This window comes from Chamaea fasciata, unplaced genomic scaffold, assembly GCF_029207755.1.
Source record: "Chamaea fasciata isolate MVZ Bird 193981 ecotype frontalis unplaced genomic scaffold, bChaFas1.0.hap1 SCAF_10, whole genome shotgun sequence".
NCBI classification, from domain to species: domain Eukaryota; kingdom Metazoa; phylum Chordata; class Aves; order Passeriformes; family Sylviidae; genus Chamaea; species Chamaea fasciata.
Genome location: NW_027094095.1, coordinates 7,802,654 through 8,351,836, shown reverse-complemented (window position 1 = coordinate 8,351,836; position 549,183 = coordinate 7,802,654). Strand labels below are relative to the sequence as shown.

At 44.0% G+C, this 549,183-nt stretch overlaps 7 protein-coding genes and 3 long non-coding RNA genes across 14 annotated transcripts; 5 read left to right on the top strand and 5 right to left on the bottom strand.

The window, feature by feature from the left end:
• Positions 1–16,788: 16,788 nt before the first annotated feature.
• On the bottom strand, positions 16,789–19,174 carry LOC136294912 (uncharacterized). The gene is made up of 4 exons (XR_010722519.1): positions 19,111–19,174; positions 18,892–18,955; positions 18,552–18,669; positions 16,789–18,246 (listed from the first exon to the last, which is right to left on the bottom strand). It is a non-coding gene; the product is annotated as an uncharacterized lncRNA (long non-coding RNA).
• A 71,868-nt stretch (positions 19,175–91,042) lies between these two features.
• Positions 91,043–257,067, top strand: HMCN1 (hemicentin 1). The gene is made up of 107 exons (XM_066192199.1): positions 91,043–91,298; positions 122,969–123,039; positions 126,881–127,039; positions 127,559–127,681; positions 135,130–135,301; positions 136,466–136,572; positions 139,644–139,764; positions 140,246–140,509; positions 140,766–140,910; positions 144,514–144,635; positions 149,025–149,300; positions 156,347–156,488; positions 156,857–156,984; positions 157,705–157,818; positions 158,456–158,614; positions 159,262–159,456; positions 160,134–160,232; positions 161,634–161,761; positions 163,408–163,552; positions 164,813–164,925; positions 166,053–166,212; positions 166,970–167,144; positions 169,370–169,497; positions 170,787–171,059; positions 171,935–172,030; positions 172,424–172,618; positions 173,546–173,676; positions 174,308–174,455; positions 174,923–175,049; positions 176,043–176,197; positions 178,163–178,441; positions 179,246–179,527; positions 180,488–180,596; positions 181,163–181,332; positions 181,628–181,782; positions 182,532–182,655; positions 183,960–184,061; positions 185,817–185,969; positions 189,037–189,188; positions 189,928–190,051; positions 193,466–193,641; positions 193,889–193,985; positions 195,982–196,104; positions 197,889–198,050; positions 198,679–198,960; positions 199,389–199,556; positions 201,967–202,080; positions 204,533–204,619; positions 205,028–205,219; positions 205,945–206,118; positions 207,079–207,192; positions 208,606–208,751; positions 210,285–210,435; positions 211,587–211,787; positions 213,357–213,470; positions 214,291–214,478; positions 214,866–214,962; positions 217,854–218,015; positions 218,206–218,319; positions 218,438–218,640; positions 218,870–218,951; positions 219,065–219,196; positions 219,420–219,569; positions 220,577–220,736; positions 221,300–221,424; positions 222,847–223,030; positions 223,209–223,306; positions 223,845–224,129; positions 224,786–224,976; positions 225,633–225,714; positions 226,178–226,314; positions 229,302–229,443; positions 230,446–230,590; positions 231,327–231,454; positions 231,619–231,775; positions 231,966–232,087; positions 232,270–232,434; positions 232,635–232,742; positions 232,881–233,018; positions 233,162–233,296; positions 233,528–233,797; positions 234,250–234,440; positions 234,793–235,006; positions 235,350–235,484; positions 235,967–236,157; positions 236,643–236,724; positions 237,750–238,019; positions 238,520–238,690; positions 239,223–239,393; positions 240,330–240,500; positions 241,704–241,874; positions 242,040–242,210; positions 242,591–242,761; positions 242,982–243,131; positions 243,302–243,439; positions 243,749–243,870; positions 244,288–244,525; positions 244,861–244,923; positions 246,003–246,122; positions 246,385–246,519; positions 246,873–246,986; positions 247,266–247,391; positions 248,016–248,144; positions 251,972–252,322; positions 254,061–254,180; positions 254,541–254,667; positions 255,714–257,067. The coding sequence occupies exons 1-107, from the start codon at positions 91,043–91,045 to the stop codon at positions 256,078–256,080; spliced, it is 16,887 nt and encodes a 5,628-aa protein (XP_066048296.1). The 3' UTR covers positions 256,081–257,067.
• Positions 257,068–257,969: 902 nt separating this feature from the next.
• On the bottom strand, positions 257,970–280,742 carry LOC136294463 (uncharacterized). The gene is made up of 4 exons (XR_010722409.1): positions 280,635–280,742; positions 275,801–275,956; positions 273,510–273,648; positions 257,970–258,020 (listed from the first exon to the last, which is right to left on the bottom strand). It is a non-coding gene; the product is annotated as an uncharacterized lncRNA (long non-coding RNA).
• A 5,747-nt stretch (positions 280,743–286,489) lies between these two features.
• Positions 286,490–297,078, top strand: PRG4 (proteoglycan 4). The gene is made up of 10 exons (XM_066193063.1): positions 286,490–286,522; positions 287,069–287,075; positions 287,981–291,927; positions 292,033–292,162; positions 293,147–293,236; positions 294,048–294,187; positions 294,845–295,001; positions 295,558–295,737; positions 295,898–296,023; positions 296,929–297,078. The coding sequence occupies exons 1-10, from the start codon at positions 286,490–286,492 to the stop codon at positions 297,030–297,032; spliced, it is 4,914 nt and encodes a 1,637-aa protein (XP_066049160.1). The 3' UTR covers positions 297,033–297,078.
• On the bottom strand, positions 297,065–330,705 carry TPR (translocated promoter region, nuclear basket protein). Of its 4 annotated transcripts, none has more exons than XM_066192194.1 (51): positions 330,547–330,705; positions 328,557–328,661; positions 328,053–328,126; positions 326,709–326,805; positions 326,379–326,482; positions 325,585–325,749; positions 325,266–325,358; positions 325,065–325,145; positions 324,447–324,534; positions 323,843–323,983; positions 322,969–323,060; positions 322,013–322,210; positions 321,412–321,519; positions 320,655–320,881; positions 319,448–319,611; positions 319,229–319,368; positions 318,990–319,138; positions 318,565–318,727; positions 318,168–318,302; positions 317,280–317,420; positions 316,956–317,124; positions 316,317–316,483; positions 315,947–316,099; positions 315,313–315,429; positions 314,447–314,650; positions 314,173–314,357; positions 313,840–313,987; positions 313,349–313,486; positions 312,611–312,742; positions 312,224–312,354; positions 311,656–311,866; positions 311,356–311,502; positions 310,775–310,973; positions 309,944–310,149; positions 309,404–309,465; positions 308,306–308,514; positions 307,729–308,001; positions 306,785–306,933; positions 305,891–305,974; positions 305,383–305,574; positions 304,911–305,042; positions 304,306–304,396; positions 303,687–303,871; positions 302,729–302,797; positions 302,026–302,135; positions 301,280–301,386; positions 300,518–300,613; positions 300,233–300,389; positions 299,184–299,302; positions 298,192–298,290; positions 297,065–297,285 (listed from the first exon to the last, which is right to left on the bottom strand). In XM_066192194.1, the coding sequence occupies exons 1-51, from the start codon at positions 330,695–330,697 to the stop codon at positions 297,230–297,232; spliced, it is 7,113 nt and encodes a 2,370-aa protein (XP_066048291.1). In that variant the 5' UTR covers positions 330,698–330,705; the 3' UTR covers positions 297,065–297,229. The 4 variants fall into 4 exon arrangements, with proteins under 4 accessions (XP_066048291.1, XP_066048293.1, XP_066048294.1 ...); XM_066192196.1 differs by having other exon boundaries at positions 302,026–302,120; XM_066192197.1 differs by having other exon boundaries at positions 302,026–302,117.
• Positions 330,706–331,024: 319 nt separating this feature from the next.
• Positions 331,025–346,603, top strand: ODR4 (odr-4 GPCR localization factor homolog). 2 transcript variants are annotated; one of them, XM_066192192.1, is made up of 14 exons: positions 331,025–331,164; positions 332,123–332,256; positions 332,355–332,489; positions 332,878–332,973; positions 334,075–334,181; positions 334,897–334,933; positions 335,042–335,182; positions 335,780–335,875; positions 336,375–336,440; positions 337,722–337,850; positions 338,503–338,593; positions 339,549–339,734; positions 344,785–344,877; positions 345,429–346,603. In XM_066192192.1, exons 2-14 carry the CDS (start codon positions 332,158–332,160, stop codon positions 345,494–345,496), a joined length of 1,344 nt encoding a protein of 447 aa, XP_066048289.1. In that variant the 5' UTR covers positions 331,025–331,164; positions 332,123–332,157; the 3' UTR covers positions 345,497–346,603. The 2 variants fall into 2 exon arrangements, with proteins under 2 accessions (XP_066048289.1, XP_066048290.1); XM_066192193.1 differs by having other exon boundaries at positions 331,028–331,118.
• A 4,290-nt stretch (positions 346,604–350,893) lies between these two features.
• On the bottom strand, positions 350,894–355,229 carry PDC (phosducin). Its single transcript, XM_066193102.1, has 4 exons — positions 355,171–355,229; positions 354,446–354,529; positions 352,586–352,746; positions 350,894–351,493 (listed from the first exon to the last, which is right to left on the bottom strand). Exons 1-4 carry the CDS (start codon positions 355,223–355,225, stop codon positions 350,969–350,971), a joined length of 825 nt encoding a protein of 274 aa, XP_066049199.1. The 5' UTR covers positions 355,226–355,229; the 3' UTR covers positions 350,894–350,968.
• A 76,111-nt stretch (positions 355,230–431,340) lies between these two features.
• PTGS2 (prostaglandin-endoperoxide synthase 2) lies at positions 431,341–438,960 on the bottom strand. Its single transcript, XM_066192191.1, has 10 exons — positions 438,811–438,960; positions 438,348–438,464; positions 438,093–438,236; positions 437,523–437,666; positions 436,961–437,142; positions 436,070–436,153; positions 435,651–435,897; positions 434,414–434,700; positions 434,107–434,254; positions 431,341–433,963 (listed from the first exon to the last, which is right to left on the bottom strand). The coding sequence occupies exons 1-10, from the start codon at positions 438,863–438,865 to the stop codon at positions 433,557–433,559; spliced, it is 1,815 nt and encodes a 604-aa protein (XP_066048288.1). The 5' UTR covers positions 438,866–438,960; the 3' UTR covers positions 431,341–433,556.
• Positions 438,961–456,764: 17,804 nt separating this feature from the next.
• Positions 456,765–460,469, top strand: LOC136294459 (uncharacterized). Its single transcript, XR_010722408.1, has 3 exons — positions 456,765–456,894; positions 457,139–457,203; positions 459,811–460,469. It is a non-coding gene; the product is annotated as an uncharacterized lncRNA (long non-coding RNA).
• A 10,215-nt stretch (positions 460,470–470,684) lies between these two features.
• On the top strand, positions 470,685–531,374 carry PLA2G4A (phospholipase A2 group IVA). Its single transcript, XM_066192189.1, has 19 exons — positions 470,685–470,883; positions 477,733–477,835; positions 477,999–478,137; positions 484,376–484,457; positions 497,912–498,060; positions 500,523–500,636; positions 503,156–503,193; positions 504,908–505,046; positions 510,144–510,280; positions 513,611–513,833; positions 514,534–514,648; positions 517,082–517,219; positions 517,543–517,635; positions 519,114–519,185; positions 520,922–521,164; positions 525,581–525,765; positions 528,617–528,812; positions 529,008–529,165; positions 529,949–531,374. Exons 3-19 carry the CDS (start codon positions 478,105–478,107, stop codon positions 530,078–530,080), a joined length of 2,247 nt encoding a protein of 748 aa, XP_066048286.1. The 5' UTR covers positions 470,685–470,883; positions 477,733–477,835; positions 477,999–478,104; the 3' UTR covers positions 530,081–531,374.
• Positions 531,375–549,183: the final 17,809 nt, after the last annotated feature.

Sequence of the window (549,183 nt, the reverse complement as noted above, 5' to 3'; positions counted from 1 at the left end):
ACCCCTCAGCTTTCTGCCAGCTTCTGACTGCGCACGCAAGTAAGAGCTTTGTACTATTTGTCCTTGGGGCTGCATTCACTGTTTGCTGGCTGTACTAGAGCCTGGTAGCTCCCAGTTTGCTTTTTCCTCTTTTTAGTGTTCTCCCTCTGAAGCTGCACCATTACTTTCATTCATGGACCTAGTGAAAAATCAGGATATTAATTAAGAACGGTTAACAGTGGGAAATCTCTGGAAGACAAACAAACAGGGCCCTGACTGCCTCTATCCCAAAGAAGAGCTGTGCTGGGTCATCCCAGAGAAGGAAAGGGAGACAATCCCAGCCTCTTGTGATGAAGCATCAGGGATTGCTGTTAGGCCACCACGGCTGCCAACAGTGTGCTCTCCAGCCTCCTGCCTCCCTGCTGTGGTCATTAAGGGATGGCTGTAATTAGGAACACCAGGACACAGTGTCAGCAGCAGGCTGAGGGGACAGGCCTGCTGCCACGCATCCCGTGGCTGTAAGGGATACACTGCCTGTCCTCCCTGCTGCTAGACAGGTGAGCTTGTGAAATAACATGAAGGATGACCACGTAGGGATTTAGTTGCTCTGCTGGGAAAGTAAAAAAGAATCAAGCATCCTGTTCTATCCTCAGCTCAGAAAGTGTTCCAGAAAATGACTGAAAATTTATACTGAGAGGTCCATACCTCCTGTGGCAGGGCTTTTTTTTTTCCAAGCAAAACTCTTATTTCTGCCTTTACAGAAGAACGCAGCATCCTTCAATTTTGCTTTTTAAATTAGTACTAACATCATAAGCTATGAGGACAAAATTATTTAAGAGCTGGACTGTGCATTTGTAATCTCTGCACAAGCAGAATAGAATTGATGTCACTTTAACTCTGCTTGTGTGTTCCAGCCATAGTAATGTTGTGATTAATTTAATTTAAAAAAAAAGAAGTAAAATGTAGAAGAACCTTTATGCCCGTGAAGGGGAAGCTGTTCCCACCGTATATCCTTGCTAGCACGAAGGCAGGAGGTTAATGAGAACCCTGCCTTGAGGGTTGGTTTTCTGATGAGCAGAGGAGCAAGCCAAAGATGAACTGTGCTGTTTCTTGATCAAGAGCAATGAATTAATCTTCAGTCTCATAATTTATTTGAAAGAACACAGAAATTTATTGTAACTGTATGCTCACTCTGTATTATGCTGCAGTTTGACAGTGTCTGAGAAAATAACCTTCTGATACATGGATCCTCTTTGGTTTCACCAATGTCAGGAGGACATTCAGCTCTGGGGGAGGGGTTTATCTTTAAAATTTGAGACAAGTGTCTTTTATTGGTGTCATTTGTTTCCAGAAGCATTGGTGAGTGCCACACCCAGCCTGTTGTAGGTTGTAGGTTTTGATAGGGCTGAGGAATGCTTCCATGGAAATGAGATCTTTCAGCTGATGGTAGAGTTTGTGTTGAAATTATTTCTTTCACATAACTCACAATATATTGCATTTCTGTAACACTTTCTGTTTGAAGACCTCACAGCTATACGTAAATTAATTCTGCAGCATAGAAATGCATAGGAGAAGATAACTTTCATATTTATGTTTCACTTTTCAGTGTGTTTGTTTCCACAGCTGAGTGGACTGCATGGAGAGAGCTGTCTGACCTGGCTGACACCACTGAAGTGCAAGGGCTGGCATTGCTGACAGAAGTGAAGTTTTCCAGCTCTTGAATCGAGAGAATATGGCGAAAGGAAGATCAGGACAGTCTGCACTCATTAGAATTTTTGGGGGACTTCTGCAAGTGCAGCATATGGTGTGTGTCTGATGTGTGGGATGATGCACGATACCTGGGAGGGAGTGAAGAGAGGGAGCTGCAGCAGCAAGCAGATAATGCAAATGCTATTTAAGGGCAGGTTACAGAATTACCTGTGATTTTTAGCTGAACTGCTTCAACCCAAGTGCTCCCTCACGAGATCTGTGTGGGGGCTGGATCCTCAGTGCCTACCTCTCCCCCTCAGTGCTGGGAGGTGACAGCCTGTGCCTGCTCCCCTTGGAGCCCAGAGGAGTCTAGAGCTCACCAGAAGGGATATGGGACACAGGGGCTGTATAAGGAATTCGAGAAGAACTTTATTTTACTTCCTATTGCAGCGGGATTCACTTTAATGGCTGTGTACAAGGAGAGCCGGGGCAGCTGAGGCCACTCTGTGCATGCTGCCTTTGAAAACAGAGCACGTCACTGCTTCCAGCTCCTGTTTCATATTCTGCTGGGAGCTTCTGGCTGCAGTGCTAATTCGAGCAAATCTCTGACAATTTAAGTGGGAGAGGTTTGTGTATAATATCTGTAATATGACCTGTTTATACTAAGGAAATCATCATCATTAAAATAAAAGGACACAAGTAATTGCAAGTTTCTCCTTAACAAGAAAATTCAATTTAAATACAAGTAAACAGGAACAAAGTGGTCTTATTTTAGAGCTAGTCACTGCATATTTTTATATCATCAGGAATCAGTAATTGCACAGAAGCAACCTCAAGTTGGAACACCTTGAAATGCAGTCACAGAACATCTACATAATGAAAATGCAGTGCACTTTGAAGATATGCACATGAGTGCAACCAGGATGAGCACTGGAAGGGTTATGGAAGGTAGAACAGCACAGGGGGAAAGTGTAAAGGAACACATTTGGAGTGGGAAACACTTTTCCTGCAGCATCAATGTGTCTTCTAGAATCTGAATTACTGCCCAACCTTGAAAGGGGACAAAAAGGCCGGAGAGATTTAAAATTTCAGCATGATGGCTTCCAGTGGGGATGGACTAGATGCAACAAGAGTATTTGACACACATGCAATGTCATCTGCTCTCCTGAGGACTGCAAATTCAACCATAAGGTCATGAATCTCACTTTCTGGCTCCATCCTTTTAGCACAGAGAGGGAGAACCACGACAGGGTCTCGTGTTACACTGGAGTATTAATAGTGCTGTTAGCTGTCCAAACACTGCAGGGATATGCCCAGCTTATTTCTTTAAATATATATGTCTCTGTGCATTTCATTGTGCCCTTCTTACATGTTGTACATACCAGGATAGTCAGGAGAGGAAGTTAAACAATGAACTCTGGTTTTATTCAGGTGAAATACTCTATGAAAAACTCACATGAAGGGTTATTTTACTATCACATGTGAAATGAAGAGTGTGTAACATGCTGATATGTAAATGTTTGTGGTGCCATGACAATTGCTGTTGTATGATAGCCTTGTGTGTTTTGCTCCAGCTTCAAACTTCTGTAGCCATGCATCCCTACCAGTCAACAGCAAGTTCCTACTCCTGTCAGAGTTAAAGGCATGTTTACCTTTGAACTTGGTTGGAACAAGAACTGGCCCAGTGTGGAGCTGTGGGAAATAATTGACTGGAACATTTACTTCCTTCATTGCTGAGTTGATTTGAACCAAATTACTCAGGTAATTGCAGCATGTTTTACTTGCAGTTTTACAATCTTAATTACCATGCAGTTCTCCAATATTAGAAATTATATGTATTTAGGGAAAAGAGAAAGAGGCATTAGTGGTTTCCTACCAACCGTATTCAGATAATACACACCGACCCAAAAAGTCACACAGCCGCTCCAAAAAATAGAGTATGTATTCAGCTTTTGTCAATTCTGGTAGGCACTAGAGCAGACAAAATAGTTGTTCATTTTATATCAGTGCACTTTGTATTGCCGAGGCCCAAAGTTCTAAAAAGAAACTGAGAATGTTGTATTGCTTTTCCCCAAAACTGATAATCTCTCTTCCTCTCTTGAAGAGGAAGAGAGGAAATTCAAGGGATGAAGAATTCATCTCTTGAATTTTTGCCTCTTGCTCTTTTATGGCTTGTCTTCTCAATGCCCTTTCTTCAGTAATTTCCATTTTGCCGGCTCTTATGCCACTTGGCAAACCCCAAGGTGATAAATTACCAACTCTTCAGTAGAGAGAACAATCTCCAGTGTCTTTACCTTGTGATGCTTTTGTGGGATGCCTTATCTTTCCTTTTGCATATACATGAAGGGTATCTGAATGTGTTTGATGGGAAAGGGGAAATGGCAGCACCATTTATAAACGTCAGTATTCTGTGACACTCCAGTTTAAAATTGGTAAGTGAAACCTGAATCCCTCTTGCTTTTGCAGTCACTTCCTTTTTATGAGTGAATCAGGATTATGCTCTGTTGTTATTTGGAATTCTACTACAGTTACTTTTCTTTAAGTTTTCCTCACTATAATCTCTGATCCCATCACCAAGATGAATGCTTGTAGTCTTGCAGCAGCTTGGAGAGATTTATAAGCCTCGTTTTGCAGCTTAAGAAGCTGAGGCTCAAAAAGGCCACATCATTGATTTGAGTAACAAAGGAAGAATGGAGCAAAACTGAATTAAATTGGGATCATCCGAGTCCTGTATTAACACTCACCCTAAAGCTGTTCTGTAGTGAAGGAAAGAACAATATGACTCGTGCCTGGGACATGTCTTTTCTGTGTGACCATTTAGAAGAGCACCACCTTGTGAATATGGCTAACCATATGATCTACTGTATCTTAGGGAGGAAATATCCAGAAAGATTATTACCATTTAGATAAGATTAAAAACTTGAGCTTTTAAAGTCATCAGTAGAGGCTGATGGCCAAAATAACTGGTTGGCTGCAAATATTGCTATGCAGGTAGGTATCTTCCTATATTTCTTAGCTACCTCTTTGAAAAATTAAATGTTGGGACTGGGAAACTGTATATTTGGGGAAAGAATGGGTAATGGCATGGCCATTGTGAAAAAGTTTGGTGAAGCAAATGAAAGAAGGAAGCATTCTCAAGCTTTCTAGGATTTTCAACTTCAGAATTAAAAAGCCAAGCCAAACCAGAGGGAAAAAAAAAAATCAGAACCTGCAGTAACTTCAGAAGGTAGATGGGACAAGCAGTTCAACACACACCTCAGACACAGATGTACAGGGTCCTGCAAATTAGGGTAAAAAGGGAGCACAGTGGATGTATTCTAAAGTCATCTGTAATTCCGTTCATGACAAAGAGAGGAAAAAGTTTTTTAGGAGAATCTAGATCTGTTTCTATGAAAATAGAAATATGACAGATATTACATGTTAGCACTGTTGCTGTAGTTCTGCAAATCTAGTTGAGGAAATAAAGGGTTGGGAAGAGCAACCCCCTACAGCCCCAGTGTGCTTTTTATCACCCCTCACATCACTGCAGTTATGTGCTGAGACATATTCCAATGTTCAATGAAGTCAACCTAACCCAGGAATCAACCTTCTGAGGAGTTTTTCTGGTTTTCAACCTGAATCATTCAGCAGGTTGGTTTTGCATGGGAATGGGCAGGAGCTGGTGATTCTTGCACCTGCTTTTGCTACTACAGCCACCAGGCAATGGGCCAGGGAGTGAGGATGGCAGTGCTTTGTGCAGTGATGCAGAGAAGGATCCTCTCACTCAGGGCATTAGGAGAGACCACAGGAAAAAGCTCATGGGCTCGCCTGAGATAGCATTTTCTGTTCTCAGTTGTCTATGAGATGCACCAGTGCCCTAAGGGCACTATGTAAATAGGCCTAGGACTGCTAAATATGTATCCCAGACATTTGGATTTACTTCACCTTCGAGTAGTAAGTACCTAAAAATCTGTGAACAGACTACTGTGAACATAAACACCAGATAAAACATTGTCAGAAATATTGGGAAACAAACAGCCAGGTGCAACAATATCTGTTTCAAGTACATGCTGAGGAGGAGTTTACCTTTCAAGGTCCAGCATTTTTGGTATCAAATAGAATTTGTGCCTTAAAGAGACACCCAGCATTCCTGCTGTGGTTTCCTGGATATTTTCGAGGTGTGGAAAGGAACAGTTTTGTGAGGACTTGCAGGGATTTCTGGAGACTGACTTTCCAGTGGAATGGTACAGCTGTAGCATGCAAGCCCTTTTTATCTCTTCTGAAGATGCCTGCAGTTAGGCGGAGTGCAGCTTGAATTTTGGCAAGTTTTTATAGATCAACAGACTCCTCATTTTGTTAAGCACTCAAGATACAGCAGTGATTATTGTTGAACCTGTCACCTACAAGTGACCCAATCTACTGCCAACACATCATTCATGACAGCAAATAAGGTATTTGGGGGCCAAAGAACCCTCATTTAAAGATATGAGAGGAGACACCCTGTATGATTTTTAAAATTTAGGCTCAGATTCCTTTCTGGCTCAGTACGTTTGCTGCATATTGATTTTCCTGGAGTTATATAAGGCCTAAGCCCAGCCCTTTGTCACCAAAAGCAGCACAGCTGTTTCCAGGACCACAAATCATGTGTGTGACTTCTCTTTTTAACTTCCCACTGGCTTTTTAAAAATACACTGTCAATCAGTTTTGCTTTTCAACACCAAAGAGATAAAGCAGTAAGTTTTCCAGAGAACTGGGAATTTGGGCAAAAGATTAAGTCTTCATGTGCTAAGAAAGTGTTGAGAAGTTGTGTTTAAACTCTGGAATTGACGTGATGTTATAGAATATGGGAGATGTATATCTGATTATATACATCTAAAGTTCATGTTGAAGGTACCAGAATTGTCTTATTTAAGCAATAGTGAAACAAATTAATGTTAGCAGCAGTGGGGAAAATTGAGAAATGCAGGCTACACTCTCACTTTTTGGGAATTGTGTTCATTTATAGTGAATTAAATATTAAGGCATATGAAAGCAGGTAAGCCAAAAAAATTAATAAACACAGGCAGAGGGTGCAACTGAAATTCTCATTGAAGTACCTTGTGTAATTCCAGCTGGATCAGCAAAACAACCACTGATGATTAAACCCGGCTTTTCCTCAGCTTCTCTGTGGTGTTTCAGAACTGTAACAACCTGGTCTCCATGTACTTGCTTTTGAACATTGTTTTGTTTTACTCTGATTTCTGTGCCAGGGATCTAGCCAGGGCTGGCTGTGTCTCCAAAGGGAACTCTGTGCTCTCCTGAAGTAACATCCTATCATTCCTCTCCTGGGTCTCTGCCACGATCCCAAGGAGGAGTGGTTGGACACGTGTGTATTGTCCTGTTTGTGATCACAGCATCTCCCAGCTGAGCCAGACCTCTGCATCACACACAGAGTGTGGAGAATCCCTGCAAATTGCCCCAAGTCACCTGGCAATCTGTGCCACACCTGGGGAATTTCAGGAGTTAGTTTTAGGGGTTGAAGTCTGGCCTTTTTACTGTCAGGCTTATCAGGTCAGGAATTTATGGCACCTCTCCTCAATTCAACTCACTCTTATGGATTTAAAGAAGCCACTGCAGTGCTTTGGGTGGCTTCCCACATGTGGTTCCAGCAGCCAGGTACTGGACTTGTCTCAGGAGCAATACTGGGAAAAAGGTAGCGTGTGTAAAGCACTTTGAAGAGTAAGAGGACCCCAGTTTAGGAAAAATTCCATCATGGAAAGGCTGATCAAGTGTTGGAACAGGCTGCCCAGAGAAGTGGTGGAGTCACTGTCCCTGGGAGAGTTCAGAATACATGTGAATGTGGCACTTGGGGACATGGGCTAGTGGTGGCCTTGTGCTGGGGAAATGATGATCTTAAAAGGGTTTTCCAGCCTGAAGGATTCTTTGAGTCTGTGTTCTGGGTCTCTGTGGGATGGTGGCTTTACAGCAGTTTAGATTGGATTTGCTGAAGTCACATCACTGATTAGATGATTCATATCCTATTACATTTGTATGATAAATTTATAAACTCCATGCATTTTTACTCATCTCCTCTAAGATTTTTGGTCTGTTTTATGGACTGGGAAGCAACAAGCAACCTACTGGCTGCTGTGTCCAAGATTAAATATAAAAATACAGTGAGAGTTAATGAACAAGACCTCTAAACATTTCTAGAATTTTATGCACCTCACACACTTGCATAAATTTCAGCAGAAGAGTTGTTTTTAGTTAAAAAATAATGGCAGAGGCATGACAATGCAAGAAAGACTGAGACATGACTTGAAAGTTTCTGTACAAATTACAAACCTCTCTGCCTTGTTTCAAAGCTTTTCACTTTTGTGTTTGAAACCTGGCAAGAAACTCAAAAATCTGATGCAAGGTTTTTAAGATGGATTTTTCCAAGGCAAAAATGAGAGGACCAGCTTCATACCACCAGAACAGTTTAGGTAAATTCATGCATTTAAGAAGACAGACACTAAGTTTTAAGTTGATTTGTACCAGTACACCCAGAAATACACACAAGAAGACAAATATAATTTCCAGGACACTGTGAGCTGTACAGAGACATAGATTAATGCATAGGTTGGAGGTATATCCAAGTTCCCTCCTTTAGGGAGGGAGTAGCCACAAGCACAAGTCAGGGCAGGATCAAGGCCTGGCTCTGCCTTTTACAAAGAAATGCTGCTGCTTAGCAACTATTTTCTGCCTGGATGAAAGCAGGAACCTTGTAAATCATAAACAAATATGTAGGTCCAGGAAGAGGCCAAGTTAAATAAAGTATTCTTTACCCTAACTCTGTCTGCTTCTCTTTTTTCATGGTAAAAATGTCCATGAAAAATAAGAGGGAATGTAGGATGCAGAGCCCTAAAGGAGGGATTTAAAAAGAAATAAATAGGAAATAATATGATGCACAGGAAGAGTGCAGCCACGATATGAAACAAATAAGATCTGCAGAGGAGACTAAAATAATTTAATTCAGTCTTTTAGAGCCAAAATTTAAGTTGATTTAAATTTTTCCTTTTTTTCCTCCGTGGGTGAAATGACAAAAAAGTGTTATTTCTTCCATAAAACTTAATGTGGAATGGAGAGGCCAAGGAGATAGATCTATCTATCTATCTATCTATCTAGATATAAAAATAAACATATATATACACACATTTATTTCATAATATATTTCTATAAGGACATATTTCAATATCTTTATTCACAGGTATTTTTGTTCATGTCAGTCGGATGTTCTCATGTACTGAAATGTCATTAATGCCCAAGGATGAGCTTCAAACAGAGCCACAGCTAGCAGCCTGAAGAGCTCTTGCACTTGCTCTCTGCTATACCGTGTGCTGCCTGGCAAATTGCTTAAAGCCCAATTTCCAGAGATCGTTGTATCCCTAGAAATGCAGTTGGCACTCAGACATCACATTTGCAAAGGAAAACCTAATGAAAAGAAAAGGAGATGCTGAAATCTCAGTGCAGCTGGTTGCTGAACCTATGAAAATAGATTCTTTTGAATCTATTTCTTTTGAAAATCCCATTAGGCATCTAACTGTCATCCCAGTCTGTTTGTAGGGTAAATCCCTAGGGACTGATCTCTCTCTATACATCTCCCTATATTTTTGGAGTGCAGTATACCTCCTCATGGCCCAGTGTCCATGTGAAGTAGCATAAATTCTCCCCAAATGATAAACAAGACAGCCAAGCCCCACTATTTGCATATCCTGATCTGGAAATTTTAGGGCAAAGAGATTGAGCTCCGTGCCTTTTCCAGCAAAAAAGGCTGATGGATAACTTGTGAAAAATAGAGCCTTTCATAAGCACCTGAAGCTTTTCCTTTTGTTCAAGGCTTAAATGCTTCCAAACACCTGGTATTAAGGATTTAATTGTAAATAAATCAACTTTGGATGCTAAAATTGCTTTGAAAAGCCCATCAATAGAATCACAGAATCCCAAACTGGCTTGGGTTGGAAGGGATCTTAAAGATACCTCACCCAACTCCCCTGCCATGGGCAGGGATGCCTTCCACTAGCCCAGGTTGCTCCAAGCCCTGTCCAACCTGGCCTTGGACACTTCCAGGTATCCAGGGGCAGCCACAGCTTCTCTGAGCACCCTGTGCCAGGGCCTCCCCACCCTCACAGCAGAGAATAGATCATTTTGCTGTACAATTCCAATAACAGGAATGAAAAGATAGATTGTCTTTTATTTCCCTTTATGTTCCTCAGGAATGATTTCCCTTATGGTTTGATCACAGGTAGCCTATGCATGGTGAGCCCAGTCATGTGAGTGGCCCAGACATCCTAATTCCGAAAGCAGGAGGAGCTCAGCAGAGCTGGCCTTGCAGAGATCCATCAGCTGGAAGATGAGGTCAGGTAACTGAATCCTCAGATCTTCCTGATGCTCTCTGCCTCTGCCCATTCCCCAGCTGGTTTGTGTGTCTGATTACCTCTGCACAGTCTTGTTCATGTAAAGTAAACACAACCGGGTTGGCTCCTCCAGCTGCAGCAAGAACAGGAAAAGGGAAACAGCAAAGGTGCTTGGCAAATGGACAAGAACAAAACGGGAAATTTTGCAGAGAAGCTTTTGGAAATTGCTGAATCTTTAGGAGCTGGGTGACGATTTTCCTGTAAAACAGCAGGGAACAGAAAACATTTGGAATTCTTGATATAATGATGGTGCTTTTTAACTTCCACTAAGAACAGAGTGACACATTCATATGTTTAAGGCATTTTTGCTGTGGCATTTCCAACTTTGCAACTGTCCTGCTCTGGCCCTGAGGGCTGCTCTTGTACAAACCCATGTTGTCATAGTCACTAATCTTTGGAGGGCTTTGAGCAAGGAAATGATCGGTAAGCTGGAGGCATGTCTGCAGAGAGCAGTCTGCAGACATGATGCCATCAGAAGCAATAAGCAATACAAAAACATCAATATTTGCTGTTTATCTTCCTGTTTTGAGCTAATGATATCAAGTGTTGTAAAAACCTTGATGTATTTGTGCTGTTATTTTTAAGCTAGTTAAGGTGATTTTCTCACTAAATATCAAGTGGGCCTTGATTAGAGGCAGTTCAGTGCTATCAGTTCCATTTAGGAGACATGGAACACTGCCAGACTTCACAATGATGCTCCTGATACCACTGCCCCTAAAAGATAAATGAAACTTCTAAAAAGTACCTTTTAAAAATAATTCTGGTTCAACCAGAAGCATCTGTTTTCTGGGACACATCTCTTCAGGGAGAAATCACAATGTTGTGTGAAATGAGAGGGAGGGTGTCTGGATTGCTGACGGTGACAGCAGCTTTCAGTTTCATAAGGTTTTCCAGCATGAGATTGGTGCTATCCTTAAGTCTGAGAATGGCTGCAAAAGACTTCTGGTTGACTGGGGGAGACTGTCACACAAATGCCTGTGAGAAGATGCTGTAGCCACTCAGTAGTAAGTCCCTCTCAAGACAACTGATCCTTGGCATGTACCAACAGAGCAAATCTGAGAGTAACTATCCTCAGAGTGAAAAATGGAAATTGTATCAATTAACTTTGGCTGCACTTTCATCAATGTTTTTCAAGGGAGATTATTGCCTGGTGAAAGACAACATCAAGTACAGGATGTTCAGGAGATCACCACCAAAGCTGAATATTTATGAAAATTTAATGGGGCTTGTAGATTATAACTGGTGTCTTTCAAGGCTGACTATCGCGGAATACTCAGGGAAGTCATGTGATGGCAAATGAAATGTACAACCCCCAGTCCATGTGAGCTGATGGAGGCCAGATGGCAAAATTTAATGTCAGCCTTCTTGTGTGTTATACTCTAATTGCAATTAGTAGCTCTGTGTACAGTGAGTCACTTAGCAATTACTTGTTCTGCTTGAGCTTGGGATAGAGAATGTAGCTCAGATATAACTGGTGAGTAGGAAAAGGTCTCCTAGGTTCAAAAGCAGTGCGAGAATAAACTCACACACCTCGTCTGTGGAAAACAAAACAGAATCCCCAAATCATTCAGACTGGAAAAGGCCTCCAAAGTTTTTAAGTCCAATCTGTGACTGATCCCCCACCATGTCACCCAGCCCAGAGCACTGAGGGCACATCCAGACATTTCTTGTACCCTTCCATGCTCATAAACTTGTGCAAATACTTCCTGCAAACAAATGCAAAAATAAAGTATTCTTCTAAGCCCTAAAAGCATCAGAGTAGCAGGACCTTGACCTTCAGCGTGGTGACAGACTGAGGGGAGCCACCCTTGATTGCCAAACTCCAACTGAGCTGCTGTGCCTCATATGTTAGGGGCATTGTGCAGCCTGAAAGCAAAACTTCATGTAAGCTGCTGAACCTGGATCATCTCGCCCTTCCCAGTCAGGGCTTTGATGTTTAAATGCTCACCTACATGCTGCTTGTCAGTGGGTCAATAGGCCACAGCCCAGCCACCCCAAGTTCAGACTGTGAAACCTAAATTTTATGCTGGGTTGGGAGGAAGAGCAAAATCTTCCTCACATCTCAGGATCAAAATCCTTCATTTAATCTTTACAAAGCACTAATAAACCTTGCGCCATCTTTCAATGGAGGAGATGGCTATCAGTCTGATTCCATGAGTGCTGACATCTCAGAGATGTGAAGTAACTTGCCCAGCTGAGCTGAATCCCTGGTTTAATCAGTAGGTAACATCCTCAACATGAGAAGATGTTAGTTTTAAATATTAACACTTCACTATATGAAACCTGTCTTTAGCTGAAAAATAGGTTATTTAATGAGGGAATAAATACAAGGAATCCCTTTGAAATGCAAAACTGCTTTTGACTGTGGCAGAGTAAATATTAAAAGTGCTTCTGATTAATAAAACTGAGATGTTCCCTGCTCAAAACTGGATGCACAGTGGTTGATGGGCTCAATACAACACAGACAAAATGTAGTGTAAAAGAATAATCCGCTAGATTCCTCCAGAAAGATACTCTGGCCCCCTACTCCAATTCTGTTTGTCTCTGTACAAATGTCATCTTATTTCTTTGCAGTCCATTCATACCAGAGGACAAGCTGGTTTATGCTAGTGAATGAGTTTGGTTTGATTTGACAGTCACATCTTTCCTCAAGTGAGTGAGGAGTTATTTCTGTAACATTTCAAAGCTGAAATTTATATTTTAATGTGGCAGTAGTATTTGACATACATCAAGGTGCTAAAATAGGGCCTGGAAAATGTCAGCTCTTATGAGCAATGGTTTATGGAAAGGGATTGTTCACTTGCTTGCTTCATTCCAATATTTACAGTTTGAAATGTCACCACTGTGAGGTTTAACTACCTCTCTCGTAATTTAGTTAATCTTACTTTTTTTTCAGAATTTGCTCTTATTTCATAGTGATAACAAATAGCGGCACTTCTATAAACAGCCATTATCTCTTTCCCTCCACAGATAATTTACATTGAGAAAAATATATGGAGAATTTGAAAATAAGGGAATATGGTTTCAGATGTTTCATGTTAACTCTTCCTATATCCCTCTTTATTCTTTCAGAATTCATTTGGGGTCTTTGGCTACCTGGCAGCAGGCTGTCTAAAGAGCCATGGCAGAAGCTCTGACAGCAGTGTTGGGCTGGCCACCCTTCTCCTGCGAAGGGGGAAAAGACACAACACATCTGGGGAGCACCAGTGACGCCCTTGGCTCCTCTGCACATGACATCCATGGGCACAAAAATCTTTGCCAGCCATAGCCAAGGGGGGAATTCAGAGCACTTTGCCCTTGCTTCAGGTTTGGCTGAGGTTGGGCTGATGAGGGCTGGGCAGCAGCGAATCTTCCCTCGTCACTGCTGCTCTCCACAACCTCCCAGTAATGTCACAGAATCCCAGAATGGTTTGGGTGGGAAAGGACCTTAAATCTCATCCAGTGCCACCCCTGCCATGGGCAGGGACACCTTCCACTAGCCCAGGTTGCTCCAAGCCCCATCCAACCTGGCCTGGGACACTTCCAGGGATGGCACAGCCAGAGCTCCTCTGAGTACTCTGTGCCAGGGTCTCACCAAACTCAGAGGGAATAATTCCTTCCCAATATCCAATCTAAATCTACCTTGTTCAGTTTAAAGTCATTGTCCTTCATTCTATCACTACCTGCCCCTGGAAAATGCAGTTAAAAGTTCAAATATGAAAATACATACAGCTGTAAAACCTGGTAGAGACCTTGAGTCATAATTTTGGGACTCACTTTCTCAGCTGGGTAAATGCACTGTTTCACTGGGTGGCAAACAGACCAAAAAGCAATTGCATTCCACAGGGTAAAAAAATCTCACATTAAGCAGGCGCAGGCTGGTGGCTGGGGATTCAGTGGGAGACTGAATCTGGCTCCAGTGGGCTGCAGACTGTAAATATAGAACATTGCATGACCTTAACTTTGCTTTTTAAAAGAGGCTGCTGATACTGAGACTTACATAAATACATAAATTTATTCTTCAACATGGTGGATAGATGCCCTGTGGCAAACATGTATTAGAGAAGTAGAAAGTAATTAAGGTTACTTAATGCTGGGAAAGGGAACATTGCTTGGGTTATTTTGTCATTCCTAATATATTAATCAAATCCATCTCAGCTTTGTTTTCTTACTCACTGTCTTTACTCACAGTGCCGCATTTGCCCTTTCTTCTAAAATTAATATTTATATTCCATGCTTAATGTATTTTTTGTTTTAATGAAGAACCTCAATGTTGTAATGAGCATGGGATATTTTTTCCTCTCTTTGTAGTTCCCAGTTATGGAAACTGTCCCACCAAAAAGCAAGCTGGGCTTTAACATTCAATACACTTTTTCACTTGCAAAACCAGATCAATTAAACAGACAAAGCATTTAAGCTGGCTGGAGGCCCAGCAACTTTATTTTCAGTAGTGGAGATTACTCATCTTTAAGCACAATTACAGGGTGCCCAGAGAGGCTGTGGCCGCCCCTTGATCCCTGGAAGTGTCCAAGGCCGGGTTAGACGGGGCTTGGAGCAACCTGGGCTAGTAGAAGGTGTCCCTGCCCATGGCAGGGGTGGAATGACATGATCTTCCAATACCAACTATTCTATGACTCTGTGATTTTCCAAAAATCCAGATTCTGCATGAGTTTACAGCTCTTTTTTAAGTATAAAAGAATATAAAGCTTTTATAAATGATACTTCAGCATCTCATTGGTGATGATTGGTCACATCTGAAGGCCAAGCTCTGTTCCAGGGTTGGTGTAGATGCACAGGAATTATCCTGCTAGAGATGAATGCTGCCAAGTTTTACATAAGGAGAGAAGCAGTGGGTGCCTCTTCACTTCACACCCACCAGGTGAGAACAGCTTCAGCCTGGTCCCTGCTGTGTGGAAGCCTCTAGAAAGGGTTTCAGAGCTCATTGCAGGAACCCCAAAATGCCCAGTCACACACAGACTAATTCAGATTTTTCAGCTGCTATCCTTCTCTCTGGAAGATCCAAGGGAGACAAAGCACATCAGAAACTTCAGAAAGACTATGCAGAACACAGGAAGGCCTCTTAACCTTGACTGAGGTGAGCAAGCTTGTTTTTCAGGGAACTCTTTAACCCTCCATGAAGTATGCTTTGCAAAATATGAAAGTTGTAGCATAAGACTTCCAAGAGTCCTTGTGACAGTGCTGCTGCAGTGCCTCACAGGTGCTGAAATGTGTTCTCTCCAAGCACAATCCAGAGAACTCAGAGTCCCTAAGCTCAGAGTACTGCAGGTTATGACTGCCAAGAAATCAAGGGCAGAAAACCCAGATGCGATCATAAATGCAAGTATGAAAGGAAAATTATGAAAATGCTGAGCTGAAGATGTGTCCTTATGTTCGTAAAAACAGCAGTGTCTCTATCTTGTGAAACATCTCTATTTTGTGTCTTGGTTTTAACCTGAGGCTGTAACAGTTACTCTGGTTTTGCATCATTCATCAGATTTCACCTGAAAGCAGTTTTATCAGTTTATCTCTGCTGACTTCACTGGAATTGTGTCTTTATCTCTCTCCTTCTCTCTAATAAGAGATTCCTGAATTTTCATTCTCTCTTTAAACAGTGAAAGAAATACCTTATTCTCTCTGTTCATACAAGCAGAGTCTCACTCTTCTAGGGCCAAATTCAGTTTTCACTAAGTCAACACAATATTTTAAATTTATTTCTATGGGAACTGATCAGCCTTCCTAGCACAAACTAAGTTTGGTATCACCTCATAGTATATACATTGTAAATTTTTGGAGATGTCATGCATTTGGGCAGTTTGAAAGGTGAAGCTAAAACAAACCAGATATAGTAGATGGAGTAAGAGCTTCCTACTCAAATTCCATTTAAATGATTTCACATGAGAACAGCCCAGCTCCAAATGATATCCAGGACATTTCAAAAAGTAAATGATACACAGTCAGATCTCGTATGACAGCATGAGAAAGAGGGGGGGTGGGGGGTAGGGGAAGGGAAGATAAAAAAGTTGTAAATGTTTTCAAGACTGTGGCTGTTGAAGATGTAAGAAACATTAGCTGTTAGCAGAGTCAGTTAGGAGCATTCTCTTTAGTGAGTAATATTTTCTGGATGTACTTCTCTGACGGAATTCTGCCTCTATGTCTCTCCAGGAAATATTGGATAGCTTATGAATCTACAAGGCAGCAGTAATTAATTGGAGACACTTAAAACCAAGAAATCCCTGGTGTGAGATAAGGGTTATTCAATTTTTTAAAAAAATCTTGGTAGGCTATACATCCCTCTTGGGTGATGACAATTATTCATGACACTACATTTTTGAAACTGAGAGCTTATATGAATATGTGAAAGTGCCACTAATCTCCTGAGACCAAACTCATAAGTGTAAATTGAAAAATAAACTACTATAGTGTGTAAAGAATGAGTGATGAAGCATTAGTGAAGTATTAGTGCAGAAGTATTTTCTGATTACTGACTACCATGAAAATTATTACTTAAATCACTATAGCTCCACTGAACCCAGTGAAATATGAAGATGTAAGGGTTCTGATTATGTCTTGGGGCATCATTTCTGGAACATTTTCTTTATGCATGACCCATTTTCAAATCCATATCCATTTTTATAGTGACAGTGATGAAAAGATAACTAACACAGAGATGAAAAGATTTCTGAAGCAAGAAGGATGTTATGTGGTACACATAATTTAGTTCCCATGGTCAGAGGAAGGAGGTATCTAATTATTAATGGCATTTTATGTTGGTAAAACAGATTTGTGACAGGCTGAAGGGGTCAGATTCCAGGACAAACAAACCCCATGAAAGTAGATTGGGTTACAAAAGTTTTAGTTGAGTCCAGGCTATCTTATATTGATGAAGCAATATAAAGTTGCTAGGTCTTTCTATCAGAGAAACAGGATTCTGCCTTATTATGGCAACATTTTTTTTTCATTCCTTAAATGCATTGAGGAAGTTACATTACAAGAGAGTAAACTCTGGGTAAACCTGAGCATATTTTATACACAAGGAGTATTAAGTTGCCTCTTGAGGAGGTCAAGTGACTCCACCTGAAGATGAAGGGAACTAAAGGTACTATATGTCTGCTTCTGACATAGGTCTCTGCACTTTCCTGTGACAGAGAAGGTCTTTCCTAGGCAGGCTGTGTGAGGCAATTGAATTAAGAGAGCCTGTGATCAGCTGGGCTTGTTTTTAAGTTTCCAAAACTTGTAAGGACAATATTTCTCTTGTTTCTCACCACATGCACACTAACAGGGCTGGGAGACCTCGTGACTGTTATGACAGCACAGTTTAAGAGAGGCATTTGTATTTGGAAAGACATGCTAAGTCCTCATCCTGTGAACTTCCTCAAGGGATTGTTTAGGAATAATGAACCAGAGCAAAACCAATTCAGAAAGGTATTTAACAGAAAAACACTGTCCAGTAGGACATAATGAACTGGACAAAGGAGTTTGAACTTCAACTTGAACATCTAGCTTAAAGATATTTACCTAGTGGCAAGGTTTTGTAATGTTTTCATTCCAAGGATAGTTAATCTGTAATGTAAATACTATCCATGTATTTGGGAAATAGCAGACCTGCTGAGAAGTGTGTATCCAGTAGTGAGTACAGTGTACTAGGCCTCCTCTATCTATTCTGCTTTACTCAGACTTAATTGTCAAGTAATGTTTTTTCAGAAGTAACATTTTTTTCTTTTACAAAGGTCTATAATTTTTAGCTGGTTTAGAAATTCTTGTACTGCCTCCTGAAGATTTTTGTAATTGTGACTTGTAAAACAGTAGAATCACAGCAGCATTGGTGCTACAGCCTGAAGTTGCTGTGGGCAGACATGTGCCAAACACAATGATATAATTCTGTGTAGTATTCAGTGGTAAAGGATCATTGGTTTGAAGGATGACATTTTATTATTTTCATCTATAAACCTTTCACAGTCAGGTTTGGAGTGTGCTAAGGGCATGTAAGTTTCCCCCAGAGCCTTCTCTTCTTCAGGTGAACTTCCCCAGTTCTCCCAGCCTGGCTCCAGAGCAGAGGGGCTCCAGCTCTGGGATCAACTTTGTGGCCTCCTTTGGACTCATTCCAACCAGTCCACATCCTTCTTGTGTTGAGATCAGACTTCAGGGGTTACAGCAATGACAACATGAGTGGTACCTCAGCTGGTGCCTGTGAAAAAAACACAACTGCAGTGGAGATTGTATTTTGAAGAGGAAAGAGTCAGTTGTAAGAGGTTATTTAAGAAAACAAAGCATAAATTATAACACCTACTTGCATGGTAAGGGAGAAATGTATTCAGTCATGCTATCATGGGTAAACAAAGCAAGGAGGTGAAAATAGTAGGAGAGTCTGGCTGACTAATGAGACCAACTAGCCTGTTCAGGAGCAATGAAGAGAGGTTTCAGAGCTGTTTATTTTCCTTTGCAACACCCAACATGCAGAGAGTGCAAATAATAATGATGAAAAATACAAACTGTGCTGCAAGATCTGTTCTTCATTTTTGTTGTTCTTCGTGTTTTCCGGGGCAGGAATATCTTGAACTTTCCTGGGTGCCTCAATTTCAGTTTCTGTGACAGCTTTTTAACTTCCCTTCTTAAAAAAAACAGTGACATCTCAGTAAATGGAGGTGAGCAAGACATAGGAGCGTTAAAATGAAAACACCAAAGCTGAAGAGCAGTATAATTATCCCATTTACAAAGGATTTCTAGGCAGTGGGTGAATAATAAAGGAGGATGCAAGTGTCACTGTATCAGATCTCACCCCGCCCACCCCACCTCCCCTTGGATTTCCATCTGCTTCAGATGTCTGGGTCACCTGGGCTTTCTGTGCAGGCTTACAGCTGCTGTGAGCATGGAGAGCTGATGGCCAGTATAGCTGCCTGTGAATGGGATGTCACTGCATGATTGTCCGCATTTAGGGAAAATCAAGTCATTAAAAACAAACAAACAAACAAACAAAACCCCCCCAAACACCCCCCCCCCCCCCCCCCCATGAGCCCTAAGTCGTCCTTAGAAGCTGCAAAGAAGGGAGCACCATGAACAAGCTGTAGAGTTAGAATACAAGACCCAGTCCCCCCTCCCCTCTGGCTTCATCCAAGGATTCTCTCTCCTTTGTTCTCCTATAGCTCTGGCATATCTAGGCCAGCACTAAGTACCAGGAAATGGAAACCAGTTGCTGAAAAGTGTTAAAGGAAAATCCTCACATTTAAAGCCTATGTTGATTTAACAGCAGAAAAAAGGAGGAACTTTTGGAAAACAAAAAAATAACTGCATTACTGGATAACTGGAGCTCAAGCTGGCTGCGTTATATAATAGCACTTCCCAGTGCAGCTGCCTTTCACCCTTTTACCCATTCCTCCGAACACAAGACACACAAATAGTTACCGCAACTTAAAAACTGTCTAGACCACACCTTTCTTAGAAACCTTAAAAAGGTGTGGTCTATTGTTCTCAGAATTACATCAGGTCTTGAACTTGAATCCACAAGTAGTTGGGACCTGCCAGTAACTACAGCAGAGAGAAGTTCAGAAATATAAGAAAAACTGCTGAATGCTTACCCTAAACCAAATTTGCTTTTTTGCTTTCTTTTTTTTCATATACTTATTTAGGCTGGAAAACACCTTTAAGGTCATTTTCAGGCTACTAAATAAGATTTGCATAAATGTTTGTTTGGAGAACTGGAAATAGGCGGGGAGAAAGTGTCTGGCATACCATCAGCTACTAATAGTATACAGAACATGTGTCTAAAAGGAAGGATTCCTAATGCTTCAGGCAAAGCCATAAAGGACAGGAAGGTGTTGGGGAGCTGGCAGGGTGCATGTGACTGGCAGTGGAATGCAGCCTCCCAAACACTGGTCACCAGGTCAGATCTGAGCAGGCAGGGTCAGACTTTACCACTGCCAACAAAGCTGGAATTCACCTGGCCACAAGATTGTTAGATGGACATTTGATAAGTTAAGGCTTATATTTAATTTCACCTGCTCTGGTGGAAGGTGTGATAAAGGGGGTGGAATGAGATTACCTTCAAGGTCCCTTCCAGGCTGACAGAGGCAGCCCATAGACATTAGTTAGCATTGTTTGGTTCATGTCTGCTTTCTGAGGTGCTTGTCAAATTAGGAAATGCACTGAAATAAGGTTGTCTTCCTAAAGCAACTTTTAAAAAGATTTAAAAGTAAAAAATACTAGTATATTCAAATTTTCTAAAGAGGAAAAAATCCCCAAGTAGTCTGCATAAGTTATTGCAGTGCTAGTTTTATCAGTAGATTTGCAATAAATCCATGAGCTTATATATAGAAACAGAACTGTTTTAGCATTCTGTGAGGAAAAGGGTATTTTAGTCTGCTCATCCACTGAGGAGATAAAGCAGACTGTTATGGCAGCCTTGACAGCAACTCAGTTTTCCTGGATATGTTGAAAAAAAAGAGTTTTATATCTATTCCCCATATGGAAGTAGAACATGTGATGCAGCCTAAAGCTATTTCCTTTGAAAGCAGAGCTCTGAATTCCTGCAATAAAGCCATGAATGGAAAGGCCTGTTGTTAACTTCTCAGAACAAGGAACCTGGCACGGTTTAATCACAGCACATTTCACCAGATTAAATTTGCAGTTCTCCAGCAGTACCTGCAGTAGGATATAGAATAACCATACATTTTAATTTACCTGGGATTTTTTTTGCTGGGGACCTCTAAAAAGGGCTCTAGGTAGTTGTGAGTAGCTGGATAGTCCAGAGCCATGTGGGACATGCCAGCCCAAACAGACCCTGAGGCTGTGAGACTTTGAAACCTTATGGGGTGAGAAAGGACAGAGGTCTGGGGAAGAGTTTGAATCGAACAGTATTGGCTGAGTCCACTGGAATTTGTTGAGCAGAAGGGGATGGTGTGCCGGGCTGCCCTGGAGCTCTGCCAGCTACTCCAGGCACAGGGATTTTCCAGGCAGGGGCTTATGATTTCAAGTGCAGAATTCCTGTTTCCTTTCTGCTAGCATCCATTAAATCAATGTGTAAAGGTCAGGCTGGTGTGTTTAGAGCGGAGAAGACATCAGCTGACCTTTGTCTTCTCCAGAACTTTCATTTACAAGGTCCAGCTGAGAGGAACAGGCTTTAAGTCCCCTCATTGCAAGAATAGCTCTGCTGCTGCTTTTTCTTTATCCCTGTTTTCTCTGCAGGGGAGGAACTGCTCTCTGAAGCCTTTCCTCCTCCTCTCTGTCAGAGGCTGCTTGATGGGGAGACTGCAGCACGGGGGAATAGCTTTTCTTTGTGGAACAACCCTGCTGCGTGCTCCTTTGTCCCTGTCCCTGCCTCTCCATGGAAGACAGGCAGTGTGCGGACCACGTGCACCCGCTGGGCCAGGGGAACTCCCCTGCTGTTTTAACTGGTGAGCAGAGGGGAAAATATTCATCAGAGCAAACATTAAACCAGACTGGTGGAAAGTATGGCGATCATTACAGGTCACAACACGACCAAGAATCCTGGTTGCTACATGTTCTACTCAGAGCTTTGTGTTTGGTTAGAGTAATAGACATTCGTATTTAAATTGACGAAGAGACAATAACCAGAGGTATTTAGCATGAGCAGGTGTACATGTCAGGGCTTAAATTCACTGAAGGATGTGATCAAAGCAATTGCTGCCTCCCTTTTTTTTTGACCAGGAGCACTGTCTTACTATTAGTGGGGCACAGGTTTGCACAAGATGTTGTCCTGAGTAAGAGCAGAGGTAATCACTGACATCATGCAAAATAATGCTGCCATGAATGGATTTTTTTTAATTAACTGTCTTTAGGGGATAAGAATCCTGGCCATAACTTTGAAAGCATGTAAAAGTATTACACATAATCAAAATAAATCTGCTCAACCCCTGGAGCACAGCAGAGAGGAGCAAGAGTCAGGAACTCAGCCTGAGGAGATGGGTTGTGATAAATATTGTAGGATTAATTCGTGTTTTCTCTTTTTATAACACTTTATAAGCCTATGTAACAGTAGTCTGAGAGTTAGTTTGTGTGTTACTGTATAATATTCTTAAGCCTAAGGAATGCAGGGTTCCGAGAAGACATTCCTCTGCCGAGTAGCAGAGAATCACGCATCACCGAAAGAAAGGAGGGTGCCACCCATGGGTGATGGAGTTGAGCATGGCCATCATCGGCCATCGGCCGAGTGCTCAGCGCCCATATCCATCATCCCAATCTCGTCAAGGACATACATCTCAATGCCTGGTTCCAGCAAACCCAGACATAAGCTTATGTCTCCCCGGAAAAACTATTCACCGAATTCACATCCGGAAAAGAAACCAGACGAATATGAATCAAAGACCATACACACAAAGAACCGATGAAGTAATCGGTTGCACAAGCCTGGGGACTGTATAAAAATGGGCCCTGCACACTCCAAATTTGTGAACCAGAGGGGCATTCTGTGCCATAGGGGCAGGACCTTTGGTTCACCCAGTGCCGATTCCCAGGATCGGAACTGTATTTTGATTGTGGTTTTATCGGGGTTTTTCTATTTCTCAAAATCTTGATTTTTTAATGTTTTTAATAAATTTGTTATTAATATTTTTAATTCATGGGTTCGGCTTATCATTTATAACATGGGTCATTTTTAGAAAAGGATAATCCTCCTAAAGGGGAGATCCTCCCATCACCACTTCGGAGAGATCCTAAATATTGGATCCCCATAAATCAATCAGTAGTTCAACACTTCTATCAGAAACAAGTATTGCCACCAAGACTCGAGCTGGTTTTCTGCAGTGGGATATAGAATAACCACACATTTTAATTTACCTGTGACTTTTTTGGCTGGCTGAGGACCTCTAAAAATGGTTTCACATAGAAATTATAACTTTTGGAGCACCAATTCTTGTGATTATTTACAATGTGATTATTTGCTGCTGTTCAGTTTTTATTTAGAGTCTTACAGTACTTAATGGACGCGGGGAATTCAGTGGCAGGAGGTACAGTAAATATCTGTGAAACTCGGATTCCCACATGGCCCTGTGTCTTTGTCCAAGCAAAATGTCAATGTTTTTAAACTGATCCTAAGTGGGAATCCCTTGCTTGGCTGCCCTGATACCGGAGACATTATTCCCTTCTTGGGATCAGTTTGCAGTAGCTTGAGTCAAACCAGGTTCTTTGCTGCAGATGGGTGAGGACAGGCAGTGCTGCAGTGCCACTGCTGTCCCCAGGATAGTGGGGACTCTGTGTGTGTGTAAATTGGAGGGCAGACTGAAACCCCAAATTTCCCTTTAACGTTTCAATTTATACTTTCAGTTTTAGGAAAGAGGAATCAGTAAGAGGAGAGGAAGGGCAGTGGTGGTGACTCATGATTTCTATGCCTCATGCAGACACCACAGACATCCCACAGTGCTGTGAATCAGCTTAAACTGGCCCTTCTGAGACACTGACATCAGTCATCAGCCCTGCTTTGCTGTGCTGGGGTCCTTGCACTTTTGTAGATATTTGCATATATTATAGCATATATTTAATAATATAAGTAATTCTGTATTATGGTGAGACAGGGCACAGAGTGCCCAGAGAAGCTGTGGCTGCCCCATCCCTGGAAGTGTCCAAGGCCAGGTTGGACAGGGCTTGGAGCAACCTGGGATAGTGGAAGGTCTCCCTGCCCCTGGAAGGGGGGGTGGAAAGAGATGAGCTTTAAGGCCCCTTCCAACCCAAACCTTTCTGTAATTCCATGTTTCTATCATTATGTGGAACAGAGAAACAGGAGGGGAAAAAAAGTCAGTCAATTAAAAGTACTCAACAAGCTTTGGTGTAGTGTGAAAGTGGATAATAAAAGCTGTCCCAGCACACTAAACCTTCCCCCTATTTCTAATTGCATTTTACATATAATTTTTTCTTTCAGTATCCCTGTTCAAGAGTTTGCTTTAAATTAATGTGAAGTATGAATTCTGGAACCATAATTCACAGAAGTGGATTGAAGAGTTGTGTTTGTTTATCTTCTTCTCTGTGGAAGGGTTGAGAGGCCAGAGCCCAGGTGTGCTGAGGGGGAGAAAAGTAGTGCAGCTGAAGTTGGGCATATGGAAAAAAGGGAATGCACAAAGTGTATAAACATGTGGAGGGATAGGAAGGCACCTTGGAAATTATGCACACAGAGAAATATAAATATAACCCAAACTCTAACACTGGAGGTTGGTCATGCCAGCTGCAGCCTTGCTAAGGTTTCCATTAGACCAACATGTTTCCACCTGCTTCATTTTTGGGGAGAACTCCTGCACACCCTGTTGCTGCTTGAAGATAAGCTTAGAAAAGCTGAACAAAAATTCCTTTGCTGCTTCTTGAAAGCACTGCAGAAAAGTAGAATAAAACAGAATAAATATACACTTCTATTGTAAAAACCCTTCAGTTATGCTCCTTAAAATGCTAATGCAAAAAGTAGAAAACCAGCCGACAGAAAAGATAAAATTGGAACTGTGAATGGCCTCTTTGAGATCTGAGCCATAACCAGAGAAGGCTTATATTTTCTTTTCAAATTGTTCATTCACTACCTGGAAATGTTTATTTAAATCCTTTTTCCTGCAAACATCTAAAGGTATTCATTTCATACTTGTAAATGGTTATTAAGCTCAATAAATGTGAGATCATGGTCTAAGTTCTGCTGAGTTACTTCATGTTTAGTTTACTGAAGGTAGCATGTCTAGGGCTGTCTGGTTGCTATTGAGACAATTTATAAACCTCTCAATCATAGCATTTTTCAAAATAATTCAAATACAGCTGCTTTCAAATCTAGAGGTGGCAAGCTGACTGTGTGTTTTGTCGCAATTAAACAGACCTGGTGCTTCGTGGTTTAAAATCACTCCTCTAGTAAATGGTTTCTGATGTAATAGTCCAAATAATTTCTTATGTAGCTTTCCTGCAAGGACAGTGGGAACAGTACCCCCTGAATAACCAACCAGCTTTCAATGGATGCTTCCCAGATTGCTTTCTGCAGCCCTAGAGAAGGAACTCAGTTGTTTTCTGGAGGCAGGGTTTGCCAGAGAGGAGCTCCATCAGCTGCAAAGAGACTCCTTAAATTCTAATTGAATTCATTTTCCCCCTGAATATTTGCTTCTGTTGCTAAACAAGTGACAAACGTTACCATCTGTTCCAGAATGGTAAATGCCTGCCGGGTGATCCCTGTACCTCCTGGGAACACCCAGTAATCCATGCTTTCCTGAGGGACAGTGGGAAGGGGAAGGCGCGACTCCGTCAGTGGTGCAGCTGGGTGAAAAGGTCAGTGTGAATCGGGTGTGCGCATACTAATGATTTTGTGGAGATTAACGATATGCTAATGACCCAAATTCCGGGAGGTGTTCCTAATGCACACAGAGGGCATGCAGGTGCGCTGGGTATATGAGCTCAGCAGTACAACAGGAAATATAGATTCTAGAAGGAAACTCCCACCCAGGGTGAAAGCTACTTCGTATCAGATTCTACTTTTCAGAAAATAGGGAATACATTAAAGCGGAAAATCAAAAAGAACTGGGCAGTGTGGAAGACACAAAATACCCCGAGTAAGCTCAAGAGTGACGAGCCAAATCTTGTATGTGTACATGTGCTCCTGTTTCACATATAATCACTGAATCGATTGAGTTTTCCTGAGATAACAGAAGCTCCTTGGTGGTCGTTTATTCCCCATATGAATGTCCCGGGACGGATTATCCAGGTGCCTGTGACCTTGTGCTGAACGGGAGCAGGGGTTCTTCTGTCAGCTCAACAGCCCGAGTGCCCTCCTCCCTCCCTCCTTTTCCACACGGCAGGGTGGGGGCAGAGGGGAAAGAAATCCCTAAGGATTAAAGCAGTGTCAAAGCATTAACACTTAGTCGATGACAACTGTAAGGATTAATTCAAGCTGGTTAAATCCCTCTTAGCTAGAATAGGAACCAGCAACCATCTGGTGGAAAGAACAGTATGACAGGGCTAAAAGGAAATACTGTCCGAGTAGGCAAAGAGAAAAGAAAGTTTTCCACAGACTTTTGGGAATTGCTGTGTTTCCTAAGTGTCTGACCACAGCAAGCGACAGTTTTGATTGGAGTGGTTTGAATAAAGAGGGTGGGGAAATATTGTGTCTGCAGCTGAGGAAAAAAAATCAGATTTATAAGCTTTTACGTTTCTATAATAGCACATGACACTTGCAAAAAAAAAAAAAAAAAAAAGACTAGTCATGCATTCTGTGAAACAAATGTCAACCCATCCAATGTATTTTCCTGCTAAGGCTTGTTTGTTGCCAGCCTATGTTGTTCTCTAGCTTCAATGCTGAGAGCTCTTCACAGAGGCTTTACAGCTCCTCCCCTCCTGTGAGAGAGTTGATGTGGGGTTCCTGGATGTGGAATCACCAAGGCCAACCAGGAGTGACCCAAATGCGCATCTAAGGTCAGTATCACAGCTCTGGGGCTAGCAGAGCTGGCCTGGCCTACAAAGGCAAGCTGATCAGCCTGGGAAACTGTTCCAAGGTTACCCCTGCAGGAATTAAGAGTTTGTCTCTGGAGCAGATCAGACAATGTAAATTGGATTGGAGGTGAAGTCTCTCCTCCGTGATGTCACTCGCTAATGTTTATACTCAAAATAAGGTCTTGCTGCTGATGGGTTTAAGGCTTGGTTCAGTTCTTTTACTCTCCTTATGAGTAAAGGGATGTCTGAAGCCTTGTAGGATTTTAATTACTCTGTTTTCTGAGGTGCTGCTGTTGTCTGGTCCATAGTGGCACCTGGCTGGTTTTGGGTGATAGCTGGTAGCTGTGTCTGCAGGCTCATAGGCAGGGAACTTCCAAGGGGCAGGCAGCAAATGCATTTTTCATTCACTTTGATCTGTTAGTTGTTCCCTTTTTAAGTCTAGGAATTCTCTTTTGTCAGTCATGAAATGTAAAAGTGTTACGCAGTTTATGCTGCTGTTCCGCAACAGGGTTTACTAACTTCCTGATTACACAAAGCTTGTTTGTCTACTGAAAGTTTTCTTCCTGCTGCTCCCCAAATATAGCCAGGCAAAGGAATTTATAAATGCAGTATGTTGGCCTGTAATCTGATGTAGCAAATGGCTTTGCAAATATAAGCACTGATTTCTTTTGTTTGGGTTCTTGATAGAAAAACACCAAAGCACTGGTTCACACTCCTCTTTTGAAGGTGGCTATTTTTGGCAGAGTAAATATGAACACGGGAGCCCCAAGGCTTGCCTGGTACCTGAAATGAACCTTTTCCGTACAGGGAAGGAGGTAAAAAAGGTCAACAAGCTTTGAGCCTGTATTGATACAATAGAGAACCACTTCTTCTTTAGAAACAGTAGTTCTGTTCTTGAGCCCAGCCTTGCCTTCAGAATGCGGCTGGGATTGAAAAATGTTTTCAAAATACACAGTTTCATCACTGCTCAGGAGTTTCATGGGTTTTAAAGGATTGTTTTCTCTCTCAGGAGCCTAAAATAAAGATAAACTGGGAATTTTTGGATCCAGTTTTGAAATAAGAGGATCAAAGGACTCAAAATACCAACAAAGATAAAAGAGTTTGTTCACCAATGTCTGCTGATACTGAGGGCTCTGCTGAACCCTACAGTATCAAGCAGGAAGCATCTGTGTGTGCTTATCAGCTTTTTACAACACAAAATCACAGGTTTCTGGCATCTGCCCTATCAAAGATAAGGAGTAAGATGTTTTCACAACATCTGTGTGTCAGAATATTGGACATAGTCCAAAATCTGGAGTGACTTGTTTGTGTCTTTCAGCTCAGTTTATGGGCAGTTTGTGTGATAGCATTAAAACTGTGTGAGAGGTTGAAGCCATCCATCCCCTCTGGTTTTGGTTGTGATGAGAATCCATCAGTCTGGTCACTTGTTCTCACAAAACAGCTGTGCCCTTAGCATGGAGAATAAATAACAGCACTGAGTCATGGCAGGGAACCTGCAGGAGTCCTGAAGGAAAACAATGTCCTCACATCTGAGTCATGAGAATGCATCTTCACGAAACATCTTGATGAACCAGAACTCTACAGCAAGATTCACAGTAAGGGTTTACCAATCAGTACTAATTAATTCCCAGCTAATGGTGCTCCAAAAATAATAGCTCAAGGCACAACAACAAATACTGTTTAGTTTTTTATTGGATAAAAGCCCATTAAATTATTTTGTTTTTTAGATTTCACTCTGATTTTAGCCAGCAGAGGAATGCACATGTTGACTGCACATGCTGGCCACTCATTTGACTCTGACAGTGGCCAGAAGGGGATGGATGCTGAGGAAAAAGTAAAAATGGGGTGTGCAATCATACCTCTCCCTCTCCCTTTCTTCTCTCTGACTAATCCCATGTGATCCAGCCATATTTTTAGGCAGGGCTGATGGGATTTGTGACTTTTATAATTCCAACTGCAGCTCTTGCTAAGCATTTGTCCAGTTGTTCTGGAAGCTCATATAAGCTTTTTGATTATTAAAAATGGAAAAGACAGCAAATGGAGAGGACAACAAAAGTGCAGAACAACATCCATGTGAGGTTTGATTGGCCAGAACTCCACAGGCAAAACACAAAGGGAGACAGATTGTTGTAGCTTGTGGTTGACCTGTACAACTCTTCACCAAAGGATGTTGTAGATGCACAAAATTTACAGTACTTTGGAAGAGCTGAACAAGTGCTTTAGAAAGACCAACAGCCTTGGTTTTTCAGAACCCAACTTCTGCTAACTTCCCTTCCTCTTCCAGCACAAGAACTCGTGCATGAGAGGGATAGTTGATTTTTACTCACCTCCTCCAGGCTATTCAAGAACACATAACCTTCTAAAATATCCCCTGTAAGTCAAACCTTTCCTGTGCTGCAGGGTTTCCACTCAGTCAATCCCCATATGAAAGTTGGTCCATAGGTTTCATCATTGTCTTTGCTCTCTTTTAACCCTTCCACTTTGCATGTTTGGTGTTTCACCAGAGCTTCCCAGAGGACTCAGTATGAAGGATCCATGGATGTATGTAGTGGTATAATCTTCTTGCCTGTTTCATGCTGTATTGTAACAACTCCTGAGACACTACTTTTTGACATCTGCCAACCGCTGAGTTGATGATTTTAGGGAAGTCTTCATCTAAGCCCGGTTCTTGCTGTGCCTGTTTTCTTGAAGCTGTTCAAAATGTTGATTTAATAATTCCCAAACTAATGAACACTCTTTTCATTACAACTATTTACAAGATCATACTGGTATATGCATGCTGAATTTAATTAGCTCTAATCATTTGAGTGATTTCAATCTGCATCTTTAGGCATCTGAATATATTTTTTACATTTGGCCTGAAATGAGGGTTAAATGTCTTGTTGTGACAGTTTGGGGTCACTCCAATCATAGTTGTGTAACACAATATGTGAAACAGAGCCGTGACATCTGCACTTCCATATGCTTTGTAATGAAAATCAACAAGGTACCTTCAAGTACTGAAAACACCCTCATACACTTACAACTAATCATCAAAATCTGCAGCTGAAAAGCAGTATTAGCATTTTTTTTGTCTTTCTCTCACTATAGAATTGACCATAGTTCCTTTACTTCAAGGAACTGGGTCTCTTTTTTCCATTGCAAAATCTTTCTTAGTGGTCTCAGAGAAGGAACTTTTGCCTTTGGCAAGGTCTTCAGTCAAGGGTGCTGTTTGGTTTTCAGTGTTTGAAATGTGCCTTGAAAGAATGAGATGGAGGTGGACCCATGCCAGCAATCCCCAGGTGAGTGGTGGGAGTTATCAGGGATATGGAAAATAAGGTGCCTGAGGCATCAGGGCATTGTTAAGGGTGGAAAAGACCTTTAAGATCACCAAATCCAACCATCAGCCCAGCACCACCACCATGCCCACCACTAAACCTTGTCCTCAGGTGCCACAGCCACATGGTTTTTGAACAGCTCCAGGGATGGGGACTTCACCCCTGCCCTGGGCAGCCTGTGCCCACGTTTTACAACCCTTTCTGTGAAGAAAAGCATGAGAATTCTGTTGCTTAAGGAAAAGGAGACTGAAGAAGAACCTAAGTTTTCAGGGCAAAAAAACCTGTGGTAAGGGCAAAGATACTACCTTGTTTTCCCCGTCTATGGAATCTATAGTGCATTTCATGATAAAATGAGTTTGCAGCAGCTTTTCTGGGCAACTGCCATGTCTTCACCACAGAGGTCTGGAAAGAAAGGTTTGTTATTCCTGTTATGAGGTCAGGCAGCAGCTGGAGAGTCAGAAGTGCAGTAAGAACCTCATCACACCTGGAATACCCAAGTCTCCCAAGAAACGGAACCAGCACCCTGTTGGTGATCCTTGCAGTGGCAATGGTGGCTCCAGGACTGCTGCTGCTGCTGCTCCAGGAGAAGCTCTCACTGTCAAAGGGTGTTGATATGCCCTTCCTAGTGAAAAAGGAGCAAGTCTAAAATGTATTTGATACTGTGGCACCCTTCTGTGGGCTTTTGATAGTAAATGCCGGGTGAAACTGATCCAATTTTGAGTATGAGTGTTCTTTTCTGTATTCTTTCCCAGCTCTACCTGTAGCTGGCAAAAGTAGTCAAACACTGCTTTCCAAAAATATTTTGTAGAGAAAAAACCCAATATCTGGACTTACTGCGTGGAAAGAACATCATTCTTTTTTTCCACTTTATTCTTTGAATTATAATTCCTTTATTTCAAAAAGATCTAATTCCATGAACTTTTATTCTAAATGCAATTTATGGGTTGTTCTACAAATCTTGTGGCACTTTGTTCTTTACCAGCTTCATATTGTTAAACCCAGTAGCAAAATCTCTTGAGGAGCTGGAAAAAAAATTAGGGCAAGCCAGCCTGAATTAATTTCACTGTCTGGAGCAGAGTGTTCTTAAGGATGTAAATATCTAATGCTTAGAATATCTTTGAAATCTTCACAGTTTGTTAGCCTCTATTGGAATACTCTCATGGACAAGTTCTCAAGAATTTAATAAGGATGAAACAATTGAGCTTCTGTGAGAATCAAGGAGTTTAATGGAAAGTGATGTGCTTTTAAATGGGCTCTTAATGAACCCCTCTAATTCTGTGGCAGAGACTCACAGCAGAAAATGTGTGGAGCAAGTCTCACTTCCTGTTTGGCTGTAACAATGCACAAGCTCATGCACAGCTTAATTTGGTGTCTTGCTGCCTGGATGTAAAAATATAAATCTGACTACAACCTTTTCTGAAATGCATCCTGAAAAAAGGAAAATTCTGTAAGGATCTCTGCAAGTTCCACAGAGTTCTTCCTGGGATTCTTCTGGGGTTTGTGCAGCTGGGGTAGCCAGGAAGATATTTCTCAATGTGTAAGCGGCTGCATAGTGACCACAGTACTTGTGAGGAACCCCCTCTTTTTTATATACTTATTTTGCCTTTTAGTTTCTATAGTTGCTCTTATTTGGGAAAGCTGTGTCTTCCAGAGTTAGATGATCACAGATATCCAATACTGGATTCCCTTCTCCCATCCCAATTTTGCTTTTTGAGGTTTTACTTTTCTTTCTGTATAAGAATCAGCACCTGAGATTCAGTGGCAATAATTAGATGGTTTTATTTCCTGACAGTAGGACCTAAAACTAGAAAAATGGTGAGTTTTCCTATTCCTGCTGCCTAAACTTGTCTGAATTTGTCAGAGGGCACAGTTCAAATGGTTGGTTTGCAGAGGGTGGGACTGAACTGTGCCCTGTGTGTGGTGCTTCAGTTGGGGTAAACTTTGGTTCTACAGCTGCATTTGTTTCCTACACTTGTAGCATATGATGGACAATGCTCCTACTGCTTACAGGATGATGGTATTTGTTATCTAATGTGTATGTCAAGCACTTTGGAGAGCCAAAACATCACCTGCCTGCTACATCCAAGTGATACTCTTATGGCTGGTCATGAAATTGATTCAGATTTTGATCTTGTTCTTGGTGTGAGTCATTTACAGTTCTCCAGGCAGTCAACAGCATTAAAGAGCTATTACCAGAGTAAATTTTATTGGTACAACATCAGAATCAGGCTTTAGAATTTCTTCCTATATAGTGTGAGTCTGTATTTGATTTCCAAATTCCCATTATTGTAATTACTTGGAAATTCTAATATTGCCAAAAACACAGTGCTTCTGGCTTAAAGTATCTCAGTTAAAATGATTAAGGAATTAGAATTGGCCAGCTTTTGTCTGAGACAAAGTTCTGACAGTGCTACAGCTCCATTAAAGGCCGGTTGGCACATTCAGAACAGTGAGGTGTGTTTACTAAATATGTTTATTTTCCATAGTCATGTGGCTAAAATCTATCTTTGTTTTAAAATTTTGCTTCAAAGAGTATTCCCTGCCAGGCTGGAAAAAGAGGTGCCCTTTAAAATGCACATAGGGATGGCTGTTTCTCCTTGGGAAAGGCTGCAGCACATTTGACATACCTCACCTTAAGCTTTGTGCCTGAGCTGAAACGTGGCCAGTGCTGTAGCAGTCAGGGGTGGATGAGTCAGAATGGATGTCAGCAGAAAGGCACCTCCTAACAGCAGGGTGAAAACACTGTGAAATATGAGGGGAAGGTCAGAAAAAGAATGCTTAAAAAATTAAAATGCAAAATTCAGCTTCCTCAAAGAACTTGTGCACAAGGTGAAGGGTACTGCTCTCTCCAGATATGGAACAGAAAGTCTGTAAGGCAGCTGCAGTGGCTCTTCCCAGCTCTACTTGCTGGCCTTCATGTAAAGATTTATTGTTTAATATCTGTTACAGACACTACTTAGAACAGTAAATACCATCACCCCTTCTCCTCTTGGCCTTTCACTAACACCTGGCCAGATGAGAGTCTCAGTGACAGTTTGGCATGAATTTTGACCAGTGAACATTGCCTCACTAGATAAAACTAATTGATGGTGTCTCTGTGCTGGTCATGAAGTTTGTTCCCCAGACAGTAAGTTTAACATCCAGTCACTATTTGCATGTCCTCTTGGGCTATTTTTAATTAGGAGTGTTTTAATTAGCAGCCTTCCAGTACCTAGAGGGGCTCCAGGAGAGCTGGAAAGGAACTTGGGACAAAGGCCCAGAGGAACAGGACAAGAGGAAATTACTTCTCATGGCCAGAAGGCAGGGTTAGACTGGATATTGGGAAGAAGTTATTCCCTGTGAGGGTAGGGAGGCCCTGGCACAGGTTGACCAGAGAAGCTGTGGCTGCACCTGGATCCCTGGAAGTGTCCAAGACCAGGCTGGACAGGGCCTGGAGCAACCTGGGATAGTGAAAAGTGTCCCTGCCCATGGCAGGGGGGGGAACAAGATGGTTCCTTCCAACCCAAACCATTCCATTATTCCAAGATTCTGTTATTCTATGAATGTTAGCCTCTTCTGAGTGCCTTTTAAACCTTCTTCTTTTTTTTTTTTTTCTTTTTTTTTTTTTTTTTTTTTTTTTTGGCAAGTCTCTTCTGAAATAAAATACCTCCTATAGCACCCAGAACTGCTTAGAAATGCCATTTTTATTTTCAGCAGTATTGGTGGTGGAGTCTCGCTGTGGTAAGCATAGTAAGGGAACACATGGTAAAAACAGAATTTGCATTTTAAAATATTGTGGAACTGATGAAAGCTTTTCTCCTGAGATTAATTTTTGAGTATGTAGTTGTTATTTTTCCCCAGAAGTTGCTCAACCCTGTGGCCAGACTATTATGCAGCTACTTTCTGGGCTGCTCTGTGTTCAAACGTGTTAAGGTTGGCTCATGCTGTGCTCCACATGTAGCTAGGATGGAATAGCCTTGGATCTTTTGGAAAACAACTGAAGGGAAAGAATGCATCTAGACCTCTGCACTGAGGCTGCTGTCTGGCCTGTTTATACAACAGCGTCAATAAAAGCTAATTGAGATTGGCCTTTTGTTGCCCCACTTCTCCTGTTTTTCCGATGTGTCCCTCACTAGATGTAGGTTACATTTATCTCCAGCTGTCAATGATGGTTTGCCACTGCTGACTCTAAATCAATAAAAACACGCTGGTAGTTTCCGTGTCCCTTTTCCCTGGGGTGTTGTGGGGCTTGGAGATCCTGTCACGTCAGGAACTATATTGGGAGCGTGCTCAGGGGATGAACAGCGACCTGCAGTAGATTAATTCTCAAAGTACCTAATACCATCCATTAAAAACTCCCTTGCACGATTGAAGTCTTATTTGTCCAAAATGCAGCACTGTTTCCCTGTGTGCCATGACAGCTAACACCAGTCACCATTAAATGAATATCACATTAATATAAGGATTTTAGAATCACAGAGTCATAGAATATCCTGAGTTGGAAAGGACACACAAGAATCATAGAGTTCAGTGTGTTTTAAAAATCACAGAATCATTGATTCCATTTAATAATGTCACAATGATTTTCAAATTTTATTTATTGATAAATTAGTATTTCTTAGTGACAGATTAAACAACTTCCCAGTTTCCTTGCTTCTCTTAGAGTCCCTGCTTAAAGGCTCTTAAGATACAAGACTGGCGAGCAATGAGTGAAGACGTAGGTATCTATAGTACTGTTATTTCCTACTAAATTGTCAGTGGTTCCATGAGAAATGATGAACATGGACAAACCTTCCTTTGGAGTACTCTCTCTGCTTACTGTTTAATGTTGGATGGTTAAAAATAGCGAACTAACTTAGAACTTCCTGAGCTCCACTGATGGGCTTAAACCTGCATGTTACAAGATTATAGGCCTAGATTTGCAGTGGGGTTTGTTTGTTTGCTTTGCTTCCCTTCATTCTTGCAGGCGTCCCTGATCAGACCTTGGTTGCCCCCAGGTCTTGATGTAAATGCTCATCTGCATATTCTCTCCCTAAGTCATTATCAAAGTGTGTGTATTTGGTTCCATGCACCCCATGTGTTCTGTGACCCCTTGGGGGCTAAATCTCAGTCATTTTCCTAGAGCCTTTTTTTCATCTTTAGTCCCCAGTATGTACTGTGAGCATACAATGAAAGGATTTGGTGATTCTTTGCTGCAAGCCCTTTGAAACTAAAGATGTGATCTTTGGGAAATATTCAGTGCAAATTTTTGGTTAACTCTGCTGGCTTGAGTGTACTAAGGCTGAGGAGGAACAAAAGTCGATGTTGTTCAGATGTTTTATGTAGATGCTCATCTTATCCAGAGAGGTTTTTCTCTGTAGCCTTCCTGCACCAAGCAGACAACCTGGGAAGCCTTTGCAGGCCAACTGTCAGCAGTCAGACAATGGATATCAGGGTTTCTGGAATGCTGTTGCTCAGTCATGTTTGCTGACCTGGTAATGTACAAGAGTCTTTTGTTTGCACCTACTTGAGAAACTAGAAATATCGGCCTTTTCCAGCTCTTTCACTCTTTCTGTTGCAAATAGACATACAGTCAATGTCATCCCCAAATTGTTTCCTTGTGCTAGGTCAGATTCAGTATCCAATTCAGTCAACTCAGTGTGAAAATCTGTGACATTTAATCTTAAATGTTGGATTGTTCTATTTTTCATGTTCATAGATTATTTAGAGGAAGGAGAGGACAGTGCAAAAGGCAAATGGAACAGCAAATGCTGGCTGGATCAAGCAGTTGAATTCTTGCAGCTGCATTCTTTCCCCCAAATTTGTGAAGATTTGGATGTATATATTGCTCTTTTTTTTTTCTGTTCTAATATTCCAGGCATGGATGAATCATAGGAAGGGAAGAATCCTACCAACAGCACCTACAGCTACCTAGTAGTTGATTGAGTAGTTGAATGACATTGAGGCAAGCTTTCACTGGAGCATAACTCTTGCAGCTGTGATACAGTGAAAGTATAGACAGGGGAGGAACTCAATGGCCTGCTTAAGAAAATTAATCTTTGCCTGTGTTTCCAAGGCAACACAGATAACGAAAGGAGTAGCTGCCATGCTTAGAAAACAAGTTTGTTGTATTTAAGGGGAAAATTGCTCTAGCAGAATCTAAACGATTCTCTAGCAATAAAATAAAACAGTTTTTCATTCCAGTTATCTTTTCAGACCCCACTGAAACCACTCACACAGAGAACAAACATAGTGAGGCCTAGGTGGGAAAGTTACTCTAAAGTAAGACAAATAAGTTACCATGTGGATACCCTTAACCATTCCTTAGATAGTTTGATTCTAGCACAGAGGAAGGTGCCCTGTATTTATCATGAACACGGGCTGAGTCCTCATGGGAATTTAGATGCACTTAGCAGAATACCAGTTCTGTTGTTTGAGTGCATTCTTATTATAGATAGACAATTCAAATGTCTGCCCAAAATATTTGTCTTTTGACAGGTTCACAGTATTTTAGGATCTAACTAAAACAAGCAGTACCAAAAGGTTGGAGAAGAGGATCTTTTTGTTGTTGCTTATTCCTCATCTCAGTAATAAGGATCTTGCTAGGGGTCCTACTTATTTTATTTTTATACACATACACATATATGTATGTAGTTTTTATATAACTTTAAACTAATATATTTGCAAATCCTGGTCAGTTAGTAGAAGTAACAAAAGCTGCTAGAAGTTGCCATTTCAGTGGAACTCCTGTAAACATTTCACCACTGGCAAGCACTTGTTGATCTGTACTTTAAGATAATTTCATGATTTTTGTTTGTTTGATATTAACCTTTGGCTTGTTTTTAACCTTTCCTAGAGTATTTTTAGTCATTTTAATGACTGTTCCTAGACTAAAATCAATTTCTGTCCCCATTTTCCTTAAATAAATTAGGTCTGTTCCAAAAAACATCATAAAATAGATGAAAACAGGATCCAGTGCCTAAAGACTTAAGGAGAAGTGAAAGATTTGGCAAGGAGGTTGCTATAAAACTGCTTCTCAGTTTGTGCTTTCTGACTACTCTCCCAAATCATCCCTTTTCTGTGAGATGCTCTGTGAGCCAATGCCCCTGACTTTCTTCAGGTGAAACAGAACTGCACAATTCTCCTGGCTCTATAGGCTCCTGGCTTTTATAGGCTCTATTTATTGTCTGATTTCTTATAATAAAGAGGAAGATAAAGAAAACCAATAGTGCTTCTGGTTGTCTGCTGTTGATTTCAGATTGTGTAACCCAACCCAAGCAATGGCTTGCTGCATGTAAGCTTCCAAGAAAAAGATTCAAAGCTTTAGTGTGTCTGATGGAGTAAGATGAGAGGATATATTATATGTACTCTCTTCTTGGACATTGCAGTTTGTGGCTAAGGGTCCCTGAACAATCTTCTGCAGAAGCATGGATGAAGTGTTCCTGGTGGAATCTTTTACTCTCCTGTGTAGCTTTCTATGATAAAACAACTGTTTGAACATGAACTGGATTGTCTTATGTGTATTATATTCATGTATCTGACTTTTAAAATATTATATTTCTTGCATTCTTGCATTTTTCCTTGCCTTCCCTCTACTTTTTTTTTGTTTTGTTTTGTTTTGGATGAGGCTTGCAGGATGATGTTTAGATCTCTGACATATTTTCCTTTGCATGTTTTCCTTTTGACATCATTACTTTTACAGAAAGTATTGGAAAGACAATTGGAAAATGACTTTTTTGGAAAAGAGAGGGAAATGAAAAAGTGGCAACCTGACATTTTTATTATCTTTGAGGGCAAGAAAAGATTTAAATAGAAGATTTGCTAACATCTTATTTGATGCAAAACTTGGTGGTTTTCGCAATGTCTGAAATCCTACTTTCCTGTTGGAAAGCCTCCAGCTGAAGCAGCTCTTTCTGTGGTTTACATCTCCTATTTTATCTCCACTTTGGCAGCTGGACAGAGTTCCCATCCATGGGTGCTTCAGCACGATTTCCATCTCCTCAGCCATCAGTGACAGCGTGACAGACGTCAGCCCGGCAGAGCTCAGTGGGGATTACTGGGAGTGACTGATCCCAGCCTTCCTTCTCCAGCAGGATTGACACTGCCTTTAGTGCTCTCCCTGACAAATTATCAGTCAGCTCCAGCTGACAGAGGTTGACTGCCTCCTCTGCCATAGCAGAGCAATGAGGAAAAGCTTTTGTTCCTACACGTCACCTTTCCATGGGTAAATGTAGGATTGGAGCCTTGCGTGGTCACACTTGCAAAGTGTCTTCAATAATGGATATGGATTTTAAACTGGAATAGTGGTGGGTGGCAGCCTGGCTTAGGGGTAGGGGAGGGCTGTCGGGCTATTTTGCCTGCTTATTTATTTTCAATTAAATAGAAATCCCATCTGTAATGGGATTATGGTATTTGCTGAGAGTGCCTGAGGGCTTTTAAAGAATTGACTTTCTGACATCACTGAAAATGGGAAATAGGATGCTGGCTTGCTGTGGTGCAGAGAATATCTGAATAATTGAGTCTTTAATGGGTTTAGGATTGTTAGCTGTAGCTGGGATGTATGCTGGAAATGGGCAGGGTGTATAGGAAGGAATTGTTCCCTGTGAGGGTGGGGAGGCCACAGGTTCGCAGAGAAGCTGTGACTGCCCCTGGATCCCTGGATGTGTTCAAGGCCAGGCTGGATGGGGTTTGGAGCAACCTGGGCTAGTGAAAAGTGTCCCTGCCCATGGCAGGGGGTGGAATGAGATTATCTTTAAGGTCCTTTCCAACCCAAACCATTCTATTATTCTGTGTATAGGAAGGAAGAGAGAAAGAGGAAGAAAGTGAAAGAGATGAGTAAAAGGGGGGGGGGGGGGGGAAAGAAAAGAGGAATTGAAGTACAGGACAGGGAAACAAAGTGGGGAGAAATATCTTGTGCATTCCCTTGCTTGCTCAGAGCCTGGGCAAAGGGAGGAAATGCCCCAGCCAGCAGTGCAGTGCCTAAAAAGGAGTCTCTCAAACAATGCTCTTGGAAACAACAGCAAAAGAACAGATCTAAAGGTTCAGATCACCTCAGCTGACCCAATGACGCAGCTGGTTTGAGCCCAGAGCTCAGGGATCAAAGCAGGCACTGCCTACACAAAGGTCTCCCTGCAGGACCCAGGGGACAGGTCGTGGACTGCAGTGAGGTGACATGTTGGGATTGAACTGAGTTCCTTGGGAAGCGGGGTGTCACTTGTCACTTTGATTCCAAAGGGATCAGGATCAGTCACATTTGTGCAGGTGCTGGAAAGAAGTGTCCTGCACAAGAAAGTGCTGAAAGGGGGCATCTTGCTGGTCTTGCACTGTCTGAATTTTAGGAAATCAAGTCCATGTCACTGTGATGGATCCATGTGTGTAAAGCAGAAAACTTGTTCTGCCTACTGCCATCCAAAACCCAACAGTATTTGCCAATCCTGTAAAGTATCCAAACTGTGCCACCCACCATGCTCATAATTTCCCTGTCATTTGGCCTTTCCCTAGAAAAATGGAGACATGGATATCTGGCTTTGGAGCCCTCAGCTTCTGGTTTGATTCCAAGAGGTTTAGTTTGACCCTGTGCCCCAAGGCAACTGCTCTTAGGAGAAGGAATTGAGGGTGGGAGAGGGAGTCACCAAGCTAATCAATCAAGTGCTGATCAATAATGGTCTGCTGGGGTTGAGAAGGTAAATATCATGTGAGGGTGTGCAAGAAAGCATTGTTTGAAAAACTGTAATGTGTCTGCTCTAGTTAGCATCAGTAGGACCTGGTCCAGCCTTGGATGCTACATTTCAGGAGAGACATGGGCTGACTGGAGAGCACTGCGAGGGAGGCACTGAAGGTGCTCAGAGATCTAAGAAATAGAGTTCTCAGGGAAAGGTTAAAACAACCCAAATTCTCTTAGTTTAAAAGCAACTGAAAGGAGAGTGGGACATAAATCTGAAGGCCTTAAAGAGCTGCTGCAAAAAGAAAGAAAACAGTTTGTCTTCTATGTCCACAGTGGTCAAGACCAAAAAAAAAAAAAAAAAGACTAATTACATTAAGGGAGATTTGGGTTTATTTTGGAAAAGCAGAAAATATACTTACACCTTGGAAACAAACCCAAAACACAGAGGGAGCACATGAAATACCACTAGAGGATTTTAAGAGTAAGTTTGACAAACTACTGGAAGCAATTGTATTGGCAGGACTGATCCTATGGTCAGAGGTAGATAAGAGTCTCTCGAGGGTCTCGTTTCTTTGCTTTTTGACCTAATTTTAATTTTGTCAAGACAACTTTGAGTTTTGATCCTGGCTTCCAGAGCATCTGCAATTGCTTTGCAAATTTTGTAAGTGAAGTTTCTCTGTTCTCATGGCCGGCACTGCATTAAGATGTAACTTTTAGGCTCACACTAAATGATACAATCCCACTTGCAACACCCTTGGGGTCTCACAGTAAATCTTCTCCTGATGGCTACATTTGGAGAGGAAGTTTTTCAGCAAGTTGCACATCTGTGATTTGGTAGCTACACTCCAGGTGACAGTTCCTTTTCAGAATGTCCTGTGGCAATGTACCTCACCAAGGGAACGGAAGAAACCTCTGTGGCTTCCCCTCCTGCCACTGGGCCACTCACCCCACCAAGAATGTGTGTGGCTTTGACATAACTTGCTGCTTTCTTGTCTCATATTTGTTTGTACATGAATTTCCAAGGGATTAAAGGCTGACTGAGGGATACATTACCTCAGATTCCCTTCTACCTTTTCTTTTTAAAGACAGTGGTGTGTTTCCTCAACACACTGCAGGTCAAATCCTGTTTTATCAAGCTTAGGTAAACAGTCCATGTTCCTGAAGGGACACAACACATGCTGTACTGGGTTGGATTGGAGAGGGCCCATCGAGTGAGCTGTGTGAAATTAAGGAATGGTTCAAAAAGGTCCTGGATGGGAAGGAACTGAGTCCAAGACTCCACTGATGCTGTAACTACACAGCAGTTGTGCACACTTTTGGGGCAAAGGCAGTAAAATTTGTGTTTTCTGTTCTGCTGTAAGTATTTAAAAGGAAATATGGGTGCAATCCTGATTCAGACTGAAAACAAATCATGAGGAGGAAGGGTAGTGTCTGGGTGTCCTCCTGACTATGTTCCAGAGGACAGGACTCTGCCTCTCCCTTGGTAGGGGGTGTCTGCTCAGCTCAGTGTCAACAAGACACAGCCACCTCTCCCTGGAAACCAGTGAGACAGAAATTCCTGTCTGTGGACTCCTACCTTCTCTGTCCAAGCAGTTTCTTATGAACTTGCTGATTTTGTGGCCAGGTTGACATTGGGATGTGGGTCATTCAAACAAATCGATTTCAGGTGGGTAAAAACATCAACACAATATTAGCACAAGGAGTAGGTGAAGTGTGAGGCTGAGGGAACACTCTGTGCAGCCTGGAGAAGGGTCACAGAAACAAGTCCTTAGAAACACTCCCAAACTCTTGGTACTATTTATCTACTGTGTACAAAACAACTGGTGGAAGGTAGCACAGGGCCACTGGCATTGAAGTAGATCCTATTTTTTTTAGTACTCCACATTTTTCCTCTTCATCAGAGGTTTAGAACACTTTGCAAGCAGCTAACAATAAACTGCCTAAAAACATGGAAATGTGAGATTTCCATCCATCACTCTACCTAGCTGGAGAGCAGTTTTATATAAACTTCTATAAAATAAAATAAACTGGCTAATGATTTGGTGCAGTTCTACCAATAAACAGAAAAAAAAAATCTTTCTGCTCAGTCTGCATTCAAAACAGAAGTATTCCAACAGGGATAATCTATTCGCTCAGAAAGAAAAAAATTCTGATTTTCTCTGAGGAGTCTGTGCTCATTTTTCCCCTTGTCTTTGTGTAGATCTGTTTTATGCTTACTCACTTGATTTAACAGCACTGCTTGGTATAATATTTAGGGGGTTTTATGGGGTTCATTATATGCTTTTCATATGTATGGCTTCTTCTCCATTTCTCCCCAGGGTACAACTCCCCAGGGACAAACCTGGCAGCCTTTCCCCACTAAGGGCTGTGGGGTGTCCTTAGTGCCACTCAGTTCTGGCTTCCAGGCTGCCAAAAAGAAACAATTTCCAACGATCCTGGAAACCTCCTGCTGCTCTGGGCTGGGAAATGGTGCTGTGTGTCACTGCTGCCTGAAATGTGCTCTGCCTGTCCTCCTTCCCTTCAATCCTACAGCCTGACTGGCCTTCCTTGATGTTTCCCACCTCTTGGGATGGCAGGAGGTAAGGCAGCCTCTCCATCAATATTTTCACCTCTATATATATATATATATACATGTACCTCAGTAAATCTACTATGTCAAAGTAATTCCACTGGGATCAAAGATCCCACCTGCTGCCAAATGCCTGAAGAGCTCAGCAGCATTTTCATGTCTGTTACTGTACAGTGAAGGTGTTTTAGCCCCTTGTTTTTGGGAGCCAAAGTTGACTATAGTTATATAATCTATGGATTTGGACAAGAGGCCTGTGTTCAGGCATGCCTGAAAATCCTCTGAGGAGGAACAGGGACTGGAGGCAGCCTGGATCCAGAGAAAATCATGTGAGGCACAGCTGGCTCTGCCTGCACCAGAGGGGTCTGTGCCAGGCTCCTCCAGGACAGGGAGTTGTTATCAGGTGTGCTTATGGTGGCTTTTAGTGTGACCAACTGCTGGCAGCACAGTTCATGTGGGAACACCTCCATGGCTCACTGATCATGTTCTGGAGTGACTATCAATATGTAAACCAAGCCTGAATTGTACTTTGAATGCTCCAAAGGAGGTCACCAAGACTGCAGTGGATTAAAAATTTACTTTTGTAAAAGGCATGACACATTTTATAGTCCACGTGTACAAGTCTGATAAGGCAAGCAGACAAAATATAGGAGACTTCCAGTCTGATGAAATACAGCAATATTTGTTGTGTTAAAGAAAAGCAACTCAGAAAACTTTTCATTTCTGTGAGGGGAAGTGAACTGTTGCAAAAAATATAAATGTAATTAGTTATATAAAGATATTCCTTTTACTACATAAGTACAAATCTAAAGTACTCTAAGCCTTACAGAGGAAATCCCTTAATTGGCAGATAGAGCCTTTACCATGGTGCTGGTTTTAGCTGTTCAGGAAATACATTGATAGTAAATCTCCATTGATAGTAAATCTCCACTGATAGTAAATCAGTGTTCACAACATCTAATGAAAAGTTTTCTTCACTGTTCCCCTTTCTGAGAAACAGCTGCCCATGGCAGTGGGCACTGATAGCCAGCGGCCCTAGGGATGGAAAAGCAGCCTTGGTGTGTGTTTCCTCAGGGTTTGTAAGGCAGGGTGGCCTAAAAGCCTCGGGACCTGTTAAGGACTCCTTAACAGGAACTCCTACTTAATTCTCATTACCAGCTATTTCCTATTTACTGTCTCTAAGCCTGCAGAGATGCTGTTAATGAACCCTGGGCTAGGGCTGGAGTGAGGATCAGGCAGACCCCTGTCGAGAGCTCACTTCGCGTCAAGGCACTGACAGTTCCAGTGGGCTTCTCCTGCAGACCAAGTGCTCAGGATGGAAATGGCCACACTGGAAGTGAAGCGTCACGGAACACAAGGGAAGTGTTCTGGGGCCCACTCCTGCATTCCTTGAGCCTGAAAATTCAGTCTAAGCCTGGCAGCAGTGCCCCTGAAATGGCACAATATGGCATTTGTGCATTCACTTTGAGCAGAGGCAGATTAAAATCTCATTTTAAAAGCCTGCACTTTTTAAAAAAGGGTAGAAAAGACTTGGATGTCAGTATGTTTGATGTGTTTGATTTGAAGTCAGTATCAAAATCACCATGGACTTAAATCCTGTGTGCAGCCTTATTTTAACTTTTTCGGATTTTTGTCTGTCCCTAAGGAGCTTGATAAAGTGAGAAAGGCCAGCACAGGGCATTCCTGATCAGACCTTTTCTACTTTTAAAGGGTAAATAGAAAGAAACAGAGGTATGTGTGGGAGTTTTAGATCTTGCAGCACTAATGTCCTCAGAGGAAGAACAAACAGAGCTCGGGCAAATGTTTGCAGATTTATTTTAGTTGCCTAAATGAAACTAGAATTCCAAGCAACCGGCCCTGATTTATTATATTCATAATATAGTGAAGGCTTTTTCTCACAGTAAATGTTCTCTTTGTTATATTGATATAAATGACTGTGTTGGTCCCAGAAGGAAAGTATTTTCAGAGTCTGATGGTTTCTCTTAGAACAGTGCATTTCAGTTTCTCAGGGGGTTTACTCTGCTGATAAGCCAGGCTGGCTTTGGGGACCAATTGTTAGTGCAGTTAAAGCACAGGTTCAGAAAAACTGTCCATGAACAGTTTCTTTGAACTGATGTTAGTTGAATTTTAACGCTGTTCTTGAGGGAGGAAGGCAAAGAACATTGTGATTCATTGTCTATCACTTAGAGCTGGGAGGATATACACAGCACAGATTTGGGGGAGATTTGTTGTCCTGCTCTTCTCTCCTCTTCCTGCAGTAGGAGTTTGCAGTTTCCAAAGAAGCTCAAACTTTAAAGATGCTGGCTAGAGAGTGGGCTGCAGCTGATCTTTTCTGGGAGAGCTTTTTCATTTGGGATTGCATTTTCCTAACTAGAAATACAAGCAACTCAAATTAGAAAGAAATAATTTAATGTTTAGAGCCTGGGGTTTTATTAAATGATTGTTTTTGTCCTGGTAAGACCTTTCTGTTTTGCTGTTGATTATTTATTTTATTATGGATTGCAGCGTTAATAATTTGCAAGATTACCTGGCAAATGGAATAGATAGTTCAATTTAACATTTTAGGAAAATATCAAAACAAATCAACATTAGAGACTTTGACACACAGGGTCACTGATTCATCTGCTAAAGCTGACAACAAACAAATGACTCATGCTAAAATGCAATAGCTTAATTATTTGGCCAGCTGCTCCAGCAGTGGAGAATCCAGAATGGATGTGAGCGTCCCTAAACCCATGGTGGTATTTTCCCCCCTCTCATCCATATCTAAAGTGTTGTGATTTGGATCAGAATTACAGCTTTTAGTACTGTAAAAACCAAGACAAAACCAAAACCCCACCATAAAGCCCAGCATAGGCTGCCCAGGACAGGGGTGGATGGACTCCCCATCCCTGGAGGTGTTCAAAAACCATGTGCATGTGACACCTGGGGACAAGGTTTAGTGTTGGATATGGGGATGGTACTCCCTGGAGATTGGACTTGTTGATCTTAAAGGTCTTTTTCAACCTTAATGATTCTATAATTCTATGATTCTCTAAAAAATGAAATCAAACCCCACTAGGATTGGAAGTGATACTCCTGAATTTTGGCTTCTTTGCAGGCTTATTCTATGACATGATCAATTTTCCCAAAGGGCTGTGTTCCCTTTAGGGTTCACAGTGGTTTGTGTAAATGTGAGTCATGTTTTATGATCTTATCACTAAAATTCACCTTTGGAGAAGAGGGGGGTGACAGGAATCCAAGAGAAGAAAAAACACTTCCTGGCAAGTAGCTGCCTTTGGATGCTTCAGTAGGACTGCAGCTCTACTTCCACCCTGTTCTTCCCTCAGGGGAAGCCCGTTAGGGAAAAGTGGAAGTACTGGTGCTTTGCTGTTCTCAGGAGAAACACATCCTGTAGCAGAGTGACTGGGCTGGGCAGGACTTCTGTACCTGCTCCTCATCCTCTGCCCATGAATTGTGCCACGATCCTTCATGATGCATTCTGGGCAAGATGGAATTTCTTTTCCCCCTCTAAACCACGAAAAAGCCCTGCATTTTCAGGGGCACCTTCCTCACTTGGATATCTACATCTTAGTTTTACTACTGAGGCCAATGTTTCACTACTAAGGCCAGTGTTTCACCAGTCACAAATGGATAGGCTGTGGGTACATGAAACTCTGTTGTACAGAGTCTAATCATTGCTTGGAAAGTGGATCTTTCTGAAAAAAATCCTCAGAATCAGGATCTGAGCATCACAACCCAATGGCAACTAGCTGTAACATCAAGCTATGGATCCCATCTGGTTTAAGGACAACAAGTAAACCTGCAACTGCACAGGGAATCCAGCTGACATGGGAATGGACTCTGAATTGAGAAGGATTTTCCTGCTTCTTGTGCTGAGGCGACGATCCAGTGTTGCCATGGTGGAAACTTGTCATTTATAAGCTTGTTGTAGTAGTGGTGCGGATTTGTGCCAGATGAATTCCTTCTAGATACAAATTCCTCAGAAAAGAAATGATGTTACATGCCTAGTTACTCATCCCTTTTTGCCCTTGGGTAGGACTGTGCAGCATCACACATTTTTTGTCCTTGTGGGAATGATTGATGAGCCATTGGCCAAAACCACGGATCAAATTCTGTCCTTTTGAAACAGACACCGCAAAATTCTGGAGGCTGAGTCATCTTCAGTATAAAACTCCCACAACAGCAGGATTTTCCTAAACCTGTGTGCATGCTGAGTCTAGGAACAGTGTTAGGTATGGCCTAATAACCAAAATTACTTCCAGCTGCAAATCTGGGCTTCAAATCTATCCCCCAGTTTGGTCTGAGTTTCTCTCCTGCAAACCTGAATTGTATGAGTCCTGCCCTTGGTGCTGTTCTGGAAATCGGGCAGGGTTGTGTTTATCCTAAACTTGATCCACAGTTTTTGTCTGGCCCTGGGGGATAATGGACAGCAGATAATGACCTAACTGGTAAGACATGCCACAGCACACTTCCGTATCAAAGCTAAACCAAAATCGTCCTTAAAGGCCTTCTGCTGCCTTGTCTGTTTTGAGGCCACATGAGGTATGTTCTAAAGATCCAATCAAGCAGAACTTCCTGTTTCCATGCTTTCAAGCTGGCTCTGGGAACACTTCACACTTCTCCTCTCTCACAGAGCAGAGCTCCTCTTTTCATCTTAAACCCCAGTAGTGGGGAACTCAGTTGAGTGCTGGGACTACAGCAGGAAGGAAAAGAACTGAAAACTGCCCTGTTTCTGGGAAAACTTGTGCGTCTGAGCAACTCAGCACAGGATACAAATGTGCTCATCCATGTGTTCCATGACCAGGTCAAGATGGGAACACAGAGACATGTCCAGCTCCCTGTGTTGCTAAAGAGAAGGGATTCAAAGAGCCACCAGAGAAACAAATCATTCACTCCCTTATAGTATTCTGGTACATGAATGTTTTAATACTTCAATTCTGAGGGCCAGTTCAGTTTCAACAAGTGTCAAAGAAGATGGCTTCTGAACTAAAAAACTCTTTTGTTGTCTCTTTTTCATGATGCATAATAAAAAGCATAGACACTATTGAGCTTAGATTGTGGCAGTGATCTTCCAAATATACTGCTATATAACTCAATAAAACAGTGTTAGATTGGAGAAAGGCTAAAAATTCACTAGAACAAGGATGAATCTGATATGTGACTTTATTATGATGATACATTACTGCTATGTACTACAATATAGACTCTTTTTTACTGTGGAGTCTCAGAATTGAAAAGAAATGACAAAAGGTGACTTTTTTTTGTCATTTGTATAGTAAAAGCTTTAAAGCTTTGTACCAGCCAGGTTTCTGTATCTATGATGAGATCATTTGACACTGGAATCTGGTATCAAACAATTCAAGGGAAACAGTGATGTACTGGCCTTGCTTGAACTCAGTGAAAGACAGGGTATGTATCAGTATCCAGTATATTTATATATCAGTGTATGAATGCTGACTCGTGATGAGCTAAAACCAGACTTTACACCAGAAGTCCAGCCTAAGCTATTCCTGCAACAGCATTACCTTACATTGCCAAATTCAGCCTCAGGTCACTGTTCTGGTCACTGTGACTGCAGGAAAACAACTACAACCCAACACAAAGGTAATAGAAAGCCCAGAGAAGAAATTAAATTTATTAGAGGGAATTTCAGTTGAATGGCTGCTTTACAGAGGGCAGAATAATGAAGATAATGTTGGAGACCTCTGAGAACTCTTTCTGAGGACTGTTTGTCTGAGGAATAGTGTTCAGACCTAATCTCGCAAGCCCTTGGACAAGTAAATAATCCTGCCTCACGCACGGAGCGTCACCTGACGTCAGTGAATGATTTGCAGGGGAAAGGATTACTCACAGGACTAAGGGTTTGTACATTTACTTTAATTAGTCTCTCTCTGGTGTGGTTTGGGGTTTTTTTTGGGGGGGGGTGGGGGGCGGATTTTTTTTTTTAAATAGTTTTCAAATATTAAGAGTAACTTCCCCTGTACTTCTGCTTCTGTACCCATTTTGATCAACACAGCAGGTGAAATACATATGGTGGCACATAAATTTATGGTGCATTTAAATTCCATGTCATTATAACAGCTGTTAAAAAATTCCACAAATGCACACAGTCTCAGGGACAATGGCCCCAAGTGCTCTCAACATCTTGGATGGGGCAAAACTGAACTTCTGTTGAACAATTTTATACCCTTTTTCCCCCATCTCAAAACTAATTGGAGTTCATCCATATGAAATCAAGAGAACTCAAGTGTAACTAGACAGAATAAATGAGAATGATCTCATCTTGATATCTAAGATCTACTGATGAGGAGGAGAAAATTACAAAGGGACCTTTGTGGACCAGTTTTGGTGTGAATTTTAAACCAGGGACCAGAGAAGGCCTTGCTAAAGCAGGATCAGTCTCTTGTGCAGGAGTCTGGTTTACAGACTGAGCCCCTGTCAGCCTGGGGGTACATCTGCATTTGCAACATAACTGTTGAGTGGCCTTGGTCCCAGGAATTCCTTATCCCTGTTGCACAATGTCTAAGGCTGTGCTGGTAACATACTTTCACTGGAACAGTATGAGCTGATTTGGGATGTTTCTCTGGGTGATTACAGTCACCCTGGCTGGAAGAAAGGGCAGAACAAGACCCCATGCTTTCTTATAACTTGTGGGAAACAGACTCCCAGCAGGATAAATTGGAAGTGAGATACACTGGTTCTTTAAGGGTATGTAGTTGCTCTATCCATAGCAAATCATGAAGAGCTAGTCTGAAGAATTAGTTCTGAACAATGTTCTGAGGCAGAATGCATGTGTCAGTACTGAAGGAGCTTAATTCTTGAAAGAAGAGAACAAACCCATAACCATACATATTCAAAAGTAACTGAAGAAACATGAACCCCCTGAATGGCTCTGGCATGTAGTCACCTTAAAGCCACCGAAATCAAACATTGAAGTCAATACCTGTAACACCGCCAGGATGAGTGAAAGGAGAAGAAGGAATTACTCTTTATTTCAGAGACCAGCAAGCTACTCAGAGTAATTTATGTCTTTGTCATATCAAGACTGTACTGTAAAACTGTTGTAGAGGAGAGCAAGCAACCCTTTGAAAATAACACCAAACAAACCTGTCTGTTTCAATCCAGTCATCCATGTTAGAGGGGAGCCACAAGAGCTGTGTGACCACAGGAACCTTTTGCTTTACACTGACTTCTAACAGACTTCAGGTCCTCTGGATGGATCACCAAAATCCTTCAGAATCTGCCCCCAGGCTGTGGATGAACATGATCCTTGTGTCATGACACAGTTAATTTTTATCGTCGTCAATAACTGCTTCTTTGCCCTTTACAAATTATTTTTCAAAACCTTTCTTGTGGCCTGCCTCAATGTTTTATTTTTAATTTGTGTTTTGTGTTCAAGCTGCCAGAGTTTGCAGTGCTTTCTGTTGTCTTCATTTGACTCAATATTTGCGGTCTTTCCAGACGTGGGGTGGCAGTTGTGCAAATGATGGGAATTTCTGTTGATCTTCTTTCTTCCCTGTCATGCTTTAACCACTCTGTATAGTGCTTTTCTGGATACTATGAAGGGGAAAAAAGGTACATTGAAGTTTTCAAACAACCATTGAGGTTTTCAAACAACCTGTAGGACATCAGATATGCTGTTAAACTCCTTGAAAACATTGTGTTTATTAGACAACTTTGAAAACAACACATACAGACTGTCAGTGTTAGTGTTTTCTTGCTGGTTAAAGTCAGGGGCTCAGAACTTCTGGGTACTTCCTTATCTTTGATGGCTACTCCACCAGCATCATGCATTTGTATTTAAAAAATAAACAAAATTCCTACTCTAGCAGGAAATTAGTTTTCTTATCAGATCAGATAGGTGAATAGTCCCGCTTTTAGCATGGTTATACAAATCCCTGCAAAAACTCAAGGAGGTCAGAACTGCAGGGTGTTCTAAGAACTATTTTATAACTATTTGGGGAAGGTATTGCTGTATCTGTGAAGGAGGACACCCTTTGGGCTCAGTAAAAGGAGAGAAGTCTTTAAGTTGATGCTTTGGGTCACTCAGAAGGCTGGAATGAGTATTCAGAGAGCTTCAGCTCCTGTGTTAAGAATGGCTGGTTTGTCCAGGGAGATGTTCTGTGGGTTTTTGTTCTTCCTATACTTCAGTCCAGAAATGTGATCAATAAATAGAGATTTGTTTTCTCCTAATTTTTCTAGTCCTGTAGAAAAGCTTAAACTGGATTCCACCATGGCATAGATTTTATGTTTGGGGTGTTTTTTCCAGCTGAACCTTGGCCCAAGCACTAAGCAAAATAAAAACAACAACTGTTTCTTTTTGGAAACAGGTTCAGCTGCTAGAAAATCAACCGACCAATCCTTGGAGCAGGGCGTCAAAGGAACAACATACCCTCATGACTGGAAGAAACCAGAGTCAGGTGAGAATAATCCATTGCACTCTGTTCCACTCGGCTTAAGCTCTGCCTTGACTTTCTACTCTCCATGACTGTTCTTATTGATCCTGGTTGTTCACTGGTGTCATCTGCTGACATTCCTTCCTTTGTTCCAATAACTATCCATGTAAATAAAGGAGATTAGATCTTTTCCAGCCGTTGTTGGTGGCCAGGCTTTGAATTCCCAGCCCAGCCAAGGGCTGAGCCGCTGCAGCAGCCCCGACGCCACGCCGATTGCTGTCGTCGATGACTCGGCTCAAAGTTTGAACACAAATCATTAAGTGGTTTATTAGTCCTTCGCACCCTGCTAAACAAAAGCTGGTGTCTTTGCCAAGCCTTGTAGTGCAGGTTGTTTTGTGTGCCCAGTTATCCTTATGCTGGAAAAGCCTTAGGATTTTGTGGATGGAAGGCAGAATGCCCGATGTACCAGCAAGCAAAAGGGCTGCAGTCTGCCTCCTAAAGGGCACCTTGGAGGGTCTCAGGGGCCCTGCCTTAGGCATGCTATGGGGCAGGGACACAAGCACACAGTAGCATTTATCTCCTGCTCTCCAGGTGTCCACGGACATCTTGCTGGTTCCTGCAGGGCCTGGGCTATGAAATAACCCCAGTGTGGTGTTCAATCCCTTATCCCTTGGTGCTCACCTGTGTCAGGCTGTGACCATTGCCCTGCAGCCTCTGGCAGCCAGAGCACCTTCAGGTTCCCAGCAGGCAGCTCCTGCCTGCCCTGTGCCCAGGGGTGGCAGTGTGTGCAGCCAGCCTCCCTGCCAGGGCACAGGGCGTGGGGGACAGGGGAAACCATTGCTCTCTCTTCTCACAGAATGGGTTGGGGTGGGAGAGAACTTCAAGCCCATCCAGCGCCACCCCCTCCCATGGGCAGGGACACCTTCCATTTAACCAGGGTGCTTCAAAGCCTGTCTAGCCTGGCCTCTTGCATTGAGGACCATAACACGAGGTGCCTCTGCTGTGCTGCAGCTGAGACTGTGCCTTCCTCAGGCTGCCTTTGCTCCTCACACAGTCAGGAATCAGCGAATCTGGGGCTGCACTTGGACCTTAACCTCTTCAGGGCTTGATAACAGAGCTGAACCACTGTTAAGAAACTGCAAGTTAATGCCAATTACTTTCTCAGGTATTTATCTTGCTGGAGATAACCAGAGGTTATTACCTGAACTGGCTATTTTGACTTTTCTGCAGAAAGATGGTGCAATTTTAGCAAGCTAAAGCAGTGCATTGTACTGATAATTCAAGTTACCGTGGTGCATTTCTTTTTAACCCACTTAGAATTGCGTAATAATGCAGTACAGGCAGGAAGTTTCTTTTCCTTTTTTTTTCCCCCCAAAACTTTCTCACTGCATTGCAGTGTATTCAAAACTGTTTTCAAAACTGTAATAGCAACATGTATTTATCAGTTGACCTTGAACTTAATTTTTAATGAATAACAAAAGTCAACAGCATACTGGCTCTTGATAATCTGTGAGAGACATCAAAAAAAAAAAGAGAGGTTAGGTAAGGAAGGCACATGAAATCAGGTAATAATCATTAAAGAATCATTTTATTGCTGTTTACACTATTACTGGAAGCTAAACAGAGTTAATATTGCCTTTCAAACCTTTCAAAGCTAGGTCTTGTGGGTTTTTTCTTAACTAGAGTGAAGGACAAAGATAAGCAAAGTAGGAAAAAGTCAAACAGGTCGGTGATTCAGGCCAATATAAAAGAACGTAATTCGGCAGGAGAGTGAACAGCATGTGCTGGGGGAGGAAGAGGATGTGTCAGTGGAGAAAGGAGGAAAACATGCAAACATTATCAGAATTGTTTGCTTTATAAACTTGCTGCCCACTTCTTGCTTCCTTTTTGTAATGTGGGTCTGACTGGTTAATACACTGCACATGGTGGTTGCCTGTGGCTTTGTTCCTGTACTTGACTGCATTTTTAATTGTCAAGGGCACCTACAGCAGTGTCCAGGCATCGTTTTGGGCTGTTGCTGCAAACCCAGGTAAACACAAGTGGAAGTTCCACTTGGAAAAACTCTGTTGCTCATGGAAAGGGAATTTTTAAACTTCACTCTTGACTAAGTCTGAGAAATTAGCTCTGAGTTTGCATTCTGCAACATTGCCTACAAGTTACTTATCAAATCAGGGAGCGAGGGACTTGGAACCAAAAGTACTTAATTAATTTTAACTAGAGAGCTGATATGTAAAGCAAGCTTATCAGAGAGCAAAATTACACTTCTTCTATACACCCACCCCCGGGAAAAATCTCAAGCAGACACACGTCCAGGAGGAGCAGTATTTTTGGATGAGCTGTGCAGGGGGGGGTGTTCCCTGGGAGGGTGGCAGTCTCCTTGGGGCAGGGCATTCACAGAGCCCCCGTGCTGGGCAATGAGGACACAAACAGCACAGCAGCTCCTAATGTCCGTGTGTGCATGCTGTGCACTCCCTCTTCTGGATAGCTCGGAGTGCTTGTGCTGGTGTGATTTCCTCCCTGGGCCTAAAAGCTCAGCAGGGCTGAAGTGACAGTGCTGCTCCTGAATTATGGTGTCCCAAACAGGAGCAGGGAGGCACAGTGAGCAACTGGGGCTCGGTGAGCTTCTGGAGATTCTGACACAGCCATGAGCATGTGGGTTGTTAGCAGTTGTGTGGAGGTTATGGTAACACAAAGGGCACCTGACCAAGCCTGAGCAGGGGCTTTTAGAACCAGCTTTTCAGTGCTGACCACATCAAAACCAGAAAATCTGGTTCTGACTGCTGTGGCCAGCCTCTTCCAGTGCCATGAGTCACACTGCAATAATGGCTTGAATGTCCTACATGCCAGGCATCCCAGCCTTTGATCACGACTTGGGCTCTGCAGCTCAGACTCATCGCTATGGAAATCTGATTTTCATTTAGGAAAGCAGCTGTGACCTTGCAGTTCGGTCAACTAAAAAAGATAGGGCCCAGCCACGTTCCCACCTGTGCCCCTGGCTGACCCCAGGCACGTCATCTTCTCTCTCCTGTAAAACAGGGCTGACAACATTTCTGATATCCTGGGAGGAAAATGAAACGACAAAAAAAAATCATAGAATCATGGAATGGTTTGGGTTGGGAATGACCTTAAAGCCCCTGCCATGGGCAGGGACACCTTCCCCTATCCCAGGTTGCTCCAAGCCCTGTCCAACCTGCCCTTGGACACTTCCAGAGACAGAGCAACACAGCTGGGGTAATTTGATATCTGGCATTATGAGCCTTTACCAGCTTTGTCAGAGAAACAAAAATTTTCATGTGAAATATTTGTAACCTTAATTTATTTTGTTCGCTCTGGTTAGGAAGGGTTCACAGTATCCCTTCTTGTAACCTCTGAGCTGTCCTCCCACCTCTCCAAACTCCACTGAGCAAAAAGCCTCAACTCTCCATCCTTTCACTGCTCCTCCCCAGGAGCAGACTGATAAGGATTGCCTAATTAATTCCTTAGGGCTGGAGAATATACCTGCCGATTTCTTCCCCATCCAGATATTTTGGACCCTTCCCCCCCACACCCCCAAAACCTTTAGCTTCCTCCACTCTCAGGCCTCCAGGAATCTTTAGTCTCAAATGAAGAAAACAGATTTTTGGGGTAATCTGTTCGGTCCCTTCCTTCTCACACCCTTTATGGGTGGGTTTACAGCCATATTAAGACTCATGAACGTCATCTGCCCCCAAAATAGCAAAGCCATTGGTAGCACTCTATTTTCCAAGTGTAATTAAATCCTCAGTGTCCTATTGGAGCCATGGAATTTCATTGCTAAGCATTGTGGTGCTGACAGTAGAGAATGCTTCAATTTGAAGCCCATGAGATTTACAGGAATAAAGTAAAGCTTTGCTCTAGGTTTTCAAAAGCCCAAACTCTGCCTGTGCATCCATTATACATGACAGAATGATTATACTACTTTAAAAAAAAATTAGATATCCAATCTTTTGTATTTTGGCTGCAGGCAGTTCAGCTCTGTCTGGTTGAGTGCACGTTGTGTGTTCTTCCTTTGGATGCACAAAGAGCTCTAGGTTGGCGATGAAAGGGGCAGGGGGCTGGAATCACATCAGACTGTTTTCCCTCTGTGTTTGGACAATGCAAGAACAGGCTCTGCACACACAGGAATCTCTAGGGATCATCAGTTGCAGAAGGCAAACTCAGTCCCTCATTGTTCTGAGGCAAAATTAGAAATATTGGTTCATAATGTGTTGAAAGGTTTCTGTGCATCCTGAAAAAATGATGGAATCATTTAACACGTGGGCTTGGTTTTTATTCGTGTGTATGTATCCATCCTCTGCAGCTGGGTGTCAGGCCTAGCTAAGCCCATACAGCTTCTCAGGTCAAGAAATCCTTGATTTGGTGAGGATTATGTAGGTGAAATCAAACTGTTGTTCACCTGCTGCTGATTAATTTACCTGCAGTGTTTCTGTACAAGCAGGTGAAGCATTCAGTATTTTTAGCATGATAAGAACTTTGACAAGCAGTGAAAGCACCAGGCTGGGAAGAATCAGCTAAATGTTTCTACCCATATCAGTGCACCTATACTGGTGTTTGCAATGCTTCATGTCCTACAGATAGAACTGATACAGTGGAGGGTGAGTGAGTGACAGATCCTGCAGATTAGCTGAAGTGTCTAGAGAGATTTGTGATAAAATCACGTACTATGGACCAGCAAGTCTCACATTTTTGTATTCTTGTATTATGCACTAACAAGGCTGCATCCAGGTGTATAAAAATCCCATATTCCAGAGTGCTGGAGGATCTTTTACTTGGCTTGTTTGTTCTTTCGGCTGGTCTTACTGATCCATAACTCACCGTTCAGTCACTTGTTCAGGTCACACTACAGGCTGTGGTTGTGTAAGGCTTTGGCTCCTCATTCCCAAAGCTTTTGCTCCCCAGCCCCTTCCCTCTGTCACGTATGTCCCAGTTTTGCACACAACAGGTATGTGACGTGGTTCTGGATATGCACACCTCTGTCCTCCCAACAAAGCTCATTCCCAAGCTTCATATTCCCAAACAGACTCACGGAGGCCTGCAGGGCTTTCTGGTGTTTATTTCCCCCAGCTACTCCTATACAAGTGTTCATGGGAGTCTTGTACCAATGGTAAGACAAGGATAAGTGTTACACATGCCAGCCTTGAGAGGGCTTGGAATCTTTTCCAACAGAGAGCTGGATTTCTTCCAGATTTACCACTAAATCTTGCTTATGGTGTTGCCTGTTATTAAACTGTTTTGAAATACATATAGTAGCACTCTTTTCTGTTTTTGCTCCTGAGCTGGATTTACTGCGTGCACAGGTAACACAAGGGAAGGAGAACAACCACAGCTCCTGTCAGTCAAATGTGGGGTCTGTGCTACCAATCACGCGGGACATGGTCACATCCTATACTGGACTTCTTTCTCCCTGTTTGCTCTGTGACTTGAAATTAATTGTTTCTTCCCTTCCTGCTCCCCTTCAAGGATTTCTGTTTTCTTCACTCAGCTTTGCCCATGGCTCTGCCCCCCTTTCTGAGGACGAGGCAGCTTTGAGCCAAACCATCACTCTTGCAAGGAAAGGCTGGTGCAAATGTGAAACTGTTCTGGATACAGCCTTTCTCCAGTGAAACTAGCTGCAGGTTTTCTCCTGACACCTACAGAACTTTGTCTAGAGCTCTTCAGGCTCTCAGCACCCAATTTTTGTGGTTTGTCAAACTCAGCTTGAAAAAGAGGGGGTTCCCTCCTCCCTAACACAGAGAGGAGCAGTGAGTTTCATCACCCTCAGCTGCCTGAGCACTCAAGTGACCTCTCCTAACATCTAAACAGCTGTGAGAGGAAAAACAAAGCCCTCTTGCTGAGGAAGGAGGAGGAAGTTCAGGCTGTTTATGTGTAGTTATGGTTTCCTGTGTTTTTTCCTATTTTGTGTTGTCCCTCTTGGGTTTTTTTAAAGTTACAGAAAGCAGACTTTGCAGGGCTGGCAATAAGATTCACTGAATATGCTGGAAAATATTGTTATTTGTTTTCTCAGGGTTCAGGCTGCGCTTGTATATTTCTGAAATCTGGGATTCTATAAGGGGTCTATGAGAGGCCCAAGAGTACAAATAGAATAGAATTGTACAGGATATAAAATGTTTTGGTTGCTTGAGTAATTTCAGTCCAAGACAGGTAAAGGCCAGTTTCAAATTGAATGAGATATTCTCAAGGAGTGAGTAAATTAATTAGCAGACGTGGCATATACTCTTACATGGACAGCACTTTTCTATCCAGTGTCATTGCTGGGCCCATTTTCAGATGTTTTTCTCTCTTGGCATACTCTTTATTGGTCTTTTGTGGCTCTGATCAAAGGCCTCTCTTCCCACTTCTCTCTCTGGTTCATGTCATATTTAGTTTCTTGTTTCCAGGTGCTCCCTGGCTCTGTATCTCCAAATGACGCATAGAATACCTAAACATCAATGCTGGTAATACGTATTGTGATTTTCTGCGTTCCTTTTCAAGGAAGGAAGATCAGGAGTTTCTTTCTGGACTCTTCACGCAAAGCTCAAGCACAGTAAGAGCCTCACCTTCAATTACTTTACTAGATCTGGTCTCCCTAAAGTTGCTGGTCATGCCTCTCCTTGAGTCAGCAGCAGTTATGTGCTTTCACTGCCAGCCAGGTGAGGGAGTTAATCTGCCTGGAAAACTATTTATTTTTCTCTGGTAGTTGACAGGTGGATCTACTGACTTGGGCCTGCTCTGCAGGCACAAATTGGCATAAGTGGGTACCTGCCTTTTTTTGCAGCCCAGAATTGAAAGTGGCTTAAGCCATTTATAATTATCACACCTATTCTCATTTTCACTCTTTTTAAAGGATGACCATAGAAAAATGTCTTCTTGCAGGTGCAATCACCAATTCCCTACATGGAGGAGAAGGACTTCTGCAGCCCATTGCTGATGGTTAATAAGAGCTGGCTGCTGTCAACATCAGTGTAAGTCCTGTATCTTATGTTCTTATTTTCAAGCTCAGGTCTTCAACAATGTGGCTACAGTTGGGTTTGGTGTGTTTTTGTGGGTTTTTTCAATGGAAGTAGAGATACTGTGTTCAAAAAGCTGGGAACAAGTGAAAAGCCAGAAAGTCTGCAGCAGCTGGAAAGTGCAATAACACTGGGGTGTTGTAATACTGTTTGTAGTGTGCGAGGGGGAGGGTGATGAGACACTCAAGGGGAAGAGACAGACTTGATCTTGCTGAGAGCAAGAGACAGAGAGGCCTGGTGTGTGGTACAGCCGGCACTGCTGAGCAGCCCTGCCAGGGTAAAAACCTCTGCTCTGTCTGTGGCTCTCTGTATTCTGGTTGTAGAAAGGATGTTAAATAAAGAGCTCAGCAGTCAGGTGAAAAACCTGCATGCTTTGACAAAATAGTAACTGCAAAACTGCTGCCTGTGGGAAATACAGAAACCCTGGGGAGATGCCCTTGGGTACTACACCCCCAGTCCTTGTCTGGAGAAATTCCCTCTGTTCTGCCAATGTCTCCTGAGCCAAGGGCTGAGTAAGGGTGGCTTGAGGCACAGCCCATCTTTGGATATAATGCCAGTGGCCTGGAGCATTACTATACTCTTGAAAATGAATCTACAGGCTCTGAGGACTATTTCTGTAGCACTGACTGTCCTCCTTGAATTACAGGTACATGCTCTCAAACAGCATCTGCTTCTGGTCTCCAAACTACTCTCTGATCTTTTTGAGGGGGTGAAGTGCACCTGGAGGGTTGTGGAATTGTACTGGTGTTGGTGTAAGCCAGGGAGAAAAGCACTGGCAGGAGTAAGGCTGTAGCTCTTAAAGCTGCAATGGCCAGACTGTTATTTTTCCCTGAGGATAATCTGATAGAAAAAAAATGTTTATGCTGGCTTTGGAATGTTTCAGTCCAGTCCCAAACCACTGACCTCCTAAAAACAAAACAGAAATATGCCAACACCTCCCTGAAAAAGGCCATCCCCCAGGCATGTGCTAATACCAGCCAGTTTGCCTGAATATGCACAAATAATAAATAAAAAGAGCCACATGCCTGGTTGAATCACAGAGCAATTAGGAACCTTGAATGAAGGCTTGCAGATGCTGCCTTTGCAATTTATGGTTTGCACATTCCTGTTCCTACATTTTATAAGGACTAAATGAGAGTATGAGGGCTGTCAGCACATCCTGCTGACAATAATATTTGAATATTCTAACTTTTAAGAGTTCTATTTTAAGTAACTGAATAGTGAAAGAGAGGAATTTCATGCCTTCTTGTTGAATCAGCAGGGCCTTAAAATCTCCTGTTGCTCTTCTCTTCAGTTATTTATAGCTTGTATCCTCCTCAAGACTTCACTCTTGGATCCTGTAAATCCAGCTGAGAGTCATCCAAGACAGAAGAATTTGTGATTATATGAATTACAAGAGCCCCTGAACTCAAAGGTTTAGACTTGCATTACCTGTGTCACTTTAGTATTTCCTCTGGCTCCTGTAGCCTCAGTTCTCTCTCCAGCCTGACCCAAGAGGTTTCCTCTTTCCCTCTGTTCTGAAGGCAGCAGGTGTGCTCCAGCTGCTCAGTCCTGCTTCTCCTGCAGGTATTCTTGTTTTGAATAACAAACAGCCATGGATTCTGCTCTGCCCTAGCAGAGTGGGGTGCACAGGGGATAGAGAGAATATTAATTGGAGTATTGACATGTTAATTGCAGTATTGACAGCTTCAACGTATTGGAAAGGAACAGATTTACAATGCAAATGGAGAAGTGTCCTCTGAACTATGCTTGCTCTTAATCCTGGTGCTATGGAACTGAGGATGTTTGCTGTCCATGGCACGTGGTGGCTGCCAGTGTGCTGAGGAAGGGCTTTGGATTGGATGCCTTCCTCCTGAAGGCTGCAGGCGATGTCAAACCAAAGAACATGGAACATAACACAGTCCTCAGAACTGTGTGGCTCCCCACAGAAAATTATCACTGGAAAAGACCTTCATGGCTTAAGACAGCAGCAGGATTGCTTGTGGCCTTGCTGCGTTATTTTGCTGCTGCAGTGGAAGGAAAAGAGTGGAGCGTGTAGGGTAGGACCTGCCTCTGCTTTTACAACTATTCCTGGCAGCAGGATCTGCAGTCCAGGTCTAAGTATTTCCTTTCGGTTTTCCATACCACCTCCCTCTTCCCATCTTAGGGTGGAAACAGAGTCATTCCTCAGCCATTGAATACCAAAGTCGAGTTTCCTATTAAGCTTCTGTGGTGGAAAAAAAGGCTTTCAGGAAAGGAAGGACAAAGAGCCCCCATCAGGAACTGAGGCAGATCTGGGGTGTGGCTCCAAGGCCTGGAGGGATGGGCATTGCACAGAGCTCTGCCCCTGGAGATCAAAAGTCACTCCTTCAGCTTGGGCTGGATTTGCATGTGGAAATTATTCACTAGTACTTAATTTTGCATATTCTCACATGGTACTTCTAAAAAAACACAGAGCAGCTCCTCTGTGGGTGTAGGAGCTTTGTTTGTGTCTCTCTGATCTCTTGGTACCTGCAAATAGAGGTTTAGTTCCAGATTTTGTGTTTCCTTGGCTACTCACAGCATTATTCCCTAACGCAATGTTTAACATACTTTCAGAGTGATACAGCAATAGGCAAATATTTTACCTTATTCTGCTAAACTACTAATTTAGTAGAAAAACACCAGCTTCTGGGGTTTAGTCACTGCAATTTTCCATCTGTTGTCAATGGTAATTGCAGGGCACATAAAGCTTGAATGGATGGGGCAAAAAAGCTGCTCATTCCATTTCTTATTTATCAGAATTAAAAACCAGCTTGCCTTTTTGCATGATATTTGTGATGGCACAGTTCAGGGGCAGCACCAAACTCCAAGACCCCCAGCTGGCACAGAGCCCTCTCAAGCTGCTCTGGTAATGCAGTTGATGGAATCCTCAGCTTGCAATAGTTGTGGTGCCCCAAACTAGCTGTACAGCTATTCACATACTCCTACAGATGGGCCTTTTTTCTTGCTTTAAAATGCAAATACATCTCCATTTATACAGGATAGAGCCCAAGTATCCCCCCAGCAACGTCATGGAAACCGCATTTACTGAGTTACAAACTTTGGGTTTAAGGATGAGATGGCTTATACCTAACTTAGGTACCCAAAGATTGTTAGTTGCTTAATGAAGGGAAACAGCTCTTCACAGAGTGCACTAGGAAATTGCACAACACCCCAGTTGTGCTCCTGTGGAAGTGAGCTGCATTATTTCTATTTCTACTCAGTGTTACATCAAATGTGTTGGGATAAGCCCTGCTGTGTTTTTCTCATGGAAGGTATTCCTAAGGGAGTGAGGGAAAGGGACATTTCCCTCTGCAAAGTGGGTGCTCAGATCTATCCCTGAGGGAAAGGGACATTTCCCTCTTCACAGTGCACACCCAGGGCTGTGCCTGAGGGAAAGGGGCATTTCTCTTTACACAGTGTGTGCCCAGGGCTGTGCCTGAGAGGGGCAGTCAAACAGGCTGGTGTGTCAAGTCTGGCATTGTGAGGGAAATACCCAGGCCATGGGGGGAAATGACTGATGGAACATTTTCTACCCTTTTCCTTCACAGCTTAGCATATCTGAGAGATTGGTTATCCACTAAAGTACTGGCAGTCCTGACAGACTTTCCCATAACTTTGTCCTTTAGGTTTCCACCAATTTTGCTGGCATTGCTTGCTCTATTTGTAGCTGATTGTAAAAAAACAAAAACAAAAAGAAACCCCCAAAACCAACCAATCAAACAAATAAAAACTTCCTTCATAACCTAGTTATGAATTATTTTCACAGGCAAATGATTTTTCATCATTATGTCTTGAACTCTTCCATACCAGCACAGTGATAAAATCAGCTGCATTAATTTTGTTAAATACTGTGTTGAAATCGACACTGAGACTTCAGTGAATGGGCATATTGAGGACATTTGCACATCTGAATGATTCCAGCATCCTGTGACATGCTTTGTCTTCCAGAATACACTGAAAAAGGAAATTAAACCTGGGGTTTCTGCTACACAAAGAAGTAAATTGTTCATTTAAACACAAAACAGGAGTTACATTTACCTTTCAGGTTGTCTATCATCTGAAAAACTACTTCAGTAATCATGCTCATACAAACATGATTCAGAGCTGGTTGTCTACCTGGAGGCTGATAAAAAATGGAGTACCACAGATGTCTGTTCTGCTCAACATCTTTATCAGAGTCCTGGAGGAAGATATGAAGAAAAGCCTCATCATGTTTGCAAACAGCACTGAACTGAGGGCAGGTCTGCCATGGGAGCCAGCTATGTGGCCTGTAGGGGTGGGGTGAGGTGAAGCTTAGGAAAGTGAGCTCAGGGCAAAGCCCTGCCCCTGGGAAAGCCTGCCAGAGACCCAGCCTGAGCCAGCCTGCCTGGGGACAGCTCCAGGAAAGGGCCAGGCTGGGGCACCAAATGAGGGAGATCACAGTGCCCTGGCAGCACCCTGGGCAGCACCAGCAGGGGCAGGGGCAGGGCCAGCACATCGGGGGTGCTGCTCTGCTCGGCTCACAGGAGATCACATCCCAAACCTGTGCCAGGCTTGGGGCTCCTGGTACAGCAAAGGCTAAACTGAAGGGAGTTTAGTGGAGAACACCAAGGTGCTCTCAGGGCTGGGGCACTTGCTCTGTCAGAAGCTGAGGAGAAGAGTTTGCTTTGGGTGAAGGTCACAGCAGCTTCCAATACCTCTGAGGGGGTTATGGAGAAGCTGGAGTTCCTCACTGTAGTGCAGAGTGGGAGGAGCAGAACTTAAACCTGAGAGGATCAGACTGGATACAAGGAGTGACTTTTCCCACCTGAGGAAAATCAACCCTTGTAGGTTCGTGCATTCTCCCCCTTTTGACATTTCCAAGACCTGCCTGGTTTGACCTCAGAGCTGACCCTGAATGGGAGCTTGGACCAGACACATCCTGAGATCCCTTCCAACCTGAGTGATCCTCTGAAAATAATAAATTGGAAGGATCTCTGGAGCTCATCAGGAGGTATTAGCTGAAAGTTCAGCTGGGTTCTTAGTATCTGCAAGCATGGACGCTCCACAACCTCTCCAGGTGACTTCTGCCACTATTTGACTACTCTCAAGAGTGACAGGATTCTGCAAGTAATTGGGATTTGACACTTTATTTGTGTCTTTTGACAAAGGTTATGGTAATATAGGTCAAGATGGGGTCAGTGTGGATAGGTGGAGTGGTAGCATCAATACAGATAATGTGGCACAAAACTCCAAGATACTCTTAAGAATTGAAATAAGATTTGAAAATTTGCATATTGTAATATTGTCTTTGATCTGATAAATTGTCTGTTTCTCATATCTCTCTTTTATCATAGTACCCATGTCTTGTTTTCTCTCTCCCTTTCCTGCTATCCCATGGTTATACAAAGCAGTCACAGGATGACTTCATAGTAGATCTGCAGCTCAGAGTGCAGCCAGGAGTGAGGAGAGGGCAAGGCTCAAGTGGTGCAGCTGCAGTGCTGGCACTTGAGCTGTGCTGGAGCTGATACAAATTTATTTGGGGTGGGGGAGAGTAGATTGTTTCAGACAATGCTAAGCCACTCCAGGACACTGGTTCTGAGTGCCAGCGGTGTTTGGCTGTGCTTCAAAAGTATTTTTACCTTGGAAGTGGTGTGTACATCTCGAATATTGCACTTGCCACTCTGCATTGCACTTAACATTTCTCTGATATGGCTGACACATAGCTTTACAAATCATTTTGTGGTATCTGGGAAAAAGCAGGTCAGTGGAATCGCAGAGATTGAGGATCATTTCCATAATCTTCATTAATCCTTTCCTTTGAAGTAAAAATATTCCAAATGGCAGTAAATGTCCTTAGAGCATTTTGGCACCAGCAAGCAGCCTGGGGTGTCTTCACATCCATTGCTGCATAGGAATAGATAGGGGTGAATAATCTGGAGCAGTGGGTTACAGTTCCACAGGGACAACAAATAAGAAAGCAAAGCAAGGGCTTTTCATGAGAGCCTGTTAGGACCCTGTTGGGAATTTTTTCTATAAATACTGCCTTATTTCTCTCAATTATCTCTACAAAAATATAAAATCCAGCAGGGCTGGCATATAAAATCCTGACTGGTGAGAACTATAAATGATGATGATAAATATAGATACTCTGAGGGCTGGAGCCCCTCTGCTCTGAAGCCAGCCTGGGAGAGCTGGGGGTGCTCACATGGAGAAGAGAAACTCCAGGGAGACCCAAGAGCCCCTTCCAGTGCCTAGAGGGGCTCCAGGAGAGCTGGAGAGGGTCTTGGGACAAGGGATGGAGGCACAAGACACAGAGAATGGCTTCCCATTGCCAGAGGGAGGTGAGGCCCTGGCCCTAGAGAAGCTGTGGCTGCCACTGGATCCCTGGAAGTGTCCCAGGTCAGGTTGGATGGGGCTTGAAGCAATCTGGGCTAGTGGAAGGTGTCCCTGTCCATGGCAGGGGGTGGAACAAGATGGGTTTCCGGGTCTTTTTCAACCCAAGCCCATCTACGATTCTATGATAAACACTGTTTCTTTCTAGGAATGGGCATAATCAGTAATTTAGGGTGGTCACTGCTCTGTGGGATGTGAGAGGTGCTGTGTTGTGATGGACAGTTGTGCATGTTTTGAATAACTGTGAGAACCCCAGCAGGAGGAAAGGGAGCACCAGCCCTTGGGCAATTGCTGTCTATGTTCAGGATTTAGCAGCAGTGCTGCCTGCCAGGAAAAGCAGGCAAGGTGTGAAGGGAGGGTCAATATCCTCTAGGAGACCAATTACTGTAACTGGTGAATAATAGCCAAAGGTTTGGTCAGCCAGGCTGTTCTGGAAGTGTGATGAAGCAACTCTGTTCACGGCTTTGGCTTTTAGCTCCTTAAGGGCATGAACTAGCAAGAGGTGCTCCAGATAAAGCAATTTTGATTCAGGTTGGACAGTTTACACCTGTAAACAATACCTGGGAGATGCAAAAGGCCTGCAAAAGGTCAGGGAATAAGGGGGGAATGAGTTGATGGGTAGCTGTGTCTGTGGGTGGTGGTGCATCAGGGTTAGGATGCTGGGAAGCTGGAAGGGAAGAACAGCTCCTCAGACGATGTGAGAATCCCTTGCCAACAGAGTCAGGGAGGGAGACTGGAGTTTGTGACTGTCTAGACTTTTGCCCACTAAAGCCAATACCTAAGTCTGTGGAAATTGGCTGTTGAGACTCAATGGAAATTCAGGTGGCTTTTCCTTTTCTTTCAGAGGCTGGAGACAGTGAATTTTCCTTCACACTGTTATTGCAAATCATAATTAATAAGTAATTGGGGGTTGGAACTAGATTATGCCCAAGGTCCCCTTTTCACCCAGACCATCCTAAGATTCTATGACTTAATCCATTTATGTGTAACCCCAACTGAATTCTCAGGCTGCCTGCAGAAATCCTTGAGCCAGGTGTGTTTACCAGCCAGCTCTGAAAATACCTGTCCTTTTTGTTCTCTTGAGTAATTTAACCAAACTACCAGGTTTTTGTCCATTGCAGCCCGACACGTTTTTTGATGCACCATGCTGAGCAGATTTCACAATGAAGATGTTATGAAACAAATAGAGAAAGATCAGTTAAATGCAAGGCCTCCTTTATTTTGACTGATTAATATTGTTGAGATTTAGGACTCACCTTTGCAGGAACACTCAAGCAATAATTTAGGTTAACTAAAAAATGTGATTTTAACATGTATTAGTCAAACTGTATTGATTTTAACATGTATTAGTCAAACTGTGTTAAGTCTCTGGGTGGTTAATCATAATCAAAATTAATCTGGCCTTAATTTGATATAGCTGACCTAATTTCCAAGGTCAAATTAAAGTTACTTGACTCCTGAATTTCTATGAGGAGGTGCTCAAAATGTTTTCTCCTGTCATGAAGATCCTGCTTTTCTAGGACAGTGAATAACTACCACTATTCTTACTCTGAAGATATCGAAAGTCTCTCGTGCTGGTTTTGGTCAGGGCAGAGTTAATTTTCTTCCCGGTGGCTGGTATGGGGCTGTGTTTTGGACAACTCTGATTTATTTCTCCTGAGCCACTTGGCAATGTCTCCAGCATCCCTTGGTTCACAGCTTCCTACCAATGTGATCTAATTAACGCTGCTGCAGTTGGCTTCCAACAAACAGCCTTATCAGGGCTGACCTCAAGGTGCAGGATGCGCTCAAGGTACTGCTGACGGGTGAACCTCACAACTTCCACATTCCCAAAGAGTTTGGATAATCATCACAAAGTCTGGATGTTTATCTGAACCGTATTCAAGCCATTCCAGCCCCCTTGGGTCTGCAGATTTAGGTTAGAAATCTTTGACGTAAGACTCCTGCTATTTCCTGCTCCTGACAGGGCCAGATATCCTCAAGTGTCCCTTTGAGGTGACATTTGTCTCCTGTTTTCACTGCTGCTGTGGGGTTATCAGGTCAGCCATTCTTGGATTCGGGTGCAGGAAGAGACTTAAACATGTTCTCGGTCTCAAGTATAAAGCAAAACAACAAAGCCTAGAAAATGGGCTTGAAAGGGATGAGAGGGACAATGGGAAAATTTGTAAGAGACAGCGAGGGATTGTGACAGCAGGGGCGCAGGGGCTGCAGTGGGAGGACAGACATCTGCAGATCATGGGCCTTTGACTGCTTTGTGGGACAAAAGGAAAGTTGCTTCTGAAAGGTAAGATAAATGAAAAGAAGAATTAAGAACATAAATGAACAGGAGAAAGTGCCTTCATGTTCAATTTAGGGTTACATTAAGCTTTTCCAAGACAGAAGGAATACAAATAATGTACACAAAGGAGTGGAAATGATTAAAAAATCAATCCAGCTGTGTTGAAGATCAGGAGGGAAGAAATCCCAACTTATGGCACGAAGCACAGGAGCTCTAAGGCTACTTATTACCCTCTTTTTCCTCTCAAAGAGCCTGTCACTTATTCAGGCCTCAATATTCAGGCTTGGGGGCACTGGGAGTATGTTTTCTGCAATTTCTGAAATCACAGACCTACAGCTTAGGGCAGGATTTATGTAGGAATCACCCTAGGATCAAACTGCTGAGGAGCCACGAGGTCAAGCATGTCTAATCATCCCCCAAGGATTTAGGAAGTGCCTTGAGTGAGGACACTGGCAGGAATTCCTAGTGCAACCATCCTGCCTGAGGCTTGGGCAAAGAAAGATGCAGTTGTAGGGTAGAATATTAATCTCAGCCCAACTGACAACAACAGGGAAAGACATTTCCTTTGTAAATCTAATAAAAATGTTAAAACCCAAGCTAACTGTTGAAGGAGCAGCTGAAATTTGCCTTTGAACTAGAACAGCTTTCATGTAAAGGCAACTTAAGTCTTCTGTGTGATAAAGTAAATAACTTTTAACCAAATAGATATTATTTTAATCTAGTCCTTGAAGTTAAAAAGTTAACTTTCTCTGTGATTTCCCCATTTGTGACAGCCCCTGGCTGTGTTTTTACTGTCGTAGCAGCTTCTGGTAGACTGCATGTCTCTCACATTCACTACAAAGTAAACAGGAATTTTTTCCAAGGGTAGCTGGCTGGGCTCCAGTGGAAGAATGCAAGTTATTCATAAGTTCTGGTAGGCTCATTTCTGCTTAATATGGTCTGTTTTTATTGTAGATTTTATGAAGAAAAAAAAAAAAGCTGTGAATTTTTTTAATCCCCTGGGATTATTTTCTTCAAACGTGTGGGAAATGGCCTCCACCCCAAGCCCCAGCACAGAGTTATGTTGCTGTTTGTCCGGATAATGTTCATCTTTTCCCACCTTGAGACCTGACAGGCTGCCAGAAGGTTCCCAAGATGCAGACAGCACATGCTGTGCTATTTTGAGGACAGAATTGCTGCTACAGATCCATCAGTGCTCTGGTGAACCGCTGCAGGAGTGTGGACAGCTTAGGCCACCCTGCACACCCCCCTTCCCAGGCACAGGCAGCAGGAAGAGGCTTCCTTCTGCCTGGATAACCCTGGCAGGAAAGGGAGAAAAGGCCTTGAGGGGTCCAGGCAGATTCAATACTGAGGAGACACAGCAGGGCCAGGTGAATTTTGCTCAGTGCCAGGGTGCTGGCAGGTCCCGGGTGCCCATCCAGCAGAGCTAGGCTTTCCCTGCTCTTGCCTGGGTTGGTCTCTGGGTTTCCTCTGTGGTTCTTGAAGCTGAAGCTGGGACCTATGGGAGTACATGGGATCACTCCTGTCTAAGGAGAGAGCTGGGGGCCTGTGCCAGCAGGGGAAAAACTAGGACGTTGGAGGTGAGATTGTCATAAGGACAAAAGGATACAAATTGTCCAAGCATAAGCTGGAAACTGTGTTGAGCCTTCCAAGCAGTAATGAAGTTCTTAGAAGATTTCCTGGGAGGAGGAGGGAACTTGGTGCATTAAGAAAGGGATTATAAAATTATGATAGAGAAACACTGATTGTGCCGACTGGAGAATGAATTTGATGAACAGGGAGGTCCACTTCCAGCTTAATTTCCTCTTAATTTCCTTCTATAGTTGTAGGAGCACAGCTACAAGTGAAAGTAGAGTGTAACTGAGGAGGAGCAGTGCTTCATTGACTCTCTGAAATGGGTGGGTTGTTAAGCCAAGTGAAAGTGTCATCATGCCTCTAACCTCATCCTGGATAAATCAGCTGCTGTAATTGGAAACAGCACCACACTCAATGTGGTTTGCATGCTAATGGGTGAAATTCAGGGCAATAAAACCAAATAATAAATTGAGTATTTCACTTTAAAATAGATAATGTTTCTGTAATACCTTTTAATTCAACATTTCAGGCTGCTTTACCATCCAAACTGTCTTAAATATTGCAAAGCTCAGAATGTAAATTGTATTTTATCTGGCTGTGTGTATGGGAAGTGCAGAAAAATGGGTGATTTCTCCCAGGTCACTCCAGGACAGCTGTATAAGGGTGAGCCACAGAACCTTGTAACACTGTATTTTTAGGTGGGAGACACCCTGTGGAAGTTGCATGCAGGGAATGAAAGACATTGGATGTGGCATGTGGTGGGTGAGGGCCTGATGGGGAGCCTCTTGGGATGTTTGTGGCTCATGTGACAAACGTGCAGCTGGGCAGAAAATGGTTTTCTTTATCTGCCCTGGGGTTAGAGTCAAGCAGACAGGTTAACTCAGCCCAATTTGTTCCAATCCCTCTCTCCCCAGTTTCTGTTTTTCCTTTGACTGTTCCGTGCCCGCCTTTTGTTCCCACTCTCATCTGAGAGGACGCTTTAATTTCACATGAAAGAACAGATTGATGTGTGATGCCAGGGATTTACCCAGCATTTCTGGCATAGCCAGCTCTGCATTTTGGCTGTATGTATCTGGAAATCAGAGTATTAAAAAAAAAGGGGAGACCATTCCTCACAAAGCTGAGCTTTATGTGGCTCTTCTGCATGTTCAGAGCTCTGTCCAGACTACATCTAAATAATCTGCTGATCTTTCCACGGAATGGAAATGTAAACAGAGTTATCTCCTTCCCTGACACTGAAGTAAACTGCTCAAGGCCAGCAGTGGGAGAGGTTCCCTTTCCTTCCCCATTGCTTTCCTTCTGAAATCCTGGGTACAAATCCCTCTCTTCAGGTTTGGGATGGATGAGAAAGGAAGCGATGCCTGGGGAGAAGGCAGGAGGCAACAGCTCAGAGATGAGAGCTACCTGTGAGTGTGTGTATGAGATTAAACATTTTAATGCACACCAGCCACTGCTAACTCATGCCAAGCAAGCCTCATTTTGATGTTTTTCTTAATCAGGAAATGAGTTGTAAAGGAATCCCTTTCCCTCTCACCATTCCCTGGAAGAGTTGAGGAAATGAGTAGATGTGGCATTTCATGATATGGTTTAGTGGGCACTGTGGGATTAGAAGGATAGGCTTGGTAGGCTTGAGGGTCTTTTCCAACCTTTGTGATTCTGTGAAACCAAGGCATTATTTTTCAATATTACTGCAACTGCTATATCTGACAGAACTGGTGGGACTTCTCCTACCAGCAAACTTTGAGATGGCTGTACTTACTGACTTTTCCTGTTTGCTCCTTAGTTTAACATCTGCATGTGGAAATGGGGAAATAGTGTACCTGGAGTGCAGAATTTGTCCATGAGGAAGGTCCTGAGCCTGTCTTGGAAGTCACAGTGCATCATTTCTGCTCCTAGGGCACTAACTAATCATCTCCTGTGCCAGGGAACAGTGGAAATCCTGCCTTTGGCACCATGATTTTTGTGCCAGAAAGCTTTATCCAAAGGTGATCACAGGTCAGGCAATTATTTTATTCCTCTTCTTCAATTTACAAAAAACAGCAGGTGGGCAGAACTACTCCTACATGAAGATGTTCCCTTAATAATACTCTTGAAAACAAAATTATTTTTGAGACAAGATAAACTAAAGATGTTTTAATTATGAATGGAGTAGATTCCTTCTTGTTAAAATAGAGATTTCTGATACTTCATCTTGTTAAAAACCATTTCTAATAAAGTCAGTAATGGGACACAATGTGGTAAGAGTGTGCCACCTGCTGAGAGCACAACTCATTCTACTAGCTTGGCTAGTAGAAGTGCATTTTTTCAACCTATGCATCTGATGTAGAATCAGCCTATTGAGTTCATCTAGGCATGAACTTTCAGGTGAATTTGGACTGGAGGCCCTGAAGCAGTTGCCTGGGAAGCTCACCAAGCATTCCAGATAGCCCCACTGTCATGGGCTGCTTTTGGCCCTTTCCATTTTGTGTAGCCCAACCAGTACTCTCTGCTGATCCTGGCTTGTCTATAAGCCTTGGGAGGTCTTGGTGTTGGTTCAGTGCTATGGTTTCTCTGTGATGTTCTCTGAAAGGTTTGTATGGGGTTTTTTAGATTTTCTCTTGGCTTATTTGCCTTTTTCAGAGATGTTCACATTTTCCCCCTCCTACTAAAGCTGAACTACTAGTCCAAATCAGGATGTATTTAAGCCTTCCTGCTGCTTGGATAGAGCCCATCTTATTTTTCTTTGAGAAAGATTAAAAAATAATTTTAATTATTCAAAAAGTCACTGGGTTGCCTCTCTCTAAAGCCACACCACTCTCCCTTTCTCTCTGCTTCTCTTTCTCTCCCCATGACTTTCTTTTCAAATCACAATAGATTCTTTTCCTTGTTCTGGGTGTTTTTATCCTCCTGTAAAATTCACTAATGAAGCCTTTGTGTAAGTATTAGCCTGATCTTTCAAGCAATAAATGGGAACAGAAAAAACTGACAAAGCCAGAGTTCAGGGTTCTGTATTTCACATGAAATATGAAAAACATCCTCTTTAAAGTGAGTTTTTTCTGCAGCTGCTTTATCATTCCTTTAGGTGTTGCCTTTGAGCTCTTCAAAACCCCAGGCTTGCATTATGCTGTTGGCAGAGGTTGGTCTCTCCAGAGGGAGGTGTAATGTAATAGAAAAATGAAGTAATGGTTCATTTTTAACCCTTTAAAGCACCTCAAAACCTTACTGGATGCTGATGATCTGGTCATTTTGGCAGGGAAATTTCCAGCTCTTCTGCTGCCTTGTGTCCCTTCCTTCACAGCACCCAGGGTAGATACGTTGCCCACTCATGGGATTTTAAACTGTAAGATTTGATGAAATAATCCTTTCCTTACCAGATGGATACTCTAACAGAGTCCTGTTATACAGATGGCACACTGCTGTCATAGCTACAGAATTTCTAATCACAGCCAGAATTAAAGTAAGATTTTAAAAAGGTGTCTCCTTCCAGAAACCTCCAAAAGGGCCTCACACTCTGCACATCAGCAATTCTCTCAAGACCAGCGCCTGGTACTTGATCAGCTTTATAGTAAAACAATAACCATGGAACCCACTTTCCCTTTAGGAAGTCTTTTTAAAAGAAATTACTTATTTTCATCCCTAGAAAGCACATTTTTCCTGTCTGAGGTAGGGGAAATGGAGTTTCTCATAAGTAAAAACATCATCTGTGTGTTTGATGTTCTGGTGTAAATGTTTGAGAAGGGAGGCTGTCCAGTGCCTGAGGAGAACCTACAGGAATGATGGAGAGAGACTTTGGACAAGGGCCTGGAGGGACAGATCAAGGGGAAATGGCTTCCCACTGTCAGAGGGCAGGGTTAGATGGGATATTGGAAAGAAATTTTTCCCTGTGAGGCCTGGTACAGGTTGCCCAGAGAAGCTGTGGCTGCCCACAGCATGTAGAATCCAGTCACTTTGGGCCTCCAACAATTACCCAAAGCAAATTACAAAACATGTGGCATTCAATCGTCTTAGAATTTGCAATGTTGCAATTGTTACAAACTAACACAACTCGAAACTCCACTTGAGAGCAGCATAAACACTTGCGGAGTTTCTCAGAGTGATTTCCCCCAGAAGATAGACACAATAGAAGACAGTGTTGTTTGTTTTCCAGCAGTTTTTGCACAGTTGCCGAATGTTTCATTCCCTTCTTCCCTGGGTATGTCATGGAGGAGCAGTTCCCAGAGAGAGTTCAGTTCCTGTTTGGCCTCTGTTTCATTAATATTTGTGTACACAAACACACTGACACGCCAGACAATGCTCTGCCTGCAGAGCACTCACACACATCCCTGCTGCCAGAGCATTGTTTTCTACATGGCAGGAAACTATTCCAGAAGTTACTTTGCAGTTATCTGGCAAAAAGTGAAGAACTATGGATTCCTCTGCTTCCAACCTCATCCCTAGGTGGAGTCAGGGAGATATTTCTAACCTGCTTAATTGGACAAATTCATCACTGGGCATGGGGATGGGGGCGCTTGGATTCTGGTGCAAATATATTCTGTTAGGACTGAGGGCTGACCTCTTCCCATGTTTTGACAGCCTGCACGCCCTCCTCTTACCACCTCTTCACCTGGGGAAGAGTTGAAGAGACAGCAGACAGGTTCCCCTCAGGCCTCCTCCCAGTGGTGGAAGCACAGCTTTCCATGGGCCAGTAAAGGGAGAGGTCCTACCTTTTGGCAGGAGCTCAGGTGTCATTAAAGCAGGGGAAAGAAATGTCACTAAATTTTGAGTCTATCTCCCTACAAGACTAAGCTAAATTATTCAAGTATCATCAAACTTCAGGCATAGTAACTCCAACAGCAGTGGGAGTCTGAAAGGACGGGGAGGCACAAGCAGAAACTGGAGAGAGGAAATGTCTCTGTTAATCCCCCAACCATTTTGTGCTCAGTGTTTCTTTTCTTGCATTTTAATGACTTGGCACAAGTGGGGAGAAAAATATGTGAGGCATGTTTTTGCTCATGGAAAGCAGAGCTGTGTCCTCTGTATACAGAACTCATGATGGAGATATGAATGAGAAATTTATCTCTTTCTGGAACGCAAAGGATTTAGTGAACTTTGGGAACCTTCCCAGTTCTTTCTCTTCCTTAATACTCGTAATGCAGCTTTGAATATAGAAGTGCAGATAATCGGTATTAACTGCTGGTGATGGGTTCTTTGTTTTCAAAATAATTTGAATTTCATTGAGCTTCTCTTTGTTTGATCAAGAACTATTTGCTACTTCACAACATTTCCTGATGTGCAGTGTTTTTCAGTGGACAGAAAATGCTTTACTGCTGAAAAGAGATACCAACAAAATTTTGACCTTAGCAGCTTGAGTGATGTAGGCAGGCTGGGAAGGGAACATTCCCAGGGATGGTTTGGGGAAACATTTTGCCTGCAGATGAGCAGAGATGGCAGGAACACTTCTAAGGAAGCAGAGCAGGAGCAAAGCTGCTCCAGTAATGGGATAACATTCAGGTTTCCTGGAGAGCGGCAGGACTCTCTGTGCCCTGGGAGGGTTTGCTCTGATCCCCCTTCTTGTGCTTCACATCCGCAGCCATCCCAAAGTTTTCCTGACTGTTGAGGAAGATGCCTGTACAAGAGGAGTGGGCTGAGGAGCAGGGAATTGGATGTACAGATTCTGTTTTAACAATGAACTGCAAATTGTGTCTCCTGCAAAGCCTTTGGCTGCATTTTTGTTTAGCATCCTCATGGAAAAAAAATAGATCCCAAAATGAAAAACATTCCACCATAGATGAAAGTTCTGAAAAAAGACAGACAACGGAGACTTTGATTAAATAAACCCTGAGCCTTGTATATATCAAAGCTCCTCACCTTATCAGTTCCTGATTTCAGTATGTGCTGTGAGCAAGAACAAGATATTGAGCAAAATCCCTGTGTGCTTACAATACAAACGTGTCTTCTACACAAAGCTGATGGTAAAAGGAGAGGAACTGGATGTGTGCAAACTTCTGCCTTGCTTCTGGTACAAGACAGGCTCTTGAGGAGCAAGGTTGGTCTTTGGTTTATTAAATATATACACCCAGCACTCAGGAAAATAACACCTTGCTTAGCACAGACCTGCCTGCTGGCACAACCAGCTTGTTGCCACTTGTTATGCCCTTATGAACACCTCACCTGTTCATTTCTGTTCATAAATAGATTTTCATGGATTCCTTTTCTGCTCGCTAGTGAAGGAGTCATGGAATGGTCCTTGCTCACTATATGAAGTAGGTGAGGATTTAGACATTTAGGAATATGGGTCTAATGGAACTTCTGGGAAGAGCCTGATTCTTTGCAATGCTTTATACTCATCACATAGCAATGTAGAACAATTAATTGAAAAAGTTAATGTAACAAATCTGGCTGTGACTCAATTTTCTGCTGACATAATGTTTTTGCATTGAATTTAAAATGAAAATTCTATTTTCATATCCCTGTCTATGCCTGCACTTCACTGAAAGTCAATGAATGCAAAGCTGACTTATAAGGATGAATACTTTGTACTGGAAAACACTTAAACTAGATAAACACAAGGCCTAAGTCCAAACTAGTTTCTGTAAGGAGCTGAGTAGCTGTTTCATGCACATCTTCCTATCAGAATATTCAGCATTACAAAAAGGTTTGTGCCTCTAAATGACACAAGAGGTTTTATATGTGTTTTACTAAACAATTATAAATGTATTACTAAATTAGTAGGGCAAGACTTCAAATATTAAACTGTAGTCTCAAAACTGCTCTTCATCAGCATATTTTTATCGATTAAAAAATGGACATTCCAGCCTTTGACTTACCTGCTCAGGAAATCAAAGGCAGTGAGAGGAAATGAACATTCTCTATTGCCCTCTGCTGCAGGTGCCTTCAAGAGGAGCTGGAAGGACTGTCTTGGAGAGGGAGTGGCTGCATTTGGATCCCATGATTTATCAGTTGGAAGTACACAGGAAGCAAATAACTGATGGGTATGTTACAACTGTTTTAAAATTGCTTTTTTTCCTTTTTTCTTTTGTGTTGGCCTGGCTTTCTTGGAAACATATGAATGCTCTCAAGGTGGGAGGTCTTCATAGTTTGGACTTTTTTTTTATTTATCAAAGTTTTTATTGTTATGTGATCAACTAAATCTTAGATGTGGAACCAATTATAAAACATAAAGAGTTGGGTAGACTGTAAGTGTTTGCTCAGCCATTCCCAGCGGGGTTAAATAGGAGCAGATGGTGGCAGGGGTTAGTCAGGAGGAACAGTAGGTTGTTCCCAAAAGAATGGGGCATGGAGATTGACTTTATGGATGTAATGGCCTTAAAGAAGTCACAGCAGGATTTCTGGGGGGTTATAGCATAAATAATAATCTCTTGTGCATTACACATACCATATATTTAATAGCCTTTGGAGGAGTTGCCTGTTTTATTTGCCAATTCGTCAACCACTTACATTGAAAGTGATTATTCCTCTTGAAGGAGACTTTCTGTGTTTAATCAGATTATGGCATAAAGATCTTTAGTCCTTTCCAGCATTTGGGAAAAAAATACTATTTCCACTACATTTATATACTTAATTCTTGAGTCTGCATTAGATCCATGGCCTGTCATTTCCTATATATAGCCTATTTATAATCCCAGTTAGAGATATTACAGCTGCTTCAATGCCAAAGCAAAAAAAATCAAACACAAGAGTATTAAATCTAATTTTCTGCCCTTCATGTAAGACAAAAATACAATGTTATTTAAGCTAAGGCAAAAAATGTGGGGGAAGCTGAAACAATTCCGGCTGGCTCAGCTGTTTCTTATTTAACCAATAACCTTCTGAAATTCCTCAGACCTGTAGGTTTTACCTTTTTAAATGGGGAAAACACCAGTGCTTTGGAGGTTTGCCATGTATTTGAAATGTTTAAAAGGATAAAAAAGTGACCCAGAATGTTTGTGGACTGTTAGCTCGGTGTCAGTTCTGGTAATAGTCCCAGGGCAGGCAGCTCCAGACCAAGGGAGCGCAGAGCATCAGGAAAGTGTTACAGGCTAAAGATGGAGTTGATGCAGTCAGGGGTTTTTGTGGAATGCAGGCTTTGTTAATGGCCTGAAGCTGAAGCAGGGTGGGTTAAAATAGCTATTAGGAAACAATTCTTGGCTGGTGAGGATAGTGGGACAGTGGGACAGTGGCACAGGGTGCCCAGAGAAGCTGTGGCTGCCCCTGGATCCCTTGAAGTGTCCAAGGCCAGGCTGGACAGGGCTTGGAGCAACCCGGGCTAGTGGAAGGTGTCCCTGCCCATGGCAGGGGGCGGCACTGGATGGGCTTTGAGGTTCCCTTCAACCCAAACTATTTCATCATTCTACGCTTTCAAAAGCAAAGCTTCCAGCCCTGAGGCATCAATCCCTGACTTAAGAATCTCTGTCACAAAAGTGTCGACGTGTCCAGCCACACAGCTGTGTTTGTGAGCACAGCGCACCGTCGTGCCCTGGCCGGGGGGCTCTGGCCGGCCCTGAGGGTGTGCTGTGGCACCCGCTGTGCCACCCCCGTGTGCTCTGTGGGGCTGGGGCTGCAGAGCGCAGCCCCGGGGAGCCGGCCCGTGTCCCCGGGCTCTGTCCCCTCACACCGGCAGGCGAGCCCGGGGCTCTTCTGGCAGGTGAAAAGGGCTTTTGGGGCCAATTGCTGTACTTGGACTAAGCGTTGTAAAGGCCTCCACCTCGTGGCTGTGCTGTGCAATGAGCCGGCAGCGCCAGGCGTGGCTGGAATTTAACTTGCGTGCTAGGCGCTTTGCACGTTTTGCTTACTTCCCTAATGAGCCTTTGGGGAATCTTAAAACCGTGTGAGAGGAATGCGAGGGATGGTGTTAAAGCAGCGGTGTCCCGGGCTGTCCTTTGACCCGGCCACTGAGTCACAGAATATCCTGAGCTGGGAGGAACCCACAGATCATTATCGAGCCCAACCTCTGTCCCTGTCCAGCCAATCCCACCCTGCTCATCCCGGGGAGCGTCGTCCAAACGCTCCTGGAGCTCTGGCAGCCTTGGGGCCGTGCCCATCCCCTGGGGAGCCTGGGCACTGTCCACCACGCTCTTGGGGAAGAACAGAATCTCCAGTCTAACCCTGCCCTGGCACAGCTGCAGCCATTCTCTGGGTCCTGGCTCTGGGCACAGAAAACAGAGATCAGAGTTGTCCCAGTGCTGTCCCTTGGGAAGAGCTGCAGCCAGCCCCTGGTGAGCTCTGCCCTCAGTATCCTCCAGCTGAACACACCAAGTTCCCTCACTCGCTCCTTGTATGGCCCCTCCAGACCCTTCACCATCTTCATGTCTCTTCTCTGGATTTTTCTGAAGGAAGTTGAAAAGAAAAAGAGGACAATGCTGCTTGTATTCCTCCGCATGTTGGGCACACTTTGTTTAACCTCCAGCGGACCTTAAGCAGACTCGAGAGACACCAGTCTGGGCTGGCTGGCCATGCCTGTGTGCTGTGTGATCCTGATCTCGTAAGTGCAGATCAGGACTGGATCAGGCTGTGGAACAGGTGGCTTTCTGGTCAGGCAAGGGGAAAGCAGCTGAAATAACTCAGATGGCAGAAAAGAGCTCAGATATAGGCTCGTTTTGTAAATGGCAGTTGACTGAGAGGAGAGACTGAAAATTGCTTGTAGAAATCTTTTGACTAGATATGGCTGGCCAAGTTTAGAAGTGTTAGAATATAATAGAGTATTTCAGTTGGAATGGACCACAAGAGTCATCAGCCCAACTGTCTGAGCACTTCAGGGCTGACCAGAAATTACGGCGTGTTGTTAAGGGCATTGTGCAAATGTCTCTTTGACGCTGACAGGCCTGGGGCATCCACCAGCTCTTTGGGAAGCCTATTCCAATCTCTGACTACCTGTTCAGTTCAGAAATGCTTCCTAATATCCAGTCTGAACTGCTCCTGGCACAGCTTTGAACCATTCCCACCCATCCTGACCCTGGATCCTTGGGAGAAGAGCTTAGCACCTCTCTTTGCACATTCCCTCCTCAGCCATTCCTCAACCTCCTTCTCTCTAAACTAGACAAGCCCAGAGTTCTCAGCTGCCTCTCCCAGGACCTGCCTTCAGCCCTGTCACCCTCCTCTTGATGCATCCAAGGACCTTCACATCCTTGCCCAGTGTTGAGGCCAGCCCTGCACGTGGGGCTCCAGGTGACCCCATGCTGAGCCCAGCAAGACCATCCCCTTTCTGGATCAGGGCACCATGCTGTGTGCGATGCCCCCAGGATGGGATTTGCCCTCTGCTCTCCTCTCCCCAGTACTTCAGTGAGATTCTGGCCACCTCATGTGACAGAGGATGATTGAATTCCCACTTCCTTTCCCATCCTCACTCATCCTGATCTTCTGAGGCAGCGCTGGCGGGTTCCAAATGTGCTGTTCCCAAGAGGGACAAACACAATGGTGCTGCACTAGGCTACCAGAACTTGTAAGCAGAGCTTGTTCTTTCTTTCTCACATTCTCCATCTTTGGCCCCTGCCCCTAAGGAAATATGAGCTGCTTCTCCAGGACTGTACACAGCTGTGGTTTAAACAGTGCTGTTTGATCCTGAAGGTTGGTATTCCACAGAGATTAGAGATCTCTATTTGATCATGAGAGCTGGGGTTCTGCTGAGGTTTGTATTAATCCTCATTTCCCACTTAATAAGGTCTTTGAATATATTCTGAAAAGAGAGTTTTGTTTAAAAAGTAAAATACAATTGATCTTTGGAAGTCCCAAGCTACCCATGTCACATGAATATTCTCCACTTGTATGCTTCTTCCTTGTCTCTAAAAGAAAAATCACAAGCTTCATCAAGACTCTAAGTGGACTTAACTAGATCAAACCCAAAGAGATCCTCTTTCTTTGCCAGGTCAATTTTAAAAGAATATGATAAATCTAAATACTGTAATTACTAATATTAATTGAAAATAAACCATGGACCACTTCTTGATTTTATCCATCCTTCAGCAGGTCAAAGTATCTGTTTCAAAACTACCTTTCTGCCAAATCCAGTGAGAATGTAAACAACTTCAATATTGAACTAATTTTCACTTTTGTACAGATAAGTAATTTTTCTTCCCAATTTCTTTCTCAATTCTCTGGCAAAATTGTCCTGGTCTGAAGACAGTCTTAACCCACCATTCCCATTTCAAAGCTCAAGAGAGGAATTCCCAGCAGTTTAATAATTGAGTTGAGCCTTTGGGTTTATGCACACACTGCTTTGTTGTGGCTCATGAGCTCCAGGAAATGTCTCTGCCCAAGATAGCAAATCTAATCTCTGCCTTTGTTACCATGGCCTGGCACTGGGAGATAAGTTTTCATCGAAAGCAGAGCTGTGACTGTGCTATGGGAGCAATATTTGGTGCAGCAGCTTCTGCTTGATTAATTAAAAATGAATAATTTAGAGAGCCATTAATCATTATAGCTGGCTCACTTTGAAATTGGAATAATAGGTAACAGATGATTCTGAGCCCAAAAGGGTAACCAAGGGAGGTAGGATGGGCCCCTGAGTAAATTGATCCAGTAAGTGGCATCCCTGCCCACGGCAGTGAGTGGAATCAGATGATCTTTAAGGTCCCTTCCAACCCAAACCATTCTGGGATACTATGAAATAACACAAATGCTTGTGTAGAGGGCAGTTGTTTTACCTGAGAGCTCTGTACATCCAAACTCCATTAAATATACAGAGAAACCAGCTGTAAGCACTAAACCAAAAGTTTTAGTGGTACCACTCCAGTTTCTATCTGATGTCTTGCCCTGAAAGCAAAACCTTACTGTCTGCCTTTTTCTGGAGGCTGTTTTGTTAGTTAAATAGATAAAAATCATTCAGAAAAAATCAAATCAGAATGGTTTTGGTTGGAAGGGACTTTAAAGCCCATCCAATCCCATCCCATGGCATGGGCAGGGACACCTTCCACTATCCCAGGTTGCTCCAAGCCCTGTCCAGCCTGGCCTTGGACATTTCCAGGGATCCAGGGGCAGCCACAGCTTCTCTGGCCTCCTTTGTCCAGGGCCTCACCACCTTCACAGGGAAGATTTTCTCTTGAATATCCCATCTAAACCTACTCTCTTTCAGCTTAAAACTCTCTTTCAGCTTGTCCTGTCACTCTATGCCCTTGTACAATGTCTTTTCCCAGCTTTCCTCTAGATCCCTTCTGCAGAACAATTGTGGCATCAGTGAAATAAAACTCCTATGTTTAAAACCAGTTCCTGAAACCTTGGAATATTTTATTTTGCAAGAGATTGTAAACCTGCTTCCAGACGATGTTTTGTTTGTTTGGGTTTTTTTTTTTTGTTTTAATTGGAGACCATCAAGAACAGTCCCTTGATGAGACCAGCTACAGTAAAGCTTCTAAAATTAATTTTGGACATTGCCTACCTGTACTTATTGATCTGCAAAGAAGGTCCACCCTCTGCTTCTTGGGTTCCTGAGCCTATGCTAGGAAGGTCACACTGAGCATCATGGAGTGGCACTACCAGAAAAGGTTAGTTGGATGTTGAATATTGCAGTTCAGCTGTGTGTTCTCTGTTTATTCTGGTTTTGAGGAGTGGATTTAGAAGTACTTTAACCAGAAAAAAAAAATACAACAATAAAACCTCTGTGACTGCAAGCAACAGGAACTAAATGACTGTAACAAGCATCCCAAGAAGTCTGCAGAAATGCTTTGATCACAAGAACACTCCCAAACCCTGCAATACTGTCATTGGTGTTATTAAGCAAGAATAAATTTTATCTTGGCATTCAAGAAGTGTAACAGAAAAAATATGATGCATTACCTTCCTGTAGATTATTTTATTGTACACACAGAAGTTCATATTTTAAGTTATTGAAGTGTGAGTATCTAAAAAATCTTCACACCATCTCAGGAAGGCTGGTCAAAGACAATATGTGTTTTGCGGACACTTGAGATGTTCTGTGGCTGACAGACATGGAAAGGGCACTTCCCCTCACCTTCTGCTCATCTACAAACCATGGAAAGAAGAGGTGTCTCTATATTTTACTGACTGGATTCTAAAAATCAAGAAAATTAGTTTATTACTGTTGTTACATGTTAATTAGTGGGCACAGACAGGGGTAGAAAAGAGTCACGCAGAGCACTGCCAGAAGACCCATGTGCTTCAGTGGCAGTCCTGCTAATCTAGGCCCTGCATTTTTGGAATTATTATACATGCCAATATACGTGGCACCCTAATCAGTGGAGCCAGAAAATGTCTTAATGGAAATGAAGTACGCAGATAGGAGAAATGGGACAAGTTGATCAGGCTGCCTGTGTCTGGAGTGTGGCCTCTCATACTGAAGGAGCAGCTTATTCTGGGTCTGAACACATTGGCTGGTTATACAGGAATGGTCTGGTCCAGAGATGGCTGGAAAGGAAGTGAAGGAGCCCCTTCACCTCTTCAGGCCAGGAGTGTGTTATTGTTTGTATTAACTGGAATCAACATTATTTCTGACACCTTTCAGCATAACAGACAGCCTTTTGCTTTCAGACTCTTAGACCCAGGAGCCTGAAGGCAGGAGGTAAATCTACCCAAGATTGGAACATTGAAATAGGAATTTGTCTTTTTAAGCATAGCTGTGATCATTCCTTACAGGAACTCTCCCTGTGCATAGGCCAGCTGCTGCAGTTGCAGGAACAATTAGTTTTCCCAGCTCAGCTTATGTCAGTTACTCATGATGTGAATTTACCAAGTTTCACTGTGGTTCTTCAGGAAAGGCTTGGCACGGAGTTACATGAAGTGAATCTGCTGCTCACACTTTTGGAGCAGAGACAAACCACAGGCAGTGACCAGATCGTCACTTGATGCTCCACTGCACTGCAGCAGAATGGGCTGGCTTGTCTCACATGCTGCTGTGGCTTGGCTCCAAACCAAATTTCTCTCTTGCAAGTCAGGCTTTATAAGAGAAGTTCAGCCTGTCACAGGGCACTGTAAAACCTCACTTCAGACTGAGATCCTAGAGTAGTGACAGGAACCACCGCCGTGCTTAGACTGTGACCAATGGATTTGGTGACCACAGGGGAATGACCTCTGCTGCTTACAGCTGACGTTAGCCCCACACTGCTGCTGCATCAACCTCCTGAGGTCCATTCAGGACCTCATTTGACACCCAGTAGAGCTGCAGACCGGAGAGTTGGCTTTGGTACATGTTATAAGGTAAAGCTGAACAGCCTGCCAGGGCTGTGCAGACCAACTGCAGCCATAGCTGTGGTATTTGTGCAATGTTCTCATGTCTCAGAAAATGAGCTTGAAATCCTGGCAGCATAGACCTGTGGCCCCTGGTCTCCAGTTTGCATAGCTGGAGCCTGGGTGTTGCCACCAGCACCAGGCTCAGAGCATCAGCACCTCACCCAGCCCCATCTCAGAGCTCTGCTCTGTGCTGGGTTCGCTCTCTGTGACCAGAGAGCCACCACAATCAGAATGGTGTCAGTTCACCTGCACTGATCCAGGAGCTTGGTCCCAAGTAGTGCCAGGGGACATTCAGACTGAATGTTAGGAAATTTTTTCATGTAAAGAGTGTACTCCATGTACTGTCACAGGCTGCCCAGGGCAGTGCTGGAGTCACCATTCCTGCAGGTGTTCAAAAACTGAGCAGACTTAGCACTTCATCATATGCTTTATTGGGCATGGTGGGATTTGGTTGAAAGTTGGACCCAATGATCTTGGAGGTCTTTTTCAATCTTCATGATTCTGTGATTCCTTCCATCTCTGATGCAGAGCTCTTGGTACTGCTGGTTCCTGCTCTGGGCACCATTTGGCTCACTGCACTGTGCTTTGCAAAACCAGTGCAGAGAAGGGTACAGATGGCCTTGTCTGGGGCAGTGAGTGCTCTTGGAAACACCTGAGTTCTTTCAGTGGAAAACCAACAGAATCACCCCAGAGGAGACTTTTTATCTGGAAAATTTCAAACCAGACCATGAGTCTAACAAAACAATAAGGCCCTGAAAGCAGGTTTGGAATGGAAACTGCCAGATAACCTGATGCCAAATAATGAATTAGTCATTTCTGTTGTGTGTGTGTGCATTAACAACTGTGTTTTGTAAGGGGAAACCTTTTTTATCACCCTTTACTATGAAAGGCTTTTTATTCTTGTTATGAATAAAGGCTCAAGTCCACTGTTATTTAACTCATCTCTTTAATCCTAGAAAATGCTATGCCTGACAGAAGGATCACATTTCACTGTAGAAGGAGAAACAGACAATAATGAAAAAAAATTATATTCAAAACATTCCAAGTTTTAAGAACATCTCTGTTATGCCAAGAAGAGTGTGACTGTGGAGAATAGAGTCCATGCTGGTAGTAAAACTAGCTCTCCACTACCTAGAGGTCTTGGAAAGTGATCCTTGTTAACTACTGGGGAGGTGCTAACTTACAGTCTGGCAGGATTTTAAAGGATGCTTTGGTCTTTATGGGCTTAAATGTAAAAACTGAAACTGCAGACTAAAAAAAATAAAAAATTATGAACTCAAAAATTATGCACTCATAAATTGGTTCTTGGTTTCTTCAAATGGCGGGAAAACACATCTCACATGCCTGAAGATATTTAGTGCTCTGCAGCTGAAGCAATTTAAAGCAGGACTTTTAATAATGTGAGAAATATTTAAATTAGCCAAGTTGACACACACACACACGAAAATATAATATTGAGATTGGAACTGTGAGCTAGCACTTTCATGTGGATGAGGATAGGTGGGGAGAGAAGTGCCAAGCAATTTTCATCAGAGTCTCAGCCTGTACAGACAGGTGCCTGGAATCTGGACTTATGTTTGGTTTAAAACAAAATACTTTTCTGACAGGTTTAAAAGGAGCAAAACTACAGCTCTGGAGAACTAAACATTTATTTTCTTCTTTGCTATGCAAATGGCACAAATACCAAACTCATTCCCATTCCTGGAAGGGTTCAAGGCCAGGTTGAACGGGGCTTGGAGCAACCTGGGCTAGTGGAAGGTGTCCCTGCCCATGAGAGGGGGTGGAATGGGATGGGCTTTAAGATCCCTTCCAACCCAAATTTTTCTAGGATTGTATGATTTGTTGTTCCATGAAGTAGTTTTATTTCAGGATTTATGATCAAGGATGCCTAGGTCTCTTTCACTTCAGCTTTATCAGAACACACCCACAGGACAGCTCTATCTAATTTCTGTCATGGGGTGTTGATTTGATGCTGAACCCTAACTCACTCCTTCTGAGAAATTAAAAGTAGAAGAGTTCATTCCAAGGCATGAGGTGCGGTAATTAAGCTCATCTGTCAACTGCATTCCAGAGGATAGCTCCCAGTATGAGAGGAATGGGATGCTTTATGATTTTATCTATGATTTGAGTGTCTGCCATTGACTCCAAAACAAGTTTTGGTCTGTAGAGCCAAGTGGCAAAGCAGCTGCCATTTGTAACAGGATTACAATACTTGAAGTAATTTCCTCTTCTTTCAGATCCTATTCTGGGTGTCAGCCAGGAAATATTGCTGTTTGTCTGACAGATAAGGGATTGCAAAGCTATGTTCTGGACTAATTCTGTTAGCACTGCATCAGACATCTAACATCAGGTCCTTCTGCAGTGTATAGGACTTGCTTTAGTAATAAAATAATTGAGAATAGTTCTGCATATCCACAGTTGCTGTTATATGTTATAGACTGTCATGTGACAGCACTTTTGTAGATTTTTCTCAATTTCAAAGTTCATTTTAAGTAATTCAGAGCTATTAAGGAGAGAACAGAAAGGTATAAAATGCTAGATTTATTCTGGTCAAATTATTAAACAAATCTATCATTGGACCAGTTTTGAAATAAATATAGTCTAAGTAAACATTTATCCCCCAAATATAAATAAATACATAAATATATCACTAGAATCTTTCTGTGCAACTTAATTTACTTTCCAGAAAACCTTCCTGTAGAAAAGGCTTGTGTAAATGTTATGTACAAAACATTTGGACATATGGATGGGTCTGTGTGTATCTATGGTGTTTCCTGCTATTTTAAAGTTGTTTTCAATGTCACATGTGAAAAGTAATTTCATCTTCTTTTCTCCAATTTTATTAAAAATAAGGCTAAAAATTCATCCTTTCTGTAATCCCTTCTCACAACATTTTGTTGTGATGTACCAGCAGAGGGAGATCATGTTCTTGTTCTTCCTCTTGCTTTCCTAACAGAGCCTGGTTGCCTAATTGGAAATGTACTGATAACCCTGACATGGCCAATATAATATGTTGAAATTCTATAGAATACAATCCTTGTCAAGGACAAAATTTTATTACACCTTTAAAAATTGATTTTCAAAGAACTCCTATATGCAATAGGCAATTAGTCCAGTGGTGAAAGCAGTAACTGTAGTAATTTTATCTGTTTTCATAGAATCATGGAATTGTTTAGGTTGGAAAAGCCATCCAAGACCATTGAGTCCAGCCATTCCCCACCAGTGACCCAAGTACCACATCCTCACATTATTTAAACACCTCCAGGGATGGAGACTCCACCACTGCCCTGGGCAATCTGTCCCAATGCCTGAACACTCTTTCCATGGAGAAATTTTTCCAGAAATTTTCAATTTAAATCTCCCCCGGTGCATCTTGAGGCCATTTCCTCTCATTCTTGTTTTGTTACATCTATTCATCTAGTACTCTATAAATGTAATTTGATGTAAAGTTCATGCGTACAATTTAATGCATATACATGGGGATTTCTTGGAGAAATCAAATGGGAGTTCCCCATGGACTGGAAAAGGAGCTCCAGGTGTTTAGGGTGGATGTCGACACCCACAGTCAGTGGAAATACAGATATTTTCAGGGCAATGAACCCCACACTGCCTCATGCACGGTATTTAATACACAACCACAGGTAAGGTTTGCATGATGCCATGACTGTGGGTAAAAATAGCTTGGAATAATGTATAATTAGCATGAATTCCTCATGTGCAGAATTAAAAAATATAAGTACAGGATTTATTGACCTTCATGGAGCTGATCCTGAAACATGACCTTTATGGTGTGGTTCTTCTTTTGCTTTCAGTGTGTTCCCAGTGTTTTCATAAAGAAATGCATTACTTTTCTCATTAGATACTTAATATCTTAAAATCTCCATCCATCAGTTTATCTTTTCTTTTGTTTTTCCAAGTAAGCAGCAGAGCAGGTCCTAACTTGGTCCTGGTCTTGCTCCATAATTGTATTAATGAAGGCAGCAAGTCTGCTTCTGAGCCAGAAACAAAACTTTTGACCCCTGACTTCTATGTCACCATCACAGGATGGCCTGTTTTATAAAACAAATGTTTTATAACCAAAAGCAAAGCAATTTCATCTTGCAGATGAGAGATGATTCAGTGCTCCAGCGGGGTGAAATGGTCTCTTGGCTCAGGCACAGGGTTTGTTAAACAAACTACTCCAGTTGCTACAGCTACTTATGCCTGTGTCTCACTCTTTTTCACTGGGATGTGAGAGTTTGAAATGTGTTGAACTGTGAATCAAACTGACATTTATATTTAAGCAAACCTCTTTGGAAGAGAAAGAAGATTCAAAATGGCAGAAGTGTCTCTGAAGGACTTCTAGATTCCTCACAGTGTAGAACACACAGCATATTAAAATACTTAATTTTTACAACTTTTACATGAAAATCTGCCTGTCATCAGAAACGTTTGTAGAACTGCTACCATTCACCTGTCTGCTCTGATTCTGCTGTAAAGCATTAATTGGCAAAGCCATGAAATATTAGAGCAGATTGAGTTTAAAAAGGAAGCAGGAACCATAAAACACAGGATGGCCAGAATTCAGCCAGACACTATAGGTGAACACTTCAAAACAGATTTCAGTTCCCAGCTTATGTCTTTATAGCTGTAGGGTAGGAGCAGGGAACATAGCCTGTAGCTTAGTTTCAGATTCAAAACTTTTGGAAAAGTGGAGATCAGAAACTTGCAGTTCTTCAGCATCTGGGTTATGTAATAAAAACATTCATTCCTACACAGATGCTAGAATCCAAGGGCTTGTTTCCTTAACTAGAGCAGGTTGTTTCTAGTTATGTGGATTCAGGAGAAAACTCACAATGTATTACCCTTCTGAAAAGTCAGAAGGCAGAAGTAGAAGTAGAACAAAAGTCACATAGATCCCATTTTTACATTACATCACATCACAGTTTTTATATTGTTGGCAAAGGCAAGGTACCTCACAGGAAGCTGTGAATCCTCTGTGACTGAAAGCCTTGGGATGGTTCAGTATAGAGGCTCTCTGGTTCTGTCTGCAGGACAGCTTTTAACCATTTCCCGTGAAATGCCTTGGTCGCAGAGCAGAGAGATGAGTACTAAAACTACACTGCCCACGTGTGAGAGCAGCTGCAAAGCTGAAAGCCACAGGGCACAGGCTGGAAAAGGGTCAGGGGTTATTTGATCCCTTCAGAGTCTGAACCCTCATCATATAATGGCATTTACATTACAGAATCTCCCCCAGAAGTTGTGCAGGTCTTTTCATGGTCTCTCTGGAGGAATATGAAGATTATAACAATATAACCACAGATTAATCTATCAGCCCTTTCTCTTTTCTGCACCTTGCTTATATTTCCTTGCAGATCTCTAAGCAGCAGCTCCAGTGAGCTGCATTACCTGCTTCCAGGCTCCTGACATACCTGCTAATTCCTGTTGTAGCATTCCTGTCCTGCGATGGCACTTTAACCCTGTCCTTGCCAAAAGCAGCAGAGGTTCTGCCTGCATGAAAGAATTTGAGACAAAAAAGGTTATTTTTAGTTTTAGAGCAGTGAATTTGCAACTCTAATATGCAGGATCAGAGTGTCTGCATACATAAAATACAAACACAGGACTAAAGGCTGGCTAAGAAAATATGGTCAGTGAACTGGAGAGATCTCACTCTGCAAATACACACACTTCCCACAGGGAGAGCCAAAGCCACCTACCCAAAACAAACAGCGACTGTTCCCTCCTTTTCAACGATTAATCAAGTTCAAACAAAAAGAAAAAGAAAAAAGGAGGGATGGGACTTTTAGGAGGAGTTGGAATAAAAGCTTTAAATGCATAAATGCATAAAAAGCTTTATGGAGTTCCAGAGGAAACAAAATATTGTCAAACGTCTGTGACAAGGCGGCCCTGAGTATCTGGGATACGTGCAGAACTTGCTGGCCAGGAGAGAGGTGTCGTGAGAAAGAGCTCTGGTGACTGCAGCCTGCTGCGAGTGGTCCATGGGATCCCAAGAGGAGCATCTGTTTTGGGACCAGCAGTTGCTCTGTAATTAGAGAGCAGCATCAAATTTAAAAACAGTCATTTTGATGTACTCCTTCAGATGGAAACTTGTGTTTTTGAAATGGAGTCTTGTTTATTATAAACGAGGAAGAAACAGGCAGCTCTTTCCTCATTAGCAGCCACCGGACAGTGGACAGTAACTATTTTTAGCTGCAAATTACAAAATGGGGCAGATTCAAACAGAAGCACAAAGAGTGAAAAGTATTTCCTTCCCAATCTTCTAAGCTTGTATATGAATTTTATTAGTTTTAACTGAGATGAGCTAGAAGAAGGAATTAAACAACTTAATTCTTTACTGCCCCTCAGCTACTACTTTACAACTGTCCAGAATGAATACATAGGGAAAGACTCGTGGACTGTTTGGGTTGGAAGGGACCTCTGGAGGTAGGCTGGCCCACACTTTGCCCACACTCGGTGATAGTACAGGAGTGTGGTGGCAAGGGCTTACACTATTAAGACCACATCTGTTGGATTCTTCCATGCTACCAAATTGCATAAAGAAAATGTTAAATTCCAGCCCCAAAGCAGGCACAAAAAGATGATCAAGGTGAAGTTAGAAATGCTCAGAATTAGGAAGTGAGAATACAACTGAAATATCTGTGCATATGAAGGAGACTCCAGAGGAGCTGGTGAGGGTGACACCCGCTGTGGCAGAGCCAGGGCTGCTCCCTCTGGGGTACCCCGACCCTGCTCCCCTCCATGCCCTGCCCATAGCCCCCACCCTGATCATCCCCAGGTGTTCCTGCATGGAGCACTCCCAAAGTGCCATGGCCTGACCTCGGAGTGCCTGTGCTTTGCTGTCATTCTGGCATCATGTCAAAACCTTACTGTGGAGCATGTCAGAAAGAACACAGGGATTTTTTTTTTTTCAATAGATGAATCTTTGGCAAACTATGAAAACCATTTCATTGGAGAAGAGAAAAAAAAAAGTTGTTTCTCTTGCTGCAGGACTTTCTTCCTGCGAATTTCAAAGGCCTGCTGTGAATAATAGTGTCAGAGCTTCCAAGTTGCAAGGCTATTTTATAGTGGAAAGTGTGAGGCAACCAAAATAAATATCAGTTTCCACTGTTACAAAATAAAGATTTTGCTTTATGTTGTACCTTAAAGGTCATGTTCAGGGATGTGTTTTTTGGGACACAGAAGTAGGTACCCCAGAGGGTTATTTTTTCATATAGGCATTGGGTGTGTTCTTTCTTGTTCACAGCAAATTGGGAAATAATTTGAGACAGAAAGAGCACGATGGCTTTCTTTATGATGCAAAACATAACAGGAATTTGTGTTCCTAAAAGACTGAAGGCAATCCTTAAATCCAAATGCTGCTAGTCCTTAGGATATTTTAAATACATATTCCCAGTTAATGGCGTGAGTGCATCTCTCCTTGCACAATTTGTGAGTATTTTTGACAAACCTGGTCCTAGTTTTCTGCTAGCAGAGTTACAGATGAGACAAGTTTTCCATGGTTTGGGGTTTTATTGCGAATGCTTTGCACAGCTCTGTTTATGTGCTTCCTTCTCATGACATCAGTGCTGAAGGGGAGAAAGAATGTAAACATCTGCTTTTTATAATTCAATTCCAGGCTTATAACTTGATTAGGATAAGCAATGTTTCTACATGATTTATTTTCCAGTCACAACAATGTGCAGTTTTAGCAGCAATTTGAAGATTAGTAAAATGAGGATGGAAACTAATGAGGTCAATCCTGCTTCATGGTCTACCTTTCTGAGCTGGACTGAACACTGTGCAAAGGCTGGGGATTTCCCTCCCACTTGGTGTTTAAAATGATGTCCCGTAACTCCCCACAGTGCAGGATACAGCCCATGGAAAGGAGGCTTACACAGCAGCACTGAGGTGAGCTGGAGCAAAAGGAATTCGGCTCCCGACTCTCCTTCTGTGTGGCATTGGGTCAGAACTGAGTTTTCCAAAGATGCCTGCTGGGACATTGCTGCATCCCTAAACAACTAAGAAGGCCTGCAATATAAAACCTTTAATCTCTTCCATTGCCTGAGCAAGGTTAAAACTCCACTCTGGTTGCTTCCCTTTGTTTTCCAGGCTTTTTCTTGCACCAGGAACTGACAGTGCCTGGAGTCGTGGTCCTGGTCACAGTCTGGAGTCTTTCCTACTCGCTTTAAACCATTAAATTTAAGGATATGCTCATGGGCACTGAGGAGGGCTTCAGTAGTAGTTGTGGATGTGTAACTGAAGCCAAGGGACAGCCAGGGCAGTAGTGCATGTCAGAGTGATTTCAGTCGTGTATCACGTTTCCAATAATAAAACACTAAAAATCACAGAATCCCAGAATGGTTCGGGTTGGAAGAGACCACAGAGCTCTTCCAGTCCCACCCCCTGCCATGGGCTGGGACACCTCCCACTATCCCAGGTTGCTCCAAGCCCTCTCCAAGCTGGCCTTGGACGCTTCCAGGGGCAGCCACAGCATCTCTGGGCACCCTGTACCAGGGTCTCCCCATCCTCACAGCGAACGATTCCTTCCCAAATCCCATCTCACCCGGCTCTTCTGGGAGGACCCGGCACCGCCACCCTCACCTGGCGCAGGTGCGGGCACAGACCCCGGGCCGTGAGGGACAGGTCCTGCTGGGGTGTGGCCGGGACGGGGGGCGGGAGGACCCAGGTGAGGGAGGGAGCCCCAGGTGAGGGCGGGACCCGGAGTGATGGAGGGGCCCCGAGGTGACGGAGAGACCTCCTGGTAAGGACGGCGACCTCGAAGTGAGGGGGAGACCCCCGAGGTGAGGGCAGGGGCCGCAGCGGGCCACGGGAGGCGGGACCGGGGCGGGGGCCGCCTCAATCCGCAGCCGGTAGTCCCGGGGCGGCAGGCGCAGCTCCATCCCCAGCCCCGGCCGGCAGCAGCAGCCCCGCGGCACGGCCGGGGCTCAGCCCTGTTCCTCGGGGCGGCGCTGCCCCAGCCCAGCCCGGTAGGGAAGGCGGAGCGGGGCCGCAGCCGCGCGCAGACAAAAGCGGCGGCGCTTCCTGCTCCGCGACTGAGGGGAGCGGGAGGTGGGCGACGGGCTCCGCTCTCCCCTCTCGGTCTTTGCTCCCCTCGGTCTGACCCGCTCTTCCCGGTTCATGCCAGCGCTCTCCCCCGCCCGCCCCGGTTTACCCCTGCGCTCTCCCCGGTCCGTGCCCGGTCTCTCCCCGCGCCCTCCCGGGTCCGTCCTGGATCTATCCCCGCTCTCTTCGCGGTCCGTCCCGGTCTGTGCCCGCGCTCTCCGCGGTCTGTCTCGGTTCTCCCGGCCCGACTGCCCCCGGGAGTGCCTTTCCCGGCCGCCGCGGGTGCCGGCGCGATGGCTGTCGCGGGGAGCCCCGGGGCGCTGGGCACGGTGCTGCTGCTGCTGCTCGCCCTGAGCGCCCGCGCCGTGCCCGAGCCCGAGGCGGTGCCCGAGGGAGCCTCCACCCTGGCCTTCGTCTTCGATGTCACCGGCTCCATGTACGATGACTTGGTGCAAGTTATCGAGGGGGCTTCCAAGATCCTGGAGACATCGCTGAAGAGACCCAAGCGGCCGCTGTACAACTTCGCGCTGGTGCCGTTCCACGACCCAGGTAGGACATTCCTCCCGGTGGGCCGAGCGGGACCCGGGCCGGGGCGGGCAGGAGCCGGGAAGGACAGCAGGGAGCTCCCGAGGGCTGGCAAAAGCTTGGGTTTCCTGCGGTTGCAGAGACTGGAGCCTAAGTATTCCTTGTCCCATCCTAGTCTTTGCCGTACGCGTTTCTCTGCCGAGGGCGAGTAGCGTTTTGTGACCACCACCGCTCTATCTTTCTACAAAGCTTCCCAAAGCCTTTAAGATAGTCTGGAGTGGGCTCTAAGTGCCCTTTGTGCACCAAAGAGTAGCTTAAGGGATCAAATAACTCCCCTTTATTGTTCTGATACGGGCTGAAGCAGCGTCAGTGAACTGCACGTGTGGTAGTAACGGTGCTACTGAGCATTTTTCCAATGCCCTTCAATAGGAACACAAGAACATGCACAGTGCAGTTGCACTCTTCCTCCTGTCTCATTATCCCATGTTTACATTCAGAAACTTGCAGTGAAATGATCCAGAAGCTTTACACGGTGTGAGGTTTGTTTGTTTGTTTGTTTGTTTGTTTGGGTTTTTTGGGTCTCATTTCTTTCCCTCATCTTACCTTTCCTCCCCCCCTTCTGCTGTACATCATGCATTCCTCTCTTTCAGCATCTGTTTTTTGTTCCCTTGCTATCCATATTCTCTGGCTGTCTTCCTCTTTCCTTGTCAAATTCTTCTGTTGACTTGAAGAGGAAATAGGAACAGGATGCCCCAGGCTGGTGGTGTGTGCTGTGCTGTGCAGTAAAAACTCTCTTAAAAAAAAAAATTACCTTTTGGCTTTAGTTCCCATGGATTTCTCAAAATATGATATTCCCAAACTCAGTGCTTAAGAATTCCATTTTTGCAGGGATGTTAGCAAAAAAAATCGACATCCTCTCTATTTCCCCCCAGTCACAGATACTTCTGCTTACAAGATAAATATTTGCTATTGGTATAAATACCTTAAACCGAATGCTTAGAAAATTAGAGGGAATAGCTTGTGTAGCTTTTTTTTTTTTTTTCTTACAAAGAGTTCTTCATTGTGGTATCAGAGTGTTCTATCAGAAAAGGGTCCTTACTGTTTCCACCTTTGGAGTAATTTTATTTTTTCTTTGTGTTGTGGTCTGTTTGTTTGTTTTGGTTTTTCGGGTTTTTTTGGTTATTTTATGGAACAAGCTTATTTGGACTTAAGAAAGGAAAGATTTGGGTCAAGTTCAGAACCTAGAACTCTTTTATATCCTTCTGGAAAATCAAGCTGGTAGATCTCTTTGGACCTCTTTTTCCATGGAATGGCCAGAAGATCAAGAGGGTGGGTTTGAGAGTGTTTTTGTTTGATTTTCTCTCAGTGATAGCACAAATCTTCACTTCAGTGAGCAGAAGGGGATTCAGTCTAGGAACTGACAGTTCTCTTTTTCAGAGTGATTGGGTAACTATTCCATCCACGGGAGCAAGAAGACCTTGTGTGGTGCACTTTTAGTTTGCATGTTTGTGTGGTGGTCCTTTGTTCTTGTGCATCCTCAGTAGGAACAAGTCTCAGCTTTCTCTCATGAGTAGTCCTGTGCTTAGTTTTCATCACAGAGCACTTCCATGTCCTCTGTTTCAATAGCTCCTGGTTTTTTCCTCATCACATACGTTTTCATTCAGTTTTTCTTCTTCACATTTTCACCTTTTCAGTCCTTTTTTTCTGTCCTCCTCACATTCTTGCTCCTACTGCCTCTCCAGGTTCTTTGCTTGTGTTCCAGACTGACTCCTTTGACCATGCTTTGCTGTACCACCCCTCCTTGCTCTGCGCAAACCTCACCAGCAACAAATCCACTGCCACCTTTTCCTGCTTGAGTCACATTTTCCCACTCACTGACTCTTTGCATCCTTGCCTCCTCCCCCATTCCTTCTCTTTGCACGGGAGATCCCTTTCCTTGGCAAATGTTAGACTTCAGTGGAGTGACTGAAACTTAAACCTGCAGAGAACTGACCTGTACAGCACAGAGTTGCTGGCAAATGTGCCTCAGAGTATCCTGTTACACCTCTCTGTGTGGAAGTCCAACTTCCCTGAGGGGGCCTTACTTCTTGGCATGATGGATAACTTGGGAGGGCAGGGAGCTCTCTCATAGTGGAGGATAGACAATTTTCAACTTCATTTTGTCCTAGTTTCTGAAAACTATTTATTTGGTCCTTCTCAGAGTTAGGAAGACACACCACAGGCCAATGTCTTGAATTTTATGGACGTGTCAGGTCCAGGTGACTGCTGGTCATCCATACTGTACATCTGATGATGACCAAGCCGAGGCACTTGAAGAGAAAATGCAAGAAATGCTTTTGTGATCACTTCAACGTCTTTTTTTTTTTAATCTATAGAGAAGTAACTTTACTCAAAAACCTCATAAAATTATTGCTGGGCAAGTATTTCACAGCATCCAATTTGTTTACCTAGTGTTGTTCTTGCTGAAGGTTGCTCAATTGAATTAATGAGCATGAAGCTATTTTTTTCGCAAGTTGTGTTGTTATTCACTCAGTTCTTCTTCCCAATAAAGAGCTTTATACGTAACTGCCTCACAGGCAAATTTTCTGGATGTTTGGTGAGGTGCTGTGGTCTCTGGGGCAGGTGAAACTCTACAAGGTGTACAGATACAGTTGGGGCTCAGGTCCTAGGAGCTGCTCTTTGTATAAAGGTGCCCTGGTGCAGATATTGATGCACTATTGATAGGTAATTGCAATTTAAATTGGGTTTGGATTTAGTTAAGACCCTTATTGTTTTCCTGGTCTGTCTTACAGAGTGCACTTGGCATCCCACAGGGTACAGCTGGATTGTAAATAATTTGTTATAAATGTAGTCTAGCAGAATATGGGAGGATTTTTAAATATCTCAAAGTGGTGCATTATTAGTACTGTATTGAGGCACTGGAGCTTGTCCAGGGAAGGGAACAGAGCTGGGGAAGAGGCTGGAGCCCCAGAAGAGGCTGAGGGAGCTGGGAAAGGGGCTCAGCCTGGAGAAAAGGAGGCTCAGGGGGGACCTTGTGGCTCTGCACAACTCCCTGACAGGAGTGGACAGCCAGAGGGGGTCGGGCTCTGCTCCCAGGCTACAGGGACATGATAAGGGGAAGTGGCCTCAGGCTGTGCCAGGGGAGGTTCAGGTTGGATGTTAGGGAAGACCTTTTCACAGAAAGGGCTGTAAAGCATTCTCACAGGCTGCCCAGGGCGGTGGTGGAGTCCCCATGCCTGGAGGTGTTCAAACACCAAGTGCATGTGGCACCTGAGGACAAGGTTTGGTGGTGGTGGTGTTGGGTTGATGGTTGGACTTGATGATGTAGAACATCCTTTCCAACCTGAATAATTCTGTGATTCCACAATTGTGATGTGCCAGTGCACTGGGGTGTGTGATGGTAGATTTAAATGTAGTGTTTTCCCTACTGCAGTAGCATTTTGGTGAAACAGGAATACTACTACATTTTTAGTGTCAAACCTGAGGCTTTTGGCACAGAATTATGGCCTATGGAAAAATTTGTCATGGTTTCACAGTCCTTTACCAGGTACCATCTGGTGGGATGCAGAAATTTCAGCTTTGGAAAAACCTTTTGCTTTGGATTCTACTTTGTGAATGAGCATGTGCAGTGCTTTAACAGATTACAGGGAATTTTTTTGTTGTGGACTTTCAATGCTTAAACATGACCACAGAACTTTTGTAGATAGTGAAAAGGCCTGTTAACTAAGAAGTGTCTTGCCAGACTTTTGTTCAATGGAAGAACTGGCTTGGGGGGTGGAAAATTGTCCCAAATTTAAGAAGAGTTGGCACAGGAAAATTCTGAACTGGAGCTAAAGCTGAAGATCAGCAAATGCTTTTGTAGTTGCGTGTTGTGGGTCCTGATGTCCTACTAACTCCCATTGTATCCTGTGGAAATGGGATTGGACTTGGAATGTCTTTATTTAACATCTGTGGCCAGCTTTGCTATTTTTTCTTTATGCCATTAAGGAATTTTGGAATGGAAAATAAGCCTGAGAGGACAAATTCATCCCTAGTATTTTTCTGTAAAGCTAATGGAATTATACCAGTCATAACTCACTCTGTGTGATTTAATCAAGCATTCCTTTAGTGTGAATGGCTGTTTTATAGACCAAACTCCAGTAATTAATTAAGACAAAAATGAAGGGAATATATAACCTCTGAACTTCCTAAGCTTGAGGATGGTGTTTGCCTGTTCATACTCTGCATATCTACAGAACTCTGAGCATCTCCTGACCCTTTTCATACAAATCAAATAGAAAACACTGTGTGAGAAAAGGGAAAACATTAATAATGCTTAGTTTACATGGGAAAATAGTATTGAACTTAAGTAACATAGTAAGTGTGTAGGAGAACTGGGAATATTTTTTTTTCTCAATCCCACTCCTCTCTTTTGAGAGAGTAAAGCTCTTTTCTCTCTTGAAGTTGTGCACATAGTTAAGCACATATGTTTAACTGGAGTCTCCTTTCTTTAACAGACGGGCAGGGCTGTGTCTGTAACATGGTTAGGCTGCTGAGCCACATACTAGCTTGGATCTAGTTCAGGAGGTCATATGAAAAGTCTGGGAACTTTGGATTTTGCAGGTTTGATAGTTTTTTTTAGAAGTTATAATGAAGAAGTAATGTTTTTTCCAGAGGAGGAATTCTATGAAATTAGGCTGTTAATGGAGTTAAAGTTTTTCATTCTTCCTGACAGAAAGTACTGTGGCTATGCAGATGGATAATGAAGGGAGGATAATGAGGGGAGGGCCCTCCCGTGGCTTTGCTGTACCCACAGCTGGATGGTATCATGGATGATGTCACTGCCTCTTCCTCTCACATCCACCTCTCCTGACAGCCCTTCTCCCATGTGCTGCCCTGCACTTTTGCATTCTTCTGTGACTTGAGGTCTTTGACCTTGGGCTTTGCTCTCAGATTTATGGCTGTCTAAAATTCCCAGGCAGAGGCTGAATGTGTGTAAATCTGTTGGAGAAGATGAAGAATGGCCCTTCTGGTATAGCCTGAAGAAGAGAGGCATTGTCTTCAGCATTCCCTCTGCTTCCTTTTGGGGGTTGAAGAAGTGCTTCAAGACTTGTTATTAGGTTTAGTAAAGAACGGGAACGTGGAGAAGCAATACTGTGGCAGTGGTTTTCAAAGCAGGGAGAACAAGTTTAAGGGAAATGTGATGTTCTGTACTGGTATCTGAGTTTGCCCACACCATGGAAATGGTGCTTTTACAGGGCAGCATGAGAAAAGATTGGTGTCACAGAAGCTGCGGCTGCCCCTGGATGCCTGGAAGTGTCCAAGGCTGGATTGGATGGGGTTTGGAGCAACATGGGATAGTGGAAGATGTCCCTGCCCATGGCAGGGGTGGGCCTGGATGGGCTTTAAAGATTCCTTCTGACCAAAAGCAGCCTGTGATTTTATGATTGTAATGAAAAAGGAGACAGCTAAAAGAGGGTGAAGAGTATGGCCCTGTGTTCCTGTCCACATTCCAGGGGCCTCCTTACCTTCCTTAGTAGGTAAAACTGCTTAAAACCGTTTGAAGACTGTCTGCTATTTGAACTAGACAAATTATTAGGTTGCCCAGAAGAAATAAACTGCTTACCAGTGAAGTTTCTGTGGGCAAATATTTTGTGAAAACTGGGTACTTACCAAAATCCCATGGTTTTTATAGGAAAATTTATTGGTTTTGTATGACCTGATTTTTGGTAGCAGGGGGGCCACAAAGATAGCTCCTGTGAAAAGCTCCTGGAAGCTTCCACTGTGTCCAGCAGAGCCAATCTGATGGCTCTGAAGCTGGGCATGCTGTTGGCCAAGGCTGGGCCAATGAGAGAGGCTGGTAACCCCTCTGTGATGATGTATTTAAGAAGAAAATTAAAACAAAGTAATGGGTTTTTACTCCTAGCCAGAGAAGAGCAGGTGAGAACATGTGAGGGAAACAACGTGGAGACACCAAGGTCTGTGGAGAAGGAGGGAGAGGAGGTGCTCTGCAGGCTGTGGTGAGACCATGGTGGAGCAGCTGTGCCCCTGCAGCCCATGAGGATCCACAGGGATGCAGAAATCCACCCACAGCCCATGGGGAGGTGCCCAGGCTGGAGCAGGTGATCCCTGGTGGGGACTGTGACCCAGTGGGAGACCCAGTGGAGAGAGGGGGCTCTGCTCCCAGGCTGGAGCAGCCTGTGCTTGGGCACTGCACCCCGTGGGAGGAGAGACCCAGGCTGCAGCAGTTTTGGGAGGGCTGTGTGCCCGTGGGAGGGACTCAGGTTGTGGCAGGTGTGGTGGGGCTGCTGCTGGTGGGAATGGAGCCATGGCAGAGAAGTTCCCAGACAACTGTCTCCTGTGGGAGGGACCCCACGGGCTCACAGGGGAAGGACTCCTCTCCCTGAGCAGCAGAAGAAAACCTCAGGTGATGAACTGTCACAAACCCCCATGTCATGTCTCCCTGTGCTGTCGGTGGGAAGGAGGGAGGGGATGGGGGGAAAAAAGTGTTTTAAGGGCTTATTTTACTTCTCATTATCCTACTCTGATTCATTAGTAATAAATTTCACTTTGCAACCTTAAGATGAGCCTGTTTTGCTTTTTAAGTGTTTTCTCCTGGTCCTTATCTCAACTCATGAAGCCTTTGTTAACTTTTATTTTCTCTCCTCTGCCCAGCTGTGGCAGGGGAGTGTGAGCAAGTGACTCTTGTGGGTGCCTGTCTTTTGGCCAGTGTCAAACCACAACAGATAGATTGAGAAGAATTGCCTCAATTCCCTTTGGAAAGAGGAAGGTCAGAGAAAATTATGCTGTCCACTTAATTCGAGTACTTGTCTTATTTGAGAGTTGAGTGGCTTTTATATTGCTAGCAAAATTGAAAGTGGGAAAAAAAAATGTGGTCATTTAGGAAGTCTCATCTCCCTCTTCTTCTGATGGATCACAGAATACCAGGTTAAAGCTGTTACAGCCAATCTGTCAGAGCAATGCTTTTTGGTGGCCTTAAATTTGTGAACATCCCATCCAACAACTCAAGGATGTGTAAGGATTTAGGGTTTTTGGGGGGCTGGTTTATTTTGGACTTAGATACACAGTGACACCAATAATGAGTACACATCCAAATTCTGAGTTTTTTCCCTGGTGTTTTAGGAGATGCAGAGGGAGATATTATTTCCCTCTTTTTAAAGGTATAACTGTTTAGTGCTGTCTTGGTATGTCTGAGGGCAAATGGTAAGTGGACCTGGGCATAAAAACTGGGAATTCTGCTCTTTTGTGCTAAAATTGATCAAGTATTGCTATTAATATTTCACTGGTGACAGTTTCAATGGGAAATAGTTCTTACCTAAAGCTCAAAAACTGCTCTGTGTTGCTACCACTACCAAGTGTCATTGTTGCTGTCACCAACTGAATGGTGGTCACCAATGCTGTGTAAGTGAACAGCTCTGGGCTGATAAGGATGAAGTCTAAAGCACTTAACATTTTCCATCTCTGAGGCTTCTGGGATAACTGTACTGACCGTGTGGGAAATGAGTGTTTGAAACCTTATTGTCCCTTAACAGAGACGTTGTGATATCTAGAAAATGAATTCCCTGTGATTGCATGGATGTTTTCTTGTTCCTCTAAAGGGATTTATCTGGGGTCCCTCTAAAAGTAGCTGCTTATATAGATTACAGAAGGCAGTAAGTATTGCCAGTGTCAGAAGCTCCAGAATCTGTGAGGCGGCCAAAATGTTGTGACAGGATCCAAAAACCTGTTAGAGCATCACTTACAACTTATTTTTCTGCTGTCTTAACTCTGCATGTCCAGCCCAGAAGGTATGCACAAGGGTGAATTTCCCCTCTGATTCTTGAATCCTTCTGGCAAGGGAAAGTATTATTCTCCCTGGTTTTATTTGAAGATACAGTAGAGATTCTTTCCTTCGGGAAAAAATTATAATGCCTCAAATACATAATTCTTGTCTGCTTTGAATTACAAATTATTTTTCATGTTACCTCTGAAATTGTTGCCTACAGAACTTAGAAGCTACTTGTTCTATTTTGCTTTGCTCTCCTCAGCTCCAAGTGGTTTTAATTCGAAGGAAAAGCTCTGCAGCTAATTACAATGTATTCCAGTGCTATTCTGTCCCTATAATTACTGCTGATGTCGTTTATCAGGTGAGCCTTGCTCTTTGTTAGCAGTTGTGCTCCTTTTCCCTAGAGCTTCTGAGTTTGCAGAGAGGATATTTCCCCTGTCGTGTCCCATGTAGAAGTCACAGTGCCCTTGTTAATTGAACTTTCAGGTTTGTGACAATTCACAAAGAGGTCTTCTCCCAGTTTCTTAACCACTTTTTAAGCAAAGAAACTTCCTCATTCACCTTCCTCTCTCCTTTCCTGCACTCTGAATTTATCTCCCAGGAGTTAGAGCAGCTTGTGTTTCACACAATCACATGGAGAAGCCCAGTTAGTCCTATTCATGGCAGTAGTTGTTTAAGACAAGGCTACAGTGGCTACAGGTCTTAATGGGAGCTCTGTGGTAGGGAAAGAAAAGAGCAATTTCTGCTGCTGCATGCATCTCCTGGACTGGTTTAAATGCACACAAATCAAATTCCTACTGCTGTAAAAAAAGCAGATAGTTAATGCAGATCCTCAAGTACTTTTAAGCTATGAATAAGCTGTCCCTCCCTAAGACTGATCCAGTGTTCAGTTTTCATCTGGAGAAAACAACTATATCCTGAGAATGCGTGGTAATGAAGTGAATAAAGAGCCATGAGTATTGTATACGTCTTTAGTTCACTTTAATTGAGGTAATAGTGTTCATGGTAAAGAGAATTGTCACACAAACATGGGAGGAAAGTTGAGAAGGAGGCAAATCAGAGTATTTGCCTCTTGAAACGCCAAGCTTGCTTCAAGTGCCAATCCTAGAGGAAAACTAGGAAAAAAAGTATATTTTTATTGGGGAATTAGAATCACAGAAATGTTAGGAAAGGTTAATTGTTAAGAGGTTGGATGAGACCTCTAAGATCATTGAGTCCAACCACTAATCCAACACTGCCGTGTTCACCAGTAAAGCTTGTCCCCAAGTGGCATATTGATGTGTCTTTTGGATACCTGCTGGGATGGTGACTCCTCCACTGCCCTGGGCAGCCTGTTCCAGTGCCTGACCACCTGTTTGGTGAAAAAATTTTTCCCAGTATCCAATCTTTACCTCCTCAGGAGCAACTTGATGCTTTTTCCTCTCGTCCTGTCCCTTGTTCCCTGGGTGCGGAGCCTGACTCCCACAGCTGCATCATCCTGTCAGGTCCTCCTTGAGCTTCCTTTTCTCCAGGCTGAGCCCCTTTCCCAGCTCCCTCAGCTGCTCCTTGGGCTCCAGCCCCTTCCCCAGCTCTGTTCCCTTCTCTGAACCTGAATTAATAGTGAATGCCTTTACTGAAGAGAGTGAAGTTGAGTTCTCAGGGGAACGAAGGAAAAAAAAACCACCCAAGATCTGCAAACTGGTAAAACTGACACTCTGATCCTTAATCCTTGCTCTGTGCTGCGCTGCCATCCAGCACTACTGACGTGGTTAGCATCAGGCACGAGGCCATGCCCGGGTGCCTTTTGAAAGCTCACTGCTGTGTGATGCGGAGGTGGGCTGTGTTCCCTGCAGAGTGTGAACAGTACCTGTCCTGCAGAGAGGGCATGGAGTGGTGGGGACTCCCTGTGCTGATACATGTTGTGTCTGAGCTTTTCTTAACCAATGGGGAGCAAAAGAAGTTTGTATTGGGTTGGTGATTTTTTTCAATGTGTCATGCAATGTTCATTCTGCATCCTGCCTGACCAACTTGTTAGAAACCTTAGAACTATTTCCACTGTACTGTGAAAACAGGGAATGGTCATGGCCCAAAGGCTGCCAGAGCTCCAGGAGCTTTTGGACAATGCTCTCAGGCACATGATGGGATTGTTGGGGTGTCTTGTGTGGGGCCAAGGATTGGATGATCCTTGTGGACCCCTGCCAACTCAGGATACTTTGTAATCTTTTTTTTCTGGCTTGTGCTTTATCCTTTCTGTGTCAGAGGCTCCTTGGATTTCATACTAGTGTGGATTCCACACAGTGCACAATCTGGATAAACCAGATTAAGGACTATGGAAAAGGAGCAGATATTTCTTTTAGTTAATGTACTTTGAATGTGGCCTAAAGCCTGGCAGGAGGAACCCTTTAGACAGCCCTCAGATGCCAGTTGGTATATATTTTCCAGTCAATGATTTGATTGCTGGCATGTGCTATGGCTTTGGTTTTGAAGGAGACACATGCATCAGAGGAAATATTGCGAACATATGTTTTTCAGTTTGCAAATGGCAAAACAGTTTCTCTGTTGAAAGAGAGTGATGGTGTTACTTGATCAGCTCACCATGCCTTGGTAATCAGCAGTTTTGTTAGAAGGAATAGGATAGATTTAATGAAATGTGCTCTGGGCTAGCTGCTTTTTGTGCTTCATTACTCCAGCCAGGGAGAATGTTTTACTCCTCACTTACACTGTTGAACATAATGTGTTTTTTATAATTGTTGCTGGTGTTTAGGATTTCCTGTTTGAGGTGTGCTGCTCTGAGATCAGATTTATGAGATCCTTTCGTGATGCTGGCAGTGAATTCATGCTGTGCAGTTGTTGTTGGGTGAACTCTGGGTCCAAGATTTGCATTTTTCAAAGGGATAGTTTGCAGTGTTGCATTTTTAAGGGGGCTCAGAATGGTTTAGGTCAGGCATATCCCCTTGTGGTCTATGGTTAGGCTTCTTTTGTTGCCTTTTGAGGAACATGTGCTGCCTACTGTTTGGTAACTGGTTTTACCTGAGAAGAAGCACAATGACTTCATGTTCCTGAAGTGCTTGGGTGGGATCATGTTATATCAAGATACATGAAGCCACGGCACTGAGGGCAGGATTAATCCCATTTCACTTCAGACACTTAACTGAAGACTCTCAGCTGAGGGACCGGTGACCCAAAGGCTTTTTCTCTAAATCACAAAATGAAACTGGCACCTTAAAGAGCAATTAATCCCCTGTGAATTTTTAAATACTCTTTGGAGATCTCATTTGCTTTCACTGGCTGTAGGGGAAGCAAAGGTTCAGTCAAAGCCCTGAATTTAGAACGTATGAAGTCAATTGAGAGACTTTCTGCTTTCTAACATTCTGCACAGGGCTGACTGTCCACATAATAGTTCCTGAGGTTTGTTCCACACCTAGGATTTCATCCTACCACATGGATACCAAGGGCTCTCCTGGGGGGAATAGGTTATTCCCACATGGTGATTCCCTGGCTCCCATCAGCAGCTGAAGAAGGTCCCTGGTTGGGCAGCTCCACCCTGTGGGCTCCTGCGAGCCTGTTTTGCCAAGGGCCTTGGTGCATGTCTGATCATGGGGCTGGTCATGCACCTCCTTTGCCCTCTCCACAGGTTATTGGCAGGGTTTGAACCTTGGGTGTTCAGAGACCCCTTCTGTGTCAGCTAAAGGAGTAACCCTTGCAGCTCCAGGCTGATAATACCATGGGACAGTGTCATGGGTTTTGTAAAGAGCATATTCTATTCCATCTGGGTGGAGCAGAATTGCTTATCTTTGCCCAAATGGGTCAGTGTCGCTTATCAGATGGTGGAGTGCTACTTGTCTCTCTTCATTGTTTCACTACTTCCATGGGAGTGTCTTCTGCTAGTGGACCATTAAGAGCTCATCAGTGACATGACACATTACCGTGCACTATTGTAAGGTGCTCCACACAGGGAGGAGGAGCCGAACCATCTTAACCTAGATAAAAAGGAGCCGCAGTGCCACTAGGTATCCAGTTTTCCACTGGATCCCTGGAGGAAGACCGGACCCATCTCACCATTACTGGACCCTTTTTTTTCAACAGGACCATCTCTACTCCAACAGAACCACATCTGCCACTCCAGGAGGGCTTACTGTGGACTGCTTCCAACACCCTGACCAACAGGGTGTCAGGTTGTATTTCTGACTCTGTCAGGGTTTTTCTAGGATTTCTTGTTTGTTTATTTGCTTGCTTATTCTTCTGTACTACAACATCTGTATTTTTATATCCCTAGTAAAGAACTGCTATACCTATTCCCAAAAGCTTTTCCTGACAGGCTTTTAATTGCAAATTTATGATAATTTGAAAAAGGGGAGAAGAGGCTTACATTTCAAGGGAGACTCCAACCCTCCCTGGCAGATACCTGTCTATCTAAACCAAGACGGACAGCCCCAGGCAGGGGCTGGGATGTGCCTTGTGCTGTGTACTGCAGATGTAAACAGGCTGTGTGTGTCCATGCAGCGGTGTTAACTTACTGATCTGTATCCCTGTACTCCTCCATCATGATTTGCTTTGGCACCCTTGGTATTCCTCTTCACTCTGTGCACTTTGCCAAGTTGTATCCCTTCTCCTAAAACATTCCTAGCCATGGATTTCAGTCTGCAAGGCACTACTGGTAAGATGTATGCATTTCTGCAAATGACATATTCCCAGACAGCGAGCCAGCATGCAGCAAACATCACAAACAACCAGAGAGAGCTGAAAGAGTTGAATTTAGTCTCGGTGATGTGTCCTGTTAGCAGGCTCATCCATTCTCACTGGAATAGTGGCTTCCTTATAATTTGCTTTTGGGAATAGGCCAGTAAGTGTGTGATGTAGGTACAATGAATGAATATTATACGGCTTTACAAGCCAATTTCATGTAGCCTGGTACATAGTGGAGCCAAATATCAACTTTATAGGATAAATTACAACCAGCACAGCTTGCTCAGCAATGAGAGGTAACCAAAGCAGAGCAGGACCCCAGTTCTCAGCCTGGAAAAATGCTGCTGAAGTGCAGTGAGTGGGGGTGGGTTTGCAGCCTGGAATGAAAATGAAGCAATGTCTTGTGTTGCTGTAGTCCCTGCTAAATGTCTGGGCTGTTTGCTTGGGATAGCAGCTTTGAGCTGTGACTGTAGGTTACTGCTGGACTCCTGCCAGCTTGTTTAAATTAGATTCCTAGCCGGGGGGCTGGGGTGGTCAGCAGGAAGCCATTGTAATTTTCATGCCTTGGACACCAGTGTATTTTCATGAGCTGAAGTGAAGTGTCTCTGGGGATGCTGAATATCTCTGAAACATTTCCTGAGTTCTCTTAAGCTGTGCAATGGTATGTCCGAGTCTGTTTTCCAAAGTATGGAGCTTTTTGTTTAGTTAGTGAGGTCTTAGTTCACTTGAGTAGTATGCTTTTGCCATTGGAACTTAGTGAGGAACAGAAGAGGAGGAGGAAAGCTGTGCAGGAAAAACGATGGGCTCTGTCTTAGGACAGCTAGGAGTGCCATAATTTCTTTTATGCTCCCCTATTAATCTGTATTTCTGTTTACTGAAATCTTCATGAGATTGTGACTTCAAGCCACTGTTTCAGAGCTAGGTTTTTAGGCTGTGAATAGGGGAAATGTTTGGGCAAGCACAGAATTTTAGGTAAAAGAGCAATAGCTGGAACACCCAGGCAGAGAACCTGTGATTCTGCCCATCTTTGAGCAGATTCTTTCCCATTTTTTGTTACTTACACCAATACAATAGTGGTGTGAATGTTTAGTTAGAGATTTTCAGCATCCCTGTGCACACTAATTGACGTCATGTCCCAGAGTCTGAGTACCAGAAGCACAAGAAGAAGCCAGGGTGTAGCACAGGCCAGGCCAAGTCCCTGGTGATGCCCCAGTGCTTTGCTGAAATAAGACATGGTGTGCACTGGCTGGGGTAACAGTTTGGCTTCTCTCCTACCGCATTTAGAGAACATAACAAGATGCTTAGGCAGTGGTGCTTGGCTAGGACTGCTTACTCCTGATTTAACAACATACTACTTAAACCCCTACATCTCAGTGTCTTAGGATATTTCAGATGTCTGTGTGGTTTGCTTTGGGTTTTTTTTTTTTTTTTTTTCTTTTTTTCTTTTTTTTTTTTTTTCCTTTTTCCCCTGTGTCTTGGATTTTTTTGTTTTGGTCGTGTCTTTCCCTTTTTAAATTTTACACAAGCTGAATCAAATCACAGGGAGTTCATGTGACCTACCCCTGAGTCACACTTCTCTGTGTTAACCACAAATCACTTTTTTCTCCCTGAAATGTTTATTCCTTCTTTTCATTTCTTTTCTAGTCTGTCTGACTCCTCATCTTTTTATCTTCGTTGTCTCTGTACTCAGCCCATCCCTTCCTCAAAATTTCTATTGACCCTTTTCCGTCAGAGGTTCAGTGTCCTCAGTACTCCCCTCCAGATCTCAAGATTTCTTGGCAGTCTCGAGTATCTTTTGCATGTACAGACTGGATCCTGGTGGTGAAATGTGCTAAAGACAGTATATTCTTGCTCTGAAAGAGGTGCTGTGTTACCCACAAAAAGGTCTGTGCAGGAGAACACAGAATCATGGAATGGGTTGGGTTAGAAGGGACTTCAAAGACCATCTAGTTTCAGCTCCCTGCCATGAGCAGGGACACCCTGCACTTTCAGAGTTCAGATTGCTCAAAGCAATCCCTTGGTCTGTCGCTCCAAGCCTTTGTCCCAAGTCCCTCTCCAGCTCTCCTGGAGCCCCTTTAGGCACTGGAAAGGGCTGTAAGTTCTCCCTGTAGTCTCCTCCAGGTGAACACTCCCAGCTCTCTCAGGCTGGCTCCAGAGCAGACGGTCTCCAGTCCTGAGAGCATCTCCATGGCCTCTTCTGGACTCTCTCCAGCAGGTCCATGTCTTGTGCTGGGAGTGGAGTCTGACCAGAGCAGAGCAGAGCAGAGGGGAGAATCCCCTCTGTGGACCTGCCAGGTGATGTTTGCCTCAGCCTGAATGAGGCTGGTACCTGGGACACATCTCATTCCCTCATCAGGTGTTGGCCATGGGAGTGAGTACTTTTGTAGCGTTTCTTCTGGGTCAAAGCTGGACCAACTGACCCTGATACTTTGTTTTCTGAAATTGTGCTAAATCTGTTGAGTTACACTTTCCTGAAGTTGTAACTGTAGTGGACAAAATAATTATTGCTCTGCACTGCTTTCTGCTTCCCTCCTGTTTAAGGTCCTGGCTTTTTCTGATCCCCAGCCGTGAGTGCTGCTTTGAAATCCCAGATTCATTCCCAAACAGTCCAGGTTAGCAGAGACTGAAGAAGTTCTTTAGTTTAGGAGCGTGATTAGAATGCATGAACCACCCTGGGGCTGAGCAGAGAAGGCGATGGCTTGTGTTGTGGTGGTTCTGGCCAGCAGGACTGGCAGTGGGCTCAGCTGGCAGAGCTGCAGTGGGCAGGGAGGGAGCATCCCTAGTGCCAGTGAACTGGAAGGATTGAGTTACATAGGATCTGTGTATGAAAGACAATCTGGACAGTCTCTGTGAATGCTGACAGTGGGGGAAAAATGTGGCTGCTTTGTGTGTCAAGCTTTGTTCTCAATATTCCTGCTGTGGCTTATGCTTAGGGTGTGAAAAGTGGGGATCATGTCATTGCCATAAAACATTGGCCCTTTCTCTACCTTCCAAAGTTGGTTTGAATGTCATTCTGTTACCCAAATGAGCTGTGGTATAGGGAGATGAGAATAATGACTGTTGGCTAAATGGAGTTTTGAAGAATTAGCAACTTTACCACATCAAGCAAATCTTCTAATGCCTTGGGGGTTTGGCACATGATGTGTACTGGTGACTGGGACTTTGTTTAGAGGGAAGGCACAGAAATACTTTAGAGAGAAGGCACAGAAATACTCCCCAGTCCAGAGGTGTATGCTACAGTGTGGAGCTGGAGCTGCAGCTTAGCAAATGGTAAGTCTGTATTCCTTTCTGGAAAGGACACAAGGGAGGCTATTGCATCCCTGCTTCGTGGGGATGAGTCTTGGTTCATCTCAAAGTGCCTCTTCTACAAAACAAGCAAATAAGAAAAGCCCTCGATAAGTGAAGCATGTTTTGAATTAACTCATTAATTTGCATGAATCTTGCTTAGAGGTCGATTCAAAGTACATGAAACTTTTCACTCTGTAAAGAATTTGGGCTGTGGGTATTTATGGGGTAACTCAAGCCCATCTCACCTTGTGTTGTATCTATGTAGCATTAAACACTTGCTTAGTTACTTGCAATGAAATGTCCCATTGTGTAGTTATAAAGGCCTTTTCTCCCAGTTTGATATTCTGTCTCTGGTCATGTTTTGATCTCAATTAACATGGAGTAAATCCAGAGTAATTCTATTACAGTCAGTGATGCTAGTTTGGATTTACACCAGTACAACTGAGCTCAGAGTCTGGCTTTGGTTATCTGCCATCTTATTTTACTAAATATTACATCCTTCCCAAATATCATTTCTCATCTTGTCTTCAGACCTTGTTGGCTCCTCCTACCTTACCAAATTCCAAGAGTAACAACATAGGTGAAGTTTACTTGATGAAAGATTGTTTAAGCAGGGTCTGGTTTTTATTAGCTCAGCTGGTTTTCATTTTTTCAGCCCTGTTTGAAGTCTGATTGTGCTCAGGCTGGGATCCGGATCCATCCTGCTTTTCCTACTTGACTCAATTTTGTCCATTAGAACTGCGGTGTTTTAAATTACAGGGTGCTCCCCGACATTATCGTTCAGTAAGAATTATGTGCCTCAGTGATGTTTTAAAGCAGTTTTTAACTCTAGGATCAGAAAAAAGGAAAAAAAAGTGTACGTTAAGGCATTACTGCTAATCAGCAACATAACGTGTTTGGAAAGGCTCAGTAAATGTGAGATGTAACTTTGGAGAATGAAATGAATTAAATTTTTCCTGGTTTTGTTCCTTTGTAGAAGAGTACACTGAACTTTCTTATAGAGTATTTTAGTTTATCATGTGTGAGAGACATCTGGAATTTCATCTAGGCTATTCTGTTCGTTAAATGGGGTGGTTTATTATTCGGGTTTGCAGTTTGGACAGTTTTATCTGTGTTTATGTGGTTTAGCTGGACACTGGGGTCTTGGGCCTCATAATCGTTCCAGAAATTAATCCGTAACATTTGTCTTAACATTTATACAGTTGGGCTTATGCTGGTACAGTATTGCTACATTCATGTGGTGATAAATAATCCTGCCCAGGATATCCAGCCCCAGCTCTAGGGATAAAGAAGGGATAGGAGATGGGAAACGTCACCTCCTTTAGTTTGGAGACCTCAGGCACAAACTCTGTAGTGAAACAAAACAGTTTGGAATGTTTTTATGTATATTCTGTTGATTTTGATACCCTTTTCACATATCCTTAAGTGTTCTCCTGAGTGAGGCCTGAAGATTTGCCTCTGGCAGCAGAGGGGATATTTGGCAGAACTGGTGATTTAAACCTCAGCTATCCTGCCTTAATCATTCAGATGCTGTTTTGTACTGCAGACACCTGAACAAGATCTTCAAGAGATGCTGAATGACTATCCATGTCTGTACCTGAATAGCTCCTGAATTCCATGAAATGACAGTCTTCACTGTGACCGTTCCAGTGGGCAGTTGGTACAAAAAATGGTGCCTTGGGCCTGCCCAACAGGCTGTTGTTTAAATAATTAGTGATGCCCTCGCAATCTTTGTTCCTCGGCCTTCATTTCATGTTCAGGAAAATTGCCTTGACTCTCAATGTATGCAGGAATTCCATGTTGGTTTGTGAATGTCTCTAAGACACTGGAGGAGGGGCCAGGGAGAGTTTGCAGCTGGAGCACTGATCAGCACAGCAGGGCAAAGACAGGACCAGTTTCTAAGGACAGGATTGAAGATAGGCTGGGGGAGCTGGGGGTGTTCACCTGAAGAAGAGAGAGACCTGAGAGGCCCTTTCCAGTGCCTAAAGGGGCTCCATGAGAGCTGAAGAGGGACTTGGGACAAGGGCCTGGAGGGAAAGGATGAGGGGGAATGGCTTCCCGCTGCCAGAGGGCAGGGTTAGATGGGCTATTGGGGGGAAATTCTTCCTTGTGAGAGTGGGGAGGTTCTAGCACAGGGTGCCCAGAGAAGCTGTGGCTGCCCCTGGATCCCTGGAGATGTCCAAGGCCAGACTGGATGGGGCTTGGAACAGCCTGAGATAGTGGAAAGTGTCCCTGCCCATGGCAGGAGGTGGAATGAGATGAGCTTTAAGGTCCCTTCCAAACCATTCCATGCCGTTCACTGGTGGCATCCTCAGTGGCTAGACTTGCTGTAGCAGCTCAGGAGTTAGCACTCACCCTTCACTTGTGTTGACTCATGAGGGGAGAAGTGACCCAACCACTTCAAATATCCAGTGTGAGCTGTCAGACTGTATTTGAAAAGACCTGCCAGTTCAGAGAGTGGGTTTTCTTCCAGACACAATGCAGACCCTGAGAAAATATGCTTTAGATTGACCTACACAAACAGTGCAAGTCAGGTGGTAACATTGATTTTTGGAGCTTGATGGCTTTATGGTCACAGATCCAAGTTCCCCAGAGAAGAAATCTTTGTGCTCTGTGTTGAATAAACAGGCTGAACAGTTTAGTGAAAACAATCATCATGGTAAATGCTTACGTTTTTAAACTGTAATCATTCTTTTAGAATAAGTTTGGTATTTATTTAGCAATCAATTATTTTATTGCCCTGTGCGAGTTCCATGTTTTTCCAGTAGTCAGCTAAGTACATTTCAGTCTGTTTGGCCTAGGCCAGATAGAGGGTGAAACTGGGAAATACAAGGTTTAAGACAAATGAGTTAGTCTAAATTAATTTCTGTCTAAGCATAAATAGTGGCATTATTTCAAACAAGTTTTACAAGATGAGTGAACAGAAAACAAGGTTTTTCCTAATGTATTCCTGTTTAGCTGATTAGGGCAAAAAAGTTAATGTTCTCATCATCCTCCTCCCTCCCTGTTCACATCTGCTTTTTGAGTTAGTCTGGAGTGCGCTTGCATTTTTACACTAGTAAAACTCTGTGGAATTTTATAACCCACAGATAATATTTAATGTTTCTCTCTCCTCCACAGCTTCCTAAAAACCACTGAGCACTGAAACCTGCATCAAGAGCACAAATATTCTGATGCCTTTTTTTTTTTCTTCTTCCAAAGCCATGAAACAGCTAGCTTCTTCTAGCTACTGAGCTGCCATTGTGCTGCGGCGTCCCAGCGCTCCCGTGGGCTGTGCTGTGTCCGTGGGTCAGTGCAGGGGCACTGGGCCCGTGCAGGAGGTGATAGAGATCTGCATGGCTGGGATTCCACTGCTAGGCAGACAAGGCTGGGCAGAGCTGCCTGGATTAGCAGCTCCCCAGTTAAGCTCTCGTGGATCCTGCTGTGATGAGCTGCCCGGAGTTCTTGTTTGCGTAGAGGAGTTGGCAAAAGGCGACGTGGTTGTAAGGGAGCTGCTGGCACACAGGGAGCAAATGCCATCTGTGGGACTCAGCAGTGGCATCTGAGCTGGGCTGTGGGCCAAGGGCCAGGCCAGGCCCTGTGACACACATGTACCTGTGCTGATTTTGTTAACTGGGCAGCCTGCTCCAGTGGAAGGTGTCTGCCCATGGCAGGAGGTTGGAACGAGGTGGTCTTTAAGGTCCTTTCCAAACTAAAGCATTCTATGGTGTTCACTCGTGGCATCCTCAGTTACTGTACTTGGCTGCCAGCTGCAGCAACTCAAATTTGCCCTTGAAATTAGTTTTTTATAAAACAATTCCAGAGGCTTAACTTTGAGTTTGTTCTGAACCAAACCCATAGGCAATAAAGACATGGCACTGTAGTACTGCTGGTGGTCAGCAAAGGCTCCAGCACTGCCTGCTCACAGGGTGGGACCAGTGGGACAGCTGAAATCCTGGTTGTTTTTTTGCTGTGGAGTCCAAAGTGCTGATGGTCTCTTCAGCTTTAATCCAGCAATTTATCAAATCCTTCTGTTTGTGTCTTTTCTATGCAGACATCAGAAATGTCATAGAATTATAGGCTCATAGAATCTCAGAACACTTTGTGTTGGAAGGGACCTTAAAGCCCATCTCATTCCACCTCCTGCCATGGGCAGGGACACCTTCCAGTAGCCCAGGGTGCTCCCAGCCTCCTCCAACCTGGCCTTGGACACTTCCAGGAATGGGGCAGCCACAGCCTCTCAGGGCAAGTCCTTCAGCTTGCTAGGGCAGCTCATCTGCTTTGAAAACTTCTCATACCCTCGAGGGTTTAGGTAGACTCTGAAGGATGCTGAAGAAAGGACTTGATGAGCTTTTAGGATTCTGAGTCCTGCATGGATCCAGGTCACACTGAGACAGTGACGTGCTCTGAGTTCTTGGCTGAGCTGCTGGTGATGAACCTCCAGAGCTCCTGTTTCACAGCTGGAGAAGCAACCTGAAATTCTTCCTGAACAAGTGCATGGCTCTCCCAGCTTTGGGCTTCTTTCTGGTCATTTCTCAGTTGACATTTAAAGCTGTATTGTTATATAGGACAGAAGGAAACAGTCTCAAGTTGCTCCAGGGGAACTTTAAATTCATATTAAGAAAATTTCTTCCCTCAAAGGGAACAGGCTGCCCAGGGAAGTGTCACCATCCTTGGAGGGATTCAAAAGCTGCGTGGATGTGTCCCTTGTGGACGTGGTTAGTGGTGGCCTTGGCAGTGCTGGGGCAATGGTTTGACACAATGGTCTTTGAGGGCTTTTTCACCCTAAATGATTCCATGATTCTCTATTACATGGTGGTTTTGCTATCTGACTGAGATGTCAATTTTATATGACAAATGACTGTGGGCAGAAATGGTGCTTAGACATGGATTGGTGGATTGTTTGCATACCACAGAGTTTATGTAAGTCAGTGAATGTGCAGATTCCCTTTCCAAAGTGACAACTAAACGTGTGTGTTGCAACCAGACCCTCAGCAGCACTGAGTGGGAGACTTCTGTGCAACAAGATTCATTTACCAACTCGTCATTCTCAGGAGTTGTGTGACTACTGTGGGGAGAATTTTGGTTTTCGGTTCTCCTGGCAGATTAAAACCATGCAGTGAGTGCAGCGCTGCAGAGAGGGAGAAGAGCCTCTGTGCAGATGGCTCCCAGCAGCCCAGCCCCAGGGGTTGCAGCCTGTCTCAGGGAGGGGAGCTGCCAGGGAGCCCTGTGTGCATTGCTGGGCCAGACTCAGAGCTGGGAAGAGCCAGAGGCATTCTCACTGCTGTGGCCCAGGGAAAGCAAGGAGACATATGAGACCACTGTCACCACTGAGTTATTCTGGTGGTGTGGAGACACTGCTCAGCCTGGCCGGACTCCTTTCCCCTTCCCTCCCCTGGGTTGAGGGTGAGCATTCCAGTTTCTCAGCCTTGGTTCTCTAGACTTCCACAAGAAGTTTATCCCTTACTGAATGGTTTCTGCTTAAAAATGTTTTTCTTGGTGCCATTTTGCAAATGACACAATTACAAATGATACAGGCAAAAGTGAAGGGATGGGAAAGAGCTGCTTCCAGCTGACTCGCCGGTTACCAAAGTAAACAGTGCTCTAATGAAGCTTTTGAGAGGCTCATCTGGCCATGAAAAACTTGCCATATCTTTCTTTTTAAATCGGCATTTCAGTCCAAACCACTTATTTTTAAAAATAGAGCTAAAATGTTTCTGTATCCTTATTTTTCCTGGGTTGGCTCTGTCAGATAAGCTATTTTGCAGTCTTATTTTCTGCTGCTTTTTCCCACTGCCTTCTTGTACAAGAGTCCTGCAACAGGACTAAGAGGTTAGAAGGGACCTCAAAAAAAAATCATCTGATCCAACTTCTCAAACAGAGCTCACCAGGAGTAAGAAATGTGTCTGATAGGTAGAAATAGAAAATTAACTATTTAGAGTCATCACTGTTTGTTAGTAATAGTTTCAAAAAGACCAAAAAGTTCATGTTAACCTGGAACACCAGTAGCAGCTCTTCTTTGAACATCCTTTGATGAGTATTTTAACTTCAGCTAATTGATACCTCTTTATTCACAGGGATGTTTGAGGCATTACTGGACCCTTGTTAGAGCCCTAGGGATAATATGCCCAACTGGATATTGTCAGAGTGAATAACTAGTGTACACGGACAGTGTTATCTGCTGTAACATTCCATGTTCTGTCAGCGGCACATGGATTAGTTCTGTGAAGTGGAGACTTAGCTGGAATGATGCAGAGATTTGAATTTACAGTTGTAATGCCTGAAAGGACTGGGTCGGGGTTTCTAATGGTTTTACACTGGTAATCCTTTAGCAATTCACTTTATAGTGGAATACTTGGACAGGAGCTGGGCTCTGTTGAACTGAAATCAATAAAAACTCTGGCAGTTACTTGGAAAGAAGGCAGATGCGTTTTTAGTAGTAAAAAGGAAAAAAAGAATAGTTTAGGTACAGAGTAGCCTCATGCGGAAGATCTGAATTTTATACTGAATATGACACTTCTTTCTCCCAGCAGCTGACCTGAGATTCCTTGATTTTTGTTATGTTTGGAAATCTGCATTCTCAAAGGATGGCAGCTGGATATATCCTAAAGCCTTTTATAGTATCAAAATGATGATGTTACACATGTATGTATATGTGTGTAGGCACACACGGGTCATCTCCTAGAACCTTAGTTTTATTCTCCTAGAATTTTCAAAATGCAACTTTTTTTTTTCTTTCTTCCTTGTGTTCTATTGACAGACAGGTAGCTTGGTATGAAAACTGAGGAGATTCTATTTAGTAGTTTGACTTGTACAAGTGTAGGTAGGTCTGTGTTTAGTGTCTGTCTTCCCTTTGTTTAGGGCTAATTGAGTAATTATGTGGTTTGCGGATACTTTGCTGAGCAACATTTAATTAATGTTTGAAGGATTGTGTCTGGCATCTGAAGGAACTCTAGCTCAGTCTTTCCTCTTTTGTGATTCTTTTAGGGAAAAGAGCCTAAAACTTATCCACACTGTTTGAGCTTCATATCCAACAGTGTTTTGTCTCAGGCCATGAAATGCCCTCCGGCCAGAGAAACCTCTGGAGGCCCATTTAAACCTGATACGCCACCGTGCATGTATGGTCAGATGGAGAGCCACCGAGGGGATCAGGGGGATGGAGCACCTCTCCTGTGGGGCAAGGCTGAGAGCACTGGGATTGGTCAGCCTGGAGAGGAGAAGCTTTGCAGTGACCTAACTGTGGTCTTGCAGTACCTGAGGGGAGCCTACAGGAAAGGTGGAGAGAGACTTTTTACAAGGGATGGAGGGACAGGACAAGAGGGAATGGCTTCCTGCTGCGAGAGGGCAACACTGATTAAATGTTAGGAAGGAATTGTTCCCTGTGAGGGTAGGGAGGCCCTGGCACAGGGTGCCCAGAGAAGCTCTGGCTGCCCCTTCCTTGAAGTGTCCAAGGCCAGGTTGGATGGGGCTTGGAGCAACCTGGGATAGTGGAAATGTCCCTGCCCAAGGGATGGAACTAGATGAACTTTAGGATCCCTTCCCACCTAAGCCTATGATTCTATGACGATTTAAAATAAAGTTATCTTCTACCATGTGCAAGCAAACCCACAACATAAACTTGTAAAGGGCCAGATTGGGTTAATATGGGAACATACTCTGGGAAGTCCTTGTGTTCCCATGGTCTCTTGGCAGTTTTAAGCACTGATGGATTTGTGCCATGGTCTCCATAAAGCTTGTTAGGGGAACAGCTTCTTGAAGAAAACACTGACTGCTGCTTTATTAATAACTGGGGGGTAATTACCCCCGTTAAGTACCGTTCCTGCCTTGGGACTTCGGTGTGTGCTACATACTGGGGATGTAGAATGTTTCCCCTCATCCCAGTCTGAGCAGGACTGTCCTGCTCCCAGGATGCTCAGGTTGCTGATGGTGACTTTATTTGCTTACAGGGTCTGCTTTTGTGTAGCTGTGGGTTCTGAGTGCATTAGTAGTTCCATGTCCTTTGGGAAGGCAATACAGCTGCACTTTCAGCAGGAAAGAGCCAGTGGCGTTTCAGTTTGCTGATGTCTCAAGATCAAAAAGCTGACTTGGCTTCAGTAAGGTAGCTCTCTCCAGGGATCTTCCAAATCTCTTTGAAGGAAGTAATCTGGGAATATAATCTTCCAAGCAGAAGAAGCTTTTAATTAGCCATTGTAATTGAATTAATCTATCCTGTAAATAAAAGAAGTTGTGAGGTTTTTTCCAGTCAGGCCACTGAACCCCTCTGGTGGTGAGGTACATTTGGGGACACGGTGGGAGCCTGAGTTCCATGAAGAAGGAGAAGCTTTACAGATGAGGCTATGGTACCCTGCAGTGCCCGGAGACTCCCGATGGTGGAGCTCGGATCTTCCCAGCCGGCAGCGGCATGGACAGCAGTTCAAAATCAATCATGCTAGATGTCACAGTAAATAAGTTCATTTTGTAATGCAACATTGAGTATAAATTGTGAATTAAAAGTTGTGTTTTAAATCTTTCTTGATTTGACTTCAGCATGGTAAGGTAATTAACCACAAAGCAGCACTGTGCAGTGGGTAGTTGCATTCATTCCTGCCCGATTCCTCAGTGCACGTTCTTTATCCAGTGCCGTTACAAGTGTAGAAGGAGCAGTGCCAAAATACACAGACCCAGAGATGAGACAGAAATAGACCTGGACTGAACTGGAGTTCAGTCTGGAGAAAGAATTTAAAGAGCATTATGAACTGAGTTTTACTCTGTTGTTAACAAGGGGAAATAAACACAAACAGAAAGTGAGCTGATGACCTTCTCAGATGTTCAGTGGGAGTTGGGAGCGCGGGCCAGCCCCAGGATCCGGCGCTGCTCCCAGGCTGAACAGTAAGGAAGCTGTGTCTGCAGTCCTTATCAGCTGTTTGTCCTTTACTGTAGGCTGAGCAAAGCCAATTGCTCAAAGCTTTTTCTCCTTGTGTCTGCTCGTGCCTTTTGTTGTTGGAAAAGCAAAGCAGCCCCATGAAGGCCTGCAGTAGTGGCAGTGCTGGACGGGCAAGCACAAACCCCAAAGCTCTGGGCATGCAGGAGAGCACAGACTGCAGTCCTGGACATACTCAGTGCTGGGATGGAGTCAAGCTGAAGGCTTGGATATCAGGGACCACCTAGTTGTAAGAGCTTCCCATAATCTCTGTGGCTTGCTCAGCCCTTGGCCTCTCTCAGGGCCTGTCAGCCGAGTTGCCAGCCGTGGCTGCGTGTTGGGAGTTGGGCAGTGATCCATGGAGGGCTGGCCAGAGGCAGCAGAGTCAGCTGAGACACCGTGCTGTGGCCCCGCTGGGAACAGACCTCCTGTGCTCTGCAAAAGACAGGCAGGGAGGAGGAAGGTGGGGCTGCTCCAGATTTCAGCATTCAGTATGTTTGCTTGTCCCCAGAAAGGAAAAAACCCTGCTTTGTGTCATTCTTTTTGGGACATTTAATAGCCACTCAAGTCCTTACTTTAAATCTGAACCACACGGACTCAAGTTCTCTTGTCTCTTAGCCCATAGTTGTGCACCAGCAATAGACAAAAACTTCTGGCATTGTCTGGCCTTGCAGTGGAGCTAGAGATGTTCAGGTGGATTACTTCCTCAGAACAATGATCAATCTGTGTTTCTATTTCATTCAAGCTATCTTTTTCTCATTTCCAGCCTAAGGGAGTAGTTTTTTTTAATTAGGATTCTTTGGTTAATGTGTTGTGCCACTCATGCAAAGGGCTTGAGAAGCTCCAAGACTGTTTTGTGCATCATCCATTTAAGAGAGCATTTGTAGCAAATCTGGGTTTATTTTAACCATCTCTGGGTAGAGGAGGTTACTCTGCACATCCTGTGGTTTGTGATTGTAGTTCTCAGAAGGTGGAGTTAACAGTGTGCTGGGCAAATCTGTCCCTGATTTTTATTGTTTCTTTCTGCACTTGAGGCTCATAAGCTAAACTTAGTGCTTGTTGCAGTAGACAAAAGATGAGAATATTAGATTTTATCCACTGTGGGTCTCCAAGTGAGCTTTTCTTTTCCAAGAAATGAAGCATGTATAATGCTTTTTCAGTCATTGTTATTTTCCTTTAAAAAAAAAAAAAAAAAAAAGTCATGAGCTCGTAACTCTTAAAACAATGGGAAATAACACAAGCGTGGCACTTGCTTAGGTATATTGCTAGTAAAGCTTGTGTTAGATCATTGGTCACTGAGTTTCAGCCAGGGTCTGGCCTCTGTCCTGAGGTGAAGAGTTTGATGCACGAGGGTGGTGGCCCTTGCCATCTGTGAGGAAGAAGCTTTATCAGCTCCACTGGTGCTGGGTTGGGCTGCTTAGCAGGGCTCTGCAATCCCCAGGATAATCTATCTGGTTTGTGAACAGCCAACTCATGAAAAACTGGGTGAAAAACTGTGAGCAGTCTGACTCCTTCCTGTCTGCTGTTACACAGTAATCATAAGTCATGGGGCTGAAAAATGATTTAAAAAATAAAAAAGTGAGTGTGTTGAGGAAACATGAGCTTGCTGGACTGGTTTGGCTCATTTCTCTCTGGTGAAGAATCTGGTAAAAGTTGCTCACTGCAGTTTCTGGACTCTTCAAAAAATTAATTATAGTCAGGTCAGAATCTTAAAGCAGCTGGTTCATGAGGGAGTATCATTTAGGAGGAAACTTTGAATAGCTTATTACACATTGTAGTGCTCCCTGAATCCACGGGGATGGTCTTTCCAGTGGGATGCGTGTTAGCCATGGGGGGCTCCTGACTGTAGGCAGCATCTTCAGTGCTGCTTTGTGCTCCTGGAAAAATTCATCAAGGTTTCTATCCACACAGCTCCCATCATCTGAATGGGGGTTGAGAGTGTCCTTCAGAGCACGAGGCTTTAAGTTTGGTCTTTCTTTACTATGTGGTGCAGTCAGCTTCTTGGTTTGGTAGTCTACAATAGAAATTTGCAATCAGTTAAAATGGAGCAGCATTCTTGGTGCATTAATAATACATAATGCTGTAAAACAGCTTCTGATCCTGTGTGCATGTATTTGTCAGCTGTGTGAGGAACAAAACTACTCACTATCATTTGAGATGGCAGTTACAAGTGGTTTTCTTTTATGTAGTCTTACCTGTGTGATGACCCTCCCTTTTGAGGGGAAGGAGAGCCCTGTGAAGCACTTCCAGTGGCAGCTTGCGAGGGATCTGCAGGACCCGATTTGCTCTTGGAAAATTGCAGGTTTCTCCTTCTGTGCCCTCAGGATGGACAGCTGGCTGGAGCCTAGCTGGGAGCAGCTCTACCATTGTTCTTATTCTCTGAATTCTTTGGCAGCGGCTGCTCCTAAAGGTCTTCAGAGGCATTATGAGCAGAGCTTTGCAATGAATTGGATACAGTTCTCTTCTTTCTCTGAGAACAGCATTAAATCAGATAAACCTCAGTGCTCAGCCCCCTTAGTAAATGGCTCTTAGGGAATAATTGCGCAGCAGCTTCTTTTGGCAGGGATCTTGATTTAGGCATTTCAGCTGTCCCATCTGATTACTCCAAATCCTTCATCATCTCTTCATTTGTGGTGAAAATTATTTGATGTACGTGTACTCACACACACTATAATATACACACATATATAACTGGGCAGGTGAGGATTTGTATATATGGGTATATGAAACCTATTTTAGTCCTCTTATCTCAAAAACTGTCAGAACTGCCACAGCCCAGTGCTAGACTTGCCAGTCCACTTCATTAAAAAAAAAAAAAAAAAAGAATGTGGAAGATAATTGTCACCCAGGTTTTTTCTGTGTATACTCTTATGAAGAGATAACTAAAAGCTAATAACTCTAATAGTAGGGTTTTTTAGTATATAATTAATGGAGTTATAGAATGTAACAGTGTAATTATTGTGGTATTATTATATATATCATATTATAATAATGTTGTTATTGGAATATCGGGTTTGTTGCTCTTCTGTGGTAGGTTTTGGGGTTTTGGTTTTTTCTACTTTTCATTTGTAGTGTCATAGTTTTGAAATTTATATTTGTTTGGAAGTATTCAAAAGTGTGGAGGCTTTTTGGGGGGATATCTTCGCTTTATTTATTTAGTTAGTTTTAATTATGGATATGGCTTTGTGTCAAGAAAACATCCTTACTATGAATTAGAAAAATTCATAAACCTTGTGAGACCACTCCACAAGGTTTAGCATCTCTGCCAGAATTCCTTCAGCTACCATGTATCACTTAGAGCTTTTTTATTCCTTCTGGAACAAACAAATTCCAGTGTTCTGAGTTGATGAGATGTAGGCAAAAGACTTCCATATTCCTTTGCTAGATCTCCTAAAACACCCAGCTGTCCAAAGCAGACATTTAGTGCAGATGTGTTCCGTGGTCAGGACTAGGGGAGTGCCAAATTTGCAATCACCGTCAGTGTTAATTATGTGTGATTGTGTGTCATGGGGATATCTGTGGTTTTCCCCAATGTGCTTGCTGCCCAGCTTGTACATAAACATGTGGCCGTTTGAGGTGTGGCTGAAAGCCATGGAAAAACAGCAAGGCCTTTTGGAATGGCCAGTTTCTCAGGTTGCTGCGGGCTTTTCTCCTTGTTTGCCAGTGAGATGGTTTTTATAAGACTTGCCCCAGAAAGGAAGCATTAAAATCCTTGATCTCTGTGTTACTCAGTCTTATGTTGTCGTAGTTTAATTGCATAGGTACAAGCTCAGATGCTACAGTGGCTGGCTATGTTGACTTTTGTGATTTCAGTTTTGGAAGTCCAGGCTTTGCTCAGGGATGTGCAGCCATTCTTTTAAAATATTTCCTTTTGGCTGTTACTGGTTAGTGTGTGTGCAACACTGACTGTTGGATTCCCAAAAGAGCTGACATTTACACTGTACTTGTGAGGCCAGAGGTTTGAGCTGGTGACTCAAAGACTTGCTGCCATTCTGGGGCTGTGTCAGCTTTTTCACCTTTGCACAACTCCCTCTGTGTGACCATGAAAGTTTTGGAGTAGTGAGCAGTGGAGAGACCCCCCCACAACAAACCAGTTCCCAATATTCCCATATGGGTCCCTACAAATGGATTCAGATTGCAGTGTGAGAATGGAAAACCACCCCTCCCCATTGCTGGAAGTGTCCATGGCCAGGTTGGACAGAGCTTGGAGCAACCTGGGCTAGTGGAAGGTATCCCTGCCTGTGGCAGAGGGAGGAGCTTTAAGGTCCCTTCCAACCCAAACCATTCTGCAGTTCTGTGTTCTGTTAGAGTATTCCATATGTCAAGCTTCACCTAAAGAAGTAATGAAGTTTAAAAAGCTAATTATTATTTTCTTCTGCTTGGTGTGTTCACAGGGTATAGTCTGAGTGAATATTCTGTTTAAACTATGTTTGTTACGTAAATTTAAATCACTTCTCATAATGGCCCCTCACTTTTTTTATATTCTGGACACTTTGAAGGCCTGTGTTTACCTGTGTTGGTGAAACAGCCTTACTCGGGCTACATTTGGAGGTCACAGAATGAGGATGAAAGAAACTGAAGCTGGTGAAGGCTATTAAAGCTCTTCTGGCAGGCAGGTCACATAAGCTGGTGGCACAACAGTACGTGATGGACAGCTGCTGGTTTTTTTTGGGACAACCTGGTGAGTCTTCAGGTGGTGAGGAGGACCACCATCACCATTGAGACATGGCCTTGGTTGTGGAATCAGCAGAGACCATCTGCCCCTGCACAGCTCCTGCAGGGTTCTCTGCTCTGTCCTGCCCACAGCACTCGATGCTGACCATGCCACACTCTTGTGGCCCGGGTACCATTTCCCAGCTGAGTTCTTTGCTGAGCTCTCAGCAGAGGGCAGCCAGAGCCGTGATCCTGCAGGAAGCTGGCTGGGCTCCGCTTGGCATCGGCACTGCTGGAGCCAACCCGTGTTGCCTGTAGGGGAATAAGGCCAAGTTCCCAGCCCATCTGACCTGATGGGCTGTTTTAGCTTAGCTGAAGGAGTGTTGCTTTTCAGATCTTTATTTCATAAGGTAAGAAAGCCTTTCCAAAGGATTTGCTGCTCTAGATTGAAACACTGGATCCCTCAATGGATGGGAATAACGGAGCTAATGGGGTTTCTCTATGGATAAACTCCAGTCAGTGACGTGCTTTAGTACAGTGCTTGGCAAGGGGGAGATTGGAAGCAAAACAATTTGGAGGTAGCTTTATTGCAGGTGTTTGCTTTAAGAGATACCCAAAGGAGAATAGTGCAAGGGGGGAGTGGGAACACAGCAGGATGAGGTATGTGAAGGAACAGTGAGTCTTTATAGTGGCTCTTTTAATGATAGTGCAGCATTTTAGTACATGGCATTCACAGATAAATGACTCACAGCCATGTAAAAAGCCCCCAAGGACAGTTTAATATTCTAGGAAAGGTTTTGTGTGATCTCGTGGGTGACTTTCAAAGAAATTAAACCAAAAGACATTCATAAATAGAGCTTGTCTAGCAAATACTGGTGTGCTTAGAGTAGACCTTAGTGATGGCAGTTGTTGTAACTCCACTGAAATAAAACTTTGGATTGTTTAAAAAAGAGAAATGTCTGTATTATATGGAAGATAAGTGCACATTAACTTTTATAGAGCTTGGAAAGTGTTGTGAGGTCTGCTGAGGCAGCACTTCCCTGTAAGCTGCAGCTGTATTAAATTGGCACTGCTGCAGTTTCATGCTTGGCTTTTACCCTGACAGCAGAATTGTGCCCCATTTGGTCTTTTAGGACTCAGCTGATCTCTTTGAGTGGTTTGGAGCACTCAACTGTCAGAAATCTCTTCATTTTTGTGTGTGTGTGTGTTTATTTATGGATTTTTTTGGCATAGCACCCTGACTGCACTTGATGAGCTGGCCGAGTGCCCATGGCCAGGGCAGCAATGCCTGCCCAGGCCAGGCAAAGAATGAAGGGCACTGGTGCCAAGGCAGATTGAGGTGAACAGGCAGGAAATCACAGCATAGGAACCAGCTGCCTGGAAATCATATTTGATACCAATCAGGAAGGCAGCTGTGTGAGGGGCAGAGGGACCGGTCCGTGGGATTGGGAAATGCTCACATGTGCTGCTGTTACACACCCCAGGCAACTTCACTTGGATGTCCTGCCCTTCCTCAGTAAACAAAGACATGTCAAATGCCACGAATATAGTTTTTTCTGCTTTGGTTCTTTCTGGCGGCTCCTGCTAGATGTGCTGGGATTGGGGATAGGGCTCACACTGGGATTTTTCCAGAGGTACTTTTTTTTTTTTTTTTCAGGGAAGAGATGTGGCACATGTCTTTTTTTTTTTTTCTTTTCTTTTTTTTTTTTCAAGAGTAAAATTGCAAAGCCACGTGTGTGTGTTCTGTCCAGAGAGGTCTCTTCATGTTTGCCTAGAATCACAAAGCTGGGGAATGGTTTGAGTTGGAAGGGTCCTTAAATTCATCTCATTTCACCCTCTGCCATGGGCAGAGACACCTTCCACTAGCCCAGGTTCCTCCAAGCCCCATCCAACCTGGCCTTGGACACTTCCAGGGATCCAGGGGCAGCCACAGCTTCTCTGGGCACCCTGTGCCAGGACCTCCTCACCCTCACAGGGAGGAGCTGCTTCCCAGTATCTAATATCTTTAGGTTTGAAGCCATTTCCCCTTGTCCTGTCCCTCGAGGCCCTTGCCAAAGTCCCTCTTCATCTCTCTTTGAGCCCCTTTGGGCACTGGCAGGCTGCTGTAAGGTTTTTCCGAAACCTCGTTTTCTCCAGTCTGAAGAGCCTCTTTCTGGAAAAATACGTTATTTCTTGGTCCAGCAACATTTGTTCTGGGAATTTTTGTTCCCTTTTTATTACTAAGAACAATTAAATGTTTGGTCAAAATCAAAGGTGAAAGGCTTTATGAGCCTATAAAATGTTTAAGGCACATAGGGATTGGTAATATTAAAGTCACCAGATTTGAAATCATAGGTTTTGGTACTGGGGATATCATTCTCTATTATTTCTTTCTGTTCAATACTTTTCATTTTTTTACTACCGTATGTCTTTAGATAACTCTATTTTCTTTGTATTTCATTTTAGAAATTGGTCCAGTGACAATAACCACAGATCCCAAGAAATTTCAATTTGAACTTAGGGAACTTTATGTTCAGGTGAGTAACTTGTTTCCTATGTGGTTCTAGCAAAGACTGTTTCCTCACACTAATCTTTGCTCTTGTGCTGATATTCCTGCTGCAAGCATTCATGAGGATGTAGATCACTTAACTCTGTCGTTTTGTCTGCACAAACTGTCATCTTCCTGCTCATCCTAATTTAGGGTTATGATTCATTTTTTCGTCTTAGTTTGCACCATTGTGTAGAGACATGGTTTGAATAACACAAGGAATAGTTAGGTAATGCTAACATTTAGTTGGCATTTTCATTAGTCCTGCCACTTGTCCACAGATACTTTTGTGGACTTTTACTGTGTTCTGGACATTATATTCCATGAGCACCATTCAGACAAGAGGACTGTAAGACCCATCAAGTTTTCCATAAGTACTTCCTTCCCTGCTGTGTGTTACTCGGCACTTACAGTTTCAAAGGTTTCTTAGGAACACAGAATATTCTGAGTGGGAAGGGACCCACAGAGCATCCAGTCCAACCTCTGTCCCTGCACAGGCCCCCCAACAATTCCACCCTGTGCATCTCTGGGAGTGTTGCCCAAATGCTCCTGGAACTCTGGCAGCCTTGGGGCTGTGCCCATTCCCTGAAGAGCCTGGGCAGTGCCCAGCACCCTCTGGGGGAAGAACCTTTCCCTGAGATCCAACGTGATTGTGCCCTGACACAGCACCAACTGTTCCTTCGAGTGATAGAAAGAAAAGAGGAAGGACTGGAATGGAGTTATCCTTACTGACAGAACACGTGTTCCTGTTGTCCTGTCTTGAACCAAGGAAAATGCTTCTGACCTGTGCCAAACCTTGCTGGAGTCAGTAGTGCCAGACAGGCTCTCCATCAGAAGTTGGCACATGGTGTAATCCCTGATTGACTAAGAACAGATTGCTTGAAGATTACTTTAAAAGTTGGCATAAGGTTTGAAATCCAGAGAAAACAATAGCTATTGCAGTTTTCTCCTTCATGGGGAATTTTACGCTTCAAAACTCCCTCCAGTTTTCATGTTTTGTTTCCTCAGTAGTTATACTGGACAATAATTGCAGCTGTTTCTGAAAGGTGGATGATTTTAGGTGAAGCTTTTGGGAGTTTCAGACTCTTCATTTCTAATCAAGTTGTTTAAAAGTTTCTGTCTAATTAATTTTAGATTTAATTCTTTATTGCTGGTTGATTGCGTATTTCATAACTACTTTCAAGATATGCTCATTCTGCTATATGAAGGCTGTCACTGACTTGTATTCATCCATTGTATTGGTGAAGGGCCAGACTAGAAATAAAAAAAATGATTCGAACAGGACTGGTAGGTCATCTTTCTTCATCTACAGGTTTGTTACCAGTATGTTTGCAAAACGACTGATAAAAGTTGCAAGAGTGAATGTTGTGGAGGTAGAGGAAATTTTGAGCTGGGCTTGAGAAAGGGCATGGGCCAAATATTCTCATTAATGGACAGAGCTAAAATTAAGGTGAAGATAAATTCTTTCAAGGCATCTTGTGTATAAAACATATTATATCAAAGTATGCTCAACTTGTCCTGCCTGAGCATCAGGGCAAGCCCAGCTCTTGTTTTCCGTTCATCTGTCACAGAATAGTTGGAGGGGCTTTTGCCTGGCATTTGACATCAGGTAAAAATTGGGCTGAGTACATTTCACTGCAGAAACTGGGCCCTGTTCCTTTTATACTCAGAGTGACAAAGGACATGTTCCTTGGATACAGGATCAGCTTAGGAGATATCACTTCTATTTCATCTGTAATTACCTTTGAACCGTTCTTACGGACAGTGTGACAAGAACGTGAACTTGGGCAGCAATGGCTCCTTTGTGGTTTTTTGGTTTGAGTTGTTTTTTTTTGTTTGTATGTTTTTTGTTTGTTTGGTTTTGTTGGTTTTTTTTTTTTTTTTTTTTTTTTTTTAGTTAAGCAGATTTTTTGTGTATTTATATGGGCCTGTTCAAACTGAAGGAAAATGAAACTTCCTGAGCTTCACTCATCTCTGCTTTTCCAGAAAGCTCCATGAGGTAGTTGTATTTAATTTCAGTTTGGAGAGAAAGGCAGGAAATACTGAATGGAATTTTTTCTACTTTTTTTTTTTTTAAATTAAAGCAAAGGCAATACTAATGTTAAATGCTAGAAAGCAATTCTGCCTGTGAAGGTGGGGAGACTCTGGCACAGGGTGCTCAGAGGGCTGCCCCTGGATCCCTGGAAGTGTCCAGGGCAGGGTTGGACAGCGCTTGGAGCAACCTGGGACATTGGAAGGTGTCCCTGCCCATGGCAGGCGAGTGACACTGGATGGGCTTTGAGGTCCTTCCAATCCAAATCATTCCATGATGATGATATTTTGTTCTTCTACCAGCTGCCTTTTAAGAGTGTTATTCTACATTATAGGAATAAAAAAGTCCATGCTTGTTCTCAGAACAACCATTTAACTCAGTAGTGCTTTTTGTGTGTTCTATCTAGAAAACAGATGCTGCCATATAGAACATTGAGATTATAATCATGTAGACTTGAAGTGGGAATAGAAATTTTCCTGTTCCAAGTAGATCTCTGTAGAAATCAGCTATTTTTTTGACTTTGCCCACAAATTAAAGCTTTATGTGGAAGAGTCTTCTGCTGTAAGAATTTGGATATACTGATGTGTCCCATTGGACTGTATAGGCATTGCCAAGATAAAGTTCTGACGTGTGTCAAAAATCATCTTGGAGAGCTCTCTCTTGAATTTCAGGCTGTCTGGAGTCTACCACTTACTTTTCCCATAAAGCTAAGGCTACATTTAGGAGAACTGACTTTGAAAAAGAACAATGGTTCTTATATGACTTACAGAAAAGCAGTGACCATGTGCTTATTCTTTAGGATGGATGAGAAACTTACTGATATCCTTGCTATGAAATCAGATTAAGGATACTGATAGATTAAACTTGTTCTCAACATGAACATTTCACTGAGGGCAAACAAAATTCATAACTATGAAGGACTGCTCACTTTTTGCCTTCTTCTTTCCCAGCATGCGTAGATTTGTATATGCATATGTGTGAAGGCGTGTTGATTGTAAAAATAAATCAGTTTTATATTTAATATTGAAAGTGCAGAGATCTATTGTAGATGACAGGGCATGTTTTACAGTTTGTATCAGCTCTTTGGAAAGTTCTGTCTTCAATATGCCAAGTTAATTTTATGTAAGTTAATGAGCTTTTATTTAAACAATATTTTTCCAAATTCTTAATTTAGGGAGAGGAACAAATCCTTTCCTGTAAAGTCAAAGTCATACTTGGAAGCATTTTAATTGAACACATGGTCTGAAAAACCTCCAGCTCTGCTGCAGTGCAGAGCTGTGGGAACACAGCACCTGTGCCCTCTGCTGAACTCCCTGTCCCAGGGTGGAGTCCAGGGCAGGTTGTTGCTGCTCTGGTGTCCAGAGGTGCTCCTGGAACTCAGCACTGCCTGCCTGGGACCATTTTCCATCTGTCTGTGCCCCTGACCTTCTGTGGCTGCTGTGTGATACCAGAGCAAGGGAGTTGTCAGCCAGGAAAGGAGCATGTGAGTGTGGGAAACGGGGCTGTTACAAGAGCTGGAGCTGGGTGTGACATGGATAAGAGTGACCGTGACACCAGCCAACATCAGGGCTCTTCCTTTGACTTTATTTTCCCTTCGGAATTGTTGGAGTTGTTGCTTGTGAGTGTGTAACAGCACTCTGCAGAAGCCATAAAATCCTTATGGTGGAAAAGATGAAGAAATTATTAGAGGCTGAGAAAGTAGCTGTCTTGAATGTCCCAAAAGAAAGTAACTTATTTTGTATGTTTTTTTTTTCCTTAAAAGAAAAGAAAGTTATGTTTTATTTCTGCTTGTGAACAGGGTGGTGGAGACTGTCCAGAGATGAGCATTGGGGCAATAAAGATTGCTCTAGAAATTTCCCTGCCTGGCTCATTCATCTATGTATTTACTGATGCCCGATCCAAGGATTACAGGCTGACTCATGAAGTGCTTCAACTCATCCAACAGAAACAGTCACAGGTACCAAGGGGATTTGTGTTCCCAGCTGGCTTGTGTGTTTAATGCTCTGTTTTCTCAATGGCAAAGGGTAGAATTCTCCTGTGTGAAACTTGGTGAAATCTTTTTACAGAAGGGGCCATAATACTTCATTCTAAGGATTTATTTATTTTTTTTTAATAGAGTTAACTGATCTGGTTAAGGAAAAACTTAGTGGAATATTCTGAATTAAATAATGCAACTGAATCTTCTACCAGTATATGTGTTTTTGGCAGCTTATCACCTATGTGGATTTTTTGATGTTGTTCTAAAAGAAGTATTATGTGAATGACAGGGCTGATTGATTTTTAAAGGGATTTTTGTCTGTTCCTTTTGTTCTGCATTGCTTTTTCCGTCTTTACTGAGTGCAGTGCCTCTGTCCATGCAGAGTAACAAACCCGTCTCTGAAGACTGACATTCTTTTGTTGTCTTGCCTTAATGCTGCTATGGCAATGCTTTCCTCACCTGTGTCTCCAATGATTCACTGATTTTTCTTTAATCCAGGTGGTATTTGTGCTGACTGGAGACTGTGATGACAGGGATCATATTGGTTACAAGGTCTATGAAGAAATTGCCTCAACAAGTTCTGGTCAAGTTTTTCACTTGGACAAGAAACAAGTTAATGAGGTAACTTTACTTGAGTTTTGCAATCGATAAAGAAAATGAGGCAAGGGTTATACTGTAAATCTTTACGAGACCTGATGGTGGGTTAGGGAGCAGAAGGGGAACTGCTAAATGTCCTGGTCTTAGTATGTAGACTCTGTTCCACCTTTCCCTTCCTTCCTTTCTCCATCCTCTATATCAGGAGGCAATTCTGTGACTTTTGTTGACATTAGGGAAATGTGAAGTGGCACATCTCACCAGAACCTCCCCAACTTCCCGTGCCAGAAGGCTTCCAGGAGAAGAGTCTTCAAAAAACGGAGCAGTTCTAGGCTCTGTGTAGCCTAGTGGCTTTTCTGCTCAAAACAGGAGCACACATTTAGCTTTAAACAAGCATTTTTGTGAGTGAGCAAAGGACTGCTATTTAGCCTGGACAAAAATGTTCCCAACATAGGATAGATAGTATAAACTCTCAAATTCCATTGTTCCCAGAGTCATGGAAGTAACTTTTAAACTGAGGTTATCACTGCAATACTTTTGCCACCTCTGCTGCCCTCCTGGTAGCTTGTGGTTCTTCACCCACAGCCATGAATGACTGTTTGCTTTGAGAACTTCGGTGAGTCTCAGACAGAAATGAAACTTCAGAAGTGCGTGAGAAAACAGTTCGGAGAGAGGTGAAATCACATGGTATTTATCTGGAGAGCTGGAATTGTTTATAAATGTTGTAAACATTCCCCTTTGAATTCCCAGTGTAGGCAATAACTAGCTGAGGTTTTTAAATAAAAATTTACCCTGGTTTGTTCCTTCTTCTTTCTGTCCTAAAATTTGGACAATGATAAATGTTGGAGATAAATTGCATTTTTCTACAGCTGTTGCCTAGAAAAATTGAAGTTCTCATTGGGAATGATAGAAGCTATTGGCAGTGATGTGAAGGTGATCAAAAGGAGAAACTTCCCAGAAGATTTATCCTCCAAAAGTTAGGTTAAAATCTGGAAGAAAAGAAATTACCTGTTTGGTCTGTTCCTGGCCTGCATTTTGCTATTATGTATAAAGGGTAAAACTTATCTGTGACACTTCTTGAAATCCCTTTATACAGAAGGGATCATCATGGAATGAAATGGTCTTTAAGCACCCTTCCAACCCAACCAATTCTGCGACCCTCTGATACTGCCAGTAGAGAATGCTCTTTGCCAGAACCGGAGTTTTAGGGTTAAGGTTTGGTTTGATTGTTGTGGTTTTGTTTTCTTCTGCTTTTGGGAGGTAGAAGTGAGCAGATGAAGCCATTTGTAGGTGCTAGACAGCACCATGTTCTGGAGTGGAGCTGGCATGAGCTGCTTTCCTGGCTTCCTGCTGCTGCTTTCTGAACTTGGCACTTCCCTAAGAACACCAGTTTCTGCCTGAAAGGATAGACTGTCTTGGAATTTTGGGTAAGGTTTTAATCAGGGGGTTTCAGTAGCCACTTTCAACCCCTTCCAGCTTTATCTCAACATTTCTTTTAAATAAATAGTCACAGAACTGTAAAGTCATAAAATATCCTGGGTTGCAAGGTATCTTGAAGATCATCTCATTCCACGCCCTGCTATGGTCAGGGACACCTTCCACTAGCCCAGGTTTCTCCAAGCCCCATCCAACCTGGCCTTGAACACTTCCAGGGATCCAGGGGCAGCCACAGGTGCTCTGGGCACCCTGTGCCAGGGCCTCCCCACCTCTGCACAAGAGCAGAGGGTGAAATCAGTAGGTGATATTTTTGCAGTGTTTTTTTTGAGAGGGAGGGAAAAATGCAGCCTATGGCCACTGGAAAGAGATGCTTAAACAGTGTAAGAGATTGCCTAAGGTGGAAAAAAAGCAAACCCTAAATCACTTTCAGAAGTCTTCTACAATAATTGTTGAACAATTTGGGTTAAAGCCAAACCCCAAAAAACTGCAATTTTAGTGATTATTGACTTTACATAAATCTGTGTCTGGGCCAAGCGACTGTGAAAATGAGTTGACCAAATCGCTGCCATCCCCAGTAAAATCTTCTTTGTGGTTTCAGTTCTGGATCAGCATTGATTCCAAGAAGCACGTCCACCAGTGGGTGGATGCAAACAAACAGGATATCTAGCAGATATCTCATCAGCTGTTTATGGGATAGCCCTCAGGCAGGATTCAGCAGCAATCAAACAATCACACTTGCCCTCCTTTTTCTCTGAGGAGTCGATGATGTGTAAAGAATGCAGTTTATAAATGCTGAAGCACATTCACCGTTGCGGGCCCAGAGACAGCCAGTGCTGGATTGGGGATTAGGGAATAGCTACAAAGTCCTGTCGAGTACCCTGCCAAACCCAGGACTTATTTTGTTAAAACATTTTGATTATTCTACCCCCCAAAAGCCCAAACAAAGCTATTTTTAGTATATAAAGTTTCAAACCATTCCTCTTGTTCTTGCCCTTTGAGCATTAAGTGCAGAATGAAGCAATATTCTAAGCTAGATACAAGGAAACAAAGCAAAACAGTACTTGATACACATCCAATCCTTGTGTACTGAGAAGATGATGAAAACTTAATGCCTTTTATACTTCTGAAAATTGTGTTCTGATTTCAAATACTACAGTTAACTTGGTCAAAATTATTAATGATTGATAAAGTTGTGTTGGGTTCAGTCCAGCAAAGCATGAAATGCATATTATCTCCACTTACCTGCTGAAGGTAGCTCATCTAAGAGTCTGGGATGAAGGTCCTATTTTCACAAACTTGCTGTGATTTCTGTGAATTAGATAAATGATAATATTTAAGCCCCATCCCTGGGAGTGTTCAAGGCCCATGCTGGGGCTCTGAACAACCTGGACTGTTGGAAGGTTGTTCCTATGGCAGAGGAGTGAGACAAGATGGGCTTTAATGTCCCTTCCAACACAAACCATTGTAGGATCATAGTATTCTGAAACGTTGTCACCAGTGTCTTGGACAGCCTTTATCAAAGTGATTTATCAAAGCATTGAAGTCCTGGTTTTGAAAAGTGTTTCTTTAGGATGAAATTTCTCTGGTTGCTTTTGTAGACTCGGCTTAATTTGCAATAATTGCTTGAAATTTAAATTAATCACAGAATATGCTGAGCTGGAGGGGATCCTTGGAATCTGCAAGGATTGAGTCCAACCCCTGGCCCTGCACAGACACCCAGCAATCCCAGCCACTGTCTCCCTGGGAGTTTGTCCAAATGCTCCTGGAGCTCTGGCAGCCTTGGGGCCGTGCCTGTTCCCTGGGGAGCCTGGGCAGTGCCCAGCACCCCCTGGGGGAAGAACCTTTTTTTGATCTCCAGCCTGATCCTGCCCTGGAACAGCTCCAGCCCTTCCCTCGGGTTCTGTTGTCACAGCATTCAGAATATGCATCAAGAGTGGGTTAAATGCCCTGTTAGGAGCAGATTCTCTGTTTTCATAACTGTGTCCAATTTCCAAAAGGTACTAATTTTGACTTGAACTGAAGTTACATTACACCACACCTAATTATCCTTCTGTAAGGAAATTCCTGTAAATGGCTGTGATGCCCAAAGGTTTGTACTGATGCCAGAGGGGGTGTTGAGATGAACTGTGATGATCAGCAGAGTGTGAATATGGTGCTGTGGAAAATAGCGGGAGATTTGCTAGTCATTGGCAGTTCAGGTCATGTCTCCAGGTCGTTTTGATTGTGGCAAAAATGAGTCACTCCTGTGTTTGATGAACTGCACTGATCATTGTGGATAGAGATGGGAGTTCACAAGGACTGAGCTGGTGAGTGGTCTTTTTCCATTTCTTTTAGTGTTGAAGCACTTGATTTTATTATTTCTAACCTTCCTGTAAGAAGGGAAATATTCCTGTCCTTAGACTGCCTAAAAATAGATCTTTCTCCCTGATTTTTTAAATAAGTAGAAATGGATCTTCCATATACAGAACATCGGTGGGAGGAGAACTGAGAATGACATTGGGGCGCAGCTTTGACTTTGATAGAAGAAGGGGGTGTTGTTGAGTGACTTGAAAGCTGGATGAAGCTATATGGGGGAAAAAGAGAGAGTTAGGAATTGGATGAGAAGCCTGTGAATGAAAGGGATGCTGTGGATGAGATGAGATTGAGGGTGGACTGAAGACAAGGCTGGTGACAGAAGGGATGGTGCAAAAGGGGTTGTTGTTGTGAGGAAGGTGCTGAGGGATATCATCTGTAAGATCACAGGGAACGGGGTCTGGTTTAGGGACAGAGGACCCTAAATCCACTGGAAAACATCTCATTTCTGCTGGCTCTTAGTTCTCCCAGGGGATGGGAACCCAAGGGTTACATGAACACAGCCTGGGTTGGTGTTACAGGTCCCTGCTGTGTATGACCAGTGTGTGTTTGGATGGTGCTGCAGAGGAAACAATTTGAAATCCTGTTTTGCTCAGTTGAAGGTGTAAAAGGCCCCTCTACTGCTTTTCAAGGATACAGTGCAGGTGACAAAGTCAAAAGTTCAAAATTACAGTATAGAAGGAAGGTTTCTTTCATACCTCTGTTTCTTGCCTTTTTTTCTCCCTTGTCCCAAACAGGCATTATCCATTTTCACACACACAAAAAAAAAAGAGGAATGGTTTCATGGGAGAAGCGGCTGAATACTTCTATTCTGATGATACATAATGTACAGTGAATGCCAAACAAAGAAAGGAAAAACAAATAGTTGCAGCTGGTCTTTCTCTGTTTTCTATGGAATTTGGAGTCTCTGGAAAAATAAACCATGATCATGTACCTAAGGTCTGTCATAAAGCAACTGCAGAAAGGCAGTTGAGAGCAGACAGGCTTCATTCTTGTGGTTCCTAACTTTGAAGAACTTGAAATCCAATATTAAAACTTTTCAGTCGTGTGGTTTTCATACATGTTATATATATATAATTCATGTTTTATTTTTACAGTATTATTTTCTCATGCACTGTCTCAGTTATATTTTTTCATGTGCATTTAAAAACAGTATTGGAATATTTTTCCTCTTTGGGTGTAAGTGTGAACCTACGTTTACTTAAGCACTGAAACAGTTAACCTGAAATCCCATTGCTTTGACTGCTTGAGAAATATTCTTGAGTCCCAGAATAAACAAATGGGAATACAGACCATGCTCCACAGATCTTCCAGGTTTCAGTATGCATTCCAAGAAATGACCTGACAGCAGGGCAGGTTGCAAGAGCAAATTTTCTGGGGAAATGTTATAAATCATTGCTGTATTTGCCCTTCCCCCTCTAATAATATTCATCACATCACATTTTGGCACAACAACAAAAGCTCCTGTTGTTTTGGGGGCTTTCTGTAAAGATCCCAGAGGAGAAAAAACCTACTTCTAAACCAGTATTACAGCAGTATTGCAAACCTCTTTGGAATGACAGGGTTGGGAAATGGATCTCCCAGAATTGCCTATTGAACTTATACAAGCAAGCTGCTGCCAGACTGCAGACAGCTGGGTTGTTCTATTGCCTTCCATTTTCAGTTTTGATCTTGAAAAACCCTCAGAAAACTGGAGTTCATATGGGTTCATTGAATTTTACAATCCATTTAAAAACTTACCTGTGGATTTGAGATCCTGGAATTAAATGGGAACTTTTCCATATACCTCATACAAAAAAGTGTTGTGCTCATCTCACTGGGAGTAGGACACTGGAATTTCTTTGGAAGCATTTTTGGACCCAGATGTATAATTTCTAAAGTAGAACTTAAATGAGTTGGATCTTTTTGAAGCCTTGTGATTCCTGTTCCAGGCTTTGTCTAAAGCAAACACAAGTTGCTCCCTAGCTGGTGTCACCAGCTGTTGCACAAACCCCAGTTCTCTCTTGGGCCACATTACTGCAGAGCTTTGAGCAGAGCAGGCAATTTTACTGTGATTTTTTGGGAGTGTTGTTTTGCAGATATGGCCAAGCATCTCCCTGGTGCACACCCTTGGTGAGGGGACACCTGGTCAGTGCTGTCTCACCCTGTGCTGGGAGCACCAGCACAACTCAGATGGGACATTCCTAAGAGTGGAGGGGGAATCATTGATGAAAACCTGCCCCCACCATTTCAAATATGTTTTCAATGACAGCTTTCACTTCTTTAAACTTACTTCATCTTTGCACAAAGGTTGGTGGGCTTTCAAATTGTAACATATGAGAACTAGTACACTTTACAGGAGGCTAGAATCTAGTTTCTATCACAGAATCATCTCACACACAAACCTGTGGCATACTTCCATTTTTTAAATTATAAAGTCGGCAAGTAATGCACAGTAAACCAGGGGAATGAGGTTCTTTTGGGCAATGTGTTGAATTGGGTCCTAGGTAGATGGACTTGCCCTGGAGTCCCCCAGGACTGAGGGATAACACATCCAGGTTGGTTTATTGTTGGTTTCCAAGTCTTGAACTGACATAATCAAAAGACAGCTCTCCTTTAAGAGATGTTTCTTAACGCCACCGTGGTCAGCTGCAGCTTAAAATCACAGTTCAGTATTACAGTGGGTCACATTCACGTTGTTATACAAACCTAATATTACTTCAGCAGGATTTAAAAAATATGCTGCAGCTCTGTGATGTGCAGAGGTGATGCAAAATCATATAGTTTGACAAACCAGGTGTATTTCTGTGCAGGTTGGGTTGGTTGTGGTGAGTTTCCCTTGGCTGGTTGTCAAGCTTCCTCTCAGCCACTCACTCACCCCTTGCAGAGGAGGAATGGGTTGAGGAAGCTTCTGGGTTGAGATAAAGACAGGGAAATCACCAGTTGTTGTTGAGGGCAAGACAAAGTTGACTTAAGGAAAATGAATTTGTTGCCAATTAAAATAGATATTCAAATATTCCTTCAGGCAGTGGGAAGCAAAGACAGGTAGGAACACCTTTACCTCCACTTGCCCAACTCCTCCCAATTCCTTCTCCCTTCCCCAGTGCCACCAGGAATGGGGTTGTGGTCAGTACACACCAGTTTCTCTTGGCTGCTCTTCCTCCTCACACCCTTCCTCTCCTTCACTGTGGGTTCTCCCACGGGATGCTGTCCTGTCCCTGGTGTGGGACCCTCCATGCCCTACAGGGACATACCTTCCAATACGTGTTCCCCTCCAGTCCCACCTCTGTGCTGTGCCTAATAGTAATTTGTATTAGGTGTTTTAGGGGGGAAAAAACCTGGAAAAGTCCATAGAGAGCAATTACTCAGTACATCTGGATGAGAAAACTTTCCTTGTTCCTTCATGCTACTAATAATTGATGACCAGAAATGTCCACAGGTTTTTATCCCTAATTCATTTTAAAATTTACATGTGGTTGTTGTGTAGAGATGTATCTAGGTGTGCTTGTGTACTCCTTTAAACACCATGCTGACCATGGCTTTGCTAGTATCTTCGTTAAAGTTACATTTTCTTTAAGTATTCACATTTTAAAAAATAAATCAATATGGAATCTCTACATGACAGTAGAGACAAGCATTTCAGCAGAAAATACTTCAACAGCCAGTATTGCTGACAGTATAGAAACAACTGTTCTGTTCTCTTCTAGGTGTTAAAATGGGTTGAAGAAGCAGTTCAAGCCTCCAAAGTGCATCTCCTGTCTACAGACCATCTGTCCATGGCTGTAAATACTTGGCAGATCCCTTTTGATCCCAGTCTGAAGGAAGTTACTGTGTCCTTGAGTGGTCCTTCACCAGCAATGGAGATTCGTAATCCTTTAGGTGAAGCACTTTATACTTTCTTTTGTGATAATGAAAAAAGGGAATGAAAAATCCCTTCTCATATTTTATTTTTTTCCCAATAATCCATGTCTTTTTTTCACTTGGAGGAAACTGAAAAGCTTCCTTATTCTGTCCACTTCATCTCACCTCCATCTTTGTAACTGTTTGTCCTTGCATTCTAAATTGCTGGACACTTTTGCCTTTCATCTGTTTTTGTATTCCTTGAATCATCATTTAAGTGTTGTACATGGTGGTTGGGTTTTATGTGAGGAAAGTTCAACTATGGTCTGGCTTTTTTGAACTGTTAGAACATTCAGAACCAAACCTGTATCCCCTGCCCATCTCCAGCTGAGCAGTGTGTGATGGGGAATGCAATGACAGATTTGGAGCTAATTTGTAATTGACACTATTTTGAACAAATCTGTTGTTTATTATTATGTTGATGCCTTAGGAACTTGGAACAGCACTCCAGAAATAAATTCAGATCATATTTTGTATTCTCTGAATGACTTTTGCCTAAAGATATAGCTTATGTTGGAGTAGCCTGGAAATATTTTATGCCCGGGATGGGTTCCCTGCAATGTGGTCTGGTCTATCCTGCACTAAGGCATTCTTGTTTACAGGAAAGAGATTTGCTCAGTGTCTGTGTTCAAGCTATCACAACCCACACTCCTGGGTGCAACTGTCAGGCTTCTCTGAAGCTGTGACCTCACCTCTTTTTGGCCTTTCTCACAGATCAGCTCCATGCATCTAAATCAACAGGGTTTCACTGAAATTACTCAAGGCACATCTAGTTGGTTTTGAAAATGGGCACTGGGACATCTCAGTCTCCACTTCCTCTTTCCCTTTAGTGCTATAAAAGAGCCAGATGAGTTTTAGGACTGATGATTCTTCAGTGTCAGCCTTGAGGGAGCAAAATCCCTCTCTAGAGTGCCAATTCCTGCACACAACCATCCACATTTAAATGAACATTTTCAGTATTCTGTTAAAGAATTACAGGGAATTTTGACTATTGTAAATGTCATTGACTGCTAAGTAGCGAGTAAGTCAAATATCAGAAATACATTGGTACAAAGAAACAATATTGTATTTACTCTCTGGTTTTTTTTAAGCAATACTGTGTTTACTCTGTCCTGTATTTACTTCTTGTTTCTGTTTTTTCAGGCAAGCAGCTCAGTAAGGGATCAGGACTGAATGAATTGCTAAATATCCACAACTCTGCAAAGGTAGTAAATGTCAAAGATCCAGAGCCCGGAACATGGACAATTAAGGTAAAGTTATGGCAGAATCATGTATGATTGTCCTGTAGCATATGAGGGGGCTGTATAAGGATTTGCTGTGTTATTTATCATAGATACTCACAGCTGACTCTCTGTTACAGTAAATGTCCCGTGATCTTGTCTTTAATATTGTTGTATACCTCTTTATGTAGGTAAAGCTGCATGACCCCAGCTTTCCTAAATAGATGTGGAAACAATCCTACTGCTGTAGATCTTTTCTGACTGAACTATTCCATTGTAGCAGTGTAAATACTCTATAGTCATTTTTGGAGGGGAAGGCACCCGGGTGAGGCATTTTATAGGCAGTGCTGAATGGGTCCTGCTGTGCATTGTCCCTGCCCTGAGCACAGAGGTGCTTTGAAAAGGATCATTAATTCACACACAGCCCTGGGGGAAGCTGCTGATCCTGCTGCAGAACTGCAGGACTGCAGCTACAAAAGCATGTTGAGCTCAGCAGCTCTGGGGAGAATTGTTTGAATGTCTGTCTAGGACTGCGGGCTTATCAAACGAGGGACAGGGACTTTTTCTATGGGCAAATAGTGATGGGACAAGAGGGAAAGGTTTTAAACTGCCAGAGGGCAGGGCTGGATGGGCTATTGGGAAGGAATTGTTTGTTGTGAGGGTGGGGAGGCCCTGGCACAGGGTGCCCAGAGAAGCTGCGGCTGCCCCAGGGTCCCTGGAAGTGTCCAAGGCCAGGCTGGACAGGGCTTGGAGCAACCTGGCAGCTGTCTCTGCCCGTGGCAGGGAGTGGTACTGGGTGGGCTTTGAGGTCCCTTCCAATTCCATGATTCTATGACCAAAAGTACTGAAAACTCCAGTACAGAGACAACCTGCTGGCCTGTTAAAAAATTAAAAAGGTTCAGGTCCTGCTGGACATGGTAACATGAGCCACGTTGGGTCCTGAGACCTTTTCCTACAGTCAGTGCCTTAGGATTCACTTCTGTCACTTGTTGGAGACTTCTAGGGATCAGTGAGGGACCAGGGCAGCAAATATGTAGTGCCCTGCAGCCCAGAGGGACAGTGCAGGAAGAGCCCTGTGTGCTCCTGGCTGTGTGATGCGAGCTGAGCCACTGGTGTGTGGCAGCACCCGAGTGCTGGCTGCTGGGGAGGAGCCTGGGCTTGGGGTGGGACACCTGCAGAGCCAGCAGTCCCCTCATGCCCACGCTGCCACTGCTGGCATGCACTCCTGGCAGCAGGACAGCAGCCCTGCCAGGCCATCAGGCTGCTCCTGCAGGCAGGGCCTGGGAGTCTTTTGGGGTTTGGAAGGTTTTTTGGCCTTTTTTTTTTCCTAAGCTCAGCATAATGCCATCTCTAGCTCTATGGAGAGTGTGGGTAAAACATTCAAATTCATGGATCTTGAGTTAAAAAACAAATGAAGAAAAAAAAAAATCTCTTGAGTATGTAATTGAAATATTTTAATCTAAGTTTTATGAGCAAGTCAGGTCATGCATTTCTTAATAGCTACCTTTATTTTGGGCAAATTTTTGATGTTGTTTGCAAGACAGAAAAGCATCTTTCACAAATACCTATTTGCTCTGTTGATTATACTCATCCAACCTGGGAGTAACACAGGTACACTGTACAACACTAATGTACAGTCTCTGTAATCCATGTTCAACTACAAGTAATGAGAAGAGACCTAAAGATAATAATTGGAAAGAAGTCCCGTGTGATAAAACTAATTCCTGGTGTTTGCCTAAAGACCCTCAGCTCCTAGACATGACAGTGAGAGATGTGTTTATTGTTATTAGGAAATGGTAAAATTTTATAAGGTTATTCTGGCCTTAAAACTTGCAAATATCCAAAGGTCTGAGTAATTCATAAAGAGAAATGATTTCCCAGTATGTTTTTCTGTGGATTGTTTACTTGGCCTTAGTTGCTGGCTTGGTTTATTTGCACAAAGATTTTAAGACTTAAGCTTTTTGAAAATTTTATTCACACCATAAACTCCTTATACAGATGCACCAAGCTATAAAAACAGAACTTTATCACTGAGTTTATCTAATGAAATTTTAACTGGCAATTAACGCTTGATACCTTGAGTTGTTTGGCACAATTAAATATTTCTTTATATTGTTAACAGCTGGCTTATATAAAAAAGGCTTTCGTGGTGCTATTTCTGAGGTGAAAGGCTAACTAAATGGAAGGAAATACGTTGTTTTAATCAGATAGATATTGATTTGTCATGGCGTCTAATGCCTGTCCCAAGGCTGTTAGTTATAAGAAACAACTGTTTAATTTCATACTCACATGCAGCAGTGGCAGAGGGGGTTACTCTGGAGTAACCTCTCTTCCAGAGAGCTGCAGGAATTTGAGAATGAATTGGGTAAAACTCCAGGGAATGCTTAGTGGAAGCTTCCAGACACCTGAAGGGTGTAGAAGTAGGTGAGGAGGAAAAGCCATGGGATCCTGTGTACCTTTGGCAAGTAGCACTTGTCCTTTCTCTTCACAGAATCATAGGAATTAACTTAAAATTACTTTGATTTGTCTTCTTGAAGATGAAAGACTTGTATCAAAGCAGCTGTACTCTCTAGAACATGAAGCTCTGGCTGTTCAAGGGTGATGGATGGGTGGGGGTTGTTCTGATTTGTTTTTTGCTGGTTAAAACAGAATGACAAGGTGAGGGTACAGGGGTACAGACCAGAGGGGAGAGGTACCTGTGCACCATCTGCTTTTCACTTGGCTGGTGAAGAGAAGCACCTTTAATGCACAGATATTTTTGCTGAGTTCTGATTCACTCGCCATTTCCTAGTAGAGTTTGTAATGGTCAGGTCCTAACTCCCAGACCACTCCCATTGCTGGCACTGGCATGTGGCAAGGAGATGTTGATTTGTTGGTGTGTTTTATTTCCAAGACAAACTGGCTCTCTTTGCTGACACCACAACTCTTGTGCCTGGCTGTGAAAGCAAAGCTTTTTCAAGGGGCTTCTCCTTACAACTTTAGCCACGAGGCCGCTCTGTGTGCTGCTGTTAAGTGTGCTGGAGTCAGTCCCTGATCTCAGTGGCTGGCTCAGCCTCTGTGCAGTCCTGCAGTGCTGATTGCATGTGCTGCCTATTTTGCAGACCTCAAGCAGCGGGAGGCACTCTGTGCGCATCACGGGGCTCAGCACCATCGACTTCCGGGCTGGCTTCTCCAGGAAGCCCACCTTGGACTTTAAAAAAACATCCAGCAGGCCAGTGCAAGGTTTGTTAACACTTTAGTCCATGTTAAACAGCCTCAGGCCCCCTAAATCGAGTACAGCTCTATGATGAGCTTTGTCATAACTGCAGGGATGCTGTGGGTTAGTTCCTGGGAGAGCTTTCTATCTGTGTGACATAAATACAGATATTTTTAACTATGCCTCAGAATTGCAGTGTTGTTTCTGTTATTTTTGGAGCTTCAGAAAAAGGCCTTGGCCCAGGGGCATGGTGAGGAGTTAATAAAGAAACTATTTTGGAAACACCTGTTGGAAATCAGTAATTCAAACTCTCCCCAGCTGGGTCTCCTCACAGCTAATAAGCAGAGCTCAGCTCAGGACGATTTAGCCTTTCCCTACTCACTAGGTAAGGACTGGAGCTGAATGCTGCATTCATGGCGTATGAGCCATGCAGATGGAATTTAATCTTTCATGTTTTAGTTATCTGTTTTCTTTAGCACTTAAAATAGCGTGTTTCTGTTTTTCTAGGGATTCCTACCTTCATGCTGCTGAACACCACAGGGATCCTGCTTCCAGCTAGAGTAGACCGACTGGAACTTCTGAGTGTTACAGGGGAACTCCTTAAGACCTTGCCTGTGAAATACTATCCTGACAGAAAGCCCTATGGACTATGGAATATTTCTGACTTCATTCCACCAGATGAAGCTTTTTTTGTTAAAATAACAGGCTATGACAAGGATGATTATCTTTTTCAGAGAGTTTCAAGTGTTTTGTTTTCTAGTATTACTCCTGGTAAGAGACTTTAACTAGAATTGACTGTTCATTTTTCTCGTCTGAATCAGTTAAAATTGAGATCTTGTATGCTTTTATAAGTTATGCAAATACTTTCTGTGCTGTTTCTTTCCAAAGTTTTGTCTCTAGTTTATGATGGTCAATACCTACCAAGTAGAGCTTATCAGAAATTGAGCTTCCTTTTAATAAAAGGAAAGGATAGGATGTGTGTCAGTACCTGTTAATATACTTTCTGGGGAACATTTTCTTTCTTCAGATGCCCCCAAAGTAACAATGCCCATGAAGACTCCAGGATATTATTTACAGCCAGGCTCTATTCCTTGCCACGTTGAAAGCCTTATACCTTTTACTCAGCGTTTTACTAAAAATGGAGTAAAACTGGGAGTGGATCAGTTCTTCAAGTAAGTAGTGACCTTACTTTTTTTTTTTTACTTACTTTTGTCACAATGCTGCTTCATTTCCTATTTATAGCTTATGATTTCTGTTATTATTTACTGTCTACATCCTGCTACTTCCCGTCTGGTTTTTTTGGTGCTCTTCATCAGGAAAGCAGTATTTTATGGAGATATTGATAATATTTATATATCGAGAGACGTATCTATATATGATATGTAGAGGAAGGTGTACACTCTGTACATGTGATGGGATTTTTAAGGTTCTGGCCTAAATTCCCCTCAGATGTGTGCTCTGAAATTATGATAAACTGGGTCCAAAAGTCTACAAGGCAAATGGTTTTAATTTATATTTTTTTAAAGTTATGCAAAATTGGTAACTAGCTTTGTTTATTAAACACACCCCTCACTCTGGCCCCAGTGATACGTAGATGACTGGGCATATATTAATTTGGTTTTTAATGCCTTTCATGGATGCCCTAGAAGTATGTCCTATGACCTGCCCTAGAAACTTTCATCTTCAGCAAATCTCTCAAAATAGCAACATTTATGTGGGATATACCAGGGTTTTCAGATTCCTGTATAGAAAAAGAATTGTGTGCCCTTTCTCTGTAGGGTAAGAGAAGAATAATAATGAAAAAGGTAATAAATTAGTTAAAATACTCATAAAGTGGCCCTTTTAATTCTGTTTGTTAAAACCAAAAGGGAAGTGTGCACGAGCAAACAGTGTCAGCAGCCTCCTATGCAGCCCAAAGCACCTCAGGAGCAGACTGAAGACTAAATTCTGCATTCCCCAGCAGGTACAGCATACCCAAGTGAGCACATCCTGCAGCTCCCTTGTGCACTGCTGGTAGTGGGAGTTGCTGCAGCTTGGTGTGGTTTGGGTTTTAATGAGGTGCCACTGACACATAGCCCCAGCACAGCACATACTTGGGCTGCTGTGTAATGTTTTCCGTTCCTTAGGTATCAAACCCCACACTTCTTGCTCTTCACACATCCAGCACCACTGTTTTGGCTGCATTTTTCTTTTTTCTGTTACAGGGCTGTCATTATGAATGAATGCATCATCCAAGTTAATTTAAAAAAACATAATTCAAGCCAAATATTGTTGGTCACAGTTAAATAGGATCTAATTGGGCTTGGCTTGTTTTCCTATCATTTGTAGTGAAGTTCCAGGCAGGATCTGTCCACTTTAGTAGTTCAGTGCAGATTTGAACTCTAGTATTCCTCTGCATTGAATGAGGTTTTTTTTTTTGGTGTCGAGATATCTTTACTCAACTGTTTTAATATTTATTTCAAAATCTAAATGGTTTATGAGTTGAATATCATATGTCTATTGTGACAGTTGTCTATGTGAAAATACCCTTAAAATGACTACAGGTTTACGGTTCATGAGGAGAACAGACTTTGAAATTTGAGTCCTTTTTTTTTACTTTGGTTCTAGAGGTACTATCAGCTGCAATAACAATTCCTAATTTTAAATGAATAACATATGTTAGGAAGAAGGAATTTTTGTAAAATTGTAACAGCCCTGTCTTTCTACATTTCTGCATCCTGTGGTAACGTAGTAAGAAAATTTGGATTTTGCTTAATATCCCAGTGCATTTTTGACCAGCCTGATACAGGAGGTCAAGAGCAGTAGATGAGCACTTCATTCCAGTGGGGAATCGGTGGGAACTGAGCACTAAAGTGTCTTTACAATCCATTCTGTATTATAAATAGCAGATCCCACCAATTCTGCAGAGATTAGAATCAGCAAAAATGAGACATTAAATTCTGAAAAGAAAGGCAATTAATGTAGTTAATCAAAACAACACTCATGATAATGAAAAATTTCACTCATAATCAATTTATATTTGCAGTTGCTATTCAAGTCTAGTAAACCATGCAGATTATATTCCTCCAAACCATGTGCTAAGAAGTGAAATTACAGGTTTCATTTCTCCCTGTGAGCCACAGCCTTTTGCTGGTGAGTTCCCAGCTGGGTCTGGAGCAGTGTGGTGGGGGAGTCCAGGAGGTGAGATCCGACACAACCCAAGCGCCCCTGTGCTCTCTGCAGTGGCTGAGAACCAGGGGGTCTTCTGGGCTTTGGAGTTGGAATGTTTGTAGCTCCCCAGCTGCCCATACAAACAGCCCAATCAGCAGATTGCATGTACAGTAAAATGGAATTGGTAGGTAATGGTGGTGCTAGAAAGTGCTGAGTTATCCCGTGGCAAGTGCTGTGACTTGTGTGCAGTTACAGCTCCTCACTCAGTGCCCATGTGTGGAGTAGATGCCCTGAGCTGTGTGTTAGTCCTTACTGCCGGTGCTGGTTTGATTTTTTTAATTTTTCTCTAATAGTCCACCACAGGTCTTTGTTTTTCCAAGCTGTTCCACCTCCCTGGGCACATTTCCCTTTGTGCTTCTGTTCTCAAGGCTTCCACAGTTGACATCTGGTGTGTAGCACGAGTCAGGAAGGAAGCGGAACAAGATTGCCTAACCTCACTTTTAACATATTTTCCATGAAACAGAGGAGTTTCTCACTCATTATTTGGAAGAAACCTTATTCTTCAGTGCTGGCAATTGCTGCCATGCCCATGTGCCAGCATTGCATTGGGAAATGTCATAGATTTGAAGTATGATAAATTAGGTTATCTAGAGTAAGTATGAAGTAAGAGGGAACAAGTAGAAAGCCATTTAAGGTCACCATACACTGTTTTCATTAGTGGTGTGGTTGGATTGTCTGCCTAATGGTGCTACGGCATTGAACTTCCATGCATATTCCAAGTCTCTTGTTCCTTCTGTATCCTTTAAGGGCTGATAAATCAATCTATTCAGACAAACAAAGGGGTCATTAATGTAGTGTTTTCCTGTAATGTGGTAATGACTTGCCAAAGCTCTCACAGATATTTTGGTGCTTATCAGTTTTGTTTATGTGCCGTAGCAACAGGCCATGGGGAGCACTGGGACACTGCAGAGCCACTGGTTTGCTCATTTTTGTTGTCCTCTGTGTGTCTGTAGCACCAGGAGTTTATAAAATGTAGTTTTGAATCATGAGAAACTGTGAATGTTTGTTTTGAAGCACATACGTAAGCAGTGTATGTAGCTACAATTTTATTCCCTTCTTGCTTTCACATTGTGTGTGATACCAACATGGTGTTACTGCCCAGCAGCCTTGGCTTTGCTGGGATCTAGAGAAAACCTGCAGTGGTTCTCTGGATTCCTGCACCTGTGAGTTTGGGAAGCTCAGATGGGAGGATGAGACCTTGTTGCCTTTGCTGGTAAGAGGCATGGGTTTGGTATCACTTACTGGCTCTGCAGAGAAACTTGCTGGCATCAAGGAATGTGTCTTCTCAGGTGGTAAATACAACAGAGCACAAGCAGCTGAGGGAATGACAGCAAATACACTGCCTTTGGGTATTGTGTGACGATTGCTGACTTATTAAGGGTTTATTTTTTGATGTGCAAGTGGGACATTCTGCAAAATCTTACGAGAAAATACCATCCATAAAGTGACATCCAGTTTGATTCTCTCAATGATTGTGAAACTCTCCTGTGTCTGCAATCAGGGAACCAAGCTGGTGTAGCTCTTGGTTCCTTGAGGGATTCAGTGAGTGCCCTTTTCTCCTGCAGAGAATCATCCAGCATAAGCTGGGACATTGCCCAGGTGTCCGTGTCCGACGAGGGCTTTTATGAGTGCGTGGCCACCAGCACTGCGGGGACGGGACGCGCGCAGACGTTCCTCAATGTGTCAGGTGCGTCCCAGCCACCCCTCTGGGGTGAATTATTTGGGATAGAACACTTAAGAGAAGCCCATGGGGCTGGTAAAATACATTCCCAGTTTTAAGTGTATTTTTAATTACTGTGTTTTTTCCCCACCCATCCCCACAAGCGAGCTGAGGTTTTTTTAACAAACCTGTTTTAAATGTCTAAGTTAGTTTTGGTTTAGTTCCTGCTATCAGTTGGACTTGAAGAATAGATCTGACTTGTAGAATCCAAAAACTTAAATCTCAGATTTCATTTGTTCTTGTTTTTACTTCACTTTGTAGCAATTATATGTTGGCTTGATTGTATGTATGTGTTGTCCGATAGACAACTGAGACAATTTGATTTGTGTTTTTTTACAATACAAAATTCAGTAAATTGTTGGAAATGTCATCTATTGAATTTCTTAAATGTGGTAATAAAGATGAGGAAGTAAAATGAACGAGGTAAAAATAGGGCTAATCACAAAGATAATTTTGAATAAACAGTAGGTTTATTTCTGTCTGTGGGTGGATGGATGAGACCTCTGCCCATACTATAGCGAATTTTGTAATTTAATTTTTCACAGTTGCAATGCAGACAGAGCGAGAGGGAAAAATAACTTCTGGTTTGTAGCAAAGATCCACAGCATTGTGTTGGTGTTGATCAGATATGAGTCTTGAAGCAAGTGAAAACCGTTGCTGGTGAGCTGGAAAAATACTGGAGCAGTTAATTTTGTGACAGGGAGGAATGGGAGAAGTCAGAACAAGATTTTCAACTCAGGGTTTCATTTAATGCCTTGAAATTAAGTTGTCTTGCCTCTTATCTCCTGCAGTAGCTACTCCAGGTAAATTAACCTGGATTATGGTTCACAGAATCACAAAACAATTCAGACTGGAGGGACCTTTGGAAGTCACCTAGTCCAAGTCACATCTCAAAGAGAATTAACTTCCAAGCTTGATTATGTTTTTCAGGAACTTGTCCAATCAGTATTTGATTGTCCCCAAGGGTGGAGATTTCACAAGTTCATGGGCAGCCTTCAGTGCTTAACTATCCCCACTAGGAAAATATTTTGTATGTCTGGTCAGAATTTCCCCTGCTGCATGTTGTGAACAAAGTATGAACAAAGACTCTCATCTTTTTTTTTTTTTCCTCTCCTCAATTAGAGAACACTCTAATTGTGCATTCCCTAAAACAACTCTCTAAGTAGCTGAAGAGAGTGGCTCCATAACCCTTCACCTTTCCTTTTCCAGGCAAAGATGTTCCTTTCATTGTACTATGAGCAAATTCAAAGAAACCAGTGTGATAGCATTGATTTTGTGCAAGGCAAAGTTTGTAGAGAAAGAGCCCTCTTGGACCAAGGGATGAATTTGAGGAGAGGAACATCCTTTTATTCACGTAGAGTAGAATGGAACAGTAACAACATCTGTGCTTACCCAAGTCCTGGTTCTAGGGCACTAGTATATTATTTGGCCACAAAAATCCCTCAAGCAGAAAGGGTATTCCCGGGTGCTTGTTTCAAACCATGGCTTGGAGGGCAAGCAATTCTGGGCACAAAGATTCACAGTCTGGAAGGTGCAGCCATTCTCATCAAAGAGAAATGTGAAAGAGAATCCTGACCTTTTTCTTGTGATGTTGGTAGCACTTGAAAGCCAAGAGTAGTAAGGGGAAAAATCCCATATCCCCTTGTTTGCAAAGAACAAGAGATAGCCTGGAACTGAGTCACTGTGTAAACATGACAATTTGTTCTGCTCGAAGCCCTGCAGCGGATTAATGGAAGGGAGATGCTTTGAAATCCTTGTGTACAAATATTTGCAAGAAAATTACTTGAAATTTCTTCTTGAAGCAGAGTAAACAATCTCTTCAAGTGTTCTTGGTTTACCCAGCTGACAGACAGTATATCACAGATAATCCATTCTGGCAACTGCTGTGTGAAAGGTATTGGAGCTGTGCCAATGTTTTCTCATTTCACAGAAAGCAAACACTTGAGTTTGACTTTGTTTTACTCCTATTAAATCTTTAAAATGTTAAATGGCTCGTTAGCTTGTGCAGCACTCTAGCTGAAGGGCTAGTAAAGTGCTTTGGGGATGGCTGAGTGTGAGCACTGCTGTGGGCAGAGGCTGGGATAGTCCAAAACTTGTGTTGTCCCACTAGACTGGCAGTCAAAAGATGGGGATTCCAGTCCTGTACTGGCCTTGTCTCTCTCCCCTGAGTTTAGGTAACATATTTTATGATAAGCCTGTGGAAAGCAGTAGAAGATTTATTGTTTCTCCCAAATGTAAAAGCACAGGGGAGAAACTCCATTCAATAAGCAAGTGTAGCTTTCCCTGACTCTCCTCTGCATGGATTAAAGTCCATGGATTTGGCAGTGGGGCCGATTGCTGTCGGGACTGTGTTTGTAGGGAGGCAGAGATGCACACCCAGCACACAGTGCTGTGCAGGGATCCAGCATGGAGCTTGTGAACCTCATCTGAGACTCCCCCAGGAGACCTTGAGGAGAAGGATTTATGGCTGGTTCTGAGATTATGAGTAACGTTAATCCTTAATAAATACAGTTTTGGGGTTTTTTCCCCCTATCATCCTTGCTTTTTTTTTAGGATGGTTGTGTTTTAGCGTGTACTGATAAAGATTTGGTCTTGCTCTTACAGCTGTCTAATTTCTGCACAAGCATCCCTCTCAAAGTATTATTTATTGTGGAGTTTTCTTTGTTCAAGAACCAGTCTGGGGAAAACCAAATGGAATATATATGATATTTTTAATCGGAATGCACAAAGTCATAAATAATTAATTTTCTTTCTTGAAATGTTTCCTCCTTGATCAGTAATATCTCAAGGAGGAGCAGAATGCTGCTATTTTAAGCATCTGTGGTTTCAAAGTTTAATTTCAGTAGAAAATTACTGCATCTGCTTTCTTGGAGAACGATAGAGCTGTTCAGGTGGGTCAGGTAGAAAGCAGGTAACAAATACTGGGAGTTACAACATAAAATATGTACAGGAAAAGATAACAAAATTCCCAGAGATTGGAGTGGAAGTCATAATTGAAGGGTGTTGTACATAGCTGCAGGAATTCCTTCTGCCTGGCTGCCAGAGCTCATCCAGGGACACCTGGTGTGTGGCAGCACAGCCCTGCCTGAGGTCACTGTGGGCTCCAAGAGCTGGGGCTGGGACCCCAGGCCCCCCAGGAGCTGGTGCCACTGGCATGGAGTTCCTAAACCCCTGTTCTGACTCCAGCAGCTGGCACCCAGTCTACTCACAGCAGTCCCTCAGTAGCTGACACTGAATATTTGTAGGGATACAGAGTAGGGACAGGTACTGAGGTTACCCTGGTAGACTTAAAGAAGGGATTTACCAGTGAGAGAGGACAAGCTTTGCTGGCCAGGCCTGGGGCAGACAGGGTACTGAGTGGTGGTACTTTACAGGGGACAGGCCCCTTTTATGCCCCTTCCTGCCTATTCCTCCCATTTCTCCTCTCTAATTCACTTCCCTGTGTATTCCTTCATGAGTTCACCAGCTGTCCCTCACCCCCACCGTAGCAGGGACCTTGGGTTCATGTCCTTACCAGCTGCACAGTCCAGGCTGGCCGCTCTGTGCAATGATGCTGGTAACTTGTGGTGTCCTTCAGTCCGCGTGAGCAGGAGTGGCCATTGGCATTGTGTCTGTCTGTCTGTCAGGGCTGCCTGCATACTGTGTTTATTACCTCCCCTTTTCTTACCCTAATTCATGAAGTCCTTGATCAAATAAGAGCATGGATGCTTTCTCCTTCCACATTTTTGTATAGAATCCATCACGGAAAGAACTCATTAATGGTGTAAATTTGGTTCCATTGTTGCTGCTGGAAGAATTTCCTACTAACATATTTTTTTCCATATACAACCTGTAAAAATCTACTGCATAGCTCAGATGCCACCAGGTGAGGTCACACCTGGGGCAGAGATCACACTGGGAGGCTTGTGGTGGTCCTGTCTCCCTCCTGTTGCTCTGACACTGATGCCTTGTTGGCTGTGCTCAAAGAACACAGAACTGCCTCTTCGCATACAGGATGTGATTTTTCATCCTACAAGCTGTGGTAGTTTGGATCTAGACCAGGTGTGTTTTTGTGATGTGAGCTCCTGGCAGGTAGCTCAGCATCAGAGAATGAGGCTGCTGCCCTGGGTTCTGTTCGTGGCTTCAGAATGGGAGACAAAACCAAACATTAAACCTGAATTATTAAATAACTCAATTAATTAAATTTAATATTTAACCCCTAACCTATTAGATAAATAATTAAAATAGTATGACTTTTTTTTTTGTTCTGTAGTGTGCCTGAAGTTGTTTATTGAGCAACTTTAAAGTTGTTAATGCACAAATGCTGAAAGGTTGCCAAGTACATGTCTCTCACGCCTTTTTTCTCTGTTCCCGCAGAGCCCCCGCCCATGCTGCAGGTGCCCAGTAACGTGACGGTGGTGCCGGGGGCGGTGGCGGTGCTGAGCTGCCTGGTGCTGAGCGCGGGGCCCTACAACCTGACGTGGCAGCGGCACGGGCGCGACGCCTGCCTGCAGGACCCGCTGCGCCTCCGCGTCCTGGCCAACCTGTCCCTGGAGCTGCGGCCAGCCCGGCTCTCGGACACGGGCAGCTACAGCTGCACCGCTGCCAACGAGGGCGGGTCTGCCACGGCGTCTGTCTTCCTGACTGTGCAAGGTAACTATGGGATACCGGTACCCATGGTGAACAGGCTGCCCACAACCTTGGATAGGCCCATCCGTGGAAGTGTCTTAGGCTGGATGGAGCTCGGAGCTACCTGAGATAGTGGAAGGTGTCCCAGCCCATGGCAGGGGTTGTAATGAGAGGAGCTTTAATATCCCTTCCAACCCAAACCATTGTGTGATTTAATGAAAAATAAGTCAGAACTAAAAAAGGCAGCCCTCTTGTAAAAGGACAGAAATGAGCCAAGACACAGACTTCTTGTTCATCACAGCATGAAAAGGGCCCTGGTTTATTCCTCTTTGCAGCTCAGTTATCCTGACTTCAGCTATTCACTGGCTCTGGCTGCAGCAAGCTCCTGCTGTAGGTTTCCCTCGCAGCCTCTGACTGCTGGTGATTTCCTGCTAAACACTCACTGCAGGTATCAGTGTGCAGACCATGACTGCAGGCTTTTACCTGGCTAGACTGTGGCTGCAGGTTGCAACAGCAGGCTCCAACTGCACACCCAGACTGACCTCAGAGGAGTGATTCTCTCTCCCCAGGATCCTCCTTCTTCATGATCCTCTCCTTCCCTCTTCCTCAAGGTTCCTCCTCCTTCATGAGCTAACCCACTCCCTTTTATCACTCTTACCTTTATTGGATATAGCTGTTAGTCATCGGGGGGAGGTTGTATTGGGTAATTAACACAGCTGGTACTTAACAGGGAGAGGTCACCTGTATTCCCTTCTCCTGCAGTGAGACCAAACAAATGTGAGTCTGGGCTTTTGCTGTATACCAGCAACAAATTTATAAGAAAAAAAAAAGTATAAATGGAATAATTGGTATTGGAACAAATATTTTTCAATTTTTGAAGTACCGCAGAATTTTTTTTTCTATTTGCCTTGATTGTGTGGAGGTTTGAACCTTGGTTCTTTTGTGCCTGTCTATGGGTGAGGAGAGACAGAACTCAAAATCTTATTGAAAGAAAATGATTCTGTCACTTGTAGGTGATTCCAGCAGATTTCTGCTTGCAATGATGCTGGACCATGTTCTGTGCAGGGGGGGTGCCTTCATTAATTAACTTTTCTGCTCTAATTCTAGTAATTTTTTAGCTAATGGAAAACTAAGAATTATTGAAAAAATACATTTTGAATGGAATACTTGACCTAAGGTCCAAAACAGAGGTCAAAAGCGGAATTAAAACATTTATTAAAGGGATGTAATTTTTCGTGTATTGGTTACCAAGGTAAAATAAGTAGATGTGGAACCACTTGTGTAGGGCCTAGTACAAAATACAGCAGAGAGAAGTGTGGTTTTTTTTCAATATCTGTTTGAATTACCCTCTGCTATAGCAGAGTTACAACTTAATTTCTAACTAACTTAGATTTCTCTAACCTAAAGTTTTAACAAAGCTGAAAGGAAAAAAGTAATGAAAAAACCTCCACCCCAGTGCATTTGGAAAGCCTAGTTTTGAATTGTATGGAATTTTTCCATCAAGACGCTCATTCAGGCATGTCAAAGGCATCAAGAGAAGTGCCTCTCTTCCTGGGATTTAGGTTTTCGTCCCTAATGTCTGTAGCTCAGCTGGGAGCTTTAATACACCAATCAAATTGCTTCTGGTGGTTTTTTCTAGTAAAGCTAGAGAAGTTTTACTGCTGCCACAACAGAATATTGAGTTTCCAGTCACTTATATATGTAGAATGATTGTATCAAATAGTTGGGAATTACATTTTGGCTGGTCCTGGTAGTGCTAACAGCTTTCAAACATGTTTGAGGGAACCCTCTTGGGCAGTTCAGACAGCCTTAGCTGAGAGTCTGAGTCAAGTTTTCTTTATTTTTTGTAAAGGATGCTTAGAATAGAATAAATACATAGGAAACACTAAGCTGCAGCTGAATTCACCTTTCTGCACTAGTGCCTGCCTCTTCCATTTGGAAAAAGTAATCTACTGCCAGCCTTCCCAATGGCTGCATGCAGGAGCTGAATGGTATCTGAAGGGTTTGCAAGTACTGTTACTTGTGATCATTTTAATTTACCCAGACAAAATAATTTCTGTCAGATTTCTGGAGGTACTCAGTGTGTGATTGTCATGTACAACTTGCAGCACTTGTTAGGGCCTGGAGCACTTTTCAAAAAACAGTTTTTATTTGGCAGCAAAGAGTAAAGGGTGGCCAGATGTAAAAGCTACAGCTTTATGGGCTTGTCATTGTTAACATGCCAAAGACGGAAATTTGAAGTCTTGTTAATTGGTGGAGATGGGTCCGTGCTTTGTGGAGATGTAAGTAATTCAGAACGTCAAATTAAATTCATCCTGAAGCCCTTCATTATTGTTGGACCAGCTCCATGTAGATCTCTGAATTTTGGATCATAAGAGAATAAACACTGCTTTCATCCCCGTTTTCCCTCTAGGGGGGAGTTAAGGCAGAGAACAAATGCTTGTGGCTCTAAAAATAACCCAGCATCTGCTTTTCCTGCTGAAGGGGGATGTAGTAAACCCTTGTTTTGAAAGTGTTGGATTTGATGCTGCTGTTTGTAAAAGGGAATATTCATGCAACTCTCATGCCAGCAGCTGTGCAAATACAGCCTGGAGTCTTGGTGGGGCTTTGTGCCCCAGTTGTATGCTCTGTGCTCAGGAGAACGCTGTCCCCGGCCTCTCACTGCTCTCTCTGCTCCCTGGGACACAGATGGGGCACAGGCCTTTGTGAAACCTGGGCCTCTCTGTAGGCTGGAGGTACTGCCCAGAGCACTCTGGAAGGTCCTAGAATGCAGTTTGATAAATGCCAAGGAGTCTTGATGCCCATTGAGTGCTAGGACTAAAAAGTACGTGCTCACATTTGGAGTTGTGCAATAGTGGCTATGTAGTGTGAGTTGCTCAAGTCCTCCCATCAGATTGGTCTTTTATGGAAACATAAATGAATTTATGAGGGGATTCCTTACTTTTTCAGGTGCCTAGAGAGGAGTATATTGCAGCTATATGAGGCTGGAGATTGGCCAGGATTGTGAAACATTGGTGATCCTATGCATTTTTCAATATGTTTCTCACTGATGACTGAAATTCCATGAACATTTAAACCTTTATTTTTTTCTGGTTTTGTTACAGCCTGGTAGGTAAAACATGAGTTTGCTATTTGCATATTTTTTAGGCTCAGTTAATGTAGCATATGCTGGAAGCTTGTTGTTCTGTTTGTGGTGTTTTCATATATATGTGATGCTAAATGTGATTTTATGGTAATCTTGGTTTTTCATGTGTTCTGGTGTAAGAGCAGACAAGGAAGTGATTATCTTGATTGTTGCACCTTTCTTTTCCCTCTACAACACAGCTGTGTAATGGGGAGAAACTTTGGCTTGTGTTTTGGTTGGGATTAGTAGAGATGTTTTGAGTTAGTAATCTGGGCATGAGATGAATTCCAGCATTGGGTTAACAAGCAGTGAAATCAGTGTCTTGCTCAGGTGCTTCTTTTTACCTGAATGGAATAGATGGAATAAAATCATACATGCTGTAGTTACTGTTCTGTCCCCTCACCATGGTGGGTTTCCTTCACCTTATAATTTAAAAATGTTCATGTGCCTTTCTGGTATCACTATCATATCTGAAAGGCACTTTCAGCACCTGCTTGCAAGGAGCACTGTTAAACAATGCAGTGTCCAGCCACGCCTACAAAAAATAAGCAGATTTATTATGTTTTCCACGAGCCCACATGAGAAATCAAGTGTCTTAGTATGTGTGGCTTGGCTCAACAAAGCAATGCTGATACTCAAGTACATCCCAGGCAGAAGCAGAAACCAAGTCTGGATGAACACAGTGGGGCTTTCAGCATGAATGTACTCCTATCTGGAAGAATGCCAGGGAAGAGACTGCCCAGATGGATGAAAGGAGAATTACCTTCTTGGCATAACTCTGATTTTTTTTTCTGATCTTTTCTCTGAAAAGATACAATACAGAAATAAATATCCTTGTCTTTCAGATATCTCTCTGACTGATGGTGTGAATATTGCTCACTTAGGTCTGTGGATACACACTGTGATAATGGGCAGAGAGGAACTGGTTATACTGCTCTGCAATCTTTAAATGCTGCAAAAATGAGGAAGGGAATAAAACTGAAATATTACATCTTCACTTGCTATTTCAAATTTAAAGTTAATTAAATGCAAGGTGTCTGTGCTTAAGAATGAAAAGCAGTTTAGGGCCTTCTGTGTTTCTCTTTAGGCTCCTCTTTGGAGCTCTCTGAGGCTTGGAGCAACCTGGTCTGGTGGAAGGTATCCCTGCACATGGCAGGGGATAGAATAAATAATCTTCAAGGTCCCTTCCAACCCAAACCATTCTGTGGTTCTGTTTCTTTACTTGCAACATGTGGGTGCCCCTCTGCAGACTACCAGGACAAGGGATGCTACAGGACAGCACCCTGCACCTTGGTGGGGATGAGAAGGGGTTGGAAGGTGGGTCACTGGGAATTTGGTAGCTAACTAAGGCAACTGGCAAGTGAATAAGGCAAGATAATGTGTGAAGGTGATATTACTTTTTAATTAAGTTCACTTAGTTGGTGCCAGAAAAGCAGATGAATGTGGCTGGCTGATTGATGCTGAAGGCTTTTTTTTTTTATCCCTCTTGTTTTGATCTGTCTTTATGCTACACAACTCTGGTCCCAGCTTGCTGTCCCAACAGGAACCTTTGTTACAGCTTTTCTGTTTATGTGCAACTTTTCTTCTGCACATCTTTAATTTGGCTTGTGAATAAAAGCATAAAATTGAATTCAATATTAATTTATAGAATCCTAGAATGGACTATTAGCCCATCTCATTCCATGGGCAGGGACACCTTCCACTGTCCCAGGTTGTTCCAAGCCCCATCCAGTCTGGCCTTGGACACATCCAAGGACAGCCACAGCTTCTCTGGGCACCCTATGCCAGGGCCTCACCATCCTCACAGGAAACAATTCCTTCCCAGTATCCCATCTGACCCTGCCCTCTGGCAGTGGGAAGCCATTCCCCTTCTTTCCTGTCTCTCTATCCCTTGTCTCAAGTCCCTCTCCAACTCACCTGGAGCCTCTTTAGGTGCTGGAAAAGGCTCTTAGATCTCCCTGGAGCCGTCTCTTCTCCAAATGAACACTCCCAGCTCTCCCAGCTGGGCTCCAGAGCAGAGGCAGAGGGGCTCCAGCCCTGATGGCATCTCCATGGCCTCCTCTGGATTCACTCCATCAGCTCCTCATCCTTCTGATGTTGGAGGCCCAGAGCTGGAGGCAGCTCTGCAGGTGTGGTCTCTTGAGAAGATTTACACATTTAAACATGTTGTTTAAAAGGTTTCATTGTGCAGCCTTGAATGAGATAGGTGCTGTAAGGAGCTTGTGCTTCTCCTTTCACCTACAAATCTTCACATCTGAGATTCAGAGAACAAAGCAAAAGAAAGTAAATGGACCTGAAATATGAGAAAGCCCTTCTTGTGTGCCTGCCTGGTCCCTGGCATTTGGGCAAGAAAACAAGATGGTTAATTGGTGGCAAATGGGGCCTCACTGATTTTAGTCAGTATCTTGATTATTACAGCTGTGTATATTGACTTTTTTCTGATAATTTTATTACAAATATAATACAAGTTAACATTTCTTTCATCTTCTGCTCACCTGATATATGTGAAAATACTGGCATGGACAATAGTGTATTTCCAAAGCATGATCTGTAAATTGCCATCAGAGTCAGTTTCCTAGTCCCAACAGGAGCAGAGACCTTCCTGGGACCAGAGCACGCAGAATGCCCCGAGCGTCTCTTGGCAGGATTTCAAACCAAATAAAAATAGCTGAGCCAGCTGTGCACATCATGGAGCACGTGGGGACAGTTCTGTAACATGGAGCCATTTCTGGCCCCTTCCTGCCCACTTGTGCTGTGTGCTGGCTCTTACACACACTGCTCCTTAGCAGCCACTGAAACGTGTCAAGTGTCACCTGGGCCAGTGGGATGGGGTAATTCCCACTGGAGCTGAGAAAGAAGGGCTGTGCAGAGCAGCCCTAAATGTGGGGTACCTCTGGGTTCCACATGCTCAGCCTCTTGGACTCTCATGAACAGGAGACTTGGGTTTAGGCTTTTGTCCTGTGGTTTGTCCAGGAATTTGTATCAATACAGAGTGGTGAGCAAAAGGCAAAGCTCCAAACGTGAAGATTGGTACTACCTATTTCATAGCAGCCAGTTTCACATCTCAACTAACTTCTTATCCATGGGTCTGGATCTTCTTCTCGCCACTGTAAGACAGAGTCATACCTACCATAAAGTATCTGTTGCCCAAGTGAACTGCTTTGGTGGTAATTTTTTTCTGGGGAAATCTGTCTAAGGATTATGGAATCATAGAATGGTTTGTGTTGGAGATACCTTAAAGCCCATTCTGTGCCACCCTCTGCCATGGGCAGGAATGCTTTCCACTATCCCAGGTTGTTCTCTAAGCCCTGTCTAAGCTGGCCTTGGACATTTCCAGGGACGGGGTGTCCACAACCTTTCTGGGTTAAAAGTGAATGAATTCTATTGAGTTCACAGTTGCTTTTTTAGTGAAAACACACCTGAACTCCACAACATCGTTTACAATTGTTAACACTGCAGATTCACTTCTCTTCCACTTGTGTGTCTACACACATGTTGTGACTTTCATTCTTATCCCTCAGGTGACATTCTGACAATTGACCCACCTGAAGGTTTGTGGGCTTTAGTGTCCTGTTTTCTGAATAAATTTCATAGAATCACCATGTGTGTTGGAAGGAACCTTAAAGCTCATTTTGTTCTGACCCCTGCAATGGGCAGGGACACCTTCCATGTTGCTCATTGTCTGGTGTTTGTCAAAATTGGCTCTGTTGCTGCTTTTTTAACTCCATCTTAGGAAGGCAAATACCTGAATTCTCAGCTAATGCCTCTTACAAAGGTGGTTTAGTCTGAGGCTGATTGACTGTGCCAGTGGAAACAAGTGGGCTCTGACCTTCACTGGGTTGCTTTCTTGCTATGGAGCTATTTGAAAATGGGAACGAAGTTCTTATCGTAACCTGTGTTTTCTAACGAGACATTTTTAATTGCTGTTTTTAATTTCTTTTGGTAGAACCTCCAAGGCTTGTGATTTCCCCCAAGAACCAGACTTTTACAGAAGGTTCTGAAGTGTCCATCAGGTGTTCTGCCACAGGTTACCCAAAGCCAACAATTGTGTGGACACTCAACGATATGTTTATCATTGGCTCCAGCAGGTGGGACTTGAAGTTGTCTTCATTTATTTTAATATCATATGTGAGAAAGAAGGTTTGAATAGTGCCAAAATAATTCTACTACTTCAACGAAGTCTGTGAGTTTTAGAAGTAGTACCTCAATCTTTGCAGTTACCTAATTTCTAACAGAGAAACTTTAGTTCTCCAGGTTTTTTTACAAGATTATTTTATGTACTTTTCCACAAAATGTAGTGCTAGATATAATGGTACTAATAGTGTTTATCATGAGGAAAAAAGCCCTGGAAACACCTATTTTTAAACCATCTGCTTATGCTGCTGCGGCTGCTTGGAGTGTGGATATAACCATTGTTCTTTCTAATCATTTTGCTTGGTCCTCTGTGTGTTCTCAGGTACAGAATGACCCCAGAAGGCACCTTAATCATAAGAAAGGCAATTCCCAGAGATGCAGGAATTTATGGTTGTTTGGCAAGTAACTCAGCTGGGACAGAGAAACAGACATCCATTCTCACATACATCGGTAAGCAAGAAAAACAATTAGAAATGAAATTAGAACAATTAGTAGTGAAATTAGAAAAATAAACCCATTTATCATCAGGGAGGAGGAGCTGTAGAAATGAGTAGAACCCTGCAGAACATACTGGTGGAAATTTCAAAAGCCTCGGAAGATATGTTGAACAGCTCACAAACGTCCCTTTTGTTTTCTGTTCAAACCTGAGTAGTATAGTTAGGTAGTATTTGGAGCTTGCTGCTCATTTCTAAAAAGAAAGCTTTTTAGTTTAAAAAACTTTTTTAGGTTGAAAAAACCCCCTAAAATAGGGTCTTACTATGGAATAGACTGGGAAACATGAGTGTGTCTTTGGAAAAGTGATTGTGTTTCTGTATCAAAACACTGTGTTAGAATACTGATAGCAGAGTATTAAATGGTTTCATGACCAACTGGCTGGAGGAGGAGAATGACTCTTCATGCTTGTGCTTTCTGATTGTATTTAGTTTTGTACTTTTTCTGATTTCGTCCCTATGTTTCATGTATGTTCTGCGTACAATTCAGATGCTGTGGACCAGACGTTATTTTTCATTGTTTCCTAGTGTTTATCTTTCACTTTTAAGTCTGTTTGACTTTTAATGCAAACATTCTTCCATATAACAAGGGAAAATTAGAGTCTTTCATGGTTTATATCTTAAAAATTACCTATACTTTGGGTGAAGTGATCATTTTTTCTGTCTTGTTTGTTTTTAGAGGCCCCAACATTGACTGTAGTTCAGAGTGAAATTCTGGTTGGTCTTGGAGACACGACTGTTATGGAGTGTAAAACAACTGGAATCCCAACCCCCCAAGTGAAATGGTTTAAAGGTGTGCTCATTGCTTGGTTATTGAGTCATTTATTTAGCTGCAATATTTATAACAGTGATCTGGAAGTGACTTCATTTCTCTCAAGAGAATTATGTTGTATTCAACCAGTGTCAGAACTGTGAAATTCTCTAAATCTAGAAGAAATGGCATTGACCTCTAGGGCTTAAATTCTTGCTTCTATTTAAATATGGTGAATTAACACACTGTAGCATAATTGATAATAATAGTAAGCCTCCTGCTTGCTTAAATAAAATTTGTTCTTTCAGAAAATGTTTAGCTTAATGCTACAAAAATCACAAAACATTTTTCTGTAGCCTTTATTGTTCTGTTTTCATGTAGCCTCTAATTGGGGAGGGAGAAATACAGCCTGACACAGTGTCCTAATGCTGATCTCTGCCCAGAGGTACTTGGGTTTGTGTTGACCTTGTGGAGCCAATAAATAAAAAGGAATGTATTTAATGTAGTAATGAAATTTTCCTCTCAGTTGAGTGGGAGTCAGAATTCTCATCTGCTGAATTCATACAGCTATGTTGTGAACTAACTCAAACTTGGACACTGTTTTGTTGGGATAATTTTGATAAATATAGGTATATATTTGATATAAACACTTATATTGCCTTTTTCTCTCTGGACTTAGGTGACTTAGAGTTGAGGGCATCAGCATTTCTCATTATTGATACTCACCGGGGTCTTTTGAGGATCCAGGAAACACAAGACCTGGATGCTGGTGACTACATGTGCGTGGCCACCAACGAGGCAGGGAGAGCTGCTGGCAAGATAACTCTGGATGTTGGCTGTAAGTAGTTAAAACCTGCATGGGGCACACTCAGATTGCAGAGTTTCTGTACTGGTCAGGGAGTGGTGCCTTGGCTCCCCAAACCGTTCTAACAAATCTCTGTGTGTGCTGGGAGCACCTTTTGGTGGTGTTGGTTAAGCAATTTTCTTGTCCCATTTGCACTCCAGCTTGGAATCACTGAATGGTTTGGGTTGGAAGGGACCTTAAAGCCCATCTATTTCCAGCCCAGTCTTACTTCTTTTGTAAATTATAAAAGTTATGGGGAAAAAGTGAGGCACAGGAAGAGGAAACCTCAACCTATTCAAACCTCAACCTAATAAAATTCTCAAACAGAATATTAATAATGCAAACTTGAGTTACTATATGAGGTTATTGTGATTTAGCCCTTCCTCTCCTCTTCCTAATTCTTTCCATCTGCCTGTTGCATCCTATTACATGTTCCTGTCAGGCACATCTCTTTCTGAAGTAATGGCACTGTTTGCAGAAGACAAGGCATTTAGCAGCACTGATACTTAAAGTATTTCTAAAGTTGGGAATGTTAGAAGAAAACCTATGCACAGTGGGACATAAATAGGGGTGGTCAGTGGTGTTAGAGAATGGGATTGCTGTGTTCCAATACTCACTTTCTGTGTGTGCTCTCTCCCCAGCTCCCCCCGTTTTCACGCAGGAGCCAGGTGACGAATCCGCGGATCTGGGCTCCAACGTGACCCTTCTGTGCTACGTGCAGGGCTACCCTGAGCCCAGGGTCACCTGGAGGAGGCTGGATGGGGCTCCCCTCTTCTCCCGGCCCCTCGCACTCAGCTCCACCAGCCAGCTCAGGACTGGAGCTCTGGCCATCCAGAGTAGGTAGACTCAACCTTTAAAGAACAGAATTCCACAAGGAACTAAGACATTTGCAAGGCATTTAAGTTACTACGTGACTCTATTAAATTAACTGTGTAAAAAGACTGGATTTTTATCACAGAATTTGTTGGTGATACTGATGTCATTGCTGTTGACATGCAGTTTATTTTGCCATGAGCTTGTGAATTCAGTTTTGTTTGGTCATTGGCTTCGCTCTTCTTCATGCAAATTATTAAATCTTTGTTGAAATACATGTATGCTATGGTCTCTGATTCTGAGGACCCATGAATTTTCATTTTTGGTGGGTTTTTTTGGTTTTGTTGTTTTGTTTTGTTGTTTTTTTTGGTTTTTTTAGAGAATTGGTTCCAAACTCAGTGTTTTAGATCTGTCCTAATTTGGGTAATAATCTAAAACTTTGTGATGTTGATTATTTTGGAGCATTTCAGTCACTCTTATGCTAAGCAAGATTTTTCTGTTTTCTTAATTGGCTTTTAATTCCTTTCTATATTTTCATTGTTTCTGTACTTGGTGACTGATGGAAAGGAATGCTCTGTTTCAAGCAGACTGTTTGAAGGTGGGAGAGGCAAGGAAATGGTGTCCATATGGAGAGGGAGGCAAGCTGTTCATGTATAATTTCATTTCAAATGCTGCAGTCAGCTCTTTTCTCCCCTTGTAGATCTGTGGGTCAGTGATGAAGGGACTTATGTCTGTGAAGCTGAGAACCAGTTTGGAAGGATTCAGTCCCGGCCAGCCACGGTGACAGTGACAGGACTGGGTAAGAGCAGTGCACGGCAGTGTTGGTGTTTGAGCAGCAGACAGGATGCCTGGGGGTTATGTCCTTACATACTGACCTATGTGTGTGCTGTATTTATGTGTCATCCATACAAACTGAATTAGAAAACATTTACATGGAATATTGTAATTGATGTCAGTGGATTTTGCTTGTAAGAACATTTTTTTTTACTGGCTGCACTAACTGGAATTAGTTTCACCTGCACTTTTAGCTTGGACCTTTAAGAAGTGATTTACCTTGTGGTTTTTTTCTTATTCCTAAGTAAATTTATTGAGGAATCAAAAATCACCATAATGATGAATGCTAATGATGGGGTTCCTGCCATTTAATTAATATTAAAAAAAAAAAAAAACAAACAAAAAAAGGCAGCAATGAATGGGGTTGTGTCAGTGTTGAGATAGATGGGAAAGAATCTTGGTGATCCAAGAAGACAATAAATGTCTGGCCTTGACCACAGAATCCCACAATGGTTTGGGTTGGAAGGGCTACCTTACAGCCCAGTCAGTGCCACCCCCTGCCATGGGCAGGGACACCTTCCACTGTCTCAGGTTGCTCCAAACTCCATCCAGCCTGGCCTTGGACACTTCCAGGGATCCAGGTGCAGCCACAGCTTCTCTGGGCACCCTGTGCCAGGGTCTCCCCACTCTCACAGGGAACAGTTCCTTCCCAATATCCCATCTAACCCTACTCTGTTTCAAATATCCATGCTGTTAGAGGTTTGGTTGTTATCTCAGTTTGCCATGTGGCAATAAAAGGAAAAATAATGCAATGTAATGCGTACATTTGCATGAGGGTAAGAGCAGAACCTTGCTGCCATCAAAGAAACCATTTGTTAAATACAAAGTTACTGCAAGAGCAGTAATACTGGTAGTGTTTGATAGACATGGTTTTACCTTTTAAAAAGCATTATTTAATGCCCAGTACTTAATTTCTCAGCCATGTGCCCAGGTGTGTTTGCTGTTGGCTTTACACAGAACGTGCACATTTTCTGCTGGGCTATGACCTCTCTTCTCATAGTTCACAATTTTATGCCCATTGGAAATTACAATTTACTTTTTGTCCTCTCCAAACGTACTACTCCTGTTCTTCAGTATTTTGCCCAAGTAAGGAAAAATGATACATCAACTTGGTGCCAGGGTAACGTGAGTTCCCAGGGAAGCCCTTGATTGGATCCAGTTTCAGTTGGACAACATCTTCCATTTGCTGCCATTCCTTAGGCTGAGGATCACTGTTCGTGTATTTCCTCAGCTTTCCATTCCTCCCCACTCCTCCATTTGTTTTTCTTTTCTTTGTGTCTCCAATTTAGTACTAATTTAATTTAGTACTTTACATGAATATATAAAAATTCCTAGTAATTTCTTCTTGTTCTTCCTTTTGGTCAAGTCACTCCTCTGATTGGAGCAAGCCCGGCCACAGCCAATGTCATTGAGGGCCAGCAGCTCACTTTGCCTTGTGTTCTGCTTGCTGGGAACCCCATTCCAGACAGGAGGTGGATTAAAAACAATGTGGTGGTAAGACTACTTTGTTTCCTGTGAGATTTATTGGCAGAGGAAAGCTACAACTGACATTTCAAGGCATGATAACAGCTTGATTTAATTTACAAAAGTTAATGTGATCACTGCCCATGCCAGGAAATTTCTGACCCTGAAGTACAGATGAGGGAATAGGAGATGGCAGTGGGGGATGTGGAGGTCTTGAAAAGAACTTGGAACCAAAGTATTTGTGAATTTTCCTTTTATCTTCTATTTTGCTTGCTTTCAAAGGAGTTTTATGCATTTTTGTAGTTCATGAACTTTAGCCTTGGACTCTGAATATGGGAATGCTAGTGGAATATACCTACTAGAATGACAAAAGTGGGTTTGTTAAAATAAAGGTATCAGAAAAAATTTGTAGATTTAAGATGTCTTAATATCTTGCCTTTTCCTGTTGCTGATGGGCTGAGGTAAATACCAGTATCCCTGTTCCATATCCTCCTTTCCTGGTGGTGTTCTACTCAGAGCATGAGTGTGTTTTCTTTCCCCCTTGGGAACATACCATTGCCAGTTTATACCTCCTACAGACACAGCTAGGTGATCTTTATGGCCTTTTCCTACCCAAACCACTCAGAAGGTTCTAGAAAGGTGCTGTGGACACCACACCTGGGTTGGTTGTGTGAATGAAACTTCAGTTCTTTAATACTGAAATTTCTGACTTTACCCTATGGAGCTGCTTTTTATCTTTGTTGCCAGTTTCTCCCTAAGATCCTTTCTGCACAACTGGAATTAAACCATTGTAGCAAAATGCCTAATTTGTTGTCACAAAGCAGAACCTGGTACTACCTGACCCCTGTTCAGGTTTCCTGCTCAGTTTAGGAGTCTCTGGGAATCACTGGCTTTTTTCCTTAGGCTGTGCAAGGAGCACAGGCTGTAAGCTCTGTGAGAAATACTGGCAGGATCCTCCTTGTTGAGTTGCTAATTCCTCTCTCTAGTAGTGCTGGTTTCCTGTCATTGTAAACTGCTGGGAAAAGCTGTGCTCCAAGGAAAGTGTTGGAGTAAGTTATATTTAGAGAAGAATTCAGCTGCTTCTGAGTGTGACTGGAACAGATTTGCTTTCTAGCAACCCTTTACGAGGGAGGGCTGTGCTGCCAAGCTCAGGACGTTTAATGTAGCTGTAGGATATATAACTCTTCAAGGGTTACTCCTTGGTGAACGTTACAATTCTCTTTCACAATGGTTTGCTTCAGAGCTGATCTGTTTGATGAATATGGAAGTTAGAAGGTTTTGATAACTGTAAAGGAAAATAGTCTACCTGTGGAAGAAAAACACGTTATTGCACTTATTACTGGAATAACCAATAAAAATACAGTGAAATAATGGCACTGAATTTGGGTTTGCTTCATTAAAAGCAGGAGTGGCAGCACAGGATGTGCTGTGGCAGAGCAGAGTGGCTTTTGCAGTTCTTACTCTCTCTCCAGCTGTAAATACGAGGTGCTACTAAAACTCTTAAGTAAAATCAGCTTTGTATGAAAGATGGAAAGTAGGAGAAGCTCTAGTAAAATTCTCCAGGAACACGTAATTTTTAACGATGTGACATAGTCAAGTAAAGCCACGCTGCATCCCAAAATGAAGACTGTCAGGGAGTATTTTCCCAGTGAAAGGTTCCACCTCTCCTTTGGCAGCTGGTTCCCAATCCGTACGTGAGCGTGCGCAGCGACGGCAGCCTGCACCTGGAGCGAGTTCGGCTGCAGGACGCGGGGGATTACACCTGCATGGCCAGCAGCGTGGCGGGCACCGCCAACAGCACCACCACTGTCCACGTCTTTGGTGAGCAGCAGCATGGCCTTTGTGCTGGGGGAGAGGAGGGGCAGCTCCGACCACAGCAGCTTTCACTGCTTTGCTGCACTTACACCGACTTCCCGCATCTCCTCTCCTGTCACGGTGCTGCTTTGTAAAGTAACACGGGGAGGTTGGATCCGCTGCGCAGGGAGTGACCAAGTGATCAAGGTCTGAGCGGTCAAGACTGTTTTTCAAGTAAAATGGAATAAAACTATTTTGTGTTCACGAAAAATCCTCGTTCAAAGGCGGGGCTCTGCAATCATCAGGTTCAATTAACAAACAGGAGCAAGTGGGAGTCTACTGAAAAACTGAGAAGTGCTTATCTGAATGTTTCATAACTGGGGTAAGGAAGCACAGCTCATGGGAGAATTCGAATGAAAGAAAATGAATTATGAATTTGGTAAAAGTCATAATTTGTTTGTTGTTTTTGGTGTCATTTCCATTTTTCTCCGCTTTATTTTTTCTCTTTAATTAAAACATACCAAAATCTGCACTCACAGCAAGACAAAGTGTTAGCACTCTGGTAATGCATCTGTGTTTCAGCTGAGCATATTTGTATTAACTCTGTGAGGCCACAATCACTTCATGGTTTCTCACGTGTTAAATTTTCTCACATGTTAAATTAATCATGGGAGATTTATTTTAAGCTTTGCTGAAGATGCTGAAACCTCCTTTTAAATAAAGAACGACTATAAATTTTTAGTATAGGCAAGTACTCATAAGACCTTCCATGTCAACTAGTTTTTTGATTGTTTCAGAGCTTGAGAACAAAAAGGAATATCTTCATACGTGTTTAGAAATACCTAGATTTTGGTATTGCACCCTTAAATCTTACCTTATTTTCCTGTTAATTCAAAGGCAGCTCAACTGAGTGAGGGAATTCAGGTTTTTGTTGTCTCCTGTTACTGATTTTGAGAGGCAAAGCCTAAAATGTTGTCAGAGGACAATGTGACAAAGCCTTTCTGAAATAATTTCAGTCGGTGAAATACCTGCAGTTAGTTTAAAACTGTGTGTACATAATACAGTGATGAGCCTATGGCTGGCAGGCTGTGTTGTGAGCAGGGATTTATTCTGTCCTGAAAGGCTGGAAAGTGGCTCCTTGTCCATGTTAGGGTTGGACAAGAGGCCGAAAGATCCCAAACCCTGCTTGCCTGTAGGAAGCAGTAATTGAATATAAGGATTTTATCATAATCGTTTTGCCATGTTGAAATTGTTCTGTACGTCTGTAATATTTGTGTGTGTTTGTAGTGCTGCCTGTCATTCAGCACGGACAGCAGATATTCAGCACCATTGAAGGGATCCCAGTGACACTGCCCTGCAAAGCAAGCGGAGTTCCCAAGCCATCCATTGTGTGGTCCAAGGTAATCCCTCACCTTTGAGCTGTTCCTGCTGAAAAAGAGCTGAACACATAACTTAATTGTCATAAAAACTATATTTAAAGAACACGGCCCAAAGCTCCAGTTGTGGGACCTGGAAATCTCTGTTTGTTCAGAGCTGCTTTTGTTTCTTAGAGCAGAACTTTTGGCCATGGTCCTGGCTCAGCTCAATATTCTATTCTTTGGCAGGGCTTAGGTTATCGCTGTATCTTTATGGGTTTTACACTTTAGAAATTGTTCCTGTTCCTGTTGTGAGTTGATAATTTGAGTTTAGGCAGCCTGCCACAGACTGAGAGTTCATTTTTCTTGTGGAGCACTGACTTTTTTTCCCTGAGGAAAGTGGAAATAATGGCAGTGTGGGGTTAACCCATGACTTTTCAGTCATGGCCTTGACAAGATGTGCACTGAGGAGGACTCAGTGCCTTTGGGGGAATTTGTCTTAAAGCCAGTTTGGGTTTTTTCCTCCTTGAGCAGGATAATTTCTGGTAGTAACCATTATTTGGGGTATATTCCAGCTCACATGGTGTGGTGTGAAGGTACTTCTGGGCCTCATAAGTTGTGCAGATGTAACTGATTGGGACCTTGGGAAGAGCTTTGTTTCAAAGAAGGAATAGAACATGGTTAACTGTTGGTTTGGTAGGGAAGAGAACATGAGACAATTTCTTTTTCTTTATTTTATCACTTATTCAACTACAGACAAGGAGGAGGCAGCTGACTAAGAACAAGTTTGTGTAATGTATACAAGATTAATTTTGACATCAGAAATCAATGTCAAAATTAACTCAGTTGAAATCTCGATTATTCTTGACAATTTTTTTTTTTTAATTTTTTTTTAAGACTTTGGGTCTGTAAAATGTAGCAATCTTTCTGCATAAAAATCCCTGTCCTTCTGTTCTTGTTATTGCTTAGAAAGTGATACTCAAGGACTGTGAAAAGTTAATTGTAGTTAATTAGTTTGTATAAATGGAATTTTAGGGCCAAGATTCTTAGCTAATATAAAATACTTCGTCCATCTCACCCTCAGAAAAAATAAAAGAAGCTTTTGTTGAATTAAATAATTGTAATTTGCTTTATTTTGGCACTGTGGACTTTTATTATTTTTCTTTCCACAGAAAGGAGAGGTAATCCTTCCCAGCGACGTGAGGTTCTCGGCAGGGTCGGATGGAAGCCTGTATGTGGTGTCCCCAGGGGGAGAAGAGAGTGGGGAGTACGTGTGCACTGCCACCAATGCTGCTGGCTATGCCACCAGGAAGGTGCAGCTGACTGTCTATGGTGGGTGTCACCTCAGCTCAGCTGCAGTGTCCCTGTCACCTATCCAGTGCATTGGGAGCTAGACACACCCAGGGCACGTGGGATGGGAGCTCTTCTCTAGTTAGTGCGTTTGAATCCCCAAACCAGGCAGTTTTAGACATGGCTGATCCCAAAAGGCCTGTCCCTCAGCCATTATAATTCCCTTAAAGCCTCCTTATCCCTCTTACCTCGAGTTCATGGACCTTGGGTTGAGCATAATTTCAGCTTTATGGAAGTGGATAGGAAGCATCTGTACGGGAGTAGAATTTCCTGCTGAGACAAGAATGAAGATCCCTTAATCCCACCAGTCCCAAGCCTTCCTGTCATCTCAATCCGATATTATTAACATTTGGTTCAGGTGTAGGTGTGCTTTGCAAGGCTTTTATGGCTTGGAGTTACTGGGGCTGTAGTGTAACAGTTCAGGGAGTGGTTGCTAGCTACCTATGCAACACAGAGCAGAGATCAGCACACACAGGAATTACAGCCATCTGGTGTGTCCATCTTTTTGAATGGATAGTTCTGGCTTTCTGGTATTTGTGGTGTTCCATGTGGGTATCAGCCCATGCCTGAGCTACAGGCACTGTACATCAGCACAACATTGATTTATCTCTATTGCAGACAGGTCACTAAAACAGGATTGTAATGTCTTATGCCTGATTAAAAAAGAGATGATGTATGGTGTTACATTTGTACAAATATGTATATTCATTGCAGCTTCTTAACGTGTTCCATGTTATAGTGAAACCTAGAGTGTCCAGACCTGGAGACCAGCAAGGAAATGCACATGATAAACCCATAGAGGTCTCAGTAATTGCAAGGGAAGATGTCACACTTCCATGTGAAGTGAGGAGCTTGCCACCCCCCATAATTACCTGGGCCAAAGAAATGCAGCTCATATCTCCATTCTCTCCAAGGTAACAATGTTCGATGAAAACAAAAGAAAAGTGAAATTGCCTCTAAACTGTCAGGATTTTGGAAGAGTGTGTGATTTCTGACAGGATCACTCAGAAGGTGTTACTTTGTCCTGCCTGACCTGTTGTACTGGATGTTGAAACTCTCTTTCCCAAGCCTGTGAAGCCTGTGCCTGGTTGCACAGCTCCCATTCCAGGATGTGCTTGTATCCAATCTCAGGAGGCTAGGAGGGAAGAGATCCTGGGTATTTGTACTGTGATGGTGCCCAGAGACCCACATCATCTGTGCATGGTTATAATTGTTTAAAAACTGTATCTTTTCTTATGTACTTCACATTTATGTTCAGGGGAGCACTGTCTGTGATTTACATGAAGCCTGGCCTGCCAGTAGGGTACAGATGATGATGATAAATGTTTGGGTATGCTGACAAGGTCGTCTTGCTTTCTGTGTTTTGGATCCAAAAACTCACTAGACTTTTGAACATGTGAAATCAGAGTTAAATACTGGTAAATAGTTAAGCTGGCAGCCTTAGAGAATGAAGAGCTGGTTACTGTGTTGGACAGTGTTGGAGTTCTCCCTAATTATTTAATGTGGCACAGAATAAGAGGGGAGGGAGATGAGCTGGTGACTCCAGTGGAGTGCCAGGTACTGTCACAGGCTAATGCTGCAGCTTTCTGCTCCTCAAGGGTCCCTCAGAAGGGCCAGGCACCAGCTGTGTCCATAAAACAGGGAATGGCAAGGCTGGCCACAGGCACAGTGTGCTTGCTGGTGTCTCCCAGTGATCCCAGGGACAGGATCAGCCAGTGTCTGAGCTAAGGAATTGTACTGGAGGTCTTCTTTCCCCTGTGGCCAAACCTGCACCTTGGAGGCATTCCAGGGAGCCTGTGACAGCCTCAGCAGATCTTTGGCCTCCATGTCTGCTGAAGGAGGCTTGTCTGCAGGGATTTGGCTTGTTGTCAGTAATCCATGAGGGATTTTCTGCTGTGTGCTGTGAGCATGATGCATGCACTAACAAATCTGCATTCTTGGTCTCTTACTTGTCCTCGTTTTACCTCAGGAGACACTGATAAATTAGGGTGCTTGCTCATGGCTGTTGTGGTGAGATCCAAGTTGTCCAGAGGAACAGAAGTCTAGCTTAACCCGTTCCATAAAATTGTTTACAGATGTCAGCAAAAGTTACAGATTAGTCCAAACAGAACTGTTTGAGACCACCCAAAGATCCTGTTAGAAATGTGAACAGTAAACAAAGGGAGAGGGAAATCAGATATGAAGGAACTGTTATCAGAAAGCAAAAGTAATTACTGGACAAAATTGAGGAGGAGAAATTGTCTCAGAAATTTGTCTTCTGGGCTTATAAAAAAAGTGCCAAAAAGTTTGGAAAGATACAGGCAGCAGAGGAAGAATTGTAGTATCAGACAGATTTTACACTGGAGAAACTACATTTCACTTTCCTTCCATTCATCTCTCCAGCCATTGCAATCTCCAAATTTGCCATTTATGTCCCTATGATAACATTGTCCTAATTAGGGCCACAGAAAGGAAGACAGATGATCCCACCAATTCTGGGATTTTTTTTTCTTGAGTGCCAGGCTTGATTTTCTTCTTGTCAGTCCTTAGCTGTCATTTTTTCTTCCCTCCTCACTTATTTTTCCTGTCTCTATTACATTGGACTCCTACAGAAGGTTGTGACTTAGCTGGCTAAAGTAGCTTCTGGTGTTACAGATCTGTGATCAGAACAGTGGGAGAACCTAATGCTGTGTAGTTAATTATTTACTGGGGAATAATGGCAATTCCTGTAAACACCAGAACTGGCAGTTTTGAATCAAAATCCTGTCTTCCATCTTGAATCAATGTAACATTTTTTTGCCAGGATGAAGCAGGAGTAAGAGTTTTAACTTTCTGACCCTGCTGACCTGAGCTTAGCAAAAAACTTTAACAAGAGGGTGAAGAGCTCCATTTCTCTGCCTCTATCACATTGTAATAAGTCCTATAAATAGCTAGAACCAAATTCTGTAATTTGGATCTTAAATTTTAGATATTTGCTCTGTTTTACGAATGTAGGGGCTCCATAAAGAGTTAGAAAAAAAAAGTAAATGTAAGTCATAGTTGGGTAATATGGTCAGAATGGTGTTATTTTAGCTCATAGCAGTCATTAGCAGTGCGTATGGAGGGGTCATTCACCTTTCCATACATGTTTATATGGTTTATCTGCTACTTCTTTTTCCAGACACACTTTCCTCCCCTCAGGGTCAATGAAGATCAGTGAGACCCAAGTCTCAGACAGTGGAATGTATATCTGTGTGGCTACAAACATTGCTGGGAATGTGACTCAGTCAGTGAAGCTCAGTGTACATGGTGAGTTGGAACTCCAGGGTTCATCATCTGCAAATTTCCACATGGAACTGAGCATCTTTAAGAGATTTTGAAAGTTTTTTTCCTACGCTGACATTAAATTCTCTCAACTGTTGTTCTTTCAGGTTGTATTATCTTCATATGTGAGTTACTGATTTTGTGGAAAGGAAATACTGTATGAACACACTCAAATACATAGATATGTGTAAAGGTGTCCAGTGGCTCCAGCTAGGATCTGTGTCCCTCTCCCTCTCTTTACCTTTATCTCATGTCACTCCTTTGTCTCTCCTGCTCTCCCCATACTGGGGCCCAACCACTGTCTCTTAAACACTCACACAATGTCAAGTCTGGAAAAATGTCACTTGTTATTGTTTCAGGCATATTTTTAAAGTCTTTTTGTTGCCAATAATCCGTAGGAAAAAAAAATATTGTGGCAAAAGACTTACGGTGGATTTATATTATTCTGTAGGACCAGCGAAATCACTTCTAGTCATATTTTATCTCCCTTGTCTGAACTTGTGTTTGGAAACGTACAAAGATCAGGGATTAGAGAAAGGAAATTAAAATGCCAAAAGGAAAATGCGATTAACTCTATCATAAAAGCTTTTGAATTGTTTTGTGTTATGAGGAGCTCTTCCAGTGTGCTTCAGAATATGACACTGCTCATGGGAGTCATGCTGTGTGGCTTGTTCAGATAAATTCAGCACCAAGGTATCTCCCATCCTATTCTGTGCAGAGAACATGCAGGGCTGCTTTTGTAGTCACCTGAAGGCATTTGATTTCAGTAAATAAGGAACATTTTCTGAAATGATAAAAATAGAAAAGTGTTTCATAGGATCATAAAATGGTTTGAGTGGAAAGCGACGTTTAAAGGTCACCCAGTGCCACCCCCTGCCCAGGAGGGCACCCAGTGCCCTCCCACTATCCCAGGGTGTCCCAAGCCCTGTCCAGCCTTGCCTTGGACCCTTCCAGGGATCCAGGGGCAGCCACAGCTTCTCTGGGCACCCTGTGCCAGGGCCTTCCCACCCTGACCATAAAATTTTCTTCCTTACATCTGGTCTGAATCTCCCCTCTCTTAGTTTAAAATAGTTCCCCCTTGTCCTGTCCCTCCATCCCTTTTTCCAAGTTCCTCTTCAGCTCTTCTGGAGCCCCTTTAGGCAGTGGAAGGTGCTCTATGGTCTCCCTGGAACCTTCTCTTCACCAGGCTGAACACCACCAGCTCTCCTAGTCTTAAGAATGTTCCTGTTCATTATTTCTTACACATTTCTGTGGACTAAACTTGTCTTCCTCAGTTCCTCCAAGGATCCAGCATGGGCCTCGAGTTCTGAAAGTGCAGGCTGGGCAGCGGGTGGAGCTTCCCTGCAGTGCCCAGGGCATCCCTGCCCCATCCATCTCTTGGTTCCGAGGCACGAGTGCTGTGCCCACAGACGGGGGGAAGTTCCTGCAGAGCCCAGATGGAGCTTTGGGCATCAGCAGCATCCAGCTCCCCGATGCTGGCATCTACACCTGTGTGGCCACCAACGGTGCGGGCAGTGACACAGCAGAGGTCGCAGTACAAGTGCAAGGTACTCACTAGGGACCACGCTCCTGCCCTGGCCCAGGCTGGCAGGGGCTCCCTGCCAGTGGTGTGGGGTTGGGGCCTCGCAGGGCAGGGCTTTCTCTGGCCCACTGTTGCGTGATGCAAAAGCCACATCTGGTTTAGATGTTATGTTCTGATGGTAATTGAGGAGAATTAGAATGAGCAAATAGTCTTTGGAGAGGTTGCAGAAATAAAAAAAAGAAGCGTGCACACACTCTCTGTCTATATATATTTAAATTAAAAAATGATGTTGAAATGGTGAAAGGGTAAGTGGTCAATGTGCCAATTTAAATATGTAGCGTAAGTCCTCACCTGAGGGGCTGACAGATGTCAATGGAGCATGACTGACTTAAGCTAAGCAGGAACTGTTTCTTCTTTGCAGAAGTCTAAAGGCAACATTCTGATCCCTTTGGATTAGAGATGCTGAGAAACGCTTCCTACAGACAACAAAGAACTCTCAGTAACTTTATTTGATTATAAAGAATATTCTTCATATAGTCTCCATCTGCACAGGACTTTAAAATGAGACTTGAGAACAAAGGATGGCAGTAGCACTAAAATATGTGGTGGGAGGAAAAAACAGTTAACATTTTTCAGATTATGCAGAACATTGCCTTTAAAATAAATATACAAGATTTAAAAAGAATTATTTTCTGTGAAGTTTGAAAGTGTCTTTGTACTGCTTACTTCCTAAACATTCCCACTGAAATGGAAACTACTTGTGTAGTACCCATTCCCAGTCAATGTAATGGAATGTGACCTTGTGTGAATGAGTGAGACTTAGTGTTATGTATTGTCAAACTGTATTTTTATATTGGCAGCAGAGATCGAGCAGTTTTTTTGGGTTTGATTTTCTTTCAGAGCCTCCCACAATCGAGGACCTGGAGCCTCCATTCAACAGCCCCTTCCAAGAAAGAGTGGCCAACCAGCGCATCGCGTTCCCGTGCCCTGCAAAAGGTGAGTGTCTCCTTCCCCCTGGTAGTGACAAAAGGATCTTTTTCTGCTGACCATTGCAAATGACAACGCTGCTGTAAAAATGTCCAATCCACACAGTACTTTCCATATATGCTTTATATGGAAAAATTCAAACTAACAGTGATTTAAATTACTGCTGCGTGTGGAAGTCCTGTGGAAAGTCATTGCTAGCCAACAAGGATTTTACAATATTTAGGATGAAGATTTTTAATGTTAAAATCATCCTGTAACAGCTGGGGCTTCCTCTTGGAAGCTCCTGGCCTCCCTGTGTGTTGTCCTTCCAGCAAGACTTCCAGAAAGCAGCAGGAGTTGTTTGAATCAATCTTGTTCTGACTGAGCGAAGCATTTGTGGCTGTTCCCCCCTTTTCTATGCAGGTATTCCCAAGCCTGCCATCAAATGGCTGCGGAATGGGCGGGAGCTGACCGGGGCTGAGCCGGGGCTCTCGGTGCTGGAGGATGGGACCCTGCTGGTCATAGCTGCCCTCACACCCTCGGACAGTGGGGACTATGTCTGCGTGGCAGCCAATGAGGCTGGGAGCACACAGAGGAGATACAGCCTGAAAGTCCATGGTAAATAACACATACAGCCCTTGGGGAGCTGGCTTGGAAAAGTATCTTCTGTTTTCTTCTTGCAAATTGCATGGCCCAAATCTGCCCTTGTGCTGGTAAATTATAAAATCTGAGTACTTCCTATTTTTCTGACACTCTGTATAGTTTTTCTTTTCCTCTGTTGTTTCTGTTCTCCATGACTTTATGCACAAACCATCTTTGTTTTGCTTAAGGATCCAGGTACATCTTACTTGAAAATTTTAATGCAAATAACAAATGAAGCTTTGTACTGTAGAACTTACAGATTGAGGGCTAGCTCTGCATTTCAAATGAGAGAATAGTTGTCAGAATGAAGACAGACTAGGAGATTTCTAGTTGCTGATACTCTTCTTCTTCCAGAATCCTAGTTAGGAAATAGAAACCCTACAGACTGCTATAAATCCAGCCTTGTTCACTTCCCATGACAGTTAGTTCTAATTAGCTGACTCCTCAATGGGGTTGGAACTTTCTAATCCACCACTTAAAGCCATTCCCTCTGCATTCATAGTGGGACAAATGATAGATGGATTTGGGCATGACTAGACCAGTGAAGAGAAAGAATGACTCTGGAATAAGCTTCCTTCATATGCTAAACAAATAACACTAGATTTCAAGATTAAATTTCAGATTAATTTTGAGATTACTGTCTTAAAATGTTGATGGTGCTTGTGTTTGAGTGAATTTCCCTGGGAGTCTGTGCTGAGCAAGGGGAGACTGTTTTTGGCAAAGAGAAGAAAGGATGCAGGGAGATATGTCCAGAGCCTAAAGACAAATGGAAATGTTGGGAAGGGAATGAGGAGGGTTTGGGAGATTTTGATTTATAAGTGGTCCTTGACTGGGATGAAAAGGAGGAAGGGGAAAATCACTGGAATAGGAAGACTTAAATCATAATGTTGAGCTTTCTTGCAGTTCCTCCTGAAATTAGAGATCAAGATAAGGTGACAAATACATCTGTGGTTGTTGATCACCCTGTAAGTCTCTTCTGTGAAGTAACTGCCAACCCCTTTCCAGTCATCTCCTGGTATAAGGATGATATCCAGGTATGTGGAATTAATCTGTGGACTTTTGAGGACTTGATATGAAAATGAAAATTCATTTCAAATAAATACAGGTAAACACCTTTATGTATATTTAAGTGCTCTGAGAACACCCCCCCCCCCCCGCCAAAGGCAGTTAAATATGGCTCATCCATTAATTCCGTAGGTCAAATGTAAGCTCTTTATTTTCAGTATTCCCTTAAGAATTGGCCTTGGCAATCCCCCAGTATTGTAGATGCCAATCCGTGCAGAGAGGACCAATATTGCCATTTTTTTTCATTCTATAGGTGGAGAAATAAGAACTTTTGGAGGTGAATTGAATTCCTCAGGATTATCCTCGAGTCCTCTGTTTCCACTTGTAGCCGATAAGTCATAGTTTAAGATGAGGAGAAGTCCCTTTATGCACTCCTGGGACTGCCCATTGCTGCTGGTTGGAGTTTCCCCACTTCCTGCCCTAGGCTGAGCTAGAAATCATATTGAATTCATTGCAGCAGGGCAAGAGATTAGTGCTGGAACTGAAAGGGGAAACAGATTATCCTTCCATGAAACTACCATTTTGTTATGAAAAACCAGCTGTGATACTTGGCTGCTGTAGCTTGGATCACATAAGGCTAATGTCTCGGGTTCCTCTAAGGTTGTGGAAAGCAGTGGTCTTCAGATTTTGCACAATGGGAAGATACTGAAGCTCCTGAAAACTACTACTGAGGACGCAGGACAGTATTCATGCAAAGCCATAAACGTAGCAGGAAGTTCTGAGAAGCTATTTAACCTCCATATACTTGGTTAGTTCCACGGCTTTGGGGTTGATTTTTGTTTGGTTTGGGTGTTAGTTGGTGATTGGAAAAACAGCTGATATTTAACAACCCAGTACATTTCAACTTGTTGTAAATAGATTTACAACAAGTTGAAATTTCCACTCAGTTCCACTCACTGCCCATGAATTATTGGATGCTGAAGCACTGAGTGCTTAAACTTTGCCATTCTTGGAGCAATACAGACAAAATGTTGCTTTAGATTTCTGGGCTTTGGTGCTTTGTTCTGTATTTGGGGTGTGCAGTGTGACATATGGGTGTTCTCAGGTACAGTTCACCAGTGCAGGTGTGGAAGGCTGTTGAGATCTGCAGAATTTCCTCTGCAGTGAACACTAAAGATGTGTCAAGGGAATAGTAAGGTCCACTGCTGCATTCCCTTCAGGGCACAGCTTCCCTGGCTAAATACCTGTCCTTCCTTAATGTTTGTCTTTTTAAAGTTCCACCAAGCATAACAGGTGCCAATACCCCTGGTGAAGTGGCAGTCATCCTCAACCATGAAATCCGTCTGGAATGCAGAGCCAAAGGCTTCCCTGTTCCTGACATTCACTGGTTCAAGGATGGCAAGTGAGTATATTGCAGCTTTTGTGATTTATGTCAGGCTCTTCCTTCCCTAGAGCAGAGAGGAAGGAGGTGCAGTGTTTAACTAAGTGTCACCAGAATTTGGGGTGGTAGATTCTCTTTTCAAAACTTAACATCCCACTTTTCTTTCTGAACTCACCCGTCATTGGCACTTGCAGAGCAGATCTGGGGTTTTTGGAGCGAGTTGATGGTTGAAGCAAGATAAGCAGAACCATTTCTTTGAGTTTATTCTGTGATATATTCTACCTGGATTATTTTACACACATCATTAGTTAAAATGCAGTTGTTTAGCTGAGATGATTTTTTCACTGGTAGACAGAACTCAGATGTTTTGCTGGCTAGTGCCTTGTGCAGTTCTGCATATATATATATATATATTAAAGGTTTGAAAGGTTATATCTGCATATATATAGTAAAGTTTTGAAGACATTTATAGCCTGCATGTTTTCCATTCCTCGTCTTCCAGGAAAGCACACCAGGAGAGGAATTATTAAATATTAGCTGAAAACCCAGCTGGGCCGGGTGTTTTTGATGTTTTAACAGTGTAGTTCAGTATAGGCATTGGTCAGGACTCACAGATACTCTGCTGTGACAATTCCTTACTCTTTGCTATGGGTATGTTGTTCCTGTGTAGTAGTTGACATTTTGTTATCAGCAAAGGCCTGGCATGACTAAATAAATTAGGAAAAGAAGCTGAGGCCAGGCATGCAACTCTGGCTCTGATGCTGGCATCCTGGAGGTCTGAGAAAAGTACTTTTTTTGGTTTGATTTCTTTTAGAAGTTAGTAGTAGAGTTAGTCATAGTAGCTTGTCACTGCATGGTGGTTCTTGTGATTAATGGCATTAATTTAGCGCTAAGTGACACTCTAGAATGGTACAATTACTGCCACCAAAGGACCTGTTCCTCTTACTGTCAGTTTCAATTAATGCTGAAAGGGTGGGGCCAGAATTCTGTGAAGCAAAATGGTCTCTGTTTCAGGCCCTTGTTTTTGGGTGATCCCAATATTGAGCTCCTGGACAGGGACCAAGTTCTCCACATCAAGAGCGCTCGCAGGGTTGACAAGGGTCGCTACCAGTGCAGTGCCACTAACACTGCTGGCAAACAAGTGAAGGAGGTCAGGCTCATTGTCCATGGTAAGTTTATGAAATGCCTGATCCCAGAAGATCCTCTTGTTTCATACTCTTCAGGTTTCTTTTTGAATGGAGATACTCAGACAAATGCAAATTAAGTCTCTGATACTATAAAAATTAGTGTGTAAAATTAATTTATGTGTAAACTTAATTTAATAATCATGTGTTCACAAAATGACCTCTTTGAGTATTTGTATGTATGAAGTAGTATATGGGCATAGGCTTTACAGGCTTGGATAAACACCTTGAAATGCTGTTGATATGCTTCTTTTTCTAATTTGTGATGGTAAAAAATCTTGAAGGGTATTCTCAAATTCTACTGTTAGTTTCAACTGTATTTTTATTACCACATTGTCTTTATTGTATTGGTCTGTCTTAGGGAGGAGGAAATGAGTAAGATTTTGATTTTAATACACATTTGGTCTTACTTTTCTTAAGCTTGGTGTCAGGATACACCCTGTGCTTCATGGGACTCAGAAACTCTTGTGCCTGAAGTGTGAAGGGTAGGGATTTGAGTCTGTTAGTTCTCAAGTCCTCCCTTGCTATGGATTTGTTCCTGAGCATTGTGTGTGATTCCGTGAATTTAATGTGCATTATTTCCCTCATCTGGGACATTTGTGAAGCACAGAGCACCCATAGGCACAAGAATATGGCTGCACACCAGTCATGGTGAGACCTTTTTCTGTCAGGAGCAAAGAGAGTGCTGGGAGGACTTGCAGGGGATTATGGCTGTTCTGAGATTAGAGGAATAAAATGGCTTCCCCCCAGACAGAATCCTCGCAGATGAGTAGATTTATTTCAGGTTCTTCAGGAAGGATGAATTTGTGACAGCAGACTGGAACTTCTCTTTACTTTTATATTTCTTATTAGTCCTGGCTGGACAAACAGAAGCCCAGAGTAAGTGAGGAACCTCAGTGCTAATTCTTGCTAGTCCTTACTTTGTTTTAGCTGTTTAGCCCTGCTTTTGGCTTTGATATTTTCCCAAAACACCATATTAAAACAATTCCTCATCTCTAATAGAGAAATGCAGTTGCCTTTGAACTCGGTGTGTTTCAGCATATTCAATGGATTTGGGGTTTTTGATACAAAAGATGTTTAATTAGTAAATATTTCATTGGGGTTTGATAACTGCAGGACCTGTCTCCGGTAGGGATCTGTTCATTCACAGATATTTTGATTTACGTTTCTGCAGTGGTGTTTTCAATGACCACTATGGAAGTTAGAGGAATCCGTGGATGTACTGAGCATGTTTGGCAGCAGAGGAGTCAATGTGTCTGCCAGATGTGTCTGGTCCTTTCAGCAGCCATAAATTTAGTCGTTGCCAATTGCGCTGTGTTTTTATTGCTTCTATAGAGATTTACAGACTCTTTATATTGGCTGATTTACACAAGAGCTTGTTTGCTAGAAAAATCCGAGTCCTGCTGCCTAGAGAGCAAGGGAAATGACTATGGGCCAAAAAGCTTCAAAAATACGAGCATAAAGCAAGACTGTTAAGCTCATACTTAGTCTCAAAGCAACTGACTTCATCCTCAAAAGTTTGGAGCATGGAGCAATTCCCACTGCCGTTGTGGAGGCTCTTGGGTGTGTTTGGTATTTTCAACAGCAGGATCCTTGCTGGGAGGATGCAGCTCCCAAGGCATCCAGGGATTGCTCTTTCTTTGAAGACAGGGAGGAGGGCTGCCCAAATGCATTGCAGGAGACATGGAGGCCCATCTGTCCTAATCTGGCACATATTGGAGCCTGGTGGGCTTTTTGTTGTGTTTTCTTCATGCTTTCCACCCTGTGCGCCTAAAGGACTGTACAGGTGATAGATGAGCTCTGCTGGGCAAAGAACCAAACAAAACATAGCAGGAAGGATTGGAAGGCTGATGAAGATATTTTATTCTTAAAGCATTCAAATGTTCTATTTTAATCTGCACATATTTGTAATCTGAGGCTCTAATGTTGTTGTTTTGTCTTTTGAACTAGTCCCCCCTAGTATTAAGGGAGGAAACATTACCACAGAGGTATCGGTGCTCCTCAACAACCTGATAAATCTGGAATGTGAAACCAAGGGGATCCCTGTGCCCACCATCACCTGGTACAAGGATGGGCAGCGTGTGATTTCCAGCCCCCAGGCTCTGTACGTGGACAGAGGGCAGTTCCTGCAGATCCCACGGGCACAGGTGTCAGACTCTGGCCAGTACTCGTGTCGTGTGAGCAGCACTGCGGGGGCTGCGGAGAAGCTCTTCCACGTGGATGTCTACGGTGAGGGACAGCTCCTGGACTTGCCTTACTGCTCCTGCAGAACAGCTGTGGAAGAGATTTTCTACCTCTGCAGCCTGGCGGTGGCTGTGATTAAACTCTGCCTGCCGTTGGCAGGGCTCTGTAGAGGAAGATTTAGACCCTCTGCTTTGTGGGACTCTCCAACAGCTCTTGACTTCATGGAGTCATAAAATGGTGTGGGTTGACAGGGACCTTAAAGCCAATTCAGTCCCATTCCTGCCATGGGCAGGGAGACCTTCCATTGTCCCAGATTTGCTTCAAGCCCCATCCAACCTGGCCTTGGACACTTCCAGGGATCCAGGGACAGCCACAGCTTCTCTGAGCACCCTGTGTCAGGGCCTCACCATCCTCACAGGGAAGAGTTCTATCCCAGTACCCCATTTAACCCTGCCCTCCCTTCCCTGGCCTTGGTACCACGCTTTCTTCTACTCAGCTATTTCTTGTCCATGTATATCCATTCTCTATCTCACATCTGCATGTTAAACAATACCTACTTGAAAGACTCACTCTGGGTGGGATCTTATAGTGTACTCCTTTAGATCCTTGTCTAATTCTTCCCTCTCAAAGTACTGCATATTGTCTGTTTGATACAGCTGGTCAATTTTGAGCTGCATCATTTGACTTCTCTGCCTTGCCTTGCCTTGCCCTAGCAGCAAATTCTCACATGAAATTGTGCATGACATGATGGCAGATGGAGCCCGAGTGGGTGGAACAAACCCATTTTCTCTTAAAACGTTTTCTGGCTACAGAATTAATGGTTTGCAATATATTTCTTCCTTTCTGCAGTTCCTCCAGTAATCGAGGGTGATGCTGACACAGCCCGGAGCAGGCAGGTGGTTGCTGGGAATTCCGTGACGTTGGAGTGTAATGCTGCTGGCAACCCTCCCCCTCTCCTGACCTGGTTAAAGGACAGGGTTCCTGTGAAAGCAAGTGACAAGGTCCGTGTCCTGGCTGGGGGGAAGCAGCTGGAGATCCTGAATGCCGTCGAGGCTGACCAGGGCCAGTACTGGTGTGTGGCCACAAGCATAGCTGGAGAACAAGAAATCAAGTATGACGTTGAAATCTTAGGTGTGTGAGCTCCAGATTTATCAGGTTCCCATAAACCTAAGATGGAAAAGTTCCATTAAACCTATGGGTTTATTTTTGTTGGTATTAATATATTAAGATCAGTTAGTCACCCTCTACATCCAGCTGAACCTGGGTACTGCCCAGCTTTTCTGTCCAGGGCTACAGGACAGTTGAAGACTTGTACTTTCATGTTAGTTCTTGAAGGATTTTTGTGCATGTGGTAGGTAAATACAATTCTCAGTAACGTCTCAAATTCTTCTTACTTGTCTTCAGAGAAGAAAAGCAGAGAAATCCATTAAAAATATCACTTATTAGTTGCCTCTGGGAGAGGACATATTTCTCTGAATTTGAGTTGTGTTGTGCAAGTTTTGAACCTTATACTAAAAAAAAAATACTTTTTCTTCTGTATCCCCTGAATCCATTATCACAGTCTGTGTCTCAGCAGTCCCTTCTGAATGTCTTGAGGTCTTCTCCTGACATGGAAGAGAACTGTAAAGAACTGATTTTTAGGTTTTGCTCACTTGAACATAATACCGACTGCAGATGCAGAGCATCCCATCTGCTGGTAAATGTCACCGGTCTTCAAAGTGGAGGAGCTGTGTGGCAGTGTTTCCTTCCCAGAGAGGATGAGACAGGGTGAAAAGGACCTGGAAGAGGATCCTCTACACCTTTGTTTTCTCCTTCTGCTTACAGAGGGTGCTGAAAGCTCCCTCCCCTGCCTTCCCACCCATTCACAAAGTTCTTCTGATAGAATCTGGAAAACCCAACCAAACAAGAAACAGTAAAACCTTGAGAGCAGTGATTTGAAGCCACAAAATGTCACTGGGCAGATGTTTCCCTTCAGAAAGGAACAGTGGTTCATAATGAATCAATGTGTGTTTAACAGTGCTGTTTGAGAGAGACTTGTTTGATATTTCTGATGTGTAAATGTTTCTCTTGGTGGATTTTTCTCTCTTACAGTGCCACCATTTGTGGAAGGTGGGGATGAGCCCTTGGGCTACATTGTGATTCTCCACAGCCCTTTGGAGCTGGATTGTTCAGCAAGAGGGACACCCTCACCAACTATCACGTAAGGGCACTGGTATGACAGAAAGAATGCAAATAAATCTGCTGGTTGGTTAGGTGAGCTTTATGAGCCGCTTGTGTTAATCAGTGGTGTTTAATGAGTAAAGGACAAACTCCTGGCTCCACTGATAGCACCATCAGGCACTCACTTGGCAACATCAGAATTTCGGTTTAAAGTAGTTCAGTTTTTTGGGCCAATATCCATATTCTGGTAATGAGGATAGAAAACAAGAGCAGACAAAACTTGTAAGTCCTTTACTAATGCAACTTAATGTGCCCTTTTCTTCTAACACCCATGATTGTTTTTGCTTTGGAGGTTCCTCTGCCTCTGGTGGTATCTGCTGTGACCTTTCTGAGACTGTCTTTAGTGGCTGTTCCCCAATACTCCCTTCTGATAAACCCTTCAGTCCCTGGCACTCACACAGTGGGAATACAACCTGGCACTTCCATACTTCCCTAGAAATGCAAACAGAGTTACTAAGGCATTCTGTTTAATAGAATTGTGCATGTTTTAAGATTGTTGTTGATCTTACTTTCACTGGCAACTGAAATGGAACTTCCTTTTGGTAGGTGGTTCAAAGATGGTCAACCAGTTGGAGAGGAGGCTGGACACAGGGTCTTACTAAATGGACAGAAACTTGTCATCTCTCAAGCTCAAGTGTCAGACAGCGGCCGCTATAAATGTGTAGCTGCAAACAAGGCGGGAGAATATGAGAAGGAATTTGATGTTACAGTGCATGGTAGGTTGCTCAAAGTGGGCGGGAAGCAGCAGACTGCTTTTATTTCAAACTGCTGGCAAGAAGGTGCTCAAACTTTCTATAAATGTTTATTTGCATTAGCAGGTTGAAAAACTGAAGAGGAGATTAGATGATATAGAATCATAGAATGGTTTGGGTTGGACAGCAGCCATGGCAGGGACACCTTCCACTAGATCTGGAAGTAGTTGAAGTGCACTTACCTCTGGGATACTGCTTCTGTATATTTAAATGCACATATTTGAATGGGCATCATTTTTGTTTCTGGTGCTTTTTGCAGTTCCTCCAACCATTAAATCAGCTGGGCCTTCCGAGAGAGCAGTTGTGCTCCACAAGCCTGTGACACTGCAGTGCATAGCCAGTGGCATCCCCAGCCCTTCCATAACCTGGTTAAAAGATGGACAGCCAGTAAACACTGCCAGGGGAAATATCAGAGTAAGCATGATTCTTTTATGGGATCCAAGCCATGGAAGATAATTGCCATAGGTTATACATGCTAGTGCTTCTTTTCCTTTTGCTTCCCTCACACTGTGATGCAGAAGTGCTTAAGATCCATCCTGCAGAGTGTGAGGGGCTTTCTGCCTGATTCGGGTGGTGTCTCTGGTAATAGCAGTGTTCATTAGACTGAATACCACTAGACACCTCATATCAGGAGAGTCCATGACTGGAAATGGAGAATTTGTTTCCTTGCAGTTGTACTTTGCCTTTCAAGATCAAATGGTTATCTGCTAATTGTGAAGTGGCTCTAGCCACTTGTCCCGGTGAGGTGGGATTAGCTGAGCTGTGCTGTAATCACTGCAGCAGCTACCTGTAATTCCCTTCTCCTGGTGAAATCCTGCCTTTCCATGAAGAGCCCTCCCCAGTGCTCGCATGTTCCAGGGATGAGTGCTTGCAGTGGCTTTGATTTCCCATGGCTGGAGCAGTTTTTGGCGCCTTGCCTGCAGTCTCCTCTGCCTGGCTGCCCCTTGCCAGCCAGCTCTCCTCACACCTGTTCAGCTCCTGGTGCTGGTGTCCCAGGGACACTGAAATCTCTGACCCAGCAGTTTTACCTGGTTCCATGAGCCGGGGTTGGGAGGGGATGAGCCCGGCCACGTCCGCTCGCCCTCTCGCTGAGTGGCTGTGCCGAGGGCAGTGGTGTCACACGGGCAGTGGTGTCACATGCTCCTCTCTGTGTTTGGGAACAGCTGGAGGCCTCAGGCCGTGTCCTGCAGCTTGACAAGGCCCTGCCTGGAGATGCTGCCCGCTACACCTGCGTGGCCACCAACGCTGCGGGGGAGGCCCAGCAGCACACCCGGCTCCACGTGCACGGTAATGCGGCCAAACTGGGCTGTCCACACAGCTCTTGCTCCTGGCCTCACTTGGCTCTGGCTTTTCTCCTGGCTCTGCACGTCCACCCCTCAGTTCTCTTTCTCTGTCACACTACTTTGGTAAGGAGTGAGGGCAAAAACTGGCTTTTGTAGAGTTTGACCTCTCTCCTCTAATACCAAAGGACACAGAAGTGAATGAATGAATGTCTTTCCAGGTATCTCTGCTGCTCAGAGGTATCCCAAAAAGCCAAACACATTCCTGCTAACCCACCCCTCAGAAGGGTACTCTGTGTTTCTGAATCAATGTGTGATATACTACCACTGGCATTACTAATAACATCAAAGTTTCTGTGAACAAGGGTATTCCCTGTGACCCTGGGGAACGGAAAATTTCTACAGGAATAACTTTTTTGAGAAAGGAACATTTTCTTGTGAGGGGATTTTTCAGCCTGTTTAAGAGGAATTTTCTTTTCCAGCTGAAAACAGTATAAAAAGAATCAGGGAAACTCAAGAAGCTTACGTTTGCATGTGAATTTAATAAATGTTCTCATCATAATTTACGTGTATTTGGCTCAGAAGTGGTCATGAAGTGTGGTGCACTGCTGATGTGACCAGTCCTCAAAGGAGGCGTGGGAATCCTCAGGAGGTGGAGGAATAGACTGTGGCAGTACTCTCACTCTGTATGGCTATGTTGACTTTTATTGCCAAACCAAGCTCGTAACTGGAAAACGTTAAACTGAAGTGAGGAAGGGTTGCAGAGTCTCTCTGAATGGGACTTGGAAAGAGGAGTCACATTCAAACTGTGATAATTGCATCACAACTCATTTTAATGTTAGTCCCATGCTCATAAAGCTCTCCTTTGCTGTCAGTCTTCGTGTTTGAACAGTCATTATCTAGCATTTCTGTCAGGTTTCAGATTTTGGAACTTCAGGAAGGTAAAAGCTGTCTACTCCACACAGTTTACTATCACCAGGTGAAGTGAGAGGAGCTTGCCTCAAGAAAGAATTGCTGATCTGTGTTGTGTGCTTATTACTTGCAAATTTACTTTAAGTTCCATTTTTCCTGAAAAAAAACCCCAAAAAACCCAAACCAAAAATAATGTTTTATTCTTCTTATCACTAATGAGATTATATAATTAGAATTTCAGAGATTAACTTTCTGGAGAAATTCCTTGGTCACCCAGCAGTTGAAGCTTATGCAACTCATTGCCCAAAGTTTCTCCAGGGGTAGATGACTTTGTGATCGGATGCTCTGCTAGCTGCATGGCTGAATTAATGAAAAACTGATGCTTTTGTCTCTTTCCAGAACCACCCAGTCTGGAAGATGCAGGAAAAATATTAAATGAAACCGTGGTGGTGAATAATCCAATCCATCTTGAATGCAGAGCATCTGGGAACCCTCTGCCAGGTATCCATGTGCACCTCAGGGAACACCTCATAAAGGGTTTCCCTTTCACGTGTCTTTGGAAAGCAATGGATATGCTGAATGGGGAGCTAACTGTGTGATTTTAAACCAGCTAGAAAGTGTGTGATGGGAAATGTCAATGTATGGGCTGACACGGAGGAAGGATCGAGGAATTCTGTTATCCCCCTGATAAATGAGTAAAAACACATCACAAGGATTATCTATTCCCTTGTGATGCCCTGTCCACAGGCAAGAGCACTATTTGATTTTTCCTGAATGAGCTTTAAACACATCCACTTTTATCTCCGGTCAGTTCAGTATTTGTTAGTGTAAGGCAAACCTGAAATACTTCATGGATTGAGTGTGCCTGTTAAGTGTGCCCATGTCTAGGACTTTTTTAATGTGTGTTTTTTGTTACCTGGTAAGATATAAAAAGACATTATGAGAGCACTTTGCTGTATTAATTACTGTAGAGCGAAATAGAGGGAATACTTACTAAGAGCCTATATCTAATATAGCAAATTATTCTCATGCTGATTATAGCAAAATTTTCAGAAGAAAGATGTTATTACATTTCAGATGTGCATCCAGCTTCTCCTTTTCTGCCTTTTTAAGAATTAATTCACAGAGAAGTATTATTTTGTAGAATAATATATACTTACAAAAAAACCCCTAAAATATTGAGGAAGTTAAATGTTATAAAAGCATAGGAATTTTATATCCATTTTGCACTCCTTTTAAATTTTCTCCTTTTATCCTCCAAATTTTTAGTTATTTTTGAACAAACAATTAAAATGATGGATTACAGATAATTTACGAATAAGAACAGTTTGGTCACCCCTGGTGTGATGCAATGGCACATCCTATTGTCAAGATGTAACATGAGTCAGAAAAGTGAGAGCACAGCTCTGGAAAAGAGAAGCTATGTGCAAGTCTTGTCTATCAGTCAGGCCAGAGCACTTAGGGGTGTGATTCTTTCCCCAAAACCCCTTGTGTATTACAGATAATCCTTCCATGAGCAGTAATTTCTTCTGAGTAGTGAAGTGGTGCCTCAGTGACCCATTCTCCTGATGAATGGTGCCATCTTTTGGCTGAGATGCAAAATCTGCAGATTTTCTTGGTTGTCAACTCCCTGTAAAATTTTCTTCTGCAGTAACACCTTGTTTTCTGCTCTTTATTTTCAGTTTTTTTGACCTGCCAGTTGCACTTTGATTTGTTTGCTAATGTTTTGATCCTTTGTCCCGGGTAGTTCAGTCTAATGTAGTGATAATTTAGGGTAAAAGGTAAAAAAAAAATTTGATATATATGATAGAATCCCTGGATTAGATCCCCTGTATTATAGTATCCCTGGGTGGTTTGGGTTGGAAGGGAGCTGAAGGCTCATCTCTTTCCATCCCCCTGCCTTCATGTCTGTGTGTGGTTTTAAACAGCTGCTCTTCACCTTTGTAAAAGTAAATTTCCTATAATTTGCTTTGTGTGATAATTTCTCAATTTCAGAACACTTTTCCATAAATACATGGAGGGTGTGGATGATAGTGTCAAATGTCCTGTTGAATTGTGGGGCATAGCCAGTATTTTGTACAAATCTTCCTATTTCCTAATTTTCTGTTACATTTTATTGTTCCTAATCACAATTAACACTGCAGCTGACTGTTGGAGGTTGGCGTGTGCGTGAAAGCCGAGGTGGCCAGCGTGAGAGCTCTGTGGTGCTGTGTTTGCCAGGGCTGTCACTGACGTGTCCCCATTGCTCCCCCGCAGCCGTGTCGTGGTCCAAGGACGGGCGCGCGCTGGGGGACAGGGGACAGGTGCTGCACATCGAGGCCGTGCAGGTGGCCGACTCCGGCCTCTACAGGTGCCTGGCTGCCAACGCCGCGGGCACGGCCGAGCTGCTCTACAGCCTCCAGGTCCATGGTGAGTGCAGAGCCGTGCAGTTGTCACTCCTGGAGCTTGAGAAACACTTCTGAGAGCGTCGAGTCCAACTGTTCCCCCAGTGCTGCCAAGGTCAGCACTGACCCATGTCCCCAAGTGCTACATGCACATGGCTTTTAAATCCCTCCAGGGATGGGGACCCCACCACTGCCCTGGGCAACTGTGCCAGTGTTCGACTACCCTATCCATGAAGAAACTTGTCCTAATATCCAAATTAACCTCCCTACCCGCAGCACAACTTGAGGCTGTTTCCCCTTGCCTTGTACCGTGACACTTAGGAATAAGACATATAAGCTCCACCTTTGCTTTCATCCTTTTCTAGCCTGCTTAGCAGACTTGGTGTCACTCATCACATGATCACAGAATCCCAGGGTGGTTTGAGCTGGAAGGGACCTTAAAGCCCATCCAGTGCCAGCCCCTGCCAACCTTCCACTATCCCAGGTTGCTCCAAGCCCTATCCAGCATGGCCTGGGACACATCAGGGATGCTGGGGCAGCCACAGCCTCTCTGGAAATTCCATTCCAGGACCATCACTACCCTCATAGCCAGGAATTTCTTCCCAGTACCCCATCTAACCCTGCCCTCTGGCAGTGGGAAGCCATTCCCCCTTGTCCTGGGGCTCCATGTTCTTCACTATTCTGTTTTCTCACTGACATTAGAATAGGTATTTTGAATGTGGAAAATGTGCCAAGGGAAGGCATTTCTAGGAAGAATGAATTTGTGGAAGAGGTATTTTGTTTAAGGGATCACTTGAGCCATTTGGAGGGCCTGGCAGTTGCTGGAGTTTGTTGTAGGTGACTTTGAAGCTTACAGTAGACAAAGGACATAGATCAAATGTTCTTTCATAATCCAAGAGTTTTAAAGAAAAATATGCTGTGTCTAAGAAGATGAAGTGGAAGTGTGGGTGTTTGCTGACATGAGACACCTGAGCAAAAGCCCAACTGGAGCTTTTCCAGTAATTTCAGTGGCTTTTGGATGTGGCCATAATCCAAATTCTTATCTTTGATACATGCATGTGCATGTAGCTGGTTTTCTGTGGGAGTCTTCCATGCAAAAGTGTGGCCCAAATTTGGCACAGATGAGATGCACACCCAGTATATAGTTCCTATTAATGTTAATTAATGACCTGGGCAGTGCGTTTCCATTATTTTAATGACCATCATGGGAAAAACTGATGGCAAAAGATACAGTCAAAGGCAATTAACCCCACCCAGTGATTAATTCCCAGGAAATCCTTAGAGCTAAGGTTATTATTCTAGTTAAATGGAAAATAACCTCTAAGTATGCGTGCGTCTTTTTATGGATGGTGGAATTTCAGCAAACATGTCCAGAGTTTTCTAGGAAACTAAAATTTTCTGACTTCCTCATCCAGAAGGGACATAGAGCTTCCTCTTCTAGAACAGAGTATGTGGATGTGCAACCACAACTAATGGCATCAAAGGAACTAATTGTATCGAACTCCTGTCTGTGAACCTGCTTCATTCAGCTGGTGTCCTGCCAGGCTGACAGTAAAGAGGTGCCGGAGTTCACTATCCACAGGTTTATCATCCACTGTCCTTAGAGTTTATGAGTTTGAGAAGACAAAACTTAAAGGTTTTGCCCTCTTTACCAGTGGAAGCAATGACTCCTTAATGGAGAGCAGGCTCAAATGCCAAGTACTGAAAGTTGTGCTGCATTTATGGAAAGGCTGCTCTAGATTTCCATGAGCACCTGCCTCAGTCAGCTGCTGGTCTTACTCACAATTTCTGTTGTTAATAGTGCTATCAGATCTTCTTGGCATTAAAAACAATGCTTGATACTGCAGGCTTAACACTGAATGGAACCAGGCAGGCCAACTGAAGGAAGCAGGTGGAATTCCACTTTAGTTAGAATTCACAGGATTTCATTGTAATAATTTTTTCACTTCTTTCTCCCCGCTATAGCTTTCTCAAGCATTTGAGAACAATGAGTGTCATTGCACTGCAATAGGAGGAACTCTGTCCGTAGGGAAAAGATTAAAAAATTATAAAATCCTGTGCCTTTTTTCTGCCCTTACTGCTATTATTGAAATACATGTATGAGTGAGGAGAATCACACAATCATGGAATGGCTTGGGTTGGAAGGGACCTTAAAGCCCATCCAGTTCCACCCCCTGCCATGGGCAGGGACACCTTCCACTATCCCAGGTTGCTCCAAGCCCTTTCCAGTCTGGCCTTGGACACTTCCAGAGATGGAACAGCCACAACCTGAGTAACAGATTCTTAGAGGTTGCCAAAATCATTAATGAATCTCTTTTTCAGTGCAGAATTTTGTACATGTTATCTCCCCTCACACAGGGCAGGTTGTATGAGTAGCTCACACTATTCTCATCTCTTTGCAGGAATGTCTTTAAGCATTAAGTTTTCATCTAATGCTGACTTTTAAACTTTATCACTAAGTTACTAGTGGTAGGAGCAAATAGAATAGTTTTCATTCTCGTAGTACATGGAATATCTTCCTTTTTTAATGATTCTTGCCTCCCTTTCTACCAGAGCCCTACAACATTTGCTCAACTGTGTGCCTAGAGTAAGTGCTTTAGATGTTCCATTGCAATGTTTTGTGTCATCAGAAAGGCAGATGTTTTCCCATCTAATCTGGTAAATGTTTCCGTATGCTCCGCCAGGCCAATTTATCACTCTGTGTATGGATTTGCTTCATGTGGTTTATATGGTAAACTCCTTTCATTAATCCCCACCACTCCTAAAGTCTTTCACAAGGTCTAAATGGAATAGTAGAAAAGTCTGAGGGAATATTTTCTGGCTTTATGGTGTGGTTCCTGGGCTTCACAGCTGTCCTCTGGGCTGTGGGCCCAGTCCCACATACTTTGCTCACAGTAGTTTCACTGCAGTTATCTCCCTGCTCATGCTAGGGAAGAGCAGGATCTGGCACAGAGTAAAGACGTGACCAGAGTTCAGCAGGAATAACTTGAGAAAAGAGAAATAACATCAAAAATTAGACAGCCTATTTAATTTCTTTGTGATTAATACTCTTACGTAGCTGTTACAGCCCTTTTTCTGTGGGTTTTTTTCAGTCCCCCCATCGATCTCTGGCAGCAGTGACATGGAGACAGTAGTGGTCAATAATCCAGTGAGACTGGAGTGTGAAGCCAGAGGCATCCCTGCCCCTATCTTGACGTGGCTGAAGGATGGGAGCCCTGTGTCCAGTGTCAGCAATGGACTCCAGGTACCAGGGTCAGATCCTGCTCTGTGGTGCTCCCTGTTGTGGGAGGAAGCTTTTAAGTCAATGCAGTTTCATGGAAGAGAATAAGTTGGAGGATTTGGAATAATAAGGCCTTTTACTCTGGGTTGTTTGTGTGAGTTTAGCTCCAGTACTGTGTGAAGTGGAAGACAGAGATATATTGAAATAAAGTGGTCCTTTCAGCTGATGTCATACTAAGCAAGTAAGTTTCCATCAAGAAATTTTCCAATTACTGGGAAGAAGAGGAAATTGGACCAAATTGCTCTGCTGAAGAGATCTGGGGAGCTCATTATGCAGCTCTGTGGTAATTCAGAAAAGAAAACCAACCTCTGATATAAGAAGATATTTCAGAGGTAAACCAAGAGGCCGTGGTTGGTTTTTGGAAGTTGATTTTATAATCTGAAGGGGAAGAGGGGGAATTTGTGTTGTGTGGGGACAGCTCAGGGCACAGATGGAAGGTGTGACAGCATGTTTGAAGCTGATGGGAGGGAGGCAGGGATGTCCAGATCCTGCAAAGTCTTGAGAATGCCAGGAATTCCCGAGGGACCGGCATGAAGTCAGAGTTCTGCTTTTGCAAGTCTGGATTAGAAGAGAACAGTGGAGTGCAGGGAGATGATGGGAAGCAGTGGCAAAACAAGTGTTCCATTTTGAAATGAGCCTTGAGAGCTCCCCCTACCTGTGTTTGACCTGGGGTGTGCCTGAAGGTGCTGTGCTCCCGTTGCAGGTCCTGTCGGGGGGCCGGGTGCTGGCACTGCCCAGTGCCCAGCTCAGTGACACGGGGACATACACCTGTGTGGCAGTCAACGCTGCGGGGGAGAGCCAGAGGGACATCGACCTCCGCGTTTATGGTGAGTGACAAATGTCTGTCTTTTGGTTCTGAGAGCTGTTCTTGAAGCTTTAATTTAACACACTGGGCCCAGACTCTGAGCAGCACTGAGCAGAAATAGTCCCAACCTGTAATGGAAGGCCAGGTGAGGAGGAGGGGTGTGTTCATGGAAGTTGAAACATACATATACACATCCACCCTCATTTACACCAAAGCCTGGAGGTGTCTTCTTCTGTGTATCCTTGAAGAAATCTAACTGCAGCAATGAATTTACCAGTTTAATGCATGAAAGCTCATTTACGAGGGATAAAAGAAAATATGTGTTTGTGTAAAACCAGGTAGATCTGCCAGGTGAGAGATATTGGGGCCAGTGCTCTGTTGTCTTTATTGCACCAGAAGGAGGTACTGGCAGTTTCCATGCCATTCCCAAGCCTTGCTCTGCCTGCCTAAATGGGGGGGACTCTTTTAGTGATAAACACTGACACTGTGCTGAGCCCAGCCAGTCAGCTCTGTCTCCTTCAAGGAGCAGGAAAAAAGTGTTTTTTTACTTTGTCAGTTTTCCAGATTGTCAGTAAGTTAATTCTGAAATCTTTTTGCCTGAACGTGTGTAAATTCATCCTCCCTTCTGATTTGAGCAATGCTCTCAGACACATGGTGGGATTGGTGGGATTGTCCTATGCAGGATTTTGGTGATCCCTGTGGGTCCCTTCCAACTCAGGATATTCTGCCTTCTGGAAGGCACTCCTAATTGTCCTATGCCTCCGGGCCCTTGCCCAGAGTCTCTCTCCAGTTCTCTTGGAGTCTCTTCAGGCACTGGAAGGGTCCCTAAGGTCACTCCATGTTGCATTCTCAGAGCCCATGGATGCTGTGCCAGCAGGGAGTGTGACTGCAGCAGGTTTTGAGTTCCCTTGGACAGCTCAGAGGATTTGTCCAACAGCAAAATGAGGATGAACAATAATCTGATGTTGGCTTTAGAAATGTTACAGTACCAGTTGTGTAGAGAGACATTTGGAATTTAGGCACCTTTGTGGTTTTGCTTTTGCTCTCAGTAGGTCAGTGGACTCTGCCAGTCTCCAGCATTATGGCAATCCCATGTGGAAAACCTTGCAAGAAAAGTTAGGAGTTTGGATGAATTCTAAGCAGGGGCAGCTGCCCAAGGTATTTGTTCCTGAGTTTGGCTTTCAGAACTGTCCCTTGGTTAGGGTACCCCTGACTGAAGTCCTGGTGACTTTTGCATCTGGAAGGGGCAGTTCAGAAACCCAGGACTCTGCTGTGGCAAGTGAGCCCGAGTTCATATAGGCTGGAACATTTTATGTCTAGAACAAGGAATATCAGAGTCTGCTTTGGAGTTTGAAGGCAGGTGTGTGTGTCTGTGTAATGTGACTTAGATATATTTATTATTCCTGTTATTTTCTGGAACCTCTGTTCATTTTAGCTGGAGGAAATGAAAAGAGTTAGGAGTTGTGTATGTTTAAAATTAGTGTTGCATTAGAAGCTGGCCAGGGTTGAGCTCAGCTGCAGAACCAGCTTGAGTGAGGCTGTCACCAAAAAGTAATATTGCTCTTCAGACTTGCCTCATAAGGGCAATCTAATTAAGAAGCCACAGGAGGAAAATAATTTGGAGTAGAGTTGGAGTCTACTCCAAATTACAGTTGGGTTGGAAATGTGCACTGAGCCAGGAGTTGGAACCAGCTCGGTTTCTTACAGTTACTATGAGCATAATTAGATTAATTTTGCATTCCTTCAGAAATAAATCCTTTAGTGTCCGTCTCTGTGTCATAAACTCAGTTTCCTTATGAGCATATTTGAATTCATTGAGCTGAGAGGAAAAATAATTGGTTGAAAATCTTTGGAAATAAATTTGCCTTCTGTGGGAATGGATCAGGTTCCAACTCTCAGTTCCACAATCCTCATAAAGAATCTGGATCTTTGTAAGTTCTAGAAAGAAAAAAGATGAACAGATTTTTTTTTTTCCCCTTATTATATTTCTTATCCACAGGGACCAGGCTTTTCCCTAAATTATTTCCAAACTGTGAAATCAGCAGCTCTGTTCTGTGCTTCCTGGGCAAGAAACACAAAGCTTGATTGTTCCTGGTCTTTTCAGGCTACCTCAAGAGCTGTCTTGCTGTCTGTCCCCTGAGTGCCACTCTGGGACACATTCTGGTCTCCTGTTTGTGATTAACCTAGTTTGCTTGTCCTCACAGACAGTCCCACTGCCTCCCTTCTCACCTTCTCTCAAGGTTCTGTGCACTCAGACTCTCAGTGTCTGGGGTCGTGGATCCCAAAACTGAAGGGCAAAGGAAATGGGACAACAAAGGTTCTTAGATTTGATCTTGGCCAGCTGTCTGGAGGTTTAGTTCTCAATTGCTTTCTCAGTTACTTTTATTTTTCTTATTGTGGAAACACAGAATTTAAAAACAGGGAAAAGATGTGTTTTCCATAAATCCTGACACTTTTCAAGAACAACTAATAGGTTTCAGTTGAAGTGTCCAGTGTTTTAGGGTTTTTTATTTCTACACAGAAATGTTTCCTTTCAAAAGATTCTTCTACTGTCTGATTTGGTAATAATAGTGTAATAATGAGATTATCACTGAACTGCAGGACAAATATAAATATAGTGCTCAGTGCCAACAACTGCAATAATTAGTAGAAATCACTACAAACCTGATACATGAGCTAATTGTAGATTATGATTTGTTGATTAAGCCATTAACCCATTGACTTGCTTGTCAACCATGTAAGTTCTTATTCTGTCAGCTGTATTTGACCATCTCTGGACAAATTCTCTATAAATCAGAGTTTTCCTTAAAGCCAAGTATCCTTCTTGGCATTGTCTGGAACAGTTTTAGTAATTTTCAGCTTCTGGGGCTGATTGTTATCTTGTGAGCTTTTTCACTCAGCAGCTCTTTTTCCTTCTGCATTCTCCCATATTTATATACTGAGGATCTTCCTTTCTAGCTACGTTTCAAGGAGGTTTTTTGCTAGTCTTGGCTTACACTTACGGTTTTTCTGTAGCTGATACCTCACTGGTGTGTATTTTGTGAGGAAGATATTCTGTAAATAACAAAAATAATTATTGTGGGTTTTGTGGTATAAAGGAGACTGAAGTTGTGTGTAACTGAAGGTGTGTCATTTTATCTCTGCTAAGTCCCTTAACTACACATTATGTTTGCTCTGGGAAATCTTCAGTGCCCAAGGGTCTCTTGGTTTGAGCAATAGAACAAGAGGAAACAGCCTCAGGTTGTGCCAGGGGAGGTTTAGGTTGGATATTAGGAGAAAATTTCTTCACAGGAAGAATGGTGAGGCACAGCTGTCCAGGGCAGGGTGGAGTTGCCATTCCTGGAGGGATTTAAGACCTGTGGATGTTGCCCCTGGGGACTCAATGGTCTCGGAGGGTTTTTCCAAGGTAACCAAGCGTGTGCTTGTGTTGGTGCAGTTCCCCCCGACATCGTGGGCGAAGAGCAGAACGTGTCGGTGCTGCTGGGCCAGGCCCTGGAGCTGCGGTGCCGCGGCAGCGCCGTGCCCCCGCCCCGCCTCAGCTGGCTCCGGGACGGGCGGCCCTTGCTGGAGAAGCCAGGCCTGAGCATCTCTGGAGATGGCAGCGTGCTGAAGGTAAACGGGACTCGCACCCTCCGTGGAGCTGGGACAGTGCTGGGCCCTCTGCGGCAGCAGGGCGTGAGGGATGTCAGGGACCCCCACTGTCTGGGTACAGAGCTGGCTGGATTCATGCTCTGTTACTAATATTCAGAGAGACATATATAAAAAATAAAACTGACACCTTAGTCCCCCCCCGCCTCCCTGCACATTTCATGAATGATTATGTAGGAAAAAGAAACATAGGTTTTCCTTTTGTCCCCAGATTGAAGGAGCTCAAGTGCAGGACGCTGGACGCTACACTTGTGAAGCGACAAATGTTGCTGGGAAAACTGAGAAGAACTATAATGTCAATATTTGGGGTAAGATTTGTTAAGCTTGTTCCAGAAATGGAAACGAAGCTCAGAGCTGAATTATGATGTGAGACACTGAAATGCTCTGTAGTTCATCAATACTCAGTTACTGAGGCTTTTGCAGGGAGTTGGTGTTGTATTTACTGTACTTGAACAGGCCCGAAACAGTGCACACATTTTTCAAATTGCTTTAATTTAGTTCTAAATTAATGCCAACCACTCCACTTGTGGAGCTTGCACGAATGAGAGTAGTGATAGCTGTAACTAGTAAGTGGCATCCCTTCTCATGGCAGGGGGTTGGAACAAGATGATCTTTCAGGTTCCTTCCAGCCCACACCATTCTGTGATCTGTGATTCTATGAAAAATACCCGGGTTTGGATCCATAGCTTTAATGCCATTTAGAGTAACACACCAACTTTCCACCTACTGAAATGCTGAAGCATTAGAAATTCAGATAAATAAAAGCTGCCTTACCTAGCTTTATTTGCTCTACAAACTTATTAGTGCTGAATCATAAAAACAGCTTTAATAATTTTTTTCTATGGCTCTATGATGAATGTGGCTTAGGACATCATTTTAATAATTGCTTTTGAGGGGGTTTTCTGCATTATCATTTTCTTCTCATATACAAATTGAAATGTCCCTGTTTTACTGTTGCAAATCAATTTTTGCTTTGGAGTCACAAGACTAGAATGACCTATGAGGGTTTGTAACACTAAAATGACATTTTTCAGATTTTAAGTTTGTCATTATTAGAAGACCCATTCATGGCATTTAAGTTAGAGAAGGATGTTATAGTACCATGCCATTTCCCCATGCTGAAGCAAATACTCTTTACTGTGTAGGTCAACCTCTGCTCTCCTCTCTCCCTCCCGGACTTTTGCACAGGACCTTTGCTGGAGTGGAGGGATAACTCCTTGCTAGTTAGCAGCTTTGATGGGATAAGCTTGATAGAAACCACAGGCTTCCTGTAAAAGCCATCTCTGCATAATTATTTAGAATTATAGTTTTCAGCTTTGCCCCAGCATCCAAAGTCCTCCTTGCCGTATTTTGACATTCTAAATCCAGGAAATGTACTCTCCTGAGGATTAGTGTGGATCCAGGAGCCAGCCCATGAGTTAAATGAAGAGGATAGCACAGGCTTGTCCTGCTGGAAGCAGGACAAATAAAGGTTAAAACAGACAGTACCCTAAGGCCCTTGGCAGTGTTGTTTCACACCCCACACATTTGGTTGTTGCTGGAGAGCTGGAGGTGTCAGAAGGAGAAGCTGGCTATTGTCACATCCATTTAAAAAGTGCTGTGTAAGTTGTTCACCTGTGAAGCTTTATTTGCCAGGTTCAACCTGCATTCTCCTCTGCTTTTTCTTGGTCTCTACCTGCTCTGTTTTGATCTGATGAAAATGATTCCTTGATTCCTAAGAGGCAATTAGCCCTTCCCTAGGGATTGAACCAAAGTGCTTTAAGACTTTGAGAATCAGGGTAAAACACTGGTCCCTTTTGTCTGCAGCTGATTTAGAGTCACAGAGCTGTAAGCAGAGCAATCCTTCAGTTGCAGGAGGGTGGTCACAGGGGTGGGATCCATAGTCTCGAATGTGGCTGCCAGTGTGCTGATGCAGGAAAAACTCAAAGGAAAAATGTAGGCTGAATTTTAAAAGTCACTGATGATGATCTCTGTGGGTTTATTAGCTGAGGCCATGAATGAGGCAGGCTCTTAGAGTTGGAGTCACTTGACAAAGTTCCCCAAACCAGCTTTGTTCAGTGAAATCCATTAAAGGCAGCCCAAAATAAAGTGTGTGCATGCAGCAGCCCTTAGAGCCCAGAAGGATGGATGCAGCCATTCCAAGTGTATTGTTCCCTATCCAGGTCCTGGTTAGCACTGGGGAGACAATCATTGTCATTGTTTCAGAGCTGAATGGGAGAGATTTTTATGAGGATCATTTGGGATTTACTGCTGGCTGATAATGTGTTGTTTCAAAGGCTGCACTTACTTGGCTTTTCCTTGCAGTGTCACCAAGTATTTCTGGCTCGGATGACAGCTCTCAGCTGACAGTCACTGAAGGGAGCTTGATTAGCCTGATCTGTGAGTCCAGTGGAATCCCACCGCCCAGTCTCACCTGGAAAAAGAATGGTGGGTAACTTCCAGCCATCTGTTTTATAAAGCAAATGGGATAATTCTGGCCTGCTGGGTTTTTTTTTTTCATCTTGTGTACATTTTGGATGGTGTGTTCTGAGGAGCTCAAAGCTGGAGCTCAAATATCTGCACAGTCCTGAACTTGAGTAAAGTGAACTCCAGGAGTAGATTATTCCCTTCTCTCTCTGTCTCACCTCTGCTTGGATTAGGTGTTCCTAAAGGTGCAAGAGAAGTGCTCAGCTGACAAAAATGAACTGTGGAGCACTTAATATGTTTGTTTACCATGGAATAATAACAGGGACAGCAGCATGTTGCCCCATCCCTGGAAGTGTTCCAGACCAGGGTAGATGTCTTTTGAGCACGTGGAAGGTGTCTGGACCCATGACAGAGAGTTAGAATGAGGTGATCTTTAAGATCCCTTCCAACCCACACCATTCTGGGCTTGTAAGACTTGTTTGTGGATCCCAGATGTCAGGGCCAGGGTCACTGGGAGTCCTTTAGTGTGGAGTTGAGTTTCTGCCCTGTGATCCACTGCACAACACAGATTCTCTGAGCTGGTTTTAAATCTGCAGCCATGGCATCCTGCCAAGTAGTGAAGATGCATGTAGTTGCAGTAATTGCTTTGGGGATTCACCAAACCCTTTCTCTCATCCCTTCTTGTTCAAGAGTGGTCTGCACACTTTTTGCTTTAGGGGTTAAAGTTACATTGCTAAACACCTCTTTAGGAATTGGCAGATAAAGCCAGCTATTTTTAGCACTTTGTTTTAAGCATTGACACTGTTGGAGACAGAATATAGGACAAAATAAGATAATTTACTGGTGTGGTAATTCTTGTGTTATTAATCAATCTTGCTTATATTCATGTTTTTCTAAGCAGCACAATTCAATACGGTATGTCCTTGTTTTAATTAATTTTGGCTCATGGAAAGAGCAGGCTTTAATTAAAGAACACTTTTTCCAGTGCATAACATTTTCAGAGATCAGGAAGTTGTTTTTAAACCCTGTCTCTTGGAAGCCAGAAAGGCCTTGTATGACATCTAAATGCACTGCAAGGCTAATGTGTGTACACTTAATGGCAGGAAGGAGACATTAATCTGCTACAAAGTCTAGAAAAGCAGTTAGAAAGGAAGAGGAGTATATTTTTCAGCGTGTTTGACATTTGGTGCACTTTGTAGAGAGGACTTTAAATGCACAAGGGGGAAATGAAGATTAAGCTTGTTAGAAGTATCCATGGCAGGTGCATTCCTTCTGTCACAAAGTCTTCCTGCAGTTTGGAAAGATGAAGATGGATAATCTGAGGTCTCCGAGAGTGAAGAATCTGCTCAGAGAATGCAGTGGGAGTTTGCTGTCACATTTCTGCTGAGGATTTCCTGAGAAGAAGCCTGTGACACACAACACACAGATGGTGTGAAATCTAAATTATACATTTCTAAGCACTGGCTGTGCTGGCTGAGACAATTATACACTGAAAAATGAGTCACATTTTACTGAAAGTGCTGAGCTTTCTGTTTAGTGGAGGTGTTCCAAAGTCTGGATGGATGTGAGGGAGAGTCAGTGTGCTTTAGCTCAGGGTATCCTATGAAGTCAGTGGTTAATATAGAAAGTCCTCAGGATCTGCTTGTGCCAAGTTCCTGCTCTCTGGGAAAACTCTGACAGAGTACTTCTAAAATGGGCAATTGTGCAACTCAGTCCTTTTGAATGAGCCAGTGGACTTCACACCACGTGATTTTCATTTGTTCCTGGCCACTTGCGGGTTTTATGTGACAGAAGGTCTCTTGCAGGCTCTCCTGTGGTGCCGGAGCCATCGGGAAGGGTGCGGGTGCTGTCTGGGGGCCGACAGCTCCAGGTTGCAGTTGCTGACACGTCTGATGCTGCATCTTACACCTGTATTGCTTCAAACGTGGCTGGGAGTGCCACCAAAGAGTACAGCCTGCAAGTGTACAGTAAGTGCCAGGAAAACTCTGATCACAGTTCACCAGTTCTGCAATAATGTTACAGGAGTGTGAGCTGGGTAATGATGAGCTGCAGGGTTTCCAGAGACAGAGTGCTGGCTGTAGGACAGTTTAGAGGTAGTTCAAAGAGAGCGGTATGTCATTAAAATTTTGGCAATTTGGACCAGTGGTTTGACCAAGACATTGCATATCCCTGTTGGAAGTGCACAGTCCACAGATGTAACCCCTTTAGTCTTGTCCCCAAGCTGCAGTAGTGATGACAACTGACTGAACTTAGATTTTCCTTCATTCCCTTAGAATTTACTGTATTTTTGTTAGGAATAAAAGGAGGTATTTTTAAACAATCCCACAGAGAAGAAAATCTTCCAAAATCTGTGGGGATTGACAGTGCTGGGGCAGTCTTTTTTAATTTAATTTTTTCTCTTGTTTGCATTTTTAAAATTGCCTGTAAGGTAACATTTTAAAGAACATTTTTAGTTTATGCTGTTGGGAGAGGGGGAAAGGAGTGATCTGCCTTTTACTGGCTCTGCTGTTCTGGAAAATTGACTCAGCAGCAGGTGAAGATTCTGAAGTGCAGCTTCCAGTTGACTCTTACACTGTGTCCCTTGTTCTTCCCTAGCTCGACCAACTATATCCAACAGCGGTCCTCACCCATCAGAGGTCGTTGTCACCCAGGGAAGTGAAATCTCCCTGGAGTGCGAGGCTCAGGGCATCCCCGAGCCAGCAGTGACGTGGCTGAAGGACGGGCGGGCCCTGGGCAGTGGCAGGGACGTGGCGATGCTGGCCGGGGGCCGCGTCCTGCGGCTGGAGCGCGCCCGGGTGTCGGACACCGGCCGCTACGTCTGCGTGGCCACCAACGCCGCCGGGCTGGCTGACAGGAAATACGACCTCAGCGTCCACGGTGAGTGCCCGCCACCTGAGGCACGTGGAAACTCACCACTGGGTGGGCAGGCAATGGTGTGGAGCTCAGTGCACCTCCTGGATCTCTGCTGCAGGGGATGCAGCTCCAGTTGCGCTGTTAGGAGAAGCCCAAATCCAAGTTTATAACTCCTGAATATTTTAAAATTGTAGCCCTCTTTCTGTTAATATCAATCTACCCCGAGTTGCTTCATTGCCCAAGATAACCAGGATATGGTACAATTTTACATCATATTGGTGTGAGTGTTATGGTGGGAAATATTCTGTTGTTGGAGAGGGAAATGAAGGTTTAACCAAGACCACCCTGCTGCTCGCCCTGAGTAAGCTAAAATTTGGGTGACACGACATTTTGTGAGCAAAATGAATTTCTATTTGCTCTGAAGTATGGCTTTTCCTTACTCTTTGCTGTAGTTCCCCCAAGTATTGGTGGTTACCTGCAGCTGCCTGAAAACATCAGCGCTGTGGACAAGAATCCCATCTCCCTGGTTTGTGAAGCCTCAGGAATTCCCTTGCCAGCAACAACATGGCTCAAGAATGGGTTGCCCATCACCTTGAACAGCTCAGTGCGAATCCTCTCAGGTACAAAAGCTGGAAGGGCAGATTGCAACATCTCACTTTGTCATGCCCAGAAATACACTTCATTAGCTCTCCTATTTATTTTTCTCCACCTCTTCCTCTTCACAGTTGTTTTACCGTTTAAAGAGGCAAAATCTTTGAAAGAACAAATGACAAAAAACAAAGCACATCTTTAATTTCTATGGGTCTGTATATGAAACCAAAAGGACCCTCAGAGCTGAGTTCATGTAAAAGCATTTCTGGCCATGTTGTTTCTTTGACCTTGGGTTTGCCACTGGCAAGTAGAAATCTCATGACAATAAATGTTGATGGAGTTTCTAATACTCTGTGATAGCCACCATGCAAAGCCTGCATCATGAACCTAAGAGAACTATCAGACAGGTAAAGGTGTTTAAGAGTTCAGCTAGGACTGTATTTGAAGCTGAAAAGCTTCTGGATATTTTAATGAGGGCAGCTTTTAATGTTACAGATTACAAGGCTCCTGTCCTCTGCTTTCCCATTTTTGCATATGGTGTGTGGAAAAAGGAGTGGGTGTGTGATTATTTCCCAGTATAAACCTGCCTCTGGGAGCTGCTCTACATTCCCTTCCATGTTAAGTTGCCATCAACAAAAATAACATCTTCTGAGCTTGATTGTTTCTGTCCTGTCTGTTGCTTTCTACACCCACACTAATCTCACCTCCCGGATCGTGAGTCAGGAAGGGAGAGACAAAAAGATGTTTATTGTCTCTGGATGTTGGCTGTGTGGGAGGGGAAACACGCCAGGGCTCAGAGCTTTGTTTTCCTCCAAACTTTGTGCTTCAGAAAACTACACATTGTGGTAGTGAACTGCAGTCAGCATGGCACTTGGAACTTTATTTGTGTGTGGACAGCTGTAAACAAAAAACCAAAACAAAAATCCTCCTCTAATTTTGGAGTTAAATACTTTGTCAAAGCAAGATTTTGGTTCTGTTGATTGAAAACATACTGGGCATTGTAGATAATTTCAGTGTGTGGCCACACTGCTGGCAACTTTTACTCAGTTAATTCAGATCACAGAATCACAAAATATCCTGAGCTGGAAGGGACCCGAAAGGACCATCTAGTCCAACTCCTGGCCCTGCACAGGACACCCCAACAACCCCACCCAGTGCTTGAGAGCATTGTCCAGATAGTGATTTTTGCTTTTGATGATGCTTCCTGCATGTCTTCTGTGAAAAAGAAAAAAAAAAAAAATCTACTGTACCCCATCTGCTTCCCATGCAGCTCATGCCCTAAACTGCGCATGGGCTTTAGGAAGGAGCAGAGCTTTTGTTTAAGCAGATGTAGAAAATCTGTCCTGCCTCAGGGCACTGGAGGGCTGGGTGTGCTCTGGTGTGTGATGCCAGGGAAGGTCACAGTCTCCTGCAGGCAGGTTTCTGCTTCTGCTTTGGCCTTGTGCAGGGATGGATGGGAGGAGGGATCAGGGAGACACGAGGCTGGAGGACCAGAGCCTCCCTCAGTCAGGCAGGATTCCTTGGGCAGAGGCACATTCAGTAACCAGCTCAGCAGTTTATTCCTCCAAGTGCATGACCAGCATCATCGCTTTCTGGGCTGTGTGCCAACAGGGATAGCCACAGGCAGGAGCTGCCCTGGGTAGGAGTGGTGTGGCTGAGGGGATGGTTGTCGATGGGAGAGCTGCTAACCAGAAACTGGGAAAAGCTGCAGGCTGGCTGCAACCTTTGGCTTCCCACTCAAATGCTCCCTAACGTCTGTTCTGCTGTTCCTCTGCAAAAAAGCAAGGAAAGAGAAGTTACTCTGCCATGGCAGAGCAGGGATATTCCTGATCTTTGGTCAAACATACTCGCAAATCTTCCTTTAAATGAACATATCTGTGCAAAGGTGACTTGACAGCTACAGAGTTAGGAAGAATCTGTTCTTTTAAACCATTGCATGTCAACCAGTGCTATTATCAGCTGTTATTATTATTGATGGCACAATTAATGCAAACACTGGAAGGGAGAAGTAGAGTTGTATTTCTTATCTATACATACAAAAATACTTTAAGGGGTATGTATAACACGAGGTGCTTATAGAAATAAGCTCATTTTTGTGTGTACACACATAAAAAGCACCAATGAGGCACTATTAATTTTCCTGAATATTCATCTAGAATCTCAGTATAGCAAAGCACTCTGGTGAGTGAAAACCCTCCTGTCTGAAGCATTGTGTGGTGTTCCAGTTTCCTGCCCAGAAATGTGTGTTGCAAACATCTGCAAGTGTCTGCCACATCCCAAATGCCATTCCATGAATCCCGTGCAGTGGAGCAGGGTGCGTGTGCCCTGCCCAGCCCTGGGATGGTGCTGGGTGGCAGAGCAGGGTGTGTGTGCCCTGCCCAGCCCTGGGATGGTGCTGGGTGGCAGAGCAGGACTCTGATGCTGTTCTGGCTGTCTCAGGGGGCCGGACACTGCGGCTCAGCCCCGCGGGAGCGGCGGACGAGGGACATTACACGTGTGTGGTGACCAACGCTGCAGGGGAGGCCAGGAAGGACTTCCACCTCTCTGTCCTGGGTGAGTACCTTCTCAGGTTTGGGGCAGCACAAGAGAGGGGTTTGTACAGTAAAGGGGAGGGTATTCTGTACACCTTGCTAGTATTTTTAAAAATAGTACGCCAAACCCCACATCCTTAGGGAAAAAAATAAGTGATTTTGATAGCACAGACAGAAAATCAGGTTGTGAAGAGATGTTAATTCTACGCAGAATCATAGAAATCTGGAAGGGTTTCGGTTGGAAGGGACTTTAAAGCACATCTCATTCTAACCCCACCTCCCCACCCCCCCTCCCCCCACGAGCACCACAATCCCAGGTTGCTCCAAGCCCTGTCCAGCCTGGCCTTGGGTGCTTTCAGGGATGGCAGTCTGTGCCAGGGACTCTCCACCCTCACAGGGAAGGATTTCTTCCCAACATCCCATCTATCCCTGCCCCCTGGCAGTAGGAAGCCATTCCCCCTTGTCCTGTCCCTCCAGGTCTTTGTCCAAAGTCCCTCTCCAGCTTCAGGAAGGAGCTCCAAAATCTCCCCAGAGCCTTCTCTTCTCCAGGATCAGCAATCCCAACTTGAATGCAGTGGAAACCTTCAGTCAACAGAGCATTTAGTATGACAAAGGAAATAAACCAATGTGGTAGGGGGTGATCCTGCTGATGAGATCCTGTGTACTTAGACCAGGAATTGTCCAGCAGGCTCTTTACATGCTATTTGGAACCATTAATGTATTACTTTATCACATTGCTTAGTTTTGCAAATCAGTATTTTCCCCAGAAAACCCTACTTTTCAGCTTAGTAACTGTTGTTTTCATCAATAACTGTCAGGCCTGGCACAGTGCAGATTTTCTCTCAGCATTTCTGTGTAGAATTTTGTTCTCAGTTTCCTTTCTCTGAGGAGGTGAGCACTCTCTTCCCTTGCCCTCAGCTGTCTTGGGCATATTCAGCCTGTAAATGATAACTCACATTCAAGTCAGTTCATGTTTATTTGATGAGCTCATGGAAGTGTAAGTGTGGTAGAATAGAAGAGATGGGTAAACACTGGAAAGCATTCATTGTCTGACTGTTTTCTTTGGAGGGTTTTAGTAGCAGGGTGTTCTTGAGGGTTCTGGGAATCTCTGTTGCATAGGCTTTGTTTTCCTTGAAGAAAAATGCTCAGTGAAGCTGATTTCAAGTGGAAAATTCCATTGTTCAAGTCTTCTCTTCTCTCCCCCCAGTGATTTCTTTGTCTTTCTAGAGGAAAGTTACCGGAATGGGGCCTGACAGTGGCACAGAATCCTCACCAGTCACTGTCAGCGGGAACTGTACACAGACATGCCAGGGTTTTTCTGGGTTATTGTAGGAGGCACAGCATTCTGTAGGCAGAGCTTGGTGTAATAAGCACAATATTTATATATTTGAAAAGCATTTGGTGTGGCTTTGCCATATTTTTGAAATTAAGATGTGTTGACGACTTACTGTATTATTTTGGAGTCAAAGTGATGAGTTGCTGTCTTTGTTTATGAATAGTAGTAACTTCTGGCCTGACTTAAGTCCTGAACTTTATGATTTTATTTCCCCCCATCTGTTTCCTTCACTCTAGTTTGAACCCTTCATTAGTTATCAGAAATCTGGTGTGACATTCTTGTCTCTGTTGACAGTGAATTCTGCTTATTTCCATGATTCTTACTTTTATAAAATATTTGCTTCCAGCAATGAGCTAGATCACAAATCAGCTGCTAAATATATTTTAATTCCTTTCTTCTTAGGTCTTCTATCTAGGCTGAAAGTTTGCATTTTGCAGGATTATTAAAGCATAAATCTGGCTCCTTACTCTGACATTTTTATTACAAAATCCCCCGTATCTCCTGGAGATGGAGCTGCTTTCTAATAACTACAGGTCTTTTTTTCAGCCTGGTAACACTCCATGCCTACTTTGACTTGCAGTGCCAATTTCTTTTGGCCTGATCTACAAATGCCTCTACCTTTAAAGACAAAATTGATCACAGCTTTTAACCACCACAGCTACACCCCAGCATGCTCATTATCTGCCCTCCTCATCCAAAAGCACAAGCTGACCAGGATAATTTGGAAACATGTCAGCCACATCAGCCATGCAGTAGGAGTTTCCTTGCCTTGGGTTGGCTGTTTGGGGGTTTGGGTTAGGTATTTTAGGGGTTTTATCTTCTACTTCCCTAGAGAAATGTAATCTGTACCACAGCAAGATGCCTTTAGGCCTATGCAGTATGTTCATTCCCATATGGAATTAGCTGTATTTGTTGAAAACATTGATAAGCTGTGGCACAACATCCACTGTTAGGAATCTGTTGTATTGCTCTTAGTTTTTTATGGCAGTTACTGTGTAAATAAACACAAACAAGAGTGAGTTTGTTTTCCTAATCCTGTGTTCCTGGGCTAATCCCTCCTAGCAGCATCCTCAAGCAGCCTGTTGTATTTCAGCATTGCGAGGAATCCGTGCTGATGTTGTGTCCTTGCCTGTTGCAGTGCCTCCAGGGATTGTGGGGGAAAATGCGCTGGAAGATGTGAAAGTGAAAGAGAATCACGGAGTTACCCTGACGTGTGAGGTGACAGGTAAAAGAACAGTTTATGATTTACCTTTGCTCATCAAAGTCATGGTCAGAGCACTGCTGGTGCTGCACAGCCTGCTTTTAATGGGATTTGAGTTCAGTGGGATTTTTAAATCTCAGATTTAACTCTGGTGCTTAGAGCAGGACTAAGCGCTCCGTGTAAAGGTTGGATGAGATGAACCAAGAGGGATGTTGCTGTGATATTTCTTCCCTAAAGGCCTGTGGAATTTTAGAGGAGATGTCTATCACTTCAGGAGGTTCAGAGACTTCAGCACACACATTCCAAAACTTCCCTCCTTGAATGCCCATGAAAAGCACACCTGAGACTGTATTTTCCTGTTTCTCAGAAATCTTGGTATATCCTGGAGGTTATGCACCAACTCATGTTTGCCATTTTCCTGATTCCATCAAGGGAACCCTGTGCCTCAGGTGACGTGGCTGAAGGATGGGCAGGCTCTGGCCCAGGCTGGAGATGCCAGGATCGTGTCCCACGGGCGATCCCTGCACATCTCCGAGGCGCAGCTGCTGGACACGGGCCGCTACACGTGCGTGGCATCCAACACTGCTGGGGACAGGAGCAAAACCTACAGCCTCAACGTGCTTGGTGAGAGCTGGGCTGCCTCTGCCAGAGGAACAGGCACCTCAGGAAGAGAGAGTCCCATTGGAGTTCTGTAGGGCTTTATCGACAGCAGTGCACAGGTTGCCTGTCTCTGATTAGAATTTTACATCTTAGTAATTGATAAGTGATAGTGGTTTAATAGAAACACCAGTGCTGTGCTTTAGACAACAGAGCTGGAACACAGGGAACATAGGGAACCTTCACAGGATATCGTCCTGGACAGCACTTTGGCTTATTGTGAATCAAGGAAGGAGCATCTGAAGAGTATTTCAGATTGTGATCTCTTCAGAAAAGCTGAAACCATCTGCATGTCTAATTTTTTTTTTTTCTTTTTCCATAAGGGTTATTGCACAACAAAGTGCAAACAATGGTGAGTTTGTTTTCCACAGCCTTGTTCCTAGGCTCATCCCTCCTTCCAGGATCATCAAGCAGCAGCTCTGCTCAAGGAGTGGTGGCTGGCTTCCTGGGGACCTGTGCTTGACAAAGTCATGGGTGGGAGTGAATTCCACAGGTTTGGGATCACTGCTGACTTCAGGACAAAACATAAAACCAGCTGACTGTTGTCTGCATCTGGGTTTTGGTGCTCCTTGTAGGACTGCTTTCCAGCTAGCTGAGACTGCAGCCAGATTCCTAGACAGAGCAGGGACCAGAAGATAGGCTTTTCAGAGAGGGGCTTTCCTCCCTGTGGTTACTGGTTTTGTTGTTCCCAGTGGCTCCAAGCATTGTGGGAGCAGACAGCCAAGGGAATGCAGAGGATGTCACCGTTATCCTCAACAGCCCCACCTCACTGGTCTGTGAAGCTTATTCCTACCCCCCAGCCACCATCACCTGGCTGAAAGATGGGAATCCCTTAGAGTCCAGCAGAAACATCCGCATTCTGCCAGGTAAACTCTGTTCTTACTGAGAAATAGCACCTAATCATTTTATTGCATGTTTTTCTGTTACAGACTTCTTTAAAAAATCGAAGGATATTTTTCTATTAGAAGCAATGCACTGGCACAGGTTGCTCAGAGAAGCTGTGGCTGCCCCATCCCTGGAAGTACCTGAGGCCAGGCTGGATGGGGCTTGGAGCAACCTGGAATAGTGGAAAGTGCCCCTGCCCATGAATGAGCTTAAAGTTTCTTCCAATCCAAACCATTCTGGGATTCTTTGTACTTCTCTAGCACTTCCCATTCCAATATTTTTAAGTACTTCACAATTACCTGATTGTTTATTTGTGTTTTATTTTGTATTTATCCTTTTGTACCATCAAACAAAAAGATGGGAAAATTCAAATGAGTGATTGATGAATGTAACTGACTTGCAAGTAAGTGTGGAAATCAGATGGAGAGAGATACAGATTAATAAAGACAACGAGGTGGGATTTTTCTCGGTCATTAGTGGTTTGCCATTTTTAGTTAGTAGAATTAATTAATAGTAATTTAGTTAGTTTTCCCTAGTACCTGTGGAGGTGGAAAATGGGAACAAGCTTCAGAGGGAACACTGGAGTACTTGTAGATGTATGAGTGCCTTACCTTGTTAACTGCAAGTGTTCAGAGAAAGAATGAGTCCTTTCCTAAAGAATGTATTTCTTTAAATCCATTAAAGAAATTCCCTGCACAAATTTCTTGATGAAATTTCTTAAGAAATTTCCCAAGAATTCATAAGCAACAGGAGCTGTTGTTCACAGCACTGCCATGAATCATGCACTCATTGGTTACACATAGTAGTAAACAGTCAGGTTTTCTACTCTTCAGAGGGCAGATTTTGGACCAAGGGATTGGAAATGTGCTGCAGGAAATATTTAAATAACTGGGAAGCAAGAGGATTGTGTGAGTGCTATTAAAGGTTGGTATCTTTGGCAGGTGGGAGGACCCTGCAGATCCTGAATGCCCAGCAGGACAGCGCTGGAAGATACACCTGCATAGCCACAAATGAGGCTGGGGAGACACTGAGGCACTATGAAGTGAAAGTCTACAGTATGGCAATGCTTTCAGTTTTTGAAATTTCTTTTAATTTTGCATTCTTCCGTTTTCCCCATTGTCTGTCCTGGTGAATACAAGATTTCCTATTAATGGCTTTGCTGGGCAAACATCTGCATTAGCTCCTGGCATTGCTGGAGGAAAGACACCAGAAAAGTTAATTGTTGCATCCTTTGAAATGCTACAGTTGCACTAAAAGTATTTATTTCACCCAGGGGAGGACATTTAAGAAATACTGAACTCCTGTTTCCTCTGAAAGTCTTCTTTTGGTTCTGATTTTCAAATCAGATGAGTGCAGCACAGTGGGAGATGTGAGCAGAGAACCTCCTGAGCACAGAAACCATTGTAGAAAAAACAGGAGAGGGCCTCTAACATCTAGTGGGACACTTTATTGAGGAAGGTAAAACAGGAGGATACGATTCTTATATCCTTCCATAAGATTGCATATGCACAAAAGTTTTCCCATTTGAGTCTTTCTGTTAGGACATTATCCTTTGAGCATCTCTACCTAAATACTCAATTTTAATGCTCAAACTCTTCATTATGGGCTCAATCAAGCATGATTTTTACCTTTTTGTAAATTTTCAAGTCTGACTTGGGATTGGTTTGCTCCCTTACAGTAACCATACTGTTATTTAATTGCACTAAATCCCTAATAAGGCCCCACTGGATTTGGAATAATGAGAAGATGACAAAAGTGTTCATTACTAATGCATGGCTATGGGGGAACGTAACGCCCTCCACACCCAAATGCCATTGCAACTGTCAGTTTTTAGGATACTGTAAGTATTAAGGGAAAAATTAAAAATTCCCAGAGGGAAAAAGCAGAAAATGCTCTGAAAGCATTTTTCATGATTTCAAAAATATTATGAGACCGAGCTGGGGGGTAGCTGAAGAATTTTGAAACATTCTGTTTTCCTTCTGATTCATAAAGAAACAGGATTTTGCAACACTGGGATTTCAGTGGAAATGTTGGGTTTTGACCAGCTACCCTGAGTGTGGACTTGTGATCAAACATATGTTTCTGGGAATATTAGTTTCCATTAAAATGCTCTTTAATGACTACAATACCCCGAACTTTATAGAATTGATACCAGGCACATAATAATGAAGTGCCGTAGTTGGGTAGGGCTGTAGTCGGGTTTGCATGTTTAAAAACCTGCTTGTTTAAGTGTTAAGCACAGTTTTGTATATTTTTGTACATAGTAACTGTACTAAAAATGGCTGAAAATACACATATATATGTACATAAAAGTAATAATTTGGCTGTGGGCAAGAGGCAGTTTATTGGGGGAATGCACTTGCTTCCCTGGAGATTATCATCCAGGATCTCTCTTTTTCCAGTTAATGTTGAAATGCTGCAGCAGTCAGTAAGTCATGACAGTTTCTCCCCTCTGCCTTTGTGTGCAGTTCCACCCACCATTGCCAAAGGGGATATCTCAGGGACAGGGCTGTCCCCCAAGGAGGTGAAGATCAAAGTGAACCACAGCCTGACTCTGGAGTGTGAAGCTCACGCCATTCCTGCTGCTGCCATCAGCTGGTACAAGGATGGACAGGCCAGTCACAAACTCCATTCCTTCCTCTGAGGGGATGTGGGACAGGGACAGCTCTGTGTTCCCTTGTCCCTGGAAATAGCATCCATGCAGGGCAGCAGGAGTCACGGTCACTCCCTGCTGCTGGCAGAATCACTGCCCAGGAGTTTGGGGTGTTTGCTGGCGCCCAGACCCCTGCAAATGGACATCCTGGCTTTTGGTGGGCGCCTGGCAGTGCCTGGGACACCGGGGCTGCAGTTTCCAGGCCTGGCACTGGCCTGTGCTGTGAGAGGGAGTGCCCTTATTGGCAGGAGCATCCCATGGCGTGACCACGGGGCCCGTGGCTGTTGTGTAAAGCCCCCAAAGGCCCTGTTATAGATGGTTCCCTCAAGTGCTGCCCTTGCAGAAGTTGCAGAGCCTCCCCCTCGGTCCTGGCAGAGCTCACAAAGCCACAAGAGCATCTGGCTGCTCCAGGGGGGTGAGGCACAAGTCCTGCCACACACAGCGCTCCATGAATCCGTCAGGAGAGCTTGGGAAGGGCAGGGCCATGGGGACACACTGAACTACAGCACAGGGGATGAATAAAAAAGGGACTGTGCTGCTCTTCTGTAAGAAAGGAGAGTATAATTTGCTTCAGCCTGTTCTTGGTAGGGCACTCATCATGGAATAGCTCTTCCTGGATGTAACAAGCATGTGGGGATAACCTGAATAACCTGGATGATCACCCTCTGGCTGTTTCAAGTGTGGCCTGCTGTTCTGGGATTCGTGGAAGTCCTGGCTGTATAGCCAAAGAAAAACTCAATTTGGGGAGTTAAGAGGGACCAAAGGCAGTGGCTGTGCACATGTGACTGCTACTGGCACAGCAGCTGCTGTTCCTTAGGCTGCCCTGGGAAAAGACTCTCCCTCTCGTCCATGGATTGAATGAATTGTCCTCTGCAGGCCAGGAGTTCAGTGCTGACTCCCTAATCATGGAAGCATGGGCTCATGGCATGGTTTGGGTGGGAGGGGACCTCAAAGCCCATCCAGTCCTGCCATGGGCAGGGACACACAGAACACATTAGTGTCACTGCAGCCTCTGCTGTCACGTGTGAGCCACTTTGAGGCACAGGAACATCTAATCCTGTGTCTGTCTGTGCTGCTCCTCTGTCCATTCCATGTTCAAACTGTGACCTTGCTGGACAGCGATGGGTTAGATCCATCTGTTCACCTCACAGAAAGCTAGGAGTTTTCCGTGTATTGGAGGCTTGGCCACTGAGTTCAGGGATTGGATCAGCCTGATTGGATCCAATGTCACAAGAGCCCTGGCCTGATGGGGATGGCATTGCTCCTCTCAGCAGCATCCTGCGGCCAGGAGTGATAGAAAATCATATCCTTGAGGAGACCAACCACCACCACGATCAGAAGGATAAAAATGGAGAGTTTCTGACAACTGTGAAAAGAAAATTGTCTCCAGGAACTTGGAGCTTGATTGAGTTTACTCACACTGCTACCACAGATGTGGCTGTTTCTAGTGTGTTCTTTGCTGAGTATTGATTTCCATTTGAATTGACATTGCAGCCACTGCGGGCAGACGAGCATGTCCTGATCCAGGGCAGTGGCCACAGCCTGCACATCAAGGAGGCCCAGGTGTCAGACATGGGGCGCTACACTTGCCTGGCCTCCAACATTGCTGGAGAGGATGAGCTGGAATTCGATGTAAATATACAAGGTAAAAGGGTAATAAAACTCTCCTGGTAGCCTGCTTTTCTAGTATTCTGGGATGCTGCAATTGATAATTTTAGGTCCTTGACCCTTGTGTGATCAAACCCAAACCTTTTGTGTTTTGTTTGGCTTTGATTTCAGGCATATTTTGCTCATTGCTGACATGTTGTGATGCCTTAAGTTTTAGCTTTCATGTTTTTCAGATTCTGTGCTGCCTAGGTGCATAGCTCTGAGCCTCATATTAAGCGTTAGTAAGCTCTCTTCAGAGAGTAGGTAGACAAAACAATTCTTTACCAGCTTGAGACCAATGACAACCCTTACAAGTTTCAGGCCCAAAAAAGCATGAATGGAGGGCTGAGGGGAGAGAACAAGGAGGATGAAACTTCACAACCTGAAGCTATAATTGGACAATTAACCCCAATATGCAAATGCACCAAAGCTTAAAAAAGTGTGAAACCTTGTGAGTGGTCATCCATTTTGTGTCCACCTTGGGTGTAGCCCTGGCCAGGCTCTTGTACTGCCCAAGGTCTATCCTTTAAGGCCTTTGAATAAAAACCTACTTTATTCTCTTAGCTCTGTCTAGTCTCTGTTCCAGGCCAGCCTTCTTAAGGCATCAGTTCTATTTGATTATTATTTTATATGTTGTGTTCTGAAATCAGTGCAATGATATAGCAACTCTGATCTTCCTCTAAACGCCATGAAAAATTTTAATTTGTTTTGAACTAAGACATGCTTTATTTTTCTGTTTGGATTAGTATTTAGAGGCCCCAGACATAAGCATCCTATTGGCCTACTGTGTGTAAATACAAGGAAACAATCATGAGTAATTTCTGAAAATTTAGACAAAATGAGAGCTTTAGTGAAACCAGATACCTCATTATTTAAGTATTTTTGTTAATGAATACCCTCTGTGTTTGTTACCAGGTCATCTTACACTGTTATTTATTACTCTTCAAAAAATACTTAGTAAATTGCTCAATTTTTCATTCTAGAAGAACTAGAATTTTCCTGGGTAACTTAAAGTGGGGGGAGGGGTTGAGTCAAGACATTTAATTTTTATTGCTGCTGTTGAACAGTATAATACCTTCTTATTTCTTGACTTTAAAAACAGCTGTTTCTGCTGCAAAATGCTAACATTTTTCCTCTTCTTTGTTGTAGTTCCTCCTAGCTTCAAGCCTTACAGGGAATGGGAAGCTGGGAACATGGTGGACGCAGGAAGGGGTGGAGAAAGTAAAGACGTGATTGTCAACAATCCCCTCTTACTGTACTGTGAGACCAACGCTGTTCCTCCCCCTGTGCTCACGTGGTTTAAGGATGGGCATCCCCTGAGCTCCAGTGACAGAGTGCTCATCCTGCCAGGTGGGTGTTCAGCCGGCACCGTCTGGCCCTGCACCGAGGTGATCAGAGGGATGGAGCCCCTCTCCTGCGAGGAAAGGCTGGGAGAGTTGGGATTGTTCAGCCTGGACAAGAGAAGCTTCAGGATGACTTCATTGTGGCCTTCCAGTGCCTGAAGGAGCCAACAGGAAAGATGGAGAGAGACTGTTTACAAGGGTTGGAGGGACAGGACAAGGGAGTATGGACTCAAATTAAAAGAGAGTGGGTTTAGGATAGATATTGGGAAGCAATTCTTGGCTATGAGGGTGGAGAGGCCCTGGCACAGGGTGCCCAGAGAAGCTGTGAAGCCCTTGAAAGTGTCCAAGGCCAGGTTGGACAGGGGTTGGAGCAGGCTGGGATCGTGGAAGGTGTCCCTGCCCATGGCAGGGGGTTGCACTGGATGATCTCTAAGGTAGCTTTCAACCCAAACTATTCTATGAATCTATGATTAAGAAATGGCCTCAATGCTGGTATTTGTGTAGTGATGACACACTTCTCCCCTTCAGAATGCTTCTTTAATGTTCTTTTCTTCATTAGCTGGAAATGTTTCTCTCCAGTCCTTGGCATTGTTTTCTTTAATTTAAGAAGTAGTCTGTAAAATGGTGTGAGTGTCACCATTGAACTCTCACAGTGAATCATGGAATCACAAAACAGTTTGGTTTGAAGGAATCCTAAGGCCCATCTCATTCCACCCTCTGCAATGGGCAGGGACATCTTCCACTATCTGAGGCTGGTTCAAGCCCCGTCCAACCTGGCCTTGGACACTTCAGTGTGTTGCAAGATGAAATACAGCAATGATACCTTCTCTCTGATGTGTTCCTGATTTATTTCCTTATAAAATTTACTTTGACAAAAAGATAATTGGAGTAGAAAAGACTCTTAACCAAGGGGTGAGGCATGGAAAGCATGTTTGCAGCAGAAAAATGGCCATGATCTACTTAAACTCGTGGGGAAGGGAAAGAGCTGCCTAAAGTCATGAGTGTTGCTATGCAGAGATGGTTTGGGATGGAGTGTTTAAAGAAAGGCAGTGGTAAAAGGGGAACACCTGCGTGTCCATCTTGTCTATCTTTTGTGAGAGCAATGACAGATACTCCCAAAGTGTAATCCTAAGATTTCCTCTCCTTCTGAAGGTATTTATATGGCTATGCTTTTATGAGGAATAGAGTGAAAAGTACCTCTAAGCCTCAGAAGTGAATCTTTTCAGTTTGGAACAGAATATTCTGTGTTTATATTTCCTTTTGCCTATTAGTTCTGTGTCATCTTACTGAGAAATATTTCTATTTTTGATGGAAGATTAATGCCTGGCTGCATATTGCTGCAGCATGTTCTTCCTTGATGTGGAATTAATTGCTCTTTTCTAACATTTCAGTATGAGCATGGCTGCACTCCAACTATCCGCCTGTAAAAAAAGTAGCCGGGAAATAAAAACCTTTAGCTACTTATAATTCAGACCAAATGCTGACCATTTCTAAATCTGCTTGCTCAGGTCTCTGGTGGGATGTGGTGTGGAGATGATGGAGAGAGCTTGATGCTGCCTTGGACTTTTTCTTGCAGGAGGCCGGGTGCTGCAGATTGCCCGGGCCCGGGCAGGGGACACCGGCAGATATTCGTGTGTGGCCGTCAACGAGGCGGGGCAGGACTCCATCCACTACGACGTCCGAGTGCTCTGTGAGCTTCCCTTCTCCTCTGAGTGCCAAAAAAGGCTTCTGTGCAAAATAACTAACCATTATAGTCCAGGAGTCCCTAGGGCTTTTAATGTTTATTTGTAAACTACGGCGTTAATGTGTTCAGGGTGCTAGAGTTGTTGTACAGCTGTACAGAGTGTTGATGCTCTTAGTTCCATGTGTGTAAGTTATTGTTATAGGAACTCAGTTGTGTTACAGCTCTCACCATTCACCAGAAAGAAAAGCATAGGTAAAAATCCAGGTTTTATCTAGGTATCTCTTGTTCTCTCTTCAGTTTCCCATTGAGAATTGTGACCAAGACTTTTTTCTCTTTCTTTATTTTGGCCATCATTTTTCACAATACCTGCAGAACTCCTGAAGCCTGAAGGGAACTGAGGATTTAGATTAATGAATGCCTGCACAACCATTTGGGTGACCTTTTGTGTCTGTTGATGTACTCAACATTTTAGCCTTGGGAAACACTTCTTTGCCTCTATGGCAGTGTTACACCACTGAAAATACTGATTTGTTGTCACAGAGGGGTCACCAAAGGAAATCATCCTTGATTTTGATGGCAAGAAACACAATGGAATAATTGGAAGATGGGTTTTCACCTCTCCTTCTCTCTGTGCTGTGAATAAGTGTAGTTCTGCTGCAGTCCTTGGAGTTAGATTGAGTTGTTCCAGCTGCACTACTCATGGGATGGCTTTATCTTTCCCTGGATTTACTGGAGGTTTCACTCCTTCCTCCTGCAAACCCAGTCTGATCTCACAGTCATCTCAGAGGTGCTGAGTGAGTGTTCTCCTCACCTTTGCTCCCTGCAGCTCCCCCATCCATCAGTGGGACTGACGGGGACCTGCCTGAGGAGGTGACTGTGCTGGTGAGCAAGGAGGCAGCCATGGACTGCATTCCCAGTGGGAACCCTTCCCCAAGGATCACCTGGAAGAAGGATGGCCAGCTCCTGGCAGAGGATGACAAACACACATTTCTGTCCAATGGAAGGAGGTTACAGGTAACGTAACATTTTTTATACTGGAAAAACTGGGGTTTGGCAACAACAGTCTGGTTTTGCTGAGTAGGAACTATTTTCTTTCTCCTACAAAGTGCTGCAAACATAAGGAGTTTTTGTCCTTTGTGTCTGTCCCTCACCTGCTGCTTCTCACTTCCATGTAGTTCCTCAGATCCAACCATTTGTGGGACCAGTTGAAATCACTTGCTTTTAAATATTATAGACTTTTTTTGAAAAAATAGTGTATTCTGAAGAACTTCTCATTGATGAATGAAATTGAATGAAACTGTGAAAGCAGAGAGCTGGGCTTAATCCTCTCCACTTGCTTCTTTGGCAGTGAGTTGTCTATATATTAGCTCCAAAGCTGTATTTTGTCTTTTTTTGCCTTAGATTTTGAATTCCCAAATAACCGATACTGGCAGGTATGTCTGCATTGCAGAAAATACAGCTGGAAGTGCCAAGAAGTATTTTAACCTCAACGTTCACGGTGAGTACCGTCATCCATAATTTGTGTCTTCTGTCAAATGCTGGTTCAGCTTGGATGTGTTATTTATAGCAGAGTGTTCAGACCCCCTCAGCTTCATTCATGTGAGTCCTGCTGGGTGGGAAGGAGATGTTGACAGACCCGAACTCAAATACCAGTTTAAAGTACCTTGACAACATATGGCTCTTGATACCATGTGGCTTTAGTGCCTCATACGTGCTCCAGGAAGGTGGGAATCATTATTGAGGGAGCCTGGTGTGGTGGCTGTGTTCACCCAGTTCAGGTTGCTGAGCCCTGGAATCATGAATCAAAAGCAGGTTGGATTATAGCCTGTTTTGATACATTCAGAAAACACATTTTTTTTCAAAGAAATTAATGACAGAAAGCATTAAACAAAGATGCCCGGCTTGTAAAAGCTTGGTTTTTAGAACTGTGCCCTTTGAGGTTCCTTTCTGTTCTCTACTTTTGGTTTTCTTGTGGAGTTACAATAGGGTTTAAATAAATGTTGGCTTTAAGCATCAGAAATCTAAGACAAATACCATCAAGACATTTTTCATAAAACAGTCTCCACTACCTTCCCCTCCCTCTCCTGATAACTTCAGAAAATCAAGACATCGCTAATTAACATCTCAGAGTAAACCCAGACTTCCCCTTCTAGTTCTGCCCACTTTCAGCTTTCCATCCTAAAGAGAAAAGAAATATCCTTCCCATCAATTCTTCTGCACCATTCCATGTTTCAACCTGACAAGGAATACTAGAGGCTACATTTCTTTTCTGCTTTATCTGATAGAAAACAAGGGCTGTTGTTTCTCCCACCTAAAGACAGTACCAGCATCACAGGAATGTGAGGAGTCAGTTTATTGCACACAGAATAACTGCATTTTTTCCTCTCTCATACATGCAGCAACTTTACCTACTACATGGCACAGATTAATAGCACTTTTTGCTACTCAGCAATGCATTTAGCCAAAAATAGTGTTGTCATGGAAAGAATTTGCCCTGGATTTGTTCTCTGAGAAGTTATTTTCTGGACAGATGGTGGAGTCTGTCCAGATTTCCTGATGTGTGAGCTTTGCTTTTAAAACAAAATATTTCATTTTTCCTGACGTTTGTGTTTAAATTTATTCTTGTGTCTTAAAAATATTTGGTTTTAGCGACTATGGCTAAATACTATTCTCTAAGAAAAAAAAATATTTGCATGAAGTTTCAATTCTAACTCAACAGTATTACCAACGTAGGTCTATTTTTCTTAATGCAGTTTAATTTGAAAAATTAGAGTGTAGCTGTTCAGGAAAAGACCGCACAGGGTGAAGCACTAAGGAAAACACATTATCAGTAAGCAGCAGGATCTGTGTTTTGTCAATGCCAAAAAAAAAGGCTATTTCCCAGCATTTTTATATGTTTCTAATAGAACTGCTCTCATAAATTTAAATAAAATACTAAAGATGATGGTCTTTAATATTTTGAAAACTTCACTTCTGGTCTCCAAGGTGAGTAATAAAACTAATATAACACCTTTTAAAACCTAGGAAGTAAGCACCCAGATTTAAAATAGTAGGGAAATAATTGGTAATTTTCATGCTGAGTACTATATTTGAGCCCATGACTGTGTCTTTAGGCACATACAGATACATTTGCCTATGCAGATTACCTGTGGTACATTTGTGGGTGCTTTTTGGTGCAGAAATTGAAATCAACCGCTGACACAATTTAAGCAAATTTCATTAAAGACAGCTGAGATTTGGTCTTGTACATTAAATTACCCACTGCCAATAATCACATCTGTGAAAAAGGGACTGTAAAAGTAAATAAATATAAATAACTCTCAAATGTCATCAGATCAGAATTCTCCGGTTGCTCCATTTTATCCTCTTTATCAGGGAAATATTCTTTAGTTATTCCAAGCTGAAAAATGTGGAGTGAATTCCCCATTTATATGGACTGCTGTTGTTTGTGCAGTGCCCAGAGGAGCCATAAACTTGCCTTAATGACTGGTTTGTGTCACTCAAGTGACAGCAAACAGCTGGAGCATTTCAGGTGGAGATGGGCCAAAATACTTCAGTATTTCTGTCTTTGAAGAGGAGGATTCCATGTGTTCTTTGGAATGATTTTTCTACCCAATAAAGCCAAGAACATGCTTTTGCTTTCCTCTTAAGTGTTTTATATATCCCTACTGCAAAAACATGGCAACTAGAGCTTGGGGGTTATTAAAAGGAAGAGATTTACAGTTCTTTTGTTTTAAATTGTTCTTGTAGAAAGCTCACATATCAAACTATTCTTGATTTTAAAATTCTGGGACTTGTAAGCTTAAGGAATGCACCCCTTGGAGCAGTGCTGCATGCCAGGATTTTCCAGTGCTTAGCTCACTGCTAAGCAACAGGTTTGTCTGGTTGACAGAACAACGCTGAACTGTGTCAGGAGGAATAAGTTTGGGGTCTCTGTAGGTGGAAAATGGACTGTTCCAGAGAGAACAGGAGCAGCAAGGAATCAGGAAGAAGTGATAGTCATCCTGCCTATCCTGACAATGGGAATTTGCTCTGTCCTGCCTCATGCAGCAAATGTCCATGAGCAGTGTCAGAAAATTGCCAGTGCATCGTCGGGATCTCGTGTAGATTCATTAGCCCGCCCAAGCCTCCAGCACAGAAGGGCCGCAAATGAAATAAATGACGCTCTTATGAAGTACAGGAACAGGAATGACCAGGAGATTAATCTCAGTCATATTTCCAGATGCATCCAAAAAGCAGTGGATCCCTTCGTAGGATGTGAAAGATTTTTGCAACCTGGCCCTTTGGCAAAATGCAGCAATTCAGCTTTACTGCAGTAAATCAGGATCTTGTGGGAAATCCTTTGCTGATCCAGTGATAGATGCTATTAATGTATTTTTCTCTCCACAGTTCCTCCAAGTGTTGTTGGGACTAACCCTGAGAATCTGACCGTGGTGGTGAATAATTTCATCTCTCTGACTTGTGAGGTCACGGGCTTTCCACCTCCTGATCTTAGCTGGCTCAAGAATGGGAAGCCTATCAGTTCAAATTCCAACACTTTTATTGTGCCTGGTGAGGAATCTCAGCTATTCTGCAGCCTTTGGGCTCAGCTTCTATTTGATTTGTCTTCATAGGGCCCATGGCCACTCTTTGTGGGGCACAGTGCCTGTGCTCAGCCTGTTGCACCTGCTATTCTAAACCAGCCTTTGGGATTGACACAGTCTCCACAGAGGAAATCTCCAGCCTTCTCTCCTCACTCCAGGTGCTCGGACGCTGCAGATTCCCCGAGCCAAGCTGTCAGATGGTGGAGAATACACTTGTACTGCCAGGAACCAAGCTGGAGAAAGTCAGAAGAAGAGCTTCCTAACTGTCCTCGGTTTGTGTTTTACTGTTTTCTGAAATAATATCTACTGCTTGGCAAGTGTGGGGAGGTTTATCTGCTTTATTGTGTTGTTCCAACAAAATGCTGAACTGAGTGTGGGCTCCTTCCCCAGTGCCCCCGAGCATCAAGGCGCAGGGGGGAGCGTCGGTGACGGTGCTGAACGTGCGCGTGGGCACCGCGGTGACCCTGGACTGCGAGTCCAACGCCATCCCAGCCCCTGTCATCACCTGGTACAAGAACAGCCGCCTCATTCCTGACTCTGCTGCTGTGGAGGTCCTGGCAGACGGGCAGACCCTGAGGATTAAGGCTGCAGAGGTGGGCCAGGCTGGGGGGAGGCTGCGTCTGCCACTGCTCTGCCACTGCCAAGCAATTAGTTCACTCTTTAGTGGTGTATTGCTTTTTATTGAAGATGTGTTTCCTGGTGGCTTTTCATCCTGTGAGAAGCACTCTGAGTTGGCAGAGGCACAGGCTGTTAATGTCTCTAAACTGTAGCATTAAAATAAGAATTCATGATGATTTCTTTTAAAACTTGTTTTTATTTCAGGTTTCTGACACGGGACAGTATGTATGCAAGGCCATAAATATTGCAGGACGAGATGATAAAAATTTCCATCTCAATGTTTATGGTGAGCACTCTCTGTATCATTTACAATAGTTATAATAATAACGTAGACGTAGCAGATTAGGCACTTCAAAATCAGTTTACATAATATTCTTACTGCTTTCATTCAATTCACAGTGCCTCCAAGTATAGAAGGCCCTGAGCAAGAGCTGGTCACTGAATCCATCAGTAATCCTGTCACCTTTGTCTGTGATGCTACTGGAATTCCTCCACCCACATTAGTGTGGCTTAAAAATGGAAAACCAATAGGTAACATTGTCTCATGATTTTCAGTCTTCTTCTTCCCCTCTTTGAGGCACCACTTTGCTGTTTGCTGTCTGGTCTGAGTTTCTTCTTCATTTGTCTCTAGACAGACTCTTACGAGAACTGATTGGAATCTTTGTTTTGAAACTTTGATGGAACAATTTCTTCCAAAAGAGATTTTTGCCCCCTGTTGCGTGGTTTGGAATGATGACTTGTTTATGTGTTTCAGAATACTTGGATTCTCTTGAAGTTCATATTTTATCTGGTGGAAGCAAGCTTCAGATTGCTCGCTCTCAGCTCCTGGACAGTGGGACCTACACGTGTATTGCCTCCAATCCAGAGGGGAAAGCTCAGAAAACCTATGTGCTTTCCATCCAAGGTGAGCAATGGGGGAGGATGCAGGCAGCAGAACTGGTTGAACACTGGGTGAATGTGACACTGTCTGTGCTGGGGACACTGAGATCACATAACCATGTAGAAAAGTGGAGAATTTGGACTGTTACTTTCGTAACCAAAGGGGAGAGTGGTTAGAGAGTTCAATACTTCTGGTCCAAAATTTGCATGGAAGAGAATATCCTTAAGTCCTGACTGTGGAGCTTGACCAGAGTCATGCAGTTTCTTGTGTCTGCTGCTGGTCACATCCTTCCTCCTGCTGAGCACTGGGGCAGCACATGGAGGTGGATTCAGGAGCAGTGGTACCTGTTGTGCCATGGGAGGAGTTAGCAATGACCTACTGCCAGAATTTCCTTAGGAATAATTCCCCCACCCCCACCTCAAATGGCAAACCCTTATTTGTTATGGAATTGTCTCCTGCCTTGCTGTGAATCACCCTTAGTCCGCAATTGTTATGTTTTCCTCTGTTCCTAATGACTGGTCCCCACTGGTGTACCCCTGCCTGCCAGCTTTTTCCCAAGTTTGGGAATGGAATGTCAAGCTGGTTACTTGATCAAATGTGTCTGAAATTGCTTGAAATGCTCAGAAATTATTAGTGGGACTGACAGTCTTGGCTTCATGGATGGCAAGACTGTCATCCTTGTTCCTTGGGAATGCAGGCTGGAAATGGCTTTGATTAGGATGGAATTAATGTGGCTTTCACAGAGCTGTGATGGTGTTGGACACAGAATCCCTGACTGGTTTGGGTTGGAAGGGTCCTTAAAGCCCATCCAGTGCCACCCCCTGCCATGGGCAGAGACACCTTCCACTAGTTCAGGTTGTCCCAAGCCCTGTCCAGCCTGGCCTAGGACACTGCCAGGGGTCCAGAGGCAGCCACAGCTGCTGAGAACCTGCACCAAGTGCTGGTGCTCATGAGCTACTGCAGTGTGGCTGTTTCTAGTTCAGGTTACATTTCTTGCTGCTGAATCTCTTCCCTCCGTGGTGCATTTCCAGTTCCTCCCAGTATTGCTGGCTCTGAGATGCCGAGCGAGGTCGGTGTCCTCCTGGGAGAGAGTGTCCAGCTGCTCTGCAATGCCACTGGAGTGCCCACCCCGGATGTGCAGTGGCTGAAGGATGGAAAAACAGTTGTCAGCGATGACTCACAAAGGATAAGGCAAGAAAAATAAGCAGACACTGCATTCTCTTCTGTAATTTGAAGGGCCCTAAGGAGGGAATATGAGGAGAGCCTGAACTGGAGCTTAGCCAGGTTAAGAACATCATCTCCCTCCCCAGTTTCTATAAATCAAGTATAGTTTGTTAGTCCTTTGATTCTATAAAATTTCATTTTCTTAACAGAGATAAGTATATGATATTTATGTCTTTCTCAGTTAATAAATTCCATAAAAGTTCATCAGCTTCATGAAAGTTTATTAAGGTCATTCAGTTCTTTTGGAGGGGAAAGATCTGAGGCATGGAAACATTATACTTGATGCTTTTCATTATGGGTCCTTCAAAAGCCTGGCTGGAGTTGAATCTTAAAACAAAGTTAAACAGGACATCTCTAGGAAAAACTTCTTAGCCTCTCTCTAACAAAAATATTTTGCAAAACACAATGATTCTCTCATCAAGTTCCCAGGAGAATAGAGGTAGTTACTGAAATGTGCAGACCAGAGTGTTTATTTGCCAGGTCAGAGGAACACTAAACAAACTCACTGTGCTTTGTGATGGTCTTTGTAGAGTGACTCCAGATGGCAGCACATTAAACATCTCCAGAGCCCTCACCTCAGACACAGGAAAATACACTTGTGTGGCTACTAACTCTGCAGGAGAGGAGGACAGGATTTTCAACCTGAATGTATACGGTGAGTTCTGCCAGATGTGAAACCCAAGTCTGATCCATAATCCCATCCTTGGGAGTGCTCCCAAGGGAGAGCACAGAGGGGAGTGTCTGTCTGCAGTGGAATCCTGCATGCTCATGTTTTCCAATGTTCTGTGTTGTAGATATTACACAGAATGTTCTGTCAATGACAAAAGGGTTGAAATTGCTGGTAAATGTGTTTTGGGATAAACAGGAATTTATTCCTTTGGTGGATTTTGTAATAGAGGGATTCTGCTTGTGGTGATTTTTTTTATTTCTTGCAGGGAAGAATATATAGGGGCTGATTTCCTGTGACACTGCTGTTTTGTTGTATTGTCTTCCCTAATTCCAATCAAAGCACATCAGCTAAGAGCAGAGTGGTATGAAGGAAACTGATAGTTAAAGGTCCCAAGAGTTTAAAAATGAGCGAGTGTTGGAGGAAATTGCACAGTTTGACGTCCAGTGGCTAGTGAGTGTAATCCTTTAGCAGCATAGAGAGCAGGTATTTTAAGTTGTGGAAAATATGATCATTAAGTAGAGTAGAGGGGAGAGGGAACAGTTCTGCCCAGGCAGGGTTTCACTGCTGGGCAGGTGTCTGTCCCACTGACGCTGACTCAGAGTCAGTGGGAACGCAGACATGAGCAGAGCAAATGGTTGGTATCATAAAAAACGGTCTTGAATGGGGACAGAATGGCTCTGCATAACAGCAGGGAGTTTTTGCTCAGTTTGTATTGGTTGAAGTTCAAGCAATAACCAACTTAAAGGTCTTATTGGTGTCACTGTCACAGTGGGTGATGGGATCCTAGCTAAGCCAGCACCTGGAGCTGCACTTGGCTGGGCTTCTTTATGTAGTGAACCCCCAAGGCCATGGCTTTCAAACTAACCTGTAACCCCAAAGAGTCCCAAAGCAGCAGTTTGTGTCATCATCCAGAATACTTACTTAGACATTTTGAACTTTCTCTATTTAAGAATGAAGTCAGCAGATGCATCCAGACATCAATAAACTAACTTTCCTCCTCTGTCATTTCACTGTATTTAAGATTTATTGAAGGCCATGAGTTTGAGTGGTCCCTTCTGGCCCTGGGTTCAGCCCATCCCTTCCTGCACTGTCCTTCTCACCCCAGGAACTTCAGACCCTGAGATCTGTCTTTCTTGCTGCAGGCTGGCAAATCAAAGAGAATTCTACTGTCATTGTACAGTGCTTCTGATTTGAAATGTTATTCATATTCATGGATTCATATTAATGTTATCCATATTAATAGATGATTTTTAGTGCTTGGTATTGTTGTCTGAGGATTTGTTGTACAAAAAATGGGATCCTCTTACTGAATTGCCAGTGGGGCATCGGGGGCAGGATTTCCTGCAGGGTGGGATGGTTTCAGGAGCCTGTTTTAATACATTCCTTTCCATCATCTACAAAATGCAGTTCCTCCAACGATAGCCAACAGTAAAGATGAAGCAGAGGAGCTCACTGCCCTTTTGGACACCTCCCTAAATATTGAATGTGCTGCTGCTGGGACCCCCCCACCACAGCTCCACTGGCTGAAGAATGGCCTTCCTCTGTCTGTCTCCTCCCAGATCAAGCTCCTCTCAGCTGGGCAGATCCTCAGGTAGGTTTTTTTTTTTTTTTCTTTTAACTAGCTGACTTTCTGTTTTATTTTGTGGTATCAGCATAATTCTGCTGTATTTTTGAAAGCAAGAGTAAAATTTGATCCAAACCATGCCATAATAAAGGTAATGTGTTCCGTGTATTCCATTTACAGCTTGCTTTAATTGCTTTTTCCTTAGACTTGCCCGAGTGCAGGTATCTGATACTGGAGTGTACACTTGTGTAGCATCTAACAGGGCTGGAGTGCACAACAAACATTACAACCTGCAAGTTTTGGGTGCGTGTGTCTGAATTTTTTTATGTAAAGAATCTTATTTCTTGATTTCTTAAACCTACTCTTTAGTTTTCTTTCTCACCAACACCTTATTGCAGACAGCCACAAATATATCTTAGAGGTTATCACTGGGGAAATACTAACTTTTTAAAGTGTTGTGGTTTTTTTAAATTGAAAGTGTTTTAACCTTAGAAAAGTCCTTAATTGAATTGTCACCCATAACCATAAAATCACAGAGTGGTTTGGGTTGGAAGGGACCTTAAAGCTCATCTAGTTCCAATTCCCATAATGTGGCACAGGCTTTTTCAGAAAGAAAAGTATTTAATTTGTAAGCGAAGTTTGGCACAGGAATCTTAGTGAGGAAGTGCAGAAGGGCAACTGTTCTGTGCCTGCAGTGTCCCTGTGCTGTGACTGAGCTCTGTCCCCTTGTCCCTGTCCCGTGTGTGACAGAGTTGTGTCCCCATATCCCTGTCCCGTCTGTGACTGAGCTGTGTCCCCGCGGTGTCCCTGTCCCCTGTGTGACTGAGCTCTGTCCCCGCAGTGCCGCCCAGCCTGGACAATGCGGGGGTCACGGAGGAGGTGCTGGTGCTGCGGGGTGGGGCGGCCGCCCTGGGCTGCCTGAGCGATGGCTCCCCTGTCCCCAGCGTGTCGTGGCTCAAGGACAGCCTGGCCCTGCCCCAGTCCCTCGGGGCTGGCCTGAGCTCCAGCAGGCGCGGGATGGTGCTGCAGGTGCTGCGGGCAGAGCCTGCCCACACGGGCAGATACACCTGCGTGGCCTCCAACGCCGCCGGGCAGAGCAGCAAGCACTTCGTCCTCAAGGTGCTGGGTGAGTGTTCACCTCTCAGCATGGGCAGGGACGTGACACTTAAAACAGGGATAAGGAGTATTTTCACAGGCTCACAGAATCCCAGAGTGTTTTGGGTTGGGACCTTAAAGCCCATCCAGGGCCACCCCCTGCCATGGGCAGGGACACCTTCCACTAGCCCAGGTTGTTCCAAACCCCGTCCAACCTGGTAATTTCAATAAATGATAAGTGAGAGAAATGAGGAAATGAAAGATACCTAAAGATGTGTGAATGTGCGATATACTATGTATTCCCCAAGTACTGAAATGTCCTATAATTAATATAAATATATGCTATAAATTAGTAACTTGGCTTAGCAGAAATTCAGCTTGACAGGAAGATGCACAGCTGAAAGCACAACAGTTAAAAGGCTGATAAATATATTTGCTGAAACTGTATAATGTTTTATCTGTGTTTTAAAAAATATTTTCTAACTAATAATTCTAAATCATAAAATATGGAAATTAATAGGTAGAGTCAGATAGAAATTACCTGAGTTCCTCAGTGAGTTCATGATGCAGTCAGAAATAATTTAATGTAGACGAATTCTACAGATTCTGCCCACAAGATCATATTTTCAGTCAGTTTTTACAGGTGTTTTGAGTCCATAAAGAACTGGAATGTTTTTCCTTCCGCAGAGCCACCTCATATCAATGGTTCAGATGAACCAGAAGAGCTCTCTGTCATTGTTAACAACCCACTTGAGCTTCTCTGCATCTCCTCTGGCATCCCAGTGCCCAAAATCTCGTGGATGAAGGATGGGCGCCCACTGCTGCAGACTGACAATATTCTCATGCTAGGAGACGCCCTCCGAATAACCAGTGCTCAGGTAGAGTGTTTGTTTCAAAATAGGCTCAGTTCTGCAATCCCTAAAATGGTTCCTGCCTTAAGACTATCCTCAGAGGTGTCCTAAAAACCCCTAAAATTCATCCACCTGCATTTGTGGTTAGAGAAGGGTCCAGGTCAGACAACCTTTAAAAACCTGCATCAGTAAACTAGGGCTGGATCCAGCTCTGGATGCCCTGGTGAAGTTCCCCAAACAGAAGTGGGATAGGGCTTGGGATTGATTGCTGCTTTTTTTGTTTGTAAAACAAACTCTTCTGGGCTGTACAATGCAGAGTTTAGAGAAAGGAGAAACCATAAAGATGTTAATGACTGTGTGTACAAAAGGATTTCCTCACTACCCAAACCTGAGCCTTCCTTAGATGGATTGCTATAGCCGGTTCCATCTTTAGTGCTGGATACACATTATCCAGAGAGATTTTATGGAGTCCTGCAACTCCTGAGCCATCTCTGAATAACCCCATCAAATTGAAATAAAGAAATATTCAACAACTTCATTGCTTTCTTTCCAGGCATACTATGTCTCCTGTGCTTGTGTTCAAGTGCTGCCTGTTGTATGTTGTTACCATGTTTGTATTTCTTGATTTTGCTGAATTTTTCCCATAATCTGGAGTTTCTGCTGAAGTTTTTCTGTGTTTCCAGGTGGAGGACACAGGAAGATACACATGTTTAGCATCTAGCCCAGCAGGAGATGCTGACAAGGAATATTTGGTACGAGTGCATGGTAAGTTTTAATTTAGGGGAAAAAAGTTTCCTCGATGTGTAAACTGCTAAGGTACATGCCAGTATGTCATTTAACAAACACATATTCCTAAAGATGAAATATTCTGTGATATTACACCATAGGATCATAATTAATGTTTCTGATTAAGGATGGTTATTCTGAATGTGATACACAATTAGAAAGGAAGTTCCACCTGATTTCTGTTACAATTCCAAGTCTTATTTTGAATATCCAGGAAGCTCACACATGTCAGCACTTGGTCTGATCAAGTTTGTTGTGCTTGCTCTATAGAGATGTGAAATATGCTGATAAATTTAACACAGGTGTTGAGAGGAAGAACTAATTAATGATGCCACAGCTTTGCATTTATTTTAAACTTGAGATAAATTGAAAATTTTCAATAAGTAGTTTTTTGATGGTTGGTATGTGTGGTGTTGATTTTGCTCTCTGTTTTTTGTCCCAGTGCCCCCCAACATCGCTGGTACCGGAGGGCCCCAGGAGCTGGCGGTGCTGCAGAACAGCCAGGTTATTCTGGAGTGCAGGTCTGATGCTGTGCCTCCTCCCACCATCTCCTGGCTGAAGGATGGAGAGCCGCTGCAGGTACTGAGTTCCCAGCCCTTGTGCTGGCCTTTTGCTCGCTGCAGTTGTCACAGCAGTGCTCCAGGTCTCTTGCTCCACTCAGTGTCCCCTCAGCCCCAGTGACGTGCCCAGAACTCAGAGCAGCTGGGTAGCCCCAGTGCCACTGCAGTCAGCCCCAACGGAGCCCCCAGAGCCAGCGGGCATGTCAAGTGGCCATCCCGCTGTTACTTGTTCTTTTTTCCTTTAGGGGGATCCCTTGCTCCTCCTGGATCCTCTGAGCAATGCTAGAAGCCTTTGGTAAACTCCTGAATGGCTTCCCAGGAAAGGTAGCTGAGACAAGACTGCACTCTATGCTTCCTTTGGCTATATTATGCATCCTCCTATTCTAGTAGCATTTAGAAAGGAATTGAAGTTCTTTGAAAGAAAATGAGTTGCTAATCACCAGGTTTTGTACCAAGTGCACCCTTCACACTCAGAATTCTGTAGTGCCATGCCAAGGCAGAGAGTCTTTGCTGGTTGAGAGACAATTAGCTAGATGAGGATTGTTTATACAGAAAGAATTTTTTTCTTCCCATCCTTGGAACCACTCGCAAAACAGGTCCTTTTTAACTTAATATTGAAGTTCAGTTATTAATTGAACTTAATTAAAATTTTTCTCTCAACCTTTGTTCATTAATAAAGAGGAAACAAAAATAGATTGTGAATTGTCTCCCTTAACTGTGATCCATCACTACATCTTCACCCAAGTTTCTGCTTGTTTGCTTTTCTCTGACATGTCATTCCTCAGACTCTAGCTCTGTGGTAGATTTAGAAGAATTTAATATTACTGGAAGGAGGATATGGTGGGTGAATATGTCTTACAAAATGCTACTAGGGACCATGGTCTTAATATAACCCAGGAACCAGTTGGAAACAAATTTAACAGGACCATTCTGCTTCTGGACAGTTAACTCTCTAATTGGATGGTGTTTTTTTTAATGTAAACAACGTTGAACAAGGCTTGGAAACAATATGCGTATGACTGCTTTTTGCTTTAGCCTTCATTGGAAAGCTTGTGCTTGAAAAGCAGTGCTTAGGGAACATAAATTATGAAAAGCAGCTACTGTTAGAAGTATTCACCAGAAAACAAAAGTAGAGGAACACTTTGACAGCCAGAGGTGCTCAGATGGTAACCTGGGAATTATCTTTGCACTGTTAGTTCTCCTCCTGCCTTATGAACTCATGTCAGAATGCGAGGGCTGAAGCTTCTTGGATCTTCAAAACCCATCCAGTGCCATTTTCTGCCATGGGCAGGGACACCTTCCACTGTCCCAGGTTGCTCCAAACCCCATCCAACCTGGCCTTGGACACTTCCAGGGATCCAGGGGCAGCCACAGCTTCTCTGGACATTCTGTGCCAGAGCCTCCCGACTCAGGAGCTCATATTCTAGACATCAGGAGAAATCAGTGTCCTCCCCAATGCCCAGTTGCTTTCCCAACCCCAAAGAAATGTATCAGCTGACTAATCCTGAGCAGCTGGAAATGGGTGTCCTTGGGTGTGAGAAGAGAGGTGAGGAGCTCCTTGGCAAATCATCCTCCTTGCCTGGAAAAGTGGAGGTGTCACAGTGAAAGAGAGGGCTGGAGAAAGGCAGGTTCTCAGCCTGCAGTGTTATTTCAATTTAAATATCACTAGTTTTGAGAAGCAGCCTTGCTGTGGGGGTTCTCATTCCTCCTGCTTTTGTTGTCTTCTACTGGGCAGATTTTGAGGTGAGGCCTGCCCTAGTCTATCTCTGTGTGCTGAGTGATGGAATTGTGCAGCACCACCTGCTCTGGTAGCAGAGCTATGGAAAGATCTGGCCTCCAGCAGCTTTGAAGTTGTGGCACTCTTGAGGGGTTTTGGAAGTGCACATTGATGGTTAAGAGAAGAATAGGAGCCTCCTGGCCTAACCTGGCTTTTTTCAAGCACTGAAAGACTTGCTGAGTTTGTATTTTTTTTTTTCCCAACATGAGTTTTCTGGCTTATTTTGAGTAGAGCCTAAGGATTAAGTTACAACTTCATCCCCTGTCTTCCGTTATCTCCAGGTTTCTGTGTTTAGAAACCATCACATAGGTTATGTTCTCAACAGGAAACACCAATGATTGCCCAAAATCTGTCAATAACCTACCCTGGTGGTGAATTGTGTCACCTGAGTGCTCCAGCCCTGCACTGCGGCATTGGAGCTGATGCCTGGTGTGAGAGCAGGGTGCTAGTGCAGAACCAGAGGAGTTTTGTCTCTCTGGGTGCCCTTCTCAGACCCTCTAACCAGAAGAGTAGATGGGAATGTCAGCATTCAGTTCCATCCAGAGGGTGGGTGGCACATACTGGAAAAGCAGAGTTTGTGCTCTTTTTCCTGCTGGTTTTTATCCAGTCAGGTCTCTGAGCACTTGTAGCTGATGTTGCTGTCAGTGATTGATGCAGACACAACCCAGGCTGGGTGTGGTAAAGCTCTCACTGAACTGGCTCCAGGCAGGGGCTGTGGAGTCACTGCAGGGCTGGGAAGAGGGACAGCCTGTGCCCAGAACTGCTGGCTGGTGGATTCCTGGCTGGTAAACTGAGCTGGCTAAGCCTGTGCTGCCTCCCAGTTGAGCCAGACTGTGATGCTGGAAGAGCAGTGCAGAGAAACTTTGATTCCTTCTCCCTATAGTGTGCCTAGATAATAAGATAAATGAAATTAGTCATGTGCTAGTAGATGCTCCTTTCCATAAATACTCCATAAAAGCCCTTTGTCTCTATAACAGCTGCTTCCTTCAGGCACAAGCCTCCCTCAGTAGGGGTTTCAATGGAGAAACCAGTAAGCAATGCTAAATTTTAAAAGCTCTTTACCCTCTTCTCTTCAGGGATATAAAGGCAGCATTGAGTTCAGTCCCTGGTTTATCAGTGCCCTTCTCTCCTGGCTTTTATTGCTGTGCAGTGGAAGGATGTTCTGTGCTCAGGAGAGGGCAGCAGTGGAGCTCTAACCCCCGTGCCTGTGTCTGTGTGTGTGCCCGCAGGGAGGCCCCCGGCTGCGGATCCTGTCCAGCGGGAGGTACCTGCAGATCAACAACGCCGAGCTGGGTGACAGCGCCACGTACACGTGTGTGGCCAGGAACGTGGCAGGGGAAACCACCAGGGAGTTCCTGCTGGCAGTGCACGGTAACCTCATGGAGCAGCCTTGGGTAGCTTGGGCTTTGCACGGTGTTTCTGCAGCAGTTCAGGCAGCAGGCACTGAGCATTTGTGGTCCCTTTTCAGCCATGTGTTGGCCACTCAGGCCATGCCCAAACTGTGCGGTCATGTGCATGGCCTCATGTCCCACAGCTGGCCCCCAGACTAAGGGACCTGCTGGGCACTTGCCATGGCTCACTCTCCATCCATCTGTGCTTCCTGCAAGCAGAGGCTGTGTCCACCCATCATCCTGACGCGGAGTCAGGATACATCCAGAGGGAGCACCCACACCAGAGGGAGCACTGACAGATGCTCTTGGACAAACCCAGAGCAATTCTTTGAAGCATTTGACTGGCATCCTGAGGACAAGGTTTCTGGCTTGACAGGTTACCTGAGAGCTGTGACGGCTTCTCTGCACCTGGAGAGGACAGGGCTTGAGGGGCCCTATGCTTGATACTTGTCCCGTGCTACCATAGCCCTGAGCTCCATTTTAAACCTTTTTATTTTGTCACCTCTAGTCTGATGAGAAGCTGTTCTACTCTCACACTCAGGTGACTGGAAGGAACTTTTACCCCCTTTTCTATTCTGTTTCTAGCCCAATCACATGGGCCCTGCCTTACACTGTGCCCCCAATGACTGGCCTTACCTGCTCCAGCTAAAGTCCTTTCTTCTCCTTAGTGTATAATCAGGAAGCAAGGATATCCCCACAGCCTTAGCTTGCTGAATTCCATGTGCTGAACTCCTGCGGTTTTAGCTCAGTGATACCTTTTGCAGTATCTTGCAGAACTGACCTTTGCAGTGCATTTCAGCCAAATTTTCTTTCTCCTTTCCTGCTGCACCTTGGCAATTATCATCACCTAGAATGGTAAGAAACTTGTTCCTGTCTTTTCAGTGAAGCCAAACCTGCTGCTGCACCTCTTTTCGTGTGTTCATTTTCAGTCAATGCAATGTAGAGTTACTTCCTTTGTATCATCAGCAATTCTCCCTTGCAGTGGCTCCCAGGATCCGGAGCAGCCCCCAGGCCACCATGGTCCACATCAACACCTCTGCCCTGCTGGAGTGTGCTGCAGAAGGAGTCCCAACCCCCAGGATCACCTGGAGGAAGGATGGGGCTGTTCTTACTGGAAACAATTCCAGGTATTGCCCAGAATTTAGCATAAATGTTCTTCATTGCTACTTAAGAATGTATTTATTACAGGAACCTAATTAGACATGAAATTGTTCGAGAGAAAAGTAGCAGCACCAAAGGTTTCACCTTTTTGTTGTTAAGAAGAATAAGAAAAACTCCTTTGGCAACCAAATATAATAATAGTTATTCTGACGTTAGACATTTTGAACAGTAAATGTGAAAGATCTCTAGATTTTTATATATCCACAGAGTTTTGGGATGAAGCCAAGCAATTTCATGCAGACCAAAAGCTATTCTGTATTTTCTAATATGTGGAACTTTTTATACATGTTCTAGTACCAACTTTTATTATAGTGAATGCTTTCTGTCTCCTGACTGTTTTATGAGGAAGTAGTTTGGCATTTTCTAGAACTGAGAAAATGCTAAGGAATTCTGTTATATTGCAAAGAAAAAGTACAGGCATTAATTACGGGTTTTTTAAGGTTAAATGCGAAACCATAAAAAAGGGAATTGCTTGTTTTCTGTAAATCCAGTATCATTTATATGAAATCACTGTCAGCCAGACTTCTTTGTTTATTTGGGAAATGGATGTGCTGGGAAAGAGTGAAATAAGTGACCAAACTCTACCCCAATTAACACATGGTTCATTTATGCCGTTGGTTGTGCCCCTGTGTCACCTGTCCCTCTGCACTGCTGGGGTGCCCTGTGCATGGATGGTGGGCAGCACCATTTGCTCTGTTGCAGGTATTGGGTGTTGGAGGATGGGTCCCTGCACATCCCCTGGGCACAGGTGGCTGACACGGGCAGATACGTGTGCATGGCCACCAACGCCGCGGGCAGCGAGCGCCAGCGCATCGACCTGCACGTCCTCGGTAAAGCTCGGGGCTGCCGCTGAATCCACTGATGGGATGTTTCTTCTGCCAGAGGCAGTTTCTGTTTAGCCCCTTCTTAGCTGCTCTGGTTAAAAAAATAGGGGAGGAATGTGTATGTGTATATCTATAATTATTCTAAATAATTAGGCTTTGTTTGTCCTTAGTTCCTCCAGCTATTGCTCCTGGGCAGAAGAATATCACAGTAATCGTAAACGTGCAAACCACTTTGCCTTGTGAAGCCACTGGAATTCCCAGACCAGCAATTAGCTGGAAAAAGAATGGGCATCTGCTAAGTGTTGACCAGAACCAGAATACATACAGGTGAGTGGCGTTTTCTTTTTCACTGTGGGTTTCAAGTTTTCAGGGATGATTTTGGAACTTGAAAAATCTAGCTATGCTTAAAAACTACCTTGTCTAGCTGGCAAATTCAGTGGGCTGATTACCTGAGAAGGGAAGAAGTGTTTCAATGGCTTTTACTTTCTTTTTTCTTTGGTTTCTTTCTTTTGTTCAGACTTCTGTCTTCAGGTTCCTTAGTAATCATTTCTCCCACTGTGGATGATACTGCTGTCTATGAGTGCTCTGTGTCAAATGCTGCAGGAGAAGATCAAAGGGCAATTGATCTCACTGTTCAAGGTAGAGGGGATATTGCTATTACATTTGAGTGGCACCCAGAACTTCTTTGGGGTATTCCAATGTTGAGATGAGAGTTTATTTCATTCCTCTTTGATAGTGATATCCATAAGTCTCTGGCATTTCCAAGAATTTCTAACAAATGAGCATAGCCAAGTAACCTTTGCCCTGCTCTTCATTTTCAGTGCCCCCATCCATAGCAGATGAAGCCACAGAGCTCCTGGTAACAAAGCTGTCTCCAGTCGTGGTTTCCTGCACTGCCTCTGGTGTTCCTGTCCCCTCGGTTCATTGGACCAGAAATGGCATCAAGTTGCTTCCCAGGGGAGATGGCTACAGAATTCTCTCTTCAGGTAATGTGCTGCAGGAAATCAGTGCGATCAGGCACATCCATTACATCCATCCAATACATCTGTAAGTAATGAATTACAGAAATGCAAACAATCCCCCAGAGATCCCCTCTCTGATGGCTTGGAATGAACTGAGGGATGCTGTAAGGGAGCACCTGTGCCTCGAGGATGCTCTGCATGTTGTGCTGCTCTCTCTGCCCCAGGAGCTGTGGAGATCCCCTCTGCCCAGCTGGCCCATGGGGGCAGGTACACCTGTGTGGCCCGGAACGCTGCAGGCTCTGCTCACAGGCATGTCACTCTGCATGTGCAGGGTAAGCTGGAGGCTGACGAGCAAGGCTGTTCTGACAGCCAGCATTGCTCCTTCAGCCTGCTCGGGCTGTACCATTTTAGTGCTCTTTATCTTCCTAGCCTTGAATGTTATGCTTTTCCCTTTTCCTTTCATTCCACAGAGCCACCCGTTATCCAGGCCCAGCCAGGGACATTGGATGTCATTGTGAACAATCCCATTGTGCTGCCCTGTGAGGCCACGGGCACTCCTCAGCCTGTGATCACATGGCAGAAGGAGGGCATCAACATCATCACCACAGGTATCCTCCCAAAGCCTGGGACCCTGCCTGGTCCCGTGACACAGACATCCATTTTCTTTTCTGAATCTTGGGGTTCTCCTCGCCATTCATTTAAAACCAAACACCAAACCAGAAGTGTCATACTTTGATTATATTTGTTTTAGGGAACAGTTACATGGTCCAGCCAAGTGGCGGTTTGCAGATTGCCAGAGCAGCTGTGGAAGATGCTGGCACTTACATGTGTGTTGCTCAGAATCCGGCTGGTACTGCTCTGGGGAAGATCAAGCTGAAAGTTCAAGGTAAATCACCTTTTAAACTCCTTCTCTTGGTCCAAACACAATTCTGAGCAATAGAAAGGGAGCCAGTGCCTTCCTGTTTCATGTGATGCTGAACAGAGCCCAGGAGATTTATTCCCTGTAGTTTGATACCTACTTTAGGATACACTTTTAAATTATTTTCGTTAAGAACCAAAGTGTCCCTTGTTTCTTACAGCATCTAATTCTTTTAATAACTGTCTTTGTTCCTTTCAGTTCCTCCTGTTATCAAGTCCCACATGGAGGAATATGTTGTTGCCGTTGATCAGTCTGTCACTCTGCAGTGTGAGGCTGAAGGCTACCCTGGGCCAGAGATCAGCTGGCATAAGGTTGGGCAGCAGATAACAGAGTCCATGAGAAGAAGAATCCTGAGCACGGGAGCTCTGCAGATCCTGTTTGTGCAGCCCGGGGACAGCGGCCGCTACACCTGCACAGCGGCAAATCCTGCGGGATCCAGCACCTCCAGCACAGAGCTCACCGTGCACGGTAAGGAGCTCTTCCTGGGAGGGTAGGGAGCACTGCAACAGCTGGGCCAGACAGGCTGAGGACTCCCCATCCCTGGAAGTGTCCAAGGCCAGGCTGGATGGGGCTTGGAGCAAGCTGGGATAGTTGAAGGTGTTGGAATGAGATGGGCTCTATGGTCCCTTCCAGGCCAAACCGTCCTGTGATTCCATGATAAGTGGGACTGTAGGGAAGTGATGTGTGTTACCAGTGTGACTCCATGGAGAATAAGGAGCTAGAGATGTACAGAAGGAGTTTCTGTGCTACTTAATATAGGGGAGTGTTATTAAGTTGCAATATTGGCCAGTTGCTTGAATTTTGGCACACAATCATTGATGGAGATGGACAATCCAGAAGGTCCAGGCAAAGGTTTTCTTCAGTCCAGTGTTGTGCTTGGATAATACCCAGAGGAAATATTTTTAATGACCTCCCCACAGTTCCACCCAGGATCCGCAGCACGGATACGGAGTACACAGTCACAGAGAGCTCCCAGGCTGTTCTGTCCTGTGTGGCCGAGGGGATCCCAACACCAGCCATTAACTGGAGGAAGGACAACATGCTGTTAAGAGACACAGTGGGAAAATACCAGACTGTGCCTGGTGGAGACCTCATTTTGGACAATGTTGTGGTAAGTTCCCTAAATCTAAGCTGTTACTGGACACATTTGGCAGTGATAAGATCCACTTCTGGGTTAGTCATTGTTTTAATTTTGATTTCTTGTTCTTAATGTTCCAAAATCATCATAAACGTTTTCATTTTCCACTGGGAAGTAAAATCTATGAAGAATTTGTAGTGGTAAATCCTGATGAAGGGTAAAAAGAAGTGTTAGTCATCCTTCAAATTTAGGGAAGTGGAAGAGCTCAGCTGACCATTTCTGCTGAATGCTTGTTCCAAGCCTTTCAAGATTCTTTTACTGATATGAGTGGTGTGTGCTGTAGGATATATCCCAGCTGAAATTTCCCCACCATGTTTCCTTCCAGCCCGAAGACTCTGGCAGTTACACCTGCATTGCCACCAACACTGCTGGGGAGGACACACACACGGTCGCCCTGACTGTTCATGTGCTCCCAGCTTTCACTGAACTGCCTGGAGACGTAGCCTTGACCAAAGGAGAACAGCTCAGGTTAACCTGCAAAGCAACAGGGATACCTGTCCCCAGAATAACATGGACCTTTAACAATAACATCATTCCAGGTGGGTCCCTGATGGCCATTTGGCTGCAGAGACAAAGCTGTAAGGAAGGTAATTAAAAAATGGTCCCTCTTCTGTAGCCGATAATGTAGCACATCAAAAACAATCATATCTGATGGTATTTATTCAGCTTCCAAGCAACTGATGCTCGAAGTTAAGGGGCAGCTGAAGTGAAGAGGTGCACGTGGGCAGATGTCACAGCAGTGACTTTCTTTGCATTCCTGGAGTGTCTCAGGGATGCACAGGGCCCCTGAGCTGTGCTGCTGAGAGAGCACAGATTCAAAGACTCCTGTGAGCTGCATACATTCCAATCCCTGGAATGACCCTTTCCCTGCTCTCCCTGCAGCACAGTACGATGATGTCAATGGGCACAGTGAGCTGCTCATCGACAGGGTGTCCAAGGAGGACTCTGGGACCTACGTGTGCTCTGCAGAGAACACAGTGGGCTCCATCAAGGCCATTGGCTTCGTGTACGTCAAAGGTATGTGAAATTGAGCAGTTGTGGTTGTTGCTGGACAGCTCCATGTAACCACTGGGTTTGGATAGTGGAGTCAGAACGGGATGGGTGGGGAGGGACCTTAAAACTCATCCAGTGGCACCCCCTGCCATGGGCAGGGACACCTTCTACTAGTCCAGACTGCTCCAAGCCCCACCCAGCCTGAACTTGGACACCTCGAGGGATCCAGGGGCAGCCACAGCTTCTCTGGGAAACCTGGGCCGGGGCTTCACCACGTTGACAGGGAAGCATCTCTCCCTAATATCCAATCTGAACCTGCCTGCTGTCAGTTTAAAGCCATTCCCTCTAGTATATAATACCTTGCCAATGGCTAAATGGGAGAAAAATCCAAACAGGTTGAAATACCTCCTTCAGAAAGTCAGAGATGCATGATCCTTGCCAGCAGTTATCATTAGGAACACTTTGTTTTGGCTCTACTGTTTCTCTGGCATCCCTTGTTTTTTCAGAGCCTCCAGTCTTCAAAGGGGATTATCACTCCAGCCGAATTGAGCCCTTGGGTGGCAATGCCATGTTGAACTGTGAAGTCAGGGGAGATCCCCCTCCAACCATCCAGTGGAGCAAAAAAGGAGTGGGAGTTCAGATTAGCAACAGGATTCGACAGCTTGTCAATGGTTCCCTTGCTATCTATGGCACCGTGGTGAGTCCTGCCCTGATACTGTGAGTGTCTGCCTTGAACTTGATTGATAAAGGTAGTCCTGATCATATTGGTTTGAAAGAGTCAGGCTAGACATTTATCCTGTTTTGCTTTTACCTTTAACAAATGTTTTAATTCAGACTAGAGTTAGATTCAAATGATTGAGGCAAAACCCAGGGGATCAGAGTTCTCCCTGCTTGTCAGAAGGACTGAATTTACATCCTGATTGTTGGTGTGTGAGTTCCAGCTCATGAACAGTAAAATGGGACCTTTGCTCTTGACCTTAAGAGAGTTCTATGGGTAAGCTGAAAAGCAATTGCTTTCTCCATGTGCAAATCTTACTCCAAATCTGAATTCATAATCTGAACAGCAAGACTCTTGTTTTTCCCCATGAACTCATGTCTGCATTTTGAATTGGGGTTAAAATTCCCTGCTCCCCACACCCCCAGGAGGGGCCCTGTACACTGAGCCCTGGTTGTATTCCTCAGAACGAAGATGCTGGTGACTACAAGTGCGTGGCAACCAACGAGGCGGGCGTTGTGGAGCGCAGCCTGACACTGACCCTGCAGAGTAAGACTCAAAGGGAGGCCTAATGCCTCTTAAGGGAGTGAAAACCTGTGTCCCTGGGGAGGTGCAAGCAGCTCCTGGGGGGTGTTGAGGGTTGGGCAGTGCCCTGGAGGTTTGGACTCACCTCTTCTTCCATGGAATTGCAGAACAGCTTGGGTTGGAAGGGACTTAAAAGATCACCTGCTGTGGGCAGGGACACCTTCCACTAGAGCTGGGTGCTCCTTGAACACTTCCAGGGATGGGCAGCCTAGAGCTTCTCTGGACATCTTACATCATGAATACTTGAGAGTCTGGTCTAAGCTGTGATTGAGGTCAAAGAAGAGAGGGATGTAAAGGGTGGTTGAGCCTCATCGTAGTAACCAGGGTGGAATGAACTGAATCACTCTCTGAAAGGGCCTGTTTCTCTAAAGTTCACTCAATACAACTGGAATAAACTAGACTCTCAATTTATAAATTAAGCAGGTTATATGAGGTCAATCTGAATTCTCATTGATGATATTTTATTTTTGGCAAAAATAATACTTTAAAATTTTTATTTGCTGGTGGGAGAATTTCTAAACATGCCCTTCCTACTGTAGTCTCAAGCAGTGTGGGTCTGTTCCTTACCCCTCAGTTGTCTCTGGACATGAATAATAACATCTTCCTATGCGTTGTTTTATGAAAAACAACCCATTATAGCCACAAAGAAGAGCATGTGCTCTTATAGCTGGGTCTTAAGCTCTGCTTTAGTCCTCAGATTGCTGCATGTTCAAATCAGCTTATTGTTGGCATTTTAACATGAGTCTGTTTGGTGGCACCTGGGGACAGGGTTTAGTGGTGAACATCGGTGGTGATTCTGGGTTGACTTGGTGATCCAAAAGGTGTTTTCCAACCTTAAGGATTCTGTGTTTCTATTTTGCCAGTGGGGAATCAGCAATAATAATTTTAGTCAAAGTAAACTGTCTTAGGATTCTCTGCGCTCGCATTAATATTAATTCAATTGAGCCTGTGCCTGTGTGCTGCCACCCAGGGAATGCTTTCTGTTCCAGGCCCCCCAGTCATCACTGTAGAACCGGTGGGGATGGTGCTGGAAGCCGGAGCCACAGCAGTGCTGGACTGCCAGGCCATGGGAGAGCCCCTTCCCACCATCGGCTGGTCCCGGCAGGGACAGCCCGTGCTGGGCGATGACAGAGTGACCCTGCTGCCCAACGGCTCCCTGCGCATCGCCCCGCTGCAGAGGGAGGACACCTCCGAGTACGAGTGTGTGGCCAGGAATCTCCTGGGCTCCGTCCTCGTCACGGTGCCCCTGACCGTGCAGGGTACGTGCACAAAGCATCAGAGTGACTTTGAAGCTGGTAGGTGACAGCATTAATCTGGATCAAATGTGGTCAAAGTTCATCTTGCCCACATTTTATGGATGAGATGTTTGATCTTATCTTCTTTATAAGCATTAGGTCTAAGGTAAGCCTTGTCTGAAGTGTCAGTGGGATTCTCTTTCATTAAATTTTATTCCATTATACTCATCCAGCTGGGAGAGACAGAGGCTGTGAAGGGTGAGAGACAAAAATTATAATGAAAGGGTCTTGAACCAGATCCCATCCTCAGAACATGTCATACCTGAACTGTGCCTTTAAAGAAAAGCATTTAGGAGCATAAGCAGTAATTGTCTTTGAACTATGGTAAGAGATTTTTGCACAGTAATGACATGAAGTGAGAAGGATTTCCAAGGGTCAGAAGGTGCAGTTTTCACTTCTGTGTGTCGGCCTAAGGGAGCTGCAGGCACTGGCAGTGGCCAGCAGCATCCCTGCTCCCGTTGCAGTGCACGGCGGGTTCTCCAGCTGGCTGGAATGGCGGGCGTGCAGCGTCACCTGCGGCCAGGGAGTGCAGGAGCGCGTCCGGCAGTGCGACAGCCCCGTGCCGGCCAACGGCGGCCGCGGCTGCCAGGGGCCCCACCGCGACCTGCGCAGCTGCCACCGCCAGCCCTGCCCAGGTACTGCTGTGCTCACACAGCCCCACCGGGGGCTGGGTTGGAGGGGCCTCGAAGCCCATCCAGTGCCACCCCTGCCAGAGGCAGGGACACCTTCCACTGTCCCAGGTTGTTCCAAGCCCTGTCCAGCCTGGCCTTGGACACTGCCAGGGATCCAGGGGCAGCCACAGCTTCTCTGGGCACCCTGTGCCAGGGCCTCCCCACCCTCACAGAGAACAATTCCTTCCAAATACTTAATCTAAATCTCTCCTCTTTTAGTTTAAAACCTTTCCCCCGTGTCCTATTGCTGCCTGCCCATCTAAGTCTCCCTCCCTCTATTTTGTAAACCCTACTGAAGTACTGAAAAGCCACAATGAATCGATACTTTTAATGTGCCTTGCATTAAGTGCCCAAACAGTGAACTTTTGTCACCATGGATCTTGATGGCAGATTAATTTTTCTATGTAGTTGTAATTAATTTTGGAAAGAAAGAGGAAATTTCAATTAATACCACAAAAATATTGTTTAATGAAAACTGGGCTTTTCTGGTCCTTAGTGGATGGGAGCTGGTCGGAGTGGGGGCTGTGGGAAGAGTGCTCAAGGAGCTGTGGCCAAGGGAACAGGACAAGGAGCAGGACCTGCAGTAACCCCCCAGCTCAGCACGGAGGGAAGCCCTGTGAGGGCAGCGCTCTGGAGTCAGTCATGTGCAATCTTAGGCCTTGCCCAGGTAAGAGAAGAGTAATTTAACCTTATTTGCATGAGGGGCTTCACATACAGGTCTCTTTGTTTCTCCACATCCACATTATCTTGATTTTAGTTGTTAATTACTTTTTTAAAAAAATTGAATGGCATGAGTTCTTGGAAACAGGAATCACAAAAGTAAGTGTAAGAAATCTCATCAATTTCTTTTTTTCCCACTAATAAAAATATTAATTTGTAATTTAGTGTTTCCAGTAGTTGTTACCCACATTCTCACAGCATAAATTCTCCCTACTCTAAACCTATCCTGCAAAGCCAGTTAAAATAAGAACCAAACTCAAACCACCAACTGTTTATAGTTATGTAAAAATGATTGTTAATAATTTAAGACTTTATCTGTAGATTTTCCTCTGTTGTTAAAATTTTTAGCCACGTTTTGCTCCCAACTACCTGAATGTTCAGGTTTCCTTCCTGTCCCATGAGTATTTTCCACATTTGACAGGTTGTAGTTTATTCAGAGCCTTGACCACTGACATGTTCCCTTCTGTACAATTTGGAATGTTTTATTTCTTCATTTTTCCCTGGCACTGCTGCCACTGTGATGCCAAATACTTATCCATGGGCCTGAGACTCATTTCTCTAGGTTTTGGCAGGAAAATCAGCTCTGGCTGCTGCTCTCTGACAGCTTTTAGCCAGGCTGCCTTTGCCCTGCTCAGGCTTCCATCCTACCCAGCGAGTTGGGAAATTCCAGATTTGATTAAGTGTTCAGTTCTGATGTGGTGATGCAGTCAAAAAACAGAAGGGAAAGGGTTGATCTCTGCTTGTAAAAAGTGCTGATTGTTTGGGCCACTGCTCATGGCATTTTGTGGGGGATTTGGGATATCCCAGGTGTGTGTCCATCCTGGGGCAGTGTGGGGGGTCAGGGCTGTCCTGGGGCAGTGTTCAGGCTGTGGTGCCGTTGCAGTGGCCGGGGAATGGAGCCCCTGGGGGCCGTGGGGGCCGTGCAGCACCACCTGCGGGAAGGGCTCCCAGACGCGGCTGCGGCTCTGCACCAGCCCGGCCCCGGCGCACGGCGGGCCCCGCTGCCACGGCCCCGACACGCAGCTCCAGCTCTGCTTCCGCCGGCGCTGCCCAGGTGAGACCAAATTCTCCTTCCCTTCCCCAGGTCTGCTTCGTTCGGGGTTAACCTTTCCGGTTCTGAAAGTCTAATCCCTGAAAAAACTCCACTTCAGGCTTGTTATTGTCGCTGACTGTCACTGCTTAGTGTCTGCTATAGAGCCTACAGACAGGATTTCTTTCCTTGTTCTTGTTGCTTTATCTCACAGAAGCCGCATTTTAAATTACTCATAATTAAATGATAGCTTTCCTAAATACTTATTTTTAAAGTTTTCTTATGTTCTGTTACTCATTTATCCTTTTCTTCCACATTTCAATGAGTGCTTCATGAGATGACAGGAAAAATCACATTTCTGAAATAGGATTTTTATGTTTGGCTGAGTGCAGAGATAATCCAGGGAAATTCCATGGATTGCAATGTGCAACATGTCTGAGCCTTCTGGCTTCATGCTCCTTTTTGCTCCTGCCAGATGCTACACCGAGTCCTCATCAAGACCAGGAAGCAGTAGAAGGGAGAAGCCCAGGGTGCTCCAAGCCCCATCCAACCTGGCCTTGGACACTTCCACGGATCCAGGGGCAGCCACAGCTTCTCTGGGCACCCTGTGCCAGGGCCCCCCGCACCCTCACAGGGAACAATTCCTTCCCAATATGCCATCTATCCCTGCCCTCTGGCAGTGGGAAGCCATTCCCTGTGTCCTGTCCCTCCATCCCTGTTCCCAAGTCCCTCTCCAGCTCTCCTGGAGCCCCTTTAGGCACTGCAAGGGGCTCAAGGTCTCCCTGGTGCCTCCTCCAGATGAACACCCCCAGCTGTCCCAGGCTGGCCCCAGAGCAGAGGGTCTCCAGCCCTGGGAGCAGCTCTGGGGCCTCCTCTGGACCCTCTCCAGCAGCTCCATGTTCTTCCTGTGCTTCTGGCCCCAGGGCTGGAGCAGCTCTGCAGGTGGGGTCTCACCTGAGAAGGGCAGACAGGCAGAATCCCCCCTCCCCTGCTGCCCACACTGGGGGATCAGCGCAGGGCAGGGGGAGTTCTGGTCCCACCTCACATGGCCAGGGCTGGTCCAGCTCTCACCCACCTGCACCCCCAGGTCCCTGGGGAGAAATCCCTGAGTAGCTGAGACGCTGTAGAGGGTCAGTGGCATCCATGTTTGGTTTTCCCTGATGTAGCAGTGCTGTGCTGTGTTACTCCTGGAGTCAGATGCTGTAACTGCTGTGCCTCTCTCCCCAGTGGATGGGAAGTGGTCCCCATGGAGTAGCTGGAGCGCCTGCAGCGTGTCCTGTGGGGGAGGCAGCAGGCAGAGGACACGCCACTGTTCCGACCCAGTCCCACAGTTTGGGGGACACAAGTGTGAGGGAAGTGACATACAAACGGATTTTTGCAACAGTGATCCTTGCCCAGGTATGTGCTTTGGGTTGGGCTGTTCACCCACTCTGGCTCTCTGGCTTTGATTCTTTTCCTCTGGGAAGAAAAATTAAGAAGTTACTCTTCAACAAAAGCATTTTCCTAGCTTGACTGTCTGGTTTTAAATCCCTGAGGAAGATCAAGTCTGACTTGTTCTTGCAGTTCATGGCAACTGGGGCCCGTGGAGCAGTTGGGGAACTTGCAGTCGGACGTGCAACGGGGGCCAGACAAGGCGGTACCGGAGCTGTGACAACCCACGCCCGGCCAGTGGTGGCAGGGCCTGTGCTGGGGCTGATGTGCAGATCCAGAGGTGCAGCACAGACCTGTGCCCAGGTCAGTGCTCACAACAGCAGCAGGAATGCAGCTTTCCCTGCAAGGCATCAGGGTATAGGCCACATAAGGAATGTAGACCACCTGCGACACTGTCCCAGGCCAGGCTGGATGGGGCTTGGAGCAACCTGGGACACTGGAAGGTGTCCCTGCCCATGGCAGGGGATGGGATGAGCTTTAAGGTCCCTTCCAACCAAAACCAGTCTGGGATTCTGTTTCTGATGGCAGGAGTGTTCACAGATGCCCGTTACAATGGCTTTGTTGTCCTTTGAGCTATTCCTTTAGAACCTTGGTTCCTCCAGGAAAGACTTGACTTCAGCATAACCGAAGCAGCCTGAAGTATTTAAATTGAAGAATTGTTTTCTTCATTCTTTATTCGGCAGTGGATGGAAACTGGGGGCCGTGGCAATCATGGAGCCAGTGCTCTGCTTCCTGTGGAGGAGGAGAGCAGACCCGGGTGCGCCTGTGCAGCAGCCCAGCCCCGTTAAATCGTGGCCGTCCTTGCCCTGGGGACTCCTCCCAGATATCCAGGTGCAACACCCAAGCATGTCCTGGTGAGTATTTACAGCTTGCATGCAGTGACAGTGTGGTGAAAGCCTGTGGCACTCCTGATTTCACTGGTGCTATCTCTCATCTTGGCCAGTTCTCTGGGTAATTTAATTTTTGGGGCTTAAATCTGCCCTGCAACTTAAGCTCAGTTCTCTCTCCCCTAAAATACCCAACAGCACATAACACTTGGGGTTGTGTTTTGCCTCTCCCCCATTCCCTGCACAGGTGGTCCTGCACGTGCCAAGGGCAGCATCATTGGCAATATCAATGATGTGGAATTTGGGGTTGCTTTCCTGAACGCCACAGTAACAGACAGCCCGGACTCTGACACCAGAGTGATACAGGCAAAGATCACCAATGTCCCTCGGACCCTTGGTAGGCCTCTTTGACTTCTATCAATTTTTTCTCTGAATACACCAACACCTATGGTATTCTGCTTTAAATCTGAAGGGCTACACTAGTTCTAGGTCTTCATATTCAGCTCCTGTGCATATGGGTCTGTGATGAGATTAGAGCTCCCTGATTTTCTGTGGTGTTTCCGTCAGGCCCAGCGATGAGAAAGCTCATTTCCATACTCAGCCCGGTTTATTGGACAACCGCCAAAGAAATTGGGGAAGCAATGAATGGGTTTACACTCACTGACGCTGTCTTCAAGAGAGAAACTCAAGTGGAGTTTGCAACTGGTGAGTTCCCTGGGATAGACCAGCTCTTTCTGTGTCCAGTAAGCCAGATAGATGCTCGATTTCTGAAAAGACAGCAGAGGACCGTTGCTGAAATTTGGGTCTTGTGCTTACACTAGTATTTTCAGACTGACTGTGGCCTTCTGAGGCCTTATTCCACCTTTCAGAGCTGTAGTTTGAAATGTGTCATGGGCAACCTTACAAAACATAAGTATAAATAACTGGTCAAGGGGCTCCAGTTTGGATTCCAGGTGGCTGTTGGGAGTCTGTGTTTGGAATGTGTGATACATCCGTGTGCTGTTAAATTGCCAGGCGAGATCCTGCGCATGACGCACGTTGCCCGGGGCCTGGATGCGGACGGGGCCCTGCTGCTGGATGTTGTTGTGAGTGGCCACGTGCTGCAGCTCCAGTCAGTGGCTGATGTCAGTGTCAAGGTAAAGCTGCTTCAGGTACCACCCCTGCTCTCATCCATCTGTACTTCTCTCACCCAGAGGAAAGCAGGAAAGACTGAGTTCTGAAACCTGCTGTACTGTGTGTGACTTCTTTTGTGCCTGGTTGAACTGATGATGCTGATGTTTGTCTTTGAAAGCAGAAAGTTCTAATGAGGAGGGTGGTGTTGGTCTCTCAAGAGTTTGAGATGTTGGCATGTAGTGTTGAGGAGGGTCTTCAGGGCAGTTACTGATGGCTGGCATGTCAGTGTTGCTTTGGGCAGAGTTAGAAATGTTTATCTTTAACCTCTCTGACTTAGTAATTAGTAGCAGGTAACCTCTCTCAACATACCTCACAACTGTGAAGTAGAGGCCCAGGTGGTGCTGGTGTGGGAGCAGCTGATGGCCAGGGCTGTGTTGCAGGATTACACAGAGGACTACATCCAGACTGGCCCTGGGCAGCTGCACGCACACTCCACGCGCCTCTTCACGGCAGACGGAGTCAGCGTTCCCTACACGTGGAACCACACCATCACCTACGAGCCCACCAAGGGCAGGATGCCCTTCCTGGTGCAAACCCTGCATGCTGCCTCCATCACAACGGAGTACGACCCACTGGAGGAGGCCGTGGCTTTCCAAATCCAGGCTTCCATTGCAAAAGGTATTGTTCTAGGCCTTCCCAGAAATCAAACAAAGGGCTTCCCTTTGTATCTTCCCTTCCTAGAATTCATTGAGTCACCCGTAGTCTCAAAAGGAAATTCTGTGAAACTTGAACACACACACCTGTTCAATGTTATTCAAGCCAGCACAAGCCATGCAATACTGACTTTTAGTGCCAAAGTAGAAAAACGACTAAAGGCTGGATTTAAAAGTTTCTGTTTTGGTGTTGAAATACAATAAATATTGTAAAATTGATGGACTGCAATTCTTACTGTTAAAGTAATGAAATGGCCATATTTTTATCCACAAGTGACACGTGCTTCCTTTATAATGCAGGGGATCGGAGCAACCAGTGCCCTGCAGGGTTTGCTTTGGACTCGTCTGGGCCTTACTGCTCAGGTAATGACTGACACGGGTGGGTGGGTGTGACCATGGAGTCCTGGAGTGCTTTGGGTGGGAAGGGGCCTTAAAGATCCCCTATTTCCACCCCTGCCATGGGCAGGAACACCTTCCACTAGCCCAGGGTGCTCCAAGCTCTGTCCAGCCTGGCACTTCCAGAGATCCAGGGGCAGCCACAGCTTCTCTGGGCACTCTCTGCCAGGGCCTCTCCACTCTCACAGGGAAAAAGTCCTTCCCAGTATCCCATCTATCCCTGCTCTCTGGCAGTGGGAAGCCATTTCCTGTATTCCTGTTCCTCCAGGCCCTTGTCCCAAGTCTGTCTCCAGCTCTCCTGGAGCCCCTTTACATTCTGGAAGGGGCTTTAAAGTCTCCATGAAGCCTTCCCTTCTCCAGGTGAACACCCCCAGCTGTCCCAGGCTGGCTCCGGAGCAGAGGGGCTGCAGCCTTTGGTGCACCTCCATGGCATCCTCTGGACCTGCTCTAAGAGGTCCATATACACCTTTTGCTGAGGGCTCCAGAGCTGGACACATTATTAAACCACCAGAACCCACATCCCCTTTATTTAGCGTTCAGAGTATGCACTTCAGAAAGTGTGAGTTATCCTTCAGAAAGGGTGTGGATCCAAGGGCAGTTGAAGACATTGCTTCTGTCCTCACCTACAATGTGAGTAGTGCCCAGACAGCTTTTAAATCAGAACCTCAGGTACACCTGGAGGACACTGAGCCTCAGGCTCTGCTGAGCCTGCAGAGCAATGAAGGACTTAGGTGACCTGTGTGGAGGAAAGGATGAGTGTTGGCACCTCAGACAAGAGCCCGTGTGTTCCTGCTTGGGGGATGGAGGTGGAGAGGAGCACGAGTGCCCTGGCTGTCTCTCTAGGGTCAGGGTGGTTTTAGGGAGAAATCATCTGAGATGATTTTGTGGACTTATTTCATTGTCTCTTGAGAGGTTGCAAATGAAGAGAATTGCTGGACCTGTTTCTGCCTTGTGGGCTTTACTAGTCACACCCCTCTGGGGAAAGATCAGATCGGAGTAGTTTCTTGGGAAGTCTCACTGGTTTTTCAAACATTTTCTTGTTCCAGATGAAGACGAGTGTGCTGTGGGAAATCCTTGTTCCCACACCTGTCACAATGCTGTGGGATCCTACTACTGCTCCTGTCCCAAAGGCCTCACCATCTCTGCTGATGGCAGAACATGTCAGGGTAAGAAAGGTGCTGCTGGGGACAGCTTGGATACAAATTCCCCTGAGTTAATTTAAGGCCTTAAAATGTCTTAAGAGGCACTTAAATTGCTAAGGAAAGGTTTTATTTGGGCCATTTTCTCATTATAAGAACACAATTTATTGGTGGTACTCTAATTATTTCATAGCTGACTGTATTTGCAGTCAGTATTTCCAGCTGCTCGTGCTGAAGCACTGGTTGGTGTATCGGCTGTGCGGGGTTTGCAGCTCGTTTCCCTTTACAGACATCGATGAGTGTGCGCTGGGGGGACACAGCTGCCACACCGGGCAGGACTGCGAGAACCTGCCCGGCTCCTTCCGCTGCCTGCTCCGCTGTGGGAGCGGCTTCCGCAGGACGCCCGACGGCTTCAGCTGCCAAGGTGAGCACGGCTGGGCCTCGGGGCATCAGCTCTCCTGCAAATGAAACTCACTTTACAGAGTGTCGCCAAGTACCTGTCTCTAAATTTTCATTCTTAAGTTTGTGGATTTGTGGGGGTTTGGTTTTTCTATAGTTTTTTTGTTGTTTTTTTAATCTTTTGCTTCTTCTGCCTGTAGAAATAAATTTAAAATCTTATCAGGGAAGAACTTAACATTCTTGGGTTTGTGTCCTGTGTGCATGTACAAAGATGGGAGAGCAGCAAACACTCCTGAGCAGAACTCAGCCAAACCCTGCTCAGGTAATGCCCAGGGGCAACTCTCAGCCCTGGTGTCAAGGATTTGTGTTGTTCCACAGACGTTAACGAGTGCCAAGAGTCCAACTCCTGCCATCAGCGTTGCTTCAATACCATAGGAAGTTTCCACTGTGGCTGTGACCCAGGATTCCAGCTGAAGGGCAGAAAATGTGTGGGTAGGGATGAAGTTCTGAATGTCCATTCTCGCTTTTCAACAGACAGGGCTCAACATTGACTTGTTGCTCTATTTTCTTATGAAAGAAAATGCTGCTATGGATGACACACTTGATGTACACTTTGGAATCTGTCAAGCAGTACTGAAAGCCAGAGGAAGCGAGAATTGGGCTGGCTGATCCATGTGCATGAAATCATTCAATGTGTGGACAGAGTAATTTCATTACATAACAGAGTCCAATCCTGCTTTTTTTCTTTATTTCTGCTTTTGTTTGAATAAGATGTCAATGAGTGCAGGCAGAACGTGTGCAGGCCTGATCAGCTCTGCAGGAACACCCGTGGTGGCTATAAGTGCATTGATCTGTGTCCCAGTGGAATGACCAAAGCAGAGAATGGGACTTGCATTGGTGAGTAGAAGCATTAATGCACGGTGTGGTTATGGGAAACACAGGGACAATGATGATGTTTATTTTTTAAAAAAATCCTGAAGATTGTCCATCTCCAGTTACTAATATTTGCACATACTAAAGCACCAACTTGTTTTCACTTATGGAACATCTATATTTAACTTTTTTGTAGCTGGTATTAAAAAGCAGATGTATCCTTACCACCTCTAGTTTTCCACTGTTCTTAAGCAAGATGAGTAAGATTTCCCTTGGTGTCTTTTCTGTGTTGGCACCTTGATTACTCTGTTATTCATTGACTGAAATGTTTTGCTCTGTGTGTGCATGATTTCTGAAGAGTTTGTCTCAGGAGCTCTCAATCAAGATCACAGGTCCCTGCTGCTTATCAGGGAGGCTTTTAAGCACAGCTGATGTTGTAGGTGGTACCAAAGCGTTTGTTCCAGTGGAATCATGGGATAATTTGGGCTGGAAGGGACCTTAAAAATCTTTGCCGTGGGCAAGGACACCATCCACTACCCCAGGTTGCTTCCAGCCTGTCCCTGGACACTTGCAGGGACGGAGCAGCCCCAGCTTCCTCCCCCAGCGGGGATGTTGCAGAGCTGTGACTGCCCTTGCTGTGTGCCGCAGATGTTGACGAGTGCCGCTCGGGATCGCACCAGTGCCGCTACAACCAGCTGTGTGAGAACACCCGCGGCAGCTACCGCTGCGTGTGCCCGCGAGGATTCCGCGCCCAGGGCACCGCCCGGCCCTGCCTGGGTAAGCTGCCACTCGCTCCTCTCACGCCTTTGCTCTGCTCCTGCCTGGCTTTCTGCTGCAACACACCAGCAGTGCTATCCCTGTGCAAGACCACGCTGTAGAGATAAGTTTGCTCTGCATGTCCAAATTGCCCATCTAAAACAAAGCGTTCTATTCTGAACAGTCAGAGCTAAATGGTTCCAAAGAGATTGGTTTGGGGCTGTACTTTGGAAACAAAGTGTAAAAGAGTCTCAGAGCTCATCTGGTGGATGGATGTGGTGACCACTCCACAGGAGGCTTCAGTTACAAAATCAGGTGGGGTTTGTGCCTGGCTGTGCCCTGGCCTGCCCTGGCTCACCCCTGAAGGCAGTCCCACAGGGAGTCATGTGGGTTCCCCTAGGGAGCACACCCCAAGGAGCTGCAAGAGGCCCCACAGACCCAAACTGAGTTTGGCTCCTCAACATCCCAAATACACCTATCCCCCCCATCAGGACTGCCAGGGGTGTTCCCCAGCAGGCAGAGCACAGGGACCTGATCTGCATTTCTTCCTCAGTGCTCCCCTCCTGGCATGGGTGGCTCCCAGCAGGGGAGGAACAGGATCGTGGCACTCACAGGAATGCCAGCCATGCAGTCACTCCCTGTGCCAGCTTGGCGTAAAGCCACACAGGGTTTTCTCCCACGTCACAGGAGGCTCCTGAGCTCTGATGCGGGGAGCAAGAGAGTTTAATGTTTGGGGCCAGGGCAGGTGGATAAGCACTTCCCCTGGGATATAAGAGACTGCACGAATGCAGTAGGATCATTTAGAATCACCTCTACTGCATTTATGTCAAATGTTTAAAATGTAAGAGCTGACCTACTCTGATAATGAGGATTTCTGAATGTGGGTATGTGACACCAAGTGAGGTTGGTTTCAGTTGCTGTTATGTATCATGTCAGAAAAGTATTCCTCCCAGGTGACTTCTTCAAGATTAGCTTTCCTAAGTGATAAATATTTTTTTCTTATTTCATTTTTTTTAGCAACTCAAAGTTTTGGACTGTCAAAAGCCAGAAATGTGTGGGATTTTTTAAAAGAGATTAAGTTGCACTAAGAAGTGTTTGGCTGTAGACCAAGATATTACTTCCACCATTTGCCTCTGTACTGAAATAAAACCAATCCAGACTCTTAACTTATATTTAAGCACTTTAAACTTCTAACAGGAAAAAAGCCAGGTAAAGTCTAGGACTGTAGGTTTTCACAAAATGCCAGCAGCCTTAAAGCTCCTTTCTGACCAAGGGCCACTGAAAGCTCCCTCCTAAGGCATTGTTATCCTTTGAATTTTTACATTCCTAAAAATATATTTAAAATATAGATTCATCCAAAGTGTTAGTTTTGTTAATAAAATCCAGTTTTTATTGTCATTGTTGACACTGAGAACAGGGAGGAGTTGAAAATTAAGTATGGCCCAGACTGAAACAGCCGAAGTGAATTTTGTTCCTGCCTGTGCCGTTTTTACCCTGGGTAAAGCCCTTTGTGCCACAATTCCTTTTTTTGTTTGTTGGATGGAGATAAGATGCTCCTTTGTGACCCCCACAGAGCTCTGTCTGTCCATTTACTTGAATTACAGCATTTCTGGGAGCTGTATTGTTTTCTCTCCACATAGGTGGAAGGGCTTTGCTAAAAGCTGCTGTAATGCAGATTACACATGCAAGGCTATCTAGAATATAAAATCAGGTACTGTTTCTCAAATTAGAGAAAGCCTGAAAATGTAGCTTTTTCAATTTCCAAATAATTTTACCTTGTTCTTGTAAATATTAGGGTTCCCATGCCTCAGTAGCTTCTTCTCACAGGGGCAGCCCTGGAACCAATGCGGGTGACTCCTGCAGTCAGTTCTGCTTGTATGGCACAGGCTGCCCTTGAAAAAGAAATTGCTCAAATTTTCACCTGTTGTCTTCCATAATTTCTATGATTATCTTCTATTGCTAATCCACAATTTGTTCCAAGGACATTGGTTGCCATAAAGACATCAGTGTTAATTTATTTTAGGCAAGTACAGAATGTAAAAGTCAGCACTTGAGTGTTAAGGAAATAATGAGTTTGCTTTCTTTTACATGTATATGAATAATAAATTTTTTACCTTAAGCACATACTGAGATTAATACACTTAAAATTCAGATTAGTTGTTTTCATACTTTAAGTGAAATTCTCATTTTTAACACCTGAAAATTTTAGCCTAAGGATAATTCCACAAATATGTGAAGTTTCAGTTGTGTGTGTTGCCAAATAACAGCTGGAAAATATTGTAACACTCTGCTGTTACTACTTCTGGATTTCCAATTCTTAAAGCATTTAACTATTAATATCCCCCTAAATTGTTTAAAACCTTAAATCTATCAAATATTAACCCCTTCATAAAAATGCAGCCTAATGTTCTGCCATATTTCTGACAGTATTGATTTTTAAATACTATTCTCATGAATTTGTGGCTTGAGGAGTTACAAACTGTGCTCAAAAGCCTCTGTTCATAGGGGATCCAAATGAAACTGTAACAACACTGGCTTAATGGCATTTTTACAATAGCAATTGCAAGAATACTACTATGAAATAATACAACTATTATTGAGTCACCATTAAGATAATCTTTAATTTCTAGTAGGAGAATGTTTGTAATACATGTCAAGCATAGATATGTTGTGGTGTATGTTAAAAGCAGGTTTTTTATTTCTGGTCATTGCAGAGTTGTTTGGAATTTTTACCCTTTCCTGGTGAAGAAGTACTGAGTTTGAAAAGAAATACGATATATGTCAAATTTCTAGCTGGGCCTGAAGTAACTTGATAAAAACTATAGAAGATTTCTTTCTAGTAGTGTCAGAGAGACTCGGGGGGAAGGTCCTGCAGTCCCAAGAGCACTCATAGTTACTTGGAGGGCAGGACACTCAGCATGTTGCACCCTGAAGGCCTTTACCATACTTTGTGTGCTCAGCACTCAGTTTTGATACAAGGATGGATATTTACTGCTGGAGTGGCTCAAATAACTTTGGACTGCAATTTAAACAACTAAGAAGAAGACATTGCTTAGGAAAGCAAAAATAATTCTACTTTTTAATTGTCTAAAAGTTATTAATACGTACTCTCACGTCTCCAACCTGTCACAGCTGGAATGACCAATAACAGCATCAAAAGTTATAACATACCTGACCTCTTGCCCTTGCAGCCTTGAACTGTGTTCTTGAGCCCAATGCCCATCCCTGGAAGTGCCCAAGGCCAGGCTGAGCAAGGCTTGAGGCAAACTGGGATAGTAGAAGGTGTCCCTGCCTCTGGCAGGGGGTTGCACTGGCTGAGCTGTAAGATCCCTCCAACCCAAAGCATTCCATGACTCTATGATAACACGAAGCACAATACCCACATCAGAGCCAGCTGTGCTTCCCTTAGTGTGAGGTGTAAGGAATTTCTAGCACTGTACTTCTCTGGAATGTGCTGAGTTAAACATCATCTTTTAAAGAAGGGCCCAGCAGCTTCTTCCACTCATCTCTGGAGCACTTAAGGAAAAAATCCCAATTAGTAAGAGAGTATTGAGCAGCTGAGGCTGAAACAAGGCTTCAGCAGGGCTCCTGTCCTGGTGAGCACAGTCACATCAGCCTGTGGGAGAATTAAGGTCTCTTACAGTTCAGGACAGTGGATCCTGCCTGCTTGGCCTAGTGTTCTCCATGTTTTAGTGTCTCCAAATCTCTTTTGCTTTTATGTCTTCAGCTTGTTCCTGAGACTGAGATAAGTACCTATGTGTATATATACGTATAGTTATGTGTTGTTGTTTGTTTGTTTTCTCTCCTTTCCACATGGTTTGGGGCTCTGGATCATGTCACATGAGCAGACATTAATGAATGTGAACAAGTGCCTAAACCCTGTGCACTTCACTGCACCAACACCCCTGGCAGCTTCAAGTGTTTCTGTCTACCTGGGCAACAGTTACTGGGTGATGGGAAATCTTGCGCCGGATTGGAGAGGGTGCCAAATTCGGGTGCCTATTACAGTAGCTATAACTATGCTCAGTTCTCCCCTGGGAGAGACAACCAGCAACTGCAGCACTATTACAGGCACTCCTCAAATCTCTACAGCTCCTTCTCAGAGTATAGGAACAGCAGAATACCTTTCTCCAGGACTAGAAGGAACCTTAGAGAAACTTGTCCTGAAGGCTATGAGGCAAGAAATGCCAGATGTGTAGGTAAATGTCAGTCCTATCTATGCAACTCTGTTTGGGGCCTTATTCTTAGGTTACTGTGTGATACATACCAGGGGCTGAGGGTTTGTGGTACTGGGGTTGTGTTTTCTATTACCCTAGTCAATATTCAGAGGGTTCTGCATGTTCTGGTCTCTACTGTCTTGGCTTACATTGTAGCAAAAATGTTCTCAACCTCCCTATAACATCTTGTTTTAACTGTGCTGCTAATTACCTGTTTACAAAGTTTTTCCCTCTGTTATTCTCTTTCTCCTGATCACGGTGCTCACCTTGGTGAATCTTCTCACACTCCAAAAACCACCAGTAGCCCCAGTCTAGTCACAGTGCTTCTGTCAGACTCCCATTGGCAGCAGTAATTTTGTTAGAATGGTTTGGAATAAACATTTTGGAACTGATCACACTGGGGCCAGTGCCAGCACTGCCACAGGACCATCAGTCACTGTCACATGGGCAACAGGCACAGAAGCTTTTAAATTATTATTTTATGTAAGAAAAGCAGTTGCAGTGTAATTCAGTGAGTGTGGAGAAGACATCAGACCTTGTATTTAAGCCACAGAGAGGTTTCAGTAGTCATATCCACGTGGATTGTTATGGTATAGGAGTTTAATTGAGAGACGCAGGAATACAGCTCTGAGGGATGGAAGGGTTTGTTTCACATTTGGATCTTCATCCCAGCTTCCAGGTGGAATTAGTTAATATGCCATGAATATTAATAATATTAACATTCCATGAAACTTTCATTTCATTGAATAAATATCTAAATTTTTAAATGTTTGTTTAATATGAAAAATACCCCCAAATGATACTTTGGTTAAAGAAAATTCTTTCAATAGACAACCATGAGGATTTGCTTACAGCACATAGATTTGTAGTCACGTCTGTTTCTCTTCTCTGTTTGCATTTTGATCTAATGCAACCCCTGTCAGTCAGAGGGGAAGCAAAGACATTCCTTCCATTGATTTAACCATGCAAGTCTGAACTCCTGCATGAAATTACTTTACTGCTGTCCTGACCTAGGCAGCTCTTCCAAAGGCCATTATAATTATAAATTATCTGTGTCTAAATCATGCTAACGTGCCTTGAAAGCTTCACATAATGTGGTCTGGTACTGGTACTTCTGTACTTGAGAGGGAGATTTAAAAAAAAAAAAGGAAGAAGAATATTTAGTGACAGTCTTCCCAGCTACTGAGCCTAATTTATCCCTCTGGCATGGGCCAGGTCAGTTTAAACGGGAGACAGCTTTGCCTGAGGAGGGAGTGACTGTAAGGAAGACTCCCCCAGTGACAAGGCTTCCTCTGGTGAGATAATGAGTGTGGGTGTTCCCTAAGCATGTTGCTTAACACCTGACTGATTATCAGGCAGCTGGGATAGCTTTGGGGGCAGGACTGTGTTTGAATGACCCAGCAGTGGATGCAGGTGGCACATCCCCCTTTCTCCCAGAGCTCTGTCTCAGGACTGGTGTCTTCAGCTGGGGTCTGTTACAGCTGCTCTTCCCCGAGGGGAGGAGCCCCTCAAAGCTGACTTTAGTGCCTGCAGTTACAAGGAATGGCACAGGTAAGGGGAGAGGACACTCTAGTCTGAGATGTTCAACCCCAAAAGAAAAAAAGATCAAGTCAACTCCCCCCAGCTCTGTCCATACACTTGCTGTACATAAATAGGGGGAAAGTACCTGTGTTGATGGCGGGTTCAGGGAATGCTGAGGTGTTGGTGCTTCTCTTCACAGACATTGATGAATGTGAGAGCAGAGACACGTGTCAGCACGAGTGCAGGAACAGCCTGGGCAGTTTCCAGTGTGTGTGTCCTGCAGGATATCGCCTCATGGCCAACGGCAAAACCTGCCAAGGTACGGACAGCCATCCATGCAGTGCTCAGGGGCAGGGCTGCACAGACACCAGACACAAACCAGGCCCAGCACATGGCTAAACCACCTCTCTAAACTGGCTTCGTGAGAGTCAGCATTCAAAATTTCGTTTCACAAGTTTTTATAGTCCACACTTTATTGTTTCATAAAACATCACCAAACTAGACAATTGCAATTTCCAGTTCTCTGCAGTTCCCCCGTGACCTCACATTACACATTGAGCACCAAGCTCTAGGGTCAAACAGAGGCACATTCTGGGCTCTGCTCAGCCTTTACCCACTTTGGTTTCCACCCTTTAATTCGTCTACGAGCGGTTGATCCCTTGCATGTTTTTCCATCCAGATATTGATGAGTGTCTTGAAGAGAATATAAATTGTGGATCAAATCAGATGTGTTTCAACATGAGAGGAAGCTACCAGTGCATAGACACTCCTTGTCCACCCAACTACCAGCGAGAGCCACATTCTGGGTATGTTTTATTCTCAGCCCCTTCTCACCTGCCCCAAGCTCAGCTCCTTAACCTGTGCTTGTTAAAGGAGAAAATTTAAGTTTGCCTGACACCAGTAGAGCTCACAGTAGCTAAAGGAATGGCATTGACACTGGATATCATAGAGTCAGGGAGTCTTGGGATGGCTTGGGCTGGAAGGGATTTTAACAGAACATCCAGTTCCACCCTCTGCCATGGGCAGGGACATCTTCCACTGTCCCAGGGTGCTCCAAGCCCCGTCCAGCTTGGCCTTGGACACTTCTAGGGATGGGGGGAGCCACAGTTCTTCTGGGCAACCTGCCTCAACTGCTGGGGAAGAATTCCTTCCTTCCTAACATCTAATGTGGATCTCTCTAATGGCCTGACCTGCCATCAGCTTCAAAGCATCAGATATATTCTTACAGTCATCGTGAAAATAATGCTAAGTTCCTGTTAAGCTTTGTTATTTCCCTGTTCTGGGAAAAACTCTCATATTGATTTATTCTAATCTCTCAATATTCTCAAAGAAAAATAGCTTGTTTCATAGTCAGAAACCATCTTTTGGGATCAAACTCAACTGCAATGACATCTACACTGACATGGAGGTCATGTCCTTTGACCTCCATTGGCACTGGCAAACTGCCCCAGCAGAGATTTCATGTTTTAACTTTTGATTAATAAAAGTAAATTTTATTCTGCCCTTCATTCCAAATTCTTTATTTTATGACCTAACAGACACATACCTCAAACGTTGCCCAGAACATTTTAAACTAGGTCTTCCCGTTACAATGTTTAAGAGCACAGTCACTAAAACTTACCCTATGGACGTCAGTGTAGCCAATATCTTTTTGAAATGATCCTGCTGAGGCAAAAAAAGGGACATTAAACTGGGCTGCAGCTCTAAAGGGACAATGGATGAAGATTAAATTTCTAAAGAAGTTTTTATCTGCAACAGGGTAAACAGGAGAAGAATTTCTCCTCTAAGACCTATCCCAGTACTTCAGATACTGTGCCTTCTCCCCGGGCTAACCTCTTCTTCTTCTTCCTAGGTTCTGTCTCAAAAGCTGCCCGGCCAACGACCTGGAGTGTGACCTGAGCACCTACGCCCTGGAGTACAAGCTGCTGTCGCTGCCCTTCGGCATCGCTGCGGGGCAGGATCTGATCCGGCTGGTGGCCTACACGCACGACCAAGTCATGCACCCCAGGACCACGTTCCTGATGGCAGAGGAGGACCCGTCCGTGCCGTTCGCCCTGCGGGATGAGAACTGGAAGGGGGTGGTGTTCACCACGCAGGCGCTGCGGGAGCCGCGGACGTACCGCATGGGCGTGCGGGCCCTGTCCTACAGCGCCGACGGCAGCGTCGAGTACCGCACCACCTTCATCGTCTACATCGCCGTCTCCGCCTTCCCCTACTGAGCCCCCGCGGCTGAGCCTCGTTCCCCAGGGCAGAGCGTGCTGCTGCTCCAGCCTGACTCTGCTGCCTGCCCCCAACAGGGAACCACCGCACTTCAAAGGGTGCTATGCTCTTTTCTCCTCCCCTGCTTCCCAGAGGCTGCCTCTCCAGTTCTGTTGTTCCAATTCAAGAGGAAGATCCATGGCTTTGAGGACCTGTTACCACTTGCTTTATTTATTACACTGGAATAGTCATTTTCCACAGTATGTTCTGAAAACCAGCAGAGAAATCCATGTAGTCAAAGCAGGAAGCAAGGAGCAGCCTCCTTGGAAAGTAGCTGAAGAAAAGAAACCCGTAATTTCAAGTGGTCTACATATTTTAAAGGTTGCTAAGTGTTTTAAATTTTATATCTATTAGATTTTTTCCTTATCAATTACCCAATAGAATTAGGGCTGTGCTATACTAGGTTGTGTGCTCGAACCCACCAAATGCCACCGTGCCCAAGGTTTGCAAATGCTGAAACAAATGACATTAAAGTTTATTTGCAGCTAACAAATCTACAGGAGAATTTGGAATTTGTACCTTTGGTTTCCTTGCAAGTGTAGAGATGTTGCTACTTTTTGGAAGAAAAAACCAAAATGGATTCTTCTGCTTTATAGAGCAGGTATTTTATAACTTGTTTTTACTCTGCCATTCTGGTATAGCCATTTATTTAACCCAAACCCATATCCACTGCCATACTCCCAGCTCAGTAAGTGGCCTGGGGTTTTACGCACATGGAACATTTTTCTCCAAAGGTGATGTAAGTTTGGTTCAATAATGTCAATACACTGTACACAAGTAATTTTGCCAAGATGTATTCTATTTTTATGGATGTGTATATATGTGGTTTTTCCTATGTGTATTTTCTATGCAGTATCTCCAGAGTGTTTTTCAGTTAAGTTTGCATAAAAGGACAATTGTCAGTACAATGAAAATAATCAAAATAAAGGTTCCCATCACCTTTGTGACTGCTGGGAGTTTTATCTTTGAAAGAATTCTTTTCCATTTCTAAAACTCTCACCCTTAGTGCCAGGGGACAATGCAGAAGGTACCATGCCCAGTAAACCAGGGAGCAGCTCCAGCCCTTTTCCCTCTTCCTGGCACTCTGGGGTAGTAAGAGATTATCACCAGCTTTAAATTTTTAGCCACAGGGACAAATCGTCTCCCAGTAGAATTTTGTCTCTATTCTTGTATATTATTAACTAACTTTAGACATCCCCACTTGTCCCCTTGATTTTCTTTCCCTTTCCAGTGCACCAAGTGCAGTAGTCCTGCAAACAAGGATGACTTAAAATTGCTTTGCACTTTATACAAATTTATCTGAATTACCAGACTACAAACTGAACAGGTTTACTTCCCAGAAACCAGACTGGAAAAATAAAAGCAGCTCAAAGAAGACAAATCCCATGAAAAAGACACGAGGGAAGGAGGAATGAGAGTAAGTTATAATAGGTATAGGTGGTATAGACCTCAGTGTCTTTTAAGGCTGAGAATCAGACTGAAAGTTATGTCCTTAAGGGAATCTAATTCTACTCCCAAAACACAAAAATTTCCATTCTGACATATTTTGTGTGAAGGGAAAAAAAAATAACCCAACAGAGCTGACAGCCTTTAAAGGCCCATCAAACCCTAAAAGAAGTAATACTCACCAGATGGAAGCCACTTTAATCACAGACATGGCTCCCAAGTTTGCCTTCTCATCCAGGCTTTCCAGGAGCCAGCTCAAGGAGGAGCTGTTTGTCCATTGGAAAGTGTTCCTTACCCGGAGATGATGCCACGACTGAGGGACCAGTGAGATGTGGGTCACTGTGGGCATGGTGGTTTTCACTCAGAGACTCGGAAGTGCTGAGTAAAGGGGAACTTGTGCCATGGCCTTCTTTCCTTTGGCATCTTGTGTTGTGTTACAGATTTCATTTCTGCGCTATTTAAAAGGTTGAAAGTATATTAAATTAGATCTCATTGGTTTTCCTGGTCTAACTTGAGAGGCAAGGAGCAGGTTAGTACATGTTTATGTGCCCACATGAACTTGGATGTTGGCTAAAGATTAAAAATCCAGCTTTCATAAATGCAAATTTTAAATAATTATTCTGCTGTGTTCATTACCACTTTGGATAAGGCTGCTCAAACCTTAGATGCAATTTTCAGTGTCTCAGGGCTGTCTAGTCACTTTGTCCAAGCCCCTCTGTTAGTCTGCAGCAACATTTGCACTGTTGAAGGTTCACTACTGTCCCATAAAAGGCTGACATGGTCACCACATCATTCGTCATAAAACTATTTGCAAATGCCCTCCTATCACAAACAACTAACACTCTAATAACAACATCCTAAGAACGATATGTGAGAATGTTACGTTCTTACTAAAAGACACCACACCACCAGAAAAATAATACTGTAAAAATAAAAGGATTTCTTAGGGAGGGCAATTAATGAACAGATCGTTAATGCTTCACTGCTATCTCAGGCTTGTGCTTACCTTCCTTCTGCACAAGCCTACTGTTCCCACTGCTTATTGGATATTCTGGAGCAGCAATTTCTCCTGGCCCGTTTATCCCTGAAACACCGTCCTGTGCCACAGGCTCCTGCCTCTGTTCCTGGCCCTGACCTCTGTGCAAACAGAGCAACATTTCCTTAACTACACTTACCAGAACCAAACACACCCCGTGGAATGTTGTAACAGGTAGAAGAATTCTAAAAGAAAGGCCTCATAAAATCAGGGCTGCTCTAGTAATTAATAACTAGCCTGTCATCTCTTCTAAGTGTAGTTAGGCAATTTGCAAGTTCCCATGTGAAAACAATCTTGGTAAGAACAGTTTGTAAACACAACCACCTGTTCTTGGGTTGAAGAGTAAGTGCATCTGTGTAATCAATGAGATCTGTTCCATGAGAACGCCTAAAGGAAAAATGTAAACAGCCTGAATCTTAGCACAAATCACCTTCTGACCAATAAATGAAGTAGTGAGAAAACTACCAGCCAACAGGTGTTGCACACTAGGTCTGTGAGAACTGTATAAAATATAAAGTGATGTGAATAAAGAATCGGCTTTTCCCGCATGAAGTAAATGCAGTCTCGGCTAACTTACTGCAGTATCTGCTGACCCCAGGCGATCGCGGGAGGCGACGGCCGAGCCGTGGTAAAGGACGCGAGGTCAAAGCGAGCCGGGACCCGAGAGACGGAACAGCAAAGCCGCGAACGAAGAGTCCGCAGCGAAACGAAATTCAGGCGGCGAATTCACAGAGCAGCGAAAGGCTCCGGCTGCAGCAGCCGGCCCCGGGACGGCACAAAACACACAGACAACAACCGGGCGGGGAGCGGGACCCGTGCGGCAGCGCCCGGGGCCGGGACGGCGCGGAACGCACAGAAACAAACAAACACAGAAACAAACACATACACAAACAGAAGAACAAACACAGACACAAACATAGAGGCAAACACAGCTCTGGAAGGCGCAGCCCGAGAGTGAGCACGGACCGAAAAACGCTTTGCGGCCGCTGAGCCGTGTGGAGACCGCGACTCAAACCCCGCGGTGAGAGCACGGTCAGAACCGGAGATGTGCGAGCCGCGATCTCCAATCGTGGGGGAGCGACTGCCTTGAGCCGGGGGGAGAGCGGCCAAAAAGTCGTGAAAAATTACGCACGGCGTCAGGAAGCGCAGTCTGCGGGGCAGGCTGGAGTTAACTCCAGATTTTGAGTTTTAAACTACGCAGTGGAAGATTCGCGCCGCGGAGCGTCACACACACGAAGTTACGCACATATACCACAACGTCCAGATTGAGAATTTTTAAAAGGGGTAATACACGGGAAATCCTAGGTCACGAATTTCTGCTGACAAAAAAGCGAGAATACGTGTGTGGGCACTTACATTGTGCAAACGGGATAAAACAGGATAAAAGGAAACAGCGCGAGGGTATATCTCCTGTGTCCACAGGTGTTTCTGTTCTCTCTACCCATGAATGATGGAAGCATTACCTTTTAATTCCGTTTTTCACGTTGAAAAGACTACTAAATAATGTTACAGCCACTTTGAAACTGCTTTCAATCTACACCATGAGAAGACGCGGCCGCACAAAAAGCCGGGGGCGGAACGTGTGTGCGTGCGCCTCCGTACAATGGTTGCGGAGGGACGCGGTGTCCCCGGGCGGCGGTGCGGGATGGCCGCTCCCGCTCCCCGGGAAGCCGCGGTGGCTCCGCGCGGGTGAGCTTTATCCTGCACAAACCCCCGAGCCCCGGTCGGGTCGCAGCTCCGTACGGAGCTCTGCAGACCCAGGGCAGACTGAGAGGCACAGGCCTCTGGGTGCGAGCTAGGACAGCAAGGAAACACCAGAGAGTGCCAGCTGATGGCCAGAGCTAAATGGGGCCTTAGGCATCACACCTCCAGCAGCACTGCCCTAATCTTCTCAACATCCAAGCAATGCATCCAACCAGGCCCTCTAAATAAGGTTAAATGTGATGCCTAGCTGGCTGCAGCTTTTTAAAAACATATTTGCATGTCTGGACACACAACACAACTCCAATCACTTTTCAGATAACTGGGCTCAATGTTCACATCTTCAGTGCCAGATTATTCTGCTTTGCTAAATTTAGTGTTAGAAAGGGAAGCAAAGGAGACTCGCTTACAGATAAAGGCATATGGATAAAAAGGTGCTCCTCAGCGTTAACATAGACTCAAATTGTAATTTATGAATAGCTAAATAATGGGGCCATCACAAACATCACCAAGCCAAGGTACTGTTCAGAGTACAGAGCAAAGGTTAAGAAGTGCTCTGAAGTAATGCTGTGCAAGGAGAAGAGAATCTGTTATTTTTCACTGTATGTAAGCACTGCACATCTGTAGTGCTGGATAGCTTAAATAGTCTTGCAATGCAGTGAGATGCAGCTGGTTTCCTTATTAATAACTTCTCATTGCTAAGGATGAGACAAGCTCCCCTCCACACCTCTTAACAGCTTCCTGCAGAGCACTCACACAAATCAAGTCCTGCCCTCCTGCTTGATCACAAGAAGTGTCTCAAGGACTCCACTCATAGAGAACACCTGTGAGGTATCAAGAGATCTGCACTGCACAGCCCATAATTCAAGCAAGGCAAAACTCTTACTATGTAAAACTGTAGCAGAACCACTAGCAAGCACAAAGTTGTATGTAAAAGCTTCAAAAAATTAATGTGTCTAGTTTGGTGTCACCAGCTTCAGAGGCAAAGCCCATCAGCATCCCTGAAGTAAAGAATCCCATGAGTATTCTCCATTACCACTGTCCCTGATAAACACAGTGGCACATAAAAAAGCCCAGTCCCAAACAGCATCAAGGTTCCTTCACAGGATTTTAGCTGCATTGTCTCTGGAATCTGCTGCTGTAGATGTAAAAAATGAGGTTTGCAAATCTGGGAGAAGAATGAGTTCTCAAATACCACAGGAACAACTGGAGTGTGCCAGTTCTTCACATAAAGCAGGCAAAGGAACAGGAATTCCCCATGTTCAGAGAGGAAAATGCAGAGTTCTCTGGTCCCACTGCATGACTGACTGAAATGGAAGAAGCGAAAATAACAATAGAAAACAACATTAAAACACTGAAGGGACTACAGGAGCCCCAGTGATAAGCAGGGGAGGACAAAGCTTCCTTGCACCAGAACCAGAAGGTTTCTGCTGAGATGTCCTAGCAACTCCCATGCTCGAGAGCTTATGGGAAAGAGATGGGCTGAAAAAATCTGCAACAAAACCATCAGTTCTTCAATTTTTCTTCTACCTAAAAGAACTAGACTTTAAATAAAAACCTTGTAAATAACTCTGATTGCATCAAATTTATTCATCCTTCCTCATCTGTCTCATCCTTCCTCATCTGTCTGGGAGCAGAATTAGCTCACCAGTATTCACTATTTACCAATCCTTTAGGGCAGCCTGCTTTTCTCAGCTGCTGTGGCCTTGTTGGAAAGGAAATATTGGTGGTTTTCTTACTGGTTACTCTGCAATGCTCTCAGTGATGCAGAGACTGATAGAGAACCTCAAGTTGGGTGTAACCCTACAAAGCCTGTGCCAAAATATTACCGCTTACATTTCACAGCTCATGTTTTGAGCATTTTTTTGGATGCATAAACAATGCTGTCCTTTAATGGATGAGGCTCTAAGACAGAAGTGGTTTGTATTCACCAGCCCAAATGCACAGCAAGGTAATACCATGGTGTTTTTACCACCTGTAGTAGCTTTACTACAGACAAGCAAAGAGCCATCAGCAATTACCAAAAAGCCACATATAATGACAGCCAGTCACAACCTTACTAAAACACTCCAACTGCCTTCAAATTGGGTACTTCAGCTAATCAAAACCTCTCTTAACCATAGAAAAATTGTCAGCAGATACTACAAGTAGTAGCAAAAGCTAGATTTTACTTAGAGCTGACATAACTCAAATGGTCCTAATATAGATTTGAAAATTAAAAACAGGACAGAAGGGCCCATGGCAGAATGAATGACCCCAGCATGTAAAAACGCACCAGCAGAGCAACTAATGGAAACAGACAGAACTTAGCTGAGAATCAGCTTTTTTGGAGAAATCAAGCTGTTTTTTGGGCAGTCTGGTTTAGCAGTGAAGTTCAGCACCACCAGATTAGCCCCCTGTTTGTTTACAAAGCCCTGCTGATTATCTGAATAAATCACACAGCACTGGTTTTGCTCCCACCTTGTGTACTAGAAAGGAATTAATAGAAAATAACAATCACCGAATCTCCAGCCTGAAACTTATTTAAAGGCGGGGAATTCCTGTTCCTTTGCCTGCAATTTAAACCAGTCATGCTAAAGTCTGAGACATTTTCATGATTTAGAGCTGCATGAGTAAATTGCCCATTTCCACAAGTTTTTGCAAGTCCTTTGATCATCTATAGTTGAGCTGAGAAAAACACGATGGATGTTTGTTCCACTTGGCAAACCCCAAACTCTCCCACTTTTCTGTCATCATTTGTGTCTTTCAAAAAATGCTTCTGATACTCAGATACACATCCACACAACATCTTCAAATTAGGTATTTGGTCCCAATTACACTGAACTCAAAGTCTGAGCTTTATGTACCTGAGCATCAACTTCTCAGCCACCTCTCAATGACAGCAATAACCTTTCCTCTGACTACAGCAAATCCTTTCCCCTCCCACTCACAGTAACTCTGAGTAGTGCTACAAAGACCTTGATCTTAAGTCTACAAACACAAGCAGCTACTCCTTTCAAGTCCTCTTCAGCCTGTCTGTACTGCCAGGAATCAGCCTCACTACACTTCCAGATCTGTTTGCTCGTTTGCCCTTCCTCTCAAATTGGCCTTTTTTCACTTGGCAGGAGTTTGCTCCTTGCACTGAACGACTTCATTTTGCTCTTTCAACTCTTTCTCCAGAGTACTCCTCTGCTGGGGTGTCATTAGAGATAAATACACCAAAGATAGTGAAATGCGTAACTACAGGAAAGGAGTCCAACACCATTTTCTGTACAAGTTATCTAAAAAAATTAGTTTTGGAAGCTATTAAACACTTCCCAGTATAACATCATGTTGGTAAACATCACTTTCATAGTGATTTCCCTTACAAGAGGGTTGGTTATTGAGCTGTTTTTTCCAGTTTTACAAACTCTGTCCAGATAAACTCCATTCCATTACAGACAAAGGTGTGTGTGCTTGGATTTTAGGACCCGTTCCTCAGTGTGCTCCTGGGGGGACAACAAGGGGGGTTCCTCTGGCTCACAATCTTATATATTATCTTACAAGGAATGCACTGGTACCACATCAAAACCTGTGATGGAGAAGTATTCTTGAACATACGAACACTGCTACCAAAAAAAGGGAGTTTTAGCTGGCAGGATTGACTGAAGGAGCCCTTGTTGATCCACGGGAGGGGACAGTGACAGAGTAGTGGTGCTGAAGGAAGGATGCACCGGCATCAGAAGTCTTGGACTGCAGGTGGCCCAAAGAGACTTGCCATGAATACCAGATGCTGCCACCAGCACTTGCAGGTCTCAAATGCTGCTCACAGAGACAAAAATTCCCTAGGCCAGAGATATGCATGAGCATGAGGGACTCAGCAGTACCAAACCCCCAGGAGACACAGACCTGTGGTGCATTTCAGTCAGAAAGGGGAGCCACAAACACCAGGTCATGTTTACTTTACACCATGGATGTGTGGATATAGTTCAAGTGGGAGCTGTCACCAATTCTTGACAACATCCAGAGCTACTCAGAGTACATGAGCATTATGAATGCACCCTCAAGCCCAGAGCACACTGGGACAACTTCAAAACAGAAACCAGAATTTAAGTCCCTATTTGCTGAAAGAGTGGACAGGTGGTTTTTGTAAATATATTTGGGATTTCATTCTCTTGTTTTGATTTTTCATAGTATATCAGAACACAGAGCACAGAAAAACTCTGCTACTTAGCACGCAAGCCTGCAGTTACAGGTTTGAGCTTAGGGGATGAAATTCTATTTTTTACAGTATTATCTCCACCACAAAAGGAATATGTACTTGTAGTATTTATAAGACTGCTGGCACAAATAAGGTTATATTAATTTGCTTAAATTAATTAATTAATAAACTGAGAGTTAATGTATTCACACAGAGATGGAAAAAACTCCCTACAGATACCTGAACAAAGCATTCCCTACATGCTACGCATTCTTATTTTTTATTAGTTATTATATAATTTCACCTGGAGTATTATATCCTGTGTCCCCATGTTCCAAGTGAACTGTAGATCCCCTTTGAGAGAGACTGACATGTAACCATTGCTATTGCCTGAATGGTCACAAGTTAGATCGCCCTCTTCTATTGATAGATCTTCTCAGAAGACTAAGATATAAGATTAAATCTGTTGTATTTTAACATAAACAAAAAGATCAAATGTTTTGAGAGTTATAATTTCTGTGTCTGTGTCTGTTAGCAGAACTGATAGTCCATCAATTTCTACTCCAGTTTTCCATAGACAGATTTGGTAAATAAAGATAATATTTGTTTGCATTTACCTATTATGCAGTGATTGTTTATTTTTAAGCTGTTCTGGTCCTCCATTAAATACATTTACTTTAATAAGATGAGCAACAGTACTTGTAAATCAGAACATCTGGAAATGCCTGCAATATCCTAGACAGTCTTGTGCAAGAGTAATCACTCCAAATAAATGTTATTTGCAATGCTCTTTAATACTATGCCAGATAAAGTGATGATAAAAATGTAAAAAGCCTTAAAAGATGGGAGTAACATCATATCCCTGAAATCATCACCAAGTGTCCATATTTTCTGAAGTTCACATATGAATCACAAGCAAACTACTGTCCTGGCAGGACCCAAAGGTCCCAGAAGGGGAACATGCATGATGTTCACAGGGGGAAAAAAGGGAAAGAGAATAATGGAACAAAATCTACAGATTGTCATGTTCTATGGACAATTTAATTGTTCAAGGGGGTGTTCACAGATTAACTGAGACAATTAAGGGTGATGCTTTTGAATTAAACTGCTTTCACTAACAAATGCAAAGTTGGAATGGACTTCAAAAGAACATCATCATGATCTTATTTATCATTAGACCAATACCAATATTTCCTTAAATTAGGACAGAAGTTATAAGGTTATAAGGAGGATCTAATGGCAAATATCTACACTTTCTCACTCTTCACCATTTAATGATGCGATTTTGCTACAAATTAGGTACGCTGCTTTTAAATTATCTTGTATTAAGCTAAAGTAGTGTTTCAGAGAGATCATATTTGTCACTGAGATACAAGTTTAAATTTTAGCTTTGGTTTCAAAACTGGGTTAAAAGGCAAACTAGTACTGTGATAAAAATGCTCCAACAGCAACTACAATTATCTACTTAATCGTTGCTTCTGAAACTAAAAACACCCAAAACAAACCACTGGCTGGGAACCTCTGTTGAGCAGCAGGAATGGATATTTTTCACAATTTTATACACAGAAAGCTGCAGATGCTACACACCTTATCTTTTACAACTACTGAAGTGATTTTTCTGACTCTTATTCTTGTCCAAATTTGCTTAAATTTCACAGTTAGCAAGAGAAACCAATAATTGAATGACAGAGCTCACAGACATGGAAGGACAAATTTCAGGAGGGTGACTGAGGCATTCTCCCCTCTCTCCCCAGGCCACTGCAAAAGCAGAAATTACCCTAGCGGAGGAGAGACTGAAGTAAAATATGGGGGCCATTGGCCCAATATAGTTGTTCTGCAGCACCGGGAAGCTGGGAAATGAGTATTGTTTCCTCTCCATTAATTATGAAATGACAAGGTTTTACTGGCTGCCCAAAGAAGACTCCGACAGACGGCTGTGATAGACGACTTAGTAAATGGAAATACATCAGATCCGTTTACAGTGAAGTAATGTCTCCAAAATAACTGTCCCTGCTCTACTGTCTTTCAGCAAGAGCCTTCCAAAATCACCTCAGGTTCCTGCTCAGCCTCAGCTACAGCAATGCAGACAGAGGGCAGCCAGGGAGGGACACTGGGAAGGAACTTCTGCCACCAAGATCCTTCTCCCACCTCCTTCAAAAATGCATCCAACGCCATCGTAAACTCATTTGGTCAGCAGGCTGTTCCCAAGTCTCAGTGATATAATGCTCAAGAACCTTGTTCTAATTTCCTGCAATCTTACTTACAAAGTGCTTAAAATGACTGGACTTTTGCTGCTGTTGCTAAAGGTTTTATTAAACTACAGGTTCAAAAAATCCTCTTCCTCTTGGCCCCCCAGATCCTTATATCCTGGAGGCATTTATGCACAGAAGTCAAAGCCCTTCTTTGCTGGAATTAACAAACTAAACTCCTCTGTGCTTTCCTCTTGCATCTTTCCATTACTTTATTTATTATTGCAGCCTCTTCTCATTTGTCTTACTTTCAGTACTTTGTGCTCAGGCAGCCAAAGCTGCTCACAGTATCCCGTATCAGTCTAAAAATATTAACCAAGCCCCATGGTTTGCTTTCACTGAATCCAGACCCCTGAATTTCTGAACTGCGCTGGTCTAAATGTCACCAGAAGAGTTTGAACAGCGTGTCACAATAATGGGGCAGTTTTATCTGGCCGCACAGTGAAGTTCACTGAGTAACCCGAGCCCTCAGGAGCAGAGCACCAGGGCGTTGCCATGAGGTAATGGAGTCGTCAGCCCCAGCCAGAGCCCTGGAACAGAATGTTATGAACATAACATCAGCCTGAAAAGGGTGCCAAACTTCTGCAACCCTTGCAAATTCCACAGCCATCTCCCCCATCCCCCAGGATTCCCAAAGACAAAAACACTCAAGCCTATCTACTGGCAGGGAGGGCTCTTCCCGGCCCCTCCATGAGTGAGTATTCCAGGCAGTGCCTGCTGCCCACGGCCTGGTAGCTGCTCCCTGACGCCAAATCCTCGTCCTGCTCTCACGTCCTGTGTCTTCAGCCCAGCCCATTCCCATCAACGCCCCGCTGGCCAAACAAACCAGCACATCATCTCCACCAACACTGAGGGACTCATTGAGCGCCCAGAGCCTCTCAGTCTCTGCTTACGCCTTCCAGCATCTCCTTGACCTTCACTGCCCGGGTTCAGCTTGCCTCCTGCTAAGTTCTCGTTAATGCAATACCTAAAATTCACCTGAACCAGCTCCATTTCTCACTGGATATAATAATGCAGCTGGTTAAAACACGAGGCCACCCCTGGCACGGTGCACCCTCTATGCACCTGTATTTCAGCAAACTTGAGGTGAAACAAAATGGGTCATCCCATGTGGACACCACCTACAAACCAGGATAGTCCAATAACAGGGCCAGTATGTCCTTCATGCTTTCCACATCAGGAGTACGGCAAAGAAACACCACAACCATCTCATCAAAGCCTCAAGACAATATTCAGGATTTGTACGTATTCTAAAACCACTGTGAAATTCCTGGGAATTTGAAAGCATTCTAAGGTTTAAAATTTATTATACACAGATGGGAAAAAATGCTTGGCCGTTTTATGGCTTTTCACTTATAGGTAATCAGCTGGAATCCATTCCAATAACATCCATTATTTAATGTATATATTTTACTGACATAAATACCTAGTTTAGGAAATCTTCCTAGTTAAATTATCCTTTCTTAGGATCATTTAAGTAACTACTTGTTGCATGATCCTAAAGGGAATATTTATCGTCACATATAGAAAGTACTGCAAATAACTGAGTTTTCCTGGTTGGTCTTCACTCTGGGCAAAATAGGCACAATTAATATTCAAGCTTCATCAGAGCTTGTTATAAGGTTGGAAAAATATCCTATATTATCTGTGTTCTATTTCAGAAATAAACCCCTTTAACTTAGCCTATGCTCTCAGCTCTAGTATTTGTGTATAAAATTCACTCTAATGCATTAAAAGTAAGCCTCAAATGGATTTGGAATTTAAACACTTATGTCTGATATCTGAAACACTTTGCTTAGAAGACTAATTTTACTCAAGCCAAGGTCACAATTTTATCTTTCTCTAGGCTCAATGGAGATGAAAAATATTCATAAAAACAGACAAGACTATGTAGCACATTAACCCAACTAAACAGATCAAACATGCCCACAGACAAAGAGAAACACCTTATCTGTATTTATAATTTTGATCTTTCTAGTTTAAACTCATCTCATACTTTCACACAAGAACAGGTTTATTAAGATACAGTGTCTTCACAGGAACTCTTTATCTGCAAATAAAAGTTGACTCTTTTTGGGCATTCTGAAATTTATTTTCTAGAATTTGACAGACAGCCTGCAGTCCCACTGCTTTAGCTTCTCCATCCTTAAACCTTTTCTAGCAATTCTTCCTCTAGTAGATGTCCACCTTATGGATTCTAAGGATCATTTTGGAAATGTCCATATCACAGTTAACATCAAATGACTTTAATCTAAGAGTTATGCTAAACACTTGGAAGGACTTGCTGTTCTCTTGAACACACTGGTGAGTTTGGAGCATATCCTTAGTTGAAATGTGTGCTATATTCTTGAAGAATTAAGGGAAAAAAGATTAATTAAAACATCAAGAGATCTGAATTTCCACTGAGCTTGGCGTGAAGGGCTGAGCAAGACGCTTCCCGTTCCAGCTCCTTTTCCTTTCAGTGTGTTCAGGACAACCAAGAATCCATGATCAGCTACCAGGAAAGGACCATTGTAAGATCTTTCTTTGGGCTGTTCTTCCTCACGTGGCTCCCACATTCATCTGAGATTTAATTTTCACTACTATTTCACATCACTACACATCACAATGTAGTCACTAACCTCCTATGGGATTGGTTTTGGCATGCTGTTACACTGAGCTTTCCCATAAATTGTGTCTCTCCATCCTGCTCATTTTTCATGTCCTGCATTGAACAGCAGCAAGAATCCAGCTGAATCATTTACTAAAGCACAGGCAGAGCAGGGGCTCTAATGTTCATTGTCAGTTTTTTGGCACATGCACCTGCACCCCATGCTCAAGGTTTTCACTCCTCAGCAGAAAAGGAAGCAATTAGCAATGTCATTCTATCGCTGACAGGATTTCAGGAAGGCCATGCTTTTAAGAAGCAGTTATTGCATATTATCATAGTTATGCAAATTCTTTTCTTTCCAGCCTGATTGAGCTTTTATGATATTTGTTTCTCAGGCACAGAACCCATAAACACAGGATAAATTATATTCTCCTGTAAGAATATGCTTATGTCAACCTGTATTCTTTACCAGCATCCCTAGGATTTTCTCTTATTTTCTGAAAACTAACTTTCAGCAAAGGATGTTGCCAATACTCTGAGCTCAATCTTTCAGGAATAGAATTGTCTTGAGGGTGGTACATTATTTATAATTTTCATCTTCAAACCAACTGTGTCATTCACAAAAACATGTGACTCATTCTGAAGTGAATAAAAGAAGGCTGCCTGTAAGAAGTCCCATCCTCCAGATACATCTCTGATGATGTACTGAAACAAGATTGTTAGGTGCACAGGGAAAGGACTTTTTCTTGTTTGGTCTGCAAAGCACTTTCCTGTTCCTTTGGAAGAAGAGAAACTTGTAAGGATGACCTGCCACTTCCCTTAAACACCTTCTCCTAGCATGTCCTTTACAAATGCTGCTTCCTCCTCACATCAGAATCTGACATCCAGAGCCTGTTCTAATCTTTTGGGATAAGAGGGGGGAAAAAAAAGTTCCTTCCCGCTGTCTATGCTAGAAAGGGCATAGTCACAGTCCAGCCAAGGGAAATAGTCTTTCTTCAAACTAGGCTTTTATTTCAGGCAGCCCACCAGAAAGTGATGCAAACTGCTCACTTTTCTACTAGAGACATTTTCTTTTCTTTGCACTCCTCATTACAGCTCAGAGTCCCTCAAAAAGTCGAGTTAAAGAGCCGTTAGCACAGAGAACACTGACAGAAACAGAGTAGACCATGTTTGGTGACACTGACTCATTCTCAGGTGTCAGTTACAGAAAATACAGGAAACTGTTGCCAGATTTTGGTGTTCCCTTTCCCTTGACAGTGATGCTAATCAAGGTGCAAAAGCCTGTCAGATGCACCTGCATTCCCATGCTGTGCCTTGGGGAAGAGAAAGGTGTCTTTTCCTGTTGCTGACTGGTGATCAAACATGTCCCAGAGCACAGCAGTTGTCAGCTCACATTCTTCTCCTTAACATGCATCATTGTTCATACTTTCTATATGGGGGTGAGTGAGCTGGGATGGAGACATGCTTCTGTTTTCTCTTTCTGGGAACATTACAAGGATTTGCTCCCTGGCTGTTATTAAGGGTACAGTTTGTGATGGGTTTAGTCTAAGCCCTGGTAGGATAAGTAATACCAGTAACAGCAGTCAATAAAATAGGTTTCTGACACTGTAGTTTCCTAAACGTTAAACCAGAGTATAGCATACCCATCTATGCAGTAAAAAATATTATTAAATATTTAAATATCACATATTTACAGCCAAAGGTTGACATCAGTACAAATTATAGCTCTGTAAAGTACACCAGAAAACCAGTTCTGGGACTTCAGACTCTAAACACAAAGGCAATCCCCAATTAAATCCTACTCATGTTAATGGCCAAAAACCTGTACCACAGAGGCTTCAAATGTCATTATTCTAATTTGAAATCTAACCCTGATCAAGTACCAGATTAGATTTCTCCTAACTCTAATCCTATCTCTGCAATCCCCAGATAATGTATATATTGATGTGCTGAATTGTTAAATTCAATCTTCCTTACAGGCAGAGATCAGTCCCTCAATAAAAGTAAAACACATGGCTGTGGACCATGTGTGCTGACATTTTTTGGGCTCTAAAAGCCTAAATACTGACTCCAGCCCACATCCTTAGGCTAACCTCAACAACAAGGTCAGTCACTACAGTAACATGCCAAGCAACTGAAACGCACAAAACTCTGAAAATTTAGACTGAAACTGAAATATATAAATTGAACTTTAATGAAATACACTGAAATGCTACTACTAGGCATGTACTGAATGTTAGCCATAAATTTTAATGCCATGACGACTCCAAACTGAGTTTTACTGGGGAGATCAATTCCTATGATAATGTAGAAGGTAAGAGCTTTGTCAGCCCTCTTTTTAACCTCCTAGTGCCAGAGTTCCAACATCAGAAGCCCTGACTGAGAGTCCAAATAAATGCTTAATAATATCAGTATATTGATCAATCCTTACAGTAAATGAGAGCAGCAGGGCTGTGCCAGGCACCTCCCTAAAACTGAACACCACAAAGTTGAATCACTGACTTATAATCAAACCATAAAATTAATTTGAAGTCTAGAAGGGGGATGAATCATCTAAATAGAAAAGCTGCCAACCCTCTCTTAACTCCTTGGGCTTTTAAAGGCCACAGAGGCTCATCTTTCCAAAGCTTGACCTTGACCCCAACCTTCAGCATAGTCACCCCTCAGGAAGGATATAGGGACTATTTACATCCCCAGCCCCAATAGCTGTAAGTGCTGGCCATCCATGCTGTGAAGGAGAACTGTTCAGGAGAAGTAAGGAACTCCCTGCTCCTACCATGGCCTTTCAGTTTTAGATTTCTAAAACCTAATACTCAGCTCTAACCCCAGACTTAATTATAGGCAAACAGAAGCCAATGCCTAGAAATTTCCTGATACATCAGAAAGATTTCTGGATAGCAACTACAGCTTGGGGTTTTTTTAAATTTTATTTTCCCTTATCAGTTAAGGTCAAGAATTTTGCCTTTGCAGTAGATCATTCCTACATCAGATCAGCACTGCACAACCTCTGATATGACACAGCCTTGCTGAATAATTTACATCTTTGCCATCTTTTAATTTGTAGACAGAAAATTCCTGTTATATTTGAAGTACAAACTCAGAGCTGCTGAGCCTCAGTGCCCTGCTTGGAGCTGCTGCAATCATGCTGTGCTTGTTCAACTCTTGCAGGAGGTCTGAGAGGAAAACTGATTTTTTAGAGGCAGAGTTCTCGTTGAAAGCACTTTAGAGAGTACAACAATTTCAAAGGTCACTGAAACTGAAGGAGAAATGAACATTTTCTTGTGTTTTAAATACTTTTACCTCTGCCAAAGAAAAGGGGATTTATCATGCTGTGACAATTCACTCTGCCAAACAACCAGGCAACCCTTGCTCACTGTAGGTGTCCTCTAAACAACAAAATCTGAATATACAGAAGTACCAAACATTTCGCAGAAATAATTCAGATTCCTGTAAAACAATGTTTACAATAAAAAAGAAAGCAGGTTCCACAAGCCTCTGGCAGCGTTAACCAAAGCTTTCACCGCTACCATTAATGTACAGTATTCAATATTGCCAGGAGAGATTTTTGTACAGGAGCTTGTTATTTGACCTTTGAGAGCTTTCTGTTGAATGTACATCAAAAGTTACTATTCAGTTCTCACTTTGAAGTCAAGCAACAGCAGGAAAGTTCCGAAAAAGAAAAAAAACCGCTCTTCTCAGAGCCGTATACATTGAAATCTACTCACCACTCTTCTGTAGAATTATGCTGATCCAGGAAGATTCCCCCCCGGCATATACACATTCAAACAGATTATTTTTGCATGAGTACATAAGAAGTGAAAGCTTGACAATGTGTTGAAAGAATTATTTATAGTAGCCTGAATGTGATGTCTAAGAAAGATGATTCTTCATTTTACAAGAAAATTACTTCATACCAAGTCTGAAAAACCCCGTCTGACACCTTTTCATGGCTCTTTTGCCAAACTGAGGGTGTTATTTGTCAGCCATATGAAAAATGGTGACTGTTTCTGGGAGCCTCTACTATGTGTCCTGAAGGGGTAATGACATAACTAAACTGAAAGGATTGTCTGCATCTTTCATTCCCAAGATTTCCAGGAGCCACTGCTAATTCAGTTCCTACTGTTGAACTGAGAGTTCTGGTTTAACTGCTAAACATTAATTCCCACATTACAGACAGACATATATAACTTCTTGCTTACTAGATTTACCTTTCTCATGTTAATTTTCTTCATTCTTCTTATCTTGGGTCATTCTTCACGGTAATCAAATGGTGCTTGACTTTTTTTCTTCCTATAGTTACATCTCTTGTTTTCTTGCAGCTATGATTCAGTAGAATTAGTCCATACACTATATGAATGAGAAAGAACAAATAATATTAAGTATATTTCATTTTGTGAGACTTTTTTATGAAATAGTACTCACTTTTATCAGCTATCTGCATTCAAATCTATAACCATTTCACTAGGCCCAGGTTCAGAGAGGAATAACTCCTTTAGGGGAAAAGAAAGAGAAGCTGATAATTTCTAATTTAATGAGGTCCTGTTCTGCCAGACATTCTCCAAAAGATCTTTCCCAGTAATTTACTGCCACAAAGTCTGCCCTGTTGTATGAATCAGAGCACAGATTCCACATAAAATGAGATTCCACTCCAACTCAGATAACTCCATGCTCTAGCTTTGGGATAAAACCCTTTAAAATTATTTTAGAGAAACTTGTGAGGACCTACTGAGAAATATTATAACAGCTATAAAGTGATGCTTTTATAGCCAAGGCTCCAGAGAAATCCATTACATCCACAGATGTAACCAGCCAGCAAATCTCCTTCCCCTCCTGCTCTTCAAGATGTTCCATAATGTCTGCAGCTATACTGAGTTTAAAAGCATTTTTGGAATAAAAATATTTCTGCTACTGATAGTGGTAGTACTATAAAAATAACACAAACCTGGAGATTCTATCTGTCTTCCACCTATCATTATGGGCTCACCTGAGATTTCTGTGAGAACAAATATAAATATCTAGATCATATTTTCATCTCCACTTCTTACTTTTAAAAAATTTTCTCACCTTTTTCAGAATTGGAAATACAATAAATCTATATTCACATCAGCTGGATGATGTATGTGAACATTTTGAGCCTTGGTGCAGCAGAATTCATTGCAGTATTACTGCTACTTGTAAACCACGGAAAAGCTAGGGTGTTAATATTCCTTTGTCTTAAAAGCCAGAAGTGCTCTTTCAAATTAACTTATGTGTTTGTTTTCACAATCAGGGAAAAGTAGCCAGTTGTCCATGGAAGAAAGTGACAGACTGTAGAAGGCAAGACAAGGAAGCACCTTTGATCAGTGATCAGTTGTCCCTGAATCATAATTCCAAATCCCACAAGTTTACCACGTGAAGGCCTCTACCTCCTCTACACCATTCCCTTCCTTGCACACCCAAGACCCCAACCCTGAAAGTCTGTCAGTCCTTCCTGCAAGACCAAAGGTTTTCTGGGGCTCTTGATGATTTTTCTCAGTCACTTTAGTGAGACCTCCAGCATTCTCGTTTAACTTTTGGAATTACATTCCTTCTATGATTCCTTTTATGTGAAATAAGGGTTCACTAATCAGTGAATATTTAACAGGCCAACACTACTCCAAATATCCTTTCCCTTTCCTCTTGCTCAGCTCTGTCACTTCTGCTGTCATTCCCCAGCAGCTCCTCCTGAGTCCTCGCACGGACTCAGAGCACCCAAGGTAACTTAGTGTTCATCTGAAAATCACAGGATATTTTGAGGATCCTGATAGGTTTACAAAGGGGATCAATGATGGAACTGAAAAAGCAGTAAGGCTTCTGTCAGACCAGGCCCAGATCATGCTAACTGTTGTCTGGGATTTCACTGACTTATGTTTTCCATGTGATCCCAGTGGATATGATCATATCCCCGAACCACTATCATAAATGTGACTGACAGATGAACTTGTGGAAGAGCCAAGGCCTGAAAAGGCACTGCCAGCTCACAGGCATCAGCATAAGGAATCTGTTCATCCAGAAATAAAAAATAACAGCAATTGTGCTGTAATTGGGATCACCGCAGATCATCAAAGCAGGGTTTGTAAAGAAAGGCTTTTTTTTCTTTTTTCTTTTTTTTTTACTTCTTTCTCTCTCTCTTTTTTTTTTTTTTTTAATGCAATCTACTAGGGAAGTTGGAAGTACAGATAAGATTTTTGATACACATGGCAAGGTTTGATGAAGGGTTTACGTTGCCTGAAAGCCTTGACAAATTAAATGACTGGCCAGTTGATATCTAAGTGAAGGAATAAAAACCAGATAAAAAATAAGGTTCTCTCTTTTTGATTGGGGTGACTAACCACAGTGCTAGGTCCCATGTGCTGCTTTAAGACAAATTAAAATACTGGTGAAGCCATGTATCCTTATTTACTCATCAGGAATGTAATGAGTCTTGTTTCCCTAAAGGCAGCTGAAATCAAAAGAAGGAAATGGAACATTTTGTACTTGCCCTATGTTGTATCTGTGTTTGGGATGGAGCTCTCCCTCCCCTGCCCACGCCGCTCCTCGCTCCTCTCCAGGCCCTTCTCCCTGGCACTCCAACCTGGGCACAGCAGCAGGAGCACACTCTGGCCAGCATGGGTGCCCTGAGTGCTTTTCTTGCCACCTATGAGAACCCATAGCAATAATTTAAATCAGGATTTCAGAATCCATGCCTAAAAACAAAGGGAAGACCAGAAAAAGCTGGTCAGGATCAGCCCCCACCCAAGTGTGGTCTGACCACCCATCTCAATGCCACAGTGACACTACAATTTAAAGTGCCCTAAGTGCTCTTCACTTGATCCACCTATGAAATCCTTTTCACTCAAACTTTGCAACCCCATGTGACCTCCAACAACCCAAAACTTCAGAAGAGAAATGAAACAATACAATCCTACCAAAAGGAGCATCCATAACACAATGTAGCAGTCAGTCACAACTACCCATATTTCAAGTGTGTGTGTGCCTAATTGTATGACTGAGTTGAGCCCTGGCATGTTAACAGAAAAATGATAATAATTTTGATCTTCTGATTCTTTTTGTTGAGTCATATATATACACACACACACATACACGTATTCACCTCAGCTATCCAGCAAGTATAACCTGGGACTCACAGCTGCATCAGCTGTGAATTGATGGAAAAGACAACAAATCTCCATGTCACGGATCTCAAAGTAAGGATACACTCATTAATTTAGTCTTTAAATGTTTTGCTTGATCAAATGATTAATTAAGTTATAAGGATTGCAATACTTTTCTAGGAAACCTCTCATCACGTTGATCCTATTTGGCTACTCTAAAAAGTATTTCTTCCCCAGGCTTCAAATAATCATAGACAGGCACCATTCTACACAAGCCAGGGTTTCTTTTTCAAGCTTATAGTCCACTAAAGACAGCCCTGAAACTCTTATAAGACATGAAATATACATTTCTTTTTGTATGACCTTGAATGAACTCCATAAAAACTCAGTCTCCCCTTTTCCACAACGCAGAATAATAGTTACTCCATTTAATTGAAGTAAATAGTTATTCCATCTGCACAAAATGCAGAAAGACTGAATGAAAATCTGTCTATTGTGATAATACAGAAATTAGAAATTCTAGCATAAAAATACTAAAGCTGTACATTCAATGAGCCAAGTGAGGGAAACATTCAAACACATGTTTAAACCCACTTCTGTTCTGCATTATTTTCCTTAAGAGACTCATTCTCATTTGAAGTCCTTTCCTCAGCTGGGATCAATGTGTACTATACCGTATTTATTATTTTGGGTTAACAGAACTGCTTTGGGACTCAAGTAATATCATAAAGGAGAAGTATTAAAGTTCCCTGGCCTTTAGGATAATTTCTGAATAAAAAATCCCTCCCAAACCCCAAGAGACTATAAAAGTTTCCGTTAAAACCTCCTTCAGCTCTGGGAGTTACAAATGACCATTTCCACTATCCTGAATCTGGAACCGATGAACAACAACCATTAAAACAATTAAGGGCTCTTTCATTCATTTTTGGTGTCTTACATATCATACGTTCAATAACTTTGAGATTTGACTCAATTCTTTGATTTCTAGCCAGTGCCTTGGCAGCGTTTCTATTCACTTCAGGGGAAAGTACAAAATATTCAGTGCAAGTGGTGAATTACTTATGTCTGTATGAATTAGCTCTCACAACTTTTTGGAGAAGATACACCATCAGTAGCAGATAAAACTGCATAATTTCAGGCTACTGTCACCTAAGCTCCATTTGACAGGAAAGAAAATACACTCAGCATTTGCCTGTGATGATTTTTTATTGCTCTGCAATACTCTCTAATGCCTTCCAGCTGCATTGAGGACAATTTGTTCATTTCTCTCACTAATCAAAATGTGTTTTGACTAGTAAGTCCCTATTTAGTTTTTCTGTAATCGTTTTTCTTAATGGGAGTATTTTCCAGATGTTGTGTTAGTCTAGTCATCCGGGCCCTCTTCCAAGCCCTGTGGAAAGTTTGCAGTCATGAGCTGTCATTGGTAGTGTGTTTAACAAGCTGCCTAATTACCTGACCCCAGCACAGTTCCAAAGCAATATATAAGGACTCTGGAACAGCCCTGGGAGCAGACACACTCTCTGCTAGGTAAGTGCTACACCTGTCTCTAGCAAGAGCTCTTCTTCAATAGGAAAATAAAGAATTGGGACAGAAACTCCAAGGCTTTCCTTTTGCAAGATTTACTTTTAGCCTGTGTTTCCATTTGACATATTTCACTGTTTGATTATGGTTTAAAAAATCACGTTGCTGAATAACTAATGTTCTGTCAGTATTTGGTTTTATTATAGATTTCCATTTATCAGTATTATAACTTGAGACATTGTTGTGCTGAAGTGTACCTGTGCTAGAAGACAACTGTGACTGTAGCCTTCATTTAATAGTATTCTGCAAAAATTTATTTCTATTACTTGTTAATAATGAATTTCTATAGCCTTACTACAGAATTAATGGCTAATTGACTAATTATCAAGAGGTAATTTATGGAATAATTATAAATTAGCAGTTTTTCCTTGAACAGTTTTATTATTTATGTTTTTATCAAACTGGTCATATATAAAGATATGCACTGCATTTTTTAAACTATGAATTAAGTGAATTGCAGATAGTGATGGGAGATTATTTCTTTTTAGGAATGATGTCGTACCTGAAAGTTATGATCATATGGAACATACTTTGCTTATCCCTGGTGGTCCTTTCACTGTCCTTGATTCCAGAAGTGTCTTCTCAAGGTACTGTAACACACAAAGCTGAAGGGAAGCTGTCTAGGAGTGTGTGTCTGACACACATTAAGAATATTTCAAATGCATCTTCAGAAAAATACTAAGTTCTAGAACTTTATTCAGACAGGAAATATGATTCAGTTTTCCATCACTGAATATTTTCATAAATAAATTTTAGTGTAGCATGGTCCTCTTTTTTTGAGGAATAACATAAAAATTTAAATGTAATGCAAATGTGTACGAACCTACTATTTTTTCTGTAGACAGCCTACAGAGCCTCTTGCCTCTATATTGATGTATTTAGCCCTAGTGATTTGCAGTTTGATTTAGGAAGAATCTAACATGAGAATATCCACAAAGGTTGGTTAGAAATATTTCAATAAGCTCAGGGCAAGGAATGTCTCTACCTTTTAAGTGCTTTCTCATTAAATGCACCATTATTACATCACTGAGGCAAATTTGCAGAATTATTTGTCTAATGATACTCCAAGCTAAATAATTGTTTTGCTAACTGAAGTAACACTGTTACAGTGAAGCAGAACATGCCACCTGGCAAATCCTGTGCTGTTGCAGTTCACTGGTAGCTCCCAAATTTTCAGGGGGATAACACTGGGTATTACTTGCTGGTAGAAAATGATTTATTACTATTTGATAGCAGAAGGCACAATGTCATGTATCCGAGCAGCTCCTCAGGGCATGCCCCATGCCAGAAGTGACCTTACACTGACCCCTTGATAACTGATGCCTTCCCACCAGTTTCAGCAAAAAACAAGGCTTTTGCCAACGGCAACCAGGAGCATTCAGGCATTTTCCTTACAAGTAACTCCGTAACTTACAAGTCATAAACTCAAAAGAAACAAATGAATGAAGAGGTATAAGTATTGGACTACTATATATTATCTATATAACTATTGGACTTATTTTCTTTCCATAAAGGAAGAAGGGCTCAATATATTGGACATATAACCATAAAGGAAGATGTCCAACTTGTCTTTTCCACTGCTGTATTAACAGCCCAGCAACTCAAGTCCATTAATGTCTCCAGTTTTCCCTTGGTTCCACTTTTCTATTTGTAGCAAAGTGGTAACAAGCATTAAAAGTACTGGCTGAAAATCACAGTATATGTAATAGATATAATATTTGTTATCTCATACTCTTCCTTCAGACACACACACGTGGAGTGTGTGCTGTTAGAAATTGTCTTTGGTGTTGTGTTGTGTTACATGTTATTTCCTTGTTGGTGTTCAGTGTTTCAGCTGATTATCTGTTTGAGCTTGCTGATTGTTCAGCTTCTTTGTTTGTATTTAGGGATGCTTCAGTTGTGGTCCTGCATGTTTCATTTCCAGAAGAAGCTGTTAGCTGGTTGTGTTAGCAGAGATTTCACAGAGGAAGGGGAGGGTTGCAGGGTGAATATCTGATTTGGCAGCAGAAAGTAGCAAGGCACTGCCAAGCTGGAATGCTCACAGGTTAAAGCAAGACACCTCCTGGTGTCTTGCTTTACCACCTGTTATCAGCACCATTTCTTATTATCCAGCGTTTCCCAGCAGTCTGGCAGTAAAGCCATTGTGGGATGAGCTTCTCTGTTAGTTTGCTAGTAAGTGATCTTCTAATTAACAAACTGTAGTTCATAGGAGTTGCAGGGCTAGATCCCAACTGTTTTCAGCCTTAGAACTGATACCAAATTCTTCCCTGACATCAAGGGAAAAAATATAGTGTAGGGGGTAGGCAGATTTTGAAACTTCCAATAAAAATGGCTTCAGTGACCTGTATTTATTATGACAGTGCTCTCCAGTTTGCAAGTTAACCTGATTAAATGGGCTATTAGGAACAGCATTACCAAAAGTGAAAATCAGACACCTAGAGGGTCTGTCAGGTATGGGAGTGTAGATGCACTCCTATTACCATACAGATGGTAAATCAAATTGGAGAACAAGTCAGCAAAGCTGATATACTGTCTGAGGGGCTAGTTTTGATGCTTGTCATACTACAGAACCAATCCTCAAGGATTCCTTAGTTTTCAGAAGAAATGGGTCAAGTTAGCTCAGTGGAAGACCCCTCTAACCTGAACATGTGCTGCTGCTGGTCCTCAGGCTGGCTCAGAGGAAATCTCTGCTCTCCACACCTTCAGGAGGGGTCACACCAGGCCCTCAGCTTCTGCAGTACTGAGTGATGAAACCACATTCTGTAGAAAAGAAAGAGAGAAGCTTTACTCCTTTTCCATGCAGTATTTCCTTAAGGACCGTTGTGGTTTGGCAACACTTACACCAGTGTTGTGTAATTTTAGATGAATCGAGCTGTACAGGGAGATGTGGGGCAGGGTATTCTAGAGAGCATGACTGCCAGTGTGATTTTAACTGTCACCACTACATGGAGTGCTGCCCTGACTTCAGGAAAGTCTGCACAGTGGGTAAGTTCCCAAACACAGCCAGTTCCTCTCCTCAAAATTCCCCTCCCAGCTCCCTACCACACCAGTGTCTCCTCTCTGAATGCTTAAATGTCTGTTGGTTTGCTGTGTCCTTGTTCCCTCTCATACATGTATTGTTGTCCCCCTCAAATAATCAGGATAACCTCTTGCTATCCAAAGAAAATTGTGTATCCACAGGTTATTGCCAAGCAAAGAATTTTGCTTTTTCCAAAAGCAGAACTAGGCAAGATGGGCAAAACCAGTTTACTGTTTGTTTTCTACTCATTACTGCATTTGTACTGTATGTGTCTGTCTCTTATACGAAGAAAAAAAGTGGTAAAAGCCAATTCAGGGTTTTGCAGAAAGAAATTCTGACATATTCCATCTCAAATTTAAGAAGTGTGGATGCTGTAGCGTCCAATCCAAAGCCAGGGTGTCCTTCTATGGACAGAAATTGTCTCTGGATCAGAACCATGTCCAGAGTCTGCTTGAAAAGGTGGTTGGATGAGTTATAATTTATCCTTTATTTACAGGCAAAATTGTACAATGTAAATAAACACAAGTTTTTCAAACTGCTCTAGTGAGTATTAAAAGTATTTTCTTAGGAATCACCAATGTCAGAAATGTCAGTGATTTGGATAACAGTAGTTTGTTACACTACACTGTGGTTCCAGTAGGATTTACAGGAGTAACAAATACTTCTGAGAACCAGCAACACCAATTTGTGTTGTTCAAAATGCAGACCTAGCATTCCCTAAAATTCCAGTTCTGCCGCCCTGACACACACTGGGGACACTTTGCCCTTCAGTCTTCCCCATCCTCATCTTGCTTTGTGCAGGGACATCAGCATTTCTCACAACGGAAGATGCAGAGTGATGCATTTAAATTATGTAGGCTATTTATTCATTGTGGGTCAGATTCTAAAGATATTCTGACTTCTACACAACGTTTAACCAAAAGTTGAAGGCTAGAGGAAGTTCTTCCCTGTTCTGCTCTTAAGTCAGTGAGTCCAGGCAAGCACAGTAGGTGCCATCCTGAAAGCATGCAGGCAGTCCAGCTAAAGACTGTTGTTCAGTTGTTATGGAATCAACACTGACTAAATGACACAAATGTCAGACATTATTTATGAATAAAAATTTCCCTGAGATAATAAAAAAAATTCTCTCGTGTGCATGTGGGATGGATCCACTGGCACCAACACTGATTCCACAACTACACTAATCCCAAGATGTTCAGAATCTGCCTATTCAGTAATCCTATTTTTTCTAAATAGTGATTTAACTGTAAAACATGATTTTATGCCTTGTGTGCCACAGAGACAATTACTTCAATAGAGATGTATGTAGAGAAAGTGCTTTTTCTGAAGTCTGTAACAGCTGTGCACACTCTTTCTAATGCAATGTGGTCATTATTTGATATGAAACAGCAGTTTGGTCAGTGAAGTTTCAGAAGCTAACCAAAAATGAAATATTAAAATCATGTGGTTATTAATCATGTCAAAACATGGTATATGGTCCTTTAGTGCTAATAATTTAAGAACTGTATTAAACAGTTCCAAACTGGTCTCTTGGGGTAACTTGGTTAACTTGTTCACCCAATTAGGTTGCAGTGTTTGCCTGGACACACGAGGTACACTCAGTTGTGACCCAATTAGGCCAGTTATTTTTCAGAAATGCTTTGGTAGGCACATCATTCTTGTTGCAAAGGGATACCCTGGTGAACACCTTCCTGCAAACCCAGCCCAGAATTTAAATATCACCCTTGAGATCACTGCTCTGTGTTTGGGGAAGCGGAAGCCTCCTACGGTGGGACCTGGCTAAAGTGAACGCGGTGGTCACGTTTTATTGCACTGTCAATCCAATGGTCTGGATTCACTGCCATGGCACAGTGCCCTTCTGGATTTGCCTGATCCAAACCCCACAATTACAGACAAATCCTGGATCAGACCAGGATAAGCGCCTGATATTATGGAGCTGCTCTTGGCACCAGCTCGAGCAAAAGACTTCACTCTAGAGAGGTCCCAGCGTTCCTCAGGGGCTGACCCAAAGTCTGACTGTGCTGCTCTGCCTCTGCAGCCGCCTCCTGCGAGGGACGCTGCTTTGAATCCTTCGAGAGGGGAAGGGAGTGTGACTGCGATGCCGACTGTGAGCGATACGGCAAGTGCTGCCCAGACTACGCCAAGCACTGTAAAGAGGGTAAGACATTTCTCCATCACTGTTTTTTCAAAGACGTATTTAAAGAGAGGTGCTTTGCTTTACCATAAACAAAACTGTGTGGGCTTCGGTAACAACTGGACAAAAGAAAACAGCAAAAATAACAAAACCTAATTTCACAAACAAACCGGTCAATTTCTCAAGCATGAACACTTTATGGAAACATACAGGTAGATATCCTGGAAGCCATCACCAAGACGTGAATTCTGAGGGTGAAGTTGTATTTTACATTAGGCTCTTTCGGCACTAGCCATGCTCTAACTATCAGAGCCTTTACTCAGAATACCACATGCAAGGACAAGGTTTGCACATCAACAATTGAATTGAATGAGAGAAGGAATCAGAACAGTTTTGTTTGGAAAAGACCTTTTGAAGTCATTGTATCCAACCATTCCCCCCACACTGCCAAGGCTACCACTAAAACATTCCCACATCTTTTAAACCCCTCCAGTGATGGGGACTCCACCCCTGCCCTGGGCAGCCTGGTAACCTAAACCTCCCCTGATGCTCCTGGGGGTCATGTTCCTGGGAGCAGAACCCAAGCCGTGCTGGCTGTCCCCTCCTGTCAGGGGGTTGTGCAGAGTCACAAGGTCCCCCCTGAGCCTCCTTTTCTCCAGGCTGAGCCCCTTTCCCAGCTCCCTCAGCCTCTCCTGGTGCTCCAGCCCCTTCCCCAGCTCCATTCCCTTCCCTGGACATGCTCCAGCCCCTCAAGGTCTGTCTGGCCATGAGGGCCCAGAACTGGACACTGGACACTCAAAGTCCCTCAGCAGTGCCAGCACAGGGCACAGCCACTGCCCTGGGCCTGTGGCCACACCAGGGCTGGGACAGCCCAGGGGCCACTGTCCCCTGGTCCACCTGGCTCATGTTCAGCCACTGTCACCAGCACCCTGGGGCCTTTTCCACTAGGCAGATGAATAAATGAATTGCAATAACAAGCTGAGTTCATCTTATAGAAAAAAGGTGGGAGGTTCAACTTTATGGAAGGTTCAACTCCCTTAAATCCCCACCCATCCAAAAGTGGGGAATGGCTACTCCGTGCCTTGGGATAGCACTACCTGGACCTCCAGGACCACTCACTAGGGGTCACCATAGTCACTGGCAGCATATTGGAAATGCACATCCTAGATTCTCCCCATCTCAAATTCGATGTGGGAAGAGCAACCCAACAAAGAAACCCATCCCATGGGGCAGGAGGGAGGAACTGGATGTTACGTGTTCACACTGCAGCAGGAAAAAATTTAAGAAAACACATTTTACCTTTAGGCTGCAAGTTCAATCCAGGGCAGAATCAAATTGACCTGCAGTCACTTCTTTTGTTCTGTCCTTTTCTGCAGAGCCTGGTGGGGTTTCAGCTGAGCACAAAGGCACAGATCTGGAGGTGCAGTCCCGCCCTCATGTAGTTTTAAGGACACCAGCAAAAGAACTCTAAAAAACAATAACAGAATATGTTTAATTTCATCATGTCCTTAAACTTCCTGGTACCTACAGATCTAAATTAATTTCTGTCAACACACTTGACTAATGTGGCTTGCACCGGGTTGCTGCATCCACAGAGCAGCCCACCTCCAAGGCAGCCAATTCCCAAAGCCTGCAGTGTAAAACACAACATAAGTCACAATTATCATTTGGTTCTCTTCACCCAAGTGGTCCCCAAGTGCTGGGGTGGTGGCTTGGCTTTGCCACACAATTGCACAGTAATTTAGACTGAAATAGAGTCTGTGTTCAGCATTTTTAACTGAATGTCTGGAGAACTGTATTGGAAGCGTACTGAGGTGAATTTGCTGCTTTTGAGGCTGCTTAATATTTCCCTCTTTCTGCTGAATTTATCAAACCCAAACACTCACAAAATACTGTTAAACCATTTAACTTCTTCAGTTAAAATATGATAAAGAATCAATCAACTGTTCCTAATCGTAAAGAGTTTCTTCTGTGTTGTACTAAACTTTGCTATCAATTTTTTGTCAAAAAATCCAGCAGAAACCCCCAAACCATTGTACTCAGTATTTTACTATTCATACTATGTGTGAATAACTGAGAAATCTGTTAAACCTCTTGGAATAAATCTGCTGTTTCAGCATCCTCTGAACATTTTTTCGGTACAGTATATCCAAGTGTACAATGTATATCCAGAGCTCACTGTTCTCTTCCCTGTCCTCCAGAAGCTCTTTATTCCCTGAATGCATGTACACAAATAACCAAAATGTTCCCCTCCACAACAATTGGCTTTCAAAGGAGTCATTCACCTTCAACAACAATTTTTCTCTCTTCCTCAATAAAGGTTTCAGAATATAGTGCAATACCCAACCTTCCTTGCTTTGAGCACCAGCTCACTGTGAAAGCAAATCTTTTGACACCGTGGTCATCCCTTGGAGACAAAAAACGCATCCTTTTGTAAAAAGTACACACACACCTTTGCAGTTACCAGCTCCTTTGGTTGGATCAAAATAATCTGGCCAGTTCACTGAGCTCCATCACATTTCCTTCACAACTGACAAGTTCCTTCTACAAGGCTATGCTAGTAGCTCATTTCCAATTGTACAATTTGACCAACAATTAATTACAAAATATTATCTGGCTCTTACTGGATGCAACTGAAATTCCATTCACTCTTCAGAGCTGGAAAATCTGAACTCAACCCCCTATCTCTCCTAAAACTCAGCCTACTAGAAGTTAGTTTAATGCCCATGTTGTTTCCTTGGTCCATGCCTGCTTTGTAGCTCCTGTCTCCTTCAAGGAAACCATTTATTTTAAAATGTATCTCCAAAACAATCACTAGTGTAACATTATCACATCTGAAGAACTGCAAGGGGATCAAAGTAAATTCTTGGCTTATGTGACAGCTCTCCTATTTCCACTAGAGTTAGTTATCTGAAGTGAAAGTCAAGTAGTGAAAAGTTATCTGTAGTGAAAAAAAGTACAAATTTTCAGAACATAGAGCTGCACTCAGAATTTATCTCTTTCCCCACCTCAAAAATGCCATTAGCTAATAATGCCTCACCTCAACCTTCTGGGAAAAATATTGTTCCCATCTGTGATGAAACACTTCAGGATCCAAAGAGTATTTTTGCTCTTTTTCACACAAATAATTGTGTAAAGAATCCTATAGATAAAAAGAAATTTAGTTTTAAATGGGAGATGGTCACTGAAATTTTGTAATCCCTCTTACACAGTTGACACCAAGCATCTGTAAAGATAAAATAACCTGTTAATGGGAGCACTTCTCTCTTTCAGCACACACAGAAAAGCCAACCCCGGAGACTCCTCCAGATAACAAATCAACATCTAAAAGGTCCTCCACGGATGAGGAAGAGCCACCAGAGGAAACTGTGGAAGGTAGGCAAGTATATGGATGCACCAGGATGGGTGTTACCTGAAGGAACATTAAAGACCATTTCCTGCTCTGGAAATAGAAAGCTGGTCCTAGACATTACCAGACAGTTACCAAGCTTGGAAGCACTTGGTGTGTAAACTGATTACCTCACCAAGCCCTCAGGACTTTGGAGAGTTCACTCAGCACAGATGGTGCAGAGTGGTGATGTGTCCCTGCTGTGTCCCTACTGAATTTTCACACACATCCTCCAAAAACAGGGTACAGACCATTGTCAGTCTTGGACAGCATCTATGTCTGGCTGGCAGGAGAGGAAAATTTCCTAGCAGGTTCCTCTAGCTTTAATCAAGTCAGGCCTTACACTGCTTGAGAGAACACATGATTGATTTATTCTGACTGGAAAATATGCTGCTTTCCTGTGTTCTTTGGTACTGTGTTTCAGCATTTGAAGTGATAACTCAGGAGACCAGTTTGAACTTGAAACACAATTGAAAAGACACTAGAAGTCAGTCAGTATTTTAATCCTCCCCCTCTTTTTGTTTTTGTTTTAGATTTGGAGTACTTATTTTCTGCTGTTCCAATTTCCTCTTACAAAAAAACCAAAAAAAAAACCCCAAAAGCCCCAAATAACCCAAAAACAATATAGTCGGTTAAATGAAAGAAAATTAAGGAAATTCAAATAACCATTAAGAGGATCCCAGCTGGACTGTTGTATTTCAGACATATGGGATGGGAGTGAAACCTATTCTGCAACACTCTCTTCATAATAAACACGCAGCATTTGGGAAAGCAGAACTAAACTGCAAAATCTCAGAGAGAGAACACTTAGGGAGAGATTGAAATGCAGAAGCATTTACTGTTCCTTTTGCTGAATATCAACAATTTCACTCAAGTCAATGTAATTATAAATACAAGTAAAGAGAGCCTTAAATCCATACATCACAATGAGGAAAACAATCCAAGGAATAAAGGTACAGCAGGAGATGCAGTCAGGGCTGTGTGTTCAGGAATTATTTTCTTCCGGCTTCCCTACCTCTCTCCTCCAATTCCAGGTTGTTGGTGCAGGCTAAGTTATAATGTGGGGCAGTGGAATATATCAAAATAACAGACTGAAAAGGGAACTGTTTCGTTAGAAGAACTATTTTATAAAGTGGCTTCCTTTCCATGAAGGTGGCAGGAAACTCTAGGCAGCCTCATCCACAAGCACCAAACTAAACCCTGAACCTGAGGCACTGCCAGGCTGGCCAAAAGGGATCACCTAAAACTGAGGTGAGCTGCTGCAAAGTCCCATGCAGACAAAAGGAACTCCCATTTCATCCTATTCCAGGTTAGTTTGGCCATTCAGAAAAGGTCTTGCTATTCCAAATGATGCACCTATAGCTAATGGGTATAATACATTTATAGGCAATACTTACCTGCATGGCAATTCCAATGGCTGAACCGAATTTGTATTTCTTTTCTAGATCCTGAAATCCAAGTGACCACTCCTGCTCCAACTACAGAAACTGCAGAGACAATCCCTGAGGCCACAGAGGAACCAGTAACCGAAGCCGACCCTCCCACTCCAGATACAGCAGAAGATGTGACCCCTGATGCCACAGAGGAACCACCAACTGAATTAGACCCGACCGACATCCCCCCAACACAAGACCCAACGCCTGACGCCACCGAGGAACCAGCAACTGACACCGAGCCTCCCACCCCACCCACGCCAGAAGAGACAACCACAGAGGAGGTGACAACCCCCACCCCAGAGGAGACAACGCCAGAGGAGCCCACAACACCCACACCAGAGGAGACAACCCCCCCACCAGAGGAGCCCACAACACCCGCACCAGAGGAGACAATCCCAGAGGAGCCCACAACCCCTGCACCAGAGGAGACAACACCCCCACCAGAGGAGCCCACAACACCCGCACCAGAGGAGACAACACCCCCACCAGAGGAGCCCACAACCCCTGCACCAGAGGAGACAACACCCCCACCAGAGGAGCCCACAACCCCTGCACCAGAGGAGACAACACCCCCACCAGAGGAGCCCACAACCCCTGCACCAGAGGAGACAACCCCAGAGGAGCCCACAACACCCACACCAGAGGAAACAACACCCACACCAGAGGAGCCCACAACCCCTGCACCAGAGGAGACAACCCCAGAGGAGCCCACAACCCCTGCACCAGAGGAGACAACCCCCCCACCAGAGGAGCCCACAACCCCTGCACCAGAGGAGACAACCCCAGAGGAGCCCACAACACCCGCACCAGAGGAAACAACACCCACACCAGAGGAGCCCACAACACCTGCACCAGAGGAGACAACCCCCCCACCAGAGGAGCCCACAACACCCGCACCAGAGGAGCCCACAACCCCTGCACCAGAGGAGACAACCCCCCCACCAGAGGAGCCCACAACCCCTGCACCAGAGGAGACAACACCCCCACCAGAGGAGCCCACAATGCCTGCACCAGAGGAGACAACCCCAGAGGAGCCCACAACACCCACACCAGAGGAGCCCACAACCCCTGCACCAGAGGAGCCCACAACACCCGCACCAGAGGAGCCCACAACTCCTGCACCAGAGGAGACAACCCCAGAGGAGCCCACAACACCCACACCAGAGGAGCCCACAACCCCTGCACCAGAGGAGCCCACAACACCCGCACCAGAGGAGCCCACAACTCCTGCACCAGAGGAGACAACCCCAGAGGAGCCCACAACACCCACACCAGAGGAGACAACCCCCCCACCAGAGGAGCCCACAACACCCACACCAGAGGAGACAACCCCAGAGGAGCCCACAACCCCCACACCAGAGGAGACAACCCCCCCACCAGAGGAGCCCACAACCCCTGCACCAGAGGAGACAACCCCAGAGGAGCCCACAACACCCACACCAGAGGAGCCCACAACCCCTGCACCAGAGGAGCCCACAACGCCTGCACCAGAGGAGACAACCCCAGAGGAGCCCACAACACCCACACCAGAGGAGACAACCCTCCCACCAGAGGAGCCCACAACACCCACACCAGAGGAGACAACCCCAGAGGAGCCCACAACCCCCACACCAGAGGAGACAACCCCCCCACCAGAGGAGCCCACAACCCCTGCACCAGAGGAGACAACCCCAGAGGAGCCCACAACACCCACACCAGAGGAGCCCACAACACCCACACCAGAGGAGACAACCCCAGAGGAGCCCACAACCCCAAAACCTGAGGAGACAACCCCAGAGGAGCCCACAACACCCACACCAGAGGAGACAACCCCAGAGGAGCCCACAACACCTGCACCAGAGGAGACAACCCTCCCACCAGAGGAGCCCACTACCCCCACATCTGAGGAGACAACCCCAGAGGAGCCCACAACCCCAAAACCAGAGGAGACAACCCCAGAGGAGCCCACTACCCCCACATCGGAGGAGACAACCCCAGAGGAGCCCACAACACCTGCAACAGAGGAGACAACTCCAGAAGAGCCAACAACCCCAAAACCAGAGGAGACAACCCCGGAGGAGCCCACAACCCCCACATCGGAGGAGACAACCCCAGAGGAGCCCACAACACCCACACCAGAGGAGACAACCCCAGAAGAGCCAACAACCCCTAAACCAGAGGAGACAACCCCAGAGGAGCCCACAACCCCTAAACCAGAGGAGACAACCCCAGAGGAGCCCACAACCCCTAAACCAGAGGAGACAACCCCTGAAGAGCCAACAACCCCTAAACCAGAGGAGACAACCCCAGAAGAGCCAACAACCCCTAAACAAGAGGAGACAACCCCAGAGGAGCCCACAACACCCGCACCAGAGGAGACAACCCCAGAAGAGCCAACAACCCCAAAACCAGAGGAGACAACCCCAGAGGAGCCCACTACCCCCACATCGGAGGAGACAACCCCAGAGGAGCCCACAACCCCTAAACCAGAGGAGACAACCCCGGAGGAGCCCACAACACCCACACCTGAGGAGACAACCCCAGAAGAGCCAACAACCCCAAAACCAGAGGAGACAACCCCGGAGGAGCCCACAACACCAACACCAGAGGAGACAACCCCAGAGGAGCCCACAACCCCTAAACCAGAGGAGACAACCCCGGAGGAGCCCACAACACCCACACCAGAGGAGACAACCCCGGAGGAGCCCACAACCCCTAAACCAGAGGAGACAACCCCAGAGGAACCCACAACACCCACACCAGAGGAGACAACCCCAGAAGAGCCAACAACCCCAAAACCAGAGGAGACAACCCCAGAGGAGCCCACAACCCCTAAACCAGAGGAGACAACCCCAGAGGAGCCCACAACCCCTAAACCAGAGGAGACAACCCCAGAGGAGCCCACAACCCCTAAACCAGAGGAGACAACCCCAGAGGAGCCCACAACCCCTAAACCAGAGGAGACAACTCCAGAAGAACCCACAACCCCCTCACCAGAGGAGACGACTCCAGAGGAGCCCACAACTGTGAAACCTGAGGAGACAACCCCAGAAGAGCCAACCTCCTTGGCAGACTCTCCCATCACCCCCAAACCAGAGGAAACAACCCCAGAGGAGCCAACAACCACCCAACCTGAAGAGACAACCCCAGAAAAAGCTACAACCAAGCCGGACTCTCCCACCACCCCCAAACTCGAAGAGACAACCCCAGAAGAGCCGACCACCTTGGCAGACTCTCCCACTATGCCCAAATCTGAAGAAACAACCCCAGATGAACCTACAACCCAGGCAGACTCTCCCACCACCCCTAAAGCAGAGGATGCTGACTCTCTGACCAGCCCTGCAGCCCCTGAGGCTGATACCACTGCCAGTGAAGCCACAGCTTCTCCGGGCAATGCTGCAGCGACAACAGTTGGGAAGGACTCCTCCACACTTGAGGCAAGTATGATACTTTCAGATACCACAATGGAGAGCAAGGAGACAACAACACCCAAGAAAGACAGAACTACTGTGCTTAAAGACATTTTCACAGCTGCAACTGGGAAAGACACAGTTACTGTGGCTATGGTGACAACAGCTAAACCAGGTGATTCTCCTAAAGGTATGGATGACATTCCCACAGCTCCTATGTCCAAGCAACCTGTCACTGCAGTAGCTGAACCAGAAACAACTTCTGCAGACACCAAGACTGCAGCCACAGCTCCCTTGCCCAACCCCACTGTGCTGGTAACAACTATTGAAGAAGATTCAACTCCTCAACCCAGTGAGGCTGTAACACCAAAAGAAGAAGAGACAACTACAGATACTGAGCAGGCTGGGCCAGCAGCAGACAAAGAAAGCCCAGGTGCTGCTTGTGTTATTGTGGAGATGACAACAGCTGGTAAAAAAGAGGTAACAACCATCAAAGAAATGGATGCCATACCTGAAAAAGAAATGGAAGATGTCACTGAAAAGGCCCCTGGTATTGCCGAAGAAGAGGTAACTACAGTTACCAAAGAAACCACGACAAGGGATAAAAAGGACACAATAGAAGAAATGTATCTTGTGTCTAATGGAACATCCAAGCCAACAATTCATTTCCAGGAGATCACTGAGGCCGGAGAAGAGCCTCACCCAACTGAACCTGAAACTCTGCCGGCGAAAGAAGAGCCCGAGATAGACAAGCCTTTAATACAAGTTGGGGACCTGCCAGTGTTCCCTGGAGAGACACAAGGTAAGTGCATTCCAGCAGGTACAAAAGCATTAGTAACTCAAGGGAACATTGCAGTGTCCCGTGGGCAGCCACAGCTCCACAGCTTGCCTGTGTCCTGAATACTGGAACCTCAGTTCTCAGCTGTAGAGTTAATTAAATCCTCCAGGTTGTTTAGAACATGATCTAAATTAATCGGTTTCAGCAATAGATCCTACTGAAAATTGTTTGCCCTAAGTTTCTCCTCCTCCTGTTTGCTAATGTAGAAGATGCAAACAGACAAAAAACCAAGGGAAAAAGATGACAAATTTCTAAATCCCATTAAAAAATTGCTGTAAGTCAGGCTGCATAACCACCCTCCCTCATGGTAGCTAACCTGGTGTTTTGTAGCCACCTACAAAAAAATGTCATATAAAAGAGACAAGAAGTCTCTTGCCTCTGTGCTTTTTGCCACAGCCTTTTTCATGCCCTCTCTTTATTTTCATCAGACATAGCCTGCAGGTTCTTGGGCAATTTTTCAGTCATATACTGAAAGATATTTTTTGGGGAAAAATTAGGAGTTTAGATGCAAAACAGTTGAATTTCAGTCTAAAACATATTCATCCTTTCTTTAGATTTTACTGCATATATATTTAAGTGAAAAAAAGTGTAAGTTGTGGGTGGTTTTTTTTTTGTTTGTTTGTTTTTTTTTTTTTAAGAAATGAGAGGGAAGAGAAGCCACTGAAGCGGCTTAAAGGAACAATAAAATCCTAGAGCATACAGCAACTCCGTGAGGGATGTATCTTATGAGGTGTTTGTAGGTGTTTCCCTGAATTTCAGGTGGCAATGAGCAGATACACCCACACCTGGTCACTCGGCACCGCTTGGGGCCACAGCACCAGAACCGAACTTCCCGAGAATACGTCCCCGGCGAGGAATTAATTCCCTGACCCACCGGCGGGGCGCGGGGGGAAAGCTAAGGCCGTTCTTGTGGAACCTTAAACAAACCCAGCTGGCTGTGTTTTGCAGAGAGTAAGAACGAGGAGAAGGACCTGTGCAGCGGCAAGCCAGCGGACGGCATGGTGGCCCTGCCCAATGGCACCCTGGCCGTCTTCCGAGGTGAGACTGCTCCGAACATCCTCCACCTGCCCCGGCATGGCCCCGTTCCTCCTTCACCGGCCCTGGCCCCAGCCCTTCCTCCTTCTCCCGCACAGCGCCGGAGCTCCTCCCTCACCTGCCCCAGCCTCCTTCTCCTTCCTCACCTTTCCCGAGCCCAGTCCTTCACCATCACCTCCCGCTCCTCCTTCACCTGCTCCGTCGCTCTTCCTCCTCGTTTTCCTCCCTCACTCGCCCCCGTGCCACTCATCCCTCACGAAACTCTCCCCAGCCAGAGCCCGCCCCACCACAGCCCTCAGGGGGCCGGCTCAGCCGCGTCCCCCAGGCAGGACGGCGCTGTCCCCGGGGCAGGACGGCGCTGTCCCCGGGGCAGGACGGCGCTGTGCCCCCTCTGTCCCCGGGGCAGGACGGCGCTGTGCCCTCTCTGTCCCCGGGGCAGGACGGCGCTCTCGCCTCTCTGTCCCCGGGGCAGGACGGCGCTGTCGCCTCTCTGTCCCCGGGGCAGGACGGCGCTGTCGCCTCTCTGTCCCCGGGGCAGGACGGCGCTGTCGCCTCTCTGTCCCCGGGGCAGGACGGCGCTGTCGCCTCTCTGTCCCCGGGGCAGGACGGCGCTGTCGCCTCTCTGTCCCCGGGGCAGGACGGCGCTGTCCTCTCGCTGTTCCCGGGGCACGATGGTTCTGTCCACTCGCTGTTCCCGGGGCACGATGGTTCTGTCCACTCGCTGTTCCCGAGGCAGGACGGCGATGTCCCCTCGCTGTCCCCGGGGCAGGACGTGTTGTCCCCGGCGCCCCTCACGCCTGTCCCCCCGCCCCAGGTCACTATTACTGGCTGCTGAACGGCCGGACCCCGCCGACCACCAACCCCCGCCGGATCAGCGACGGCTGGGGCATCCCCTCGCCCATCGACTCTGTCTTCTCCAGGTGCAACTGCGATGGGAAAACCTTCTTCATCAAGGTGGGAGCGGTCCCGGCGGGCAGGATGGGCGAGGTCGATGAGGAGCAGCTGGGGAGGCTCAGCCTGGAGAAAAGGAGGCTCAGGGGGGCTCTTCTGGCTCTGCACAACTCCCCGACAGGAGGGGACAGCCGGGGGGAGTCAGGCTCTGCTCCCAGGGAACAGGGACAGGAGGAGAGGGAATGGCCTCAGGTTGCACCAGGGGAGGTTTAGATTGGTTATTGGGGAAAAAAAATTGCCTAAACTTATTCCTAGTATGTTTCCCAACCTAAAATAAAATGCTAATGAAATGCCCATGCCTCATTAAAGCTATTATTTACCAATAAATCGCTCAGTCCTGGAATTCAGGCTGCTTGCTGTATCTATGAAAATTTAAGAGACTTAGAAAGGAAACCCCTTCGTTCAGTAACCTCTCTTAAAAATTAGCTTCTAAGACACGCTAGCCCTACTCAAAGGTTAAAAGGCTGCAGGAGGTACTTAATGAAGTTGTAGTAGTTTTATCTCATTTGTAATGGATGTAGGAGTGATTCCAGTCTGATTTACAATATAGCTGTCAGAGTGCTACTGCTTATTTATGGATAATTGTTTGTTTGCAGTTCAATTGCCAGGAATTAACTTCCTCTAAAGCTCTTTTTTATTTTTTTTTCATTAAATGCTCAGGGTCCCCTGTACTGGCGTTTCACTAATGGTGTTATGGATCCAGGCTATCCCAAACCTCTCGCAACTGGATTTGCAGGGTTAAGCGGGAGAATAGTAGCAACCCTCCCTGTGGCAAGATACAACAGCAGACCAGAATCTGTTTATTTTATCAAAAGAGGTATGTCTTGTATTCCTGAAGTTTAGGGAATATCAAAAGGTGCTTGAATTGCTTAGTCAGGAATAAAATGCCGTTTCTCTGGATCCAAGACCTATTTCTTTCAAACACAGAAACACAAATGATGCCAGCGTTCCAGGTGCTTAAAAGTAGCCTGAATCTTTAAAAAATTTGTATTAGTAATTGGAGGTCTTTCAGTGCATTTTAAATCAGGTCTGTAAGGGTGAGAATCTAGGAATCCAGCACTGTAGTGGCTAAACATTGAAGTAAGTTTTATCTGGTGGTTATTTTAGTCTCAAGTTAATTAGAGAAGGGAAGGCTTTAATCTTGCTAGTTCATAACTTTGTGTGGAAATTTCCATCTCTATTTCTGATATCCTATTTCAAAGTAATTTCCTTATCTTCCATGAATGCTGTACTGCCACCATAAGAATGTTGTTACTGATTTCCTGTGTGTGATATGAATATGACATTTTCATATCTGATCAAGCTGGTGGTTGGGTGTTTTGTGGGGTGGGATTGATTTTTTTTTTAACTAACAAAACAAACGTGCGTTTTAGATGGGAACATGCAGCAGTACGTGTACAGACAAGAACCAGCCAAGAAGTGTCAGAGAAGAGCCCGGGTCACCATCAGATACCCAGCCTTTGTCCCCAGACTCGTCATCCGGCGACGCTTCCAGCGTGCTGTGCGAATGCCGACCGTCATCCGCACCATCAGGATCAACCCCCACTCCTCTGGTAATGTGGGCACTAAGGTTGTCTTACACACATGCTTTCACCTCTGTAGGTTCTGACACAGCATTGTGTGTGGAAGGTTTTCATGGCTGTAGGGTGACACAGCCCTGTGATAGCTGCAGCAGTGCCACAGCTCCTCACGGAGGGTTCCTTTTGCTTGCAGGAGTTCTGCGCAAGGAAATCCAAATGACAACGTACTGGAGAGGGCTCCCCAAAGTTGTCCACTCAACTCTCTCTGTGCCCAACCAGAACAAGCCCGATGGCTACGATTACTATGCCTTCTCTTACAGTAAGTAAAGCTAAAGCACATCACTGGATCTCAAAAGATCCACATCTTGTGAGAAGAAAAAAGCTCCTGTTGTAAAAAAGGTGGGGAAGAAAAAAGCTCCTGTTATCTCTTGTGGTACTACTTTCAGCACTGCTAGAAAAATGTTGCCCCAAATCAAGAGACGTTTCTATTAAAAATCAGTTACAGGACAATGTGCAGCAATGAAATACAGAGGTTCAAAGCAGCCAACTGGGGAATGCATTGCCATGGAGTTCAGCCTTGTAAAGTAACAAACACTGCACTTTAATGAAGGATTATGTTAATAATAGACTGAAGTGTTTGGATCACTACACAGCAAGTTTTTCAATAGCTTCTGTGGAACTGTTTCTGACAAAACACAAAAAGGAGGGAGATAAACCACTTGACTTAGCTCAAAAAAATTATTTATGGTGCTAGATTAGGTAGACTCATTCCCCCAGCAAGGATCCCATAAAAGCATTCCTCAGAATTTCCTGCATTAAAAAAACAAAACAAAACAAAAAACTCTAAGAACAAGCCATACCCAAATATAGGCTAATAAAGTCCCTGTCAGTAATATCCAATTCTTCACCTTGGAGGAATCAGCCTCACAGGCACCATGGACTCCCCACTTCCGTAGTGGGTGCAGGATTGTTGTGGATGTAGTTTGATTTCCAAATTCTTTATGACTATTTCTAATGTTCTAGCAATACAAGAACATTCTTCCCTACTCCTGCCCTTAGGACAGAAATTTATTGTTGGAGCCTCTCAGCTCCCTGTGTGCACATGGAATGAAAAATCTGTTATTCAGGCCTATGTGACATTAATATGCAGGCTTGAAATTGTGAATTCTTCCCATGTACTAAATGTAGTTTCTGGAATTTAATCTTGACCTCTTTTCCTTTCAGACCGGTACTACAGTTTGGATATTGGCAAAAGAATAGCACGACCTGTTACTGCTCTCACAGGAAAGACTGTATCCAAAGACTGGTACAACTGTCCCAGCAAGTGATGCACAGCAGAGGAGTTTAAAACAAGATGCCATTTGAATGTCAACGTTTTTTTCTAATTTTATTAATAAAAGACATTGAAATGTGTGCACACAACTCTAAGTATGAAATGCTGCTTCAAGCTCTGGCTTCATTACACTAAGCAACCACAGGCAAACTGGCACTTTGTATACACAGCTGGAAGTACTTTACATTTCATTTAACTAATGTTTCCTCTGTTCAGGCCTCCTCTGCCTCCCATGGCATGAGTTACACCTGTGCAGAGAGAGAAAATAAGTGCATTAGTAAAAATCCTTCCTATCCTTTTAATCAGCCATTGCACAGGTTCATCCTTCTTTAAGGAGTTGTCAGGGCAGTTCCTTTCTAATACAGTTCAAGTTCCCCTCTCTCCCCCTAAGCCTGGTGACATGTGTAGTGTCACCTGTGTCATGTAAAAGGCTGGGGCTGACTTATGATCCTGAGCCAAACCAACGAGCAGAGGATTCTTACAACTGATGATCTGAAATCATTAGTCCCTCCTTTTTGTTATTAAAAAAAAGTGGTGACAGATGGAAGATCTATCCTAGTCCCACCTCCTTATTTTTTCCCCTTAAAATACCAGCTAATCTATATTTCAGTGCTAATATTGAGTCTTCTACAATGTTAAAATAATGCAAACCAATAAAATCCATCTAAGGCTTTCTCTTGATACAGAAGTTGCAAAAATAATTTCTTGTCATGGTTTAACTCTATTACACGAAAAAACCTGTAATACTTCCAATAAAGCTTTTTTTTCAATGAGTACACATTGAGATAACTGGAACCCTTAATGTACCAAATGGAAATTCCTCTAATGCTAAAACCAGAAGTTTCTTAACTGCTGTCCTAACAGGACTTTTGAAACCTTCCTTTAAAACTTTGAAGTACAAGATCTAATGCCCTTTGCTTTCTCTCTACTAGTAAGAGCCAGGTGCCAGAGCAGAAGGATGTTTGCCTGTCTGAAACCTGCTCAGCCTAACGCACTAAACCCAAACCAGGGCTCTTAGGGTCACACACCTGTCACTCACACTGGCTGCTGTGTCACTCCATGTCTGCCAGCCTGCCCAGCTTCAGATGCAGAAGGAGGAAAGGGCTGGAGCTATGTTTGCAGCAGCCTGGCTGGAAGCGGCCAGGAGCACTTACCCCTCTGCCTGTTGAACTGCCGGCCACGCACGCCTGTCCTCAGCGTCGGGGGCTGCAGCCGGACACGGCGCAGGGACTTGGGCTGAGTGCTGCTCGTGTCTGTGGGGAGAGGCAGTGCAGAAAGAGTGCCTGTGCCTGACAGGTTCTCACTCTTCATCTTTACATGTTTTGGTGCATGTTATGCTTTCTTTACTTTAGAATGATGAAAGCGCCTCCTTATTTCATTGACCTCTCCTCTAATATAAATAAAAGCTTCAAAACAAGTAAGTCTGGGACTTCTTTTGCTATCTATCCAAGGGGGTTATTTGATCAGTAGAGATTAACTTACTGTTGCTTTACAATTTAATTAAAAGTATTTTTAAAGCTGACATCAAAAATGCCACTGGATAAATCAGCAAAGTATCAGTAATATTTGCTCCTTGAATATTCTTACTTGGCCTACTCCAGTTACTGCAGTCCAAAGAAAAATGGTTTGCCAAAGCACCAAAGTATTTATAAGCATCAAAATATGATCTTGCTCTAAGAGAATCTGGGGAGACCTTAGAACCCATTCCAGTGACTAAAGGGGCTCCAGGAGAGTTGGAGACAGACTTGGGACAAGGGCCTGTAAGGACAGGACAAGGGGGAATGGCTTCCCACTTCCAGAGGGCAGGGTCAGATGTGATATTGGGAAAGAATTGTTCTCTGGGAGGGTGGGGAGGCCCTGGCACAGGGTGCCCAGAGAAGCTGTGGCTCCTCCTGGATCCTTGGAAGTGTCCAAGGCCAGACTGGAGAAGCTTGAAACAACCTGGGACAGTGGAAGGTGTCCCTGCCCATGGCAGGGGGGGGACTGAATGGGCTTTAAGATCCCTTCCACCCCAAACCATTCTCTGAGTCTGTGATTCTAAGAGTTTTATCTTATTTTGTGTATCCTGACTACCAGCCATGATGCTAGACAAAGGAATTCTCACTCTTAATGAAAAAGTACAAATGTTATTGTGATTATCCTGTACCTGCAGATGAACTTGAAGGAGGATCCTGACTAGTTGAAGGAAGATCTGACTCATCAGATGCTTGAACAGATTCTTCTTCTTGCTGGCTATCAATTTCTAGACCTGCTTCTGAAGTAATGCTAGAAGGGAAGGAGGGGGAAGAGAACCATGTAAGTGTATTTGCATAGTTTCAAAAAGGTCCAGAAAAAGGCCCCAGTCTTGGTACACAAAGATTCAATGAAAAACAAAAGCAAAATATAGCATAAAATTATAAACTGTCCCCTTTTAGATCTTTACTTCATCATAATACAAAATATAGGAATTATTATAAATATTAAAAGTTGCACTTGTAAAGCAAAAGACTGTGCTTCATCTTTTGCACGTGCTGTCCTAACTGGGTGACTTATTCATATATGTGTGCTTTGCATGAGGAGGGATTTTCTGTATTACACGGGAATACCTTCGTCTTTATTCTACAAACTGATCCTTCAACCTGTGCCTTTACCATCAGTATTTGACTACTGCAGAGTCTTCTGCATTCTTAAAAAATACTAAGGGTTTTTTTGTGGCTTTTATATAAACTTTGTTAAATCCCAGGGACAAGATCAGCAGAAAACCATTGGTTTTGGATGAAGAGTCAGATTGTCCTGTTTCATGGGACTCTAAGAGAGACTCCTCTCCTAAAGAACTGATGAAAGACAGATTATTTTTAAATGATGAAACTGACTGAAAACCACAGGTTTTGTCTCTTTATGTTGTTTGTGGGAAAATGAAGAGTTTGTGGGTGAGGGAGAGTGTTTTGAAAGTTCCATTTTTGATTCTTATTTTCTTCTTTTTAGTGTGTGTTAACAAAAGTGTTTACCTCTAAGTTTGGGCCTGCTTTGCTTCTTCTGATCCTATCTCACAGAGGGAAAAAAAGAGTAAACGCTCAAACCACTACACTCAATTTGGCAAACAGAATTCGGCGAACGTGAAACCTCTACACAGCTTTACAAAACACCGTCTGAGCTGCCCCTGTGTGACACTGAAGGTGTCAGAAGTGCTCGAGAACCCAAGCAGTGGTGCTTTACCCCTCAGACTCTGCCTCTGCGAAGACCTCGTCGGCGTCATCGCCGGTGCCGGGCTCGGTGGTGGTGGACAGGCTGCCGGTGGAGGTGGTGACCATGGGCACGGACTGGGACGCGTGCTCCGAGGCGTCGGCCGAGGCGCTCTCCGTGAACACCGTCACTGGGGGGCACAGACAGCCTCAGGCCCTGCCCACAGAGCCCTGGGACAGGCTCCCCTGAGGAGCAGCAGCACTGCACCAACCATGGGGAATCGTTCCCTGCTTTGCTCTGCAAACCTCTGCCACTTACCCGGTGCTGCCACTTGTAACGGTGTTGTGGGGACACTACGACCCCCTGATTCCTCCTCGTGGGCAAGGAATAGTGGGGTTTCATACATCCCTAAACCTGCAATACAGAGTTCCAGTGACAATCCATCCAAGTAAGGGCTAAAAAAAGGATTAACTGATGTCTTCCCTCTGGATACTTGATAAAATCCAGTCACTTGTATTGAGGCAGATTTTTGTTATTTTGTTTTGGCTTACTGTCAGGGCTGATCATAATTTATCGGAGGGTAAAACCTTGATGAAAATATTACTGCTTGCTTTTTTAACTTTCACCCTTGCCTTATGCCATTATTTTGCTGTGAGCTTTCTTCAGAGAACAGCCTGTGTTCCACGCAAACAGGGATGTCAGGGAAAGGGACAGATTCAGACCAACAACAGCCTGGCCATCTCTGAGGAGATAAGGATGTAGCCCAAGGATTTCTTTGCATTTGCTGTTTTCCCTTCCTGTTTCACTACAGGGAAACTACAACCAATAGTAAAATTGAACTTAAAACCCATTCCTTCAGTATTTCATTCAATTTCAAAATCCTAACACAACTAGAAATGTAGCAGCTTGAAGATAACACCTTCTCACTTTCTGTTATATTCTCTCTGTTGACAATTATTTAAGAGCTGCAGGTTTCCACACTTCAACAATTTCCTGAAGCAGAATCGTGTTTTTTTTTTTACTGAATCCTCTCTTTTTCACTCAAAGACCCATGGAAAAGAGAGCCCAGATCTGGTTTACCTCCTTGTGATGCCAGCTGCCCAAGATCAGAGTGACTGGAGCTAGTTTGTGGCATATCTTCAGGGGGTCCAAATCTGAACCGAGGAACTCCAGCTACCTGGGGGGAACTGGCAAAACACAGACTTAAGGAGTTCAGCAACTTTCCTCTGGGCAGAGGGGAATAATTTTTTGACCAAGAGAACAAATCATGCATGAGACAAAATGAGCTAATACTGACCATAACAATCAGCTGAGCTCCTGCTAAATAAACAGCAGTTAACCTCTCAAATTATTAGGAATGCATTCAAAATCAATACAACAGTCGTGAAGAGAATATTCTTTACTTATCCATTCTATGAACTCTCACAATTTTAAGTGGATTGCTGGACATGTCCAGAGCATCCCAAAAGAAAAAATGGAGGTAACTTTTCCTACTTTCATTGGCAATATTAATGGGGAGGGAGGAAAATGAAGGAAGGAAATTGGATAGAACTTTTGTTGTTTGTTTAATCTCTTCTTGAATCACCAGATTACAACACACTGGAGAATATTCACTTCCTAATTTACCAATCAGTTATAGGACACACAATTCAAACAATAATTACTTATCTGTACATGCAGTTAGCTATCCTACTACCTAACATATTACTCCAATCACAAGTCCATTTAATTGAAATTTATCTTCATTTCACTGAAAAATAGAAAGAAATAGAATAAAGAATAGAGAAAAGCCTTTTTTTCCTCTTTTTCTTTTCACATCTACTTACTGAATGGCTTCTGCAAATCCATCCGTACGATGTGGAACTACCAGAGTTGGTGTGCTTGGAACTGTTCTGTCCTCGTCATCAAAGAAGTGCTGCTGCTGGAAAAAAAGAGACTGATATGAGAGCCTACAATGTATTTCCAGTTTTTACCAGCTGAGTAAAAGGTTGATTTTTCCACATAGTCCAGTAAAACAAAGACAGACTTAGCTCTAACAAAATTCTTGTTTTATTTCAGACATCTAAAGTTGATGCCTTTGATATCACAAAAGGTACTTCAGTCAGTCAGTCTCTCTCTTTTCTCTTGCTGAATCTGCATTTGTTCTGCCATATACAGTTGAATAAAAGGTTTAAAATTAGCGGATGGAGACAGCATAAATTAGCCTTGTTCCTTTAGGATGAGGCTGACCTAAGTACTATTTTTTCCAGCAACACAGCCACTTTGACTGACTCTAAAAGCAAGTAAATAAAATCACCTTAGACAGAACCAATTGAGCCTCTTTTGAAGCCTTTTGTTTCCTGGGAGTTTTCTAGTCTTTATCTTCCATTAATACAGGAATTAACAGGAGTAGGATATTTTCTGCAAGACTACAGAAACCATTCCCCCCTGAAAGCAGCAACCAGGCTTCTTTAAAAACCAAAATGAACCCCAAGAGTTAGGGATGTTCCCTCAAAGCAGGATTTTGGTAGTAGATTCGGATACACTCACCATTCCACCTATCCCAGGAGTCAGCTGAAGTCCTCGCCCCACCGACTGTCTTCGAGTCATCTGGATTCTCTTCATGGGAAGAAAAGAGGGAAGTGTGTGAATTTAACAACATACAAGTATTCAGTCAGAGCCAAGGATAGCAGCTAAATGACTAGGTATAGCAATCATCAGGGAATGACAATATCCTGAGCTGGAAAGGACCCATAAGGATCATCCAGTCCAATCCCTGCATGAGGGACAGGCCCAAGAAATCCAGGAAGAGCCTGACAGCATTGTCCAAACACTCTTGGAGCTCTGACAGCCTTGGGGCTGTACACATTCCCTGGGGAGCCTGTTCAGAGCCCCAGCACTCTCTGGGGGACAATGTGTATATCTGGGCAAGTGGCAGTAACATTTTACTCAAGTCTCTACTGAATACAGCAAACTTGCACACAGAAATGTGATCCCAAGCCTCAGCACAAGTTAATAGTAAAGGATCATTTCAGTCAGGATATTTTTGAAGAATTCCTGTTGTGATGTTTTAATTTACAAGGTCTTCATCAAAGCATAATCATGGGTCAGGCACTGACTGTGAAAAGTTTAACTTGGAAAACAAATGGCAACATTCCTTTGCCCCATCTACACTGGGGCAGAGACTCATAAAAACCCTTCCAATCTGAGCTACAACCTGGCCAAGAAGAGCTTTCTGAGTGGAAGTATCATCAGCTGCTGACTGACCTAGCACTGGTATATTACAATGAGAATTCCAAGATAAAAAGCAGTACAGCACTGGGGATGGATTTGTACGTTCCCTGTCCAGCCATCATCAGCAGGATGACACACACTAAATCACTTTGCTCAGCTACCCATTTCTATGATGCCAAACAGCTGGCAACATCTTTCCCACTGGATTTTACTTATAAGAAATCGCACAGCAATTTTTTTCAAAGTCTTCCCAGGTGCTGGAGCTGGTTTGTACCTGCACTGGGGGCCCCAGCTCCTGGGGAGGAGCGTGGATGGTGAGCCGTGGGGGCAGAGGGTGTGGGGGCCTCCGTGGGGACTGCGGGGGTCGCGGGCCCTGGCGCTCAGACGCTGATGATGGCTGCTGCTCCCTCAGGCTCTCGTGGGGAAATGTGGACTCTGCAGCACTTGTGGTCCCTTCTCCTACAACACACACACAGGGGGGAAACCCGAGGAACCAAGCTGAAAACATGAAGGCAAATCTTCCAATTCTACCACGCATTAACACAGTTTTCCCTTGCAAACCTGGGGACAGCACGGTATTGTTATTTAAAATCACTTAAAAGAGGATTTGTGCCAGCTACAACACCAGCACTGAGACAAAAAATTAATTATTCAGGTGCTGATTTAGAGACAGATTAATCCACTGAGCCATTAAGTTTCCACAGCAACCAGAGCTTGCAGGATTTTCAAAGGAATTTAGGATAAATCCAGAATCCACACTGCACGTTGAAATGGCCTTTAGTATTTCACTTATATTTTTACCTTTAAGTGCAAATTTTAATACACAGCAAATAGCTTCTACATTTCCCTTTCCCTACATACACAGGCTGTGAAGAAACATGGAATAACTGTACCACTGTTTTGGGAATCTGCTGCCCTCTGGTTGCTTTCAGCTCCTCCCATGCTCTCTTCAGTCTCTGTTCCAGGATCTGTACCATCAGCACCCTAAAATCCCACATAAACAGAGCATGACTAAACAAATTATAGGTTGCAAAGAGAATACAAAAGCAGTACACAAAGTATTCAGAAAGCAAACAAAGTCAAATATACAACAATCTGAAAAGATGTCTGTATCTACAGCCTTAGGTAAATATATTGAACTGTATGAGATTTCAGAAGTTTTGAGTACCTGTGCATACACAAACCTGAACAATGTAGCCACCATCATTTAATAACAACAGACAGTGAAATATCTAGTTTTTGAAAGCCTCACCAGCTTTGCAACTACAGCATTTCCTGCTGGCTCCTGTACATTGTATTTTCATTCAGCCCTCAAACATTTCAAGTTGATTTTTCTTGTGAAAACACCAGTTATAAGAAACTACCATCACCCAGTATCATTCTCAACTTTTGGGGATGAATTCATACCGAGATTTTCTCTTCCAAGCATTCATATCTGTGCATTACAGCACTGATTTCTTGCAAGAAATAGGCTATAAAAGAAAAATACAAATCTCACCTCAGCATCATCTGCTTCATATCCATCATTACCATCAGCACTACCAGTTCCTTCATTGCTGTCATCACCTTCATCTCCCATCCCTGTGTCTTCATCATCATCCTCATCCTCCTCTTCCTCATCATCATAATCCTGTGATGAGACAATAAAAGAGCCTTAGGGAAATGCAGAAAGGAGAGCGGAATAGGGTGGATGTGGTGCACAGATCAACACCCACCCGAACACTCTCCCTCTCTCTCTTCAGCAGGACAAGGGTAGGAAAGAAGATGGAAAAGTGTGAGGGTTCAGATAAAGGAAGGTAAAAATAAAAATCAAGGTGAATTAGCAGGTAGCTTTAAAATACTAGAAGTTCAGGCAACACAGATACAGATTGCTTACTCAGTCAAAAATATTTTGACTAAATTAGTCCTGCCTGGCTAGTTTTACATCTGATGAAAGACAAAATCATAAAGGAATTCCATGGTAGACATACTTCCTGCTCCCCTTCATTTTCTTCATCATCGTCATCTTCATCATCACTGTCAATTACAATCACATCATCTCTCTTGGACTGGCCATCCTGAGATGAAGAAGTGTTTTGTTGGTCTGACTGAAGATCTATTGGGATAGACTGGGAATTCTCGTCGCCGTCCTCCATGGCCGCGTACTCCCCCTGTGTCACCCCCTGCCAAAGACCAAAGACAATCACCAGCACAAACAAAATTCATTGCACCAAATACAACAGCAAGAGAACCAGACTCTGATGCTTAGAGGACATTTACTGCTGTTCCTTAAAAACTGACCAGAGGAGAGGGCAAAAGGGAATGTGACAGGTGACTGTCTGTGACTGAACAGTTCAAGTCTAAACTTTAAAACATTTTAAGTGGTTTCCATGGGAAACCTGCAGGATTCCATTTGAGATTTCACTTCTAAATATACTGAGAGTTTGGGGGGCAGATGGCTGTTTCTGCTCAAGATTTTTGCTCTTCAAATATGCTTACTTCTCCAATGGAATCTTGTGAGTCTTGATTGTATGTTTGTGCCTCCATCTCTCCATCAGTGCTCTCTTCTGCTGTCACTTCCTCCTGGAAGAACAAACATTTTTCTTATTTAAAACACATTATTAGCCCTAAACATGTTTGAGATTTTTCTTTTACTTCTGTAACAAAAATTATCTTTTCCCACAAAGATTATGGGTAATATTTTCTCCCACTTCTTTAGCAATGCTTTTATCAAACAGCTCCCTTTCCTGCCCTGGAGAAATACATCTTCTCCAGCTCACTAGACGTCAGCATATCTCAATCTTTTCAGGACCAAAACCAAATAATCAAAGTTTCCCATTCTACCTCCAGCCTCCCAGATCCTTAAGTGATAATATTCTTATGCAATCCTGCCCTTTTTCTCTCATGAACATCCCTCCAGCACAGAGTTAATAAAACATCTTTGGCTTCCTTAACACTGTGAGGTTCTGTCACAATTTCGTCCATTTTTCACAGCACATTCCAAATCCCTCACACCAACATTCACATGCATCTTCTATAGGCTTTTCCAGCAACTCATCTTTGCTTCCCATCTCCTAAATACCCTGTATTTTTGTCCGGAATTACTGTAGATAAAGACCTTCCAAACTGCACTGAAAGGAGTTTGAACTTCTTCCTCCTCAATCCTAGGATACGGCCCTCTCTCTTCCATCCTACAGGTTAAGATTTACAACATTCACTCTAACTGGTTTAACCTCTGCCTTTTTAGATACCCAAATATAATTGTTTCCTCCCCAAAAGGTTAGAACATCAATTAAGAATTCACTGATTTGCTCTGAAGTAACACATTTTTTCTACCCATTCGAATCCTAAAATGGGACAGATTAAGTAGTAGCACTTTATGTTTGTGCAAACCTCAGGCCCAACTCTCTGCATGATTCTCAGTTTCTTTGAAGTAGGTGCATCCACTGTTTCCTCAGAGATCTGGTCTGAGTTCTCCACAGTGTTGTCCTCCTCTTCCTCTCGGGAGCGCTTGGACAGCGAGGAACTGGGGGTGGCTGAAACTTCAAAGACCTCCCAGTTATTTTCAGAACAACACATGTACAAACCAGAAATCAAAAGCCTTGGTATTTTCCTCTGAAGATCACCTCCATTTCTGCACTGAATGACAACAATCAATCAGAATTGCACTGAGCTGTGCAATTTTCCTAGGCCAGGAAAACATCAACCCCATTAGTTACAAGTCTTAAGCTCTCAGGCCTTTATTCACAACTTAACTGACCCTAAGTATAAGCCTCAGGGTATAACCCAAATATTTCTTCCAGTATCTCTGCTTTGGACAAGTACACACAAAGTTTTTAAAACAGTATCAGCTGGAAAAAGAGAACCCCAACAGTTTGCAGAAATGTTCTTTGGGGGAACAAATGTTTTATTTACACTGTGTAGGACAAACAGATGTACAACAGTGTATTACAGTGAGCACCTTTAGAGTACTTCCTATATTTTAAATTCAAGCTTAAGTAGCTTACTCATGGCTCCTAAAATTAACCTTGCTTATAGTGCCATGGAAACAGAGCCAGAAAGGCTTAATGTATTAAACTCCAAAGCTGCTCTGAAAAAGACAAACATGAAATTTTATTTCCTTTCTACTTTAAGGAATGCAGTGCCAACAGCATTTCAGAGGCACCATTTCTGACAGCTCAAGAAGGAAGCCTAACTTCAGAAGTTCTTCAAATGTGCAGTAAACTAAGGGATGGGAAAAAACCTGGAACTGAACTGAGGCCTGCTTGGCCAAGGGTCCAACTGGAGCTACTTACAAGGAACTACTGAGCAAGGCAGGCCTACAAAATGACACCAACCTGTGCCAAACACAGCTGTGGAGGTGGAGGGCCTCTCTATCTGGGAGCTCTGCACCACCTCCACGATGGCAGGGGCTGGCTCCTGAGCTGCGGGCTCGATCTGAGCATGGCTTTGCTGCGTGGGTTGCACAAAGGCAGTGGCCTGTGTCTGCTGCTGCACAGTCAGGATGGGCTGGGGCAGGGATGTCTGCACGTTGGGGCTGGTGGAGCGCACGGAGCCACTGGTGCTCCCGAACACCGGGACGTGCTCCACGGGTCCTTCCGACTGCATGGCTGGAAGGAAAACAGCAGCACAGTCAGGGTCTTCATTCATCCAGCACAGCTCACATTCTCCCTCTCAGGATGCCCTGAACAAGCACATTCAGGGTTTTGCAGATGAATTAATGTTATGCACACCTATGGCTGAGGAACCATGAACTTTGCTGCAAGCAGAATGGTCATGGAAGTGCAACACTCCAAGAGATGCAGGGGCAATGACACTGCCTGAGGCCCTTCCAAACTGACTGCCACCAACATTTCAAGGTAAAGGTAGCGCTTCTGAGTACTGACGATCCTTATACTACACTAAAAAGCTCACCTTCCTGAGTCTCCACCTGTGTTGTTGGCATAACTGTGGCTGTGGGGGTATTAGTGGGATTGGTGACTGTGGCAGGAGTCACCATTGGACGGATGCTGGCTCTTGGAGTAGACTTATTCCCAGCTATCGCAGCAGCAGTCACTTTACTGGGAGTTGACACAACAGGAGTTGGTTTAATGTTCGCTGTTGGGGGATCTGAAGTGCTGGCACTGAAAAACAGGAGAATGGTTTCATCATGGTGCAGACAGCAGATTCTAAAAATAACAAACAAATATGTTCTCATAGCCAGAAACACTATTTTTTAAAGCTTTTAAAGTTAAAAGCCTGAAAATTGCATAAGGAATTGTCTTCCAAACTTCTTACAGTTGAAAGAAGAGAGAAACACTATGCCGTCAACAGCATTTTATCCAGCTTGGAGAGCTGAACAGGTTTCTTTTAAGGTAATCAAGTGGGAATCTAGTAACAAATCAAAATGTTTGTACTGTTGACTGTGCTGGGACTATTACAGTGAGCACCACATCCTACATCAAAACTGATTCACTCAATACAGAACAACATCATCTCTTGGCTGAGATAAGGGGCAGCCAAATTTTAGGAAGCCTTTTTTTAAAGTCTTGCTGTCTAAAGGATGCATTCGTAACAGCTGAGAGGGAGTTTGTTATCCCAGCTCAGTAGTACAGCAATATTTCCCATTTCAGAGCTTAGGCAAATGACTATTTTATCTGTCCTCAGAGTTATCTGTTCAGCCCATTTCTCATTCTTGCATAAGGATGATCCTTCTCAAAACCAAAAGGGTTAATATTAACATTCAAAATTATACAACTTCAAAAACCTTGAAGTCTGAAAACATTGTAAAAAAATCTTCCACGTTTCCCAGACACCATGTTCCTGGTGGATAATATGCCAGTTTACAGCTTAAAAGCCCTACTGATTAGACATAGCTGAGAAAACAGGAGGTATGTATTATCAGTCAGTATCTTTGCAGTTATTTAAGAAAAATTATGATAATCCAGTGGTTTGCTAAAAAGAAGAGCAACTACATAATGATAAACCCAAGAAGTATCAACCACAGAAACTCTGCAAACCCATTGAACTCACATTCCTCTTTCACCTGAAGCTGGAGTAGACTTGAGTGAGATTTGCCTCTGCTGTTCTGGGACCTGTCGGGTAAAAAGCAGAAATAACATGTCATGTACACATGAAACAGAACAGGCAACATGAAAAACACTTCAGCACTATGCTAACAAGTCTGTGAGAGAAATGCTTGTTGGGTATTTACCCTGGCAGACTCTGTAATTATGGAAAATTCCCCAAACCAAATCATACCAGCCATACCAAGGCTGGAAAACAATTTGGTAACTGCCCAGGTGTTTTCTGAAGCTTTGAGACATGAACCCATTATACTGAATGCATGAATAAAATACAAAAATAGAGGGCAGAGCATGAACAGCTCCTTGGCTGATTCATAGTGAATGGCAGAACTGCCTGCTTGTTGGCACTGGGAATTCTGATTAGGGCAGGAAATTTAAATTAAGTTCTGAACTCTTACTGAAGCCAACCTGTGTATTTCCAAGAGCAGGGCATGGTGGCCTGGCTGCTGTGCCAGGGTTGCCTGGCAGGACTGTGTACATTCTGTACCTTGTTTGTGGACTCTGGGGGCTCATCCCGCTGCTCGTGGTGCCGCTCCTGCTGCTCCCGGAGCTCCCTCTCCAGGCGGCAGATCCGCCCCTCGTACTGCGACTTCAGCGCGCTCATCCGCACCTCCAGCTCCGTCTTCTGCTCCTCCAGGGAGCTGCTCTTCTGCTTCCACTCCTCATTCTCCTTTGTGAGCTGCTCTTTTGTACCTAGTGGAACAGCAAAGGGTCCAGCCTTGCTGAATGTGCACACTGAACACCTGGGTGTTTTCCCAGGTCACTGAAGTATTCCGAAATCCTAAAAATGTTAAGTTGTAAAAGGAAATCTGGGAGGCAATATGACCATTTTTCTTTCTAATTGCAATTAAATAAAAAGAAATTAAAGATAGAAAAATATGTAATAATAATAGATAAATAAAAACTTAAAGAAGTAGTCCCAAAAGAACAAGATGTTTTCACCATCATTCTTCTCAGTGACATTTAAAAACAGAGGAGACAATGCATTTTGCACCTGTACTTTTAGGGAAGGGGAGAATTACCTAATCTGTTAGTGGGGAAAATCTGCTCTAATCAACGGAAGGATCAAAAATGGGGGTTATCATATTGGCTGGCCAAAGGTAAGCAAAGCTTTTTCTATGTCCAGTGTGCAGTTACTTATGTACTTATATCATCCCCTGGAGGGGATGAATTTAGAATCAATCCCTGTAGCATTTAGTCTAGAAAATACTTTTCAGTAAAATACGAAGCAAGCCATGTATTTCAAGTATCCTGTCTAAACGCTTTTGCATAGAAATAATCAAAAATCTCTAAGGACAGAAAAAAATAAATACAATACCAGCTAACTGTGCAATTTTCTGCTTGGCTGCAAGCAAGGTTTTCCTCGTTTTCTCTTCCTTCTCAGTGATCTGTTGTCTGAGCTGTTCTTCCTGTGTAGTCTTCTCTTGTAGATCTTGATGGAAACGGGCCAGTTCTGCCTGTAGCTGCATTATCTGCTCCTGGAGACTTCTGACTTCAGTTTCCTTTTCTGTTATTGTCTAGGGAGAGAGAAAGATTGCAATTGTTGGCCACAACCAACTACTTTGGCAAATATAGGGCCCAAGGTCCAAGAAGCTGGTATTAGCTGGCCACTGGATTAAGGTTAAAAGGCTTCTTTTATCAACAGCATTTCAGTCATCTGTGAATGCAAGAGCTGGAGAGCAGCATTCTCTTTCCCACTTATTCCAGGAAATAATGTGAGACACACTAGACACAGGACTTACACCAAGCTTAAGATCCCTCTTTCCCAAGAAAGTAGAGGCACAATTGGTCACTTCCTATATTTCTGCGACACACATTGAAACACCCTCCCATTCTTCACCGTTACACACTTAGGATTGCAGCGGAGAAAAGTACTCTGAAATTACCCACTGTTCTTACCTTTTGTAAGCTTTCCACCTGAGTCTCCAAATTCTTTGTCTTCACTTCAGCTTGACTGAGAGTATCTTTTAGCTCTTGTACTTCCTGGGCAGAAACTTGGTCTTCTTGTGGTTCTGTCAAAGGCAGAGTTGACGCTTCAGCAACCATCTGAAAGGCATCAAGGGGTGCAAGGCTGAAGGGGACTATCTCATCACAATGTCATTACTTTCACAAGATGCTTTTGTGTGCCAAGAGATTGGTTTAAAAGTTCTGGGCAAACCCCAGGAGCTCTAAGGAATGCTCCGCTTCAGTTCTATCTACCTTATCATGCTGTGCTTTCAGCTCCTCATACTGCGTCTTGTACCTGCGACCGATTTTCTTGACCTGTGTTATAGTTTTCACTTTTTCCTGTATGTCAGCCACTTTAGCATCCAGTTCTTTCTGCAAAGTGTCCTTTTCTGTTCTTATTTTAGTTACTTCATCCTTCAGGCTCTGAACAAGATTCTGGCTTGTAGTCAAGGATGCATTAGTTCTAAATGACAGGAGATCAGAGGGAGATGCAAATGAGATGCTTGAAAACATATATACATTTCAATATTCCTTATTTATGTAGCATCACAGGCATTATCTGTAATGGATTATGTTTTCTAGGATTTTGCAATACAGAATAGAAATTATTCTACAATATATTACTTTGGAATAATTTCAGCTAATAGACAGCTTGCAAAACAACTCTCACTTCACCTTACCTGCTTGTTATCAAGCCACAGAAAATACCAGAAGTTTAACAGTTACATGGAGACACTTAAGAAATTACACTTCCAGATAGAGCTATTATCAGAATATTTTGCTTTGCACAAGACTTTTTACAAATTGACCAATACCACACCTTGCAACTTCTGCTTTAAGCCTGCCTGTTTCTTCACTCATCTGTTGGACACGCTTGGCATTTGCCTCCCTCTCAGAGAGCAGCTTTCGATACTCTTCGAGATCGGTGTCCTTCTGCTGGCTCAGTAAGTGCTGAAAGGGGAAGAGAATGGGGCATTTTTGTAAAATAATTACACAGTTAGAGCCAAAAAATCTCTTTGAATTAGAGCCACTGCTTTTCCACTTTGATATGGAATAGCCAACTTTGAAGCTGCATGAACAATGCTTTATAATTCAAATGTATTTCTTATTTTTTTATTCTTTGTAAGAAAATTTAGCACTTTTTTTAGTTGTTTCACTGGTGGGCTACTTTCCACATTATGTTCTTTGAAAGGAGGCATTTCCCCACCTGAGTCCGAGCTTTCCAGCGTTTAACATCCTCTTCCAAGAGCTTTTTCTCTGCCTGCAGCATCCCACTCTTCTCACTGAGCTCAGCATTCGACTCTTGCAGGGGCAGGATGTCTGCCTCGAGCTTGCGTACCTGAGAAAGCACAGTAAGGGGTTACACTCTGCTTCTCAGGAGACTGAAGGAATCCCCCAGGAAAAAGTCATGATGGAGCTTATTTCCTAACTCCCTTCCAGTGGCCAGCTGGAGGAAAAGGACAAGGACAACAGCAGAGGATGATCCTCAGTGAAAAAAAATACTGTTGCAACTTCCCAATCTTAGATGCTCACTCTGTACTTAGGTACAGGAGAGATTATTAATGTTAAAATCACTGGATTCCATTAAAATAAGCAGTATCTATCTCCCTTTTAAACTCTTAATAAAGCTGTGGTCTGTTTATATGTATTCTTGTGCCATGTTTAATTTAATTGCTGATAATATCCTTGCTCCTGGTATACCTCTAGCCAAGAATAAACACTGACTTTCAGGGTCATCTAAATGGAACTGAACTTCAAGGTTTCCAATGCTGTAGATGGACCAACGTCTTTTGAAATTCGAAATGGAAAGTTTTCTCATTAGTGTACGACTTCAAGGAATAATTATAATGTAAATCATGTATTTACTGTAATTAGCAATGGTATATCCCGACATTTAACTCATACACTGAATATCTGAAAGGTTTATGTGAAGCTCAGTACTAACCTTTGCTTGTATCTGCTGTAGCTCTTGCTCCAGCCTCTCCTTCTCCTCCCTTAACATCTTGTTGGTTTCTATGAGTATGTTCATGGTCTCAGTTTTCTTCATTAATTCTTCATGCTGTGCAATGGTTTTTGCTGTTACCTGTGGAAGAAATCAGCTCAGGCCATTTGTTTAGCTGGCACATGCCCATATACTTCACCTGGATCTGGTACAACACCACCTTGGAAAGCTATCTGGCATTCATGTACATTCAAGACAATGGGAAGCAGGAGATAGGAAAAGAAAAAGATAAATAATTTTTATTTTCCCTAATTACGAGATTTTGGAATCACCACACTCTCTCACAAGACTCAGAACAAGATACACCATTTGGTTACAAGCAATCTCAGTTAAAAAAACACCCCAAATTCTTTCAAAAATTCATTTTTGGGCACAGGCAACCCCAGAACAGCCCTGTAGTCATTGAAATCATAAGCATAAAGCCCCAGGCATACCTGCACCTTCTCCCTCTCAGCATTGAGGCTGTCCTGCAGCTCCTGAAGCTCCCTCTCCAGGTGCTCCACTCTCTGGCGGTACCGCAGGCTCTCCACCTGCGCCACCTCGAACCTCGTCTCCGCAATCTCCTTCTCCCGACGGATAAACCTGCAGGGAGGAGGTCAACACCACATCACACCAGGAAAATGTCCTTGTGTACTACACCCACCTCCCACCAGCAAAAATGCACTTGGATTTTTAACATTATGCTTCAAGTATAAAGTAATACAGAACTATTGAAGTTCAAATCTAATTTATAACCCCCAGGAGAAGGAATCCAGAGCTAAGGTTACCTAAGAATTTCCAAGATTTGTTCCTGGGATTTGCCTTCCTCACTAAGAGAAACGTTTGCTGCAGTTGGGATGGCTTCTTTCATGGAAGTCACCATCTTATTGCTCATGCTCTCCAGCTGCTCATGTAATAATCGATTTTGTTTTTCCAGATCCTCACAGCGGGATGCAAGTTTTGAAGCTTCATCCTACAACAAAATCATTCACTGACTGTCATTTCTGTGGCTGAATTTCTGTTAACTGAAAAAAACCCCTGAAACAACAAAGCCCATCACACCTTGATCATTCTCTCTCTCTCTTCCCAGGAGGCTTTGGATTCCAAGAGCTCAGACTCTGCTTTCTGAGCAGCCTCCTCCAGCTGCTGCCTCACTGCTGTGTTCTTGGCGACTTGCTCTTTGATGGCCTGCAGTGCCTCCACATCAGCAGCATGAAGCATCAATTCCCGCTCATATTTGTTCTGAGCTTCAGAAGCCATCATTGCCTGCACAAAACCAGAATAAATTAACTCTGCTACCCTTATTTTTTATGTTTGATGTGAACAAAGAGACAAAATCAAGTGACCACAAAGCAAGAAGAAAAGCATTGCCCAAAACCACTGCTATTCTCAAGCACACGAAACATGGAAATGGCCATCTACTACATTTGGGGTTGGATTAAATAGCCAAAAGTTTTTCAACATTCTTGACACCAATTAGTGCTGCTGAAATTCTCATCTACAGAAAAGTAAATTCCCTCTAAAAACCAGCTGGTAACAAGACAATCTTCTCAGCTGCTGCTAAATATCACATTGCCCCACAGTCGTAAAAGACGACAATTATCTTTTGGGTTAGGAAAATACTTGTTGGGAGCATTTTCAGCTCCCTCCTTAGGGCATGGAGGCAGCAATTCAATAAAACCAGTTAAATACAGAATTTGGGAATTCGTTAATTCCTGAACTAATCTTTTTACATAATGAAACAGACCTTAGAAAGAGAAATCTATTGCATTCAATAAACAGCTGCTCCCAAAATAGAGAATGTGCTCTCCCAGCACTTCCTCCTGCCTCCAGCAGTCCCTGAGTAACAAGTTTAGTTTTGAGTTCAGCTGAAAGCTAACAGGAATTTTGCTGACCCTGGCTAAAATAAGCAAACACCACCAACATACTTGTTCCTGGCAGTCCCTCCTGGCCTGCTGTTCATTATTCAGAGCTGTGCTGGCTCTCTGAAGAGCTTCCTGAACTTCTGACTGCACAGCTGACAGACTCTTCTTCAGTTCTGAAAGCTGCAGTGACAGGGGAACAACAAAAACAAAGAAAGAATAAAACCAGGACTAAGTGGCAATATACTTGCCGAGTACCGAACACAGTCATTCATTATGGTGATTATTTTACTACTTATAGATTAAAATTAGTATTAAAAGAGACAAATACTTTCTATATTTTGACTTATTAATACACAGAGCTTTTTCCTAGTAAAAATATAATCCTTTACTTTCAGAGTTGGGTCTGCAGTAATTCTAGTTACAGTCATTCTGTTTCCTACTGCAACCTCTCACAAAGGCTCACTTATGTCTTCCTGCTCAAAGTTCAGGCAGAGAGTGACAGCTTTAAACACACAATCACTTCACTGAAGTGACACTGTCAGTGTACTGCTCATGTTTGGAAACCTCCCACCAATTCAGGCACCTGTGTACACTCTAAAAGACCTGGTTCAGCACTGCTATACCATGAGACCCAAGTGAAGATGAGGGAGCTTTGTGAAGCCAACTCCTGGGGACTCTCAGGGGGGTCAGTGCATACCTGTTGTTCCATGTTCTCCACAGCTTTACGCTTCTCCTCTTGCAGTTCTTGTTTTTCTTTTTCTGATTCCATCAACTTCTTTTCCAGATGTGCCTGATACTCTGAAGACTCCTTCAGACGAGCTTCAACTGTTGTACGAACTTCCTCTGTCACCTTCATTAAAATCCATCATGAGATCCATTTTTTATCCAGTTAAATAGATTATTCTAATACAAAACTGGATTTTTATTAACAATTTAAAGCCAGAATAGGTATTCTCAGCATCTAATTTAGAACAACAACACTGAAAATATGGAAAATCACAAACAGCAATGAATTTTTGCTCTAAAAAACAATTAAAGTAAATAAAAATAAGTAATTAACTACTTACTTGTTTTTCCTTATTGAGGGATTCCTCCAGACTAAGAACCATGGCCCTGTACTGCTCCACATTACTGGAACTAGTCTTGAGCCTCTCTCTCAGGTCATTGACTTGTTCTTCAGCTTGTCTCAGCCGACTTACAAGATCATCCACATCTTCATTCGTACTAGGCTGACCTGCAATATTAGAATACATTCATTAACTGAAATTTAATTTAGTTTTAAACCCACTGTTCTCTTGAAAACAGAAGTAATTTTAGGATAATGTGATAAAAAACAACTACTTTCACAAATCTTCCCTTAATTAAACTGTAAGCCCTCACCAAAAAAGGGGCTTACAATAAACATTGTCAAATGTTTAAAACTACGTAATCTAATACATTTAAGCTCCGTCAAATAAAAATAAAAGGAATCCTTTAAGAAGTTTTGCATTATTTTTCCCCTTTTTCAAAGGCTGCTTGGATGTGAATTTTACATTAACAAATCATGCTGGTTATCATCTGTCTGAATACACAATTGCAGTAGCAAAGTGGTTTATTCTTTAGTGTACTGTTGTCCCAATTCTAACTATTATGGACGGTGAATTTTACCATTCTGCAGATGGCAATGCTTAGCATAAAGAGAAATTAAGAGTAGAGGAAGATTTTACCTTTCCCTGGAGGCCTTTGTGAGGACTGGGATGTGAGCTGGGCCTCAGTGTTGTTCAGCTGCTGTTTCAGCATGGTACTCTCCTTCTGGGCATTCTTCAGGAGCTCCTTTGTGCTCATGTGACGGCTGGTCTCCGTCTCCAGCTGCCTCTTTAGGTCCAGGATATGAACCTGTAAGCACAGGGCTCTTCAGTTTGCAGTTATTCCCAAATGGCACAGAGGCCAGATGTGGTTCTACGTGTCAGGTATGGAGAACATGCTGCACTCTGGCAGAAGCACTTGGGGCTTTATTTTCCTCCAAACAAGTGCAGCACATTTACACTCACCTCTTGATTCTTGGTAAGGGAATGTCTTTGTTCCACCTCACTCTCTAGTTTCTTCTTCAACTGAGATATCTCACGCTCCAGCTTTTCTATCTGATTGTTGAGTCTCTGCTTTGTTTCTGTCTCAGATCTCTCAAGTATTCCCTGGGAGAAGAGCAAAATGCACTTAGTTTACAACACACCTCAGTAATTTTCTTCTGAATTACTGCAGCACTTCATACAAAGTTGTCACAACACTTCTCCCACCCCAAGAATAATTAAATTATAGGTAGATACAGAAAATGATGAAAAGTAGCACTTAAAATATTTGACTGAGCTTTAAAAGGTTTTATGAATAATGTAAATACCATAAATATTATTAGAAGAAAATCTATTATCCATGCAGTCAAATGCCATGGACCAAAAAACCTCCAAAAGATCTACCAGAGAAACAGAATTCGTTAACATGATAAAATGTGCTTCCTTAAATACTTTGGAAGTGTCAATATACATTATAATAAATTATATAAATGTATAAAAGTAAAAATAACAGCAAAATCAACTATCATTGCAGGCACTGTTAAATTTTGCTATCATAAAAATTGCCATTACAAATTTCTTCTTTTCACCTTGGTTCATGTGTTTTGTTTCCATTAGACTGTGAAAATCCTTCTCATCAACTTAGAATCCTCAGGACTTTGCCCAGGTAAATAACAGAGTATCATAATGTGGGACAGAAATCCCAAACTTGCTGAAACATGTTGCTGAAGTATTTTATATTGTGTTGATTTGTAACCACATAAAAATCCATGTCAAGACCCAAACCCATGAGTCTTTAACTGATTTTCAATGGTATGTATTGGAAAACCTGACAGACAGACTCAACCTTGGCATAAGAATAGCACCACATACCTGAATTGTTCTCAAATTGGTGAGCAGCAAGTTCTGTCCTCTTTGTTCAACCAGCAGAGAGTCACGTTGCTGAGTCAGGCGCACATCTGACATTTTCAGGATATCCTTCTCTTTTTTCAAGTTTTCTGCTCTTACCTTTAAGACAGCAAATAATAAAAAACTTGTTGTCAATCCCAAATCTATCCACTAAATTTAGTATTATTTTTAAAATCCATATGAATTAAGCCAAAAATAGTAAGAACAGAACTACTGGACATTCTGCTTCTTTCCCTGCACTCTGAAACACCTTGGAGTGTTCCTACCTCTCCAATCTTCACTTGGGACATATCAGGATAATCATAAGGAAAACTCTCATGCTACCTTGGAATATCTCCCAGTTCCACACACTGTTACTGACCTCTGCCACTGCCAGTTTTTCATTAGCTCCCCTCAGGTCCTGAGTCATGGTGTTAATGATCTGCTCCTGCTTCTGCGTGGTGGCTGTGAGCTTCTGGGTTCTCTCGTGCAGGGAGGTGATTTCCCGGCGATAGCCTTCCACGTTATCCTGCAGCATCTCATACCTTCCAGGGAACACAGCAAAGCAAGTTAGCCACATTGCACTGCGCAAGTCAACAGGGGCATGCACACAGCTGTGTGTTTCGTGGTTTTAGGCTTCAATTTGCACATATGCGCCTCACTCAACTACAGTTTCTGCTCTTGATCCCACCTGCACTATTTCCTTTATGTCCTTATTTAGAATAGACAGTATCAATGTTTAAGTGAGCAAACAATATCAAGCAGCCAGAGAACTTGTAAGACAATGATATTATGTAGCTGAATTACCGTTTGGAGGCAAATTCCAGCTGTGTGGATATCTTGGCATTTTGTGACCTCAAGTCTGTGACCTGCTCCTGAAGCTTTTCGTTCTGTTCATTCAGAAGCTTGTCATTCTCTGCCTTTTCTTTTTTATAGTTCTCAAAAACTTCCTGCAACTGCAGAAAAGAACAGACATAAAAGTGCTGACCAAAAGCAAGTAAAAAGAAATAGGGACAGCTTTGTGCAGTGTCTACTAAAAAATGTACCTGCTTAAGGGCAGCCTTGGCCTCCACAGTCTCCACAGACTCACTCATGGACACTGGAGCAGGAGTTGCCATGGACTGAGGTAAATTCGGGCGCTTTGGAGTTGATGTAAGACAGATCTCCTCTGGTAACATACCTGAAGCTACAGAAAGGTAAAGGGGCTTTTAAAGCAACACTTCTGCTTGCCACAGCAGATCACACAGCCCCTGCAGCCTGGGTACCTTGCAGAGGAATGATGGCCCCCGTGGTCTGGGTGAGCAGGATGCGGAACATGTCCCGCTGGCGGATGATGGACTCCACGAGCTGCAGCTGGTGCTGCCGTGACTCCCGCAGCTGCTGTAGCTCACTGACAGCCTCATCCAGCTGGCTCTGGAGCTCAGAGATCCTGAAACAACAACAGCTGCCTTAACATCACAGACAGGCATGTCCAGGTGTTCTGGGCCCCTTCCTTCTACTACGAAAGTGAGGGGCTGGAGCATGTCCAGGGAAGGAACAGAGCTGAGGAAGGAGCTGGAGCACCAGGAGCAGCTGAGGGAGCTGGGAGGGCTCAGCCTGGAGAAAAGGAGGCTCAGGGGGCACCTTCTGGCTTTGCACAACTCCCTGACAGGATGGGGCAGCCAGGGAAGGTCAGATTCTGCTCCCATGAAACAAGGGACAGAACAAGAGGAAACAGCCCCAAGTTGTGCCAGGGGAGGTTCCAGTTGGACATCAGGAAGAATTTTTTCACAGAAGAGGTTGTTAAGCACTGGAAGGGGCTGCCCAGGGAGGTGGTGGAGTCCCCATTCCTGGAGGTGTCCAAGGAAGGCCTGGACATGGCACTCAGTGCTCTGGACTGGTGCCATCTGGGGCATAGCTTGGACACGATCCTGGACATCTTTCCCAAATCTAATGATTCTGTGACCCTGTGAAGTTCTAGGAGACAGACCTTTTGGGCTGCCATTTGCAGATGAAAAAGAGCGCAGGCCTCATTCCTGAACAGCATAACTCTATTCACGTAAATAACTTTAAAAATGTCAGTAGCATAAGCAGAGAGTCCGGCTAAGAACCTTTCACACAGAATTCACACCTGTGGCCTTTACAGTTGTCATTTAGATATGCACACATGCAGTTTTTTCTTCAGCTAACAGGAATAAAAAGGTTTTTTTTTTTGAAAAACAGCTGTGTTGTGTGTAACCAGTCACTAGAAGACTGACAATTATTTTTCCTTCAGGTTTTGATGACAGGATCTATTGTAAGATATAAAGCTATAAAGCCATTTCAATAGAAACCTGAAGATCCTGTAGCTTAATAAGAACTTGCTTTTATGAGTTACATTATATAGCTGCTGCACACAATTAATAACAGTCAGAAGCAAAAAAATGAAAAATGCTGGAATGAATCCCTGTTACTACTTAGTACTAAGTCAATGAAAAGGAAGAGGTGACCTACTTAGATGATGTTGTTTCTTGCTCCTCTTTTTCTTTTGCCTCCCCCAGCTCCCGAAGAGCCACCAGGAGACGCTGATTCTGCTGCTGAAGCTCTTGGATATTTCTGTAGGAGACCAGGTGTTGAGTGATCACTTCAGAAGAGCTGCTGATGTCAGCAGAGCTCACTGCTTCATCACGGATCACGTGGTTGCCTCTGGCTTCCTCCAGCTCCATCAAGAGCACACAGATCTGAAAGAGAACAGTCCTCCTGTAAGGCCTGCACTGACTCTAAAGTTTGTTTGAAAAAAAAGACATTAAGGAATAAAGGACTTGGAAATTAAGGAGTTTTCCCTACAATGTGCAAACAATTATAATGAATAAATCCTTGTAAGACAATTATATGACAGAAAAAATAGTTTGACAAAAGGAAACATCAGAAGTACATAAACTGCTCAGTTCTGTGAGCAGATAACAGGACAGTCCAATCTAACAAAGAAATTATATAGATGATAAATTATATGATATGATGATATAGATGAGTTTTAAGTCAGATACTTAACAATATTATCCTAAAGCAGCACCACTTCTATCCATCTCAACTTATTCCAGTTTTGAAAGCAGAAGTACCATGCTATCCTGAGGAGAAACTTTAATGTCACCAAGGTACTTAGGACAGCCATGACTGTGGCATGAACTTCCAAGTAAAAATCTGAAATGCAGCAGCACATGAATACACCAACTACAAACAGCACATTTAACCACAGCAACATTTTTTCTACCTGCTGGGAGAGATCCTTTACTCGCACTTCCAGTCTCTGGCTCTCCCTCTCAAAGAAGGAGGCGTGTTTGTTGGCTTGGTCAGCGCTGTCCTGAAGGCAATGGATCTCCTGCAAGCACACCAACAGGAGCAAACATCACACCTCAGCTGGACACATTCCTTTCCAGAGAGATAACAGCATGTGCACACATGCCTGGAAACCAAACTTCTCCTTAAAGTTACTCTCCCAAGGTTAAACTCCAGGTGTTCTGGAATCAAAAGCCACGTTCTTTTGTAATGTATTGGTGCATGCTTTAAAACCAGTGTGAAGGGAGCACTGAAGCCCAATTTTATGCCAAATAAACACTAAACTTTGTTTAGTGAACCTACTCTCGCAGAAGATCAGACTGTGAATCACCACTATAAAAAACTACAAAATACATTGGTTCTGTAGAATACTTTGTATAGTTCCAGAAATAGCAAGCCAGAAAGTCCAACACATCTTTTCCCCATAATAAAAGTCGAAAGATCCACTTCATTCACTCACAACAGCAATTAGGTCTGAAGATTTGAAAATTAATTTGTTTTCCAAAATTACACATGCTCTTTTATTTTAGACCGACCTTCATAGCTTGTTCAAGCTTTGCAGACAGACTCGCAACAGCTCTTTGGGAACGCTCAAATTCTTCACGCTGACGTTTTAAGATAGGAGCTTTGGCTTCTACTTCCTGCACTATTTCATCCAAATATTTATTGATTCTCTTATTCTCCAGCTTCTCCATATGCAATTGATCCTGAGTTTCTACATAGGCATTGTACAGCTGCAACACAAAGGTTTTTGTTTGTTTTTAAAATGTCTGTGCAGATCTCTTTAAAAAGAACCACTGGTAATGATACAATTCGTACCTTAAGGCATTGCAATTTAATACAACTGAACTAGTTCATTCAGAAAAACAAGTTGGACTTTTAAAATAACGTTCTAGGACTCATATCACAGCAAAGAAGTTACACATAATAATTTCAAAATGTCAAACTTTATAGTGCAACTACCTGCAATAACATAATTCTACATAAAAGGTGTAAGTTTTAAGCAAATTTAAGATAACAAAAATATCAAAACCAGTAACACAGCATAAAGATATTTAATGGCTGGACAAAACAATCAGCAAGAACAATGACAACACAAATTGCATAAACAGAAGTGTAAAACCCCCTAGAACCTGTATGACCTATCATTAATTTTTTTGCAAGTACAGGCCAAAAGCACAGCAGGACAGATTAAAAAATAATGTAACAAGGAAAAAAAAGGCTGCTCGTGCCAAAAATGCATATAGAAAGTATGTTTATATTAACAAAACCCACCTATTTCCGAGTTTGACCCAGTAAAGAAAAACCATAAGGCATGTTGAAAAAACTCCCAGTAACTTAGCAAGAGAAGTCTGCCCCAAATAAGATTTCCTTGCCCTCATCAGGCATGACCCCAAGCCCAAAGAGTGTCCCAAGCCTGAACCTTTCCATTCTCAGAGTGTCACTGATGGCATCCAAGGGTTTTGCTGCTGGAGAGGTTGTGTTCACTCACCTCAGTTAACTTCATGCCAGGCTTGACCACTTTGGCCACTGCTGCAGCAGTGGGAGACATGGCTGCCAGCTCCTCCTCGGACAGGATGGCTCCTGGAGACACAACCCCACAGTTACCATCCAAAAGCTGCAATAATCCCCACCAGAAATACTCTTGAATATTACATCTGACTGGCTTTATTTTAACTGCTGAAAAGCTGTTGCTTCTAGGACTCCTAGAATTTAAATAACTTTAGAACATGAGCAGTTGAAATAGCTGGAGTAAGGCTTAACCTCAGGCTTTTTATCACACTGTCAGAGGTTTGGAATAGCAGAGCACTGGTTTATTTTCATTAAATTAACACAGGGATAGAGCAAATGTACTCCATGCCTATGTTGCTTCCTGCTCTCTATCCGTTAGAAACTATGGATATGTAGCAAACAACCAAATGGACAGAGCTAGAACAGTGAATACTGAGCAAGATTTAATGTTAAACAGAAATTTAAGGACAGAGGTTTGTTTACTGCTGCCTTTTTTTAAAAAGGAAAATAAGACTAGCTTATCAACTCCACTTCCCTCTCCAGAAAACTACTAAAAGCACGCTGATTCAGCCTTGAAGGAAAGTTTCCTCTCCATTTTCTTTGAAAAGTTAACAGATTAACAAAAGAACTTCAAAAAACCATGACAGAAATGTACTTTCTGCTGACGGGAGCACATTTATATATATATATATATATATATATATATATGAAAAAGCTTCTAAAATGAATTATTAGAAATCACCAAAGATGACATCAGATTAATGGAGCTGGTTCTTACAGAAATTCAGCACAACATCCTCCAAAGACCATAAAAGCCCAAGAGTTCCTGTATTTCAGGACCCAGCTGATCCCACCTTTGCGCTTCGTAGCCGACAGTAAATCATTGGCGTTCTCCAGCTCCTTCTCCAGCTTACTGATCTTCTCTCTCAGCTCCTTCTCCATGGCAGCTTTTGACTCCTCCACCTCAGCCAAATGTTCCTGGGCTGCTTTATTAGCTAAATTTAAATCAGACAAGTAGGTTTTGTGTTGTGATTGAAAATTTACCTGTGTACCTTAAATTTTACTTTATGTGATCTGCAGAAGTTCATGCTGATAAGAAAACTCAGCAGTGTGAGAAAAGCATGAACCACTGCCCGTCACCTTTGCTTAGAAATGGGCAAAAATATGAACTGTCCTTAGTGAAAAGGAACCTAAACAAAAAAGCTGAAGTGAAGATATATCTCGCAAAATTAGACCCTTTCATCAAAAGCCACAGTAAAATTCCAAGTGTATTTGAATATAGTTCCCCAACCATCAGTAAATTCAACTAGTTAGGTACAGTTTTTCTTACAAAGGTACTGATATTTTCATTACCCCAAAAGCCCAACGGAATTCCTTTCAGGAACACCAACCCCCCATTTTTCAGAGCATTAAGGTACTCCAAGGAGCCCACCTGCTCTCCTCCCTTTGCCAGCTTACCTTCACCTGCTTCCTTCAGGAGCTTGTGCAGCTCTTCCACTGCTCCTGTCAGCTCATTGCTCTTTGCCTCTGAGTCATCAGCAGCACTCTGAAGAAAGCATTTTAGCTCACCTTTAGTACACAGCAACAGCAGCCCCATGTTTACAAGAAAGCTTAAACTGATCACAAATTATGAACACAATTTTCTGCATTAAATACTGAAAGATTCACCAAAGCTGGTCAATCCTTTCCATGAGGATTGTCTGAACCTGCAGCATTGAGAATGAACTTTTAACTCAGAAAAATCACTTTCATAGTCATACTTTCCACACAAACTTTTACCTTCCACTAGATCTGAAGACATAACCACATTTTTACAACATGAAGCCTCAAAATAGTTGGCATAAAATTATTATTTCAACCCCAGTTTTGCTTATTCTCCAAGATAATTCAAACAATATAAGAGTCTAAATGCTGACTAAGCAGCAAAGAAAACAATGTTTTGCATGTTTCACAAAGTCCTGCAATGGAAGTCAGCCTTTCCACATCCAAATTTTGTGGGGAAAAAAACCTCCAAATTAGCCTGCATTATGTAAGATTTGGCCCCTAGTACAGTTATAATGGAATTAACAAACTCACCTTATACAAGTTGGATAATTTTATGTGGGCATTCAGTTCATTGTGGAATCTCTCTTCCATGCTTGCCTGCTGCTCCTTTGCCTGGCAGATGAAAGAGGAGACAGGTTAGGGGAGCATTCCACTATTTCTATTTCACTCATTTTATTGTTTGATTTGTAGAAGGAACTGTAATGCTGTTTAATATATTTCAAGCTGTCTCACCTCCTTCAGTTTATTCAAAAGTTCTTCAACATGCTTCTGGAGGTTTTCATTTGACTGTTTCAAACTGTTCACCTGTTCCTCCATTCTGGAAACCTATTCAGAGAAGAAATAACAACTCTCTATATAAAATTTTTAGTTCCTAGTCCAGTTTATTTTGGAAAATACTCGTCTCATTCTTTTTAACTTAAAAACAAATCCAAAAGCTGCTGAAAGAGCATCTATTTTCTTAGAAATACAGTCATTAAAGTAGTGGCCTTGTCTAATACAGTTAATCAGGAGGCATAATTTCTAAGAAATGACAACTCAGTAATTACATTACCTCCTCCTTTCTGTTCTCCAGACTGCATTTGAGCTCCAGGATTTCATTGCCTTTCTCCCTGGCAGTATGGAGCAGTTCATCTGTTTTGGCTTTCAGCTCAGCATTCAGCCATGTGTTCTGGTTCTGCAGCAGCTCTTTTTCCTGCTCCAGCCTTTTTTCCCGGTACTGAAAAGAGAATTGAACAGTGTGATTGTAGTGGTTCCACAGAAAATAAAGCAGCTAATTAAACTACTCTGATTAGAGGAGGAGTAGCAAAAATGTACTGTAATTGGTAAATACAGGCAATGCTCCTTATTATACTGGTAGTAAGTTACAACTATCAAGCAACAAGAAATTCCTGCCATTTGAGTTAGTTTTCTCCAAGTTTACATAAGTTGGAAACATGAACTAGATTAGTAGCCTTTTAGATGAAATTAATTATGATATTGAGGTTTTTGTCCTTTCCTCCTCTCTTTATGGAGTTTATTTTGCCCACAGAATAATGGTACAGGTTCACATCTAATTATTTTTCTCCTTTCTACCTCCCTTAATGGACCTGGAGTCCTTCCTAGCAGGTAGGAGCAGCCACCACTGGCAGCAAAAAGGCCTGGACATGCTTGCCCAGCCTGATAACCCCTGTCTTCTAGGAATACAGATTTCACTTCTAGCCACAGAAGCCAATTTTATAGTAAAAGAATTTGCTATAAATAACAGGTGCTCATTTGACCTACTTTCCAAGGAATCATAACAAAATGGCGATTACATCACACAGAAACAATGCAGAACACACACTGTGCTTATAAAGCCCTACTGACCTTCATGGAAACATCTGATGTCTGAAGCTCATCCAACTTCAGCTGAAGTTTTGCCTTTTCTGTGCTCGCTTCTGTGAGCTTTTCATTTAAGCGTTTAACGTCCTCTGGAGGAGGGAAACCAGTGTTACAAAAAGCTGTTGTGCAACAGCTTTAATTACTAAATTGTAAAGAATGACAACAGGCAAGACACTTTGTATGTAATTGTATGTTGGGCACTAAGATACTGTATAAGGCACATTTTTAAAACGAGAAGAACAAGCACCGAAGTGCTGTTTTTCTGCAATTACTGGGTTATTTCCTGGTATTTATTGACTGTGTTCCTGGCTGTACCATTTAAATGTTCAACTTCCTGAGATCTCCTTTCAGTTGTTCGGACCAAGTCCCTCTTCTCAGCTTCCAGTTCTTCCTTCTCTCGACTTAACTGGCTCTGAAAAATATTGCACAAGGGAAATAAAGAAATGTGATCAGCTCTCTGGAACAGTTTATAGCCACTACTTACACTCAGAATCACACAGCAGCGAGCTAAACTTCACTGGGTTACCCCAGCCAACTGAACACTGAGATAAGAGGCTTAGAGGGGGCAGACAAATCACAATGGAGCTGTTCAAAAACGCATTTCAATTTAATATTCTTGGAAAAACAGCTGTGATAGTCAAGAATTTACTGAAACAGCTTTACTTGGTTAAATAAAAGGGGTAACAGAGTAAACAAGGAATGAACATGTATATCAATATATAAATCAAAACAAAGTCGGTAATCTTGGATCCTTTACAGGCTACACTGTCTCTGCCCTCAAGGTATCACTACAAAACACCTCAGTCAGGCCCAGGTAAGCTCCTCTGGAAAAACAATGAGATCTATCTTCTCATTGTGGAAAAATCAATCTAATAAACTTGTTTCAGCTTCCTGCTTCAAAATGACTGTTCTGCTGGATCAGACAGCTCAAATGACTCATCCTGCAACCCAGTGACTTTTGGGCATAACACAAGAAAAACTGCGCCAGAGTGTGGGAAAGGATGTGGGAAAACAGAACTCTTGTTTGTACCTCTGTCTGAATTTTGGGGGTTTGGTTTGAAGTCACTTCACAACAGGTTTCAGCTGGAAAGGAACAATCCATCCAAACTGAAACAAAAGCACCTGCTCACCTGTCCTTCAGTTTCCTAAAACACCACCTTTTACTTTAAAAGTTCCTGCAATTTTCCTGCACACAGGCCCCATGGGCATGCAAACATCTCCACGAGCTCACACTGGTACTGACCCTGACACACCCCACTGGGAACTGAGAGCACTCTGTGCTGCAAAGGGCCAGGGGAGCAGGGGGGTTCACTGGGAACTGAGAGCACTCTGTGCTGCAAAGGGCCAGGGGAGCAGGGGGGTTCACTGGGATCTGAGAGCACTCTGTGCTGCAAAGGGCCAGGGGAGCAGGGGGGTTCACTGGGATCTGAGAGCACTCTGTGCTGCAAAGGGCCAGGGGAGCAGGGGGGTTCACTGGGAACTGAGAGCACTCTGTGCTGCAAAGGGCCAGGGGAGCAGGGGGGTTCACTGGGAACTGAGAGCACTCTGTGCTGCAAAGGGCCAGGGGAGCAGGGGGGTTCACTGGGAACTGAGAGCACTCTGTGCTGCAAAGGGCCAGGGGAGCAGGGGGGTTCACTCCTGGCCAGGGCCCAGCAGTACCTGAAGGGCCGCGTTCCGGTCCTGGGCAGCCTCGAGCTCCTTGTTCTTCTCATTGAGCACCTTCAGCTGCTCATCTGGGGGGAAGGAACAGCAGTGAGGGATCCCCACTGGGACTGCGACAGAACTCACCCTCCAAATGCAACAGAAACAAAATTTCCCTGACAAACATTGGTAACAAAAGAGAGAGAATGCCAGACCTCACACCCTGAAGGGACCAGGGGTACTGAGGCAGACTAAGGCAATTCTGAGAGCAGAAGCATCTTTTGTGAGGATCAATACACAACCCACTGTGCTCTTGCTACCCAGCAAGGGATTTTTTTCCCATGAAAACAAAAGATTCCATTAAAAAAGGCCAACTTGAACACAACACCAAAACACATCTCTACAAATGCAGCTGCTGAGAGATTTTAGCTGCTGTGTAAAACCTGAAGCAGTTCCCACAACTCTGGGCTGAAGGGTGAACATCCTGCCCAACACTTAAGGATCTCACACAGTTACACTTACGAAGCTTTTTAAGCTCCTCCCGCAAAGTTTGACACTCCTGGGTCTCGTTTACAAGTCTCTCCTGACTCTGAGCCAGTCGCTTTTCCACTTCAAAGTACTGTTGCTCTGCAAAATAACAAAAAAAGTCATCTCAGTTTCACATAATAAATATTTTTTTCTTTCTCACCTTTACCAATGATCATTCCACAGAAAATATATAAAAATACTAAGACTGTAATAGAATTTGAAGGAAGGAGAAAAAAAAAACAAAACAAAAACATTTTTGAAGGCAAAGCCCTGCATTTCCACATTGAATGAATGTGGTTTCAAACATTTTGCTAGCATGACAAGTGGTATGTCTCCAGAAACTGTGATATGTTTCAGCCTGGTCCAGTGGAAGGTGTCCCTGCTGGTGGCAGGGGTTGAGATGAGCTTTAAGGTTCCTTCCAAACCAACCTATTCCATGATTCTGTGAAATGACCCATCAAATAAGGGCTTAATTAATCTGAACAGTTCTTTAACAAATTTGATGTAACCAGAGATATTGCATCAGCCCAATCAATTCTGCAGCGTGGGCTCATCAGCTTAAAAACTTTTTTTACTTCCGGAGTATTTCTATATACACACAATAAAATCCTCATAGCCCCAGGTATCAAGGGATTTATCTGGGGAAATTCGTAATGAAGATTTCCTAAAATTAATTCCTGGGCTCTATTCCCTTAGCAGTGAAAAAAAACAATAAAATTAAATGTGAAATTTTGTAATCTGAAACAGTAATTGTGTCATGGAGCTTCAGTGTAAAATACTCAGTAAAAGCAGAACTAATCCCACTCTTGGGCAGGATGGGCTTCTAAGGAAGCACTGAGGTATGTTTATCTTCTTCTCACACATTACAATTTCAAATAATGCTGCCACAAACAAGAAGAATGGACCTGGAAGAGAGCAACTTGCTCAAATCTGTGGGTTACCTTAATTTACACCATACTTTAGCAATGCATTTACCAAGATTTCTGCCATGAAAAAGACTGAAAAGCCGAAAGGCAGAAGTAAAGTTTACATCAGAAGTGTGTCACATCCTCTACAAATTAACTCATATTCACAACCTCACACTCTTGTCTCCTGCTCTCTGCTGGTATTACTGCTCTGATCAACTCTTCTCCAAATCAACAGAAAAGTATTGATTCCATCAGGGTGATTTTACAGAATGGAATTTAGCAATAAAGTATAAACCCATGGCTGTTTGAGAGCTGTGTGAGCAAAGCTGTGTTTCTCCCCCACAACGAGGACCAAAGCACGCTGAAGCACAGAGCTGTTCAGGTTGGAAGAGACACCGAAGATCAGAGTCCAACCAGTGCCCAGCACTGCCAAGGCCACCACTGACCCATGTCCCCAAATGCCACATCCACATGGTTTTTAAATCCCTGGATGGGGATTCCACCACTGCTCTGGGCAGCTGTGCCAGGGATTGACAGCTCCTTCCATGAAGAAATATTCCCCAATATTCCACCTAAGTCTCCCCTGGTCCAGCCTGAGGCCGTTCCCTCTCCTCCTGTCCCTGTTCCCTGGGAGCAGAGCCCGACCCCCCTGGCTGTCCCCTCCTGTCAGGGAGTTGTGCAGAGCCACAAGGTCCCCCCTGAGCCTCCTTTTCTCCAGGCTGAGCCCCTTTCCCAGCTCCCTCAGCCGCTCCTCATCAGATCTGTGTGTTTCAATGGTAGTTAAAAACCTGACGAAAAGCTTTCCTTTAAGTCCCCTTCAAACGCAGTTTTAACCCTGGACGTCCCTTGGCAAGAGAAAAAAAAACCAAAAACCAAAACAGGGGGGGAAAAAAAAGGCTCCAGGAGCCAAAGCGAGAGACAAACACCGATCAGGTCCCACCGCAGGCCCCTTCTCAGGGCCCCTCCCGGCCCCCAGGGCACCCCCGAGAGCCTCTGGAAGACAACACCGCGTTCCGTGCTGTGCCCGCGCTGCCTCCCCTCAGCACAGGCACCGCGGGCCCGCCACCCGCACTTACCGCTGTCCACCTTGAAGCGCTCATGGCGGGCCCGCAGCCCGTCAATCTCGCCCTGCTGATCGCCCAGGAAGCGCTCCAGCTTGCCCTGCACGGCGCGGGGCAGCTTGGCGAGCTCGGCCCGCTCCAGGAGCTGCTGCAGCACGGCCGCCATCGCTCCGGCACAGCACCGCCCGCCGCCGGCCGCGCTTCCGCTTCCGGCAAGGCCGCCCCGCCCACCATTATGAGTGTGGCGGAAGCGCCGCGCCGTTACCACAACCACGCAGCCGGGATAGGAGATCACATGGCCTCATCGGCATAACGGATACGGAGCTGTCTGTGCTTCTAGGGTGTCCCCTGTGCCGGGGAGGTGCCGGGGAAAGGGCGGCTTGTTCCTCCACTCCCAGCATGGCGGTGGGGCGGCATTGCGCCCCCTCGCGCGCCCTTTTCCCGCGCTCCGCTCGGCATTGGTGTGCGTCATCTCTCTGCGCCGCGGCGCTTACCGATGACGTAACCGGCCACCTCAGTTCTCGGCTGGGGCAGGGGCGGCTGCAGGAATCGGGGATGCGGAGGCGCTGAGCTCTGGAGGTCCAGAGGTGCTGATCCCTGGGGTCTGGAGGTGCTGAACCAGGGGTTGTGCAGGTGCTGAGCCCGGGGGTCTGGAAGTGCTGAGCCCGGCTGTGGGCACCCGGCTGTAGGGGCATGAGTTGAGGTGTGCGAGCACCTTCCCTGTGGAGGTTCAGGATACCCTTTACTTCCTCACCCTGTGCTCCAGCTTCTTAATGCTTAATTCTTTGTGAGAGCTCTCCGGGCATGAAGAGGTTTTCAGACCAGCCCTACAGGGAAGGGAGGGGGGTCTGTAGCAGCCCCCGTGTCCGGGGATCTGCAGAGGCAGCTCGTCGGAATGTCCACCGATGCTGTGCTTTGAGTGCTTGGGAATTGGAATGGAAGTGGTGTAGGGCATGCTTAAGGACACGTGTGGAATTTAGCAAGTCCCTGTGTGAATGGAACAGTGCATCCTTTAGAAGTATTATGCAGCAAGACACTGTTTCTTGAAGGCATTACAAGATTCAAACCCTGGGTTCCATTTTGGGCGCCTCATGACAAGAAAGAAGTGGAGGGGCTGGAGCATGTCCAGGAAAGGGGAAGGGGCCCCAGGAGCGGCTGAGGGAACTGGAGGGGTTCAGCCTGCTGAAAAAGGAAAGGAGGCTCAGGGGGGACCTTCTGGCCCTGCACTACACCCTGACAGGAGGGGGCAGCTGGGGGAGGTCGGGCTCCGCTCCCAGGGAACAGGGACAGGTGCCAGTGGAGGTCCAGGTTTGACATTGGGAAAGTTTCTTCACTGAAGGGGCTGTCCAGCCCTGGCGCAGCTGTTCAGGGCCGGGGTGGAGTCCCCATCTCTGGAGGCATTTTGAAGCCATATGGATGTAGCATTTGGGGATATGGGTCAGTGGTGGCCTTGGGGGAATGGCTGGACTCGATGACCTTGCAGGGATTTTTCAATGAAGCAGTTCTAAAGGATCTTTATGTGAGACTTGTTCTCCTGTACCCATTGCAGTGTACGTACCTTCTTTCACTTTATGCATTGTGTGTTTTGTAGGTTGGAACTACAACACCTCACTTAAACCTGGAGCTATGGGCAGAACTTATCTTGTCGAGGAAAGTATTGGGCAGTACCTGACGGAGCTCAGCACGAAGGTGAAGCCGTATGTCACTGGCCTGTTGATAGGGCAGGTAAGTGTGGAATTGTCCTTCCATTTGTTCCTGTGAATTGAGGAAACCCCTGTTCAGCAGCCTCAAGGTGTGTTTGCTTTCACTGGTGTTTTGGCAAGTGTTCCCCACAACGGGACTATGTCATTCGTGCTGTGCGAACACCACCCAAGGAGCAGCAGCAGCAGCAGGAGAATATGGGCCCTCCCAAGCTGGCATCCCTGGATGAGGAGTGGATCACCACACACGCCAGTCAGGTGAGAACTCACCCTGGCAGGTGACAAAGGGGTGGGAGGAACAGGAGGGAAATAAGATGGACACAGAGGTTCTCAGCACTTGTGTCGTCTCCACCCTTTTCTCAAAGTGACAGAGCCTTCCCAGCCATGCTGGGCACAGGTGTTTTAAACAAGAAGTACCCTTAACTGTTCTCAGATTTTTTGATGAAAGGACAATTGATATTACTGAAGGGAAAACACTTGCAGGATGTGTTCCTGCATGGAGAGGGTCCTGTAAGTGAAAACCAGCCCCCCTTAGTTCACTTCTGTGCTTGGTGCAGGCTTGTCTCACCAGTGGCTTTTGGTATCTCAAGTCACATGGTTTGTAGATTGCCAAACCTATTAATAAATGGTCATTTTCATTTTCAAGGTGTCCAGAATGCTCCCTGGAGGGTTGCTGGTTCTTGGTGTGTTTATGATTGCAGCTCCAGAGCTGGCAAAAGATGGTCAGAACGCTTTGCGCAAGGTGAGCGGGGCTCCTACTGGAAGAACAGCAACATATTGAGCTGTGTGTATGAGGAATTTTCTGTCGTTGACTTGACTGAAATACAGCTGGTTTGTTGCTTTATTTCACAAGCTTTGTGCTTTGATGTGTGGGTTTGAGACTGGAATCTCAGAAATCGCTGTCCTGTGGGATACTATTTGTTAACCTCCTGTTTGTTACTGCAATAGCAAATCTGAATTTCTTTTTACTGTGTTTATCTGTATTTACTGCATGTGGACATTCTGCCTTAGGGAAAACTCAAGGTTTATATTAAGCTAAATCCTTGTGGTACAGGTGCTAGTGATGTTAACATGTTAGCTTTTCGTGTCTGGATGAATCACTCAGTTTAGAGATGTTTAGTGAAAGATCTATAATTCTGAATTTAATGAGACATCTAGAATGTGTGCACTTCACTTAGAGGTGTGGGATTAAATTTAAAGAATACTCAGAACTATCTGATACACTGAAAATGCATTTTTGTTACAGTATTGGGGCATCTACTGCCATATTTGGTTTTTGTTCTGAAAACGTATGTTCATTTTATCATTTTTCTAACATACTCTTGGTGACTGATTTAAGCATGAGCAGGTTTGGCAGCCTGAGATCCAAGAGTCAATTTTGGCAGTTCAGTGTAATTGCATCTCAGTTGTGCTTAATGAAACTGGTAGCTGGCTAAAAAAGGTGAGCTATGTCCAGGTGATCAGTGAATGCTGAGTTAAAAATCAGGAGGGATTTGGTTTTTATAATTAGTAGCTATTTTGCACAGCTTTCCTGACCCTGCTGATAGGCATAAAACTGTTATATGTCTGTAAGGACAAAAACATGCGGGTTGGACACATGAATGTGTGCTGCTTGCTTTGGTATGTAAGGGAGCTAAATTAAGATTCTCAAGCCTCTTTCACTTTGGGGAAAAGTGCCTCTGAATCCCTGTTGAATGTTCTTTTAACGTGACGTCTTGGTGACATGTACCTTGTGTTTCCTGCTCATATGGAATTTTGATATTGCTTGGGCTTCAAATTTTAGTACAAGACTACTTTCCAGGAATTGTAGTGCATATTTTTTCAATATTTTTTTGGTCTTTAGCTCATCTTCTCAGTGGAAAAATCCTTGAGTAAAAGAAGGCTCTGGAAACCTACTGAGGAGGAGGTCTCAGACAGAGCAGCACTTCAAATCTGTTCTGCTACAAAAAAGTATCCTTTATGAGTAAGGTTTATTGACTGAGGCTGATACCCCAACCTCTTTTATCCAGTTATTGTTGAATAAATAAGAATTAGGGAGGAGGAGGCTGTTTAAGTTCAGCTAGACATGTATAAGTTGAAATAGTTAAGTTTTCTAATTAGCTGTGGTTAAGACTATTGACTCTGTTGTCCTTGCAAAATTTCCATCATTTCTTATGAGGTCTGTTTATGTGATGGCATCAAATTACACCTTTCCCAGTCAGTCTTGGCTTACATAAACTGAAAAAAACCCATCTAAATTACTGTTTGGCTTCCTGAATTGCTGTTACCAGTGCTTGCATGACACTGAGGGAGCAGCAAGCCTGTAGGATCAATACTAGAGCTGCAGCAAAATGCAGGAGCTGTTGGTAATGACATAATACAGGGAGAGAAAGCAAGGGTTTGTCTCTGAGAGGAGAGAGAGATGAGGACCATTTACAAACTGGTGCCTTTGTGCTCCTCCTGTCCATACATTTTGATCTTAATTTGTTTGTAAGAGATGGCACAGCATCACTATGGTAGTTGGAGATTACAGGTAAATGTTTTCCCACTTTTTTACACTGGTGGGAACTTTCTCCAGTGCATAAATTAGCTCGACAAGGAAGATTAGTAGAGAACAAAGTTAATTGTGAATTGTGCTTTGTTGTTCCCTTGCTTTTCACTGGATCTTTTTCTTTAAGTAGCACAGAGTAGTTTGCCGAACCTACGATGTGCAGGACCCGAAGGTAAGCTCGTCCTGCTGTGCTGCACACAGCTTGTAATGCTCAAAGCCAGAAAAGCCTCAATGCAGTGCTTTGGATAGATGCTTTATGGCTTCTCTTCTCTGCTCTCAGAGTTCAGCTAAACCAGCAGACTGGAAATACCAGAGTGCTCTGACTGCTTCCTGGGTAGCTTTGGGCTGCACAGTAAATGTGAACATCCACATTCCACTCCTTGCTACTTCCCCCAACCACGACCTGGAGAAGAATACCAAGGTAATAACTCACTGCCTGCACCAGTTCCTACCCACCAGTAACCACACTCATTTCTCTGCTGAAGATTAAATAAGAGAGAATGAGTTGAACAGTGCAGGAGAGGAGTACAACCAATCAGTGGAGAATGTTTGGCAATTATTCGTCTTTAAAATGTAACTCTTCTGCTATGCTCAGTGAGAAGTTTCCTTTGTTCAAAATTAGGTAGTAATTGTCATGAGTATCCCAGGTAACCTCTCTGGTGCCTCACCTGGTGAAAGGTTACACCCAGTTCGTGCAGAGTTTTGGGGTGCTTTTGCTATGAGTTGACTTTCAATGGGCTGCAACCCTCTCTACAACCCCCAAATGCCTGGGGTGGCACTTCAGTATTTTGCAATGCTTGTTTCTTAATTTGCTCTGAACAGGGCCCATTTAAGGTTTACCTTTGGAAAAACGTAGGTTTTTCAGAAACTTTAAAATTCTCTCAGAGTAACTATTAAAACACATACTTGTGTAAGTTTCAGCATGGTACTGTCCAACCCCTCAGTGAAATTCTTTCCTCTTTCTTGTGATTTTTTTTTTTTTGTTTTTTTTGTTTGTTTGTTTTCACCTGTTTTAAAGAATGGGTTAAACCGATGGTCAAAACAGATAGAAGACAGTGTTTTTCTGATCAATGGCCAAGTTAGAGATGAGGATACAGAGCTGCTGGAAGGGCAGGTGAGTACCAAACAAGGGGCAATTGAGCTCTAATAGATGAATAATTAGAACAATAGGTGAATAGTTAGAACCTCTGTGTGACAAAGCATTGACTGAGACATCTGTGTAGTATTTGTTGATCTGATTGCCTGTTCCAGGTAACAAAACACAGAACTGCCCTTGTTCTCAGCTCCATTCCTGCAGATTGCTTCTCTCTCCTCGGGCAGTGTGAATGCAGTGAATTATGTGTGAAGTGACTGAAATGTTTCTATTGCAGAGCATGGAGTGAGGTGTGAATGTGGGTGATGACATTTCAAAGACCTACATCTGTCACCGCGTTTGCTGGTGCATTCATCTCTCCTTTTAGTTTTGTAGTTCTATTGTCCTGGTTGGTTTCTAAGGGCTGTTCTTCTCTCTCAGAGGCTATAAACTAGGGCACAGTCTATGCCATAGTGAAGAGACTGCCTCAGGGACTTTTTTTTTCCTGTTTCATGACATAAAGATCTTTTTTTCCCCTCAGAAAAAGTTCAGAGGAAATACTCAACCCAGCACTCAGTTTTCTGATGTCAAGGTTCTGACACAGCTGGTAAGTTTTTAGTAGTTGGCAAAGTGTAAGCTTGCCTTTAAATTATAATAGAGCAAAAAATAAAATAACAAGGTTCTGAATTATTGTCTAGAAATCTTGCTCACTTATTCCTGACGCTTTTTTTCCCCACCTGGAAATCGAACGTGAAACTGATTGTCAACAGATCTACATATTTTGTGCCTCTAGAAATTCTTGTGGTGTGATAACCATATTGTCCATGAATTGCATAGTAAAGCTGAAAGACAGGAAAACAGGTTATGGAAAAGAAGTCCTGTGACTAATTCCTTTGGTAGTAGGATACCTGTAGGTACCTGTGTGCATTGATTTCAAGTGACTTTGCCTCTGAAGCTCAGAGTCACCCCCACACTTCAATCCAAAGCTTGCCCTGGCTAGCTTGGACATTCACTTGGATGCTTTTGTCAGCTCAGCTGCCAGCTCTGGATTAAGGCACAGATCCCGTGAGCTGAATCATCATCTGGAACTGCTGGATATACGTGAGCAGTTTCCTCCCCACCAGAGTTGTGAAGAGCTGTGAATCTGGTGCTCCAGTCTAGGTCCTGAAGTCCAAATGTGTCCAGGCGTTGTTTCATAGCCTTCTATGTTTTGTCAGGTGGTTCCTGGATTCTCAAAGTCGTGTTCAGCAAAACTAGAAGTGTTTCCAATGCCATTTTAAAGACTCCATGAGTATCTCAGCTTCTTTTGTTGTTACTGTCCATTGTATTGAGGTTAGTTGCTGCAGGGAGAGGAAAACTTTTTTTGGCAGAAGTGGTTTGTGCAGTTGGTGTGGAAGTTGTGCATCCCAGTGTTTCCAGGTGTTGTCCTGGAGTGCTTCATGCTCGCACTCATTGTTGTGGTAATTAGGGAGAGCATTTCTAGGCAACAGTTTGATGCAGCTCTCAGTGTGGCCACGTGTATAATTTGGTACTGACTGATGGGATGACTCCCAGCACACCCTGGGTTACACTGATTATAGCAAACGTGAAAGCTTTATTGTTTAAAAAAAGTCTGTAGAAGACTTACCAGTTGCAATACTGTTATTTGCCACGAGCCTGGAAAATTTTAAAATCTCTGACACAAGCGTTTGAAACATCTGGAGAGATAAACGCATTGTCTGTAATAGAAAAGAGCTTTTCAGTCTTACCTAACCAAACGAATAACTAAAATAAAACTAGTTATATATGTTGAGAGAAAACAGGCTTTGTGTGAACACCTTGCTGTTGGTTTGCTGGTTCTGGTTTGAGTGACTCTGCTGGGATAAAAGTGGATGTGTTTGTTCCTCAGGGCCAGGCTGCCAGTGCCAGGTCCACGGCCACGGTGCAGGTGTGCAGCGGCTCCATAAACCTGCGGGGAGCTGTGAAGTGCAGGGCCTACATCCATGGCAACAAGCCCAAGGTCAAAGAAGCCATTCAGGTACTGAGCAGGGTCTTAGTCCATCAAAAAACATTCTTCTGAAAAACGTGGGACTTGGCATACTGATTTTCTTTGCCAGAACGATCTAAACTGGGTTATTTTAGAAACCAGCCATATGGGGTTAGTTAGTTTTTCTCTTTTAGAGGATATGTGTGCTGTGGGTAAAGCTGGGTTCTGGGGAGTCTTTGCACAAATTGTCAAAGGGATTAGGCTTTGAAAAATTCTCTTTAAAAAAAAGTTGCAGACTATATTTTTAATATTTGTAGAGGTAAAATTCAGATTTACTTGCTCAGTAATTTATTTTTTTCCCCTCACTGAGTAAATGCCTCATGATTATTTTTGTTTGGTTTTACTGATAAATATCTAGAAGTTGTCAGTTCTTATCCTAACAATCCTAAAACTGTCCTCAGCTTTTCATTTTTGTTTTGTAGTTTTCCTTCTTGATACCAATTCTTTTGATGTTAGCTTCTCTTTATTAATAAATTATTATTTATTAGTTTGAAAATTTACACTAGTTTTTATTTTCTGGGAAAAAAACCAATTCTTTCGTCATGGGTTTATTAACAAGTATGGGGCTTCTTTGGTTATTTCTTCCTGGTTAAAAGCTTTGCAAGTATTTGGTATTCCTGATGATTTCACTGTGTCCTTGCAGGCTTTGAAAAGAGACATAATAAACACATTGAGTGATCGGTGTGAACTACTGTTTGAAGATCTGATTTTAAATGAAGGACCTCAGAAAAAAAGTAAGAAACAACAATTAAAAAAACCCACCAGCCTTTATCTGCATTGAGTTTTGGTGGTTGTAGAAAAATCTGTGTATAGTGAATTTCCAGTATGATTAGAGCAGAATAAAAAAGTAAAAGGTAAAATTGCTGCTTGTCAGCCTTTACTCTTTCTTAAATCGGGAAGTTTTTTTGTCAAATTTGTGTCCTTTGGCATCACAGCTTTTGCACCATACTTGTGTTCAGTTCCTGTGACCACAAAATGCAGTCCCAGCTTCTTCCTCACTCATCAGAAATTCTGTGATTTTTAAAACTTCTGTAGTTGAAACTTGTCTCTGAAGTTCCAACTGTACCCTCCACACTTTAAATTTTTATTTCTATTTTTATTTTTTAAATCCACGTATGGTGTTCCTGTTAATATTAAAGTGTGATAAAACTTGGTAGAGACCAAGTCTGAGCACATGCCGGGACTCTTTAAACACCTTTCAGTCAGTGCAGTAGTGTCGTTGTCTTGTGTTTAAACCAAAAAGGAGTTAATTGACAAGTCAATGGGAATGTCTTGGGCACGTAGTTCTGAGTCCCCTCTCTAGGTGGCACCCGAGCTTTGTGGCTCCGAGCGTGACACCGCTGCAATCCTTTGTGCTGGTGAAATCCTGCTCCTCGGGGAGCTGTTACCTGCAGACTCTCCCAGAGCCCTCCTGCAAGTCATTCCAAAGAGGATAAAAGCTCTGTTTTGCGTTTTATGGTGTGTTTTGGAGCTGCCGTGGGTATTTCTGCGGAGACTAATAATGTAAAGACATAAATCCACATAATAGCAGCCAATTAAACCAGGCATGTCTGAAAGCAGGGTTTCTACACAGAGACCTTGAGCTCTTCTTTTGCAATGACTTTATCTTATGCTCAGAGATTATGGAGGAATCTTATCATAACTGTCAAGGCTTTTATTGGGATGGTATTTCTCCCTCTTTCCTTTTAGATTTTGGGAGGGAATATCATGTCTTGCCTCAGAGACTGTTTGTCCCAGTTGCTGGATCCTGTGTGATGCTCAGTGATTATAAGTTTGGTGATGAGGCTGCTGGAGAAATCCAGGAACGTTTTGTGGAGATGTTGGATCAGCCTGTGCAAGCTGAAGATATGCACATTGCTGAGGACATTAGCACAGGTAAATAAATATCTGAGAACCAGGGCAGGCTGGGTCAGGGGCCAGGAAAATGCTGACTAACGGCATAGGCCACTTTTATCCAGATATGAATATGCCTAAAGCCAGCTTACTTCATATGTAACTCTAGGGATTTATAACAATTCATTACAGCTTCAATCTATTGTGGAAAATGGTCAAGTTTCTTACAGTTTGTGTTCCTTGGAACAGACTTCTCTTTCTCCTCTCAAATGTTTTGGTTTTTCAGTGCAGCCATGGCTGCAGCCCATGAGCTTCTGTAGAAACATGAAGAGATGGTTAACCAAGGTTTGCATGTGCCACTCTGCTCATGAATTAAGAGGGGTTCCTTTATTGACAAATAAACTCTGTAAAACACCCTGTAAAGCTTTATTTTATACATGAATATATATCTATACTTACCCTTTCAGTAGTTCATTTTTTTAGTGCTAAGTAGTTTTGAGACAAGTTAGAATAAGTTGAGTGGTAAGTCAAATTACTGTTTTTTGACTACAGAATTAAAAACACTTTAAAAATTCTTCTAGCAAAACATTCATCTAGTCTATTGTGTCTTTCAGGAAGTCTTGATGCTAAACCTGGTGTTTTAAAAAAGTCAAACACCTCTCTTTTTCTGAGTGTTTTAATTTATGTCTGTGTGTTTTAATATATGTACAAAATGCAGTGCCCAAACCTGAAGATTTGTGGTTCATCTGGAATGAAAACAAAATTGAGGGCACTTCTCATTTTCGACTGAATGTCATACAAGTTTATGATCTAATTATGAGACCGCTATATTCCCTTTAATACAGATATTTTGACATAATCTAGTTACTGGATTCGTCTTTCTGAATATTTCTGGTCTATATCATTCCCTGTTGGGTTTTTTCCCCTTGCAATGTTGATTTCAATGCAGAAATCAAAATGACATTGAAATGCATCTAATAACATTTCCTGTGGTCTTATGGAAGAGATTTTACTCCCCCTATTTTCCCCCATCAACACGCATTTGAGCTGCAGGTTCCAGTTTTATAATTTCAATAAATAAAAAATCCAACACTAATTTTCACATAAGAACTATGAATGCTTTTTGATGTTGATATTTAGGAACAAAAACTGGGCAACGTACCCATGACTTGCTCTGCAGGGTGAACTGTGAGTATTGATGTTCTCCTTGATTTAAATGTTAACTTGGAGGGGGTTTTGAGTTTCCTAATTTCAGAGCTAACCATAAATTCTTGTCTTTCTAAATGAATCAGCTCCCCCCAGGCTTTAACTAGAGCTGTTAGCTGCGAATTGACTCATCCTTTTGAGGAGTAAGAGGTGTACAGGAACCTCAAGGAAAACAGGAAAGCCAATAAAAATCCCTCTGGCATTATTAGAGTAACTTTAATACTCTTAAAACTAATTACTACTGAGCTTTAAGGAATCAGTGTAGCTTAGAGAAGCAGATGAGTATTGTTGTAGCAGTGGAGAGAGGTGTGGGAGGAGAGAGGTGATGATTCAGTTCAGCTTTATTGCTTATGTAAGGCTGTGTGAGCTGCAGGTAGGAAGGAAACACCTTTCCACTCACAGCAGGGCATCCCAAAGATTAATGCCAACAATAGGTGTGAAGTGATGGCCACAAAAGGAACTTGGATGTTCTTGTAGTGTGCTGCTTGTAGAGTTGACTGGGGAGGATTTATATTCCTTTTCTTTTAAAGAAAAGCAAATTAAAGTAGGTGTGTATTTTCTTTAAAAAAAACCCAAACCCACAAATTAAAATAAGTGCATAGAAGAGGAGAGGAAAAAAACATGCCAAGGGGATTTTGGGAAAGCCTGGCCTTGTCCTGGTGACCACCATAAAGTTTGTCCATGGAATGGGCTCTGTTAATAGCAGTGATATCAATAATGCTGTCAGCACAGCACTGTTCATTCTGATAATTAATGTTGAGGCATCAGTCACTTGTGGTTTATTAAAATCACAAGTTATTTATACATTTTATCACACCAGAAAGGTCATTTTAGAGAGTCCTGCTAAATGCATACAAAGTGTTCTGTGTTCCAAAGGGAAAAAAACCCAAAAATCTCTTAATTGTGGGATTTGATTTTGATTTTTTATCGTTGCTTTGGTATGAAATGTCTAAGTATTGCTGTGAGTGTGTTTTTGTGTTACAATGAGAGTTTGTGGTTTCTCATGTGCAAATGCTTTTCCAGTGCATCATTTTGACTTGGGAAGCATGTCTTGTTTCTCTCAGCTCTAACTTTGTTAATAATAGTCAATATTCAGTAATTGGTTTGTAGGGAATTTTGTCATCAGCCTTTCTGTTTGTGTCACAGTTCCTGTGGTCTGAGGCACCTACCTCCAATTAACTGGAAATGCTGTTCATACTGAGGTTCTGGGGAAAGTTTGCTGATAAAAAGAATTCTCTAAAATTCAAGAACATGAGCAGGCTTTTAAAATAATTTGGGGTTTTGTTGCTCTTTAAAATATTCACTTTAGAGGAACAGGATCTAATCAGTATGGGCAAAAGATTCAGTTTTTAAGCAGCTTTTAGTCAAAACATGAATTTTTGAGGTCAGTTTTTTGTGTTTACTGAACTTGGGCTCTCCTGCTGTCTCCTGCAGTTTTAGTCTCTTGTCTCCTTGTACAGCTCTCCAGTGGGGACTCCACTGGGTCGTGCTTTAAAATTGCTATGGGGAAAATAGAAAGTAAACCTCAAGCTATTTATAAATGAAAGCCTTAAATAGCTCTAACACTGTAATTTCAAGGTAGTGCTCTAATACAGGCAACTGAAAGCTCTGCATTTCTGATTGGCTTTACTAAATCCCTGCTCCTCCTTGGTGCCGGGGGTGGGCTGTTAAATACCTTGAGTGGATAGACAGAAATAAGACTTCAGCAGTGGTAATCACTTCCCCATCTTGGTTAGGAAACTGAAGAATTAAGGATTCATCTAGTTGGTACTAGAAAACATCTGGTTATGGAAACTCTTCTGTGTAATTTTGCTGCTCCACATGAAATCTTCCAGAATGTAACAGCGTAAAAACCGGTGGTAACTAAAGGGTCATTCTTTTTCCTTTTTCCCTTTGTCTTTTTATTTTTTCCCCTCTGAACAGGTGAGGAATGTGCAGTTGCCTTGATGTGCAGCTTCCAAAGGTCCCCTCAGCACAGGGAGGCACAAAGAAACCTGAATTTAGAGGCCACAGAGCATCCTACCTGCTCATCAAATATACAGCAGAAAGGAACCTGCTGGAGCTAGGCTTGAGAGGTGGCCCCAAAAATGCAGTCAGATTATCCCCAAGTGGGATGTTGTATGGAATTCAAAATTCTGGACTGAAGTTCTCTTACTGTGCTAGTTAAGATACTGAAAACCTATACTGCAACAATTAATAACTCCTCTACTCCAGCTGAAGGCCTGCTACTATTCTAGGCAGCTGAGGGAGTGTTTTTCTTGGTACAAAGAAAATAATGATCTAGCCGTGGCCTCATTGAGGACCAGTGGGATTTAGGGATATTTGATAATTTCTCTTGAAAAACACACTTTGCACTTAAATGTTGTTACCTTGATTTTACATGTGTGTGCTGCTTGCAGAGATCTCCAAGCAATGTCTGTATATTTGTTTATCTCACTGTCCTCTTGAGTTTCATAGCAGACAGTTAGTGATTTCTCTGCTGCAGTACATCCTGTACCAATGCAGTAAGTTTAGAGATAAAAAACCTAAAGACAGGTTTTAAAAGCCTAGTTTGGGTGTTTTTGTATAACAGGTCTTGTGCAAGTTTGACTTAAGGAGATTTTAAAGACAATTATCCACATGACTCAACAGAAACAACCTTTCTGATCACGTCTAGATTATCCATTTCCACCATAGCTAATGACAGAGAAAGTACTTCATGAATCATTTGCATATGAATCACACAAAGGATGTGCCTTATTACTCAAGCATGTAATTTGTGATTTATTGCTGATGGAGAGCCCCTCTGTGAAAATTGAGATCTGTTTTTATTCAGATCAGTGTCCCATGGCCTTCTAAACACTGATATCTGGTACTGCTGGGGGTTTCCTTGTCTCCTGAACAGCCTGTTAGGCTCATTCTCTTACCTGAGCCTGGCTGTCCCATTCTTCCCAGACACATCCAGTTCTCACTGCCAAGACAAACACTTTGTCTTACCCTTTGCTTGTGCAGAAGGTCGTAGATTCTGGATTATAATTCAAATTTTTGGCAAGTCTAAGCAAACACCTTGAAACAGGAATGCTGCAAATGGAAGGCCTTTGGCTCACCACCATCAAGCAGCGTTGTCACTGAGGGGTGTATGGTGTATTCCATGCTGCCTCTATGTGGCTCAGACAGGTTGGGCTGAAGGACTGGAGATGAATCCCCTTCTTTCTTTCCTGCCCCTCTAACAAGCTGGACATAGCCAAGGGATTAGCCAGCCCTTCCCTTTGCAAAGGAAATAGATACATGTTTGAATCCCATCCGCCTGGAAATAGACTCAAGCTCTCTCACATCCTGGCTGGGCAGACTAAGGATTTAGTAATTCTTCCAAGGAGGAATGAGTCCTCCATGCCTGCTGTGAAAGGGTATTTTTAGGGGATCTTCAAAAAAAAAAAACTTCTGTGGTTGGAAAAAATGCATCTCTGGCAGTTGGGTAGGGAAGTGCTGCCAGGCTCATCCTCTTGTGGCAGTGCGATTTGCATGTGCCCTGAACTCAGGACAGATGGCTCTGAAGGGAACCTTTGATCTTGGAAGGTGTTTAATGGTACGTTTTGGTGCTTCCCTCTCATGTAGTCAAATTCTCCCCAGGCTATGCAAAAAGGGTTGGGAATGTTACTCTGGAAGCAGGGTGTGGAAAATGAGTTTTGGAAGAGGAATTCCTCCTGAAATGTATTTTGTCTCTTTACCCTTCCAGCTATACATCATAGTTTAGCACTGTGCTATTGCTGTTGTACCACTTCTACTGAAATAAACTGTTTTTTTCCTACCATAAGTACACTTTATAAAGTTGATGTGAAGTTCTTGGCCTTTTGCATTAATTCACTGTAAAACACAACTGTTAATTTTTCCCTTGATTTCCATGCAGTTGATATTTGCCCAGTGACTGACAGCCCGAGTGACACACAACAGGCACAGCTGACTAAAGCAACGTTGCTGTTGAAGCTCCAACAAAATATGGGTATGTTCCTTTCCAGATTTTTGCTATGGCACTCCAGAACCTGCAGTGGGCCTTTTTAGGACTGTTAGCTCCCACAGCATCCTAATTGTCATCTCAGGAATTAGGGAACACCAGCCACAAAACTCTCCTTTCCATTACAACTTCTCCAGAGTGCTGCCTCATCCAGCTCTCAGAGATCTGTCTGCACTTAGTACAGCTCTCTTTGCTGTGAGTCTACTTGTATTGAAACAGTTACACTTTAGTCAACAAAGCAGTTGCTTCTGGTTTTTATTAATTATTAGAAATAGGATATAGTAACTGGAAGTTTAAATAGGAGCAACAAATATGTGTTTGCATTGAGTGTAAAAATGTTTCCCTTACATCATCACTGAGGTGTTTTGGGGTTTTCTGTGTCTCCTCAGCTGCATCAGTAATGAGCATGCTAATAAAAGTAGTTTTGGGGTTGCTTTTTTTGTTTCTCCTTGTGCTTTTTCCCCCTCACCCACCCTCCCCTCCCTGCCGGCAGCTGCTTGTGCTGCCCTTCCCTCACTGCCTGTTCTCTCTGGATTTAGGGCTGGTTGTGGCAGCTGCTGTTGCAGTCCTGGCATCTATTTTCTCCTTCAACTACTTCAGTGATTGATCTCCAGTGATGAAACTCCAGCCACCACAGCTCCTGGGAAGTGTTGGCCATTCACAAGATGGAAATAGCTGGGGTTAATCTATGAGTAATTAAGAATTGTTGCCTAAATCTCACCAGGTAGATGTGCAATGTAAACTGTAATGGTAGGTTCAGTTACCTTGTTCCATCATACACGTCCTAGATCAAGTAGAATTATGCACTTACAAATTCAAGTAGAGGGTGAATCAGGTTTACAAGAAATGAACCCTGTCACTCTGTATAAATGAATGATATTATTTTCTGGAGAGGTCCCTTAAACAAATATAGAACCTTCATTTTCTTCCTCCTGGCTCCTTTAATGCAAAATGCTGCTCCCAGTGTTTCTCAGGGTATTGGTAAAACCTGCATAATAACTTGGTATGACAATTCCTGCTTTAAGGGTTCCTTTGCTAAGAGAAATCTTATTTTATTACAGTTAATTGGGGGTAAATTAGTGAAGCCAGCATTTAACCATATGCATTGTTTTAGATAATCCTGGATAACTAGCATAAAATGCATATGAATAGTTTCTAAAAGTTTCAAGACTAGATCAAGGCAGCCTATAAATAGCTTGGTTCAAGACAGGAGAACTCAGAAATCAAGGAAATGCATGGCATTGCTGAGCTGTATGTATGCTGCTGCCTTTGACTCAGTGCCTCCTGATGAGGATTTCTCTGTCCAGCCCCAACACAATCATTGTTGTCTTGGATTTTTAATTATTTCAGCAACAGTTACACCTGGGCAGGCCTTGTGGGTTATCTTGTAGATAGAGGCAAGTTATCAAAATTATTGCTAATCAGGACTTTCAGATTATAAACAGAGAGATTTTCCCATTATGAGAGATTCTCCTGGGTATGTTGGCCAGTTATATGTTTACTTGACATGAGGCAGGTGAAAGGAGGGAATGAATTCTAGTAAGGCTAATAAAGATAATTTGTATATGAAATGTGATGTTTACTTGGACCTGAACTACAACAGAAAAGAATTAAAGGCACTTTAATACCAATGAAAATTCCTTTTTTTGTTGTTGTTGTTTGTAGGCAGTGAAACACAAATTAAAAAAATAAACCCTTTGATTCTAAAGCATAATCAAGTATGTACTCGGTACATTTGTTAAAGGCAATTCTAAGAAAGGTGTCTTGATTACTTGTTGCCTTACCTGTGTATTCTGTTTTTACATGCTTGGAAAAAAGAGCTGCTTTTAGCATTGTAAGTGTATTTTGAAAGACAGTGTTGACCTGCGCTCAGCATTGCTCAAGTGGGGCCTCCTGGAGGAAGGTGGTGAGTGTTGTAATGGAGGCACTGGGTTCAGCTGCTGTGGGTTTTATAATTGCTTTTTATTCTGTGCCAGTGAGTGGGATCAATAGGCAGGAATCAGGAAGTAGGATGACATCCAGGGGAGGCTGAGGGTTATCCCCAAAATGGGAGTAATTTTTGTAACATGCTTCAGAATATGGTTGGTTTAAAAATTTTTTTTTTTTGTTTAAGGAGAACGGGGTGTGCTTTTGGAGGTAAAATACAAAATTATTATTCTTTAGTTGATTGTAACACAAAACAGCCACAGAAGTGAAGTACAACATCTCTGACACCAGAGAAGAAAATTGTCCTGAAACACTCTTCCTAAAGTTGTTCTTGTTTAATACTTGTGGTGCCAAAAATAGAGCTTGTTGGGATGTATTATACCAGGGACCCCCTTGCAAGGAACTCTTCCTCTTTTTTCTTCCTCTCTGCCAGCTTATTCAGTGCTTAGTAAATGATCCTTTTCTTTGTGGTGATGGTCAAATTAATCCTTCAGTTTAGGACTAACGAGGTACCAGGGATCTAATTTTCCAATTTGGCACTGGAAGAAGACAAAGAAGTTGCTCTGGTGGAGATTTCAGGTATAATATAGGAGACAGTTGAAGTATCATCTATGCAATAAGAAATTAATCAGCCCTGTCAAAGAAAAAATGAGTAATTTGACTTGTATATACAGATTGAGCCCTCCAGTCATCCTGCCATGAGGAAATAGTGGATGTAGAAGGAAGCAGGTTCTCACTTGTCTAGAATTACAGGACTAACCAAGAGGAGATTTCATTATCCCATCCTTTCTTGTACCATTTTGTACCATTGATAGTGTGAGAAAATGAGGGCTTTAGGATAAATTAAAATGTGTGTGTGTAAGAGAAAAGGAAAACAACCTTTTAAAAACCTATTTCCTGACTACTGCATGACTCTAGCTCAGTTTCATTGTAGGTTTATTCTTTTCCTACCTGTGTAATACTCCAAAGCTTTCAGTCTGAGAAAACCCCACTGTGATATACTGAGCTTTGTTAACTCATGTCCATGATTGCAGATACATGTTTATATTAATATGTAAGAGTCCAGAGGAATGGTTTGGACTTCCACACCTGGAAATCAGGCTCTTCGAAGTATAGTTCTAAAATTTACGATATGAAATAGTTTTACGGAATCATTATTATCTGTGCCATAGGGTTTTAAAATATACTTTTAAAAGCCTTAGTGGTCTTGGTCACTGAGGTTTATAATTTCTCACATCTGAGAGCAGCTTTTGGTGTGGTAAGTTGTTACAGGTTGTGATGGTTTGCTGGCAACTGAGAACTACACAGGGCTTGTTCACTTCCCTGGGGCAAGGGGCAGGAGTGTTAGAACAAAGATGAAACTCTTCAGTTGCAATAAGAACAGTTTAATAATTGAAATAAAGTACAATATAATATTAGTAGTAGTAATAATAATAATAATAATGAAAAGGGAGATAACAAAGAGAGAGAGGGGAGTACAATCCAGAGAGATGAGTGATCCCAGTGCAGGCCCTCAGCACCCACCCACTGATGCCCAGCCCATCCCTCAGCAGCCATCGGCCCCTCTTGGCCAACTGCCCCAGTTCTCACACTGGGTGTAACATCCCATGGTGGGGAATATCCTCTGCCCAGGGGGATCAGCTGTCCTGGCCATGCTCCATCCCAGCTTCTGGTGAGCTCCTCGCTGGCAGAGCCTGGGACACTGCAGAGTCCTTGACTTGGGGTAAACTCTGCTCAGCAACAACGGAAGCACCAGTGTGTTATCAAAATGATTCTGTCCTGAATCCAAAACACAGCCCTATCCAGGCTGCTGGGAGGAAAAATAACTGTCCCAGCTGACAGCAGGACATCTACCAGGCATCTACCAGAGGCTTTGCTCTCAGTCTGAGCAGCAGTGACACCAGTGATAATTTGTTCTTCTCTCTGCTCCATCAGAATATGTGGGGACTCAGGTCAAAAGGAAGAGTAACCACAGCCCAGGGTAGCAGGAAGGCTGTTCCCGTGTGCTTATTGAAGCATTCACTGTTTGCTACTCAAAAACCTTCATACAGTAACAAATCTTTGAGTCAAATCTTGCCTTTTGTTTTTAAGGCTGGGGTTTCTTCCTGCAGAAACTGATAAGTGCTGTGATCAGAGTTTTCTTTACAACTTCATTAGTCACGAGCTTCTCTTGAGGCTTGGTGCCACATATGGGTTTGCTCTTTGGTTTTTGTTTTTTCAATTACAGGTTGAAGAAAATCCTGCTTAAGCATATTTAATCTGTCTCTTAAATTCGAGTGTCAACTTATTTCTTACAGTAGCTATAGGTGCAGCTTCTGTGGTGTTATTGGTGGCTTTCAGCCTTGTTCTCAAAAAACTGCAGCTTATGTGATAAGGCTGCTGATGTACAGCCTAATGGCTTTTAAACCAAATTAGATAAAGAGGGAAGGTTTTCATGGGAGTTTCCACAACTTACATGGAGATTTTTTTGGTGTGTAGAGGATAGAAATTTTTCATGTCTCTTCTTCAAAGACGTCATTAAAATACAAGAGAAATGTTGTCCTGCTACTCAGGTAACTGGTTACTTTTGTGATGGACAAAAGATAATTCAGTATTTTTTACCTAAACTCCTATTAGATCATTGGATTTTCATGCTGTTGGGTGTATCTGCAAGTGGTGGATCTGCAAATATTCTGAAGAGACAAATGAAATGTGAGGATGAAACTGACTTTACCTGGGGGGTCAACTTCATGCTTCAGTAAGGGGAGAGAGGACTGCTCCAAGGAAAAGGCTTTATTCCTCCTGGAGTTCCATCAGAAAGACTTGGGACAATCTCTCACTCAGCAATTTACAACATGGAAATCACAACATTTTGGGAACATGCTATTTGAATTCTTGGTGTAATAAAGTCCTGAATTGTTTTACAGGTTAGAGAAAATCGTACGAGAGATGATGAGGAACTTCATTTGTACTGCTTGGTGTACATGACGTGAGGTTCCTGGAGCTCTGTTAAAATAGCCATTCATGGCAAAACAATGTTAAAAATAGCAATTCAGTAGCATTTTGATAGTTCCTAAAAAAGAACAAAAGAAAGAGAAATAGTCTTAAACATTTTGATAATCTCAGATGTTATCATCTAATCTGTGCTGGTAAGATCTTTAGGAAGATACAGATACTTCCATTCCCAGTCAAATCCAGCCTTTAGCTTTTCCAGTGTGCAGAAGTCATGGAAGTGTTTCTAATGTTTTGTTGTTTTTTATCAGAGAGAGGAATGGTTATAGTGAGTTTACCCCATGTCTTCCTCTCAGTCAGATTGTTAAATTGTAGTTCTCAGCAGCTTCCCTTTAACAAAACTTAAAACTTTTGAGATTAGCAAATATCTAGTGAGTACTTACTAATAATTCACATATTTTTAAGGGTAAGGTTATGTACTACCAATATATTTCACAATTCCACTGGCAGGTTTTGAGAGCTGATAAGCTTTATTCAGTTATTTCATAAGCATAACACACTTTTCCAGAAACTCACAGGCATTTCAAATGCTGCTGCTCAGTATAGGGAACACCGATGAACTGCAATCAGCTGCTGCTGTGTCTGTTTTAGCTGTTTGGGTGAAAAACTTACAGGAGCACTGAGCTAACTTCTCTCTTCGCATCAGTATTGAGTATTGAATGTGGAATAAAATAATGACCTAGATACTTGAGCCATTTAGGAATACAAGGACTTTGGGCTATCAGTCTGCCCTTAAAATTGCTTGTTCCTGCCAAAGTTGGAAGAAGTGAAGCAGGAGCTAGGACCTGCTGTAACTCCAGAGCATGGAGATGGCTTTTTGTGTGCACAGAGGGATGGACCAATCCTGTCCCCACTGAGATAAAGGACTTGTGCTTTGTGGAGACAGGTATGGGCCCTCGATTTTTAATTTGTTTTTCCCATATTTCTTAAAGATCACTGCTGTTCTTCCTGTTACTTGTGGCTGGCATAGAAGTATGTACAGGACTGCCAGCTGTATGTGCAGGAAGTAGAATTCACGTGCTAACAGTTAAACAATTTTTATATCTTTATTTGTTACAAGTAAGTCAGCAAAGATGGCCTTCTCTAAGTGGGATGGGTGTTACTGACATTGATGTACAGCTGACTGAAGAGGAAAGGGAGGCAGTGAGGACTCTGGCTCTAATTATTCAACATCTGGCTCATCCGTGCCATTCCCCAGCGCCGGAAGCTCCCTCTCAGGTAGCAGCCCATACTCATTTAGGAAAGCCTCCACATCCACAGCAAAAAACTCCTCATTGAACTGTTCAGAAACACTAATGAAATTGCTCAGGAGCTCCCCGGCCTTGTAGACCAGCAGGGAGGGGAGCACCTCGCTGGAGAAGCGATCCCCGGCGCCCGTGCTGGAGGCCTTGATCTTGCAGAACTTGACGGTGGGGTACTCGGCCGCCAGGCAGGTCAGGCTGCTGTTGAGGGCCTCGCAGCCCTTGACGCCGTCCTCATAAATGTGCACGATGACCGTGGTGGTTTTGTGCTCCTTTTCCACGGCCTCCAGGAACTGTTCCCCGTTCTGCAGCTCACACAGGAAGCCGAACTTGGGCCCGAAGCTGAGCCGCTGGTGCATGTCCTGCATGCAGCGCTTGCGGTACTGCTGTAGGCAGCTTTCGTCCTCCTGCGCGGCGTGGATCAGCTCGTACTCCTGCATGCTCATCTGTGGGTATCCAGAGAGTGAGGGTCAGTGACTGGGAACCCCTTGGAGCTGGAATGGGGACTCACCTGCCTGTTGTCTGGAGAGCACCAAAAGCTGAGCCGGAAGTGCCATCACTCCCTACAGTGACTCCATGAGGTCTCATTGAGAGAGGTGAAGAAGATCCTGTCTCAAATTTGCCTATCAATATGATGGTACTGAAGGCAGTGGCCACATTTGGCAAAAATTTATGGATCTCTCAGAGTCGCTGGAAATTTTGCCAGTAATGGCAAATTAAACCTGCTTAATTTCAGTTTTATTGGGAGTTTGGTTCCCCTGTGTTTCAGAATTAGTAAATGGTTATGAGTGATGTTCATGCTCAGAGCTCTATCCTGACTAATAGATTTTTAAACCTGCTAAAAATTTTCCATTGCATTAACCAAGGGTAGAGCATTGTGGCAGGGAAGGGTGGAAGAAAGGTCAAGCTGTACTGTGAGAGATGTGAAATACACTGCTTGTTTTACTGTTTTGCTTGAGAGAGGACTGGATAAAGAGAATCACAGAGCCACTAATTAAGGTTGGAAAAGCCCTCTAAGATCATCAAGTCCAACCATTAACCCAGCACTGCCAAATCCACCTCTAACCCGTGTTGCTGAGCACCACATTCCTATTTGTTTGGATTCCTTCAGGAGTGGTGATGCCATCAGTGCCTGGGCAGCCCCATCCAATGTTTGACCACCCTTATGGGGAAGAAAATTTCCTGACATCCAACCTGAGCCTCCCTTGGAACAACTTGTGGCTGTTTCCTCTCATCCCATCCCTTGTTCCCTGGGAGCAGAGCCCAACCCCTGGCTGTCCCCTCCTGTCAGGGTGTTGTGCAGAGCCAGAAGGTCCCCCCTGAGCCTCCTTTTCTCCAGGCTGAGCCCCTTTCCCAGCTCCCTCAGCCACTCCTGGTGCTCCAGCCCCCTTCCCAGCTCCATTGTTTTGCACGTGTTCTGTCTGCACTGTGAGAATTGAGCTAAGTTACACAGAAATTGAGTGGGAAGTTCAAGATTTTCTACCTTATAACAGGCATGTTTTATATAGAGCCAAAGTTAATTCCTTTACTGCTCTTACCTTACGGCAGAATCTCTCTCTGGTGTCTTTATCATCTCTGCTGAAAGATCTGTGTGGTGAAGACATTTGTCTAAGCATTTCTTTCTTACTCAGGGGTAAGGAGTCTCCATCTTCGCTCTCTAATTTGAACTTCCTCCAGTCATTGATCACACCTTTGGGCCCTAAGAGAGATGAAGTTGGGTGAGAAAGTGGCTGCAACAAGAGGTTTCCTGAGAAGTTTATATTCTTTGCTGGTTTGTCCTTCTGTGCCTCAGTTTATCTGTCCCTCCTCCTTCCAAAGCACTCCCCAGGAGTGCTGAGAACCAGAGCTTTTGGATCAATGTGTCCCAAAAAGAAAGAAAGAGGGTTTTTCCCACCTGGATCACTTTGGTGATCTGGTTCCCATCAGGATACTTTGGAAAGATTTTGGTGAACCACACGAGCAGTTAACATGGATGAGGATGTTGAAACATGATAAAACTACCATGTTGTCCAAAGATGGTGTTTTGTAGCCAAATATTTGATTTCTTTATAATCAGGGCATTTAAATATTAGTTTAAATATTTAATTAAATTTAAATATTAAATGTGTGTAAGGACTTGGAGTAAAACTAAGAATGCAGGACATTTGAGATTATTTTTGAAAACCCCAAACAATACCTGTTGCACTGGAAGAGTAACCCACAAGGCAAATGATAATTCTGATTGTAATGCAGATCTTTGTCTTTGGAGCTGCTTGATTAGACTGCTTAAGTTTTGAAATTAGGAAAAAAAAATTCAAAATTGCAATGCTGTTTCTCAAAATGAAAATATTTAATCTGCATCTTAGATTATAAAGCAAAAACAAAGAATAATTCAGTGTATTTGGAGGTGAATATTCCTAAGGAAAATTTAGAAAAGGCTGGGTAAGCAGCTCTCATTTTCACAAGAAAGATGTGATGAAAGTGAGAAGTGGTGTGTATACATATATACACACACACACACACACGCACACATATATATAAAATAGAATGATTTGGGTTGGAAGGGACCTTAAAGCTCATCTCATTCTCCTGCTGTGGGCAGGGACCCCTTCCACTAGTTCTGTTGCTCAGAGCCCCATCCAACTTGTGTATATATTATAATCTTGGCCAACAGCAGGAAGGCTGGTTGGGAAAGAACTCCAGAGTTATTACAAGAACTGCATTCATTATAGCTCCAAGGAAAGGAAGTCCGTGGAGCAGAGGGAGGGAATGATTGGCATCCTGTTACCTGGCAGTGGGGTGGAGGAGCTGTAGAGTTGAACACTATGTCAGTTCTTATAAAAATCCTGGTGATTGAGCACTGGATTAAAAAGAATGATGGTTTTGAGTGAGGCCTCTTTTAAAGCTTTTAAAATACTGTGCTGTGTTTGCCACAAGGGGCATTTTTAGCACCAGGTGTTCCTTCTGTAAGAAGGAAAAAAAATCATTTTGCCTTTCTAGTGAAACATTATCACCTAACTCTAATGTGGGAGTGTGGGTTTTGTTGCTGTTTTGTTGTCTTCTCCTCCTCTGGAGAGCAAAGTGAAGCAATAAACCACAGGAGTGAGGCAATAAACCAACAGGAGCCATGTTGGGCCATGGCTCCTGGTGGCTTTGTCAAGTGTCCCCTGTGTTTGCCCTTTGCTTCAGGTTTGAGGAGGAGCAGCACAACGTTTGGTGTTACCTGCCCTCCATGAGGGCTTGTCACTTGCCTCAAAATACCTTCTCATTGCCTTTGGAACCTGTGTTTTTCTGCAAGAGGTTTGGCTACCGGAACCACTGGAATTCTGGCCTTCCCCAGTGAACACCGACAGTTTAACTTATTTTTGCGGAAAAAAAAAAAACCAACAAAAAACCCCCAACCCAGTTAGTTTCCTTGCCTGTGTGTGTTGCCTGTCCTTCAAAGTCTTCTTCCAAGCTGGTGTTGGCATTTTCTTCCATTTCAGTGGCTGGAGTAGGAGATGCTGCAAGTCCCAAAGGGAGAACAGTTAATAACAGGATAGCAAAAGAGATAAGTTTGCAGCAGGTAGAGCACAGTGTGTAATTTCCTGTAGTTGGTGAGTATCAGTGAAGATCAAAATACACATGGTAATTATGGAACTTGTCACTGACCCACAAAAAGCAATTGGGATATATGTCAGTCTCCTTAAAAATGTGTCGGGCCAGATTCTCAGGTGAGGGTTCCTTCATTATGCTGTTCCTTCCCAGTCATTCACTGGAGATTATCAGGGACATGGTCATGGGAAATAGTGGGTGTAAAACTTCCTGCAGTGGAAATGTGTACTGAGTATTTTATTACTTTTTTTAATCCCTCTTGCAACTGGAACCCTATTAATTTTCCAAGTGCTGTATTTATTTTTAAGGGTTGCCCAAATTGCTCCTTTCACATACAGAAAATGGAGCCAAATATTTGAACCGGTTGGGCAAGAGACCTCTGAACATCCTGGTGCTGGTTGGGCCATGTTCATTGCAAAACAGCAAACTGGTGGTGGTTATAAATCAAAATCACTTTCTTGTTCCACCCTTTCCATAAACCAGACAACCCAAAGAGCCAGGTGACACTTGCAGTGCACTGTGATTCACCAACATCCTTTTTGTCTCTTACAGTACAGTTTTTGATGGAGAACCACATTTATATTGAGTCTTCCCACCGAGGACATGATCCCAGATCAGTGGTGCCAGAGCACTACAGAGCAGCAAGAAGTCTTAAGGCAGGTGATTTGAGTGTTCCCATTAAGTCTAGACTAGTTTCAGCTGTTCAGGTGCCAAGTTAAGCTTTGTTTGACTTCACAGCAGCAAAGATGTTCTCATGCCATGACTGCCTTATTTAAAGGCTGCTGGGGTGTTAGATTGGAGTGACCAATAGTGATGTATGTGCCTTCATTTTTCCATAGCACCATCAAGGGATAACATGGAATAACAGCTGAGCAGGACACAAGGTATCTGATTCTTGTATGTATTGAGACTAAAGCTGATTAGCACGTGTGCAAGTAAGTTGTTCCATGCATGTACCTATTACAATTAATCAAAACTTGTGGGAAACATTGCAAGTAAGTTTGGAAGAAAAGCAGGTAATGAATTAAGCTTCATTAGTATAAATTCTGTAGGTTGCTCTATAGATAGGTTGTTGTCGCTGCATAGATCCAGATTACCGGATCACTTGCTATTCCCTCAGTTCTGAAATAGAAATCTGAAGCTAATCCCTTCTCACTAGGCAAAACTAAGAATCTTTGCCATGTCAGGGATGAACAGATATATATGCTGGGTCAAACCCGCAAATCATTCTCTTGATTTACACAGACATCTACAATAAGCTCTTCTGGCTGCTGCTGCTGTGGATTTTCTTTGTTCTGGGGGAACAAGAGGGTGTGATTCTCTGAATGCTTTGCTGTTTCAGAGCCTTGAGCTGAAAAGCACAGGGTATGAAACTCAAACACTCAGTTGCAGGCTCAAACCAGAAAACTTGACTCTGCTTTTGGTAAAACATCTCTCTTCCAAGAGGTGGGAACGGATTGCTTAACAAATGAAAGGTCTCTGTAAAATTTATGTTACTGATCTATTGTGCCCCATAAATCTGTGAAGATTAGATGAATCATAACAGCATTAAGGCCGTGTTTCACCATTCTTCTGCAGTGTGGCACGAGGCAACAACCCTGTGTGTTGGGAGGCTGCGAGGCTGACCATGGACTGGGAGTGGGAACTCCTAAAGCTTAATCCTGTCCCTGTGACTGAGTTGGGCTGGGAGCCAGGCATGCAAACTCTTCCCCTTTCAGCTCAGTGGGGCTGTAAATCTTTGTCATTCTTATCTCTGCTCTGGGAGGATGGGGCTGGCAAAGCCAGGTGTTTCCCAACCAGGCAGCTGAGGACCAGGCACATGGACAGGGTGGTCTGTGGGAGGGTGTTCCAGGCTGAGCTGGCTCTCCTCGAGGAAAGTGCAGCGGAAGCTCTTGCATGTCGTGCACGGGCAAGGTCGGGCAATCACCTGGGCAGGGAACTCTCCCACATCCTCATCAAAGGTTGAGGTGGAGCTGTGTGTGGCTGGTTGGGGTTTTTTTTTTTTTTTTTGGGTGGTGAGGAGGTGTTCTTTTATGTGCCAGGCAAGCAGCATTTTCCAAAGTTAAAAATGAGCTTCCCAATAAACGGAGAAGTGTGGGTGCTGCCAGCTGTGGAGGTTGTTGTTGTGCAAGTGCCTCTGTGAGGAAACGTCCGTGTGTAAGGTTGAGTCAGCACGGCAGAGAGTGTCATAGAGTAGGTCAGGATGGCCCATCAGGAGTGTCTCAGATGAAAAGGTGCCACCTGCTTGCCTCTACAGGTGTGCTGGGACCTGGTGTGCCCGGCATGGGGATGGCTGGAACCCTCCTCTGCATCACATGGCAGCTCTTGCAAGAGCAGCAACCCCATGGAGAGGCTCATGTGGGTGCAAGTGGGTCATGATTTGTTGATTGATAGCGTTGTCTTTTAGAAATCCCTTTAAGGTCACGTGACTAAGGTCATCAACCTGAGTCGGCCTGTGAGCATTGTTAGTCCCAGGACTCAGAGGCAGCGATTCACTGCATGGGGATGACTGGATTCAGGAGGAATGGCCTTGTGTCCTGGAGAATGACCATCCCTGGCCATCTCAACCTCCTCTTACAGATTCCTTACTGCTTTACAGCTGATTATTTTCTTTTTTTTTTTTTTTTAATCATGTAATTGAGCAGTCTCTCAATCCCAATGCATGACTGGCTCAGGGTAGGAGCACAGAGTCCCCTGAGATGGTGTTGTGTCACACAGCTGGAAGGTGTGCAGTGATGATGACATGATGATTAATGTCAGCACTGGAGTTAGTTATGTCTCCTAATTCTTAGGAAGCATCCGCAGACCTTCCAGCCCATCAGCTGCCATTGGTACTGATCCCAAGCTTCCCCTTTGTACCGTTCTGACATTCCAGATTAACAGCAGTCTCTGTGGAGGACGATATTGCTAATTTAGAAAATCTTTTATATTTTCATTAGCTTTTCTCATTGGTTTTGATGACTGAAAATTCATACCGGTATAAAAACTTCTCCTTATCAGGTCTGTGGGTCATCAGTGCACTAGGTCCTATTTTGTCATGCATATGGTGACTTTTTATATGTATTTTAAGAGACTGATCATTCTATAAGTTCTTCACTTTCCTGTCTTTCTGAGTGAAGAAATTGAGAAGATTTTTGTGTCCAAAAAAACTTCTTTAGCATGAAAAAACCCAAATGCAAAGTATAGGCCTGATGCTGCCATTGAATTTCCAAGAGTGCTGGACCTGTTGTAGATCAGAAGCAGAATTCCTATTACTACTGCTCATTCCCCTGGTGTCATTAAACTGGATGGGCCAGCCTTACTACAGGGTAGAAATAGCCATTTAATGAAGTGGTTCCTTTTTATCCAGTATGGAAGAAGGTTTTCTGCTTAGTAACAAAGCACAGAATCATGCAGTGGCTTGGGATGGAAGGGACATTAAAGCCCATCCAGCCACCCCCTGCCATTGGCAGGGACACCTTCCACTGTCCCAGGTTGCTCCAAGCCCCGTTCCAACCTGGCCTTTAACACTTCCAGGGATGGGGCATAATTTTATGCCTTTGGCCTTCACAGAGATGTCCCTGTTTACCCAAAATTACAATTTTACTCTTTTCTCTTGCTCATATCTTCTGAAGTAGCTCAGGAAGAAAGCACTGTAGCTGTGTACTTGTCATGAAGCCTTATATAATCCTTGTAAAAGACTGCAGCTGTAAATACAAAAATAGTGTCTTGTAGTTGTGAGTTATAGTTACAGAGGAGAAGGAAATTAAAAGAAAAATATCCCTAAATGTAACCCCAAATAAAATAACTCCAAAATAACCCCAAGTAAAATAAGCCCAAACTGTAAAAGGCAAGATGCATTCTGCAAAGGAAAGAGCCAAAATAAAGAAATAAATAAAACTTGCTTTCCAATATAAGAGTTTTTGCTCCTAGTCCACTAAGTAAACATGAGTAATATTTTTCTTAAAATATAAACATGTTCTAGGCATAAAACTGCTGCTTTCCATCTGTGCAAATCCTGCTGAAAATGCTGTTTGTGTCTGGGTTTAGGTAAGAAGATCAGCAGCAGACTGCGCGTCCCCAGTGGTCAGTGGGACATTGCTGGTGAACTGGGAAGTGTGACATTTTGGGGACCCTTGGGGGGGAGAGTGAAAACTGAAGGGTATTTGGCAGTGAGGTGTGGTTGCACATCTCTGTGTCAGGCTCCATGTGGGTGGGCACTCAGCTGGGATGTGCTCCGAGTGTTCCCTTGGCTCTTGGGAAGACTGTTTGAACTTGAGCAGCACTTCCCTCTCCCAAGGGCTAATTTGAATGTTGCTTCTCTGCCCCTTTTCCGTGATTCCCAGCTGCAGAATTCCATCCCTGATTGCTCCTGTCCTCTCTCTCAAAGAGCAAGTAATAGTCACAGACATTCCTGGCACATGAGCAGCTTCTGAAGCAAGCAAGACAAGAGAAGGAGCAGCCGTGGATTTAAACGTTCAGGTTCCTGAAATCTGGGGCAATTGGGTAAAATAACATGGAACTGGAGAAGGCATCATTCCCCCTGCCTGGGCAGTGGAATGAAGGCAGTCCTCCGCTCTTCATGTACCCTTGGGAGGGCCAGCGTCCTCCTGTGCCAGCATCAGGGTCAGGTTTCCAAGAATCCTTGGTCATGGATGTGCTGAGATTCACAGGAGGCATTAGCAGCATTATGTAATCAAGACCAATGCTGAGGTTGGAGTTCCAGCCCTTTGCTCAAGGCCTACAGCACCTTCCATGATCCACTCCTGGGCCCTGTGCCAGGGAGTGGCAAACGTGGAGCACCTGCAGCTCCCCTTGCATCACGGGCAAGCAGCTCCCTTAGAGCAAAGTGGCTAAAAACAGGCTTGAGAGCCAACCGGCTCTCAGTGCTTGTGTCATCCCGAGGTCCAAAGACAGGCTGATTGTGTGGCAAAATGGAAACATCCCGGGCTCACCTCAAGGAAAAAAACGTGGTGTATTGTGGAGTGATCAGATCACTGTGGCTGGGAAAAAACATAATTTCAAAACACCGGACCAGGGCTTGATTTGCTAGAGAAGAGGTCATATGATGGGAATAAAGCATAAAGCAGGTTGGGCTGATGCAGAGAGCTGCCAGCTCGCTGCACGTCACTGGGCTGATGAGAGGGTTATGGGATTGGATTACTCCCTCTATCCGCTTTAGCAGAGTTATTCTCTTCTTTACTTGTGAGGTTGAAACATTTTAAATAGATGAGTCCAACGTTTCATTTATCCTTAAGGCTTTGCCAATTAGGAAATGCCTTTTGTGACTACCCCTGTTTTCAACATTATGCTGGGCTACAAGTTCACAGGATTAAATAAATATCCCTTTCTTTTCCTCTTTATATTAGTCTTTCAAAATTTGACCTATAATTATGCACCAGGAATTATTCATCTTTTTTGGAGTGCGCATTTATTTCTGGATATCAGTTCAAAACAGGAAATTAGCTCAATGTCTTCACAGCAATCAATGACAGGACAAGAGGGAATGGCTTCAAACTGCCAGAGAGTAGCTTTAGATTAGATACTGGGGAGAAATTGTTCACTGAGAGGGTGGTGAGGCCCTGGCACAGGGTGCCCAGAGAAGCTGTGGCTACTCCTGGAAGTGTCCAGAACCAAGTTGAACGGGACTTGGAGCAGCCTGGCCTTCTGGAAGGTGTCCCTGGTCATGGCAGGGGGTGGAATGAGATGGGCTTTAAGGTCCTTTCCATCCCAAATCAATCTATGATTCTGTGGTTCTATGATTCACTTCTGCCAGAGCATCACAGTTTTGTCTGGAAAGGTAGAATCCAGATATTTTAAAACCGGACTTTTCTGACAGAAAACCTATTAATAATTTATCTTCTTCTTAAACAAACTTGGCTGTATCAAGCAGGGTGGAAGGGGAGGGTGGCTGGATACCGAGAAAATGTCCATTTGAAGTGAGAGGGAACAGCCAACATTTTCAAACGCAGATTATTTAAGGGCACGAACCTCAATCCATGTTTAACCTCAATGCCTGGCCTGATTTGTCAGATGGATTGGACAGTTCACCACAGTGCTCTGGAGTCTGGGCAGAGTTTTCAGTTGATATTTAAGTGTGTGTTTCTTTCTGAGCTCCACGTTCATGTTTGCTAAGGTTGGCGCATCCTTCAGAGCCTTGGTTGGAGTTTATTGCTGTATTTAATAAAATCGTGATGGATGGCAGAAGACCAAGGGAGAGATTGTGCATATTTTTTTCCCAAGCTGAACAGATGTTTGCAATGTGTAAATCCCTGTAATATGTGAAAAATCTCTTGTGCCAGAGCTGTAACTGGCAGTGACTGGAGACAGGCGCTTGGAGAGGTTGATGGCTGGTGTTTTATGGAAAAGGGAAGGAACTTGAGTCTGTTGTGAGATTAATTAAAGGCCTGGAAGTAGTTACCCTGTGAGGACTTTGAGCAACTCTTACTGCTCCTTTCCATCAAAAACTAAAAGACGCCTGTGGGGCAGGGCTGAGAGGAATCAACACTTGTGAAGCTGGAAGAGCATCCTCTGTCTCTTTTGGGATGGGTTTAACCAAGAATGCGTCCTAAGGCTCTGGACATGCAAAAAATTGCCCACAATAAGCAGTTAAGAAAATAATTTTGGAGTTAAAACATTTATTTCTGGTGGATTTTTTTTCCCTGACTTTTTTTTTTTCTCCTTAGCTGGTTGATATTCTTTTGAAATGTGTATTTGTAACTATAAATCAGTAGGAATATTTGCTTTTGCTTCTTTCATATCTATAGTTTGTTACCATCATTTGGGAAGAGCAGACTTGACTTAGCCAACAGGCTTCCTCTGAAGCAGGGTCTAAACAGTCATTATCTCAAACTTGAGAGCTAAGCAATTAAAAAAAAAAAAAGAAATTTTTTACAACAGCTTTCCTATTGATGTATTTTTTATTCCTGGCTTTCTCTGAGCCTTAACATGTATCCTCTGAGATGTGTGAGGATCTCGTTTGCTGCTTTTCCCATTGTTAAAAATTTAGATTATCTTGTCATTCTGACCCTCTCTCACTGAATTAGTGCCTTTCTCTGCAGCTGGGCCTCCTCTTTCCAGAGAAAGTCCCTGTGTGAAGGGAGAAAAGTGGACAATCTACTGCTTTGGGCACTGGGCAAATACCCCTGACCAGGGATATTTATTGACTTTGTGGCAGTTCAATTAGATTGACACATCTTGTGGTGCTGATTTGGGTGTAAAGTAAGTCACAGCAGAGCAAGACCTCGCTATGGTAGGGAAAGAGACAGGTGACCTTGGGTCACAGGGACAGGTGACTCTGTGATTCAGCTTGTGCTCTCAAGAATTTCTTGTGTTTTCCAGATTGCTGCCTTGGAACTCTTCCTGTAGGACTGGGAGAGCCAAGCAGTAGTGCTTGCTTGTGACTGCCGGCTGCTTCCTCTTCCTCCATTCCTTTTTTTGTTCTTCTTCTAAAGTGTCCTGAGTGCATCACTGCATCTTAGAAGATTTAACAGATCAATTTCCTCATTTCTCTTAAATGTGATGGGAGGATACAGACATTTATCTGTATTTGTCAAAGGCAGTGGAGATGCTGTCAGGAGGATGCTGCCAGTCTAGAGTTGGGTTCCGTATATCCAAAAGAGAAGAAAATATTTCCTCTATTGAACTGTAAAGCTGTGGTCAGCTGGATGTGGTTTTGTTTTGTTTTTTGCTTTTTTGTTTTTACTAGACCATTTACCAAAAAATGGAGTTACCATGTAAGTGATTAAATGATGGATGCCCAGGTCCTGCTCCAACCAGCTGCTCATTTGCTTGCAATACCAGAAATAACATTGTCTCCACTGAATGATCCTGACATCCCTGTGGCAACTATGATTGCATGAAGTCAGTGATAATAGGAGTGTATTCCTCTTATTACCTTTATTAATTAGAAGATGAAAGCCAAAGCAGACAGGATTTGTGGCCACTGAAAACCCTGGAGTGTTTACATCGGGTCTGTAACTTCCCTATATCCCAGAATCACATCCTGGTTGGGGTTAGAAGGCACCTGGAGATCATCCAGTCTAGCCTCCTGCTAGAGCAGATGGATCTTATCCAGGTGGGTTTGAATATCTCCAGAGGAGGAGACTGCACAGCCTCTCTGGGCAGCCTGTTTCAGTGCTCAGTCACCCTCATAGAAAAGTTTACCCTTTTCCTGCAGAGAGCTTTCATACCATTCATGCCATTCAAGAGGCTTCACGTTTTCCTTTGGACTGTAATTGACTTGAGATTATAAACGGTGAGCTTTCCTCAGCTAATTTGTAAGTATCTTTACCTGTGGCTTGTAAAACTGCACAAAATTAGAATTACTGTGCTTCCTTTTCAGACCCAAGTGAGGGAAACTGGGGTTGCAGTTATGCAGCAGCTGAGGCATGTACATGAGATTCTCTGAGCATGTAAATAAATGTCATGATTTGAAGCACAGGCTGATGGCTTAAAACACACATGTTCCCTCTCCTGCTCCAAAACAGAACTCAGATTAGCAGCAGAGCAAATCCTTTTCCCAGGGACTTGCTTTTGTTTATGTAGAAACTGGAGCACAAATGCTGAGCCAGTTTCTCTGTGCACACTCGGTTGTTTCTAAGACTTCTTCACAGGGACTGCCATGGCTCTATCCAAAAATTAATTCCAAATATTTTAGCCTTCCCCATGCTCAAGCTATAGTTGTATCACCTCCTGAGAAGCCGTCTGACAGTGTTCTTGGAAGCTTCTGATGTTCACTGAATGCAAGAGCATGAGTAGCAAAGCATTTTGTAACAAGCAGGAGGAGTGACTAGGAGCTTGTTGCAGAGGAAAAGGGAAAAAAAAAGGAAACAAAATGATCTGGTTGGAAAAGACCTTGCAGTAAACCCCTCTGATTCATTTCACCCACTTCATGTGTGCACAGCAGCACCCCAATGCCAGTTTGCCCCTCGCAGGGATGGGATTTGGAGCTGAGCCTCGGGGCAGCATTCCAGGTGCTCACATGCTGGGAACACGCTCCTGCCAGTCTGAGGAATGACAGTATCACTGATACTCCAGTTCTAGGTGAGGGCAAAGTGCCCCAGTTCTGTGGGTTCCCGTGACAACCTTGAGGGTGAATGGAAAATATGCTCAATGTATTTCAGGTGCCTGAACACAATGTTCCTGGATTTAGTTACCTTCTGCAGCAGCCCAGAGCAGCCCTGGCTCTGCTGCCCTGGGGCTGCTGTGATAAGATAAGCCAGGTCCTGACCCCTTCTGTTTGCAGCAGGTGGCCATGGGATCAGTAGGAGTCAGGACAAGAGACACTGGAGGTGTTCTGGTGGTGGGTTTTCTCCTCTCCGCACATTTGTTAGTGCAGCAGGGTTGTGATGTTTGGTTAAGCCGAAGCCTGATTCCAACTGTGTAGGCTGTGGATGTCGATGTGGGAAGTGGATGGAGGTGCAACCCTAGCAGTGTGCTGTGCTTGGGAAAGGAGAGGAATTTTGTGAGAATTAGGAGTAATGAAATCTGCTTTTTTCCTAGGATTTGTTTTCTTATGATTTTGGCACCTAAAAGCTTTTTGCTGTGGCTTCAGCACTAAATTGATCTATTTGTAGATTCTCCAGTGCTAAAGAAAAAGAAGTGAATGCAAGTGAGAGAATTCCCTCTCTCTCTGGAAGAATCAGACTCAGATACAAACCCAGAGAGTATCATACATTAGAGGAAACCTGTGCTATTTGAGATTGCCATGATGTCAGAGTTTTGGATTTACTTGCTTAAATGACTGTTGCAGCATTAGCTGTCCCAATGGAACAGCTCAAATATGAATCAGTTTGCCAGAGCCTCATTTATTGATGTGTTCCAACAAGGTCTCTTAAAAAAAAAAAAATCACAATTCATTTAACTATTTAACAGCACCAGATGGCAGCAAATCTATATTAATTGCTTTATTTAAAATATTGTAGGAGAGTCTTGGGTGATGCATCAGTATTCATACTGAACAGAAGGGTATAATCAAATTTTAAAGTCCTAAAATGATTGTTACTCTGTTTTAAATAAACAGCCACTTTCTAAAATTAATTAAGTCATGGAATCATAGAATGGCTTGGGTTGGAAGGGATCTTGAAGGTCATCTTGTTCTGGCCACATGGCTTGGGCAAGGACACCTTCCACTGGTCCCCTAAGGCAGATGTGGATAAACACATTCTGGTGTGAGGTTTGCCATGGGCTGTGGGTTACTGACATTGCTGACACAACTTGGTTCAGTGGCCTGAAACCCTTTTTGGATGAGCTACAGAACTTGAGTCATCTTGAGAGGATGCAGGCATGGATAATGGGGACCAAAATTCTCTTTCCTTGGCAGAGATGGTCCTTGGAAGCAAAGGGCTGGAGATGGCTGTGGTGTGGGTGCTGAGGAAGCCCCTAGGGTCTGAAGGCACTATGTTTAGATATCAGATCATCCATGTCTGGCTTGTTTCCTCCTCTAGCAGACCCCGACTTGTCCTAACTCTTTCTGAGCACTCACTTCATCCTGTTTGGCTTAAGGCTTAGCCTAGCTATTTTTATCTAGGCTGTATTTCCAAATATGCCTCCTGCCTGTGACCAAATGTGGAGAGTCACAAAATAAGCCTGGGCACATCCAGTGTGGAAGGGGGCAAAGGTGAGCAGTTGGCAGGTCCTGATGCCTGGGATCTCAGGACAGAATTGAGGCCTCCCCATGACTGGTTGTGCATGACGTTGAGTGTTCACAAGACTCATCACTGAACGGGTGTCCAACAGTGACCATGGACCTGGATTTAACTTAAGAGTTGGCAGGGAAGGTGGTTCATTATTGTGTGCTTGCAGAGAGGTGAGGTCCAAGGATTTATCTCGTAACTTCCTTTCAAACACTCTCCATTTGCTTTAAGGCCTTCCTTATGGGATCTCTGTGCCGTTACTGCTTTAAGCCTGGACAGCGTCCCTGCTCCCAGGAGGAATGGGAATGAATAGTTATCCTTGGAGATAACTCCAAGCTGGAGATAGCTGTTTTCATGGGATACCAGCAATTTGGAAGGACAGGAATCAGCACCCCAGTGGTTTTATATGGTACTTTGTGCCAGAATGCCAAGCCTGTATTATAACATGTTTTCATTTCAAATGGTGGTAAAGTCTTTAATTCTATGCAAAGCAACTCTGTAAAGTATTGCACAAATGGAGTAATTCAAGAATATTTTAATTATGTCACATTATTAACGATTTACACCGCTAAAATGGCAAGGATATTCAAATAGAAACAAATGTCATTTCCAGATGCCATTTGAATGCATTCCTTTAATGTTTTCAAAAAAAGAGTTTGCTTTTGTGGAAGATCAGCTCTGTCTGCAGGAATCACTGCTCCTGCCATCCCTTCCCCTGATCGAATGCAGCGAGAAAACCTATATGGTATTTTCTCACTGCAATTTCCTGCATTTTTCTTATTAGTCTGATCTCTGGCTGATAGATTGGGAAGGGTTCTGGGTCATCAAAAAGAGTTCCTTGTTTTGGCAGGTAAATATATGAAGCTATTTTTCAGGCTCATCATTATTTCTTTGCATGTTGTTGCCTTCATTTTCCATGTCTGCCCATAACAAAAATGCCAATGAAAAATTGAAATGTTTCATTTTAACTTAAAAAAAGAATTATTACATGAGGTGACATGAATTCACCAAGCCTTTCACTTGAAGTTAGAAGGGGTGGGTTTTTTTTGTTTTGGTTTTTGTTCTTTCACTCAGAAAGTGTAAATCCCATAATTTTGGCCAACTCTGCTCACACCTGGCGTTGGGGTAGACCCCATTTCTCACTTCCACTTTGTTTTCTTCTACTCATAGCCCTTTGATAGCCTGATTCCAGTAAACAGAAAAATAGGAATTTCTCCGGACTGAGATGCTGACTGTGGAGATGCTCTACAGCTTTGCCTGGAATTCTGTAGGCACTGAGCATTAAAGGAGGTGGGATGCATTCTGCTTCATACAATAATACGTTGGTTTATAGCATGTTCCAGCTCACATTTAAATCCATGAGAGTTTTCTCCGTGTTGGGACTGAGGCTGAAGACTGTGCTCATTCAAGCAGTTCAGAATTAAGGGTGCAATTCAGTCTCACTGTGGTTGGCCATGTGCCCTAGGGTGAGCCTCTTATGGGGTTTAAGATGGGATAGTGCTGAAAGCTGATTACCAGAGTCTCCAGCTGAGTTCCCCGTGTCCTTTGGCCACCTTACACACACCAAATCTCAGAGGCAAGCTGATTTTCTTTCCTCTTCTTGCTCACCAATGCCTGACTAAGTGGGCAGTATAGTCTCTGGAGGGTTTTCTGTCCACAGATGCCTTGTGGGGTTGTTAATCTTGTGTCATATCGATGGCTGTGTGAAAGAACACAGTCAGTCTAAAAGATGGGGTGGGAAGCTAAGGATGAAGTGGATTTTTCTGAAGTTCTTGCAGTTCTACATTTAAGATTTTTTCTAGAGTTGCAGAGCTGGTGTGAAGTGAGGGTCACAACCTCCCAGAGCTGCAGGTAGTAACCCCAATGAACTGCCTAATCCTGGAATCCAGAGCAATACTTATGGAGAATTATTTCTCCACTGATTGCATTGATCAGGCTCTGGTTTTTGCTTTGGAGGGCTGGAAGGGGGCAGGAAATGCCCTTTGGTGCTGTAATCCACCCAGGAAAAACCTTTGTAATTGAGCTGAGGGTATGACCAGGTGACACCATGAGTATTTTGAAGGTGTGAAATACCTGTAGGGTTTTTGAACTTTGTGAATGAGGAATATGGGAGCCCTGTGATGGCTTTGAGACTCACTGCTGCTGGAGGGGAATTCCCCTTATCACTGGAAACGAGCAGCTGAACATCCTGGTGTATAGAAATTGTCTTTACTATGTTACTTGCTCTCAAGCTGTATTATTTTGGTGATTATCTATCACGTCCTAATGCATTTCTCCATCTTTTAGCTGTGTTGTAATTATAATTTCTAGGATTAGACTTTAATATTTATAACAAAGATCAGCTTAAAATCCCATTCTGAAACAGAATGAAGCACTTCCATACAATTCTAGCAATCTGGTACAGATCAGCTGAAGAAGGATGGGTTAGGTTGAAATTATTCCCTCCTGACAAAAATATGTCAAATAGTTGCAGGAAACCTGTAAAGCCATTGATTATGAAGATGATACTGTTTGTGTAAGGGGGCGGTAGCAAGAATCCAAGGTGTAATTTTGCCCCAAGGTTTCTTGACCACTCAGACCTGTCCTATTAAAAACATGCTCATCTTCTGGGGATCTCAGCTGTACAGAGCTATCTCTCAGGGCCAAGAAATGGGGTTTTTCCTCCATCTTCTTATGTAACACATCATTTATACCTTTAGTTACATACCTGTCACCTGCCTAAAACTAATGCTGTCACAGCAGCTACGGAGGGAATTGTGTTGTCTGTGGTACAGTTGGGTTATTATTCTCTCACACCAATATTTGTGCTCACCAAAACATTCCTTTGCAAGAAAACAATTCTTGCAAAACTAAGCTGAGATTAAATACCTGGATAAGAAGGATTTATTCTAAAGTTAGCATTTAGAGTTCCTTGGAAGCTCCAAAATGGACCCAGATATGAGTATTTTCTGGAGATTTTCCCAGAGATTTGATTCCTTCACCCACCCTTCCCCAGAGCACACAACTCCATCCCAGCAGAGGCAGAAAAGGAATGGTGTCTTTATATTCTCTTGCAGATCCTTATATACAGTAAGTATTCAAAGGTAGGTTACAAAAGAGTAGAAATCCCATTTTTGAATCAAATCAATGCCAGAATCAAATAAAGAGAGATAGGATTCCACGCAAGGAATATAAAAGCCTTGTTAAATTAACTAGATACAGGTGTCACTTCCAGTAGTCTGGGCACACGCTGTCAGATCCAGGATCTGATTTCTAATATATTTCCATTTCCCCCAGATGACCCCAGCTGGAGTGAAGCACCACTCACTGCCCATGCATTCATTTAAAGCACGAATAATGACAGGTCTGGCAGCTTGATGTTCTCAACTTAATGAAAGCAGCCTGCCAAATTCACAGCTGGGAACCTGGCAGTAGTTGTTATGTCACCAGCTCCATTTTACCCCTGCTGCCAAATGTGAGGCTCTTCTGAGAGACCCCATCACTGACATTTCTTTATTAGAACTTTTCATACACCACTAATACATCTTCTAAACACTGTATTTTTTTTCCCTACTGAAATCAAACTTGAAAGGCAAGGTTTGGACGTACAAATCACGGTACCTGAGAGGCTCAGTCCCTCAGCTCTGCTGTTCCCAGGTGCTGACCAATGTCCTTGGAGTTTCCAGGAGAGGAGCTGGATTACAACTGACCACAGTGAGACCTGGCCCCAGATTTACATCCCTCTGGAATGATGACCCTTGCAGAAATAGCTTTGGACAGGTAATAGGATTATCAGGAGGGAATTAGAAAATTCTGTTCATTAGTTTGAGCCAATGAAGCAGCAGACTGGAGAGAGGTTTAAAGGATTTGGTGCATAAATATAATTGGGCTGGGAGAAAAACAACTGTGCTTCAAGAGCCATCGCAGATGGCACCTTGCTATTGCAGAGCCAGGTGTATTAAAAATGCTGGAGATGTACAGATGGATTATAGGAATGGTGTAAGAACCCCATTACTGGGTGCAGGAAAGCTGCCCTTACAACCCTAATGGCCTTTCCAGAATTCTGAGCTGTGGTGGGACTCTGTTTATAAACAGGATAAAAGTATTTACAGAAATTGTGCTAATATTTAAATAAATCACCCAGTCATACCCAGTTACTCATTAAGCACTGACAAAGTGCAAATGAAAAAAAGGTGAGGGAGAATTTTGTTCTATGGAAAAACATGTCTTATGTGGCATTAAAGAACATTAAATTCTAAGCAGTTTTAAATGGAAGGCTTGCATTTCAGTACCCGCATCTGTGGCTGTGACATGTAGTTGGATGCTCTGCAATCAAGAATATCACAGAATCCCAGAATGGTTTGGGTTGGAAGGGACCTTACAGCCCATGCAGTGTCACCCCCTGCTATGGCCAGGGACACCTTCCACTATCCCAGATTGCTCCAAGCCCCATCCTTGGACAGTTCCAGGGATCCAAGGCAGTCACAGCTTCTCTGAGCACCCTGTGCCAGGTCCTCCCCACCCTCATAGGCAACAATTTCTTCCTAACACTTAATCCAAATCTCTCATCTTTTAGTTTAAAGACATTCTCCATGTCCTGTCACTCCCTGTCTAACCCAAATCTGCAAACTTGAACCAGTTAAAAAAAAACTTATACAGAGAACATCCTTCACAGGTGCAATCTTGAGGGTTATTGCCCTATGTGAATATTGAGCAAGAGTTGCAGGGTATCCAGAACTTTTGGATTTGTCTCTGGAGGGATTGCTGAAGTGACTGGCTGGTGGCTTAGGTTATCCAAGCTTTTATTCCTGATAACAATGAAAGCTCTCCAGAGGTCTGAGTACTTGGCAAGATCAGCCTTCATTAAGCCTGATCTTCCTGTTATCAGAAAGGCTGGCACAAGGAAAGCCCCTCCTTCTCCCAGTGGGGGATGATCAGGTATGGGGACGTTTTCACAATTGGATGTTATCAGGTCCACAGGAGATGATGTGCCCGGGAGGGCTGAGAGGGCTGTCCCTGTCTGGGTCCTGGAGAGGCACAGCTGTGTCCAGTCAGGGGGTCCCCAGGTGCAGGACTGGTGTGGGCTGGACTCACTGGAGCAAGTCCAAGGGGATGATGGAGGGATTGGAGCGTCTGTTGTATGAGGAGAGACTGAAAGAACTGAGTGTGCTCAGCTTGGAGAGCAGAGGGCTCAAGGGGATCTCATCCCTGTCTGTGGATATCCAACAGATGGGTATGAGGAAAAGAGAGAGGCTCTGGGCAATGGTGCCCAGGGACAGGACAAGAGACAGTGGGCACAGACTAAAGCACACAAAACTCCTGTGAACTGAAGAAAATGCTTTTTTACCATGAAGGTGGCAAAGGAGGAACAGGGAACCTCTGTGCTTGGTGTTTCTCAAACCCAGCTGGTGAGTCCTGGGCAGCCTGGTGTAGCTGGCCCTGCTTGAGCAAGGGCTTGGACTGAAGCCCCAGTTTAAAAAACCCCATAATTCTGAGAAAGATAAAATGGCAACAGTTTCTTTTAAAATGAGACATTTCAGTTCAGTGACATTTTATCCCCAACTTCCAGCACTTCTGTAAAATTGTATATCCAGTTGTTCTTTGCCTGCTTGCCTGGTTTTGTTCCCTGTTTGGCCTAGTGGAAGGTGTCCCTGTGCAAGGCAGGGAGCTGGAATGAGATGAGCTTTAAGGTCACTTCCAACCCAATCCCCTCTGGGATTTCAGGACTCTGTGTCTCTCTTTGCTAAACCTGACCTGGGTTATTTCCTACCTGATATGCATCAGCTGCCAGAGATTCCAGGTTCTTCAATCCTTTCACTTCCTAATGGACTGTCTAAATGTCTTTAATGAGATAGTTGTTAATTTTTGATGGAAGATCTCATTAAATTGAGAACCTCACCTAGCTTGCTCCAAAGGGCAAACCAAGACATTTCATTCCCTGTGAAAACATATAAAATCTTAGCATTGTGTAGGCAGAATTCAATTCAGCAGTGAAGTCACTGATAGAGCTTTTCCAGAGCCCCACAGGAGGACACAGACAGGAGAAAGGGGCCAGGTAGGGAATTCCTAAACATAAACTTGACAGCTTCCAGTTCTTGGAAGCCTTAAGCTGGCATTCCATTGGCGACTGCTTTGTATTTGAGCAGGATATTGAATATAATTGTTTCTAAATGTTGAACCTTCTACTTTTTTCTGGTTTGTCCATTTTTGCAATTTCAGGCTGTGAGATGTTCTCTTATTTTGGTGCAAAGCCTGGACATGATTTAACTGCACCACCCTCTAGGTTCTCCCTGCTGCAAGTCACAGGAACATAAAAAAACATTAAAATTTTCCAGTGTGCCTGTGGAGGAAACCTTTTAAATTAGCATGTCCAAAAAGAGATTTGCCAGGCCTCAAAAGGACATTTTGAAACAATTTAGTCTTCTCCAACTGGTAAGCTTTATTAAATTTTTAGTATTTTCCTGTTTTTTTTTTTTTTTTTTTAATTATTATTATTATATATTTTTCTTTCCTCCTGGCTTCTGGTGAGATATCACTTTTACAGCTTTAGGTTAAAACATGCCCTTAATGTTTTTAATTTAGGTTACATTTTCACTACTAGTCATTGCACTGTACATGCCACAGTTTCAGACAAAATATCTGTCTAAAAAATTGATTACTGGTGTTATTTTGTGATAGTTTTATATCTAATGATGAAGAATTTGTACTTGCAAGAATATCTGCAAAATTACAGTTGTTCATCACTGGCTCAAAAAGCCCCTTTGTTGCAAAATGATGGATTAAATCTTGACGTGGAAACTGATCCTAAACCAATTAGGAAAACTCCATTTGTTTGCATCCTTGTCATTAAGTTAAGGAAGATTAAAATGCAGAGCAGGCAGAGGAGTAATGGTTTCCCATGCCCAATTTGTCACAGAGCTGCAGCGTCCTGCCCTGTTGCAGGTCTGAGGCAAAACAAGCCTTAAAATGGTGGCCTGTTTAGTTGCTTTTCCACTGAAGAAGTCACAGCAGCCTCTTGCTGTCAGGGAGAGACTGATCCCACCTTCCCACTGCCCAGCCATCCACTGCCTTTCTGTATTTTTGCAGTTTGTCTCATAATTGCTGTGTTGGTTTTCCTCCCGCTGTGGCCCGGTCTCCATCACCCAGGTCGCTGCTGGCAGTGACCTTCCTGCCTTTGAAGAGGCATAAGGAGAAGCCATACTCCCAACTGGCCATCCTCTGGCACAGGACTTCTGCTCCTTCATCCTGGCTGTCCACCCTGTGTGCCCCAGCCTTGCCAGGCTTGGACACCAACCTCGAATGTTGGTGTGCAGCGGAGATGTCTGTGTTCCCTCGTGGGCTCAGGAACACCTGAGGTGAACCAGAGGGGCTCAGGCACTTGAAGGGTCCTTTAGGGAGTCACACCTTTGGTTTTAGGAGTGCTGTGTACATACAGTTGAGTCGTTTTGCAACCAAAATCTGTTCCAGCAAGGGTCAATGCAAAACTGCTGGAAGGGTTTGGTGAGGGGTGTAACTGCTTCTGGAGCCCATCGTTGCATCCAGAGGTATGATTCTTATCCATATCCTACTTCAGTATAATGACTTGGTCTTCCAGACAGGTTCACCAAGCTTTTTGATTTTCCTTTTCTTTCTTGTACATTTGGCCTTTCTTCAGTCCTTTATTTTGTACCATTACGTGTTGCCCATAGAGGTCGGTGTTTGCTTGAGAAAGCAGAACCGAGTGCCTGGAGCACCGCAGTCTCTGTCCTTACGTCCTCTTTGCTTCAGAGGTGCTTCCTCCCCTTCCCTGTGATAAAAACCTTATATTCACCTCTTCTGAGCTTCTACAGATGTACCGGAGAAGGAAGGCACTGGTGTCTCTATTGGTACATCATTAGGTTTTGCTACCTTTAACAGGTTTTAGAAGATCAAACATGGTATTCAAAAAAACCCCAAGAACTTGACATTTCATAAAATCTTTGCATATCTTAAAGAGGAGTAGAGGATAATTCAGAGTGATAACTGTGTCTGCAGTTATCATCTTACATATATTTTATGCAGTCATTTTCTGGCTGAGCACATGAAGCGTTTTCAGTGATGTGCTTGTGGAAAGAAGTGCTCCCTCTTTATCCTGACACCCACCCCCTGTGATTTGTCAGGGGTAGTAATAGCATGAGAGCAATTACACCAACTGTCTGCCAGAGATTATGGAAGATATTTGGAAATAAAGTCTGTGGAGTGGTTTTGAGTGAGGAAAGTATAAAAGCTGTCACTCAACAATCGGGTTGTGTTTTTTAAAGACTGTCTCCTCAAATGTTCTTTACATGAACCATAGGTAATGTTCCTAAACACATTTAAATATGCTATTTTAAATTAGTTTCTTTGTGCTTTCACGTGGATAGTGAGGTGAGAATTAACAGTATTTTAATTAATAGTTCTGTGTGTTCCTGTAATTAAATTCCCTAATCCCTCTTTGAAGAGTGACTGTTACTCTACAAAAATCAAACCAATGGATTTAATTGGATAGTTCTTGGGACTCCATTCATTGGGAAGTTTCTATGGAGGATAGGTTATCAATGAAATGATTGTGGAAAGTGTTGTGCACCCAGTGCTTTTGGAAATGTGTTTGTGGAAATCTTCAGCTAAAAGCACTTATACATCACTTGTAATATTCATTTTCCCTCCTTAAAGGCGTTGTCTCCTAAAGCATCTTGGCAGTGGCTGAGGAATTCTGAGTGTTGAAATCCTGTTTGCACCTAGGTGTGCTCCCCCTAACTTTTTATTAAATTAACTTCCCAATCCTACTTTTTTCAATTAAAAAAAAAATTAAGTTTAAAGGACAGCCTGATGTATGGCTTTCTCAATTTACACCTAGGCAAATGACAATTGCTCTCTTTCAGATTTACTTTGAAATCTGAAGATGGAAGGGAGCACTGTTACCTAAGGCACTGAAATATTCCCCTTACACCTCAGTTTCTGCTGGCTTGGTGTGTTTAGGCAGCAAATTCTTTTGCCAGAACAATGGGTAAAGGGTGAGGCTGTTAGATGATGCAGTTTCAATACTGATTTATTGCCACGTAATGAGACTTTTGTGCCTCTTTCACTACTGCTGATAGCCTCTGCTTGCTAACATTGAATGGCAGCTTGGAGTGAGATGAAGCAATTCTTCCTTTGTCTTCATAGGGATTTGCCATGTATGTGTTTCCACAACAGTGATGTATGACCTTCATTTTGCCACTCCTCAATATGATCATAAAGTTCTTCATGTTGGAAGAGACCTTAAAACTCATCCAGTCCCACCCCTGCCATGGGCAGGGACACCTTCCACTAGCCCAGGTTGCTCCAAGTCCTGTCCAACCTGGCCTTGGACACTTCCAAGGATCCAGGGACAGCCACAGCTTCTCTGTCCCAGGGCCTCCCCACCTTTTCTTCTTATTGAAGAATTTCCTCCTAAAATCTAATCTAAATTTCTCCTTTCATCCTAAATCCATTATTCCTTGTCCTGTCACTACAGACCACAGTAAAAACCCCTCTCCACCTTTCTTCTAAGCCCCCTTTTGGCACTGAAAGACTGTAGGTAATGTCTCCCCAGAGCATTTTCTTCTCCAGGTTCAACAACCCCAACTCTCTCAACTATTCTTTATAGGGGAGGTGCTCTGGCCCTCTGACAGTTTCTGTGATCCCTCTCGATCAGATGAAAGAAACAGGTCCAAGTCCTCCTGTGCTGGGCCCCAGGGCTGGGGGCAGCTCTGCAGATGGGGTCTCACCTGAGTGGGGCAGAAGGGGCAGAATCCCCCCTTTCCTGCTGCCCACGCTCTGGGAATGCAGTCTGGGATACCACTGTCTTTCCGTATGCCAGCACTCATGGCCAGGGATGTCCCATTTGCCACCCCGAATCCTTCTGCATAGGGCTGCTCTCCAACCCAGCAGTCTGTGCTGGTACTGGGGATTGCCCTGACCCAGGTGCAGCGCCCTGCACTCGGCATTGCTGAACTTCACACACTCTCAGTTTGGTATCATGCAGACAGTGTCATCTAGGATGTCAACAATGTGGCGCCTCGCTGCCATGGGCGAGGTGTAAAGGATGCATTGCAGAAATCTGTTGTGAACATGTGTAACAAAATGAAAATATTTTCACAGATGAAAACATCAGGTGCAAAACTGAGTAAACTGACCCATCAGTCATCCCATTATTCAAAAGCTTTCATAGTCAAGTGGGGACAGCTTTCATGTGTTTGTTTTCCTTCCCAGGATTAACCAGAGCTCCACACATGATTCAGTGAAGGTTTTAAAAGCAAATTGGAAGTTTTCCCCTAACAGGATCCAGGTAATCTCCTGTAGATATTAATTTGTCACGAAGACCTCTGTCAGGACAACAGTAGCTGCACCCTGCTGTAGGTGGATATCACTGTTCCTGGTACTAAGAGTTTGCAGCTGAACCTGCTGTTTCCTAGAGCCAGGGTGCCCAGCTGCCCCTGCTTTGGATGATGTTTCCAAGGGTCAGAGTACACATGGGTGATGTGGTAGAGAGCCGCTCTGTGTGTGTGTGATAAGTCACCTCTGCACAGTTGTGGAATCACAGAATATCCTGAGTGGGAAGGAGCACACAGGGATCATGGAGTTCAACCCCTGGCCTTGTACAGACACTCCAGAAATCCCACCCTGTGCATCCCTGAGAGCATCGTTCAAATGCTCCTGGAGCTCTGGTTGGCTCTGTCACTGAGAGCCCAGCAAGGGCCTTCTGGATCTCTCTCCTATTTGCCCATTTTGAAACAAACCCAAACAAAGAATTTCTAACAGCAGAGGAGTTCAGGCCTTGCTGGTCCCCTTAAGATCCTTCCCAGATTTCTCTCCAAAGTCCAGCTGCTTTTCCAAAGTTTATTTAAAGTTGAGAGCCATGGGTAGCAGTGAAGCTCTAACTGCCTGTGCTAATGTTGCGGGGTTTGTGCAGTTTATCAAGGGCATCTTTTCGGCAGCTCTTCAGAGAATCCACCATGGGAATGTGCTGGTTCCCTGTGTGCAGGTTCTGGTGAGAGGTCTGTATGAGTGCTGTGGTTACAACACAGAGAGAAAATTATTATTAAACTAGGGAACGGAGAAAAGAAAAAAAAGGGCAGAACTTCCTGGGGAAGACACACGGGGAGAGGGACAGTTTTCCATAAGTTCTGATACAACACTGCACGTCATCAAGTGATGCAGGGCCAAGCCTGATGAATTTGGAGCAGCATGGGGAGGGAAATAAGGCAGCAGTACATGCAGGTATTTAATCAGCACACAGTCACAGAGACGTCTTTGGAAGGAGCCCTCTGTTGGTCATGGGGCCCAGTCCCTTGCGTCATGGAAGAGTTTAACTGTGCTAAGCCGCCCCTCCGGCAAGGGAGGTCCAGGGTCATGACAGCCAGCAAAGAGGTTTCTTGGCAGCTTCTGCACTGTCCAGCTCTTACAAACAGAAAATGTGATGTAGTGTTGTTGAACTCTGGAAAGTGACAGTAAAAAAATGAGATAGCTTGGGCTCCATGGTTGCTGCTTCCCAGGAACTTCCAACCCAGTGTTTTCAGTGGAGAAGTAGACTTGTAATTTTGTCTTCTGAGCAAGAGGCATGGAACGCGTTCCCTGGGAGCTGAAATTCAGGGCTTTTTCTGTCTGAGGTTTTGCTAAAGAATCTGGGGCTCAGATGCATGTGCTGGTTTATGTTGTCCCATACATAGAACAACATAAACCATATATGTATTTTTATATATATTTATATATCCTTTTATATATATATATATATATATATATATATATATATATCACCTGTATGTGTTTGTATTCCACACACATTTAGACCAGGCAGAGTGTGATTTCTTGAGTTGCTTCTGCTTCCTTGGAGGAGCTGAAAAATTACAGAAGTTTAATTAATTGAAAATGATTTTTACAATCAAGAATTGCCCTTTTAGTGCATCGAGTTACCCAAACAGACTGTGTCTTATCCAAGTGTGATCCTAGGTTAAGTTTGTAAAGAATTTTTGAGATTTTAGGTCCTTTGTGAACTCTTTGCCTTGTGTATATGTGTCCTGGGTTGAAGTATATTCTATCACCATCTTCAAGAACTGTTGTAACCAGGTGAGGCAGTGCTCCCCGCCTCCTCCACTCTGGCTTATCTTCTGTTAATGGGCCATCAGCACCTTTGCCACACAGCTCACAGATAACCCCCTCCTGGACTACCTCCTGTTAATGGGCCCATCAGGCCTTATCACATGACTCACCATCCCATTGTGGGATGCTCCGCCCAGAGGGAGAAACCAAGCATTCCAGCCTGGATATAAGCTGAGACTCTGAACACCAGAGGGGCGCTTACCCACTGGATTCCCAGAGGACCCGAGCTACCAGACCTTTCTACAGGATCACTGCCTCAGGAAGACCACCTCATCTGGACTGCTTCCATCACTACGCTCAGGTTGTATTCTGACTCTGTCAGTGGTCTTTTGTATTATTGCATCTATTTTATTTTACTTTCTTTCCTTTTTTCCTATTAAATTGTATCTCTGACTTGGAGCCTCTCATTTGTTCTGCCTTCAAACTACTACAATATGAGATTCAAATTTCTATTTCATGCATGTGATTTAGTAAAAAACCCGAGTGGGATGACGCTTTTTTAAGGGAAAAGTCCTGAGGTTCCATGTTATAAAATTTAGCTTGAAACATTTCCTTCATTTATGTTCTCTTGTCCCTTCTTGTAGCACGTTGATGTCCAAATTCCCTTTCTTATCCTACTCAAGGGAGCTCTCAGCATCTATGAAGTTTTGGTGTGAGGACAGAGCCAGAGATGGAGGAAGGACTGGGCTGACAGCCCTTGCCTGAGCACCATGAGCCTGGAGCCTGTTCTGAGGACCCAGTTTGGTGTTATCCATGGTGCAGCTCTGAAATTCTTGGTGTGGTCTCACTCTCTGCCTGGGTTTGGTACCCTATCACCCATTTGCATCTCCAGCCACTTCATGCTCTCTTTGTTGCAGCACACAAAATCATTTTTATGTTCTGGTTGTTGCATTGTGACTCATTTTCAGACTGAAAACTAATTCCTTGAGGTGAGCTGTTTCTCACAGAGTGACTGTTTTCTGCGTAGCTTTTACCCTTCACAAGGCTCTTGAATCTTTCCTTACCAGTCCTTTTCATGGATAGTTTTATTTTCATGGTCTTTAGCTCTCTTTCAAGTCTTTGCCTTTCCTCAGGTACCGCTACAACAATGGCCTAATTGCTTCCTTTGGCTCACTGGCATGTCAGATTCCCAAACTCAAAAAGATAAGAACAGACTTTAAATAGATCCTCAGCCTTTTCTGCTTTCCTTGGGCATTTCTGTTGCCTCATCTGATTTTTCAAAGAGTTGCTTTGTGGAACCTGCCAGTCACTACCTGAGGAGAAGGATTCCTGCCTTGTCTGGCACAGAGTTAACGGCACCATGCACAACAACTCTATAATCTGGCAGATCCCAGATCTTAAGGGAAAGAGATTGTTTTCTCTGTTTCCTGGGGCTTTTACTTTCTCTGTTATTTAAACTAATTCATTTCTTAAATCATACTTGTGTTGGCTCCCATTCTTGCCTGATTTATGTGTTAACATGTCAGTGCTGAAGGCTCTTTCCTTTTTCCATAAGCCTCCAAGGGTTTGGATCTTTTCTTTAGCAGCACTGCAGCCTAATCAAAATCATGCCTAAAAATCTTGCAGTTCTAAAAACTTCATAAAAAGGACTCATAAGCAGCTACTTTATTTTCACTGGCTGTGGAAATCTGTGGCAGTTGGATTTTAGATGTGAGAATTAATGTTTGTGAACTTCTTTCACAGGTTTAATTTCCTGGGCAGTGGGAATGCTGGGAGTGGCATGTTCCTCTGCTCAGAAATGTGCAGCTGCAGAATATATCAAAATGTGGTATTTAGATGAATGTTTAAAGGCTAGCTCTGAGGAAAGAGGATGATTTGAAGGTAATTTCTGAACAAAGAATCTTTTACAAATTATTGTAAATGGACCTGTCAGTATCCAACGGAAGCCCCTCTAACTCAGCGCCTGAAGAGGCTGTAGAAATGCACAGAAGAATCAGTCTTGGGACTATTTCTTCCTTTACCAACAGCATCATAAAACATCCAGGGAAATGCCGACAATTATTGCTTGGTCCTTATTATTTTATCAGTAATGATTGCCTGGCTAATCGCTGTGAGTATTGAAACCTCAGGTTCTTTTTGCATAAGAAGATGATCACTATCCAGCAGAAGGAAAACGTCTGCAGGGCTTTAATTTTCCTATGTACTTACATATTTTTTCTTATCTTTCTGTGGATCTGGTATTGCCACGTTGGACGAGCTCACTAGAACTTTTGCCCAAACAGTTTAATATAAAAATGGAAAGGCAGAAGAACATCCATGGTCAAGACTCTCATTTAGCTTGGAGTAGGACCCTCCAGTGTGATGGCATTGTCTCTTTTGGCAATCTTTCATCTGACACCAACTCGCTCAGGAAAACTTGGAACCCTGCCCACCTTGAGGGATTTAGATATTAACAGGAGTGGCCTTTTGAAACTCCTGTGCTGTGTGTGATCCCTGCAGCTGCCCCATATTGTTTATAAGTCAGGAACCCAAAGTCTATGACATGAGCAATAAGAATTTGCTTGTAAACCAGCATCTGGTCAGGCCATACCAGAGGATATAGGAATGTGTGTGTAATATTGAGGCTGAGTGCCCACTGAAACCCCCTGGTCTCACTACCTAACCCCCTCTGAGAAATCCCAGGCCATGTAATCCAGGGGGGGAATTAAAAGTTCACCGTCATCAGCTGTCAGTCGGTCAAGAAACGTGCTTGATGCATCACATCACCATCTCTCATTGTCAGCAGTGATTCATGAAGTGCAGCTGAACTCCAGGGTGTCCTGAATAAAAAAAAAAAAAATCCATCCAGGGAAGTCTCACCAGGACACGCACGTGAATCTTTGTGTGTGAAGAAGAAGCGGAGTATGAGGGTGGTGAGGACCTGGCACAGGGTGCCCAGAGCAGCTGTGGCTGCCCCTGGATCCCTGGAGGTGTCCAAGGCCAGGTTGGATGGGGTTTGGAGCAACCCGGGCTAGTGGAAGGTGTTCCTGCCCATAGCAGGGGGTGAAACAATATCAGCTCTGTGGTGCCTTCCAACCCAAACCACTCTGGGATCCCATGTGAAACATTGTACAGATGTGCTGGGGTGTTCTCAGTGGAGAAATCCATGGAGATGTGTGTGGGGTTAATGTCACACCTTTCTTCTATTACCCTTCTAACAGCAGCAAGAGGAGACAAGTGAGATTTCAACTGTTTTGTTATAATCAACAGACTTCTGAAGAGCCTGCACAGCAGTGTCAGCACCACCTTGGACTGGGTGTGCTGGGCCAGCAAATGATTTACTCGAGGAACTGCAGAGAGAGAGAAAACTGCGTATAAATGTTTGGTGTTTATAGCACAGAGACCATTTTTATCTCAAGACAAATACCACTGAATTGTTCTGGAGAGATGTAGCTCTTTACAAGTAATGGGACTTGTAAGTTGCAGTGAAAGGCAGGTGATGAGGAAACACTGTGTGGATGATGCAAGTACCTGAAAGGAGGATGAGGGAAGTGAAGGCTAAAGGTGAAATGCATGTATCTTGCTCTTTCCAGGTATAATAAAGAATCACAGTTTCACAAGCAATTGAAAATAGACTAAACACTATAAAAAGACATCATCTTCCTTCTTTCCCTCCTTGGCAGCAGGTGGAGAGTGATCCTGCGAGAAGCACTTGCTGCTCACACGCTTTCAGCAGCCCCTGGGGTGATGGATATCTGGCTTAAATTCCAGCAGGATGCTGTAATTTATGTTACATGGCTGAGCAGACACATCTGGCCTGGGCTTAGGGGACCACAAAGATGGCTTAAAGCTTCCTTAACGTCGTAACCCCTCTCCAAGTTAAATATATCCCACAGCTGTTATGGAAGGTTGTGGTTGTTATCTTCTCCTATATTTTTTTCTGCCTTTAGGGTTTGTTCCGTAGTTTTGTAAACTGAAATAAGTGAAGCAGGAAATGCTGGAAGGAGACATTTTCTCATTTTTGCTGACTTTCCCCTTATTTTTCTCACTGGTAAGATTTGAGAATCTTTTCCAAAGTGGTAGATAAGGCTTTGTCTAGTAATGGAAAAACCTCATTCCCATGTTCCCATGGTTTAAGTGTTGACCCCTTCCAGACGCGTATTTTGGCTTCTATCTGCTGCAGCAAGAAAACAAGGAGATGAAGGAGGCCGGACTGGCTGTCTCCTCTTGCTTTGGGGTTTTTTGTGTATACATTTGGATATTTTAGTGGGTTGCTCCAATATAAATATTTAAAGAAAAACGACAAAAAACCCCAACTGAAGTGGAGAGCAGCTCCAGAGCCGCTTCAGACAACATCTGTGTCAGGACAGCTCTTGACTGTGAAGGAGGAGCATATTACCAAAAGATGGGAGATAATCGCTAGGCAAAATCACAACCCAGCCTGGCACTCACACCCTGGTCTGCAGGCAGCAGGAAAACAGGCTTCGTGTCAGACTGCGGGGGACTAGGAGAAAAGCCACCAAACCTCCTTCCTTCCTCCTCCCCCCTCAAAATGCCAGAGTGCTTTTCCCACTGTCCTGAGCCCCTGCAAATGTGCACACTTTGGGGAGTCCCTTGGAGCATGGGGTGGGAATGGAGCCCGTGCAGGGCAGGAGCATCACAGACTCAGCAGCAGCATCTCCCCAGGATTAAAAATGTCTGAACTATTGCAGACCCTGTGGGGAAGAGCTGCTCTCCCAAGCTTCTTCACAGCGAAAAATTAGCAGCAGTCCTGTAATCCCTGTACACAAACACTGGAGCAGATATTTCCAATGATCAATAAAGGACAATCACGTAACTTTATTTATCTTAAATGGTCTGGGAGGTCTTTTCCAACCATAAGGATTCTATAATTTAATACTTACAGCCAAAGAAACTTTCTGCTTTCCTAGCTCAAGAGGCCTCCCCACAGGGGTTTAGGGATCCAGTGCAAGGGAAAATGGATATTTCTGGTTTTGTTTTTCTTCTCATTGACCTGCTATGACTTCAGTCTCTGGAATAAAAGAAACACTTGTGCTCTGAAAATGTCTTCTGTTTTTGTTTTCTTTTTGAAGAAAAAGTACTTTATTCTCTGAGGTTACCTGAGTGTAGATAAAATTATCTTCAGAAAATATACTGCAGCTGTCTCAGCTATGGATGTCTGACATGCTAGATGGATTCTTGAAGACGTTACATACATAAAAATTTTTAAAATAAGCAGATTTAATTCTCTTTCCTCTCCCCTTTCTATTAGGCCAATTGTGAACGTCTCAACTAGAAAAAAAACCACCTTTTTTCTTTTTTTTTTTTTTTTTTTTTCTTTTTTTTTTTTTTTTTCTCCTGCTGGAAGCCCCTGATCTGATCCATGGTGTTGATTTAGCACAGCCTGGTTTTTTGGTAGTGGGAGGGCCACAGGAGCAGCTTCTGCGAGAAGCTTCCAGAAGCTTCCACTGTGTCCCTCAGAGCCAATCTCTGATGGCTCTGGAGACGGACACGCTGCTGGCCCAGAGAGACTGGTAACGCCTCCGTCATGACATATTTAAGAAGAAAATCAAAACAGCACGTGCACAGTATTTTTTTCCAGGGCTGGCAAAGTGCCGCTGGGGCCATCCCCGGTGCAGCGGGTGGCAATGCGCCGCAGCCGCCGTCTCGGGGCGACCCCACAGCGAGCCCGGCCTGCCTGGCCACAGCCGGCCTGCCTGCCCGGGCTGAGAGAGGGGCCGGGGCAGCGGCTTCTCCTTCCCGGGCCCCGCAGGGAGAGGGGCATCAAACAGCACCGCTGCCGCACGGAGAGGGGCATCAAACAGCACTGCTGCTGCCGCACGGAGAGGGGCATCAAACAGCACTGCTGCTGCCGCATGGAGAGGGGCATCAAACAGCACTGCTGCTGCCGCACGGAGAGGGGCATCAAACAGCACTGCTGCTGCCGCACGGAGAGGGGCATCAAACAGCACTGCTGCTGCCGCACGGAGAGGGGCATCAAACAGCACTGCTGCTGCACGGAGAGGGGCATCAAACAGCTCCTCTGAATCTGTTAATAATAAATTCATTTATACCTTTAGATTTGAGCCTGTTTTGCCCTTGAAGTTTTTTTCTTCCAATCCTTAACTCATGACCCCTTCATTAATTTAGTTCCCTCTCCTCTGCCCAGCTGTAGTGGAGGAGGGTGAACAAATGACTTTCATGGATACCTTCTGTTTGGCCAGTATCAAGCCATGGCACATCATGTGTAAGGAATAAGAGCTTGACTCAGCCAAAATATCAAGCAACAATCAATTTATTAATTCATTAATTCAAACGATAAAATGTGAGCAAATCAGTGCACTGGGTACAGTGGGGGTTTCCCCTCCAGCTGCACATCGAATGCTGATTTTTGTTGGTATTTATTGAGCATCTTCATGAAGCACTTCTCAGCAGTTTTTTGTGGTTTCCTCCTAGTTTCTATTTGTGAAGTCCTATTTCTATACCCCATTTGATCAATTCCTATAGGTGATGTCGAATTTCTATACCCCAGGGTTATAAATTAGTGATGGTGATGTCCAGTTTCTTTTTCCAAAATCATAGGTCAGTGATGGTGAGGCCCAGCTTCTCTTTCCAGAGCCATAAATCAGTGATGGTGATGTTTAGCTTCCTTACATCTGTGATGGTGGGGTCCAGTTTTCCTTTCCAGGATCCTCAATTTTTTTTTTTTTTTGCTTAGAATAAGTTCACTTCCTTCTTTTATTTAGGTGATTTTTATATTCTAAAGCTATAGTTCAAAACCTCTTATTACAAAGCAGCTCAAAGCTTATAATTATTTTGTTTCAAAGCAAATAATAATACTTATGCATTCTTCTATCCTACATGTTAAATGCCAAAAAAAACCCTTAAAACTTATATTGTGAAAACTTTAAAATTCACATTATTCACTTATAAACAAGTAAAATATTTGTCCATAAAGTCTCCTTCCATGCTTTTTCCATTTGTTTATTAACTCATTTTTATAACTGTCCCATGACCTCATTCCACACATTTCACAACAACGACACAGGCCACCTTTTTTACCTGACACGAAACACAACCCCGCATTTCACACATGCTTGCTGTTTTTTGTCTTGTTTATGTGCTGAATTGACTTTACAGATTAGAGCTGGGCAGAAGAGAGATGTGGCTCAGCAAGGTAACTGAAACCTGAAAAAAGAGGGGTTTTTTGAGACAAAATAACATCTTCAATGCTTTTTTTGTTGAAATGAAAACATTAAAAAGTGATTTTGACTTAACTTTTTACTACGTGAAAATATGTTATTGAATTTTGAAATCACCGATGCCTTTGGATAACCTTTGATCTTAACTTTAACCAGTTTTTAAAGATTTTGCTGTGTTTAAAGTGAAATTTTCAGTTAAAAATGTCCAGATGGCTTCTAACTCCTTTCCCCCGCCAAGCAGAAATAATCACCAAATAAAACCAAAAGGTTTCCCCTCAGTGTTAAATCAGTGCCCACCTGACCTGTGTCCCAGGCTTGGAAGGAGAGGATTTACTATTTTCAGTGCTAGCTGGGGCTGGCAATGACTACAGAGCCTGTTATTCACAGGGTTTAACATTCAACATCACCCTGAAGAGCAAAACACGTTGCTCAATGCCTCGGAAGAGATCCCTGCGGTGAAGGGATGACTCCATCAGCTGAGCTCTCTTCCTTTGTCCGCTTATTTTCTGACGGGATTCATCATTCCGGTCCCCTTCAGTCATGAAGCCCTGGAACCTGGGATGTGTCACAGACATTTGCTGGTGCAGATGGTGCCTTGGGTTTCTCCTCCTCCTTCACTGCACTGCTCCTCCTCCAATGTGTCCTTCAGTCTGGGGTGAGTGCACGTAGCCCTTAACAGTGAAAAAAAAAATGAATCATGACCTATTGTAGTTCTTATTTTACTCATTTTGTTGTTTTTCCAGGTTACTGATTCATTCAAGTTTCTGAGCAAATTTCCATCAAAAGACCTAAGGTGTCAAAATATCTCCCCCAATGCTTGATTATCTTGGCTGCTGTAATTTCCTTTTTGAGATGTTTTGACTGGAAACAATGATGGTGGTGGACTTAAAACCAATGACTCACTTTCAGAGAATGGGGACTTATTTGAATTCTTGGAATTAGTAGGAGAATATGCAAAGTACCTCTCCACATTTTCACAAGAGTTCAGTGTGAGCAAGCCAGGTGGTGACCATGAATAGGTTTCAAGAGGATGACTTTGAACTCATTCATTTGAGAGGAGCCATGTATCCAGGAACAGAAGAGGGTAGAAGTGTGGCCTTTACTTTGGTAGTGATTAATTAAATGGATTGAGTTAATGAGATCATTAGTATTTATGTATGGACCACTCGGCCCAGCTTGTTTGTCCTACTGTGGCACAGCAGGTAATTTGTTCACTGCTCAGCAACAGTTCTAGTAAATGTTTGACTGTTGCTCATTCTGCTTTATAAATCACCTGGCAAGTGCTGTGATTGCAAAAAAACCCATTTCTAAATATGTGGTAGCAGAAGGGTAAGTGAGGGAGAGGCAGGGGGAAATCTCCCATGAAACGTTAATGAAACTACTTTTAATACTTTCATGATCAGCTAACTGCCTCAAGAGGTGTTTCACACTTCTCAGTTGCAAAGGGATGTCTGCTTTCTGGTTTTCTCTTGTGGCCCAATCCCTTTCTGGCTTTTCAATGTGAAGCTCAGTGACAGTCCCTTAGGACTTCCACATCCAACTTTTGTCCTGACTTTAAGCACAGCTCAGTGAGCAACGCTTAAATTAAACTGAATTTATCCACAAAACTTAGGTTATTTATTTCTTTTGATTTTGGACAGCACAGCTGAGACCAGGAGGGTCACAGACATAATGCAGGGTCTTTTGCAGTGCCATATTCCTCACCCGAAACCCGATCTCAGTCACTCTTTCTGGAGCAATATAGAAGATAAACTCGGGGTTCTGGATTCCCTTTTATCACCGAGTGCCTGTTCTGTATTGGTGCATTTTAAGCATTTTGACAGTAACTTGTTTGAAAACATCGACACTGATTCGACAGACTGCTTCCAAACAAATAATGAACTGCCCAAAATACCTTTGACTACCCTTCATCAAAGGTAATACATCTGAAACCAAACAAAACGGTAATTCCTCATTGCTGCTGGGCTGTCTGTGCCTGACTCAGAAAACATGACACAGGTATAGCAATACCCTCTTTCAGTTTCCCGTTTTCTGTTCTGAGGCTGGAAAATCCCCAAATTACACACTTTGGGTTGGTGTCGGTATGTGGGTGATGATGTGTAAATGTCCTGCTGCCCCTTCCTGCCTGCAGGGAACCTGCTGGGGGCATCTCCAGGGACCTCCTGCAGGTAGCAAGCTCTGCATGGACTCTCCAGGTCGAATTGTCCCCATGACATTTTGCCCGAGGTGCATAATCCAGTGGGAAGTGTTCCTGCACTGAGTGGGCCATGCCTGGAAATGCCTGTGCTGGTGGAGTACTTGCATGAGAAACCTGGATTTAATCACAGTTTTCCACAGTGTGTCTCAAATTCTTTACGACAGAATAGGGGTTGAATAGTCTGGAACGTCAGCCAAAGGGCTGGTTGCTATTATGACAATAAGATGAAGATAAATTTGCTTCTCCCAAAAATTTCAGTCTGAATCAGATTTTGTGTGTTGGGATTCTTCTGATCTCTGCTCAGCTTTGCAGAAGGGAGCTTGTAAAAGAGGCTTCTTGCTGGTTGACAGATTTGTTCTCAGGTCTTCAGCCAGTATAACAAATTTATCTTTAATTGTTCTCAAAATCCCATCACAGCCTTGGTAACTGGTGAATTTTTCTAGGTATCTGCACAGAAGCTTTGAACAACACCCACAGAAAGGAAAAATCCTGTTCTGACTAACTTATTGTAGCTGAGGAGTAATAAAGAGGAATAATCCAATATTCTAGGAATTTGCATGAATTTACTTGATTTTGAACAATCCTTCTAATTTTAATCCTTGTTTAAAGCAGAACATACCCTGCCAAACCATGCTGTGGTGAGGGTTTTATTTTTCCTTTCCCTTACCCTGTGATTGAATTGTTCCATAATTGTAGCTATTTGAATCTGAAACTCAAATTAGAAGGATTTGAAAGAGGGAATGCAGGAGAAGACATGAATACAGCATGTGAGGAATTCAGTGTTCCTCTCTGTGATCTAGAAGGGCTTGTACTCTAATCTCTTCCCTGAAGTGCAGCAAATCCCATTTTAGTATCAGACCCGATAACTCATTTTCTTTTTTTCCTTCATGAGGAAAAGTTGCAAAGTGCATTTATGCTGCTCTAGCTACAGACTTGCTGCCCCAAATATTTGAATGTCTATCTTACTATAGATATTTAATATTGCAGTCACAATTTTTTTTTCAGGTGTTAAAGAAGAGAGTCCCTGTCCTGTGTTTGCTGCTCCTTGGAGTGGGTATTTATTTATTTTCTAGGTATTGGAAACACCTGTACCTGGCAGGTCCCTCTTGGAAAGCAGCACATCTGCCATGTCCTAAGGGTCTGATGAGACGTAGATACCAATTCTCCTGAGCAACGACCTCCTCCCATCATAATCCAGATAGAGTTAATCCTGTCTCAGTTTCCTGGCATTGTGACTTAAAATGAACTTGGCTGCTCTGTATTCCACCAGTCCTTACTCCAGGACTTTTTTCCGTCCTTACAGCCCCTGTAAAGACCTCCCAGCCCTGAAGCAGCTGCTGCTGAGGCCACCTTCATCTTTACTTTGCCTGGAGACACCATGGAGACAACAACATCCCACTTCTTTTGATAATTTCCCATTTGTTTGGATAATCTCCTGATAAAATTCCAGAGGAAGATTATTCACGTGCTCCCTAGGACATACGGAAATTGGTTTTGAAGGAAGTGTGGTGAGCAATGAGATGATTTTCTTCTCAAGCCCCTGCCCCAGGGCTGTCCCTGGGTGCTGACAGCAGCAGTTCCACTGCAACTGCTTGGGTTCAGTGTGAGCCCTTTCATGCCACGTGTCCTTCCTTTGGAAAGCAGAGAGAACTGGGATCAAATTTTGATTCACCTGCTGCTGATCCAGTTGTGGCTGTCTTAAATTACAGAATGTTTTTGATATTAGATTTTTGTCTTTTTTAATGGGTTTCTTCCATCCTTGTAGGGTGTCTGTGTAGGGTATCGATAACATCTTGAGCATTTATCATGTGGAACTTTCAAATTTGCTTCTTTGGTAGCACAGTTTTGTCTTCGTTGAGATGGAATTTTATTGGAAATATGCACTTGAAGGCTGGGTGGTTATTAGTGCTTCACTGTTAGACTGAGGCTGGAAGGTTTCAATGGAGGAAATTAGGAATCAACTTCCTTTAGCAATAATTGTTCTAAAATTGTCTGAAGGACTCTTGGCATGATTCATTATGACATTTCTTAGCACAATCTGGTGAAAGAAGCCTTTAATTTCGTTGTTTTACCCAGAAAGAGGAGGGAATGGCATTTAACTGCGCTAATTGAAAATCTTTCCTCTTGAATCAGGCATCTGGCAAGTTTTCCCTGGTGGGATCCCACTGGGCTGTGTATGTGTGAATTCACACTCTGAGAATGCATCCACGCACTCGGGGTGGACTGTGCTCATCACTCAGCAGAAACTGATATTAGCCCTTCATTTTCATGTTGTGTTCTGCATTTGATTGCTTAAGTATTTTGGATGGACTCACACTGACCTTACTCATCAGAGAAGGCTAATCCTGACCAAGTGCTGGGGTCATGCTGGTTATGCTCAGGGATGAGAAAAACTCATTTTTCACTAAGGGAGAGGGACCATTGTGATCGAAATTACAGATTTCTTCTTTCACAGTTTATTCAGTTTGCCACATGTTCAGAGCAGAGCCCGTTTTTCTCCCTTCAGCTTGCTAAAAAGAAAGTTCATTGTGAAATTCAGTTCCTGATCTCAGGCCAAGTTTTTTGGTGGAGTAATGAAGATACAAATTGCCTGTTCAATTAATGGCAATCCTTTCCCTACCTTCAGCTTAAAAACGGATTTAAAACAATGCTTGTCTAGCCATGATTCTTTATAAACCAACAGTTCCCTGTGCTCTGTGAAACTCTCAGAAAACTTACCTTCTTCATGTCTTGTTCCTGGGAAAGGAAGTCGGAACACCAAAACAATCCAAAGCTGCCTTGGAAGGACGCTGTGAAAGCAGAAAATATGAAAAAATACTTTGGCTGTGTCTATGAGATTTGACACTAAGCTTTTGTGCCTCAAACAAAGACAGTAGTATAATTGCTGACTACCTACGTTCTCCTTTTAATACCTTAGTGGATATTCATTTTGTGTTAAAATGAATTTTAAATTTCTTCATTTATTTAAAATAATAAAAAATTATGTTATTTACTTAGTTTATTTGGTTTATTTTATGTTGCTTACTTTTGGGGCAGGATGTCTCATGTAAAGTTACAGTTTTGGAATATCAGGCTTAACTCCCTTTCAAAGTAATTTTTACCTGATGTGAGAGGCTTTATATTTGATGACTTTCTCTTTTCATTTGGGCAGTTACATTCCTGGTGTGCATTCCCACCTACTGTTAGCAGCTGGAAACAGGTTCTTCTGTAGTTTGTAGAAGAATTCCAACAGAAATAAAACAATAAACTGAACATGCCATTGTGTAATTGCTACACAGAAAAGAAATGAAAAAGGAAAAAAAGAAAAAAAACTCTTCAGGAGCAGGAAAATATTTAGACTCTAAGAAAAACTATTTGTGTGGGCACCCTAATTCTCCATTAATAAAAAAACTCTGGTTAGCTTAGAAGTTTGGAGATGGTTGGAAGAGCTAAATGTAGACAGAAGAATCAAAAGCTGCAGTGATAAATTTGGAACAGTAGTATTCTTGTGCTAACTCAACATCTAAAAATTATAATGTTAATAAAGAGCTTGACTGCACAAATTCCAGGGATTTTAATTACAAAACTATTTTTATTGGCCCCTTGCCTGTGAACAGGAGGGGAGTGGAGCACAGGAATTTTTTGTGTTGAATAAAATTCTGGAGCTGTTTCTCCTTCAGAGGTAATATTGCCTCAAAGGTTTTTTGTGGCTATTTTTAGGTGCTTGCAGTTCATTTTGGGAGACAGACACTGCCTTACAAAAGCAGTATTAATAGAGATATTCCTTCATTTCTTAGTTTGTGTGTGGTTTAAGCTGACACCAATTATAACAATTTTATGAGGTTTTTTTTCCTCATCAAACAGAAGTAATTGTTCAGGGGAAGATTAAATCTTGGGCAGGTTCTTTTGCAAAGGAGAAGTTGCTTTCAGGACTTTCCCCTGAAGAACTTTTAAGTTCCATCGGGATGAAGTGCTGCTTTGGAAATGCAACACTGAAGTGGATGGAATTAAGTCAGTAAGTTGAGGGCAGAATTGCTGCTTTCAGGTGGGTGTTTAGAAGATAAATACAGTGTAAGACCTTTCACAGGATAAATTTATTTCAATAGACTTTTACAGTTTCTACTTAGTTGTCTTAATTCCTCTGTTTTGTCAGCTTTGGATTTCTGAAAATCTTAAAATGCCTCTTGTGCTTCTGTTCCCTGTTCTTCACCTTTATTAAACAGGATTAAAATATTTGCTCACGAGAAACTTTGAATTTTCAGTTGGAAAGGCTGTTGGGGTGCACCTTTTTCAGAAGTTTCTTTTCCATGAAGTAAAGTTTTCTTTTCCATTCACTGAAGTTTCTGTTTCACCTCAAAAAAACCCAAACCAAAAAGAAAAAACCACCAAAAAACTACCCCCCCCCCAAAAAAAAACCCCAAACAAGCAAACTCTTGAAGGTAACTCGGTGTTACATTTGGCTTCCTGTAAAAACCTCCACTGAAGCTGCTGCCTGATTTCATCAGCTGAAGAGCCAGATTGAATTTTTCTGTGTATTTTCCCCTAATTTCCTGCGGGAGGCACTTCAGCTCAGCCTGGTGCTCTTCTCCTTCTGTGAATGTCTCTGGGTCCACTGCCCCTCATCTGTGTTTCCTTTGCATCTAAAACCTGGAGATTTACAATTTGGGACAGATACTGGCTTGGGAGCACCTTTGGCCATAAACACCCAACCAAAAGGCCTCCTTTCCTCTCTGTTCTCCCCCAAGCCACACCACAATTCTCATGATTTTATTTGATGGCAACACTTTGCTCAGTTTGGGGAATTATGGAGACCGTTGCAAAGCTGATTGTATATGTTCCTTTCTAATGAGTTAGTTCATTCTCAGAATTAATTTCTCACATTCATTCATATTCTCAGTCTTTTTTTGCCAGCTCCTACCGGTCACTCTAAGTCACCTCTCCCACACCAACCAAAGGGGCTGGGAACTCACTGCATTTCACCATCCCCAAATATTTGCCTGGCTATGAATTACAGCCCAATTTGCAATCAGTACACAAACAAAGACACAAGGTATTTCACAGTAAAATAAGGACCTTAAAGAAACTGCCACTCCTATGGGATAATTTATCCCTCTGGAAAGGCTGCAGCGTGGGGAGAATCCCTGGGCACGGCCATGGTGCTAATCAGCAATTTGAGCCCTGACCTGAGGGTGGGAATGCTCAGGTTTTGTTCTCTCAGGCATGTTGGTTATGTATGTTATATTTCAGATGCAGAATATGACTGAGTCTTTATGACTAACAGGTCATAAAAATACAGCAGGGAGGCTTCCTTGCGCTCAATCTCTTGCAAATTTTTGCATGTGAAAAACTTCATCTTCCATCTAAGGATGCGACAAACATTTTTGGTGTTTTCCTGGGTTCTGTAGGTTTGAATGTCAAATTTGTGTCCTAAGCATGTGCTCTAGATTTTGAGTCATTCCTGCTTTTAATGTGGCTCTGTCTGTGGGACAAGGATTAAAGAAAAGCTGGGTGAGTCGTCCTTTGGTTACAGTCCTTACATGGACAATTTATGTCCTTACATTTACAATTTATAGAGAAAGTATGAATGCTTGCTTCACAGAATGCTTAGTTATCGAAATGTTTTGGAACAGCTCCTAGAGTAAATTTGGAATAGTCTCCCAGGAGAGTACCTGGAAGCCAGCTGGTGCTAGGAGCAATAACCCTTTGGGGAAGCTATTTTGACCATAAATACTAACTTAGAAGTATTTGGGGTTTTTTTGTCTCCAAGATTCACACATTTTGGTGAAAAGACTCCTTTGGATAAGTTCCTTTTCTTCTGGGAAATTTTAAATACGTCCCAATTATTTACATGTGCAGATTTATGAATTTTTGTTGGGCCCTCAAATTCGTATGAAGATTTCAGCTGAAGGATCACAGAGGTGTCAGATGCTGTAGGAGGTGTTCTCTTCAGTGACCTAAATAAATGTGATAAACAGCAGGAACATAAGGTTGGGCTTCCTGTGTTCCAGCACCCCATATTTATTTCATCTCAATTAATATCTCTTTGATCTTCTGTGCTGCCTTGAAAATGCCATTGACACCAGATGCTCATGGGAGGGGAAAGTTGTAAAACTTTTTCCCTTCAGCTGCATTTTCCATGTCTGGGGACTGAATTTGGTGGCGGCTTTTTTTTTTTTTTTTTTTTTTTTTTTTTTTTTTCTTTTTTTTTTTCTTTTCCTGGAAAGCTCTTTTTTAAGCCTTAAAGGAAAAAGAAATGCTGGAAAATTCCAAAGCTTTTTATTTTGTGACTTTTGTGCATTGTCTAAAATGGGCTGGTGAAGCCTCCAGTGTGAGGAAAGGTTTCCTCATCAAACTGTTAACACTTAATTACAGTGGTTTTCTGCCAGACGCACTGAGGAGCCCAGAAAGCAGTGAACCATGGTCAGAAATGGTGAGCTGTCCCTCGCAGCCCTTCTCCTCCCTGGGCCTCCTCTCTCAAAGTATAAGGGTCTGATTGATGCCCGGGACTGGAAAAAGCCTCCCAACATTCAGTGAAAAAGGACTCTGGGCCAGGTGAGATGGGAAATGACCCTTGTAGGGCTGGTCACAAGGCCCAGTGTGGGGACAGAGCAGGAAAAGCTCTGCAGGAGTTGGAGAACATCTGGAGAACTTCAGCACAGACAGACCTTGTAGTTTCTATCCCCGTAAGAGCTCAGGATTGTGAGGCTGAGCTCCATCATGATCCCAACAAAGCTCAGATGTTGCAGGAAGTGAGGTGGGGTCTTACTCCCATTCCTGTTCTCTGGTCCAAGGCTAGTTCTCATTTAGTGTATGGACAGTAAAAAACGGTCTGAGGTAACACTTCACTTCTACCTCCTCTGAGGCAGAATTTCACTTCAATGGATTGGACCAAAGATTTGAAAGGGGAAGCCCTTTCTGGGCTGTCTGGCTGGAGGGAAATGCTATATCTTAACTTCATGCGTTAACTTGCTGCAGAAGAAAAGTGAAGATGACTATGCTGAATATTTTGCACAGCGATTAAAGCCTTAAGGAGAAGGATTTCCAAAGGGCGAGTTGCATTTTCTAAATTGACATAATTGATGGTTTTAGCAAAATGCTGGTGCCATTTTCACCCCTTAAAATTATTTTTTTATTAATTTCTCAATTTTAAATTTTGAGTTTTTCATATTAAACATTTTTTTTCCAGCTAGCTGGTGAGGCCATACCTGTAGCCTGCAATCTGTGTGTTTCCAGCTGTGGTTGTGCAGTGCTGAAATACCAAGGGAAGGTGTTCTCCTCTTGAAGTGGTGCTAGAAAATTCCCTCTTTGTATAACTTTTTTCAGTCACTCCATCACCAGGGCTTCATTTGGCTTTGTTGTGAGGGGCTCAGTAGGGTGGCTGGGTTGTAGAGGACAGGAGATTAGGATGGCTTCTTCCACGGTTGCCTGATGGGAGAGGGAGGAAATCCACAGCTTCAAGGAAGGTTTTGTGAGGTGCAGAAATGCAATTCCTGTTCACAGAGCCCAGTGAGTGGATGCACATCCCACTCTGTGCAGGGCCAGGGAGAACCCGCTGACCTGGTCTGAGGGAAGCTGTAAACACCAGCTTTGGCAGCGGAGAGAGGTGGCCTGGATTTCCAGGGTGGTGCTGGGCCTGACTGGGCTTTTCCCAAATTAGAGGCTGAACGTGTGGCTGGGAACTCAGCGAAGGCAGGGAGAGGCTCCCAGACACTGCACAGGCAGGACCTGGGGAGCAGGACAGGCTCTCTCCAGCCCTGCTCCCCACAGGTCCTGCACTGAGAGGAAAACCCCTCACCCTGTGCGTGTGGTCTGGTTTTGGCACTTCGTGTGAGGCTGCTGGCTCTGCCCTGACACTCCCCACACACATTCCCTGGAGAGGGGATCTTCTCCAGGGCTTGCTGAGAGGTATGCAAGCAATGCACCCTGCTTGGGGTTAAAAAGAAGTGCAGTTACACAATTGTCTGTGAGGAGGAAAGAGAAGAGTGTGAAATGGTGACACAATAAATTGGTGTTGGCACGGTTGTATGTGACTGAGTGCGTGTATGAAATGCCTCTGTTGGTGACATGATCCAGCCATGGCCATTCCTTAGAGCTGCTTTGCAAGCCAGTGTGGTCTGTGTCACCATTTTCCCTTCTGTGGCTGGAGAGAGTAAATCAACAGGAAATAGGATCATTCCGCTGCTTTTTCAAAGGTTTTCTTTCTAGAGTTTGGCAAGTTGCACAGAAAGGAAGTTTACTCTCTACTCACGCTATCTCTTGTTCTGGACTTTCTTAATTTATGCAAGAGATTGCTTTGCCTCATCCAGAGTGATTCATGATTGGCATTCTAGGTGTTTGACAGTGTTGGGAGGTTCTAAGCAAAAGGCTCCCTGCCTTCCAAGGAAATGAATCCCAGATTCTGCAGAGACACTTCTGAGCAAGGAGGGAAAGCAGAAAAAGCTCCAAACAGAAAGTATTTGTGTATGTTTTCCTGTTTATTTGGGAACATGAACAGTGCTGCAGGGAGGAGTCAGCTGGAGTCTGAGGCACAGTTCCCTTCTACACAGGCCTGTGAGACGTGTGCACCTTCTTTCATCCACATTTTCTGCACAGGTGGATTTCCAGCACCTACCTGGAGCTGGTCCTGGAAATCTGTTCCATGGGCACAAGGAGCAGCAAATGTAGAATTAGGTCCCCATAGCAGCAAGGCCCCTCTTTTGCTCCAGATTCTAGAATCATCTAGAAACAGGGATTTCTGAAGCTTCCTGGTCTGTTCCAGGGCTGGCTTTCTTGGTTTCATGGATATGTTTTCAGGCTGCACATGGGGAAGATATGAGACAGTTCAAGAGCTGGTGTGTCCCCAGTGAGAGAAAGGTAGGAGATGAGGTGGAGATGATGGTTTCTGAAGTATGGACAAGAAGGAAGAAGAGGGGGCAGGTGGAACATGACAGCCAGACTTGAGTAGTGTCTGTGGGAAGATGAACCTTTCCAGTTTATCTCCAAAGCCTTATGGGGCTGGTGCAGTCTGAGGCATTTTTTCCCTAAAAAGTTGTCTACCACTTCTCTTCTGTATCCACGATATAAAAAGGATCCACCTTCACCTGATTTCTAGGAAACTGGCTTGAAGTTTCTGTCAGCCCTTTTTAGTTTGTGCTACTTGGCAGAGTGCGAATGGCCCTACAGACAAGTTAACAAAAAAATAAAGTAAAAAACTTCTCATCCCATTGTCAGCCTCGCCAGGTCTCTAGACTGGTTAATGAATGGCAGCTGCTGGTTTGTCTGCTTGCCTCGGTCCTTCTGCGTCCCGCAGGCGACCTGAGGTCAAAACCATCTGGGTGGGATGAGGTAAACCATCCCAGGAATTATTCAGTCTGAGCCTCGAGTGCCAGGGGGAACGGGCTGTTTGGAAAATACAGTTTCCCTGTAAGAATGAGAAAATGTGGTTTTTCCTTAGCCAGTTGGTATTCTGTAATGCGGGCTATTCCTGCCTGGGGCAGAGCTGCAGATGACAGAACTTCTCCCCAGCTGTCCCCTCAGAGTCCAGCCTGTGGTTTGAGGGAACAGCCACTGCCCCATGTGGAGAAACCCACGGGCACCCAGCCCAGGGCACCACGGCACGTCCTTTGTCCTACCCATTCCCACCTTCCCAAAGTGAGGTGTGGCCACAGGGATCCCAGGGAAGGTGCCTTCCTGGGGGGTGATGGTGTGCTGGGCACAGGGAGGGTACCAGTGGTGTCAGCGGGGCACAGCAGTCACAGTGGAGTCTTTATTTCCCATACTGAATTGCCCACACCCTGGGGGGGGGCGGGGCGTTAAACTGTCTCAACCCTGAAAATAACCACTGAGATGTTTCGTTTTTTCCTTGTGGATACCTTCTCTTCGGTCTCTGTCTCTTTTTCATTGCTAAAAGCATCTCCTCTTATGTGTGATTCTATGGGTGATCCTCCATCTGCTGTGCAAATGATTGCACATTACTCATTGCCAAATTTCTGCACATAAAAGAGGAAGAAACGGGATAGATTTAAATGGCAAACTTCACCCTGAACATGATCTGAAACCAGAATATCTTTCCTGATGGCCTCATTTGCATTTTCCCAGGTCTGTTGTTGCTGAAGCACCTGGGTGGGATGATGTTTGTCCACCGAACATGGGAAATGCTGAACCCTGACAGGGAATGGGTATTTCTGAACAGGATTTCCTGGTTGGTTCAGGTTGACCAGGAAGAATTCTGTAGGTTCAGAGTCCAAAATAGGGCAGTGCATGAAATATCTTGGATATGTGGAAGTGAAGAAACTGATACTGTATTTGTTTCCACAAACCTGTTCCATTCCTTAGCCATTCCTCTCCAGAAAAGAGCCATTTCTGACCAAAATGTGGTGACAGATGCCTTTTCCCCCCTCCTACTATATCAGACAATCTTCAGAAACACCAAAGCCCAGCTCAGACATCTACTGTGCTGCACATCCAAAGGGCTGCCCTGTCTGGTCCAGGACATGTAAAAAAACCAGCGACCCACAAGGAACGCAAAGGTAAATGTAGGAAACTTAGCTACAACTGTGATTGGCCTCACGCTCTTCTGCAAAGCTGCGTTGCTTCATTTTCCACATTTCTTTTGTTGTTGTTGTTTTTTCCATGGAACTGCAATTTTTGTGCCATTTTTCTCTGAGGAGAATCTTTGCAAAGGAAAAAGAGGTTTTAGATAACTTGGATCTAAGACTGAAAAGGTCAACCTCAATTTATTCCCTCTACACATTCACATGTTTTATTTTCTGTATAATGAGTGGGTAACAGCAATTAAATGTTATTTTTCTCATTATCATGACCATGTATTTTAATAGTCCTCTTTCTCACTGAGGTGGGTTTTACAAAGAAAGGCATCTGATTTTACAGACTGGAGCATCTTTGCTGCCTGAAGAGCTTTGTCTCTTTGGCTGATCTGGCCCACCACACACTGCTAGGATGCATCACTGAGGTAAAAATAATAAGATATTGAAACACAGAGCACATCAAACCACATAATGACTATATTTATTGGGTCCATTTGTTGTTCTGAATTGGCGAGATCAAAACAGTGTGTTTTTTCTGGAATAAATGAGTTGCTATCCAGTGATATCCAGTGATTCCAGCAGAGGAGAGCCAGCCCGAGATGAAAGGTGCCATAATTCCAACAGGATGAAGAGTAACTCTGCAATACAACTTTCAGATTTTTAATTCTGCTGATTAAAAGCCCCTTTCATATAATTTGTGTTCCCCCGATCAACATGACTGGTGTAAGTGATGGAGAGATTGGGCAGCATCACAGTGGAAGTGCTGATGGGGAACATGGAAAAAAACAGGTAAAGCTCTGGTTAAAACCAGACTTACAATAAATAAATCTGTGGAACAGACTTAAGTTAAATACATCTGTGGAATAACTTTCAGCCAGAAGGCTGAAAGTACAGTTGAAGGTTATCCCTTCAGCTATAACCTCCGGAGTCTCATACCAAGTGGAATTGGTTTAATCAGGGCAATATCCTGTGCTGTTCCCTCCAGGAGAAGGGGCTGACAAAGCAGAATAAAGCTGTGGCAGATCAGCTGTGCTTCAGATGGAGGATTTTGAGGGAAAAAAACCCTGAATTAAGCTCTTCTGAGACAACTCTGGCTGTGGAAGATACGTTGAACTTCTCTTTTTTTCACCTTTATTTAACCCTAGTATTTTCACAATAGGACAACAACTCTAAAGGAGTTTTGTGTGGAAAACAGATTTTTTTTTGAGTTTCATCTTCCCTCCTAAGACCTCCTAAGTGGTGTAACATTGTCATGATTCAGAGAAAATGCAAGAGTTATTCCCATCTGTCCATCCATCCATCCATCCATCCATCCATCCATCCATCCATCCATCCATCCATCTTTGTGTGGTGTCCCTGGGGTACTACTGGTGTGATTTGTGGGTCTGGTGTCATTTCATGCTACAACCTGGGGGTTGAGGAATGGAGAGGAAGTGATTTTGGGAGTTTGCAGAGCAGTTGTAAGGCCAGGAAAGCAATCTTGGCTTCTGGGGCTTTGAGGAAGTCTGATTCTCCTCATGAAGCACAGTTTGAATCCATTTTTTAAGTAATTCAAGTGTTTAGCTAAGTAAAACTGTAAATATTTAAAGATTAGTGTTCTGCCCAGTGCTGCCTTGCAGGTTTAAAGATGGAGTTGTTCCCTCAACTGTTTCATGAAGCTAAACAACGCTTGCGCTTCAAAGTGGATTTTGCTTTGATTTTTAAAAAATAACTGCTGAAACAGTGAAAGAATAAGTGAAAGAATATGTTTTGGGTTTGTTTTTTTTGTTCAGAAGAGAATTTATTTTCCTGCTGATGTAGGGTTGTGGTTTTTTTTTTTTGTTGTTGTTGTTGTTTTTTTGGTTTTTTTTTTAATAGGTCTTTAAAGCAGATGAACATGGTCGTTTGTTGGATTTAAGGCCAAACACTGTTGGGTAAGTACTGCACAGGCACTGGACTTTCCTTTACTGCAAATTCAGTCTGCCCAGTCCTGTTCTCTCTGCAGGATGCAGAAAATAAGAGACGCTAAAAATTTGTTGCCACCTGTACAAGCCAAAAATCTTGATTTAGATGGGAGACAGACTGTGGAGCCTTCCTTGTGTGGTTGTGCCTTATGGTGAAGCCACAACTTTGGACCTGCAATTCTTAGCAAACTTCTGGATACTTCGAAGAGATTTCCTGGGTGAAGAGCAGAAGAGCCCAAGAAAGGCAAAAAAAAATAAAAAAAATAGGTGTAAGGGCAGGGGAAGATGGGGCCAGGGTCAGGCATGTGCCTGAAGGCACCGTGGATCAGATCAGATCAGAATATTCTGATGGCACAGAATAGCAGGAACATGCCCCAGTTGACCAGAGGAGGAAGATGACACACAGAGGAAAAATCTGGAAAATATTCCTCCTTCGTCTGGGCATGGTAAGAGCTGCCAGTGTCTGTTCCAGTGCAGCTCAGCACATTCCTCTTGTCTCGGCCACTTTGCTCCTGGACCTTTCCTGTGGCTGGGGCCTCATCTATCTGGGAGCAGGAGGAGTCTCAGGGTGGCAGAGGGTCGTGGCAAATAGGGTGTTTGGACAAGCTCCTCAGGAAAAGTCAGTGGGCACCCAGTGTAACAGGGGAATTTATAGGGAAAGCGGTTCGGCACTGATGACCCTGTGCTCTCCTCACGTGGAGGTGTCAAAGCTTCCCTGGAAAGGCTCTCAGCAGCCTGGCCCAACTGTGGGGTGTTCAGAAACATCCCACTGGGGCCCACCGAGGCCTCCTTCTCATTCAGGAGGTCCCACCAGCCTTGAAGTTTCCATGGATGTCACTTTGTGCCTCTGCAGTCGTGGAGAACGACTCTGGTCATGGCTTTGAATGTTTCCTCCAGGGAAAGCTGCTGCACACATGGGATTTATTGAGGCTCCTGCCAGAGCCGCAGCCCTCCATTTATCCCATTTATCAAGAGGAGTTCTTGGAATACCAGCAGTGTGCTCAGGATGGCAGCTGCCAGCCTGGGGCATGAGTTAGTGAGGGATAAGGAAGACATGCTCCTGCAGTGCTTCAAAGGCAGTTTGATTTTTATTGATTATGAACCTGCTGCCTTGAACTTTTATGAGTCCAATAGAAGCGCAGGGTGAGTTCAGGCTTTGAAGGCAAGTCATCTGGTAAAACTGCCCATGAGACTTCGGCACAGTAAATAATCCTGCAGCAAAGCATATTATTAACTTTGTTGTTCCTGTTGCTCTCTTTTTAAACATTTCTTAAATTGAAACTTTTTGTCTCCTGGGAGTTTTGTCTCAGTTGAAGTGCAGTTCTTTGCTATTTTATGATTTAGGCATATCAACATTCATGCATTTTAACAGACCAAATAAAATTAGAAGTGTGTCTGTGGGTGCAGGTAATACTTTCAGGAAAAGAAAGATTTTATAAGGTTCTGTGATAAATAATGCCAAAGGATATTTAAGTTAATAAACCCCAGATACTGAGAGGGATGGAAATACCTTTAAAAGATGAATTGAAGAACTAATAAATGTGTTCACAGGGAACATGGAGTGGCCTCAGCTGGGGCTTCCTCACCCTTGCCCATGGCCCCAGGCTGCTATTTAGGCTCAGCCATGAAGCTCCAGGCCCAGTTTGAGTTTGATCCCAGGGCTGCAAATTGATTGAGACCCAGAGAGTCATGGGTTTCTGGGAAATGGCTGGAGAGAAAGAAGCCTAGTTGTAGCACTGTCAAACCCCTTCCCTGGCACTGCTGGCTGATTTCCCACATTGCTCCCAAAGTGGCTCCTGGGCAGATTCCTGGTGCTGGGCTGGGGGTTGGCTGCTGGATAAGGCCCTTTGTGTTTGGGGTGCTCAGGATGTGGTGACTGAGGGATCCTAATGAGCTCTGGCTCCGTTGAAGTGGAGAGGAAGTTGGCAAGAATGAGCAACGTCTGGAGAACTTTGATCACCAAAGAAAAATGGAAAACCAGATTTTACAGTTTATACAGAGTTTTTAAAGCTTTTTGAACCAAGAATGTTTTCAATGGATATGGGAGATCCTGAGTCCTGTAACTACAGTCCTGTTTCTCTACACTGTATTTTATAGACTTTGTTCTGTAGCCTTAGTTTTAAGTTGTGTTTAATGGGGTACGGTCTTCTGGATCCTGGAGGAAAGAAGTCCATCCTCTAGCTGGGAAAGGTCTCTGGGAGGGATTAAAGGAATGAGCTGTTCCTTCCTGGCCACTGGCAACAGAGTGAGAAGCTGTGGGTTTAATTTCCAATAGGAAACTCCAGTGCCTGTCTCTGATGGAAGCAAAGCATGGGTCTGAGGGTGTGGTATCTCTGAGGTTTTTATGAATAGGTTGGACCAGCATCTGTCAAATTATTTGGGTCAATTTGATCATGGCTTGGGGTCATGTGAGGGAGCACGTCGAGACTCCTTGGAGCTGAGTGTCGCCGAGGGAATATGCACCATTCCCCATCTTAGGCGTCTTTTCCTCACTTCCAACCAGGCCACCTCTTCCCAGCTCCTTGCTCTTCTCCGTGCATAAAATTTTGTCAGATTCCACCTGTTTTGGGTATTTTATTTCATTTGTTCTTGTCCCTCATCAGAAACCCTTTTATTAGCAACCACAGGCCCTACGATAGGACATTTCCCTATGATTATGGCTGCAATAGTATAAACCACCTGGCTTCTAAATGCAATTTTTTTTTTTTTTATTTTAAAGTGCACAGTGAGTTTTTTAAACAATTGAACTAGAACATGGGAATTGATGGGTATGGAGTTCACAGAGAACTCACATTCCACAACTCCCTGACAGGAGGGTGCAGCCAAATAGGAATCAGGATCTGCTCCCAGGGAACAAGGGACAGATTGAGAGGAAAGGGCCTCAAACTGTGCCAGGTGGCAGTCAGGTTGGACATCAGGAGGAAATTCTTCATGGAAAGAGTGGTCAGGCCTTGGAAGAGGGTGTCCAGGGAGTCCCCGTCCCTGGAGGTATCCAAGGAAGGCCTGGATGACAAGGGGGGGATCAGGCACAGCTTGGATGACCTGGAGGACTTTTCCAACCTTAATGATTTTATGGTTCTGTGACTCCCTCACCCTAGGCAAGCCCTAAGGATCTTTGTGAGAACAGAAGAGGTGATGAACTTCAGAGCCTCCAGCCTGGGGGCCCCATCTAAGTTGAGGGAATTAGCAAATACCTGGATGCTCAGGTGAGCTTTGTAGATCTGAGCACCCTCGGCTCAGCATAAAACTGTACTCAAGGGGAAATGTACCTAGGAGAAAGTTGTCACCCCTTTGGTTTGGAGAAGGCAGAGCAGGAGTGGTTTGGAGAAGGCAGAGAAGGGATGGTTTGGGGAGGGCAGAACAGGAACTGTTTGGGAAAGACAGAACAGGAATGTTGTACGTGCGCTGCTGCCTGTGCAGGAGCCCTGTGACCGCAGCAGCTCTGGGCTGATGGGGGAACCATCTGGAGCTGGCCAGTTCCACCCTACAGCCCACCCATGATGTGTTGGTTGTGTTGACGAGGGAGGTGATAAAATAGGGGTTCTCCCCTGGATTCCTCTGGCTGAGGGCGCTTCGTTCATGGAGTCACATGTGAGCCTCTGTGGGCAAAATGAGTAGGAGAAACTTCCTCTAAAGCTGGCCAGCATCCAGCCCTCAGCAGAGAGGCTGAGCTCTCTGAAAGTCATCCTAGAAAACCCATTTTTAAGTCTGCATGTATTCTTTCAAGGGGAAAAACAACTGAAAAGGAAAGGGAGTGGGGGAAAGCCAGAAACAAAAGTGTGTCTCTTGGAGCTTGAGTCTGTGGAAAAATAAAGGCAAAGGGAGAAGGAAATAAATTACTCTGAAGAGGTACAGATGGAAGCATTGACACAAGTGTGCTTTGGTTTCAGCAGGGCTGTAATTTGAGCAAAGAACAGAGCTGGGAAAGTTGGACTAACCCTGAAGTTTGGAAGAGCAGCACCTCCCTGGACTGCTTATTCTTATTGTCATAGTGGACCCAATACAAGCTGACTTTCCTCAGCTGAGTTCCCTTCGAAACAGCGCTGGAATTGAATTTTTCCGGACATGGATAATTTTTCTTTTTTGGCTTTTTGTATCATACTTAAATTTCCTTTCATTCCCTGGAGAGTGAAGCAGTGAAAGGCTGTGAAATACAATACAGCTCTTAGCTGAACTGATGATCCCAACATGGGTTGTAATGATTCAAGCACCAGCAATTAATTTTATACAATTAACCCATTTAGTTAATTATTCAGTGAAAAATTAGAACATGAGTTTGCTGTCTGTTCATTGACACAATTTCCCGGTTACCAGCCAGAGCCTTGTACGTGCTCAGATGTGAAATCTCAGCCTTGGCCACCGGGCAGATTCGAGCTGGCACGGGCTGAGCGCCTGAGTCATCAGCCCTTTGGGGGCTGATGTGATAAATACAGACAAAAGTGACTGTGATGGGTTTGATCTCCATGTGGAGCTGTGTGTGTGCCCCAGCCCAGGGAGGGTGGGAGCTGCTCTCTGTGATGCCCAGCGGGATCCATCTCGGATCCCACACACGGCTCTGCCTTTCTTGGTGTCGTGGCCTGGACTCTCAGCTGGTGCTTCCCAGTGACACAGGTGTCCTCACATCCAAAGATCCTGCTGGATAGCTCAGGAGGGAAGGGATAGGAGCAAGCCATGCAGGAAGAGCTTTAATTCTGGTTTTCTGTGTGTGGCACTGCAGTTCATCCCCTCACTGCCAGGAATCAGCCTTTAACAGGGGAAAACCACCCTCCTTTTGTGCCAGTGTGCAGGAGCCTCTGCTCAACAGGCCCCACTCTCCTCAGCAGCATTTCCTACCACAATCATGAAACTTGGCAGTGGGTCCCAAAGGAACTGAAAGAAAGAACTCTGTCACTTCTCACTGGAGACTTGCTTTCATCTCCTGGGAGGCCTCCTCTAAAGCAGGCAGTGGCTAAAACAAAAAACAAGCTCTGGTGTCTTTTTGGTGCTCTGTTAAATCCATTGCACTGAAGAAACTCAATTTTATAAAGAAGTGAAGTGATCCCTCACATCTCCTCAAGCAGTGGCTGCAGGAGTCGTCCCTGGCTGAGCTGGAGCTCCTTATCCACGTCTAAGTGTCCATGAGATTAGAAACTCAGCCTTTCTCTCCCATGCAAACCTTGAGCCCTTTGGAAAATACGTTATTTTCCAATACAGACTAGGAAATAATGAAACTTCCTCCCACCCCAAGTTGCTCCTCTTCTTTTTCATTTTGAAGGCGGTGCTCCGTTGTGGGGCCTCAGAGTCCCATGCTAGGCTTTAGAGTGGTTCACTGAAATGAACCATTTACAGCTGGATTCAAAACAGGATTACTGAGATAATGAGGAGAATGCTGGACCCTTATCACTGTTGACTGGACCAGGAATTTAGAGGAAATTATTCAACCAGCCTTGGTCTTGAAAAGGATCTGCTCCTCCAGCAGTTTTTTGATCAGAGGAATGCAATGGTGGGTCCTGTGTGGCCCAGCTTCTAAATTTAGGTGATTTTAACAAATGTGATAACTGTGGAATTGAGTAAATTTTATGCCTCCCAGAGATCTCAGTCTAGAGTCATTAAGATGGTCAATATTGCTGGGAACCAACCACAGCTTGTGCATGCTGGTGTAGAAAAGGGGAATTGGTATTTGCCTCAGAAATCTTGAGAATGATTCATCCACCACTGGTAATCAGCACGTGACACAAATGGAATTAATGCTGGATTTTGATCAGGCTATTCAGTGATGCTGGAAAGCCAACATCTGCACATCAGCACATCTACTGCAGCTGTAAGAGGGGCAAGACTTCACAGGTTTGGGGTGAGATCACGGTTGGAGAGAATGAATTGAGTCTAAATTTGGCCATCTGAAAGTCTTGTCTAAACAGAGCTGGTACCACACATCACAAACATCTGTCAGTGTGTGGGGTGACTCACCTGGGAGCACATCCATCCCTTACCTACAGCCCAGGGATGGAGCCTGGCTGACCAAACTGGTGAACTTTGGCTCTGATAAGATTTGGGGAGCTGGCTCACACCCACAGTGTTTGCTGAGTGCATTTCTTCCACGTGTTTGGTATCTCCAGGTGCCACTTCTATTGCCAGGGAGTTGATCTGAGTCTCTGCAAAGCCTCTCTCAGCCAGTGGTTACAGACCTGCACTTTCACTGATTTAAGGTAGCCTGGAATAACTGAACTTGGCTCACTGGGACAAAACCATCTGTTTTGACTAGGGTTTGAACTTCTCCTCTTTCTCCCGGCAGAAATCCCTCTCCCTGTCTGTGGTGCTCCTCCAGGCAAGGAGCTCAGTGCTTTTAATTCCAGACTGGTGGAAACCCTGTGCTTTTTCCCTCTCTGGCCAGGGGACATGCAGGGCAGCAGCTGGCTTGGGATGGTTCTGTTTGAAACTGCAGGAAGAAAGGGGAAAGGAACAGTAGGAAAAATACACGTTGAAGATCCAGGGAGATGCTGGGAATGCATTGCCCATGTGTCTGGGAAACGGGGACACAGACTCTTCTCATTTCACATGTGGGCTAGAATTCGAGTCAGGCTCAACATCCAACTCTTGAGCCCTTCCTCTTCTGTGGGCTCAGGGTGACTTTGTGGTGGGTTACATGAACTCTCCCTTCTCCCTACCACTTAAGCTGCTTTTTAATTAACTTTCTCAGCAGGAAACACTGCTCGAGGCTCACCGCTAGCCCAGTGTGCTTTGTGTTTAATGGTTTCTAGTGCAGACACAAAAATTCATTATTAATAATTAATAATGAATTAATAGCTAATTAATGATTTCCTGCTGCTCTGACCCCTCCTCATGCCAACCGTGACCAGTGGAGAGTGTGCCTCCACCACTCTGGGACGATGCTCCCGTGGGATGCTGTAGGGAAACCCCACATGCAGCTCATGCCACATTCTATGGCTCAGCCCCATTCTATGGCTCTGCATTCCCAACATGTGGATCATACCTCTGGATAGCTCCCCAGATGTGTGTTGTAGGTGGAGTCTGCAATCACAGGTTAGAAATAAAAATGGAACGAGTTTTTATGGGGAAAAATATGAAGTTTCAGGTACATTTGCTGGGGCTGTGGGAATGAGGGAAGGTCCTTTTGCAATCTGACAGAGATGCAGGGACTGTCTCGTGTGACTCTGCAAACCACGTGTTCCCCCTGAAGCTGGGAAGCAAAGCCATTGAATTACCATCAAGTCAGTAAATTGAACTTTGTAAGGTTGAAACAGCTTGGGTTTCTATAGTTATTGTATTTTTTATAGGGTTTAGACAGGTTTTCCTGTGTTCTCAGACCCCAAAGCTTCTGCACCCATACAAGGAAAACAGCTTGTTTCTATAGCCCTGCTCTAGATCACATTGAGGCAGCCTCAACAGTTTGAAGCTTCTTGGGTCTTTTCCTTTGTGTGCTTTTTAAAGTCAGGTTGAGTGGGTTGGATTCCTCTGTCCTGGTAGCTCCAGAAAATAAAAGTAAAATCTATTTCTGGATCTACCCAAATCTGCTCCTCTTGCACCAACCTGTTTTGGTCCATAATTATGTTTAAGTACTTGCTTTAAAATTAACCCCAAACCACAAATAAAGCAGACTCCATAACTTCTACCTTCAGCTGGGGGGTGGGGGGGGGAGGGAGTGTAGAATCCCCCAAGTAAAACAGAAAGTAAAACAGCTTGAAACACTAAAGTGCATTTCAGCTCCCAAATTTCCTCTTCTGTGTATGTTATTAAGGTACTTAATTTGATGAGCATTGAAAAATAGTTTCCTATAGTTTCCTCCTTCTGTGTGTGCTGCATATTTCATGAACTTTTGTGTTTCTACTGTCTGAACTCTTCTGTGCAAAGTTAGGGATGTCAGGGAAATATAAAATAGCAAATGGTACTTGACCTCAGATTTTTCTGAGAGGAAGTTGATTTATTTGTCAGAATTATTAGGCTAGCTGAAAATATTTAAGGAGAAATTGTATATTTTTTAAAAAATCCTCTTCCAATTTTATGAAATAATAGAAATTTCTTATGTTCCTTGTGCCTGTTTCAGCATCTGTCGTGCTCCTCTCTCCCCCATCATTTTATCCCTTGGTTTAATCGGCAAAATCACTCTCAGGAAACAGAACATGTCAGCACTGTGGTAGAGAAAGGTAGTTTCATTGAGAAAAAACCCAAAGTTCTTTTTTGCAACAGGACAATCCTAAAATTGTTACATGCAATGGAAAATTTTTAGCAGGAGTTGACCTGTAATTCTCCTCCCCACTGTATTTTTATTATCACTTTGAAGTTTAATGAGACCTTAAATAATTTGTACATAATTTTATAATTACTTTTTTCCAGAGCTCTCTAAAATCCCAGGAAGAGGAAAGTAGAGGAACAGCACTGACCAGGCTGAAAAATTGGATTTTGATGTTGGCTTTTGGCATGCTTTAGCTGTACTGGATTGAAGTTACACTTGTGGGTGTAAAAGGTAAAATCATCTATCAGTACAAATATTTTTTGACCTGGGTTGCATCAATTCTTGGTCAGATTTGCATCCATCCAGCTTGTTAAATAAATACAGGTGAGAAACTTAACCCTGCCCAGAGTTACAGAAGGGAAGGTGACAGGTAAATAAAGGAGGTTATAGTTCACACTGGTTTGCTGCTTTCCCATGACAGATTTGAGGCAATATTAAAGAGCATTTAAACACCTGTTGGCACCTAGGGTTATTCCACTGTGGTTTTTATTCTAATACATGATGAACAGTGAAGCAAACCTCTCTGTTTCATTTTTCTGAGGGCAGGCAGATATTAATGCTCCATAAATTTCAGTGCCTGTGAGTCAGGCATAGTCAGATGCAGCAGGAATGTTACATACAACTTTCTAATCAATTGTTTCATTAAGAAAAAGTTAATCTTTTGTCTGTTTGTTTCCTTGGGATTTTCTTTACATTTCCTGGGGCTTTTGCATGTTTTCCTTACTGTCAAATTCTGGGTTATGTTTTAAAAAGTTCATATCTTCTGAGAGGATTTGAAAAGAAATCACAGCCGGGTTTCTTCTCTTCTTTCTTAACCATCAGAAATACAAGTTGGGCTGTTCCTTTTGGGTCCTACAGAGCTGTTCAACACAGATTTCCTATGGCAGGGCATGCAGCTCCCTCCTTTCTGATTTTGGTTTTCATTCAGCACAAGGTAACTGTAGAAACAAAGCCTTTTATCTGGATCTTCAGAAGTAGTGTCTTCATACTTGGAAGAAAAGCTAGAAAAATTTTGAGGACTGCAGTTGAAGAAAGAACAAGAGGCATCAAGGATGATCTCGACCAAAGAAATCCATAATGGAGAAGGGAGACATGATGCTGAGCTCCCCACTCCCAAAAGAATTCAGGAAAATGTGTCATTTCTGATGGACTCACGGCTAAAGCAGCCAGGGTTTTGGTATAGCCCCGCCTGGTTACCTGCCCTTGGGAAAGGGAGCCACTGGGAATCCCAGTGACCACAGCAGGTTTTGGGAAAGCTGTCTTGGTGATGACTGGGAGGCTGGGAACCATCCTGCCTTCCAGTCTGACCAGCTGGGCGTCCAGTTCTCAGAAGAGAGTCAGAACTGGACAGGATAGAGCACCCAATTCTCAGCGCCAGAACTGGACAAGTCAGAATGCCCAGTTCTTAGATGAGAGCCAGAACTGGGCCAGTCAGAGTGTCCAGCTGCCAGAAGAGAGCTTGTGGTGGTGCCAGAAAATAATTGTGTGGTCTTGTTCCCATCTAGGGATCTCCAAGACCAGGGATGAGCGAGCCCCTGGAATTTTGGTGCCAGGAGCATTGTATGGATTTGGACAATGAAGGTGTGTGACAGTGCAGGGAGCTTTGGATGGATTTGGAAGGTGTGTGGCCAGTCAGTGTCCATGTAGGTGTGACAGGTGCTTTATATCCCATGAGCCTTTTCCATGCTTCCCCCACCCAAACAACCTTGCAGATTTGAGGCTTTTCCAAGCTGGGCCAGGAAAGACCACTCAGGGGTGGGATCTTTTGATCTTTCTCCATTTGCATTTTCAGCATCCCAGCAGCCACTGGCTACACTTTGAGTCACTGTATAAATCCAGGACAGGTTGAACAATGCAGGGCTTGAGGAGGTGCCATTGGGACAGCCGGACAATCTTGTCTGGATTAACAGCTGGATATCTCAGAAGCACTGGAGTTGTTCCCTCAGCACACACAGCTCATGGAGTACATGAATCAAATCACACAATTAAACAGGTCTGCAGGGTTCTGTTGCTCTGGCTACCGAGAAATTGGGTCATTCTCCTGATATTTACAGTATCTCTTCCAGCACAATGTTGGTATCTGCAGCTGGAGGATGGGGGTTGCAGGGTAAATCTCAAGGGTGAGTGTGGTCCCTGCACCTGATCATTCTACCCCCAAACCAACACTGTAGAAGGGTGAACTGGACTTCAGGTGCTCAGTCTCATTGAGAAAAATTATTGACTATTACTTCCACTCAGAGCAGTCTTGGTCTGCAAATACTTTTACTGTAAATGCTGGGGGTTTTTTTCCATGTGTCTCCATGCTTTCATGTTTGACATTTACAATAAAGGACTGAATTGAAAAGATTCTTTTAAAATAATTACTAACAGTCAACTAGACCTATGTGTATAAAAATCTTAGCTCTACAAATAATTGCCATGAAAGATAAATTAATTGGTAGCTGCTGGTTGTAGTAGCACCAAAAAAAGAAGTTTTTTTTCTCTTCTCTGAGAGGGTAAAAATGAGTAGAAATAGGTTTGACCTGTAAGAGCACCTGCTTGAGGAGCTGAGGCTGTTTCAGATGTACGGTGATAAAAGCAGACAACCCAGATTGCTGGTGGGTTTGGAAAGTAAAAGTCATGAAAAAGTGACTTTCCTCCTGCCAGGCTTCCAGTCCTGAAAGGAAGGTGAATGTTTGGTCCAAGAGGTGTGAAAACCTGTGCTGCAGTTGTCATGGAGGACTGGCAGTGCAATGGTCCCATTCTAGAGTTGGAAGTACAAATTTCTTTCCATATTGCACTTCATAAATATGTAAATACTCATTTGCTTTGGTTGGTTCATAGTCTCTAACTTTGCCTTCAAGCTCCCTATTTCAAACTGTTTCAAACTGAAGAGGGAACCCAAAGATCATTAGTGCAATAACTTCCTTCCCCAGCCACTGTAGTGTCAGAAACAGGGAGCTGTTAATGGTTGAAATCCATATTCAGCTGTCAATTTTGGAGCCAAAGTCTTCATTAATGTGTTTAATGAGTTGTCAGTTGTTGATGTGTGTGTGTATTTGAGTGTGCTCCATGCTCAGATTGGAGGTTAAAATCCTGCTTGTCAGAGATCAGCCAAAAAACCTCTAAAAACCCACAATGATTCAACACAGCCAGACTAGTTTGAGTTGGAAAGGATCTAAAAACTCATCCAGTGTCACCCCTGCCATGGGCAGGGACACCTTCCACTATCTCAGGTTGCTCCAGGCCCTGTCCAGCCTGGCCTGGGACACTTCCAAGGATCCAGGGACAGCCACAGCTTCTCTGGGCACCCTGTGCCAGGGCCTCCCCACCCTCACGGGGAACAATTCCTTTCCAGTGTCCCATCGAACCCGGCCCTCTGGCAGTGGGAAGCCATTCCCTGTGTCCTGTCCCTAAGGTCTCCTTGGTGTCTTCTCTTCTCCAGACTGAACACCCCCAGTTCTCCAGCCTGTTTCCAGAGCAGAGGCGCTCCAGTCCTCAGATCATATCTTGATTTTGAAAAGTTCTCAATCTAGTTTTTAATCTGAATGTTACCAGGAGGGGAGCAACCCAAACACCATACCACAGCATAACTTCTGTTTCAGCGCTCAGCCTCAGTGAAGGTTTCTAAAGGCCTTTCTTACAAAGGGATCTTCTTCTTAATTGAAAAGATTTGCATGAACTGCGGCAGTTCCCAACAATTATCCTCCATTTGCAGAGAGTGGTTTTCCCCTTCTCCTTGGCAACACGTCAGCCAAGGTGTATCCATGTCCCCACCATGGTATTTACAGCAAACTTCCAGAACTTTGGGGTTAAACTCGAGGATTGTGACACCAATATCTTACATGAGGTTTTGTGGTGACAGTCATGCACAGAAATTTTTCTCCTGTGAAAGGTGTTCACAAATTAGGGAGAAAGGGGTGGAACTTCATGTTCCCAGCAGGGACTGTTTTTGTGCTGCCTGCATAGGTGGATGAGCACTCTGGAGGTTCCTGTTCCCAGTGGGAGAGGAAGGGGATCAGCACATCTCCTCTTGGTAACTTCCACTGAGCCAGTGCCAAAGGCTTCGTGTTGACTGATGCTCAAAAAGCACCACTTCAGTTGCATCAGCCTTCGGGGGACGATTCTCTGAAGCATGGAAAATTTCTAGGTTGCGTCCAGGGTCTCAGCACAGCAGCTCCTGCTGTGGCCAGCTGGGACATAAGGTGACTGTCTGGGAGACAAGCTCAGCCATGCCAGAGGTGTCCAGCAGGCTTGTCCCTGGGACATACTTTACCTTAGTGATCTCTCAAACATAAGGTAAAAGAGATTTTTCTGGAAAGCCTCACCCACCGAATAACCTTTATAACATGTCTTGGTGCTCACTTTTCCAGGAAATATGTGATAATTTCAACTTTAAGGGTCCTGTAGGAGGTTGATCTGAAGATTTATGTCAAAAACAGCCTCTCTGTGTGAGTCTTCCAATGCCTCATGTTAGTCTCTGGCTTTTTCTGCCACCCATCTAGGAGGCCCACCTGGAGGCCCCTGTTTGTTAAACAAGGATGCTGTGACATGGACCGTGTGTAAGTCTGGTTCACAGAGCCAAGGAATAACAGAATATCCTGAGCGGGAAGGGACCCACCAGCATCATGGATCCAGCTCCTGGCCCTGCCCAGATACCCCAACAATCCCACCCTGTGCATCCCTGAGAGTGTTGTCCAAACACTCCTGGAGCTCTGGCAGCCTTGGGGCCATGCCCATTCCCTGGGGAGCCTGGGCAGTGCCCAGCACCCTCCATTCCCGGGGTGCTGTCCCTGTCATAGGGAGACTGGGGCTGTCCTTTGGGAGGAGCTGCAGCCCCCGGTGAGCTCTGCCCTGTCTCCTCTCTCCAGGCTGGTTGGTGTTGGTGCCAGTGCTGTTCCCTCTGTCTCACCATGGTGCTCCCTGCCCAGCTAAGCCTGACAGCCCCCACACTCCTGACCCCTCTCCCCGCACAGCAGATTAAAGGGTGAATGAGAACAGCTGTTTTCTCTCCTCACTGGGAGTCAGGAAGGCTTTGGAACACTCGGGCAGCGCAGGAAGTGCCCGTGTGGGTGTGCAGGCATAGATCCATGCTTGGCATAGCAGTGATCATGCACTGGCAGTGTGTGCAAGGTTCAAGCATCTTGCATCAGCCCCTTTGCTGGTTAAAAAAACCCTTTCCAGGAAATTCAGGGGTTCCCCTTTTCCTAGTCACAGTTGTCACGCAGCCAGTCTGTTCAGGAACTCTGTATATTTCCCCGAAGAATAAAAACACCACCTTTAACTCCCATTTGAAGAGAGCAGGGATGATGAATGGAGCTTCCGCTCATCTTCTAAAATCCCACTAAAATCTGCATCAGCTGGGTGATTATGGGAAGCTTTCCCTTGCCTTTCCCACGGTCCCAGACACAGGAAATGGGCAGGTATTTTCTGTTGCTTCCCATAACCTGCTGGATGAAGAGAATATATTAACTTTGTGCAATGGCAAACTATGATATGTAACACAGTGGGAGGGCTAGCGGGAGTTCAAACCCTGTTGGCCATCCAGCAATTTCCTTTCAGAGGGCTGGTTGGCTCCTTTATATTCAGATTCACAGTGGGGGATATTTAAAAACTGGTTCTGACTTGCATTAAGAAACACGGAAGATTTTCATAATAAAAGCAGCCTACTCTGATTCTTTCTATATAAAGCATTAGAAAAATTGAAGTGACACAGCCTTGGTCAAACATTAATATATTTGTCACGCACCAGCAAACACATAGGTACAAAACCTGCTCAAAAGGTCCAAATCACTTGCATTTCCCTACACTGACTGCTCTGGTTAAGGACATGGTTTATTGCACTTTTACTGGTGCGTAGAACTCGCTGTGCAAGTTCAACACTTGATGATATGAATAACTTGATTGAAATGTAGATATTAGGGAAGGAGAACCTTTAATGCCTCTAGGAACAACCTTGTCCACTGACCTTACTGAGTCACATGAAGGGAGAGATTTGGGGTTTGTGAAACCCTTCCATGTATCTTATCAGAGTCTCAGAAAAGCCAAATAAGTGCAATCACCCGGTTCAGAACAACGAGTTCATCAACAAGGAAACACTTCCAGCACTCTGAGAGGAAAGGCAGAGTGAGGGGTGTGATACAAACCAGGTCAGTGAATAACTTGTTCTCCTGAGTAACTTGAGCTTGATAAAAACCCCATGTGGGCTTGATATGAGAACTCGTGAACTGTGGTGGGGCTAAAATCAAGTTTCATCAAGTTCTTCTGGTCTGTCTGTTCTGAGCCTACAACCTCAGTCAAGGAAGCTTTTCCTGGCAAAGTAAAAGGATGCAAGGGTTTCTGGGCCCCTGTGATACTTGTGGGTGTATCCTCACAGAATACATCCTCACAGAATGTGTCTGCCGCGAGTGATGGAGCTCAGTGGGCACAAATACTTTTCCAACACCTGCTAGAGCCAACCTGATGTCTCAGACACCCATGTCACTCTTTGGGACAGATTTCTCTAGGCTTTTGCTTCTGTTGGTCAAAAATGCCTCTGCTGTTGGCTGCTGAGGTGGATCACATGAACTTTCCACACAGGTATTGCTGCAGGAATCCAGTGGCAGCAATTCCTTCCCTCTCATGCTGCTGTCAGTGATTTACATACAGGTGCCAGAGTTTAGCATGGTGTGCAGAAAATCCGGATTCCTCAAGCATAACCAAATTATTTATATTTACTTTTTGAAATAAATATTTACATCTTTACTTTTCTCTCCATGGATTTAGCTATTGTAAAACCAATGTCTATCAGAAAATCAGGAGGGCTAAAGGAGCAGAGCACCCTGGAAGCTGGTGACATGGTGAGACCAGATAATGTCCCTGCCAAGGGACCTTTGGATATGGTCAACATGGGGTTGGTCCTTCTGCTCTTAGAGACCAGAGGAATTTTTTGAATTGCAATTTCAGCATTTCTCTTTCTCCATGGGCTTTAGGGGTTTCCCAGATCCTGTTCAGGTACAAAGTTAGTTATAGCAATGGAAATGTGGGTCACTGTTTGGATCAGAGCTGAAAAGTAAGATCTGACCTTTATACAGCTATTTTTTCCCTCAATTATACAGAAAATGGATGTCCAATTAACAGACCACTAATAACTGTGTGACCAGCACTGGGTATTGCAGCACAGGTTAACACATGCAACCAGTGACTACGTTTGGTCATGGGAAAGAGCTGTAAATCCATGAAAACTGGTGTTACGTTCGTGGAACCTGAAAGAATGGACAGTGCGTAAATCCTCGTAAGTCACCGGTTGTGTAAGTGTGAGGAAGCTGCTGGCGTGGTCAGCCTGAGGATCCTGCTCCTGGATCATATATCCTGCAGGGAAATGGCTTTGCACAAGTGCAGGAAGTCGGCTGTGTCAAAGATTGATGACACCCTGAGAGGGCTGAGGGATGGATGCACAGGCCACCCTGTCCATGCCATGGGGTCACAGGATCACTCGACCTGGAGGTGACCTCAGGAAGTCCCTGTCCAACCCCCACCAAAGCAGGTCAGTTCTGGGTCAGACCAGGTCACTCAGGGCTGCCAGCAGCTGTGTCTTCAGAGTCTCCATGGATGGAGCTGGCCCCAGGAGCACATTTTACCTACCTCATGCCTGGAATGAGAAGTGAGGGTCAGCCCTCGTGTCCAAATGGCCACAAATGCCCGATCCTAATCAATTCCTGAGCTGATAATCCTGCTCAGCCTGGGGACCCTTGAACCCATTTGAGGTCTGCGCCCTGAGCCCATTTGAGGTCTGGGCCTCAAATGCACTGTTGGTATTCTGCTTGTCTCAGGCAGAGTGTATAGATTCCTACAAGACTAAAAGTACACTAAAATGTTCTGTGTTTGAACAGCAGTAGCAAGAAACACCCCCAAGATAATTCCAGCCAGGCCCCGGTGAGCTCACAGATGGTTGGGAGTTGAGGTGAGAAGAGTGCCAGGATCTGCTTTGTGGATGTGGCTTCCCTCTCTGCACCAGGCAACAGAAACTATAGGAACTTTTCCTTCTTGAGACAACACTCCTTTTTCCCCCTGCATTTTTTTTCAAGACTCTGGACAGTTTGTTTTAAGGAGGCTGCACATTGAGAGGCTGCATTGCATAATTCCTATTGTCCTTGCTAAAGCCTTAAAAAAATCACTTGAATTAAATATTTTTTTTCCCCTTGCCCCAGGCAGGATGTAAAAGAAAACAGATTCCTTAAATCATGGATGGCCAAAATATTTTTATTTACTTTTTTTATGGCCGGTTTAATTGTCGTCAGTGACTGGTCAAGGGATTAAATGAAATCCACCTGTTTTCAATGCTGTTTGTGGAATTGTTATGTATGAAGAATGTTTTTATGCACATTATAAACAAAATAGGGGTGATTTACACCAGCTACTGTAACAGGAAGCATTACAGAGTGAAATGAATTGCAACATAACACGCAATAGCTGAAGGCAACAAAATTAAAGTAAAATTCATTCTTCTTATTGCAACTTTTTATAGTGCTGTCATTGCTTAAGAAAATTGTGAAATAGTGGGAGAAGTTTCAGGTCTGTTTGAATCCTTTGAATGTGTTCAAACTGACTGAGGGGAAATTTAGGTTCAATACCTGGAAGGAATTGTTCCTGTGAGAGTGGTGAGGCCCTGGCACAGGGTGCCCAGAGAAGCTGTGGCTGCCCCTGGATCCCTGGAAGTGTCCAAGGCCAGGTTGGATGGGGCTTGGAGCAACCTAGGCTAGTGGAAGGTATCCCTGCCCATGGCAGGGGTGGAACTACATGAGTTTTTTTAAGTCCCTCCCTACCCAAACCATTCTGGGACTTCGTGATATGATTTACTTTCCCCATTCTCCTGTATCTTTTTGCAGGGAACAGACCCCGGGAAGGACATTTGCCTTGTCTATGCCCTGGGCCCTTCCCTTATCTCCATGACCTTTCAGAGATGATGGACAGGTCTTGCAAGGACACCAGCCAGCCCTCTGGGCACCAGTGGATGCCACTCATCAGATCCCATGGACTTTAAGGGAGAAGGTTTCTTGAGACACCCTGAGTCAATTCCGTTCCAGCACTGGTGGATTGTCTCCTCCTGGAGCCCCATCTCTAAGCTCTGAAGCCTGGAGACCTTCCTGGTGAACAGTGGTGCAAAGTAGACAGAGTCCCTCATTCCCACCTGCATCAACAGTCACTAAATCCTCTGCCCGTCTCAGACACACTTTTCTTGTCCAGCTGTATTCCCAGCTTTAGAAACTCTTCTTGCTGCCCTTAATCCAGTCCTCTGAGCTGTGGCCTTCCTGATGGCACCCCTGCATGCTTGGGCCATGAGTCCCAGTCCCTTCCTTGCAGATTGTCCCTGCTCCCAGGTCTGTGTGCTCCCTCCTCAGTCTGGACCTCAGTGTAGACCAGGCTGCCATGAACTTCCACATCCCCAGACCAGACTTCCTATTTTTGTGAGAACTTGCTTTCAGTTTTGAACAGAGAAAATGTCTCAAGGTAGAGATTTCCTTCTCTGTTTAGACCTAAAACCACAATGTGACACTTGAATTTCTGCTTTCTTATTGTACTGGGGGAGAACCATGTCTTCAGCTTCTCACCCGGCTGTTAACCCTGTCAAATAATTCAGACGGTATTTGGATGAATGTTCTCTTGTAAGTGGTGCTACTGAATCAGAATTTGCCAGGTGAGAGTATTTAGAGCTGCCATGAATGTTTATAGAAGTGAAGAAGCCTAAGAAACTTTGCTTACACATGAAAAAAATTTTTAAAAGTGTTTATTCTAGAAGGCAGAGTTTAACTCTGATCTGATTATATGAGCTGTTGATATTCTGCAGGCCTAGGCAAATCCCTGGACATTTTTGCTATGACCATGGTGACATTTACATGCCAGGTTTAAGGGGAAATTAGTAACATAGACTCATTTATTTGTATACATTCTCATCTAATGGATTAATCCATGTTTACATGTCTACTGTGTGAGCCACCCGGTAAACACCGAAACCTGAGGAGAGCACAAGATATTGGTCCATGGCTTTGCAGAGTTCCTTCTCAAAGTAAACAGGCCTGTATTGCTGCTGGGTGCCCAACAGTTTGCTTTCCATTGTGTGGAAATGAAACCTGGCTAAGAAGGAGGTGCTCAAGCACCGAGCAGATTAAAGGATTAAAGAATTTTCGGTGCTTTATTGCCTTCCCTCTCTGAGGGAGGCACTTCCTATAAATATTTGGTTCTAGTTCCTACAGTTTTTGAGTATGTGGCACTTGGAAAGATGATTCATATATTTTCATATACTTCTAAGCACGTATTTATCAGCTCCTCTGAAACAGAGACTTGAATTAGTTAATTAATAATTAACAAGCTGTGGCTGCTCCATCCCTGGAAGTGATCAAGGCCAGGTTGAACAAGGCTTGGAGCAACCTGGTACCTCTGCTTATGGTAGAGGGTGGAACTAGAAGAGCTTTAAGGTGATTCTAACTCAAACCAGTCTGGGATTCTGTGATTTGTGAGCGAGCACATGAGTGCGAATAGGAATTTAAATTAAGTCATTTTTTTTTTGTAAAAAGTCTTGTTATGAAAGAGTGTAGAGCTGCATCACTGGTACATGATCAAAGCAAGAAGATGATGAAATCCATCAACAGCTGCTGAAATCCATCCCAGCCACACTTATTTCATTGTTCCTGATGTTGACATTTAAGAAAGCTCTTTTTAGAGAATTTCTGCCCTGTGACAACTCTTAAAAGCCTATTTTTCTTTGAATTGCAACAAACCCAAGCTGAAAATGTTGGAATTCCCTGCAGATTGGAAGAGCTGTTGTTGACGTGCCATGTGTGACAGGTTTTTTTCTTGGCCATGCAACAGGAATGAGTCAGTAGTGTGGACAGCAACAGAGAAACAAAAGCAAGTGATGTGAAAGACCTTACTTCACTGGTGTGTGTGTGTGTGGTGGGGTGTTGGTCATTTTTCCAACTCAGAAACCAGTAATTTGTTTCAAAGGTTTTCTCTATTTCACGCCATGATGGTGATGATTCAGATGAGAAATTTTCTGAAATTTCCCTTGGCATGTTATTGCACGATATTATAGCCTGCCAGCATGAACAATACTTTTGTGAACATGTTAAGCCCTTAAAAATACTGATTTGTGAAAGTTTTGTGTGAGCTAATGTGGGTTCTGTAATAACATGGTGGCATAAATGGATTTTCCTTGGAATATAGTCTTGGGGCTGCTCTCATCCAAGGAGGAGCTGTTTGGACAGAAGCAGACAAGTGTCCATGCAGAAGGAAAGCCCTGCATGGTGCTGGTGTGGGGACAGTGTCAGTGCTCACATCCCTACATTGGAAAAAGCTTTTAGGAGACCAGAGTAGCTGAGGCTGCAGACAAATCTGTTGGTTCTCTACCTATGGCAGAAATTTTTATTTGCAGGATTCTACTTGTGCCCCCAACCCAGGTCCATAGTGTAAGGGTGACCATACTGACTTACATTTATTTATTGTTACTAATCAATGAATGGCCCTTCTTCCATTAATCCAACTAGTTATTACACCTGTTTATACTTTGGGCTTTGCCATTACACCAAAATGTCGTGCAGCTTTACAAGTTGAGTGGAAAATGTCAGCCTTTTGTTTTAGAATTGCATCAGGTGAGCTGAATAGGCCTCAAGATGGGTCAGGAGAAGCAATGACTACTCCAGTGCCAGTCACCTTCCAAATGCCACCTGCTCATGGCTGCGTCATGGGTGAAGATCTGGGCTGACCCCAGAGGTGACCTGCTTTGAGCTGCAGGTTGGACCAGGGAATTCCTGAGGTCCCTTCCAGACTGGGTTTTCCTAGAAGCCAGCTTCTCCCCCCAGCTCTCTTTCCAAAAATGTAGTATATAATATATAGTGTAATCACAGAATGACACATTTCCCACTAACTTTATTATCACAAATATTCTGAGTTGGAAGTGAATGGCCCTGCATAGATCTACCTCAAAACCTCGGTGTTATCAGCACCATGCTCTGACCAGCTGAGTTGATCTAATCTAATCTAATCTAATCTAATCTAATCTAATCTAATCTATATATCCAAGTCATGGTATGACTTTGTCCATGGCACTTTTCTTCCACATAGATCTTTGTCTACCTCTGCAGGCTGGCCAGCAGCCAACATTGAGATTTGGTCTCTTCAGGTGACAACCTGAGTTTTCGTCATGTTTCTGCCTGGCATACAAAGCAAAACTGATTAAGAAAATTAATTCTGTTGCCAAAACTTTGCCCTGAAGGATTTTTCTGTCCTGAGAACATTTCTTCACATAGACAGTGCTCATGAAGACAAGGAACCTAGAGAACTGCACACGTGTCCTGGTGCCTGAGAGTAAATTACCTCAACTCTCTAATGGCTTCTCCTGATGAGTCGGAAAAACATTTTTCTCCTCTATCATCAGTTTCAAAAGTTAGCTGGTTCTTGGTATTTCCTTTAGGGATTTAAGCTCATGGAGAAGCAGTTATAGATTATTTCATTTCAGCTTGTGGGATGAACACACAGATGCTGCACTAATACCAGTGAAATAAGGTTTTCCATCAGGAATGAGCAGGAATATTTGAACAAGTTTCAAATATTTGGATCCAGACTTGCCTCATTGTGCTAAACGTGCTTACGCACACCTAAGCTGTCTGCTGGACAGCCCTGCTGTCTGGTCAAAGATTTGGGGCTGATTATTCACAGCAGACAGAGAAATCAGTCGTGAAGCTTCTCTTAGTTCAGGCAACTGATGTATGCAATCCATTGAATCAAAACAGGTCAGGAGCAATGGATTACATTTACATGTGTAATTACATTATACACTAATCCGCTGCTCTCAGAAACCTTTCAGGTGGCATTGTTAGAAGTCCTTTGTTTGGATTTAAATGGAGTTTATAACATATCCACACTTCCCATGATATATAGTGTTACTGCACTCCTCATTTAGAGTACTTCAGGTGGGGTGGTAATGGGTTCCAGTAAAGCAGATAAATCACATTTTGCCAGGCAGCTACGACCAGTTAGGGTCACTAAAGGCTTTCCTTTTCTCAGACAGAAGGAAAAAGCCTTGTGTGGAGTATGAGCCGTGTCTGCGTGTGCTGCACTAGCATCACGTCACTGTGAGCAGAGTAGCACATGGAAAACCCATCCGTCTGCACCCCTGCCTTTCCCAGGAACTCACACTTGCTGCACCAACCAGCACCAGGTGATGTCACAGTCCAGGAATTAATAAAAAAAAAAAGCAACAAAAGAAATCATTGGTGATGTTCCAAAGTGCTGGAACAAGAGTGGTGTTAGGCCACTCCTCGTGATGCTGGACAAAGAGGGATGGGACTTTGAGAAGCTTTCCAAGCACTGTGATACAACTCCTGGCTCTCTAAGTCTTTCACAAGGTCTTCCTAACCTTGATCTCATGACATTTTGGCTGCAAACCCAAGCAGTTTCACTTTATTGGGATTCTCTCACTACTTCTGTCTTGCAATGAGATGATTATGCTCTTCTTCCTTATTTTCCCCATAAAATATTTCACTCTGGGTACTTTCTTCCTGCATGAGAGGACATAAACAGTTTCTGCCTTTATAATTTTTATCCTTTTTTTGTTATTCTCTACATTCAAATCTCTCTAAAAGCCAGGAAAGTTACAATTCCACATTATGTAGAATCAGAGAATCATAGAATATCCTGAGTTGGAAGGGACCCAAAAGGCTCATAGAAGTCCTGCTTTGATGTAATTCGATGTAATGTAAGAAGAAACCATGAAATTTTCATTGTATTGTGTCATTACCAAGTGCTCCAGTCCATATTTCTCCCTCCTCTGCTTTAGTGTAACTCACAGATAATTTAGGTAGCCATAGGGAGCTTTACAATTTCAGACGATTTCGGAAAATTTTCCAAAAAATTGAAAGGTTTTACACATCCAAGTTGGTCTGAATCATCCTCTGTAGGTGCATGGCTCTGTCCGCAGACTACACTGGAGAGAAAAGGCTCTTTTTTTATCTTCTGAGCCCAGCTGTATTCGCAAAGCAACCGGAGAAGGATCAGACAGGAGGTGGGCCGTGGATTTGCCTCCTTCCTCAGGGGGAAAAATTCCTGGGATTTGTCAAAAGGAGCCGTGCTGGCCTTAACAGACAAATCTCTTTGGGAGAGCCACCAGAACCAAGGGCTGTTCTGTAAAAGGGAAAGGAAAAGAAAATAAAGAGCAGGGAAGAGCTGGAAAGCAGAGGCGGTGAAGGGAGGGTGGGAAGCTCCACGGTGGCCCTGCAGATGTGCTGGGTGAGCTGGCCCAAGGGGGGTGGTCTTGGAGGCAGCTGGAGCTCTGTGTGGGCAGCTGAATCTCCTGGGGGGACAGTTGAACGTCCACTCATATGTGCCAGCCCTTTCTGCCCCTTTCCTGATGACCTTGCTCAGCTGGGAATGTGGATATGGTGCAATGTCCACTGCTGACTTCCCCTTCCTCCACTGCCCTCCTTCCTTTGCTTTCAGCATCTCCTTTTTTCTCTTCTTCCTATACTTTCTCTTCATCACTCCTGTTCCTCTTCCTCCTTTGCTCCATCTTTGACTCTGTCTTTTTTTTTTTTTTTTTTTTTTTTTTCCCTACACAAGTAAAGCCACCACACTTTGGTTGCTTTGTTTCTCTGCTGAGTTGTGTCTTTCTGAAAAGGAAGCCCTTCACATGAAGGTCTGTGTTGCTACTTTTTGTTTCTGGACCACAAGAGCTGCTGCCCATGGAGGCCTCTGGGCAGCATGAGAATATGAACAATGATAATTAATGGAGCACTGCATGCATGGAAGAGGTGGAAAACTGATGACACAGGGCTGACATTTGAGACCTTTATGGAAAGGCTGCTGAGATATTCCTCCTGCAGTTGTGGAGCAGTTCCCAATGCAATGCCCTTTCCCATATCCTTCTTCTAGAACATCCTCACCCCAGAGGTGCTGGGGTTCATCCCCATACTGTGGTGTTGGGTCTTGAGCTCAACCAAGGGAGCTGGTGAAGCTCTTCCAAAGGATTGAGCCAAGCAGTGGATGCAGGCCATTAAAATGTGTGTCTGCTCTGCACAGCCTTCCCAGGAAACTTCTCCAGGTCTTTGTACCTGCAGAGAACTCTGCTAGAGGAGAGGGGAGTGAGAAAACACTGGAAATGGCAGGAGGCGGCAGGGAGCTCTTCTACTCTCACCCAGGAGGTGCCTTCTTTGTCCAGGCTCTTGGACTAGTAGTCAAACCCCAGATAATTCAATTTAAAGCTCCACAGCACAGCAAGACTGGCAGTCTTGCTGCCAGGACACCCAGGGTCAGCCCCGCTGAATCTAGGCAGCTGCAGGGCTCTTACCTGTGCTTCTCCCCCACTTCCCTGGTGTCCATGAACCCCTGGGTGATGTGCTCAACTTGGTGTCCTGTAGGGGTGTCCTTTGAGAGGTGCATAGAAGGTGCCAGGGCTTTCCTCACACTTGGGATGTCCTGGGGTGACTTTCCCACAGCGCTGTTCCCAGCACCCGCAGCCCTGTGGTGGGAACCCCAAGGACCATGGCATCACACAAAGGACTGGGCTTTGTTAATCAGTGTCTCATAACTCTGAGATCTTTTCTGACCCCATAGGCAGCCCGAGTCTCCTTGTCCTATTAGACTGCCCTGTTCCCTGGGCGGGGACCATGCTGTGACCAGGCTCTGCTTGGTGACTCCAGGGTTGGGTCCATGATTGGCTGCATCCCCCCAGCATTCCAGGGCTCTGTTCTGCACCAGGCTCTGGGAAGGAGGGCAGGAGGGAGCCGTGGTGCCATAGCAGAGCCTGCTCCCATCACGTCCTGCCCTCCTGGGGTGCGTCAGATGCGCCACGTAGGGCTCGAAAGTATGAACGGGTTGGTGTCTCTATCTTCACACGCCTTCACAGGCTGACATCAAACAGTCAGAACAAACAAATAGCTAGGGTTTTCCCTACTCAATTTAAATAAATTTGGGTTGCTTCCCAGAAGCAGTTTTGCTGTGCTCTAGCATGACTTTTTGTGCTTGACAATAGCTCCACTTTGCATATAGGAGGAATTTTAAAACCTTTCTCCTGGTCCCAGTTCATTTGAGGGCAGCATTAAATATCTTATTTTTCCTTAGGCTTTCAAACCCCAAACAGCTAATGCATACCATGTTAAACATCTTTTTTTTCTCTCTGATAATTGAAGAAATATGATCCAAGTGGTGCAACCATATTTTGGCTTTTTGTTTCTTTTTAGAGCATTGTGGCCCTGGAAATACACTGTCCAGGTGATGTTCTCTCTGCCAACTGGTCCAAAGAACTCTACTCCAGGACTACTGGTAGGCAGGAAAAGATCTGTCATCCTACAAAAACGTTCCTATTTTATGGCAGAAGAGAAATGGAAACCTAAAGTTGAGGGTTTATTAAATGAAAGAAAGGAATTGATGGGGAAAAAGTGACCCTGCCACAGTGATTTTATTGGAAGTTAATGTACTTACCTGGAGGACTGAGGCATCACAAAAGCTCATCCCAAGCACTGGCCCAAGAGCCTCCAAGAAAAGTTAAACCTCTGTTCTCTCTGGCAGAAGGAGGGGAGGGGGAAGGCCTCAGCTGTGTTTTGACCAAGACATTCCTTGCTAGACCTGAGAAACACTTCCCAAGGACACTTCGGTTGAACTTGGCTTATCTCCGAAGTATTACATTCCAACAAAAGCTTGATTTGTCTGAAAATTTCCATGGGCTCAAGCTGAGAGATTTCCTTGCTTCCCAGGACACAAAGGAGATGGAAATGAACTCCTGTTTGCCATGGCAGAGGCAAAAGGGGATTCCAGCTCTGGGCGAATGAGGCTCCACACATCCGCTCCTTACTCACCCTGAGTCCACTCGCGATGCGTAATGTCATGGAGCAAAATAAACTTCCCCTAAACATGCTTTTGTTGGAGACCAGGAAAAGTCCAGGGCCCAGCTTGAGTGCAAAGGTGTTTCCTCAGCACTGGCCATGGCCCACAACATCTGAACAGAGCAATTCCATCCTTGTGTCTGCAAACCGTGCAGGGGGGTGGAACAAGAAGATCCAATTCATTCCATGATCCTATGACTTTGTATTTAGGGATGGAAAGGTTAAGAATTTGGCTAGTAGCCATGCAGGGACATTGTAAGGAGATAGTAATTTTTTTTTTTTTTTTTTTTTCAAAAATAAAAAAAAATAACTTGAGAGTAAAACCCCACATTGCTTTTCTCAATGCTGCACTCAGCCAGAGGAGCCTTAGCACTGTCCTCCCATGGATTTTTCCTATTGTGTTCCCCTGTGATCATTTATGTATTTATTTATTTTAAAATTGGTTTCACTGCACCTCTTCTGATTTCTGATATCATTATGAAGAGGGCTGAAGCTCTTTATTGCTTGAGATGCAGTTTTTTATCTTTATCTCAGTAGGCCTGTATTTCCTTCAAACTTTACTTTTATTCATTGCCACATGTCTATGTTATATTCTATTTGAAATAAAAAATGTTCTTTTTCTTATAATATATTCTTAAATCAATATATTAATAAATTCTTATTATTAATTTCTCTATTATTTAAACATACATTCTTGTTTAAATACTAAACAAGAAGCCTAGAAGAGGTTTTATCATTGCCTATGGAGGAGTATTTTACATTATGAAGATCAAAACTTAGAAGATGTTTATTATAACTTTTAATATTGGATTTGGAGACACACTCCAGCTCTTACCTAAAAAGCAATAAACACAAACCACTCCCTTTCCCCTGGGAATGGTCCTCCCAGGACCATATTCCTCCTTTAAAAATAGGTCTGAGGATAGAACTGGAAAAGTGTCTGGAAAAAAAAAAAGAATGTCCAAATTTTCACATTTTTAAGCTTTTAAATAGATTATAGATTGGTGAAAACTAGCTCAATAAGATTACAAAGTAAAATTTGCAGAAAAATTGACTTGTATGAACTTGTTTTACAAGTAAATGCACTTCACTTCTTATCACTCTGGAGTCTGTGCCCTGTCAGGTTATGAGACGCATGGAGGGGAAATGAAGAGAGAGCTTGTTAGGGGACTCAAAGTGTGCAATCATTAAATTATTTTGGGTTCAACATCACCAGTGGAGTAAGAAGAACTTGATTTGAGGAGACTTGAACCTGGCTGTGAACTGTAAGGTGGGGCTGTCTTTGTGCAAGTCAGGCAATGATGGATTGCTCTGTCAAAGTGTGTGCATTTATGGCCCTTTAATAATAAAGAATCTTAATCATAACCTCCCATGCTGCCTACCCATTCAGGTGTTGATTCATGAGCAATGTAGCTTCTTTTTTAAAGGAAGGATCTTCCTGTGAAAATGGAGCTAGAGGCAAATAAATAAAAATTTTATTAGTCACTCAAGATGATTTACTTGACTTCCAGTTCCCCCAGTAAATTTTGTACTTACTGAGAATGAGCAAACAGATTTAATGTGATGGGGAGCAGCACATCCTTTTCTCAATGTATTTTTTTTTTCAGACAAACTATTATGAAATCATTCCTCAGTCTGTCTTCTGGTTTCTGGTCTCTAACTGAAGAGGACAAAAAAATTAAAAAATAATTAAAATTCTATTTTGGAGTTCGGTCTTGTAGTATCTGTTGGAAATCAGAAGTGACAGAAATCTCATGGGAACCATTTCTAGCGAGCTTCCCTGTCCATTTTTGCAATGTCAGGAGATGCAGACAAGCTCTTGGGTTTTTCAGGAGTCAGTTCTAAATCTGATTCCCAGCTGAAAGAAGAGCTTTTCAGACTGGTTCAGGAGCATCCCGAGGTGCTGATTTGTGTCAAATCACACTGGCACATTTTCAATCTATAACAAATTCCACAGGGGAAGGGCTTTGCATCTCTCTTGCCACTGCATTCCCTGAAGAAGGAGGGTGGGAAGTGCAAATGATGTTTACAACAGCCTGATGTCATGCAAATCATGTGCAATTTCACCAATGTCACAGTGCCAGCTGAAGGCACTGGAGACCTGGCTGTTGAATAAACAAATATTAAGGAAAATTGTGGTAAATGTTCACTTATTTGCAAACAAGGTTTAAAGGGATTTACGAGAAATAGTTGCAACAAAGGGTGAATGAGGAAGTGACTTCAAAGGGGAAATCAACTTCCTAAAAAATCAGGAACTCCGGGGGATTTTGATTCCCAATTCACGTGAGAAATGGTATTATATTTGCTGCTGCTTTTAAAAACATGGCTGTGAAATGCTATTAATCTTTGCTTGCTGTGAGCCATTGCCTGCCCTAATTTTTCTTCTATTTAAAGGAATATTTTAACTGAAAAGCCTTTCACATTTGGCACCTCCTTCCTAAGTGATCCAGAAAGCCTGCCTGCACGCTGGGGGTTGTGGGGACTTCTCTGTCAGACAGAAAATTTCCAGAGGTGCTTTCAGGAGTGCCCAGGAGTTGCAGAAACCAAACCCCTGGGCTCTGCTGAAGGAGAGTCACTTTTTAAAGTCTCATCGCTCTTTGAGTGTTCTGATACTTGTTCTGCAGTTATGAGAGACATTAACTTCATGGACAGTCTTCATATGCCCCTCAAATTTTCCTCAAAATGAGATAAGCGTCCTTTTTATTTCTTCAGACTGAGGAAAAACATATGGAAACTTCAGTGTTTTATCCATGTCTACCTACTAAGCTGGAGATTTAATTTACAATAGAATGAAAACTATTCCTGATACAGAGTGAAGACTATGTAGAACATCCAAGGTTTCTTCCTATACAATAATGCCATCTTCCCTTTGGAATGATGCTAAATCCTTTTCTCCTTGAAAGAAGGTCTTCCTCTTCATGGTCAGGTTGGGAAATCATTTTTCCCCATCCAGCCTGGCTCAGTTATGATGACAAATACTGAAACACTTGACCTAGCAAGCAGTGAAAATATGGTTCACTGTCCCACTGCCAGAAACACATCCTGAGTTTGCATGAAATTCTACCAATCCATTGGACACTCAGAAAATTCAGTCAATTTCTAATTTTAAAGTGTTTTCTTCTTTCCTGCCTTCACTGAAATTCTCCGTGCTATAAAAATCCCAGCCCTGATTTAGTTGGAATGGTCTCTCCCTCCCTGCCTCTCTGGACGTAATAGCTCTGGATGTGATGGCATCAGCAGATGGAACATCCCTGCCTTGTGTAAGAGCTGCTACTTCACCTCTGTGCCAGCTCAGCCAGGATTTGCTTTAATGAGTACCTACCGCTGCTACTTAGGAACTCTATTATTTGTTAGGCAGGATGAATTAATCCTGTCTAGGCAACAGGCTGGAAAGCCACAACTGCAAGGACACTGAGCTGTGTCAGTTCTCAGGGCAGGGTTTTGGAGCTGCTGGAGAAACAGCCATGTTTTGTTGCTCTGTCATGGCTCCGTTTCAGTGTTTAAAATCATACTAAAAGATCCTTTTGCTGGGTTTTTACCCCACGGTCCTGGTACCTCTTGTGGTCTTGGTTTCACCTCCCACCTCTAAGGACCCGTCAGCATAAATTTGGGAATATCCCTGTTAGCTGGAGCTTGTGTGGCTTGCATGGTGTTGGCATTCCCTTGATGAATGGCTATGGAATAATTTCTTTTGGTAGATCTTCTAAAGGGGAAAGGAAGATGAGACCATTTGCAGAAAAAGCTTTCCTGGCCCCACAGCTGCTCAGTGGCCTGGGGATTGCTTTCACTCTTCTAGCAATTTTTTTTTGGGGGGGGGGAGGGGTGTGTGTGTGTGTTTCAATGGTTTCAGGTGCTCCCAGAGGACAGTCAACCGCAAACATGGTGTTTTTGGGGCAAACAAATGGGTGTTAAAATTCCCTGTCAGCAGGGCAGGTTTGGACAGGGATGCTCGCACACACCTACATCCACCATGGAGTGAGCCTGGGCTACACCTGGTTACTGCGAGAAAATAAAATACACAGAGAGGAACGCAGCTCCCACAGTGCCTTGGAAGGATTTGGAGTTTTTTCCTGAGACAGGAGCATGAGCTGCTACTTTGATCTTGGAGGTCTTTTCCAGCCCTACTGATTCTATTGAGTAAAGATCTGAGGCACGTGCAAGCAGGATGCTCCTGGTTGTGTGACACTTTGTGTTTTGCCAGTGTCCTTCTGGTAACTGTTAAGTAATTTAACATAAAAAAATTATATATATATATATATATATATATATATATATATATATATATTAGGGTTGCAGTTGGTTAGAAGAAGCAAACTATTTTCAAGTTGGAAGGGACCTTAAAGATCATCTCTACCCCCCTGCAACTTCCAGGTGTCCAGGTTGCTCTAAGCCCCATCCAGCCTGGCCTTGGACAGGGATGGTGCATTGATCCAGAGATCCTCAGTGGGTATGCAGTGGGTTGGTTTGAAAGCAGATGCTTTGAACATTATTTGCCTTGTTCCCCAGGGTTTAGGTTTTCCCTGTCTTCCTTTCTCTCTGATGGGGAACGCCCGTTGGATGAAAAATAACCAGCATGAGTCAAATTCATCATGCTCTGTAACCTGCCCTCTCCCAATGGCAAACTAGAGAGATCTCACTAGCTTTAGCAGGTTCCCTCTCCCAAAGGTCCTCAGCTCCCAGCTTGCCCAGGCCATCTCTGGCTCTGCTTTCTTGAGCTTTGGCTGGACATGAACGCTGAGATTTTCAGTGTGGATTCAGGATTTTCAGACAAGAAAATCACAGAATAGAAAAGCTGGTTGGGTTTGATTTTGGTTGTGATCAGTGTCTTGCCAATATTAATGAAAATATCTGGACTTACTCTTTAAGCAAGCACAGAAGTCCCAGATTTTATGCTAATAGGAAAAAAACGAGGATCAGAGGAAAGAATTACAAATTGAATCCAATCCTGTTGCTCCTCAGTATGTTACATGCAAACTGAAATCCCAGATTAAAGGAAGAGGAGAACTCAGCTTTTCCCAAGGAGAGTATCTCCCCTATGATATTCCTTTGGGATATTGCCACATTTCTGCCTTGTGTGGCTCTTTTCATGCGTTTCATGCAAAGGGAGTAGGATGTCTCAAATCACCTCCTTTTCCATATTTAGAGAATAAAGCTACAGCCTGCTCTTTTCTGTTCTATTTGTACATTCCTACAACATTATAGAACATTTCTATTCTATATGTGCATTCCTCCTGGTCTTCCAAAGGGAACAGCACAGATTTGCAATAAGCTTTGCAGAGCTATTCACCTATTTCACTGGCTGTGGACAGGCAGGGAACACGTGACAGATCCATTCCCTCTCTCCAGCGGAGCTACCTGTTGACTTTTCTGGATTGATGTTGAAAACCAAAGGATTATTTTCTTGTGGCCACTTGTTACTCAAAGGTCTCCTGGAATCTGGAAAAGCAGCTGCCTTGGGAGCTCAGTATAAAGCTCAGATCAGCTCAGGTGCAGAACCCAATCTGGTCAGGTGCCTGCAGGGCTCCAACTCAGTGCGTGTAAGGAATTCCTATGCAGTGGGCAAGAGCGTGAGTGATGCTGGGGAAAGCCTTTGGCAGGGATGGGAGGTGACCTTCTCCCAAATGACGGAGCTCTCATGAGCCTGGATGGACTTCCTGCTGAGCCCCCTCCTTTTTCACACTGCCTAGGGTGAAACAGTTCCCTCAGCCCAGGCTGGGGAGCAAGAATTTGGTAGGGCAGGTTTCCTCTAGGGAACATTCTTGTCTTTTGTGTCATCGGGACGTGCCCCTGCTCAGAGGGAAGGAGGAGCTCCTCCTCGATCAAACTATCTCAGCCATCATGCTCGAATCCATTTGGGCTGGCCCTTCCCTAATTAGGGCAGCAGTCACCCAAAACACCTTCTCCATGGATGATCCTGCAGCCGCCTGATTGCTGCCCGTCATCTCCCACTGAAACCACTGGCCTTGTCTTCACTCCTCCCTTGCTCAGTTTCCTCCCCAAACAAGGAAGTGGCAATTCACTTGTGGGGACAATGAACTGACTGGGTGTCAAAGGAAAAAGCCCCCACGTGTGGTCTGTACCTGCCCCCATTCACCCACAGACTGGAGAGGCACTGAAGCGATGCTTTTGCAAGGGTCCTGAGGATGTTGCATTTTTGGGACTGAAGATGGTCACTGAAGTGATGAGGACTGAGTGAGGAGATTTGCTGGAGGTGTGTAGGTGCCTGGGTACAGGAGGAATGCAAAGGAACTGTTTGTCTGTGGAGATGGAAATGAGCTCCAAAGCAGAGGCAGAACTGTCACTCTCAGGGCTGGAGAGTTGTTGGGAATATTGACCTGTGGGACACTGGGATGAGCTTCGACCAAAGAGCACTTTGAGTGGCTGGAAGGAAGGTGAGTCTGGGTGAAGTACTGTGGCTCTGGGGTTGGTCCCTAGGCAGAGGCTGTGAGAAGACAGGGCACCAATATTGGGATGGGGGAGTACTGAGGACAGTCAGCAGTGGGATGATTGAGGGGGCCTGAGGTGACAGAGGCTGGTGCAGGTGATGAGTGACAGGCAGTACAGTGATCCCCTGGGATGTCTCCTTCCCAGCTTCCCCTCATTTCTCACCAGAGGTGGAAATGTAGGGAAGAGGCCGGGTGGCCTCAGAGATGCTCACTGCAAGAGAAGGACACACTGTACAAGCTCCTGCTCCAGCTTTCACGAAGCACAGCCCTGCTCTAGTCTAGTGGTCACTTGCATCCCTAAGCAGTTTCCCCTTCTGGAGAATGCCAAGCATGAAAGGAAACAGCTCTGGGCTGATCTAGCCTGGGAAAAGGGAAGAGAGGAAGGGAAGTTGGTTACGCCAAGGCGGTGTTGTGCAACTCCAGTACTCTACTTTCCCTTTGAAACTGCCAGGGCAGTGCTGGCATCCCTGCTGTAGATAAGAGGAGCCGGCTCCTCCAGGGATGGAACACTGAAATCCCTTTGAGGCCAAAGGGAAAAAAAATATTCTGGGCAATTTAAGCTACAGATATCTTGGGTTTGACACATCAGAGAATTTAATGCTGCTGGTAATGCCCTGTAATTCTCCATGTAATCAATTAAAGAACTGTTCCATCCTAAATACTGCTGAAGGAAAACACAAACAAAGGAGCCAATAAAGTTAATGTTTTTGATTTATTTATATAAACAACTGCATTTTAACAACATCGTTGTCCTACAAAAATAAAGTGAAAAACAATTCACAGAATTTTAAATAAATAATCTCAAACATCCACACTTAGTGCTTGCAGAGTACAAAACGCAGAGTGCACAGGAATCCTTGTTGAAGCAGCCTGGAACTTAACCCAAGTGAGATGGTCTGAGGATTTCCACAGTACCTACCCCAAAATAACTCAGTCTCTCCAGACTTGCCTCCCTTTGACTCTCTGCCAAACCCTGTTCCTGGGCTGATGGCAGAAGGGTGCTCTGAAGGGTGCCCAGAGCTGGATCTGATGGACAATTTGCATGAGGAACAAGTGTCCGAGCAGTGTCTACTCGTTAGCACTTACAGTACCGACCACCTCTGGACACGAGGGGAGAGAAGGTTTTCCCTTCTTCGTGCTTCAAACAGAGAAAGGAAAACAAATGCCCTTCTTGCTCCCACAGCATCCATACCCAGGACCACTCCAGATCAGTCACTGGTATCGATGGCTGCAGGAGAGCTTGGTTCTGCTGCTCATGGCCACAATTACAGACCTACCCAGCACGAGGCATGGCTGGCTCTACACAAATCCATGAAAACAGAAGCCACAGACAAACTACACTGCTGCCAGAGCTGGTACAATGCACAAGCCTCTACAAGTGCTTGAGAGTTCAGATGAAATAGAAAACTCAAGTCCTTTTCCACAAGTAGTCAAGGAATTTTGGGCAGGGGCACAGAATACCCGGTTGCTGCTCTATTCCAGTCTGAAGTGACATTTTCTTTTTCCCTATAGTTCCCCAGCTGCTTTTATGGGTAGATCATCTTCTACATTTCCTCTCTAGAAATTAAAAAAAGATACCCTTACATGCAAAGTCTGAAGTCCTATACAAGATCCTGTGTAACCTGTGTGCCCAGATGAGACTAGATATTTTACTGCTGGATTAGGACAAACATGACTAGGAGATTTTGTGCTGGCCAGTTTTAAAGAAGCTTAAGCCACTTACTTAAAATACCTCAGTTTATAAATTATAAATAAAACATTATCCCTCTTCCCCCACCCCCAATAAATAAAAGTACAAAGAGCATGTACAGCTTGTGCACACACGCAGAGCTACCTCCTGTGTCTGGAAGTGCTGCTGAATCTCTTGTGTTCAGTTCACTGTGTATTTACAGAGCTGCTCAGTTTACAGCCCCCCTGTTTTTGGGAGCACAAAGCCACAGCACACCCTAACTCCAGCTATATTGTCCTTCTGTCCTTAGAGTAACAGACATTAAAATTACATTATCAAGTAGACCAGAGAACTACAGCTATGAAAAGAATCCCAGTGCCTTAGGCTAAGGTTAAGTCCTCCCCAGAGTTACATAATAAAAACATCCCTATCCAAATGCAAACAGCCTTGAATTGCAGCCTGAGAGTCAGTTACTGCTAAGTTCAGTATCTCATTCTCACCCCTTACACAACAAATACATCTGCCACACTTCCTTCAAAAAGAAGTAGAATCCAGGAAAAGTACTATTTTCTTTAAATATTTAAAACATTAAAAACATTTGTTTAAGGTTGTTAAAAAATTACCTTAAATATTTAAAACATTAAAAATGTATTTTTAAAAAGCTGTAAAAAATTGACCTTTATCTAAACTCAGATGTGGATTTGCACATAAGAGACATTAAGTTATGATACAAAGTGCCCTATCTGCAGCGAGGGAGAGGTAGTATCAACAACAAATGCAATGCATTTTTCTGACCTTACATAAAGAAGTGAGTCTCAAGTATTTTTTTTTTTGTTCATTTTTGAGTGCTCATATGAAAACCATAGTCTCTTCTGGCTATTTTCATTAGGTCAGATTTTTTCTTGTACTTTTAGGTCAATAGCTGCTTTCAAGTTGCTGAGAAAAAAAGTAGCTTTTGTAGTGTTATGTGACCTATGAAAACTGCCAGACAGAATCACCACCACTCCCCTTCATCAAGTATTAAAACAATAGTAAAAAGAAGGTGGAACCTCTATCCACTTTGGAATACATAATTCTGTTACAGAAGATTTTAAACAAGGGATTCACCACTGTTAAGCTGAAACACAGAAAATCCCTTTTGTAAATGGAAGCCTTACCTCAGTAAGGAATTTAAGGCAACCCCCACAATGAAGATGCTCAAGTTGTTTTTTTTTTAAAAACTAAGCCATAAATAGAATAAATAGCGCAGTTAAATAAATAAATAGATAGATAGCTGGGTTTCTACAGCTCAGCAGAGCGCTCTTTCAGCAGGAGCGTGGGGTTGATATCTTCCATGGCAGTTTTTGAGGTACTAACGTTAATCGTGGCCTCGGTGGGCTCGGGAGGCAGGATGTGGAAGGCAGTGAAGGGACAGCCCTTGACGTTGTTGCAGATGAGCTTCTGCAGGGAGGCCGTGTTGACGATGTCGAAGCCCACCTTGCCCCCGAAGGTGCTGGGCTTCCAGTACTCGGGGGAGCAGATGGCGTTGCCCATCAGCCCCTTCAGGGAGAAGGGCGCCCCCATCTCCACCATGGTCTCGCCAAAGATGGCCCCAGGCCGGGGCTTCTCCACCAGCAGGCCTGGGTACAGCTCCATGGCGTCGATGTCCCCGTACAGCTCCTCCAGCTCCGCCGCCATCTCTTTTTCTCCTGCAACGAGGGAAAACTCTAAGTGGAAGAATCCCATTTTCTGTGCAAGCCTGTCCTGCTGAAGCCCAGCAGTGAAACTGCAGGACTCTGTGGGCATCTTAAGGCAATGTCCCTCATGTGCTGGGAAGGATGAGGACTGTTACCTGTGAGCTCTTCGAAGGATCGGAATGGTTTCAGCATGAAGCGTTTCCTGTACTCATTCAAAGACTGGTACCTCATCTGCCTGCTTTGGTCAATGGAGGCTTTTGCCACTTTCTGTACTGCAGCAGGAACGTTCTTCCCACCAGCAACCTGTTCATGAAAGAAGAAAAGCTGTAAGATCTCCTGATACGAGTCCCGAGGAAGTTGTGCCTTTCCAGTGATTAGTTTTAAATAGCTTTATCCCATTCCTTTGTCCCAGCCCCAGCTCATGCCTCTGTCAGTTCACCACCAACTTGAAGAAGGACCTACCCTGCCAGCACTTTGCTTGGAGAAAGATTTGACCATATGGGAGAGTCCGTGCTCCAGCATGATGGAGTTGTTGTAGAGGAACTGCTGGAAGGTGTACTCCTGGTCATGGATCTGGAAGGTGTCAGGCAGCAGTGGGTGCCAGTGGTAGAGGGTGTTGAACTCGGCTGCGATGCGGTTCTGGTACTGAAACTTCTGGTTGAACAGCAGCTCAGGGTCAAACTTCAGCTTGAAGTGGTATCCGCTCAGGTGCTGCACATAGTCCTCTATAACGATCTTGATGGTCTCTCCTGTTGGACAAAGGAACAGGAGAGAATGTTGGCACTGCTTCTCCTCTGTGGCAGGGAAAACACCATTTCTGAACTGTTCTAAAATATACTACAGTGATCAGGACAACAAACACTTTTCTGTCATCTCTCCTAGAAAGGAATTAATGTATTTTATGTAACTAAGAGGTAGAACAGTACTTCAGATCCCAAGAGTTCTGGGCTGTGGGTAGTGAGGTGTTTTCTACAGCCTGTTTTCCTCCTCCCAAGACACAGTTCCTTGCTCCCTCCACAGAACATACACACCAGTATTTACCCTGTGTTCAGTTATACAGTATCTCTAGGATAGAGGGAGGGGATAATGAAGAAAATTGATGTCTGAAAGCAAATCTCAGCTTCTGAACTACATAATACAATTGTCTTGGTTTATGGTTTCAGTTTGGGCAAGGTTTTTTCCAGCTTAGAGCACATTTACCGTTTACGTAAGATGAAATACCACTGGACACACAATTAGACAGGAGAACTATGCAGAGTTACATTTTACATAACCGTCTGAACTTTAGATTTAATCACAGCCATTCTTTGAAAGCATACCTGAGCTGACCCAACCCTAGGGAAAAAAAACCAACCCAAAACCCCGGATCAGGGAGCCTGAGGTCATCCAGCGAAAAAAAAAACCTGAAACCCCGGATCAGGGAGCCTGAGGTCATCCAGCCTCACAGGCTTTCTCTGAGCAAGGAACCTGAGCTTCCTGTCTTCACTGCTTTCAGTTCTGCTTCCCTCAGATAAGGGAACTGAGTGTCCCTGAGTCTTCTTCAGTTCCATCTTTAGCAGAGCTAGAGGGAAGCTGCACCTCAACACAACCCCAGCGACCATGAAGAGGCCACTCACACGCCAATTTAGGGGACAGCTTCCCCCTCACTCCAGCCATGCAGGCTTGAGCTGGAGCTGCACGCAGCAGCAGGGGCCCTCACCTATCAGTATGAGCCGGGTGGTCTGGAAGAGCTGCTCGTCATCCCAGTCGGGGTGCTGGCGCTTGAGCACGTCGCAGACGCGGTTGTGCTCGCGCAGCCAGATTGTGGCGTACATCATCAGTCCCGGCACCAGCCCAAACACCTCCTGCCCCACGGAGAACTGCAGGTGCTCGGGCACGTGGGGCGGGTACAGCATCTCTGCCTGCGTGTCCCGCACCGTCGGAGGGTACATCTCTCCATCGATCATCTGTGCGAGGGAGAAACAACAGGAGCTGTGAGCTACAACACTTGGGTTAAGCTCTGTCGACTCTCTCAGCTCTGACTCACACACTTCAGATCACCTACACCATGCACACAGCACTAATTTAGGTAATCTGTGCCATCCAGGAAGAAGGTAGGAATTCTGTGCTAAGACATACCTGGTATTTTAGCTTTCCATCCTTTCGAAGCCTCAGTTTAAGTTGTCTCTCCAGAGTCTCTCCATAAATGTGGTTCAAGTCAACCTATAAAATAAAAGCATTTGGGACATGAAGCCATCCTGCATTTTTTGCTATTTTAGGCTAAGTCCCACTTCTATGGATACCAACAGCAGTTCACCCCCTAGATGTTTACCTTTTAATTATATTACCGCTACCTTATAAGTATCATGCACCGATATTTAAGATGAAGCCAAATTATTTCCTGGCAACTGGAGCCAACTCTGCGTAAGAGGAGGTTGTTACAATGGCAATTTAAAAGGGCTCTGTTTAAAGTGTCAGCAACTTTTTATTATGCAGACAGCTTTCTATATATACACACACAATTTATAGCTTTGGTTTGGGCATAAGAGTGACACTTATAGTGAAGAACTCTTCGTCCAAAGGATGCCTATCTTGTAGGTAAAGATCTTAAATCCAAGTCTGCTTTTGAAGTTCTTTTTAAACTAAGGCTATTAGCAGTACATAAGCCATACTTAGGTGCTGGATACAGCTCTAAGCAACTGACAGAGTCCAGAGAAGTTTTGGATACTCACTACATCTACCATGCTTTAGGTGAAAGCAGATTTTTGGGAACAACAAGAGATCACTGGGCAGGTATTTTAAACAGAACCACTTGTGCAGAACACACGGTTCTGACCCAGGAAGAGACGCTGCCAAACACTGGAATTTGGCCTGAGGAGCAGTTACAGAAGGAGTAATCCCATGGGGTTGTGGCACAGTGTGTGCACAGCTGTTTGTGTCCCCTGGCAACCTGCAGGGTGCCATTCCAGCCATTCCAGCCTCCCAGGAGCTCCCTAAGAGCACGAGCCGTGTCCCCAGCTGTGACCATACCCCGTGGCCAAGCGCTCTGGTGAAGGCAGGGCCCCGCTTGTGGTCCGTCTTGAAGAACTGGTGAGTGAAGTGCTGGGCAAAGAACGTGAACATCACGTTTGTGCCTTGCGGGTCGGGAATAAACTTTCTCCTCAGCAAAAACTTCTCCACGATCAGCTTCGAATCTGGGAGCTCTTTCTTTCCTGTGGGAGAAACAGACAGTGAGATACTCAAGACAACTCTTTATGCAATACTGAAGTTTATTCCTAACAAAAAGGCTTAAGACTTTCACTGGAATATAATGACAGCAGCATACAAACAAGGGGGATTAGCTACTTTTCTATGCTCCCTTTCTTGATTTTATTAGAAATTTATGAATTCCCTGCTTTTAGCATACAACTCAATAGCAAGAACCAGAATAATACCTTTTAGATCTTTAAACAATACATTCAAAACATGGTTATTCCTAAAGTCAACTACATTGAAAAAAGGCTACAGGCAAGCAGGTCTCATAGGAGCTACTACTTATTTTTTCCTCTTAGAAAAGACCAAGCAATCATTACGTGTCTGGTTTATTCCTCACCTTTAACACCCATTGGTGTTGGGCAGTCTAGTCCTACTGGTGGAAGGCTTCTCGTGTAGTAGGAAAGATTGGAATAAGCTTCCCAGCTTTTGTAACTATAATCACTATTGTAAGTTGGTGGGCTGTCAATCAAGTGTGATCTTGCTGAAAGACAAATTAGTATTTGGTTATTTTTAACTGTACATTTTAGTCTCAAAAAGTAACTCACAAAGCCAGATCTTTTGCATATATTTGGCAGCAGTTGTAAATTCTACACATATCAGTTCCTGATGTTAAATATGATTACAGTTACTGAATAACAGGACTGGATCCTGGCTGATCAGCTTGATCTCACTATTAACAGGAGCAATGGGGTGCCAAGTTCACATCAGCAAAATCCTGGACTCTTGCAGAAAACAGAATCAAGCTGCACTTCAGCATGTTTCATACAAGCCTGCATCATGCAGAAGTCTTAAATTTTGGTGTTTCAACTTCAGTGCAATTTAAGCTGCTTGGTTTGTAGACAGATCAATTCAGTGCAATATTCTGGAGTAAGCTTTAAGAGGACTGGAAGAGATAATTCACACTTACATGTTAGTACATATCTCATAATAGCATCCCGTAAGAAGGGAATGTTGTTGATGATATTCCAGGCTCCTTGGAAGTGGGTGAGGATGTAGTGGACAGTGTTTGGTGATGGTTTCAGTGCTAGCCTCAGCCACGTGAAGAATTCCGCTGTGAACGACAATGGGAAAGTAATTATTAATTAGCTCATGGAGGATATCCTGCAACGCTGGAACTGGATTGTGCATTTCATTTCCAGGGAGAGGGGTGTGGGATACTCACGTGTGGTGCAGTTCTGCCCGTAGAAGCCTGTCCTGGTGCAGTCGCACTCGTAGCGATCCGGCCCAGCGGTCATGCAGACGCCTCTGTTCTGGCAGGGGTTCGAGCAGCAGGGGTTGGCTGCGGGGGAACCAGAGCCCGGGTTAGCATCTCTGCCATACACTCCCACCTTCCCAGCACTTTATACAACGAACGAGAATGCCCTGGAGTTTAACGCTGATCAGGAAAGCATCACAGCGACCATCCATCCGCGGTAACCTCTGGGCTACCGGGGAGCAGCTTTTAAAAGCCCTGGAATTCGCCTCTTGTCTGCTGCCAGCAACAACCCCCCTCAGAAGGGGAGCTCATCCCTCGCAGGCCAGCAGGGTCTGGCAGCCACACACAGCAGAGAAATGGCAAGAGAGCGAGGAGCACGAAAAGCAGAAAGGCAAAGCGCGCGGGAATGCGGAGCGCGGGGCGGACTCACCGGCGCGGCCGGCGGCCAGGAGCGCGGCCAGCAGGGCCAGGGGCAGCAGCGACATGGCAGGGCTGGGCTGGGCTGGGCTGGCTCGGCAGCTCGGAGTGCCGGCCCTTGCTGAGCATCCGTATTTATGGCACTGCCGAGCGGAGCCGGGCTGAGTCACTGGCCGGAAACAGCGGCTGGGAATTTTTTTTTTCCCGCCCTGGCCCGCCCCGGCTCGGGCAGGGGCGAGGGATGGCCCGTCAGCGGCCGAGCGGGCGGCACGGGGCTGGCGCCGAGCCGCCCCGAGCTCCTGCCGGCGCGGGGCTCCGCTGGTTGACGCCTTACTGCTTATTTAATTCATTAGGCCGGAGCTCGGAGAGCTGTCATCGCACGCGGGCTGCAGAGCACTCGCGCTGCTGAGCGCCACGCACAGCGGGAAGGAAGGAATGCTGGAGGGAATTTAGTTTTAGTTTAGTTTTACCAAATCCTGTTACTGAGCATTTTTGGACCAAACAGTGGCTTTTACCCATCACTTTTCCTTTAAATCCCCCCCTTCCCCCCCCAGCCACCCCGACCCCCGCTATAGTTGTGCTGCAAACAAACTTTCCCTAATTTCTTTGAGAATACTTTACCTTTTGGTCATAGATTATCTTTTATTAATCAGAATGCCTTGCTATTATTTTCAGTCCCTGTTGCGTGAGGACCGACAATGAAAGGAGGAGGATGTCCTGCGATTGTGCAACCGTGCAGTGTGGAGCTGCACTTTCGCCCCCGAGGTCAGCATTAAACACCAAAACCCCATAGTGGCTTCACAAAGATAGCTTGTGAAGCTGATGGTGTTTGAATTGCAAATCCGTGACTTGACAGAAAGTGTAATCAGGCTGATTTAAACATCATCTTATTTTTGGCCCCAAAATGCATTGTGGTCAGTGAGTAATTTGTGTACATCAGTAGTGGGTCTTCCTGGATGTTTTTAGGACTGGTACACAAAAAGCTACATAATCAAGAGAAGGCAGATAATATTTCTTTATAAATTTGCATGCAGAAACCACAAGCTGGGTCATACACTTAAGCAGGGGATGTCTCAGCCCAGCTGAACTGGGGGCCGCTGGAACCTGTGGCCACAGCCATGTCTTGCTCAGTCTTATCAAAAGGTGATATTCTGTTCTTGCATAAGCCAAATCTATTAATTATGGAATGCTGGTTATCCAGTGGATCAGGCTATGGCATGCACAGCACCATAGATCAAGGGTCTACAAACATTTTCACACATTTCATATGTCCATCTCACACTGGTTTTTGTTCCATCTCACAAAGCTTTTGTGGATGCTGTCACCTGATAAGACTTTACTGCAAACAGCAGGCAAGTGAGACATTTTGTTTAAAAATTGCACATAGGAAAATGTTTCTAGAATGCAGAACCAGCAACTTTAAGGGGAAAACTGAAGTAATTGTGTGCAGTCAGACAATTGCTCCTAAAATGATAATACAAGGGTAATCTAAATCATACTGTGCTATGATTTAGAGGACCCTGGAGATACAGATAACTGATGATGCTAAAGTTTTCAATTGTTATGATTAATCAGTGTGTAAACCAAGAAACAGGGCAGAACTCCAGGCTTTGGAGAGAATGTTTCCCTTTGGGAAGCAGTACTTCTGCAGTTGGAAGAGCAGTCAGTGCCCCCCACCTTCCACCCAATGCTACATTCAGTGTGATGTGAGCTCTCGAGTCTGATTTTGGCTGGGGAAGGTCACTTGTGTGACTGTCAGCTGCAGCAGAATTGAAGGGATTCTTCAGCTTTCCAGAAATAATGAAAAATCAGGGAGTTACAGTAGTGCTGCTTCTCTGTAGGCTGCCCTTCCCCATTTGTTGCTTTGGGATTATTTCAGGCAAATAATTGGTTATATGTTGGAAAGGGAATTTTTCTTAGAAATGGAAGTTTGCTGTGGCAGGATTCACCACCAGGTGGAGATTTTATGCATCAACTAAGCGCTCTTTTCGTTTTAGCACATAAACCATCTTTGCTCAGATGATGTTATTTTTCTGTTACTTGAAGTACCTTTTGGTCCAGGTGAGAGCAGCCTGTGGAACAGAAAACCTTCGTCAACCTCAGCCTTTTTGCATTCGCTGACATTTCTGGAGGAGGCAATTCCCTGAAGCTATTCCTGTTTCTGTTTTAGGTTTAACTGCAATAAATTCACACCTTTCCAGGGCAAGGGTTCAGGACAGAGGACTCAGTGACCTGTAAGCATTGACATGCTTCAGTAATGTCACCAAAAGAAGGGGACAATGAATGGCAACAGGGAAAACATTGTCTCTTGGCACTGGTGCTGTTCCATTTTGCAATGGGTCAGCTGAACCCAGCTGAATTAGCATTGAATTTATCCTTGAGCCTTTTTAATGTGTTTGTAATATTTTCTCTCCCTTTGTGACTGTGGCAATCTCATGTTTCATAGCACGGTAGTTTCCTGGGATGTGAATCTATTTCATTTGCTTTGTGCCTTTTTCTCGCTCTTTTATGGCAGAAGGAGCTCAATCTGAAGTTTGCTGTCAGTTTGGGTACATTGTTCCCAAAGCAAGCACACTCCGAGGTTGATCAGACACAGATACAATAACAATCCTGGATGTTCTGAAAATGTTCTTGAGAACTTCCGGGGGAAGTTGGTGTCTTTAAGCTCCTGTTTTGTGCCTTTTGCAGTATTAGAACTCTCTCAACAGAAGGGTTTTGATTATGAAATTGCTTTGTGCTTCCATGGAATCAACCCGTCCAGGCAACTGGGCTCTCCTTCTCTGTTTCTTCCTGCTGTGTTCTCATGGAGCACTCTGATCACTTGGGTCCCAGTTTCATGGGCACCCTGGGTTGTGCTGGAAAACAAAAGTACTCATTACCTGGTTTGGAGACAAGGGAGGTTTGCTTATATTCCCCAGGAAAACTGCAGTAAAAAGGTGCCTCGTTTATGGGATTTCCAGGCTACCACAATTTTGGTATTATTTGGAACCAAAATCAATTCCAGGCAAAACTACGTATGAATACAGAGTGTGAGAGCTGGGAGCCGGACTACCTTGCCCTCAGGAGAAATCCCATGGACAGTGATTGGGAAGGAATGTTTGTGCATGGGCTGGGGCCGCTGGCACACAGCTCTTCCAGAGGGACCAGGAGTGGGAGGATGAGCTGGGAGCTCACCTCAGGGGGTACCCGTGGGCATCAGTCATTGTGTAGGAAAATGGAGCATATCTCATTATCCGAATCAGCTTCAGTTGGGGTTGTTTTTACTACTGGAATTATACTGAAAAAAATGTGCAAAAATATAGGCGGGTGGCACAAAAATCTACATCTGACTTAGGAAAGACTTGAGCAAGTTTGACCCCCCCCCCTTTTTTTTTTTTTTCTTTTAAGAGCAGCTTCCCTTTGTACTTCATTTGCTGGAAAACAAAAGAAATCCACATCTTGTGTGTTATTTGCAAGCCAGTAAGAGTTTTGAGGAATGCTTTCCAATATGAGATTTTATTTTATCATTAACATCTGCATAGAGTAAGCCCTGCTCAACAAACCCTTTCCATGCCTCTGTTTTTAATGATGTCTCTGAGTTCTTCTTTTAATTCCCTGGCATTCTTGACAGACTCAGTTACGAGTCAAAGGGTGTAATGAAACAGGTGAGAAGATTGACTTTACATCAGATTTACCTGCAGAGGTGACATGTGAAATGAGACACCTGTACAGTGCTGTGTGGTGCCCAGGTTTCTTCCAGGCCTGTTTGCTTTGCAAATTCTTTGCCAGATACCTGTATGATATCACGACTACAGGGCATCTGCACACTGCTCGGGACACAATCAGTTTGTTACCAAACAAGAGAAGAAAAGAACACAAGAATAGCTCCCTTTTGCTCAGCTTAAATGTGGATCTCCACCCGATCCAAAGCCAGGCTAAAGCTCTTTCCTTGGGAGGTGCCCAGACATGTATCCCCATGATTTTAAATAAAAGGCAATGAATGAAGCCCCTGCAGAAATGGCTTTCAGAACTGTGTTTTGTTTGTTCAAATGAAGTGGATTAGATGATTCCTTTCCTCATTGGCACTCCTGGTAGTCACAACTTCAGTCCTGCCTGACTAGTTCCTGACAAACAAGCCCTAAATGACTTAAACTCAGCTTGAAGCTCTCTAGGATGACCTTTTTCCAAGGAGTGCAGATGAATGGAGGATGAAGCACAACATTTTTATCCTATATGGTAGGATATATGAACTTCCCCGCTCCTGTGATCCTGGGATTTTTTGCAGAGCCCCTGTTTTTTTCCCACACAGCCTACATGTGTTTCCGATGTGGACATTTGATCACAGGGAGCTCCGAAATATGTCATGAGATTTTGTATCTGCCTTACATAAAGAAACGTCAGCTGACATTTTATCTGCTATTGGTCACCAGCTGCAACTCACATTAAGGTAATTGCTTCTGCTGTGCCATTTTAGTAAGCATTGTATATTGAAATGCTATCTTTCTGTGGGAAACCTGCACATAAAACCCTCCTTAGAGAGATTTCCAAATACATCCCTCCTCAATGCAGATGCTGAAATTTTCTTTTAGAAACTTCCTCCTTACCTTTTAGTGAAATCTGTCATCCAGCTTGATGCTCTTTTGTTGTGCAAATACAATCATGTGGAATTTTTCTTTGCTTCAAGCACATGGACATTAAACTGGATAAGGGAAACTGAAGTAGGTTTTGCTGAGTGGAAAATTATTTCCAGTGTAATGCTTTCTTACATAAAACATGCCTTTGGGTACTGAAGTTTATTTAGCTTTATTCATTAACCCCATTTTTCATTCAGTTTAAAGAAAGGAAACATTACTTCTGCAAATGTGATTTTTTTTTTCCACAAGAGCCTTTACCAGATTTACAACAGTGCAAAACCTGCTGTTCCACCCAGTAAGCTCTGCTCTGCAGGGTTTTGTAAGGTTGTCTGTGAATTCATGGTTTCATGGAATCACAATATCCCAGAATGGTTTGGGTTGGAAGGGACCTTAAAGCCCATCCTGTTCCACCCCCTGCCATGGGCAGGGACATCTTCCACTATCCCAGGTTGCTCCAAGCCCCATCCAAACTGGCCTGGGACACTTCCAGGGATCCAGGAGTGGCCACAGGTTCTCTGGGCACCCTGTGCCAGGGCCTCCCCACCCTCCCAGGGAACAATACCTTTCCAATATCCCATCTAACCCTGCCCTCTGGCAGTGGGAAGCCATCCCCTGTGTTGTGTCCCTCCATCCCTTGTCACAAGTCCCTCTCCAGCTCTCCTGAGCCCCTTCCCTTTAGGCACTGGAAGGGGCTCCAAGGTCTCCCCAGAGCAATGACATCCAGTGCTTTGAGAAGGGGGAAGCTCCACTCTGCAGCTCCTTGTTGTGACCCTTCCTTCAGTGAACCTTTCCTTCCACAGGGAAGATGCCACCAAGGTATCCCTGGGCTCTTTCCTGGGGCCGAGAAGGGATTAAAATATTGATACTGAGACACTGAGTTCCTTAAAACTGACTCTAGCTGTCCCCAGCTGGAGGCTGGAGGAGTCATCTGGTGTCAGCCAGAGAAGAATGTTCCGTGACACAGCTGCCGTGGCAGCCCTTGGGATGGACAGTGCCCGCACAAATTATGGCTGTGGCTTGCGCCAGGGTGGGGAGGCTCCTGGAGCAGGCTCTGCCCACTGCAGCACACCCAAACTCCCAAGGCTCCTCTCTACTCATCTTCACTTCCAGAATTAAATCAGGACTGTTTTCCAATGCCTTGTCACTTTGTCACACTTCCAACATACCCTTACAATAAAAAAAAAAAAAAAAAAAAAAAAAAAAAAAAAAAAAAAAAAAGGAAGGAATTAAGAAATAAAAGGGATGAAATGGTACTGAATGAGCTGGTTAAGATTAAAACTGTGCCCCATGATCCTTTTCTATGACAGGCCTCCAGAAACTGAAATTATTTGTAGTTACCAGCGGGAATTGGAAGCGCTTGAAGAAATACTGTGAGTTAAACTACTCAGGTCAGAACAAGATCAAGAGAATGGGCATCTCAGGAGAGACAAACTGGAGAAATTCCTGCTTTATTCAAAGTGAAATTAGATTATTGAGAAGGAGACATAGCATCATATTATGTCTTGCCAAGACGAATGACTCTAAGCAAAAGCAAATCATGTGGAAATTGTTCAAATGCTTTTCTGCTTTTTGAGATGGTCAATTATGCAATGGCATAAAAACCTGGCCGACTCACTGGTCTTAAAATCCAGCCTCCAATGGAAACTGCCCTGGAGATGCTCATCAGGAGATAAAGCCGTGCTGGTTTTGACTCCTCTCCCTAGAATATGCAGTTAGGGAAAATGTATAATGATAAAAATTACAGAAATAGAAAATAATTAAGGACCTACAAGCCCTGCAGTGCCTGCAAGAGCTCAAACCCACAACCCAGGGAGTTTATATCTGCCAGAAAAAACATCCCATGTCTCTTTTCGGTGCTGGAGCTGTGTCAGTCATCCCTCTTCAGGAGCACCATCTATTTATCATTGCTATTTGGATGTCTTGGGGAACCTGAAGCCAGCCAGGTGCATTGTGTGCCTGCGGAAACAGCCCTTTGCAAAGAGCAGAACTGGGGATCACAGGATCCTTAAGGCTGGAAAAGACCTTGGAGACCATCAACTCCAACCATCCAAGGGGGTGTGTTCTCACACAAGAGTGTTTGTTCCAGGAACTGAAGTGTCCAGGTTAGGGACTAACTCAAGTCTAGGTGAATTACTGTTTTTACAAGTAAAGTGTGTGAATTTATGGTTCCTATTATTGTCCTTCACACAACTCATCCTGTATCATGATTTTTGATGGTGTTTCTTTGTGTACCAGTTGTAAATTTGGTTTAATATTGACATGTCTCTCTTCCACTATTTTTCTGTCTATCCAGAGGCAGTTCTGACTATACTTCGGGATTTATTTCTCATCCTGACCCCCGGTGTAGAGAACGTAAATCATACAAGCCCAACAGAAAACAATCAGCTTGTCTGGTTCCGTGGTTTCCAGCAGCTGCGGAAACTCTGTGCTGGTTGCCTCTCTGTGCCCTGCTTGGAGGGAGTTCATTAAGTAAATGATGGCTTTGCAGTGTTCTGTCCGTGTGTGTTATTTTGGGGTTTCATTTCGTATAGCATTCTTCCAGGGATTGTTTTGGAGAGAGTTGCCAGCAACCTAGGGCCAGTGGGCTGGAGGCCAGGTTTAGGTGGAAATAGCAGGGTTTGTGTCACCAGCACAGAGCTCTGTCTGGGCAGCTAATTTTGGGCTGGTGCTTCTTTGAGGCATTGGCAGTTCTTGTGACTGGTTCCAGCCATCGCAAAGGCTGTCACAGCCTTGGGACAGGCCATCAGTGATGCCCAGGCCAGCAGCTGATGAGAATCACAAATTCCCTGCTGCTCCAGGGAGCTTTTCTGTGCCTGCAGCTCTTCCTGGGGAAAGAACACCTGACTCTGTGCAATGCCTGTGTTTCCTCTTAACTCGATTTCCGTGGGAAGGGCCAGAGCGACCATGCAAACCATTCCCCGTGGCTCCTCTCACCACAAATAGACTCCTCCACCCTCTCTCCTGGACTCCATGAATTGGGATCATCCGGGGTCAGGCCCATGTGGGGTGGCTGGGAATGGAAGTGTAGATGTGGCAAGAGAGACCTCATGAACTTCCACAGGCTGAACTCGTGTGAAGCTGGAGCTCCTTCCCAGATCCATCAAATACGGATTGTTCCACACAGAAGAATTCTGAAGTGTTGCAACTAAGCTCCTGGGGATTTTAAATGTTTATAGGCTTTCCAGAGGGTAGGAAAGAGGGGAAATATTTACATGTAGATCATTTCTGTTAAACTTCAGCAATAGCAGTGCCCAAGGCTCCTCACTCCCTGCTCTGCAGCACTAATGAATGTAAATGAGTAAAGGCAGACCTGTGAGCAATGCTGACTGGGGAAAAAGCCCCCAACAAATGCAAAGTACAGCAGGAATGACAAGGTAACCACGTTACATCCTTTTCTGTATGCTGCACCCACTGGGCATGCAATATTTTCTAATCAGGTGATATGTTACCTGCTCCAAAACAAGTCTCTGCAGCACCATGGAGATTTACACTGCAATGATTTGGCTGCTCTACTTATCCTTGGGCTGGATGGAATATTTCAGTGATTGCAAATTACCTAGAAGTCCTCCTCAGCACAAGGCAGTGCAAGATCAGTGTGGAATAAAGAACTTATGCACAGCATCAGAATCTGGACAGTTAAAATGTTCATGTTGGACAGGAGTGAGACAAGCCTGTCTGCAGAACTCCTCAGATCCAATGGTTTCATACACTGCTGGATAATACTTATCTAACTAACTTGGAACCACTTCCTATGCAAAAAAAACCCCTACACAATTTCAGGCTTGCAGTCATCAAAAATTGTGTTGATTGAGGTAAGGTCTTTCATTCCATACCCTAAGGCTGTTTTGATTTCATCTACGTGAACATTTCAAAACATCCCCTTGCCAGGTGTTCTGGTTCCAACTTAATTAGGAGGGTGATTTTAATTTTACTCTTTCTCAGCTGTTCCGTTTTGCTCTGATGCGTAACCGAAATATTAACGAAGTCTTTACCTCCTCTGCACTAAAAACTGGGTTTTCCACCTGATATTGCTCTGTCCTTATCTTAAGGTGAATCTTTTTCTCTCACTTTGAATTTCACATTTGATACAGCATTTATTTTTAACCTTCTTTTTAAATAACCAGTGTCTGGAATCAGTCCTGATTTTGGGGTGGAGTGCTCGTCCCTGAGCTCTAATGCCTGTTGTGCCTGGGATCAGGAATTCATGAACAGGAGCACTGCTAGAAAACATGTCTTTAAATACAGTCACCCCAGGTATATCCATATCCATATCCATATCCATATCCATATCCATATCCATATCCATATCCATATCCATATCCATATCCCATGTCGACATCCATATCCATTTCCAGCTGTGGAGCAGTATATTTGAAGCTTGGGGCAAACAATGTATTCCACACTTGCAGAATTTTTGTTTAAAATACAATTTTTTTTTTCCTGAGGATATGCAAAGAGCTTTGTTTTAACAAGAGCTGAAATTATTTTAGTCCAGCCTAATAAAGGGACTCACCCCTCTCCCCTTTCCACGCACCTGGGGTGGATTAGAAGTGTGGCTTCCTGGAGAGGTTTTAGAATCAGCATTCAGGTTGGAAAAGACCTCCAGGATCATCTAGTCCAACCTGTGATCACCAGAGTTAGACCAGAGCACTCAGCCCAATGAGCCCTTGTCAGCCAGACAGAGCTCTGAGTGCCAGACCTAGTCATTCCTCGAACACCTCCAGGGATGGGGACAGGGCAGCCCCTTCCAGTGTCTGCCCACCCACAATTTTGAGTTAGTAAACCTGCTGGGGACTGTGGCTAGGGGGAGATGCAGATAAAAATCCCTGGGGAAAAATAAAAAAGGAAAAAAATGTTATTTTGCTACCCTCAAAACTGAAAGGTAATAATTAACATGAAGGTAACCAACACTAACAGAAATAAATAGTTTGCTTAGTTACTGAGTAAAGTGTAGGCAAATGAGATGACAAATTTGAATTGACGTGCATCCTAAAATAATCCATACAAATTTTGCAGGAGCGATAGTCACCGCTGTCGTTCTTTGAGGTCACACCTCCTCCTTTTATCCATATGACGTAACGTGGGCTGGGAGCTGTGTGAGCCTTGTTTGCTTTCCTGTTACAGGAGCTGTTCAGCTCCCTGAGCTTGTCAGAAACCCCTGAAACCTCCTGAAAAGTTTACAGGAGATTATGAAGAGCTGAAAACTCTGGAACACTAGGCTCTCCCTGTGTCACTGGAATCGTGTGTTCAGCTCAGACACTGGATTTAATGAATAATGAGCATGGCGAGGTGATAATTTTTGGCTTCATGTTGTTCTTTTGTTTGACCAGAGAATAAAGGTGAAAATGTAGCAAGACCAGAAAGAATCATCTGTCTTTAGGTTCCCCCTTCCCATTGTCTTCTCACTTTGTTACCAAAAAGGAAAAATGTTGGCTTTCAAAATATTTACCAACTGAAAATGCCCAGCAAATTGCTCCCAGCTGGGTGTGGACACACATTTGATTCAGTCCATTTTTAGAACCCCAGAGTCGCAGAATGGTTTAGGTTGGGAAGGACCTTAAAGCCCATCCAGTTTCACCCCCTTCCCCTTCCACTATCCCAGGTTGCTCCAAGCCTGATCCAGCCTGGCCTTGGACACTTCCAGGGATAGGGAGTCCACAACCTTTTCCTGATGTTGGTGAGACTGTGCAAGCCATGGATAGTGATGTACATTATGTGCCCTGTTCTATCTTCTCTCCCTGACTCTGACTTCAGCATTCTCCTGGCCAGTTTTCCAGTATTTATGTTTCATGAAATTTACTAGATAAATATGTGTAAGGCATAATAAAATTCATTTAAACAGGAAATTCTAAATAAGAAAAAAAATCAAAAAGACATCATATTAAACAGATCAACATTTTGGGGAGAGAACATTTTATCTAAGACAAATCAGCAGAGAAATCATCTGAGAAGAGCAGAGAATTAGAGCTGAGAATTCAGTCATTTTTTTCACAGAGGGAAGAGCTGGGCAAATGTGAAAATACCTGTGAAAATACCTGTGAAAATATCCAAGAACTGCAGCTTTTGGTTAACATTAGCAAGGTGAAATCAACAATGGTGCAGAGACATCTTTGCTGTACAGAAGAGCATCTGGCTGCCAGAGAGTGATGAGCATCCTGGTGGGAAGCATCATTCCTCACCTTCCAGGTTTCTTGGCAGCAATTTTTACCTTAAAAGTAGAGAGGACCTGGCACAGGGTGCTCAGAGAAGCTGTGGCTGCCTCCGGATCCCTGTAAGTGTCCAAGCCCAGGCTGGATGGGGCTTGGAGCAACCTGTGCTAGTGGAAGGTGTATCTGCCCATGGCAGGGGGTGGCACTTCATGGGCTTTAAGGTCCCTTCCGGCCCAAACCATTCTGGGATTCTGTGAATTTTCTAAACCTGAGCATGTCCAGATGTAGAGAGGAAACCTCAGCTGGTTAGTATTTCTCCTTTGGTTTCTTTTGCCTTTCTTGGTTGGCAGTAATGGATATTACTCCAGTGTGATGCAGGTTGTGTTTGCATTGCTTTTTGTGCCTCTTTGTGGCTCATGCCATCCTGGACAGACACATTTATATAGATACAGAGTGTGTGGAGGTATGTTTGCATATGTGGCACATCCAACCACGTAAACCTTTATTTACAGGGTTTTCTGAGAGCCCACTGAGAACAATTTATTTGGCATGTTTGAAGCTCTAGACTTAATTCCAATCTGGCAAAGAAATCTAGACCATATGCATTTAGAGAAGTCTGGCTGTAGATAAATTTTTAGGTAAAATGTAGACAAAATCTTACTTAACCGCTAGAGGAACTTGCACTGAACTTGATTTATATGTAGATTATTTCAAGCCCCTAACCCAAGTGGATGACATGGATGCAGAGGCTTCTTGTGGTGCTGATGAGTTCAGAATTTCACCATGCTCTGTGCACCCCATTTGCACCAAGGGCCTGCTGCACTCAAAGAAGGCAAAATTAACACTGGCAGATGGAATTCCTGGTCTTCTCACTCTTTGCTCCTGCATTCCCATCCAATCACCTGAGATTGTGAATGGGGAAAAGACAAGGATATTTCTCTAATTTGGGAAGAGAGTTGAGGACTATTTGTGTGCCAGGCACAATCCTAGGGATTGCATAACTGCAATAAAAACACCGAGCTGTTCTGGCACTGTCAGAGTTGGCATGGAGGAGGAGCAGAGTCCTTCGCTAGAACAAACAGTTCCCAAGGCAGCTTCAGTGCAGGGATCTCCTCCTTGGGATCCTTTCAGTTTTGTGGAGCTTTTACCTCTGTGCTGACTTTAAACTGGAAATAGTTTTCATCAGGGAAGAAGCAGTTAGATTTATCTACCTAATCTTTCCTTGCTAATGGCCCTCTGTGTCTGCTGAACTACTTGGGATTTTCTGAGCACTATTAACCTGGATTTATGATCTGAGCTCAGTTAGAACTGCAAGCACTGGGACCTTCAAGAATGTTAGAATTACTGCTTAGTTCTTAGAAACAATAAAGAATCTGGATGTTTTACACTGAAGGATAAAAATTTCAAAAAGAAAAGATCTGGATCCAAGATATGTTTTTAGGATTTCAAAAGTGATTCAAACTTTCAAAACTTCAGGTGTTTTGTTAAAGTTTGGGCTAAAAATTACTCTTTATACACAGGAATAGTAATGTGCTCTTTCAAATTTCCAACATCTGTTCCTGGGAGAGTTTTAAAAAACTACTGGCTGAAGACAGCTTAGTATGAAGCACACTTTGAGTGAAGTCAAAAGGGAGAAAAATGAAATTCTGCCACCTCAAGTGCAGAACTCCTTGAAATTTCCAGCAGGCTGATAATGGGTTGATCAGCAGTAAGTCAAAGATGCTCAATAATTATTTTTTCCTTACCATATAACTTCCCAGTAATTAGGAAGTTAACCCAGTATGATTTTGAGGTTGGTCTCATCCTGTACCAGAGTGGGATGTAATGGTTTTCAATGAAATTCCACCTAGATACTGTCATTCCCTTCTGAGCAGAAAAGAGCTGGAAGAAGTTCAGACCCAGAAATAAACCAGGTAAGTGCCTGGAAGGCTGGAGTTCTGAAAGGGTAATAAAGTAGGTAAATATACAGCACAACTTGGCTCCATGACAGTTCACCTTCTATGGACATACTGGTTGGGGAAAGAAGAGCTTCAGGTGTCTTTAAAAATAGCAGACAAAGTAATGGAGGAAATATTCATATGGATACGGGGGGGGGGGGGGGGGGGAATCCTTAGAAAATAATGTCTTGCAGATCATCCCATTCTCTCTCTAAGAATGATGAAAACATTGGAGGGTGCTGAGCAGCATATGAGGAATGGAGAAAGGGTGGCCTGGTAGCAAGAGGCAAAGCAGGCACAAACTGCTTTGTGGGAGGCAAGAGAGAGGGCAAAAAGTCTCTGTCCTGTTCTCTCCTTCTCCCAGCCACGCTGGGCCAGTCCCCCCAGTGTGGGAGTGGCTGCTGGAGGACAGCATCCTGCTGAGCAGCCGGGGCTGTTCCATGTGCCAGAGCCTCTCCAAGCACAGCTGCTCTGGGGGTTTTATCTCAGCGCCTGAGAATCCCTCCAGCCCTGCCTGGAACGCACATTCCATCCCAATGACGATGGGATTTTAGGTAGCAGGACACAATTGCCTTTTCTCATGTAGTTGGTAGCAGAGAGCTGTGATATGAGAGCTTGAGTTCAGGGCTGGCCTGGGAGCAGAGGGGGACATATCCATCCAGAGGAGCCAGAGCAAGGAATGCCCATTGCCCTCAGTGACGCCAGCTAACTGGGGAGTTGTGCCTTGCCAGGAGCCAGCCTGGGGGAGCTGGGGCTGTTCACCTGGAGAAGAGAAGGCTCTGGGGAGACCTCAGAGCTCCTTCCAGCCCCAAAAGGGGCTCCAGGAGAGCTGAAGAGGGACTTGGGACAAGGGATGAAGGGACAGGACAAGAGGCTTCCCACTGCCAGAGGGCAGAGTTAGAAGCAATGTTGGGGAGAAATCCTTCCCTATGAGGGTGGGGAGGCCCTGGCACAGGGTGCCCAGAGAAGCTGTGGCTGCCCCTGGATCCTTGGAAGTGTCCAAGGCCAGGCTGGAAAGGGCTTGGAGCAACCTGGGCTAGTGGAAGGTGTCCCTGCCCATGGCATGGTAACAGGATGAACTTTCAGATACCTTCCAACCCAAATAATTCCATGATTCTCTATATTAATTGAATAAACAGAATATACAGAATGGAATAGACAACATTCCATGGCTATTCTTTACTGATGGGTGTTGGGGGTTAGGTTCTTTCCTTTCGTTTCTTTTTCCTTAGGGAATTTTGTTTGTAAAAATGGAAAGCAGTAACGACTGGCTACTTAAGAATGACAGAAGTGGCCAAGCTCAGGGGAGGAGGGCATCTGGTTGCACTTCTCTTATCTGAGGTTGGGCTGGTAAAAGATGGGGCTGGGGTAGCTTCTCTCCCTCTCTCAGCTTCAGAGGAGGATGGTCGGAGCTGTTGCCGCTGGAGCCCAGCCCAGAGCTTCTTCTTCTGCCATGGGGTGAGCCTCTGCTCGTGAGAGCAGCCACTGAACCGGGACGCTATTAACACCCACCTCAATAAAATAAAGTGACCCATCACCATCTGCTCGGGTGCCCGGGATCCTGAGCTCGCCTCTCCCTGCCCTGCTCAGAGCCGGGCCACCGCTGTCCTGCCCCTGCTGCTTCTTTGTCACTGCTCTGAGCTTTCCCTGCACGGTAGCCCCTGCCGTTCCAGCTTGCTGTTTCCGAGAGTCCAGCAGGGGCACCGGGGTCGGCTGCCCCAGGGTTTGTGAGGCAAAGCCTCTTCTCCATCCCCTCCTGTCTCTCTCCAGCTGCCATTGCCCTCTGCTCCCCGCCCCACAGCGCCCCCTGCAGCCGCGGGGGAATCATCGCACCCGCCCTGCCTGGCCGGGAGCCAGCAGCGCCCCTGACGGCCGTGACCAGAACTGCACTGAGGGGAAAGCGCCTGCGGCCGGGAGAGGCCGGGGCTGCGTTTGGGTTCTGCTTGTTGTTAATGCCAGAGTCGTTGTTGTTTGTTTGATTTATTATACACACTAGTAAAGAACTGTGATTCCTATTCTCATACCTTTGCCTGAAAAATCCTTAATTTAAAAATTGTAGTAATTTGGAGGGGAGGTGGTTATATTTTTCCATCCCAAGGGAGTCTCCTGACTTCCTTAGCAGGCACCTGTCTTTCAAACCAAGACATTCCCAAAGGGACAACAGAAATCAGAGACCTCGAGAACCACACTGGAGAGGTGGAGTATGGGTGGAAAAGGCTTCTGGCAGAAGGATTTGTTTGGTGACCTTTACCCCTCAGCGGTGTTACAATAAATCCTAAGGAGACAGAAAGGAAATTGGATGTTTGTAGCAAGTAATGGCCATGAAGAACAGCCTGCAGCCTTAGGCAAAGCTGAAAACCAAAGACGTACCAAATTAATCATTAAGCACAGTAATGGTTTGTTTTCAACAGTTTATTGTAAGAAATGTAGGTTTTTATTGTCAGGTACTCATGCTTTAGGATTTTCTCCTAGTTAGGCTGAGGATGGTTTACACATAGAGAATGCAGAAAGGATTTGGTCTTGGAAAACTGAATGTGTTAATGAGAATTAATTCCCCTGACGGAAATGATCCCATAGCATTCAAAAAAAATAGAGAAGGTGGCCATTTGTGACCCATTTCAGACTAGCCTTTAAGTACACAATCAAAATTAAGCATATGTTTATATTTCTTTGACGTCAGTGGGACTTCAACAGGGTGAATGTCCTGACTAGAGAAGCTTCCATCACCTCATAGTTCTGCTGATGTAAACCTGGACTGAAACAGATATCCTTAAAGCCTCCATGCATTTTTATGTGATGTTCAATCCCACTGGCAAATGTGTGCACAATAGAATAAAAATGTAGTCCCAAGCTGTATTCAGAACCAGAGCTGGCTGCAGGATTGATGGCAAGATTTTATATGGCTTTGTCACCATTTGCCTCCACTGGAAGCTTTGTTTGGGGGTGTAGAGGGAGAGGTCTCATTAGGGAAAAGGCAGCAGGGAATATTTTTAAATTCCTTCAATGAGATGCCAAGTGGAAAGGCAAGAGGTGGCCAGCAAGGAAACAAGGGTTTGTTCTGATAAGCAAAGTGCTGGAATAAGCTGTGTGTGCTTGGCATCAAATGAGAGGGGATGCTGATGTAAACCATGCTGAACTTGCTCTCAGGGCTGGTTTACTGCGCCTGCTTGCTGAGGTCTGGGTATTGACAACGACTGGTTAACACTGGTAATGGTTTATGCATTTCTGTGTTTAAAAAAAAAAAAAAAAAAGGCAAGCGGAGCAAAAGGAGAAAGGTTGGGGTGTGCAGGCCCAGGAGTGGAAGGTGCAGCTGCAGGTGAGAGCCCTGCTCTGCAGTCAGCACTGTTCCACCAGGGCAGCTGGGTGGAATTCCCCCAAACAAAATGTGGAACAAAGAAAGGAGAAATTCTGAAAAATTCTCAAGCATATGAACTGCTTTGTTCTCCTTATTTTCTGCATCCTGACTATTTCTAACAAATTGCGTACCTGAGTACCTTGTTACCATGATTTTTCTTCACCAGGGTCTTTATGAAATCACCAATATTATCTGTGAGCTGTTTTTCTCATGTGTGTCATTCACTTGCCCACTCCTGCAAGTGGAGCAGGACTGTGTCCTTCTGCCAGTAGCAGGCTGGTTTGTCATACTGAAACATTCCCATGTCACTTACTGACAAAAATATAGTTTATGCTTCAATCTGTGGGTATTTTTTCTTCAGCTGTATTACTTGGCACCTCCACAGGAGTAAGCCCCGTTGGGCTCATGGTAAATACAGAGTTATGTCCCTTCACAAAATTTACTTTGGGAATATCCAGGAATGTAAAGAAGCATAATCATTGAGGACTAAGCTGTTGCACCCATTAGTCATTAATAAAAAGGATTATGTCTATCAAATAATAACATCCTCTACTAATTCCTGTATAAGGTTTGTTTTCTTTGGCAAATTGCCATGTATTCTTTTCCAGTAGATAACGAAACTTGTAAGGGGTGAGTAGATCAGGCATGAATCATTGGGTCAGAGAGCATCCTGAGTGAGCCTACAGCAATCATGGAGTCCAACCCCTGTCCCTGCACTGACACCCCAATAATCCCACCCTGTGCATCCCTGGGAGTGTTGTCCAAATGCTCCTGGAGCTCTGGCAGCCTTGGGGCCGTGCCCATTCCCTGGGGAGCCTGGGCAATGCCCAGTACCCTCTGGGGGAAGAACCTTTTCCTGATCTCCAGTCTGACCCTCCTGTTCTGGTGTTCTGCAGTCTGATCTTTGGTTCTCCCCCAAGGCAGTGGGTAAGTGGGACAGAGATGGAGTTTAAAGGCAGGATTGCGGAGAGAGGCACTCCCAGAAGAGACACTGCTTGTGGGGAAGAAGCTCCCTTTTTCACATAATCATAGGGATCTCAATTTTCTTAGGTAACAAAAAACTACCTTATCCTGGGAGGGATTAGTTAATTATGGTGAGAGGTAACAAGTAAAAATCCTGGTAGGGGCTAGTTAATTACTGTGAGAGGTGATGAGTAAAAATCCCAAGGCACAATTCATGTTTAGGAATCATCCACCACAGAGATTTTAATTCCTTAGGAATTTAGCTGCCTTAGGACCACCCCCTACCCCCCAGACCCCTCTGTCCCAGCGCAGAGCATGAGTCCATAGAGCTACAGAACAGGGATCACAGGGCTGGAAGCCTTTCCTTGCCTCATACTGCCTTAAGCAGCAGCACCAGGGATGCCAGGCTGGGGCCAGCAGACCCCAAAGTTCAAGAGAATGAGGGAAGATATAGAAAATTACCCAGAGTATTTCTGTAACTCAACATTGTGCAAAAAGACTAATTCAGATAGTGAGGTCCTGGAACATGAGATGCACTTTTTTTCCTTGCTGTATTGGAATGCCCAGGTTTGTCTGTAGACCTCTAAAGACATCCTTCTGCATGCCCCATGTATTTATCAGCTGCTCTGTGTTGATCTCTGTGTGATGGTGGCTTTGGATATTTTCAGGTTTTACTTCTGTTTGTTAACTTCTACTTGCGAAATGATCTGTCAGTTTGTTATTCTGAGGAGTGTGATGGCTTGCTGCCAGGCAGGGTGGTGTGGGTGATGTTTGCTTCATACTAATGTTTTCCAGCTATTTCTGGGAGCAGATGTCTTTAATCACAAGGATCCTCCACTACAGAAATAAATAATTGAAATATTCATCACTGCATAGAATTGACTGCCAAGGATCAATCTGATAAGGAGCAGCAACTCACAATTTCAGCTGTTAGTGAGAAATCTCTAGGTTTGCTCTTACTCCAGAGTTTATAAGATATAGAAAAGATTTTGTAGTTTCTCAGGGAGAGATGTGCAAGTCTGTACAATATCTGAGAAACAGCCTGGCTCCTGATTTCCTTGTTTTAATTTGTATATTAAGGTAAACATGTTTATCTTCTAGCTGATCTATTCCTTCTGGGTTCCTCTCAGTTTTCTTGTGATACTTGGGGGGGGGGGGGGGGGGGGCAGGGAGGTTCTTTGCACTTCTTAGGAATGGGATTGACTTAATTTCTTTTGATTTATGTTACTTCATTAGTTACTGATTTTTAGTTTGAATTTCAAACTGAATTCTATTTCTTGTAGCTTTTTGTTTGCACTGACTTTTTCTCTAATAATGGTTATAGGACAGAGCTGAGACTTCTGGATCTGTAACTCCTCACTTCTTCCCAAGGAACATTAAATTATATCTGTAAGTATGTGATAACCACATGATTTTTTTCAAGGGGAAATCAAGAGGAAACTGCTGAGCACAGTTGCCAGCAAGGTACTGGGCAGGAAGGCAGGTCAGAAATGACAGTGAGGATAACAGATCTTCAGAATAATGAACTTCATGCCATTCATGTTCTTAAAATGTTTGGGATTTTTTGTCAATTGCCTCTTTTAGTGACTGATTTTTGTTTAGACTGAGTCAACTTTATTTACATCCATAACGTAAGTGGTACTCCTGGATATAGTTTAATAAAATATTTGATCCTGTAAGAATCTCATTTAAAATGTCCTAATATAAATAGGATCAGTCTTGGTATAAAGTTATTCTAATTTGTTGAAAAGTCACAAGTCAAAGTCACATGAAAAGCCACATTCCTGTCAAGGAAAGCTGGGAATATCAAGCCCTGGGCAACCTGGTCTGACTCCAGAGCTGCCTCTGCTTTGAACTGGAGGTTGGATAGGAACCTCCTGAGGTCCCTTCCAGCCAGTTCTCCTGTGATCCTATCATTCTATGAGGCCAGACACCATAGATACAATAGCAGGCAATTACAGGGACTGACTTCTACCTTAATATGAAGGTTTCCCCCGACATGCTGCAATTCAGGGACTCAGGGGATATTTCAGGATCACAGGATTGTGACTGAAACCTGCTGTTATTTTAGCCCTCTGTGTTTGTTTCCATAAGTGCCATGGGTGACTTGCCCACAGCCCCAGAAAACCACCTTGTAGGTGGAAGCATGGAGAGAAAGAAGGAGAGGAATATCAAGGAGTCAGACACCTGACTGAGAACTCCCTTCAGAAATCCCTTCTAGTGCAAAGTTTTCTCATTCACAGAGGAAAGTCCCCCAGACTTATTACTTATTTTTTATGTCATAGGCAAAATATTTCCATGTAGGAGTGAGGGAGTAAGGGCAGAGGCAAATTGGAGGAAAAGCCATTTTTCTGCAGCCCTGATATATCTGATAAGTGGTCTTAAAGTAAACTGGAGAAAAGGAATGCATTTACTCTGCCAGATGTCAATGATAGGAGGCACCAGCTTGAAAATCCTGCTTTAGGGAGAGCTCCAGCTAAACCATTTCAGGATATGCAACTGATAAGCAATTGTCTACTTTTCACTAGGAGAAATCTTAATAGTAAGTTTACAGTCCTCCTCACTTCATGGTGCTATTGATAATGATTTTCACCACAGGAGGTGATATTTTATCTTGACAAGATATTTTATCTTGACAAGAGCAAATGTCAGCCTTCCATGGAACACCTCATGTTTGTGAGCCTGATCAAAGAGTGATTTTTCTCTGATACATGGTGAAATGTCTGGAAGAAAATAGTGGGTTTGTGTGAAGCATCTGACAAAATACCCCTTTTAATTTACTTAATTGTGTGTTTGTCCTGCTATTCCCACTCCCTCTTCTCCATGGTTTGCCAGAAGCTATGCCCTTGAGGACACGCTGAGAGGGCCCCTGTAATTTGGCACAGCTTCCCTTAAAGTTCTGCTTCAGGAGAGACCTCTGTGTGCTTGGTGCAAGGTCTGGGGTCTCCAGCAGCTCTGGACACACACACACGGCACAGTAGGGGTCAGGGACACTGCAGCAGGCAGCTCTCAGTGGGCTGAAAGAGCCTGAAATTAGAAAAACAAACTTCACATAAAAGACAAGGGAAAGAGGTTTCTTTACGCATTCCAAGGTTAGTTGGTGAGGCACCCCACAACACAGGACTTGCAGTGTGTGGGGAAGAATGAGGAACGGGGGAAGGCAGCTGCTAAACTTCCTTTGTCACAGGAAAAAAAAAATCATGAAGCCCTACCCATAATTTTCTTGAAGAAAGAGGATTAAGACCAAAAATAATCATATGAAATAACAAGAACAGTCACAATGTATAGAAAAAGCTTTCTCTTTCTCCTGGAGTCGACAAGAAGGGAAGCGGAATTTTTGACTTTTAGTTACACAGCTCCTTATTGGGAGTCTGAGTTGTTTCCTTGACTAGGGAGAAATCAGAGATTTGATAATCAGAACTAATCCTGGGAGTTCTACTGGAAATACTGGAGTTCCCCTGTTTGCTGGGGGTTGCGTTTATTCCAGCATTTGCTATCTGTAAAACCACAAAAACTATAACCAGAGCTGTTCCCTGGGAATCGCGCTTTGGAGAGATTTAAAATGCTGAGAGAGTCAGAGATAAACCCTGGGTTTGCAGATGCCCCCTCCTTGACAGAGTTCAGGGGCAGGTGATCAGGCCTGTGAGCAGCATGTGGCTCCACACAAGTCTGTGGCTGGAGCAGGGCTGTGCCAGGGAGAAGGTGGAGCAGGAGGACCCCCAGGAATGTGGCTCACACCGCCCTGGGCACTCTCTGTCACCTCTGAGTACTGGGAACTCTGCTTCTCTTGTGCTCAGCAGGGCATCTCTTGGGCACTTCAAATAAGCACATTTGGAGGATTTAGAGCACAGACAAGGGGGTCAGACCCTCAGCCTTGCTGGTCAATCCCCAGTCCAAGGGGAAAGGGTAACTAATTCGATGAGAACGATTTTATTCATGCTTTTGTTATCTCTACATGTCTCCAGACCAATACTGATCTCCTCTGACACATTTCAGAGTCCTTTCCTACCAAGAGATGAGGTGGTCTTCAGACAGTGGTTGACGTGGAAGACAAGGACCCAAATAATGGCACCATCGTGGATTCACTGCATTTTTCTGGTTAATGTTCCCTCAAATGGCACACTGAGGAGGTGGAGGAGGAGGAGATTGCCACATCAAACAGGCGCTTTCTGAGCTGGCAGTCCCAGGCAGGCTTTCTAAACATACACTTGCCCTTCTTTGTGACAGCACTTACAGGCAGCTCTTCCCTACCCTGCTTTTTTCCCTCACAAATGAGACAGACCACTAGGCCAGTCTGTAGTGGTCAGAGTGGCTCAGCCCCTCAGTGCATCACAGCAGGGGACAGTAAGATAATGGAGAAAATGAGGTTTCTGGCTTGCTTTGTGCCCAGGAGTGGCTTGCTGTCCTCTAATTGTGGCTACCGCTTTGCCAGACAGTTAACTTTGTTAATACAATGTGAATGCCACCTACGTGCCCCTCACTTGTACAACAGCATCCTTTGGTTTGCTGCACTTTGAGGAGGTCTCAGTTGAGTCATTTAAGCCTTTCCTTCCCCCCTTTATCTTTGCTTTTTTATGACCGCATTTTTCAAAGAAGTGAGTTCCAATTTAGGCACTGAGTTTGTGCAAAGCCCCAGCGTAAAAATGGGTCTTTGGAAAGGGCTTGACGTCAGTGTTGAAGCGAAACTCAGTCTCATTTTTGGTGTGTCTGGAGAAGATCTGGCATCTTTGGGAGGTGTCATGTTAAGAGTGCAGGTTATGGGCGAGCAGCAGCTGGGGTTTGAGCCTGTCAATCTCTCCCACTGACTCCCTGTGAACTCCAAAAGCCCGGGTGGGAAACATTTTTTGGGTGTTAATCAAAGGATCATAGACTCATGGAATACTTTGGGTTGGAAGGGACCCTAAAGCACATTCAGTGCCACCCCCTGCCCTGGGCAGAGACACCTTCCACTAGCCCAGGTTGTTCCAAACCTTGTCCAGCCTGGCCTGGGACACTTCCAGGGATCCAGGGGCAGCCACAGCTTCTCTGGGCACCCTGTGCCAGGGCCTCCCCACCCTCACAGGGAACAATTCTTTCTTAATCTAAACCTGCCCTCCTTCAGCTTAAAGGCCACTCTCTTGTTTAGCAGGAAGTGATGCAGCAAATAATACAATACAATTTAGAAATAAATTTTCCAATTTCAGTATATTTCAAAACACCTCAATTTTAAATCTATTAAAGCAAAACAGAAAAAATGTGAATGAATGGAAGGGAATTCTAAGGTCTTCTTTAATCATCACAAAGGGGAAAAAATGATAGAATTAATAATAACTTAAAATTCCAGTTTTTAGATGGAGGTGTAAAGTGGACCAAAGGGGACTGAGTGATCAAGCAACACCTTGGTGGACCTGGCCGAGGTTCACAGGGCACAGTCACGGCTCTTTCAACACCCATCCTTTCAAAACCAAGAGTCTGTTAAGTGAAAGTGTCACCCGTGCGAGTGTTCGCGAGGTACTTGCAGAGAATGAAAGTGTTTTGTGGTCACACCTACTGAATCAAACACCTTGAGGAAGGTGTATTCCCACAAGAACACCCACCGCCGCCGCGGCAGCAAGGAGGTTTTAAAGCAAGGGATATTTTAACGCAAATTCCATTTATTTGAATACTGTTTTCTGCCACGAGTCGCTCGCTCCGGCTCCGGCCAAGCGCTGCCCGCTCGCCCCTCTCCTCCTCTCCTCGGCCCGGTCACCGCAGCGCCCAGAGGGACGGAGCCGCCGCAGCCCCGCCGCTGTCCCCTCTAACAAGCCGCTGTCCCCTCTTACAAGTCGCTGTTCTCTCCCGCAGCCGCTGTCCCCTTTTGCAGCCGCTGTCCCACTCATGTCCCCCGTCTCCCTCACAGCCTCTGTCCCCCGCACAGCCGCTCTCCTCCTCTCACCCCTTGTCCCCCGCACACCTCTTGTCCCCCGCACATCCCTTATCCCCCGCACACCCCTTGTCCCCCGCACACCTCTTGTCCCCCGCACATCCCCTGTCCCCCTCACAGCTACTGTCCCCCACAGCCCCGGCCGGCGCCTGGATCCTCCTTAAGAGGCGGTGGCGGCGCGGGCCCCTCCCCGCCCGGAGCGCGGAGTCGCCCGCGGAGGGAGCGGGAGCGCGACCGCCGAGCGGAGCCCGGCAGCCGTAAGCGCGGGGAGGGAGCGGGGGTCAGCGGGGCCGGGGGCGCCTGCAGCGGCCGCAGGGAGGGCGAGGAGTGGCGGCGGGGCCGGTGCGGAGCCGCCCCCGCGGCGGGACGGGCACGGTCCGGCGGAGCCCCCGCGGGGAGCAGTCCCCGCGCCGACACCCCCGGCCGCGCCCGCCCCGCTCGCTCCGCGGCGAGGGCTCCGAGAGGGACGGGGGAGGCAGCGCGGGGGGAGCGGGGCGGGAGCGGCACCGCGGGGTCCCCGCGCAGGTCCCGCAGCTCCATCCCCAGCCGGGCGGGGGTGCGCGCCCGGCCCCTGTCCCCGCTGGCGCTGGCACGGGCACCGGCGATGAGACTGTCGGCCGTGGGAGCTGTGAGGAAGTGCGGCAGGGCGGCTGCAGAGGCGTTTCGCAAAATGCCTGCGAGAGCAGCTTTTCTCTTGGGTGTGATGTGAGAGAAATGCCTGTAAGAGTTCCTGGCCACGGCCTTTAGCAGGTTTCTGTTCACTTACATCGGTGTGATCACAGACCAAAATAACGAAATGGTTTGGGATGGAAAAGACCCTAAACCCCATCCAGTCCCGCCCACTGCCATGCGTAGGGACACCTTCTACTATCCCAGGTTGCTCCCAGCCCCGTCCAAACCTGGCCTGGAACCACCCTGGTTTTGTTGGGGCTGTGTGAGCCCTGCCCAGAGCTTGTCCACCTTGTGCCTTCCCTTTGGGGAAAATCCCTTCGGGCTGCCTGAACTGCTGAGTGCGGAATTTCCCATGTGGATGATGGGATGCAGACTCCCGGTTAAAGCTCCAGCCCCAAGGGAGGAGCAGTGGTGTGCGTAGGACCTGTAGCTACAGTGGATGTTCCTGGCAGAAGATGCTGTTCTGCAGCTCAGCAGGGTATGATGCACGTGAAGCTGTTGATGCATGCGATCAGCTGCTTTGTGGTTACCAAGAGTTGTTCAGCCTGCTGAGGATCACAGACAGAAAGCATGAATCTAAAACTGATGTGCTTATTTTATTTTATTTTATTTTATTTTATTTTATTTTATTTTATTTTATTTTATTTTATTTTATTTTATTTTATTTTTTTAATTTTATTTTTGTTAGTGAGAGGTTTTCAAATATAGTGTAGAGATAAATGCTCTTCCAGCACTGTTGTCTCTCCAAATCTTCATGTTGGCCCTGTCCACCTTTCTGCTCTCTCTTGTTCCCCTGTGGCAGAGATCCGTAACAAAAGAGAAATGCAAATATTGATTTATGCATGAATCACATAAATTAATTTCTTCCTGTGTGGCCAGTCAATCTGCACTGGAAAAACACCAGTTTGACTCTTGACACCAAGTGCTGTTTATGACTTGTTTTTCTTAAAAAATTGGAAAAAAAGTCCCTCCCAAAACAAACAAACAAACAAACAAACAAACCACCCAGAAAAGTTATCCAATGCTGCTGTGTCTCTAGGGTTGGATACTTGATTTCATCTTAACTTGAATATGTTCCATTGAACATTGGTATCATAAGTGTAATTTTCATGGCACTTTGAATAGGTTACTTTTGCCAGTTGGCCTAAACCAACTAGGATGGGAAATATTTCAGGTGTTGCCATAGTTTTGCCCTCCAGTTTGTGAATTTTCATCCTACAAAGGGAAAAAAGAACAAGCGTGGGGTGAGCACTGAGTATTTCCCCTCAGAGGTGTTCCTGCAAAGCCATTGAGCAAACTTGAATAACTTTGGATAACCTCAGTTCTTCCTGACAATGCCAAGGGCTGAACCCAGTGCAATGTGAGAAATTATCTTCTGGGTGCACGTTGCTGCAGGAATAATAGGAATGGCTTTGTTGGAGTGTTTGAACTGATGTGCAATAAATACTCAGGGATGTGGCAACCTCGGTGACTTGCACATAGGTTGGAACAGGACAGCGTTGGCAGTGGAACTGGAGACTTGGAAATTGTGAATTCAAATCACATGAAGTCAGTTGAATGTCTTGGGATGGAAAATACATCATAGCAGCAAGCAGCATCCAGAGAAGGAGGTGTCTCCCCCTTGTACCCAGAAGTTCAAGTATATGAAAACTGACTGCAAAATACGATAAAATACTTCGTTTTCCACGGAAAATTTCTAGCTCAAGAGGTTAAAGCTCAGAGTATAGTGAATGTGGAGTTGAGATTAAATTCCAATTTACTTTTTACCTGACACATAACACTGCTGTGGAGCAGAGTCTCCCTATCCTTCAGGGCACGTATCCTCTGTGTCTGAGGAAGGGGAGTGGCCTTGAGGGAGCAAAACTGAATTCTTAACGAATTGTTTAGTCGGCATTGATGGGCAAGTACATTTCAAAAACATTGGTACCTTACAATCTGGACATGATTTAAGCAATAAAAGCAGATCCTTCCCTACAGCTCTGGGTCAGCTAGGGATTCAGCTTTCAGTTAAAGCCTGGGGGCCACTCGCTAGACACGCTTTTAAACTGAGTTTGCAACTGGTCTGGTTTTATTTCATTTGTCTCTTTCTAAACAGAAGCACCACATAATTTGTGGAAGAATTTGTCTTTGATGTGATGGGCAGGGGCAGCGAGATCTTGCTGCGAGGTGATGAACTCTTGTCTGGGTTTGCTGTGGCACTGTGATATAAGAGTGTCTTTCTCAGTAGTCTGAAAAACAAATCCCAGAACCTGCCTTGGTGATGGAAATTACCTCATCACTGCCCTAGGTTAAAATAACGTGATGTAGTAACAGAATACTTTCAAAAGAATTCTTCCTTTTTTAAAAAGAAGAAAAAAAGCAGCCCCCTCACCACCTTGGTATTCAGACTTTCCTGAGGGTTTTCATTTACTGTTTACCTCAGAGAGATGACCCAAATTTCCTGACTGTACCAATTTCCAGTAGTGTGTGTGTCAACGTCTGGAGCAGAGTTACTCAGCCCATGAGGCAGGGATTAGGAGGTGGGCTCTAGGATAGGGGAAAGTGGTCCCCAAAGCAGGACCAAACTAAGCACAGACTAAGTGAGAATTCATGGACTTCTTTTAGAAATATCGATTAGTTCTTCAGCTTGAACACATTGTGGAGGTGTCCAGGGCCAGGCTGGATGGGGCTTGGAGCAACCTGGGATAGTGGAAGTCCCTGCCTATAGCAGGGGTGGAACTGGATGGGATTTAAGGTCCCTTCCAACCCAAATCTCTCTGGGCTTCTGTGGTATTATATAGAATGACACAGTTCCTGTAAAAAATAAGCCCACAGTGTTGGTGAGGGGAAAATACCAGGCATGGTTTGACAGATGGACAGATTTGATTCATTTTCTCACAGGTTCATTACGGGCTGTCAGCAGTGGTGCTTCTTCAACCTGTGCTGGTCCTGTCTCAGCTGGCAGCTGTGCCAGGGGACACAGACACTGCAGCTTTTCTCCCAGAATGTTTTCCTTTCCCAGAGAGTGGGTTGTGGGGATGACACTTCCATCTCAGCTCGTGCTCTTGCTGCATAATTCCAAGACTCTCAGCATGTGCAGGGAAGGATGTTTTTGGCATCTGGACTGACAGCCAGAGTAGGAGTTAGTGTGGGAGTGTCCTACACTCTTTAAGTGATCCCTGGAGGAATAACAGGTGCTTCCATGATAGAAGTCCGTGTTGTCCCAAACAGACATCCCTCAGAGCACAGAGATGATGCACTGGGGTGCCCTGTGCCCTTTGCTCTGTGCAAGGGGCAGAGTCTCTGGGGTCGGTGTCAGAGGTGGAGTGAGTGATGCTTCTGGTGTCTGAGCACTGGGCTGCTGTCCAGGCTGCACAGCTCTGCTGGCAAGCTCTCTTTAATTGTGAAGTTTAATCTCCTTCCAGATGAATGGTAGTGCTGGTAACTTGGAGAGATGGATACAGAACTGTTTTTTCTACTGATAACATCATTACTTTAGCTTAGGATGCTGAAGGTATATTTTTAAAAATACAGCTAAGCCTGCAAACAAAAATCTTTGTCTTTCCATCTTTCCAGCTTCCCTAAATATGCAAGTTCAGGAAGGAGACACAAAATACAGGGTCAGAAGCTTCCACATACACAACTCCTGAACTATTTGAGATGTATCAGTCACATCTGTATTTTTTGGTGGTTACCTGATAGTAAAGCTGTTGAACTGACTCGTCTCTGATATTCATCTGATATTTTCCTTAGAATGATTTCAGCATAGACCAGTAAGACTCTAACTTCTTTTCCTACTAGTATTATCAGTGCTTATATCCTTTGCCAAGGAATGTGCACTTCTGTAATAAATTATCCTTTCATATTTACTGGGATTATAAAGGTCCTTATTTAGGCACACTTATCTTATAATAAGATCTGTACAAATGTGTATTTCTTGCAGTAAGTGGCAGTCCCCGCCCCCAAGGGATTGCATTTTATTCAACATCCATGAAGGGCAGGACTGATAAGTGGCATGTTGGGATAGATGGAGCTGATGGAGTAAGAGTTGGATGCACGTGTCCAGGCTGTCTCATCCCATCTGTTCCACGGGCTTGGCCAGACCAGTAAAGAGAAAGGTTTGGCCTTACAGGTTTGGTGTGAAGTTATTTTGACTTTGTGGTGCTTCCTCCCCGCCCCTCCCCCCCTCCCCCATTACCATGTCTGTTTCTCAAGGGTAGAGGTTATAAATAGGGTTTAATTACTAAAACTGTGTTTCTCATGCATTTGACTTACTGCACTGTCAAGTGGATGCTAAAAACAAATGCCCCGATGCAGAGGTTTCATTCTGTCCCATCTCAGAGAAAGCAAACAGCACCTGTGGATGATTGCACTGAACAGGGAGCAGCCCTGGCTGTGGTATGTGCGATCACTTTGCATACTCCATCCCAAAAACTGTGCCTTTGGACCTCACATGCAAAACTGGAGCTCTATGCAAAGCCAGCAGCTGCTGCCTGATCTGGCAGTCCTGGAAGAAACAACATAAATCTACATTTTGGGGAGAAGCTGGTTGTAGACCTGTGGAATGTGATAAATAGAAACTTTCTGGTTGATACCCCTGTGTTCTGTTTTTCAAAACTAGCCTATAATGGAGAATTTTAAAAGACTTTTGAGGCACATCTGTTCTTTAATTTCATCAATATGGGTGTGTGATAAATGAACGTTGCAATAGTGGCCATCTCTGGTCCTAGACAATTTCTATAAAATACAGATCTAGCTATTCATGTGCTGCTGTTCTGTTTGAATCCTTTTCCTCCTTAAATCAAGCATAATGGATGATGAGTTTCTAACCATATCACTGAGTGTAACACCCCTTTATCTCCTGGTAAAGGCAGGACTCTAATTTTCACAAACCTGGTGGTTTTGGACTGTTGTATTGTGAAGAAAAAGGAGTTTTCCCCGTGTAACCAAAGCCCTGCAGTTGTGACTTAAGGACAGTGCTGGTGAAAAACCTGACACAAACGGGAACAGGATCTTGTACAGCATTTAAGAGGAGGGTGCTGGGAAGCAGGTCCTGGCTTTCCTTAAATCCAGAGTATTTTTATGGGTGTGTGTGTTTGTTTCACTGATGATACTCTCAGACTCCCTGCTTTTCCCAGGCACTGTAAAGTTCCCGTAGGGAGCTGCTGTGAAGCCTGTGCTGATGGTAATGAGAACCACCTCTCTGCTAAAGGCAAAGCCTGCCAACATCTTGCATTTCTCTGGCATTTTCCACTTGGATCAGCACATGTCCACACAGGCTTTCTTAGTGAGTGATTACATTCAGCTTCCAAGTGTTATTTTGCTTTTTATACTTAAATCCCCTTTTCTGAGAATCCCAAATTCATTAACTCAGTGTGCTATTCAGTGAGCTCTTCAACTCCCCTGTGGCCTGTCGAATGCAGATTACATTTTTATAAGAGTGTTTTTGATATAGAGAAAATTATATTGGATATTAGGAAGAGATCCTTCCCTGTGAGGGTGGGAAGGCCCCGGCACAGGGTGTCCGGGGAATCTGTGGCTGCCCCATTCCTGGAAGTGTCCAATGCCAGGCTGGACAGGGCTTGGAGCCACCTGGGATAGTGGAAGGTGTCCCTGCCCCTGACACAGGATGGCACTGGATGGGCTTTAAGGTCACTTCAAACCTTCTATGACTCTGTGAAATTAAATAGCTTCTTCTAGGCTTTAAGTCAGATCTGAGTCAAAATCACCATCTGAAAGGAATGGTGTGGGGCAGGGCAAAGTTGTTCTTCCCCAGCTGAGAGTGACCTTTCCTGGCCACTTAGTGGCTGTTTTCATTTAAGTGGCTGTTTTCATTTGAAAAGTTTTGAGTATAAGTGGGGTTAAACTTTCCCTCAAAGAGTTTTATTTAAACTGATCTGCTTATCTTCTGACAATTTCGTGCTTTGACAAATGGACATTTTCTTTATAAAACGTCTTCTTGAAAAGTGCTCGAACACCTGCACTGTGTAATCTCTGCCCTGTAACGTGTCAGTCATTTCCCTTTCACCACAGAGCCAACTCATCCATGCTGAGAGAGAGTTTGAGTTGGCAGGAGAGGTAGTAAGCCCTTGGTGTCTTAAGAAATAGTTAAATTAGAAGCTTAGGTAGTTTGGTCAGAGACTAGTCATAGTTCATTTAAGTTTCCTGAACCAATCCTCTGTGCCTCATTGAGGAGCATGAAAGTTCCCCTTGTGTCCCAGATTTTGCAAAGCTCTTTTAACAAGGGGATATGTAAATTTGGGGTTTCTCCCTCTCTTTGACTGCTGTCCTTTTACTTTTGAAGTCATTGTTTGTGGCTCCTTAGTGACTGACAGTTATTGTATCCCACTCCTGAAGTCCATGTTTAAGTTGCTGTGTTTTTATGGGTTTTGTTACTTGTGTGGGTTTTTTCTGCTTTGTGTAACCACTGATGGAATAAAACCTCCTGATACTGGTTGAATCACAGTATACAGTTAAGAGAAATTTTATTTTTTTTCTTACGATGGAGAAAACTTTCCAAGAATTTTATCAAGATGTTACTTTCAGTTTTAATCCATCTCCAAAGCCTTAGTTGGGAGTTGGATGTTGGTTTGTAGTGGCTTCAGTCCTTCCCTTCATCCTCTCAGGGCTTGACTGTGTGTCTGTGTTGAAAACAGTTATCTAAAAATGAAGTGGCACCTGATTCAAAGCTTTCTTCCTAAATCAGCAGGGGTGGCCCTGTAGCTCATGCCACAGCTCGGTGTTTTCGCTGTTGGTGCTCTGAATCCATCTGAAATGGTGGGGCAGAAGACTGAAGCTCTGGGAAAAAAGCAGGAGGAGGGCCTTGTTGGCAGGGCAGGGCTGGCAGAGCTGCCCAGGGAACAGAGAACTTGGGGAAGTCGTGAGAGCCATGGCACAGGAAAAGGAAGGTGCTCAGGCAGGGGCAGTGAGGTGCCCGTCCCAGTGTGGACTTTGAGCAGGAAGGTGCCACTGCACACCCTCTCCAATAGGACAGCCAAGTCTTGTGGAGAAAATCAACCCCCCTGCGCAAACGCTTTGCCAAGATGAGGTTGCTTTCAAACACAAGCTGGCAGCTCAGGAGCTGCTTGCTCCTGAGAGGTTGTGGCTGCTCCATCCCTGGAAATGTCCCAGACCAGCGTGGGATGGGGCTTGGAGCAACCTGGGATAGTGAGTGCATCCCTGTGGATGGAATGAGATGGTCTTTAAGGCCCATTCCAACCCAGAGCAGTCTGGGATTCTGTGTAGCAGCTCCGATCCAGGGCTGAAGGTCTGCTTGGCCAGGCTTGGCTGTGTGGAGCCGGGTGGGGTTTGCTCCAGGTTTGGCTTTGTTCAGCAGCCAAGGGTTGGATACAAGACAAAGATCACGGCTATGAAAGTATATAATCTCACCTCTCAAAAATATATGTGTTGGGCATGTCTATGTTTGTGTCTGTGTGTAAAACATATATTTATGTTACTTACTCAGACTCCAGCTTGTCAATAGCCATGAAATATTTCCATATAAATTTTACTCTCGGCATTTAAAGAGGCTGAAAAATGTTAGCGTCAGAAGTTTGTCCATGACTACTTTTACTAGAAAGTCCAGACAAATTTCCTTGAGTCACTCCAACTTTGTCATGCTTTAAGTGCTGTGACCAGAGACCAAAGGAAGTTCTGCACAATTGTCCCCTTGGCTGCAGACAGTGACCAGAGCTCGTGTTTGGTGTGAGGAGCCCCAAACCAGAAAGTTTAGTCACATTGTGCAGACATGACGACTGGGAGATGACAAAACACACCTTGTGTGTGCAGCCCTTCCTTCAGCCTGGCAGTGCCAGCAGCCTGGCTTGGGCTACAGCCTGTGCCAAAATGCCAGAAAAATCCCCCAAATTGATACCAACTGAACTGAAAAAGCATGAAGAATATATTGAAAGGAAATATTGACCTTATGTTCAGCTAAATTTGTTTTACGTGCATTACCTGACCAGAAGTGAGCTGTTAAATTTTACCAGCTCGTTCCATTTTTAGCTGTTTTTGTTGGGTTTTTGTGTGAAACCGCTGTATAACTGCAGTGCAGAAGGACTGCCAGCAGCAGTTGAAGCCTGAGTGCATGTTGCATGTTGGATTCTTGCCGCAAAACTCCATAAATACTTAAATGCAAGCTTATTTTAATGTTTTCCCTAGAGTTTTTGTTTTTAAACCATTCCTACTTTACAGCAGGGAAACAAAAGAAGAGCAATGAAGGCATGGGTAAGTTAAAAATATGTAAAAAGCAAACCCTCACAATTTTAATAGAATCTTTAAAAGGTGTTCGCTCAGAAATACTTAGAGTTGGCTGAGCTCGGTGCTGTCCCCAGGGGACAGGGATGGATTTGGAATGAGATTTTTTGGAGGCTGATTCTAGAGCTCTAAATCGTGCAGCAAGAGTTCTTTCCACGGCACCAGTGAAGCTTCTGGAAGGGGGATCCTGAGGTTTTGGCATGCAGCAGCTCTTGACCACAGTGCAGCAGAGCAAGTGGAAAGTTTTGCCGAAGTTCCAGGTAAGAAGGAAATGCAGGGGAGGTTTTTTCCTTCCTTTCCCTGCTTCACATGAGCTTTAAAGGAATATAGTCAACAAGAAGCTCTGCTCAGTCAGGTGTTGCAGTTGAGATGTCTATCATTTAATTTTAGGAGTTCCTGCATAAGTGTCTGCATTCCTGGCAAGACTTTGGAAGCTGCCACTGGCACTGAGTTTTTCCATTTCAGAGAGCCTGTCTCTGGGTACTTGGGGCCCCCAATATCTCAAAGTTCAAACCTGAGCCTTAAGCTGGGTTTCCAGTAGTGAAAATGCCCTGAAACAGGTAGCTGTCAAACATCCCTGGAAGTGTCCAAGGCCAGGTTGGACGGGGCTTGGAGCAACCTGGGATAGTGGGAGGTGTCCCTGCCCACGGCAAGGGGTAGCACTGGATGAGCTTCAAGGTCTCTTCCAACCCACATCATTCCAAGATTGTATGATGGAAAGTTTATTTGTGGAATAACTAGGTTCCAAATTCCTACTGTATGGAAATGCTGGTTATTTTCCCATCTGCTTTTCCTAATTTTACTATGCTCATAGTAAACTACCTGCAGGGATGATCGTGAAATGACACAAGTAATAGGTGGACTTGAGTAATGCATTCTAATTGTTTTAGGTCTGTATCCTAATTCTTTTTCATGGAACTTCCATCAGATTTTTCACATTCCTCTTTGTTTCTTGGCTTTCTTGCTGGAAAACAAGTGAACTGCTTCCCACTTATAAGCCTGACCCACACAGTGGGGATTACTGGTCATCTGCCTGAGGTTTTCTGACCAGTTATGAGACTCTGCCATCTAAACTCACTGCCTTGTGGCTTTGATTTCTGTAGCAAAGGATAGTGATTGTTGCCATTTTTAAAGTGTATTCTTGGCATCTCTCAGCTCTCAAGGCTCAGGCTGTTTTTTCCTCTCAAGGCTGTTTTTTATTTCCAGTGCAATTTCAGTTGAAGTAAAATATGATGTTGAAGAACAGTTATTTAAAGGTATTAACTCAAGGAGCTCTTTTGTTCCTTGAATAAATGAACTCCTTACTTTGAATTTACTTAGTTCCACTCTGAAATCCTTTGTGAATTCGCCATACAGTGTGTTCACATATGGTGACATGGGTTTTTCTCACAACCTCACGGGCTGTTGCAGCGAGTGGTTCTTGTTAAGTCTCCTTTTGCGTAAGCAGGATAATTGTAACATAAACCATTGTGCCCTGAATCAGTTGCCTCTTTCTCAGACCTACAGATGCTGTCTGTGGGGAAACTACAGCACTTGGCTGGGTTTTCAGTCCAGGGAGCTTCCATGGCCAACGTGACACAGGTGTGGGTATTTGGGCAGAGATGCTTCCAGCATGAATATTGAATATTCCTTCTTGAATATGCTGTTGGGGAAGCCATTCCTTGCAGAATGTAAGATAGGGAAGATGTTTTGTATCCAGCCTAGTTCAAGTTTATTAAAGGGTCGTGTCTGATGCCTCTGACTCACCAAGCTCTGCCTTCTGTAACAGCGTATCTGTGGCCTGATAATTTTGCAATTTCTGTCTTTCTCACTTTTGGCCCCTAAAGTAGCCTTCAGCACTGGAAAAGGTGAAACTTTACACTGGTGGTGACTGTTGAGACTTTTCCAGTGTTTCAGCCCTGCTAGAGTGTTTACAGCCCCCCTTCCACTGTTGCTGTGTCACCTATACTTTCAGTAATTGCTTACAGGCTGACAGGTCATCTTTAAAAGTAGATTCACTATCTTTTCGTCTATTACCTCCCCTAAAGCAGGAAGTCAAATCTTAAAATCTCCTGTCTAGCTGTGCTGTGTCAACTTCCTTGACAAACTTCACCCCACAGTGTCCTCCAAAAATGTGGCACAAAGGTTGAACTTTTTGCCCTTCTGCTCAGAATTCTTCCTCCCACCTGTGCTTCCTTAGCAAGGCATGGGGAGAGCAGTCATAGAACTGCAGAATTATTGGGGCTGGAAAAGGCCTGTGACCGATCCCCACCTTGTCACTTTCTTGGACACCTCCAGGGATGGGGGCTCCACTATGTTCCAATGTCTGAAAACCTTTTCCGTGAAGAAGCTCCTCCTGATGTCCAACCTCACAGCTTGAGGCCGTTCCCTCTCCTCCAGTCCCTGTTCCCTGGGAGCACAGCTCGACCCCCCTGGCTGTCCCCTCCTGTCAGGAGGTTGTGCAGAGCCACAAGGTCCCCCCTGAGCCTCCTTTTCTCCAGGCTGAGCCCCTTTCCCAGCTCCCTCAGCCTCTCCTGGGGCTCCAGCCCCTTCCCTGGACATGCTCCAGCCCCTCAAGGTCTGTCTGGCCACGAGGGCCCAGAACTGGACACTGGACACTCAAAGTCCCTCAGCAGTGCCAGCACAGGGCACAGCCACTGCCCTGGGCCTGTGGCCACACCAGGGCTGGGACAGCCCAGGGGCCATTTGCCTCTGGTCCACCTGGGCACACCTGGGCTCATTTTTAAGTTCTGTCCCCAACATCCCCAGAGCCTCTTCCAGCTTTTCAGCTACTCTTCCCCTCAGCCTGGAGCTGCAGGGGGTTGGGGTGACCCAAGGCCAGGACACAGCACTTGTCCTTGTTGACCCTCATCCCTTTGGCCTTGGCCCATGGGTCTACTTGGCACATCAGCAGAGCATCTACTTTTCCATTTGTGGCGGAAGTGGAGTGCTGGGTGCTCTACATGGAGTCAGAGGTAATCTTTCCTCCTTGTGTGGGAAGCCCTAAATGAAGAAATAACATTACAGTGATTTTCCAGGATGCTAGGCAAAGTCATGTAGAAACAGAATATTTGTTATTTCTGTTATACAATCGCAGGATCAATCTAACCAAATAAAATGCTGTAATCTGATTTGATAGAAATGGAGGGTGACATTCATACAAAAAGCTTGAGTCATTACTTAGCTTATTCTCTACCCCTTACTCTTGTCCTGATAGATTGGAAGTTAATGACTGTGCTGGTGAGTCACACTTATTATTTTTAAAATTCTTTGTGTCTTTGATTTTTTAAGAAGAATTGGACAGCTTGATATAAACAACCTCCCTCTAATGATTTTTCTTACACTTGAGAGGATGTGTTCTGGTGATGATATTTATATTGTGCTGTGTTTACTCATTTTCAGAGCTTTTCCATGTGGTGAGACTAACTCCAGAGTAAGTTTGTGCTCAGCATGGGAAAAATCTCATTTTTCTTCTTATCTTTTGACACATCCTGTGCAACTGAATTATCTGTAGGAATGTACTGAGAATGAAAATGTTGCAGTAATAATCTCTGTTCGTGTGTGTGTGTGTGTGTAGCTTCTTTTTTCTACTCTGTTGTAGCTGGTCTTACAAGACAATAATCCCTTCTCCACTTCAGTCTGTCACCTCAAGTATGAGCTGAGATCAAAGAAAACTCTTGACTCAAGGAGTGATATAGCTGTCCACTGATAGCTTGGTACTGATGGTGTCTGAAACTCTGCCTAGCAATGAAACACCCTTGTCCTGACAGAAGTAGAGTTCACTTTTGGGTGAAAGTGAGATTTAGGCACTTAGGAAAAGGCTGGCTGTCCATGACAAGGCTGAGATTTAGGGCACTTGGAGAAAGGGAAAGGCTGGCTCTCTATGACACAGTTGGGCTAAACCGTGGCCTGTTTGCTGTGTAATTTGTAAACTTGGACACTGAGCAATAAAACAATGAGAATCAGAGGGTCATGGAATGATTTGGGTTGGAAGGGACCTTAATGCCTATCCAGTGCCACCCCCTGCCCTGGGAACGGGCACTTTCCCAGGTTGCTCCAAGCCCTGTCCAGCCTGGCCTTGGACACTTCCAGGGATCCAGGGGCAGCTACAGTTTCTCTGGGCACCCTGTGCCAGGGCCCCACCACCCTCAGAGGAAACAATATCTCCTGTATGTCGAACCCAAATTTCCCCTCAGTCCTTTTGAAGCCATTCCCCTTTGTCGTGTCACTACAACTCCTGACTGCAGAGTCCCCCTCTGGCTTCCTTGTAGGCCCCTTCACATCCTCAAAGGCTGCTGGAAGGTCTTCACACAACCCTCTGTTCTTCAGTTAACCTAATCTCTTCTTTGATTACCTGTAATAGACAGTTAAACAGTCTTGGCCAGCTTAGTTAATGTTGGTGCTGCTGCCTGTGAGGTGCTTTTCCTTTAGGAAGGAATGATGTCAGCCCCAGCAACAGCACAGTCACAGATGGTGTGATACCAGCAGATATCAGGGAAACAAAACAATCTGTGTTCGTAATATCAGAGTGTCCTTGAAGATGTGTTTAGAGGCACTGCTTCCCCTGTATCTGCCAGGGGCGGGGCTCACCAACTCCAGCTCAAGTGCAGGACTTTGTGCTTGTGGTACAGCCCTGAATTAGTTAGGATCAGCCTGGAGAAGAGAAGGCTGAGGGCAGAGCTCACCAGGAACCGCAGCTCCTCCTGAGGGGCAGCTCCAATCTCTGCTCCCTGTGACCAGAGACAGTACCCAGGGAAGTACTGGCTGAAGCTGGGCAGAGGAGGGTTTTCCTGGATACCAGGGAAAGGTTCTTCCCCAGAGGGTGCTGGGCACTGCCCAGGCTCCCCAGGGAATGGGCACGGCCCCAAGGCTGCCGGAGCTCCAGGAGTGTTTGGACAATGCTCTCAGGGATGCACAGGGTGGGATTGCTGGGTGTCTGTGCAGGGCCAGGGGTCGGACTGGATGATCCTTGGGGGTTCCTTCCCACTCAGGATATTCTGTGATTCCATGAAAAATTTTCCATTAGGCCATGTGGGATGGCCAGTGTGTAGGGAAAGTGTTAAGCAAGATAATTTTGGGATCACAACTCTATTTGCTGCAGATGTTTGCAGCAAACATTCTTCAGGACTTTCTTCATGGCTCTTGATGAGGGTAATCAGGATTTCCTGCTAGTGCTGTATTTGGCTCCTCTGCCACATGATGATTTTTAGATCTAGAAATCTCTTTGTGTGCTTTACCCAAACTCCATGGGTAATGTAGTGCGAGCTTCCAGAGGGTATGGTGTAATTAACTGATTTGAATTAAATCCACTGTGAGGGATTAAGTATTCAAGTCACTGAAACATCTTCTTTCTCTTGAGATGTGCTGCTGGCTCTGGGAAGAGCATGGATAGCTGTCCCTCTGCCAGCCCTGGGCCCCTGAAATGGCACTGGGGCCTGTGCTCGTGTACCTGCCTGTGTTGTTCACATCCTGAGAGACTCCGATTAACACAGCAAGCCAGGAGCTCCCATTGGGAGTAACACGGCACGGGCAGGGCTGAGACGCGCAGTGCTGGTGATTGGAGCCATGTGGGAACCCGGGATCCCAGGGTTTGTGTATGAAATCTCCTTGCTCCTGCCCTGCTGCCCCCGCTGAGTGCCCTGCTCGTCGCCTGCGCTCTGCGCGGGTGTTGGGATGCAGTTGTTGATGACGTGGTTGCATTTTTGTCCATCTGCATGATCCTTGCCTCATCCAGCATGGAGGGCAGATGGTGCTTGGGGACTCGTCCTGGCCCTGCAGCCAAAGAGACTGTTGTCTGCAGCACCACGGGGGCGCTTCCTGCAGATGTCGAAACAAGTGAGGCGGGGGGTTGTAGGGGGAGAGAGCATGACCTCATGTCTGAACCAGTTAAGGGATCATCTGGGGAACTGGAACTCTGCCTTTAGGATGCAGGACATTAACTCGAACCAGGCTTTTTGTCCTGCGTCTAACCTGTTCTCTTATTTCCCCAGACAGAGCAGTATCCTTGGCTTGGTTTTGTGTATCCTCTCAAAGTGAGCATGGTAGTTGGCTGTGCACTTAGGGGAAATGAGTATTTTCTGGTTTTACGAATTTCCTCTCCATTATGGTGATTGGGTAGCTCCTGCTGTTCCCTTTCCTGGATTGCCTTCCAAGATGGCAGCAGTTCCTCCGGAAATGATATAGCTGGGCATGTTTACCATGATTCTCCAATGCTGAAGTCTTTCTTATTCACACTTCCGCAGATAAAAATGAATAAATAAATCCAGGGTGATTCCCAGCCTCAAGCTATTGTTAGGGCTGACAGGAAAGGGTGGTCAGGCATGACCAGGGAAGTGATGGAATCGCTGTCTCTGGAAGCGTTCAGAAAAGCGTGGGATATTGGGACATGGTTTAGTGATGGGCCTGGCAGTGCTGGACTAATGGTTGGACTTGATGATCTTGGAGGCCTTATCCAGTCTTAATGATTCAGTGATTAAAGAAAGGACATTGTAATGTTCTAGTGATTGTAATGAAACTAAATTTTTATTGCCATGCCTTCATGCAGTTGCTCAGGAGCAAAGGTTTGGGAGTGACATAAATCATCGTTTAGGGCTTATCCTGCCATTTCAGAATTGAGCATTAGGAATCATTCCCTTGAGACCAAACCCCACATGGTGCTTCATTTCTTTTCACTTTGAAATTTCTGCTGATGGTTCAGGTCTGACCATGGTCCAGCTGGATGTGAGAACTGATCCTGTCCAGCAGTTCCCAGGGTTTTTTAGAGATGCAGAAAGGAATAACCTCTGTTACTCTGATGGTTGAAAACAGTTCTGACTTTGAAGGCCTCTGGTGGCCCCTGATCTTCCAGAGTGCTCAGAAAGCAGTAACCTATAGAGAGCCTGTTGAAAAGCCATGAAGTCCTGGTTTGCAATTTGCCTCTCCAAACCTCTGGAACATCTCCAGGCAGCTGGGGTTGGCTGGGAAGTTACCTACAGCTCCAACTGGAATTCCCTTCCTGGATTTACAGAGGGCAGTATTGCTGCTCCTGCAAAGCTCACAGTCCTAACTAGGAGTGTAATGCGTGGAAGCATCAATACTGCAATATATTTATGGGATAAATGTAATTCCTCTCTTCTTTTGTTTATCTACAGAGCTGCTAGAAACACTGGGATGACTGGAATTTAAGATACTTTATTCCTGCTCTTACCCTGAGGGAGAGGAAATAAGCACGAGACATTTCTTCAGCTCAGGCAGGTAAATAGCTGTATTTCCATAGCTTATGTGAAATTAAGTTCTTGGTAAACAAATGAATTGTGGAAACCTTCCTGAAGAGTAGGAACTGACTTGCTCTGTAAAATATAGTTTAAAAATAAGAGATGAATTTTAATTATATCTTTTTTTTTAATTTATTTATTAGTTAAAGGACCTTTCATATTGAACTCTGCTCTGAAAAAAGGGGGAGCCTCTCCTGTGTGGGATTGAAGTAGATACTTGGCAGTTGCCTTGAATAAACTAAGGCAAAAATGTCTATCATAGATCCTTATCAACACATTGTGGTAAGTAGCACTGAATCTTATATATATACCATCTTCTCTGATATACACTGGCTTGTATAATGACTTCCCTGCTGGAAGTTACTCTAAATAAGCACATAACATTGGAGTTGTTACTGTTTCCTTCAAGAAATGGTAGGTGTGTCTAGTTTGCTTACTTACAGTGCAGTTTGGGGTAGGGGGTAGGGTTTGCACTCTTCTCCTTTTCATTAGTATCAATGGAGGGGTAAGTTGACAATTTGGTATATTTAGATCTTAAACTGGTGTAAATCACTAATGTTGGTTCAAAGAGAATCCTCAAAATACATCATGCAAACTCTGAGTGAGATGATCTATGCCACTCAACAGCACACTGTGCCCCTGCTCCCTTCCTCCTGCTTTATTCCAGTGTTCCTGCTGCATCCTTGTCCCAGCTGTTGCTCCCTTGGGATAGCAGTGAGCCAGTGGATCCTGCTGAATGAGCAAAAAAAATGGTTTAATACAAAAAAAGACAAAAATTTCTAAGGGAGAAATTCACCTGTGAGGGAGGTGAATTCACAGGTGAAATTCACCTGTGCCAGGGTGTCCAGAGAAGCTGTGGCTGCCCCTGGATCCCTGGAAGTGTCCAAGGCCAGACTGGACAGGGCTTGGAGCACCCTGGGCTAGTGGAAAGTGTCCCAGTAATGGCAGGGGGTGGCGCTGGATGGACTTTAAGGTCCCTTCCAACACAAACTACTCTGGGATTCCGTGGAAGCATTAGCAAATCTGTTCTGTGCTGTTGGAGCTGGCCCAAGAGGAAGAGGAGGTTGAGCTCAGCCTGTGGAAGTATAGAAGTAGGAACAAGGGAAGGAGGAGGGAAATGGGAGCAGAACTGCCCTTTGTGGGGTGAGCCCGTGGCTCAGCAGCCTCTGAATGCAGCTGTGCTGGAAGTGAGTTTCTAAAGCAAACACTGGAATGGCAATTCCTGCCCGAGCCAAAATCTGGAGCCACACTGGGTGTGTTCTTATCAGGGGTTCTCATAACAGTGCCAGGCTGGCAGCAGCAACAGTGAGGTGTCTCCTGCAATAGCTGCCACACACTTGTCACAGTGTTGTACTTTGACATGGCTAAAAATACTCCCTGTGCTTCCTAGAAGTGATCTCTTATCAAGCCTGTGGTTTGTGCCCCATACACTCACATCCTTCACACCAGTGTGCAGCCAGCAGATGTCAAACTGGCTTTTACTCCTCCCCAGTCCTGGGAACTGCTGGAAGGGAGGACAAGCCTCAGGGTGATGGCTGTGTTAAAACAATACTGACTTAAATCCTTTCAGCATCAGTGCCCTCTCCTGGATGGATTGCTTGGAATGATCTGTACCTTTATGGGAGAGATCTCTGAGGCACTCGGTTATTTGTTATTAAATCAGTTACATAAAATTACTTTTTGATACCAATAATCAACAAAATGGTGCTGTCCTACATATATAATATAGTGAATAAGAAGTGTGTATAGTAAGTGGAGTTACAGCTCCCTGGGAATGCTGAGCTGTTGCTGTGGGAATGTTGCTAATTCCAGAATCAACACTGTTCGTACAAGAGGTGGTCCTTTAATTGCTTGGAAAGTGAATGAAAAACTTTGAAGTTTCTTAATTTGAAAACTGGAATCCCATTGAAATTTTGAACAGTCACGGCCAGCAGACTCACATCAATGCAAAAATCTTGGATTTAAATGATATTTGGCATTAAATTACTCAAAAGGAGTCTTCATTTTCCAGAAGTCCTTGTGCTGACTGTTGTGTGTTTTCTGATCTTTTTTTTTTTTTCTCATTTTATGAAAGACTCTGAGGTAGAAATTAAGATGTTCGAAAAGCTGCTGCAGGTGCAGACAGTACAGACTATTCAAAAAATGCAAAGAATTAAAGTGTGTAATACAGCTTCATTTACTTTGATACGGGGCATAAATATTGTAACAATGGAAAAAAAGCACTTCTAGATAAAATGTTTGTGTAGGCACAAAAGTTTCTCTTAATTGTAATACCCTGTGAAAGAAGAGCATGAACTCCATGAAAATCAATTACTTAAGCAGGCAGGCAAATATTGTCATTTGTCCAGCCCCATTGTTAGCTCAAGTGTCCTTAACATGAAGGAAGTAAACCCATTTTAATACTTGTGCAGTTTGCCTGTGCCAGAGCTTCCTGCTTGCCTGGCACATGGAATGCCCATGTCCTGGTGGAGCTGTGCTCCGTGACTCAGCATTCTGGAATATGACAAATGTGATGTTGAGCACATGCAAATCCCTGCTTTTCTGGGCACGTCCGGAAGGGCGGCAGGCAAAACCCTTACGGGAGATGGTGGGGCTGTGGCCCAGCCCCTGGTGGGAAGGGGGTGGTGTTTGTGTGCTCACAAATGCAGGGACATCCAAAAGAGAGCAAAGCAGATAATTAGGGAAATTTTACTGAGGGGGAGGAAAGCACTCAAAGGTGATAGAGGAACAAAGGAGGCAGGGAGAGCTGAGGTGAGGTATGAACACAGGAGATGCTGCAGTCATGGAAAACCTTGTGGATTGAACAGTGAACATAACTCAGAAAACCCATATTCAGACAGGGCATGGTGAAAACTCCTTGTTTTTTCTCCTTTCCTCTCTAAATTCATGGAGAAAGAGGAAGTGAAATGAAACGTGTGTAAAGCGAGGTCACTTTGGACAGTGTATTGTAGTTTTTTAAATCCATAGAATCCCAGAATGGATTGAGTTGGATGCCCCTCCCACCTCACTGCCATGAGCAGGGACACCTTGCACTGGATGTAATTGTGAGCTTTTGAAATTTGTAACCTGTCCTCGATTTTTAAAGGAATGTGGATGTTGCTCCTCTCAGTGTTGCAACATTTAAGTGATTTATTTACGATCATCTGTTTTTCAGAAGTACTTGAGGGATTTGTACAGATTTTTATCAAGACTTAAGGTGAACATAAGTCACTTGAGAAAATGCAGCTTAGTCATCTAAACTAGCAAGGGCTGGATTTGTAAAGACATTCAGAGTCAATACATTTCTCATGGTGTTTTCAGGGGCCTTCCTCAGAACTCCTTCTGAAAAACTAATAAATAAATTGCTTCTGAAATATGGTCATTTAGGCCTTTTGATCTCCTTAAAAACTGGATCCTAAGTGGAAAATTGCCCTAATTTCTGCTTGCACTTAATTTGCAGGAAAAAACATTTATTTTGGTGTAAGAAGAGATCTAGACTTCTGAGCTTCCTGTGTGTATCTGTGTATTTATTTATTTATTTATTTTTACTAAGAGGGAGAATGTTTATTTCAGTAGTGGCAAATTTCCTCCAAGTGTATGACTATGGCCAAATATTAATAACTGTGTATAATTGTAATCCTCAGTGTGTTGTTTTGGGTAAAGCACAGGGAAAGAAGATACTGCTCTTCTGTTTTGCCAGGCCTCTATGTTCTCAAATGCCTTTCAGAGGATCCCAGAGTTAAACCAGACTTAATTTTCTTGGCAGTACAACAGCTGGAATGCTGGGGGTTGCTGCTTAAGTCAATAAAAAGCAATTTTTTGATGGCATTAGTAAAACAGTTATCAACTTGTAATAGGAATAGTGGTGATCTCTGTGCTGCTGGGAAGAGAGCAAACTGGTCAGTGCTGGCTTGACCTTGCTTTGATGGTAGGCATATGAATTTAGGCATATGAGTTTAGGCATATGGGAGATGCAAGCAAAATACTTTACAGAGTGCTCGTTGTCAGGGAGTATCGTGTGGTATCCCCCTTTTCCAGCCAGAGCTGTGGGATCAGAACTGCACATGAACTTCACCTGTCAGCTGAGAACTAAACCCAACACACCCATGTGCCATCCTTGTCGCTTAATGATAACTCCTCTTCACTGTTAAATGCTCAGGGATCTCTGATTTGTGGCCTCCAGCGAGGACAAGCTCGCTCTTGACAGCTGAGAAAAAGGAGGAGGGTGGTGTGTTTGTACTTTGGGCTGTTTCTTTTAATTACAAGGTTGCATATGACAAAGGAAATGCTTCAGTCTGTATGAAGAAACAGGCCCGTTGTGAAACCAACTTCATCAATCTGACATACTTGGGAGATAATACAATAGGAAGATAATAAAGCAGACATTTGAGCATTTTCAGACAGCATACTGAAAATAGGGGGCAGCGAGAGCTGGTGGTTTCTGGAGAGTCAAGCTTGTGAACGTTCTTGGGGCAGGGTAAATGACAGAGCTGGAGTGACTTCACACAGTTGTGTTCCCAGCCCTTCCCAGATACCCACAAAAATCCCCATTTACCCCACTGTGGAGGAAAACTCTGGACTTCTTTTTGCCCTGTGGCAGAGGCAGATTTTTTTTCATGGAGAAGTCACATCCTCCTTCCTGTTCATCCATCTTGGGAGCTGCAGTGCAGAAGGTGATGGATGTCACTCAGTTATTGGGATGTCTTCATGTCAGCCCATGGAAGGCTGTTAAATAGTTGTTGCTTCTTAGGAACTCTGGGTTCCCACAGCTGAACCCTCTCTGCTGGTTTTCCAGGTGAGCAACATCCCACTGGGAGTATTGGGAAGAGTCTGAATTCCCCGTTTCTGGTGGTTGCTGAGCCACCTGCTGTGCCATGATGGTTTCAGTGCACCACAGTTGGCATTTCCACAGTTTTCCCCTGCCTGCTCACTTGGTCTTGGATCCAGATGACTCCTGTGGCTGCCAGGGGAAAATTCCAGAGCCTGGCAGACAGTCCTGGCCGGAGCCTCCAGCAGGTGGCACGGCATGGGGGTGGTTACAGGCAGATAAAGCTGATAAACTCAGTGTCTGGGTCAGGCAGTGGCTGCAGTGAAGTCACCCCTTGTATTGCTGTGGGCTTTTTCTCCTGGAGCCTTTGCCATGGGGATGCAGCTGTGCCTTCCTCAGGCTACTGCAGGAGTTGTGTTGGTACCAGTGGAGGTGCTTGTTAATGAGTCCTGACTCAAATGTCACTTAGGCACTCACAAGTCACTTTTGCCGTCTTTAGAAGATTAGTTTTGGCTTTCCTTTTTTTTTTTTTTTTTTTTTTTTTTTAATGGTATGCAACCTTTAAGATATTAACTTTTTTTCCTTATTTGTATGAGAGAGGTCCAGTTTGGCTCAGGTCTCTGGGTGTGAGCTGTAGACACAAAATAAGGAGGCTTGGCTGAAACAACCAGTTCTGAAAAAAAAAAAAAAAGAAAGAAAAAAAAATAGGAAGTATCCAGATTAAAAAAATAGCAGGAAAGTACCAGCATAGCAAAGGTATTGTCTGTGGTTTTAAATTAATTTCAGTAAATTTCCCGACAGTGGCCTTCTCCCTGGTTGTTTTGGTCCCAGTGACTGATAGGCTGTGTTTATTTTAATGTACTTCACAAGGTTGGTGGGTGGTTAGGAAAAGATAGAAAATATACAGTTGTGAGACCTGATACTGGCTTTAATACCTCACATTTCCTTTCAATCTCTGTAAAGCCAGCATTGGCTGCCCTGCAGTCTGCACTGGTGATTCTCAGTGATATCCAGCAGGTTGGTCAAACTCAGGGCTATGCAGATAAAGCAACAGTACATCTGACTTGGTGACCTCTTTTTATTAAGGCTTTTACTTTTTGTTTCTTAAATTCACATCTTTTCCTACTTCCCTGGTTTGTTGAGGACACACCTGCTCCTAGGGAAGCAGCTCCTGCTGTGTGTTTGGGTTTTGCAGGAAATGGGAACCTCTAGAAAGTGCATGAAATGTGCTACTGACTGTTTTAACAGCTTGCTTTGCACCTTCCTTACATTGTCTTGAGGCTGCGTTCACACTGAATATTGATGTGTACTAGAAGGTACAGCACTAAATCCACCCCTTCTGTGTGCAGTGTGAATTTATCTGCTCCAGAACACGGACTTTGAAGTAATTCCTGCCATTCTTTTTAGCAAAGCAAGGGAAGGCAATTACCAAGACAAGCTGTAAAGTAGCCCGTTTTTATTTTTCCCTTGCCGTACTCAGTGGTTCCTGCCTGACTAAATGCCTCGGAGCAGGTTCTGTGGTGAGGGGGAGTGTTGTTGGTTGAGATTAGTAGGTGTGGCTGCAGGAAAATCCAGCAGCCCCAGTGCAGGTACCTCTTGGTAAAGCTCCAGGGTGCAGTTCAGCTTTAGGATGCTCTACCCAGTATGAGTTTCCCTTACGTTTTGACTTGGTGATTTCTCTCTCTCTGTTTTTGGACAAAATGAAACCTTATTTTGATAGATGGGGGTTTTTTTGTTCTGGAGCTTAATCACCTCTCACTCTCTGACTTCCAGGTGGAACACCAGTACTCACACATATTCACTGTGACAGTAAGGAAAGCCACTAATGTCACCAAAGGAGCCATTGGTGACATGCGTGAGTATCTCTCTTTCTATTTTGCCTTTCTTCTATGAACCTGTTGCCGTGGGCAGGGGGAGATGATGACTGTGCATTAAATGGGTGTTAGTGGGCTGGTGGTGGGTCTCTGTCTGTCTTGTAAAGCCAGGGCAGTGTCCCTGTGTCACTGCTTACCCTCACTCAGACAGCAGCTCTGCCGCTCCTTCTTTCCATTGATCCAGAAGGGCTGAGTGAATTGTAAACGATTTGCCTACAAGCCAGCAACACCTACAATTAGCTTTTTGGCTCAGTCAGAAGTGCTGTGTGAGTGCAGTGAAACTGGAAATTGCTGCCACCTCACAGGGCTGTGGTTTGGTGGGGGAAAGAAAGAGCCCAGAGCTCTGCTGAGTCAGTGCAGAAAGCAGAAAAAAATGTAAGACCATTAAAAAAAACCTACCCGAATGGGTCAGCAGATCTTGTGGTGGGGAGATGGATGACACCAGCACTTCTTCCTCTTTCTGGGAGGCTGCTGAGCCTCTGGACTTCACAGCTGAATAGGAAACCACTAGGAAGAACAACTCTGCTCTGCTCTTAAGGAGGGAAGAGGGAGTATTGGCTGAATCTGCCAAAAGAGTATTCTTGCTTCCTTGAGTCTGCTTTGCTGCCAGACCATCTCTCCCTTTTCCCAGTGCTCCCCAAGGCCTGCAGGCTGGGGCAAGGGAGGATGAGTGTGACCCTTGGCTCCTGCTCTCCCATCAAGCTGATTGGACATACAAGTGTTTCCCAACTCCTGGAAACTACTTTTGGGTCAAACTACAGCAGCAGCTCTGACCCACAGCTTTGCTTCAGGGGGTTTTCATGATTGAAGTTTACTGTTGATGCTAGAATTGCAGGAAGGTTACTTGAGAGGGGGATATTCAACAGACACAAGTATAAAGGAAGAGAAGGGAGGCCTGGCAAAGGGGAAAAGAGGAAATTGGGAGTCTGTCATCCCCTGTGGGGTAAGGGGAAGGACCACACAGAGAAGATGCAGTGGTGGGTGTGTGCATGTATACAGATATATATAATTTCATATATATGGTGGTTTTTAGATAAGAAGACCTCAGGAAAAGTGCTAGAAGAGTGGAACAAGAAACCCATGAGTTAGTGTGTATAAGAAGATGAGTTACATGGAAAGATACAAGGTCTTGGATACAGGTGTCTGTTATGAGACAGTGTGGGCAACATGGGCAGGGAAAAAAGCGAGGTTGAAGTGGGCACCCCATGATGTGATATTAAAGGGAGTATGGAAAGGGCGACGAAAGCCAGAAGATCACAGCAACTTTGTGCACCAGAGCAATTATGGCCCTACAGTAGACATCAATCTAATTGTATCTTTTTTCTAGAAAAAAGTCCTCTTATCTTAGCAAGTCATCAAAATCAAGCAGCTGCTCAGGAAGAACGTTTTATTTTGATAAAACCCGCCAGAGTGATGCTGTAGGGCCACTGAAACCTGCTTGGCTTCTTGTCTGAGGTGACTGCCAGAGCCCAGTAGCCTGAGGCACCCTCAGTCTGGGGCATCTCTGGGTGAGCTTCTAAAGACCCAGGGCTGGTCCTTGGGGTCCTGGCAAATCCCCCAAAGTGAGAAAAACAGATCATTGTTTCTTTTTTTTTAATTTTGGGAAAATTAAAAGTGTTTTAATTCATTGTCCTGGAAGCCTGGCAGCTATTTGATCAAATAAATGATTATGTTAATTACTGTTAGAAACGACGCTCACTTTTAAAAATTTTAAAGGTTTATTAACCCTTAACAAAATACAACAAAGGACCGGATAAGGAAAAAGGGCAGCGCTCGGAGCATGGAACGAAACAGCCATGAGCTCACCTACAAAATGGCCGCTCCACCTTTTATAGCCCCAGTGTTGCATCAGGCAACCCTGGCCCCTCCCACAGTCTGTCAGTCAACTCCTCTTGGCCGTCCATTGGTGGAGGCTGCTTTCTTTGCAACTTGATTGGAGGTCAGGGGTTGCCATGCCACGCCCCCTGGCGCCAAGCCTCCCCCATCGCCAGCTGCCCCATGGCAGGGGCACAGGCACAGCCCTCCCTCCTCCTGTCCCCACTGCCAAGGCCGTCCCTGCGCACACAAACAAAGGCGGCTGTGGGGAGAGCAGAGGACGTCCAAATCACAATAGCATGACTATGCATCAATAAAACTTCACCTAATATTCATCCCTGAGTTGTGAGAGCCAGCCGTCACATTACCTATCTGTAACATTACTGTGGGGAGGTGCTTGAAGCTGTGAGTGGGGAAGGGCCTTTACAGTTGATTGTGCCTACCTTTATATATATATATATATATTTGTTTTATTTGATTTGCCAAAAACGAAACTTGTTGAGGGAATTGCTGAACTTTCCCATCGGGTTATTTGTCTCAAGGACAGGAAAACGGCTGTGACAGACCATGTGTGAGCCCTGTTTGGGGTGGGTGCCTGTATTTCACCTCCCTCATGGACATTCCCAAGCTGTTGCCTTTTCTGGGGGATTGCCCTTAATTTTTTCTGTTGATGTTGCTCCAGGTTATGAGCCAGAGGTGCTCTGGGAGCAAGAGAGCTAATGTTACATTGTGGGGTGATGGAGACCTGGGGTGACATGAGGGATTTTGTTTGTTTTGCCTTTCCAAGACTTTCTGGAACACTTCTGAGAGATCTGAGCAAATCTAAGTTTATGAAATATGCTGAAGTGCTTTGTGTGATATTTTTAATCTGGAGGCTCTGGCAGGTCTGGTTTGTGTGGTGTTCCACACAATGGGTGGCATGGAGGCACTGACTCCTCTGGCATGGCCATTCACATCTCTGTCTCCTCAAGGCCAGGCTGGGCAGATAACCAGTATTTCTAGAAAGTTTTCCAAGATTTCTTGAGCTCTTCATGAATGGGCAGTGTAAATGGTTGTGTCATCCTCAGGCCATTTCGTCATTCTGTGAATCCATGTGTGGGGGTGATAAATGAGATTTCCTGTAAGAACTCACCACCCAGGATGGTGGGGAGGAGGCAAAAGAAGTTTGAGGGCAGAGCCTTTCTTTCTCAGCAGTTCATTCAAGTCCCTTCTTATTTCAGGTGTTTGCCTCTGTAGAAGTCCTTCCTTTACTGGTGTCACTTGTTTCAGTTTTAGTGTCCCTGTCTGGGTGACTCCCACGCCTTGGATACCATCCTGTAAACATCCAGGTGATGCAGCGGTAGCTTTACAAAGGTTTAAATCCTGGTTTAGAGGTTTACAGGTTTAGAGGCTGCTACCCTGGTAGGTGTGCTCAGCTCCTTTCCAGGCTGGAAGGTTTGTGAGCTGAGTAAGTGCAGCAGATGGGTGCTGGGTGACCTTGGCTGGCTGCTCTGTCACTCCCTCTGTCAACAAGATGGGGAGAGAACATGATGAAAGGGTCAGCATGAGGACAGGGACAGCTCTCACCTCTTACCCACACAGGCAAACGGACTCAGTTTGAGGAAATGACTGTAATTTATTGCTAGTTGATTGGAGCAGAGTAGGATAGTCAGAAATAAGGCTAAACCCACCTCCTTCTGTACACGTTTCCTTCTTTCCTGCTGCATCCCTCTACCAGCTATCAGTGGGGTTGGAGTTAGCCAATGAACCCTGCTGAATTGGCAGAAACACAGTTCAATGAAAAAGAAAACCAAAAAACTTATTAGGAAGAAATTGTTCCCTGTGAGGGTGGTGAGGCCCTGGCACAGGATGCCCAGAGAAGCTGTGGCTGCCCCTGGATCCCTGGAAGTGTCCAAGGCCAGACTGGACACTAGCCCAGGCCTTGAAGTGACCTGGGCTAGTGGAAGGTGTCCCTGCCCATGGCAAGGAGAGCTTTACAGTCCCTTTCAACCCAAACCATTCTAGCATTCTGTGCCCTAGCTGCCCAAAACCTGTTACATAAAGATACTATAAGGTGAAAAATCAGAAAAACTGCATGGCTTTGGTGAGGATTTCATTATCTTAATTGCTTAGTTTGCTGCTGATTGCAGACCTTGTAAAATCACTTCTCTGACTGAACCTCTTGAAAAAGACCTTGCCTCTGGCCCAGAGAGTTCTTACGTAGTTGATGTGTAGTTTTGAGCCTACTCAGACGCCACCCAAACTGTAGAGTCTTTCCTTACTTTCATGACAGTACAAGAACTTGTGGAAAAATAGACCAGAGTCCCAAACTGCAGCATCATGGAAGAGAAATGCTTGCAAACTGGATCTCTTTCCCATAGCATCTCTCCCCTTCTGGACTTTCAGGGATCTTGGTGGAAAACTGGGTCAGAGGAAGCATTATAAAATTTGCCTTCTATCTTTATGCGTGTATTTAAGTGTATTGGCTTTCACAACAAATTGTGGCATCTAGAGAGGAAACCAGTTGTGTGACTCTGCTCTTAACGATCACTCATCTTGCTTAATCCTGTTTGGGATTTGCAGCTTTTCCTTGCTTCATCTTCTTTTGATGCTGTGGTAATGAGCAGTGTCATTCCGGGTATTTTTAGGGAGAAATTCCCTTCTTAAAAATGTTTAACGTTTGATAGCTCGCAGCACTGGTACTCAGCTTCTGTCCCAGTTGGAATCAAGGATGCATTTCCACTGCAGTTAAGCTGCTCAGATAAACAAGTGCTGGGAGCAGTGCAGTCACCAGAACTCAAGTCTGATTGCAAAACTTGCCCAAACAGAGCTGGGAAGCAGCTCCTGGGTGGCTCTTGGCATGGTCAGCCCATGTCACTGCAGCCAGCTGTGGACATCCCCCAAGTTCAGGAGATGCCCTTCCTCTTTGCTTCCTGCATCTCCAAAGGAAACTGGGATGGGAGCACACACCCCTTTACCTGTCTGGCCCTGGCTCTGGGACCTGGGAATGAGGAAGGGGTGTCCAGCATGCACTGTCTGTCCCTCACACCCCTGTGCCCTGGCGCTGTTCCTCATAAGCCAGAGCTCCTGGGGTTGAAGCTGGCTTGGTTAAACCCAAGTCACGGCAGTCCAGGCAGGTGTGAGCAGGGTTTTAAACCTGGCCTAGCTGAAAGGAAGGAACTGGAGATTTGCCTGCTTGTATAATGGTTTATGTTACAGCAGCTCATTCAGGACTCATCCAGCTGTTCTCTGGACTACAGCTGGCCAGTCCTGCACCCTGAATTAGCTACAGTGCCCTTACCTGTTGGAGTGCCATCAGATAAGGCTCTTCCTGCAAGGCCCTGGAGCAGGTCCTGATTTTTGCAAGGTGTAAACAAGCTAAACTGCTCCTCTTTTCCAGCCTAACAGCCTGGGAAAAGTAGGTCAGAGTTTGCCAGTCCTCCACATCCTACAAGCTGCATGTGCAAGTCTTCATGTGGCTGAAATATGGATCCATAAAAGATGGATAAAAGAAAAATTCTTAAATGAGCTGTACTGCTAACAACTGCTCAAGATGTCTACTGCAGATCTCAGTCTGACTCTGAGGCAACCAAATGCTAGATTTCAGTTTCCTTGGCACACCCAGTATCCTTTCCCTTTTGTAGGGATATCCAGTGCTGGGAGGTAGAAATCATGTTGGAAACAGGCTCCCTCTCCCTCTCCCTCTCCCTCTCCCTCTCCCCCTCCCTCTCCCTCTCCCTCTCCCTCTCCCTCTCCCTCTCCCTCTCCCTCTCCCCCTCCCTCTCCCTCTCCCTCTCCCTCTCCCTCTCCTCCCCGAGCTGGATGTGCCTTTGGAGTAATCAGCTGTCACTGAGTTTCTCTTGCAGAAAATTGTGTGTTTTTCCTTCAATCCACATAGGTCTTCTCATCCACAGCTCCTTGCTCCTTGCTCCTTGCTCCTTGGGTTAGGACTTCTGCAGGTTGCTGCTTGAAGGAGATTTTTAATTAGTTTTGAAAATGTTATTTTAAAAGCATGAGCTGAAGAATCTGAAGTGGGGTCAGTTTGGGGCCCTTCATGACAAGAAAGATACTGAGAGGCTGGAGCCAAGGAAAGGAATGGAGCTGGGGAAGGATCTGGAGTTCCAGGAGAGGCTGAATGAGCTGGGAAAGGGGCTCAGCCTGGAGAAAAGGAGGCTCAGGGGGGACCTTGTGGCTCTGCACAATTCTCTGACAGGAGGGGACAGCGAGGGGGGTCGGGCTCTGCTCCCAGGGGACAGGGACAGGGACAGGGAGAGGGAATGGCCTCAGGCTGGGAGGCTCAGGTTGGACATCAGGAGGAATGTCTCCTGGAAAGGATGGTCATACATTGTCAGGGAGTGCCCAGGGAGGTGTTGGAGTCCCCATCCCTGGAGGTGTTCAAAAACCACATGCATGTGACACCTGGGGACAAGGTTTAGTGGTGAACACCGTGATGATGCTGGGCTGATTGTTGAGCTCAGTGGTCTTGGGAGATCTTTTCCAACCTCACCCATTCTGTGATTCATCATCTGGGTACTGCCTTGTATTTTGTAGGATTCCAGCTGTCCCACAGATCTATCTGTACCAGAGAAAAGCTCTTACAGCTCAAGAATGTTCATTTATGTATTTCTGACTGCACATGTTTTGAAAGGGAGGGAGAAAATGATCAGCCTTCTTCACATTTGCCTCCACAGGAAGGAACACTTTTGTAAAGGATGGTTTTTAGTGACAGGCTTTATCAAAGCATCCAGCCAAGAGCGTTACAGGGCAGTTGAAATCCAGGGAATGTGTGCTCAGTGCTGGGTTTTTGAAGCATTCCTGACAGTTGTCTGAATTAAAAAGTCAAGGGAAGAGACTCTTCTCCCTCACAGGCCCTGAGGCTGCGCTTCAGCAATTTGGGAAATCAAGCTCTAGGGCTGCTGGGAGAGTCCCAAAACCTCTAAAGCCTCCTGATACCAAACACAGACCCAGTGCAAACTTGTTCTGCTGATTCAGAACATGCTGCCAGTGTAAATCTGTATTAGCAGAGTTCATGCCAGACTGGGAGTAATCTGTACTCCATCAGATAGCATAAATGTGGACTAAAAATCGTACTGTGGGTTTGGAGTAATTCAGCAGGAATGTGATGATATATCTGTACTTACTGAAGATCCAATTACCCTGTCCAGGTCTGGCGTTTCCATGGACCCACAGTCAGAGCTGAGCCCGGCCTTCTTTTCTGCTCGTGTCTTTGGTGGTGGAGTGTCATGGTTTGACACTGGCCAAACACCAGGCACCCACCAAAGTTGCTCACTCACCCTCACCTGCCACAGGTGGGCAGAGAAAAGAAAAATGTAATGAAGGGTTCATGAGTTGAGATAAAGACCAGAGGAAAACACTCCAAGGCCAAAACAGACTCGGCTTAGAAGCACAAAGTGAATTTATTACTAACAGAGTTAGAGGAGGATAATGAGAAGTGAAATAAACCCTTGAAACACCTTTTTCCCCCCATCCCCTCCCTCCTTCCTGCTGACAGCACAGGGAGACAGAGCTTGGGGGTTTGGGTCAGTTCATCACCTGAGGTTTTCTTCTGCTGCTCAGGGAGAGGAGTCCTTCCCATGTGAGCCCGTGGGGTCCCTCCCACAGGAGACAGTTGTCTGGGAACTTCTCTGCCATGGCTCCACTCCCACCAGCAGCAGCCCCACCACAGCTGCCACAACCTGAGTCCCTCCCACGGGCACACAGCCCTCCCAAAACTGCTGCAGCCTGGGTCTCTCCTCCCACGGGGTGCAGTGCTCAAGCACAGGCTGCTCCAGCCTGGGAGCAGAGCCCCCTCTCTCCACTGGGTCTCCCACTGGGTCACAGCCCCCTCCAGGGATCACCTGCTCCAGCCTGGGCACCTCCCCATGGGCTGTGGGTGGATCTCTGCATCCCTGTGGATCCCCCATGGGCTGCAGGGGCACAGCTGCTCCACCATGGTCTCACCACAGCCTGCAGAGGAATCTTGGCTCCAGCACCTGGAGCACGTTCTGCTCCTCCTTCTCCACTGACCTTGGTGTCTCCACGTTGTTTCCCTCACATGTTCTCACCTCCTCCTCTTCTCTGACTGGGAAAAAAGCTGTGCCCCACTTTATTTTGATTTTTTTCTGAAACCTGTTATCACTGAGGCATTACCTTCATCTCTAATGGGCCCAGCCTTGGCCAGCTGCATGTCCATCTTCAAGAGCCATCAAGGATTGGCTCTGCCAGACATGGTGGGGGCTTCCAGAAGCTTCTCACAGAAACCACCTCTGTGGCCCCCTCCCTACCAAAGACCAGGCTGCACAAAACCAACACATGGAGTGAGATACCTCACTGGTTTAACAGTGAGAACTAGGCATTTAAATTCATTAGAAAACCCCAAGCCCCTTAGACTCTGCCACACTACTAGAAAAATGTTATTTTGCTTAATGTTTCAGTCACTTTTCAGTGTGTGTCTGCAAAGGGGCCTGTACAGGTAACCTAGAGAAGGCAGTGTTCCTTTGCTCTTGGCACTTCTACAAATGTGGTTTGACCAAAAGCTGACTTGTTTAGGGTTTTTTTGCTCTTTCAGGGCTGGATCAATGGAAGCAATGGTGTCCTGCACCAGTGAACTGGGTGATAGTGCAGTACCTATGCTGGGAGCTGGTTCTTCCTTCCACTGAAGTAATGCCAGAGATGAAAAGCGCTGTCATAAAAGGCACAAATAATTTTTAATGAAGGTGTTACCTAATCCCAGGATTTCTCAAAGCATAGCTGCTGCTTCAGAGCTGCCTTACTTCCCTTGGAGTCACCTTCCGCTCACGAAATCTGGCACTGCATCACCCCTTTGCAAAATCCCCAAAGCCAGCAGCCCTGGCATTCCCTGTGGTGCCTTAAAAACAAGTAGCAGTGAGTACTCCTGGGGTTTTTAGGTTGCTGTGACCTTCTGGCAGGTCTCCTGGCATCTGCATTGCTGCTAGACTGTGGATTTGTCTGGAGCAGCCCAAGTATCTGTTCCATAGTTGGAGGAACAGTTATTGATAAGTACAGTTTTTAAGAACTCCCTCTTTAAAAACTGAAAAAATCACACAAAAGTGGAAAAACCCATGAATTTAAAATCCATTCCTTTTTCTCCTGATCATGGCAGAGACACCAACTCATATTTCCGTGCCACTGTGAGGCCCCATAAAATTCACAATTTGTATAGAAATTTTGTTGTCATTTAGCTTCCCCCTCAGGGAAAGAGAGGTCATCTGGCAATTCCCATTATTGCCTTGACCTCAGCCAGGCTGCTCAGCTGCCTGTGCTAAACAAGTTGTATTGTGTTGCAGCAAGCCAAAAAAAAGGTGGGAAATACTCAAAGATGGTCGTTTGGGACCTAGTAAGTTTTTATCAATGGGATTGCACTTAATGGTGGATAAATTAAGTGTTATTACCACTTTTTATTTTGAGATAGATATGCATGTATCTCAGTATTATATTTGAGCAGGCTTTCTACAGTTTCTTTATGGTAATTATGCTGTTGAAGCAATTGAAATTGGAATGACTGAAATATAAATCATATATCTGAAATATTAATCATATTAATATAGAGGCCTGATGACAGCCATCTCACGAGACTAATAACATAAGATCAAATGGTTTCTAGTCATTGCAGAAAATTTTACACATTTCCCTAACAGCCAGGTTGCTTAAAGCGTTACTCATTTTTCACTGTGAAAAGGTTTGACCCTAATTACTGTCCACTGTGTGTTTCACTTGGTGATTCATAACGTAATTTAAAGGGAGAATCCTATAGCCATGACTTAGCCAGGAGATAAATCACATGAGGAAAAGTCAGTGAATCCTTACTTTCTACCTCTCAGCTATTCCTATGGCAGCAGTTTAAGAACAGCAATGGGGATGCTGACTCTGCTCTTCTTTTTGGGTGTGTGTCTTCAACCCCTGGAGCTTTGGGTGGGGGGCTGTAAATCTGAATTATCACCAACATTTTGTTAATTACCCGAGACTTCATCTGCCTCCAAGCTGCTAATTGCAGGACCCTCGTTGGCATCAGTGCTGAAAGCCTTAACTGTGTTTTTTAGTGTGCAGGTGGGGTTTGAGATACTTGTTCTTGATTGTTGGTTCAGCCTGCCTTGTTTCTGAGAAGTGGTGATGGAGTGGCAGCGCTTGTGCTTACGTAAGGAACAGCCCGAGGAGGGCTGAGCTGCGCAGAAACTCTGCTTTCCTCAGAAATGTCCTGGGAACAAGGGCAAATTCCCCCAGGGGGCTGCTGCTGAGGACACTGTCTTGGTACCTCAGGCAGCTGCTGCAACAGAAGACCGGTTGCCCAACAGTGCTGCCCCTACACAAAATCCTTAAGGCTGGAAAAAACCTTTAGGGTCATCAGGTCCAGACAGAGATAATTCTCTTGTCATGACTGAACATCAGCTTTTGACCCATGCACCGTAACTATTCTTCCTTTTAAAATCAAAATATAGATGGCAGCCTTCCAGGGCCTGAAAGAGCTTCAGGAGAGCTGGAGAGGGACTCATGACAAGGGCCTGGAGGGACAGGACACAGGGAATGGCTTCCCACTGCCAGAGGGCAGGAATAGATGGGATACTGGGGAGAAATCCTTCCCTGTGAGGGTGGTGAGACCCTGGCACAGGGTGCCCAGAGAAGCTGTGGATGCTCCTTGATCACTGGAAGTGTCCAAGGCCAGGCTGGACAGGGCTTGGAGCAACCTGGACTAGTGGAAGGTGTCCCTGCCCATGGCAGGGGTGGCGCTGGATGGGCTTTAATGTCTCTCCCAGCCCAAACATTCTGGGGTTCTGTGATAACAGTGGTGATCAAGCTATTTTTAGTTATGTTTTCAGCTTAGTTTTTTTAACTTTACCTGGCAAATCAATTAGCAGAAGCCCAGGCAGGAATAAAAACACCCATGCTGAGAGTGCACTCTGAGTGTTTAATGTACATTTGATAACTTCAGGTTTTGAAATACATTAAGTGAATGCTTCTGTGTTATTTGCCAGGTTGCTGGTAGTTTTTGGTCCCCATCCAAGAAGTGAAATTTTGATTAATATAATATATCTTAAAGAAGTATTTAGTATCGCTTTCAGCAATATCTTAATCAGAGCAAGCAGTCTTCCCATGTATTTTCTCTTCATCTACAGAAGGAAGTTAATAATAGATTTTCATTTTATTAACTGAAAAATAGCTCCAAATAAACTTTCAAACCTGAAAGAGCAGGCAATTAAATCTTTGCCTTGGGTTAAAAAGCTAGTAAAGAGATGGAGTGAGGTGACTTGGCAATACTGATCTACTAAGACTGATTTTTCCAAGTTTAGTTGATCCACGCCTTGGGTTTAGTTTCTGTTTCAACACTTACCAGGGTTTGCCTGATAGGAAGTTAGTGATGGATCTGCGTGTCAGAAGTCTGGGGTTTCTACATGCTTTGGGTAGGAAACCATTCGCTGTTTGTGTTGATAAGAAAAACTGGATTTTTGTAACAGAGTTGGGACTGATCACAGCATGATCTGAACGGAGAGGGAGGCACTGATGTTTTGCCCAGAGCTCCTCAGCCATGAGGATTTTGTCTAAAATCCAGGTTTTTGTAGGCAACTTCAGGCTCTTGGCAGAGCAAGCCTGGGTGTTTATTGCCGAAGTTGTGCTGGATGTCAAGACTTAAGCAAATGAGACCTTGTTACTTCATGGATTTTTGCTTTCAAAGAGTCTTGTTTCTCTTGATTCTTTTCTTTGTGGCAGAGCTTTGTGTAGTAGTTGAAAGGAACTAATGGAAAAGTTGGCAAGTTGGAACATCTGCTGGTGAGGAAAGACTTGGGGCTTGATCCCCCAATTCCCCTGCCCATAACAAAGAGACAAGATCAGACATAATTCATCAAGAGCTAATAAAGGTTGCTATTTAAAGGCTTTCCACACTGATCCCCAGCTTTAAATAGCTGCTTGTTCATTATTCAGGGAGCAATGAGACCACCTCAATGTGGCAATTAGCTGAGCCCCACGGGTATGGAGCACAGTGGAAAACTCCTTGAGAAGTTGGATTAGGATAACACTGAACAGGATTTGCCTGGAGGCACATTCAGAACCTCCTGAGTGGTTTCCAAGAGCCCTTTTTCTGGTTGTTTGGCCAGGGTTTTTTCCCCCAAAAGACGTTTGATTTGATTTGAAATTATCCAACTTCTTTCTTTTCCTCTTTTCATTCTTCTCCTAGCAGAAGGGAGAAGTGGTTCTGGGCCTCAGGAATCTCATGGATAAGGTCTTGTTGAACTCCCAGAGTTTCCAAAATTGGCCTTTATTGAAAACAGGTATTTTTAGACTTAAAATATGTACAGGGAGGAATGTTTGGATTTGTTTTTCCTCGTGATAGGATTTAATCTCCTTCCAAAGTAGGCCTTTAAGGAATTGTTTGTAGTGGGTACTGGTTTGCTTGATAACGTTTCACTAAAGCAGAGGACAAACTTGGAGCAGAGGATTCAGCTTCCTCCTGAGGCACAGCTGTGGTCTCTGCTGCCTCTGGCCAGGGCCAGGACCTAGAGAATGTCTGAAGCTGTTCCAGGGCAGGGTGAAGGTGGAGATCAGGGAAAGGTTCTTCCCCCAGAGGGTGCTGGGCGCTGCCCAGGCTCCCCAGGGAATGGGCACGGCCCCAAGGCTGCCAGAGCTCCAGGAGTGTTTGGACAATGCTCCAGGGAATGCAAAGGGTTGGATTGCTGGGGTGTCTGGGCAGGGCCCGGAGTTGGACTGATGATCCCTGTGGGTCCCTTCCAGCTCAGGATATTCTGATTCCATGTTTCAGTGTTGGAAAGATGTGAGTATTTTATCACAGCAGAGCAGCAGGCTTTTCATGATCCATCACAACCACAGACATAACTTCCCCTGCTTTCCTGGGAAGCATCTGAGCCCTGGCCCCATTTGACACAAAAACCCCCCCTTCATTGTACAGAAAATCCCTGCACGCTTTAACCTGTTAGAAAGTGCATTTTTAGGGCTGCATTCTGTGCTCTCAGGAATGGCTATTTTTAGACACATCCGATGGGATTTGCCAGTGTTTCCTTTTCTCCCCCTGGTAATTCCTATCAGCGGTAGTTGCCGTATCTCTGTTTCCAGTCAGGGTTCTGCTGTGTAAGTAAGGCCCTGATCATGTGGTGACTCCCCAGAGCTGTGGTGGTGGCAGTGTTTCAGAGCCGAGTGCCCCTTATGCTGTGTGCAGCACTGCTGTGCAGTGACTGATTTCATCCATTGCTCCCAAACCAGCAAAGGTGAAAGAGGATCCAAAACCCAAAACTGCTTGTTTCCATTGTTTTGTGGAATTCTTGCTGCTGTGACATGAGCCAAAGCCATTAAAGGCTAGAAAGAGAGGAAGAAATAAAAGCTTTTAAAAACTCCACTGCCTGGCAGGCGTTTGCACATTCCCAGTAATCTTGACTCAGTCCCTGTGCCATTCTGTTTGCTCAAGGCTTTTCCCCTCCCCCCTAAAAGCCTAATGTTTCTTTGGGGAGGTTGTTGGTATCATTGTATCATTCCTCTCATTACATTTATGTAACTTACAGAGTTGCACATCTTTCTGTCCTTGACCATGAGGGGATCTGTGGTTTCACACAATTGTATCAATTGTTCCAGCCCAAGCTGGAGTTTTCCCTTGCCTGACCTGTGTTCTGCTCCACAGTTGACACTCCAGATCCCTACGTGGAGCTGTTCATCCCCACCGCCCCCGACTGCAGGAAGAGAACCAAGCATTTCAACAACGACATCAACCCCGTGTGGAACGAGACCTTTGAGTTCATTCTGGACCCCAATCTGGAGAATGTTCTGGAGGTAAGTCCCAGGGCTGGGCTGGGGAGATGGAGGGTAAAATAACAGTGGCTTACACGTGTGTGGCATATGATGTCTCAAGATCACCCGTTTGTTTAAAATGTTAAACCTGGGTTTAGCTGTGGTGCTAAGAAAGATGCTGGATAAATTGAATTATTCAGGGAGTAGCCTGAAGAGTCATTACAGGATATGCCTGTGAGTCATCTCTTGGACAGCTCCTGAGGGATAGTAGCTTGTTATTCCTCACATCATCTGTGGAGTACTCTCTGCTTCCTAACCTGATTCAGCTCTTACTGACAGGAATAGATGGGGCTTAAGTCAAGTGTCTTCCCATGGAGACAAAGCAAAAGGCCAGTTCTGCTGTGTCCTCCTTGCCTGGAGCCCACCCAGGACTCTTCTGGGAGGCTACTCCCAAGTGCAGCCTTGTTGGCCAAGCCTCTGTTCAGTCTCAGTGCGTTAAACTTCTCCAGGCTGCACACAAGACCTGAATGTTGGGTGTAATGTTTTCTGAGTGGGCACAGCAAGGATTTAAGGTTAGCTCTGGTCCTTTGTGATCTCTGTTCTTCATAGAGGATGGTCCTGCCACCTGCTCTCTTCTGACCCAAGCTTACAGAGTTCAGTCTAAATTGGCCAACTGGGACAGAGGCTGCAGCCTGTAAAGGTTTTCCTTGAGCTTGTGACCATCAGACCTTGGGTCTGAAAGGGAATTGTGCTTCCTGCAAGTTCCCTTCATTCCTGGGGAAGGCTCTACAGTTTGAGCATTACACCCAAGGATCATGAAGAACTATCCCATGCATCCTGCACTAGTGTCAAAAGAAGGGAAGTCACAATGATTTCCTGGGCATCAGTTCCTGCCTGTTCCTCTGGTGCCACTGCTGGGCCTTCTGGAGCAGAGCCTGGGCCCTGCTCTGAGCTCCCTTACACTTAGGCAGCTTCCCTAGGAATGCCTGAATTTGCTGAGGACAAAATTTGGTTCAAGGGTTTTGAAAAGGAAAAAATTACTGCAGTCGCAAACACAGAAAGATGGGTTATAAGTAGAAATGTGTCTTCACAATAACTAAAGGCTGTTTCTGGTTCTGAGAGAGTGCAATAAAATTCCCTGAAAATTGCCTGCAAAGAGTAGATGATAACATTTAATAATGGTTAATTGTGGACTTGGTAGTGTAGGCAAGAGCCTTTGGATTCTGCAATGGAGTGCAGTGTCAGAAGTATGTAGTCACCTCCTCACCCAAACCCTCTGTGAATTCCGAAGCTCAGACTCCACAATCCTTGTGACTCCTTGAGTTGTTTTAATCTGCATCTTTAACTCTATTCCAAGTGTAGTTTTCCCTCTGAAGCGTAAGCAGCTCTTCAAAATCCCACTAAGAAGTTTTTGCGTTTGGTTTTAAGAGACGGCGCTCAGAGATTGCAGGAATGGGCATAAAGTCCTGCAAGGAAACAGAGCAATGTAAATACCATTAAAATAATGAGCTCTGTCCTAAAATAAAGAGAATTCATAATTTCAAAAGGTTGCTTGTGGCACAGGATTAAGAAGATTCTTTATAGCTGAGAAGAGGCTGATCCCAGATGTAGCAACTAATTATTCCAGTGATTGTATCTTGATTCCTTTTGTTTTCTGCAAAAGATACAGTCCAAGCCATGAACATGTGATATTTTAGAAGATATAATGCCACAAAATGGAAAAAAACCCCCGTAAGTCAAATGAATTTGGAGATCTCATTTAATAAAAACCGTGTAAATGATAATTTGAAATTCTTTCTGAATATCTTACTTGAGGACTTGGAAAGCAGCCATTGGGGAAAAAAGTCTGCTAAACGTAGATCCACATGGATTAGAGCAAAAGCGTGGAATGGTGTTGTGCCATATCCACATCCATCTTTGGATATTATCACATTTTGGAAAGGTCTCTGCTCTGACATGGAGGGTATGAGAAGAGACTTGAAGGTCTGGCTGGATACAGAGAGCAGCTTTGTGTAAATTGGAATGTTGCACACTTTGCCAAATCACTGCTGTAACAATCTTGATCTGTGGAGTCAAGGCTGGGGTACGTGGATTCCATCTTCTCTGAAAAGTTGCTGGATTTTTTTTGGCCTATCACAGTTAGAGGTATAGAATTTTCTCCATAGGGAAGTTTTACTGACTGGAAATTTGAAGGTACTGTGCCTTATATGTAGAATTTGAAGGTATTAGAAAGATGGTGAGATTTGCTGCCAGAGAGGTGCTGGGATGGAAATCCCACCTTGAATAATCCTGGTGTATTCTTGCAGTTCAGTTCCTTGAAGTGCCACCTCCACTGTCCATGTGCTTATCCTGGTTTAAAAGAAATGTCAGTTTGCACTGGGCATTGTCTGGGTTGGGTCAGGCCTATTTTTTTTCCTTTTTTTTTTTTTAATTCAGGGATAGGCTTGATGGAATTAAAGAGGAATTTCTTGCAGTAGAATTGAATATCCAGATATCTCTTCCAGGTTACTCTCATGGATGCCAACTACGTTATGGACGAGACTCTTGGCACATCCACATTTCCCATCTCTTCTCTGAAACTGGGAGAGAAGAAGGAGGTCCAGTTAACTTTCAATGATGTAAGTTGGGCATTCTAGACTCTGCCCTGGTCAGAAGTTTTCTGAGCATTCACTCTTGCCCATGGGTAAATACAGAGCCTAAAGACACTTTTAAGCCTTAATTATTTATCTTCTTACATCCCTTCTGAGAGGAGAATTAAGCAAAACAGTACCACTGAATGCCTTGGTGTCCCTGCTGGAAGAATTCTCTCTAAGAGTCTAGTTTGGAACTTTCTCTCCCTAAATCAGTTTCTTCTGCACTTGATGTAGTTTAGTTTCAGGGCCTGAGTTAGTGTGAGGTTACTCAGAATTTACTGGTCAGTGCATTGCACCTCCTGCTGCTGCCTGTGGCTTCCAGAAAGCTGAAGGAATTCTTTTATTATTACATGTTTGACTTTCTGTAAGTGGCTTGTTGTAACACAGCCCTGGTTAACATGCAATGATGCAGTAATTGGATTATTCCCTTTAAACAGGTCTGCAAATCAGATGGAGTCACTTGAACAGGGCTTGTCTTCCTGCACTGTAACTCCTGAAAACTTTTTAAATCTGGGTGGAATTGAACTTGTTCTGCACATACTAAAATCTGTAAATACCATCTGCATTTCTGGTTTGGACTGTAGTTTATTGTATAATCAGAGATCGATTTGTCACCACTCTGCTATTTTCCATGTGATACAACTTTAAAAGCGTCATTACAGCAAGTAACTGGTTAAAGGCCTATTTATTGGAAACCAGAGAGTTTCAGATATGAGATTTAGCATTTAATTTGGCATAGCCTTAGGGCAGTTGGAATTTTGATACCCTCCATTATTTTTCCTTTTTAAAATAACAGCATTTTTTGGAGTTTCTGCATATTTATTTCACTAAGTGTTTCAGTAACTCTTGGCCTTCCAGAGCATGGGTTGAGAGCAGGTCCTGGTTCTGCCAGGCATGAGGTGGGGCAGCAAGAAAGAACTGATGAATACAGTTTTCAAACACAGTTCACAAAGCTCATTCCATTAATGCAGGGCCTTGCCTTGCTTGAACTTCTCATCAGTGTTTAGCAAAGCTTGGTAGAGAGTCATAGTGGAAAAAAAACCAATGCAAAAAAGGCAAATAAACTCTGAAATTTATAAGCAAATAGTTAAGGGGAGATGAAGTCAGGTTGAGCCCAATGTAGACATAGTATGTATTCCTGAAATGTCTGTGGCAGTATGTATAAGGTATAGAAATGCCATGATGTCTCCCTGTTGGAATGCTTCCCTCCAAGGGTTTATTTAATGTGCATACATTTTTCTAAGCATTGGATCACTGCATGGTTTCAGGATCTCTTTCTAAATTAGTAATACCAGGTGGGGAATAATGTAATTGCTTCCCTGCCTTTGAAATGCTTCCTCAGTGACTCTTCACTGTTTGTTCATGTCCTCCCTTTGTTGTTTCTCTGTCTGTTCTTCCCCCTGGCCCCAGCCTTGCTCATGCCCTGCCTCATTTACAATTCCTGTTCCAGGAATTGGGTCTGCATGTGGGAGGCAGAGGCAGCTTTGCATCCCAGATCCTTCACTGCTGTCTGAGGGTCAAGCAGATGTTCACTCTGGGGTGTTCTGGCTCCATCCTTGGTGCTCACATGCCCCAAGTGAAGAGCAGAATCTGGCTTTATGTAGAGGACAATCTGAGTCTGTCAGTCCTCCAGGGCTGCACCAACAAGGCCATTGCACAGAGAGAGGGTGAAAATACCTCTCCATTCTGTCTCAGTTCCACAGCCAGTACTCCTGGATTGTGCCTGACAGGGAATTGGTGCTTTAATCATAATTTTTTTAAATTTCTTGCCTGCAGGCAACCCTTTCAGTGCTCTGTGAAAGGCAGAGGAGGCCAACCCATAGCTCTTGGCCAGGGAGTTCAGTGTGGTTGGCAAGTGAAGCCATTGTGCAGTGACATTTATTGCATTTTCCAGCAAGCTGTAAGCAATCACCCTTCCTGATTGCCTGTTAAGGCATGTTGAGCTGTGCAGAGACACTTGGTGGCTCCTGCGGAACACAGAGCAGTGATTCCCTCGCACAGGTGGCACTTAGATGTGATCCCCTGGTTCTCCTGCCAGCCATGGGTGGGTGAAGAGAATCAGATCCCCTCAGGACAGAGATGAGTTGCACTGTCAGAAAGGGATTAGCAGTGCGAGAAAGGCAAGACAACAGGATCTGAGGAATGAAAGTCAGCACTTACCAACATTTTCCACTGTATTCAGTGCTAGTAGTGTATTTTGGAATCACACTGTGTGCTTTAAAAAAGCATCCATAGAAAATAATCTCATTCATAGGTGCCAAAAATATCGCCCTTTTTTAAAAAAAAAGTGAAGAAGAAAGAAAGAAAGAAAGAAAGAAAGAAAGAAAGAAAGAAAGAAAGAAAGAAAGAAAGAAAGAAAGAAAAAGAAAGAAAGAAAGAAAGAAAGAAAGAAAGAAAGAAAGAAAGAAAGAAAGAAAAGTTTTGACAGTAGTTGATGTTCCAGGTGTGTTTGTGGGTTTTCCCTCTCTAAGTGCTGTAATCGTATTTAAATATTTCTTGTTTAGGTCACAGAAATGACTTTGGAATTGTCTCTGGAAGTATGGTGAGTGTCTCATATTTAAAAAAAAAAAAAGGTGAAAATATATTAGGAGCAAAGGATTTTTTTTTAATTTTAAACTGTTCATTAAAATTTTCATGGAATCACAGAATATCCTGAATTGGAAGGGGCCAACAAGGATCATCAAAGTCAAACTCCTAGCCCTCCACAGGACACCCCAAGAGTCCCACCCTGTTGGGATTTTCTTAAAAACACGTGAGGTAGAGTGCAAAAATTCCTTGTTGTAGCATAGAAATACCAGGTACTGTAAAAGTGAAGAAATTCTACAATTTTGGTTTATTTTCATGTTGTAATTCTGTTATTGACCAAACACCCTTACTGGGACTAAGAGGTATGACCCCTCCAAATGTTTGCAGGAGCAAGGCCATCCCATGTAGGTCTCTCAGCCTGGTTAATGTGAAGGCCTTTCCTTCTCAAGGGCTTTGCTTCTAAAAACCCACAGACCTCACTCAGGGGCAACTTCTTCCTCACTGTTTTACCTTCTCTGGGAACTTGGCCCCTCACGTGAACTTTCAGCTGCCCCTATAATGTATTTAAATGTAAATACCACACAGCGAAGATTTAGGGCCAGGAGTCATCCATGTAAAAGCTAAGTAGATGCCTACCTTTATTTGTCCCTTTTTTCCCCTCTCTCTAGCTGTCTTTCTCTCTCATTCTTCACCCATCCTGGCAATAGACCAAAAATCACATTGAGGCATAATCAGAACAATACGTTTCACGTGTAAAAATGATTTTCTGAGAGCAAGGCATTTAAGGAGTCATTTTTTTTGTCTGTAACTATAAATAGGAGCAATGTGAAAGTCTAATTATTTCCTGATTACTCCGGAGACTGACAAACATCCCCCAGGGATAATTTCTGCTCCTCATGTTGTACTAGGAAAATGAATTTGTGGGTGGTCCTTGAGACCACCCTGAACCAGCCAGGCTTTGTACATTACAAGCATTTCATATCTCTGACATTAAATATTTAAACAGAAGATGCTTAGCTGTGTCTTCTTCTTAGGCTTTGAAATGTAAAGGATCTTATCAAGTTCTGCTGCTATTCCCTGATATCTGTGCAGATTGTGGATATCTTCATGGAACATTGCTTCTGGGGAGTCTTTTCCCCTCTTTTCTTAATCTTGTTATTTTATTACATAATATATTGTTTTAAAAATCTGAGGAATTATTATCTGAGTCTAAATGGATCCATTTCACCATTGTGTGCTTTTCACCCTGGATGCCAGGGTGGATTTGTCCACTCCTCCTCTCTGCTATCCATGGGAAGTAGCAGCTGAAGTTGTACCTTTATTTAGGTGCAGCACTGATATCCTTACACAGCCTTGTGTGCACATTTTTTATCCCACAGTGTGGGGAAAAATACAGAGAAAAGGGCTTAGTTTTTCCTGTGGTGTGCCAGTATCATCTGTGCTGTAGATTTATAATTGTATGTGAGCGGAAAACTTGCTTGCTGTATTTAATTATTTGATTTTGATGACTTTTATATAAAATGCATGTCTTAAAGACATGTTGTATTTTGTTGTACATGTTGTACATCGCCCTAGAGCTGATGGGTGGTGTCACATGAAAAATACAATTTCATTTCATCTTATGTGAGCGGGTGAGGATTTTCTGGGTGGGTGGGATTTTTCCCAGGGTGGTGTTTGTGTTCCTGTTGGGAACTGAGGCTCCTGTGACAGCCTGTCCCCTTTTCAAACAGCTCCTCCACCGACCTGCGGTTCAGCATGGCCCTGTGCGATGAGGAGAAGAGGTTCCGGCAGCAGCGCAGAGACAACATCATGCACAGCATCAAATCATTTCTAGGAGAGAACAGCCAGAACCTGACCACTTCCCGTGATGTAAGTCTGGAGAGTTCCCATCAGGATTAGCATCACCTTTGGAATCCTTCATTTGCCCGTGAGAGGAAAGAATGAGGCGTGCAAGGTGGAAGGGTTTGATGTAGAAAGATTATAGAATATAAAAACTCTTTTCCTCTATGAATTTACAATATTTAGCCCAGAGAGTAATTTTTCTTGGCTCTAAATTTATAAATTAAAGTTTATGACCGGGGGAAGCTATAAAAGGAGAGATTTAGATTAGATATTAGGAAGAAATTCTTCCCTGTGAGGGTGGGGAGGCCCTGGCACAGGTTGCCCAGAGAAGCTGTGGCCGCCCCACCCCTGGAAGTGTCCAAGGCCAGGTTGGATGAGGCTTAGAGCAACCTGGGATAGTGGAAGGTATCCCTGGGGTGGCAATGGATGAGCTTTAATGTCCCTTCCAACCAAATCATTGTGGGCTTCTGTGGTTCATTGGCCCCTTTAACAAAATGCTCCAGTTTTTTTCGCGTTTTAATCTCAGGTTTTGTTAAGGTGTTGGCTCTGAGGGGAGATTGCCATCTGAAAAGTGCCTCAGGGTGTGTGAAATACTTGCTGAATCCTGCAGTGGCTCTGGGCACGCACCCAGCACTGAATGTGCCCCTGCATGCCCAGTACCCATCCCATGCTCTGTGACCTTCATCTCTGAAAGACTAGGCAGGAAATGAGCTGGTTTAAATTTAGAGTCAGCTCGGAAATTAGTTTATTTCTTTCCTTCCTTCTTTTCCTTGAGCCAGTTTTACTGGATTAGGGTTACAAAGTTTTATTTCTTTGAAACATGAGGAACTGCAGCTTTCCTTGACTTGCTGGTGCTTTGAACCAAGCCAAGAGGAAGGGCAGCCAGCAGATCTCAGTGGGCTGGTGGTGGCTTGGGTGATACCGCAGAATCAGGGAATGGTTTGGAAGAGACTGTAAGGATCATCCAGTGCCACCCTCTGCCATGGGCTGGGACACCTTCTGCTAGCCCAGGTTGCTCCAAGCTCCGTCTAGCCTGGCCTTGGACACTTCCAGGGATCCAGGGGCAGCCACAGCTTCCCTGGGCACCCTGTGCCAGGGCCACAAACCACAGTGAGGAAGGGGCCCAGATCTTACTGAGCTCTATAGTGATTTCATAGAACACTGCATTATTTAGAGTTAATTCAGAATCCACTTGGTACAGATCTACTTATTTTGTTGTAACTTTTCCATTCTCTTCCTTCCTTGCCCATTCCCTCTTCCCTGCTGCTTCCAAAATTGTGACAGGAAATCTTTGTGCCTCTGGGGGTGTCAAGCAATGAACAGAGCCCATGAATTAATCTGGGTTGATTCCTTCATTGGCATTGAATTCCTTTTGTGCATTTGTAATGTAAGAAGGATATGACAGTCTTTTGCAACCCGCACTGAGGAATATCTTTTAGGTTTCCATGAAGTTTTGAGCAGGTGGTAAATGTTTTATTGTTGTGTACTTTTGAACTCTGTATTGCTTCGTGAATGTTCTTCTGTGTACTTTCTGAGGAACATGAAAGAATTTAACAAATATTGTATATATATCGATTGGACCGAGATAAATTTTGTGTTTTGCGAAGGAACATTTTCAAGGTTTCTTAATTTTCGGTTATTTTAATCTTAACACACGGAGATCTTATCGGAGTAGAAATTTGTCAGTGTGGCATTGGTGTGACCTAGAGCAGAGTAGGATCTTCCTCAGAAAGGATATGGATGTTCTGCCAAGCTCCAGTTGGGACTGGAGTGATACTCAGTACCTCAGGTCTCAGATCCGTGCAGGTGGTATGTGTGCATGAATTTTTACAAAGGATAGCTAAGATCTCTTCTTCTTTGTGTCATCGTCTTCCCCTGGTATCCCTCACTGACTCCAATACTGAAATTTTATCAGTTAAATTGCCTATTCCCAGTCAGTAACTGTAGGTATCCTCCCATTTTTCATTTGCCAAATGTGTATTTCTAAGCTGACTTGTCAGAATTTTTTATCTGTTTCTAGCAATGAAAAAAGAAACCCTTTTTGTTCAAATTAAACTGTAGTTTTATTGCTACAGATGGAAGATAGCAGGAGGATTTATGGAATGTTTGAAGTCTCAACATGAAGCTGCGAGACTTTGAGTAGTCTTAGCTGTCTGTGGGCCTTGTTTAATCTTGGACAAATCACATACTCAAAGTTCACCCAAGCTGCTTCATCTGTGAGTAGCTTGTGCTTTGCAGGAGACTAGGAGACTTTAATACCTGAATTCATTATACATGTCTGGATGGGGAAGTGAGTAGTTCCAAATTTCCTAACTTAATCCTGAGGCACATTCTGGAAACACAGAGGTAGAGATTTCTCGTACTTCTGTTCTTGCTCTGTTTATTTTTTTAATTTTTGCTGCTTCAGGCATTTTTCTAAAAATATCATAATCTTCTAAAGAAATCATACAGTTCTCTATGACTGGATTAGCAGAACAATTTTTAATAATCATTTGTGTGCCCTATGGCATTCTCTTTCCACCACAGGTATTTGGATTTTGTGCACTGTGTTTCCAGGGCATTTGGATGAAGACATCTGCACTACTCATTCCCAAAACAGGATTTAGTATGGTTTAGCTTTTCTTGCCTGATTACTGGAAGATATGATTAGGAACCTTTTAGTTTGAATGAACTCATGTGCTGGTGGCTCCGTACAAAGGATTTGGGGTCGAGTAGAAGAGTGTGCAGCCCTTGGTATCCTATTTTCTCTGTTCTTCACCAGGACATGGTTTCTTGGTTCTTGGCTCTGGATGCTCTGGCTGCAGCTCCTTCCCTCATTCCCTGCCTCTGCCCGATTTATCCCATAGGGCAGCTTGCAGGATGGGTGTATTTAATTTTGAAGTTTACTGTTTCATGCCCTTATACATGTCAGAAACTGAACTGGAGCTAAAAAGCTGTTTTAACAAACCTGCCTGCTTCCTCTGCAGAGCAGGAGAGGACTCTGAACATGCCTCACTTGATTTATGCTGCATTTATGCTCATCTTCTATTGAAATAAATGAGCAGAAATGTGCAGTAGGTGCTTTTCTTCAGTTTATTTTTTTGTCATCATTTTAAAGCTTTATTTTTTTACTGTGCAGTGCCCACGGGTGCTGGGGAGGCTCAGGGGTGACCTTGTGGCTCTGCACGACTCCCTGACAGGAGGGGACATCCAGGGGGGCTGGTTCTACTCCCAGGGAGCAGGACAGGAGGAGAGCAAATGGACTCAAGCTGTGCCAGGAAAGGGTCAGGTTGGATATTAGGGCAAATTTCTTCATGGAACGGGCTGTAAAGCATTGTCAGGGGCTGCCCAGGGCAGTGGTGGAATCCTCATCCCTGGAGATGTTAAAAAAAATATGTGGATGTGGCACCTGGGGACAAGGTTTAGTGGTCAGCACGGTGGTGGTGCTGGGCTGATGGTTGGACTTAATGATCTTGGAGTTCTTTTCCAACATGAACAATTTTGTGATTCCATAATCCACCTTCCCCTTGCTGTATCCACCTTTTCCAGTGCAGGAATCTGGCAAGCCCAGAGTGCCTGTGGATCCACGAAGCATTTGCAGTCAGGATGTTGGTGACTCTCCTGGACTTTCCCATAGCGGATTCCTCTGCCTCCTGAGGGACATTCCCATTTTCCCAGGTGGCTGTGGACTGATGAGTGGAGCAGTGGTGCTCTGGAAGTGTTCTCACATACCTTCTCCAGGCTTGCATCTGCAGGTGACATCTCCATCCTGTTGGGATGTGTCTGCTCAGGCTGAGTGGGCAGTGCTCCTGAGGAGCTTTCCAAGCCTCCCCATGTCATTAAAGGAGTGATTACTGACATGGCTCTTCCTTCAAAGCAGCTACTCCGTTATTGGGGTGTTGGCTTAACAAAACATACCCCAAATCCTTCCCTGGGCTGTGTCATTTTTGGGATAGATCCCTATCTCTGGAGCTGAGGTGGGGCCAGGGAATACCTGTGGTTTCTATTACTAAAGCTGAACACTTATGAAGGAGGTAACAAAATAATCTCACTGCATCAAGAATAAGCAGTTTTTTGGGGAGTGGAAGCCTCAAGAAACATCTCGAGTGCCTTGGTCATTGTTCACGGGCATTTCCTTTTGACAGTCAGTCCTCAGGGGAGTTTCATGGCTTGGACCATGGAGTTTGCAGAAAGAACAGGACTCTGTCATCACATGGATCCTTTTCTTGTCACTAATCCCATCTATTGGCACATGAAATTGCCTTTCAGGGAGATTTTTGTCAGATTAGCAGTTTGATCAGATAGGGGCTTTCTGCACAGCTGTGCAATTCTTTTTATGCTCAGTAACAACCAAGAGGTGATTCCTTTGTCACCACTGAACAGTGGAAAATCCTCCTGGGTTTTGGAAACTGGGAACCAGATGAGCCCTCTACTCAGGCTAAAACATATCATGGTGGGAGCAAATGAATTTTTATTTTGTCTTCTTTTCAGATACCTGGGGAAGCTGTGCAATTGAGGGCAACAGCCTGGATGTCAGGGCTGTGCAGTGAGAAGGAGAAAAGTGTGAAATAAAACCCCTGTGGACACAATTTTAACCTGGTGCCACAATAAACCTGTCTGGTTCTGCTCACTCCTCTCTTGGTGGCTGAGTAGTTGTCCAGATCCCCATGAATTCCCATTACCTCTCTGGTATTTTTTGCAAAATGGTGGTAAAATTAAGACTATGCTAACGTAGTAGTTCATTCATGCCATGTAGTAATACTGGATGTTTTTGTTATAAAACTTGTTTTTAAACTCCCAGTCAAAATATTATTTGTCTCTGTTCTGTTTCTCATCAGTAAATTTTACTGCCTTTGGCTCTGTCACAGTGATATGAATTGGATTAAAGCTGGCGTTTAGGTTGCTTTAAAAATCTCTGTGGTCTTGTAACTGAACAGTTCATTTAATAACTGAATTTAATATCTCCTCTCATTTGGATCGTGGATAAGAAGGACAGACATTCTAAAGAAATTCTGAGCATATCTTTGTTTAGAAATCTTGCTATGAGTGGTGACTTCTTCAAATGAATTCTGATTCTTCTTGGGGTGCTCCCAGGGTGTGTCCCTTGTCACTGATGTGGTGGTTGTGTTGCTCTCACCCCTGCAGGTGCCGGTGATCGCCGTGCTGGGCTCGGGAGGGGGTTTCAGGGCCATGGTGGGCTTTGCTGGAGTCATGAAAGCACTTTATGAGTCAGGAGTCCTGGACTGTGCCACCTACATTGCTGGGCTCTCGGGATCCACCTGGTAAGGCCTTCCTCTTGGTCATCCTCAGCTTCCCTGCAGCGAGTTCGGAAGGAGTTGTCATGGGAGCTGACTTATTTCTATGGTTATAATTCACAGCACATTCAACGCGTCCAGGTCTGCTGGGGAAGGTGTTCTGGATGCCCTGAAGGGCAAGGACGGCTCAGGCTCCAGGTGCTCTTCCAGGAGCTTTGAGTGCAGGAATGGATGGAAAGAGGTGCCAACATATGCACCCGTATTTCTGTATCAACACCTAATGTGTGTTGTTTTATTTTCCTGATGAAATGTGAAAAACAAAAAAAAAATCCCTTGTGATTTGAAGCTGATGACTCAATCAGCCCAAAATGTGTTGTATGCTTTGGGAGAGCTTTTAGAACTCCTCAAAGTCACTGGAAGATCTTTTGCTTCATTTTACACCCAGTGTAAAATCCTGGTGGATTTACTGGGAACATCTGGGGCCTGGCTGCCACCCTGCAGGGCATCCCACTGTGGATTACCCACTGCCTCAGTCCCACTGGCACTGTTTAACTTAGACAGTACATCGGATTTTAAAATAGTTCCTTTAGCCTTGAGGAGCAGACACAGGTATTGATGGGGGAGATCTTACTGTTGTCTTCAGTTCCTGATAAGTAGCTGTGAAGAAAAGAGATTATTTTTGGAGATGCCCAGAGAAAGGACAAGGAGTAATTGGATTAACTCTTAGAGAAACTATGTTGCAGTGAGAGTGGCCAAGCACTGGAATGTGTTGAGACATCCTCACCTGAGTAGTCTAGGGAAGGTGTCATCCTCTCAGTCTGACTCAGGCAGTGCTCATGTGAAAACTGAACTTGACTGAGCACAGCCCTGAGCAGCCTCATTGGACTTAGGCTGGGTCTGCATTGAGCAGGAGGCTGGAGCAGAGACCTCGAGGGTCCTTTCACACTCAGGGAGGAGGTTATACAAATGTCTCAATTCTTTGAGAGAAAGAGACTTGTAATATAAACGAGTGGGGAATCTGCCTGGGATGAGTTGTCACTTGGTTTAGCTCTAAGGAAGCACATGAATTTTAATTCCACACTCTAACCCCAAAGTTGACTCTTGAAGGAGATAATGATCAGTTCTGTTCCTTGTATGGTTTTTTTTTTTGTCAATTATTTTGCATTGTGTGAAACTTGCTTCCCCCCTTCCAGACTAGGGGGAAGCTTTCAGAATGCCAGGACGTTTTGAAATGCCAGAAGTGTCTGTGAACTAGAGTAAATTGCTCCTTTAGATTGGACTGTAAAAGGTTGGAACTGCGTGTTTCCTGTCACTGGTGGTGGGGGCAGATTCATCACTGTCCATTGAGAGAGATGGATGGACTTCTGTCACAGCTGTGAAAAGCTGAAGGTGGATGACGAGCAGTGGAATAGTGCAATGTGGTGTTAAAACATTCCCTGTGTTTCTAGGGAAAGGTTTGCAATCCCTGCTCAGGACAGACGTCACTCTGCTGGCTATGAGGTCTATTTTGGGGAAAACCCAGGGATGAATACATAGTTGATCTAATGTAAACCTATAAAATCTGAGTTAAAATAGCAAGATTATCTGAACTGCTCCAGTCAGAAACAGATTGGAGACAGTTATGTTTGAACAAATTTACTTTTGCTCTCTGATGTCACCCTTCAGTCTTTCCTTGCTTAATGAATAAATAAATTGACACTTTGGCACTCCCTTTCTTTTCTTCCTTTTCCATGCAGTCTATCACTTGGGAATAATTCTCTTTTCTTTTTTTCCTAAAGGGTGGAGAATTCCTTTCCTGGCGGGAGAGGCAGGTTTTTGCTTGTCCCCTAAGCTGCATGCCTAACCTTGGACCAATGCTTTTCTGCCATCTTGCTTCAACCTTGTGCTGACTTCTCCAGCTGCATTCCTCTTTCCCTGCACCCAGGAGCTGATGTGGTGCCCGTGGATGGAGTCCTGGCAGCCCACGTGGGACAGGGTTGGTTGTGCTGTCCCAGAAAAGGCTGGGCATGACCTCAGGGCCAGGCTGACCCCATGTGTGTCTCAGAGCTGTGCCTGGAGTAAGGGATGTGTACCTGAGCCAGGTCACTGGGTAAATAATAGTAAATGGGCCTCTCATAGATTAGAAGGGCCTGTCTTGGGTCTTGGTGTGGCCTGACCCAATCAGGTGGAAGCCAGGGCTGCCTGCACGTGTGTCTGAGCTTTGTTTGCAGTAAAACTAGTTTCTCAGTAACAAACTCATGGTTTGCTTCTTCCACATCCTCACAGTCAACTAACTCTCTGCACAGGTTGTAGTTACTGTGCTTCAGTTTATTATGGAAGCATCATATCCTGGAAAGTGGGGCTATATCCAGGCCAGAACCCCCCGTACCCAGGGCTGAGCCCCCAGCGTGGGCAGCAGGAAAAGGACTGGGATTCTGCCCCTCTGCCCCTGTGCTCAGGTGAGACCCCACCTGCAGAGCTGCCCCAGCCCTGGGCCCAGCACAGGGGGGACCAGAGTCCAGGGGAGGCCCCAGGATGGTCAGAGGGATGGAGCAGCTCTGCTGGGAGGAAAGGCTGGGAGAGCTGGGATTGTTCAACTGGAGAAGCTTTGGGGTGACCTCACTGTGGCCTTGCAGTTACTGAAGGAGCCAGCAGAAAACATGGAGAGAGACAATTTCCAAGGAATGGAGTGACAGGACAAGGGTGATTGACTTCTCACTGGCAGAGAGTAGGGTTAAATGGGATATTAGAAAGAAATCCTTTCCTGTGAGGGTGGGGAGGCCCTGGCACTGGGTGCCCAGAGAAGCTGTGGCTGCCCCTGGATCCCTGGAAGTGTCCAAGGCCAGGCTGGATGGGGCTGGGATCATCCTGGGCTAGTGAAAGGTGTCCCTGCCCGTGGCAGAGGGTGACTCTAGAGAGGCTTTAAGGTCCCTTCCAACCCAAAGCTTTCTGGGATTCTGTGATACACTGAGATATTTTAGGAAATTTTCAGTACTGAAGGGCAGAGAGGTGCCTTTTACAGGGGGAGAACTGCATGTGTTCTTCTAGGACCTCCAGTCTGCCAAACAGCTGTGCTAACTGGAGGAGCTCCTTTCAGCTTAGGATGTTCTGTCTGATATCCTTTAAACAGAAAAATGAGGACTCTTTAATCATTCACTTCATACACATTATGGAAAATGCATTGAGTGTTGCATCCTATGCTTATATTTAGAACAAATTGCTCAGCATTCTGTGCTTCGAGAAAAAGGAAATGACAGTTTGCTGTATAAATGGAGAGTTAATTAACCTGATAGAATCAGCAGCTGAGCTTTTTGTAGCTTTCAGGCAGCTGCCACTGCAGCAGGTTTGATGCTCACAGAGCCTGTTTGCCGGTTGCAGGTATATGTCAACCCTGTACTCCCACCCGGATTTCCCAGCCAAGGGCCCAAAGGAGATCAATGAGGAGCTGATGCACTCCGTGAGCCACAACCCCCTGCTGCTGCTCACTCCCCAGAAGGTCAAGCGCTACATTGATGCTCTGTGGAACAAGAAGAGCTCAGGGCAGCCCGTCACCTTCACTGACATCTTTGGGATGCTCATAGGGGAAACCCTGATCCATGATGTGAGTGCTCGCTTCTGATGCTGTTAAAGCTGTCAAACTCTTTTAGATAATTCCCACTGTTACTATTTTTTTTGAAATTACCCAGTGACATAGAGAGTGCCCGTTTTGCTGTAAGAAACAGCTTTTGCTTAAAAAAGTACTAATTTCAATCTGAAAGATCCCCCTAGTTATTTTTGAAAAAAGAAGATGATGGGAGAGTTTTATACTTTCAATTCTATGATTGAAAATTCCTAATTGGCTGAGTCAGGCACAAACACTTCCAGTTCAAATGAGTCAGGTGAGCAGCAGCTGGATTTGATCTTGTGGCAAGATTGAAATGTTTCAGTAGATTTGCAGATGTGTTTTATGCACTTGTATCCCTCATGAGTGTACACTGACAGTGTGTTTTAAAGAATCTAAAACACTGAAAAATAGTCAACACAGCTTTTAGTGGCAGATGTATAGAATCCTGATGCTGAAAGGCTGTTAATGTTTGTGTGAGGTTGGTTAGAAGTCCCTGTTGACCAAGGGTTGAAAAAAAAGCACAGATGTTTAATTTAAATCAGAACCTGACACATCAGTGAAAAACTTTTCTTTTCAAATTTCATTGTCAGGAGGAGTCTCCCAGATCTTTATATAAAGTAAAAATATGTGATATTTATATATGTGTGTATATTTATATATCAGCAGGTCTTTACAGGATGTCTTTCTTTCCCTGCAGAGGATGGACACCACTCTGAGCAATATGAAGGAGAAGGTCAATAATGCCCAGTGTGCTCTGCCACTCTTCACCTGTCTACACGTCAAACCAGATGTCTCAGAGCTGATGTTTGCAGGTGTGTTCCTAATCTATGTTGAGTCACTTTTGGCAAGGAGAGAGGTGTGTGACTGGTTAAAAAACCCTTTATTTTTTTTTTTTTTTTTAATGCACCTGAGACTACTTGCATCTAACTTCTGGGAATCTGACAGAGTGTTTAGAAGTTACTCAGGGATAGGTGATCACATATTCAGGTAGGAATGCCAAGCCATAGAGAAACCTGGTGACTCCAACAGGGAAAAGATATTTAAATTAGTGTATCAAACAGGGAAAGCAAAATATCTTCGGTCACCTTCTCTTTCAGAGAAGGGTGAAATCATCAGTTAGACTCAATGATCTTAGAGGTCTTTACCAACTTTAATGACTCCATGATTAAAACTGGACAAACAAATTAGATATAATGCCTCTTCTTCACTTCTTGCCCAGTGTGAAGTGCTGTTGGTAGCACAAAAAACCCCTTTTATTTGTATTTATTCCATAGGTTTTAATCCCCTCTGGTAACTTCAGTTGAGAGTGTGTCCAGTTGTGGTAGATGCTGCACAAAGATAAGGATGTCTGCATATATATATATATATATATATATATAGTTATACACAAGACTGGGAAGGGAAGTGGCAGGTGGTTTGCCTCAGGTTTATACGTCATTGTATTTCCTAAAATAGTTATTTGGAGAAAGTGCTGTCAAAGCTTTGCTTGGAAATGAAAATGAGAAATTGTAAATTTGGCTAAATATTTAATGGAAAAAATGTGTCTTTTTACTTAGGAAACTGATACCTTTTTGTTTGAAAATGGGAACATTTTGGGTTTTAGATGAACTTCTGTTTTTCAACTGATTTTATTTGGGTTACTGTTTTAAACACCAAATGATCTTCTGTTAATGATGTCTTTCTCTAAGCAAGATCAGAAGAATCTGAAGGCTTTACTTAGTTCTAAAAAAAGCTATTCCCTGTGCCAGTGGATCTTGGGTCTGCCTTTTGAGGCTGACATCTCTGTCATTACAGAGGGTGCTAGATCTTGATTGCTTCTTATTTTAAGCTCTATTCCTCCTTTTAGCTGTTCCTGATGTGAGCGCTATAGTAAATTCTGAACAGAAATATTTGCATTTCCTAATTTACATTGATTTTAAAGCAGAAATTTTATTTCCCTGGGCAGGCTTTGTTATTTGAGAGATCTCCTTCAGTGCAAATGCAAGCTGGAGGTGGACTAACACAAATTAATTCTAATTATATATTAGATATAATTCTAATTCTCAGTTCAGCTTTGCTGTCACTCTGGTTCTGAAAACGTCTGCCAATTCATGTTTACACAGCTAAAAGGAAATATGAAATTCCTGGACTGGGTCTTCAAAGGAATTTCCTTCTGCTCCTGTGAATGTGAAGATTTGTGGGTGATTTATTTGGAAAATAGGATGTTGTATTTGACTTAGCTCAGATAAGCATTACCCTGTGCAATGAAACTCCCAGCAGTCACGATTAAACCTTTCCTTTTCAGAACAGGAGTTCACCTTCTGTTCCACACGTCAGCAGGAGTATCCTGAGGCTCGATGGCATTCCATGACATGTGGGGATATATCAAAGCTGTCTCTTTTGCCTTCCTTTTTCAGAATTACTTCTGATTTATTGCCAGTCAAATCAATCCCTGCTAAAAATAAGGAAGGTGAAATAGACGAATGGGTGTAATACTAAAAAGAGAAAATATGTTTTGTTTGTTATTTGCTCCCTTTTTGAAATGAATTCTCTGATGGAAGCAACTCCACTGGTATCAAAAAAAAGCGTTTCCAAGTCAGCTAAGGTCCGTTTTTAAAGGCCTTCTATTACATCAGTAGAATGCAAATCACTTCTGATATTTTCTGCTAAGATCAGAAAATGCATTTGAACATTTTATTCCTTTTTTCTTCTGAGCTCTCTGCTCAATAAAATGGACTTTTAAAGATATCTTTGGCAATGGTTGAATTGATGTTTATCAGCTGCCTCTCAGCTTTGGCTTTTGATATTGGATTTCCTGCAAAACTTTAGGTTTGGGTAGAATCCAAATGCCTCTGCTAGAATGTTTCACAACCCTTGGGATATTGGATGATTGGTTTTGTGCCATCACTGTCACTGCTCTCCATATTTTTGGTGGAATTGCAGTGAAGGAAAAACAGCTTGTAGCTGAGAGCCATGTGTGGCAGGGAAAGAAAAAAGGATGTGACTGTGTGTTCCTCATTGGTGATCTCTCCTTTTATACCTCTGGTTTTCCAGCCTCATTCTTTTCACCAGCGTTTATTGTGATAAGAGAGAACGATGATTCTTTCCCTGCTGAGACATCACTGACTTTGATTTGATATTCCTAATGGTTATCTGGCTTCCCATTTCACTAGAATTTCTTTGCTTGGTTCATTTCTGTGTTTTCCTCCTCTGTCTCTATTCAGGCTGAGATTTCTGACTGAGCAGTTTTGTTTCTGACTTTGCAGACTGGGTGGAATTCAGTCCATATGAAATTGGAATGGCCAAGTATGGTACTTTCATGTCTCCTGATCTGTTTGGAAGCAAGTTTTTTATGGGCACAGTGGTGAAGAAATATGCCGAAAATCCCTTGCATTTTCTGATGGGTGAGTATGTGACAGAAAGAGGTTTGAAAATAAAAGCAATTTCAGTAGTTCATGGACTTTTAAATGCAGTCACACAAAGTGTGAGACAGGAAGTAGAGCTCTCAGTTTTTTGGAAGACACTAATTTGAAAGATTTGACAGATATGGATTGGCATTGTTTGTTTCTTGTTTCCATGTGTTGGTTTTAATTTGGACATCTGAGCTTATGACTTGGCCTGCTCCAAACTCAGGTGTGTTCAGAGAGCAACCAAGTGCTTACTAAGATACATGGAGATTATTTTCCTTCTGCCAAGCACCATTCGTTGTTTATTTTTTCTCTTTCAGGTGTCTGGGGCAGTGCATTTTCAATATTATTTAACAGAGTCCTTGGTGTCTCCAATTCTCAGAATGAAGGGCCTACCATGGAAGAAGAATTAGGTACTATGAGTAAATAATTCCACTATGCAGAGCATTTTCAATATTATTTAACAGAGTCCTTGGTGTCTCCAATTCTCAGAATGAAGGGCCTACCATGGAAGAAGAATTAGGTACTATGAGTAAATAATTCCACTATGCAGAGCAATTACTAGCAAGACCCTCCCTCTGGAAGGATGGCACTGTTGGTAGTCATTTAAGAATATGGAATTAATTACCTTTAGTTGCTGGCACTGCTGGATGCTGCTGAGGTGGGGAAGGAGCATTGGGAATGTTTTTTCCTTTGTTTCACTTCTGTTTCTGGTCAGTCAGAGCTGCTGAAAGTCACATCCATCTATCCAGCTCTCTTCTGGTAGTCAATAGAGTCCTCTCTCTGTGTTGTTGTGTGAGTTTTGGAGAGCAGAAGCTGACAAGTATTTGATAGTTACTTGTGTAGTCTCTTGACACTGGGCTGTCTTATTAAAGGGATTAGCAAAATACACCTAAACTTTCTTATCTCTGGGTTGTTAAATTGCTCCATTCTAACCACAGCCTGTTGGTATCTAGTCCTTTGCTTGCTAGTTGAGTGGTTTTGGTTTCACTCCTGGCACACAAATGGCAGGATGACTAAACAAAGAGTTCTGGCTTGGTTGGTTTGGATGGACTTTATCAAGTTTCATCTGAGAATGTAGTTAATGATGAAAGGTTTTTTACACTTTTGTTTCCTATTGAGAAGGCGGCATTACAGATCTGACCAATAAATAAATTGTCCTAGACAGCCAGATCTTTCTGAAGAGCAAGAAGAGAAAATGGAGATTGAGATAGTTTTTAAATAATAATCTGTCTGCCTCCTAATGGATGGAATTCAGCTGTTTGATAATCTCTTCTTGATGGATGAGAATGAGACCTCCAGGTTCCTATTTCTGATACAACTCCATGAGTGTGTTAAAACCTCCTCATGGAGGATCCCTGTCAATAAATGTGATCATGGAAAAGTCTTCTTTTGAAAGGTAGTGAGACACAGAATGTTATCTGTCATCTGTGACTCATTTCACATATCATTTTAAAAATATTCTTTGAAGTGAGATCAGATGTAAAAATACACATGTGACTTGAACCACAGCCTGGACCAGAGCTGGAGATGTCCCAGATCCACCTTGGCACCACAGTAACATTTTCCTAGTTGAGTAGGAGCTACTGAGAGGACAGGAGCTAAACATCTACATTTTAATGAAGGTGAATAAAGTATGTCAGGTATGTGGTGCAGAGGGGAGTGGGAGGTACTGCTTGAGGGTTACATTTTCTTTTCCAGCCCAAAAATTGCAGGCTAAATCCAATACCTGCTGCTCACGTTCTAATGTCCACAGCAGATCCAGTCTCTTCGGCTGTATTTTCTATTACAATGAGTATGAGAATTTTATGACTCAGATTGCTTTGAAATTCTTAACTTTTCTGCCAGTTAAACCTCAGCAGTTTAAAGGAATTTCTATTTCTTTCAACAGAAAATATTAGGCTAAAGCACCTTGTGAGCAATGACAGCTCAGACAGTGAAGATGAATCACAGCGTCCAAAAGGTAAGGAAATGCTCAGATTCCATTTCATCATTTCCTTTTTCCATCAGCTTTTGTGTGGCTCAGCAAAACAGAGAACAGGAGACCCCAGGAGGTTCTGGGCTTCGCTTCATGTCTCCTGCTCAAGCTGATCATCTGGTGATTCTCTCACACGTCTGGAATTCCACATGCACCCAAAAATGTGGTTTGCTGAGCCAGAGCTCTCCAGAAGTCTGTTTCCAGCATGCTGCTGAGCTCAGAGGCACCTTGAAATTGCTGCCAGCCCCCTAAACCAACACTCTCCATTGTTTCCAAGCATTTCTTGATCAAATATTTACCAGGAGAATGATTTAATGGGTGTTTCCAGCATTCACAGGTGTCTTCTAGCACCTTTACAAATGACATTTGATAAAGGAAATTCCTCCTGCATGGCACAGTGTTTGTAACAGTGCCCAAATCCAGGTGCCCAGAAGAGGCACAACCACAAAGGGAATGCTGGGCAGTGGGAAGAAACGATTCTATTGACAAATATCTCTTTAAGTGCCTAAAGCACCTGGAGATTTCTGGTGTCTTAGTCAGCTTTCTGTATTGCATGGCATTTTTGGGATGATTTTCACCTGCAGAAATCTGGTTTTATTTTTAACAAGTGGAGCAAAGATGGGAATGCAGCTGTTTGTGATTTCAGGATCTACAGAAAAAAAAAAAAAAAAAAGAAAATCCTATACGGTGAGACAGGGAATTATGTCATTAGCTCAGCTCAGTGATTGCTTCTTCAATTCCCCTTATGTGTAAAACTGTAGGTGGTACCATATTTTGTGTTTATTTGTGGATTTCCTGTTTAAACACTACAGCCAGCACCAAACACATTTCTCTCCTAGTTTGTATCCATAGTGAATAACCAACAAATCTGGGATTGTAAACACTTGGAAATCCTTCTCACTTCCATAGAATATTATTGGACAGTAATTGGACTTCTCCTGATGCTTGTTATCTCTCTACTTATATAAAACTCAGCTCCTTTAAAACCTGGGTTGAAGAGGCAAGTTTAAAAACTGGATTTCAGGTATCAAGCTTGAGCCTGAATTATCTTCTTATCCAAAACACCCCAAAAAGTCAAGTTTTGACAGGTGAATGAATGCAGGGTGGTGCCAGTCCAGGTTATTTTTAGTGTGAGCTCCACCTGCAGACATCTAAGTCTGGATCTTTCATTGTACTCTTTAGTTAATTAAAGCCAGATATTAATTGTAGTTTACAGTTTACTGTAATGATAATTTCAGATATTTTAGGATTCCCATGCTATGGCATTATCCTTTATACAGACTAACTCTGCTTTCCTGAGGAAAGTTGGATTTCTAACAGGCAGGAAAGATGAGGAAGGTTGTCAATGCACATCCAGATGAATTTATGTCTACATCAGATATGGGTCTTATCAGCTCAGGTCTGTCCCTGAGCCCAGCAGAGAAAGCCCTCAGACTAATTAAGTCTTGCTCAGGTCATCTCACATTCCCAGTCTGTTTTCCTGATGGACACACCCACACTCCTGTGGTGCAGATGAAAGGTTTCACTGGGCTGTGAAGCTGCAAGGATGAATTCTCCGCACTCCTCTGATATCACCGTGGCCAAGCTCCATCATCCAGCCCCCGGCCTGTTGAAAGAATTTTTTTATTTTCGTAGGTCCTTTATTTTATAGCCCTGAAATGCTGGCGCTACACTTGCTGTGTTTAAATACCACTGCTGGGTGTTTCCATTGCTGTGTGCAGGCACGGAGGGCGCCGAGGCCAAGCGGGAGAGGCTGCAGGAGAGCGGCCAGGAGAGCTGGGTGCAGCGCATGCTGATGGCCCTGGTGGGGGACAGCGCCCTGTTCAACACGCGCGAGGGCCGCGCCGGCAAGGTGCACAACTTCATGCTGGGGCTGAACCTCAACAGCTGCTACCCCCTGTCCCCTCTGGCTGAGCTGCTCACCCAGGAGTCCCTGGAAGAGGAGGAGCCGGCAGCAGTCGCAGGTCAGTTCCCTGATCTCCAACCTGACCCTGCCGTGACACAGTTGATAGGTTCTTACATTGCTGACACCATGTTCTTCCCAGTGTGAATCCACCTGACAAAACATTCCAGGGTCCCTGATGTGCAGGTGCATCCACATTTCATGTTGGCTTAAGCAAGAATGCAGGTAGACGACAAGAATTTCAGAAAAATATGAATTTGTAGAAGAAGTTCAAAGTCTTCCCCTACTCCATGAGGGATATGGTGTGTGGGACAGTAGCTGTGAAGAAAAATTGTGATTGATTAGGAATTTGGAGCCTTTGCCTTAGTGTTCATTGCAATCTGCTCGGTGAAAGCAGTTAATTTTTTGGTGTTCTTCTGGCACTGGAAGTGTCCAAGCCTGGGCTGGACAGGGCTTGGAGCAAACTGAGCTAGTGGAAGGTGTCCCTGCCCATGGCAAGGGGTGGCACTGAGCAGTCTTAAAGGTCCTTTCCAACCCAACCTATCCAATGATTCTGTGATCCATCAAGCAAAGAACAGCTACACCTCTCTGAAGGGGGTGTTCCTTCCAGGCTGTCCCTCCCAGCACAGCCCTACCAACCATCCTTGGTGACAGCAACATTCTCCTTAGCCCTCATTTCCTATTCAGAGGAAGGAGATTGTCCCAACCACTCATTAAGCAACAGTAAATACCAGATGTCATTTAAAAGCTTAAGTAGCAGCCGTGCTCTAATGTGTATTGTTGATGTAACAAATCCCTTGCAGGGCTTGAAGAGTAATTTCCATCTGGACTCCACTTTCTAAATATTTCTGTCATCTCAGAGGTGTTTACAACTGGTAGTCTTAATATTTATAGTACTTGGAAAAGAGGCAGGAAAGTGGGTAGGAAATTTATGGTTGGAAAAAATGACAGTTGATGAGAATTTGGCATAATTAAGACACGTGGTTATTCTTCAGAAGCAACTATCAACTTCCTGGGATTTGATTTCAATGGAAATAAAAGGCTGGTTTGACAGAACTCTGCACCTCTGACACAGTTACTTTGGTGTGCCTGAAACTTCTGTGGGTTAAATTGGGAATAGTTTGACATGACTGCAGTTTTTTGCTGTTAGCCAAAGCCTACATTCATAAACCTGCAGTAACAACTCAGATCTGACAGCTGTGAGTGGTTGCAATATTATAGTCAAGAATAGTTATAAACCCCTTGAAATGTCAGTAGTTAATATAAAATGTAATCGTTCAGTAGTGTGATGAGTGTTTCCACATTTTAATGCTGTGAATTTTCCTAATATATGGAATAGCTGAGGAGCCCAGGGGCGCAGATGGAAAGGAGACTGTGGTGTAAAATTTAAATCCTTAGATTACCATGGCACTGCATGTACTTAAGCTGTGCATATTTATTCCTAGCACTGGCAGTTTACCTGTCAGCTCGAGTGCAGAGAGAAGTCTGTATTGCTTTAAGACTTAACTCTCCTTTATTGCCAGACACTCCAAAGGAGAAGTAAGTGAATAAAAAAGGATATCAATAATACTTTCCATCTCTAGTTGTTCCAAACCCTCTGCAGAGGATGAACTGTAGCTGACCTAAGGCAATCTTACAGTCATTACTGAGGATTGAATTTAGGGTCTGCAGTGCCTGCAGCAGAGATCCCAACTGCTTGGTCTGGAAGTAAAACCCTTGGCTTTGCTTTTCCATAGATTCTATTTGTGGAGATGATGTTAGGCATTTTCTTATTACATCAGGAATGATTTCATCGTGAACTCAGTTGTTCTGTGTCTTTGCTTGATGTTACAACACACCAGAACAATTTGAGAAAATGCCAAGTGCATAACAATAGGGGAAAATAACCCCTAATCTCTGCTTCCTTATTTCAGTATTTATGGAAACAGCTGTAGTAGATGGACGTCAGTAGCAAATGCCCTTCTCATCTCCCCTCCTTCCACTGGAGCTACCATCTGTGGCGGATTTGTTCTCTAGGATGTGCCCTCTTTGTGATTTCCTAACAAATATCTGTCTGTGTATCCCACTGCTCGGAAATTAACAAGACTGAAGTGGCTAAACATGGAGCTGGGCTGGTAAACACAGAGCCGCAGAGTTGTTAAGGCTGAAAAGACCTTTAATCATCAAGTCCAACCATCAACCAAGCACCTGTCCCTAAGTGCCACGTCCTCCCATTTTCTCCCAGTTTGCTGTTTGATGGACTGGAAGGTCCTGGTAATAGGAATGCATCTTTTCTAAAAGGCTGAAAATTCATGTCCCAGGCGCTGGGATTCTATGAAGACTGTGATTACTGAAACCCATTTATATGGCTGCTATAAATTTATTGACAACATTAAGCTGTTCTCTCCTTCAAAATATAGTAAAGTTATTTTGATAAATTTGATTTTAGGGTCATGAGGGCTGTAAGCAACTCGTTCTTCAGTGTTGTGAGGAAGTTTGTGCGGCAGTTAAAAACACTCCCATCAAAAACACTGTTATAGCTGATGCTATTCTTGATTAAAGGACCCTTCAAATTCAATTTTTGTAGCACAAAAAGACAAAACTTGAACAAAATTAGTTTTACAATTCCTTAAAAGTTCTAGTGAGAACAAGGGTTAAATTATATTTGACGTGTTGTCTTTAAACAAGAAGAGGAAAACAAAATTGGTCTATTTGTGCTAAAGGGAACTGTAGTCAGTGTGGGTTTTTTACAGTTTTTTTTTTAATTGTGATGAATTTGATAAATACTGATATATTTTAATTCATTTATGCTCATTCATGATTATGAAATATATCTGCTTCTAAAATAGGTTTAGCAATAGGCAATGATTTAAGTGCGTTCTCTCCTTTAGAAATCAAGGCAAATAGTGGGATAATGGTGCCTCATTACTTAGAAAAGGCTCCTCTTATAAATAACAACAGAAATAAGAAAAAGAAATCATCTGTTTTAAGATTTTGTTTGGTGCTCACAACGCGCTGCTCCTGAAATGAGAAGGACAAGAGTTAGAATTATTTTTGATGGATTTTGTTTGCTTCAAAAATACCCTTTTTCTTCCTTTTCAGATTACTATCATTATCAATAAGTAAGTGCCAGGAAATTCATTTGCCAGGTGGTGCCAGGTGATTTGCCAGGTGCCAGGAAAAATAATTATATTCTTCTATCCAGCATTTCTTACATTACACTGCCCTCTACAGATATGAGGATTAGATTTTTGTTAAAATCAAAACCATGCACTGGAAATATTTGTAAGGTCTGGAACAAGAAAAGACTGTCAGGGGAAAAGTTTCAAGTACAGCAGGGATAGTACAGTCCAGACTGTTCAGAAAGTTTCATTTTCTGGTATCCAGAGACCTGGATGAGTGTGAAGACACCCAGGAAAAATGGATTGGTTTTTCCTGAGCTGCACCTGAGGGAATGTTGGGGCCAGAGGGAAACATCAGGTTGAGCTTAGAGAGAAGAGTGGTGGGTGCCACACTGGGACAGCACCAGCAGCAAGTGGCTGCCAGGGAATTCTGTCCAGTGCCTAAATTATGGATATGGGTATGGATATGGATATGGGTCACTATTCCTTTTTGTTCCTGGTGGAGTGATGAGTGTGAGGTCATTAGGTCTGGTGCAGGTTTGAAAGCAAGACCTGATAGTCCCAATGTAATGAGCAGAAGCAGACACAGACAAGTGTCACAGGAGGGCAGAGCCACACTGAGGTTTTTTGGGCAAATTTGGGAGAGGTGGGAAGGACATGGGGTTGGGAGGGAACTTGGGGGAATAGGTTTGGACAGGGGTTGTAGGACACTGAGGGGTTCACAGAATATTAGGGCTGGAAGATCTCTGGAGATCACCCAGTGCAGCCCCTGCCCAGGCAGGGTCACCCAGAGCAGGTGGCACAGGGGCATGTCCACGGGGGTTTGGGATGTCTCCAGACAGGGAGACTCCACACCCTCCCTGGGCTGCTGTTCCAGGGCTCTGCACCCTCCAAGGAAAGTTCTTCCTCATGGTGAGGTGGAACTTGTTGTGTTTTAGTTCATGGCCATTGCTCCTCATCCTGTCACTGGCACCACTGAACAGAGTCTGGGACCATCCTGTGACAGCCCTAGATGTCCCTTAACATCCCATAAACTTTTTCCTTTGTGTATGGATTGTTTGGGATGAAAGTGAAGGTGGGAGGGCTGGGATCAGGCCTGGATGTTTGTCCCTTTTGGTTCACCTCAAGCCACCTCTGGGTCTGCCTCTTGCATTTGGCCTCCTGAGGGCCCTTCCAGGTCTGGCTTTTCACCTCATTGTCCAGTTTTTAAGAGTTTTAGTTACAATGGAATTCATGCTGTGTTTACCTGGGATCCACTGTGCAGTTCAAATTCCATGCTCTCTCCAGAACCAAGGGAGACACTGGAAAGCTCATCAGAACCTCAGTTCTTAACTCAGGTGTCCCTGCTTGGTTTGGTTTTCCTGTGTTCCACACAGATCCTGACGAGTTTGAGAGGATCTATGAGCCCCTGGATGTGAAGAGCAAGAAGATCCACATCGTGGACAGTGGGCTGACCTTTAACCTGCCCTACCCGCTCATCCTAAGGCCCCAAAGAGGTGTGGATCTCATCATCTCCTTTGATTTCTCAGCCAGGCCAAGTGATTCCAGCCCTCCTTTCAAAGTAAGTGACACAGGCCCTTCTTTTCCTGGCTTCAGGAGTTTAAGGTGACTCAGTTCTATTCCATGTGGTCCCAGAAAAGCCTTGGTGCTGTTGAATCTACAGCTTTGGAATATTTCTTTCCACGTCAAGGCAGAATATTGCCCTGTGCCTCAGTTCCTGTTTACATGCCTTCCATGAGGCAACTGGCACAAAGAGGGATAATGAAATTCCTTTGAAGCAGAAGCTCAGTTGTTTTTATGGAAATTTTGCTTTGGCACTGATTTCAGAGTTTTATTTTCTGTCAGAATTAAACAATTAAGTAATTTCCCCTGCCATACTCTCCCTCAGCCCACCTGCTCTCCTCTGTGTGCTGTGATGTAAATGGATGGTTTCATGTCATCATCTTGCAGAAATGCATCATCTCAGGATTGCTAAATAAATAACCTTTTGGAATCAGGGCTAACTGTTCATTTACATCTCACTGGGATAATCCCAGCACTGGTTTTAGTGGGACTCTTAAATCCATCCAGACCAGAGCAAAACAGCAACAGGAAAACAGGGAGTAAGTGCCATGACTGTTTTCTGCAGCAGGTGTGGAAAGCACAGCTGTCAGTGTGTACAACCTGCACATCCACACAGCTCCAGCTGATCCCAGAGCCTTTTCATGGATCGTTTTGGTAACTGCGACAGAAAAGCCAGCACTTCAGAGACTGCTGTGAGGTTCTCACTTTGTGCTGCGTTTTAGTGGGCATGGCAGGATTTGGTTCATCTGTGTGATCTTGGAGGTCTTTTCCAACATATTCCATCCTCAGAAAAGAGGCATTAGTTATTTCAAACCCAAGTGGATTTTTAAAATAATTTTTGGGGGAACTCAGAAAACATTCTTGTTTGAGAAACAGCTGGCATTCCTTGTTGCTTTACAGACAAATTTCAGTTAGAACAGACAGAGAATTCTTTTCCTTCAGCTGCCACGGAGTGACAAAACCCCTGAAAAAACATTAGAAAATAACAGCAGTAGCAAAACGAGCTTGAGATCAGTCCTGCCAACTGCAAAGCCAAATTACAGGAGAATAAAAGGGAGAAATTCGTGTAATCTTTAGGTCTCTTGGGACTACTGGGGAGAATAGAGCACTGAGCACTGAGAAGACTTCCTAGTGCTTTGTTTTTTCTTAAGTGACTGAATCCCAGAGTTTGCTTTTTTTTTCTTTAATGTTCTATTTGCATTAGAAGGCATCTCCTTTTTTTTGTCAAGTGTTTGCTCCGCAGCTAAATTTGCTGACACAGCACTGCCATTGCCTCGGAAACATCTTTTTCCTCCCTTTTTTAACATTCCACAGGTGGAGTCTGTGCAAAAGGCTGTATATGGTCACCCCTGCTACTCGTAGCATTCTGTCTTTGTCAGCTGCAATTTTCTGGGTTGTTTTAGCACTCAAGTGACACCCTGAAGGTTTTTCTCTAAAACGTCATTTTCAAAAGGAAAAAAATTCCTTGAACACGAAAAAAAATGCTGGGAAAATTAGGTGGTGCCTGAGGTTTTGCAGGAGCCTCTGTTGAAGGGACTGGTCCATTGTTTCTGAAGCACAAGTAGGTGTGTGCTGAGGCAGACACAGGTGTACTCCTGAGGCAGAGGACAGGAACAGGAGCCAGTTCTGTCCCATTGGTGCATTGCAAAGAGCAAATGCCACTTCAGAAGTGGGCCTGTACCTGTGGTAGCGCTCTAATATTTTACTCCAGTGGGGAAATCAGCCAGCTGAACTCAGTGACTCGAGCCTTGGTTTACCATTGATTTTACACCCACTATCTCCTCATCTCTTGCGTATCCAAAACAGTCGTCCAAAGAAGGGTCCTATTTCATTGAAAACCAAGATTAAAGATGTTTGACCTTCCCTCTCCTCCCTCTCACACACCCTCATTACATGCTTTTGAGTCATTATTTACAAATTATCTTGTTTACTGAGTTGTCATGAGGAAAAAGAAGCCTGCTTTCCAGAGCTCTTCACTCGGTGTGCTTTGGGAGGCCGCTGTGTGCGGGGATTGGCTCTGAGCACAACAATGCGTGGCCCCGTGTTTAGGAGCTCTCAGTGGTTGCCACAGCACTGGTACTGCTTTGCAAAATAAAATTATGGATGGCTTTCCCTCGCTGTCAGCTCTGTAAATTCACTCCCCCAGGTTTCTGGGGCAGACCACATTCCTTCCTGTGACTCATTATGGCAGGTGGTGGAGCCTGGGCAGGGTGAGTGAGGTGCTCAGTTGGTCCTGCTGGGTTGTCTGTGCTGAGATGGACTTGATTAGTCCTGAGAACCACAGGGTGGTTTGGGCTGGAAGGGACATTAACCTCATCCCACCCCTGCCATGGGCAGGGACACCTTCCACTGGCCCAGGGTGCTCCCAGTCCCATCCAACCCGGCCTTGGACACTTCCGAGGGTCCAGGGGCAGCCACAGCTTCTCTGGACACCCTGTGCCAGGGCCTCCCCACCCTCACAGGGGAGAATTTCTTCCCAATATCCCATCTAAACCTACCCTCTGCCAGTGGGAAGCCATTCCCCCTTGTCCTGTTTTTCCCTCTCTGTAAATTGTCTCTCTCCATGTTTCCTGTCAGCTCCTTCAGGCACTGGAAGGCCACAGTGAGGTGACCCCAAAGCTTCTCCTCTCCAGGCTGAACATTCCCAGCTCTCCCAGCCTTTCCTCCCAGCAGAGCTGCTCCATCCCTTTACTCATCCTGGTGCCTCCTCTGGACTCCCTGTCCTTCCTGTGTTGGGGACTTGATAATTTGTGGATTACATTAACCACCCCACACTATCCCTGTCTCTGAAAACCTCCTGATTTTGCAGTGGAAACTTTTATGCACGTGAGTCTTTCTCCTCTTTCTAGGAAATCCTGCTGGCTGAAAAATGGGCCAAAATGAACAAGCTTCCTTTCCCCAAGATAGACCCCAACGTGTTTGACCGGGAGGGCTTGAAAGAGTGCTATGTTTTCAAACCAAAGGACACCTCCTCGGAGAAGGACTGTCCAACCATCATCCACTTTGTGCTGGCCAACATTGACTTCAGGAAGTACAAAGCTCCAGGTGAGCTCACAATTCCCGATGCTGAATCCACCTGTTACTCTGGAATCATTTTGGGGTTATGTACTAAGAATGTTTTGCCTCTGAAACAACTCAAGCTTTGTCTGCAGGGAATTAATTCAAAGGTGTCGTTACAAATAAGGTAATAAATCCTCAGCCCTGACATCTGGATGGAATTTTTGTATTTGTCCTGTGCAGGCGTTCCCAGAGAAACACAGGAAGAGAAGGATTTTGCAGACTTTGATATTTTTGATGATCCAGATACACCTTTCTCTACCTTCAACTTCCAGTATCCCAACGAGGCTTTCAAGAGGCTCCATGACCTCATGGAGTTCAACACCCTCAATAATATGAATGTAAGTATGGGGGTTTAAAGGGGCTGGATTGTTACAGGGGGAAGTGGGTGATGTGAGTAAAGCTGTCCTGCAGAGGGTACAGGGGTTTGCCTCGGGGTTTGCATGATTTTCTCATTTAGTTCTTGCCTTGGTTTTGCCATTTTACTATCCCAAGCCATTCAGGAGCAAACTGAGCAAAGGGGACTCTTAATGATGTAAACATGATGTGCAGGATTTTATTCTCAGGTTTTTGTCTAATTGGACAAAGAGGACGCTGGAAGTTTTCTCTGAAGGAAATTTCTTTTTTAGCTAACTCAGGAATAATTATTTGTAACTGATATTTGGTGAAACATGAGCCCAAGGTCTGTGGAGTGAGAAGTGTAATGATCATCCCGGATAAAGATATGGGGGTTTTAATCAGTATAGTGAAGAAAACTTGTTACATCAGCACAAAAGAAACAAAAGTGAAGAACTAATCTTTCTCAATAATCACTTTCTACATCCTTGAAATACGGGTTTTCTCAATGTTTGGATTTACCCTTCTGAGTTTCACTGGGGCTTTTTAAATTCTGTGTATTTTTGTGTGACTTCTTTGGTGTTAGTGACCTCCCTCATTTTTTTACTAACCACATTAAAATCAGTGTTTTGTACACCCAGGAAATACTTTTTGCACTAAAACTCATCGATCCCTTTGCTCAGTGATGCAGCAGAGCTAAAAGTGGGAGCAGCAGCTGCTAACAGGAGCAGAGGGTGTTTCTGTCCATCTCAGAGTGGCTCAGGTGTGAGTTTTCCTGTTCCCTGCAGGTGATCAAGGAGGCAATGATGGAGAGCATCGAGTACAGGAAGCAGAACCCCTCGCGCTGCTCTGTGTCCCTCAGCAGTGTGGAGGCCAGGAGGTTCTTCAACAAGAGCAGCCTCAACAACAACCACACGTAGAGCCTGTGCCTGGCCCTGCCCTGCCCCAGAAGCTGCTCCTGCCTTTGGAACTGGAGTCAAAAGGACTTGAGTGGAGCGTCCCTGCTCCTCACAGGGCTGTGCAACACTCCTGAGCACGTCTTCTTGTGAATGTTCATGTTCCAATAGCATTTTGTACTGCTTTTTTAAAAATAAAAACATTTCAGTAGGCTGAGATCCTCGTTTTTAAAACTGTGGACTTAGCTGGAGATTATTTGGTTCAGTGTCTCTTTTGTTTTCTTATAAAATGGTAAACACTGGTTTCTTTTTGGGGGGGTAATTGATTTTTAGTTGATGTAAACTGGGCATAGCTTGAAGAGTAAGATGGAATTAGAAAAAAAGACATCCACTTTACTGCTATATGAGAATGTCTGTACCACTCAGCAAAAAACTAAACCTCTGATATTTTCTCATTTAATCCTCAAAATTACATTGCTTGAACTCTTGAGCTGCTGGCAACCATGTGTTAAATTATTGTCAGTTTGTGTACTTCTGACCTGAATGTTTCTTCATAAATTGACAGTGATTTTGCTTTTGATTAAAACAACACATTTCTGCCAAGGGACAGTGGCAATGTTTACTGGGGGATTGGTAAAACGTGCCCAGGTAAGAATGTGAAGTCTTACTGGCTGTTTTGAAAGTAAATTCTTAGTGCTTTGAATAATGAAAGACTGTGCATAGACAGAGATTATTTTAGTACCATCTCAACCAGTATTGCTGTAACTCTGCTAATGCACAGAAAATGCAGCTGCACCTCTGAAAACTTTAATTGCTAAAATCAGTAAATCCCTGGCAAGGGAAATAATCACAATGCATTTGTTTTAACAGCCACTGCACCAAAGAATCATGGAATGGTTGGAGGTGGAAGGGACCTTAAAGTTGATTTCATTCCACCCCCTGCCATGGGCAGGGATGCCTCCCACTAGCCTAGGTTGGTCTACATGCAGAGTTCTGTGGTTAAATAACATTTCCTGTATTGATCAATAAGTTTTATTTCTGTTTGAGTTGGTGCATGTTTAAAATCAAGAGGGAAAAAATGGTAACTTATCTTAGTGCTGCATAATTTAAACATTTTCCATAAATTCTGGAATACAGAAAGGAACTGGTACCATTATATTATTGTAATATTTTCTTTTAAATGTTGCCTTTCTTTTTGGTAATGTCATATTTGTATTTTTTATTTTATAATATGTACCTACTCTGTTTCATGGAAGAGTCTTTATACAGTTTATATTATCATAGTGTTACCAATGATAAAAAATAAAACTGTATTTGTCACCTGCTGTTTTCAGGGTTTTATTTTGATAATTTATGGGCTATTTTCAGTTCTTTTGTGAAGAGGTGTGGAGCAGCTCAATGGCGTGGGGCAGCTCACAAGACTGACAGTGCACGGGATGAGTCTTAATCTTGGATTCCTTACAAAGCAGGGAAGTTCCTTAGACATTATCAAAAATAATGTGGAAGGTGAATAACAATACAGGAAAAACCCTCTTCTGACACAGTGTAACGCCAACCACACAGTTTTCCCATACCTAGAAGTGTAATCCTTTGTTTCTCATTTTCCCTCCCTTTAATCCAAGTTCTTCTGCTTTGTGTGTACAGTGGTTTTTTTCCAGCCCAGTGTGTGATCCCTAGGAGGCAGAAAAAGGTGGATTGAGAGAATGAATTATTTGGGGCTCCAAACATTTCTGTAGGGGCAGCACATGGAAGATCCTTCATGCATGAAGGACATGGAAGTGCCGCCCTGCACTGGTGAAGGTGGTGAAGCCTTAGGGGTGACCTCAGTTTCTGGTAAACAACCCTGGTGTGGTCTGGAAAGCAGCTCTGGTGGGCCCTGGAAAATGTGGGCTCTGGAAAACAGCTCTGGTGGGCTCTGGGACACTTGGCACCGAGTGTGGCCTCGAGCTTTTCTTCCTTGGGACCTTGGGGCAAACTGCAGTTCTGGGATGGGCATTGGAAATCTCTGCCTGCCTTTTCCTTTTCCAGCAGAAGGGAATGCTCAGAATAAATCCCGCTGACCCGGGGAGCATTGGAGCTCCTTGGCGTGTTTGTGTTGGTGAGAAGAAAATCCATTTTGGCAGGAAATGGGGCTGCAGCCAATGCCCTTTTCCCGTTCCCCTGGGCATGTTTTGTCCGTGGCATGAAACCTGAGCACTGAGCGTGAGTGATCACCTGCAGAGCTGTTTCTACAGAGCACAAAGAGGTGGTTTTCCAGGAGAGCTCCTTGTGCACAGGAGTGGATGTGGGATCCAACGCCAGGAGCCTGTTGTGCAACTACTTGTGTTGACATAACAGGTTTTGCTCTGGTGTGCACTGGAAGCAAAGCCGACCGAGCAGACGTTTCCTGCAGCTGTAAATTCACCCTTCACTGGCTGCTGGCACCTGGGATGAACAGGTTTGTGTGGGGTGACTCACCCAGGAGGTTACACAGGGCCCTTCTCACGAGGGGTGGAAGGCAGGGGCTGTGAGGGTTCCCAAGAATTCCCCATGGCAACACAAACACAGCACTGCTGTGCACACGAGGGGCAGGCACTGGGGCAAAGCCAGGACACCTCAGCTACTTAACCTTTAGACAAACCAACCCCCACAGGACTGGGTCCAACAGGAACAGGAATTCTACTGTAACCCATGAGTGCCGAGCCCCACAGACCTGAAATTAGAGAACAAAGGCCAAGCTGAAAGACTCCTGGTTTTGTTAGGTTTTGTCAGGAGATGTTTGGGAACAGAACTCCCAAAGCAGGCAGCCATGAGCTTGGAGAGACACTTCTGGATCTCAGGAGTGCCAGGAACACAGCCAGGACTGAGAAAGATGTGGGGGAAATGGGGCACAGAAAGGGGTGCCCCAGCTGTGACGAGGTCCCTGGTGCTGGGCTGGGAGCTGGGACTGATGTCTGCAGAGGGAACTGTTCTGCAGCACCTGGGGCTTCCCTTCCACTCGATCTTCACCTGCAGCCAGCAGCCCATTTGTGAGGCTGTCCCGAGACCTGTCAGAAAAACCTCAGGGAATTTAACATCAAGCCGACTTTCTACTTAAATATTTTGTCTTTAATCAGTACAATGCTCTTCCAGTGTGTCCTCCTCAAAGGCTGTGATCAAACTGGCCACGGAAACCTGGGAACGTTGAGGTGGTTTTGGCCTTTGTGTCTCTCTCAAATCCTCGCCCAGGTACATTGTTTTAGGCAAGTCAAAACTGAACAGGGAAAAATAGGTAGCTCTGGGCTTATTTGGGTGTGAAACTGTAATTTGTGCCATTGAAGAATAAACTAGACTGGTAAAGCTACATCTCCTATCCCTGGAAGTGTCCCAGGCCAGGCTGGATGGGGCTTGGAGCAACCTGGGCTAGTGGAAAGTGTCCCGCCCATGGCAGGGGTGGCACTGGATGGGCTTTAAGGTTTCTCCCAACCCAAACTGTTCCATGATTTTATGATTCTAAAGTTATATCATTTGTTTGGAACCATTTTGCATTTTAGTTGCATTTCTGCCCCTCGCCCAACTTTTTGGATGGACTGGGGGGATAGCTGGCAGGCTGGGCCAGCACTGACAGCACGGGACACGGGACCTGTGCCAGGCAGTCTGTAAGTTCTGGGATGAGGAGGAGAACTTAGGAGACACCCTCCACCTTCCGCGGGTGCTTAACTCCTTCCAGACGTTTTCTCACAGCTCGTTCAGGGCGTGTGCTGGAAAACACAAACCAGAATTAACGCCATGGCTTTAAAAGAGATTGAGGGAAGTGTTTCACCAGCGTGTTTGGGAAGCAGAGACTGATGCTTTGCAGCTGTGGATTCACTGCAAATCCTTCCGGTCCGGTTTTACCAAACCCCAGGGATTTGCCTGAGGGCATTTTTGCGTGACGGTCAGCCCCTACTTCTTCTGGCAGTAATTAATCCCCGGATGCTGCCAGGACAGGGAGAGCCAGGCTGGAGGGCTGGGGTCGGGTCAGTGATGGGGAGGTTCCTCCGTGGGGCTCTGGCTGTTGGCTGTGGATTGTGGGCTGGGATGAGGGACGGGAGCACAGGCTGAAAGGAGGGAGGTTTGCATCCAAACGTGTGCCGTGGGCGATCCCAGAGTTTGTTTAGGATTTCCCTTTACAAAGCTGGGAGGAAGCTGTTTTGAACCGATCTTTTTTGACCTTGCAGAAGCCCAGAAGTTAGCGATGCTGTTTAACTTCCATTTGCTGTTCCTCCCTCAGCCTCAAGCCTCTTTTAACACGTTGTTTAAAACCACGTTTTAAACCCATTTTTAGGTAAAGAAATTTATTCTAAGGTGACACTGAGCAGGTTTCAATTCCCCAACAGACCACAGGTCTTTCTCTGGCGTTACTTCCATGTCTTTTCTGTCACTTTTTCAAGGGCTGCCAGAAAATAAATGAGAGAATAATTTGACATCTGAAATCCACTATGTCTGTATTGCTCACTTTCTTTTCTTTTCTTTTATTTTGGAACCTAGGGATCATGGAAACATTAAGGCTGGGAAAGACCTAATAGATCATCAAGTCCAACCATCAGTCCAGCCACCACCATCAGGTTCAACACTAAACCTTGTCCCCAAGTGCCACATCCACATGGTTTTTGAACACCTCCAGGGGGGGGGACTCCACCATGCTCCGTGACGTGGCTGTGAGCTGGGATAGCTGGAAGATCCAGCAGCAGGTGTGGGGTGGTGTGAGGGAGCAGTATTTCAGTGTAAATTATTTGGAATACAAGAAATACTATCTTCTAGATGGAGAACATGAGTATTTATATAGTTAAATACACGTATTTAACATTTATGTTCGACTTATGAACTGCCATTGCTCAAGACCAAACCCACTCCACTTTTCTTCTCACCCCTAGCAGCCAGTGCACATCTCCAGCTAAAAGAAGTATCTAAAGTCCTAAAGATCATTGTCCTGCTGTTTGGTCCCTGTGTCAGGAAAGGGCATCAGTGGTAGGGCTGGGGTTTGGTCTTTGTGCTTGTAAAATGATTTAGACCAGTGTCGAGGAGGGTGGGTTGTGCAAGCAGCAAGATGTGATGAGAGTGACCTAAATTTAATTAAATGGCTGAAAATGGTGAGGATGTGAAAAGCAGGTGAACACTGAGGGACAAAGAGCTGCCTGCTGTGGACTTTACACGCTCCCAGAGTTAGAAACAGACTCTCTCTGTCTTGGAGGTTGCAGCCTCAGGTGTTTTGTACAGCACACACTTCAATGTAGATGTTTTTCTTCCAGGCAGTGATAACTGCCCACAATATCAGCCAAATTCCCATCAATCTGAGTGAAAATCTGAAGGCACGGTTTAGTCTAACACTGAGTTTTGCACTAAACCCAACCATCCTTCTGCTGTGAGTTCTCTCTCTGCCCAACCAAGGCAGTTCTGACCTCTTGTAACCCAGGACATGAGCGGTCTTTAATCAGTGTCTTCTCATTTTCCCTTTACATTTAATGTTTTGTTTTAGCACTTGTTTTCGGTGCACTGATTTAAAAGGATTTAGCAGAAAGGATCTGGACTTGACCAATGGCATGGCTGATACACAGAACAGAAAACAGATCAGCAAATGTTACAGAATCACAGATGGGTTTGGGTTAGAAGGGACCTTAAATTTCACCCAGTTCCACAGACACCTTCCACTATCCCAGGGTGCTCCAAGCCACATCCAACCTGGCCTTGGACAATGCCAGGGATCCAGGGGCAGCCACAGCTTCTCTGGGCACCCTGTGCCAGGGCCTCCCCACCCTCACAGGGAAGGATTTCTTCCCAGTATCTAATCTAGTGGTGGTGGAGCTGATTGAAATGAAATAAACCCACCAGACTCTCTTTGATTCCTTAAACAGATGTTAACAGGAAGGAGGGGATGCCCAAAAGGGCAAGGTCTAAACCCAGAAGCCCCTGTTGTGTGTGTGGCTGGAAGGGTGAGGCCAGAACTCTTCCTGTAAAAATACAGCAGGGGCCAAGCTGGACAAATGTGCCCTGGGAACTGTGCACAGGAAAGTTGCTCCCTTGAGCCTGGCATATGGATCTGAAGGGAATTTGCTGTTTGAAATTTGGGTTCCTTTCAAAGCAGGGTGAGGAGCTGGAGCCCTGCAGCTGCCCCACATCTGAACAGCTCAGTCTGGTGAAGTTTGAACGTCTCACTCCAATGTAAAATCCCAACATTTGTGTTCTGCAGTGTGACCAAAGCCAACTCTTCTGCTCTGTTGTGTAATGTAATAAATGTCAGGTTGACAAATTCTACTCCATTGAAATTTTTTTTATTTTTTTTATAATTGCCCGTGGTGTTGTAAGATGCACTTAACAAATATTTGTTGGCTTGAAGGACGTCACTGAATCACTGTTCTCTGATGGCAAATCCTTGCGGTGGAAAACAGCCCTTGCTCATATTTTCCCAGTTCCCTGTGTGGTGAGGAAAGACCTTACAAAACAGAGAACTTGGTGTTACGAATCCACAGGTAATAGCCAAGTAACGGTGCTTTGCCGTTGAAATAAACACAGGCTGTTCAGGACAAATAAAAACCATGGCAAGATCCAGCCTTTGCTTCCCAGCAGGAGGAGGACACAGTGCTCGTGTGGCCCCCGGATGGTTTGGTGCCCCCATGTCCCCAGCCCCCCCCGCTGCTGTGGGCTGGAAGCCTTTGGCAGAGCGATGTAACCCGGAGAGGGAAGGGCAGTCCCGGCATCCAGGGGCTGCTCCCTGCAAACCCCGGGCACTTTCAGCCTCCCCCGGCCCGCAGAGGTGACAGAACCCTTTGCCAGGCCAGCAGCAGGTGCTAAATGCTGTCATGTAGGAGGCCGGTAAATGCGGATTTAATGATTCTTGACATTCCTCCTGGATGCACAAACAGCTTTTTGCAGGACATTAACGCCAGGTGCCTCTGAGCAACCCTGAGCTGTCCCTCAGGGAACCTCTGAGTGGCTCAGGGACATCACAGTCAGTACTTCAAGCTGCAAAAAAGGTGATTAACCTTGGAACAGAAATCATTTCAGTGGAAAACTGGACAGGTTTTAGTCATCCCTTACAGGAAGGCCTGGCTGCCCAATTGTCATCAGATTTTCCTCAGCAATTTTACCTCAAAACTTGATTTTTTCTTTCTCCACTTCTCAGTGGTAATGCAGGAAAAATAATTGGAAGTCTTCTCTCTTTCTTTTTGCCTCAGAATTCTGTACACGGACACAAGACATTCATGACTGAATAGTTGAGCAGCTTTATGTTTTTGGGATTGTCTAGGTAAGTGTAAGGAAAGCATGGAGAAGGCACTCTCAGTGTCTCTGTGAACTGAGCCCCCGAGTTTAACCCAGTCCCCTCCACCCGAGAGTGCTGTTCAAGACTCTAAGTATAGTTAGTTAATGCACGATTAATTGCCAAGTAATTTGCATATCAATCCATACACTTCGTAGGGGATGTGGCTATTTAAACCTTTGCCGGCCCATAGCTCACGTTATGAACAAGGACAACTGTGTGTAAAAATAAAAAGAAAATAAACGTCTGCATCTAAAAGTCGGAAAAACGAGATTTCTAATGATTTTGGGGTGCTGACAAACCAAGGGAGAGCTGCTGGCCTTTTCTCTTATCCAGCAGGAATTGCAGGAGTCAGGGAGAGCCCGAGAGAGACTTTGGCACTGTGGCTGGGAATTGAAGTGCGGGATCCTCACCTGCCTCCCATATTTTGCTCTGTGCCTTATTGGTTTTCTTGCCTTGAGGCATTTTCAGCTGTGAAGACCTAACAGATAAGTAGCTCATAAATTATTATGTATCAGTCTGAGAAGGCAAGATAGAAATTGAGACTCTTTACTTGGGCTTAATTTTAAACGATGAGACTTTCAGATGTAGATAAACACATACATTTATTTATAGCAGTTGTTCTTTAGAAACGACTGAGCCAACATAACGTTCAAGATGTGTCAGATTTAACAGCAAATTTTGGAGGAATCCCTGGCCTTTTGAGAGCTTTGGGTTGTGTCTTGGGTAATGTTTTCTGGGTATGCTCTACTGCAGTAATTCAGCTGCTGTGGTTGACATTCCATACTTCCATCCATAAAGCATAAAGCCCAGAATGGTTTGGGTGGGAGGGACATTTAGGCTCGTCTTGTTCCAACCCTCTGCTATGGGCAGGGACACCTTCCAGTGGATAAGATCTGTTGGTTTGCTGGTTTGAGAGGAGTACTCAGATGTGGTGTAGATCATTTACCTGTGCTGATAAGATGATGGGAGGTTTGATCTCAACCCCCCCCCCCTTTTTTTTTTTTTTTTTTTATTTTTTTTTTTTTTAACCCGGAGCAAAAATTCCTGCCACTATTTCCTAAACTTGTTTACTCTTCTCTCCCATCTTTATTTCCCCTGCTTCAGGTCCTGTGAAGGTTACACATCCCACCACAGAGTGGCCTCTGGCACTTCTTGCCTCTTGTAAGCACCAAGGGGAAATCTCAGATTAAACATTTTCTGTGTCAGAATTCCATAGTGAGGGGATTCATACAGAGGCAGGGTTGGGGGAAAAGCACTGGCACAGGGTGCCCAGAGAAGCTGTGGCTGCCTCTGGATCCGTGGAAGTGCCCCAGGCCAGGCTGGATGGGGTTTGGAGCAACCTGGGACAGTGGAAGGTGTCCCTGCCCATGGCACGGGTGGGATGGGGTGAGTTCTAGGATCCCTTCCAACCCAAACCAGTCTGGGAGTCTCTGAAGAACAGGATGAATGGAGCACCAAAAGAAAAAAAGAAATTTCAGCCTCTCTTCCCCACATTACCATGGACATCCCTAACAGCCTGACATCCATCAAAACACCAGTGGAAGTCATCCAGATTTTTCTGTAGCCTCTGGCTACACTTCCAAGCTCCCCGACGCTTCAGCCAAACAGGAGCACTAATGAGCCATCAGATTTTTCCCAGGCGTACACAGCATTGTTTAAAGTCTCCAGCCCTGAACTAAACAAACTTTTCGTCCCTTTTCAGTTAATATTTACCTGCACAAATGAGGCTGGATTATTTCACAGGTTAGTTTGTAATCGTTACCTGCTTTATTTTGTCTTCCTGACAACAAACCACACAATCCTGAGACTGGAAGACACTCAAATATTGAATCAAACTGTGGCTCAGACCCATCTGATTCTGATTAAGGAAGTTGTGCAGGATCTGGTTTTTTTTTAAATTTTATTTTTATTTTATTTTTATTTTTAACCTCCCTCCTGTTAGTGGCTAAATTTGTTTTGGAATTCAGCAAATAACTCCACAATGAGAATTGTTTTTAGGAACTTAAGGAACTTTTCAGAATTGTGTAAAAGCTACTACAAATATCTCTTTGGAAATCAAGGAAGCTTTCAGAATTGTGTAAAAATGACAAGAAATATCTCCAAAAGTCATGAATTTGTAACAGTAAGAAATGTTAACAATTAATTTAACACTTCCTTGGTTTAGAATTAGTACAGGATTTATTTCTTTGATGTTAGAAGAAAAAAAGATCATGGAGAATATTTCATTTCTATTCTGAAATGGAAATGAATGCAAATTTTTCAATGACATTTCCTTCCAGCACTAAGCCAACCCTGGTTAGTGGCACTGTGCAAATGGAGTGGTTTCAGTGGGCACAAAATCTATGGAGTGGTCCAGAAGTCCAACAGTTTTTCCTTGTTTCCACCTTAAAAGTCCAGTTAGATCCTCTGTTTGCAGCAATGCTTCTATTTTGTCCCTTGTCTCCTAAACAAAATGTTTACCTGAAGCTCCATCCGGGACACCCTCCCAAAAGTGTTCAGCTGTCCCGTGTACATTATCTCTAAATTAGAATGACAATATTAATTAGGCAGATCCAGCAGCACAGTGGATGAAATATATCATTCCCAACACTGAACAGACTTTTTGCTCAAGCAGGTGAAGTGTTAAATTCAAATGTCATTTTTAAAGGAGGAATTTGAAATAATTTGTTGTTTATCTGCTTGGGACTAACAAGAAATGGTGTAAATAAATAGAGAGCAAATACAGCGCTGGGTAAGAGGCTCATTTTCCACAAAAATCTGATGGAGGAGACAGGGAGTTAACCTACGTAGGAAATTTTGATATGGCTTAAAATGTGGAAGACACAAAAAGAAGCATTTCCTACTGGGAAACCCTAAACCTAATGCAAACATCAAACCCTAACAAAATCCCTAAACATAATCCTAAACCTACTGCTAACCCATTTCCTACTGGAAAACCCTAACACTGACTTGAATCCTAACTCTAAACCTAATCCAAGATCTAACCCAAACCCTAAAACTAACGCTAACCCCAACCCAAATGCTAACCCTAATGCAAACCTTCCACTGGACGAGGTTGCTCAGGGTACAAATCCAGAAAAATACAGTTTACGATGGTGGTTAGAAGGTTGCTCAGCTTTGGCTTCTTTCCCTTGAAAAACATGGGGTGGGTTTACAGGATGTTTTCCTTGCTGCTAATTGTTAAGTCCTTCATTAGTCTTCGGAAAGGTTTGAATACATCAGCCATAGAAAACTCAGCCCATAAGTTACAGCACTCAGTCAGTGACTGGGTACTCTGAGGTACTGCCTCATCAATTTCCCAAAGTGTAAATATTTTCCTTCTTTTTTTTTTTGGTTAAAAAAAAATCTGTTTTTTAAACACTTGTAATGTCATGCCCCAGTGAAATCTCTTTGCAGCGAATTTAAGTGACAAATTTTAACCAGAATTCCCCCTTTCTTTTTTTTTTTTTTTTTCTCTTCCAATGTGTTGCTGATCATCAGCTTGTGTTTGTAACATGAAAGATCAAGATATGATAGACTTGTACTTTGAGGTTTTTTTCCTAGTTGGTTTAATTTCTACAGTAAAAGGTTTAGTTTTCTTCATTCAGTAGTTAATGCAATACACTCAAAATGTGTATTGCATGTATGGATATATGGATATTGAATATATCCATATATGAATATATGGATATTGAATATTCACTTCTCACTTTAAACCCAAGACATTTTAGCTTAAGGAAACAGGAAAACACAATAGGGTTTTTTACTACCGAATATTGCAATTTACTCTGTTACAGAGTTCCTGTAAAGGGTGTCTAAAATTGAAGCTGAGGCAGGAGAAGAAGCCAAGGGTCTGCCTGGAAGAAATTGATGGCAAAGATGTGGAGAAAGAACCAATTGCTGATGTGGTGTGTGCACAGCTGCAGCAACCTGAGCGTGGTGCTGGGAGCATGAGGAGCCCTGAGAGCTGGAACTGGAGGCTGGGAAGGGCTGACCCTCGTTTTGCACGGTTTCTGTGTCTGCCCTGATGTGTTTTCCCTCCTCATCCTCGTGCTGGGAACAGCCCCAGCACAAACCAGTCCCACGGGCAGCATCTCCTGGGTTCTGGGCGCCACCTCTTGGTGCTGGGATGGCTCCTCCGAGGGATGGGATTGCTGTCCTACAGCCAGGGAAACCATGGATGAGAGGGGCAGCAGCTCATCTCAAACCTCCCTGCAGCAGCAGCTGGAGGTTTAGCACCACCACGCAAGGGAATGAGAAGTACCTGCAGCTCTGAAACCAGTTCCAAACCTGCTCTTGTGAGCCACACAGGTGCGAGCTGAGGGCTTATTTTAATTTTTCTTCATTTTTTTTTTTTCTTAAATGAAAATGTGGTGGTCTGGTTCGTCTCCCCCCCCCCCCCCCCCCTTTCTTCCCCAGCCAAACACAAGATTTTGACTCAACGCTCTTACAGGTGCTTTCCAACCTTAATGATTCTGTGATTATAACTGCATAATTGTGACTATCAGCTCTATAAAATTTTTAAAAAATTACTTTCTGCTGTCCCAGCCATAATTCAAGGGCCCAGCTTTGTTCCATGGATCTGAAATTGCTGTGAATGGGTTTGCTTGGAGTGGAATACCGAGGTGGGAATTGCAGACTCATTTCCAGCAGCAGAAAGGAGCTCACAGGGATCGTTTCTCACCTTGTTTACCCTACAGGCCACCCTTAGGATGTCTGTCATTGCCCATTTTCCATATGGCATCCCAGGGACTGGTGGTCTCCTTGGCTGGCTGCCCCAGGCAAAGCTGGGAGGCTCAGGGACATCGATCAGGCCACCTGGATACTCGTAAGGCTTCTAACACTGCACTATATTACTGAGTATTTGAGTTTATCCTCCTCTGGCTTCTGTGTGCTAAGCAGTAAAACTGGAATTATTGCATCAAATCTCCTCGTTTTTTTTTTTTTTTTCTTTGCCTAGAATATGGCACGCTTCTCCTGTGTGTGGAGCAAAAGGCAAGGGGAAGAAGGGGTAAACGCATAGAAGCTGAGTTTGCTTAAAATAAAAGAAGCTGTTCCTATTTTCTCTCCTGTTTGGCAGGACCCTGAAAACAAGGTGGAGTAAAATCTCTAATTATAACAGTTTTATCTAGGGATAAATGAATGAATGAAAAATATTTCATTTGAAATAGAAATTTCAGGTCAATTTGACAAATATGGCATATGGAAGTGTCCAAGGCCAGGTTGGATGGGTCTTGGAGCAACCCGGGATAATGGAACGTGTTCCTACCCATGGCAGGGGTGGGACTGGATGAACTCTGAGGTCCCTTCCAACCCAAAATATTCTGGGATTCTGTGTGATGTCGGTTGAGTAAATGGGAGTCAAGGCACAGACTGAGGAAATAATTTTGGTAAATTGGGATTTTGGGAAGGGTGGGTGCATGTTCGGGACTGAAATCTTCTTCTACTCTTTTATTCCTATGAGGGGTCAGGAAATCTGCAAATGGCTCAAGGGAAAATTGGAGTGACTGGTGCTTTCATCGGACCTTGCAAAGCTGGATTTTGGAGGGAGTACCCCAAAGGTCAGTGTGTGTTTGTACATCCAAAACGCTCTGAAAATGCAATTAATTCTCCTTTGTAATCTCACCCTCAGCTTTGACCTCGGGTTATTGTTCAATACAAACAGTAAATGAGAGAAGATGGATTAGCATTGAAACAGACTAAGTAGCCCAAGAGAGCAGTAAACCTTACAAACCAATTTAAGAATTAGTCTTAAATCTGTCTTTTGTGCCTAGGTCGGCTCTTAACACCTTGTTCAAGTTTTTGTTTGAGGGGAAGGAGTCAGGGAGATGGAGGTGGGAACGATGCTGATGTGTCACTTCGGGTCCAGCTTGCCTGGATGCTGGGACAGAGAGGCTGTCAGATGAATTCTCATTGCACATTTATGGTACTAAATTGGTCTCGTAGCTGAAGAGAATTTAGCCCCTTCTCGAGATCAGATCTGTCTCTAAAGGCAGAGGAGTAAAATGTGACACTGCTGTCCCTCAGGGCTGCGAGCATCTCATCTGGAGAGCCCTGGAAAAGAAGTCAGAGGGCCCTGAAATGAAGTGCTGAGGAATTTTGCTTTTGAGGCTGCATTATCCCGGTCTGCATGATCCACCCGAGGTGATGATTTAAAGGTTTCCTGCTTTCCCAGGGGATGGTGGTGGAGGAGCTCCACAGGAATAGATTTACTTGCAATTTGCTTGCTTAGCACACTGTAGCACACAATTTATATATTCCAGGGAACCAGGAGCAGGAGCAGCCTCTTCCCAGGGCCTCTTTCTCTCCAGGTAGTTTTTAACCTCTGTGCTGTTACTGACCCCTTTTTGGGGGGCTCCTCAGGAGCTCCCCAGGCCCACCACGTTTGTACATCACACCCAGGTGACAGCTCTCTGTCCCACAGTGTCCCTGCCATCGCTGATTGCTACTTCTGAATTCCACTTCAAGCTCATTCCCTGCAGTAAAATTTTAGTGGGAAACTTAATGAGGATTTTTGGGGTTTTTACCTCTGGGATTTTTTTTTTTTTTAAGCAATCACTTACTCACAGCGACTCCAATGTGTTTTCAGGGATGGCAGGAGGAGAGTAGAGGCAAGAGAAAGGCACCCAATGTGTTTTGAGCTGGTGGGAAAACCAAACCACGCTGGTTTCACCTCTCCAAAAATGAGAAACTATCCGAAAGCAACAAATCCCACCATCAATTTGACCCCTGGCAAAACTAGCTCCCAATTCCTGATGTATTTAAGAGTTAGGCTAAGACACCAGAGGTGGGATCCAGTTTTCAGGAGAAGCTGCTGGAAGCTGTAAATCTTACAAAAACACATGTGGAGAAGATGCCAGTCCTCCTGGCCTTGATATTCCTTTGTCTCAGCTGGAAACTTCCCAGCAGGAGAGGAGCTGGGGCAAACCCTGAAGGGAGTGGCAACAAACATTTGGGAAGAAGAATAAATGAGCCCAAATCTGATAGCCCTGCAGAATTTGCCCCAGAGAGTGTAAGCTACTTAGTTTTTTAGCTCTTTAAACAATATTTCAAATAACCATTAATTCCAGTTGGTTGGGAGTTTCAGAGGGTAATTGAAAGTGAGGACAAAGAATTTCTTAAAAAAAATCAAAACAACAAAAAACCAGAAAAAAAAAAAAAAAAAACCAAACCTGAAAGAAAATCAAGAGCTGCTGGTACTTTTGTCTTATTTGCACATGAATCCACGTGAATTACTCTGCCTCCTGATTCACCCTGCTGGAGTGGATCATTCAGCAGCACCCTGGGGAAGGGATCTTTGTGGAAATATCTTGTGCTGGTGACTTATTGGCCCTCAAAAATAGGAGAACGCAGCAGAGAGACCCCAAAATGCTACCACGGGGAGCTACAGAGGGTGTGGGGCTTGTAAACACCTACAAGGAGTGGACACTAGGGGTCCTTCAGGGATGCAACAAGGACACTGATAAAGCTGATGTGGGGAATAACAAAGGGAACAAAAGAACAGGAATCCAGCATACAGTGAGTGCCCATAAAAAAGGAAAACTGGATGTTTTAGCCTGTGATTTATGCACTAACGAGGAAGAAGCAGAAAGCCACAGACTGGAGAAGAAGAAATTCCATTTACAGAGTCAGAACCCTCCTGGTGAAGAAGGTGGGCTGTTGAGGATAATGACGGGACATCCAGGGATGGGTGGGTCAAGAAGTAGAAAGGGAAAGCTCCCAGGAAAAGGGGGAGATGTGAGAAATTTCTGCATGTCCAGGTTGTAACCACCCCATCATTGCAAAAGGGCTGAGACAATTGGATGCATTGCACCCCAGATGTTTGTATCCTTGCATTTGGACTAATAATAATTCCTGGAGCGGACTGTCAAGGCTTTCAGTAGTTAACCTGTCAATAAATTCTTGGCCTTGCATGTAAATTGTGTTCCTTTAGCTCTGGTGGGTTGGCAGGGTGAAGTCATCTGCCCTTTAAAGTCTGGGTGCAGCAATAATGTAGGATGGCTAAAGGGCTTTTTTTGTGCCCTTCCAGAATGAACAGAAGAATCCTTGGGCAGAAGTTGTGCTAACAGCTGCAGCTTGAGGTGGACTTCCAATAAAGGAAGAGTTTGGTGAAATCTGCCTGGATTTTTGCTGCTGCTTTATTTGCAGCTCTGTGTGTGTGTGTGTGTATGAAATGAGCTCTGACTTCAGTAAATGTGTAATGAAACCGGAAAGGAGGAGACTGTGCCCTTCCAAAGCTTGTGCTGGATGTCTTCTGGCACAGGGACACTCAGACAAGGTTGCAAACCCAGCCAAGTCTCTTTGCTTTGAGGCAGCAGGAAATTATGTTTCCTGCTCAGAAAAGCACAGGTTGGACTGTACAGCCAAGCCCATTGGTGAGCTTTAGTGAAAACTGCCTGTGTTGTGAAAGCTACTTATGAAGGGGAAAAAATATTAAAAAAGATTTCCTAATATCTAGTTCTTAATTTAGTGTCCTGGTTCGGATTGTAGTTTTCAGATGTTTTGTTACAAGACCTGATATTTTTGCATCCCTCCTCGTGAGAGATGAGGCTTCAGGTGGCTGAGCCAGGTGACCTTTGCCACTGCTGGCTGTTAATTCCAACAGCATGGAGAAATAAAATTCATCCTCTAATCACAGAATTCCAGACTGGTTTGGGTTGGGATGGATCTTGAAACTCGCCTTGTTCCACTCCTGCCATTGTGGGGACACCTTCCACTGGAGGATCTCTTCCTTCCTGCAGTCTGTCATCTTTCCCCACCTGCTGTGGGATATTTATGTGTGTGTGTGTTATTAATTTACCTCTTTTGTCAGCAGAGATGCCATAACATCCCATTTAAATTCGGCAAAGTGGGATTTGACTGGGGCTGTTTAGGCAGCTCTAAGAACAACGGGGAGAGGGTAGGGGCACACCCTTATTTTCCCCCTTAATCCGTTCCCATTCCCGAGGATGAGCTTTCCCTGCACTGGAAGTTCTCTCCACATCCTCTAGATGCTACTCGTGCTCTGCAGGAGCCGGAATTCCTGAGCAAAGCCCGATCCGGGCGTGCGGAGCTCCTTCTTTGCCAAACTCAGCACCAGCAACCTCCTCCCCTCCCCTAATTCGCTTCCTCGATTGTTCCTGTCACATCGAGAATTTACAAAATTGCCACTTAAGAGGAGAAAGTGACAATTTCCCTCGAAATCTCCTGGTTGCAGGGACCTCTCTCGCCCTTTTCCTCAGCACATTAAATGCACCCAGTGCGAGGCAGCACTTTGGAGAGCAAAACAGCAAATAGGCTGCCCATTTTAACTCTTCCCCGAGCCTGAGTTCGGTCCTGTGAGGAATTTCTAATGAGCTTTGCACTCCCTGTTATTAGTTCAGGGATTAAAGGAATGTGCTGTGGAGTTTGCCATTTATTTTAATTTTGGGTTCTTATGTTTTCGCCTGTTGTTGTTCTGTTGTATTAGCACTTAGGAGAAGGTCTTTCTAAAGAGGAATTTTGTGTCTCTTCTGTTGTGTTTTTGTCCAGCCACTCCCTGGGGAAAGAACCTTTTTCTGATATCCAGCCTAACTCTTGTCTGACACAGCCCCAGCCGTTCCCATGCTCAGATTAATTGTAAAACTGAGTTTTGTCTCACAGGCTTGACTTCTACTCCTTTTCCTTCCACTTCACTGGGAGACCTCCAGCAAAACATCCCAGTGCAGAAAGTCGGGAGGAGGTTTTCAATCCACTATCACACTGAGAGGTCTAGGAAAGGTAAAACCATCCATGTATCCTGCTGAACGGCCCCAAAATCGCCTCAGGCTGCCTGGAGGTTCAGCAAGGTGATGCTGCATGGGTTACCCATGAATCGCAAATCTGTGGCAAACTGGAAATGAAGCATGAGGGAGCAGCAACAGCTTCTGGGGCTTTACAGAGAGATCCTGGACTTCGGGGTTCAGATGTTTAAATTCCAGGTTGCATCCCTGTGCCAGGGCCCTGCTGGGTGGCCTCAGCCTCTCCTTGCCTCTCCAGTCTGACTTTGACTTCCCTTCCTTGCCAGCTCCTGCAGTGACCAGGGAGAAGGGCTTGTGGGCCCAGCCGAGTGTGGGCACTAGTGTTAATTAGCAATAGACCACTTATGCTGAGGAAGAGCTGCTTGTGTGCAGTTCTGGGTGTTCTTTTCCAAAGTCGGAAAAGGCATGAGCAGCAAACCCTCCATCTATCCTCTCTGAGGGGATGCTGTTTGGATAAAAGCCATAAAATTCTCCCTCGGTAGCCACAACTACATAGGTGTGGTGTAAAACCTCTGGCCACATGTAAATGTTTTCAGAGGAAAAATGCAACTTTTCCAAAGCAAATCCCCATGGCTTCAGCTTTGAATTATTCCAGTTACTTCTGCATGAAGCATTTCAAAATGTTTATATACAATCTAGTTAATATGAAGCCCTTCGTAAATTTTAACTGTCTGTGGCAACAGCTCCATAAATTTTCTTGACCCAGCCAACTGTGTCTCTTGTAGAAAGTATTTAATGTCTGTAGGGAGCCCCAGGCAGGTAGGATTTGGCAGATTCATGGTTGGCTGAGGACAAGCAAAGGGAGCAGCCTGGGAGTGCTTGTCCTGTCCCAGCCCAGGTTGTGCTGGATCTGCCTGAGGTTCCTGGGGCTGGCAGAGAAGGGGACAGCACGATCATGATGAACTGGTGTTAAAATGTGGGATCTCTTTCCTTGGGGAGTCATCCAAGGCTCATGGACATCAAGGCTTGGACCTTCCTGGTCTAGTAGAAGGTGTCCCTGCCCATGGTGGAACTGGGATGAGCTTTGAGGTCCTTTCCAACCCAAACCACTCTAGCATTGTGTGGTGACCCACGTTACAGCTGTCTCTTCTCTCTGGAAGGTTTAAACTCACCCCTCCAAGGCCAGGAGGCTCCCCAGCAGGTTGGTTCATTCTTGCTGCCTGGAAGCTCAGCTTCCCTTGGGGGTGACCTCAGTATGGATATTAGCTGCTGATCCCCACCCCAGTGGTGTCAAAGGCATTCCATTTCTTAAATTCCTTTCACAAGCACAGAGAAATTCTCATGCCAAACAATTCTGCTGGGTCACCTGCCCAGATAATTAATGCTTGCTGAGGTGAGGGAGGTGCTAAGCATGACCCTGCTGTACAGAACTGCTGCTGGTCCCACCCTGATGTGTTACAAGACCTTCCTGTCCTCTCTCACATCTCAGCAAAACAGGAATGTGGACAAATTTCTCTTCTTACATGTTGTGCTTGCACAACACTTGGTTGTGTGCCCTGTACCAGCTTAAAATGTGCAAAGTGTTGAAAAGCCTTCCTTTTTCTCTCCTTGTAAGATACTAATTTCTATTTTTGCTACCTGGCTGAGAATCCAATGCTCTTCTGAGTGCTCCTGGGAAAATAAAAAAAAAAACCCTATGCAAAAGCTCTGGATCTCGTCCCATCCCCAGTCATTTACTTCCTTCAGCAGATCATGAAAGGAAACAGAGCAGTTCAGAGATGGTTTTTATATCAGTGACAATTCTCTTTTCTGCTCCAAAGTGCTGATTGCACTGTGCATGTGATCCCTGCACACCCTGGGATGAGCACCTGCAGCTGCTGGGCTGCCCCAAACACCCCAATTGTTCCCAGAGGAATAAAATGAACAATTTTTGAAAGTGCCTTGGGGATGCAGGCTGTCAGCCTTTTTCAGATTGTTGTGCTTTTTGCTTTTACTGAGGCTTTTCCTGGCAGTGGCTGCTCCAAATGATCCCAGAAGGGATTTTACACAGGGTGTAAATACAATCTGATGGGTGAGGAGTTTGATAGTTTGGAGGGGTGTGCTTTCATGTAGGTGTTTTGCAGGTTTTATTTCCATTTGGTTCAGTTTGGTTTGTGTCAGGAACTGGAATTGGATGGGAATTTCATTGCTAC

What these genes read in the sequence shown, in the direction of transcription:
- HMCN1 (XM_066192199.1), top strand. Translation starts at nt 91,043, where the DNA reads ATGGCTGTCGCGGGGAGCCCCGGGGCGCTGGGCACGGTGCTGCTGCTG. An exon ending in CATCGACCTCCGCGTTTATG is followed by an intron (nt 190,052 to 193,465) that starts GTGAGTGACAAA and finishes GTGTTGGTGCAG; the next exon opens with TTCCCCCCGACATCGTGGGC. An exon ending in CTCAGTGCGAATCCTCTCAG is followed by an intron (nt 199,557 to 201,966) that starts GTACAAAAGCTG and finishes TGGCTGTCTCAG; the next exon opens with GGGGCCGGACACTGCGGCTC.
- PRG4 (XM_066193063.1), top strand. Translation starts at nt 286,490, where the DNA reads ATGAGGAAGAGCCACCAGAGGAAACTGTGGAAG. An exon ending in CTGGTATTGCCGAAGAAGAG is followed by an intron (nt 291,928 to 292,032) that starts GTAACTACAGTT and finishes ATTCATTTCCAG; the next exon opens with GAGATCACTGAGGCCGGAGA. An exon ending in GTTCCCTGGAGAGACACAAG is followed by an intron (nt 292,163 to 293,146) that starts GTAAGTGCATTC and finishes TGTGTTTTGCAG; the next exon opens with AGAGTAAGAACGAGGAGAAG.
- TPR (XM_066192194.1), bottom strand. Translation starts at nt 330,697, where the DNA reads ATGGCGGCCGTGCTGCAGCAGCTCCTGGAGCGGGCCGAGCTCGCCAAG. An exon ending in AAAATGAAGGGGAGCAGGAA is followed by an intron (nt 305,043 to 305,382) that starts GTATGTCTACCA and finishes GTCTCATCACAG; the next exon opens with GATTATGATGATGAGGAAGA. An exon ending in GTTACAAGTGGCAGCACCGG is followed by an intron (nt 300,390 to 300,517) that starts GTAAGTGGCAGA and finishes TGTGCCCCCCAG; the next exon opens with TGACGGTGTTCACGGAGAGC.
- ODR4 (XM_066192192.1), top strand. Translation starts at nt 332,158, where the DNA reads ATGGGCAGAACTTATCTTGTCGAGGAAAGTATTGGGCAGTACCTGACG. An exon ending in CTGGCCTGTTGATAGGGCAG is followed by an intron (nt 332,257 to 332,354) that starts GTAAGTGTGGAA and finishes TGTTTTGGCAAG; the next exon opens with TGTTCCCCACAACGGGACTA. An exon ending in TCACCACACACGCCAGTCAG is followed by an intron (nt 332,490 to 332,877) that starts GTGAGAACTCAC and finishes TTCATTTTCAAG; the next exon opens with GTGTCCAGAATGCTCCCTGG.
- PDC (XM_066193102.1), bottom strand. Translation starts at nt 355,225, where the DNA reads ATGTCCTCGGTGGGAAGACTCAATATAAATGTGGTTCTCCATCAAAAA. An exon ending in TCTCCATCAAAAACTGTACT is followed by an intron (nt 354,530 to 355,170) that starts GTAAGAGACAAA and finishes TGGGACTTGCAG; the next exon opens with CATCTCCTACTCCAGCCACT. An exon ending in AGGACAGGCAACACACACAG is followed by an intron (nt 352,747 to 354,445) that starts GCAAGGAAACTA and finishes CATCTCTCTTAG; the next exon opens with GGCCCAAAGGTGTGATCAAT.
- PTGS2 (XM_066192191.1), bottom strand. Translation starts at nt 438,865, where the DNA reads ATGTCGCTGCTGCCCCTGGCCCTGCTGGCCGCGCTCCTGGCCGCCGGC. An exon ending in CCAGAGCGCTTGGCCACGGG is followed by an intron (nt 436,154 to 436,960) that starts GTATGGTCACAG and finishes TTTATTTTATAG; the next exon opens with GTTGACTTGAACCACATTTA. An exon ending in ATGGAAAGCTAAAATACCAG is followed by an intron (nt 435,898 to 436,069) that starts GTATGTCTTAGC and finishes TCCCTCGCACAG; the next exon opens with ATGATCGATGGAGAGATGTA.
- PLA2G4A (XM_066192189.1), top strand. Translation starts at nt 478,105, where the DNA reads ATGTCTATCATAGATCCTTATCAACACATTGTG. An exon ending in TCCAGTTAACTTTCAATGAT is followed by an intron (nt 500,637 to 503,155) that starts GTAAGTTGGGCA and finishes TTTCTTGTTTAG; the next exon opens with GTCACAGAAATGACTTTGGA. An exon ending in GAATTGTCTCTGGAAGTATG is followed by an intron (nt 503,194 to 504,907) that starts GTGAGTGTCTCA and finishes CTTTTCAAACAG; the next exon opens with CTCCTCCACCGACCTGCGGT.